Below are 479,164 nucleotides of genomic sequence, written 5' to 3'. Positions count from 1 at the left end.
TTCTATTTTTATTTTTTGTGCATATAAAGCCAGGGTTAAAAGCACTTAGTCACAGAGGCCATTTGGATTGTTGGCAGTCTTAGCCTTGCTCTGGGTTGCGGTCTGCGAATGGAAGCAGGAAGTAGGGCAGCCAGGCCTAAAGAAAGATGGAGTTCTGTGCTGTTAACAGTTACGAAGAAGGGGCAATTCAGCAAGGGTGCAACAGGCTCCATCTACCCAAACAGCCCCACGTTTTGTCCAGCTACTATACCTGTTAATCGTCCTCTCTGTGGTTAATAGCAGGAAAGCAACTGACATCAGGGAATTGACAGGGGGCAAAGGGTTAACACCCTCTCCCTAGGCCTCAGCCCCAATCCAAACTGCACCCCTGCCCACGTACGGAGTTGCTTTTTGCAATATTGGGAATTCCAGTCAAATGTCCATGTCATGTCTTGTTTGATCCTTCAGTAGGCCCAGGAGCCCTGAGCTGCCCATTGCGTCTCGTGTGGAATGAAGTGGAGGCAGAATGGAGATCGTGGAAGCAAGCTTTGTGTGAAACAGTGGAGCAAGAGGATGCTGGCACAGCGTGCCACTTCCGTCTTTATTTAAGCTTGCAGCCCTCCACCTCCCAAAGCCAATTCTCTATAAAGTGTGAACTTATAGTTTTTCCTATAGAACATTAAGGGGCAACAGAAGAGAAATAATAGGAAAGGCGGATGCATTCTCTGAACAGCATCCCTGTAATACATTCCACTACAAACCTGAATGAGTGTTAAGTCAGTTTAACTAGCTAGGCTCCCCCCAGTGACTTCCAGGAGTTGTCGGGTTGCCAGGGTATTGCTACTACTCTGTTAGACATAGAATTGTCAGATTGGAAGGCCATTAAAACAAACCCTGTGTCACAAACTGGACCAGCCACCCACAGCAAACCTGCCACAGGCCACAACCCAGTCCACAGGGTGTCAAAGACGAGTGAAAGATTATTATTTAAAATATTTAAACCCTGCTCTTCTGCAAAAGTTCTTGAAGTGAACATAGCAGGTGTAAGAAATGGTTCTCTATTCAAAAAGGCTTAACAAAGACAAACACAACAACTAGTGGAGAGACTGGATCTGCTCTCCGCCTCCCTCACAGCATCTTCATATCTCTACAAGACTGTCTCCTGAGCCATCACCTTGGCCTAGCAAATCTTCTGCGACTACAGATGGACAATCAGGGGTGTAGCAATAATTGAGCGGATGGGTTCAAAGAACCTGGGGGCCCCAGCTCCTGAGGGCGCCCCAGATCCACCTCCCCCTATTTTCTTCATTATCTCCCTCACTCCAAGGGGCCGCTGGAGAGAGCAGGAGACAAGGGCCCCTTCTCCCCTAGCCACATCCCTGTGGACAATGCTGGGCTGAACAGGGACAGATGCTGTCCTCCTCTCCCCCACTAAATATGAGAGAGGTGACTCTACGTTTCAAAGGTGACTCTTTGCACAGTTAACAGAGAGCAAGCACACATCTCCTGTTGGCACTGGCGGATGACAAAACAGGCTAGGCCAGTTACTACAGAGTGAAGAGGCCTGAGATTGACACAGGTTTGTCACTCACCTTCTTTTCCTGACAGGGGTTCTGTGTCTTTAACAACACTATGAGAAGCAGAACTTCAGATGCAGCACTACTCATACCTTGCCGCTGCGTGCGAGGAAAGGCCACATGTTGGATTTTTGCAATACAGCCATAAAGACTTAGGGTCCCTGTTCATGGGTACATTTCCCCAGGATTCCTTGCCGGATAACTGAGTCTGTTAAACTGATTTCAAATGAAAGTGTGGACATGCCTGTATGGCTTAGGTTCACAAAGACGTTGCTGGACTACGTCTCCCATCATGCCCAGCCCCAAAGGCCATTGGGATGATGGGAGTCTCAGTCCAGCAATATCTAGAAACCCACACTTGAGAAACCCCGCTGTATGGTTTTGGAACTCTATGTTAATAGGTGATCACCACCCAAGGTCAGCTGCTGAACATTACCGGAGGCCTCTGTGAAGGACATTTAGGTTGCAGAGGAAGACAAGGCAGACATCACTGTCAAGGCAAAGAACTATTCGAACACAACAAAGAGTTTTGTACGGCACCTTAAAGACTAGACCTAAGTGGCACAAGCTTTCATTCTGCAGAATTGTTCAAGACAGGACAGCATCTGAGAATATTGCCGGTTTTCTTTCCACTCCTGCTAAGGTGAGGCACTTTGCTCCCTCTTAGCTACCCCGTTCAGGCCATTTGGGTCAGGCTAGGGAGATGGTTGACCTTCCTGATCAGTGTGCTATGCAGGACCCCATGGTGTGTGTGTGTGTGTCACCTTTAGGGGAGTGACAAGGCACCATTCCATATTAATACCCAGAGCTGCCTGATCCATCATGTATCGATTTTTAAAGCACACTACGAAACAATTTGCTCTGAGGAGTGGCAGAGGCATGTGAAAGCAAGATGCATATAGGGATGTGCCTCCTGCTCAGGGAGGAGGGAGTGGAGGCGAGACAAATGACCTGTGGGGTTGATGACGCCCCTCTGGGCCTTTGTGGGCCATCCATCCACCCGGATGACAGAGCCAGGTTCCTTTTGTCCTTGTCCTTGATGACTTCATGCCAGCAGGAAGTTACAAAACAGAAGCAAGAGGTAGCTTTCTCGTTTGCTTATTAGTTGCATGACATGCTGCTGCTTGCCATGTTTCCTAGGCCAAGGTGATGGCTCTGGATATTCAGCCAGGCTTGGCTTATTTGCCATGCAGTGAGATGAAGATGGGAGCATCACCAACCATGAGGATTCCGTTCCGGGAAAACCTCGGGGTTGCCGAGCCTTTGAAATGCATTGGAAACAGGGGGTTAGGGGTATCACGGTTGCGAAAAGACCAAAAAATAAAGAAAAAATGCTTTCAAAATAGCCCACAATCATCCAGAATCCCTTGAAATCATCACGAGTCAGCAAGAGGAGTGAGGGGAACCCCCCAGAACAGTGTTCCCTCTAACAGGGATTCCCAGATGTTGTTGACTACAACTCCCAGCATCCCCAACTGCAATGGCTTTTGGTTGGGGACTATGAAAGTTCTAGTCAACAACATCTGGGAATTCCTGTTAAGAGGGAACACTGCTCCAGTCTTCATCTCTGTAGATATCACTTAAACATCACATATTATGGGAGGAATGTTTTCAGGTGTGAAAAGATATAAAGCCAGTGATAGATTCAGCAGACTTTGAAGCCCATCTTTCCTCAGAGAAGGGAGTCAAAGGGTTCCCCATAGAATGATGCCAGTTTTCTGGCAACTCCAGTGGGAGTGAAGCTGCCTTTTTTGTTATTTGTTAGAGAATAGATTTTTTTTCCACTCTTCATGTTTGCCTACCAGATTGTACAGATGACGAAGGCCATTTTATATTGTCAGTGCCTTAGACTGCAGCACTAGGCACACCTACCGGGGGGAGTACAGTACTCCTCTCTGAAACAATGGGGCTTACTTCTGAACAAACATGCATAGGATCGCACTGTTTACCAAAGTAGTTCAACTATTACTAGTTCTCAACCTTCCTGCCACTCAGGTTTGACTTGTCTATTTTGGTGCATAACATTCCACACTGCCAGGTTTGGCCTCTTCCTAGTCTGGCATCATACCCAAACTCCAGACCAGATGGGAGTGAAAGCTCCCGCTCTGCTCAAAGAGTCGTAGGACTATGTGAGGAAAGATTGCTCCTCCAGACCAAAAGTGAAACGTGGTCATATGGAGTCAAAACTGCCTTGAGATCAATGGTGAAAGTTGGCCTATACATTAAAAAATAAATACAACAAGCCAAGTCCTTGGGTGCTGAAGGAGAAAACATGTCTCTGATGGGAATGTAAAAAGCCCAGAAAATATGTGGTAAACATAGAAGGTTAAGTCTTGGACTGCCAGTGGAGAGTACATGAGGAATGTTTGGGATTCTTGTGCCTGCAGGAGGCAAGTGTGTTTGCGACCCTGGATACATTAAGTATTTTGAGGGTTGTTGCAAGGAGGCGGGGGGGGGGCGATCAAGAGAGAAAGGTTTGTGTGTTGTGTGTGGAAGGGGGGTTGGTTGGTTAATTCCTAAAGAGGGAGACCCAGAATTTGGGGGCCTTGAGCAAAAGCATCTGAATGGCCCCACTTAGACAGAAAGTATAAACTGAGGCCTGGTTTACACATGCAGGAGAATGAGATGGCCGAGTGCAAAAATGGCAGAGCAGCACTGCATGCAGGGGGATGCAATTTTTGACTGCTTGCCAATGTAAGGAAGGGGGAAAAGTTCAACACACAAAACCAACTAGCCCAGCCTGCTCCCTACTGTGCTGATGCCCACCTGGAGAGAGTGTTGTCCCCTCCCCACCAGAAGAAAAAACCCTCACCGACACTCTGAAGGGGCACAATCCATTCTATTGCCTACCAGACCTCAATGTATTCTCATGCTGCCTCGGAACTTCTTGAATGCTTCATGCAAAGTGAGAAGGAATGGCAATGCTGTTGGGGTGGTGGGCCCATGCCAAGCTAGGGCCCTGTGGCACAGACCCCGCCTTGTCACCCTCTAGAGCAACCACTGTATGCTGGAGCTCAACTGCACCAGGAATCCATATTTTAAACTCAGGAAGGCTTAAGCTCTGTTCAGACACTATGTTCAACCCTCATACTATGAACATGCAGTGCCCACAGCTACAGATCCACAGACAGGTCGAGTTATCCACATGTTACGTTGAACACAAGTATGACATTGTATTTCCGATCACAACTACGCATTTGAGGGGCTTAAACCCAGGCTCACCATTCACACAAACACATGCATGAATCATTTCAGTGAGTTTTTGGTCATTAAAATGCCTTAAAACATTTTAGATACCACAACAACTCAAAACATCCCTTATTTTGAAGAGTGGAGTACTGTCAACCCAACCAAATGCCCTTATATGGAGTTTGTGTATCAGATGTATAACGTATTGTGGTGTCTGGAAAATTATGTGGTGTAGCTTGGCAGATTGCATCAGGCGAAAGGTTGTGCAGGGCTATACAATACTATGTGCAATATTCTTCTCATTGCTGAGACTGCTTGGCCACTCCTCTCTGTCTGGTGGAGAGGAGAGCTCGTCTTGTGGTGGCAAACATGACTTGTCCCTCTAGCTAAGGAGGGTCCACCCTGGTTGCATTTGAATGAGAGATCACATGTGAGCACTGTAAGATATTCCCTCAGGGAATGCAGCAGCTCTGGGAAGAGCAGGTTTCAAGTTCCCTCTCTGGCTTCTCCAAGATAGGGCTGAGATAAATTCCTGCCTGCCACCTTGGAGAAGCCGCTGCCAGCCTATGTAGACAGTACTGAGCTAGATAGACCAATGGCCTGACTCAGTATATGGCAGCTTCCTATGTTCCACTAGCTTTGGCTCCAGCAGAACCTCTTATCGGAGGTTGTTGGTGCCACCTTGTGGCCAAGAAGAGATTTCAGTCCCATACTGACACTCCACAAAACATTGTTGCTACACAGATGAATACAGGCAAAGGAAATTTGTCTGGGCTGGAGCCACAAAACATCTTGGGAACCTATGATCCTAGCCATGCCTCAGCAACATTATGGTGTCTCTAACAATGACTATGGTGCCTGGATCTAGTTTAGATCTAAACTTGCCAGGATCTCGTTTAGGACTTGGTCTACGCTATGGTTACAAGACTAGCAGGCCTAGAGCAGAACCAATCCTGTCTCAAATTTAAAAAGCAGCTGCAAAAAACCCACGTGTGTTTTTTAAAAACCCACAACTTAGAAGTCCAATTGTATAAGCTGAATGTGCTCCCAGAGAGCTAGAATCCTCAATTCCATGACAACCCCACCCCCCCAAAATGAAACGGAGCTAAGCAGTGACTCTTCCCTTCAGAGTTCTCCAGACCAGCAACAGCAGTCTGTTCACAGTGTACTTTTTCTTTCGACCCCATTCCTCCGCCAGTCCCTTTGTCCATCCTCTTTCTCTACCTGCTGTAAACAGGACTCTGGCTTGCCTCTGCCACCACCAGTGAGAAAAGACAGCTGAGGAGATTGCAACTGGGCAGAAGACACCCAGCGACTGCTGACTCTCTCACTGCTTCGTTGTGTTTAACGGGACAGGTAGGATGTCCAAATTGGGAAATAGCTTAAGTGGCGAGGAGGAGGAGCACCAGATACCTTTAAGAGCACCACTCCTTATGAAGTAGTCTTACAGGAGAGTCAGGCCTGGAACACAATTACCAATATGACACAATAGGAAGCATTTGTCTAGAACCCACCCAGGAATTGGCATTCCATGACCATTTGGGTTCTTCCTCAAACTATGAACTGGTGAATGTTTAATAGCTCCCCTGTGTTGTAAGCGGAGCTTCTGCCCTGAGATACCCTTGTGGAATGCATGCCCCCCCTGCAAAGGCTACTTGGCAACATGTACCATGAAATCCACTGGCCTGCTATGCTCTTCCTCAGAGGGAGATGGTGGCACATGAGGGAGTCTTCAGGCCTGCACTTGAGGAAATTGCAAACAAGACTCTAGGAGACAGGGAAGGAGGAGTTTAGAGTAGGCTTAGGAGCACTGGAGAGTATAGGAACCCTGGAAGCAACCTGCCTCTCACCTGAGGCAGGTTAGGTTAACAGACCTGAGGGGGGAAGGCCACGTTCCGATAATGGGCCAACAGCTCAAATCAATTTGCCTGCTTCACCCCACAGCAGGGATGTGCAATCCAGGGGTAAAGAGTGCCTGCCACAGAAGAAGGCAAGAAACCTAAGCCTGCTACTTCTTATCATAGAAAGGCGGAGTATAAACTGGGTTCCAGCTGGAAGAGGCAGCCCCTGATTGAAGACAGTCCAGACTTAGTTTCCCAAATCTCTACCAACACTGTGCAGCTACAGACTGCTGTTCGGCATTTCAGAATATCACAGAAATAATAATTCACAGCTCCCCTTGGAACAAATCCTATTCTTAAATTAAAGAAGCAGCAACTTAAAAAATTGGTTAGTTTTTAAAAATTTTATTTATAACAATATCTGTTTTTTTTTTAATTTTTTTTATTTTGTTTTTAGTTGTAAAGTAATCCGGCAAAAATTATTAAAACATTTGGTTCCCCCCCTCCCACAAAAAAAAAAGGCTGAGGAGACCTCCTTCCCTCCCCCCCATGCGTGTAACTTCTACTATAAAAGCTAGTTCATTTTATTTATTTATTTTTGATCTGTTTTCATTTTAAAAAAGCTTGTTGGAGAGAAACGAAAGTTGAAACAACGTTGAACCTCTTTCCAGAAAAGGATGACGGAAGTTGTAGCAATGGAGGGAGGAGAGGGTTGGGGGGGGAGGGGGCAGAGGAGGAATGGTGGTTGTAAATTGTGTTTTAGTCTCCGAGGCAGGCACCAAAATAAAACGAAATGTCAAAATAACTCCCCAAAAGAATAAAGATGATTCCTGGAAATAAAAAGCCTTCAGAAATATTGATTAGCATGAAGAGAAATCTGAAAACAGCAAGAAGTACTATGGCACATTGGGTAGCATCTGAAAAGCAGCTCCCGCCCCCTGGCTGGTTTTGTCTGGGGTTTGGGGGTCACAGCCAGTACAGTGCCATCCACACCGATCCCACCAGAGGCTTTCCTGCCTTTGGGATAAGCAGGAATTAGCATGCCAGATCCCCAGTGGCTTCTGAGTGTCAGTCATGTTCAAAGAGCATGCTTGATGTCTGAAAGACCCTTCATCTCAAAATGCCCACAGAGAGCGATTAGATTCTTGAGCTGCAGTAGGCAACTGTCTTCTTATCAGATGCAAGAAAGGGAGAACATCAGATTGGTGGGAAAGGAGAAAATATATATATATGTGGTGATTGGTGGTATAAAAATAGAATGGAATCTTACTGGTGGAAAAGGGTTAAGGCGTTGCACGAAGAAGATGTGATTGGCTGGATGCAGTGCAAGAAAAGGCTGTAACTGATGAGTCATGCTGAAGACTGCTGGAAGAAGGTGGTTGGAAATTGATAGGATGTGGGCAGATTTACACCAGTGATTCCCAAACCGTGGCCCATAGACCACCAGTAGCCTGCTATGCACTTTCAGATGGTCTACAAGATGGTGGTGAAAATAACTGAGGGAAATGCTGAAGGCCACTTTAAAAGCAAATTGACAAATGCAGGATTAAAAACCAGCTCCTTCTACATTCTGACAACAACTGTGCTGAATGCACATACAGAAGAGAAAGCGGAAGCGTGGAGTGAGTAAGCATTGCTAGGTAGGGGTTGGTACATACTCTGTGCACGGAGAAGTTTGCTGCTTAAGATTATTATCGAAGGCCACTCTCCTACAGTGCAAGCTACATTTCACTTAAAGCAACATTTGAAGTAAATCTGGTTGCTGTGGCACAATGTCCGATAAAACCTGCAAAATTTCCCATGTGAGTGTCATACGTCCATAACTTACCACTAGATTTTGCCTACTGTAAAATCCGAAAGGAGTCTGGCTGTTCCTCCTCAAGCAAAACATAACGTCTGAGGAATTCTGAAGGAAGCCAGAAGTTTTTTTGATAAGACTGGGAGGGCAGGCAGGGGAGAGATGTGAATGCTTGGGAAAAACCTGGAAAAAACCAATCCCAGCACCCCCCAATGCCTTCACATTTCTGGGGGGGGGGGGGAGGAGGGAAATTGCACCTTTCTCCCAGAAGGCTCTTCACCTTGCAAGCTCAGTACAGTCCGCTCAGAACATAGAAGGAGCCGAGATTTAATTTCCAGCCTTTCAAGTAGCCTTCCGGGTGGCAGCCATGATGTAGGAAAATGTGGTGATCCACAAAGAATAAACCAGAACAGTGTTTACACAAAGACATTAGAATGTAAGAATCACTGGTCTACACAGTAGAGTGGCTTAAGTTTAACTACATCCATATTAAGGTATTATCAGACTGAGATTATATTGTGGTCCACACGAGATCAAAGCAGTCAGTCCTCCCCCCCCCCCCACTGCCTTGTGCAGGAGAGAGAAGCAGCAAAGTTTCCCCCTTGTCCCCTGGATCTGATGACTTTTCCTGACATCCCTTCAATCACCTTCTTCTCACATTTCTAGCAGGAGCGAGTTTGCCTTGAGCAGCTCCTATCTGTTCATCAACGGCACCCCAAAAAGGATGTGACTTTTGTCCCAAGTTTTTTTTTTTTAAAGAATGGCAACCTAAAGGCACCTGCCGAGGAAGTCAAGGTGGGTTGATTTGTGCAGCGAGGAAAAAAGGATGCAGCCAGGTAAGACTATGGAGCCCTTCAACCAACTGAGGGGTCTTCATGGTTTCTCCCCCACCTCCCAACGTTGCCTTTAACTCCGTCCACCCCAAAGTCCATTTGGCAGAGATTCAGCGGCTGGTAGATGAAAGGGAATATACAGGTAATAATACTGCTCACATATAAAAGTAATAATCCTTCATTTGTACATTTATACAGTATCTCTTGCTTCCCCACCTCCCTGGCCTCCCCAACCCCATCTTGTCTCTTTACAGCTGGTCTCTGTCTGGGCTGGTGGCCCATTCCCCCAGTCCCTATGCCAGGGGGTTGCCGAGATCGTCATCTGCCCCTCTTGACAGCAGCTCCCTCTTCTCGTCCGTGCTGGCTAGTGAGTTGCGGCTGTTGTGGGCGCCCATGTAGAGTGTGGCGTACACCGGGTTTGTGAAGTTTGTGGGCTGGAGGGGAACCAGAGAAAGAGCGTGAGGGGCTGTTGAGTTGATTTCTGACAGGATCCCCTGAGACCTGCATAACACCGCCTTCCGCCCCCAGAGGTTCCTGTTTACTCTTCCATACCTTCCCACTGTGATCCAGCAATAGCTAGTGGTATGCTTGGCCAGCTTTCTTTGGAGAGACCCTTCCTTCAAGACAGACCTCCAGCCCACCGGGAAGCACTCCAGGAAGGGCAGTGGCATCAGGTTGGCAGCCTAGGCTGGCTCCAACTGCTGGGCCTCCATTACATTGCCCCACCAACTCTCCTCGTGAGGAGGACGGCTGAGCCGGGGCTTCCGTCTGGTCTGCACGGACGGCCAGGCTCACCCTCGTGGACCTTCCACTCGGCTTAAGGTGGTGGTGGGGCAGGGTTGGCTGGGGCAGGGCCGGAGGGCAGTAGGGCACAGGAGAGGGGAGACTGAGGCAGGGATGGCAGCGGAAGTGGCGAAACCTCCTTCTTGGGCCCTGCTGCTGCCCAAATGACAGCCCCTGTTTTCAGCCCATTTGGGGGCTCTCTGTGCACGTATCAACTACCACGTTCAGTGGGACAGGAGTGGCACAGTAGAGCCTTTCCAGGAGCATAGGTGCCCACAGAGCGCTAGTTGTGTCCAGTACCAGGTACACAACCAAACGGCCACTGGTGTTATACCATTGCTTTGACATACATTCCATACAAAGAGTTATCTGCAACCATCTGCACTTTATTAACCCTGCTAGTGGTAGTATAACTATGTTGTCTTAGGTAGACTTATGTGAAAGTCTGCCGATACTGAATTCAGTTGGCAGGTGAAGGCTCAGCATCCAAGAAGGCTCAGCACCCAGGAGAGGAGAGCTGGTCTTGTGGAAGCAAGCATGACTTGTCCCCATAGCTAAGCAGGGTCTGCCCTGGTTGTATCTGAATGGGAGACTTGATGTATGAGCACTGCAAGATATTCCCCTCGGGGGACGAAGCCGCTCTGGGAAGAGCAGACGGTTTCAAGTTCCCTCCCTGGCATCTCCAAGATAGGGCTGAGAGAGACTCCTGCCTGCAACCTTGGAGAAGCTGCTGCCAGTCTGTGTAGACAATACTGAGCTAGATAGACCAATGGTCTGACTCAGTATATGGCAGTTTCCTATGTTCCTAAGAATAAAAGGCGAATACGTGCCCCAGCACTTTTTGGTCCTCACCCTGCCCTCTTTTGGACTTGGATATCCAGATTTCACCCTCTTCTCCATTCTCCTAGGTACACACTGTGGGCCTTGACTTTCATCTCCCAGTCAGGTGGCCTTGTGGATTCCCCTCCCCCCACCTCCTGGAGTCCTTTCCCAGAACAAACACATGCTCCCAGTGTGCATCAACCCGTTTCTCTGCTTGCCCTTTCCAAACCTTGTCGGGGTCAAGCGCAAAGTCGGCATCTAGCAGCTCCCCAACATCATCTGCGTCAGGGTCCCCCTCATACATCTTGTAGGTGGGGTTGCCGATCTCCACATTCATGGCACCATTGGTCATGCGCTGGTGTTGGAAACCCTTGGCCCTGGTGATGGTAAAGCATGGAGAAAAGTAGAGGACAGCAATGATGGCTGGGCTCTGGCACATGCCCTGCTGCAGTGTAATGATCACGGGCCCACACAGTTTAGAGGATTGAAGTTAGTGGGATATTCAGGATGGAATTACACCCCATCTTGGCAAACGTGCATTTCCAAATCTGTTTGCTCAGATAATGCAAATTTGGGTGCTGGGAGACTTTCAGAGGAGAATCTACAGGAAGGTAGGATGCTTTATCCCCTGCTCACCCACTGATCTTCCTCTGCACATGCCACCCAGCTGAGGGAGAACTGATATAAAACAGCCCTGAGGGGGTTACTTACAGGGGAGAACTAACAACAGAGAAAATTTTACACACTGCCAGCTAGAACAGACAATACTGGGTTATGTGGACCAATGGTTGGACTCAATATAAGGGTCCATATGCTCATAGGAATATATATGCTCATTTGAAAGGATGGGAACAGATGCCATTAACCACCTCAGCTCAGGAGTCAGATGCATGGCAAGTTGCTTCTCTGAAGGAGTGGAACTTGATTTAACGTGTAGCACTTCATCTGCTGAGCCTCCACTGAAAACCATCTAGGAATCTGGGTCAATAGGGGTAGGAAACTGGTTGGGAGTACCCATTAGTACCCCCAAAGTGTACTAATGTGTATGAATAGATATCCTATGTTAACTGGAACTGGAACCCTCCCATCTGAAAGTCTCCAGCCTGAAGAGCAAGCTATAAATATTTGTAATGAATACATAACTTCCAAGCTCAGCCATTATGGTTGTTTGTTCTCCATGAACTCACCTATCTCTTTGAATATCCTACCCATGCTTCTTCTGAATTCCTCCAGAATTAATTATCTACATACCTGTCATGTTGTTCTGCCTGATCTGAGGCTCTGCATGTTGCTGCCCTTTGTGGTAACTGGGTGCACTGCAGCAGGATTTTAAGCCTTAGGGGAGGCCAGGGGCTCCCAACCTGTGGTACACCAGATGTTGCTGAACTGCAACTCCCACCATCTCCAGCTACAATGTATTGTTGCTGGGGATGATGGGAGTTGAAGTTCAGCCACATCTGGAATACCACAGGTTGGGAGCCCTTGGTTTAGGCGCTGGGCAAGTTCCTGACCTTTGGCTACCAGTTTGACCTTGACTCCTAGCTCAGGCTTCTTCAACCACTGGGCTGATCCCGGAGCCTCGACTGTCTTGTTGGCTCTCCCAGTTTTGGTTTCTAGCTTATGCTACCTAGTGGCCACTGTCCACAGCGCAGCCCTGACAATACCAAGGTGACAGTATGTTTTTCACTTCTTTGTGGGCTGGGGTTTCTTAGTGTGTTGCTGGCAACTCTGGCACCATTAATTCATTCATCTTGGTAAGAGATTTAAAAGGAATGATCTGGGAGGGCATCGGACAGCTCAGCCCATCTAGGCATCCCCAGGACAATTTAGATGTCCCACCACGATCCTGAGGAAACCATGAAACAAGACATTTCAAAAGAGCTGGGAGGCACCTGAGGAGATACAAATGACCAAAGACAAATGTGCAATGAGCAATGGGAACCAAATTGCAATGGACTGAAGGGAAGTAACCAGCAGCACAGATAACTGAAACTCAACCAATGGTTTTGCGTGTGTGTGTGTGTGTGTGTGCGCGCGCGCGCGCGCATGCGTGTAAGTCTGGTTTAATCAAATGTCAACATTGGATTTAAAAGGCACTCTGTCCCCCACTGCAGTAGATAGACACATCCTCACATGCTACTGACAATCACCATTTTGCAGTGCTTTACTTACCCCTTAATCCGTTTTTTGTACCAGACCACAGCACCTGCCACCAGTATCACAAGCAGGAGGAGGAGGATTGGGATTACAATGGAGACTGTTCCTGCAAGAGGTGGGGAGATACTGATCACAGTCTGGGGATCATCCCCCATGTCCCACCCAAAACAGAGCAAAGATTCACCCAAGCTGCTTCTAAACATGTACACCATCTGACCCTTTATTTCTGCAGACATGCCCACTTCCCTGAAAGATGACCACTGATACAAGCAATCATCCAAAAAGCAAGGGGTTGCATCTCCCTCCAGATCAAAATCAGTTTAAACCGTAACAAGAGTGGTTCTGAATCGCCCATGCTGCTGTAGGGTCTAAAGCACGTGCCCACACCGCTGTGCAACTGGTCTGTTCTGCTATTACTGACTTTTCCATGGTCTCACGTTGCACCACAACGCACACTGGAAATAATGCAAGTCACACCACAATGTGTGAAAGCACAAGAATAAACGCAATGCTAGCAGGACAGCCGCATTACGCTGCGGGACATGCCAGCTATTGTTTCCTATTCAAGTGCATTCCCTACCATGGGGGAGAGAAGGGGGTGCAATCTGGAAAACTCTAGATGAGGTGTCACAGTTCCTTCTCGTCCCAAAACTCTCTTGTCCCAAGGGTCTGCAAAGGGTGGGGATGGTGTAGCCCCTTTTTGGTAGCTTTTAAGCTCTTCCCCCCCACCCCCAAGGCTTCAAAGCAATGTATGAATGAAAACAAAACAAAACAAAAAATCCATTCTCCTGCAGCATGGCTAGGATGGTGACTTGCAGATCAGAAATGCTGCTTTTGCCCGGAGAATGGACATATCATCCCCCTTTCTGTTCCACAGCAAGTAGAGTGAGTGAGAAGAATAGTCTCAGCCCTCTTATACTGGAGGTACGTGTGCCATCATGTGGCTGCTTTCATGGTAGCTGAAAGGCTTTAAATTAGTTATTGCTGACTTGCATGCACACCTGCCCCAAAGTAATACACAGGTGGACCGCCTTACCCGCGGATCCGTTATTCATCGTTTCGTGTATCCGCAGTTGAGAAAATAACACCCGACCTTGGCATATACACCTCCCCACCAAACACACACACATCGACCTCGCATGTCCACCCCACTGCATGTGACCCACCCAAAACATACACAGGCATGGATGCCATATATCAATCTCAGCAAGAGCTCCCCTTCATCTCCCACTCTACATACGGTTGCTCTGTTGTTCACTGGCCAGGGATTTCTCACAATGCTCCCCTGTCATTTCCAATGTGCACCTAGAGAGAGAGAAGACAGAAGTGAACATGGCAAGTGGCCCTTGTGGCTGTGGGATAAACCTGAGAAGGCTCTTGCTGGGCAGGAAATGTGCTGGGAAAGTAGGATGGGAACAGAGAGAGGGGCAGCCAGAGATGTGGAGTGGAAACTTTTCCAGAAAAATTTCCCCATACAGTTGTCCTTTGCCAACTGCAGGTTTGCCAATCGTGGAGTTGAGTGTCCATGACTGGCAAACTGTCACCCCCTTGCCAAACACGACTTGAGTATTCATGGTTGGTGCCATTAAAAAGAAAAAATTTGGCCATTTTTTCCAGCCAATTTCTGGGTTCACGGGGGCAATCCAAGGGTCAGGGGGTCATTTCTGGGGGTCAGGGGTTTTATTATTTATTTATTTGATTTATATACTGCCTTTCCAAAATGGCTCAGGGTGGTTAACAATTAAAACAAACCACTAAAACAATAAAGAGCTAAAAACAAATTAAAAACAATATAACAACAATTAACAATTTGAAAACATTTTAAAACAACAATTAAACAATTACAGTGATTAAAAGCCCCCAAATCAGGTTAGAATATTAAAACAGATTTAAAAACCCTGGAAAGCCAAGCCAAACAAATGCGTTTTAAGGGCTCTCCTTGTTGGAAGTTAAGGACCTTGTGCTGTCTCGTCTCAGACAGTGGAGGACAGACTAGTGAGTCAGAGGGCTACAGGGTCAAGACACTGGTCATCCCTTCTCCACTGCTCTGATACTATCCCTTTGATATGTAGATTGCTAATCTCAGGGACTAACTTCCTTCCTCTCCTCTCTTCCCTACCTGCCCTTCTACCTTGCAACATGGCAAGCCTCTCTCCCTGCACCATATGTGCAGAGAGGATGCAGAATCCATCTGCATCCAGCTAGATAGATAGATTAGAGATCCTAACTCCTCACTTTCCTATCTAGAATGGAGTTCCTTAATAAATGCCTTATATATTGTTTTGAAACTATGAATTGGCTCCAAGTTACTTTACTCTCAGCATACACGCATGCCTAACTAAATCCACTGTGTTGTGCCTCTGTGCACTCTGCTATAATGAGAAAGGGATTCTCTCACCACAGAGAATTTCCAACACTCCTGAAGGCTAACAGAGAATTCAAATTGCGGATTTCCGCAGGGAGCGCATTCCACAGCCCCAGAGCAGCTATAGAGAAGGCCCGCCTCTGAGTCGTCACCAGACGAGCTAGTGGCAACTGGAGATGAACCTCCTCAGATGACCTTAATGTGCGGTGGGGATCACGCAAAAGAAAGTGCTCTCTAAGGTAACTCGGGCCTAAGCCGTTCAATGCTTTAAAGGTAATAACCAGCACTTTGTATTTTGCCCGGAAACATATCAGCAGCTAGTGCAATTGTTTCAGAATAGGCGTAATATGGTCTCTCCAGGTTGCCCCAGAGACCAATCTGGCTGCCACATTCTGAACTACGTACAAAGGCAGCCCCACATAGAGCGCATTGCAATAGTCAAGCCAGGAGGTTAGTAGCTGGTGCACCACTGTTTTGAGGTCATCCTCCTCAAGGAATGGGAGCAGCTGTTGAATCAGCCAAAGCTGATAGAAAGCACTCCTGGCCATGGCCTACACTTGAGAAACCAGGGTGAGGCCTGGGTCCAGGAGTACTCCCAAGCTGCACACCTGCTCCTTTTGGGGGAGTGTAACCCCATCCAGCACAGGAAGATCTAACACTCCTCAGATTCTGAGCCCCCACAATGAGCACTTCTGTCTTGCTTGGATTCAGCTACAATTTGTTCTCCCTCATCCAGCCCATTACTTCCTGTAGGCAAGCATTTAGAGAATGAATGCCATTTCCTGAAGATGAAAGGGAGAAGTAGATTTGGGTGTCATCAGCATACTGATAACACCCAGTACCAAATCTCCTGATGACCTCACCCAGCGGTTTCATGTAGATATTGAAAAGCATTGGTGACAGAATGGAGCCCTGAGGGACTCCATATAACAGCTCCAAGGAGCGACTGTCACCAAGCTCCACCAAATGGGATCTACCCGAGAGATAGGAACAGAACCACTGCAGAGCAATGCCCCCTATTCCCAACTCCCCCAGGCGACCCAGAAGGATACCATGGTCAATGGTATCGAACGCTGCCGAGAGATCCAAAAGGATCAACAGAGTCACACTCCCTGTCGATTCCCCGGTAAAGGTCATCCATCAGGCCGACCAAGGCTGTCTCAACCCCATAGCCCGTTCTAAAGCCAGTTTGAAATGGGTCTAGATAATCAGTTTCCTCCAAAACTGCCTGGAGCTGGTTAGCCACCACCCTCTCGATTACCTTGCCCAGCCAGGGGAAACTGGAGATTGGCCTATAACTATCCATCGCTGAGGGATCCAGGGAAGGCTTCTGAAGAAGCGGTGTAACTATTGCCTCCTCCTCCAAACAGGGAGACACCCTACCCTCCCTCAGTGATGCATTTATGATATTCACTAGGCCATCTCCAACAATCTCTCTGCTAGATCGAAGCAGCCAGGTTGGGCAAGTATCCAGAGAACAAGTGGTAGGCCGTACTGCTCCAAGCAGCTTGTCCATATCATCAGGAGTCACAGATTGAAAATGATCCAACCTAATACTGCAAGACGGATCGCAGAATACCTCCCTCACAGACCCTGCAGAAATAGTGGAGTCCAAGTCGGCCCGAATACAGGAGATTTTTTCCGCAAAGAACCCACTAAAAGCGTCACAGCAGAGTATCTCCGGGAGCTGACTTGAGGCAGAAGGAGCAGAAATTATACTGCTCACCACCCAGGATAACTCTGCTGTACGTGAACCGGCAGACACAATGCGCGCCGACCAAAAACGTTTTTTTTGCTGCACGCACTGCCATTGTGTAGGTCTTCAAATGGGTTCTATGCTGCATCCTGTCAGATTCGAGCTGAGTTCTCCTCCACTTGCATTCCAGTCGCCTACCAAGCCGCTTCATCCCCCGCAACTCCTCCGTGTACCAGGGAGCCATCTTAGAAGCAGGCCTGGAAGGACGCTTAGGAGCAATAATATCTACTGTTTAAAAAAAAATGTTAAAAAAAACCCTGTTTTGCGTGGATTTTAGGCACTTCAGCACTCGATATTCCTCTAGCCCCTGTTCATAATGTAATCCTATGCCTTGCCAACTGCAAATTCGCCAAATGCGAGGGTTTCCAGCAACAGAACCCTCGTGGTTGGCGAGGGACAACTGTACTTTATTTTCCTATGGAAAATTTTCCATTTCTAAAACTTCTACTTGGCTAGTTGAAAAATGCTTGAAACACCATGGGAAATTAATGTGGGGGAGGTGTTGTTTTAACCGTATAAACAGGTCAACTAATATGCAAAACCAGGCCACTACATATTTATATAGCAATTTTTTTTTAGGGGAGGGGGATGCACATTTTATGCAAATGAGGGGAAAATTTATATGGGGAAGTTTCCTGGAGATTTCCCAGACAGCAAGCTTTACTGTGAGTTTGAAATTGCCCCCCAAAAACCGACATAAAGAGTAGATTTCTTTTAACCCCAGATATCAACCGGGCTACACACGATCGAAAACCCGAATTGTGTGTGAAGTGCTCCCTGATAGCTCACAGGGTCTTCAGGGTAAATTTGGGCAATACGTGAATGAATACCCTGAGGTCGGAACTAAAAGCCAGATGTGAAAAATTTCCTGGAGAATCCACAACTCTGGGAATAACACTCAGCAGGTCACCTCTACAGCTAAGTGGAAGTCGTGGGAGGTGGCGGGGTGGGGTCAGTGATGGGCTTGAGTTCACCAAGGGATTATAGGAAGGAGCAAATGCACTGGGTTGTAGGGCACCATAATCTAGCAAGCAGGAGTTGCTGTGGCTATTGGTTGCCATCCCTTCTCTTTCCATAATGGAGGGAAGTGGACAGGGCTCTGGGATGTTAGGAACGATACAGGACCAGATGACTGCTCACGCTATCCAGGCTTGCACAGCCCCTACCCAGGGTTGTTAACTGCCCTGAGCCATTTTTGGAAGGGCGGTTTAGAAATCAAACAAACAAACAAACAATAGGGCTGCTTATGTAGTGCACTGGGATTGGGCCCGATCCTGGTGCTGCCCCGCCAGGTATTTTTTTCGAGCTATTATTGAAGTAGAAAGGGGCAAGTGCACCCTCCTATCTTAGTCCCTGGTCGTGGGCATATCTGGGCTTCCTGTAGCCCAAGCATGCACAAAGCCGGGCGTCAAGAGTCACACTTTCAGTGTGATGCATTGTGGGATGCTGGAGGACTCCAACCTCCTCCGGCTCTCGGCTATGCTGCTGGCTGTGGCTTCAATCGTGTGTTGCAGTGAGAAGGTATTGATCATGTACACGGGGAGGTAGGCAGGAGCCTGTCTCCCTGCCAACTCTCCCCATTTCAGTCGTGAATGTCCTTCAGGTATGGCATGCAGGTCAGAGGAGTTGCAGACTGGGAAAACTCTGCCATTCAAGGAAAAAGGTTGGCTTTTGAGAACAGTAGGAGCAGGGGACATGTCTATTCGAGAATGGAGACCGACACAGACATTATGTGGAACACGAGTAGAGGTGTCTGTACACATGTGCATATTTTTGTATGCAGATCCCCTCAAATGCAAGGAAGTGTACATGCATGCAATGAACACAGTGTGTGAGAAGTTGTCTGTGCGCATGGATCTGTACATGCACACATGCTATATGGATTGTACATGCGTTGAATGCAACATGTGAACAGGGCTATGGCATCTGTGGGTCAAGTGGCAAAGTGTGTGCTTTCCACCGCCAAACAAGAAAACAGGGCTGAGTTTATCTGCTCTCATCCTGAGAAGGCCGGCCAGCACACCCCTTCCACCCAAATTTCCTTCCAACTCACTGGCACTCTGGCATCGATGTTTCGGTATTCATGGTGCATGTGCCCCCATTCAAGCAGTAGTTGTTGCAAGTCAAGCAGCTGGAGGCTGTCCTGCCGTCAGAGCATCTGCAAATGTCGAAGAGAGATGCAGTCAGTGGGGCACAGGACCCTTCTCTCTCCTCGTAACTGAAGCCCAAGCTGCCGACCAGGTCAGTGCCCTGGAGTGATAATGTCATTTCAGCCCCACTGATATAGCCTCCCCCTTAAGACTGCCTTTTCGTGTACCTCCACTTGCCTCTTATTTTTTAGCACTGCTTGCAAGATCCTTAGTCCCAAACCCAACGACAACAGGAAGTGACCTGGAACTCCCACAACGTGACAGCAAGAGGTGCTTTGGGTAAAGCAGGGGTTAAGATTGCCAGATTTCTTGGAAGGCACACAAAACTCAAATCACCGTGTGTGTCTGTGTGTGCGTGCGTGCGCGTGTGTTGAAGGGGTGTACAAAAGGAGGCTCTTCATGTCCTTTCCATTTAATGAGGTAGCAAAAGTGCTATCCTAGGAAGTCACATGGACCAATCTAAGGCAGATCCTGGCTGGAGCAGCAGGCAAACTGATACATCACCATGCCTGCTTGTCCCCCAACAACCTTATTCTGTCCCTCTTAGCAGCCATCTGGTATTCACTCTGTTTCCCCACTGATGGCTGTCCAGTTCCCCCTGCCGAAAGTGTGGTGTTGTCCTTCCTTTTGAGATGAGCAGCTCGCAAGCGGAGCCTCTCCAACAGGCAGCAGTTAATGCCACAAATGAGGCACCAGGAGGGGCACTTCAACCTAAGCCACCCAAGGAGGCACCTGGCACTGAAGGAGCCCAGAGTACTCTTGGGAGCAAAGGTGTGGCTGTAAGAGCGAAGAGGGAGAAGAGAGGCAAGGGGAGGAGAAGAGAGGGTGCTGACAGACAGAGAAGAGAAGAGGAATCCCTGCGGTCATGGAGGAGGCTGCGGAGAGCGCCTGGGCTCTGCACGTAGAAAGAGCCTGCCCCCTGAGAGGGCTGGCCAAGCAGAGGGACTATCCACACAGCCCAAGCAGAGGCCCCCTCTGGCAAGGAAAGTGCTAGTTGGGAAGGAGGGGAAGGGAAGGAGGAGAACGGGAGAAGCAGCCTTTTCTGGCATCAGGCATCATGCTAAACCCTGTCCACGTCACAGTCTTCCTGGTACAAAGAAAACAACGATCCAATCAAGATCAAAAGCCAGGTTCCATCAGAGCCAGTGCTCCTGGCCGAGGAAGACATGGAATCTCTGTGACACGGAGCGCCCTCTGCAGGACCCAGGAGGCATTCCCCAACACCCTCAGCACCATCCGATGGGCATCACTCAGCATCAACCCAACCCCCACAGCAACTCTGGGCACCTACGTGCAGGTGACATTGCCGCTCTGCTTGTTGATGGAGCAGTTGCCACCGAGGCAGCGGTCACACTTGTTATTCTGGCAACGGTCCCCATAGTAATGTGGTGGGCAGCGGCACAGGTGAGTTCCAGAGACGGTCAGCTGGCACACGCCATTATTCTCACAGTAGTTATAGCAAGGGCCTGGAGGACAGAAGAAAGTTTTCAGCATGGCATGAAGAAGAAGAAGAACTACTTCTGGGTAGACAGGCTCTTAGCATCCCATTCCAACTGTTCACGGGTACCTCGTCCCTCGGTTATCTGGACCCAGCGCCTTTCAGTGCCCCACCTACCATTTGCTATATCCAAAGTTATTTATAACACAGTAAAATCCACAAACTGAACAACAAAAATGCAAGCAATTAGTCCCAAAGTGCTTAACAACAATCTCAGTGATGGATTATGTGGACTGGCCCTCATATCGGAGGAAAATGGAGACATGGTGGCTGCATTTAGATGTCACAACAAACTATGGGCAGGTTCTCACAAAGTGCCTCTGAAAGATGAGGGTGGCAGGAGAAGGTGGTGGCACACACGCTCCTGGTATGCGAACATGCAGTTGGTGAAAGTCCTGGTTAGAGGACTGGGAGGTGATCAGGTACAAGGTGTAATCATATTTCCTCAGCATGGGCAGCCAACTTCTGCCGCCTTAGATAAATCTAAGATTATCTATTTTGGCTGCCTGTGCCGGCCAACTACAACTGACTCTTCACACATGATCACTTCCTGGTTCTCTGACCAGGATTTTCACCGCCCAGACAATCAAGTATTGATAGTGTGTGAGCCTCTTCCTAACTTTCTGTGGCACTTTGACTGTGAGAACCAGCCCTATGGATTGCTGTGATGAAAATATGCCAGCACAAGCCTTAGGTTCAAGAACACATCCCCCTGCCACCTCCCCCCCCCCGCCCACACATACGAGGGGAAGAGATTGAAAGCTTCCTCTCGTAGTTTTGAACAAACTGCAGTTTCCTGTTACATCTGGATATGGGGAACCGTGTTTTGTTCAAACTATAGATAGCTCACTAAACCAGCTGAGAAACCAGGATCAAACTATGATTTGATATTTTGGTTTGTGAACAGCCTGTGGTTGGAATGAACTGTGGTGCCCTATTAGGACGGAATGGGAAACTGCAGTTTGTTCAAAACTATAAGAGGAAGCTTTCAATCTCCTTCCTTCATGTCCAAAGGAGCCAGGGGAGAGGAGAGAATGAACAAATTCAAACTGTGGTTTGTTGTGAGGTCTGAATGCAGCCAGTCCTGGGATTGTATATCTTTTCACACTCCAGCCCTGTGGCACTGTCAGAGTTGATTCCAATCTAGATGGCTAGAAATGAAGGCCAAAGAAGCAACAGGAGTTTTGTAGCTAGTAACAGGAGGAGAGTCCCCGAGTTGCTCAGATCCGAGACAGAAGCTTTTATAGGGATCAGAGACAGCAATATGACCTGCTCTGGCCTATTGCTATGGAGAGGATTCCTGGGTGGTCTAGCCGATTTCACTGCAGTCCCCTCCTTTGGCTAAAGCAGTGGTTCCCAACCAGGGTTCCTCCAATAAATTGTATCTAGGGATGATGGAAGTGGTGGTTCAGCAACATCTGGAGGAACGCTGGTTGGCAACCACTGGGCTAAAGCCTTGAGTGGAGCGAGGGTAACACACAGGCTGAATTCCCACTGGAAAACCTCAGGTCCCTAGTTTAGGTCTTGTTGCGAGTGTGACAGCTGATGGGCACTTACGGTTTTGACACCTGTCACCGGTGAAGTCAACTGGGCAGCGGCAGATGGGCTGGTTGCCCTGGTTGACCGTGCAGCTGCCATTGTTGAGGCAGTAGTCGGCGCACAACTGCTTGTCGCACTGAGAGCCAGTGAAGCCGGTGGGACAGCGGCAAGTTGGCATCCCTAGAGCATGGGAGGGGAGAAAGTAGAGTCATTAGCAGGGCTAGGCCAACCGCCCTCATTTTGCACAGATCTATATGATCAATGAAATGTTCCTGCATTACAGCTGCATGAGCTCTTTGAGGAAATCTGGGATCCAGTGAACATGCACAGCGACTCCTTGCTACTGAAACCGCCTAATTATTTCCTGGCCAGAACCTCCATGTATTTTACAGAGCAAAGTGGCAAGTTGAGGAAAGTTGGACTCTAGGGGAACACCACAAATAACCTCTAGGTGCCAGGAAATTGATTTTGGTACTCAGATGTCTGTCTGAGCCTGGGATCAGACTTTTGTCAGTCCTGGAATCAGCACTCAAACAATTTGAGTTGGAACTGAGACTGGGTTTTGGAATAGAGACATTTTGAGGATGTAGTTGAAAACCTCGGAATCGAGAATGGATGCCCACAATCTTGTGGAAGGAAGTCCACCCTTTGGATCTGAGACTTCGGTTTCTGTAGTGATAGATCTCCCTGGCACACACACCCTCCACCTCCCACACCCAATCGACCAGGTCATCCAAATCTCTCCTCCAAACGACTCACCAGACAAGGAAGCAGCACAGGTGCCCCCATTCAGGCAGTGTCCAGAGCACTGGTCCATCTGGCACCTGTCCCCAGAGTAGCGTGGCTGGCATCGGCACTTGGGCTGCTTGCGGGCATTTAGGAAGCAGCTGCCACCATTGAGGCAAACCAGGTTACAGGTATCAGTGGCTGGCACTAAAAAAAGCCCACAAATACACACGAGGAAGTGAGATGCTTGTTCTGCTGGTACAATTTCACAATCTTACATGGCATGGCATGATTTCACAGCACTGGACCTGGGAACCAGGGCTGGTGAAGTTTGATCAGTTTCCCTGAACTGAAAGTTGGGGATGTTGTTCATTAGAGCTGGTGACTCTATGGGCCTATCCACATGATAATTTATTCCAACTTCAGCACAAATTTCCATCGGAGACACAGTGACGACACGTGTCCAGATGACGTTAAGGGACGGATAACAAATTTACACCGCCACCTGCTGGCCAACAGCTGACAATCCATGTAAACACCAAATGTTTTGCAAGTCTCCTTTTAATTTAAAAGACTCCGACCCAATTTCTGCACTGCTGCTCTGTTCTCCACTCCCTGTCTTTTCAAAAGACAGGAGGTGAACTGAACCACCAGGAGAAAGGGCAGGAGTGGCGGCAGCAGGAGCTGCCGCCAAGTGAAAATCATGGGACGGGAGGCTTTTGGGGTGTGTGTGTGTGTGTGTGTGTGTGTGTGTGTGTGTGTGTGTGTGAGAGAGAGAGAGAGAGAGAGAGAGAGAGAGAGAGAGAGCGTGCACACACGCACACAAAAAGTGAGTGGGGGGACTGTTTAGGCCAAGGCTGCTACAGGTGTTGAACTGAGCACTTCCAGCTCCCAGCTGACTGAAAGGGGTGTGCAAGGCAACGAAAGAGGCTGCCAGCAAGCAGCTTCCTCTCCTCACCTCAGGCCCCCTTTAAAGCCTGCAGGGATCAGATCATGGCAGGGAAAGGGGACTGCTCGCAGCCCCTGCTCCTCTTAATCCCACAGGGGAGTGGGGCTGGTTTGGGAGGCCAGGGCGGTATTTGGTGCCCAAACGCCTCGGACCATTCCTGTTGGTTGTTTCATAGAATACTTATATGTTTTTCAGTGTCTAAGGTGCGTTGAGTGAGCCCCTAATCTGGTGGGTTGTAACATTAAATAAATAATAGTTAAAAAAAAACACACAAAAAAACCCCCAACAATCTAACACCACTTATTCCCCAAGTAGACAAAAGGATGCGAATGAGAACTGGAACAGGAAAGAGACCCATTACTGCTCTGGGAAAAAGAACTAGTTCCCCACTGGAACCATCATCTGGCTGTGCTGCTTACTGCTCCCTAAGAAGCACAAACACCAGACAGAAAAAAACTAAGCAAAAGAGGGAGTTGCAGCTCTTGAGTTACTGCCACTTTCCAGAGACAACATGGCAGAACATGCATTGGTTAAGACCTTATTGAAGACATTTCCTTTCCGCCAGGTGTTTGCCCTTTAAAATCTTTAAAGAATTTTTAAAAATCTCAGATGCTGTTCTTGCTTTGTACACTGCCCTGAGTCTGTGGATTGGGTGGCATTTATTAAATCTTTTATTAAATTAAATTAATTGAGACACACCACTGCTGGCTCACATATTCAGTGAGCTGCCAATGCTGGGAATTGGGGATAATCAGACCAAAGAACTAAGTGTAAGTCTTGCATTCTCACAATCACAAGGATCCCGGCTAAAAAGTTCAATGGGATCAACAAGCTCCACAAAGCTGACTGTGAGAATGCAGAATTTCAGGGCAATCCTGGTTAAGCCACTCTAGGTAACTTAGCATTTAACCAGGACAGATAACCTGGAATCCCAGTTATCTGTCCTGGTTAAATGCTTGTTAACCAGTGAGATTTGATCAGAATTTCCCTGAAATCCTGGGTTCTCACAATCAGCACAGCAGGGCCTGCTGATCCCGATTGACATTTTAACCAGGGTCCTTGTGATTGTGAGAATGCAGGCTAAATTTCACTTCCTGGGCCAGCCAGAGATTAAAACCAGCAGGTGAATCTTAGGGCAGAGCACTATTGCTGGGGAAAGCAAGAAGTGCAGCCTTTGAGCTGGCGAGGCTTCACTCTGTGCGTGGCAGAGGGGTTAATGCACGTACCAACAGGAGAAACAGTAGGTGAGGGGATGAGCACACATGTGCCGTTGTCCAGCCGCCTGCCATTCGGGCAAGTGCACATAGGACCACTGGGGCTCAGGAGGCAGAGCCATTCACACTTTTTCCTGTCACATGGGTTGGTCACTGCAGAGAAAAGACAATGAGTGAGAGCTCAGGAGAGGCCTGCGAAGGCTCACTCTCTCCCGCTGCATGGCAGACCCTCTGGCCCCCAAACAGGGTCCAAACAAAGCCCTAGGGAGGCAGGCTTGCATTCCCAGGGGCCCTGCAATTTCTGTTGTCCACCTGGTTTCTGGAATGGTTCCTCCCTGAATCCAGCATACACGTTACTGGCTCTGAGTCTAGTCTGACCTCACCGTCTCCACTAGCTAGTCGTCATGCCACTCTATTCTCAGAAAAATGTCTTAATGACTACCAACACATCCAGTCCCCAGAGCAGGGCCAGATCTACCTAATGTTGTGCTTGAATTAATTTATTAACCTGGATCCAGTTCAGGTGAAATCATATTGTTGGGCACAAAACTAAGTAGAAATGAATGCTGATGGGAGAAACCCAATGGCTTATCTAGACCACATCTCTGCATGCGGCTGGACGCCTGAAACTTCCTGCCAGGTGCCTCCCCAAGCTTTTCTGAAAAGCCTTCAAACTATCTGCCCAGGCAGCTTATTCAATGGCAGAACTCATTCTATAGTTAGGACATTATTTCCCCCAAATGTCACCCAGATCTAACATGACGTCTTGTCGTATTCTCTGCCAGTCCACAGGTTAAAAACATTCAACATATCAGACATCGCACCAACTCATGGTATGAGCTGCCCATAGTTCAACCATAGTTGGAGTTTTCAAATATATATGCATACCATGGTTTAGGGCTTTTGTCTTTCAGCACTTCTAGGAACACAGGAAGCTGCTGTCTACACCAGGGCTGTTCAACTCCGGACCCCCTGCAGATGTTGGCCTACAACTCTCACAATCCCTGGCTATTGGTCACTTTGGCTGGGGATTATGGGAGTTGTAGTCCAAAAACAGCTGTGGGGCCTAAATTGAGCAGACCTGGTCTACAGAGACTGGCAGTGGCTTCTCCAAGGTTGCAGGCAGGAATCTCTCTCAGCCCTATCTTGGAGATGCCAGGGAGGGAACTTGGAACCTAGATGCTCTTTCCAGAGCAGCTCCATCCCCTGAGGGGAATATCTTATAGTGCTTACACATCAGGTCTCCCATTCATTTGCAACCAGGATGGATTCTGCTTAGCTGAGGGGGCAAGTTATGCTTGCTACCACAAGACCAGCTCTCCGCTCTATTTCTATGGTGCAGCTGCTTCCTAAAGCAGAGTAACCACTGTTAACTATTGTTTGTCAATTCAGACATTGCACCAAATCCTAGCAAACCCACTTCAAACTAAGCTTTCTGGCCATGGTTTTGTCAATTTAGACACCACACCAAATTATACTTCAGCTTCCTTAACTATGGTTTGGCAAGATATCTGTATTGAGTCATTGTATTCTGCCCATTTCTTTCATATGACATATCTTTGAAAACCTTCACCATCTCCTCTTATTCCTTTCCATTTTTGTCAGCATCCTCCTTAAACCCAACCCAGAACTCCAAATTACTTCTTACTTGTGCTTAGTAATCCAGATATACAGGGTCCAGTTCTCTGTAGCTATCTCTAGGTTCTGACCCATGAATGCACTGCCTCCCTACATCTCTTTCACTCCAGACCGTCATAGCATTTGCACAGGGTCAAAGTGCCCCCTTTATCCCGTTTTGCTAACAAGGCCTGGTGTTCCAAGATGTGGTACTAACCATCTGGCTGTTTGTACTGGTGATAGAGTACCACATCAGTGGCATGGTTGAGTCCTGCTGTCAGGTTGCTGACGGTATCGTGGCCAAACTTGTGGACCTTAAAGATGCGGTTGTTGATGTAGGTGACGCCGTAGATGTAATCTTCAAAAATGTCGATGCTGAAAGGATGGCTGAGCCCTGGGACAAAAGGGAATGGAAGAAGTTTTAGAAAGCAGCCATGCTGCTCTGCTAATGGCCACATGGTTTGGGATACATGGAAGGAGCTTGAATTCAGTCAGGCCCCGTGTTCCCTCTAGCAGGGACTCCCAGATGTTATTGACTAAAACTCCCAGAATCCCCAGCTGCAATGGCTTTTGCAGGAATCCTTGTTAGAGGCAACACTGGTCAGGTCTCCTGCTATCAGTCTTGGGGGTGGGGGAATAACAGAAAGGTTTCCACTGTCTGGCACTGTGGAGAGGAGAGTGATTTGGAGTCCTGTGGGAATGGCAGACATAAATATTCCATGTTCTCTGGGGGAAAAAAGAGACCATTCTATGATGATGGCTTCTTAGGCTGCATCCAGACAGCAGCATTCTGCCTGCCACCCCACAGCTGTAACACTGCATAATCTTTCTCTAGGGGGGAAAAATGCCATAGAGAGCACTGCAGAGTGGGGTTCAGTGCTACAGCCCCTGATTTGGGTCAGGCCACTCATGCCGATCCAGCTTACCTGCTTGGACTAGCAGTGATTGTCATTACTGCCCCTTTGTCAACAGCAAGAAGAGAGTTGGGATCATGGGAGAAGAAGTGGTAGATTGCAATATTTATTCTGGTTGATGGCCGAAATAAAGATTCATTCACTGGAGAAGATGACGAAGACCTTCTAAGGAGTTCACATATATGGACTACCACAATTCCTCTGTTCTCCCCTCAAAAATATTGTTACCTTTTTTGCTGTCAATGGCCACCACTGGGTCGGTCCCGTTGAGCCGGATGCTACCAATGACTGAGAGCTTGGCATCAGCCCAGTACAGGCGTTCGTTATGGTAATCAACAGCCAGACCTGCAGGGGAAAAACACAGCCACCAATGCATAGGTTTCAAGAACGCAACAATGTAGAAGTTCTACAAATCACACACACTCTCACCTTCCACATCTTGGAGGATTAGAAATTTCACACACGAACGGTGTGAAATTTCACACAACACGCTCTGAGGAAGAGTGGTATCAGATCTGCCACTTAACTAATATTTCAGTGATCATGAGAACCAGCCCTATGAAAAATCTTATTAATGACACCCATACACAGGACCATAACTTGGTGGTAGAATGCAGAAGGTCCCAGGCATCTCCAGTCAAAAGGATCTTGGGCAGCAGGATTGGGAAAGGCCTTCCTATGCCTAAGACACTGGAAAACTGCTGCTAATTACAGCAGACAATATGGGCTAAACAGACCAATGCTTAAGCTCAGTATAAGGAAACTTGTATTTCCTTGCAAACTAGCGCTAAATTTATTCCCCGGGCTAGCCCCCTCCAAATTCCTCCTGTGGCCCATTCCAACAGGAAGACCTCATTTAAAGGAAGGGGATGTGACTGAGTTACTGGGCTGCATCAGAGGACAATAGGTGCTAATGGAATGGAGATTAGGACAGTGTCTTTTTAGGGAGTGGACAATGGCTGCTGGTTCAGGGAGGAGTAGGGCAGCCCCCCTTGCATTGCCTGGGCGCTGACAGGGCAGTGTCAGCCGCTAGGGAATGCAAAGATCTGGCTTATTTTAAAAACTGAACTTTTAAGCTGGCCTGAGATCTAAACCTACAATTTTAGCTAACTGCACGTTAGTCTCAATCAGGAGTAGGCAACTTTGGCTCTCCTGCTTTTGCTGAACTACAACTCCCATCACTCCCAGCCACAGTGACCTGGTCTAAACTGAGCTTGAACAAACCATCCGCCAGCGCCCCAAAAGCACACATGCCCCAACTCACTTGTTGGCCACTGTATATTGTCCTGTACAAGTGTCTCCCTCTGGGTCCCATCCATTGCAGCGGTCTCAATCTTAGGGTGGTTCCCCCAGTCTGACCAGTACATGGTGCTATATAAAGAGAAAGACGTTCTATGACAGATCTGAACAACAGAGAAAGTCAGAGAGATGCTGGGTAAATGGGGGCAGGGCCTGCCTTACCCTCGGAGTGGGTCCACAACAATGGCATGGGGCTCGTCGATCATACCCGAGATCAGCGTCTTGCGGTTCTCGCCTTTCAGTTGGGCCACTTCAATGACATCACGTCCCGAGTCTGTCCAGTAGATATTCCCAGCCACCCAGTCGATGGCAATGCCTCGTGGCATCTTCAGCCCTGAAATCTGTGAGGGGGAAAAGGAAGTGAGAGGAGCACCCCAACGTCAGCCAACGCTTCCTTCCAGACACAGGTCTTGGTCCCGGCTCTTTGCCCCCATGTGCCTTCCCAGCCACGCTTGGACTCCTGCGACTCACATTTAGGTGAGTGACGGAGTTGTCGATCTGCCGTCGGTTGCGGTTGGAGGAGCTGGAGCCAGCCAAGGATGGCAATTCACGGCATGAGATACGGCCCGTGTGCCAGTTGGTCCAGTAGATCTTGTTGCCCTTGACATAGACATCCATGGCCGCGATGCGGACACTCTCGTCCCCTTGGAAGGCAGGCTCGTAGGCCGAGTTGGGGTTGAAGGGAAACATGCTGCGGATCTTGTTGTCATCAGCAATGTAAAGTATCTGGTGGTCAGATCCTGGAGAAGAAGCGGGAGAAGCTTTGAACTGATCTCTATAAAGTTTTAAACCCATCATCACAATGAGAGCTGCCCTTGTTGGAGTGATGGTGGACTCCGAGACTCCACAAGGTGGTAGGGATCAGTGTTCCCGCTAAGGCGTGCGTGTGTGCACACACTCACGTTTCTGGATGTCTGCTCAGTTATTTTTAGATCCTGCTCAGGTTGAATCAGGAAGGTCCCACTCTGAATGCACATGCACACACACACTGCCTTGATACTGCTGCCCAGAATAAAACTCATTCCACACACAGATGAAGAAAATTAGAGAACACTGGTAGGGATGTGCACAAAACTGTTTTTGGCCGCTCGGTTCAAATACGAACTAGTCCGGACATATTCGGTTTTTCTCTTCTCAAGACCGGGACCCAGTTCAGTTCCAATTCAAACCAGTTCAGAGCCCTATCAACAAAGGGGACTCTGGTGAGGATTCCCCTTTACTGGTAAATGAGGAGTGGGAGCGGGGCATGGGCTTCTTAAATGGTTAAAATAAAATAATTAAAATCATCTTAATGTACTCACTATTGCCGCCGCCAGTGGAGGCAGCTGTGGTGGCCGCATGGGTGGGGGCAGCATCTCACCCGACCCCCACTGGCCTCCTCTTCCAGTGTCTAGGGCCACCTCCCACCTGGTTTGGGCTTTCTTCAGCCCGTTTCAGGCCTTTGTGCATGAGTGGAGGCCCCACCCCCGCGGTTAACCTCCACACATGCTCACTGGCCATTTGCGTGAACTGTGCCTAAACTGGCCCAATCAGTTCGGTTCTGAACTGAGCTGGACCCAGTTGGGTTCGAGGCCAAGCCACTCAACCTAAACTCTCTTGAATCTGAGTCGTTTGCAGATCCCTACATGGTGGGTTCACAGAGAGATATAAGGAGGTATAATTTTCAGGGAAAGCAGTGCAATAATAAATCACGGGCCAACACAATTATACTATGCCTGTACATAGAACTTTAAATTGAGATGCATCCACGCACACACTAGCACATACTCACACATGAGGGTTGCAACCCAGAGCCTGTGTGTGCATGCATGGGTGTTTCCCCTCCCAGCAAGAGATATGGAGCTCTGTGTGTACATGAGTGCCTCATAGTCATCTCTCTCTCTCTCTCTCTCTCTCTCTCTCTCTCTCTCTCTCTCTCTCTCTCTCTCTCTCTCTCTCTCTCACACACACACACACACACAGACAGATGACAGACAGACATACACCATGGTTGGATAATTCTTAGGGTCCTAGGCCCAAAGAGCATGGTGGAGATGGGGTACACATGAGAATCCTACCCATCCTATGTACACATAAAGTCCTAACTGCTTGCAGGTCAAAGAATCTTACCCATACCTATGTAACTAGATGGGGTGGGGTGGGGGAGAAACTGAGCATCATCCAGCCAAAACTGAAAACAACTCCTTGTGTTTTTAGTGAGAAAATTAAGCAAGTGCTTAATTAACACGCTCCCACTGAAATCAATCAGGGGAACTGCTTCAACAGTAACAAAGGGTTTGGAAGGAGCCTGTCCCATGAAGAGGAAGCAGGTTCCTTCACCCAGCCAGGAACTTGACTAATAACACCATCGGCCTATCCTATCTGAGTGTCATCCCTAATTCTGCCATGATCAACTAGAAAGCTGGGCTGCACTTTCCCCCCCAAACAGTCTAGCAGTTGGCTGGAGACTCCTGCCCCTGTGGGATCACTCTGAAAGCAGGGTGTTATATATCAAGCAATGATTTCCCACACGTCTCTGTTAAATACTACAGGTGCACACTCACTCACTCACTCCTGCACACAAAAGCTGCCCCAATTCCGGGGTAAGGATCCCCTTAGTCTAGTTGGTGGTACCTTCTGCCTTGCACGTCTGATGTGTCTTCATGAAGTTCCTGGCGCAAATGCACATGTATGAGCCTTTTGTGTTGTTGCAGAGCTGAGAGCATGTGCCGAAGTTCAGGCATTCGTTGATGTCTGTGCAGAGCCGAGGGAAGAAAAAGGAACAAGGCTGTGGGTGTTAGGATGCAAATGCCAGAAATCTGAGATTGTGCACAGACTATTAACTTTTCAGAGAACTGGAGGCAGTATTGTAGAATTATGATTGCCCATATAGTACAGAATTATGTTCACAATTATTTTGTTCCATATGCCATAGTCTTTGATCAAATTTCTGTAAACACCCATTCAGGTTTTCATGAGAAGATCCATGAACAGGATACTAGATCATGGCTGGTTCTTCCACATAGATCCTTCCTAGAAAAGCAAGCCCCTTGCCTCTTGGGTCTTCTCCCACTACCTTATTTTGCTTACTTTTTAGTTCGATTGTGAGTCAGCAGGCAATGAGGGCTGTTCTCACGAGCAGTCTAGCCCAGCTAGGTGGCTCGTGTGGAGTGCCGGGATCCGCGTGGGTCCAACACTCCTGCCCAACCTAACCCGGCTCCCAAGCCCGGCTCTTAGTCGAGGTTAAGGGAGAAAGTGCTCTCTTAACCCAGCTGATGGGATCATGTGTCTCCTTGAGCTGCACGGAGCCCAAGAAGGAGACACAGAGACGGGTGCCTAGAGTGCCCATCTGACAGGAGAGCCTGTCAATGCACTGCGCTCATGGTGTGGTGCACTGTAGATATCCGGAGGCCAGGATGTGTCATCTCAGCCTCTGGAGCTCCACTCCGGACAAGCACGAACATGGTGCTGGAAGCTGCTCATCCGCGCTCCCAGCAGCATGTTTGTGCTTGTCTTGGGGGGACGGCGAGTTTGAGCAGCCTTCCCCGCCCCAATATCTGTCTTTTTGAAGCTTTTTTTGGACAGCACTTCGTTCTAGACTCTATATAAAATCCCCCGCCTCCTCATCGGAACAGGTGCTCTGAATCCAAGATGGCTAGGAGTCTTGACAGCAGGCACTTACCTGTTCCAGCCTGTCTTGCCAACTGGGTGTTAATTTACCACTCTGGGGTAGATTGCAAAAATTGACTTGTCCGCAAATAGTCACCGTCATTAGTGATGAATAGCAGGGGTGTATAGTGGGAAGCTTAAAAGGGAAGCTCAAGCCACAGTCACTGCATGCCTGGCAGACTGCCAACGTCCACCAACTTGATGAGGTCCTTCAGTCGTTCTGGCTGGCAGCCTTACCAACTTCCATCAGCCACATGTGGGTCCCTCCCCAGCTATAGGCTCTCCCCGTTCATTTAATGCAGAGGCAGCTCCTTACTTTGCAGGAGTCTCAGAGGACCTGCCTTGAGTTATAAGGTAGGACCTACCCCTAAGGGAACAGTGAATTCCCTAGAACTGAATGCCAGACAACAAGTTAACAGCTGCCATGTGAAGGCCACTCGTTTGGTCAAGGGTTTTGAAGAGCAGCTGCAAAGAGCATGGTAGCTTGCCCTGTGGACGGAGCATTTGCATGCGGGGAGTTTCTACTCCATTGCCAACTACTGCTAGCAACAGTCAGCAGTGCAGCAGCATGGAGGCCCTCTGTGCAATGCATGTGGGAGGCCGCCCCGCACACCGTGGCTGGCATGCTAATGCAGCACACGTGCAGCCAGAGAATGCACACCCACACTGTGCTCCCACTTCAGCAGCACAGCAGTTGTGCTCAGGGGGCGGGGTGATTCCTACTCACCTGCACACACACACACACACACACACTGGAAGTGCTCGGTGTGACCTGCAAATCTGTCCTTGAGGGTTGCACAGCATCCCTCCAGTGGCTGTTGCTCATGTCTACCTTATGTTTCTTTTTAAATTGTGAGCCCTTGGGGGACAGGAGGCTCTCTCTTACTTATATGTATTCATCTTTCTATGTAAACTGCTTTGAGAACTTTGGTTGAAGAGCAGTATATAAATATCCTTAGTAGTAGTACTTCCAGGGGCGAAAATCACCCCCATATGTGCACGGGTGCCCAGGCAGCCGAAATGAGAGCAGAGCCACTGCAGGCAGGCATCCTTTGCTGCATATGTGCAGTGTTAGGATGTCCGCCATTGTCTGCTGCTGGAATAGCTGCCCTGCAGGTGCTACTTCCAGTTGCCTGCATATGCAGAATGGTGGTGAAGGCCAGCAGAGCAGGTTTCTAATGCCGTGGATTAAGCAGGCCACATAGGTAGGGACAGCATGACTGCAATTGCGCAGTGACTTGCACTATCCTGAGGCAACTTTGATGCTGCTGGGCTTGATTTAATTCTGTACCAATGTTACTTACTACTGTTGTTGTTTGATTTATTGCCCGCTTGTGTCTGAAAGTATCTTTGACTGCAGAGCAGGATAGTAAAGTTACTGTGGTAGATAAATAAAGGAATTGCAGAAGCTGGCTCTTCTGTATTGAGGGTCTATGATGATGCCAGACCTAGCTAGCTTCATCTTCATGGCTGCAGCTGTGTACAAGTTCTAGAGCTTGTTTTTAACGTATGAACATAAGACAGTGGCCCCATGTGATTTCTTACACTCCCCCTCACCCCAGCCAATTGTGATGGAGTTAAACCATTCTGGGGATAGTGTTATGGAACACAGAAAAAAATGAAAAGCATATCACCATGTTTTATTTGGCTAGTTTAAGGTTATTGTGGTTAACACTGGTCTGGAATTCATAATAAATCCTTCAACTGTGCCCAAAAATTCAATCTCCTTTTATTGGAAAAATGGAGATTTCCCCCATCTCTCATGGCAAGGGTTTCAACAGAATATGGGACCAGCCTACGACAATAAAACTGACGTACGTGCAATTCCTGAGAGGGTCAATAAAAATAATTTTATAGAACACCGATCTTTATACTGTTTGGGCACAACACATTTTACAGTCCTATAAAATGATATGTATTATTTTCTTTGCTATGATTAAACCACTATGTTTATATTTTTAAAAAGGCTATCTTCTATTGAACTATCTAAGGTGTTACAGAAACAAAAATCTTTCCTAGCCTGCAGTCCTTTAAGCAGGGTGCTAGAGATGGGACCCAAGGGCAAACATAGGCTCTACCACTGACCACACACCTGGCAATCATAGTTAGAGTGTAAACATAAAAAAACCCACCAAACTTCCAAGTCACTCTCCCAAAATGAGAGGGGGTTCGGAAGGATCTTCTGGGGTCCAAAAAGAGTGAGTGTCTGGGTTGTTTGCTCTTGACAGCTCCCTTTCCCTCTCAGTGGGCCCCACTTCCAGCTCCTTTGGCCCCATGAAAATGGATCCAGAGGCTTCCCAGCCACTGCAAAGTGGGAAAGGCTGACATCATGCCACCCCAGGGCTGCCTAGGAGTTTTCTTGCTTTGAGGAGACAAGAAACAGGCGCTGATAACCTGATTTAAGAGCAAGACATGCAGAGTGCAGCATCTTTGTAGTACAGCTTTTCATAGATGCTTATGGCTTTGATGTCTTATGTATAAAAGCATTAAAACCATAAGCATCTATGAGTGCTTGTGGTTTTAATGCTTTCGGAGGTTCACCTGAAAAGTGGTATATAGATGCCAACAATAAAATAATAAACACATCATAGAACCCGTGTGTTCTATTGTATACTAGAGCTGCCATTGAATTTCAGTAAAAGCAACATTTCAAGGCAACTTGCGGGATTCCTGCTTCAGAGGAAACATTGCAAGCAATGTTGATGGGAGCAAAAAGCTTTTCAGTAAGACAAGTGAAATTTTCTACACATCTTTACATGGGCCTGCTGGGCTTTGCGGGAGGTGACCCCCCACCCCGGGTGAAAAGCATAAACCTGAGGCGATTTGCCAGTATATTAAAGTGCCTAGCCTTGGCAAGAGCTGTCTTTGGGTCCAGTACCTTGGCATGAAAGCTTATCAGCTGCTCTCTGGAAGCCGGTGCGGCAAGCGCAGTACTCGGACGAAGGGGTGTGGATACATTTGGCTTCAGCGCCGCACATGGTCGTATTGGTGCGACAGCCATACGACTTGGGATCTGTAGGCAGAAAATGGGAAGGGACAATTCTGTGTCAGGCAGCACCTGTCAGAGGGGCAGGTGAACAGCTGGAGGTGGGGTGGGGAGTGTGTGTATGATCCGTCAACCACACACAGCTCCGCGATACTCATCAAGCCTAGTTTATAATGTTCCCCTCCACAGTGCCAATGCCTCCCTCATCCAACAACCAGCAGTCCCTCTGCTATCCCAGGTTTATCGGCCCTTTAGCAACCCGTCCCCTCACCTTGCAAGCAGTTTTCCTCATCAGATCCATCCCCGCAATCGTCAAAGACGTTGCAGCGAAGATTTGCATTGATGCATTTCCCATTCTTGCAGAGAAACTCATTCTTTTCGTGGCTGCAGCTCCTGGGTTCTGTGAGGTTGCAGAGATTACAGTGAGAAAGCACATGGCGCGTGTGGTGAACTCAAAATATACAGCCTATCCCTTTATTCCTCCCTCCTTTCCCAGCTAGTACATTCAAAAGAGCAGAGTACAGAATATCTGTATGACATACTGGCAGGCTCTCTGGATGGCCATCCGCTTTCCACTGAGCATAGGGGTTGAGGTGACCTCAGAGTTTCTCGCCAGGGGAGCTTTCCAGGCTAATGGATAGGGCTTGTTACATTCACCAGCCTCACTCTAGCCTAGCTACCTGCAGTACTCAGTCAGAGTCCTTTTCTCAGTCAGAGCTCCTTCCACTCTGAGCCCTCCTCTCCAGAACTGGCCAGTTCTCCCTTATATAGCCCCTGGCAGCTGGGGCAAGTATCACGGGTTCCCATCACAAGATCCTGCCAGAGTCACTCCTGATCCTGGGAGGCCTCATTGTCTTTTGACAGTGAGACCATAACTCCCTGCTTGGGCCAGTGACAATGCCTCCATGTGGCTGTTTTGATGTTTATTTCCTCCACCACCCGACTGGGACATCCCTGCCAGACTTGGGTGGGGGAAGCCCTGCCCTGGAGCTCACCGCCTTTCACCACGGCGATTGGCCCTTCCTTGGGGACTCCTTGACAAATACAAATAAATATTCATAGCAGAACAATGAATATGGAAAACCACACATCTCCATCATTTATTTCATTTAGTTGTTTACAATCAGGGTGGAAGGCAGTGAGCTCCCCACCCCAGGAGAATGGCACTGGTCATTAGTATGATTCTGGGTGGATCTAAAAAGGGTTTCTCCTGGGAAAGTCTGTTTGGTGTAGTCTACCAGTTGGTGTATCTTGAAAGCTTGACAGAGCTTGGAGGATACTATGACTCTCACAGTACTGATAAGGCAGCAGGAACCACTTCAGAGGGCGTACATTTATTTATTAAAAGATTTAACATACCACCCAATCCACAGACTCAGGGCAGTGTACAAAACAAGAATAGCCTCCAAGATTTAAAAATAACTAAATAAGGGCAAACACCTGGCGGAAAAGAAAGGTCTTCAATAAGGTTTTAAAGGCTGAAAGGGAGGAGGCAGAATGAATCGGGGGGGGGGGGGGGTTTCCAGAGTGAAGGGGCAGCAACAGAAAAAGCCCTTCCACGGTACCTAGAACTATGGACCTCTTTAAGACCAGGGACCAAAAGAAGGGCAACCTGAGAAGATCTCACAGGACAAGACAGGACTGGCCGGGAGAGGCGGTCCTGAAGGTAAACAGGCAGAGGCGTAACTAGGGAAAACGGTGCCCGGGGCAAGCACTGAAATGGCGCGCCCCCCCCACCGCGCCCCCAACATACTACATTATACTTAGGTTTTTCCTCACAAGCAACAACCCTGTGGAGTTGGCCTGTATCTCAAACAACAGAATTGTGATGCAATGATGATACACACTAGTAGTGTAATTACTACTTATTTTAAAACTAGAATGATGACACTAAAAGAAATAATAAAGTACCATCTTATTCCATATATTATTGTGAGACCAAGGGACTAGCCTGAGAATGGCAGCAAGCATACTACAAGAGTGCACTGAGTAGGTTTCCACAATAGAAAATGTCACAAAGACACATGGATTTGCTGATTGTATGAAATCTATAAAAAGCACAAAAGGAGACTAGACCAATACTCTAACACTAGACCAATACTCTAACACTACAGCATCTGTATATATACAGCATATATATAAATCTATAAAAAGCACAAAAGGAGACTAGACCAATACTCTAACACTACAGCACACTGTAAGCACCTTAAGTGGTGTAGCAGGGAAATACTTGACTAACAAGCAGAAGGTTGCTGGTTCAAGTCCCTGCTGCTACTATATCAGGCAGCAGCGATATAGGAAGATGATGAAAGGCATCCTCTCATACTGTGCAAGAGGAGGCAATGGTAAACCCCTCCTGTATTCTTCCAAAGAAAACCGAGAGGAAACCGAGTCCTGTGACACTTTAAGGCTAACCAATTATGCTGTGTGTTAATTTTCATAAGCTTTTAGCACAGGTCTAACAAACAATCTCAAAGGTAGTCCTGTACTAACATCTACAGAATCTGGTCTGCTTTTTTGTTGTTGTACTACTTTGATCAAGGGTAGAAGTTGGTGGTTTGGTTTTGCTTGGTTTTTGTTTCAGCCTAACTTGGGCAGTACAGCTAATGGTTAGTCACTATGTACATTTTAGCTCCGTGAACAGTTGTGTCTTGTGAGATCTAACCTTATTCTCCCTTTATATTCTGAATTCTACACTTTCAGCTTTATTCTTAATCTCTGTGTGTGAGGGGGGGAAAGGAGTTGCGCGATCTCAGGCTTTCGGTGGTTACTTTCCATTTTTAATCCCACCTTTGTTTCGCTAATTCCTTTCCCTCTATTCATGTGGATTGGATTGGTTTATTTTATTGCCTGAATTGCCTTAGTTGCTTTTATTGCCTCTAAATTGTCGCCTTTACACCTTAATAGCCTCCTTTTGTCTGCTCCTTGCCTGGTTGTTGTCTTGTTGATTCCCTTGCGATTCCTTTTGTACTCCGTTCCCTTGCCTAACTAATGGAGCAGACAGAGAGTTACTAGAGCAGCTATGGAGCTCTCGCAAACAGGAGATATATTGAAAGGATCCCTCTCGGAGGGTCCTTTTTCGGATGCCCCATCTCTTGACCCACGATGTGGGAAGGCTTTGGTCACGGGAGCTACGGCCCCATCGTGCTCGGCAACAACGGGAGCTTTGGCCCCGGTTGCTCCCCAGAAAGGGGTAATGGCGGCAATATCGGAGAGGGCGGTAACGGCCGCTTCGGGAAGCGCGGCGGCTGTGGGGCTGAGGAAGGAGGAATCTTCGGAACACCCGGTTCCCTCAGCTTCTCCTCAGGAGTGTAAAAAGGCGCAGAAAAAGGCAAAGCATTTGAAGGTGAAAGGTGATAAGCCTAAGAAAAAGAAGAAGCATGCTGTCGGCGCTAGCTCCGCTCCTTTGAGCGAGCGGTTACAGCTTAAGGCGGTAAGGGCTCAAACGCCTGACAAACCGCATCGCGCTTTTCCCGCCGGGTCCTCCATTTTAGGAGCGCCAGTAGTGCTGAGGCGACGGAGACTGTCGGGGAATTTCCAAACTGCTGCCTGTGCCCTGACCAGATGAGTCACCAGGATCTGGCTCCCGGTTTCCTGGTCTGACACACAGTCCCGTGTGGAGGACTGCGAGGCCGCCAAGAGCACGCGTCCCTGCGCTCGCTCGCACCTTCCCTCTCTGCTCCAGACCCGGGAGCAACAGCAGGAGGAGAAGCGCCGCCAAGGCTGCCGCCAGCAGGAGAGCGCAAGTTGGCCCCGCGCCCGGGAGCTCTCAGCTGGAAAAGCCGCTCATTCAGAGGCGGGGAGCTGCACCGCGCGCGCACTGACCCAGCCCTGGAGCCGGCCGGGCAATGACTGACACGGCAAGCCGCGCCATTTCTGGTCGAGCGAGTCCTGAGCAGTTCAAAGCCGCCGCCACAGCGGCTTCTTCTCCCGGCAGGAAGGAAGCCGCAGGCCCCTCTCTGCCTGCCCCCAAGAGCCTTTGCTGTGCTGCCGAGTCCCGCAGGAGGAGCAGCCAGGCTGGGGGACTTTTCGGGCAGGAAGGAAGGAAGACCCCACCCGAAGCGTCACCAACGACAACGAGCACCCGGTCCGCTACACCCCTTCTCTCCCACGGACACTCACGGCTTCTGCCTCCTCCGAGTCAGGCACTGCGCTCTCCAACTCGAAACGACCCACGCCTCAGGGATGGGAACCAAAGAAGAGGACTGCTGCAGCCCCACCAGCCAGCCCCAGCAACAACGTTCTCCTCTCCTCCACTCCATGTGGTGTAGGCAACTGAGCTGGGAGGACGTCGGAGACGCACCGCACGCATGCGCAGCAGTGAGCATGAAAGGCGCCCGCCGCCAAGCCAGCAGCCAGGCCAGCAAAATTTAAGCAATGGGGGGGGGGGCCGCTCGTGGGGGAGGGGGCGCCGATGCGCTCCTTTGACTGCTCCTGCGGCTGAGCTGCAGAAATTTGTATTAAAAAATTTAAATCGGCGGGGGTCATGGCAGCGCCCCCCCACGTGACCCGCAACGATGGCGCCCGGGGCACGTGCCCCCCCTGCCCCCCCATCGTTACGCCTCTGTAAACAGGCGCTAAGCCATGAAGGATCTAAAGGTAAGAACCAGCACTTTGAATTGGACCTGGAAACAAACAAGTAACCAGTGCAGCGACCGCAGGAGAGATGTAACACTATCATATCTTCTAGCACCCATAAGCAGGCAGGCCACCGCATTCTGGACCAACTGAAGCTTCCGGGACATCTTCAAAGACAACCCCAGGTAGAGCGCATTACAGTAATCCAAACGAGAGATGACGAGGGCATGAGTTACCATAGCCCAAAATGAAACCTGGCCCAAAGTACCAAGTCCAGGGTTGCCACCATGAGCTCCAGGAGATGTGCTAGGGTGAGTAATGGTACCCTGGGGTCAAAGAAGATCCAGAGAATTATTGCCAGGATCTTCTGGATACACTCCTGGGGGAGAATTAGCCTGTCTAGAGTGGTGTCTATTATTACACCCAGGTGAAGAAGCCTTTCCGAGGGGCAAAGATGTCTTTTGAGGTGGTTGGACTAGGAAACCGTGATTACTCAAGGCTTGCAGAGTCAGGCTCGTGTCTGAGCTTGAGAAAGTCAGGCCTGGCGATCTGAGCAATAGATCATCTAAGCAAGCAAAAATCCTGACTCTCTGGAGCCCGAGGTGAGCTATCAATGGCGCCAGGGTTTTTGTGAAGACACTGGGCGCTGAAGACAAGCTGACTAAGAGAGCCTTATATTGGTAATGTCTGCCCACATATTTGAAGTGGAGCAGTGGCTGTCTGTCTGGGTGGACAGGCACATGTAGATATGCCTCTGTTAGGTCTATGGAGGCTAGATAATCTAGGTGATGGAAGGATTCTGCAATCGACCTCAGGGTTTCAATTTTTAACTTCCTGTGCCCGATTAATTTGCTTAGAAATTTTAGATCTAGGACTGCTCTGAGTGAGCTGTCCTTCTTGGGTATGGTGAACAGAATAAACCCTATTGCCTTGTTGATGAGGAGGTACGGGCTCTACCTCCCCTATTTCCCCTCCAAATATTAAATAACTTTTGCAGAAGGCCTGAATGTTTGATATGCTAATGAGATAGAGGAGTTGGCAAAAACCTGTAAGGAGGGAGGATGGTGTATTCTATTCTGTAGCCATACTGAATGGTCTGAAGGACCCACTGGTCAGTTGCAGAGAGCTCTCAGGGGTGAAAAAACTCAGTTAAGTGGGGCCCCCACCTGACATGGTGGCGAGTCAGGATTGCTATCTGGCTGTTTTGGACTGTTGAATGGAGGGTCTGTTTGATCTAAACTTGTGCCGGGGGTACGTTTTGCCCTGCTGTCTTTGTCCCATATTCAAAAGCAGGCTCTAAAGGGATGAAAGGAGTGAAAAGGCTATTTGTTGTGCCTACAAGCCTCCCTCTGGGTTGTCAGGAGGACCTTTCTCTTATCTTTGCTTTCAACGAGTCTTTTAATGTCTCCTTGCCAAATAACTTGGAGCCTACATATGATACAGAAGCTAGGTTGGTGTGAGAGGAGGCATTGACCTGACAATGTTTGAGCCGTAGGGTGTGTCTAGCCACAACTGTGGAGGCGGTGGACCTGGCTGCAAACATACTGAATCCATGGTAGCGTCAGCCACAAAGGCCTGTGCCGTCCAGATTTTTAGGAGAGCCTGTCTGAGATGTATAGGATCCTGGATAAGATCATTCACCCAAAGCAGAGATGCTCTGGCAATGATAGAGGCTGCTATAGAGGAGTGAATGGCAGGAGAAGAAGCTTCATGGGACTCCTTGAGAGAAGCCTCCATCTTTTTATCAGAGGCATCCCTGAGAGAGCTGTCTCCATCTTTAGGCAGCATGGCGCTGGATAGGAGTGCCACTGCTGGCCCATCTGTGGGAGGAACTTGAAGTTCTCTTGGGGAAATTGTAAAATTTATTAGCCACGATGCTAGGCTTTCTTTAGAGGCAGGTAATGTCCATTCCTGCTTAATCATGTCACTAAAGAATCTGGAAGAAGGGGAAATTCTTTTCCTTGGTCTTATTTTTTGGGGAAACAAGATCCCTTTGGTGTTGGCTTCTTCTTCATGGGGAGGCACCAGCTGCAGTCCCACAGTTTGAATTACCTTATTTAAAGGTGGGGGGGGGGGAGAAGGGTCGTCAGGAATAGACAACTTCTGTGAGGTAGAGAAAGCGTCCATGAGTTGGTTGTCCAACCATTCACCCTCTTCCCTGGGTTCCTGGTTGGGAACCCCGTATCCTCCATCCCCTGGAATCACCGGGTCCCCTGGATTATTGGGTTGAGGGCTCCCAGATGGTGAGGCCAATTGGATAGTACTAGGGGTCTGTGGTGAAAACCCATGAGGATTATGAGGGTCAAAGGATTAGTTCCCAGATAGTTCTGAAGAGTGGGATGGATTTTGCCGATTCTTAGTAGTATTGTGTGCCTCTTTGTGGCACTTCTTCTTCTTCAACTTTTTAGGCTATCTGAAGAAGAAGCAGAGGAAGAAGGAGGATGCCTCCTTTTTCTTTTGCACTTTCCCCCTTTAGAACCCTTGCTTTTCTGCAGGAGGTATGACACTACAGAGGTCCATGGGGGGTGGGGCTTCCCCTGTTAGAGCCACGGTTTTAGGGGGGGGCACTTGGCACTGGCCCCACTGGTTCCATTAGGGGTTCATGCTCAGAGTCCTCTGATTCTTGGTGCCCCACCCATGTGCCTTGTTGCACGGTGGTTGTTTGGTGTGGTTTTGCAGTTTGGCTACTGGGGCCTAGGCCTCCCATCGAGGTGCTGGGCATGTGGCTGCGGCGGGTGAACTGGGGCCAAGTTGGGAGGCCTGAATGACGAGGACTGCAGCAGTGGCACCTGGATGGTGCGGGGCGGCCCGCCAGGCCAGGGTTGTTGGCAGTGGTTCTGACTGTGCAGGGCTTCCTCTCCCTGGGTACTTCCTGAGATTTGGGTGGTTGTTGGGGCTCCCTGGGGAGACAGGGGGATAAAAAAAACTCCTGCTGTGCTGCTGGTGCTGGGGACGTTCATGGGGCTCACAACCACATGGTGGGAGACCCGATGTCCCTTCTCCCAAATCTGGAGTGGTTGAGTCCCAAGCAAGTGATAGTGAGGACCTGTGCACTGCTGGGGTTTTTTTGGCAAAGGGAGAGTAAAGGTTTGCTGTCTCCCCTTAAGAAACAGGACGTTCTTGATACAAGGTCCTCTCTGCATAGTCAAGTGCTGACTCCAGGAAACAGAGAGAAGGAGGAGGAACAGGTTGGTGAAGAGAGGAAAAGAAGAGAAAGAGAGAAAGCTTTTTAGAGGGGAGAAACAGAGCTGTCTCTGGAGCAGGCACAGGACTAGAAGAACTGGGTGGGCTATCCTCTCCAGTGTACTTAAAGACTTCTAACTAATTTGCATAGTCCTGCCCTCTGGAGCAGTGTAGGGGAGGATAACCCATGAGGATGACCCAGCCGTAAGGAATGACTTTGCTCTGTGCTGTCAGTGGATGTGACTGGATCAGAGGCAGAGGGTAAGAATGAAGCGCACTTCCAATTTTAACTTAGAAAACAACACATGCCTCCACTCTCAGTATATGGGAAATACTGCTTTAGCTGTTCTATGGTGCTAGGCTTTCAGGTAGCTCCAGGGGGCAAGGTGGGCAAAGGCACTTACCACAGTGTTGCTCATCAGTGCCGTCACCACAGTTGTCAATACCATCACACTGACGACCAATCCACAGGCACACACGGTCATTCTTGCAGCGGAACGGTCTGTTAGGGGGACACTGGAATTTCACTGCATAGAAAGAAATGCTCAGAGTGAAAAAGGGAACCAGAGAGACACAGGAATACATACAGCCACTGTGCCCTTGGGGATGTGATTGTAGTAAAAAGGTTAAAAAAGAAACCTGTTTTGTTATAAAAATGGAACAGAGATGACAGGCAATAAAGGTTCAAGATGGAAACAGGAAGGAAGAGCACACAAAAGCAAAACACATTTTTAGCATACTGCCTAATCTGGATGATGTTAGAACAGGAGGGTTTTTTCTTAAGGTTGCCAAAGATGGTTCAAAGTCTAAATAATTCTAGAAAGCCTGGTAGCTGCCTTCTGTCCCAGCCAGCAACACTATGGCCTATGGCAAAGCCAGGTCAGGCCAGGCCAAAAAGCTTACCTATGAATCTCTCCTCTCCACTGAGAGAACTAACTGGTTGAGCAAGCTCCCTCTTCTTATGGTGAAACATGAAAGGGGGAAACTGTACAAATGAAATTGGATGATTTCCATGCGTCTGTCACTAGATATTACAGCAGAACTGCTCTATTCATGGGTTAATATGGTTTCCCCTCTCTTGTTTAGAGAGTCAGCCTGGCTTCCGAGAGCTTCTCTGCAAATATGAAATGGCTCAGAATTGTGGAAATGGCTGGAAACACTTTAGCCATTATCAGCCATTACTTCAGTACAGAAAACAAGATCATGAGTTTGGGATAACCAATTTATTTATTTAACATATTTGTATCCTGCCCCAAACTCATGTCTCTAGGTGGTTTGCATCAATTAATCTGATGCTTCAACAGGATGGAGACATTCCGGCACCATCACCTGCACATACAGCTGGCGAGCTAGGACTTCCTTGTCTGTATAACCCTTTCCCTCTGGGTAGAGAAACTGTGCTTTTAAAATAAGGTTTCCATGTTTCATAGAACAAAACAGTGATTCTGTTTAAGTGCACTATGGGCAACCATGCCCATCCTTCACACCCACCGATTTCCCTACCCCTGGGAACAGCCTGCCCTGCCCTCCTCTTGAAGCCACACAAAAGCCTGGAGATTGGGGGGAAGGGGGCATTGAGCCCTGTCTGTATGGCTTGGTGAAGCCCAGCTAGACAGCAGACTACCCTGGATGGCACAGAAGACCATCAAGTGACCACAAGTTTGGGGAGATGGGAGGGAGCAGACGGGTCCAGCGGGAGTGAGAGCTGGCCATGGGGGGGGGATACTCACAGCATTCTTCGGGGTTCTCATCAGAGTTGTCACCACAGTCATCCTCGCCATCACATTTCCAGGCCAGTGGCTTGCACAGGGTGTTGTTGCACTGGAACTCATCCAGGGGGCAGGTCCGCACTACAAGGTGGGGAACAGCATGTCAGCAACAGAATCTGCTGAGCCCAGAGTGTCCGGTTCCCCCTGACAATAAGAGCCCCAACTGAGTGGTGAGTAATAGGAGAAGTCTTAAACCCCAGGCAATGAGGAGTTGCACAACCACTGCCTTGCACACTGCACCTCTTAGATGTCCCCGACTGTCAAAGGCTGTTTACAGATAATAATTCTTGGGGTGGGGGTGGGGGTGAGGACATCTTTGTAATTTGTTGGTTGCAGGGTGCAGAGTCATTTCCTTTCCAGTTTGACGGCTACTGCTGTTGTCCCAGCACGGATGTCTTGCACGAGCACTGGAGTATAATGAGATCGATATAATCTTTCTCAGAGAAGAGGGAGGATGAGGCCATTACCCTTGGTGCCGCAGTCCTCCTCATCGCTGCCATCCATGCAGTCAGCATCAGCGTCACAGCGCCATCGCAGCGGGATGCAGTGACCGTTTTTACACTGGAACTGATCAGGATCACAGCGGGGCTTGCATTCTTTCTGCAGGGAGGAAGGGAAGGGATCTATTACCCAATCCTAAAGAGGCATTCTCCCTTCTCTCTGATACTTACTGAATGGCATTTATGCATCTGAATTCTAAGCCACCTGGGGTGCATTGGCAAAATGAATACTAGACATTCTGCCAATGCACCCCAGGAAGAAATGCTTCTTCTAAGACGGCCCCAGTGGCAATATATATTTGCGTATTGTCTGAAAACAAAGTCGGTTGCCCCCTCATTTAGAACTATGATTTTACTCATATTCAAATTCATAAAGACTGAGTCAATTAATTATTCAAAGGAATCTCAGGAGGAGAGTTGGTCTTGCAGTAGCAAGTATGAATAGTCCCCTTTGCTAAGCAGAGTCTGCCCTGGTTTGCATTTGGATGGGTGACTACATGTGAGCACTGTAAGACCCCCCCCCCTTAGAGGATGAGGCCATAGCTCAGTGGTAGAGCATCTGCTTTGCATGCAGAAGGTCCCAAGTTCAACCCCTGGCAGCATCTCCAGGTAGTGCTGGGAAAGACATCTACCTGAAACCTTGGAGAGCTGCTGCCAGCCAATGTAGACAATTCTGAGCTAGCTGGACCAATGGTTTGACTTAATTTAAGACAGCTTCCTATGTCCCTACGTCTGCGTTTTAACTGGATAACTGCCCAACAAAATAATCCTCTTGTTTACATCACAGAAACTATCCAGACTCCCAACATGGGCAGCTTCTCCCAATGGGTAATAATTCTCTCAGACAGTGGCTCATTCTTTAATTTTAATATGTCTGGTCCCAATTCCATCTCTTTCTATGAGATAAAAATTAGAGATGGGGTCACTTGGAAGTGAAGTCACCGTGTTGTTTCCCCCCACCCCCATTCAGAAATAATTCAGCTCTTTTTCGGAGACAATTTGAGGCTTCAAAGTGTATCCCCTGGCCAAGAAATGGAGAGTTTCAATTTTGCTTTATTAGCAGTCTGCTTTGATCAGCTGTCCATGGGAAAACTGGGGGCAGGGGGCAAATGTTACTCACCACAGGGGACCCTCAGGGTGAGGAGGTCTCCCATGGGGATGGGCTCCCGCTCGCTATGATGTCACCTCCCTCCTATATTTGGTTCATCCCTCCTTTGAGGCAAACATTACTTGGCTGCTGAAGCTTGTTTCCAGGCCTGAGTCCAATGAACTTCAGTGGCATTTCCAAACAAAATATCTGTTGGAAGTGAAGGACTCTGAGCTGTCTCATGTCTCAATGACAGAGGGGGACAGACTAGTGAGTCAGAGGGCTAGAGGGGTCAAGACACTGGTCATTCCTCCTCTCTACTGTTCTGACACTATCCCTTTGGTATGTAGATTGCTACTCTCAGGGACTTCCTTCCTTCCTGCCTCCCATTCTCCCTTCCTTCCTTCCCTTCTTCTCCCTAACACACGCTTGCCTCTCTCTGCACCATGTATGCACAGAGATGCAGACAGCATCTGTCTGCATCCAGCTAGCTAGATTATTTATTTATTTATTGTTAAATTCATATACTGCCTTTCATTAAAACAATCCCAAGGTGGTTTACAGCAAAATTTAAAAACATGATGGTAAAAAAGACACAATTAAAATATTAAGTGAAGAATATTAAACAAATCTGATTAAAAATTTAAAACAAAAGCATAAAAGCAATACAGAGTACAAAGAGCAGCAGCAGAGAATCAAATAAATGCCTGGGCAAAAAGCCAAGATTTTACACTTTTTCTAAAAGCTGTGATGGAGACTGAGGAGTGAATAGCCACCGGGAGAGCATTCCAGAGTCTGGGGGCAGCAACAGAGAAGGCCCTGTCCTGCGTGCACGACAACCCTCCCTCATTGTCGGCACCAGGAGCAGAGCCCCCTCAGATGACCTCGTCAAGTGGGCAGTAACTCTTGGGAGCAGGCGGTCCCTCAGGTATCCCGAGCCCAAACCGTTAGATTAGAGATTCTATCTCTCCACTTTCCTATCTAGAATGGAGTTCTCCAATAAGGACTCCTCATGTTGATTTGAAACTATGAACTTGCTCCAAGTTTCTTTTGGCTCTTAGCAGACACGCATGCCTGGGCAGACTCTGCTGTGTTTTGCCTCTGTGCACTCTGCTGTAACAGAAGGGTATCTGTTACCATAGAGAATTCCCAACAATATCCTGTGGTTTCCCCCATGCTTTTTTCATCATGAGGTTTCTTATAAACTCTCAAGTCAGCCTTGGCCTTTCCCCTTAGCCTCAAAGTATGGTGCAATTTACATGTACGGTAAGACTTCAAGACAACTGGTGGCCAAAAAATTGAAGGAGTAGTAGGTTTCAATCAGTGTAGGTTTTGCACACCTTTCACAGCAGACCTGCAGAGTTCCCTTCCACAAGATCTCCCAACAGGCCATGCTTGGGTTTATCTCCCCTACCCTGCCCCACTTTGCATGCTCGCTTCCTACCTCGTCAGAGCCATCAGCACAGTCGTGGTCCCCATCACACTTCCAGCGACCAGCAATGCAACGCCCATTGGCACAGGAAAATTCACTTTCAGAGCAAGGTCTGGGTTCTTTGAGAAAGAGAGAAAACGCATGGGTGGGTGAACTGGAAGATCTCAGTGAGTGCAGGAAGGAAGGATGTCTACTGCACAATTCAGAGCTTAAATGCTGCTGCCAGTGGCACCACTGGGCAGGGGTAATGTAGTGCCTGGCAGCGCATTTCCTAACAAAGCACTGACAACTTTGTTGACTGCAACACGACAAGGAGGAGAAGCCACAGAGGAGCTGGGGTGTGGGGGCAGAGAAGAGGCGGAACAATAGCGGTTTGCGGCTGTGTGACATCCCGTTCTCTAAAGAGCTTTTGACAGGCTGCGGCAGCTTTCTCAGCCACCCCCTCTCTCATCTGTGAGTCCCAGCAGTGGCAGGTCTGAGTTTATCTGCCTTATGGCTAAAGAGGCATCTCTCTTCCCTGCCCCATACTAGCTTTGTAATGGCAGGCATCCTGGAACTGGATGTTATGCCCAGTAGGAGGCGGCCTTAGAGACAGCCGCCGCCTGTCTACTTTTCCTCTCTCCCTCTCTCTCTCTCTCTCTCTCTCTCTCTCTCTCTCTCTCTCACGTAACACCCTGTTTGATTTTGGCCTAAGTTCATAACATGCCTGACATCCTCCAGGTTTTGCCAGGGGCTGTCCGATCTCAGTGCCCACTGGCAATGGAAGGCTTGTGCCATGGATAACCTGGATGTATGCTGGGGATTTCCACCTCCTTTGCCTACTCCCCCTGTGAACTTCACCTCCAATCTCCTAGCTCACCCTGTCGCAGAGGATTTGTGTGCTATTTCCCAGAGCATTTTATTCATCAAAGGCAGAGACAGCAAAAGCATTAGAAGGAAACGGGGGAGACACTGATCTGCCTGGTTTGTCCTGTGAAAGGGACCGTGAAGAGGGGTGGACCGCTGGGAGCCAAGCAAGCATCACGCACAGAAACCCTCTCCATTCATTTGCTTTGGGGGGGGGGGGGGCGAGGAGGGGGAGACATGGGAATGCAGATGAAATCCCAAGCCATTCTTTTCTTTTCTTTCCTTTCAACACAATTACAGCTTTCAAAAGGGAAGGAAAATATTTTTGACAGAAACCTACCTCTGCGAGCCCCGATACGACAGTGTGAATGGAGAAAAACATAAGATGAGGTGAAATGGCACAAACTCAAATAACACAACATGGTTTCTTAAAAAAACAAAAAAACCGAAAGAAAGCCACGTTCCAGACTCTTGACGGGGAAGTGGGGAGGTGACAAGGAGTGGCACACACCTATTTTAAGGCTGTTGTTGGATACTTGGCCTGATTTATAACTTCCCTGGCATCTGACCAGATTTAAGGAGGAACCATGTGGCTTGGGTCCCACCCCCCTTGTCACTTGTTGGATCTCTTTTGGATAGCCTTTGATCATGCTGTGCAGTTAGTAGCAACCAATGGGAGCAAAGCAATTGGTGCCTGCCAACAAACAGGAGCAAAGCTCACCCGCGAAGAGTTTAATTTCTTAACTCCTGCCCTACTTTAGAAAATGGTTGGGCCACTCCCAGCCTCAAAGGCTGGGCATCTTTTGATTTAAGCAGGTTTTAGCGGGTCCTCCCACTGTCCCCCCTCTTTCCAAAATGCTAAAAGCAAGTTTTTTTCCTGTCATGGTTGGATGGAAGGTGTACGGAAGTCATAGTTTTTCTCTGCAGCTAGCATGGGCTGAAATGGGCACAAGAATTGGCAAAGAAGGAAAGGAAGGAAGACAGTTGTCAGCTTGGACAGCTTTTGGCTTGAAGACCACTCAGAGGTGCAGCTGGTAATTTTGGATCCTGGGCAAAATGAGCTTATGCCCCGCCCCCCTGAAAAATAAGCATCCTTTCCGTATATATACATTTCACAACAAACCCACATGTCTGGGCCACTACACAACCCCCCAAAGGATCCTCCATACTACTTCTTGTAAAAAAAAAAAATCATTAAAAATCAGTAGATTGTCTGATCAAATTCAAAATCAATACACCTGCTAACCAGTCCTACATCTGAGCCCAATTTCAGAACTCTAGACTGAGCCATTCCAGAAATATAAAAGGGGGTGCTGTTTATCCCTTTTTATGAAGGCAATGGGCAGATTCCTCCACATGGGGGTGGAATGATGGTCTTGGGGGAATGTGCTTCAGTTCAAAAAAAATTTGTGGTTTTCTGCCATGAAACAAAAAAATTCAAGAAAATCATTAAACATCAATTGACTGATCTGCATCAAAATCAATACACAGCGTCCTGATAACCTGTCCTATGTCTGTGCCAAACTTCAGGACTCAAGCCCAAGCCATTCTGGAAATATGAAAGGAACCCTCTTTTCCCTTGTGGAAAATCATGGGGCCCTCTAGGAGAGCAGGCACTCGGACTTGGGTCCCCAGGGCCATGCCTAACAGCACCTCTGAGTCCACTACTGGGATTCCTGATCTTCTCCCTCTCAAAATTACACCAGGGTGAAAAATATTCAGGAGCCTGAAAGTCAGCCAGCATTTCCCGGATTCTAATGGGCTTCCTCTTCATTCCGGTCTCAAGGACTTCTGTTTCCTTGCAGTAACATGCATGAGCTGCTTCACAGCAAAAGGAAATCTCACTTATGCTGATTACTTTGCCCTCTTCCCACAAGCAACGCTCATTTTACCTCTTCCATCCAACTGTGCAACCAGAAGCAGACAGGTAGTCAGGAGACTACCACCCTCCCCACCCCATCAGGCGAACTCTGCTACTATAGAATAGGGCTGAAGGGGCCACACGTACTACAGCTCTCCTCATCCGAATTGTCTCCACAGTCATTGTCATAGTCACACTGCCAGCGGCCTGGCACACAGCGGTTGTTCTTGCAGCGGAACTGGTAGGGCTCACAAGTTCTCTCATCTGAAAAGGTAGGGGGTGGGGAAGGGGAAGAACAGAAGGCAGGACATGGAAGGCATCAATACAAGAGCCAAATCAAAACTAAGCCATACATGTTCCCAGGACATTTTCCCAGAAGCTTCTAGTACACAGAATCGTTTGAGCCCAAAAGACAAGAAGCCATGCTGTCTTACAGGAAATGAGGATCCGATCCTAATGGAAGCATCCCACCCTACCGACATGGCACTATATCACACAGTGGGAACACTGAAAACATCCCAGGGATACCTTTTCCATTGGGACAGCCCTAGGCACACTTCAGGAAGACTGTTGTGCCTTCAGCTGTATGGAATGGCATTGACCAGACCAGACCAGACCACCTTGCACACTGGGACTGCAGGTCGGAAAGGTTGATTTGGTGCCCAAGACCTGAGCTTAGAGCTATCTGGATGTACCATAGGAAAAGATGCTGGTAATCTCCATGACCCCCACATTTGACTGATAGTCTTTTTGGCAAGGAAGCAGGAGGACCTGTGGTTTGTGGGAAGAACTAATGCTAAGATAAAAGTTTTCAGCTTTGCACCTCCTATCTAGGCCTATATACACCACAAAGGGTGCTGCTTCCCTTCTGCAATAAGATCCTGTACAGTGAGTGGGAGAGAACTGCGTAATTCTCTCTTTGGGTGCCTGGTAAAGCTGACACTCCTTGCCCTTTAATGAAAGAGACAACAGGAAATGGAACAAGTTAGTCATCCTGGTCCAGCTCAGCTAGCCAACCAACCACATCATCAACTCACCACATTCCTCCTTGGGCTCATCTGAACCGTCCCCACAGTCATCTTCCCCATCACATTTCCAACGTGCAGGGATGCACCGACCCGAATCCTTGCACCGGAACTCATCCAGGCCACATCTCATTTGTGCTGGGAAAGTGGAGAGAGGAAAACTTAAAGGAACAAGGAGGTTAATGCCACTGACGGCTGGCTATATCAGTTGCCACCCCAAATAAGGGAAAAGAGATACAGGAAGCTGCCCTTCCCAGAAATGGCTGTTCGGAGACCGCACATGTGAAGAGTTCTGCAGTATCTGTTGCAGGATTAAAGTTCCCTGAGAAATTTCATTTGAAATAGCAATCAAGCCCAGAGAAATTACACCTTTCATTTGAAATAGCAATCAAGTTGCTATTAATTTTAAAAAAACAGCAATCAAGAAAAGTTTGAGGGAATCCTAATCACTGATAAAAATGTTGGAGTACTAGTCCCAGGACAGAGCCCTGTGGCACCCTGATCAAACCTTTCAACAGTCTGATGAGAAGCTATTGATAAGCACTCTTTGAGTATAGTTTGCCAATAAGTTGTGAATCTTTCAAGTGGATTCAAATCCAAGAAACTGACTTGCCTGCAAACAACCCTTCTGTGTTTTTTGGGGTAGGAAGAGGATGAAGGAGACTCCTGTACTCCCCTCCCCCACCCCCGATCTCCAGTTCATCATGCATGGCAGGAATAGATTGTTTCCTATACATCTTTCTCCCAGCTTCCATTTGGTTCAGTGTTGGAAAATTCCCAGATTTTTTAGATGTGAAAAGCAAGCTAGTTAAGTTTACACAAGAAGGTACAGATTTGAACACATTCTTCTGAATTTCTGAAAAGAGTAGAAGTTGGACCTTCTGTGGGCAAGATAAGAACAAGCCTGCAAAGCAGAAGGGGAGGCTGATGCCTACTAGCCAGAAGGTGCAGGGTTCTAGAGCAGTCAACTTATTCCTCAGTCCTCCCACAATGCAGAGTAGCTCCTTACTGCAATTGGCAGGCTCATCAGATCCATCCACGCAGTCGTTATCACGGTCACACACCCACACTCGGGGAATGCAGCGTTTAGTGATGGCACACTGGAACTGGTTTGGGGCACAAGTCACCTCCGCTGCAAGGGAAAGGGAAGCCAGAATAAAAACTTTGGATAGAACATATGTCAGAAAGGGGTATGCCCATAGCGAAGGCTGGCTTATTCATAGTGTGACAATGGATCAGGGCTGTATGTATTCTGTGATTCCACCACTCATATGGAGACATTGGCACTCTGTACAATTCTGCTTCTCAGAACCTCAGCTTTCTTCTTTTTTAAAACCAGGTTTATAGCCCTCAAGGCTGTGGAAGAAAGGCTTAAAGCCATATGGTGGCCGGTATACTGAAATATCAGAAGCCAGAGAAAGAACTGAGCAGACCTTTCCAAAGTCAAGTCTTCAGTATCTTGCATGTTTTGCTCCACACCATGACCAGCAGAGGTGAGATGAAATAATGCCAGATAAGCACATTTGCTTACTTTTTATAATTATCATAGACTGCAGAATCCTACACTCCTTACAATAACCTAAACGTACTATGGAGAAGAACTACTGGTTAATTGTTTTTTAACCCAGACCAGCCACAGTCTCTCAGATCTGGTCAGTACCAGACAGCATTAACACTTAGTGTATTGTTCTTTTCAGTGACATCAATTTTTCCGATGGACCGCTACAAAGACCAGATTGGAAAAAGAAGCCTGTTCCAAGCATTGACTTACGACAGTCCTTTTCGTCTTCTCCATCGCCGCAGTTGTCTTGCCCATTGCAGCGGAAGATGCCAGGGATGCAGCGATTGGTGTTTGTACATTTGAACTGGCTCGGCAGGCAGACGTGCACTTCTGCAAGAAGGAAGGCAGAAATGAAAACACATTTGAGGGAAGAGGATCAAACTCTGACCTTGGGCCCTCATCTTTGTTAGGGAGTCTCATGAGACATATTGACATTAATCAACCATTTACTGAATGCAGCTCTATCCCACCCTTCCTCCAAAGAGCACAAATGGACATACAAAAGAGAAGTAAGCCACCCAACTGCAACTCTATTCTACTTAATATAGGCCCATCCTTGGAATTTCTTTATTCATGCCCTGCTTTTCAGCCCATATTGGCTTCCAAAGCAGCTTACAATTAAAATATGTACAAAGATACAGAATGATTAGGGATATGATGATAGAGGCAGCAATCTCCTCTGATCTCTGGCAGTTGGTGGGCTACATACTGACTACTGTTGTGTGTACAAAAGGATGTTTTACTCTCCTGTCCCTCCCAAAATATGGCCACGAGGGTTGTATTTCCATGACTTCATTCCTCTTCTGACTCCTTTCAATCAATGTCTCTCAGCTCCCCAATAGGCATTAGCATTGCTTTCTGCTAGTCTAGATGCAGGCAGGAAACCGTTAATGGTGCTTGATGAGCGATTATAGACCGGTGAGGGGACAGCCAGCTACAAGACTGCAGCTGGGGGATGGAAGGATTAATACTTCTGCAGCTCCTGAAAAGAGCCAAGAGCATCCAGAGAATTCTGAAAACAGGTGGAAATAGCTGAGGGAGCTCATTCCAGGTGAGCCCACCCTCTTTATAATCAGGACCAATGGTTTGGAAGTGGGTGATGGGATTTCCAAGAGCAGGGCGGAGCAAGAAGCCTAGGATTGGATTGTACACAGGCTCTTCATGGGTCTGTGAAGACAGGGACAGGCCATTTGCAAACCATGGTGAAGAGAAACAAGCCAAGATTGGCGATCGTCTGCAGTGTCATTCTTGATTTATTTTGTAAACCTTAGTTACAAGTTTACTGAAGTTCCATGTAATATCTGAAATGATCCATTGTCTGAACCCCGCCAGTGTTTTATGTAGAGATGTGCAAATTGATTTGCGTTGAATCCAATCAGGCTTAAATCGGGGTGATTTGAGTGATCCAAACTCAAATTGAAAAGCCCTTAGAATAAAGGGCATGATACGAATTTGAACCGAATTGATCCTGCTATTAAGTCCCGGTGCTGCTCAGCCCCAGCATGCCTCTGAGAGCAAAACCTGGCCAGAAGCAGGGTTTGATCATACAGGAGGCCCGAGTTACCTACCACAGTTGGCTTCATCCGAGTTGTCCTGGCAGTCATTGTCCCCATCGCAGATGAAGGCTGGGTTGGTGCAGATTCCTGTTGAGCACTGGAATTGTCCTGGGCGACACTTGAATTCAGCTGCGGAGAGAAAGGAAGTATGTGATGCCTTGGGAACGAGGGTCAGCTGAAAGGAAGCAGGACCTCCTGTGCCAAATAGTACAGCTCTCTAACTTATTGGCAATGCTTTCTCTTATGCCAGGCTGCCAACTCTCTCATACAACACCCTCACTTGGTATAAAATACTACACTACTTCTAATCACCAGCCTAATAATTTTCTACTACAGCTGGAAACAAGAGGGGGAGAATTGTTTCAAGATCCGTTAAAGAAGTCTAAGCACAACTACTACTACTATTAATATTTATACAATGCTCTTCAAGGGTATATATCTTCAGAAGGGACCACGATCCTCATTCATACTGGTGAACTCCCAGAAATATTTACATCATTGCAAGGAATCCAATTTGGCTGAGCTTAGTAAATTCTAGCCCATGAAATTTTCACATTTGGTTACCACCACGTGAGCATTCATCCATGCAAACAATGACATACTACTACTACTTCTACTGCTAACAGGGATAAGCTGTTAGAACATAGGAACAGAGGAAGCTGCCATATACTGGGTCAGACCATTGGTCCATCTAGCTCAGTATTGTCTTCACAGACTGGCAGCGGCTTCTCCAAGGTTGCAGGCAGGAATCTCTCTCAGCCCTATCTTGGAGAAGCCAGGGAGGGAACTTGGAACCTTCTGCTCTTCCCAGAGCAGCTCCATCCCCCTTAAGGGGAATATCTTACAGTGCTCACACATCAAGTCTCCCATTCATATACAACCAGGGTAGACCCTGCTTAGCTAAGGGGATGTCATGTTTGCTACCACAAGATCAGCTCCCCTAACGTTCTACATGGATCAGACTCAGTTAACTGAAGGATACATCATATAGAAGTGACCTGTTCAGGATACAGACAACTAAACTGGATATTCACAGGTCTACAGAATGCACTTGTTCTCACTACCGACAGCTAGGTAGGAGGGGCATCCAGCCAGTCTCCAAGTTCCTCATGCACTTCTGAGAAATTGTCATGTGTCAGCAAAAATTGAGGTAGGAGAAGAAGGAAGTGATCACATGTTAGCTACGATTTGTGTAGGATGGCGTGGGGTGTGTTTTCCTCCACTCTTGATACCGTGCTGGGAACATGAGGTGGATAGGCTGCCACCATCTTACCTAGATTGTGGCTAGCACATGATCATTTCCCCCTCCTCCTACCTCGACTTTTGCTGACAGTTTCTCGGAAGCACACACAGGACTTGGATCCTGGGTGACGTTCCTCATAAACAGCTGTCGGTCAGTCTCCTAGCCAATGCTGAGTAGCAGCGATGTGCACGGGCTGGTTAGGTGCCTCCTCTGGGAAGCGCCGAACTGGCTCAGGCACCAGCATTCAACCCGGCTTAACAGGGTTGGGATCAGTTCCCTTAAAAAGCAGATAAGGAAGGACAGAAACCACTGTACATTAGTCAACCCCAACTCTAAATGACATGACAGGCCAATAGGAGAGGGACAGGGTCAGGAAGAAGTTGGAAGGTAGCTTACAACCATTTGGGAAGTAAGACCTTCCATATTCAGAGGTCTGGAATGCTTACTTGAATGGAGCCCCCACAAGCATTCATCTACGCTCCCAAAAACCTCTTAAGTGAGTAGAACTTTCAGAGCTTATCGGTCCGTTAGGGACTTTGTGGTACCAAGTAAGGTTCTTCCAAGGCCAGAATACAAGGCACAGATTTTACTTTTAGCAATATGGCAACAGTGGTTGTAGAGTCGCCCTTCCCCAAAATCTCAAGACCTGCCAGGGCAATATTCCATCAGTCCCTGTGCTAAATCTCCCAACCTCTGGGCCTCCTCCCAACTTTTCAACTCACGGCAATTCTCGGGCTCATCCGAGCGATCCCCGCAGTCGTCTTCTGTGTCGCATTTCCACCAGAAAGGGATGCACTTGTCATTCTTGCAGACAAACTGTGGTGAGAAAGAAAGGCCATGAAGCTGAGGCAAGCCACAGGCAAAGAATAACCCTTTAGTCCTCAACTGCCCAGAGACAGAAATTTCAGGTGGTATACAAATTTGAAAAATGAAACCGACCAACCAATAATTTCTCATACCCTCCTGCTCTATCAGAACAGACTCCAGCCTCTCACATCTCTCATACCAGAGCTCTGAAACTCTCCCAGTTGATGCCGCAGTAGGCACTCTCAATTATTTTTTAAAATACGTCCCAAACTTTCTCTGGCCTCATGGATCCAACCACATGGCTTCTTCAGACCATGGAGAACTGGGAGAGGGTAGTGAAAAGCAAGCATTTTGCCATGTTCTGGATCAGGTAACTTTACCAACACCAACTGGTAAGAAACAATGGCCCCAATATGATGCTCTCTGCCTTGCCCTGGAATGGCGATTTCCCAGCTGGAGGGTTTGGCAGAAGCTGCTACAATAGCCCCCTTGACAAGCCTCGAATTGGGGTGCATGTCCAGGGGAGCTCTGACTGATGGAGCAACGTTTGGGTACCTGGCTGGCTGTGCAATTGGAGACGCAGGTCCTGCCATCGCCACCCAAATAGAAGTTGGTAGGGCAGGCACACTTGAAGCCTCCTCCTGGTGACAGTAGGCACAGGTTGCTGCAGCCACCGTTGTTGTCTTTGCAGGGGTGGTTGGGAACTGGGGAGGTAAAAGGGGGGGGGGAATAGGCAAAGATGCAGGTTATGGCAATAGCTGCTGCCCTTATCAGGGGAAACCCACAGTTGAGTCCTCTTCCATTGCAAAGGTGTGATGAGACTTTCCCCCACATTTAGGAAAGAAAGATCTAAACCACAAATGGTTCAGAATATCTGTGTACAAATGAGAGAAAGAGAGCAAAGCTGAATCCATCCATGTGTTTACAGGAAGATACAAGGAAAACTAGTGAGCTTCCTACAGTATGTGTTATTCCAGCAGAGGGCACTGTTACCAAACTCAGCCGTAAAGTGAGATGTCTTGACATGAAGCTGTGTTCAGCTAATTTCAATGGGTGATATCCAGACTAAGGAAGCAGCAGTGCTTCTCACAAAGTGCTGTTGCTGCTGCTGCTACACTAGCTTCTTCTAGCTATGCTGGCCCAGCTTGGCACTCACCGTCTGGCTGCCTGTAGGCGTGGAAGATGTGGATGTCCATGGGCCGATGTAGAGTGCTGATCAACACGGATTTGTTGGCACCTGTAGACTTGTGGGCCCTGTTGATGGATTTGGTCTCCCAGTCAGTCCAATAAATGTAATCCTCAAAGAGTGTCAGGGCAAAGATGTGGGGAATATCCTGGCTCAAAACTGAAGTGGGGATGCAAAGAAGAAGAAAGACAAATTATCTAGCTGTCAGAGGCAGTGGCAATGAAAAGAACTGGAGGACTGGTAGCCAAGTATGGACTCAATTCTATTGCAGTGCTGAAGCACCCGTTATTTGCCTTTCCAGACATTAAGTGTTAAGCACGGCAAATATGCAGTTGTTGCCAATCTGTTGTGAGCAATCTGCACAAACTGCTTCAAGGACATGATGGTGCTGCAGGGATCTCTCCTTTTACCAGCACTCTGTTTTGTACTTCAAAATAAAGTGCTGTTCTTCCTTTGGCTAACAGATGCATTGCTATTGTGATCAACACATGGAATGCTCAATTCCATTTATTCAGTTGTCAAAGCCACAGGATCTAGGGCTGCACAACTTCGGCTCTCCAGCTGTTTTTGGACTATACAGTAACTCCCATGATCCCCAGACACAGTGGTCAATAATCAAGAATGATGGAACTTGTAGTCCAGCACCTGCAGGAGGAATGAAGTTGTGCAGCCCTGAATTAGAACATAAATACATGAAAATATAACTTCAGAAGATCAATTATCATTTTTAAAAAATCAAACATATGCTTAGGTTAAAATAAATACATACATTAGTCTTCATATGCCACCACAAAGGACAAAAAGAGGCAATTTCAGTCTCTGTGCTTACAAGCAAGAATTGAATTTTTTGTTGTTTATACCAGTAATACTTTCCAAGAAGCAACTATTCCAAATACTTCAATCTTAAGCTCTTATAGACATAGCAGCATAACAGATAACACAATGGGTTTTCCACCTGGCTCTCTCCACAGATGCAGTATTTCAAACAAAATTGAATTTTTCAGGAATCATAATCTAGGACTGCTATGGATAACAACAGGGACCAAAAGTGGGTTAAACTCTCTCCTCAATGAGCATTCAGAAAGATCTGACAAATAAACTGCATAGTAGTGCAAAAAATTTGATCGTATAATACCATGGAGCTGCTCTAACACCATTGTGCTTGAACACATCAGTCTAGATCAAAACATCTTTCCATCTATTTATACATGGCACCCTAGCTATGGTTGGCATAATCGAAAATAGAACCCAAACCTATTAATAAACAACTCCCATAGCTTCTAAATTGACTTCTGGGGGCTGGGGAGAGACAGGTGTCAGAGATCATCTGGGGGATCCATCCCTTAAGGATGATGTCCTAAACATTCTGTGTCCTCAAAAAGAGAAGAGGATAGGAGTTGACAATGAGCACATGGGAAATAAAGAGAGCAAATCATAAAGACTGATCAGCCCCAGGAAATATTACACACGAAAAGATATTTTTAAAAGGACACAATACATAGGTGATTTATATGCTAACGTCAGGAGCCTACTGGTCAAGCTAAATATCATGTTAAATGAATAGTTTGGCCCTTTGCATGCATTTTTTGAGGGAAATTAATTTTTTTGGAACAAACAGTAGTCATGGGCACCCACTATCAGGACAAGAACTTTAACACATGGGGGCATTTAACTATTTCTCCTCACACCATAGTCCTGATGAGAATGGCCCCCTCACCCCCCACCAAAACAGCTATTACCCCTAAGAGGGAAGCTCCCATTGGCACCATCTGAAGCTTCAGTTCCAGGACCAACAGCAGCTTTGGGGGGGTATGGTTTCTGTTGGGACTGTGGCAGGAGGATTAAATGCCCATCTGTCTCAGGCCAATCCTGAGTAAAGTCCCCTGCTGCTATTTAATTCCAAAACACCACATGCTGGGCCAAACTAGGTGTTTAATGTAACATGCAATTTGACCCTAAAAACTAGAGGTGAAACCATACACGAGGAACAGGCAGCGGTCCCAACCCCATGTTTCCTTCACCATGCTAATGAAGGGAGAGAGGTTGGCCCTTCCAAGGTACAACTGCTGAATGGGTGCTTAACTCTTTCCATGCCTACCGATTTCCCGTTATAAATTCCTCCAGCTGGGCTCTAAAAAGGAAAGGAAAGCCAGCCAGAGAGAAACAGCTGGGGGCTGGAGTGGCTGTGGGAGGGAGGTGAGGGCAGAGCTCCACTTCCCTGATCTTCAAAGTGGCAGCTAATCAGTTTGGTTCTTTTAAAGCAAGAGATCTTACTCATGAATCTCACATTGTAAGACTGTACACACGGCCGTGAACGGGTAGGACAAGAGTCCTACCCAGCCTCGGTTGCGGTGCGTGCTCCCAATTTTCAGTCATGTGCTAGCAAAACTCTTGGTAGGAGGGGAGGCGTGATTGTCTGTGAAGACAGGAGCTAGGCAGGACGGCGCTATCCTACCCAGCATTTGTACCCAGCACTTTCATGAGGTTGGAGGAAAAGCCATCCTGCCCAGCTCCCCTCTCAGACACAGATAATCACTCCCCCATTTTCCTACCTAGGTTTTCACCAGTAAAGGTAAAGTGTGCCATTGAGTCGGTGTCAACTCCTGGCGGCCACAGAGCCCTGTGGTTGTTGTTGGTAGAATACAGGAGGGGTTGACCGTTGCCATCTCCCGTGCAGTATGAGATGATGCCTTTCAGCATCTTACATGGCTGAAAATCTGGAGCACGCACAACTCCCAAAGTTGGGAAGGACGCTTGTCCTGCGCCATGAACAACTGTGTGAACAGTGTTCATGTCTACTTTTGTTCTCACATACATTATCGCAGCAATCCTCACAGTACTTGTATTCTGTATCCCACATTCCAGAAGTGGGAGTGAGGGCTGAGGCTGAGAGTTAGTGGTTTGCCGATGGCCACGGGCTGGGCTTGTGCTGAAGCAAGGCATGAACCAGAGACATTCCCTGCACACACTCTTAGCTACTGCACTGCGTCCGTTCTGGAACATCACAAGAGCTCCGGAGGAATGACCAACTATCATCTTCTGGCTCCATGCATTCTCTAAATCTAATCACTAAATTACTTGTCTCCTCCCACAGTTTGGGTACACAGTCCAGGGGAGCTCTGGCCACGCTGTGCAGCCTATCTGCATATGAACCTGATGGCACAGATCCTGTAGTTTCCTCACCTATGTGCCGGTTGGAGCCATCCAGGCTGGCAAATTCAATGTAGTCCTCTCGGGCATCAGCCCAGTAGATGCGGCTGTTAATGTAGTCCAGGGTGAGGCCGTTGGGCCAGGTGATCTTGGTGTCCACAATGACGCTCCGGTTGGTGCCATCCATGCCTATCTTGCCAATCAGGGAATGGTCACCCCAGTCTGTCCAGTATAAGTAGCTAAAGGAGAGCCAATGGAATGGGTAAGCTAAATGGTAGATACTCCCCACAAAGATGACAAAAATGAGTGATTAGAGACAAAGCTAGGAACAGAGTTACAGCAGTCAGACTCCAGCTGGGTTAAGATGTAATGGTTTGCTTTAATGTCCGAACCAGCGTCTACAAACTATGATGTGTTTGGAGCTGAAAACCCAGAATCTGACTGCAGATTAAGGCTCACACAGGGCTCTGCCTTATGCTGGTCTTGGACAGTATTAAAGATGATTGATTGATTGATCAGGGCTCTGCCCAGTCCATTGCCCCCTCAAAGATGGGAACTGAATCCAGGAGTTTTCTGGTCTCAGGATCTCACCATCTCCCTGCAAGCACTAGTCTCCTCTCCCCTAGTCTCCATTTGAAAGGAATGCAGGTTTCTTTGCTTCAAGACCGTTCCTATTCTTTGCTGTTTCAACAGCTAGATGACAATGGAACAGAATTTGAAGGCAAGAAGCTAACTGAAAGTATAATAGACTATTCATTATAATAGTATAATGAATTATATTATATTGTAATTGTATTATAGTATAATATAATTAATCCCATGGCCATTCATGGATGAAGTATTTACAAGGAGGTAGCAAGGGCATGGAGAAAGTCTAAAATAAGTAAATACTGACGTACTAACTTAAGAACACATATTTATATTTTTAAAAATAATAAACCAAAAAACATCAATCTATTAAAAAAATATTTATATAAGATAAATACACCTGAGAGAGAGAGAGACAGAGAGATGACATCTTGACTGGTTAAAGCCATCCTACCCAGCTCCCATCTCAGCCACAGATCATCACTCCCCCATTCTCCTACCTCAGTGCTATAGACCTTATAGCTGCTACCCAGATCCATCAGACAGACTCACCCGTTCTGTACATCTACCACCAGTGCTCGGGGCTCCCGTAGTCCAGTGTTCACTAGCACAGTGCGGTAGGCCCCGTTGAGCTTTGACACTTCAATGGTGTCCCTTCCCTTGTCGCACCAGTACAGGTTTCCACCCACCCAGTCCACAGCTAGGCCATCAGGATTGCTCAGTCCAGTGCGGTGCAACACCTGGAAGTGCAGAAGGCAGAGAATGGTATGAATCCAAGAAGGCACTCAGGAAAGGTCTAGTCAAAGGAACATCTACCGGGCTTGTGAATGGGCTTCCTGTACCCAGAGTCCACTGCAGCTAACAATGCCAGGAAAACATGTGCCTAAGTCAGTGGTTTCCAACCTGGATTCCTCCAGATGTTAGGAACATAGGAAACTGCCATATACTGAGTCAGACCATTGGTTTATCTAGCTCAGTATTGTCTTCACAGACTGGCAGTGGCTTCTCCAAGGTTGCAGGCGGGAATCTCTCTCAGCCCTATCTTGGAGATGCCAGGGAGGGAACTTGGAACCTTCTGCTCTTCCCAAAGCGGCTCCATCCCCTGAGGGGAAGATCTTGCAGTGCTCACACATTCAGATGCAACCAGGGCAGACCCTGCTTAGCTATGGGGACAAGTCATGCTTGCTACCACAAGACCAGCTCTCCTCTCTGAGTGGTTCATGTTGCTGAACTACAACTCCCATCATCCTCAGCTATAATTTATTGTGGCTGGGGATGCTGGGAGTTGTAGTTCTGCAACATCTGGAGGAACCCAGGTTGGGAACCACTGGCCTAGGTTTGCTCAGGTAGTGACAGGGTCAACCTTAACAAAACTCTGCCTATGTATGGGGTGAGGATGTACAGGAGCTAGTTCTTGGATGTTCTGAGCATACAGGGAGGAAGAGAGTCCTTGGCCAGTGGGGATACAGTCTAAAGGACACCTGTCTCACACCTGCACATTGCTGCCATTGATGTTCATGCGGCGGATCATACTGCCCTGCGTGGTGACATCCGTCCAGTAGATCATTTGCTCCCGGTAGTCAAAGTCCAGAGCCACAGCATTGTTCAGCCCCTAAACCCACCAAGAGAGAAGGAAAGGTGTTAGCTCCTGAGACACACGTACAGCTGCTGGACTGCATCATAACAGGCATTGTCACAGTCAGATATAATCTGTGCTAAAAGCTTGCTAAGATACTCTGTCCCTAGTGATGCTTTGCAATTTCAGCAAAGCATCACTGGTTCCTAAATAGTTCCTCCCAAACTTCCGATGGATGAGGCAAGATACCTTTTTTCTGAATTACAGTTGGAAGAACGCTTCACTCTCATACCTCCCCCACAATGTTTACTTCTAAGACACGCACAAATTATCTGCCCCCTTTTTAGATGAATGAGTAACAGATGATAAAACACCTCTTAGTTGTAAGGAGGCCAGCCTAGAGCAGGGACTCATGCAGAGTGGCGACAGGCAGCCTCCACGGAGAACATTGAACACTGCCTCTGCAACAGGCTGAATCAATGACAGCTGATGCAAGGACACAGCAGCATTACCCACTCTCATCAGAGGCTGGTTGAAAAGCTAGAGTGGTAATTCACACAGACAAGTAAGTAGCCTCTTCTCTAGGTGGTACTTTGGAGTTCACAAGCTATGGAGAAGCTAAAGAGAAGTGCAAACCACTCTTGAGCAAGTTGCTCTGTAAAGAGAGGAGATATGGAGGTGCTTTACACCGAAGCAAACAGTCCCGGGCGCTTTCCAGACTAAACCCTACAACGGGGTCAGGATGTATCTTGGAAGTGTGCTTCCACACTTCCCTACATGGACAGCAGGGTACTGTTGTCCAATTGTGGTTCCAATGCCTTGTTTCCAATTTAATCACTGCGATATAGATCTAGAACGTTGTATATTCGGCGTGAAAAAGTTGCTGTTTTTCAGTTGCTGTAAGACTGCTCCTCCTGCTGTTTACGTTTCAAATGTGATTTGCCCGAATGGAGGCATTTTGCTGCTGCTGAGCAGCTAGTTTGGAAAGCGCCCGGCAGATGTGACATTTCACCACTAAATGGGCTTTTCATAAGTAGGCTTCCCCTACATCTAAGAGGTAAAGAGGCATCACATATGTCTGAAAGGTTACCAGAGCACTGTTGCTGAAATAGGACAGGCTCAAGAAAGGATGCAAAGAAAGGAGGCTGGGTTTTATATTCCCAGATTCTAGCAAGGGAGCATGTCCAGGAGCCAGAGGAAAGCAAGCTGATTGGAAGGAGAACAAAATCGACAAATTACACAGCCGTGTGCTCCAAATTGCTGTTTGGTTGAATCACACGAGGCAATACGCTACCCTCAAGCCCACTCATACAATGCTCCTCTCCTCTCCTCTCCTCTCCACCCCATCCTATCCTTACCTGTTTCAGCAAAGTATAGTTGGAACCATCCAGACTAAGCTTCCGTAGGTAGTACCGATTAGCAAAGATCAGGAAGGGCTCATCGTCTGGGAAAAGAAGCATGGGATTATGTCAGAATAGGGGCACAGTGATCGCTAGCGGAGCGGCTCTCCCAGTGCTCCTTTAAAATAAAGACATTATCCTTCCGGGATTTAGAGCCTACTTGTTTACAGCACTGCATACTGCATCCACGTGCACAAACCTGTCTTTATCCAATGGTTTCTCACACGAGTCTGCCCCCCAGAAAAACCCCATCAAATCCTATAGAGCTTCCTTTCACCCTAATCAATTTATGCTAATCTCTTTGACATTCTCGGTTGCTGTTGCCAGGGACATCTCATGGGTTATCCCCTCCCACTAGCTCCGAGGCGGGACAGATCTGATTTGATAGAAGAAAGAACACACCCACTCGGGGCTGAGGGGGATAACCCCACCCCAGTTCTTTCTATCCTTGCCAGCCAGCTCCAGGCAGCAGTTTTTTCCTCTCTAGCGATTTGTCTTTTTCTTGGTCATTTTTGTCTTTCTTCCATATCTTTATTCTAGAGCCTAGATATTTCCTCCCTCTAGTGTTTACTTCCAAAACACAACAAGCAAACAAAAATTCTTCTATCGGATCCTTTTTCACTGTTCTTCTCCCCACTCCCCCTCTCCTCCTTTCCACCTACTGTTGTATGGTGCATGAGCTTAGGGGAAGAATAGTTTTAGTTCCAAGAGGAATGCGGCAAGCGATTTTCGGCCTGGGCAAATCCAGACCGTTCAGCGTGCCTGTGCCTGATAGGGAGCTTTTCCAGAGGGTGGTAACGGTCACTAAAGGGCCGCCTGTACCACCTCAAGCTTCGGCGCCTCTCCAGAGAGCGGTAATGGCCACTAAAGAGCTGTCTGTCCCATCTTCTGCTGCAACAGCGTCGGACGCCGCAGAGCTGCCCGCACCACTCGCTCCTGGGTCCGTGTCGAGTCTCCTGCCTTCGGGCCGTGAGACTCAATCATCAGCGGCCCAGCATGCAGCCCTGCAGTTATCTGGCCCCTCACGGCATCACCAGGTCGGATTTTTAAGGCTGCACATCACCAATCCTCCTCCATCTTCTGCTGAAATCCAGGCGCTATCGCAGGCACAGGAGTGCAGCAGGACCAAATCTAGGGGGCCAACTGACGAGCTTCCTTCCCGCTTGGGAATCTTCGACAAAAGACAATTGGGTTCTAAAAGTTATCCAGACCAAATCGGAGGCAGAGACGTTGAAAATGGCGGGAAAGGAGGGTGAAGCTGCCATTTTGGAGCAGTGCGACCAACCTTATGCAGGTCCTTCCCGCAAGGAGACCCCGTTAAGGGAGGTAACCAAGGAGACTCGGGGTCATTCTAAACCTAGTGTTGTGGCTGCAGTGGCTGTGGGGGATCGAGTTTCTTCCACCCCTGGTGCCTGCCTAATCCTTCTGAAAACCGTACCACTCAAGTGGCAGGCCCAGTTCGAAAACGCAATTGTAGACATGATTCAGCAGATCAGGCCTGGTAAAAAAGGCAAGAAAAGGTATAGGAAGAGAAAAAGGGCCATTTCATCTTCTGAGAGTTTTTCTTCTAGTGACTCAGATAGCTCTCCCCCTAAAAAGGCGAAGGCCAAAGCAAAGCACCTCAGGAGTAAAAAGGGGTCTCAGAGTAAGAAGGGTGTGCGTGCATTACATTCATCTGATATATCTGAGCATGACTCTGGGGATCCAAAACCCCTTAATCCCAAGCCCATGATAAAAACTGGTATAGTTATATCACATGCCCTAGACTCTGAGGTTGAGGGTAACACTGGCAGAGCTAAGGACCTGCTCCAGGACACAGAACTCCCTGACAGGGAGGAGGGGGAATGGTTTGGATGGGAGGACAATGATACTACTATTGTCTCTCAAAAGTTGTTTCTGGCAGAGGATTTCAACCCCCTCATGTCAAGGGTCGTAAAGGCTATAGGCCTTCAGCACAACACAGGCTCTGAGACTAGTCCTTCGGAAAAGGGGGACTTGGTTTTTCCCAGGGAAAACCAAAGGACATGCTATTACCATTACCTGACCTCTTTGCTGAAGTAGTCAAACAGGAGTGGCTGCTTCCAGCGGCAAATAGGAAGCCTATGTCTGTCTCTAACCGATTCTACTCATTTCAGCAGGAGGCTTCTGATTTACTAAAAATGCCTTGCACAGATGCTCCTATTGCGCAATTGGTGTCAAATTCCCTCGTGCCAAGGAATGGAGAGGTCATGTTAAAAGACCTGGCCGATAAAAAAGCTGAGTTGGCATTTAAGCGGGCACATGATAATTCCTCTCTTTCTACTCGAGCGGCAGCGGCGGCATCTATGGCAGCACGGGCCTCCCTGTTGTGGTTAGATGGCCACTTAAATGAACCACCTTCTGACTGTGTAAAACTGAGACAACAATTGGCCAAGTTACGGAAGGCTCAGGTGTTCATAGCGGATGCCACCTTAGACTCGATCAGGTATATGTCTTGAGTGGCGGCGGCATCTGTTTTGGGATGTCGGCATCTGTAGCTAAAAAACTGGTCAGAAGACAACACCTCCAAAAAATAACTCACTGCAGTCCCATATGATTCCACAAAGCTTTTCGGGGAGGATGCATTGAAGGATGTCCTCACAGAATCAAAAGAGAAACACTATGCCATCAGCAGCCCAAAAAATGGATCGGCCTCCTTTAAAAAAGAATTTCCAGCAGTTTCAGCCCTTTTAGGGCTTCCGGCCCTTCAGGGGTCGGGACAGAGACACTAGACAAAAGAGAGGCTCTTGGGGCCGATAACACTTCTCCTTTAAAGGACAAGGGGGTTTCAGACAGCAATCGGCATAAGCTAAACAAAAGTCTCAACTATGACTCACAAATAATCCATCTAGGGGGCCAACTGACGAGCTTCCTTCCCGCTTGGGAATCTTCGACAAAAGACAATTGGGTTCTAAAAGTTATCCAGACTGGATACAGAATAGAATTGGACGCCCCTTCTCCCCACAGGTTCCTTCCCACCCCAAGGCCCCGCTACTGGGCGAAGCCTGCTGAAAATCCAAGATGTTGCAAGCCATTCATCATCTGATGGATATCGGGGCGGTGGAACCAGTTCCTACTCAACAGGAGGGAGGGGGTGTCTATTCTATTCCATTAACCGTCCCCAAAAAGGACAGGTCCAGAAGGGCCGTTTTGGATTTGAAATTTTTAAACAAATGGGTCAAGCTGGAACGTTTCCGCATGGAGACGTTAAGGTCGGTTTCGGAGGCCCTTCACCACCTGGACCTCTTATCATCTATTGACCTGAAAGAAATGTATCTACATGTTCTGATTCATCTGGACAGCAGAAGATTGCTTCGCTTCAAATATGCAGGCCGTCACTTTCAATACGCTTCTCAACCATTCAGACTGTCTTCTGCACCCTGTGTGTTCACCAAGGTACTGGCTCCCTTAGTGGCACATCTTCGGCTGTACAGGGTTCGAGTCTTCACATATCTAGACGACTGACTTGTGCAGTCTCGCTACCTACAGGAAGCACAACAAGACCTGGTGCTTACCATCTTAGAATTGGAAAACCATGGCTTCATGTTAAATCGACAGAAAAGCCAGCTGACTCCGAGCCACCAGCTTCATCACCTGGGTGTAGTAATAAACACAGTCGAAGATAATCTCTTCCTGCCCCGAGATCGGTACGAGACAATCACAGAGGAGATAAGGCGTGTACTGGAATCACCAGCGTCGCTTGTGGTATCTCTGGCAAGATTGCTAGGCCTCATGGTGGCGACAACAGAAGTGGTCCCATCTATGTCCTCTTTAATGGTTCCTGTTACCTCATCAGGATGCCATTGCACGTAAGAAAGGAGTATGGTTAACGCTACCGCCTCGGCTTCAAAAGTCCCTCTGTTGGTGGTTGTCCCCAACCAACCTCTTCTAGGGGAGGGAGTTTTTGGACCCTCTGAAACTCATAGTGACTACGCATGCCAGTGACAGGGGTTGGGGGGCACACTGTCTGAACCTCTCAGCCCAGGGACTGTGGGACGAACAGTAAAGATGGCACAGCATAAATTGGCGGGAGCTACGTGCCATCCACGTGGTGCTGGAGGCTTTTCATTCCACAGTGTGGGGCCATCATGTGTTGATAAGAACGGACAACACCACAGCGAAAGCCCACGTAAATCGACAGGGGGGAACCTGTTCCAAGTCTCTACATCAGGAGGCGAGTCTCCTCTCCTGGGCAGAGACGAACATCAGCACCATAACAGCTCATCATGTATGGGAGAATTGAATCTAGTAGCAGATTGGCTCAGCAGGGAGGGCCTTAACCCCGGGGAATGGGTGTTGAATCCACTGATATTTGAGCAAATCACAAAAAGGATGGGCAACCCCATAACTGACCTGCTCGCAACCCCCAAAAACGCACAGCTCCAGGACTTCATAACCAGGTTCCCCTGCAGAGAAACAATAGCCATGGACACACTGTCAAGCCCATGGCCAGAAGGACTCTTATACACCTACCCTCCCACTCCCTTGCTGACCAGAGTTCTAAGGAGGGTGCGTCTCCTCCAAGCATCGGTCATCCTCATAGCACCGTTCTGGCCCAGGAGGCCTTGGTTTCCAGAGCTCCTGCACTTGTCAACAGGGCTGCCGTGGGAACGTCCAATCAGCCACAACCTTCTATCTCAAGGACTCGTGTATCACCCCAACCCGAGCTGGTTAAGGCTTGCCACCTGGAGACTGGGCGGCGAGTCCTGAGCCAGCTTGGGTATTCAGATGCCGTGTGCTTCAAACCATGCTGGCATCTCGCAGCCGGAGGCTTGCCACCCGGAGACTGAGCGGTGAGTCCTCAGCTAGCTTGAGTATTCAGATGCTGTGCGCTTCAAACCATGCTGGCATCTTGCAGACCCTCCACAAACCAGATATATCAATGTACCTGGAGGGCTTTTCTGTGTTGGTCGGCACAACACTACATCCCTAGGGGTAATGCCACATTGATACATCTTACAATTCCTTCAGGAAGGTCTGGAAAAAGGTCTCAGGCCTAACACCTTAAAGTGCCAGGTGGCTTCGTTGATAGGACTCATTTCCAGAAAACAGACAGACAACTGGCAGACCTATCCACATCTCAAAAGATTTTTGAGAGGGGCTACCCTTCGTCACCCCGTCGTGCACAGATTTCCGACATGGAACCTAAATGTGGTTTTAAGGGCTCTGCAGCATCCATCCTTTTAGCCCATGTCTACAATTCCGATCAAGATCTTGACTTTTAAGTTAGCCTTTTTGGTGGCTATAACTTCGGCCCGATGAGTGTCGGAACTAAGAGTGTTATCTGTTGACAAATCATTCTACGTTTTTCAGAAAGAGACCGTCCGGCTGATACCAGATCCTTTTGTTCGCCCAAAGGTCGCATCAGTTTTCCACCAGTCGCAAGATGTGTTCCTGCCATCCTTCTGTCCACATCCGTTCCACAAGAAGGAGAAGTTATAGCACAAGTTGGATGTGTGTAGATGCCTAAAGAAGTATGTAGAGCGGTCTATATCTTATCGCACCATGAACGCAATGGTGCAAATATCATTCCATCCACAGTTGATGAGATCGGCAGTAACTTCTTCAACAATCACTTGGTGGATTCGGGCATGCATTGTGATGGCATATGAGACTCAGCGTATGCAACTACCTTCTCACATCACAGTGCACTCCACTAGTGCAGCAGCTACCACAGCACCTTTTTCTTCTAATGTGCCGATACAAGAAATTTGCAGGGCTGCAACCTGGTCCACCCCATTGACTTTTACTAGGCATTATAAGATAGAGCCTCATTCCACGCTACAGGCATCTTTTGGCAGGAGAGTTCTTCAGCAGGTCCTCCCTTAGGAACAGGCAAGAGCACTCCTGCCCAATTTGGCCAAGCTGTGGTATGTCCCATGAGATGTCCCTGGCAACAGCAACCGAGAACGGAGCATTGGTTTCACTTACCGTGAAGGCTTCTTCTGGTTGTTGTTGCCAGGGACATATCGGACCACCCAGTTTGGTGCTTCTTGCCTCTTCCTGATCAGGGGTTCACCTTGCACCTCAGGAGGCCCTCCACTTCTTTTGGGTAGCATGTTCAGTCATTGATGAGGACTAGCTGTTTTGTCCTCGTCCATACTTACACATACTGTAATTACTTTCTTTCTAAACAGTGTGAGGAAAGGTGCCGTTTTTCTACATTTACTTTTCTGTTACCTGTTTTATCATGTTTTTATACATGACTCGGTCCGAAAGAACTGGGGTGGGGTTATCCCCCTCAGCCCCGAGTGGGTATGTTCTTTCTTCTAGCAAATCAGATCTGTCCTGCCTCGGATCTAGTGGGAGGGGATAACCTATGAGATGTCCCTGGCAACAACAACCAGAAGAAGCCTTCACAGTAAGTGAAACCAATGCTCTGTTATCAGCTCAGAGGAAATCAGTATCACCTGTAATAGCTTTGCAACTCGTTGGGTCATCAGACTTCAGGATGTAGCCGTCGACACACAGACATTTGAAGCTACCCAAGGTGTTGATGCATATCTGGCTGCAGGGGTACGTGGTAGTGCACTCGTCCACGTCAATGCAAGTCTTCCCATCATCCTTCAGCCGGAACCCAGGGCGACATCTGCACTGCAGGGGGGAGCAGAAATTCATTACAGGTATACAGGCAGACTGCCATTCTGTTACATGTGTAAAACACAGCCATACACAGGAAGAGCTGCGTGGTAACATACATGCTTCTTCCCATGTTCACAGCCACAGGGATATAGCCAGAAATTGTGAATTACTACTCAGTTCTGTCAGAACATAATTCCCTCCCCATCACACATGCATTTTTTAAAAAACAAAAACAAAAAACATTTATATACATGGTTTACACGTTTTTAGATAAAACTGAAATAGCGCTATCTCACATTACAGGTGTCTGTACACTTGTACATGATTGTGTCAATGATGGTACCTGTTTTTCATTTAAAAAGTGAACCTGGATACAAGCCCCCTCAAATGGAGGGTACAGATAGGCCATTCACATGCTATATTTAACATTTGTACAAACAAATGCACAATGTACAAAGGTACAAATCTGTCCACAGGTACAACCATTCAAATGTTGTGTTGAACACAGGTCCAACAGTACGCTTCCTTTCTGCGCAATCCCCCCCTTGATGCTCAGCACCTGCTGAGGCTGCTACGCAACTTCAAAGGCAGCCCCAATTGTGTAGCAATGAGGTTGATGCAGAAGGACTTGCAAACACTTCTAGGCTGCAGCACAGTGTTCCTCTCCATTTAAAACGCTTCATAAAAGCCAAATAAACTTGCATCATTATGAATGAAGGGCATGTAAATAAAGCACCCACAAGCAAGACACACAAAACACAAATAAAATGTACCAAACACTTCCAGTGAACAAAAACTGGGATGCCTAAAAGGCAGACAAATATAGGTACACAGTATATATGCATTCACATACAAAAAGGGTGTAACAGAGGAATCAGAAACCAAAAGTAGAACTGGTTCCAATTACAGTTTCTGTAAGACATGAATACAGACAGAGACAGCCGAAGCTGAAAGTCTTCACCACACTGGAAAGGCATGGCTTCTTGTGGAAATCTTACAGTAACTCTTCTGGATCTGTGTGTTGGATTTGATTTGGACTTTCCCCGATCATCATCATCATCATCTCCTCTCTGGCACTTTTGATTTTCCTGTGTTTTCATATCTCTCAAAAAGGGTGACGTGGGAAATGACAACTCCTTTCTCCAAATCTGGTTTTGGAATCACAAGGCACTGGGAACCTGTACTGAGAACATTGTTCCACAGTGGCTAAAGACCATGGGTGTAGCATCCACTGGACAAGCAGGGACAAATATACCTGGGCCCAGGGGGTCAGGGGGCCCCCAAGCGGGCCGCCTCGCCACTGCCGCCACTGCCCTACAGCTGCCCCTGCCCCGCTGCTATTTCTTATATGTTGGCTTCCGAGGTGGGGGTGCGGGGTAAGCCGAGAGAGGCAGGCCACTCCCCTCGTGGTGGCAGTGGCAGGCGCTGTGGCTGGTGGGCTTCTACGGCCAAACTGCGCAGTTTGACTATGGACGTCTCATGCCCGTGACGTCACAGGCATGAGGCATCCATAGTCGAACTGAGCAGGCTGCCCAGAGAGGCCCGCCAGCCACAGCACCTGCCGTCATCACAACGGGGGGTGGCCTGCCCCGCTTGGCTTCCACCCCAACCCTGGAGGCCAGGATAAGAAGCAGCAGTGGGGCAGCGGCAGCAGGGGTGTCAGGGGCGGCCAAGGAGGAGATAGGAGCAGGGGGTGTGACTTATGACGAATGGGTGCCCCCTGCCCAGATGTTTTTTCCCCTAGCCCCCAAGTGTCTATGACCCTGCTAGGAACAGCTCAAGACATTTTAGTGCCTGAGGCAGAAAATCACATCAAGCTGTCTTATGCAGAGTTAGACCAATGGTCCAACTAGCCTGGAAGTGTCTCCTCTTGCAGCGGCAACTTTCTCAAGTCTCAGACAAAGCAAGTCTTTCCCAGCCCTGTTATCTGAGAGCCTTTTGAATTGGAGATGCCAGGTACTGAACTTGGGACCATCTGTTTGCAAAGCGGATGCTCTACCACTGATGCTCCAAATAGTATCCCCACAAAGGTAAGAATAAAACAACAAAACAACGAACTGAACAATTAACATCTGGCTGCTCTAATGGTACCCCCGAATCTCCTGCTTGGGTGGGGGGTAGGGGTCAGCCCTTATAGTAAACCTTATGAACAGATGAATAAGGCCACAATACAGATTCAAGGGAAGTGGGGGCTGCAGACGACAGAGCTGACTTCATGGTTATCTAGGACAGAGGTTCCCAACCTCTGGTTCCCAGACGTTGCTGGACTGAGGATGATGAGAGTTATAGTGGCAGAGGATGATGGCAGTTGTAGTTAGGGGTGTGCACGAAACCACTCTGGGCGGCTCAGTTTGAGTTTCAACTGAACTCGAACCAAACCACCTGATCTGCAAACCGGTTCCAATGCATCAGCCAGCAGTTTGGTTTGTGCCTAGAACCAGGTTGAACCGGTTCTAGTGCTTGCAAAGGGGAATCGAGTACAAGCATTGGGGGAACCTTACAGGGATGAAAAAGGGCGGGGGGCAGGCAGGAGATTGATTACCTTACGTGCCACCACAGTAGGAACCCTATGGGGTCGAAAAAGGGCAGGCCAGGGAGTAGGCGGGGGTTATCTTGTGTGTCACCACAGCAGCACAGCTACTTGCAGGTGGATGGTAGTGGCTCCCCTAGGCCCCGCTGGGGCTTCCCCGCCTTCAGCTTGGGCTGGCAAGAGCTCGGTTCTGGCCTCTGAGTCAATGCTGAGGCCATTAGAGTACATGCGTGGAGGCCATTTGCACCAAAATGCCAGGGACATTTGTGTCACCCACCAGCCCGAGCTGATGGCAGGGGGAGCGATGGAGGGGCCTAGGGGATGTAAGATAGCCTCCCCCCACCGTTTTGTTTTGTTTTTTGCAGTGCCATACCTCTCCCCACCGTTTTAACCCTGTAGGTTCCCCCGATGCTTGTAAAGAGGTATCCTTACTGGATTTCCCTTTGTAAGCACTAGAGCCAGCCGAACTGGTTGGCCCGGTTTGGCTCAAACTTGGGCTGTCCCCACTTTTTGGAGGACTGGAGGGTTTGAGCTCTGGTTTGCACACCCTTAGTTATAGTGCGCCATCAGGGGACACATGGTTGGAAACCTCTGCTGTAGAGCAAACCCCTAGCAGTCCACATAAGCCCACCCACTGAGGAGAAATCACCAGGCCCAACCTTGTAGCCGATTCTGAGGTCCTCGCATTCCTGGGAGCAGCCACTGAGTTTCTTGTTGAGGCACTCGTTGATGAAACAGTTTAGCTCATCGGAGCCATCGCCACAGTCATTGTTGTTGTCACAGAGCAGACTCTGAGAGATGCACTTCTCGTTTCGGCACACAAAGGAGGTGTCATTGCACTTGCTCTCTGAAATGACGGGGAGGAGGGTCAGCACAGGCACCCAGAGCAATCTCAAGGCTGGGGCTCCTTCTCTTTATTTTTGCGCTTGATTCTCCCCTCACCCATCCCACTAATGAGGACAGCCCTGCTGCACATGGCTCACTCCCCACCCGTCTAAGCTCAGATTGCACCACACACGTAGCAAGGAGGATCACCCAAACAGAACACAAATTGCAATTGTGCCCCATGCCAGTCAACCTGCATATACAAAATGTTTGTTTCCTGCTCAGCTCTGGAGATCTATTTGCCACATGCAGAGTACAATTCAAACTGGAAAAAGGGGCCTGCATTTTATTTATTTATATTTATATACTTTAAGACCCCAGGGCAGTTAACAAGATAAAGACATTATCCTTGACACTCTTTATTAGCCCTGACACTCTCTGCTCTTTGCCTGGCACAACAGAAAACCATGGGGGGTGGGGGAATGCTCCTTATTTCCACTTTTGTCACCACATTTTCAAAGTTATCTTGGCTGACCACACGGGCCACATGTTTACTTTTTTAAAAAAAATGGAAGTTTGCATTCTTAGGCTTCTGCTCACAACATGTCTCAAAGACTGAACAAGGTTTGTAAGGATCGTGTCAACAGCTCACTATGTTAAGGACAGCCATATTAAAACAACATGCATTCAGCCGCTCCAATTACTACCGACTCAATTTACAAACTTAGCACAATAAATCTCCCTACCCATCATGGCACCTACCGGAGCTGGAGCAACGGGGATTCTTGGGCGCCTCATCGGACTGGTCATGGCAGTCAAACTCGCCATCACACTCCCAGTGCTTGTTGCTGAGGCAGCGGCCATTGGCACAGCGGAACTCATCGGGGCCACAGGTAGGGTACTCTGAGGGAGAAAGAAGGGCGGAGGAGTCAGGCCATGCAGCAACAGGGGCTCCTTCTTAACACCCCTCAAGCTTAAATAATACTGGGAAGGTTGGCATACATGTGAAGCATAGCTAGGCATAACAGAAATAGAACATCGTTCACACGACCAGCCCTACCTGGGCAGGACAGGGCTAGCCCAGGCTGTATGAAGTGCCAGGACTGATCCCGCCACTGCTCCTCCGCCAGATTCGGAACCCAGTTTCCCCAGTTATGTGGGTGTTTGCACTGCCAGCAGCCATCCTGTTCACAGAGGCAGGGGGAAGGAGTGGCCAGGAAGCCCAGAGCCTTCCCACTGCACTGCGCTGCTAGCATGGTGCATTGCGGGATATCTGGCGGCCTGGCTTCCCCATGATCGCTGCTCACCTTGCTGCTCATGCAGGTGGAGGAGCCATGAGGAGCTCCTGCATTCTCCCCAGCCCCCCTCTGTTTGGTCCATGTGAATGACCTTAATGTATTGCATCTACTGTGTCTGCATTCCACACTTCCCCTAGAGGGCCAGGGGATCAGATTTGGGGGAGGGCGGGGGGAGAATACAAGAGGCTGCAGAGGGAAAGCTAAAAAGCTAACATTAGTTTTAATGTTATCTAGTTTTAACTGTAATTTTAATCTGCTTTCAGATGGATCTTTTATTTTAATTCCAATGTTTTTTTTATTTTACCGCTTTGGAAGAGCGGTATATAAATCAAATAAATAAATAAAAGCTGCTCCTCCCCTCGGTGTGTGAGCAGAAGTGTTCCATTTGTGCAACACATGTGTCTATGGGTTATCTATCACCTTTTAATCCTGTCCTTTTCCCCAAGGAACTCGGAATATTATATAGAGTCTCCACCATTTTATCCTCACAACAACCCTGTACAGTAAGTTAGGCTGAGAGAGAGTGACTGGTCTAAAGTCACCCAGCTAGTTTCATGGCTAAGTGGAGATATGAATCTGGGTCTCCCAAGTCTCAGTCTGACACTCCAACATCTCTGTCTCTCTCTGAATGGTGTCACAAGGGCACTAACTAGACCTGATGTGAACCCTCTGAAAGGAATCAAGTCAAATATGATCAGCTACATATCATTGCAATGCCATCCTATTCACCACATGACTTTCAGTAGGCTGGAACCACCTGTGTGACTATTCAAGAAAAAAGAAGCAACTGGGGGTTGGGAAATAACACCAAAGGAACAGCAGCCAGTAGAAACAATGGCACTAAACATTATTTGTTTAAAAGGCAAATATTTGCCATTGGGAAAATGTGTTTCTCAGAAATTTTTCTACCCCACTAAAAGAGCTATTTCTCAATATGAAAATCTACACTGGAGAACATGTGGTGTAAGGGTACCTATTGTCAAGTCAAAGGCCCAGTTCTCGGTTTGCACTTACCACATTCTGGGGATTCATCAGAACCATCTCCACAGTCGTCATCATGGTCACACACAAAGTGTTTGGGGATGCACTGCTGGTTATTACATCTGTACTCACGTTCATCGCATGTGTTGTTATAGACTGAAATCAGATGCCACAGCTGCAATCACCATACAACTCAGGACCTCTCATCATACTACAGTTATTAATGTATTAATTATATAATGTATTAGTTTCACATGTATTCCTTTCAGCCTAAAAGTCCATGACCATCCTTTTAACAGTGTGGATGGATTCATTCAATTGCTCCCGTCCACAGTTTTTAAACTTGCCATGACACACACACGAAAGGCTTTGTAAAAGGTTACTCCACGAGAGGAGTAACCTGTATCGCAACGGATCAATGAAGCTCAATTGATCAATGAAACTGGGTACTGAGAAGAAGTAACTCACAGCAGTGGGCAGCTGAACCTTCATCAGAACCATCGGCACAGTCTTTGTCCCCATCACACAGCCAACGTTTTGGCACACACACATAGGTGTTTGGGCACTGGAAAGCATCTGGATTACAGGTGGTGAGACCTAGAGGGTCAAAAAGGATAGTGAGAGAGGCTGCTGATTGATTACCATTTAGAGAATCAGGGTCTCTCTGGGACAAAGAAAGGTCGTGGTATTGTTGTTCTCAACACTAATACCCATCTTCACACCCAAGAGTTTTCTGTGACCTTTCAAATTTCCATTGTGCTTTTAGAACAGCAATTAGAAGTCAAAAATATTCAATCCCAGTCCCTAATTTGCCAGAATCCATATCCCTTCTAGAGCTAGGGGCCTTTCCCCCTGAAGCATCCTATTCCTGCGACAATCAGAAAGAGAATTCTGGAAGCTGGAAGTTCGCAATGTTAATTGCCCTTGAGATGACAGAATGAGGGGTTTTTGCTAGAATGGTGCTCAATGGGGAAAATTCTCAGGCTAGTGACCAATATTTCCGCCCTTCTGCTGTAGCCCGCAGTTTGGCTTGTGCAAGCTTTTTCAGTACAAGCTGTTTGTCCTCTAAGGAACCCCGCCCCCTGCACCTTTTCTTATTTTTTGCACGACCCAGTTTCAAACTGTAGTCAGGACTGCAAAGGTTGATCTATGGAGCGGGGCTAGTGGATGGATGCTTCTGCTTTGTGGCAAAGGGTTGGGCAAGAAGACCTTTTTGGCCCCTTCCATGACTCTATCAAAAGAAACTAGAATGGGCTCCCTGTCTCCTCCAAGTACACTCAGCTTCCCACTCAAAACAGCAGCTGTACGTTCCACACAAACCTGCTTCGATCCACTTTCTTCTGCACCCCCCATCATCTTATCTTGTTTGCATTTCACCCTATACATCATTCTGCCCCGGCCATTCTGCAAGTCACACACACTCTCCCTCCTTCCCTCCCAAATCAGAAGCAAAGGCTTACTGCAACGGTGGTCTTCGTCAGAGCCATCACCACAGTCATCTGCGCCATCACATACCCACTGCTTGGAGATGCAGCGATGATTGTTGCATTCAAACTTCACTGGGAAGCAGAATTTATCTAGGAGAAATAGTTACAAAAAACTGTCAAGCAGGCAAAGAGGTACCTTTTAGAAGTAATAGCTTTCTTATATTCAGCAGGGGGAGAGCAAATTGTCCCAGTTCATCCCAGCACAAGGCCCCTTCAATGACCTTTCGCTAGTGTCTACCTTGTCTCTCTTTAAGATGGTGAGCCCTTTGGGATAGGGAAACATCTTTTCACTTTTTTGGCTGTACAAACCACTTTGAGCACATTGTTGTCCAAAAGTGGTATGTAAATAGTCTAAATAAATAATAGTAAATAACTGGCCCTGCTCCTTTATCTAACACTGAGACCTCAAGGCTAGATAGAAGAAGAAAGAGATCATTCCTTTCTGTGGCTGGTTTAATTTATTCTTATTTTTCGGACCATGCATTTCTAAATCTCGTACTTAGAGGGGCCCCCACAGACCCAAATAAAATGCCCTTGCTGAAGTGGAAGGGGTGTCTCCGTGCAAAGAGGATTCCCCACTATTAGCACTGAACGGGTGCCACCATGCCTAGTGTGGTAATGCCATCAGCACTCATGTTGAGGCAGATGAGTCTTCAGTGCTTGGAGGCCCCCCACAGAGCTAGGGGCTGTTCAGAGGGTCGTTCCATTCTGATCTCAGAACATTCTGCCTCAAAACAGGCCATTTTGGGTGTTCCGCGCTTGGAACAGAATGCTCTTCAAATTAAGGGCCCATTCCGAGCTTGGAACGAAACAGCCCAGTTTTGACTCTGAACATTCTGAGTGTTCTGAGCACCATTTTGGATTCCAAAATGGCACTCTTCTGGACTCTGCGCATGCGCGGAAGCCATTTGCATGGTCAGCACCATCATGCAAAAGGCTGCTGTGCATGCGGCGAGGCCAGAAGAATGCCATTTTGGAATCCAAAATTGTGCTTAGAATGTTCCAACTCGGATTGGGGTTGTTTCGTCAGAACAACTGGCTCGACTGGTTGTTCCAACGGAATGATCCAGGGATTTTGGGTTCCATTCCGAGCTCAGAACAGAATGCAAAATCTGCTTCGTGCACATCCCCACTAGATACAATGTGCTCGTTGAAGAGGGGGTGTCTGTGCTTGGAAGGCCCCCTGCTGCTGACTCTGAATTGCTGTGCTGAACCTTGAGTTATTTGCAGTGTCACCATTTGTGACCCTTGTCTTGAGGTGGGGGTAACCTCTCAAGCCTAGAGGGTTCCCACAATGCTCTCGTTGAAGTGAGTGAGGAGGAATCCCTGCCTGGATGGCCCCTGGGGTGCCTCCAACTTGCAGTTACTGGGAGCACCGGCTTTCTTTGGGTGCTTGCTCTCTGTACCCTGCACTCTTATTAGCCACCGAGCAGCCACCACCTCTTTTGCCTGCTGCCAGTGCCACCTGAGTGGCAGGCACAACAAAATGGCTGAAACAGCCACCCATATAAAGCAATTAAGGGTAGCTGAGAGCCAAAGCCACAATCGATGAATTAAATAAGCAGCGCCAGTCAAATAACTGAAGCAAGAATCAGAAATCAAATACTGGCCAGCTAAATGTGGCAGAAAATCAAATACACGGCTAAGTAAGGAATTAAGGCAGAAAATCAAAGTCAGTGAGGCTAATGCCAATTTATTAAATCTGCAGTGCCCATTAATAAAGGCAGGAAGCAGAAAATCAAATATTGGCCAATTCACTGTGGCAGCAGAAATGCTGAGGTAAAATATCAATTAATGAATTAAGTCAGAAAGGCCAATGAGAAGACACCTAGGTTCCTTTCCTATCTTAACAATCACATCTGGGAAAGGTATAGTAAATTTTGTGTTTGCAAAGATGAACGAGTTGTTCTAATCAGAACTAATCAGCCTACTTTCCTTTCACTGTATCTACATCTGGACTAAATTTGGTGCAAATTGAGGTCCACAAGTTAGACCTCTTGTCCCTCAAATGTTCATGTGTCCACCATCTTGGATCGGAGTGGATGTCGTCATTACAAACTGCACCACTGAGGTGTCCCTATGTGTCATTCAATACAGCTGTTCCAAATTTGATTCAAATCAGTTAAACAGTCCTCAAGTTAGTGTTTGTGCTTCAAAAGTCTATGCATCCACCATATTGGATTGAGGTGGGTGACATCATCACAAACTACACCATTGGGGCATCCCTATGTGTCCATTCAGCTGTAGCAAATTTGGTTTAAATTGGTCAGACTGTCCACAAGTTAGTGTACTTGTACCTCAAAAGTTTACATGTCCACCATCTTGAATGGAGGTGGATGACAGCGTCACAATCTTCTCCGTTGAGGTATCCCTATGTGTCCCTACAGCTGCAGCAAATTTGGTTCAAATCCGTTAAGCAGTTCACAAGTTAGCCCACTTGCGCCTCAAAAGTTTATGTGTCTGCCATCTTGAATTGGCGTGGATGACATCATCACAAGCTATGCCATTGAGGTGTCCGTGTGTGCCACTCACTGCAACTGTACCCAATCTGGTTCAAATAGGTTAGACAGTCCACAAATTAGCTTGCTTGTACCTCAGGTGTTCATGCGGCCACCATCTTGATTTGGAGTGGATGACATCATCACACACCACACCATTTGGGTATCCCTAAGTGCCCTACATCTGTAGCAAATTTGGCTCAAATCGGTTAGGCGGTTCACAAGTTAGCCCACTTGCGGCTCCAAAGTTTACACGTCCACCATCTTGGATTGAGGTGGATGACATCATCACAAACTACGCCACTGAGGTGTTCCTATGTGTCCCTACAACTGTGCCCAATTTGGTTCATATTGGTCCAGGCATTGCAAAGTTGATGGGGTGGGGGGACAAACGGACACACACACACACACAAACAGAATGCCGGGTGATCTCAAAAGCCTACTGGAAAGTAGGCTAAAAAGGGAACAGGAGTACCAAAGCACCCTGCTTTCTGTGAAATAGGCAGGACTGGGATAGTGCGGGGGATCCTCCTACCAAATATTAAAAGTATGCAATGACTGACATGAGTGGGAGGAGTAACCTGTCTCAGGATGTCCTGCTCCACTGAGGGAGAAGCAGTACTTACTGCAGTGTGTCTCATCCTCGCCATTTTCACAGTCATTTTCTTTGTCACATGTCCATGACATGGGGATGCACCTTCCACTTGGGCAAGCGAAGTAGTTGGCAGGGCACTTGGATTTCCTTACAACTCCTGGGGAAGACAGATAAAGAAGTTCATGGAATGATGAAGGCTACCCAGGTACAGCCTGGATGTGGTGAGGGTAAGGGGAATCTCAGAAAGTAGAGAAGAGTGTTACACAATAAGTTACTGGCGTACTAGTTAATGGTCTTTATAGACTCTTGTCATCATCTGGAGAAGTTAAACATGGTATTTTAGCTTGCTTGTTGTCCTAAGAGATACTCTAGGTAGACTTAAAGCCTACGGGAGGCCCAGTGGGATTTTTAAAACCTGTGTAAGATATTTCTATCCTACTTTTTGACCTAAATGGGTCCACAAATTGGCTTACAGCAAATCTAAACACAAAACAATATCAAACACATCACTTAAACAAATAACAGCCTTACACACACAGAAGTCCAAACAGAGCATCATTAAATTCAAAGAATTAAGAGTAATTGGGGCGGCAGGATACCTCCCTGCCGCCCCTTCCCCGATGTTGCCGAAAAACCTCCCAGGAGTGCTTTGCACGCGCGCACGTCACAGAGACGTGAAGCGCGCGCACGCTGTCTCTGTGACGTGTGCGCACGCAAAGCACTCCTGGGAGGTTTTTCGGCAACATCAGGGAAGGGGCGGCAGGGAGGTATCCTGCCGCCCCAATTACTCTTAAGATTACGGCGCCAGAGCGGGAAAGTGGCGGGAGGGGTAAGTAAACCCTCCCGCCGCTCTTAAAGCTACCCCCCACCCCAGTGCCGGACCGCAGTTGGCGGTTCCGTGCACACCCCTATTAGTCTGTCCCATGAAGGGCTGATGTCGCTGTCCGGTAGGTTTGTTGTTGGGTCCTGTTCCAAAAGGGACGTTGTGCTCTGTTGTCCATTTCCCTGGGTCTGAAGCGGGCCCTGAAGGGACAAATGGCTGAAAGGGCCATTTATTCTGCCTACAAAAGAACCTGTGTGAAGGGCTTTTCTCTTATCCTTGGTTTTGATGAGTAGGTCATTTAATGCCCCATCGCCAAACAGCCTGGAACCTACATAAGGGACAGCTGCCAAGTTGAAACAAGAGGTGGAGTCAACCTGCCAATGTTTCAACCGTAGGGCTCACCTTGCCACTAAAGTGGAAATGGTGGATCTGGCTGCAAAGTGTACTGAATCCAAAGTGGCGTGTAGCCATGAAGTCCTTCACCTTCTGGATCTTTAATGATGTTTGTTTTAGGTGTATTGGGTCCTCTGGTGGGTTTTGAATTAAATCTTTGAGCCATAAAAGTGAAGCCCTGGAGATGACAGAGGCTGCTGTAAATGAACGGAGAGCCAGGGAAGAGGCTCCATGAGCCCTTCTTAGGGAGGACTCTATCTCTTTTTCAGAAGGGTTCCTGAGGGAGGTGTCGCCATCTTTTGGGAGCACCGTGACTGAAAGAAAGGCCATTACAGGTCCATCAGTGGGAGGTACTTTGAGGAGCTCAAGGCTTTTTTTCAGATAAACTGTAAAACCTATTGGCTACCATACTAGGCTTCTTGGTTATCGCATGGGTGATGCCCATTCTTTTTTTATTGTGTCACTGAAAAATTCTTGGAAAGGAAAATTCTGTTCCCTGGTCTTATTTTTAGGAAATAAGAGGGCTCCCTTAGAATTGGATTGGTCCTCTCTGGGGGAGCCCAGTTGGAAATCCAGGGTGTGAATTGCCTTATTCAACAGAAGGGCAAAGTCATCTGGGATAAACAATCTCTGAGAGGTAGAAAGGGATTCAGTAAGTTGGTTAACCATTCCACTTCCTCTCTGGTGTCATCACTGGGATCCTGGTCCCCTGGAAGCGATAGTCCCACGATTATCCGGGGCTTGTGGCACAGTATCAGGGGCTTGTTGCACCTGCATGAGGGGTGCATGCAGATCGGGTGACCTGTGATCTCAGAGGAATGAGGGAAGCTATGCCTGCTTCTTGAGGATTTGCCTTTACAGTTACTTTTCTTTTTATATTTTCTGGGAGTCTGGCTTTCTGAGGACAAGGAAGACGATGGTGGGTCTCTCCTTTGCCATTTATGTCTTGCCCCCTTCAATGGCCTGGACTGCTGGGGAGACTTATCCAGCAGGTCTTTAAGCCAGGTCTGCTATTCTGAGGGTACTGTATCAAATGCACCCGAAGGGTGGCTGGACAGCCCCAGTTCAGGGGGGTCTGTTGGGGCTTATCTGATAGGCCCTTGTTTATCCCGTTGGGACTCGCTGTCTGAAAAGGCATCCACGGCTCTGTTTTCACACTGTCCAATTGGCCTGCTCTACTATCACACCCTTTTGGGGCCTGGGTGTTGTGGCCTCCGCAGCCTAGTTCAGGCAGCTGGGCCCAAGTGCCCTCCTTTCTCCTTGCTGCTGAGGCCCGCATTTCCCTCGTGGTGAGTGGGGGATCCCTGCATCCACAATCTGGCCCCCTGGATGGGGCAAGCGATTCCACAGTCGGCCTTGAAGACCTAGAAGGAGCTGGGAGGGTGCTGCCAGGAGAGGGATTTTCAATCCCATGTCGCTCGTAGCGAGAGGCACGCTGCTTCCTTGGGTCCCGGGGAGTGTGGGGAGGGTTTTGGGTCTCCTACCTCCCTGGGCATAGCAGGATCTGCAGTCTCCTGGTGGAAGGCCTGATGGCCCTTCCCCCAAATCCCTGATGTGAATTGTGGCTCGGGCGGCATGCAATGACAAGGGCCTCATGGCACTTGGTGCCCTATTGGGGGACCTCAGTTGAGGAAAATGAGCATGCTTTTGTTTGCCTCTAGGAACGAAGATGTTTCAGACCTGGGGACTGGTCTGCATCCTAGCTGCTGGTAAGGAGGAGAAGCAGAATAGAGAGAAATGCAGAGAAGACGAAAAGGGCTTGCTTTTAAAAAAAAAAAATAATAATCAGGAGGAGGAGAAAGCTGGTAGAATATAGTAACTGAAAAGGAACTAGAAGGAATCGCTATAAAGTGGGAAAAGAGAAGGCTTTGGGGAGAGAGGAGAAAAGGCTGTCTCTGGAGCAGACGCAGGACTATCAGAACTGGGCAGAGTTATCTTTCCCAGGGCTATTTAAGCTTTCTAAGTTAATTTGCATAGCCTGCCTCTGGAGCAACAGGGAAGTATAACCCACAAGATGTCCTCTTTCAGCAGCAGGGGAAATCCTCTATGCTTTCAAGGAGAGAATTTCTCCTCTCCCTGGTGTAACCTGCTCTGTCCCCTCTCTCCATTCAAAAAGCAAGTAAGGGCCATCTTTTGCCATAGGAGCCTACCTGCACACTCAGGCCTTCTCTGGAGGTCCTGTTCTTTGTTCACTCTCTGCCAAACGTGTTTGGGAGGAGTTGCATATGACAAGGTCTCCCCCTGACTTCCCCAAAAGGAAAGCAGTAGGAAGGGGAAATACCAGAAGAGTCTATCTCAAGCTCACAAAGTAAGAATTCACTCTCTCCATGCTGAAGTACCCTCCATTCTACCAGGATCTGATGTCTGCCAATTCTCTGATCAGCACAAAATCCAGCATCAGTCAGAGGTGCTCACCTGGGCAGTTCTGCTCATCTGAGTAGTCCCCACAATCGTTGCTGCCATCACACACCCAGGACTGAGCGTAGCACATTGATGTGTGCTCACACTTCAGGAAGGTGGTGCCTTTTACTCCCAGTTTGAAAAAGCTGCTGCAGTCAGTCATGCCTACAGAAAGGGAGGAAATGAACATGCAGTCACAGTTTTTTTCTGGATTAAAAGTGGAAGCAGAGCTCACTCTTACACTCAGAAATACAAGTATATATTTTCTTGATCTGCTCCCAGAACCATGGGAAGGCAATCTGCTTGGTAGCTGTGGATTAACTCAGTCCACGTTGCCACCTGGCGTTGCACACTTCCCTTTGGCCTGTCAGAGCTCAGGATGGGAGTGTACTTTCTGGATGATGGTTTACTGCCATAACATTGGGGACTTCTTTTTAGGTTTAGTGTTCACCTCCAGAGTTCCTAATGGTAGCACAGTTGCATTATGGGTAGAGCTCTTTCCCCCTTGCATCTTTCCAGTTATCATGCGGTAAGAACTTTCGCCACTTCTTTGAGGGAAGAGAGCTGGTCTTGTGGTAGCAAGCATGACTTGTCCCCACAGCTAAGCAGGGTCTGCCCTGGTTGCATATGAATGGGAGACTAGAAGAGTGAGTACTGTAAGATCTTCCCTTCAGGGGATGGAGCCGCTCTGGGAAGAGCAGAAGGTTCCAAGTTCCCTCCCTGGTGGCATCTCCAAGATAGGGCTGAGAGAGATTCCTGCCTGCAACCTTGGAGAAGCCGCTGCCAGTCTGTGCAGGCAATACTGAACTAGATGGACCTATGAGCTGACTCAGTATATGGCAGCTTCCTATGTTCCACAGCCCTTGACGTGCAGCTGCATATGCTTTCTCCTCTCAACCCGCATTTTCACCCAGTTCTCCCACCTATTCTTTCTCTCTTTGTGACCAGAGGCACATCGGGGCTCCTTGATGGGGTCTGGAAGTGACAGGGCCCAGTTTCTTGAGGCAAAACTGGCCCTGGCCGAGGGCAATACAGCTAGGCTTCTTGCTCGCCCCCCTGCACTTTTCACTCACAGCTGATGTGTGAATGAAAAGTGCAGGGGTGAGCAAGACCTATATAAATATGGTGGCGGGTGGAGAGCCATCCCACACGCCTCTGCAACACTCACTGCAGTTCATCTCATCTGAGGCATCCTCGCAGTCAATATTTTGGTTGCAACGGCTCGAGTTGCCAATGCAGGTGCCATCCCGGCAGCGGAACTCTGTAGCAGCACAGCTTGTCTCTGGAACAAATGGACACACACAGGGGCTCATTATTCTTGTATTTTGAAAGAATCCTGCTCTTCCTCTAAGGAGCGCAGAGCAGCGTACACAGACCCCTCCTCATCTTCTCAAACAACCTTGTGAAGTAACTCAGGAAGCTTTGGGGCCGAGTGGGAGTTTGGTCTCCCTGGTTTATGTTTGACGCTCTGGCCACATACTGCACTAGTGCTCAGCGCAGCTACCTTCAAGGGCCGATCTTCAGCAGGACTTCACTTCGCTTGCCAAGCTAAACCATGGCTTCCCTCTACTTTTGGAATCAGGACTAAGGCAACAGGTGATGGCTGGCATCAGCCATGGTTAAGCATTTATGCCTGCACTGTGCTTCTGTGTGCCGGATGCAATGGGAACCCTGCCCAGGAGCCCAGCAGTGATTTCACATCTACTCTACATCAGAATCAGAAACGACAGAAGCACCCATGTCACCCATGCAGAGGCTCCTGCGCCAACTAAACTACAAAGTTGCAGCTAAAGTGAAGCCAGTGCTTGTCTGCTTCGGGCAACAGTAGCAGGCTGTCAAAATCTACAAAACGTTAGCAGCAGCGTTAGCCCTCCCAGCTGGATCCCCAGTTCCAAGCACTGACTGTTGCAAGGCACTTCATCCGAGTTGTCTCCACAGTTGTCCACACCATTGCACCAGTCTCTGCTGGGCACGCAGCGCTTGTTTGTGCAGTGCAGGTAGCCTTTCTTACACTTGCGGTTGCCTGCAACACAAAATTAGAGCACTGAGAGAGAGAGAGAGAGAGAGAGAGAGAGAATGCAAGCAAGCAAGCAGATTTCAAACTAGCAGGGTACCTCTGGGAAGGCTTGTATAGATTCCAGTCACATTAAACATCCTTAATTTGGAGTCCAAACTGCTCTAACTCTCTGAGAATTTGGCTGTACAGGGGGTGGAGGAGGAGACTGTGGGTGGCATAAGATCCTGCTTCCACATGAATGGCTGGCCACTGGGCATGGCACTTTAGAATGTGGCAAAGAGAAGCTGGTTGTGAGCCAGGTCCTCTTGCATCAGGTCCTGGGAAGGGTCCTACAGTTTGTTCAGATTCAGAGGCGGGGTTCCGGTTGTGGGGAGACCAGCAGGAGGAAGAGGCTGTTGTCTTCATCCCTGTTTGTGGGCTTCCCAAAAGCATCTGGCTGGCCACTGTGGGAAACAGGATGCTGGCCGTGATGAATGCTAAGTTAAGCTGGATTGAACAAGGCTCTTTGTAAGTTCTTAAGTGGCTTGCTTTTAGGGGTGTGCAGAACCCTTTACAAGCAAAAGGGGATCTTCTAAACCCCAGCAGCATGGTCAGCACAGTGATGGCATGGTTCCTGTTTCTGTGCATGTGCGGAGATCATGCAAATGGACTCCGCGTATGCGCGGAGGCTGGAACCATGCCACCGTGCAGGCCATACTGCTTGGGGGAGCGCTTGGGTTTAGAGGAGCTGCCGGTGCCACCAGTAAGGTACCTTCTTGCTGCCGCCCCCCACCCTGGCCACCCTTAGGATTCCCCTTTGCTTGTAATAGCCCGTCAAACTGGGCATAGCCCACTGAACCGGTTCAACTCGGTTTGCTAGAACGGATCAAGCTGCCAGTCAATTCGACCAAACTGGTTCATGGACCAGCAGTTCGATTCAAATTTGTACCAAGCCATAAAAAAACAGGTCCATGCACACCCCTATTTGCTTCAACCCTAAGCCACCCCAATCTAACTGTGCAGGGTTGACAGAGAATCTGTCCCCAGCTCCCTAAGATGTTATTGAGTGAACGGAGAGATCAAGGCTGCTCTCAGAAAGACAGTAACAGCTAAGAGTGACACATTTTCCTTGGAAAGAAAGAGGTTTCTGTATTATCTTGCAAATTAAGCAATAAATGCCAAATCAAGAATCTGCTGGGTGCATTTTTCTTGGGGGAAATGTATGGGAAAGGAAAAAAGAAAAGAAGAGCTGCAAGGGTAGCATTCTGGCCATCTCATATACCTCATCTCCCATTCTAATCATTGCACTTTAATTGTCTTGTCAGAAATGGGCAGAGAAAACAACAGAACTGGTACTTAGCCCCTTGGCAAAAGCCACTCTGTAACTACTATGGGTGTAAACATAGTAGTCAAACAGAATCAAACTTATCAATGGGCGAGGTAGGGGAGTGAAGCAACAGGCAAGCAGAGGAGCAAAGGAAGGGACCTTACTGCAGTAGGATTGCTTCTCATCTGACTTGTCCTTGCAGTGGGCCACGCCATCACAGGTGTTGCTGAAATCAATGCAGTCGCCATTTCCACACTCAAACTCATTGTGCACATTACAGGTGGAGTTTGCAGCTAAGGGAGGAAGAACAGGGGTGAGTGTAAACACACAAGCCTAACAGTTCTTCTTTCATTGGAGACTGTTTCAGGACACTGGTATCCCCAACCAGCTCTGTGTTTGCACCCGACATCTGGAAAAGGGGCAAGTGTCAAGCTCGCAGCAGCAGCTGTAATGCACCCTCAGCACAGGATAGAAGGGAACTAGAGTTATGTTGCACGGTAACAGATGGGAAGATAGAAAGCCTGGCATATAAAAAGACACAGAAACAAGTCACAATAGCAAGAAGAATAACTATGCGAATTCACGGTGGCACTCTCTTCCAATCACAAATAACGGTGGGAAATTGCTGGTGTGGGTGTTACACTTTCACAACTGGGTTTTTACCCATTGGTAGATGTCTGGCACCATAGTCTTGCCAGGTCTGATGTACTGCTTCTGGGACCGCTTAGTGCATCTCAAACTAGTGCCTATGTGCAGTAGGTTGAGAAATATTGCTGTCTGATTGATAGACCAAGCATCTCTCTGTGGCCACCAAGGAGGGCTCAAGGCATTTGCTTTGCACTCATTCTAGGATTGTTTGAACTCCATACACATGGCTACACATTACAAATTCAGATGTAGGATCTCTCCGGAAAGGATCTCCCTGGAAAGATCACAAAGTTGCAAATCTTTGCCATGACAACCATGACTTACAAAAGAAGGAAAATAGACCTTATGCACTGTGTGTAGAAAGTTGTATGGCCAAGATCTGTGGTTCATACCGTAACTGCAAGATACTGGGGATCTCAAAGTCAAACCACAGTTTCCAGTGTATCACCACGACAGCTTACCAACATGGGGAGCTGCTGGCCTGATTTAGTGGCCATAGGGGGAAACTGTAGCTTCCAGGCTAGCAGGGTCAGGTGATATAAGGAATAATTAAGAATCCAGCTTCCCCCTGCTAACTGAGCAAAGGGGCACCTTTAAAAAGTGGTGATTCTCTTTATTTAGCAGGGGGAGAGCCCTATCCATCTCCAGCAGAGCACCCCTCCAGTGGTTATTGTTGGTGTCTTTCTTATGTTTCTTTTTTAGGTTATGAATCCTTTGAGGACAGGGAGCCCTTTTATTTGTTTGTTTGTACATAAACTGCTTTTGGAACTTCTGTTGAAAAGCGGTATATAAATATCCATCGTATTTATATCCGTATCCGTATCTGGCTCTAAAAAGCTGCTGCCTCTACGCTGGCTCCTCAGTCTGATCCTCATGAGTCCAAGGGGTAGACTGGGGGACTGGTGGGTGCCAGAGCTCAGCTGAGGGATCACTGCATGAAACCCTAACATAGAACGCCATCCTCTTTTCATGGAAAGGGCTTCTTCTGTTTCTGCTTTAATCTTAAAGTCTGCAAACAACAATGTGGCAAACTGATATCAAAACATGCCATGAGAAGCGAACATGTTACTCCAGGATCAAGGAAAAAACTATCAAGATTTGAAAATGTAACAGATTGCCCGCCCCCACCGCATTTCAGCCAATAAATCGTATCCTGCTGTGACACCCCCCCCGACCCCTCCCTCTCTCACACACCCCTATGGCCAAAAGCCAGAAACCTCCCCATGTCCCATCATATCTTGGTGGGTGCTTACCTCTGCATGAAAAATCATCCTGAAGGATCCTGTGACCACGGCAAGAGCAGATGACTTCACTCTTGGCTGAGAGGAGGCACAGGTCCTGGCAACCGCCATTGTTCACTCTGCACAGAGAGAGTTCACCTGGAGCGCGCCAGAGGAGGAGAGTGAGACACATGAACTTTAGGACTAGAGGGCAGAGGGGGAGCAGCAATCTCTCCCAAGAGATACAAAGGAAGAGAAAATGCTCAGTCTTATGCATGCTGATCTGGAATAAACCCCACTGAGTTCAATGGAACATAGTCCCAAGTAGACAGGCAGACCACTGAGGCCCGCCTGACCCATCACTGCTCCATGGGCCCTTGTGCCTCACTGGCACACTACTGCATAGCTTCCCTGAATGACACATATGCAGTTGAGGGCACTAATGAGAAAACAGGAACAAATTCACACAGAAAAGGGGAAAAATAGCATGGACATATTTTTCAGAGGTATAAGTCTGCTTTACACTGAATTTTTCACTTTTTCGGGTGAAATTCTGTTAGCACTATAAATGGGAAGAATCTAAAAAGCAACTACTACTGGGAGAAATGATGTATGGATTAGGAGGGCATGATATAACTCTGATTTCCCCAAATTTCTGGAAACTTGGGTACATTTTTTTCTCTGAATTAAAATGGTAGACACACATCACTATTACACATCAAAAGATTTATCTTTAGAGTGCAAAGGAGTAAGAATGACCTCCCTCACACAGAACAATTTGTGTATTTCTTCATGAGTTGCTACTCTGAGTATATCTTCTAAGACAAGTCCAGAACACTGAATCATGCAGAGCCTCAACAGGCAGGCTTCTCTGAGGGTGGATCATTCTGTTGTGTCATTGCCCCGGGAGTGATTGGATGATCCAATCGTATCCATGGCTGAATTACCAACCACCAATGGAGGCAGTCTGGAAGGAAGCAAGGCCAAGGCCATGAAGTCTGCGGAGATGCTGTGGAAGCCTAGCATTATTATTGAATTAATTTGCTTCTCACGGCACACAGTTTGGAAACGAGAGTTGTAACACAAGAGGTGAAGGAATTATGGTGGAAAAGAAGGACGCAACTGGTTTGTAGGTTGTTACAAAAGAGGAGATGCATGGCGCCACCAGTGTCAGGAGTTGACATTGTTGAGTTTCATTGCCAGCAGGGAGGGTGGATGAATGAGAACAGATTGGGCAGGCCCTTCCCTTGTGAACCGCTGAACAGGGGCTGTAGCTTGGTGGCAGCAGAGCACCTGCTCTACATGCAGGAGGTTCAAGCCATGGCATCTCTAGAGAAGGCTGGGAAAGACTCCCCTCTGAAATCCTGGAGAGCTTCTGCTGGTCAGTGTAGACAGTACTGAACCAGATGGACTAAGTATCTAACTCAGTATACAGACAGCTTTATATGGGCATATTGTCAACAGGATGGATATTCAAAACCGGCAAGGATTACAGGGAAACTGGGGGATGAACAAAGAGAGGAGCGTCCCTTACAGCTGTTGGTGTCGTTGGCTACAGCAATGATACCCATCGGCTGCTGAGGAATGTCGATGCGCAGATGCTTCATGTCGGAGCCCACATACTTGTTGGCACGCTGCACAGAGCGGCGCACCCAGTCTGTCCAGAAGATGTAGTCACCGTAGACAGCCAGGCCAAAGGGATGTACTGGCTCAGCCTTAAGGATCACCTGTTGGGGATTACCACAATGTTAGTGGGGAGGAGAGTGCATCCACTAAGGGTACTGGCATAGCATTAAAACCACTAGCAACCCAAAGGTGCCTTCACTTGTACCTTTCACTGGAGGGCTAACTAATGGATTAATATGCTGTTGACACATTCGTGTCAACACAAACCAGATCACCAGATTTGGTGCAGTTTGCATACTATAGTTCTTTGCCCAAATGACCACTCCCGGTTTTCCTTTGCCTTTCTCCCTAAGAGCTCTGAAGGCTTGGAAGTCATGTTGCTCTGTAGGCTGTTTTCTCCCAAGTCATGCAATTATAAGTACAGAATTGTCCTGGTCAAGACACAGAGAGATTATCCAGCCACAGGTTTTTGTGTAGGTGGAGAGAACTAAATGGTTTATATATTTTGTGGCAACAGTGGGTTGGGCAGTAGTGCCTGATGGGTTGAAGTCTTTAAGCTTTCCCCCCCATAGGGAATAATGGGGATTTCAGCCGCCCCATATCTCCACTTGGGGGGGCAGGGGGGCCCAGAGCAGGGTGTGGTGTAGTGCACATAGGGTGCCAATGACCCCCAAAGCCACAAGCCCATGGCATACTGGGTTTTGTTGTTTTCAGTGTTTGAGGTGTTCTGAGATTAGATTCTTTGGTGGGAAATGAGAGTGGATTCTTTCTAAATACATTCATCATTTTGCACTAAATAAGTGTATGAATGAACAAAAATGAGCAGCGATAGGGGATTCTAAGTTGATGAACTTAGAATCCACTATCACTGCTCATCTTTGTTCATTCATAAACTTCTTTGGTGCAAAATCTACTCTCAGAACACCTCAAACATTGAAAACAATAAAACCCAGTACTCCATGGGCTTGTACACTACACCACACCCGGCTCTGGGCCATCTTGGTGCCCCGTAAGTGGAGATATGGTGCTGCTGAAATCCCCATGATTCCCTATGGGCGGAAAAGCTTAAACACTTCCACCCATCAGGCATTACCACCCAACCCACTGTGGCCACAAAATGGAGGTCCGAATCCCTGAATTTTTTGTGGGGCTGCAAAAATCCCCATTATTCCCTATGGGGGGGGGAAGCTTAAAGACACGCCAACTTCAATTTAAAAAAAAACACACCACCCCTTTCACCAGTTTCTTTGAAATCTGGGTGGTAGCAGGCACCCTTTGGGGCACTACCACTCACCCCACCCCAGAACCCCTTTTCTGCCCTGAATCTGTCTCAAAGATAAGCCAACTTCAAACAATTGTTTAAAATCACCCCTTTGCCAAATTTCTTTGAAATCTGGGTGGTAGCTTCCTTGCACCCATTGGGCACTACCAACCACCACAATCTGCTCTGGGCCACCCTGGTGCCCCCCACATGGAGTTATAACTAAGGCTGCTAAACTCCCCATTATTTCCTATGGGGGGAAACTTAAAGATGCATGAACTTCCAAAAAAAAAAAATTAAAATCACCCCTTTGCCCAATTTCTTTGAAATTTGGGTGATAGCTTCCACCTATTGGGTACTTCCACCCACTCTACTCTTTTGCCCCTCGAACCCCTTTTTGGCCCCAAATTAATTCAGATTTGGAAAATTCAGGAACAAATCAAATCTGGGATGATTCGGGGTGTGTATGTGTGTGTGTGTGCACAGATTTGGACCCAAAGCAAATTGGGTGATTCAGTTTGGGTACAAATAGAATTTAAAAAATCTATTTGTGCACATCCCTAGTTGCTGGTATCTACTCTGAGCCTAAGATAGTGACTATTAGTACTGGCAACTAGTTGATGGCCAAACATTAATCCAGTGGTAGCCACGGGCTGGAAACAGGCAATAGCTTTTTAAAAGAGAGTGCCAGTTCTGTATGGGGGAAGAAAAAAAGGTCAAACTTTAGACTCCAGCTTCAGATGTGTTGGGTTTACTGGAGGTTTGTCATGTATTCATGATATACATATCACATGATGACAAAGGCACTTCATTATTGGGACCGTGAACACAAAAGTGCTTCCTTGTGCTGTTGGATAAAGTCCTTGAAAGGTCTTTTAAAGGCTGGGAGGCAGATATTTGTTTTTTACGAGACTTTTCCGATACTGTCTCTCTTTCACTTCTGGTCAATCAGGTTCTGAAGCGCTATTTTTAAAAACTACACAACCTGTTAACCTTAGGTAAAAATGAGGCAAGTGTACACTTCAAAAGCAGTGATCTCTCTTTCAAACCATCTCGAATGTTTTTGAAAAATTACTCTCTAGTCAACGTTCCCAGAGAGAGAGAAACTGCATAAATTTCTCTGTTCTCCAGTTATCAAAAGGGCATGAGACAGTTCCTGTCACTTCCCACATCCACGACTGACAGCTTGCTCCACATCATGGCCAAATGGGAAAGCCAGACTAACCTTTGAAGCCCAAAAGCCTCCCATTCCCAGACTTCCCTAAGAGAGAACCTTGCTGATGGAGAGGCTTACCTGTCGATGAGCACCATCATATTCACACCGCTCTATCTTGTCCAGGGTGGCATCAGAGAAGTAGATTTTTTCAGCCTTGTGGTCAATGGCCAGACCATTGGGTGTGCGGATGTCTTTGTCGATAATGGTGATCATGTTGGCACCTGACAGTGAGGCTCGCATGATGCTGGGGTGTTGCTCGTTCCAGTTGGTCCAGAACATCAGGCTGGAGGGGAAGGGATTATTGATGTGAAGCACATACACCTTCAGCAGGCTTTCCCTGACTTCCCTCCATCTAACAGCCAGTTTGGTTAGTCACAGTGATGGTTGTTCAGGGAAACTCAGTGAGATTCCTCCAGAACATATGGCCTACTCCCAAAATGTCTTTCTTTACCCACTTAGTCGGTAAAGCTCCTGCTCTGTCTAGAGGTGCTAGACATTTCCACTCATTGCATAAGGGTGGAACAATTCCCACTATGTGCATAAGGGTTGTCCTGCATGGTTTAAAGGAGGCAGTGCCCGGTGGCTTAGGGGTCTTTTCCTCGATCTAGCCTTGCTGCTGTATGTCCAGATGGCAGCTGTGGTCAGGAATATCAGCTACAGCTGGTATACTATCTGCATCCTCTCCTGGAGAACAGCGATCTGACCATGATACATGTTATGGTAGCCTCTATATAGGATGTCTGTAATGAGCTCTGCTTGGGACTGCGTTTGAAAAGTGTTTGGAACCTATATCTATTGGCAGTAATGCTCCTCAGGGATGTTAGCTATAGCGGTTGTATTTGCTTCCATTTTACCAATGCATTTCCAAGCCCAATTCAAAATGCTGGTTTTAACCTTTAAAGTCTTAAATGAACTGAGTTTAGGTACTCTGAAGAAGCACCTCCTTCCACATGTTTTCTCACATGCATTAAGATAATCAGAAAATGCCCTACTTCTGGCATAATTCCTTTTGAATTCTCTTCCCCAAAAGCAGGGGTGTCCTTAGGAAGCCTGGGGCAAATCAGCCAGTGCGGGGCCCCTTCCAGTTAAGTTTAAAGGAGGTTAAAAGAGTGGGGCCAAGGGTGGTCGCCCTGCTTCTCCTGACCTGAGGACAGCCCTGCCCAAAAGTGTACCTAGGCTAGCTCTTTTGCAACCTTCAGGAGATTAACAAACACTTTTATGTTTAGAAAGGTGCAGGGTATGTTGGGTCAGTGATCATTTTGGCATTTAATTTGATGGTTTGGTTAACTGTGCTTTGTTATGCTTTTATCTTTGTTCTTTATCTTTTATCTTTTATCTTTGTAATGCTTTTATCTAGTGTTTTAAATTGCTTTGTATTGCTTGCATGTTGCAAACCACTGTGGGAATCCTTGGGGTGGAACAATTTTGGAATTAAAGAGAGAGAGAGGGAAGAGAGAGAGAGAGAGAGAGAGAGAGAGAGAGAGAGAGAGAGAGAGAGAGAGAGAGAGAGAGTGTGTGTGTGTGTGTGTTGCACGAGTGCATATGGGCATAATAACCAAGATCCGCAATGATACAGAGGATCTGCTTTCATATTGCCCACAGCATACTGGAACTTACTTCTGGCACTCATCCAAAACAAAGGCTCGAGGATGGTCGTCCCCAGACATGGTGATGACAGTGTCCCTTTCAAAAGCATTACTGCGGCTCTGATTCACGGTATGGCGGGTAATGGTAGACGTGGTATAGCTTGTCCAGTATAAGGTGTCCCAGCCTCGGTGGTAGGCCAGCCCCTCAACTGAGCCAACATCTGTGGAGGGCAGAGCACAGTGAGACTTCAACAAAATACTCATTTCCCCATACATTCCGTTTCCCTGCTGGGCTTAAGCAACTGGATAGCAGGACTATTTTCCGGCACTCGTGCCTCATGGGATGGCCAAGAGTAACCTGGAAACACCGGGATAAAGCCCCCTGTCCCGATGGAGTCCCGTGGTCCTTGCTGCTGCTCCCCGCGCTTCACTACCTTTCCCTGTTGCATGTATTCCCACCCCCCACCTTCACTACTTTGCTCTCCCCCCACCACCTTCGCTCTGAAGTCCACATGGCAGCGGGGGCAGGTGGAAGAAAAATGAGAGAAGAAAAAAAGGTCAAACAGGTGACAGGACTCAGAGCAGAGGCTGGAGCTGATTCCCCTGCTCTTGCAGTGCAAGAGACCAAGCAGCAGAGGAAAGGTGAAGGTGGAGGGCAAGGTCAGGGGTATCGGCTCCAGCCTCTGCTCCAAGTACCATTGCCTGTTTGCTGCCGCTGCTGCAGGGGTTCTGAAAGGTGAAGGTGGTCAGCTGGGAGAACTCAGAGCAGAGCAGCAAAGGTGGAGGGTGGGAATACAGGTGATGGGGAAAGGCAGCATGGGCAGGAGCAGAAGCCATGGAGCAAGCAGCAAGGACCAGGGGACTCAGTCGGGACGGGAGTCGAAAGTAGCAGCCACAGTGGCGGCAAGAGGGTGAGTAAGTGGCTCTTTGGAATCGCTGCGTGAGGGGTGAAGGCTGGGTGTGCATGCGCAGCTGCAAGGGAACGGTGGTCAGCAGCTCTTGCTTTGCCATCTTCCGTCCTGTCCATCCTTACTGCCTGAAACGGCCTCTTTTAAAAATACCTTTATTTGCTCTTACTCTGTGCCACCCTTCTCTTTTTTCCTGTGTTTGTTATCTGATGGGAAGCCCTTCCCCAGTCTTGCCTCAGAGTCAGTTTTTACAATCAGCAGAACCTAGTAGCAAGGCTTCTCCTGGGTGCTTTCCAGATTACACCCTATGATCGTGTCACTACGTCTTCGCTAAGTGTGCTTCAGTACTGCCTGTGCTTCAACACGGCAGTCTCTGCACTGTTAGCAAGGTGCCATTCACATTTCTGATGTCGTCTTTCAGGTTTTATCTTTGCGTTACAGTACTACAATGTTTTTTTGTTTTTTTTTTAAAGCTGCATTTTCCCGTTTCAGGAGGCTCGCGGAAGCTAGAAGAGACTGCTCCCCCCGCTGGTGCCTTTGCACAACACCCTTTATTTACAGTTTCAAGACAATCCTGCCAAGCTGAAGTAAACTACCACTGATATCTGGAAAGCACCCTGAACTGTATCACTTTAGGCTCGGCTGTACAGAAGAGTGTTCCATGTTGAAATAGCTCCCTGTGACTAGAAAAATAGCATTTGCTAGGCTGAACAGTTCTCCCTGACATGCTAGTCTTCTGTAAAGTTGCGCCGTCGAGTCTGTGTCGACTCCTGGACCCAAAGAGCCCTGTGGTTATCTTTGGTAGAATACAGGAGGGGTTTACCATTGCCATCTCCCGCTCAGTATGAGATGATGCCTTTCAACATCTTCCTGTATTGCTGCTGCCCGATATAGGTGTTTCCCATAGTCTGGGAAACATACCAGCTGAGATTCAAACCAGCAACCACTTGCTCCCTAGGCAAGTTACTTCCTTGCTGTGCCATTCTATGCACATTATATATTTAGCCTATGAGTAAAAAGACGAAGGAATCACAGATGTGGTCAATTAGTCTAAAATCACATTCAGCAGGAAGGACTATGGAGAACTGCAGTCAGACGAAACAATACTGGACTAAATGGAAAAAATAGTCCGACTCAGATTTAGGAGAGTTTCGTGTGTGTGTGTGTGTGTGTGTGTGTGTGTGTGTGTGTGTGTGTGAGAGATCCCAAAAGCAGGGCCAGCACTGCTATTGCAACACTGCCCCTGCGTGATATATCAACTATTTCTATTCAGTGGTCTTGCAATTGCCCCATCTATAAACACAAATATGAGTGAGAGGGCTGGGACCAATGCAGACTAAATACTAGCTCTTCATGAACTTTAGATGGCTGGAGGTGTGTGAGGAGCTGAATGGGGAGGGGGGGAGAAACCCCAATGCCCACATAAATATAGATACTGAAGTTGCAGGACCCTGGGAGCAGAGCATAGTGGAGAGTAAAACAGTCTCATACTCAGGGGTGGATTAAGCCTTTTGCTGCCCGTTGGTGGCCAAGAATTTGCCTGCGCCACTGCCACAGCGAGGGTAGGGGTGGTGGTGGGGATCCGCCCCCTTTTAAATTCTAAAAGTCGCCGCAGTGGCGGGATGTGGGCAGCAAAGACTGCACAGCAGCAGCTGTGGGGAGGGGGGGCGAGGGCAAAGTTCCCCCTTTCACTTTAAAGCGCCACTGCACGGCAGAATGGGGCAGCAGCAGCTGCAGCAGGGAGGATGGTGGTGGGGCGAGGAGAACATTCTCTTTACCTTAAATCAGCATCGCTGCATAGCAGGGCAGTGAGGGAGAGCTCCTTCCAGTTCCCTTCCTCCCTCTCATAAGAGAGCTCCCCCCTCCCCGCAGCCACCGCTGTGTGGCCTTTGCTGCCCCCATCCTACTGTGGGGCTTTTAGAAGAAAAAAGGGGGGGACTTCCTCCTCACCACCCCTACCCTCACTGCTGCTGCTGTCCCTAGAGAGGGGCAGCAAAATCTGAGGAGTGGCAAATTTTGCCACCATAGGCGAGTGCCTACATTGCCTCTCCTTACATCCGCCACTGCTCCTTCTCGGGTCAGAATGATGGTCCTTCAGGTTTAGAAGCAGAGACCTTAAGGCCTAACAAAGTCCCTTTGGTAGAATATCTGACTCCCAGCCTGATCTTCTGGGAACCATTCACAACCACTCTTGAGTTCAATCCCTAGTCTTGAACATTCTAGGCCAGGGGTGCCAAACTGCCAGCCAAAATCCGGCCCACTGAGCTCAGCAATCCAGCCCACAACAAGTCACTGCTTCCCTCCCTGGCATGTTTCCCCCTCTTCATCACCTCGCTGTGCTCCCAGTCTGCCGGCTTCGGCTTGGAGGTCTACCGCCACTTCAGAGTGCGGTGAGGCAGGGGGAAGAAAAGCACCAGGGGCGAGGAGGAGAAATATGGCATCGGCCAGAAGCAGTCAGCTGTTTGGCTGGAGTGCTTCCCCTCTGCCGTCTCGTTGCACTCTGAAGCTGTCTGGTTAGAAAGGTGGGCACTTGCGGGTTAGCTGTTGCTCTGGCAGAGGGGCTCAGCCAAGTCAATTTCTTCCCTTCCTCCAGCCACTGAGGTCTGGTAGTTAATATGGAAGAAAGAAACTAGCTGGCTAAAGGTAAAGCTGGTAAAGGACAATTCTAAAAGGGTAAATGTTCAAATGGGAGAGAACTAGTGAATTTCTTAGAGATCATTTTTGGAACTTATTTTTATTCAATATTTTCATCAGCAAATTTGGGGAGGGAAGTCAGAGCTTGCTGGTAAAATGTCCAAAGTACCAAATCATTACAAAAATAGATCAGGATCTAAAGATCACATGGACCTAAATTATCTTCTCAACTGGAGAAACAGTAATTGAATGAAACATAACATAGCATAAAGTATTATTTGGAGGTAAAAATAATTTTCTCAACTTTTGTGAACTACTCGAAATAACAAGGAAAGAGTTGTTGAAAATCTATAAATTGCACAAAATAAACTAGCAATGTGCAACTTGGGGGTAATGGAAGGTCACTGGGAAGTATTTCTTCTAAAAATACCGAAAAGGAAAAGGAAAGTTAACCTTCCCCTGAGCGTATTCTGGTATAAAAAGTAGTGCATTCAGCCAATTTAAATGGCAGGGCAAGGGAAGGAGGAGGAGGGGAGAGGGAAGAAGACGGGAAGAGAAAGAGGGTGGATGAGGAAGACAGAAAGCGGAATGAGGTGGGTGTGAGAACGTGGTGTGAGGCTATGTGCGCCCCCACCCCAGAGATGCATGGGCCTACCACCCCATTTGAGTTTGACACCCTTGTTCTATGCAATGTCCAGACAGGTGAGTCATGGCTATACACCATGGCTGCACAGGTTTGGTCCTCTTGTAGATGTCGGTCCCCAGCACAGCATCTGTCCAGTGTGGCTGTTGCTAGTATCTGCCTTATGATTCTTTTTAGATTGTGAGCCCTTTGGGGACAGGGGACCATCTTATTTATGGATTTATTTTGCCTATGTAAACTGCTTTGAGAACTTTGGTTGAAGAGCGGTATATAAATACAATAGTAGTAGTATAGGCCACTGTGGCGGCAGATAATTGGAGTTGTAGTCCAACATCAGCTGGAGGGTTGAAGTTGTGCAGCTCTGCTATACACCATTAAAATCAGTGGGACAAGTTAGGCATGACTAACTCAAGTCCCATTAATTTCAACGGGACTTAGTCATGGCTAACTTAATACTGCCCTTGGTTGGTAGCAACAGCCTCCATACTAGCACTCTTGCTTGACAGGACTTCTTCAGGCCTGGTTGCCATCCTTTCTTGCCTGTTCTCCCCTAGGGTTTTGCTCTCACCTCCCACAACACCTGTAGAAACTAGCCATTCCACAGCTATCACGGTTAATTATCTTCTCTTTATTCATCAGTAGAATCTCACCAATGAGATTCTTGGGCTTGGCTCCTGACAAATGGTGCATGAGAACATGGAAGAAACAGAGGCTCAAGGAGAGCCTGAGCTTATGAAGGGGTGGGGAGTTGATTCAAAAAGACCTTGGGAGTCTTGCAACTAATATAAAGTGAGCACCAAACCAGAAAAAGCCAACAAAAATGAAAACACAATGCACAGCATAGGCATACATCAGAACCTATGTGCTTGTTTTAAGCTAGCCATAGCTGAACAATATGACATTGTGCATGGTCAAGCTGGTTCAGGAAGCAAATGTCTAGCAAAAATAACATGGGTGTATTTGCATTTCTGACAAATAGTCTAATAATCTAGAAATCTTTTCTAATGTTCTTTATTGATTTTGCCATGGAAGCTTTCAACACAGGGCAATTATTGGCTTCATCTGAATAACTGATTTTCTTTTTGCAATTAAAAATCACCAGGAGTTCTTCCGCTGTCTCTCAGCCACATTTCTCAATTGCGCACTCCATGATGCATCAAAACAAGGAAAGATTTTTCTCACATTCATCTCTGCTAATTGAAAATTGCCCAAAGGAAATGATGGCTCAATAATATGGAACTCGGAAACATCAGATTTAATTCCTGCTCCTTGTGTGGTTGTGGTTAAAAGACATCCTGGGGAGGGCTACTCCACTGCACTGACTGTGGAGATGCAGTGTGATGACATATATGAATATGACCGATATTTATATTCAACATCACGTCACATATTGTGTTCTACCGGACATGACCACAAAAATGAAAGCAACGCAGAGTAGTGGCAGTTCCATGTCTCTTATAGCACCGGGTTCTGCTCAAAGGGTCCTATGTGGAGGAGGATAGATCTGTCAAGAGCTATTAGCCACAATGATAGGTAAATGGAACCCCCAAGTTCAGAAGCAGCATACCTATGAGTAGCAAAAGAGCAGGGGAAGTCTGGGGCTTTCATGTTACAGAGAAATAATAGGAACTTTGACTCAGAATCTGGCTTGTACCAAGTCAGAGCATTGATCCATCTAGCTCAGTATGGTCTGCGCTGACTGGCAGCAGCTCTCCACAGTTTTAAGTAGGAGTCTTTCAAAGCCCTATCTGGAGATGCTGCCGGGGATTGAACTTGGGACAATCTGCAGGCAAAGCAGGGGCTCTATGACTGAGCTACGGCTCCATCCCCATCTGCTTGTGAGCTCCCAGAAGCCTCTGGCTGGTGTCTGTTAGGAACCAAATGCTGGCCTAAATGAACCTTTGGTCTGATCCAGCAAGGTTCTTCTAGTGTTCTTAGTGACATGGCAGCCTGAGCTTTCTTAGGCAAGACTCGACTGTATCAGATGTCCCTAATAACATCTTGGAGCACTGTGAGGAAATGGCAATATAACCTGTATACCGGAAGTCCCGAACTTACAAACAAGCTCTGTTCCAAAAGATTGTTTATAAGTCAGATGCTCATAACTCGGAACACATATCATTCCTCAGAGTGATGACTTGCTTGTATGTGTGGCTGTAAGTAGGGGACCTCCTTAAGGTAATATGCTATGGAGCTTTGTTTGTAAAATGGGTGTTTGTCAACTGAGTGCTTGTAACTTGGGCGGTGCCTGTTACAGGCAACTGAGGCAAGACACACAGCAAGATTCTTCTCAGAATTATGAAGATTCTTCAGAGGCCATTCACACCAAGTCTAGATAAGACTTCAGAGCAAGCAGTTCCCAAACAACAGTAAACACTAGATTGGTTAGGAACATAGGGAGCTGCCTCATGCTGAGTCAGACCACTGGCTTAGTCTTAGAAGCAGCTCTCCAAAGTTTCAGGTAGGAGTCTCTCCTAGCCCTGCCTGGAGATGCCAGGGAGTGAACCTGGGACCTCTGCCTGCAAAGCAGAATTGGGAGATTTGTGCACCATGCATGCTCCCGATTTCCAGTCACAGGGACCCAAAAATGTTCACTGATGTTAGGTTGGCACCATGTCAACTCGCTATTTCAGCAAACATCGATCACTTCCCAGATTACTGATCCCAGTTAACTGTTGAGCTGGCACAGTGGAAATTTCTGGGTGCTTACAACGGCTTAAGCTGGGTGCTTACAAATCTGATTCCTGTTTCCCTGACATCATGAGCAGAACAAGCTCAAAGTCTCTGAATTAGCTCTGGGACAGGCGATCCTGCCGACACAAACAACTCCTGGGAAAACGCAAAGGAACTTTTCCACTGGAATGACTGCTCAAAGAACTAGTAACAAAAGAGAGGCACACGTTGCTCAGCAATCATCCATCTGGACATGCCTGCATTTATGCATCTCAAGCCCCAAAGTTAATAAAGAGAAGGGAGCTAATTTATTCGTCTCTAATGCAATAATGCACCCTGCTGGTATGCCCCAAGCCAGTGTTTGAACAGTGAATGAGGCATGAAGGGTGTGAGGCCCAATTTGCTTTCCCTGCTGCTCCAGAGAGAGAAAGACACTCTGGGCTCAGCCACTTGCATTAGTAATGCAAACAAGAACACAAGCGACAATGCACTGGAGCAGAGAGGAGTTTTAAATCCCATTAAACTCGCTGCCATCCTTCTAATTTATACTCAGCTCAAGATGCAAGAGGAGGAAATAGGGAGAAGAGAGGGTGGGGTACAAGGCTGGAATGCTAGCATGCAACACAGAGATTATCCATGAAGGTGCCTGTAGGGGACCTGCAAAGTGGTATTTCGAGCAATGTAAATTGACCAAACGATTAGAACTCCTACAATTGATCAACTGAGAATTTGTTCATCAGATGGCAGCTCTAATTTTTAAACAAACACACACACACCAGCTAATGAAGAAAGATACTGACCTTGTGGGACAGACTCTTTTTGTGATCCTAGCTTGAACAAAAGAATATGGAGCTCACACAGTGAGAAAGCTGTGTGCCCAACCACAACAGTGCCTTGTGAAGGGTGCTCATCACTGCTGGTGTTGGGAACAAGCTACATATATCTTCTAGTGTTAACAAGGCAGTATGCTTGAAGGCACAGCTGAAGAGTATCTATTAGCCCCCAAACACTGTTGGCTTTTGTTGTCCAACAAATCATCAGTTTAACTTGAAAGCAAAGAGTGCTAGGGCAAGGACTGCTTTGCAAATCTGATGAAAAACAAAAGGCAGTTATCCTTTCTCTTAACTAAGCGGCAACTTAAAATCTGAAACACTCAGAGAGACTATTCACTTCATTCAAGATTCTCCAAAAGCACCTTAATTGAAGTGCTGCAATAAATGCATGAACATGTAATTGGCTATTTAACTGATCCTTAGGTTAGAAGCCAGTTAATCAGCTAAAAGATATTTGATTGACTGGCATCCCTAGTTTGAAATAATTGTGAAGAGCATCCTCTCTGCCAGTCAGAACAGCAATCAATCTGCTAGTAGCAGTGCCACACACAACACATATAGCCATACACACGGAATGCTGGGTGAACTCATAAGCTAACTTTCCTTAAGGAAAGTAGGCTAAAAATTCTAAAAGCAGTAGCAATCAAACCAAAACCAACTGTAGACTGAGTTTAAATGCTTAAGCAAATTGCCTGCAAGTTTTCCTCACGGGGCTTTTAAAACCCTTTAACTTACATCTCCTCCAGAATGGAGGGGGTGCATTCACATATCGGCCAGATTTACCCCAAAGTCCCTGCAAGTCATCAGGGAGTAGTTCACATACAGTTCAGGTTTTTCATAGCACATTAAGAGCGTAGCCTAATTTATATCCAGGGTAAAAAAAATCCGCTAATTGTGTCAGTTTTTGGGGGACAACTTCGAATTTGCAGTAAAGCCTCCCAGTAAACCCACAGTAAAGCCTCCTGTGTGTAAAAGTCCCTGGTGCTTTAAAGCTCATCAGTTCAGACCCTGTGCTTCTACAAGCTCAGGGTGCTCTCTTCCTGTAGCTCGGTGGCAGAGCATCTGCTTTCCATGTAGAAGGTCTCTAGTTCACTCCCTGGCATTTCTAGGTAGGGCTGGGAAAGACACCTGCATGAAACACTGGAGCGCCCTTGCCAGCCGTTGTAGGCAATACTGAGCTAGATGAACCTATGGTCGGACTCCATATATGGCAGCTTCTATACAGGTATATGGGTAATCTATATAGGTAACCCATGCTAGTGGCAGTGATGCAGTGTACAAGGCTGGTTTCCTGGCCTACGTGCTGTGGAGTGGGGTGGATATCCTGGGGGATGAAAATACTTGCCTTTCCCAAGGATAATTATTGCCTCCACCACACCACCCCCCGCCGCCAATCTAATATGCTATTCAGTGCTCACTCAGGAGCATGAGGCTGTCACATGGCTGGACCTCAGGGTCAGGATTCACCCCAATCTGCTCTCAAGGGGCTCCTCCAATGAGGAGGACCCCAATGAAATCCCAGGGGAATCTTCAGATGGTAGCTCCAAGGGGGCCCCCAAAGAAACCCAGGGGAGGGAGGATCTCGGCCCGGTTCAGGGGGGTCTCCAGCCCACAGAATATCTTGATCCAATGCCAGAGGAACTGGGGTTGGAGGTAGTCCCCGACGGGACCCCCGAGGAGGATCCTGAAATGGCCATCACAGAGACTGTGCTCCAAGAGGACCTTGCGAGTTCCCCAGTTGAAACATCCTGAGACACAGACATGGAGCACCCCAGACCTCCCACCCCTGGATGCTGCCCATGCCCATTGGACCCCCAAGTGGTCCCCGAGGGGTCTGACAAGGAGAACCCGCCCAACTGCCAAGAGCACCCGTCTGGCTGCATGACAGCACTTGTCAAGGAAAGGCCTTTTCAGGAGCAGGCGATCTACTCAAGAGGTGGCAGAAGACAGGTTACAGCTGCCAAGACTAATGAGCCACAGACCAGCAACCAGCCACAGCCCATTTAAGCCTCCCTGATGCCTAAGAAGGTTGCTGGAACAACAGCTCTGTTTGCTGTGGGCTTCAACAGTCCTGTTCCTGACACTAGTTCTGAGTTGCTCTGCTGGCCAGTGCTGTGAACCACCTTGCAGCTGGGGCTTCCCTCTTCCTGAGCCCCCACCAAGAGCCCCACCTTCTCGGGATGTGCACAGAACCGTGGTGGGGGTCTCCCTTTAAGAGCGGGGGGAAGGTCCACTTACACCTCCTGCTGCTTTCCCCCCACCAGCATCAGTTTTTTAAAATAGCCCTTTAAAAAGTCAGCAACTTCAGGTCATATCCGGAAGATGAGGGCAACGAGGAGGCATGTAGGTACGCTGCTGCCCCGATGGGCTTTAAAAAAAACAACTGACGCCAGCGGAGGGAAAGCGGCAGGAGCGATAAGTGCACCCTCCCCCCACTCTTAAAGGAAGACCCCTGCCGCCTTCGAACCGGCGGAACCGGTTCGTGTACATTCCTACCACCGTCTAGTCTCCACATACGCCAAGTCTCTGCCCTAGCTAGGGATGTGCATGGAATCAGGCAGGGGCCGTTCAATGTACTGGTGCTACTTTAAGAGCGGGGGAGGGTGCACTTACCCCTCCCTCTACGCTTCCCCCGCCGGCACTCCTTTATTCTGAAGAAGTACAGAGTACCTCCCTGCCACCCCGTTGCCCGGATACAACTGGAAGTAAACGCTGCGCCTGCACATGTTGGCACGGGCGCACGCAGTGTCAACGTGCGCAGTTGCAGCAGATATCTCCAGTTGTATGTGCGCAGTTGCAGCAGATATCTCCAGTTATATCCAGACAACGGGGCGGCAGGGAGGTACTCTGCTGCCCCAATTAACTTCAGAATAAAGGAGCGCTGATGACCCCTGGCACCACTGAACCGGCAGAACCGGCCACCTTTTGAACCAGTTCAGAGGCCCATAAAGGGCCTCTGAACCGGTTCCATGCACATCCCTAGCCCTAGCTGCTGACCTGCTCTGCTCGTATCAGGTGAACATCCTACCACTTTGTACTGCATTGCTAAGGCACTCTGGCAAATTTCAGGAATGTCTAAAACATACTGTCCTGCTTGGCAGGCTTTGGTCGAAGAACAAGATGGGGCCAGTAACTCACAATGCAGATTAGCCTCATGGGATGGATTTCTAAAGGATGACACAGAGGGGCTTTCCTCTGTCAAGATGGCAGAAGTAGCATTGCAAGGTCGTGCCAGGTCATGTGAACAAGCCTTGAATGGTCATGTGAACAAGCCTACTGTCTACTGAGCAGATAGGCTGTCCTCAAGTAATTATGGCTAGAGGAGCCACAGAAAAATGGCAAGGTGTAAACATGTGCATTAGAGAGTTTATGACTCCTAATGGAGATACAGGTGAAACTCGGAAAATTAGAATATCGTGCAAAAGTCCATTAATTTCAGTAATGCAAATTAAAAGGTGAAACTGATATATGAGACAGACGCATTACATGCAAAGTGAGATAAGTCAAGCCTTAATTTGTTATAATTGTGATGATCATGGCGTACAGCTCATGAAAACCCCAAATCCACAATCTCAGAAAATTAGAATATTACATGGAACCAAGAAGACAAGGATTGTAGAATAGAACAATATCGGACCTCTGAAAAGTATAAGCATGCATATGTATTCAGTACTTGGTTTGGGCCCCTTTTGCAGCAATTACTGCCTCAATGCGGTGTGGCATGGAAGCTATCAGCCTGTGGCACTGATGAGGTATTATGGAAGACCAGGATGCTTCATTAGCGGCCTTCAGCAATTCTGCATTGTTTGGTCTCATGTCTCTCATCCTTCTCTTGGCAATGCCCCATAGATTCTCTATGGGGTCAGGTCAGGCGAGTTTGCTGGCCAATCAAGCACAGTACACTGTATACTTTTCAGAGGGCCGATATTGTTCTATTCTACAATCCTTGTCTTCTTGGTTTCATGTAATATTCTAATTTTCTGGGATTGTGGATTTGGGGTTTTCATGAGCTGTACGCCATGATCATCACAATTATAAACAATTAAGGCTTGACTTATCTCGCTTTGCATGTAATGCGTCTGTCCATATATCAGTTTCACCTTTTAATTTGCATTACTGAAATTAATGGACTTTTGCACGATATTCTAATTTTCCGAGTTTCACCTGTATACCTATGGGATGTGTCTGTTAACAGCTGGAGGAGAAACCAATAAAAGTTAATCAAGGGACAGTGAAAGGTTGGGGTCAGGAATGGCTGCTTATAATGATGCCAGGTTGGTCCAAATTTTTATAATGATTTACTCTTGTTAATTAAATGCAAACAAGATAAGGTTGCCAAGTTTTGCTGTGGTTCCCTTTGCCTATCAAATGGCACATCCCAGGATTTCTGAATGCCCATAAAGCTTCTCTTCACTAACCATCTGCTCAGATTTTTTTCTGCAGGCCATTTTACATGTGACTCCGATGGAAGTAATCTACACAGAACACCTTTCAATCATGTTAAGGCCAAATAAAGATTTGCACCATTCAGATATTATGGTATATATCCAGATGTGTTTTTCTCTCTCTGCACAGACAGCATCACAGTGCAGGAAAAGTGAGATGGATTGCTTTTTAGTCTTGGGCAAATATTCGGCTCTAAATATCAAAAGCAAATAATGCACACACCGAATAGCTCTATGGGGAAGGACTAGAGTTCCCTGTGCTCCCCAATGACCTTCTAAGGTGGTACAGGAATTTGTTAGGGTTCTGCACTCTTTAAGGGGCCTTCTGAACTGATAATGAGTCAGCTGGAGAGCCGAGTCCTGCATGGAGTTGCCCACTGGCAATGTTTGCCTCCACATGATGCCAGTGGGGCCATGCACATTATTCAGCTGCAGCTATTCAAAGTCAATTATTTTTACCGGCCTATTGCTTTTGTTACTAAGTCAGTATTGGCTCTGAGGATGGAATGAAACGTTCTCTGGCCTTCCTGCCACTCCACATCTCTTTCCCTTGTCTTTGTGATGTGACATGATGTCACTGTGCTGTCAGTTTCCCCTACCAATGACGACAGAGCTATGGCAGCATGTCACATGCTGTGTTATACCAGACATTACTAGGAAGAAGTGAAAAAAAGGCATCAAGTGGTGGCATCTCTGGCTGCCTTTGGGACGTAACACCAAACCAGAGGGCAAATGTGCCAGAGGTTCAATTTTGTGGCTGTCCGAATGCAGACACACGGAGCAGACCAGACTGCTTGGAAGTCTGAAAGGGTTGAGTGGAGAGGGGAAGGAACAGTGGACTGGCCCTCTCGTGAAAATACATATTCCCTCCTAGGAAATCATCACGATCCCTTCCCAAATGCCCCCTCCATTCCCTATTATCAGTAAATGTGCTTCTGAGAGACTGTATGGATGCAGGGCTCTTGCAAGGGCAGTGATGCATGTGGTGTGAGGAAAGGGTTAAACTGCCTTTTTCCTGCTGAATGTGGACGATCGATCACAAGGCACGATCACACTGGGCACGCCCCCTCTAAGATAGTGGTTAATCGTTGCCGCTTTACTGCCATCTTGCCCACAGTCTGGAGACAGGTGCATTATGCAGCTTGTTGGGATGCAGCCTGAGAGGACCAGTAAGAGGGAGGGGGTCCCTCTGCCCAGAAGCCAGAGGTTGCAAAACTGGGGCTGGACGATCACCTGTGGGATGATTCCCGGGTTCACAGATTAACCACAGGTTCATCTACCCGAGGTTTCATACTATGTCTGAATGGGCCCTCTATCTCTTGTGTTATTATTTACTCTGAGAGAAGGAGGAGTGTGTACCTAAAAGATCTTGAAGTGAAACAGAAGCTGTTCTTCAGCATACTGCCTTGATTGCCAAGGAATTTCCTTCTAAGGAAAAACCTCAAATGCTTTGGAGAAAGGTTGTTCAGACGCACTGTCCATCGCTCTCTAAATCTGTGCACATGCCTGTATACTGACACCTGAACAGGGGCAGATTAACGCGTAGGCATAGGAGGCACTTGCCTACGGGGCCAAATTTGAGTGGTGGGATGGGGGCGGTGGCGGAGGAAGGCCCCAAGGGCTGCACAGACGCCAATGCAGTCATTCGGGAGGAGGGGAGTGGGAAGGAGATCGCTGCCCTCACCATCCCTATCCCACCACGCAGCAGTGTTTTAAAAAGGTAAAAGGGGGATTTCCCCCTCGACCCTTTGCCCCCTCGACCCTTATCCTCTCTGCAGTCACCGCCATCCTTTTGCGAAGTGGCTGTTTTTAGAAGCTAAAATGAGGGACTTTCCCCTCACACACACACACCCCAGCCACTGCTGCTGCCGCCATGCCCCATCCAGCCGCACAGTGGTTTTTTGTTGTTTTTTTTAAGGTAAAAGGGCAGCAAAAGCCTTTTTGTCTATGGGCGGCAAAAAGCTTAATCCACCCCTGCACCTGAACTCTTACCAGACAAAAAGCATCAAGCAATTCTAATATTGAGAAAGGAACCAGAGATTCAACTAATAAAACAGGTCTAAAATCTGGATGGAAAGTGTTTCCAACACTTCCTTAGGATCTCAATCAGATGATAAAAAAGATTTGAGGTACAGGCAAAGAAAGGGCAGAGGTAGGAGCCAAGAATTTGACTCGCCCGACTGGCAGACATTTCCCTTTGCCAACAACGGCAGCAGGCACTTGGGCGAGAGAAGGAAAACGTTATTTCAGAGTTGGTACATATTGCAAGTCACCTTAAGTGGTGCAGCGGGGAAATGCTTGACTAACAAGCAGAAGGTTGCTGGTTCAAATCCCCGCTGGTATGGGAAACACCTATATTGGGCAGCAGCGATACAGGAAGATGCTGAAAGGCATTATCTCATACTGGCAATGGTAAAACCCCTCCTGTATCCTACCAAAGAAAACCACAGGGCTCTGTGGGTGCCAGGAGTCGAAATCAACTCGACAGCACACTTTACTTTACATATTGCAAAGTCAGCCACCTAATGGCATAGCGGAGAAGCAACTTGCCTAGGGAGCAAGAGATTGCTGGTTTGAATCCCCGCTGGTATGTTTCCCAGACTATGAGAAACACCTATATCAGGCAGCAGCAATATAAGAAGATGCTAAAAGGCATACTGCGCGAGAGATAGCAATGGTAACCCCCTCCTGTACTCTACCAAAGAAAACCACATGGCTCTGTGGTTGCCAGAAGGACACCGACTCGACGGCACAACTTTACCTTACTTTACATATTGCGAACACGTACTTCAGCCTTTACACAGGGATTATTTGCACAAATGTATGTGTGTGTGTTGTCCTGATCAGTAAGGCACTGGGACAAAAGGAGCCAGAACAATGTCCCATCCCATGTTTCCTCCTGTGCATGATCAATTGAGCTATGTGGCCCTTCCCACCGTCATTCTAGAATCCCCAGTCTCAAGAATGATCTCTTCCTACTGCTATGCTATCACACCAGCTCCCTGCTATATGTTGTTAAGCCAGCTACAATCTGGAGGGAGCTAAAACAATCAGAAACATCCCTATTCTGAGGAGCTGCAAAAAAATTCTTCTAGCTGCACACAGCACTAAAAACTGGCAGTAGACTTCTTTTCCCAGAAGGGATGGTTCCCAATTTAACAGGAAGATGTATCTTTTCCAGGATGCCCTCCACCACTGCAGGAGAATCCAGAGCCCTTCTGGCTGCATATAAAGTCATCACAACCAACTCCATCATGAGACTTTCAGCTGAATTCCTGAGGCTTCCTTACAACACTCTTCCAGCACCTCAGAGTTCTGCTGAAGTCTAGATCCTAATGAACTCCAGCCACTTGATTTCTAGGGCACTAGAAATGTGACACCGCATCATATTTAGGGTTTTCCAGCAAGAACATTGACCTATAAATGCTGTTTTTCAAATGGTCCTCCCTGTGTAATCCCACATTTACACAGAACCCATTAAGAACCCTAAACTTGTTTTCTAGAGCCCACAGAGGTCAGATTTTTCTCCTTCCAGCATTCCCCAGGAATCTGTAAGGGAAGGGAGGGGGCGCGTGCATCCAAAGTACTCACTCTCTACTATGGTCCTGCGCCCTGTTCCATCGTCATTGATCTGCTGGATGTTGCCAAAGTGAATATCGCTATAGAAGATACGGTTGCTGCCTTTGCTGCCCGCGCGATAGTCAAAGGCCAAGGCAATGACGTTTTTCATGTGCTCGCCATCTTCAAATGGCTTGATAGGTGCGTTGAGGTTGTTCTCATCCGACAAGTGGATACTCTTGAGAATGGTGCGTTCCGAGTAGAGCAAGTAGCCGTCATAATCTCGGCAGCTCACACTATCCTCAGACAGCATGCCATGGGCACACGCGCATGTCCGCTGTCCTTCTCCACGGTACAGGCACAATTGCTCACACCCACCATTGTTCTGAGCACACACATTGGTACCTGAAGGAGCAACACAGGCAAAAACAATTAGCATGAGGTTGTTATGCACCTTGCTCTTATGGGCATGGTTGGCCTAATAATGGGGTGAAGTCCTTGCCTCTGCTGGAAAATCCCATCCCCCAAAGACATCCAGCTATGAGGAGGGGTCCATGCCACTTGCTGTGCAAGCAGAAGGTCCTAGGCTGAATCCCTCACTATTACAACTGTAAGAAGATCTCGGGGAGAAGAGCTGGAATAGGCAAGACTTCTGCATGCCAGAGACCCTGAAGAGCTATTGCCATCCTGGGTAGAGCATACGAGACCAATGTTGTAAGCCAGTATAAGGTAACTTCTTGAGTTCATTTGGCTACTACTCATCTATAGCTTTCTTATATTATATTATTATTGTCGTCGTCGTTTCCCTTGCCTTGAAAGAAAATCAGCTTACTAAAGCTAAGGACTTGCCTCGGTGTGGTGCTTATACAGGTCCTTCTGCAAAGATACACAGAGTAGCACAAATCACAATGTGTCCTCTGTCCCCTCCTACTCCTATGTGTAATGCATAGCCAGCCCACTCACCCTTTTGCCTGGCTCTGTTGAACACCTTGATGTCCTTCAGCTGCACCCCTATTCCTGTGCGCAGAGACACAATTTCGGAAGCATTGTCCTTGTTGCCCCTCTTAATAGATCCATTCGCATGAGTTCTGAAAAGAGGTACAGTCAGGAGCGTGAGCATGAGACACACCAGCACAGCTGCTGCATGGCTAAGTGAACAACAGTCAAACACAAATCTTCAACACATGTGGACTGTATTGTTCTCAACATTCATTCATTCATTCAGCTAGCCAGCATATTTGCATACTGCCCCAAACTCACGTCTCTGGGCGGTTTACAATAAAACAACACAGATTAAAAACAAAGTTAAATCATTTAAACCCTTTAAAATAATGATAGATTCTAGAATCTAATTAAAAGCCTCCGTGAATAAATGTGTCTTAACACCCTTTTAAAAGCTGTCAGAGATGGGGAGTGAGTTCCAAAGCCTCAGGGCATCAATGGGAAAGGCCCATCCCTGAGTAGCAGATCAGACAAGCTGGTGGCAACTGCAGAGAGACCTCCTCAGATGATCTCAATAGGCAACAGGGCTCTTAATGGGACTCAGGACATGCATTCTACCTTGTACACAAAGCTTATGGGTTATTCAAGCATACATTTCTCCCTTGATTAACACATCTAAAGTTAAAAGAACAGGTACATACACATACACACGGCAAATAACAGAAAACATCTTCAGGTACACAACCGAGGCTCAACAAAGCACACAGCATATCCAGCCACGATTAATACTGTTCCCTCTGAAATGAGGTAGATGCAATTTCATAACTGGAAATATTGAAATTGCAAATCCCCTTCAAATACAACCTGGCATCTCTCACACTCTGCTATGGAAGCTCCTGGCGACACGGAGACACAAACCTGTCACTCCAGTAGACGTAATCCCCAAAGACCGACACCGAGAACATGTCCATGTTGTTATTGGACAGGACAACCTCCCTGTTTTCACCCGTCTCTAGGTCTATGCGTTCGATCTTGTCTGTCCGAGCATCACACCAGTAAAGCTTCCCACCCTAGAGAGAGAGATCAGGATGAGATGCTATCCCCAAATGTGTTACAAAGCATACACCTAGATGGGAATGTGTTTTGCTGGAGTTAATTCAGACTGCATCTGGAGCAGTCAGCTGTACACTGCAAACGCAAACTGTATCTCAACAGAAAAATGAACAAACTTCTATGAGCCAAACTATACAATGTGTGGAGATCTGTACCTGGATATCCCTACTTTGGGGATGAGGGTTGGCAATTTTTTATTTTTTAAAAAAATTGAAATCCAGTCATTGGGAACTGCCAATTGGATCAGATTTTATTTTGGTGCTTGTCTGGAACAAAAGTTTGTTTGTGACTCACTAGGGTGATGCAGAGCAGTCTAGCTACTGGTGTAGGGAGGGGTGTTTTTACCCATACAGGATTCCCAATCAAAATTGTGCCTGTACCCCAACTGCTGTTTGCCCCACCATGAGAGAAACACACACACAGACACACTTACTTTCCTCACAGCAGCGTGCATGGGGCTTTGATTGGGAAAAAGGTGGGGCAGGGAAGGGCTAAAGTAACACAAACACACCATCAATGCTCAATCAAATTGGAATACTTCAGTGGCTGCATTTCAGTAAACAGGAGATGATATGTTTGCAAGGTTCATATGTCATGGCATTATCTGAAGACACATGAGGCAGCAGCTTTGCTGAACCTCAGGAGAGGCAACCATGGATCTCCTGCATGATGTGTAGTTTGGCCCTAATCCAATGGGCAATCACAGACTCTAAAAAAGACAAGCCCAGTGCTTGGATAATGGAGGGAAAGGCAGGAGGCATCTTTAATAAGACCCACAAACTTCAAAACCTGAAATCCTCCCCATCTTAGTGAAATCATGTCTCCCCTGGCCACCCCAGCCTTCTTAAAACAGTAACTATGGGCCACAAAATGATGGGGCTGGACCCTCTTTGACCCTTTGTAATTCAAGTACTGGGCAAGCAATCAGAATAACCAATCTGGGCTGACATTTACAACACTGCTCCTGAGATTTTGAGAGTATGAGACAGTAGGATCTGCACAGTGGCTGCCATCTTCCCTAACAGTGTGGAGATGCGGTGTGCAACCACCTTTGCAATGATTAGTACTGCAGAGCCGCACTGTGCACATAGCAAACACAATTTTCACCAACCCTCTCCTTCTCCTGAAAACAGTTTCTGAGACTAGGAAGCAGGTCTTTGAGGGTTGTGCAGCCCTCAGGGACCAACTACTGGGTCCAGGAAGTCCTTCGGGAGGGGGGGCGGATTGGCTAAAATCCGCTTCTTGGAACAGCTTGAATCTGCAGTTCTAAAAGTTGCAGAGGGCAGTTGCATGTTGTCTTCCATACTGTTAGTGGGCATGTCAGCCAGCATTCATTTCTGTAACCTAATATCCAATGTGAGGACTTCCTGTAGAGGACTTCTGCAGGAAGCATTGCTGATCCGTGTAAGAGGATTTCAGGGGGAAAATACCTGCCTTTTCCAAGGACAGTCTTATACAACCTTCCTCAGCACAAACTGGTACCATGAAGATGCTTTCTTGACAAACAAGCATCAATTTTTATATTGTGTTGCAAAAAATCAGTATAACAAGAATCTTGCTCGTCTATGCTTAGTAAAATCTTAGGAGCCACAAACGGGACTGAGCAGGATTTCTAGTGGGGTGGGTTTGGGTCTTTGATGTAAATCACTTCCTGCCTCTTGGCAAACACTGGTTAAGTTATGCAAAAGAAGCAAACATATACAAGCTCTCCCGATTTGCATAACTCACCAAGGCCAAATAGTTCTACTAGTAGTATTGGTACTAGTAGTAGTATTACATAGGATTTGAGTTACTTTGGTGCAGAATTTTTAGACTTTCTTTTTCAAGCAGAGAGTCCTGTTTCTTTGCTGCTACTCCAAGCACTATTCCCTCTAAGGCGTGTGCGCGCTCAAAAGTTTTCTGATGTCCAATCAGTTAATTTTAGAACCTGCTCAGGTTGAATAAGGAAGGCCCCACTCTGAATGCATCTGTGCACAAAGTGCCTTGATAGTGCCACCCAGAACAAAACTCATTTCTGCACAGAGATGAAAAAAATTAGAGGGACTACTGACTCCAAGCTGTAATGGAAGAGTGACTATCCATAGTCAAAACATCACATGCCCCTGCAGCCTGATATCTGCCCCTCTGCACACCTGAACTATGGCTTCTTGTCCCAAAGATTGCCATCCCTTGGTGTTACTGCTATTACTACCAACTTCCCTCAGGTATACCTCATAATCAACTGAAATCCCATTGGGCCAACTGATGGTGGTGTTGATGAGGACCACACGATCTGTCCCATCGAGCCGGGAACGTTCAATGCGGGGGTACTGGCCCCATTCAGTCCAAAATAGATACCTGGAGAAGAGGAGAAAGGAATACAAATACCATGAAGGTTGCTTCTTGTTGGTGGAAGTATGGTATCTACTCGTTCTAGAGGAAGACTTAAGTTAATTAGCAAAGATTTTAAGGTTTTCCATGGAAAAGATCCCTTCCAGTTTTTAGGACATAATGTAGTGAGATGTAATGAACCTCTCTTAATTGAAAGAGAAAAACAGAGCTTTAACTTTAAGGAATACATATGTAACACTATCTCCTATGAGAAAAATAAGAAAAGAGGTGAGCCCGGGAAGCTTCTTAATGTTCTGCTGATCTATAAATTCAGAATCAGTTTCTCATCCCACCTCAGGATTCCAAGTGGAATACCTCAGTGCTTCTACTGAGGTGGGAAGACATTTTGTACTACCCTCAGCTATTTAGGTGTTTGAGATCCAGAATGGGTCTCCAGTTGCCATCTTTGGGCACAGGGACGAGCATAGAATAAACCCATGATGCTCTTTGATCTAGTGGAACAGTTTCCATGGCATTCATAGGCAAGAGATGCTGACTTGCCAGCAGAAGAGTTGTATGAGGGGAGCCTGGACCTTGGTGAAGACCCTCAGGGCAGATGAGAGGGCCGCATATTGGTAGTGCACCCTGTTGTACTTGAACCAAAGTAGGTGCCTGCTGCAGGGATGTATAGGAACTTGGAGATATGCCTCCTTTAAGTCTATAGAGGAAAGAAAGTCTGTGTAATGAAGGGCTTCCGCTATGGAGCGGACAGACTCCATCCTGAACTTGGTCCATTTGACCCATCTGTTTAGGAACTTTAAGTCCAGAACTGCTCTTTTGGACCTGTCCTTTTGCGGGGCGGTGAACAAGATAGACCAGATGGCTAGTCCCTGCTGGGAAGGAGGAACAAGCTCCACCGCACCTATCTCTATGAGGTGGTTGATTGCTCCAAGGGCTGCAGTGTCCTAGGCTTGGCCAGCCGGGCGGCTGGAGAGTGGCCGGCATTGCCTGGGCAAAAGGTGGTGCTCTGAGAGCCCTAAATGTCCCTGGAAAGCTCTTCTGTCCCTTCCCTTTAGGGATGAGTATTATGTGAGCCTTTCCAGCATGCTCCATGCATGGGAAGAGAGTAGAGGGGAGGGGGGAAGAAGAAGAGGGGGCAAAAGGCTCCCCCTCCCCTTTTCTTTTTTTAAGAAGTAAAGAAAGCAAGGTGGTAAGCGGAGAGCTGAGAGCCGGTTGGAAAGATTGGGGGAGGTTTGGAAGGATATAGAAGAATAAAGGCCAAGGTTTGGAGGAGAAAACTGGAGAAACTGCCTGGAGCACTGCAGGACTGGAGGCTAATTAACATAGCTAATTAACATAGTCCTGCCTAGAGCACATGAGGGAGGATAACCCATACAGAGATGTCCTTGACTCCAGCAGCTGAGAAAGAGGTGACTAAGGGGAGACGTGATTGAGGTGTATATAAAGTTATGCATGCAGTGGAGAGAGTAGACAGAGAGAAATTTTTCTCCCTCTCTCACAACACTAGAACCAGGGTTCATCCCATGAAACTGAAGTTTGGGAAATTTAAGACCTAGAAGAGGAAGTACTTTTTCTCACGGCGCATAATTAATCTATGGAATTCTTTGCCATGGGATGTGGTGATGGCCACTATCGTGGATTACCTTAAAAGGGGCTTAGACAAATTCATGGAGGACAGGTCTATCAATGGCTACTAGTCTGGTGGCTATGGACCACCTCCAGCCTCAGAGGCATGATGCCTCTCAATACCAGTTGCAGGGGAGCAACAGCAAGAGAGAGGGCATGCCCTCATTTCTTGCCTGTGGACTCCCCAGAGGCATCTGGTGGGCCACTGTGTGAAACAGGATACTGGACTAGGTAGGCCTTTGGTCTGATCCAGCAGCAGGGCTGTTCTTATAAGACTGGAATATTTGAGATGACATTTGGGTCAAGGATATGGCAGAAATATGTTGTGAGGATTGACAAAAAAAACCTCTATGAGGTAGGCCTGAAATGGTTTCTAGCATTCAGTTGTCTGTTGAGGATGCTTCTCAGGCATGGAAAAACTTTAAAAGCCTGCCTTCTACAGGCAGACTGGAGGAGTCAGGACTGCTGTTGCTTCCCACTCTTGGTTGCATTGGTATGGAAAGACCATCTGGTATTGTTGGAGGATTTGGATCAAAATCTGGCCTTGGACCACGCAGGGTGCTGGGCTAGAAAATCTCTGTTAAGCAGTTGAATCTTGTAGGGCAGAAGCAAGATTTATCTCACATCCACATGAGAATGTCTTAGTGAGTGTCATCTCTAAATAATTTTGATCTACTAAGGGAGCCACAATAGCCCCCTTAATATATATTATTGATCAACAGACCAGTGTTTGAGCCAAAGGATACACCTGGCTACAACATCCATGCCAATGCTTCTGGAAGCAAAGTGAATGGCATCCAAACTGGCATCAGCAATGAAGGTGGCTGCATTATTAATAGACTTCTGTGTAACCTGTAAGGGTCAGTGGTGAAATCCTGGAGAATCTTATTGGGCCACAACATGGCTGCTTGAGTGAAGATGGAGGGTGCTGCCAAGGACCTGAGAGCACGAGCAGAAGTTTCACGAGAATGCTTGAGAGCAGCTTCAGCTTTCCTATTAATGTGACCTTTAAGACTGTTCTCTCCATCCTCGGATATAATAGCACCAGAGAGAAGCACTGCAACAGGAGAGTCTATAAGGGGCATCTTGGAATCTTGAGGGATTCCAGAGTCTCTTCAATACTTTTAAGGTAATTTCAAAATACTCAATTTTCATCACGAATTGGCTGCATATGGTCAGCAGATGGCAATGCTGAATTGCACAATAGCCAACATCATCTGGACACCCACTGGAGGAGTAGTAAGAACTTCCATTTTCAAACCAAGTATTTCTCCATCTGTAAACACCCTCCGAGGTGTCTCTTTTTCTCTTGGGTGTTGGATCTGATAGGGAAGTTGGTAATGGTGCTTCAGAATTGGCATCTGCATCTAGATCCATCCCTACTGAGCTTCCATATCGCCTCATATAATCTCAACTGCAAGGCTGTTCAGAGCTGACACATTCATTCAGCTGCATGCGCCAACCCTTAAGCTAACAGTTTGCCACTGTCAGATTAGCTCCCTCATCACATCCTTGCCTCTCACCCCAGCAACTGTGGAATCACACATGCATGGAAGAGCTGTTTGGCTATGGCTGGGATTCCTTTTTTTCTCTCCTCCAACCACCACTTTGAAATGAGGGATCAGATATCAGTGATAAACCAGTTCTTGGGAAGGTATGACATTGCTGTCCCTTGGCCTTGTGATCAAATTACAGCCACAACACATTCCCAGAGGAATTCCTTACAACTGTCTAGAGTAGATAAGGGATAAAACTGTAGAAAATACAGTTTCTACAATATGCAAAGCTTGCTTTTCACAATCCAGTGAAGTTTTGTTCTTAAGAAATTGCACATTGCATACTGGAGGCAGGATATAATTTTCAGCTCAGTCTTTGTCATCTCAGAAGAACAAGCCTGAGGTACCTCTAACAGTGATTAGGAAATGTTGGTCTGAAACTTTGTGTCTGTAGCATGGAGTTAGAGGAAGAACTAGGTAGTAATTCCCCCAAGGACCCCCAGGGATCTTGGAACATACCCACAGTCACCTAAACTCCGCATTCATGCTACATCTAGAGAGAATAATCTTGAATTCCCCCAATGTACTCTAACAAATCCCAATCATCGTAGCTGACACTTACCCCTTCTCAGGGTGCACAGTGATGGCTCGTGGCTTGTCCAGCCCCTGTGAAATCACAACATAGCGGAATGAACCGTTGAGCCTAGCCACCTCAATGACATCAAAGCCCTGATCTGTCCAATAGATGTTTCCTGAAGTGAAAGAGATGGAAGTTTGATTAATTAGTTTAGCAGTCATCACTCATTCTGTAGTGTCTTTATTAATACAGCCAATGGCCAGAATTCATTCTGTAGTGGAGGCTGTCAGTGCACTCCTGCTACTGTCGGCATGTGTCTCCCTCTCATGTTCCCCCCAAAGCGTGCAACCCAGTGACGAGGGTGCGTGCTGAAGGTGCTGCCAGGCACCTTCCTGTCTTCCCTGTCACCAGTCCTATGATGTGTGCTGCCAGTCACAGAAGGCATGGCATGGCACAGAGAAGAGCACATGCCCCATCAGCAGGGCATTTATATTTATTTATATTTACATACATAAATAAAATGGCTCCTTGTCCCCAAAGGGTTCATAATCTAAAAAAGAAACATAAGACAGACACCAGCAACAGCCACAGGAGGGATGCTGTGCTGGGGGATGGATATGGCCAGTTGCTCTCCCTTTGCTAAATAAAGAGAGTGATAAGTAAAGGGAGGGAGTGGCGGGGGAGCGGGGAGAGCTAAGTCAGTGGCTTGCAGGCCACGCAATAAAGAACATTGATTCTGTCTAAGGGAAAACAGCTGGTCTTGTGGTAGCAAGTATGAACTGTCCTCTTTGCTAAGCAGGATCTGCCTTGGTTTGCATTGGAATGGGAGACTGTATGTGTGAGTGCTGTAAGATATATCGCTTAGGGGATGGGACCACTCTGGGAAGAGTGCCTGCATGCTTACATGCAGAGGGTTCCAAGTTATCTCCCTGGCATCTCCAATATAGGGCTGAGAGAGGCTCCTGACTATAACCTTGGAGAAGCCACTGCCAGTCTGGGTAGACAGTAGTGAGCTGGGTGGACCAAGGGTCTGACTTTGTATAAGACAGCTTCCTATGTTCCTAGTAGCTTCTTCTCCACTTTGGTGGGAAGCCGGCATGTTCCCCTCATCCCTGTCTCTAAACTAGGGGCTATCCTTTCATGAGGCCAGGAGAGGTGGTGGCCTCAGGTGGTGGATTACTGGGGTGCCAGTAGGGAAGCAAGATATCCCCCACTGTCACCACTAGAGTAGCTCTTCAGGAATGCTCTGACCCTTGCAGGCTTTACAAGGAGCATCTCGCTTTACACTCCTTGCAAAGCTTGAAAGAAGCATGAGAAAAGAGGCTGGCAACTTCCCCCTCTCCCTGCCCCCCATGCCAATTTTAACGCTTACAAGGGTCAGCTTTGAAAAGGGGCTGGCCCCCCATGAGGGGCATGGAGCAAGGCAGAACCTGATACCTTGCTACAGATGATGCAACACTTTGGGTCACCCCTGCTCTAATCAACATTAACTTCACACGGCCTTACCTGCAATCCAATCCACAGCAATACCCTCCACCCGGCCAATGCCGTTGGTCACCACATCCTCTCGCCATGTCTGGTCCCGCTTGGCCCGGCTGATGGTGCTCTGGCCCATGTCTACCCAGTAGATGGTGTCATTCTCTGAAGGAGAGAAGGAAATGCATTTGGGAGAAGGAGGAGGAAGAAATTCAGTGACAATATGGAAATCTGGGGCAATACTTCTCTGCAGAAACAACCAGCATCCCTAACTGTTACATGTCACCTGATTGCCCCAATCTGAGTTCTTGGATCCCAAAGCACACTATTTCTCAGCAGTAAGAGGCAGCACACTCAAAGTAAAGAAAGCAGACTACAGTTATTGCGTTCCTGTAGTACATATGTCATTCCAACTGCCCCGAGCTGTTTTTGGAAAGGCATACAAACAGAATGAATAAATGAATGAATACATAAATAAATAAAATGCCAAGGTATTTTGATTTAGCCGTTGGCATAAAGATGGGATATTCCTTGATTGGTTTACAAACAGCTTTTATTTTGTTATCAATTTCCTGATAATAATGGCTGCTGAAAGGCCAGGACTTTGCCCTCACCAAGGAATGTTCATTTTCAAAAAATGTTTAGGGAAAAGCTACACAAACTAAGGCCAATTTCAATGAAAAGCTATAACTGCCCAGCTTGTTAAACACATGTACCTGAAACTAATATATCTGCCAGCACAGGCATATTTATACATGCTCTGGACAACAATCTGGCATGATATAACATCAAGCTGGGCCTGGGTGAAAATCCCTGTTCATGTCCATTGTTACTCTTTGCAAAGTAATATTCTCTCAGGTCAACTGGAGTTGGACTGGGGGTGGGGATGTTTCTGAGTTGTAGCTACATGGCTCACTGGGCAAAACTAGAAGTGATATGCAGTCACAAATCTCTTCCTCCCAATTTCTTTCTTTCTTCCCACTCCCCACCCGCAAAGCATGAGTTTAGAGGAGGAATGATGGCAGGGAGTGGGGGATTACTGCTCAAATTTTTTTCCTTCTGACTGCTTTTCTACTCAGAGTCACAGTTCTTCTGCTCAAGCTTCTTTTCTGCCTGTGTGGAGAAATCTACAGGTACCAGACAATGAGCTCAAGTTCAGTTTGTGCCAGCAACATTCATGTGGTTTTGGGTCTTTGTGGGCAAATCCCTCAGATACGCACATGGGATTACTGACTCATTATTTTCAGCCAGAGGTGAAATGGGCTTGGCTTCACTGGCACATTCTGGCCATGTATAGCTCTGGCCTTCTTGTATGAGAGTGGCTACGTGAGTCTCTCCAAACATGAGGATACTGAATGTACTGTTTCTGGAAACCTCTACATACATATTCTTGTTGATGGTGCCTACAGCTCCTTCCCCTCTGAGTTAAACTCAATCCCCATCTTAATGCCAGTCAACTATGCTACAACATCTTGGGAGGTTGGGGAGCCAACTTGACTCACTAAAGGACAGAGCTGAGGATGCACTGCAGGAGTCCTATGTTCAAAGCTCTGCCAGGGTGGAAGAGAGAGGCCATCTTTCACTCCAAAACAAAGGTTCTTCTTCATCCTACCCCTCTCCGAACTCCAAACCACTGTTCTTTCCACTTCTTTCTAGCTGAAACACTCGAGGAGGCAAACCCATGCCAGACATTCACCCACCTGCATGGAAATCAATGCCAACAGCCAAGGCGGTTCCAGAGACTGGCACTAGTGCATCAGACTTGTCATTGGGGTCCAGTGGGATGCCCCGGATACCCTCATGGACAGAGTAGAGGAGGAAAGAGCCAACCCCTGAATGGAAGACAGGAACAGTTATGGACAAGGTAGACTAAATGATTTTCATGTAGGCAGTCTGAGGTTCAATTCCCAACATCTCTGGGTTACAGGATCACAGACAGCAGGGCTGGGACAGACTTCTGCATGGAGGTCTTGGAGAGCTGCTACAGGTCAGACTCGACAATACTGAGCAAGATGGACTAATGGCTTGACTCTCCTCATAAGGCAATATCACAGATCGGAGCATTGGTTTCACTTACCGTGAAGGCTTCTTCTGGTTGCTGGGGCCAGGGACATCTCATGGGTTATCCTCTCTCAAGAGCTCCAGGCAGGACAGAAAGTAAATAGTTAAAAAACTAAGCCACACCCACTAGAGCCTGAGGGGGATAACCCCGCCCCAGTTCTTTCTGTCCTCAGCAAGCTCCACGGCAGCGTTTTTCTAGCTCTCTCTATTTTCTGCTGATATTAATTCTCTAATTGACTTCCTAACTACAGTATTCCGTTCTCCAAATCCTTTTTTCTTTTTTTGAGAGAAGATAACCCATGAGATATCCCTGGCCTCAGCAACCGAGAAGGACACCACTTAGAGATACACATATCAGGCAGTATATAAATACGACAGACAGACAGACATGTTCAAAAGCAATAAGGAAGGGCTGTAGCTCAGTGGGTACAGCACTAGTACCCACTCTGCATGCAGAAGGTCCTAGATTCAATCCCTGTTAAAAGAATGCCAGGTAACAGGATCTGGTCTGAGGACTTGTGGAGTCACTATGCTATGGTGCAGCCAATATGGGGTGAGATGGAGCTAGTCTTTAAATGAATACAATACAAGACAGCCCCCTATGTTCACATGGCCTGATCATAATAATCCTCCGTTGCCTTTCGACAGTGCCTTAGAGTGTCCAAAGTGCTTTATATACATTACCCCAGAAATCCTTACAACGGCATGCCACAGCAATGCATACACAGAGATGCCTGGCCTTGGGCTGAAGTGGTTGGAAGATGACCCGAGGCAAAGCTTCTGCTGTGAACAAGAAATGCCCTAACAGCCTTGCACATGAGGCTTGAGTTACTTTTCAATTTATTCTCCCAGCCCCCTCATCTGTGCATGTGGCTTGCTTTCCACACCTCCTTCCTTGAGCACCATTGTGGATGCTACCCAGAGTTAACTGAGCTGAGAGCAAGAGCTTTACAGAGATTTTTCTTTTTAAAAAGTATATGCACTTCTAAATGTAACAAGGACATGAGGCAAAACACATGTTTGGAAACACTTGTCTCATGTAGATAGAGAGAAACAGGAAATAAATTCAGATTTGTTGCCACATAATGTATGGACACGTCCATAATCAATCAGGGCCAACTCAGGGAGGGACATCTAAGTTTCCATGCCAACTGGTTGAACATTCAGCAGCCACCAGGTGGAGCTGTGCCATACCACTCAGAGAGATACAGAAGCACAATGGTCAGGAATGGGATATAACAACTGCAGGCCACACTCCGCACAGAGAGCTTGTTTGATGACTGCTCACCTTCACAAGACTGCTGCCCACTCTTCAGGCTATAGCCAGCTGTACACATGCAGGAGCGAGAAGTCTCTGAGGTTGGAAGGCAGAGTTGTGAGCAGTCACCATTATTCACACTGCAAGGGTTGGTACCTGTAACAGCAAAGGTGCAATAATCAAATTAATGGGTACTGGCAATTTCAGCTGTTGGCTGGAAGATGAATTCAGCTGATACAACGTAAGATTTGCAAATGATATAATACAGTACCCTAACCCTACCTCTGTGTGGCCAACTGTATTCTTTGCTGATCTCTGACCATAGCAAATAACTGCTAATTCATCCTAAGAATAAATTGTTAATATTATGGAAGCAAGACCCCCGTTTCACCGGTGCCTCCAAATAAAATATATTGTTCAGAGACAAAAATTTAGTATTTCTAGGCTTTAAATGGAATTAGAAAAATTAGTATATTCTAATGAAGACAAGGTAATCTCTAAAATATACTACATTATATAAAACTTTGGGACAGGGGACAGATATGTATCTAAGTCAAAGCAGAACCTATACACTATGATTCAAGAAGAAATATGGTCCTTTTTATTTACACAAACTTTGAACATCTCAGTTTCTTTAAATATCAGAGAAAACTGCTATAAAATAGTATTCCAGCAATCTGGGAAAGCCACATTTAAAGGACCAGCAGTAGTTAGTGCTGCTATCACCATTCCATGAAATATGATTTCTTCTGCATTTTATGCTAATGTGAGAGAGGATCAAAGGACTGGAAGATGATTGCTCTCTTCTGGTGCAATCCCAGGTATGTTTTCTCTGAAGTATATCCCACTTTGTTCAATGGGACTTACTGTCAAATAAAGGAGTAAAGGACTGCACCCCTACTGATATCTTCCAACTGCTGCTCCCTAGCCTGTTGAATTATTAAAAATATTGAATGTAAAAATCTCTACAACCCTCTTCTATATATGTTGACAGCAGCAAAGATAATGGTTCTAAAGCATTAGAAAGCAGTTGCAAAATGTAACTAATAAAATGGTTGAAATAAGCTACTTTCTGGTATGCAGTTAACTTACTAATTTTTACTAGGATCTAGTAATGAAGTGCACAGCAAAAAATGGCTACAAACCATCTCAGGCAGCTCAGAGACGGATTATAATCTATATGACAGCGGGCCAATTTGGACCATAATTTTTGATCCGCCTCACTCCCATGTGATTAACTATGCTGTGAGAGTGCATGCTCCTTTTCCTCTGCCAACTGTGCCATTCCTTAATTGCATGGGGTTGTGATTGATCCAAAGCAGTATTTGTGTAGAGGGGCAGTTCAGAAAAACCACGCACCACCACAATTAAAGAACAGCTAGCTGGAGAGGGAAGGATGGATGTGCAGATTCATGTCTTAAGCACATGAAAGTGGAGTCAGTCAAAAGGTATTGTCCAAATTGGCCCAGAATCTCTTTTCATTGTGATATCTAACCCTCTGCTGACATAATGAATTTAATATGACCTTTCTCCTTATCTATCTATCTATCTATCTATCTATCTGATTTGTACATCACCCCAAACTTTCATCTCTGGGCGGTTAACAATAGCATAAAACCAGTTAAAAACATATACAAAAAACTTAACAACAATTTAACAATTTAAAAACAAACCAGAGATTAAACCCCCAAAATTTTAGGAAGCTGAGAAAGCTTGGGCGAAAAGATGGGTTTTCAGGTATTTTTTGAAAATTGCCAGAGATGGGGAGGATCATATCTCAGCAGGGGGTGCATTCCAGAATCTTGGGACAGCGACCAAGAAGGCCCGTCTAATGTCACTCTAAGAAGCATAACCTAAATTTTGCTCAAAGCTGAGTTCTATTTGTATGTATTTCTGTTTTTCTTATTTGCACCCATCTTATTCTACTAATAAATGTACAAAAGAAGGTTAATAGGCATTGCTATGCAGGTAAAAAAAGAAAGATGGGGAGGAAGATGACACAGCACCAAAAAGTCAGAAGGAAAGGGGGGGGGGGATTCCCAAGGGTGCTAGATAGATGTCAAAGAATGGTTTATTCAATACTGCCTGAAGCAGTATTTGAGCACTGGATGCTCTTCTTCAGGGGCAATTGTATTTCTAGTATCTTTCTAGAGATTACATTCTGCACCAGCAGGATAGATATTCTTGCTGGTGTGGGATGTAATCCCCAGAAAGATACTAGAAATACAACTGTCTCTAAAGAAGAGCATTGGATGCTTGAAAAGTATCACATGATATTGAAAAAATGATTTTTTCCACATCCATTTAGCACCCTTGAGAATCACCACCCCCCACCCCGCCTTCTTTCTGTCATTGCTATGCAGGTCCAGACAACTTTGACCATCAGAGAATGGTCAAATGGCATGACCATTTAGCTTCACAGTCACAGAGCAGAGCACTGGAGGTATGCTTTGTACAAAGCCAGGAAAGGCAGGTTTACAATGGGCCTAAAGTGGCACAGTGAAATCTCAAGGGGTGTACAACAAACCAAATCCCAAAGCCTGGCTTCCTAGAAGGCTGTTAGCAGGCTACCATCCATACTGGGATAGTACAACAACCTCCAATGACTCCTGATCCAGGAGTTGAACTATTTTGAAACTGAGCAATTTTTCCAAATGCCTCTTCAGGTCCTCCTGTTGAATGAAACAGTGCTGCCTGCAGAATATAATCCAAACATCCCAAAAGCTCACCATGCTGCTGTATGCTCTCGTCATAGACCTTCATGTGCATAACCAGTGTGGTGCTGTTGCGCAGAACAACTGCCCCTGCCCCATCCTTCTTGTCACAGGTGCCCATCTTTTCAGAGGCCTGGTCAGCCCACCACAACTTATCACCTACAAGAGAAAGAGATGGCTTATGTACATGAGGCAACAAAGACTGTTTTGCTTGTAGTTTGTCGTCATGGTCAGAGCAAACAAAAAATATCCATGGAGGAGGCTAGCTCACATACACACTGGTGGTTGTGGTCCTGTTTACTATCCTTCTTACAGTCTCAGAACAATCTTGTGAACAAAATGTGCTATCCTTCCCCATTTATAGACAGAAAACCGAGGCCGAGAAAGTAACATAGGTAGTACTTACCATGAAGGTTCTTTCTCCGCAGTGTACAGAGCATATCCATTCCAACGGGTTGTCATGCACACTTGTGCCCAGCAGACAGGACCATATGTAAATTCAGAGCAGTCCCAAGGTGGCCCGGAGGCAGGACCCTCCCAGTCCTGGGACTGTCTGGTGAAAGCTGCAAGGAAGGAAGGCTCCAGAGGAACAAGGAGTAAACTATGGAAAAACATTGTAACACTGGAAATGAACCAACTGCAAATGAGAGGCAACAACAGAGGACAAACAGGAGATGTTTCCCCATAAAAAAAGGTGGTACCCAATATGAGCCAAATTTTAGTGCATTGTACCTCAACCATAAACCTAGGGTGGGTCGGATACTCTCCGTACACTGGGAAGAAAGAATCTTCATGGTAAGTACTACCAATGTTACTTTCTCCCCCAGTATAGGAGGGTATCAATTAAAACAGGACATATGAAAGTGGTAGTCACAGAGCAGTTTTATGTGGAAGAAAGAACTCTATGTAGAGACTACTTATTGTCGTACTGTAGTGTGCGACCAAATGCTGCTTGGGCTGACTGATGTACGTTCAGTTTGTAATGTTTGACAAATAGAGATATAGAATACCATGTGGCAGCTCTACATATTTCTGAGATAGGAGTATTTGCTGAAAAAGCTCCAGAAGTAGCTGCACTTCTTGTACAATATACTGTGACTTTGACTGGCAGATGCAATGACAGGGACTCATAGATATGCAAGCTTTTATCCAGAATGCTAAGGTAGCTTTTGATGGTTTAGACCTCAAGATGGCAGGGTGAAAGGAGATGAATAAAGTGTCAGTCTGATGAAGATCCCGACTGCATTTAATATAGATGTTAAGGGTTCTCTTGACGTCGAGAAAAGCAAAAAAAAATTCTTTTGGATGTTTAGATGAAGGACAAAACTATGGAAAATTTATGTCCCAGTCCCTGTGAAAGGCTATTTTTATTTTTGGGCAGAAAGTGGGGTCTGTTTTTAGCATTACGGAGTAGGTTGGAACAGGCAAAGATGTTTGCGTCCTGAGAGGGCTCCTAATTCAGAAACCCTGCGAGCAGATGTGATAGCTACCAGGAACAGGACTTCGTAGGATAGCAGTTTAATTAGTGCTGTTTTAAGTGGTTCAGATAGAGCCCCAGTGAGTGCATTGAGTTCCTTATTTAAGTTGCATGAAGGAAACCTGTGGACTGCAGGAGGTGCGATATTGGTGGCCCCTTTAAGGAATCTTCTGATATCAGGGTGAGAAGCTAGAGATATTTTGGAGGAAGAATGAAGTAGGAAAGAGCCGAGGCTTATCTCCTAAGGGTATTGGTTCTCAGCCCCTTGTCCAGACCAGACTGAAGGAAGGACAAAACTTGAGACATTGTGGCTTTAAGACGTTACACCTGTTTGAGTTTGGAGCACTTGAGGAACACTGTCTGGGTGGTCTAGTAAATACATACTGTGAATTGGAGTCGGGAAGGCAGGATGATGTCTTGACTGCTCTTGGAGTAGCCCCTGGAGGCTAATAGTGCACACTCAGTCTCCATGTGCGAAGCTGAAGCCATGATGGCTTTGGGTAATGAAGAGACCCTTGTGTGAGGAGATCTGGACAGTCAGGGAGAGGCCAAGGCAGTACTACTATTACATCCATGAGGTCCTGTCCAGTGGGGAGCCTCATGGAAGGCGCTGCTGGCCTTACTGGGTTCAGCTGAGCCGCAGCAGGAACAATGGAGACCTCAACAAGGTGAGGCGGCTGGGGAAGAGCTCACACCAGTGGATGGGTGGCCAGTGAGCTCAGAACAGGGGAAGCTTCCACCGGGCAACCGCCTGAGTGGGGTGTAGGCGAGGCAGCTCCTGATGACATCAGAGAGGTGCCTCAGGGAGAAGGGTGGGGCCATGTGAGGGAGGAGGAAATGAAGGGAGTGGAGGCAGCTGCCTGTAACAGGAGGTGGAAGGGGTTAATAAAGCAAGGTGGGGGCCGGAAAGGAGGGGGCAGGGGCTGCTGAACATGCCAACAGCTATTTAAGATACAAGCTACCTGGAATGAGGCGGCAAGCAGGGAGAATGGAAAACTCCTCGGAAGAGAGAGATGGCCACCATGACTCCACAAAGCCTGGAGGAGGAGGAACGGGGTAACAGTGAACTCCCTCCCCTCTGAACTCTGAGGCCTCGTGGCAAGGGGTAAGGTGTGCCGGAGCACAGTCGTGACAGGTCCGAAAACCAGAACCTTCTGGGCCAGAAGGGTGCTACAAGAATCAGATCTGTTTCTTCTTCCCTAAACTTCTGGGTGATTTTTGGTATTAAGGTGAACGGGGGAAAGGCATACAGCAGCCCCTAGGGCCAAGGGGAGGTTAGTGCATCTACACCTTCCACCTGTGGACAGTGGTACCTTGTGTAGAATCTCAGAGTCAGATTGTTCAGCGGGGACACACAGAGGTCGAGGATTGGTTGTCTGAAGCGGTGAGCTATCATGTCGAAGACAGCAGGGTGAAGTTTCCACTCTGTTTGGTCTACATTGTGCCTGCTCAACCAGTCTGTTTCTACATTTTCTATTCCACTGAGGTGTTCTGCTGTATTGGATGTGAGATGTTTTTCCACCCAGAGGAAGAGTTTGTTGGTTTCCTCCATCAGCATGTGGGAACACGTGCCCCATTGGCAGTTGATATGAGCCTTGGTGGCCACATTGTCTGTTCTGGTTAGTACATGCTGTCCTCTCACCACGTCTGCAAACTGAAGGAGTGCTAGGTGGACAGCCCTGAGTTCCAACCAATTTATGCTGTGGTGAGCCTCCGAAGTGGACCAGGTCCATGATAAGTTGCTGCAGTGGACCACCACCCCAAGTTGCTGGTATCCATTGCAACTTGAATCCAGGGAGGCACTTTGAGGTGCATCCCCTAATTGTTAGCTGCTGATGTCCACCACCAGAGCAACTGATGAAGAGGGACAGGTATTGAGATGTGCACATAATCTCTGGCCATGTACTGATCCTGGTGAGGAAGGAGGAGCCACTGAGGGGCCTGGAGTGCCACCAGAACCATTGAACGGTTTCCAGGCATGAAATCATGCAGCCCAACAGCTGGGCCGTCATGAGGTCCACTCCTGGCAGAGCCTGGATCTGGCGAATCTGAGAGCGTAGTTTGGTTTTGCGATCCTGTGAAAGGATTACATTCCCATGTCAGGTGTCTACTGTTACCCCTAGATGGCCGACCTGTTGAGAAGGGGTAAGTGAGCTCTTCGACCCATTCACCAGGAAGCCGTGTTCGGATAAGATCGTGATGGTGCAGCTTATGTCTGACTTTGCTCTCTGGTATGACGATGACCTGATCTGGAGATTGTCCATGTACAAGTATATGTACAACTCTTGTATCCTCATTTTCATCCTGAATCTGTGTATCCTGGTGAATTTGTTCAAACATTTCAGGTCCAGCACCACCCTCCAGGAGCCATCTCTTTGGGGCATTAAGAATAAAATAGAATAAATGCCCTTGGACATTTATTGGTTGACAGTACTGGTTCGACTGCCTTGATCTGGAGATGTTGTTGAATGGCCAGATTCATGAGGTGATGTTTCTTGGGGTTCCGGGAGAGGGGTGTTATCTTGAAGTGCTCTGGTAGTATCATGTGGAAGTCCAGAGAGTAACCATTTCTGAGAGGAGAGCTGGTCTTGTGGTAGCAAGCATGACTTGTCCCCTTAGATAAGCAGGGTCTGCCCAGGTTACATATGAATGGGAGACTACATGTGAGCACTGTAAGATATTCCCCTCAGGGGATGGAGCCGCTCTGGGAAGAGGAGAAAGTTCCAAGTTCCCTCCCTGGCTTCTCCAAGATAGGACTGAAAGAGATTCCTGCCTGCAACCTTGGAGAAGCTGCTGCCAGTCTGTGAGGACAATACTGAGCTAGATAAACCAATGGTCTGACTGAGTATATGGCAAGTTCTTATGTTCCTATGATCGTGGAAATGACCCATTGGTCCTGGATAGATTGTTGCCATGTTTTCAGGAACTTTGTGAGCCTTCCTCCTACAGGAGGTGTGGAGTAGTCATTGCTGTGATTGCTTTTTGTTGAGGCTCCTGGAGAATTGAGTACTTCTGTAGGTGTGGTTGGACTCTGCCTTTCTGAAGGGCTATCTAGGTCTGGAGTTCCAGGTGGGGCATCAAGCTGATGTTGCAGGTCTGCTGTCCTTGGAGCAAGGATAGTAGATCCTGTTAGTACGGAAATTAGACTGGTTAGGTCTATATGGCTTTCTATTATCCCTTCTAGTAGAAGCCATAGCCTTTTTCTTATCCCAAGTTTCAATCAGAACTGAGTCTACAGAATCATCAAATAGCTTAAATCCTTTGAAGGCTGAGGCGGCTAAATTGATTTTTGATTTAGAGTCTACATTCCAGGATTTCAACCAGAGACTCCTCCTCACTACCACATCTGAAGCTAGCTCTGTGGCAGAAAATTGCAAGCTATCTAAACTCGCATTAGCCATGAACGTTGCAGCTTTGGCTATTTTATTATGTCCTTGCTTAGTTTAGTCTGACCTTTGGGGAGGCATCTCAGTAATTTTTTTGCCCACAAAATAGAAATCCTTGCAAAGATAGAGGTGTTTGGTGATGCCTTAATGGAAAGGGCTGGTGCTTCGTGTAATTTATGTAGCAAATAATCATTCTTTCTGTCTTCAGGAAACCTCAGGCATTCTTCCCCATCTTTGGCCAAGACTGTTCCAGAGACCATGGAAGCAACAGGAGCATCAACCAGTGGAACTGAAAGCTTGGCTGTAACATCTGCAGGTAAATTATAAAAGCATTTTGGTAAGGAATCGAGTCCCCTATCCAAGGCAGGTGAGTTGCATTCATCTTGAAGTACCTTCCTGAAGAAAGAGGGGAAAGGAATGACAGGCTTGGACTGAGTTGATGAAGGAAACACTTCTGAAGCGACTGACTTAGTGGTATTAGAACTTACAGAATCAGGGTTAGGGTTAGGTCTGAAGAGTTTTAGAAGCTTTAGATAAAAGAATGTCAAAATCTTTATGTTTGAATAATTTGGGAGTACGCTCAGTCAAACCGGTGCCTTCTTCAGTAGACCATTCTCCTTCCTTATGAAACTGGGTCTCTTGGGATTCATATTCAAAAGGGACTATATGAGGTCTGAGAAGAGAATGCCGGACATCCAAATTTGACTGGAGTGGGAGAACTTATTTCCCCTTTGTTACTCAAATTTCCTGGGAGGTGCAAGCGTTTTTATACATATTACTGTCTTGCGGATGTAAGCTCTGATATTACAAAAATTGTAGCAAATTTTTTTTATATTGTCATTAGGTTAAGGTCTCAATTAAGTGCTTAACTGTGGGAGCTGTTTATGCTTTTTAAACTAATTTTTTATACATCAATCAAAGACCAATTTATAAGGCAGGATCATGTAGCTAACCTTTTCCTGGCCTGCACCATTTAAAATGTTTCCCCATCTAAAAACATTCTCATGTGAAGAAAAGTAGCATGTAAGGGGGCAAAGGGAAGTCTAGCATTTTCCCTGACACACTATATTTATATGTGAGGGAGACACTTTGTTTGTGTTAAGGTTGAGGGGGGGGGATATGCAGCCCTACCACAACCCAGAATGGTGAGATCCACTGGCCCCAACATTGTCTGGGTTGCTGGGCTCCTGCCACTTTGTGTCTACCTTAATGGTTTTGTTACTGCTAGCAGATGGAAATCAGCAATGTAAACCTTCTAGAATTTCTGCCTTTTTACTCTTGGAGATTGGTTCCACTGCCCTAGCTTCAAAGCACAAATACATTTCTAGTTTCCAGAAAGTAGAATCCATCCAAGTTCCTCCCACCCAGTAAATAAAAAGCACAAACATAACACAGTCCCAAGTTAATGCCTTGGCAGCTCCAGGAAGAAGTGGGAAATATCTCAGTCTCCTCGTCTTTAAACTTTTGAGGGCAGCTGCCAATCAGTGTACATAGCCAATACTGAGCTAGATGGACCAATGGTCTGATTCTGCATAAGGCAGCTGAGATGAGACTACCTTGGGCATAGCTCCAATGCCGTTAGCTTCGACAACTAAAGTATAGTAAAAACTGATCACATACAAGTTAAAACGTTTAACTCCTACAGGAAATTAAAAGGTTGCTCAAACAAATGTTTGAACTTGTCTCTGAATGGCATTTCTTTTTAAATTAAATTTCAGCTACAGGGAGGTATGCAGCTTCTAGGTAATAAATCAAGTGCCACCTTACAACCCTTCCTGTTCTTCTGGCCATGTGGCTCACATGCCCATGTGAGTGGTTCTCCCTGGAGCTGTGCAGCCATCTAAAGGCCAGGAAAACACAGCCCGGCCTCCAGACATCCCTAAATGCATCACGTGAGGAGTGCAGTGTATTGAAGGATTGACTCTCAAACTGGGCACTCTAGACACCCAGCTCTGTTTGAGTTCGGGCACAGTCTGAGCAGATACATGGCCAGGGACTTGGGTACAAGGGTATGCTTGCACCCTTCTACCCAGGTAAAAGCCCAGGGGAAATTCCTGGGCTACCCAGAGAGGCTACCTATTTGGGCTATCAGGTAGGGCTGCTCATATGAACATCTCCCCACCAAACCCCTCTGGATTTTGTTTTTCTTTTCTTTTCTTTTATTTATTTATTTATTTGTTTGTTTTGTTTGTTTGTTTGTTTCATATCCCGCTCTTCCTCCAAGGAGCCCAGAGCGGTGTACTACATACTTAAGTTTCTCTTCACAACAACCCTGTGAAGTAGGTTAGGCGGAGAGAGAAGAGACTGGCCCAGAGTCACCCAGCAAGTCTCATTTTCTTTTGCTACCTCTGTGTTTAAGGATTCAGTTCCAGTTAAGTTTCAAGGCAAAAAGACAGTTTAGCCTTGGGTTCAAGTTTTGGTTCACCAAAGAAACCTTTCTGAGCTGGGTTTTGGGTTCAGATTCAGGCTCAGTTTGACTCCTGATAAAACTGGTGAAAATCTAAACAAAGATTATTTAAGTTTCACTCTCTGAATGTTGCCCCTACTGCAGATATAACAAGTCTGATGGCTTCCTGACATTGTGGTGGGGACAGGGCAATATCTTTCCTGGAGTTTTTAACTTTAACAATGATGAGGTATGTGTTCTCCTGCTGAAACTATGCATGACAAATGTTAAAATAACATTTTTTCAAAAACAATTCAGAGCTGTTTTACTCTGTTGGTCTTTCATTTCTAGCATCCAAGATTAACCCTTTAAGGGCACAAGCTTTTGTAGATTATAATCCAATTTGTCAGATGCTGAAACAGGCTGAACAACAGTAATCATAGTAGGGTGTCATTCGGATTTTAAAATACCTCAGTGGATATGCACCTTAAGGTCTGCCACCAGGTTTTATAACAAGACTGAATGATGTGAACCAAGGTCTCAATGAGACTATTACATTCTTTCTCATTATACAACCTGATGAAAGAAATAAAGGTATATTAGCTGACCCTGCACAGAACATCTGTGCACTTTTTGGGGCCGGCGGTTCCCCCTCCCTCCTGCCCCAGTCTCTCTTGCCAACCCTCCCCCCTCCAGCCCCATGCTCTCTTGCCCTCCCCCCATTCTGTTCCTCCCTTCCGCCCCGGCCTCCAGTGGGCGCCAAGGCTGCACCCCGCTGCCTGTTTCCCTTCTGCCCCGGCCTCCAATGGGCGTTTCGCTCCCATCTCGGCCTCCAAAGGGCGCTGGGGCTGCGCCCTGCCACTTCCCTCCTGCCCCGGGCTGCAACAGGTATCTATTCTCTACTCAGTTGGCTGTAAGAGAATTAAATAAATAGATACTGTAGAATAAAGACTACTGTCTATGGGAGCTCATGCTGTTTGCAAAAACAATGAATATGCTTTCTGGAGGCAGAACTGCCATTTTCCCAGTCACAAAATATTACTGTTGGAGTACCAAGAAAATATATCTGCCAAAGCAACACAATCCTGAGGGGATCTGTCACTCTTATATTGTGAATAAAAAATAACTATACATTTGAAACATATAAAAAAAGAGGGGGGAAATGTAGAGATCCACAGAAATGGCTCCCACATAGAATAGTTGAGCCGCTTCCTATTCTTGTGGAGTGAACTGCTAAAGGGATAGCTCCTCCCCCTGGAAAGGGGCTCTTACCCATGATAGCCAATGCTGTGGCCTTGCGTAGCTGGTTCTTCATGGTCTCCAACACCTCCAAGCCACTGCCATCCAAACTGCACCTGTTGATGGTGCCATTGCCGGAGCTGATCCAGTACAGCTTGCTTTCCTGGTAGTCAATGGAGAGGCCTGAGAGAATCAATGGAGGAATGAGAGAATCACTATTGTCACTTTGACTCGTGCATGGAGAAGGAGCAACAGTCCCTCCCACAATCCTGTGCAGGTTCAAATATAAACTTGAGAATGCCCAGTGATGGCCAGATCCATGCTTTGCCTGTGTTGGCCTGAAGACTGATGAGTGCCGAGGTGTGCTTTGGGCTCTGTAAGGCAGAGTCATATGAATATTTCTAGATGTGCACACTAGGTGTGTAGATCTGTGTAAATTCACACAACATAGTTGGGTTTAGTTCAGGCCCAAAGGAAAAGTTTTAATAGACAGGCTGTCCCCCAGCCCATTACTCCCCCTGCATCTACAATGCTACAGCTTGCATTGTACAGAAGTCACTGACTACTGACGTGGTCTATGATTCTAGGGTCTGCAGGCTTGGTACTCAGCAGGAGCAGCAGCGGCTTCCACACATACTAGCCACAGGGCTGCAAATAAGATGCTGCCTGATCAACACATTTAGCAGAATGAGGTAGTAAGAATTCTGAGGTGATAAAGGGGCCTGTATCTATAGGTGTGGACACCAGTTTTGAATACATCTCAATGTAAAAATAGCACACTGCAATTAAGAAATGCACACAAGGAAGAGACATTCTAGCCCAGGTCAGGTCCTGTTGTGCTACTTCTTTCATATAAAGGAACACTGAAAAACATGACTCCCTCCCCACATCTGCACACTAAAGTGGTACAGTCCATTCAATCACCTCCAAATTCTTCCAACCTCATTTCAACTTTATTCTGTTCCAAGTTCCAAGGTCTTAGCCTATGAAAGTACAAGCCCACCATTAGCCTGCCCTCCCAAATATACCTATCTTTATCACTGATGGCCTGAAATGGAAAACAAAAAGAAACCAATGAAGAGACCCCTGGGGAAAGTAGGGTTGTCATGAAAATGCATGTCTTGTGCATGGCTGTTTCTATTTGTTCACAAAATTATTTTGTCCAGCACCAGGGATATTTTTGCAGGATTCAGAGGCTGCCCCACGAGGCTCTTGGTGAGGAGACCTGGTCTGGCAAGGGTCTGCCTTGGATTGTATTTGGATGGGTGACTACATGTGAGCACTGTCTACTGTACAATAGTCCCCTTGGGGGATGGGCTGTAACTCAGTGGTAGAGCATCTGCTTGCATGCAGAAGGTCCCAGGTTCAATCCCTGGCATCTCCAGGTAGAGCTGGGAGAGACTCCTGCCTGAAACATTGGACAGTCGCTGCCAGTCAGTGTAGACAATTCAAAGCTAGATGGATCAACGGTCTGACTGTGTATAAAGCAGCTTCTTATGTTTCTATAACTTCCAGAATTACAAATAATCTGCAATGCAGGCTGATGCCACATACAAAGATAAGGCTTCAAGGTTCTTTTTTTGGGAGGAGTTATACTTGTATCGTGTACTTCATTTATTCATTTTTGTCATTTATATCCTGCCATTCTTCCATCATGGAAGCCAAGGTGACATTCATGGGGTCTCTAGGCAGTCACTCATCCAGGCACTGACCGGACCTAGACATTCAGCAGTCCTGCTGCACCATTTGCTTTCAAATCATAACTCCGGGACTGCTGTTCTTTTAATGTGTACAGGAGCACGAGCATCATGCACAGAAAAAAGAGGGGCAGAAGGTATGAACAAACTTTATAGAGGAGTGAGTGTTTCTAAATATGGCCTTACCTCCACTCGCAGGAACGGAAATAAAGTGATTCAAAGTCTCAGAAGACTTCTATTTTATAGGTGAAATTGATCCCAGCGTATCAGCAAGAGACATATGGAGGAAGATTGTGTGTGTGTGTGTGTGTGTGCACGCGCGCACATTACAGCCTCTCCAGAAGCACTGGAGGAGCATTGCGGTGATTTAGATAGGATCGGGGCTGTTCCAATCATCACAGCCAATCCAGGACTCAGTGAGCCTAGAGCTGCAGACGCCAAGGAGACACAGACATGGCTAAGGCTGGCCAGTGTGTCATAAATTCTGCATCCTCTAGGTACAGAGAAGCAATAGAGAGAAGTTCTTGCCTTCTCTCCAAAGGGTACAGGGATAAGGGTGGGTAGATGTGGGATGAGATTGTCTCCATACCGACAGGCCCCTTTTGGTTCGCAAAGAGCAGGCTACGGTTGCTGCCGTCCATATTGGCAATGCTGATGTTGTCTCCATCTGTCCAGTAGAGCTTCCTACGAGAGAGACAAATAGAAAGACCATTCAGTTCCCCGAAGTGCATAATTAATGTATAGCCTGACTTCTATTACCCTGCTCCCCCAATCCTATCTCGCTACACCTCAGGATGGAACTACACATCACCTTGGCAAACGCGTGTCCCATACTCCCACGGGCTGAGGCAATACAAACATATTGTCACTTATGCTTTAATTACTGTACGCTACTCAAGCCAAAGAGCAGCCAATAAATATTCAAAATATACAAATAAACCAACAAACAAAGATGAGGGGAGGGATTTTTACAGGAGAGGCCTGGCAAGCAAGAAGGGCAGGTCAGCCTCTTCGGCACCTGCTGATTCTCCCCTGAAAATGTCCCCCACCAGGCTGTTTTCCCCAAGCTGGGCTTCTTTACAGTCTCAAAGCCAAGGGGAGAATTGGTGGAAAGGGGGAAGGATTAAGCACACCAATTCTCCCATGCTAATCCCCCACATACACATTAGCATTAGGAGCCCAAATCTGAAATGCTATATAAATGCAAATAAGTATTACTATGAAAGAAGCATGTACCACTCTGTCAAGAGGAGAAGCCTCCTGGCAACCTAACAGGGTTTTTTTCTTGCCAAGGAAAACGTCATAAGCTAGCTGGCATGTCCCCACCCCATCATTCTTGCATCCCTTAGGCTAGCCTTTCTTCATCTTACAAGGCTTCCTCTCTCAGATTGAGGCACTCTCTTTCTGCCATAGAGAAGGAAGATTGGCAACACCAGAGAGGGTCCAAGTTTAAGTGGGGTCCCTGTAAGACTATTACTGCCATTACTACTGGACTATATACAGACCAGGGGCAGAGGAAGGAAACAGCTTTCCCTAAATTTTGACTTAGGTAAGGGGCTTAGACATGAAGTAAATGTATTTAGACATGTCCCCTGGATTCAATTCCAGCAAAGTGGCCTGCTTGTGATGTCAAATCAAATCTGTTAGCCACCATTCTAGAGAAAAGGTCATCTCACTTGGTGACTATAAAATATAATAATGGAAGGCTATCACTCAAAAATATTAAAACAGGTTTTGGAAATTCACCCTTTACCTGGAGGTTTCCTCTCACCTCCTCTGCCACAAGCATTCATCTTACTGCTGGACAAGAGTCCAAAAACATCTTTCTCTTGCTGAATCCTTGACTAGGACTTGTTACCTTTGCTTTGTGGAAGCATCTGATTTCAAAATAACCCATTCTCACAGGAGAGATGGACAGCCCCATACCACTTCTTACGATTTGAGAAAGGTAACATAAGGCCTTGATCTGCACCTAGTTCACCACGGCTATTCTCTCAACCCCTACAGCCCTGTACTGTTTCACTAGAGAGGAGCCTTGGCAGGACAAATAAGACATGTTACCTACTTTAACTTAAAAATACACAATATCTGAACTAGATTACTATCTAAAAAACCTGATGCAGAATAAAACATATGGTTCATAACGTCTGAGAACAATCTCCATAGCACATATCAAACAAACTGTTTTTATATATGTGCCTATGGAGGAAGCAGGAGTTGCCACTCAACATCCTTCTCAGCACACTGTCCACCTTCTCCAATATTCCATGTTGTACCTGACTCACCCTTTGAGAGGATGTACAACCAGGCAATGAGGTTTGTCCAGCCCCTGAATCACAGCATTCTTAAATGAGCCATCTAACCGGGCAACATTGATCTGCTTCTTGTTGGCATCATAGCTTGTCCAGAAAAGGTTCCTGGAGACCCAATCCACAGCTAGGCCATGGGCATTTGGTAAGTCTGCAAGACAATGAGAAAGGAGAATCTCTCAGTGAGGGGAGACAGAGGCAAAGCTCAGAGAAAGTGACAATGATAAAAGCAAAGACCGCCAAACACCATGAGTGATGTCTCCCATCTATGGCATGGGGTGGGTGGTGGGGGAGCAAGGCATAAATGAAAGTGAAGTATTTAAAACAAACAGTGGAATTTTTGATAGGCTGCATTCTGAATGAGCTGGGTAATTCCCCCCAACCCAAAAGCTTGTAATTTTGATTCTATAAGTAATGTTTTTGTTAGTTATAGCAGGTTTGTTATTTGCTATAACTGCTCTTTAACACTTAAAAATATGTTCCTGAGGGCTGTGTAGCCCTCAGGGACATATTTTTGCATGTTAAAGAGCACTTATGCGGAAAGGAAAGATTGGCAAAAATCCTCCTCCCCCCCTCCATGGAGTGTGGCTGAGTGAGTGTCCTGCTACAAGGAGGGACAGCACTGAGGAAGGGTTTTTCTCCTGAGTGTCCCCTAAAATGGGGAGCCTGCAGTGCCAGGACCTAGAGTTATCTGGGCAGATTTAGTGCAGCCTGGCACAGTTGGGTAAGTAGCCTTCCCCCAAATCCACTGAATAATCTGCCCCTAACAATCCAGTGTGGCAGATTATTCCCTATAATTATCTGGAATAGGTGAGTTTGACCATCTAAATAACTTGTTAATCATAGAAAAGCAGGTACTATATTTTTCTCTGAAGGGAAAAACAAGTTCAACATACATTCTTTGGATATTCAGATATGTCCCACAAAGTTCTATTACTTTTAGTTCTGTTGGACAGACCTTCATCAAAGAAAAGGGGAAAGGGAGGAGAGGAAAGAGGAAAACAAGTAGCGGCAGGTAGTCCCCACCTGCAGACACAACAGTTTCCACGCCAGTTCCATTTATGAATGCCCTCTTGATGGTTTGTGTGCGAACATCTGACCAGTAGATCCGCTGTTCCATGGCGTCATAGTCCACTACAGTGACATTGTCAATGTCAGGCACAGTGAAGGAGATGATATAGTTATAGTAGGGGTTGTCAATGTCAACCCCTCGAATCTCCATCTGGCGGGCATAGAGCAGGAACTTCTTAAACTCTGGAGATGGAGACAAAGACCAGGAACAGATGATGGAACTACACTCCAGTCAGGGTTCAACAGGTACAGAGCAGTTTTGTTTGCTGGAGACTAGGACTACATGGCTTGTTGGTTGGTACCATCAAATGTGCCCAGCTGACCCAGGTGGAATGATTTCTCTGTCCTTGAGATTTACAGTGGTCTGAAAGTGGTATAACTCTTGGGGCTACTCAAAGAAGCCTGGGGGTTATAGTCCCCCCCCCATGGACAATTAAAATATATTCATTTAAGCTCTCTAGTGTCTTCCTTGAATGGGAAGTCATGAAAACTGAACAGATGAAACTGGTTTACATCTGTAGTAGCCCCAAGTATGTGTTTTCACTTATTATGGCTTGGCATTGTCAGTTGATACGCTTGCATCTTATTATGTTATCATTATTTTTAGATTATTGTTATAAACTGCCTTGGGCCCTTTGGAGAAGGTGTGGCATAACGTCTAGAAATGAATGAATGACTAAATGAAGTGCATTCAGGAACTATCACCAGACTCCAACTTGAAAGGCATCCTCATAATCCCATCATTCCTAGCTGGAGACACACTATCCTGTGACACTCCCCACCCTCCTACACACATCATACCTGCAGAAACTTACAACAGAGATACAGGTTTAAGAATACTTCTTGAACTACATTTCAATTAGTTCTGCCTTTTAACAGTGATTTCTAATATATTTTAAAGTTTGACTTTAGAAGTGATTTTTGCAGGTGATTCCTTATATAATTTTTCTACATGAGCACCTGGTGGAAATGGGACTCCTAAGCATAGTAGATAAATAATAAATAAATAGTTGCTACTTAATCTGAAAATATCTGGAACTCTAAGCTGAGAACAACAATGTAAGGTGACTAGCTTGGAGGAACCAGCTCAGAGCAAGACCCCAGGAGCAACTCTGCACAGCTAGTCTTCTCTCCAAACTAATTTGCATGCATTCTAATTTGTGCATTACTGTGGCATACTTTTTGGAAGAGTGATAGCAAGTACCTCTGATTACCAAGTCAATAATTTTAGCAGCTTCCAATTCTCAAGTTCCTGGCTACTATCTCCATTTATAGTTACTCTCTCATATTGTTCAGGCTGATTTGACGACAAAGTAGGGATCAGGATTCCACTCAATGTATGGACCTGCCTGGTCTGCCATATGTAGCGGCGAGGGAAAGAAAGGCAGCCTAAGACCTGCCTCCCTCTCCTCCTCTTCCGAAAGCCACACATGGATAAAGAGAAACACAATGACAAAAACTAAAACTAAGAAAGGAAAAAAATATCCAAGTTTATAAGATATTACCACATTATGGAGAAAAATCTCAATCTTGCTGCTGCAAGAGAACCAACAGGGAAGGCACATACTGTGTCTGTATGAGCAGGTGCAGTGGGTCAAGCTGTCTGAGCTAAAGAGCTCTAAAACAGGGTTTCTTAACCTTGAGCCCGCAGATGTTGTTGAACTACAACCCCCAGAATCCCCAAACATAGCCTTTATGGCTGGGGATTCTGGGAGTTGTAGTCTAACAACATCTGGTGGCCCAAGGTTAAAAAACCCTGCTCTAGAAAGTTCCAACGGTGTTCTACACAGAAACCCCATTCTGGAACTGCACAGAGGCTAGAACTGTAGGCCTTCTGCTCAAACTGGAGTCTGTGAACCATGCATGCCTACATTGCAAACAGGAACTACAGAGACAGGGAGCCAGTAAAGACAGTGCTGCCCCCATGACCCAAGATGCCATATGAGCACAATGTTGGCCCAAATCACAATGCATCCTAAGGTCGGGACGTCTTCTGAACTTCTATCCAGATGTACTTTGGGACCGAGAGGAGAAAAAGGCCTTCCCTTCCATTTACCATAGCATGTGGTGTTGTCCTTGTGCAGCTTCATGAGGTGCGGACAGGCACAGGAGAAGGTGCTATTGTAGTTGATGAGGCAGAGGTGAGAGCAATGGCCTTTTCCTCCATTGGCTTCACAAGGGTTGGGAGCTGGAAAAACAAAATGAAGAGAAAAATGGTTATGATTCCTCAGTTCTGGGGAAAGAACAGTCCTATCCTAAAGAGCATCACTCTGCTTTGTGACAGTCAGTGCAGAGATGAGATAGGACAACAAACCATTTAGGAAAGGGAAATCTGGATTTCTGGTGAGTTTGAGCGCGTACAACTGGCTCTCTACTTTCTTTAACTCTGTCCCACGAAGCAGTAGCTCTTGGACTATTGCAATGGAGACTTTTGCATGCAGAGAATAATGGAAAAAGACAAGCCTACAGTCTACAATAGGAAACAAAAATCACCGGCAAGGGCCAGTCTGTACCATGGAACGGTGGTATCTTGACACTGCAAGCAACTCACACATGTTAAGATCCTCACGTGGACGTGCTATCATGTTTTTATTTGCCTATTTGACACAAAGCCTACATGCAGATATCCACATTCATTCCTTGTTATCGTTGCCTCCCTTTCCTTGGTTGACTCACCAGTGTCAAAACACAGGCTCAGTTCACAAGACTGAACGAAGTTGCTGGCTTTGCATGGTCTGCAGAGTTGTGGTTTAACAAGCCAGGATGTTTGGCAATGTGCAAAGTTAGGAGGAAAGAGGACGTGCACAGCTCGACAAGCTCCCAATGGATAAATTATGGTTTATCAGTTGTGTGACCAGACCATAAAGTATACATTCCTTGGAACAGGGACATCAAATTCCTAGAAAGAATTTCACAGTAGCAATGGATCCCAGGAGGCAGTGTCCCATTACAGTGCAGAAGAGAACTGCCCAGAAATCTGCCTAATATATACATTTGGAGAATTTCAGGGTGCTATGGGAGGGGAGCCTGGACAAATGTCCATGGAGGGCACACACAACATTTTCAAACAGGTTTGAGGTTGAAGGGGATTACCAGTGAAGGCAGCGAAGTTATTTACAAAAAACATCACACTCTGCAGGTGGTAAGTGACAGCACTTGAAATGCTGCTGCACTTTTTTCTCAGAACAAACTAGGGCATGATGTGACGCCATGAGGCCATGTCACCCCCTGATGCATCCTGGGGGACAAAATTGCAGCCAGGAGGAGCTGGCCATCAAAGAGCAACAGCACTCCAAGGACCTCTGTGGCCTGCAGAGGTGTGGTGTTTTCTGCAGGAAAATGGATAAATGCTGCCACTCAGAAGCCATACTGTCTCAGAGCCCTTAAAGTTAGACACAGTGTCTCCAGGTCTGGACCTGGCAACGTAACATGTAACTGTGCTTGTTGCTTTCACCTGCCTGCCTCCCTTCATGGGATTTCCTTGGTGCCCCACTCTCCCCTTTCTTGCATCTCACCTAGAGGCTGGCGAGAAGGATGATAGACCTGCAAATCGAAGGGCTGTGTGCTGGTTCTCTGTACAACAGTGACGTTGTGGCCCGTCCACTTGTTGGCCTTGGCCAGAGTATTCGTGCGCCAATCCGTCCAGTACACCTCACCACCATAAAGGGTGACAGCAAAGGGGTGGGAAAGGTACTCATGCCCTCGCAGCACTTCAATGTGGCCTGTGCCGTCATAGCGGGCAGAATAGATGGCATCCGACCTGCAGAGAAACGGGAGAGATCAGTATGTCTATGACAGTGGCCAGGTGCGTGTGACAAAGGAAAGGAGCACAGAGAAAATGGCCAGAAGAAGCACCGCACCTGTGCTTGTTTGGCACGTAGGTAAGGCAGGACTGACACAGCAGCTCTGTAGCAACAAATGTGGCTGAGCAGAGAGGAAGCAGGGCATGACCTTTGGGAGCTCTCTTATCTTATTTATTTATTCTCATTTATATTATATATTCCTCTTTTCCACAATAGTTTACCCTAAGCAGTGTACATCAGCGTATCAATCACTATAATCATAATCATATTAAAATAAATGGGAAAACACTTTTAAGAGAACAATAAATTATCATACTATAAAACTAAAAGCAGCAGCATTAAACTGGAGCATTTCTCATTGACATTGCCCTGACTGATTCACTCCCAACTACTCTCACTTGCAACAATATGGAGACAAATCAAGCTATATTTTAATGCTGGGATGTCATCTTGTTCCCTGCATGAGTGCTGAATGGGTAGAATCATCTATGTAATTAATACAGAAAAGAGGATGGAAGAGTAATTGTGGATCGGGGGGAAATGCTGGATCAGCATCAGCCAAGGGAAACTATGGTGCCCAACAGGATTTTTAAAAGTTGAATATCTACATAATTTAAATGTGTATAGGGAAGAAGTGTACCCCACTAGTGTCTATCCAAACAGGATAATATTTGGTGCAACTCTACTACAAACAAACCTGGCATCAATCCACAGGATGCGCTTCTCCAGGTAGTCAACGGTGAGTCCATTGGGCCAGCCACCTGAGCCGGTCTCCTTGTGGATGACACGCCGGCCCTCACCACTCATGGAAGCTGCCTCAATGCGGGGCAAGCTGGCATCCCAGTCTGTCCAGAAGAGAATTCTGGGAGAAAAGAGGAAGGAAGCACACAAGTGGTAAGACAGACAAGACTCCTTTCCAACTGCAGGTTCAGAGTCTAAGTGGCTTCTTTAAACTCTGCAAGAGCCGAGGCCATAACCGCATGCACAATTTAAAATACTACACTCCTTGTCAGGAGATTAGTTCTCCATCCTCAGTTCATCCTCTTTACTACTACGTAAGGATATATTTCTATGAACAAAGGCAAACAGCATGAGGAACTGCTGCAGGAGTTACATGAAGGGGCATGCCTTTTCTCCGCTGTGTTCACACAGTCATTATGCAGTACACTACATGTCCCACTTTTTCCCCATCAGGAGGGCCATCTCAACAAAATGATGTGAGGATATCTCAGAGTGCTCTGTTTTTGAGACGATAATTCAGATAACACCAGAAAACGATGTACTACAGGCTGAAGAGTATAATGAAAGCCTATAGCCAAAGGGCTTTCTAGCTGCCCAAGATTTTATTTATTTATTTTTACACTTATATCCTGCTCTTCCTCTGAGAGTTCAGAGCAGTGTACATGGTTATTTTTATCCTCACAACAACCCTGTGAGGTAGGTTAGGCTGAGAGATACATGACTGGCCCAGAGTCAGCCAGTGTGATGGCTGAATGGGGATTCAAACCTGGGTCTTCCCGGTCCTAGTCCAACACTCTAACCACTTTGCTATGCTGGCTTTTCCTGGACTCCCACAGCTCTTCTCTTTGACTCCACAATAATAACCGAGGACACTAGATGCATCCCTCAGAAATTTCCACAATGAAGACTGATACTAGTAGCTCAGCAGCCACATCTCTAACAGCACCCAAGCGTGCACATCAGGCCCCTGAACTTAAAGAATAAACCCAATAAAATCCTTTTGCAACAGCTTCAATCAAAGGACTGGACCAATTAAGTAGTGAATCGCAAATGGTGGTGGAATCTCATGATATACAGCAGAAGCAGGAGATTCTGTGTAGGGTATCCTCTAGAGCTAGGCTTCAAGATACCAGGTCCCCAAATCCATTGTCGATGGAACTGCAAGAAGCCTGTTTTCATGAAGCTGCTCTTGGCCTACATTCTATATCTGGAAGACATCCCTTGGCACCTATGCACTCACAAGCTGCTCTTCACCAGGTTGATCATATGAATGTACATGCGAGGGATTTCCCTCTGTCTGCCATTCAACAGAAGGAGTTGAAGCCTTGTTCAACCTTCTCCCTTAATGCCCTCTCTAGCGGGATGGGGTGGGGGAGGACTGTGAGCTATTCTTTTATTAGATTTATTTCTAAATTTGATATCTTGTTTTTGAAAGAAACATGGATGCTTGGAGAGATGAATAATTACTATCCATGTTTAAATAATGTTGTCCCTAGTGAGAGGGGAGATAGGTCCAAAGATAGAGTAGGATTGTTCATTTCTACAGTCCTTCAAGCAAAAGTTATCAAATTACTCTTCCATGCTAAATGGGTTGTGGCAGATTTAAACAATGTAGCTTGTTATGTATTAATGTACATTTACCTCCCCAGCATCTCCACTCTCAGATTAAACATATCTGGAGAGAATTGGAATTGTATATAGCCCACAGCTTAGAGATTTACCTAACTGCCCATGTGATTATAGGGGGAGATCTAAACGCTAGAATGGGACATAGCGATTCAGTCTTATATGCCCAGTTCCTTAGCTGTATCTTGATGTTGTATCTTGTCTTCCTGCATGATACTTCAGAGACAATATGGGTAATCTAGCAGGATTTTGCTTAGCCCAAATGATCAATAGATTAGACCTGGTTATTTTGAATGGTGTAGCTGAGAAAGACCACCCAGGCCAATTTTCATTCTGGTCTAATCATAAATTGTCAACTATAGATTATCTGCTCATCTCCCATAATCTGGTGACTGAGATTATACCCAGGCCTGAGACGTAAGTTTTGGGCAGTATAAAAATATGCTAAATAAAATAAATTATCTCCCACTGACTTTGCTTTGCAAGTTTCTGAATGGGCCACTTAAAGGGGAGAGTCAGTATCATCCTGATATAGTGGCCGAGGTTGGACTTTCTAGGATCAAATGGAGTGCTCAAGTGAGCGACGCTGTTACCCAATGGTTCAAGTCAACAGACAGTCATTTGATAAGCACTGACATTCTAAGTGAGCACTCAGAGATATTCCCTTCTAGCAGAAGTATAATGGGGCACTGTAATATGCTCATTCAGAAGCTGCAGGTGTTTGTGACAAAACCTGGAAATAAGATTGTGCAGGCCAGTGATTATGGCTCTAAGAAATGGTTTGATAAAGACTGTGCGGCTGCAAAAAAAAAAGCCCTTATCACTAACTTTATCCACCACAAAACAAAGCCCTCATCCAGTACCAGTTGGGAGATGCTAGAGACGAAAAGAACCTATAAATCCTTATTAAGGAGGAGGGGAAAGGGCAGCCTTATTGGAAACCTGGCAGCAAATAATTGTGTGTGTTAAGTCCAAAGATACATCCACTTTCTGGCAGATTACTGCTGGATATCCTGACTTTGGCATGTCCTAATTGGCTTGTTGCATCCCAGTGGGGGCTTGGGAGACCTATTTCCAGTCTCCTGGTTGATTATATAACAATCAGAACAATCAGAATTTTTCACCAGGTTTATCTGCTGATTTCATACAACAATGGCCACTGGTTTCAGTCTCCGAGACCAAACAATTAATTGATGAGCTGAAGACTAGCAAAGCACCAGGCACTGACCATATTCCATATGAACTAATCAAATCTAATGTGGACTGGTGAGCCCCTGTGTTAGCATCTCTGTTTTCATACATAGACAAAATAGCTTATATCCCTAGGTATTGGGGTACAACCATCATATCCATTTTCAAAAAAGGCAACAGATATGATCCTGCCAACTATAGAACTATAAGCCTGCTGAATATAAAAATAGTATGCCAGACACTTATGTTGGAAATTATGTGACTGGATGGATCAAGTGAACATTTTAGAGGAGGATTTAGAACAGGCAGATCAACGATGGACCATTGCCTTGTTCTGCAGCATTTGTCCGATAAATATGCTGGCAGGTCTAATAGATAACTTTTTGCAGCCTTTGTTGACTTTAGGGAAGGATTTGATTCAATTTCCAGAGCCACTTTATGGGATAAGCTTAAGCACTCCTCAATCAACAAGCACCTACTATTACTTTTAAACTCGATGAAAACACCAATTTAAGAGTTAGGTGCAATCATATGGGCCAACTCTCCAACCCCATCCCCACTTATAAGGGTGTTAAACAGATGTATATACTAGTGCCCCCTGCAATTTGTTTAACAGCTATATTCTTCCTAATTAAACAGCTGCAGGGTTTAGATCTTCATGCCCCCAAGTTGGCGAATAAGTATTTGCCTATTCTACTGTATGTGGATGATGCCACAATTTTATTGCAAACACAGATTGCTCTTAAGAGAGCTCTTAAGGCCCTGCCCCAACATTGCACTGAAGAATATCTCATAATCAAGTACCAAAAAACAAAAGTCATGGTCTTTGCCAACAGACCAAAGTCGTTTAAATGGAGAGGAGAGCTGGTCTTGTGGTAGCAAGCATGACTTGTCCCCTTAAGCTAAGCAGGGTCTGCCCTGGTTACATATGAAAGGGAGACTAGAAGTGTTCGCACTGTAAGATATTCCCCTTAGGGGATGGAGGCTGGAGCCACTCTGGGAAGAGCATCTATGTTCCAAGCTCCCTCCCTGGCATCTCCAAGATAAGGCTGAGAGAGATTCCTGCCTGCAGCCTTGGAGAAGCCACTGCCAGTCTGTGTAGACAATACTGAGCTAGATGGACCTATGGTCTGACTCAGTATATGGCAGCTTCCTATGAGTATAAATAGCCATGCTGTTGAGCAAGTTAATTGTTTTAAATACTTGGGTATGGTTTTCCAGGCTTCAGGGAAGAAAGCAGCTCAGGCTGATAATGTCATCTTTTCGGCTCAAAGCAGTGCTCTAGCCATTCTAAGATTTCAGTCTTCAAAGGGAGGAAGTTTTCTCCTGGCAGCTATTAAGATGTTCACAGCTAAGCCATTGGCACAGTTACTTTACGGAGCTCAGTTAGGCCCTTATCCTAATTCTGAGCTCCTTGAAAGAGTTCAATCTGGCTTTTTAAGGGCACTTTTCCTCTAATGTGGCACTGAGATTGGAAGCTGGAATGATTAGGGTTGAAGCCAAATTCTGGGTGGCCATGATCATTTATTAGCTAGAGCTGAACTTTTTTACAATAGGACTGGCTCCTTTAATACTTACTAATAACTTTCACTCAAAATGGGTGAAGATTGTAATCAGCAAATTATATCTTTTGATATCTCTGGGTTTTGAGAGGGCCGAGGCAGGCAATCTTTAAAGAACAAATTTTGGACATGGAACTCCAATTTTGGACATGGAACTCCAAAGTGATTTCAGTAAGGTGCCTAGAGCCTACAGGGCTCTTAGGCAGATTCCAAACTTGCAGCCAACACCATATTTGGTCACTGATTGTGCCCAGATATTGGTGGACCTTCTCTAAGGCCCATCTCAACACCCTCCTGTTAGCCCTATTAGAAGGCAGATACAAAAATATCCCTGTTCAGCAACATCTTTGCCCACATAGATCGGGCAGATTGAATCAGTTGGCCATGTTCTACTGTATTGTGCTTTTTATTATGACTTGCACCATAAACTAATCACACCCATTATAAAGGATTTTCCAGGTCAATCTGACAAATTTTACATTTGGTTTCTTTTAGCAGATAGATGATAATATTTATCATAATGTAGCCAAATTCTATATTTTAGCCTCTAGCTCACACCAGGAAATTGTAGCTCTCCCCTAAAGGGGAAGCATTTTGGAAAAATGTTAGATTCCTCGGGCTGCTGTTTGGCTTGGTTTTTAAACTGTATGTATACTGGTCAATGACTGCAATAAAGATTTGAGCATGATGACAGAAAAAATAGACATTCCTTCTCTGGAGAATAGAACCAACCTGGGGAGGGGTGTGGAGGATCTCATCTCCAGTAATGCTCTCATGAAAAAGCAGTTTCGAACGGGAATGTGCTACAGAGAACATTCACGCAGTATGTTCATGTGCACTGGGAGATGTACACATGCACTATGCGTGAAGCAGCCCATATTCAGCATTTGTTTTGACTTCTAGGGTTCTAGTAGGCATTGCCAAAAAATCTGAAATGTATATTTTCAGCCACAAGAGCTGGAAACTTGATCTTTGACTTTTAAAAATGAAAATCCAAGTCTCAGTAGATGCTGACTCACTTCTGTGAATTCTGTGCCCAGCACTAAATTCCATGCTTCTGCAATATTTGCACAGAAATGCAGAATAGAGACTGCCTTCTCTTAAGCATCCAAATGTTTCACTTTACCATCATTAACTGCATTTAATCTGCTCTCTTCCCTTCCACATAAGCCACTGAGTACAGCACATTCATATAAAAACTAATTCTCCACAGGGTCATTTTGCCTAAGATCGCCTGGCTAAGCTGTGGCAGAGCACAAACCAGCACTTTTTAAAAAAAAATCTCTTTCCCCCAGGTATGTAACTAGTGCTAAAGAGCCCCTTCCCGTCAACACCATACCCGCATCGTGGGTCCAGGGCAATGGCGCGAGGGTGCTCAATGTCCCCAGCCAGCAAGGTGCTCCTCATGGTTCCATCCAGCTTCGCCACCTCAATCTGATCCAGGTTGCTTTCCACCCAGTAGATGTTGCCAGCAATCCAGTCCACAGCGAGTCCCTCAGGTGTAGCCAACCCATACTGGATCACCACTTCAAAGCTGGTCAGGGCTGTGAGGGAGACAATAGGAGCAGGCACTAGCAATCATGATCAATATCACATAGTCCTTTCTGGCCAAGTTTCATCTTTATGGTTAAAGCTACTGTTGGCACAAATTTTCTGGGCCTGTTTCTCAATAAACGGCTTGTGGGCTATGCCCTCTACCTCTTTTCCCTGCCATTATATTTTATTTACTTACTAGTATCTTTCAGCCCGTTAAAATAACGGGCGCTAGTAGCCTTCTCCGCCCCCCTCCCACCCGGGCCTTCCACCTCCCGCGGTGGTTTGTGGGGGGCACACTTCTCCTCGGATGGAGAGATCGGGGAAGGCAGGCAGGAAGGAAGGACGGGAGGCAGCGCTTGTTAGGTAAGCTTGACAATAACGGGTGCTAGGAGGGAGCGGGGGGAGCAGCAGCAGCAGCAGCAGCAACCACCAGCCTGAGACACACTCGCTGCTTTCTGTTTCCCGCCCCCTTGTCTCCTCTGCAGGCAGGCAGAAGGGATGGGAAGAGGAAACGGCTTCCCTGATCAATTATGATTAAACCATCGTGGCAAATGCTGCCTGTGCCTCTTAAAAGAAAACAATGCTGCTTCGCCCATGACCTTTAGAATCATGCCGAGTTGGCTGAAAGGGGTCTCACGGTCCAGCAAGGATGCTTCTGTTTTATGCTTATTTGTGTTTGATGGATGGATCGTATCCCGTTCTTCTTCTGAGTAGGCTTCGCTTTTAGAAAGCCAAGGACGGGGCTGTAATCTGAAGGGACCCCACACAGTTTGAAAGAGGCACCTCCTCAGAAGGCAACCAAGGGGAGTGATCCGCCCCAGGGGTGGTCTGGAAAAGCAGCCCTGTGCCTAGTAAGCAGAGGCGGCTGGAGCCCAGGAGACGGCGCCGCTGCGGCTCCTTTCGTGGCCCCTCATTCTCCTCCTCCTTGGCATCCAGGGACCGGGAAGGGAGAAGTCTGCCTTGCACAACCTCCCTCTCTCCCTCCCTGTTGCTTCCCCGAGGAATGGGCATTGCTGGGCAACCACCAAGGGCGCCAGCAGCGGCAGATGCCCAGGACACTCCAGGGAGTGACTCGGCTGCTAGAGCCAGCCGGCGATTCCGGGGGAGGCGGGCGGGGTGAGGGTGACAGGGAGGGCGAGGTCCAGGCCTCCCTACCGCCGCCAGCCTCTACACCGCCGCCGGCCGGGCCGATCAACATGGCTGCCGTGTCTCTGCGGCCGTATCTTTCTCGGACGTTCTGGGCATGTGCTCTGCGCATGCCCAGAATGGCTGAGAAAGACACGGGCGCAGAGACACGGGCGCACACTTTACCATTTTATTATAGAGGATTTATGTTTGCATCCCACACTTCCTCTTTCAAGGAGCTCGGAGCAGCATGCAGTGTTCTCTGCTCCCTTTTTCTCCTCACAAAACCCTGAGAGGTAGGCTGAGCTGAGAGAGTGTGACTGCCCCAAGGGCATCCACTGAGCTTCAGGGCTGAGCAGAAAACTGGATGAGTGGCTAGTACACACTCTGGTGCTCTTAGATTTAGTGTGCCCCTTAGTATGTTCTTGTCTGGTGGGGTGGGAACTGGCAAGAACTTTTAGGGTCTGCTGCTTGCTGAGCTTCTCCACCACCAAGTGATTCTCTGAGGAGAATCTCCTCCTCCCCCCGCCATCTTAACTCCAGAAGGGCTATGAGATCTGTTGTTCTTGCCCAGATTCACCCCTGCTGCAGAAGACCGTGAGCCGGAAGAGGCTCCGAGTGCCGAGATCGGATGTGCATTCTGGGAGGTCTGAGATGGTATGAGCCAAGCAGGCACTGACTTAAGCGGGCCCATGGATTGGTTTTCCAGCACATGTGACTTTGCCTGGCCAGGACTAATCTGTGGCTGTTGTTTTGGAGGGTTTTGTCTTGCTCGCGGCCTTACAGAGGGAGTAAGCCTCTTTAGGCTTGCTAGGGGAGGGTTCCGTAGCAGCGGCTATTGCTTGCACCCACTCCTGTCTGTAGGTTGATGCAACAGTGGAATCAAACAGCTCTGGCAACCCATGGCTAGGATTCTTCCCAGCTGCCCCTGGTGCCCTAAGATCAGCCAAGGTCTCCACCTATCTGGAATCAGCAGCCTTTTTAAAGGCACTAATCAGGTTAGGCTCAGCTCTTTGTTGCGGCAGCTGCCAGGCTGTAATTACCATTAAGGAAGCTCCGGGAATGCTAATTAACTCCCACATAATGATCAACATTTAAAAGAAAGACGGTATCATTAACAGAGGACTGAATGCCACTGCAACACAGGCAAGACACGAGGAGGGGGCAGCTCATGCTGAGAAGCTTCTAACTCCCCCTCCACCCTGCCCCCACTTCCCAATTTCACCTTTCCCATAGGACGTTCCATGTGTTGTGAGGGCCTGATAATATCAAAAATGTCTGACATCAACACAAAAAAGGGGGAAGCCATTCAGAAAGAAAGGAAGGCTACGATTCCTCTGGCCTTGTCTAGAAACCAGCAGGGGATTTGACCACATTCTGCTAAGGTGATCCCTGGCTCTTTTGGATGCTTCAGCTTCACTGATGTAATCAAGTTCTGATGACTAGTCTGTGGGTCTTCTTAAAACTGAACAGGGCTGCAAGGTGGCAGCAGAAGCGGGACGCAGGGGAAACAGCAGCATATTACTGGGAAAGAATAGCTATTAATGGTCGGTTTCACGGGAATTCAAGATAAAGTTGTGGGGCATCTCTTTCATGAGGTTCCTGATTAAAAGCCCTTTGCCATGTTCTAGTTACAGTGCTCTCTGCTTTGTTTGAGGAGCATGTTTCATTGAACTGAACTGAAACTGAAGCCCTGCTGTGCCTGGAGTTAACCGGCTGCCAATTAGTACACACAGATTAGAAACGCTCATCTAATCATCCTCAAGAGCACTGGATCCCTATTACTTGGGTTCAGTCTATTACCTACTTATTTAACTTAACTAACGTGAAGCCCAAGAAGACAAGGATTGAAGAATAGAACAATATCGGACCTCTGAAAAGTATACAGTGTACTGTGCTTGATTGGCCAGCAAACCCACCTGACCTGACCCCATAGAGAATCTATGGGGCATTGCCAAGAGAAGGATGAGAGACATGAGACCAAACAATGCAGAAGAGCTGAAGGCTGCTAATGAAGCATCCTGGTCTTCCATATTACCTCATCAGTGCCACAGGCTGATAGCATCCATGCCACACCACATTGAGGCAGTAATTGCTGCAAAAGGGGCCCAAACCAAGTACTGAATACATAGGCATGCTTATACTTTTCAGAGGTCCGATATTGTTCTATTCTTCAATCCCTGTCTTCTTGGTTCCATGTAATATTCTAATTTTCTGAGATTGTGGATTTGGGGTTCTCATGAGCTGTATGCCATGATCATCACAATTATAACAAATTAAGGCTTGACTTATCTCGCTTTGCATGTAATGCGTCTGTCTCATATATCAGTTTCACCTTTTAATTTGCATTACTGAAATGAATGGACTTTTGCACGATATTCTAATTTTCCGAGTTTCACCTGTACTGCTCTCTCTCAAGTTTGCCTACTATTTCTTGTCTGACTCTTAGGAGTTTAGGAACAGAGGCAGGCGTATTTCTCTGTGACAAGAGAGAGCAGAATAAACTGGTATTTATCATCAATCAAGGTCTAAAGTGTCTTCTTTAGGAAAGCCAATAGGCTTGGCCATGATATAGGAACAGCAGATGCAATACAGGTTGATGAAGTTGCAGACACAGATGCAATTTTTATTTACATTTTGCAGGGTGTGTGGATTTTGATAGGCTCATGATAACCAATCAATGCTTGGAGCAGGATGGTACTCTAGCAATTCAAATGCCTGAGATTGGACTTGCCTTGATAAGCTGCTGCACATGCTGGAGATGGATCCCAAACAGGCGTGGCATGTACTCTTTTTTTAATTGCGGGTTAAACAGTAAGTAAGATTCTGAAGGTGGAGGGAAGGGAGTACTCTAAACTGCCCCCAAAGCAAGACTATCTGAAGGAAGAGGTTAGAGGGACAGAAGCGGGAGAGGGCACACTGCAGCACAGCAACAGAGAGGCCTCTTGATCCGGCAGGACCCGAATATTACTGATGAATCATGGGGAGGGCTGCCCTGCACAAGCTAGACCCAGGGAAGCTTCACCATCCCAAACTTGAAAACAAGTGTGGTGCTAGGCAAAGGGGAAAGTTACACATTACTGGCAAGTAATGACGTTCTAACCATTTTTCTTATGAGAGGGGGCAATTTTGAGCAGAGAGGCTGAAGGGGGATGGGATGCTGAAGGCTTTCACTGTCTGCTGTTTTTCTTCTCAAAATCCCGCCCTCTCGCCGCCCCACCCCCAAGCAACTTGTCCCTCATGATGTTCTTATCCTTGCAAATACACATATGGACTCTTGCAGGGGCAAGGAGCAGTAGCTGGGGTGCAATTCTTTTTCTTAAAAAAGAAACCCATGGTAAGCAAGGATTAAGCACCTGCTTCTCCCAGCTGTTTCTTAATAGCCCCATCCCAAGCTGCTTGCACCAGGGCTTGGTGACATAAATCTGCTGTTTTGCAAATAAATCTTAAAAGAGTGGAGTGGGGAGGAATTGAAGCCCCATCTCATAGGCAACAGGAACTGACCAATTAAAGGGCAACAATGCAGAAATTCATTGGCCATGCAGAACTGGCAACCATTTGAGACAGTTAGTGATGGTCTAGAACCAGGGAAACCTGAGTTCAAATCTTTGTTCAGCCATGAAACTCCCTGGGTGACTTTGAGCCAGCCACTTATCTCTCAACCTAACCTACCTCACAGAATTGCTGTGAGGATCAACATAACCATGAATACTGCTCTGCACTCCTTGGGAAAAGACCAGGATATAAAATGCAAAAATAAATGAGGAAGCTTCTAATTAAAACAAAAGAAAACACAGTTGCTCTGAAAAGCCTCAATAGCACTCTGACCATACACAATGGATAGGCTGGTGCTGCAACTCCATTTAATGTTTTTTTAAGATCATCACAAACCAGAGGAAGATTAACAGGAATGTAGTGGATTGGCAACAAGGTTATCAAGATTTCCCATAAAAAGAGAACAAACAAAAGACAACAGTTCCAGATTAGATTGTGAGTGTGGAAGCCACCTGAGGCAGTTGAGGGGGCACTTCCTTCCCTCCTTGTCATTCCACCTAAGGCTGGAACAGAAACAGGACCATGCCAAGATTTGATAAGGGCAACCTGAGAGCAAGTCCCACTCTAATACTTTGCTTTGCCTTAGAGAATCTGGGGAAAGAAATAAAAGCTTCCATCCCATGACCTTCTTATCCTGCCATAGTGGTCATCACACACTCACCTCCATTCTCATGTAGCTTCCCCCGGTATATCTTGTCTTCCACCACATCAGTCCAGTAGAGGGAGCTCTGATTCAGATGGAAGTCCAAAGCTATGGTGTTCCTCAAGCCAGGTACCAAGACACTGTAATCTCCCTTGTGCAGATCAATGCGCCGGATCTCGTGGCGGTTTGAAAAGATGATAAAGGGCTTAAAGGGGTCTGAAAATAAAGAGAGGTGTGGATTACTGCTCCACCACCAAGACATTTCCACATGTCTTCCTTCCAGCACAGTGGCATTCAAGAATGCTCATATGCATTTTTCCCCACACAAAAAGAAGAAAAAAGAAGAAAAGGAAAGGGAAAGGGAAAGGGAAAAGAAAAAGGGAAAAGGAAAAAAGAAAAAGGAAAGAAAGAAAGAAAGAAAGAAAGAAAGAAAGAAAGAAAGAAAGAAAGAAAGAAAGAAAGAAAGAAAAGCACAAAGAAGGGGTTGAAAATAATTTTGGTAAGGGACAGAACATTTCCAATATGCAATTTTTTGGCTTTTTCAGCCCAAGGGTTCACCCTGGTCTGCTCCAACTCCTCATGTGTCAAACACTGGCCTGCTATTTTTATTATGAAAATAATGAAATGAATTATAAATTAATATGACAGATCTATTAATCATTACTATTAATAGAAATATGCACAAGGGCTTGCTGCCCTTCCCCTTAGTCATGTCCCAGGTGGTAGATGAAGGATGCTGCCCACAGACAAAAGCTCAGAATCCTCCCCTGATGGGGCCACTCAGGCAAGACAAAATGGCTTGCTTCAAATGAAGAGCATGTATCATTTCAAAATCCGGCACGCCTCCTCCCCAGTTCCACTTCTCCCTGGGGCACTGGGAATAGAGCAGCCTTTTCTTGTGCCTGCCAACTGCAACACTACAGAATGAGGGCAAGTCCCTAAAGGACAGGAACAGTGCTGTGTTTTTTGGCCGCTAAAAATGCTAACTTTGGTTTCCCCCAGCCTCCCACCCCCTTTTGCTCACCCTTTCCCCTTTAGTTTGTCAAAAAAAGCAAGAACTTTGAATAGACCCAATATCCTTCCTGCATACAAAGCAGGTTCAAGAGACCTAGGCCACTCTCCACCCCAATCCACCCTGTGCTGGCAATGCTTTGCTGTCCAACAGAAGTCCTGGCATTGTAAGTAGGATGCTTGATGCTCCTGCTGCTATAGAGGGCCAGGCTAGATCTGCCTATGGGACCAAACAGCGGCAGATTACCTGCAGAGAGAATTCCACAAATGTGGCTCCTAAAGGGTAGTGGGCTCCAGGCTGTCTTCTACCCTTTGTTCTAAGACTATATTCACACCAGGCTTCTGGCCAGAACATGTCTAGACAGAAAACGGTTTCCATTTGTGCCACAGCCTGAAAGGAGTCACAGATCAGTGTTCACTTTCCAGGTTTAATTGCAAATGTTCTTCATGAAATAGGAACTTATTTCCCCACGATTTTCTGCACAATATCTGAACAAGTCTCCTGATGGATACTGTGTCTGCTCAACAAGTGCATACCCCAGCCTGCTAACTCACAAGTACAGGAAGTCCTCTTTATTTGTGGGGGTTCTATTCCCACGAATTAGCACTTCTATTCCCACGAATTAGCACAATTATGGAAACCACGAATAAAGAAACCTTACCCTGATGGGAATCCAGGGGTTATGTTCCTTACTCTAAAAAAGGTCAAAAAAGCAGGAAGGGAGCAGAAATAAGGGTAGAATAGCATCATAACCTATTCTGCAGGTCTCCAGGAATGCCCCGCAAATCCCAACAAATCCTCTTGTTTTTGTTTAATTTTTTTTTAATAAGAGCCACAGAATGAAATGGCGTCCAGAAATGAAATCAGAAGTCATTTCTGGCCAATTCAGGAACTGCGGATAGGCAAACATTGCCTATATTTCCTGCTGTGGATAAAGAAACAGGGTCTCCAAGACCCATCCGCAGATACATGAAACTGCGATCCATGAAACCCGGGATAATGAGGGGCTTGTAGGAACACAGGAAGCTGCCTTATACCGAGTCAGACCATTGGTCCATCTAGCTGAGTACTGTCTACACAGACTGGCAGCGGCTTCTCCAAAGTTGCAGGCAGGAGTCTCTCTCAGCCCTATCTTGGAGATGCCAGGGAGGGAACTTGGAACTTTCTGCATGCAAGTGTGCAGATGCTCTTCCCAGATCAGCCCCATCGCTGAAGGGGAATATCTTACAGTGCTCACATGTCTCCCATTCAGAAGCAAACTAGGGCAAACTCTGCTTAGCAAAGGGGACAATTCATGCTTGCTACCACAAGACCAGCTCTCTTCCTGTAATTTATTTCACAGTTGCAAAAGATGACAGAAGAATCACTATGAACAACCCCCAAAGCTGCTATGTGAGCTGGCTTACTTATGATAGACCCGGATTTTTTTGGTGATGCTTCTTCAGGTACCACACGGAACACTGCAGGGAAATGAGTTCCTCTTTAAAGAGAAATTCAGTTTCTGACAAGCAAACCCAGAAGTGGAGCACTAAGCAATGACTCACAAAGAGCAGCAGCAGAACACTCCAAGAGGAGAGGGTGGGATAAGGGAAGATTGCTTCCTCCTCCCAGGAAAGAACTGGGTGTGCAAACCAGAATGAAATGATGGGAGTATTTTTTTAAAAACGGATATAATACCTGTTCTGGACTCTAACACACACTGGGTGGATTACACTGAAGAGATGAAGCACTTACTCAGGTGGTGAAATGACCATGAGTTGATTCTTATCTATCTCCAGGAAAATAAATGCTTGTATGGATGTTTTGATGCATGACGGGGAAGTGTTTCAGGTGTCCAACTAAGATGATATGTAAGTCTACAAATGTAAAATGCAAGTATGACCAATAGGTGCTTCATACATGTGTCATGCAGGTACACTTGTCTGAGAGCTGGGGTTGACTGCCAACTCCACTGTTGAGTGTACTCTTGATAGCAGACCTGGGCTTGTTGCTGTGTAATCTGTGAATCCAACCATATTTGCTAACTTGCATGTGTAGATCCATGACTTTACTGAATTTGAGAATATGGTGTCCACTGATCATGTTTCAAGATACGTGTGAAGCAATGTTCCCTCTAACAGGGATTCCCAGATATTATTCACTACAACTCCCAGCAGCCCCAGCTACAGCGGCCTCTGGCTGGGGATTCTGGGAGCTGAAGTCAACAACTTCTGAGAATTCCTGTTAGAGGGAACACTGGTGTGCAGCCCCTACCTTACACTTTGGGATGGATGTCTCTACACCAGCCCCATCATGCACTTACCCAAGCTGCGGCAGCTCTCGCCATCATGCTCCAGCATCCACCCCTCGTAGCAAGAGCACTTCACGTTGAATTTGTCCTGCTCACACTTCTGACTGCACTTGAGGTGCTTGGCGCAGTAGCTCTGGATCTGACAGGTCTTGTTGTCAGCGCCCAGCTCCATACCGAGGGGGCAAGAGCAGGCAATGCCCTCTCCTGGTGCCACTGTGCAGTTGTGGCTGCAGCCTCCATTGTTCAGAGAGCACAGGTCTACAAGAGATCAGAGACACCACAGAACGTCATGGGGGTGGGGGTGATCCTACCATATGCCTGAGTTGTTCTCAAAAAGCCACTAGGCAAGGGCCTGCAGGATCCTAACCCATACAGTCATACACACCTTTTTAAGGAGGCTTTTTAATATCAGTATTATTTTGTTATATCTGGTAGGTTCTTTAGCTGTTTATAATTTTCAGTTTTAGTTTAAAACTAATAATTGTTTATAATCTGACTTTTAAAAAAAATTATTACTTGCATCTGTGTCTATCTTATTGTTGTAAGCCACCCCGAGCAGTATTGCACTGGAGGGGCGGAGTATAAATATTTTAAATAAATTATAAATAAATAATATGGTGTAAACTTCTAGTCCCCAAGTAACTGACCTCACTTCCACTCTAAGTGATAGCAGCAAAGAAGTCTGAACTCGCAGCGTTAACATCACTCCAGCCCACCAAGCTTTGTGGCTCACCAAATGGTAACCTAGTACTCAGCTGTGAAATCTGTCAGGAAGAGTTCGCTATCCATTTATTATATTTCTGTTTCTTAAGATTCTTATCCTGCCTGCTAGAAAAAGCCCTCACAGTGATCTACAGTTATAATAAAATTACTGCATAAGACAATAAAACAAAACACCAACTATCCATTCAATTCCTGGAGCACATGATAACAACATTACACAGTCCACTCAATTTGTTCACCAACCTTTCTGGCAGAGCATAATCCTTCCAAAAAAGAACAGCTTTTACTGTTCTCCTGATGGTGATAAGTAAACTGCCCAGATGAGGACCTTTGGGCAGGGAATTCCACAAATAGGGCATTGCAGTTGAGAAGATCCCAAATCTGGTAGCCCATGTCCCACATTCTAGACAACAAGGGCACCTGTACCTGCTGCCTCCAATGTATGGGGTTGGGTGGGTTAGAATGTATGCCCTCATTCTGCTTACTGGATGAATGAAGGGTTTATCAAGAGGGAATCCTCGGCTGATTGTGATGAAATATGCTATTTATTTATGTGTAGATGTGTTAAACATGGCAGTAAATTTTTAAAAAATCCAAAAGAACAAAAAGGACAACCAAATCTGATTTCAGTTTATAACTGAAGGCCTATCTAACAGATAGATCTGACATTCCTTTCTAAATAATTGTGAGTTAGGGTGTTACTAGGCAATTGGTTCTGAGAGTCAAATAGGCATACAGGTAAGGCTATGTTTCATGTCTGCAGTCAGGGGTAGGGGTGTGCGTGGGTCGTTTTTTGCGGTTCAGTTCAAATTTGGACTGAACTGCAGGTCCACAGAATGACTGGCTGGGCTGGCTCAAGCGGAACTAGCTTGAACTGGTTCGACAGCGAGAGGGTTGAGGGCAGCACTGGGTGGGGTGGGGTGAGAGGCATCATTCAAAGCAAGCAAGAAGGTCCTTACCGGGTACACGGTGCTCCCCCAGCCGCCCATGTGATGGCAGTGCGTTTCCAGCACTCACGTGGCCTCCACACATGCACAAAAGCCAGATGAGTGCTAGAGTTGTGCTGCCACAGCACAGGCTGCTGCGGGGGGAGCACTGCACCGCTGCTCCAGGCCGCTTCCGTACCTGGTAAGGAGCTTCTCACTTACTTCGAAAGATGCCTCCTGCAAACCACCACCACCCTCACCTATCTCGCCCTCACTCCTCTTGCCGCTGAACCAGTTTGCTTCGGACCGGGTTCAGTTCAATCCTGGACGGGGCCCCCTTCCTGAAGGGCGGTTCAGGCCGCAATCAAACCACTCGAATTGCCCCAGTTCAAGAGTGAACTGGTTCTCCACATCCCTAGTTAGGGGCATTAGCAAGGTTGGAGTGGGCCCCTCTTGCCCCCTTCCTTTGTCTTCAGAGAGTTATGAGGGGGAGAGCAAAGAACAAGCTGTCACCCTGTTCACCCAGGCCCCCTTCCTTCCAGGGCTGCCCAGGGACATTTGTTCCCCCTTGTTCAGTTGTAGCTGCACTCTTATCTGTAGTTATTTCAACTCACAAACTCAATGTCATTCAAGCTAGAGTAACATTACCAGTCTGCTAAATCCAATTTCCCTCCAAGACATGAGATCGCAGAATCCTGGTCTCCAAACACATACACAGAGAGCAGGGAATTGCAGAGTTGCCCCTACTCCCTGAGATCAAGCTGCCCTAGTCCCTACTAAAGAAGGGAAAGAACAGGGGACAGACCCACATGTCAATCTTCTACCGCACACTCACCACACAGCTTCCCTTCATCGGATCCATCTCCGCAGTCATCATTGCCGTCACACAATTTCTCAGGAGGGAGACAGATAGACGTGGAGTTGGCACAAGTATGTGAGGGTGGTTTGCACACCAGTGATTCACAGTTCTCCTCATCTGAGTTGTCCTCACAATCATTGTCTCCATCACATACCCAAGCCTTACTAATACATCGGGCTACAGGGAAAGGTAAGGAAGCCAACATCAGAAGCAGAAGAAAAATCTGGCAGAATTCATTATTTCTCTATGGAACACAAAACAATATTGAGGCACTAAAATGGACACCTGTAGTGTATCGTTCTTGTGAAGGTGAAATCTCTGACTGAGCAGCTGTGATCGCATGGAAAGTACATCAACATTCCAGCTTCTCAGGAAACTCTCCTAAGTGCATGTATCAAATACCAGACTGTGAGCATAATAGCATTTATGGTTTCATGCACCAGCCTTTCTTCCTTGGCCTGCATTTTGCATACTACAGGTCAACTGATTTGTTTGTTCATCATGAGCATGAACTGCGATTTTGAATCTGGTTTGTGGCATGTGTATATCAGTGGGTGAGTGCAACATTCTTAATTGTGGACAGAACTGTAACTATTTTGATCAAGAAGGAATACAAAGGAAGGCCTCATGCAACGACTTTAGTGTATGAAGGGAAGCATATGGGATGCATCTAGTTTGCCTACTGTGTAACCACATGGTGGCAGTGCGGAACTGTTCAGTCCAGGAAGAAAAGCTTGGCAAGCCAGATGCAAGTTGAGAGCCACAAGTTCTCAGCACTCAGCCAGAACTAACAATTGGGCGCACAAGAAATCCCAAGGCCTGTTCACACAATTGTTGGAATCTAGATTTTATGTGAATTACCAACACTGATAAGACTGTGTGAACCCATGCCAAGATCATTTATAGCCTGAGATTCCCACCTTGGCATGAGTTCACACGATCATGCAAATGTTGGTAACCACATTAAACAGAGATTCAAATGATTGTGTGAACAGGCCTTCAGTATGCCTGGGGAAAGGCAGACTTGGGAAGGAAGCAGGAGCACTATTCCCTCTAATAGGGATTCCCAGATATCGTTCACTAGAATTCCCAGCATCCCCAGCTACAGTGACCTTTGGCTGGGAATTATGGGAGTTGTCGTTAACAACATCTGGGAATCCCTGTCAGAGGGAACACTGAGTAGGAGGTGCGAATATTTCTCCAAAAGAATCTACCTTCTAGTTAATATTCAGGAAGAGCTCCCTAGTCTCTGGACCCCTGGTTAGTGATGAGTAGGGAGAAGGCAGATGCCTCTTCTCCAGGACATCCTGTGCTCATGGAAGGAAGGCAAGCATGTGCACCTCACAGCCCATTCAGCTATGTGAGTTGCCAGGTGCAGCATCCATATGTGGGCCATGTGAGCTGCTGGGGTACAGATGTATTTTATCTTATCACATTTTTATCCCATTCTGCCTCTAAAGAGCTCAGGTCAATATGCATAGTCCCCCCACCCCACCCTGCCCCATCAATTTATCTTCAAAATAACCCAGTGAGTTAGGTAACTCAGAGAGTGAATGGCCCAGGACTGGACAGGTTGCTGAAGCTGCCTGGTTGTGCCCAGAGGGTCGGATAATCACTATGTCCACCTCTGCAACGCAATGCAGTTACCAGAATCCTTGCAGCCAAACTTGACATTAGGATCACAGACGTGAGTGACGCCTTCGCATTTCTTCTCATCACTGGAGTCCATGCAGTCGGTGTCACCATCACACCGCCAGCGCATGGGAATGCAAAGCGCATCCAGGCGACACTGGAACTCATCTGTGTGGCAGCCTCCAGGTGGGCGGGTGGCTGAAGATGGAAAGACAGTGAAAACATGTTAATTGGTTGGTGCCAATGTTTAGTGATGTATACTACTAGGGTGATTAGGGAAGCTAGTGTCAGATGCTCTGGAAGAGATGTTTCAGCAAACCCTCAGGGGTCATCAGAGGCTCCACCTTGTTGCTCACCCAACCTCGGCTAAACTTCAGAAAACTAGAGGGAAGAGGCACCAGGGAAAACAGCCAGACAAACATCTAGCAAAATTCTGACTTCCAGCATTCAGCTTTATGCTAATCTTGAAGGCAAGAGGTCTATGAAGCTGAAGGCAAACTCACTGGGTTCTGGTATGGAGTGGTGGTACCTAACTCAGTGTCCTAGAAATCGGAGGAAATTTGCCAATATCAACAATATCATAATGACAGTAGACGCTTCCTACCCTTATTCAGGAGCAGTGCATGCTCCCATTTGCTGATCATCTCTCAGTTAAAACCAAGGTTGGAGGTGACATCCTTGCTCACCTGCTAAACAGAAGCTGGGTCAGAGGACTTTCCCTCCTACCTCATTCAGCAGTTGCGCATAGACGGCACCTCCAAACTTGGCTTTAACTCACACACAATTGCCACAGTCCAGACGGAACATGGTGAATCAGACTGGTTCCAGATCGGCAAACGACTAAGACAAGGCTGTATTCTTTCTCTTTATTTATTCAACTTATACAGTATGCTGAACATATACTGAGAGAAGCTAGATTGGTAGAAGATAAGCGTAGTTTTAAAAAGAAGAAACATCAATAACCTGCGCTAAGCTGATGACACCACTCTGATATCTGAGAATGCAGATGATCTGCAAGCTCTAGTAATGAAAGTCTAGGAGCACAGTGAGAAAATGGGACTATGACTAAATGTAAAGAAGACTAACTCATGACAACGGGTACAGCAACGAACCTCAGAAATGATAATGAAGACACTGAAGTGGTGAATAGCTTCTGCCTTTTAGGATCAACCATCAAAAGTAAAGGATCCAGCAGTCAAGAAATACACCACAGACTAGCATTTGTTAGGGTTGCAATGAAGGCTTTGGAAAGGATAATTAGATGCTGTGACGTGTCTACACTTATGAAGATCAGAATCGTTTGGACAATGGTTTTCCCCATGATACTCTATGGCTGTGAAAGCTGGACTTTGAAGAATCAGGACAGAAAGAGTACTGACGCTTTTGAGCTGGAGAAGACTTTAGAGGATACCATGGAGAACAAACCAGTGGATCATAGAACAAATCAATCCAGAATTCTCACTCGAGGCACAAATGACCAGGCTCAAACTATCATACCTCGGACACATTATGTGAAAACCCAGCTCCCTTGAGATGTCCATAATGCTGGGAAAAGTTGAAGGAAAGAGAAGAAGAGGACAACCAGCAGCAATAGACTCGATTACGACAGCAATGGATGCACCACTGAGAGATCTTAAAGGCCAAGTTGAAGACAGGTCATTCTGGAGAGAATCTATCTATGTGGTCGCTAAGAGTCGACACCGACTTGACAGCACTTAATCAATCAATCAGCCAGTCAATCAGCCAGTCAATCAGTCGCCAAACAGGAGTGCACACAGCTCCTGATTTAGGTTAGGAGGTTTCTCCGCCCCTAATTATGATCAAATGAACTGTCTGGGGCAGGAGCATCATCCATTTTGAAACAGCATCCCAAACTAGCAGAGAGATTGCCATATTTGGTACAGAAGCTGGATTCCTGAGAAGTTCAGCTTTGTTGCATTCAAAAAGCAAGTGTCTAGCCCCCTAAGAAAGTAGAAAACATTTTTAAGCACAAAGGTGTTGTTGGTGACGGACATCAGTGTTCAGAGAGAACTGCTTCTGTTTTCTACATGGCTGCCTCTCTCCCAAGTGGCTTCTGCTCACATTTTCCTATCTGGAATGAACCTTACTCACTTCTTTTTCTTCCCCCCCTAGCCATTCTATAGCTACACATCAAGCAAATTTCACATGCAGAAAGGGGGGAGACCCCTGTAAATGTTGCAATCACAAAAAGAGGAGAAATATGAACAGAATTACTTAACCCCCAAATCAGCTCACCCCTGTCCATTTGGCTCAAAAGAATTTTAATTTCCCCAGCTGCATTTTCCCCTGGGGCAGAATTTTGAAAATGAAGTGGGTGCAGCCTGGCTCTCACCATGCGCTCACCTTGGTTGGTGCAGTTGGCATGGGTCTCATCACTGTAGTCCCCACAGTCATTATCCCCATCACAGGTCCAATGCACAGGAATGCAGCGCCCGCTATTGCATTTGAACTGGTTGCTGGAGCAGGAATGGCTACAGCCAGCTTCATCGCTATTGTCCCCGCAGTCATTGTCTAGAAGCAGGAGGAAAAGGGGGAGGTCAGAGAATGCTGGATCTGTAGGAGCAAATGCTACCACTCCGCACATCCCTTTAAGCCACTCTAGAGCTATGAGCCAAGTCCTCTGGCTGACAGGACTTGATGCCTCCATTTTTTCAGCAATGTGGCCATAATCTGAACGGAAGGGCTCAGGGTGTCCCCACCAGCTGACTTTAGCAGCACCCTCCCACCTCATGCATACTCCAGCCAAACATGCTTCCCATTGTCCCCAGAGTTCTCGTCACTAGTAAAGCAACTAAAACATTAATAATAATAATAATAACAATAATAACAATAATAATAATGAAAACACAGAAACTGCATAGATCACCTCATGTACCATGGGGGGATGGAAGTGGGTGAAGTGAGGGGGTTATCATCACACTAGTGGGTTTTCGGATCAATGGCATCTGTGCATTCCTTGATACCAAATGATGTGCATGTGTGTGCGTGCACACATACATGCGCATGCATGTATATAGTTATGACCTGACCTAATTCAGGATGCAGCTGCTGCGGCTGCTGTTTTTAAAGTCTGTTGTTCACACAGCCTCAGTATCTGAATGAAGACAGGCATTGCTTGGAAAGAGTTTCCAGCCAGATTTTGTTCTCCCTGCAGCAAACCCAGTGACTAACAAAACCGCTCCTATTGCTAAAGCTTCACTTGGCCTTGGTAATTTAAACCCCTACTTCTGCTGCTGCTTCTCCTCCTCCTCATCTTATTCTCTCCAAATTCTAGAGCACAGAGGGGCGAGGTGCATGATCGGGTGAGTGGGCCTGCTCCCTCAGGTCTGCCTGTTGGCAGGGCTGAGTTGATGGGCTAGCATTTACACCAGCTCAAAGAAGCATGAGAATGTGCTGCTCGCCTCTCACAAATTCACTTTACATTCACTGGTTTCTCCTTCATAAGCGTCCTACCTTATGCTTAACTTAACTAGCCACTGGATAATAAGTAATAAATAACAAAGCAGAATGGATTGTGCAAAACAGTAAAACGCTGCCGAATAAATTGTGTAAAACAAGACAAATGAATTTGCTTGAGTTGCATAATTTAAACAGGTTGCAGAAGCTGGTTTTGCGTTTCACAGATTTTGTGTGGGGCTGGTACAAATTTTTTATTTTCATTTTTACACAGCTCTGTTTATATCAGTCTCAAAACCTAAGCAAGCTGCAATATTCATCTTAGGCTCCTTTTCATACAATAATCAACAGGGTCAGAGATAGAAAATCTACTAGTCAAACAACGTAAGTGGATCTGAGCTGCTGTGGCACTCGCTGGTTCTTCTGCCAGCAATCTATGCAGTCTATAAGAGTGCCATCTCACAACAATAATCATGCAACTTGCACAGTGGCGGAGGGAGGCTGGTGGCGGCCCGTGTTTGGGCCCTGCCCCCTGCATCTGACATCAGATGTGGGGGCGTGGTCTCCCTCCAAAACGGGGCCACACAGCCCTACTTGGGAGGGAGATCAGCCCGTGCTGTTTTGGCAGTGTGGCCAGAATTACTCTCCCTGCCTTTTAAAGGCAGGGAGAGACGTACCAGTCACGCTGCCAATGCAGCACGGGCCGATCTCCCTCCCAAGCGGGGCTGCGGGGCCGCATTTGGGAGGGAGATCGGCACTGCTACATTGGCAGCAAGGCGAGTGGCTCTCCCTGCCTTTAAAAGTCAAGGAGAGTCATTCCGGCCACACTGCCAATGTAGCACAGGCCGATTTGGGTCCCAAATGAGGCCGCGTGTTTGGGAGTGAAATAACTCCCCCCGCGTCTGATGTCAGACGCGGGAGGGCATGTCTGGGGCTGCAAAGTGTGGCCCGAGGCGGGGGAGTGGCCCAGGTTCTTTGAACCTTTTCGCCCAATGGTGGCTACACCCCTGAACTTGTACTAAGACAGACCTGTGGACTACAAGACACTGGAAACAGAAACTGAGTTCACGTGCCTGTCTCTGAACCCGTTTGCATGCTGGCAGCAAGACAAGGCATAAAGACGTTTGCACGCTGGCAGCAAGACACAGACATCTATTTTCATACAGAAATATTGAAAAGAAATACATGAGTGGTTTGGTCTCTCTTAACACTGCAATACTGAGCATACTACTTGGAAGTAATTCCCCTGAAAGCAATGAGATTACTTTCAAGTAAACATGTCTGGGATGACGCTGAAAACAGTATGATGAGAAGCAATCCCTCTCCACATGAGACAGTCCCCATTCCTACCCTTCTAGTGCCTGACTCAGGAAGTGATGGAATGCTGGATCAACTGGATCAAAAATCACCACTGCTTAGTGAAGGGTCCTTTGCAATTTGAGCTACAAGAGCAGTGACAGTAAATACTGTGGAACACACAAGAAGCAGTGACTCCAGTTCCCTTTGTGCTGATGTGAATGATACTAGTCAAAGAAAAGCAGGCCCCTGAATGGCTTTTCTTCACTCAAAAACTGGTGCATCTCCTAATATCATCAAAGGCCAGAAACGCCAAGACTAGGAGAACTGGAGTGATTCTGTTTGCTTGGTTGGTTCTGCTTTTGTTTGTTTTGCTGCAGTCACTGGGATGATGTAGGAAAGTGGCAGGTATTTTAGGGAACAGAAAGTGGGGAGTCGAGGTGCATGTTGATCTATGCACTAACCGGTAGCTTTTGGACAATTCTTTTCGTCAGAGCCATCCCCACAATCCTTTTCTGAAACACAGAAAACCACCAGAGAAGACAGGAGAGTGGGCACAGTGTACAGAGGCACTCACGCACGCACACAAACCACTAATTCCACCACCACACAAAAAAGGTCAACATGAAAAAGGATATCAAATATGAAAATAGAGACTAATAAACATGTGAAAGGCAATGACACAAAGACAATGACCATTGATTCCAATGGGCTGAAGTGTGCCTATCTGTATTGGGTAAGAAAGCATCTAATGCTCCCACCTAACAGAGTTCTGGCCAGGGAATAGAAAGGCCCTTGGATAGCTGGCAAACACTTGGGTGCTATATTTGAATGTAATTACAATTCTGTAATAATCTAAATAATGTTTACACAAACATGATAGACTACTTGTGATAAGCAGTTGCACATGTCTCTACCCCCCTTAATTACATTTCTGGCTACAGGCCTCTTATCTGCAAACACAGAAAACAATCTATGTAATTTAGGTAGATCTAACCCGTCCTCCACACCCACACTTCCAAATTAGATGTCCCTCATACTCAGCCCATTACACTCCCGTTAGGAACCTATCCCTGCTATTTGGGCAAAGAGGCATGTATGAAAGTGCCAGCTGTCTCAAATATAGCAAAGGGAGAGCAATCGTCCCTATTTAACACAGCAAAGCTTCCTTCCAGTGGCTGTTGCTGGTATCTTCTTTGTGTTCATTCCTTTTCTTTTCTGTTTTAAAGATTATGAGCTCTGTTGCAAAAGGGAACCATTTTCTTATATTTTTTGCTATGTGCTTTGAGAACCTTTTAATTGAAAAGCGACATGTAAATCTAATAAACAAACTCCAGACTGCAGTGTCTCAACACACAGGGCGCTAGAGCCAACAAAGTGCATTTCACCCAGATGTCAGAACAGATAGCTCTAGATGATTTGGAGAAATAAGCCAAGTCACACTTCCTAAGACAACGACAAAAAGCCAAAATTGAAACCAACTTAAGGGCCATTAGCCAACTTGATCTGGGGAGATAATTCCTCCCATCCTCCTAATATCACAGGATAGTTTATACATTTGGCAGAATCTAGAAATAAAGCTTTCCTTGGACTGTGCCATTTCAGGATGCAGGTGAGGGGCTATATGTTTGAATATCCCCACTCACTTATAAACACTCACTGCACATAGAAAACTAGTATGTCAGGGAACAGGCAGAGTCTTATGTATTATTTGATTTATTGGAAATATTTATACCCCACCCCTCCAGTACACTACTGCTGAGGGCAGCTCACAACATTAAAAAAATAGATGGACTAATAAAATTAAACAAGTTAAAAGACCAGGCTAAAACAACATTTAAGATTACAATTTTTTTAAAGTTTCAAATTAAAAGTTGTTCAAAAAGCTAAAAACTGAGAACTACGAAAACTAAAGAACCTACCTGATATGAGCAGCAGATAAAACATTTAAAAGCCTCTTTTTAAAAGATGTGTTTTAAATTGTTTTTTAAAAACAGTGAGGGAGGGAGCATGGTGAAGCTCTTTAGGGAGGAGCTTCTCTCCGATACTTTATATTTTTTACATGAAGGGGGCTTTTGTTATGGGAAAGCATTTAAATGTTCAGCACTATACCTGCAGCTTGCAATGGTACAATCCAGGAAAAGGATTACCACCTGTTTCTGGTGAATGTATTAGCGCTTAGAATCTGAGCCTGATTCTAAGCAAAAACAATTAACTCAGTCTCCTTAAAAGTAATTTTATAAGAGTGTGAGATGATTGCACCTTGCAACTTTTTGTCTCTATCTGTGGCAGTTCCAAAGGAAAAGGAATATTCTAAGCCCTGGAACCTTCAGAAGTGAGTATTCCAATTGTGCAAGGTCATTCATGAGCAGAGCAGATCCTAAGGTGAACCCAGTTAAACGTCGATGTCTGCTAAACACCCACTAGTTCATATAACAAATCTGAAAGAAACTGAACTGCACATCCCATCCAAATAAAGAGGCTGCAAATTGGGACACAAGAAGCATCTGCTAATCTGCCCCTGGTACAAAGGTCAGGATGACAGGACCAACAAGACTTCGTACTAAGACTAAGGTCTAAAGCCCACTCTGACTACTCAATTCCTCTGTATGGGGGTCTCTTAAGGGAGCAAGGAAGAGCTCAAGAGACTCCAGAAATCATAACATCATGCAAGGTAAGCCTCAACTCTTACATACACATGAGATGAACAGGCAGTAGGTTAAAAGCAAATAGATGATATCATGCAGAGACCGCAAATATGGGGAAAGAAGTCCTAGGCCACCCTTTGCCAAAGAATCCCCTGTTCTCCACCACTGACAGCCTCCCCTTGCTTCTGATCTCACCATTACAACCAACTCAGCAAGGCAGCACTTACCATTGTCACATCTCCAGTTGATGTTGATGCAGCGACCATTGTGGCAGGTGAACTGGGTCAGAGGAAAGCAAGTTGGGTAGGCTGCAGAAAGAAAAGAAGAACAGGCAGCATTAGCAGGGTCTAGACACAGCCATGATGCTCTGTTGTCCAAGCACCAATGAGTGTGGTTGCTTTAAGGACTATGGTTGCAGCAGAACATGTGGTTGCAGCAGAACATGTTTGGGCACCTCTTATTCCAGCAAAAGCAGCATTAGGTGCTCCGGCTTTCTACACATACAAATGTGGCTATGCTGCTAATGTCTAAAGCTGTACATGCCTACAGATTCTTTAAGACACACAGAAGACAGACTGTGTCTTCTGCTGAGTTAAACCATTGGCCCATCCGGCTGAATATCAAGGTATATCTGGCTTAATATCAAAGTTCACAGATTTTAAGATTAAACGTTATCACTGAACCTGTTGCTCCAATAGTTTACAAAAAGGTCTCAATTCTTAACAAGTCCTTCTGCTATCTGATGGTCTTCTCTAAATCTAGCAGACTTGGATAACTTCTTCATCTCATAGAAACATAGGAAGCTGCCATATACTGAGTCAGACCATTGGTTCATCTAGCTCAGTATTGCCTGCACAGACTGGCAGCGGCTTCTCCAAGGCTGCAGGCAGGAATCTCTCTCAGCACTATTTTGGAGAATCCAGGGAGGGGACTTGAAACCTTCTGCTCTTCTCAGAGCGGCTCCATCCCCTGAGGGGAATATCTTACAGTGCTCACACTTCTAGTCTCCCATTCATATGCAACCAGGGCGGACCCTGCTTAGCTAAGGAGACAGGTCATGCTTGCTACCACAAGACCAGCAAGGTTTGCTGCTACACCTGAACCTTGCTGCTCAGTCTGCAAATATGGGTGATTTACGGCTCCTCTATCTTTCTATCACCTATCATGCCAGCACACATAATGGTGGATGTTATAACAACTATTTTCCTGTAGATACATGCAGCTGGGAGTACACGAACACCAATCAACCCAACAATACAGCTGTTGATTTAATACACTGGTATGTATTCCAACACTCACCACATGAGGCTGATTCATCAGAGCGGTCCCCACAATCATCATCCAAGTCACAGGTCCAGGAGATGGGTATACAACGCCCACTGGCACAGGAGAACTGGTTGGTAGGGCACGTACGAGCTGCAAGGGCAAATGAAAGCCATTAACAAAAAGGAACAACACAAATGGAAAAACTTGTAACATGGGGACAAATTCCACACATGTGCAGAAAACTGGCAGCTGACCATGTCAATCGAAGGATCTGATCATTCAGGAGCAGGAATCTGTAGAGGTGATTTTTGACCAAGGAGCCATTAATGGAATATGGTAGTGAATGAGCGACATTCATAGCTTTGCCCAAGCTAGCGACTGGAGGAGTAAGAAAGGATGGAATAATAATGTGATAGATAGGCCCCGTTCTCATGACCACAAGGAGCTCAGTTAAAGAGTTAACCTCAGTCACCAAGCCCTGTGCGCTCCTGCAGAAAGCGATGTAGGGACCCAGACCTTCCAGGCAATACCAGTCAAACCACTGTGGTTAAACAGCATTTAACTATGTTCCAATCCTTGTTATCAATCTCCGTTAATTGCTGTTTAACCACAGCAGTTTGACTGGGATTGCCCAGAAATTCCGGGTCCCCTTGTCACACCATGGGAGCGGTGGGGCTTGGCAATCATGATTAACTCTTTAACCATGCTCCCGGTGGTTGTGAGAATGCAGCAACAGACAGACAGTGTCACATCTAACTCCTCTCAGGAAGGAAGCTCTACATAAAATGGCCCATAAAAAGCATATGCATGTACTATGAAGCTTAACAATATGGTTCACAGGACCCTCTATACAGTTCTATCAATATGGTTCACAGGACCCTCCACACTATCACCCTGCTTTAGCCATCCAACGCCCTGTGGAGTGCTTGTTCCCTTATGGTTCCTGTCTGTCAGCCGACCCCACCCCCGCAACCAATCTCAGACAGAATGCCCTACTTCACCTTAGGCCAGGGCTTTTCTTCCCCCCCCCCATCCCCTCCCTACACAGTCTCCTTGTTATCTCCTGCTGCAGCACAAGATACAGTGCTTCCTCCATCTTTGTGTCATGTGGGCATTCTGTGAGCATACCTGCAACTATCATCACTGGATGGATGGATGGATGGATGGATAGATAGACAGATAGATAGATTAGGGGTTCTTACCTGAGCAGGTAGAGTTAGACTCATCTTCATTGTTCCCACAGTCATTGTCCCCATCACACAGCCAGCGGTTAGGAATACAGCGGTTGTTTTCACACTTGAAACGGTCTGAAGGGCATGTGTGCTGATCTGGAAGATGATGAAGAGAGAAAGGTGTCTTAGGACCTCACAGTATAAGACATCTCTCTCCCCTACATGCATTACAATAATCCGACCCTGGGTCAGAACTACTGTCTTCCCTTGGCACTGGAGCCAGAAATGAGAAGTGACTCATCCAGTGGTGAAAGTCAGGACAGCACGCACTCTATACCAACATAACCAAATTCAATAACCCAACTCATACTCAAATTCTGTGACATTTGAAGAAATCTGAATAAACTTGTTTCTCTCAGAATATTTTATGCTGCTTCAAAATTTTTAAATAATGTGGATTTGGGGTTTTTCCCCCCTTCATGAAAAAGGGATGACAGAAGGAAATGGAGGGAATGGAATGATATAGAAATCCTGAGGGCTATCAACTTGATTATTTTTAAATGAAAGCTGAGATTGTCAGGATGCTGCATTTCATACCACACAACGTATTTTGTGCCTGAGAACCCCACATATTAAATATATAGATGCTTGGCAGTGGCCAAATGAAAAAAGAAATAGGGCTCTAGATTAGTTTCCACGGAAGCTTGTGTATCAATAAATTTGTTAGTCTTCAAGGTGCTACAAAACTCTTTGTTGCTTTTCTCCCACAGACTAATAGGGCTTCCCCTCTGGAACTCTAGGCTAGTTCTGGCACCCAGCTTCCATCGATTTATTTATTTCTGTAGAAGATGTCCTCCAGGAGAGCTAACCCACACCTTCAACTCTAGATCCCCCTTCTATCATTTGAAAATGCCCTGGATTCACCAACAGTAGGTGACCCAGCCGGGGCAGCCCAAGCCTACAGGGCCTTACTGCAGCCTGTAGTATATCCAAAGCATACACCTCATCTTCCCTATGGAAAGGTGGCCAGGCCAAGGACAGTTCCCTGTTGTGACTAAAGCAAATACGCACGGCAGAGCTCGGGTGCCTCATCGCTGTTGTCCAGGCAGTCATTGTCACCATCACATTTCCAGCGCTCCTGTATGCAGCGGTTGTTCTTGCAGGCAAACTCCCCAGGCTGGCACTGAGGGGGTGGGACGTAAGATGGATTGGCTAGCCAAGGGAGGACAAAAAAAGGGTGGGGGGAGAAGGGGGTTGGATGCAGGAGATATTAATGAAGGGCACATTTTCTCTTAGGAAGTAGCAAAGTAGGGGGCTTTCCAGTTTGCCTTTAGACTGGAGTTACTGAAGTTTCTTTACTCCAGGCTATCACAATTCTGGAGAATATAATAAGGTGCCATACTTAAATAATCCATGTAACTTGGCATAAAACAGTCTGTAACACTGCAATGTAAATGTTTCATTGCTAACCAACACCCCCCAAAAAACGTGCAGCCACCTGCTGGGAAGAAGTGTTCCCAGAACGGATTGTTTCCTGAGAGCCTCAGAGCTGACTGTGCAAGAGGGGAGGAGATTTTTTGTTAAATTTAACCTTCCTTTGGAAGTGACCTGTGCCACCTAAAAATATGTCCCAGAGGGCTATGCAACCCCCAAGGACATATTTTTGGGTGTCGCAAGGCACTTCCAGGGGAAGGAGAGACTGATGAAAACTGCATCTCACCTTTGTGCAATTAAGTTCTGTGGAGCTCAGGAAGCAGTCTAGTGTGTGGGAACACTTCTTCCTGGTGCACAGCTGCATGGTTAGAGAGGATGTCAGCTATTGTTATTGTTATATAATATTACTGATGATCACTATTACCTATATAGAGTACTTCTTATATAAAAGAAAAACAAACCACTACAATCCCAGAAGAGAAAGACTCTATTTGAATATCCTTCTCAATCTCAGACTTCAAAAGGCAGCTAGCAAATGACTAGGGAATGATCAATCCATCACTGCCTTGCAGTTTCCTCCCAGCAGCTGGCAATGAATGCTCTCAGAAGCCAAAAGAATAGGCTGGGCTAGATCCTTAGTTTGCATGACCCAGTTTAGTAGCTCTGATGTTCTTAATGCAGAAGCTCCAGAGAAACACTAGCTCAACACAGAGGGTTTTTCTTTTCGATTTCTATACACTTCTGAAACCTGAAAAGGGCACTTTTGCAAACAGAGTTGCCATCTCTTCCCCCACCCCACCCAACTATCCCTGCACTTTTAATACATAAAATGTATACTCTAATACATAGAAATTAAGCAGAAGAAATGAGAGGGGAAAGCTTCACCAACTTAATTCCTGTGCATTGGGTAGCCATTAAAAGGCACGGAACAGGGCCAGTAAAAAGGTGGCAACCTGACTTACAAATCCTAACTCAGGACCCATCAGCAGGGGCGTATCTAGGGTAGGGCAGGCAGGGCACATGCCCTGGGCGCCACTTGAAGGGGGGCGTAAATTCCTAAAATTATTTTTTAAAAAAAAAAATGGCCACCAAAAACAAAATGGCCACTGCACATGCTCAAATGGCCTCTGTGAGGCCCTAGGCCATGCCAGGCCTCACAGAGGCCATTTGAGCATGCACGGTGGCCATTTTGTTTTCAGCGGCCATTAAAAATATTATTTTAAAAAATGGCCACTTCACATGCTCAAATGGTCTCTGCGAGACCCTAGAGGCCAGCGGTGGGAGGGGTAACCTTTGCAGACGCCCCCCTCCCACAGCCTATAGGAAGCGCCCCGAAGGGGCTAAAGGTTAAAAAAATAATAATTTAATATAATATAAGTCACTGTACACATATTCAGTTTAGCACTATGTACAGAGAATCAGGGCTTGTGAATACTGAGCTGAAGCTTATGAGCTAGGATTGTATTCATTTGCTCTTACTTTGCTTCTTATGATAAGTGAGTTAAATGTGGTGTCTTAATAATATGGCTACTAATGGTGAGTTTGTCTTTGAATCAGTGTGAAATCCTTAGCATTAAGGCCCACTGGGAGTTTCTTGCTCTCTTTCTCTCATTTTAACTATCTTTCTGAAAGACTAGAATATATTCCAAGCAGTGACACAGTTTACTCTGCCTATCCTTTAATTATTTTCAGAATATCTGGGAAAAGTCAAATTCTGCATTTATTTTTAAAACTTCTGTAATAGTGATGCTACAATGCATAGTAAAGAATTAGATAGGCACTTCTGTTTAGTTTTCCAAGTATACCTCCACATAGTATTTGGGTATTTCATGAGCCCCAGCATACTGAAATTTGTAGTTTTCCAGCATTTTTTGGTCTGGCTACATCCACTGCTATATAGTTTTTGAAATTCTAAAAGATTAATGAGCTTGACTTGTATTTTTCAGCAGATATTATAGTAAAGTTATCTGACAGATGGGTGTCAGATGTTTGGACAGCGGGCGCAATTTCAGTGCTTGCCCTAGGCGCTCTTTTCCCTAGATACGCCTCTGCCCATCAGTTTCACAAATGAAGATACTGACAAATGATCAGGAGAAGTCTATCAGCTTCCAGGCCTGCTAGAACAAGGAAGACCAAAAATCCATACAGCTTGTACAGGTTTTTGTGTTAACGAGTGTACTGGTTCATTTTAAAAGGTGAACCTGGGTGCAGGCCCCTCAAATGTTCTGTGCTGATAGGAACTGTATGGCTATACCTATGTTCAGCATAACGTGTGAATAACTGTACCTATGTACAGATCTGTACCCATGTGCACCTGTCATACAAGTGTTGAACACAATGTGTGAATAGGGCTATAGAACAAGATTTGTTTTATATTTGGTTTGGTTTTGTTGTAAACCACTCTGAGCTATTTTTGGAAGGACAGTATTCAAATCAAACCATATCATATCTATATCTATATCTATATCTATATCTATATCAGAAAGAGTGAAATAGTTCTTTGGACCAGACTAGTTTTGCAGGTTTTCATGCACAACCAGGCTACCTGCTATGATGCTTTTATTAACTTCTTCCATTCTACACAACATGGTTATGTATCCCTGTCTTAGAAGGGACAGATCTAGGTGAGCAACATTAGCAAGTGACACAATACTCTCTGGGATGCACAAATAATGGTTACTAAGGGCCAGTTCACATGTGTAGGCGCACCATGGCCTTACCCAGTGACTCACAGCTGTGAATGAATGTGTAAACAAATTCTATCAAAAAGCTATTGCACCTGAGGTGATATAGAGTGACACAGAAATTCTCTATGTTAATTGATCTATGATAGCTCATTCACACATAAGTTACCACTTGCTGATACAGTGATGAGGGAACCAACCCTAGTTAGGCTGGTAGACAAAGACAAGGGAGACTGGTTCATATCAGGCTCAAGCCATATGTTCTGCCCTCCTAGTAAAGAAAATGCTGCAGAGAAATGAAAGAGTGATATATGGTCTGGCATGTGCTCACAGCTTAAGGTTTCCTTCATCTTAACCAGAGAAATAAAGATGCAACTTCTGACTTTCCCAGGTAATAACAGCTGATGGTCTTATCCTCCTAAATATGAAAACAATCCCAGTTGAGTACCCTGGACTCATCAGTGGGAGATTTGGAATTGGTGGGGTGATGCTTTCACAACCAGAATAAGTCAAATGTAGTGGTCCATCCAGTTTTGTTGCTGAAAGCACCTTAGTCGTGAAGACCTCAATGCCTCTGCAAGTGATCACTAATGCTAACCTCTCCCTACGATGACCTTGCTCAAACACCCAAGTATTTGAACCCTCGGAATGAAGGGGTTGTATAGACCACTTTCCAGAATGCAGATAGGCATGCTACTATGGTGTCAAACCCCAGGCAATCTCCCACTCACACTGGTCCTTGCACATTTCCACAGGGTTGTACCTTGACATGTGACAGAATCGTCTCCCAAAATCTGGTCCTCTGCACAGGCACAATGCCTGCCTTTGGGAATAGCCAGGCAAAGACTGCTGCAGCCTCCGTTGTTCACTCGGCAGCTGTTGGAGCCAACTACAAAATGGAGAAGACAAAATGAAGAGAGCTGGGCCATAGGTTGCCTCTTCTCAGATGAGACATAGGAGAAAGAAGAAGAGGAAGAGGAGGGAACAAGGGGCATATATACATATATGAAGCTGCCTTCTCTAGTCCAGCACTGTCTGCAGTGACTGACAATAGCTCTCAAGGGGTTCCCACCCTACCTGGAGATGCCATGGATCAAACCTGGGACCAAAGCATGTGCTCTACCCATTAAGCAGCGGCCCCTCCCTTGAAGGCTGCACTTTAAATACTGTGTTTAAGTCAAAGAACCTTTCTACCACAGCAAAATGAAGTCCCTATTTCCCTCACCCGATAATCTACTGCATTCATTGTTTTTGCTCTGGAGACTTTTAACACAAAGTCTCTCTCTCTTGTGAGGAGAGCTGGTCTTGAGGCAGCAAGCATGCCTTGTTCCCTTAGCTAAGCAGGGTCTGCCCCGGTTGCATATTAAAGGGAGACTTGATGTGTGAACACTGTAAGATATTCCTCTTAGGGGATGGAGCTACTCTAGGAAGAGCGTCTACGTTCCAAGTTCCCTCCCTGGCTTCTCCAAGATAGGGCTGAGAGAGATTCCTGCTTGCAACCTTGGAGAAGCCGGTGCCAGTCTGTGTAGACAATACTGAGCTAGATGGACCTATGGTCTGACTCAGTATATGGCAGCTTCCTATGTTCCTAACACGTGCAGAAGTGGTCAGATCTTTTTGGTCCATCAAGTGCTTCCTGTGAGGGCTTGTGCTTGAGTCTTCAGTTTCAGGTTAGTCTCTCTCTAGCATTCTTTCTTTTTTCTTTTTTAAAGTATACTCTCTCTTTTCTCTCACTTTAATCCCTCTTGGTGGTGTCCCATAAACAGTGATCAACCAAGATGATCAGGGGCCTAGAGCACCTTTATTATGAGGCAAGACTACAACACATGGGGCTTTTTAGTTTAGAAAAAAGACAACTGCAGGGAAACATGATAGAGGTCTATAAAATCATGCATGGTGTGGAGAAAGTGGAGAGAGAGAAATTCTTTCCCCTCTCACACAACACTAGAACCAGGGGTCACTCCATGAAATTGATTGCCAGGTCTAGGACCAACAAACAGAAGTACTTTTTCACACAACGCGTGATCCACTTGTGGAACTCTCTGCCACAGGATGTGGTGACAGCCAACAACCTGGATGGCTTTAAGAGGGGTTTGGATGACTTCATGGAGGAGAGGTCTATCAATGGCTACTAGTCGGAGGGCTGTGGGTCACTTCCAGCCTCAAAGGCAGGATGCCTCTGAGTACCAGTTGCAGGGGAGTAATGGCAGGTGAGAGGGCATGCCCTCAACTCCTGTCTATGGCTTCCAGCAGCATCTAGTGGGCCACTGTGCGAAACAGGATGCTGGACTAGATGGGCCTTGGGCCTGATCCAGCAGGGCTGTTCTTATGCTCTTATTAGTGTCCCAGCAGCAGCACAGGAGCTGTTTCATGAGTGGATCCCCATGCAGCTGGTTATTTGCTTAAATATCCTCACCATGTAAGCAGGGCCAACTGAGATATTATTTCCTATGAAATTGGTACCCCAGAAAGAAGGTGCTGTCTTGATGGGAAAGACCCATACCACTGGTCCCAGTCATGTGACCAGGTCATTTATATGTCCTCCCAGTTGTTTGGGATCCACTTATAGGTAAGTGGCTTTCATGCAGTTAGGAGGACACTTAAAGGACTCCTTAACAGTAACCACAGAACAGGAATGAAAGGGCATCAAAAGAGTACATTGAACTGAAGAAACTGTTTGCTTCTGGCCTTCAGTGGCTGATGGAGCAGGAGAACAAGGGCAACTTGACAGGTGGCCACAAAGGGGAAGCAACTAAAAGCAAATGCTGCAAACAGAGGTCAGTTTCAGCACAATTAAAATGTGCCTCAGTTACCACACTGTGCTCTTTAACCACTCTCTGGCATGCACAATCAGATGGTTAAAGAAGAGCGAAAGAAGGTTTGGTTCCCACCTTTCCAGCGCATATTTTCAGCTGAAGTGGGGAGTACAATCTGTGTTAGAACATAAAGTTCATACAGTATCAGGGGAGGGTAGATACCATAGAACACAAGGACGTATCTTTCATGTGGCTCTCAGACTGGCTCTTGCTGAGCACCATTACACTGAGAAAAGGTGGAATCCAGGGAAGGTGGAGGGTTTCTTCTGGCTAACCCATACTGTATCCATAGGTCTGATATAGCCACACTTGCCTTCTCTTCTCAAGCTGGGGAAGCTCCTGCATTCAATTCCAAGGGGGCTCTCCTCTGGTTCAGCAAGGCCAGGAGCTGCCCTGAAGACACCAAGAACCGCCTCACCCCAAACAGTGTCTTGCACACTCTGTGCATTCACTCACACCTGTGTGTGCGCAGATTTGACTAGTTAAATCTTGTGCACATATTGTGCTTTGCAGCATTGGCCTCCCCAAGGTAGTGATTGTCTAGCCACATCTTATACGATAGATAGGCTTGCACTGATGGTGCAGAGGCACTGTATGCAAAGCAACTCCACAGCGATTAGTAATCCAGAGCCCCGCGAATTGCTCCTTCCCCTGTAAGCACTCTTTAACTCCCTGAAATATGCCCCTCAGAGTCTGCGCCACCAGAGCCCCTGGTGGCGCAGTGGTAAAACTGCCGCCCTGTAACCAGAAGGTTAAAAGTTCGATCCTGACCAGGGGCTCAAGGTTGACTCAGCCTTCCATCCTTCCGAGGTCGGTAAAATGAGTACCCAGAAATGTTGGGGGCAATATGCTAAATCATTGTAAACCGCTTAGAGAGCTCCGGCTATAGAGCGGTATATAAATGTAAGTGCTATTGCTATTGCTATGCAGCCCTCAGGGACATATTTAGGCATATTGAAGAGCACTCCTAGGGGGAAGAGAAGTCAACAAAAATCACCACCACCCATGCACAGCAAGACTCTGGATTACTAAAGACTGTGGAGGCACTCCGCACACAGTGAATCTACACCATTAGTGGAGATGTCTACCACTGGCTCTCTCTTTAATGCCACAATCCATGTGGCGTTAAATCCACCATCCATGTGGCATGCCTAGCCTTCAGTCATTTGACAAGTGGCCCAAAGCAATGAACAGTCAAGCCTCTTCTCTGAAGGGGACTCTCACAGTATGTCTTTCTTGAGCTCTCGAGTGTTGGCTCCCATGAGGGGCCTGCTAGTCTGGCCACCAGGCAAAATGCACACAAGTCTCTCAGCCTCCATTCTGAATGCCAGCCTTCACCTTGGAGGGTATATGCAGCTGGCTCCTAGAGGCTGCAGCTGTGATTCATCCACCCCAATGGGCTTTAATTACGTAGAAGGACCCTCTGTTCTGAGTGCGGCACCTCCCAGGAAGAAATAATCAAGGATCTCTTGACTCACAGAGCTGAGCTAGGCATCTCTCTAAGCATGCCTATCTATCCCTTTGAGATTCAAGGTCTTCTCAAACTGTCCTGTAACACCCATACTGATTCTAATCAAACAGCACACCATGATCATGACTCAGGCAAAGATAACACTGCAAACAACAATTTGTGCTCCACATGCAGCTTGTAAGTAAGTTTTTAAAAAATCAAGATGCCACTGTGCAAAACTGTGTTTAAGTTGTGCCTTAACTCCTGGGAAATCAATGTTCCTTTCTGTACAAGGAAAGGAAAGTCTGCCATTCTCCTGGTCAGGACCCCCTGACTTTCTCAGAGTGCCAACTCTGAGAATGAATACTGGGCTGCTAGAACTTTGTGGTTCTCTGACTCTTCAGTATGGACTCTAGATCCCCAGTGATCCCTGCTGTAGTCCTGCAGAGTGGACTTTGTCACTAAGCTTGCTTGGGTCTCAAAGACTACATGGTTTTCCATCTCGCCACATACCTTGCTGTTGTTGAGCATCATACATGCGGATCTCAAAGATTGGGGGGCGTTCGTTGCGCAAAAGCGTAACGGCCTTGGTGGTCTGGTCCAGGCGGTAGATGCTGCCACTCCGATACTCTGTCCAGAAGAGGAAGTTGCCATAGTGGCACAACCCAAAGGCATGGTTCAGCTCATGACCATCATACACAGTCTGCATGGTGGGGGAGAGAAAAAGACACACACAGAGAGACATTTCTATATGATGTGGCTCACCCAAGGAGATTGCGTAGCCATCAATGAACCATTCAGATATCCCATCAGATATTACCTTTTATTGCCGAGAACTCCCTGTTTGCCAGCATTCAAACTGCTAGCCCAGGCTGCTGGAAACTACAGTACTTGCCCCCTGTAAGTACAACTATGAGTATTTTGTTGTCATGATGGCAGCTGTACTAATGTTACAGGTACCTTATTGAACAGTACCCATGATATTACTGTGAAGTATCTCACACAACCACTTCTTACTCCCTACCAGTGCTGCTCTGAATGCTCCATCATTTTAAAAGGGGAACTCAACTGTATTCTCTTCAGGTTCCCGCTGGAAAGAATTAACACAGCTCACACGCAACCCAGAAAAAAACAAAGAGCATAGCCCAGAGCAGTGATTCTCTATTATTTAGCACAAGGAAGGAAAGCAACTGGCCCTATTCAACACCAGCATATTGTCCTCACAGTGGCAACTGCTGGTGTCTACCTTGTATTTCTTTTTAGACTGTGAGGCCTTTGGGAGACAGAGAACCATCTTCTTCTTGTTATTCTTTTTTAGAAATAACAACTTAAGAAAATAGAATCTTTTTGCTATTATTCTTTTATTCTCTAATAAACCCCACTGATAACTTGTTTGTTGAAAACCAGTATATAAATAATAGTAGTATGTTAGGCAGTTCACACAACCAAGAATAGGGTAGGAGATGCCTCCTACCCTAGCTTGGGAGCTGTACATGCTCCCAACCAGGGGTGAAGAAATGTTGGCTCAGTATATCAGCCAGACAAAATATTTTACTCATCAAGCTATGTTGGTACATTGCACATCAGGACCTTTTTCACTCATTAGGCATCATTTTTCACTCATCACACACCAGTAGACTACTGGATTTCTGCAGCCCTGCTCCCATCTGTTGTTCGTCTGAAAGACAAGGCTGGAGGCACCATCAATAATTGTGGGCTAACCAACAGCTGGGTTGGAGGGCTTTCCATTCTACCTCCTTCAGCAGTTGAGTACAGCTGCTCTGTAGGGCAGAACCCTCCCAAACTAGGGTATTATTATTATTTTACACAGTCAGACAGGTGTTATTGACTTTGTTTTATCCAGACATCGAGTCCTTCCCAAGGACCTGGGATGCCAGAATTTTATTGTCAATGTTGTTGCTGTTGTTATAGATATTGTCACAGAATATAGGCTGTTCCCAGTAAAGCTGCGTTTTGTAATTGGCTGATGATGATTTCTGTGGCCCCTATGGTGTTGAGGTGCTCTTCAAGGTCTTTTGGAACTGCACCCAGGGCGCCAATTACCACCGGGATTATTTTGGTCTTTTTCTGCCACAGCCTTTCAATTTCAATTTGTAGATCTTTGTATTTGGTGATTTTTTCTATTTCTGTTTCTTCTATTCTGCTAACCCCTGGTATTGCTATGTCGATTATTTTGACTTGTTTTTCTTTCTTCTCGACTACAGTTATATCTGGTGTATTGTGTGGCAGATGTTTGTTGTTGTTGTTGTTATTATACCGCCTTTCCAAAAATGGCTCAGGGCGGTTTGCACAAAGAAATAACAAACAAATAAGATGGATCCCTGTCCCCAAAGAGCTCATAATCTAAAAAGAAACATGAGATACACACCAGCAACAGTCACTGGAGGGATGCTGTGCTGGGGTTGGATAGGGCCAGTTACTCTCCCCCTGCTCAATAAAGAGAATCACCACAGTAAAAGGTGCCTCTTTGCCCAGTTAGCAGGGTAGGAGGCATCTCCTATCCTGTTCTTGGTTGCGTGAACTGCCCTAGTAAAAACGTAAGAGCAATTAGGAGCCTAAATCTTCTATAAAAGCACTAGGAAAGAAGAGCAGCAGATGTAGGTAAATGAAGCTAATGGAAGGGCAGTTATTTCCAGATGGAGAGCTGCCATAGAAAACCTTCTATGAGTGCTGGTACAAGTAGTATAAATCAACTAGGGGTTCCTAAGCAAAGACAAAAGATTCACTAATGAATCCCCTTAATGAGCACAGTACGTTTGAAAACAATTATAGAAAAACTGGACATAATTAATAATAGGATAAATATATATATATATCACCTAGAGACATTCTACAGAAAAAGTTCTACATCACATGGTTAACACATTGTATTTTAAGACTCAAGTAAGAACAGTTTAATAAAAGATTCTTTACAGTTGCAGAAACATGGAATGCCCAATATATTTTAAGCTTTCTGTTTGAAAACTGGTATATATTTCTTCTATTGCTCATTATGGCCAACTGTTCCATCATTGTTTCCTTATATATAATTATCAGCATTTAATGTCCTAAAAAGATTGCAATCTGATTTGGCATATTTATTTGACATATATTCAGTAAAGGTCACTGAAAAGTACCTTCCATGTCATTTTTATGCGCAGTATGAATATCTCAAAAGTTTTCCTAAAAGCTGCAAATATCTGAACTGAAATATTTGATTAGGAAAAATGCATTAGTTTCAATTCAAATAAATTCAAAGCTTTCTGGGGAAATTATTTTGATTGGAATACTTTAAAAAGTTTAAAGATAACACACAATAGCATTGTCTACAAATGTTTTCAGTCAGTTCAACAAAAGAAATGACACAATGCTCTGTGTGATTGCCTGAAGTGAAATCAAAACTAATCACAGTTTTAGTTTTGCTTTCACTTGCAGTTTGAGACACAATAAGAACCCAATCAGGTTAATTCATAACTTGATTTTTGATATGGATTATTACATGTATTATGGTTTTATTATACCCTCCTTTTATAAATCACACACACACAAATGTATACTCAAATGTTCTAGGGATAATCACACACTTTTCAAGTCTCCTAGGGATAATTAACTTTAAAAAGTTAAGTACAACTTTGAAATTTACCAGTTTGTCTGTATCATACTGCTATCCATGCATTATGTTTCATTGTTTCATAACATTAATTCATACTTTTAGAAATTGAAGTTTTTCATTTAAAAATATAGACATGGAAAATATTTTCCACCCCACATCACCAATCTTTAGAAAATTTAAGATGTGTTCTAGACAAGACAGTGGCTAATATACAGAACAGCACTCCCTGGATGCACCAGAAAGATGTATCTGCACTACAGAAAGCTTTCCTACCACTGCTGCGCTCATGCAAAAGGGAGAGTGAATTTTGACTATTTGTGCGGCCTCTGAAAGTGCCCTGTGTCTCCTGAAAAAAATATGTCCCTGAGGATCCTGCAGCCCTCAGGGACATATCTTCAGGTGACACAGTGCACTTCCAGAGGCAGTACAAAATTCACTCTCCACTCTGCTGCCCATCTAACACAGCACAAGGAAGCATTCTGCATAATTTTATATTTAGTTTTTAAAAAACAGAACAATATATGCTACTTCACTACCCTAATGAACAGGATCTTCTTTTCTCAAAATATTTTGGGTATGCAATAGCCACCAAAAAGCAGTTTGTTTTTATCATTCATTTTTCCATAATATATCATCATAATACTGTACATAAAAACAATTTTCAAGATTTGTTAAATGCATTCTTTTGTGCATATGCTGGTGTAGGCCTCACTTGAAGTTTAACATTTGGAATCACAGTTTCCTAAATATAAGATTTCAAATTTACCAACCCAAACAGGAAAAGAAGGGAATATACCATGGTCTGAAAGATAGAGACATAATTGATACTAACCCTGCGTTCTGTGCCATCCAGCATAATCATCTCAATCCGGTCATAAAATGCATCCACCCAATACAGCACCTTAGCTGGAATGTCCAGGCTCAATCCATTGGGCCATAGGACAGTCTTGGAGGTGACAAAGACATTGCGATTGGTGCCATCCATCCAAGCCTTTTCTATTTTCCCCCTCTTGCTGTCCTTTGGGTCTTCCTCCCAATCAGTCCAATACATCCACCTGGGAGCAAAAGGAAGTGTCACTTGTGTTTGTTTGTTTATTCTCTCTCCTTCATAGAGTCAGGTGTTCTCTTATCATTTTCTTAAAGACAAGGAAATCAAGTGAGATTCTGGACAATATAATACATTACAGTGGATTACGGTTGTTCCCTAAAGCACGTTTTTCAAAAGAGTAGAGTGCTTACTCCCACACTAACACTATCAGTAAAGTATTTCATTTCTGCTCTGCTCACTTCCATGGCTATTCAACTACTCCTATTCCATTTTGCATTGTTTCCAAGGTGAGAAATCGCAGGAAAGCAAAACAGCAACAAGCATGCCCAGCATAAGAACATAAGAGTTACTCTGCTAGATTTGGCCAAGGCTGATCTAGTCCAGCATCCCATCCTGTCTCCTACAGTGGCCAACCGGATGCCTCTAGGAAGCCTATATGCAGGAGATGAAGGCAGACTTCCCATCCTCGCTATTGCTTCTCTGCAATGGGTATTCAGAGGCATCTTCCCTCCGAACCTGGAAGAAGCATGTAGCCATTAAGACTAGAACCTATTGACAGACTTGTCCTCCACAAATTGGTCTAATCCCTTTTTAAAGCCTTCCAAGCCTGTGGCTATCACCACATCTTGTGGTAGCAAATACTGAGCTACATGAAGTCATTAAACAATATTTCATTATGCACAGAAGTAAAGTTAAACTGACATATAAACAGGTGCTGCAAACCAAGCATGTGATACAGTTACGAATGTGGAATTATGAATATGGAATTTGGAAAATGCCATAGAACAGAAATTGTCTTTCATTTCAAAGATCATTAGATCTCATTATTACAGAGAAAAATACTAACACCTGTGAATAGTTTTCTTCTGAGAAGCTAGGGAATATGATTCCTGCTCTTTTCAGAACTTTCAATCCTTCGTTCTCCACAGACTTAGTGTTTTATATAGAATTTAGTTATAAAACCAATGGCTGACATGATGAGGAAAATTACTTAAAGTAGACAGACCCACTGAAATTAAAAGGACTAGTTAGGCAAAGCCTTGTTTGAAGCAACATCCAACATGCTGCCTGAATTACAGAGAGCATAAAAGACTGCAGCGTAGCCACCTAATGGCGCAGCAGGGAAGCGAACAGCAGCAGTATATGAAGGTGCTGAAAGGCTTCATCTCACACTGTGTGGGAGAAGGCAATGGTAAACCCCATCCTCTATTCTACCAAGAAAACCACATGGCTCTGTGGTTGCCAAGGGTCGACACCGACTCGACAGCAAAACCAACCTCCAACCAAAAGACTGCAATAATTTGGGATCCAGAAACAATGGCTCCCAAATCCACTGGAGATCATGGAGGACAGGTCTATCAATAGCTACTAGTCTTGTGGCTATAGGCAAGGTGCCTCTAAGTACCAGTTGCAGGGGAGCAAGAGCAGGCATGCCCTCGCCCTTTTGCTTGTAGGCTGCCCGGAGGCATCGGGTGGGCCACTGTGAGAGACAGGATGCTACACTAGGTAGGCCTCTTGGGCTTGATCCTACAGGGCTGTTCTTATGTTCAATAGCTCAGGTTGAGCAGTGACCCTTCAGGTTTTCAGTTTTCTTTCTAGTGTATGTTTCACTGGCTGTGCAGGCCCCCTTTGTGTGGTAAACCTGTTGTTCAGGGTCATTGTTTAGGGAGGGCAGGGAGTGGAGTAATAATGCATGCCAAAGGCACAAATCTTTTTTCTTTTTAAGAAAGCAGGTCACTGTCTGGTCTGTGTTGAAAACACTGTATAGTTATTTGGGGGGTGGGGTATCACTGGATTAAAGGAATACATTTTTGGTAGATTAATCTACAAATTAAACAGGGCTAAAATCACACATGGATAAAAACATAGTTCTGAAACAGCCCACAAACTTCCTTTGTAGATGATGTCTACAGATAGTGCAGCAGGAACCATCCTAGAAGAAGTGTGTGAGAGAAAAGGAGAAGAAAAAGAAATGCCTCTTTTAAGATGGTGCCTGCAACCTGCAGTTTTTATAAGTACAGTATTTTATGGACTATAAGACTCACTTTTTTCCTTGAAAAATATCCGCCAAAATTCAGGAGCGTCTTATATGTTTTAACAGTTTAATATGTTAAAACTCTGAAAAACTGGATTAAAATTAAGGTGCGTCTTATATTCTGTAGCGTCTTATAGTCCGTAAAATACGGTACCCCTATTAAAAATAATCATCTTTATTAACAAGATTTGCTGCTTAAGCGGGGCAGCTTTTTAGTTGATTAAACGTCTTGAATAAATTAATCTAACTGATTAAACATTGCAGTTCTAGTTACTATGAGGTATAAAAAAGGAACCACAACAAGTACTCTTTAAAAAAAACACTGTTTGGGAGGGGAGGGAGGATTTAATGTTCAGTGTATTTAAGAGTGGGCTCTTATACCTTACTTGCCACAAACAACACTAACCCGAATTTAAAATGGCTCCAGACAACATTTTTACATGCCAGCTTCCTGGACATCACACAAGAGGGGATTTTGTCAGGGAAGACTGCTGTACAGTGCTGGTCTGAGAGACAGCAAAAAATGATGCCTGTCTAGAATGTTTGTGGGTGGGTGGCCTTGTACTATCAGCACACGAGAAGCGGAAGCTGAGAAGACATGCAATGAGCCAGAAGCTCCCAGGAGATAATTTCCCACTAGAAGATGCCTGACAATGAGAGACCAAAAAGGCTTCTGCTCCCCTCCCCAGTAACAGGGTTTATTCAAATACCTGTTAGTAGTGATGTGCCCGGACCGGTTCGGAGACCATTCTACAGGCCTCCGAACTGGTCCAGACAGGGGGCGGTCCGGTTCGGAACGATTGGGGTGGGGGGTTCCATTAAGGGCGGGGGAGGGTTTACTTACCCCTCCCACGCTTTCCCCACTCCGGCGCCGTATTTCCTTTACAAATCGGGCGGCAGGATACCTCCCTGCCGCCCCTTTCCCTGCTTGGCTGCAAAAGGCTTTAAGAAGCCTTTTGAGCACGCGCACGCAAAAGGCTTCTTAAAGCCTTTTGCAGCCAAGCCTGGAAAGGGGCGGCAGGGAGGTATCCTGCCGCCCGATTTGTAAAGGAAATACGGCGCCGGAGTGGGGAAAGCGCGGGAGGGGTAAGTAAACCCTCCCCCGCCCTTAATGGAACCCCCCACCCCAGTGCCGGACTGCAGCTCCGTGATTCCGTGCACACCCCTACCTGTTAGGACCCTGCTCTGCTCACTTCCTCACATTAACCAATCAGAGCATAGCTAATTCCATCCATGCCAGACATGTTATTCCATGCTGCCCGAAAAACACTGCACAAACAGATACAGACACATGCAGGCTGACAGGACAAGTGGCACCGGGATCGGCTTCTCTGCTAGACACTGTGACTTTGGAAGTTCAGTGGCAACTTTCTTGAATGCTGGCTGAATGGAGTGGGAAGAAGAACAAATCACAGCTTTAAAAGGGGGCTGTTTATTACTAGAGGGGACAAGGAGGTAACCACTCAGTCATTGGGCATAAATTTGACTCCTCTCTCTCTGCTGCCACTCTGCTTCCAGAGTCAGGGAGAGCTCCTGATGAGTGAGTGCACATTGCAATTCCACCCTCCTGCTGGGCCTGTCTGAGCAGCTCCTAAGCGCAGGCCATGCCTTTCAATCCCCCAGGGACTGGCAGTCCTGGAGACGCCTGAAAGAAAGTAGACGGGACTCTTCAGCTGAAGTCTTTGGCGAGTCAACGCAGCAGGAAACAATTCCCTCCCTCCTGCTGAGCACAAGTTCTCTGGCCCACATCACATGCAAGAGGATCAGTGAATGCTACACACTGGAGTGGTGCTATTTGGAAAGGAGGTCTAAAGCTCCATTGAAATCCAGGCCCAGAGTAACACAGTCAGAAACAGACCACTCTCTGGTGACTGACTGGCACTCTCTGGTGACTGACTGGCACACAGAAGCTCTCTTGGGCCAGGCACTGAAGAACTGGCAGTCGATGGGCGCAAGAAGGGTTGTGATCAAAGTCAGGTGTGCTCCCATTCTGCACCAAGAAAAACTGATACCTACAACTTGTACCTATGCACACTTACTGGGAATATGCCCCACTGGACACTATGTGACTTACTTTGGAGTAAACATACACAGGACTGTATTGTGAACAAATGTGAATCTTTTGCATAATTCACTCGGTTTCTGTTAATCTTGGAGTGGGTGAAAAGAGCTATGCAGGGCATTAAAGCCTTGCCCTCCACTATCCGAGGTCTGAAAATCTCACATCACTTTCTTCTCTGGCTTCCTACACTTCACAAGGCATTACCCACAGCGGTGCTAGCCCTATCTTTGTAACCAGAAGGGCTATAAACTTGCTTTAAAAAAGTGAACGCAGTGATTGAAATGAAATGAAAGTAGGCTTTAGGGAAGGCAGACTACAACTGACCAGTGTCTGGTGCTCCACCATCTCATTGAAAAGTATTCTTCTTCCTCCCTATATGCGGCCTTCATAGACCTCAAGGCCTCATTTGACTCTTTCTCCCGAGTTAAATTATGGGGAAAGCTTGAAGCCACCACAATCAATCGACGTCTGCTTTATCTGATCCGTGCCCTCCACACAGACACAATACTCAGCCTCCAGGGACACCTTTGAACCCTGTATTAACCCAGAAGGCAGGACTGTCCTTAGGGCACGGCAAGCAGGGTGACTGCCCTGGGCCCTGCTCTTTTAACTCCCATTAGAATTAAGTGGAAGGGGGGCCCACACTGGCTGATTTGGCCCAGGCCCCGCAGCCCACCAGGGCTCTCTAAAGGCAGCCCTGCCAGAAGGGAGCCAAACAGGGCTGCATCCTGGCCCTGCTTCTGCTCAACTTTTACATCAATGCCATGGTGAGCCGCCTTAACAATCCCAACTTCCACCCTCCCAAGTTGGCTGGAAGAACCATCTCCACCCTACTCTATACAGATGCTGCTGCTAACTGGGCAAAGAGGCACATTTTACCATGGTGATTCTCTTTATTTAGCAGGGGGAGAGCAACTGGCCCTATCCACCCCCAGCACAGCACCTCCAGTGACTGTTGCTGGTGTCTATCTTATGTTTCTGTTTAGATTGTGAGCCCTTTGGGGACAGGGACCCATCTTATTTATTTATTATTTCTCTCTGTAAACCTCCCTGAGCCATTTGTGAAAGGATGGTATAGAAACTGAATAAATAATTAATAATTAATCCTTTCGAGGCCCCTATAGGCCTCAGAAGGGCGCTCGCGACATTGTCACAGCACTGCAAGAGTGAATAACTTGAAATAAACTACCAAAAACCTAAGGTCATAGCCTTCACCAGAAGACCCAAGTCTTGACATTGGAATATTGACGGACACAGAATTGAGCAGGTCGCCTGCTTCACATACCTGGGAGTGGTCCTCCATGCCCCTGGCTCAAGAAAGGCCCACTGTGACCATGTTGCCCTAGCAGCACAGAAGAGCTCCGCTGCCATCCTGAGGTTCCTTTGGACTAGACACGGCCATTACGTACCTGCAGCGCTCAAACTATACAAGGCCAAACCACTGGCACAATTACTATATGGTGCCCACCCAGGATTCCCCTCCAATCTTGCCACACTGGAACGTGTCCAATCTAAATTCCTAAGAGCAGACTTACAACTATCTTGCTGCATCTCCAGTGGCACTCTACATTTGGAAACTGACATAAAAAAAGATGGCAGTATTGGAAGGACATTTTGGGAAGGTGCCCTACGATCAAAGATTATGCCCCTGCCAGAACGGTGAAGTGGAGACTACGGAACATCTGATGCTGAAGTGCAGATTTTATACTGAATTAAGGGGAAAGCTTCTCTCCCCACTACTAACTCATTACAATTCTAATTGCCCTTCTGATGGGGATCATCTGATGGGGATGATGGGGATTTTCCTGCTTACTGCTAAGTCAGAGTATGCTTACAGGATATTTACTGCGGTTGTTGTTTCTTTTTCTTTTTATGCTGGCCTTGGGTCACAATAAACAAATACATACATATGATATAATAAAAGTGGAGGCCAAAGTTTGGATGACTGTTCTCAACCACTGGCTCAAACTAGCTCTTTGTCCATGGGGCCTGGCCTCGCTAACCCTGCAGGACAATTTCCAATCCTTTCTGGAAATGGGCAGTCTATGACAAAATGGCATTACTGGGCTTCTCCCCATCCCTCCTGCTTGCTATGGGCTGTGACAAGGCGAAATCGGCCATCAAACAGGATCCTCAACATGGAACGCCAGGCGGATCTAAGTAGGGCACCTGGCTTCCTAGCCTAGGATAGTCTCAGATTCACTGTCTCCCCCTCTGCCTAGCTGACACAGTTGGAAATACCAAGCCATAGAAAGGTGTTCACCCTTGCTCAGTGTCATGCACTTCCCTCCTGGAAGGAAGGCAAATACAGGAAGATCCCACTCACAGAAAGGCTTTGCCCTTGTGACTCTGGGGAGGTGGAAACCACTGAACATGTATTCCTCTCTTGTCCCTTTTATAAAGACAGCCAAGACAAGCTCATACTCCCTCTACTCCTCAGATACAGTGAGGGAAATAAGTATTTGATCCCCTGCTGATTTTGCCCGTTTGCCCTCTGACACAGAAATGACCAGGCTATAATTGGAATGGTAGGTTTATTGTAGCTGTGAGAGACAGAATAACAACAAACAAACCCGCAAAAGCCCAGTGCCCAAAAGTCAGCGATGGATTTGCATTGTAGTGAGGGAAATAAGTATTCGATCCCCTATCAACCAGCAAGATTTCAGGCTCCCAGGTGTCTTTTCACTATATGCAGGTAATGAGCTGAGATGAGGAACACCCTCTGTAAGGGAGTGTTCCTAATCCCAGCTTGTTACAGTACCTGTATAAAAGACACCTGTCCATAGAAGCAAGCAATCACTCAGCTTCCAAACTCACCACCATGCCCAAGACCAAAGAGCTGTCGAAGGATGTCAGGGACAAGGTTGTAGACCTGCACAAGGCTGGACTGGGCTACAAGACTATCGCCAAGCAGCTTGGTGAGAAGGTGACTACAGTTGGCACGATAACTCGCAAATGGAAGAAACACAAAATAACTGTCAATCTCCCTCGGTCTGGGGCTCCATGCAAGATCTCACCTCGTGGAGTTGCAATGATCATGAGAACGGTGACAAAGCAGCCCAGAACTACACGGGGGGAACTTGTCAATGATCTCAGGGCAGCTGGAACCATAGTCACCAAGAAAACAATTGGTAACACACTACGCCGTGAAGGACTGAAATCTTGCAGTGCCCGCACGGTCCCCCTGCTCAAGGCAGCACATGTACATGCCCGTCTGCAGTTTGCCAATGCACATCTGAATGATCCAGAGGAGAACTGGGCGAAAGTGTTGTGGTCAGATGAGACCAAAATCGAGCTCTTTGGCATCAACTCAACTCGCCGTGTGTGGAGGAGGAGGAATGCTGCCTATGAGCCCAAGAACACCATCCCCACCGTCAAACATGGAGGTGGACACATTATGCTTTGGGGGTGTTTTTCTGCTAAGGGGACAGGACACCTTCACCGCATCGAAGGGACGATGGACGGGACCATGTACCGTCAGATCTTGGGTGAGCACCTCCTTCCCTCAGCCAGGGCATTGAGAATGGGTCTTGGATGGGTATTCCAGCATGACAATGACCCAAAACACACAGCCAAGGCAACAAAGGAGTGGCTCAAGAAGAAGCACATGAAGGTCCTGGAGTGGCCCAGCCAGTCTCCAGACCTTAATCCCATAGAAAATCTGTGGAGGGAGCTGAAGGTTCGGGCTGCCAAACATCAGCCTCGAAACCTTTCTGACTTGGAGAGGATCTGCAAAGAGGAGTGGGACAACATCCCTCCTGGGTTGTGTGCAAACCTGGTGGCCAACTACAAGAAACGTCTGACCTCTGTGATTGCCAACAAGGGTTTTGCCACCAAGTACTAAGACATCTTTTGTGAAGGGATCGAATACTTATTTCCCTCACTACAATGCAAATCCATCGCTGACTTTTGGGCACTGGGCTTTTGAGGGTTTGTTTGTTGTTATTCTGTCTCTCACAGCTACAATAAACCTACCATTCCAATTACATTTCTGTGTCAGAGGGCAAACGGACAAAATCAGCAGGGGATCAAATACTTATTTCCCTCACTGTACCCTGGTCGCCCTAGGCAAGACTACATAAAGATGTTGCTCTCGGATGAAAATCGGACATTCAAGTACAACGCTGCCAGATTCTGCGTGGCAGCATGCAAGATCCGCCGGACCTTGACGGCCAGCCCCATAACCTGTGTAGCAGATTTTTAACTACTCACTATTTTACTTGATTGCCCTACTTTAGTTAGTTGTTTTATTCCACATTTTAGCTATTTCACCTTATATGCTAAATATTTTGTACTTTTTAGATGCCTTTACTTTTAGAGATAGTTGTACATAACGATGAATACCTATATATTTACCCTTGCTTTATCTCTATTTTATTAGTCTCCCCACAATTTTTAGAGTTGTATTTTATAAATCATAATTTATAGTCTAATTACAGTATATTAATTTTTAGTATTTTGGTTATAATTATTTCATGATAATTTGTTTTATAATAATTTTAATGTAATATGATTTTATTGCCACATGATCATTTATTTTACTGTATCTGTGTTATATCCTGTGCTGGTCTTTGACCGTACTAAAGATGATTGATTGATTGATTTTCAAAATGCCAAATATCAAATTCCATAGCTCCACAGCACAAATGGAGAATGTATGCAGCCATACCTGTAATCCTCATTTACCCTCCATTATCAATGGAGTGATATAGCAGAATTCCTCCCGCCTTTCCTTATAACGCTTAGACAGACAGACCCATCTTGTGATGTCATCACATCAAATGTTTCCCTCAGCCCTTCCAAATCACTGTATGCTCCTAACAAGAGGGGAAGTTCAGAACATGATGATGTCCTGACATGGACAGGGTGTGCCTAACTTTCACAAGGGAAGCAGGGGAAGGATTCAGCACAGCAATGTGAGGTCCCACCAACAGAGGCTTAGGTACAGGTGTTGGGTACTGGAGCGCCAGTCAAGAAAGGGCCCCTACACCAGCCCCGAGTCGGTCCAATACTCGCCCACCACTGCAGCATCCGTCATGCCCACCCACCCTGTGGAGTGTGATGTCGGAACCAGGAAGTGGGCAGGGCTGCTGAGAGACACAACTGGGGTTCCTGCCACAGCTGAGAGGTGCGTCCAGTGGAGAGATCTGAGGGCAGCATTAAAGACTGGGCAGGAGATACCAGTCTAGCAAGTAGAGCTGGAATGGGACTATAGCAACAGGGAAGGGGTAAGGAAGGAAACTGGTAGCGGGGAAGGGAAGAAGGGATTTAAGGCAGATTTTGGCGAGGCCGAGGAGGAGACAGGTGTATGGAAGGAGGTTAGAGAAGCACTGGCCACTGACAAGACATCCCAGGGAGAGAGGAGGATCCTGAGTGCAATAACCCCATCCCTCACCTGAGCCAATTGGGTAGGAGGCCAGAGCAGGTAAAATGACCAATCTGGACATCTGCTTAACAGAGTCTGAATAAAAATCACTATCTATTAAGAGCCAAACTATATCTTACGCTGAGATACACACACACAGGGGCGGATTCAGCTTTTTGACGCCCATAGGCAAAAAGGCTTTTGCCACTCATAGGAAAAAAGGCTTTTGCAGCTCTTTCACCTTAAACAAAAAAAGTTTGCCTTTGAAAAAAATAAGGTAAAAGGGGGAGAATTTCTCCTCGCCCACTCTACTTGCTGCAGCAGCCGCTGCCCACAGAGAGGGGTGGCAAAATTTGCTGCTCCTCAATTTTTTCTGCCATAGGCAAATGCCTACTCTGCCTTTCTGTTAATTCACCACTGCGCGCGTGCATGTGCACACACATTCTCACCACCACCTAAAAAGCACAAATCAGTTTCTGCTGATTTTGACTGGGAACATAATGCTGGGGGTAGGGGCAGTGTGAGCCCCTTCTGCTCAAACCACAATGCCCAATCTAAATAATCCCCCACTGCCACAGCTGATATTTGTTCTGTGGGGCAAATATACAGGCGGGATACAGGTACCTGCATTTTCTCCTCATGAAACAAAACAACAATTTGAAGGAGGAGATTCAGATCAGAAAAATGGCACAGAGGGAAAGGATAAAGTGTCCCCAGGCTCTGTGCCACTATCCTGATCAAATTAACAAATGAGCAATTCCTCACTGCTGCATTTAGCAAAAAAGAAGAAGGGGAAAAAGAACAAAAAAACCCCAACAGCAGATCAATTATGATCTTCTTTTGAGAGTATTAACAACAGGCATGTGGATAAAGGTGATCTGGTTCCGGTTAACGTAGTATACTTGGACATCCAAAAAGCTTTTGACAAAGTTCCCCATCAAAGGCTCCTGAGTAAACTTAGCAGTCATGGAATACGGGGACAGGTTCATGTGTGGATCGGTAACTGGTTGAAGGACAGGAAACAGAGAGTCGGAATAAATGGATAGTTTTCACAATGCAGGTAGGTAGGAAGTGGGGTCCCCCAAGGATCTGTACTGGGACCAGTGCTCTTTAACTTGTTCATAAATGATCTAGAAGTTCGGGTAAGCAATGAAGTGGCCAAATTTGCAGATGACACTAAACTATTTAGGGTAGTGAAATCCACAACAGATTGCGAGGAGCTGCAAAAAGGTATCTCCAAACTGGAGGAGTGGGTGACAAAATGGCAAATTTGTTTCAGTGTAAGCAAGTGTAAGGTGATGTACATTGGGGCAAAAAAACCCCAATTTCACATATACAGGTGAAACTCGGAAAATTAGAATATCGTGCAAAAGCCCATTAATTTCAGTAATGCAAATTAAAAGGTGAAACTGATATATGAGACAGACGCATTACATGCAAAGCGAGATAAGTCAAGCTTTAATTTGTTATAATTGTGATGATCATGGCGTACAGCTCATGAAAAACCCCAAATCCACAATCTCAGAAAATTAGAATATTACATGGAACCAAGAAGACAAGGATTGACGAAAAGAACAATATCGGACCTCTGAAAAGTATACAGTATACTGTGCTTGATTGGCCAGCAAACTCGCCTGACCTGACCCCATAGAGAATCTATGGGGCATTGCCAAGAGAAGGATGAGAGACATGAGAACAAACAATGCAGAATTGCTGAAGGCCACTAATGAAGCATCCTGGTCTTCCATAATACCTCATCAGTGCCACAGGCTGATAGCATCCATGCCACGCCGCATTGAGGCAGTAATTGCTGCAAAAGGGGCCCAAACCAAGTACTGAATACATAGGCATGCTTATACTTTTCAGAGGTCCGATATTGTTCTATTCTTCAATCCTTGTCTTCTTGGTTCCATGTAATATTCTAATTTTCTGAGATTGTGGATTTGGGGTTTTCATGAGCTGTACGCCATGATCATCACAATTATAACAAATTAAGGCTTGACATCTCGCTTTGCATGTAATGCGTCTGTCTCATATATCAGTTTCACCTTTTAATTTGCATTACTGAAATTAATGGACTTTTGCACAATATTCTAATTTTCCGAGTTTCACCTGTACACTGATGGGAACTGAGCTGGCAGTGACTGACAAGGAAAGAGATCTTGGGGCTGTGGTGGACAGCTCATTGAAAGTATTGATTCAGTGCATGGCAGCTGTGAAAAAGGCTAATTCCATACTAGGAGCCATTAGGAAGGGGAATGAAAGTTAAAATGCTAATATTATAATGCCCTTATACAAATCTATGGTGTGGCCACATCTGGAGTACTTTGTACAATTCTCATAATCATATCTTTAAAAGGACATTGTAGAACTGGAAATGTGCAGAAGAGGGCAACCAAAATGACCAGGGACCTGGAGCACCTTCCTTATGAGGCAAGGCTACAGCACCTGGGGCTCTTTCGTTTTGAAAAGAGGCGACTAAGGGGAGAAATGATTGAGGTGTATAAAATTATGCATGGACAGGAGAGGGTAGACAGAGAGAATTTTTTTCTCCGTCTCTCACAACACTAGAACCGGAGGTCAGCCCATGAAATTGAAGGTCAGACAATTTAGGATTGGCAAGAGGAAGTACTTTCCCAACACACAATTAATTAATTAAGCATATAATTAAACTATGGAATTCTTTGCCTTGGGATGTGTTGATGGTCACCAGCTTGGATGGCTTTAAAAGGGGCTCAGAAAAATGGCTACTAGTCTGGTGGCTGTGGACCACCTGCAGCGTGCTCAGAGGCACGATGCCTCTCAATAGTTGCAGGGGAGGAACAGCAGGAGAGAGGGCATGCACATACTTCTTGCCTGTGGGCTCCCCAGAGGCATCTGGTGGGCCACTGTGTGAAACAGGGTGCTGGACTAGATAGGCCTTGGGCCTGAACCAGCAGGGCTGTTCTTATGTTTTGGCATAACATGTACCTTGGCTCTAAATCACTCTCATGTCTTTTCCTCCCATCATTCTTCCCACCATTGTGTGTTGCAAAGCAAGTTTATATATATTTGAATAGTTTGGAGGTCATAGCTCAGTCAGTTTTCACTAATTAGCAAGGATTACCATGGCATAAAGACAGAATTAGAAGTTGATAGTTAAGGATTTCAAAAAACTATGGTCTGGCTAACAGAGGCTTTGCTTGTCTATATTTCTCTTTATATCCCTGAAATTTAGCATACCGTTATACCTCCATTCTTGCCCATCCCCTTTATTCAAGAACTCAGTCTTGAGGAATTTGTTGTTTTTGGACTACAACTTCCATAATCCCCACCTTTCAGCCATTGTGTCCAGGGATGATTGGGAGCTGTAGTCCAAAAACAACATTAACCAAGACTGCGATAGCAGCCAGTCAGACTTCACTATGCTTTCTGGAACAGTGCAGCCACACCCACCCATTCAAGGGGTCCACCACAATGGCTCGAGGGTGAGTCATCTTCCCTTCAATCAGAGTCTTCCTAGTCTGGGCAGCTTTCTCCAGCCGGGCAACGCTGATGGTCTTCTTGAGTCCATCATCAGTCCAGTAGAGATTGTTCCCCATCCAGTCCACAGCGATGCCTTCAACATTGTGAATGCCTGAAAGGAGTTAAAATCAACAAACACGCTCAGTAAGGCCAAGCCAGGCAAATGGGGACACATCAGACACCAAAGATCAAAGCAAAAGTGACAGGACCATATGAATGGTGCCACACATTCCGCTATGTGATCTCTACTGAAAGAGACAAGGCATGGGGCATGATGGATACACATGCGCAGACCGCACTACCTGCTTCAGAAGATGCAGGCAGCGATTCAAAGGCAGAGCCCAGCATTCCAGTTTGTATCTGCAGGCGATGTTATGGAATCGAGCGTGCGTAAAAATAGTAAAATCTTTGCCGTTCTTTCTGGAACCTACTGGCTGGCCTATATTCTGAACCAAAACCACATACTAAAATCTAAATTCCACCGTTCCTAATAAGCGGGGATTCAAACCCTTCTGACTTGGGAGGGAGCAGGTCAGTTATCTGCCGTGTGGTCAACATTGGCTCCCTATCTTTTTGTGGGTGCAATTTAAGATGCTGGCTGTCAATTTCAAAGCCCTCAACAGTGTGCGTACTGGGTTCCTCCAGGACCAACAATTCCCACGTGATTCTGCTTGCCTGTAATGATCTTCAAGGGAAGCGCTGCGCCACACGCCACTGCCTATTCAAGCATAGTTGGCTAGCCCATGGGATGTGGCTGTTTCGGCAAAGGTCACCCAAAAGTTGGAACCCCTCCCCCAGGAGGCGATGCAGCCCCATCTGTTCTGACCTTCTGGCATCTCAGAATGGGATTTCCTAATAGCTAGAAAATTTCACTGTGCTTTTGGGCTAGATCGAAATAGCCTCTTTGATGTAACTAGTTTCACCATGTCTGTTATAGAAGTCTGCTTATGGGGAGGGTGGGATGTGATGTTATTTTATGATTTTTTAATTCACACTGTGAGCCACTTTGGTGCTATTTGTGAAAAGCGGAACATTAATTTACAAATATATACATCCCAAGAACTGTGCCGCCCTCTACTGGATGCCACACCAGCACCTGGCACACTGATGCTGTCTTATGCCTGGGCAAAAGGCCGGGTACCTACCATCTTTCAGGATTGTTTCCCTGTCTGTTCCATCAATCTTCTGTCGGCCAATCAGATAGCTGGTGGTGTCAGCAAAGTAAATGAAGCCAGTCTCTGCATGGAAATCCAGGGCCCTGGGATTCATCAAGTTCTCAATAGGGATCATGTGCTCATCAGGCACTTTGGCCCCCATGTCCATCCCGCGGATGATGCCTGGCCGACCTTTCCCGTAAACAAGGAAGAGCTCATGCTCTGGCTCTGGAAGACAAAAGCAGTGTTACAACATGGAGGTTTTATTTGCACTGAGCTCTCTGAAAAGGGTGAGGCTTCCTGTTCTTCTCAGTGGCTAACATAAAACTCAGCCCCCATCTGGGTCAATAACTACCACTTGAGATGCATGAAAGCACAGGAGGCAGTTAGCACCATGTTCATAGCACTGGCAGCACAGAAGACTGAAGCTTTCCACAGACTAAGCCGCTCTCCAAAACCCATAAGAAAGCAGCAGACCACAACCTCTATCTGATCCCTCAAAGCTCCCTTCTTTGCTTCAAGTTGTAGCATCCCTTGCCTTGCAAGGCTGGATGCTTGTAAATCTCCCCCCACTCAGTTGAGAAGGGAGAAAAAAGCCTAGAGAATGAGCCTAGATTTTAAAAAATAATGCAAAATGTACACAGTTGAAGATGTACACCTAACTTAAGATTATACAGGAGGCCCTCGTTTTTGCGTGGGGGTTAGGTTGCTGGCTACTACCGCAAATGGCAAACTGGCAAAACCAGCGGGGGACCTTGAGCCAATGGGAATTTGTGGGTTAGGTTCCTTGGAACATTTCTAAGCCCTACAAATCACCCCAAACTATCCAAAAAGCGGGGGGAAACAGTAATAAATGAGGAATACAGCACTGTACCTTGGCAGCTACAGCTCCTCAATGAATTGTTCCCTTTGCTAAGCAGGGCCTGCCCTGGTTTGCATTTGAATGGGAGACTACGTGTGAGCACTTCAATATATTCCCCTTGGGGGATGAGACTGCTCTGGGAAGACTGCTCTGGGAAAAAAAAAAACAGTATATTGCCTGCATGCATGCATGCATAAGGTTCCAATTCCCTCCCTGGCATCTCCAGGCAGCGCTGAGAAAGTCTTGCTTGCAACCTTGGAGAAGCTGCTACCAGTCTGTGTAGACAATACAGTACTGAGCTAGAGGGACCAATGGTCTCAGTGCTGTGCAGTATAAGGCATAGTATAGCACTGTATTATCCAATACAGTACTGTACAAAGCACACACAGTCCCCTAAAGAAACAATCCCAATGATGACCTGCATTTTACCCTGAGCAGCAGCTCCGAAGGGCACTCCAAAGCACAAGAAACTCCAAACTCCTCCAAAACATAGTCTCCAACCTCCGTCAACTCCTCAAGAACCCACAAATCTCCTCCCTCAAACCATGCCAATATAAGGCATGTGCTAAAAGAGAAACTAAAAATCAAGCCCACAAAAACCACAAATAGCCAAAACCCTATACCACTGATAATGAGACCAGGTATATGTTTGTCAACCGTGAATAAGCAAAACCGCGTAAAACAAACCCATGGAAAACAAGGGCCACCAGTATAGTCTGATTGCAATACCTGAAATATTGTGGTAAAGGTTGGGGGATGGTTAAAAGCAAAAAAGGGAGAGAGGGAGCATGAAATCAAGGCCAGCTGGGGCAGCTGGAATATGGACAACAACTTACTGCGTTACTGCCTGTGTGTTTTAGAAATGCCTTAAAAGTACACTCAAACCACCCTGAGACATTTTTGGAAGGGTGGTACATAAATCAAACAAACACAGGAAGCTGCCTTATACCAAGTCAGACCATTGATTCAGTATCATCTGCACCGACTGGCAGCGGCCCTCCAAGGTTTCAGGCAGGAGTCTTTCCCAGCCCTTCCTGGAGCTCCTGCCAGGGACTGAACCCGGGTCCTTCTGCATACCAAGCAGATACTCTACAAATGAGCTACAGTCCCATCCCCTAAGGAAAGAGAGGTACACTGTTGGCCAGGATTTTGAGCAACAACCCTTTATTTGGACTGTGTCATACACCTTGACTCTACTAATCTTTTTTTTTTTAGTGTGCTCTATGAACAAGTGGGAATCACAATCTTCCCATAACTCAGAAAGTTATAGAACTTCCAGAGTTGATTCAGAGCTGGATGTGCTGAATCAATGTTGGCATGACCAAAAAAAATCCTCTGTCTAGAAATTGAGGCTGTTCTCACAAGCAGCCAAGCCCAGGCTTAGACAGCCAAGATCCCATAGCCGGGGTTAATGGGGTGCTCATTCCGTTCACCCAAGCTAAGAGCCAGGCTTTGGCACTGGGTTGGGCCCTGCGGCGCCACCGGAATCCGCGTGGATGCTGGCAGTTCTCATAGGCAGCCAAGGCTCCGGGATCGTTTGTTAGCACAGGCTGCTTGTAACCCCTGCTGACAGAGGCAAGTACCCAGAGTGCCGTTCTCCTGGGGGAATCCCCCAAATGCACCGCACTCATCACGCAGTGCACTGTGGGATTCCCCCGGCCTCCAGAGTGCCACACCTGTCACTGCCATGGCCAGTCTAGATTGTCTGTGGAGAAGGTCGGCTTAACCCTGCCTTCCCCCCACCATGGTCATGGTTCCCTAGAACCATGAGGAGGGACTGCGGACTGGGAGGAATACAAATTCCTAACCCTTTGCTCTCAATGCATCTATGGTCCTTCAGCAAATAAGGCCACCTAACAAATTCCTGTCCAGAACCATAAGGACAATGGAGAATTGACTCTGGCTGCTCAACATTTGCCCCTCACTTCTAAGTTTAATTTGTTCACCTTTAGTCTACAGGCACTGGTTCCTATTATGCCGCCCTCTGCTAAATTGGTACTGGCTCTTTCGTGCTTCCAATTTGGAAAGGTAGGCGGTCCAACTGTATCTCAGTGCCCTAGGAACCCAGCCAACTGCTTAGTCCTCAGTCCCCAGGGTGTGATCAGTATCAATCAGACTAAAGGAAACCAGAGCATCAGCAACTTTTGCAAGCCCTTGCGTTTCCCATAAAAATGAACGGAAGAGTAGAAAACTAGGGCAGATGCTTGGTGACTAATGGGCTTTTCACACTGTGGAGTTTTCCTGGCAATTCATTCTCCTCCTTGTTCAAGGCTTTTTCCTAGCCTAAAATCAACCACAAGTCTGACTCTGACTAGAAGCTTCATATCCACCAATGTATTGGCTCATACAGGGTATCTGTCACATAGCATCCACTGGTGTGTTGAAACCTCTAGCAGGGGATGGTTTCACTCATCCCTGGTCACACAAGTGTGCCCCCCTCTCTTCCACTCAGGCTGGTATTCGGAGGGTACCTAGAGCTTTCTTTACTGAAGACATAAGGGGGCAGAATGCCAAGATAACAGCAGGCCCTTTGGGTCCCTGAAGCATACAGGTTGGAAGCCTCAGATCCTGCAAAAAGTGAGGGCCAGGAGTTCCTGGGGCAACACTGGTCCATTTGGAGCAAAGATAGGAAGGGCAATCCTTCTGTAAAGATAGTTCAGTGGAGAGGAGATCGGAGCTCCCTGTTGCTGCGCCAGCATCCATTCAGGGGGTTTGAAGTTCACTTTGCTGCTCTTCTGCTTGGCCAAGGGGGAGTCAGGAGGTAGGACTTGCTTCCTAGCAAGGCCATCAGTGGTGGGTCTGTATGAACCATTCAGCAGATGGAGGCAACACTGGGGTAATGAGGATGATGCCACTTCTACTACTACTATGAATATTTATAAACCACTTTTCAACAAAAGTTTTCAAAGTGATTGACTTTAAAAAAAAATTAATAATAATAAACAAATAAGATGGTTCCCTGTCCCAAAAGGGCTCCCAATTAAGAGAGACATAAGGTAGACACCAGCAACAACCACTGTGCTGAGGTTGGATAGGGACAGTTGCTCTCCCGCTGCTAAACAGAAGAGAATTCACCACTTTAAAACATGCCTCTTTGCTCAGTGAGCAGGGGTGCTGGGGCTAGCAGGATGTCACTGCCTATATATGGTGCTGGGAAGTGACATAACGTTGCAGAGTGAAATACAAAGGTGTTCAGCATTTGACTAGAGCTGATCTGGCTCTGTTTCGCTGAACTGAATGTCTGGATCTCAGTCGTCTTCTCTTCCCTCTTCTAGTTTGCTCGGCTCTGTACAAGCTCACTTGTCACCAGCCCCTTGGATCCCACTTACCATCATGATGCCCCCTCTGCATCTGCAGGACATGTGAATGATCCACTCTCACCACATACTGCTCACATACAACAACATTTCACAGAGCCAGGCCACTGTTACGTGGCAGTACCAACTCCTGCCAATGGCAAGGCAAAGCCAGCTTCTCCTCAGCTCAGTACATCCCCAACCCAGACCCCACCCACCACCCCCAAAGTCCACATTCACTCACTTTTGCAGGACTTTCCATCACTGCCTAGGCTGAACCCTGACCGGCAGCGGCATGTCCGAGTCTTGTGGCTGTTTCCAAGGAGACAGATGTCAGAGCAGCCACCGGGTTTGTTGAACTGGTCTGGTTCACAGGCATGACTCCTCACTGCAACAAGAAAGAAAGGGTTCATGCAGCATCTTGCTGCATATGCTACATCTCTCATGTTCCCCTCAGGACCACTGACAATCAACCTTGAGCAACCTCCTCATATGTACCAGGTTCAAACAGCAACTTGGCAGCACCACAACGGTGCACTCATATATAGTGGCTCCTTGATATAAATAATATTAACAAACAACAACAAACAATAAATGTCAACAATTGTGACACTCCAGGTAGGAATGTAGATCCAGATTTGTAGCCCTGTAGATCCAGATTTGTAGCCCATATATTCATGTCACATTTGATATTGAAGATCTGTGAACTCTTGACCTCAGGCTGACCTAAGACCACATATTTCTCATTTTATTTACTAAACATTGTATTTACACCATGATGTTTGCGAAAGCTGGTGGCTGCATTACTTTAACAGGATCTTACTCCCTGCTGACAAGAGAATATTCCAGCTGTTCTTGCAGATGCTAACATCTCATCTAAAGGTAGTGAAACTACCAGCTGAAAAACAGATATTTTTTAAAGAAAACAACTGCACTTAGGAGTTGGCTACTAATAGGATTAATTAGGACTGTTAGAAAAAATGCTTCTTTCAACTTTCATTTTAATTAGCCTTCTCCCTTTCTGACATTCCCTTCTCCTAGGCGTTTGTCAAATATGCCCTATTTTTCAGAAGGGCTAAAATACTTTCTTTTGGAGGCTGGCACTGAATGGCCATTAAATGCCACTGAAATGACTACGCAGGTGTGAGGCAATTTTAATCAGCTTTGTTTAACGACCTTTATATATAATTTCTTTTAACCGGGTATTTACCCCCACAGCTGTTTTTCTTCTGCTGAAGATTGGTGGGCTCAAAATTGAAACAAATGCCCTTTTCTTTATTGACTATTTCTGGAACAAATGAGGCAAAGACAGCTAAAGTGACTTGGTCATTCTATTGTGACTAAAATGACTTGGTCAACCAGCATTAATATACAAAGGCCAACAACTGCCTCACTGGTCACCTAGTGAGGATGAAGTGAGGTATCAAAATCCATCTACCCCAGCCAGGAGCCTAATTAAGACTGACCAGAGCTCACAGGATGGGGGAGAACCTCGGACTCAGAGGAGGCACCATCTTCTGGCCACTGGCAGGTAGAGGGGATATGACGTGATATATACATATACTATATAGCAAGGCTGCACAACTTTGGCCCTCCAACCGTTGGGCTACAACTCCCATCATCCCCAGAAACAGTGGCTAATGGAAAGGGAGAATGGGAGTTGTAGTCCCAAAACAGCTGGAGGGCCAAAGTTGTGTAGCCCTGACTACAGGAGGCATACAGGAGAAAAGGTTTCAGGCAAAAGCTTTGCTGGCAGTGGTTGGTTCTGGTAGGTCTGAGTGCACCAAAACTCTCAGTCCCCTCTCACTGCGGGCCAGACTCAACATTATGTTGAACAGGGGTGTGGGGAGCTCACCGGCGGCTGGGGGGAGAAGCTCCTGCCATCGGCCCCTTCCCTAATTGGCTGCTGCATGCATGCACCGACCATACTCCCTGCATTGGGGTCAGACACATAGAGCATGACCAGGGACTACATGGCCCCTCTTCTGCTCCTTCCCAGCCAGCACTTTGCTTAAGTACCAACTGGGTGCTTCTTTCTCTGCCTCACTCAGAGCAAGTCAGAGAAAGAAAGCACCCAGATGGTACGAATGAAATGCCGGCTGGGAAGGAGAGGAGCTGTGCCTCACCAGCTCCAAATATCTGACTTATATCAAATAAAATGCTTAGTACCAAAGCCAGTTTGCACTTCGAGTCCTGACTGCATATCACAATAGCATACGTGGAGGCCATAACTTGGAGCTACTGCAATACACTTGAAGGGCAACCAGTGCCCCATTCGCACAGAAGAAACAAATGTGCCTTAAGATGACCCTCAAATTTAGCCCTAGCATTTTGAGAAAGCATGCTGTGTGGCAACTAGCCCTGATGATACGGCGGATTCTCACCCTGAAAATCTGACGATTAGTTGTATAGTTCGGAGATTCCTAAGCAGCAGACCAAAGACTCTAAGAGGATTTTCAGCTTGCAAATTGATTAACTATAAGGAGCCAGGGTGATGGTGACTAATGGGAAGGGGAGGGGATGAACCATATATCCAACTCCAGAAAACTTTCAGCCACTATATAATGATTTTTCTGGGCTCACTGTGACCCAGTTAAATATATCTGCTCTGGGGAAGCAGCAAGAGCAGCCCTTTAAAGAGAGCAATGGATAGTTCAAGATGTGGCATCTGCTTAATTTTTCCCTTTTCTGCAAAGCAGTAATTAATCAATCAATCACATGCTACCAAGTCTTCTCTAAGGAAAGCTTTTGAGTTTTCTCTTTCTCCTTCTGCAAGAGCTGCTGGGAGATAAACTATTCATGAGGGCCACCAGGGGCGCAGCTGATGTATCAGATTTCAGCAAGAAGCGGGTGATTAGATTTGGGATCAGGGAGAGCCAATACTCAAATGTTGGACATATTGGCAGTGATTTCCAGTAACTTCACTTTAATTAAAAGTGATATACTTTAAGTTGCAATCAATGCAAAAAATTTCTATGACAATTTGGCATCCATCTGCAATGACTTCTGGAAGAGGCTGAACCCGGGACACCACTAAAAAGGGTTGCAGGAGGGGGAACAGATTAGTAGTCTCCTCCGCCAGCTTTCAGACAACATATAATCAGTGCTTATAACTCTGCCTATAGATTGAGTCTACAAAGAAAGTAGCTGGATATCTCTCTACCCCACTCTCTCTCTCACTCACAACACACCAAAGTATGAAACAGCATCTTTGTCTAAACTGCTCCACTCTGAGGCTGTTCTCACTGAGCAGCCAAGAGTGGGCTAAGGCAGCCAAGCCCGCTCTTGGAAGCTCGTGTGAAGCAGCGGGAGGCAAGAGGCTGCTGCCGCAGCAGCAAACCCACTTAAGGAGCCCTCCTGCAAATGAGGTTGAGAGCACAAGTCCTCTCTTAACCTCACTTTCTTGGGTGACTGTGGGGTCCTCGGCTGGCATCAGGGGAATCCCCACAATGTACCACACTCTCACTGGAGATGAATTTGGGTGGTGGGGCGTGGCTTTTGGATTAGCGTGGTGGGCTTCTTATCCCCTGATGCTCCACGCTGCCGGCAGCTACAGGCAATCGTGTGGGCAGGAGATTCGCTCACCCAGAAAGAGCAGGGGGGCCATCTGCAGGGAGAGAAGTGCGAGGTGAGCAGCCTTCCTCAACACTTTCCCTTGAGCCCTCTCTCATCAATCATGAGAAAGGGCTCATAGTATAATAAGAGCTCTGCTTAGCCCACCCAGAGCTCTTTATGGCCACCAAGGGCTGTTCCACACATTATAGAACAAAAGACACAGGTGTGCTACCAAGTGTACATTCAACAACATAAAGCAGTAGTCAATCTCACTCTGACTGGTATGCCTCTATGATGCATCTATTTTCAAATACACATCTATTTTCTAGTTTGTTTGTTTGTTTGACATATTTTTATACCACCCAAAACTTACGTCTCTGGGAGATTTACCATGTTCACACTGGCCAACATCCTAACTAATGCTGCGGGCTGCACAGCCTCAGTGACCTAATTGCACATTGCACAGAGCACTTCCAGCAGAAGAAGAGATTGGTGAAAATTGGTGTTTCAGAAATGGGAGCGGAGCTGTTGCAGGCATGCATCCTTGGTTACAATGTCAGCCACTGAGGTGCTTCACATGGTCAAAGTGAAGCGCCTCAAGGTGTTTTGTGGGGATAACGGGTTTAGCCCGCTCTCCCCACACACGAGCAGTTGCTTGTTGCTGGGCAGCCGGATCAGCTGCCCAGATGAGCGACTGCTCCAGTCGGGCGTTCCTGCACCCGGCCGCTGCTCCACCGGGAGCTCTGGGGATCGGGGGAAGGGGAGTGCTGTCTCCCCCTCCCCTCTACCCCGAAAGTGCCAGCTGTGGCTGCAAGCAGCCGCAGCTGACACACAATCAACAAAATCAGGTTAACGGAGCACTCGTTCCGTTAACCTCGTTTAAGGGGAGGAGGAATTAGGTGGGCTAGCCGCCTTGGAACCACCAAGCTCGCCCGCGAGCCTGGTGGTTCTGACGATCACCAGAAAGCGGGCTAGACTTCCTTAGCCCGTTTTCTGGTGATCGTCAGAATAGCCTCATTGTGTTTTCAGGTGTACGTTTAAAATTTAATGTGTGAAGAGCTCCTAAGATCCATTCAGGTAACAGCATTCATCTCCAGTGTTAGAAAGTATGAAGTTGTCACACATCTGAACATAGCCATGTGAACGAAATCACTGCATCTGGCACACTTCCCCTTCCAGCTCTCTCCACTACAGCAGATAGGCCTGTAGTTGCCAAAGGAAATACGGGTGTCCAAGCAGCAACTGGCAAGTGGCTATGCGGAGCCACTGAAAAACGGCACGTAAGAAGAGCTTGTCCCAACAAGCACTGGGCAGTACAGGGCTAGGACATGACGAATCATCTGGGTTAAAGGGCAGTGATGGTGATTAATAAATATTAAGCATTTGTATAGTGCTTTCATGGCACATTTCATACATTATCTTGTTGTAATTCTTAAAACAACCCTGTGAGCTAGGTGAGTATTATTCATTTATTTTTTGCATTTATATACCACCTCAGCTTGGGTCTCTAGACAGCTTACATCCTGAAACATAAAATTTTAAAACCACTATTAAAAAAAATTCTCAATGTATTGCATTTTTGGTTGCCAGAACCTAAGGGGTATACTCATGGGTCAAATAGGCCGTAACCCAAAGTTTGGCTTTAAAAAAGCCAAACCTGCCAACCCTCAGAAGTGGCAGAGCTCTTACTGCAACAGGGAGCACATTCCAAAGCCGAGGGGCGCCCATAGAGAAGGACTGTCCCCGAGTGGCAACCAGTCGAGCCAGTGGCAGCCGTAGACAGACCTCCCCAAATGATCTTATTCTTAACCTCCTACTGCAGATTGTGGGGTGGGAAGGCAAGCAGGTGAAAGAGCCTAAGGCCAGTTGGCGAGTTCATGGCTGGGATGGGACCTGAACTGGGGGCCTTCTGATCTGAAGTTCAACCTCTGAGTCTCTGTGCCACACCAGCTCTCTGAAAGGTCAATTGCTGGGAGAAAGAGATATGAACATTTAGGTGCAAAGAGTTATGGAAGCTAAGGCAGGAGGTACCGTGCTAAAAATGAGGAACAGAAAAGGCAAAGAGGGTGTAGGGAGACAACTGTATGTAAGTGGGTGAGCAAGAGCAAGGGACAGGAGCAAGCATCAAAAGGAACTAAAGAAGCAGGTATTTAGTTCAAGAGCTGGGACCAGAAGGTTCACCGGGAGAAAGGTGGACATGTACATGCACCGGGGCATCTGGTAAGCACAACTTTCTGTGTGTTTTAGCAGGCAGCAACATTTGTCATGATATTTGCTAAGCTAAAGCAGATTCCGACACAAGCCCTGACCCTTTGGTGAAGCCGCTGCCAAGCTGCAAAGGCCTGGAAGATACATCACTGCTGTTGCCCCTGGCAGAAAATTCTCGCTAAACTAGGTTGAGCTCCTAGCTGCCTTTTGAGTCTAAGAGGAAATAATGCAAAGTGACCCTTTAATGTCCCTGCTAATTAGTGGCATTCTCGGAACATCTGGTGGGAGGCAGCAGGAATGACAGCAGCCACTGACAACCTTCAGAGCTCTCTTGTGAAAGTAGAACTAGAAGGGACGTTTGAGTCACAAAGGGCAGCGGCTCCTGCTAAACAGAAGATGGAAGGTTTGCTCAGGCACTCACTACGTAAAGCTGCCAATGCTGGAGGGACAGCCATGTTAGCCTCTTGTCACTAAAACAACAGAGAGTCCTGGTGGCATCTTAAAGACTTAGGGTTGATTTACACCATTTGAACAATGTCTGGGAAATGTTAAAACTTCCTGCAGCACGGACACTCCCAATTTCTGGTTGTGTGAACGTGGACATTTTCTGGATATCAAACTGGCACTGCACCAACCTGACACTTAATTGGGATCATCAATTTTAGATGTGAACTACAGCCACTGATCCCAAGTAATTGTTGGGTTGGTATGGTGCCAGCCCAACGTTGCTGAAAAATTCTAGGTTCATATGCCCGAAAATCAGGAGTGAGCATGGAATCTAGGATGTAACATTTACCAGACACTGTTCTAATTATGTGAACAAGCCTTTTATGTGGAAGAAGCTTCTATTGACTATAGCCCACCTGAGCAGAGGCATTAACTAGTATCCTAAGTTGCCAGCTGCATTACATCTGGGTACAACAAAATACAAAAAGATGATGAACACCACAATGGGACCAAAAGGGTTATTATTATTGGTTATTAATAGCTCTTTTCTCATGTCCTACTTTGGGCTCAGGCGCCAATCCAGCTGGACACTTCTAGATGCCCTTTCTACTGGTATACTGTGCATACATTATCAGATATGATGGCCACACATATGGTTTTTCACATGAATATATCATCGTGTGTATACACAGAGAAGACAGGGCCAATCGAAGCTTGTACATGCAGCAAAAGCGTGCTTCTACACATGCAGCCAAAAAAAACACCCCTGTATGTGCAACCCTCACATCTGAAGATCAACACAGAGGTTACATGCTTTTTCTTGTTCTAAACATATTTTTATACAGAAACAGACTAATATGTGAAGGGGTCCTTAGCTGTAAGCAGCATCAATAATAAGCAGATTTTGTAGAACGGGAGGACATTTCAGGTTTGTTGTTAAATCAGCCCCAAAATGGCTTACACATCACTGCATTCAAATGCCGAAATAATCATGCTACATAACCTAGTGCTATGGACTTGGGATTTTGCTACTGATTCATGGAAAGAAGGCACAAAACATGAGCCACAGAGGAAGGCAGGATGGTGAGTCCTTCCTATGCTGCCATTCGGCAGGGTCCTGATAAAGGTGGACTGCCTCTTAAATCAAGCCTGGCAGAGAGAGGGGGGAGGGGGGAGTGACTAGTCAGGCTGACGCTATGTGGATGATAACAACTGAGCCACAAGAATGGACTAACCAGAGACAGGTGATAAATGGGATGTAGGAAGAATGGCTGCAGCAATCCCTATGATGCTAAGTGAGCAGGACATGGCACACAAGAATAGACTGATTACTCAATCTGATGACATACTGATAATAGTTGGGACAGAAGAATGGATACAGCAGCAATGAATGGGATGCAAATAACATACTAAACCCTTTGATGCTATGTTAGAACAGAGTTCAGAGATGCGTAGATGGAATTGATGTCTGTGTTACTTTGTGAAAGGCCTTTAATAATGTGCATCATACTGTTGAGGTGCACATGTTTGGCACTATTCCTGAAGAGGGACCAACCTTTACCTTGTCTAACACAAAAACAAGCTTGAGCTGCTGTTAGTTAGTTGGATCCCAATTAGTACCTCCATAAACAGAAGACTTACCTTTCACACAAAAGGGAAGGGTTGGTAATCTCGCCTTTCCTCTCCAGTCCCCCATGCGACCCCAAAAATATATGCTTGAGATTTGGGTGACCTTCAGGAGTAGATGTTCAGGCGATGCAGAAAGCAGCAGAGGGAAGGGGGGATTGGCGAAGATCACCCCTCTCTCTCAAGCAAATGAAACTTCTTCCATTCGCAAAAGTAATTAGAATGCAATCCAATGAACACAGATCTCCACCATCAACATCAGGATGATATAACAACCCAACTGAATGGCTGTTTCAGTGCACATTCTCCTTGTTCATCAGTCTCCACAGATTCCTCCCCTTCCTGTCCACACATTCCCCACCACACATTTTGGCCCTATCTACCTTTGGGTTGCCGTCGCTGGTGGTAGATATGTAGAGCTCCACCTTTATCTACTCTGGTTACCATGTGGAAGTCACTGCTGTTGAATCGATTGACCCGGATGACACTCGTTTTCTGCTGGGCATTGGCATTATCTGAGTTGGTAGCATACAGGTAGTTCTCAAAGACGGTCAGGCCATAGAGATGTTCTATCTAGAAGACACAAATGTGAATTTTTATGAGTGAGATTGCCTGGTGGACCCAAGGATTAGTTCTTTTTGTACTCTGAGGTTTGGCTTGCTTTCTTGAATAATCTGAAATTACTTGCCCTGAGGGCTCCCTTCTGAAATGCAACTGCTTTTTGATTATGGAACACTATGGTTCAGACTCCATATGCTCAATGGGAGAATGGGGTGGGGTAGGTCTGATGGCCTCCTGATCTCTTACAACTGCGATTCTCAGTATACTTGCATTTGCTCTATCGCTTACTTCTATGCAACAAGTTTGTCTGCATTGGAAATCAATACTGCTGTAGTTTTTTGCATGGTCATTTTGTTTGTTAAATGTGTGTCCCCCTCTTCCTTCAAGGAGCTCAGAGCAACTTTCAACTCACAGCCCTAATGAGGTAGACCAGGTCATCAAGCTTTGTGGCTGAGCAAAGATATGGACCTGAGTGTCCCATGTAGAACCTCACACTGGCTCTTTGAAACCACAGCTGCCCAGAAGAACAGATTCCCCTGCTTCCTAAAGTAGACTCACTGCCCACTTAGAGATACACAACTCTAGTGCGTTAGTGCCCAAAACAGCCCATCTCTCTTGAGGCTCAACTCTTTGAAAATCCCACAGGTCAGGTTACTATTTACACTACTGTATTTGAACCCACAGGAAAAGGTGAAGGATAAAACAAAAGTCCAAGATGTTGGACTAGACAGGCCTTGGGCCTGATCCAGCAGGCTGTTCTTGTGTCCTCCATGGTTCCAAAGGACTCCACAAATCCGCTGTACATCCTCACAAGGAATGCTCACCAAGATGCCCTGGATAATGGTGTGCCGGTTCTTTCCTTCATAATCCACCACTTCAATGTAGTCAAGGTAGGCATCAGCCCAATAAACTAGTCGATTGACCAAATCCAAGGTGATACCATGAGGGAAGACAATCTTGGTGTCAACCAGCTTTGTGCGGTTCTGCCCATCCATGTCACAACGCTCCACCTTTGGTATCTGTCCATAGTCAGTGAAGAACACCTTCCTGCAAGGACAAGAGGAACAGATGAAAGAAGCTCTCCAAATACAAGTAGGAAGTGATGGCTTCTCGTGAAAGGAAAAAGAGAATAAGTGTGTTAATGTGTGTGCACAACCAAACATATTAAATACCAAAGTACTACCATAACACACATCACCACAAATACACATTGGTGCACAGAAGTGTGACACGCACCTATCCTAGCAAGATGTGATAGTAAGTATGGGCTGTAAGTGAATAGATGAATGAATGCGGGCTTTGCCACCCCTTCCTTTCTCTTGGCCCCTGCTTCTTCCCTCTCTCCATCTCCATCACTTCCATCCTTGTTTTACCCAATCTTGCACTGTCATCCAGTTGTGTCTCCAGACAGTAGCTGTGCCAGTTGCTTTTGCTCATCATTAGACGCTCACATTCCCTCTTGACTCTGTTTCGAGACCTGGCGGCCGTGGCTCTCTTTGCCCCTTTTCTTAGTCTGAAGTGTACTGACTGCCAGGCATGGAAATGGGTGTGAAACTAGGGTATGGATTGAAGGAATGGCTGCTGGTGTCACTGAGGTACTGATGCCTCCCACCACAGCAGTGATACCCAGCCAAGCAGTTCTTGGGGGATGGGCATTTGGCCTGGAGGGTAGCTTGCTCCCAAGTTTAAAGTTTCCCCTAGCTCTTCCTCTTCCTGCTCAGCTTCCAGAAAGTATCTCTTCTGCCTACATTGCAAAGCAGTTCAGGAGGACGAGACAGACAGATACCTTTACAAAGGACAGTATTAATGTGTGCAGACTATAAAGAACCTGCTGGCCTTATTATACCTTGACCTGCTATGATGAATTAGGATGTCAAATTTCCCTTTTGTCTTGATATTGCCATGAGGGATGGCTGAAGGGTTCATGCGTATGCTAAGAAAGCTATATATTCTATTTCCAAAAGCCTTGTTCCACGCTTATTGTTTAAAAAAACCTCTTCCTCTGATCAAGCAGTCACTTGTTCTTCCAGGTGCAACAGCTTCCTAACAGATACTGTGTGATTTATAATATCCAGATTTATTCTGGATACCCAGGAGATCCCTGAATTAGGACTACATGCAGTAATTAAAGAAAGCACATTAAAGCTGCGATCTGATGCATAATTGCTTAAAAATAAGTCCCAGTGAACTCAGTGGAGCTTAACTTTGGGGTAAATGTACACAGGATCACGTTGTTCCACTTCAGAGCTGCTCTTTCCACTGGTGGACCAAAAACAATCAGTGACAGTCATCTCAAGAGCACAAGTTCATTGGCTGAGAGAACCCCCTGGATCAAAATCCTTCCTACAACTTGTGACTTTAAACCAGGCCTGCTCAACTTTAGACTTCCTGCAGATGTTGGCCTACAACTCCCATAATCCCTGACTATTGGCCACTGTGGCTGGGGGTTATGGGAGTTGTAGTCCCAAAACAGCTGGGGGGCCAAAGTTGAGCAGGCCTGCTTTAAACAATGTTGGGAGGTGGGTTTGCAGAAACCTTGCCCTTCTTCCAGAACCACCAGAGATTATCCACACCAGCATAAAAGACAGAATCAGAGAAACATTTTTTAACCACCTTTTCAAAACTCCTGTGTGCAGAGAGGTATATTCTAACTCCTGCCAGAGAGTGAAGGCAAACACTAGATGGCAGTCTAAGGTACACTTTGACGACCTAAAAGCCATTATTTCCAAAGACCGTTATCTTTCATCCATACATCCCCTGCTAACTGAGCAAAGAGGCACCTTTTACCGTGGTGATTTTCTTTATTTAGCAGGGGGAGAGTAACTGGCCCTATCCACCCCCAGCACAGCACCTCCAGTGACTGTTGCTGGTGTCTATCTTATGTTTCTTTTTAGAATGTGAGCCCTTTGGGTTCCATCTTATTTATTTATTATTTCTCTTTGTAAACCACCCTGAGCCATTTTTGGAAGGGTGGTACAGAATTCGAATTATGAAGAAGAAGAAGAAGAAGAAGAAGAAGAAGAAGTTGTTAAAATAATTGACATAGCAATACCAGGGGATAGCAGAATAGAAGAAAAAGAAATAGAAAAATCACAAAATACAAAGATCTACAAATTGAAATTGAAAGGCTGTGGCAGAAAAAGACCAAAATAATCCCAGTGGTAATTGGCGCCCTGGGTGCAGTTCCAAAAGACCTTGAAGAGCACCTCAACACCATAGGGGCCACAGAAATCACCATCAGCCAATTACAAAAAGCAGCTTTACTGGGAACAGCCTATATTCTGCGATGATATCTATAACAATTGACAATAAAATTCAGCCATCCCAGGTCCTTGGGAAGGACTTGATGTCTGGATAAAACAAGCCAGTCAATAACACCTGTCTGACTGTGTAAACAAGAAATAATAATACAGGGGAGAAACACAGAAAGTCCAGAACCCTTCAATATCCAGGGTTCATTGGGCTGTCAACCTGATACAAAATGATGCGAAATACTCACCATACATTCCCTCTTTCTGGCTTTAGCACCACAGTCAATTTCTTTGGGGTTAGAATACATCTCTCACAAGGGCAGATGAACTGCATATCCCTATCACAAAGCCCTCTCAAGGACACCCAAATGACTGGACCTCAAGCTTGGCACATGAAGCATCAATATTTCCTGTGCTGACTACACAGCACCTGAGTACCCTTTGGTGCATGCACAAATAAAGAGCTTGCCTTTTGTTGTGCAGAGATGAAGGATGCAACCTTGGGTTAAATGGAAGTATTTGAGAGTAAGTCTCATGGAAAATCAATGGCATTTAGCTCTGAGTAAAAATGCCTAGAACTGAGCTGTAAGTAACTTACTAACCTCCCAAAAGACACCTCTGGAAACAGAGGGCTCAACATCATGTTAATTGCAAATGCTTGTTTTTAAAAAAACAAAAACAAAAAACCCTGGCACATCTCTCATTTCCTGAAAATTTGTGCTAAAAAGGGATTTGGAGCAGAGGAATAGTGGGTGGTGCTTCACTTCCCCTGCCTCTCACGTTCGCCCTGAAACATCCCACAACAACTCACCCTGTGGGAATTCCAGATGTGCACTTGCAAGGTAAAATATGCATCTAAAGCACAGGCAGAAAGAGCAAAAGCAGATACAGGCAGAGGAATTCAGGGGGAAAGAAGCAGGCAGGGAATGGATCAAGCATCCACCCAACCTGCTTCAGCTACTAAGCCCCCTTCGCAACGCTGAGCTCGTGTGAAATATGTAGTTGAGACCTGTTAGGGCTTGAGCTCAGGTCTCCTAATCTCAAACACTTGCTCCAGACATTTGGGCATCTTGAATTCAGTGGTGTTTGTGTTTGCACTGCTACTATGGTAAGTTCAATACCAGCATTGTGTGAAGCACTGTTCAGAACACAGAAGCAGTCCCATTTCCGGTCAGAGGAATTACAACATCCTACATTAGGCAGACAGGAAAGAGACTGACAAATGAGCAGTGACGAGCAAAAGGTAGGGGAGGATTAGATATTAATGCTCCCATAGATATTAATCATGCAGGTAAGATGAGGCAGGGTGGTCGAGGACAGACTTTGCAGAAGGAGTGTGTCCTGAGGAGAGGACTTGAAGGAAGAAAGGCAAGTGGCTTGACAAATAAAGGATAGGGAGACTTGTCCAACCACAGGGAGAAACCTGCCAGAAGGCACAGATACATGAGTGGCCAAAGCAGATAAATGCTTCCTCCTTGGGAATAAGAAGGTAAATATTATCAAGACTGGGCTGAACTTGAGACTTTGTCTTGACAAGACTGCAGCACGGAGAAAGTGCACACGACAGATCTGCTGAAGACCAGTCCTAGAAACACTTAGGAGCCTAGGAAGCTCCCTTATACCATGTCAGGCCATTAGTCTTTCGAAATCAGTCTTGTGACTGGCAGTGGCTCTCCGAGGTTTCAGGCAGAAGTCTCTCCCAGTCCTACCTGGGGCCTTCTGCATGCAAAGCAAATGCTATATCACAGCATTTTACAGCAGACAGTACTAGCATATTATCACCCATCCAAATGCAAACCAGGGCAGACCCTACTTAGCAAAGGGGACATTTCATGCTCGCCAACACAGGACCAGCTCTCCCCAATAGTATTAGCTGAGTGAGCAGGTCATGACCTATTGTCAAGATTGCAGCAGAGATTAAAGCTTGTTGGGCAAGATTACTTCCTCCTTTCTCGTACACTGGCATAAATTCAACTCTAAATTTCCATTCCCCCATCACCACCACCCCACATTCTCAGCATGTCCCCATACTGCTGAATATGCAAGTGATTCACAACTACCTCCTTCCTCTTTCCCAGCAGATTCCACAAAGGCAACTGACTGATTTCTTGACACCTCGATAGGAGGTGTTGCACCATAGGATACAAAAGAGCACTAGATGACTGCCTCTGTGTCAGAGATATGAGATATGCTTGCACCTTAGAGGGATGGGTTCATAACCCCATAGCTTCCAGCTAGTAACTTGCAGCCATTTGTTCCTTAGCCCAGTGAAGTGGGCCTTTCCCATCTTAACATGGAGCAGCTACACATCCAAAGTGAAAGCGACCCGATGACAATGTGCAAATCATGCAGGTCTCACATACCCAGGGTGCAGCTGTCTTGCAGTTCTGCACTGGGGGAGATACTCTATCTTTCCTTGTCACCTGATCCTACGGACACAGTGGATGTCCTGAATTGGAGGCTGGAGGCCATGATAGGTTGGATGTGGGCTAATAAACTGAGACTGAATCGGGACAAGACAGTGGTAATGTTGGTCAGCTAAAGAGCCAATCGGGATGAGGAGATTTTACCGGTTCTGGGTGGGGTTGCACTCCCCTTGAAAGAGCAAGTACGCAGCTTGGGGGTTTTACTGGACCCGGCTCTGCTTTTGGAAACTCAGGTGGAGGCGGTGGCCAGGGGTGCCTTTGCACGGCTTCGGCTAGTGCGCCAGTTGCGTCCCTTTCTCAAGAAGGCAGATCTGGCCACAGTTACCCATGCCTTAGTCATGTCATGGCTGGATTACTGTAACACACTCTATGTGGGGCTGCCCTTGAAGAATATCCGGAAACTGCAGCTACTGGGTTTTATCCGGAGCTGCCTGGTGGGATCACATCACACCTATTTTGAAAGAGCTGCACTGGCTACCAGTTTGTTTCCGGGTCCAATTCAAGGTGCTGGTTTTGACCTTTAAAGCCCTTAACAGTTTGGGCCCGGGATACCTGAGGGTCCGCCTGCTCCCAAGAGTTGCTGCCCGCTTGACAAGGTCATCTGAGGGGGCTGTGCTCTGGGTGCCGACAATGAAGAAGGCTCAGCTGTCATGCACGCGGGACAAGGCCTTCTCTCTTGCTGCCCCCAGACTCTGGAATGCTCTCCTGGTGGCTATTCGCTCCCCAGTCTCCGTCACAGTTTTTAGAAAGTGTCTTAAATCTTGGCTCTTTACCCAGGCTTTTATATGATTGTCTGTACTGCTGCTTCTTTGTATTCTGTACAATTTTTATGCTTGTATTTTAAATCTTTTAAATCAGATTTGTTTTATATTTTAGCTGAATATTTTAATTGTGTCATTTTTACAATCTTGTTTTTAATTTTTGTGTGAACCACCTTGGGATTGTTTGAATGAAAAGCGGTATATAAATTGAACAATAAATAATAAATAAATAAATACAACCTAGACTAGCACCAATGGGCAGTTGGCCTTGTTGCCTCTCAAGACTGGGGCTCTCTGGGGCACATCCAGACGGCTTCAATATCAGGGATCAGGTGTGGGGTTTCAGTGTTTCTGATTTTGGCCGTTCAGATCTCACATTTCAGCCCATGCTGACTCCCTGCTGGCCCCCAGAATTGGAGGGGAAAGTGTGAGCTGCAGAGTCTGAAGCCTCGCTTCCCCAGTGAGTCCAGTGGTGTCCAGAGAACTGGAGGGAGGAAGAGATACCTGCCTTTCCTGGGGCACTTTCTTTTTTCCACCACCCTGCTGGAAGCATGGTGTCTGAGTGTGCCATGTGTAGGCCTATACCAGCAAGAACCTTGCTGGTGTAGACCTACAAATGACATGGAGGCAAAAGGTCTGAAGCTCGAACCTCGGGGCACACTCAAACACCATTCCAGCTCTCTTATGATAGCTCTGACGCCAGCACAAGTGCAGACCCAACAAGGCAGGATCTCACAGACTACAAACCCAGAGGTTCTCTATTCCAAGGCTGCACAACTTCAGCCCTCCTGCAGATATTCATTCATTCGAATGAAATATTGGAGTACAACTCCTGTTATCCCTGGCTGGGGATGATGGGGATTCTAGTCCACCAACAGATGGAGAGACGAAGTTGAATAGCTCTGCTCTACCCTAATCCCTCAGATAGAAAAGCAGACATGCAAGAGCAGTCCTATAACCCAATAACTCCCTCCACCTTTCATTTCTGCTTTAAATCAGAAAAATTATCACAGCTCTTACAATATAAAATTGCCATTCATTCTAAAATAATTGCTAGTATGTTAATTAATTATTTCATCTAAGCTTCCTAATTGGGTGATAATTCAAAGGGGTCCAGGAAAAAAAGAGGCACTCATTTCCCTGCTTGCCATTTTCTTATTGACTACTGCTCAGCTGGTTAAATTTCACACCGACAGTCACTTAGCCGGTAGTTACTCAAAGGCGATAGTGATAATTCAGAAGAGATGGTCAAGCATGAAAAGTGCATGACGGAGCCCAGGGCTGCAGGATTCAGCCCTTGACATGATCACATGAAACCCTGAGGAAAACCCCATTTTTACCTATTAGAATGTAATGCATATTCAGAATTATGCAGCTTCACAGTTTGAAATTTGTAATTAATGTCTTCATTGTGCATGGCTCCAATAAATTTAAGTAACTGGGAGGAACCTGTGTAACTGAGTGTCAGATTAAGAATAGGAAGTCTGGATTGAAAACCTCACACAGCCACGAACCTTACTGAACCAATGACCTTGGGCCAGTCACTCTGGTGGAGACACTCTGAGGGAAGAGTGGAATACAAATGCAACAAAACAAACAAACAAAGTAGCCTGGTCAAAAATTGTCCGATGAAGCCCACTGAGGACTTTGGAAGCAACAGTCCCAAATTTGGGGAGACCAAAAATTCCAATTCTTATATTACAAACCCAACTGATGAAAATCAGACTTTGGCTCATTGTCATTCCCCTCCCCACCGCCCGCCACTCCCCACCATCTCTGCTTGTTTCTGTAAAATGAAGCAACTTATAACAAGTGTCAGCAGAAGTGCCAGCTTTGCCATGGGCCAAGTTCTTGCAACAGTTTTGCCATGCAATTCTTCCAAAGCAAGGAAGAACAAAATTACCTTGGAAGATAAACTATTTGACATACTCTAATCGGCAGAGCACAACGTGCCATGCGTTCACGAACCCATAAGAGATTAAGCTGAGGGGAAGTCTCTGATCAGTAGCAATGGTGTGCAGGGGTAGGGTTAGCAAATTGTCACTATCCGACATGCTCACTCCTATTAAGTGAATTTTAAAAAAAATCTTCTTGCTTAATGGTGCAGCAGGAAAATAACGATTAACAAGCCAGAGGTTGCCGGTTCGAATCCCCGGTGGTATGTTTCCCAGACTATGGGAATCACCTATATCAGGCAGCAGCGATATAGGAAGAGGATGAAAGGCATCATCTCATTCTATGCGGGAGATGGCAATGGTAAATTCCTCCTGTCAGGGGCGGAGCCACCATTGGGCCAACGGGTTCAAAGAACCTGGGCTGCTGACTAATCAGGGGCCGCGAGAGCGGCCCCGACATGCCCCCCGTGTCTGACATCAGACGTGGGGGTGGTAGTTTAGCTCCTGAGCAGGGGCTGCGCGGCCCCTTTGGGGCTGCACGTCCCCTTCAGCATTTAAACTGCAACTCCCGAACGGAGCCTCAAGGCTCCGTTCAGGAGCCAGACCCCGCCCCCCCACGTCTGATGCGGGGGCGGGGCTAGCCCTGTGTCTGACGTCTGGCGCCGGGGGCGGGGCTAGCGGGGGCCCCTGCCGCGGCCATACACAGGCCGCCAGCGGTCTTGCTACGCCCCTGCCTCCTGTGTTCTACCAAAGACAACCACGCCAGGAGTCGACAACGGCGGCACACTTTACTTTGCCTTGCTTAACCTCTATGCTATCATGCCTGAGCAGTAGTCTTTATAGCTGCTTTAGCAGTCACCTAGGTCTCCTCCAGGGCCACTATTGCCACAGCCACACAGCATAACCTCTATTGTTTCACTCAAGTTGTGTTACGATTAACTGAGAAGCACTGATGTGTGTCATATAGATATTTATTTATCAGAATTTAAATAAATTGCCTGATTTAAATCTGCTTTAAGGAACATTCTGGTTCCTACATTCTGGTAACCCAGCAGGCTACCTTAGAATGGCAGAAACATTGGGATTGGTGGGGGAGATCTTAGCTGCCCAGGGATGCTCTGTGTTTCACCCTGCTGCACATAACTGCCCCCACCCCCACCTCGAACTGTGCTTTGAGCTTCTAATATTAGAATCTACTACGTGGAGTTCAAAATGCATTGAAAGCACCACGTCCATCTTCCTCAAATCAAATTATTTTTCACCCACATGCCACTCTTGTGGATTCTCACCCCATGGTTGGATCCAGTGCGATGCCTTTAGGGTTGTAGAGCTCCAGATCAAGCAGCGTAACACAGGTGACCCCATTCTTGTTGCAGACAAATATTCGGTCATCAATGTCATCCACAAAGTAGAAGTTACCCGTAAGCCAGTCAATAGCCATCTGTTCCACATCTAATAGAAGGAAACAAAGAAAATGTATGGTGTGAACTGTTGATCAAGATGAGGAGTTCAGGAACTAACCCTCTTGGAAATGCTAGCAATTTGGGAGATATACATTATTAACTGGGATATGAGAAGAGGAGGCTTTAAATCTTAATACTCAAGAGTATAGGATTTTGGTGAACTCATTTAAAAGCTACAGACCCTTAACTAAGTTTGAACCCAAACTTTGGGAAACTTATTCTTTATTCGATTCTCTAAAGGCTCTTTGGAAAATATGGCCTAGAGCATCCAAATGGTAAAAATGAAATGGTAAAAGAATTGCACTGGCTGCCTATATGTTCCTGAGCAAAATACAAAGTGCTGATTATTACCTATAAAGTCCTGAGTGGCTTGGGTCCAGGGTACTTAAGAGACCGCCTTCTTTGTCATGAACCCTGCTGCCTATTAAGATCATCTGGGAAGGTCCGGTTACACTTGCCACCAGCTCATCTGATTGCAGTTCGGGACCGGGCATTCTCTGTGGCTGCCCCAGGGCTTTGGAATGCACTCCCACTCAAAATAAAGAGTTTCTCCATCTCTGATTACTTTTAAAAAGACCCTCGAGACATACCAGTTTTCTTAGGTTTTTCATTTAAACTAATTTTAAATTTTAACTGTTTTACTCTGTGAAAGTTTAATTGTTTTTATTCTGCTTTTATATTGTATTTTGGACTATGTACACACCACACACACACACACACACATATACATACATACATATGTGTGTGTGTATACATATATCAACTAAAGTGTGCCACTGAGTCGGCGTCGATTCCTGGCAACCACAGAGCCCTGTGGTTGTCTCTGGTAGAATACAAGATGATGCCTTTCAGCTGCTGCCCAATATAGGTGCACGGTGATTCAAACCAGCAACCTCTGGCTTGCTAGTCAAGTCATTTTTCCATTGCAGTATATAATCACAGAACTGCTACTGTGGTATGAGTGGAACTGTGAAGAACTGGCTACACAGATCCACTCACAGCACAGGGCCAGCAGTTCCTTAGATACTCAGTGTTGAAGAGACAATACTTATAAGCTCCCTGACTGAAACTACCTTAGGGTTAAACCAGATGAACACAAGTCCCACCATTTCAGACTGCTGGGGAAATCCTCTCTATATAATGCTAGTGTTTGTAAGCATAGGGTGTATTTTATGCGAGGAAGCACTCAGACATTCAAAAAAGTATTCAGCATCCATTCAATGTGATTTTTCCATTAAATGTTATTTCCCCCCAACACAGAGCTACAGCAACAGGAGAAACAAACTGCTGGAATCTTCCTTTCTATACAAATTTTAATGAATAGGAATCCTTCTTGTGAGCATATTCATGAGCTTATTCAAATCACCTGTTTGTTTCTAAAATTTGTTACTTGCCCTTCCAACAAGCCAATGCGCAAGGTGATATTTAAACCTCCTGTAATAATCATATAAAATCAATAAAGCAACATAAACACAGCAAGCTAAAAACAGACCGACATGCTCAGCAAGATCTAGTGGAGGCTTCTCCAAGGAAAAATGCTTACTTGCCAGTAAAAGCTACATAAACCACCCAGAGATGGGCGTTTGGGGCAGTCTACAAATCTGAACAATAAATATAAATAAATAATAGAATATAATGATAAAATTAAGGGTTTTAGATGCATTTAGACCACTTGCATTCTTATTTGTGTTGTTGTGCACCAATATAAAATGTTTAGTTAAAGGTTTGAAAGTGGCCTGGTTCCAGCAAATGACTGACTTTGCTCTGGCTGAGACAAGCGCCCTGCAGTGTACAAATACTCTCCCCTCCTCCCTTTTCCCTGCCTTGTCCTCCTGCCATGTATTGGCCTGGCCCATCACATAAGCTTCCTCCTAGATTTCTTACTGTTCAAGGAAACCTCCCACTCCCCAAGGCTTTGTTTTGTGTTGCTGAGAATAGAACACCAGGCAGAAGATTGCTCTCCCGCTGTGATGTTTAGAGGCTTATTCTCCTCTCATCCTTCTGTGCTGCTCCGTTCTCCTGGAATTGACTGCTGCCCTCAATTAGGCTCCTTCACTGGCCCTGTGCCTCCCTTGAAAACAGTTTTTAAAACTCTCTCTTTTCACAGGGCTTTCTTTTTCCTTCATTCTTGGCAGCCACTGCCTCCTGAGAGGCTTCCACAATCTATTGCTCCATTAGAACACCATGTGGGCAGGCCTGACCACATGTCACTGGATTGTGGCGGCAGGAGTGGGGAGGAGGTGGACATTTAGAGGGCGAGAGAAAAACACCCAGGATGGGGCCAGATTCTGTATTTGAGGTCTGATCCATTCTGACTGCTGTTTATCACTGAGCCTCTTCTCACGATTAGTGAGAAAGGCTAAAGGGCGGGCTGCGGGGAAGACGGGTCAAATGTACCTTCCCTGGAGATGATCAATGAAGTGCTGCTGGGCGTGCTCCCTGCATGCCCAGATGATGCCCCGCATGCCAAGGCGGCGGGGAGGGTCAGGGGCCGGGATATGCCATCCTGGCCCCCAGAAATACCCCTCCCCAGGCTCCCCGCAGTGTGGCAGGCACAGGATCTAACAAACAGGGTGAAAGGAGCGCTCTCTCCCTTAACCCCATCTGAGGGGAAGGCTTCATAGGTAGGTTTGCCGCTGGGATCGGGCTCATTGTATGGACCATTTCTGGCCTAATGGCCAGATTAAAATGCCAATTTTCCTCCACAGTTTTGAGGGAAGTGTTTGTTGATATATCCTGCACTTTCTGTTCAAAATAATTATGCCTGTCATCAGTCCTGTAGCAATTCATATCAGGATTTCTCTTCAGCTATATACTTCCGAGGTGTCCAAGGCTAATCCTACGCCTCCCCTGTGCACACCCCACTATAGATTAGGGTGCCACCTACTCATAATATTTATGGAGTTCTCATATTTTGAAAGCTGTATACACAGTAAGTATAAAATATGGGTAAATTAAATCCATAGTAAGTATGCCGCTTAGAGTGTTTTGTAAAAATTAACTATAAATTTTCAATTGTTTTATAAAAATGTGGTAACAATTGTGCTATTTTGTATATCATGCAATATATCTGAAAACTTAAGTTGGTATGTTGAAATACCAGTAATAAGGGACTGTTGGGCAGAAGAGACCTCTTTCCCCACTCCATATCTTGTAGCCAAGATAATTAACAGTAAAGTCATTCATACCACCACTCACACCGGGGTTGGGGAAGACATGATCCTTGCAGCTCCTGGGCTCTGTCGTGCACCCACTCAACTGGTGCAGGAGCGATCCCCGAGTGGCTGCATCCTCTTGTATCCCACAATGAGCATGATGCATTGGGGGGGATTCCCCACCACCAGGCTGCTCCTTCCCTGCCCCTAGCTCTATGGAAGCTTTGGCTGCTGACAGCCCAAACTTCCACACAACCAGGAGGTGAGGTAGGAGGCACACACACATCCTCCTACCTCACTTTTAGCCTGGCTTAAAACCCAGGCTACCCAGCAGAGTAATGCCAGGATTGGGAGCGATTCTTACGACCAGCCTTACCCGGGCTACACCTCCCCTACCCAGGCAGAGCTGGTTGTGTGAACTATCTTAGTGTGATGCTAGCATGCTGTTTAAGTCTTTGATGGGGTTGTTTTGTTTTGTTTTGTCTGTAAGTCATCTTGAGCATTTGGAGAGACAGTTATATTGATAAACAAATGTAATCTGAATTAATACATTAAAAAGTTATAATCCTGATTATATTGTGATTGTCATAAATCCCTTGATGTCCACACAAGCTGGATAAAAATGAGGCATCTCTGTATGGCTCTCACTGTAGACAAGTGTCGTCATTACGCAAGACCAAGTGCCTAGGACTTCTTAGAACCAAGGACTGGTATTTACTATGCAAAAACAGTATTTCTCCATGACTTGGAAAGTAGATGTCCTTACTGTTTGGCTGACAAAGTCTAGGTATTCATAATTCATAGATAAATAAGCACAATACATGACTTACTGTGTTGTATGCATAATATCTGATCTTAAGTCACTCCCCACCCCCGGTACCTTCCTTAGCAAAGAAAAGCAGGCTGTTTGTTATTAGGGTAGTGGGTTCAGTTTTAAGAGGCTGAGTGCAGACTTTATGATGTTTGCTTTTATTGTGCTCAGATTCTATTTTAAATCAGGTTATTTATAAGGGCATACAGCAGAAATTTTAAAAAGGGATTTAAATTTTAACATATAATTAATAACAAAACACTGATTTCATAATTGCTTCCCTAAGTCAATATATAGTCTGTCCTGCAAAAGAAGAGAGGGTGGGCTGCATCATGGAAGATTTTAGATTATGTTCCTGAGTAGTTTAAAGAGTTTGCTTGGTTATAAACAGGTATATTTTCATTGTTGTAGCAACTGATTACAGTAGTATACACGCTTGTTCAGGAAATACACATATTAGTAAATTGAAAACTTGATTTCAATCAGTGATTTAATTTGGCATCTGTCTGGATAATGTGGTAGCAAGCAGATTAAAAGCACACACAGAGGGAACAAGACCTATGGTAAAGAGTAATACAGTAATAACAACAAACATTTATACAACATATTTAAATATTAAAATTAAAAAGATACATGGATGCTCCCAATCTCTAATAAAACATATGATATGCAATGATACATTTGCATACTGGGTCCTAACTCAGCAAAGACACTGAGGGATAATAAACTGAAGTTGAATCCGAATAAAAGGGAGGTACTGATTGTGGGTAGTCAAGATCTGAGAGATGGTTTAGATCTGCCTGTTCTCAATGCAGTTACACTCCCACAGAAAGATCAGGTACGTAGCTAGGAGTGTTCCTGGATCCCAAACTCTCTGGTTTCTCATTTTGAGGCAGTGACCAGGAGTACTTTTATCAGTTTCAGCTGATACATCAGCTATGCCCATTTCTGGAGGTAGATGACCTTAAAGCGGTAGTACATATGCTGGTGACCTCCAGGCTTGACTGCTGTAATGCACTCTATGTGGGGCTGCCTTTGTACATAGTTTGGAAACTACGATTGGTACAGAATCCGGCAGCCAGGCTGGGCTCTGGGACAACACAAAGGGACCACATAACACCAATTCCAAAATAATTGCACTGGCTGCTGATATGTTTCTGAGCAAAATACTAAGTTATGAAGCCCTGTAGACTGTCTTTGTCATGAACCCTGCTGTCTATTAAGATCATCTGGGGAGGTTCGGTTACGCTTGCCACCAGCTTGTTTGGAGGCAATTTGGGGCGGGCCTTCTCTGTGGCTGTCACAGAGCTCTGGAATGCACTCCCTGTCAAAATAAGAGCTTCTACTTCTCTGTTTGCTTTTTAAAAAACCTTTAAGACACATCTGTTTTCTCAGACTTTTAATTAAAATTAATTTTAAACTGTTTGTTTTTATCCTGTGAAATTATTTTAATTGTTTCACTCTGAATTTGTAATTGTTTTCATTCTGTGAAAGTGATTTAATTGTTTGCTTTTATTTTTATATTGTAAATTGGATTGTGCATCCAAATTAGAAATGTATATATCAGGCAGTGTGTGTGTGTGTGTGTGTGTGTGTGTGTGTGTGTGTACACGTGTGTACAGAGAGAGAGAGAGAGAGAGAGAGAGAGAGAGAGAGAGAGAGAATGAGAATAAAATTAAAAATTAAAATACAGTTCAGCTCCTGCTTCCCAGCTCCATCCCATCCTGCCCTAAGCATGAATCTCAGTATAGAAATAGGACTCTAGAACTCCGGCTTCCATCCTCACTGTTCTCGCCACTAAAAGAACTCTCCTTCCAGAGCTGGAAAGAAAACCCAGGAATTCTGCCAAGTTGCTTTAGTCACTCAACATTAACCCCGAGATGTGAGATTTAGAAGGCAGATGCAGTATGATTCTAGATTTAATCAGGAGATCGGGGAAACTATGCAAGAAGTTCTGTATTCTGCTCCTGGCTTTGGGTACGAAATAGTCTAGGCTTGCTATAAACTCTAAATCCATGCACACTCCAGCCTATATCCTCGCCACATCCTTTTTGCTTCATGCTGCAATTCTGACTGATGGGACCAAAAAAAAAAGCATCTCAAACTGCTGCCCCATCAGTCATGAAATGTCCTCTACCGAATGGCAGCAGCCAATGGCCACACCAGCTGTAATCAAACAGAAAAATGAAATTGGGGGCAGGCCAGTGAGACTTCAGCCTTACGAGACACCAGATGCACAGAGATGGAAATGAATGCAAGATCAATATAAAAAACAAGTTGCTGACATGGAGCATCTGACTCACAGGAAGTGCAAGCAAGCCAGAGCTACAGCGTAGCTCCTTTGCTATTTCCTCCTGGGGCCTTCTCTTGGAACAAAACTGGAGTCCCAATGGTCATGGATCGACACATCAGAGCCGGCCACGTGAACCTTGAAAGACTCTCCTTTTTTATAAATAAGTCAATCACAGATTGCATTTGTGGACCAAGACCTAGAAACACTTGTTAGATATATTATATCAGCTACAAATCATAATGGGGAATTCAGTCTGCAGTGTGCTAAATGCAGCACAAACTTACAGTTAGTGAAGAAGTGTTCTCTAGTAGCTACACATGCCCTAACTCTAGAAAGAGGCTCACATATGTAATCATCAGGTCTAATGGCATGTTACAACACAGTGAGGAGGCCAGAAAGAGAGGGGCAATCTGAAACTACCATCCATGCTGCTGTTTCAAGCCACAGCAGCCCCTCCATACTTCACTACCCACAATGGCAATTCAGTTTATATCAAGTAGAAGGTTTCAAATGTTTGTCAAATGTTTGTCTCTCCAAACCTTTTGGTTTGGATGCTTAAAAGCGAAATCTCCAATGTATCTAAACTGCTTCATGAACCACTTTTTAAAGTTAGTGTCTAAACTAGAACGAAATCTGAGAAACAAAAAATACTGATGAACATAAACTGAATCCAAATTAGCCGTGATTCAACTTTCTGGTTGTATGAAACAGATTTAGGTTGCTTCTATCTGGTCTCTAACCATGCAACAGAAACCTGGTCCTACACTATGGGCTTAAAAGCTAGCTGGCGGGAACCTCCAGTTCCTGGCAAGCGGGTGCTTCTGGGGTGAGCTGCAAGTGCAGCTCATTCCACGTTGTCAGAATGGCCAAAGTCAAAGAATGGCCAAAGCCTAATAGCCAGACCTCCCGCTGCTGCCTGACATTCACCGGCATTTGGTGCTGGGCTGAGAATGTCGGGAGAGTGTCAACAGTCTGGTTTAGGAACCAGATTTTGGCAGGTTCGGGTGACACACCTGCTGGGAGTGGGCACTCTCCAGGAACCAGACTTCCCAGCAATCATGTGAACCTGCCCTATATAAAAATTTCTCGTTTTGAGTTCTATTATTGCGAGACCCGTGTGCCGTACTTAATGTATTGACTGAACATTTTGTTTACAGTCTCATTTTCTAATTTAAATGGGTATGTTAAAAATAGCTGCTTGACCAAAACATCCTGTGAACAGCTGTTTACTACCACCAATGAAGCCCAACAAAACCAGCCATAGCAAGCATTTTGTGTTGGCAAGTCTGATGGGGTTGAAGGGACAAGAACTTCTCCATATAGAATCGCTCCCTTTAGCCCTTGGCACTAAGTAATGAAAGCATGAATTGCCTTTGCACAAGGCTTTGTCCCAGGGGGCTGAGGAACAGAGAGCAAGCCAAGTCCCTAGCTGCCCTCCAAGGGAAGCCTGGTTAGTGAATAAGTGCCAGTAAGGACTGACTCATGATGGTGGCGGCGGCGGGGGGGAGGGGATGCCTTTCATTAATGTGCAGGAGGAGAAAACATTTCTCCACTTTCCTGGAAAAATAATGTAACATTGTGGTGTTGATCTGAAAACTGTTGCACTAGAAATTGCAACATCCACGCTGCAACAGGAACAAAAGACTCAGCATTACTGTATTTATTTATTAAGCAAATTTGTACACCACCCCAAACTTTTGTCTCTGGGCGGTTAACAATAGCATAAAACCAGTTAAAAACAAATACAAACACTAAAAACAATTTAACAATTTAAAAATAAACCAGAAATTAAAACCTAACAATTTAGGAAGCTGAGAAAGCTCGGGCAAAAAGATGGGTTTTCAAGTGTTTTTTGAAAATTGCCAGAGTTGGGGAGGATGTTATCTCAGCAGAGAGCGCATTCCACAATCTCGGGGCAGCGGCTGAGAAGGCCCATCTCTGTGTAGCCACCAAACGAGTTGGCGGTAACTGGAGATGGACCTCCTCGGATTACCTCAATGGGCGGCAGGGCTTGTAGTGAAGAAGACGCTCTCTTAAATACCCAGGGCCTAAGCCATTTAGGGCTTTATAAGTTATAACTAGTACTTTGTATTTCATCTGGTAACCTATTGGCAGCTAGTGCAGCTCCATCAGTAAAGGAGTAATGTGGTCTCTCCGAGATGACCCAGAGACAAACCTGGCCGCCGCATGCTGAACCAGCTGAAGTTTCTGGACTACGTAGAAAGGCAGCCCCACGTAGAGCGCATTACAGAAGTCAAGTCTGGAGGTTACCAACAAATGTACCACTGTTTTGAGGTCATTGATCTCAAGAAACGGCACAGCTGGCGTATCAGCCAGCGCTGATAGAAAGCACCCCTGGCCACCGCCTCAACCTGAGAAACCAGGGAGAGGTGTGAATCCAGAAGTACTCCTAGACTGCGAACCTGTTTCTTTTGGGGAAGTGTGACCCCGTCTAGAACAGGTAGATCAAAATTGTCTCTAGAGTTCTGACCCCTCACAATAAGTACCTCCGTCTTATCTGGATTCAGCTTCAGTTTATTCTCCTTCATCCAGCCCATTAGTGCTTCCAGGCAGGCATTTACGGAAGATATGCCAGCTCCTAAAGAAGTTGACATGGAGAAGTAGATCCGGGTGTCATCAGCATACTGGTAACACCCAGCTCCATATCCCCTACTGATGAGGATAAGAACATAAGAAGAGCCTTGCAGGATCAAGCCCAAGGCCTATCTAGCACCCTGTTTCACACAGTGGACTACTTTGTGAAACCATGCCTCTGTGAAGCCCACAAGCAGAAGAGGAAGGCACACCCCTTCTCCTGCTGTTGCTTCCCTACAACTGGATTCAGATGCTTCCTGCCTCTGAACCTGGAAGGAGCATATAGGCATCAGGTATAGTCACCATTAACAGATTTGCTAGCCATACTGGAGACATGCTTAGCAGTTACATACCAGTAGACACACCTAGCAGTTACACTGGGCAGGATAAGTGTACATGAATTAAATAGGAACAAAAAGGACATTGCACATGTGTTACCAGTGTAACTATGAGCAGACAAACAAGGAAGTGCCATCAAGTTAAGTGTAGAGCAGGGGAGTCAAACTTTGGCCATACAACTGCCATTGGCCTACAACTCCCACCACCCCAAATCACAGTGGCCAGTGGTGATGGGAGTTGTAGGCCAACACCTGCAGGAGGGCTGCAGTTTGACACTCCTGGTGTAGAGGCTTGCTTTGTTCAGCGGGCCTATTTCCCATCCTTTGACGATTCTGAAAGGAAGGTCTACAGAGCCGCAGACAGGTCCTTGCTCTGCAGCTGTGAAGTAGGTTACCATCTCCCCCAGATTTCTGGGTATTTACCAGATTTTGAGCATGACCCCCAGCGTCCAGTTAGCCCATTAGTTTGCCTGGATTCCCAGTTTTCTTTTTTCCCCTTTTTTAAGGTTAAGTTCTAACCCTTGTAGAAGCAGAGCTAAGGAGCAAAACATGTGGTCACTATTCTGTTCAACCCCTAGACTTAGAGAAAGGCAGGTGAAGCACAGGAGGCTGACTGGGAGAATATCCCTGAGGAATGTTGCCTTTGTTTTTTGACAGCAGGGGATCTTTATAGGACAGTTGAAAGGATAACTTGATTTTGATGTAAATCACTGCCTACCTGTAAATTGTAATGTTTAAGGTTTTTAGCTTTATAGTGTAATTCATTCTGTGCATGCCTACTTAGAAGTAAGTACCATTTTCTCCCAAGTAAGTGTCGATTGGATTGCAGCCTTAACTGAAAAGCTCAGTGTACTTTGTTGCTGCTGTTGTTAGCATTTATATTCTGCCAGAGCGGTGTACTACATACTTAAGGTTCTCCTCACAACAACCCTGTGAAGCAGGTTAGGCTGAGAGAGGTGAATGGCCCAGAGTCACCCAGCTAGCATCACGGCTGAATGTGGATTTGAGCTCAGGTCTCCCCTGTCCTAGTCCAGCACTCTAACCACTATACCACGCTGGCTTATTCTATTGCTCCTATTAATATCTCAAATTTAGTTCAGATTTTTCCTATATTATTTTAGCTTTTTGTGTGTTTTTAATTACTATTGGTAGATATCCAGGGCAAATACAAGTCAACTGGACAGTGCATCAGTTAATTTGCATAATATACATATTATTTGCAAGCTAATTTGCATAACATGTCAATTAGGGTGCCCAGATTTGGAGAGCTTGAATATTTTATTCATTCATTCATTCAATTTATATATCACCCTTCCTAAAGTGGCTCAGGGCAGTTTACATTAAAATCAAAAACACATAGTAAAATTTACTGTATTTATTTATTTATTCAAGTTCTATACCGCCCTTCCAAAATAATAAAAAAAATGTAAACTAGATTAAAATTAAAACTAAAACTAGATATTATTAAAAGCCAGGCTAAAAAGATGGGTCTTTAAGGCTCTCCTGAAAGCCTCCAAGGAAGATAATCCTTTTATATTCCTGGGGAGCACGTTCCACAACCCAGGGGTGACAACTGAGAAGGCAACTGAAAATATGGCAACCCTAGCTGTGAAGCATCCTGCTAAGTGGCTTCATGGTCTCAGCTGGACCACCACTGCACAATGCCAGCAATATTCCAAGTTTGGCCAATGTTGCTCTGGGGTTAGGCACATTAGACAGGCCTGAGCCACAGGGCAGCAACAAACTAAACACCAATGAATAAATCTGCCAGTCTAGATGAAGACCATTGCTAATCTAGCTTGGAATCATAATTTCAAGCCACTTTGCCTCGAGAGCCAGCATCTTTGATCTGAAGCAGCTTTAAGCAGCTAAGTGTTAAAGTAATTTAAAGGATGCACATTCATCCGTCCTGTGATATGCCCTTAAACCACTTTGCTAGGCTTGTGGCCTGAGTGGACCTTAAACCCCAAAGGCAGGCAGATGCTGTGGGGGATACAGGGCAAAGTTCGCAGCAGAGTTAAGAGATGGCACATTAATGCCGAATCTGTCTCTCCGAGGGAGGGAGCAACAAAAGAGGCAAGCACTTTCCTTTAACATCTGGTCAGCACTTTAGCTGAGTCATCCCCTTTAGAAACACTCTGGTGGTGTGTTGTCAGCTCTGAACTCTCGGACCTCAACAGCAATGCTGCACTTATATGATGGTTAAGAGATCCAACACTATTTTTTTAAAAAAGTCTGTTCTTATCCTCCCATTCCCTGACTCACTAATATCTTGCACAAAGAAAGAAGCACAGATGCCAGGCCGGCTCCTGTACCAGAGAGACACTACTAGTTGGGTAGTTGAAAAAACGAAGCAGAACTTGGCTGCAAATACCTTTTGAGTCAGAGTCACAGGACTGCTTTTTGGTATTCCAAGTGGGGTTATGCGGAATGATAGACAGAAAACTGAACAAGAAGTACAAAACAGGGAACTGGAGAACCTCGGCTATTTAGAACTCTTAACATTTCCAGTAATAATGTACAGAGCACTTCTAGCATGCAAAGTATTTTCCAGTGATTATCTTGTTCATTCCCACAACCACCTCATCCAGAAGGGACAGAGATGGGGAGCCTTTCCAGATGACCTTTTGTAAGTGCAATGATTGCATGGCTGTTGCACACAAAGACTTTGCTCAATGTAGAAATGTCTGCCGCAGGAAAACAACATTTTATCAGCACACAGCTTGCAATGTCTTGTCACTGAGAAACTGCAATCCACCATGGAACTTTTATTGCTTTCTCTGACCCCATAAATATGTGAGGCTGCTAGCCAGTACATATGGGGTAAAGACAGATGTAGCTTTCCAAGAGTAGTTGTAGTAGGGGGTTCTGCACCTACAGTGTGAACCTGCTGTACAACTTATGCAACCAACACATGGACTAGCAAGTTAAATACTGGACTGGTGAATTGTATACCATGTCAAGAAGGTATGGCAGACTTCAGTCTTGCCCCACTTCTTGTACTTCAGATGGGCTGACTGTGTGTGTGTGTGTGTGTGTGTGTGTGTGTGTGTGTGTGTGTGTTTTAAAGAGGCACATAGCTGTTTGTGTTCCCTCAAATTCACTAGCATTTTAAAAACCTGGGCAGGGGTTGCTCGCAAGTGCTAGTCAACAGGAGTTCCCTAGTTAAGACTGAAACACGCTAAAACCCTGCAGAATCCCTTTCTTTCCCCAGAGCTCTCTCTCAGTGCAGAAAAATATGGGTGCTTGGAGGGCACAGTAACATTACCAAATCATCTCCAGCACTCAAAAATTGCACCCCAAAATCTTCACCAACAATCAAAAGGAGCAGCCACTTGTACATTTCTGTCACTTAACTTAGAGACAGATTCTCTTTTTCCTTTCAAAAAAGGGTCACCCTCTATGTTACTCTCCCACTCCATGCACAAATGCAATAGATCTCTATTAGGGAAGTGAGGAACATAGGAAGCTGCCATATACTGAGTCAGACCCATTGGTCCATCTAGCTCAGTTTTATCTACACAGACTGGCAGCGGCTTCTCCAAGGTTGCAGGCAGGAGCCTCTCTCAGCCCTAACTTGGAGATGCTGCCAGGGAGGGAACTTGGAACCTAGATGCTCTTCCCAGAGTGGCCTCATCCCCTGAGAGCCAGCGTGGTGTAGTGGTTAGAGTGCTGGACTAGGACCAGGGAGACCCGAGTTCAAATCCCCATTCAGCCATGAGACTAGCTGTGTGACTCTGGGCCAGTCACTTCTCTCTCAGCCTAACCTACTTCACAGGGTTGTTGTGAGGAGAAACTCAAGTATGTAGTACACCGCTCTGGGCTCCTTGGAGGAAGAGTGGGATATAAATGTAAAAATAATAAAATAATAATAATAAGGGGAATATCTTATAGTGCTCACACATGTAGTCTCCCTTTCATATGCAACCAGGGCAGACCCTGCTTAGCTAAGAGGACAAGTTATAAGAACATAACATAAGAGCGTAAGAACAGCCCTGCTGGATCAGGCACAAGGCCCATCTAGTCCAGCATCCTGTTTCACACAGTGGCCCACCAGATCATGCTTGCTACCACAAGACCTCACACGAGACCCACAGCTATCCTCTCCTCTCCTCCTCTCTATCTCCTCTTGGAATAAAGGCAGCAAATGTCCCAGGTCATGAGGCGCTTACAATTTAAAATCCACAAAGCTTCATGCAGTCCTGCAGATCTTGAAGTAAGGATCATATCAGAGTCAGGAGATAGCAAGCCTACTAATTTTGATTGTTCACTTATCTTCCTCATGGCTAGCCACAAGTCCTGTAGCTATGATTATGTGCTCTACAGACATGTGTCATTTACTAAATATCTTAAATGAATGACCACCTATACAAGCCATGATGATCACACTGTATTTACTTTCCTCTGGGCTTATATACCCCAGCAATTTCTGTAAAGTCTTCTTTGTCAGATAAAAAATGCTCCATATAATTGGAAAATATTTATTTTCAAAATGGGAATCAAACTAACCCTGAACCAAAAAGCTGGAACACATTTCCATTTTGCCTACACTAGAATAGAATCTGAATCATTGTTGTGAAATCTTTGTTGAATCTAACTGGAAGAAAATTCAAATTACTGTTTTAGGCTCCAACAGACAACTACCAGTGGTGGTATGCTGGCTGCCTCCACATTAAAACAGTGAGATTGTTCACATGGTCTGCCTTTTCTGGGCAGAAGAGGGTTAACCAGGGTACAGAGGCTCATCTGAAGCCTCAGAACCCTCTCCTCCCCCAATGCCTGTAAAGCTGGGCTACCCAGATTTTATACTCTGCCCTTAATCTAGGTAGGAAATAAACATCCACTGTCCTACCTTCGTTTTCGGCTGTGTGGGTGCCCGCAGTGGCTTTTGCAATTCCTGGAGCTGCTGGGGCTTGCGAGGCCATTGGGAGAAGCCCTCATGCATTGGCATGGGCTGCCTCTCTGCTTCAAGTGCAATGCATTCTGGGATAATGGAGGACTTCCTCCTCCTGTTCCTACCTCTGCCAATCGCCACCGTGTCAGTCATCTGAGTATGCGATCAGCAGAGGCAAAGGGAGCCTCTGATCATTTGGAAGAAGGTATGTTGTTTCCTGCCTCCACCCACCCCACCCCCGTTTCATCGTGTGTACCATACCAGTAGTCGGCAGGGTTTTAATACATTTTCCGTGTTTTTTTCAGGCTTTTGTACTCCACCCTTTTCAAGATCTGGGAAGTAGCTAGTTGCCTCCAATTGTAAAACGAACCCTACAAATTAAAATCAATAGTTACAGAGATCATCGACACAACCGAAAACTGGGTAGGACAAGTGTCCCACCAAGGTTTGTGAGCTCTGTGTGCTCCCAAGTTTTGGTTATGTGGGAGCAAACAAATAGGTAGGAGGAGGAATCTTGACTGCGGAATCAAGGTAGGAGGAAAAACTGGATAGAACAGCTTTTCCTCCTACCTTGGCCAAATGATGAGAAGGTAAGCTGGGTAGGACAATACTATCCTACCCAGCTTTTCCTCCTTACCTGATTCCTCACAATCATTTTCCCCACCTCCTACCTAGTTGTTTGCTCCCACACAGCCGGAAATTGGGAGTACACACAGCCCTCAAACCTGGGTAGGACACTTGTCCTGCCTAGTTTTCAGTTGTTTGAATGACCTCACAGATTTTCTTATTCAATAAGGTTGTTCACACAACCGGCCCTACCTGAGTTGGGTAAGGTTGTTCACATGACCCAGCCCTACCTTTCAGAGCCCTACCTGGGTAGGGCTGGCCATGTGGAGTGCTGGGATTGATTCCAATCCTGGCATTCTGCACCAGGGTAGCCCAAGTTTTTTATCTAGGCTAAAAGTGACGGGGTAGGGTAAGAGCACGCCCTTCTATCCCACTTCCCAGTTGTGTGAATGCTCAGGCTGCTTGCAGCCCGAGCACCCACAGAGATGGGTGGCAAGAGCACCCGGCAGAGGGGAAATTCCCCAATGCACTACATTCCTGGTGTGGTGCACTGTGGGATGCTGGAGGACTTCTTTCTCCGTCTCCCAGTTCTGCCGCTCACTGTGGTGCCACTTGTGTGCCACACAAGCAACAGAGCTTTTAGGAGAAGGGCAATCAGGTGTGGGGAGGCAAGTAGGAGCCTGCCTCCCTGCCAACCCTCCCCAATATAGTTGTTTGAATGACCTTAATGTGTATGTATTTCATGTACGTGTCATAAAATTTAACTGCTGACACTTAGAAGTTATAACCAATTTAGAATCCTTAGGTTTAACCTGCTCTCCTTTTCAAATCAACATCATAACATAAATGGCATTTAAATTTTCTTTGGTAAAATGAAAGTGAATTGGTTCAGATGGGTCAAATGGTCACCAAACATTTAATGGTGGGAATTGGAAATAAACCAAAACAAGACCCTTCTTAACCACAAATTGATCTGACTTGGAGCCAAATCTACAAAAGTGAATTGAATAACTCTTTAATGGAGAGCAGCCTGCTCTGCAGCCCCACCCAAGGACACAGCAAAAGTCTGCTTTGAGAATCACTGTCAATATCCAGCGATATTCAGGCTGTTCTGCTCCTCACCTTGTGATTACATGGATCTACATCCAATCACAGAGGGATCCCTGCTGCCTTATAAAAGTGTTTACATATACTTTGTATGTTTGTTTACACACATGCACTTCATGGATGTTATAGGGTGGGCTACTGCCTACAAAAGACTGTACCACAGTAAAAACAGCCTGTAAGGCACAACTGCACTTTTTTGGCTTCTTATACCTGGTCCTGGTCCTGCTTTTCATTTAAGATGAAGAAAGACTATTCAGATCACAAACTCACAGAATATTTCAGGTCCATATAATGCAACTTCAAAATCTGCTTTATGTTTGCAAACTTTGAGGAAAACATTTTACAAAGCTCCCTCCCCCAATTGTTTAATTTGTTAATAAGGTCACTCTCAAACTCTTGAATTAAATTAAAAGATTAACACAAAACACATCTTGAAATTTAAAATGCAAACCACCTAAGTCCAGTTCATTCAATCATCTCCCCTTCCACGGCCTGTTTGTTGCTAAGGATTCTCTGTACAACAGCAAAAAGGAATGAATATCAAGTTCCACCCAGAAATACCTTAATTCTCTCAAGTTTTCTTTAAAGGTGGCAAAATGGAAGGTGATAAAAATTACCACAATGTGTCTCTAGTTGCTAGAGAGCATAGGATTTTTACCGTTGGTCAAATTAAAAACACTGGAGAGAAACCAACGAGAGGCAATGCCTCCAATTGCCTTTAAAAAAATGTCCAACACATTTTGCAGAACTCCTTTTTCAAGGGCTCTTATTGATCCTGGTAACAAACGGCATGCATCTAAACAAGGCTGACATATCTAAATAAGAATTCAAGGATCAAAAAGAGGAGTATTACAAAACACACTGGACACATACATGTTTGGAGGGGACACTTTGAAGTATCTCCTCTTGTTTGATTCTCTTCTGGTTCGGTGCCTCCCTCTCCTTCCATTTTAAATCTTTTGGTCAAATAAAAACACTTGGCATGTTTGTGCTTTTTCAAATCACTACACTTTTAAAGACGACTTCATTCCTATTTTGAATGGCAGGCCAGCAAACTCACAGATCACATTCCATAGCCTATTTGCTCGGGCACAGTACTATCAAATTCAGTGGAAGTGCTCCAGGGAGTATGTGGGTTGCTGACTGCAACCAGCCCCTTGGCCTGCACCACAACTCCTAGGGATTCTGAATTGCCCCAGTGAAGAGGAACTAGTCATGTTTCACTTTTAAAATAAGGACTGGAATGGAATGGAGGAGAAGGGGGTGGCAACCCCAGCAGGAGTGACACAGCCAGTCTCCTCCCTCCTCCCATCACAGTCTCTATTTTTGCAGCTGGAATGCATTATGCTTCTTTCAAAGTCTTTTGTTTTTCAAATTGCTGAGTTGTTTTCTCTTTCTTTCTCTCCCCCCCCCCACCCCGCACCCCCATTCAGGAATCCATCTTCTATTATCATTTGCAGCTCACATTCATAGCCTCAGTTATGCTAAGATTCCCTCTGGATGGAAGCAACATTAGCAAGATTAGTATTTTTAACCCTTAACACCATAGCAGCCCGCCCCCACACCCGCTCCAGCCTTCAAATTATCTGATTCTCTAGCAAGCTCACTTGCAGCCAGATTTGTTGGCCCGGCGCAAAAAGAACTTTGGAAAGTTTGGAAGTCCTGGGCCTCAGTTGCACTCAAGAGGGTTCAGCTGTTTCTGCAACATGCCAGAAAGGGGCTATAGAGGGGGAAGGAGGAGTTCTCATTGAGCCACCCTGATTGCAGCTAGAGTGCAGGAGAGCCATAAAAGCTGGACACGAATCTGAAAACCTGAATCACGGCAAGAACCCCTAGAAGTCAAAGCAAACGAGGCCAGCAGTAGCCAACAGGGTAGCTTTTCCTGTGGCTCTCACAAAATGGTCTCATTTTTTCACCTCAGAATACTGGCTGCTAGGTTGCTGTTGCTTTTCTAATTCCCATTTATACTCTTGTGCCAAATAAATAAATACCAAAGTAAATTACAGTTAATTTCACTCTGGTCTATCACTGGCCCGAGATGTGCATATTCACTTCCAAAAGAGAGAGAGAGAGAGAGATCTTTGCAACTAGCAAAATGAAGATATGTATAATTTACTGATCTTTCAGACTGGTGAGCAGGGGATTGAACATCCACCCCTCCGAAATGAAATTAGAATCAGATTATTAGTTGTCAGTTTTACATGATGCTGTCAAGTTCTCAGATACCAGCATTAAATGTCTAGGATCCAGGGTGACCAGGCATCCGGGTGCTTTGAGCCCTGCCCCAAATCCAAAGCAGAAGTCAGGAAAGAGGCTCTAGAGTTTAATGATTCATCTCTTGTTTTTGTGGACAAATCTGAGTCTGAAGCAATTAAGAAGTTACTGCTACCAAAGGGTGTAGACATAAACAGCACTCTGAGAAGGCAGTGACTAGAAGAGCACCTGCTTCCACCACAATCCATCACCATCATGCTCCATTTAACATCAGGAGCTGGCAACATTTTGAGTGGAATAAGACCATTTTTACAGTTCCCAGTACAGCATTAGACCAACTCCTATGTCTGGTTTTTAGCTAGACTCCATTTTCTTGGAGCAAAAAGCCTGGCCCACTTTGTAGAATACAGAGCTTGTTAGAGCATGGCTAGCTGTCTATACTGGGAGAACTATCTGATGAGGGCAGAATGGGCTGCAAATGAGGTACTTTCTAAGCCACTCACAGCAACCTTCAACAAACAGTGCAAAAGGTGCATCTGACCTTCGCACCAGATGGTCTTCATATGTGATCTCCAACACTCAAGAAGGAGAAGAAGGTGTAAATCTCACATCATTCTAAAAGGTCACAGTGGAAACACATCCTAAGCCAGATCTGCACAACTCTGGTCCTCCTGCAGATGTTGGATTACAGCCCCCAAGACAAAACACAAAAGGAGACACAGACGCGCGCGCGCGCACACACACACACACACACATTATTTAGAATCACAATACCTATCACATACTCATAATATAATAATGTACAAAAGTTTGTTAATTAATCCAAGTATCAGTCAATGCACCATTGGATTCTTTATGGATTTGACGGAAACCAGGATATCTGATTATGTCCTAGGCATGAGCTAACTATTGGTGGAACTGTGGAGTAGACATATTTCCACTTCTTACTTTGTGGCAATACTGGTTTTATTCTTGAATTAACAATCTTTTTGTGCACTATTATATTATGAGTAGTGTTTATATATATATATATATATATATATATATATATATATATATATATATATATATATACACACACACACAGAGAGATATTAGCCACTGTGGCTGGGGATTATGGGCATTTGCAGTCCAACACCAGCTGGAGGGTCGTCCTGCTCTACTTCCCAACCTCACATGTTTGGAAGTGCTTGTGGTTGCTCAATGGTGAGGCCAACGAGCTCTGCATGTGCTCAAGGACGCACTAGTTATGTTTCACAACTTCCTAGCACTGACATTAGGCCCAGGGACAAAGTCCTCACTCAATCGAGATTAGCTGGAGGTGAGTAGTCCCTGTAGCAGGAGGGTCCTGCTTGCATCACTGAGGACGTAACAGCAGCCGCTGTCTCGCTCTCCCTTGAGCCTGGTCTCAGGTGCACCTAGTGTCATGTTCTCCCATCATCATTAGCACCTGTTCCGGCCATAATTCATCTTTTTTGCTGCTCCTTTCCCCTCAGGCAGGATAATGACCCCTTTCCTGTTTGGCGTGTGCAATATACAGCCAGCTGTCAGTCTGCCACGCACCATACTCATTTTGAACTCCTCGGGGGTTTTGGTCTCGCTTCTGTCTGGAAACAGAAGCACGAGCCCTGACATGAAGAAAAAGCGGCAACAGGACCCAAGGCAGGCGGTTTCATTGTTTACACCCTCTGCAGTTGACATGGCATCACACCCCCAGAAATCAAGGCAGCCTTTGCTCACATGCAGCTTGGGATGGACACAGGCCATTTTTATTTGGGTTTAGAGACCCAAGCTTTAATAAATAAAGTCCAGCTTTAATGATATCCAACTAACATTTTCCTCATTTCTTTCAATGAGGAATTACACATTTTCCTGACAGATAGAGACAAGATGTCAAAAGACTCCGAACAGGCTTTCCAGACTTGATTGTCTAGGTTCCTGTCACTGGCAGATTAACTATACATCCTTTATCACTGTGTGTTCCTGTTTACAGTCACATGCATTTAGTAGCATTTTATATGAAAGGCAATAAAGCTAATCAATTGCTTCAGAAAGAGCTCCCTCAAACATACTCACTAGAGCTTTATTCTTGTTTATTATTTTCCAACACACTTCAGTGATTTATGCTATGCCCCGATCCTCACAGATGCATGAACAAAACCCCAATTTCCATTTGACAAGCTATGATAATGCAAGCTGCATGATGTATTACGCTCTCCCTGACAAAAATCAGCCACCCCCAACCCCACTAAATCCCTATGGATCATCCACTCCTATTATCTATCACTTGGAGGAAAGTCCAGTTGCCCGGGCAAATAATCTGTCTTCATGAAGGGCTCGTCCTCCCCCTATGTATAATTTTTAGCTTATTTGTAATGTCTTTCAGACAGATTAAGACCCCAGCTGCAGGGATGGGGCAGGGTTTCCTACCAACAGGCTGCAAAAACAGGCTGACCTGGTTCCAACCCCCAGCCCATGATAACCTGTGAACTCCTGAGAGCACCATACACATCACAGAACTTCTCAACAAAAGAAAACAGGGCCCTACAGCCTCGAGGCATCCTTCCCAGAAATAAGCTCTGCCCACATCACATTCTTGGTTGGATCAGAAAGGAGCAGCAAGCTGAAGTGCTCCCTCCTCCCCCTTGCACACCCGGCTTCATCAAAGGCTTGTGGTAGCAAGTATGAATTGTCCCCTTAGCTAAGCAGGGTCTGCCCTGGTTGCATTTGAATGGGAGACTTGATGTGTGAGCACTGGAAGATATTCTCCTCAGGGGATGGAGCTGCTCTGGGAAGAGCAGAAGGTTTCAAGTTCCATCCCTGGCTTCTCCAAGATAGGATTGAGAGAGATTCCTGCCTGCAACCTTGGAGAAGCCGCTGCCAGTCTGTGAAGACAATACTGAGCTAGATAGACCAATGGTCTGACTCAGTATATGGCAGCTTCCTATGTTCCTATGAAGGCTTCCTGATTTGTTAAAATACAAAGTGCCATGATGTCCAAAGTGAGAAACTGTGATTGCAAACAACATTTTGAACTCGTCATTGGGTCCTGATCCAACAAACAGGGGTTTGTTGGGTCAGAATATGGCGTCTGAACCAGACCAGTCACACAGCAAAACATCATGGGTGGGAATTGCTGCCAGTTCAGCACAGTATGGCTCGGCTGGTAATCGTCCAACCTTTCCTTCCATTTGCAACTGCCCAATTTCATCTTGCTACCTGCTAGTTAGTAAGTTAGTTAGTTAATTTCTATACCGCCTGATATATGTATCTCTAGGTGATGCATGAAGTTAAAAAAAAACACAGCAAACATAAAAAAGATAAAAAGTTAAAATTCACAAAACAAATAAAACAATCTCAGAAGTTAAAACACATTAAAAGTATTAAAAATCAGCCAAAAGCCTGGGGAAACAGACATCTTTCCTAAAGCCCAGCCCGCTTTCGAGAGGTTGTGAGGACCTCCGGAAGTAATGTGGCTCGCAGAAGTTAGCCCGCTTAATTCCCCTCCCCTGCTTAAACAAGGTTAGTGGAGCGAGCACTCTGCTACCCCTGTTTTAGCGATTATAAGTCGCCACGGTGCGGCTTTGCACAGTGCGACTCATGAGGAGACCCCTGACTGGGAGGCTCCAACAAGACTCCTGGCCTCGGTAGTCTCCCCAGATTATGTGACAGAGCCGGTAATCATCCCGCCCAGGGATGGCTGGATGCCCATCTGCAAGGAGCACGGGTCAAGCCCATTCTCCCTGCAGGCTCTTCGCACCTATCGTGTGTAGAGCCTCAGAGAAGGAAATGCTCTTATTTCAACAGGGAGCATATTCCAGAGCCCCGGGGCAGAAACAGAGAAGGCCCAGCCCCAGGTCACCATCAAACAAGCCAGCAGCAACCATAACCAGACCTCTCCAGATGATCTTAGTAGGTGGCGGAGTTCATAACAAAGAAGACGTTCTCTTAAATACTCTGGGCCCAACCCATTAAGGGCTTTATAGATAATAAACAGCACTTTGTATTTTGCCTATTAACATCTGCAGGGGAGGTTCATCTGAGGGTGCCACCGGCTCATCTGGTGATGACTCAAAGGCGAGCCTTCTCTATAGTTGCCCCAGAGCTGTGGTACGCACTTCCTCCTGAGATTAGAGCTGCTCCTTCCCTGTTGACTTTTAGGAAACAACTGGAGAAACATCTCTTCAGCCCAGCTTTTTAGCTATCTAGTAGTTTTTATGGGCAGCAATTTTAATTTGAACTTTTTATATGTTTCAATTGTTTTAAAATTTCCTGGTTTGTTTTATTGTTGTAAACCACCTAGTGACTTCAGTAGTGGGTGGTATACAAATATGTTTTAAAAATAAATAAAAGACCAAATCGAGTGTATGATCAGTATCATGTGTCGGTCCAGAAACTAACTGAGATAGGTCCTTAGCCAATCTATGGCTAAGGCTATGATCTATCATGGCCGCTATGATCTCCTGACAACCTGGCCCCGAAATGAACATTCAAGTCCCTCACCAACAACCTAGGTCACTTCAATGCCAACTCCACAACCAGGTCTATTAGTTCAGTTAGGGACTCCGCTAGGCAGCGGGGTGATTGGTACACCAACAGAAGTCCCAGTCTATCCTTGGTCCCTAGACTTAGGTACACTCATTCAATATAGGGCAATTCCCTGACAGGAAACCTGGTAAGATGTTATTCTTATAGACCACTGCCACCCCACTTCCCCACCAAAATCCTCTCACCTGCTCCATCACAGAGTAACCCACAGGGAGAAGCTGTGACCCACTAGCCTCTCCCGACCAGGTCTCCAACATGCACACCAAGTCAGCTCCTTCATCCATAATCAAGTCTTTGCTAATCTCAGACTTATTTTGGACTGAGCTGGCATTATAAAGTAATAAGGTGAGATTCTGTGGGTTGTTGGCACTGCTCACCAAGGTCAAAGAGGTGGTAGGAAGGGGAAACAGCAATTAAATTTCTGAGTTCCCTTTCCCTGTAACAGCCTGCTGACCGACCAGCACCATATCTTCGTCGATTCCCCACCACCACTGGAATAGCTGCCCCAGAGTCACCCCCCACCTCCCCTTGAATGTTAATAGTTCATTCAAGTTCTTTTCAAACAACAAAAGTCTCAAGCTTTAGTGCACAGTCTCTCTTCCCTCTGATAGTCAGAAAGGTAAGTGATAGTCTCCCTGAACTGTATGACTTCAGAATCCGGGTGGTGTTGTGTGTCGGAATGTCCCATTGGCCAAAAGCTACCCACAAAGGTAGTACGTAAGTGAGGAAAACCCTTCTCCTCAACATGCTAGCTTTCCAAGCATAAGGTGTTTTCAGAGGAGTAGCCCTGACCTACATTCAGAAATGGTACAATCCTGACTCCTACGAGAACCATGCCTTCGCCTTTCAGCATGCATTAATTGGTTCTCACCTGTTTTATTCTCTTTCCTGTGTCTAAATATTGACATTACCCTAGATTTATAGACCTTAGCTACAGTATCTAGGTGCGGGGTGGGGAATCACCTTGATTTCATTTTAATTCCATTTACAATAAACAAAAACTATGTACCTATGTTTTCCTCTTACTCAGTCATTACCATCTGCTGGTGTGCTACAAAAAAAAATGAATACATAAATAAACTAAATAAATAAATAAACTAGCTAGACTTATGAGTTAGGAAATGTGCCTCTTGCACAAGAAAAAAACAAACATTTTATATTATTGTCTCCTGGGTTCTGGCTTTCCAGGAAAGGAAAAGAAAAATGCAATGTCTTCCAAGCCCAGCTTACATACGTCAGTGCAGAGAAATATTCATTATTGGGCAATTTCAGGGCAGGCCACGTGTCCTACCTACTAATCTAGCTCCCTGAAGTCTTCAAATATTTACGTTGTTTTTGGTCCTTGAAGCATTTAACAAATCCCACAGGATGACTAACATGGAAATGATAGTTTCTTCATATTTTTTCAAGCACGGACATATATGCACAGCAAACCAGAGATCATTCATTCATTCATTCCCTGTTTATTCCAAGAGCACAGCCTGAACATGTAAGTTGAAGCTGCCTTCTACTGACTCAGGCACTGGTCCATTGAGCCCGGTCTACTCCAACTGGCAGTGCTTCTCCAGGCAGAATGTCCTCTCCATACCAGCCCTGCTATCTGAGATCCTTTTAACTGGAGATGCCAGGGACTGATCCTAGGACCTTATAGAATTACAGAAAGGTTTCAAATTTCCATTCACCGTAGCCCATCGCTCTCTGGTGAGGGTGATGGGAGCACCCAGCTTTTCAGCTTAAGCTTAGAACTAGGAGCAGGCTGCAGATCATCACTACACCTTTGCTGAGCTATGGGAGCAACAGAACAACTACAGAGGAGATCCCCATCCTAATCTCCAGTTCCAAGCTGGAGAGAAAGGCAGGAGTTAGCCATTCCGGTGCTGTACAGCCAAGGCACTCTGGATGTCTCTCCAAACAGTGCCAAAAGATGTTCCATCTTTTCCCTCCAACTCTGGAGAAGAAGCCTGGGGCTGGCTATTTGGGAGCAGAGAAGCAGCACATCCACTGCCTTTGCCACCAATTAGTAAAACAAGCCCCAGGCTTCCCTTCTGGCTCCTTCTCACATTTATGCAGGGTTTCCAAGGCCCTGCACAGCCTAGCACAACTGTGGGGATGTCCCCCTCTCGCCAGGCAGGGCTTGTTCCCTAGGCAGAGACGAAGGCAGCACACCCATGCACACTTACCTGGGAATAAGTTCCACTGAACACAGTGGGACTTCTGATAATATATGCATAGGCCTCTGCTGAAGAGGAGGGCCAAGAGCCTGGTGATCTTGTGGAATCCTGATTATCGAAAAAGAAGGTACTCTTCTAATGTTAGCCTCTGTTGTAACTAGAACATCCCAAACAATTGCCCAGCCTTCTCATGCAAATCTTTTAAGAAAAATAAAGCTACAATTTTCCTAAGCAGCCAGTTGCTGAATTGCTTCCCTATAGGTTACAATTCTTCATGGGAGAATCTGGAAAATGCTCTGCACTGAGGATTAAGAATTGGCCATAGAATAGGAAAACAAGTTAGGTTGCTGCCCTGAAAACTGGGACACTGGTAGAGCTGGGGGAGGGGTGGTGGTGGAATGGAGTCACACACAGCTGGTTCCAAGTTCCTGCTAACCTAACTCATTCTTAACCTTCCACACACCCACAGAAACCAGATCAGAGGCTTTGTGCAAAACTGCGGAAAGGAGGAGAGAAAAGAAGAATGTCAATGCAACATTAGGCGGCCAATTCATAACCAAGATGTATGCTGTAGGGCAAATAGCAGTCAAAAGTTTCAACTGGGAAATAGTTTCTAGGGAAGAACAACTTGAGCGGATAGTGCTGCTGGCTGCAGAAATGTCTGAGTTCAAAATGCCTCTGAGAGGAGGAATGAAACCTTGCCAGGAATGCAGTCCCAAGGGTCTGGGTTTCCTTTTTATTATTATTTAAAGGAATGATCCTTTGGATACATTTACCTAATACCATAATCTTAAGGAATTCCAGTTCCCTACCCATTGAGAACAAGACAAGCTCTGTCACAGCCAAAGACTTTACAGCTAAATATTTCCACTGACTGCATTTGCCTTAATTAAGGCAGACGGTTAAAGACACATATTATCAAGGCAAGAGAAAAAGATGGGATCCTGACATTTTCCAATGGCTGTAAAGTATTCAGAGTTCCAGAGTTTAGAATCAGATGGTTGCTCCTCATTGTCTCCTTGAGAGCAGTTGTCTGGACGGCACAGTTATGCCACTATGGGTCTGCTGGAGGAAGCCATTTTTTTAAAGAAAGACGTTAGGCCATCAACGTAATAATGGGAACAAATCCAGCTATCTGAATGGCAAAACCAGAAAGAGGGTTATATCATGTGCACTCAGAGAGATAGGGTGTGCATGACAATAGACACCTCTTTGAAGTGTAGAAACTCTTTGGTTCTGCCTTGTTCTCCAGCATGCCATGACCCAAGTGGTTTGCTCTTTTAAGGTTAACAGAGAGGAGAATGAGGAAGGAAATAACTTCTGTCTTCAAAATGGCAACCATTTTCAGAAAATAAGTACATTTATCAGTCACATGACTACAACTATCATCATCTAGTTCTGATCTCTCAGGGTAAGGGGGGAAAGCCTCTACTAAAAGAGCAAAAATATTTTCCCTAACACCAGCCACAAGCCTAGAATTCTGGGGAGAAGACAATATGGGCTTGGAAGGAAGAATCAGGCTAGAAACCTCCTCTTTATATATGTACAAAGATAAGGACAAAGGAAGAAACAGGAAAAGTCAACTAGAGAAGAGAAAGTAGAGAAAAATACCAATCTGGCTGAAAGAAGGGGGGGGCTTTAGTTATGTCCATTCTACTTAAAACAAATCTTTGAAAGAGATCCTAGTAAACTTGCTCACTCTGTCTGATATAGGACTCCATTCCAAGAGGAATGAAGAATAATCTGTCTTCTTTACAGACCAAGGTATAGGTATCAAATGTCTAGAACTAATCTATTGTACCTGTAAAGGTGTGCTCCCTAGCCAGCCAAACCAACCAAGATAAAGAGAGAGAAGCCAGCGAAAAAGAAGATTCATACGGGTAGGCTACTATGGGGCAATGGACTGAAGAGAGGTGACACCTATACCCCCACTTCAGCTCACATCGTCCTAATCATTTCTAAGAATGGGCTCTTAGAAATAAAGTTGTCATGGCTACCTTAGAAATGAAATTGCTTTACATAAAGAATCACACTCTCCCCCCCGCCGCCACACACACACACACACACACACACACACACACACACACCATGAGAGTAGTGCTGCGGCGAGTGGGGGGTTTGAAAAAAAGTTAGCTGAAAAGGAACATGGACTAGTTTTCTCTGCTCTAAAACGTTCCAGGTAGTTCAGCATCAAACTACTGCAGCAACACTTCTCAAACACTCATTCCCTCTCCTTGCCCCTTGGCACTCACAACAAGTTTTCCAGTAGAAAGGCAGACTAAACTGTGGCAGTAACATCCCTACCACAAATTTGTAGGGATGAGAACAAGAAAGAGAAAGAAAGTGGGTGGCGGTGGGGGGGGGGGGAGAAAGAACAGAAAAAGGGAAAGGAAGAAAGGATACTACAGGTCTTTTTTTGTAGCCAAGCATGTGGTAAACTGCACAGGAAGCCATGTGCGTGAAATGAATTCAATTACCAAAGGAATTAGTTTCTCTCTTGTATTTTAGGAAGCAGGAGGGTGAAAAGCTTGCCGTACACATGAAAAGAATTTCTCCTTGTCTTTGTCTGCAGAGGCAGAATATGGGGAAACAAGGTCGTTTTCAGAACCATGCTAGAAATCATGATCAGACATTCTGGAAGATACCTATGCAGGAAAAAAATGGGAGGGTGGACTTTGGGGATATCAACCTGATTATTTCCCAACAAAACTAATTCCATCTTTAGGAAAAAGAAATTATGCAACTGTACAACCTAACTCACAGAGCTTTGCAAGTTACTATAAAGCTCTCTGTAGCATTGTGTAGGCTGTAGCTTTCAGCTCTGCTGGCAACTGGGTTTCTGACAGCTGTCTAACAAGGCAGTTGCTCCCCTTGTGATATAACCTAAAGCGTTTTCACTTCCGTTTCTTTTTCGCCCCCCAACCCCTTGCATGATAAAAACTTAACACAGCCCATTTAACCAAAACTTGACAGCTGGCTCCTTGCCAAGCTGGCAGGCCTGAATCTTTGGAATGTAGAACATCACCTCCGCTTTAACCCTTAAAGGAACAACACAAACTCTCCTCTAGGTGTGCATTGCAAAGAATTCAGAAACTCAGAGATGGTGATCAGGACATGTAGATAAGCCAGAAAAATGGCTTTGCCAGGTTCGAAAAGAATTGCATGCAGGGTGGATAAAAATCAATGATTTTTTTTTTTTTAAGATTTTTTTAAATTTTAAATCGGATATTTTTAATTTAAATCAGATTTTTAAAAAATAAAATGCTTTTTGAGGAAAAAAATCTATCTAAAGATAGTTTTCTATTTAAGATATATTATAGTCCAAAGGTTATTCATCATGAAATAAGGATTAGTTTTTAATTATGTAGCATGAGGCTGCATATATACAATGTTTAAATTTTTTGGTAAACGAATTCCATTAATCCATCCACAATGTCATGCTCTTCCAGAGGTTTCTGTAAGATTATTTTGGGCAATTTTTCTATCTAGAAGAGGACCAAAAATGAACACTTCATCTGGTTGTAAATATTAAGATTATACCAGCAAGAATGAGTCTTTATGTAAAAAAAACCAAAAAACCATGATTTAAATCTAGTCTTACAGACTAGTGACTTAAATTGTGATTTAAATCAAATCTATCCTGATCGCATGTATGAGGAAAGGATTGCTTCAGGCATGGGGTCTGGTCTAGCTGTCTCGCCAAAGTACATTTGTGCTCTGCACATTTCCTCGTGGTCTATCAGTCTTACAGATTTGATCCACTGCTTCTGTATAGCATCAGTCCTGTCTCTGGAAGCTTAAACTGAAGGAACCTGGCTCAAGGGGCTTTCCTAGATGAGAGGGAAGCAGCATGGCACACAAGGAGGAGTGTCCCCTTTCTTTCATTTGCAGTAGTAGCACCTTCTTTAGAGCTGTTTTACAATAGACCTAACCAAGTTCTTACAGCCAGAGAAGAAGGAACTGTAGGTAAACAGGTAGGCATGTGTCTGTTAGTAAGAAAGAGAGAGAACAAGGAACAGGTTCGCAGTCTGGGAATACTTCTGGATCCGCACCTCTCCCTGGTATCTCAGGTTGAGGTGGTGGCCAGAGGGGCTTTCTATCAGCTTCGGCTGATATGCCAGCTGCGTCCGTTTCTTGAGATGAACGACCTCAGAACAGTGCTACATATGTTGGTAACCTCCAGACTTGACTTCTGCAATGTGCTCTATGTGGGGCTGCCTTTTTACATAGTCTGGAAACTTTAGTTGGTACAGAATGTGGTGGCCAGGTTGATCTCTGGGTCATTCGGAGAGACCACATCACTCCTTTGCTGATAGAGCTACACTGGCCGCCAATAGGTTTCCGGGCAAAATGCAAAGTGCTAGTTATAACCTAAATGGCTTGGGCCCTGGGTATTTAAGAGAACATCTTCTTCATTATAAGCCCCACCGCCCATTGCGGTCATCTGGAGAGGTCCGTCTCCAGTTGCCGCCAGCTCGGCTGGTGGCCACACAGGGACGGGCCTTCTCAGTTGCTGCCCTGAGACTGTGGAATGTGCTCCCTACTGAAATACAATCCTCCCTTTCTCTGTCAATTTTTTAAAAGCATTTGAAAACCTACCTCTTCACCAAGCTTTTTCAGCTTTTTAAAAAATTTAGGTTTTAATCTGTGGTTGATTATTAAATTGTTAAATTGTTTTCATTTTTTGTATATGTTTTAACTTGTTTTATGCTATTGTTAACTGCCCAGAGATGAAAGTTTGGGGTGGTGTACAAATATGATTGATAGGTAGGTAGGTAGATAGATAAAATATGTATATACTTTACTCTCTTAGCCCTATCACACGTTATGTTCAATGCACATTCAATCTGTGTGCAGTGCACATATGAACACTATTCACAAGCTATGCTGAATGCATGTACAGCACTTTCTGCATTTCAGGGGGCCTGTATCTAGGTTCATTTTCAAAATGAACGCAAGTGCAGTCATTGACCCAACCCAACAACACGTACAAGTGTACAGGCACCTAAACGTATGTACAACATGATGTCTGAATGGGGCTTGTGTTCATCACACATGCATGTATCAAAATAGTAGGGCAGTTCACACGATTGACATTAGGATAGGAGAAGCCTCCTCTCCTAATTTGGGAGCTGGGCGCACTCATGATTTTCAATTATGTGTTTGATGAAAAGAAGGTTGGAAGTAGGGAACTTGACTGTCAGTCAAGCCCCAGGTGAGATGGGCATTTTTCTTGCCTATCACATTCTATTCAGAAGCTGAGGATGGAATCTGAGTAGGGCGTGCTTGTCTTACCCAGCTGGGACTAGACCAGGCCTGCTCAACTTAGGCCCCCCAGCTGTTTTTGAACTAGAACTCCCATAATTCCCAGCCACAGTGGCCAATAGCTAGGGATTATGGGAATTGTAGGCCAACATCTGCAGGAGGGCCAAAGTTGAGCAGGCCTGGACAAGACTGACAATTAAGCTCCTGACCTCGTTTTTATCTAACACACCAACCAAAATCAGGAGCATGTCTAGCTTCCAAATTAGGGGCTTTCTTCTACCCTAATGTTAATTGTCTGAATTGCCCTAGTGCATTTAAGCAGTCTTGCTGTGGTTGTTGTGAATATTTATATACCATCATTCAACAAAAAAGTTCTCAAAGCAGTATACATAGAAAAAGGAATAAGATGGTCCTCCATCCCAAATGGGTTCCCAATCTAAAAGGAATGGCACGTTAGACACCAGCAACAACCACTGGAGGGATACTGCGCAGTTGCCAAACAGGGACAATTAAAAATAAGAGAGCCATTGCCTTAAAAGGTGGCTCTTGCTAACTGAGCAAACCCCTACCTGAAGTTTATTTACAGTGAGGGAAATAAGTATTTGATCCCCTGCTGATTTTGTCCGTTTGCCCTCTGACACAGAAATGACCAGGCTATAATTGGAATGGTAGGTTTACTGTAGCTGTGAGAGACGGAATAACAACAAACAAACCCGCAAAAGCCCAGTGCCCAAAAGTCAGCGATGGATTTGCATTGTAGTGAGGGAAATAAGTATTCGATCCCCTATCAACCAGCAAGATTTCAGGCTCCCAGGTATCTTTTCACTATATGCAGGTAATGAGCTGAGATGAGGAACACCCTCTGTAAGGGAGTGCTCCTAATCCCAGCTTGTTACAGTACCTGTATAAAAGACACCTGTCCATAGAAGCAAGCAATCACTCAGCTTCCAAACTCACCACCATGCCCAAGACCAAAGAGCTGTCGAAGGATGTTAGGGACAAGGTTGTAGACCTGCACAAGGCTGGACTGGGCTACAAGACTATCGCCAAGCAGCTTGGTGAGAAGGTGACTACAGTTGGCATGATAACTAGCAAATGGAAGCAACACAAAACAACTGTCAATCTCCCTCGGTCTGGGGCTCCATGCAAGATCTCACCTCGTGGAGTTGCAATGATCATGAGAACGGTGACAAAGCAGCCCAGAACTACACGGGGGGAACTTGTCAATGATCTCAGGGCAGCTGGAACCATAGTCACCAAGAAAACAATTGGTAACACACTACGCCGTGAAGGACTGAAATCTTTCAGTGCCCGCACGGTCCCCCTGCTCAAGGCAGCACATATACAGGCCCGTCTGCAGTTTGCCAGTGCACATCTGAATGATCCAGAGGAGAACTGGGCGAAAGTGTTGTGGTCAGATGAGACCAAAATTGAGCTCTTTGGCATCAACTCAACTCGCCATGTATGGAGGAGGAGGAATGCTGCCTATGAGCCCAAGAACACCATCCCCACCGTCAAACATGGAGGTGGACACATTATGCTTTGGGGGTGTTTTTCTGCTAAGGGGACAGGACACCTTCACCGCATCGAAGGGACGATGGACGGGACCATGTACCGTCAGATCTTGGGTGAGCACCTCCTTCCCTCAGCCAGGGCATTGAGAATGGGTCGTGGATGGGCATTCCAGCATGACAATGACCCAAAACACACAGCCAAGGCAACAAAGGAGTGGCTCAAGAAGAAGCACATGAAGGTCCTGGAGTGGCCCAGCCAGTCTCCAGACCTTAATCCCATAGAAAATCTGTGGAGGGAGCTGAAGGTTCGGGTTGCCAAACATCAGCCTCGAAACCTTTCTGACTTGGAGAGGATCTGCAAAGAGGAGTGGGACAACATCCCGCCTGGGTTGTGTGCAAACCTGGTGGCCAACTACAAGAAACGTCTGATCTCTGTGACTGCCAACAAGGGTTTTGCCACCAAGTACTAAGACATCTTTTGTGAAGGGATCGAATACTTATTTCCCTCACTACAATGCAAATCCATCGCTGACTTTTGGGCACTGGGCTTTTGAGGGTTTGTTTGTTGTTATTCTGTCTCTCACAGCTACAATAAACCTACCATTCCAATTATAGCCCTGTCATTTCTGTGTCAGAGGGCAAACGGACAAAATCAGCAGGGGATCAAATACTTATTTCCCTCACTGTAGATTACAAACTCATATCAGTGTTATACCAATTTTACTATCACGGCTTCACCCAAAGAATCCTGTGCATTGTAGTTTAGGAAGATTGCTGAGAATCCTGCTAGTAATCCCTAATCCCCTCTGAGAACTACAGATCTCAGGGACCTAGAAAGAGGAAATAGTGGTTATACCCAGGGTGAAGAAATGTTGGTTCGGTTTATCAGCCATTACTCGTCAGATGGTTCCTCAAGCTATGTTGGTACAGTACTCATCGGGACTTTTTTTCACTCGTCAGGCATCATTTTTCACTCATCACAGACGAGTAGACTAGCAGATTTCCTAAGTCCTAGTTACACCAATATAGAAGTCTGCAGCATAGATATGCCCAGAGGACATATGCTGCGCCTACAAATCTCTCCCTGTTTATCATACCCCTAGTCTCACTTAGAAACACTATTGGGAGAGAGAGAGAAATCACTCAGACAATTCTTGTTCCAGGTATAATAAGGGTTAAATGGAATACACAACAGACTAAATTACCATGCTCTGTTTTGTTGCCAAGTTAGCTCAAATCATTGCCTCTTTCTTGGCTGAAAGAGTAAGGCAGCCTGGGGACAGAAGGGGGAGAGGTTACAGTTTTCAATGCAAAAAAGGAAATTGTGCTTGAATTTCTCCCTAGTATAAGACACACACACACACCACAATGTGTCCTGACTCCAAAAATCTTTTGCTTATTGGCACCAGAAGGGTTTGGGGATTTGTGGTCCAGTTGTGAGTAAATTTGAGCTTCTCAGACAGACATACTTGTTTGGAAAGATGCTGCTTCCCTCACCACTTGGAAAGACATTTTAACAGTGGCCAGATTGCTCATTTTTAGGACTCTGAAGCACAATGTAAATCAAGAGTCCTGTTGCTTTTTTACTCCATGCTACTTTGGAATTTTTCCTTTCTATTGTCACCATACAAATACAGGAAAATAAGAGAGAAAGAGCAGCTTTGGTCGACATTTCCCAGAAATCTTGGGAAATGCTCTCAGATGGAATTGCAGGCAACATTGTGAGGCATGCACACAGCTGGAAACATGGGCTATAATCACCAAAATGTCACAGAGCACCTCTGCCAGCACAGAGCCAATTCAAATGTTTGGGCAGCGGCAGAAGAGAAAAGGCACATGCGACAGATAGCCTTCTCACAGGATTGTGCCATCTCAGTATACACAGAAATAACTTGTTTCAAGAGCAACTTTTCTGCACATGGAAAGCTTACATGCATTCTCTCCGACATGTAAACTTTCCCATGTGCGGATCTTACTATGAAATAGTTTAGTAAAACAATCCAGATGGCTCAAGCAAATAATCCCAACCATATGTTTTGGAGAAAACAATTTCTTCCTGACCCCAAAGATGGTGATCAGTCAAACTCAGAGCACTAAGCAAAACATCTACGAAACCCCCTCAAGACAAATATTTGGGCCATCTAACATAACTTTGCCCAATACAACATCCATCTTCAATCATGGCAATTTCTGCTGCCCAAAAGGAAGGGAGAACAAACCCAAGATTTATGGCAGAGGGCACTTCCTCTCCTCAGCAGGTCACAACCACCAATTAATATCTTACAAACATACTTTACAAATGTTTCTGTTTATAAGGTTGGTTGGTCATCAGTGGTTGCATGAGCTAAGGCAGCTGTTGGGTGGTAATCACATTCTGTCATGTGTTTAATAAGCTTGTTGTATATACGCTTACCAGTCCTGGGCCTTCAGGACAGGGTAGGCTAGAATTTTAAATAAATGAAAACATAAATGCCATTCCTTTTTTGCGGGGTGGGGTACATAAAGGCAGACTCTACATTAATTCCAGGGCATGAAAGGTATTCATCATTATCCTGCTTCAATGGTATGTGCTGCGATGAATTGGTGTGGTTTAAAACCAGTGCTGTGTCCTCATTATTCTTAGTATGTTATACTTTATGGTAGTGTCTGGGTGATTTATATTGGCTTCCTTCACACTGCAGAAGCCAGAGAGCCTTGAAATATTTTCTCATTGGGACCCCACTAAATACTGCAGAGACAACGCAAAAAAACCAACAACGGAATGGAAGCCTCCGTTTTTCATACAGGAAGTCTAGCTAGATAAGAATACAGCCAAGGCCAATGAGAAGCAATACCACAACCAGAGAAGAAAATCGCTTCACACACCAAAAGAAGAAAGGAGGCAAAACCAATTCAGTGCAGGCTTATTGATGGAATATTATCCCAATTTTCAAATGTGTTTCAAACATGAATGATCTTCCTCAGGGGAAGTATTTCACTAAATCCAGGGTTGTAAATACTGCTCAGATTTCCAGAATGGAAAGCAAACTGCTCTCTCTCATTTGCTGAGAAATGAGGAGAAAATGCTTTTCTTTATATTCAGAAAATCTGCATAGTAATTACAACCATACAAACAGTGAAATATTTCCCCAAGAGAAGATCATTTATATTTGGGAAAACACTGAGAAATGTTGGTATTATTCTACCAATAAGCGTGTGTTGCTCCACTGGCTTTCCCTTCATTTCATTTCAACTGTGAAGCAGTAAACAAAGCATTGGGTTTGGATGGGGGAGATGCAGGACCAAATGTTCTGCCATGATACTAAGTGGTTGGGCTTCAGCAGGTCACCATCTCTCAGATGGACAGGGGTGTTGGAAGGTTTAGCAGCATTAGAACAAACTCAGTAGTAGAATCTATGCTTTGTTGTGACCTGGTCAGTCACTACCCCCACTCCCAGTAATGACTCCAAATCAGATGCTGAGGGAGTCTGTGCCATGGACAAACCTGTCACCAGACCCACTCCCAGTGGTAAACCTGAGTCAGATATTAAGGGGCTAGTGTCAACCCATGCCTTACAACCTACCAATGTAGCCGAGTGCAGGGAAGCAGGACTAACACTGATCCCAGCCCAGGATTATACCATTAGATTGGAGGCCAAAGAAGCCCGAGGGCTGGAATCCCTAATGAAGCCCCCTCAGGGTAAGGGGTTCCTGAAGCAGCTTCCATGGGACTCAGACTCACCATAGAACCAGCCTCTCCCCCATCAGCAAGGCCTCTACTATCAGTACACCAACAGTGGCAGCAGCAGAGAGCAATTAGGAGCAGCAGACTCCAAGTCACGGCCTTTTTAAAGCACGGACACTCCAGGCATCAGAGCAGAGTCCAGGAAGAGTAGTCTGGACTCCAGAACCTGCCTTCAGACAGTGGCAATGTTTTCCCTTGGACCTTTCTAGAGTCTTGCAGCCTAGACTTGCCTGGCTTTGCCCCCGACTCAGCCTCATGGCAGCTCAGACAGGGCATATTATTTTGTACCAGGGGCATAACAAGGTTGGAGTGGGCCCAGAGACAAGATTTTAAAATGGGCCCCCCCTCATTGAAGCTCAGCTCATGAAGTAAAGAAATCTTAAATTATTGTGGACGATGCAAGTCATATAATGGTACTAGAGAAAGACATGCTGTTCTGGTAGCTCCAGGTCTTAACACTCGCATCAGTTTGGGAGAATGAATACAACTGAAGGAAGCCCAGGCGGGTGCGCGGCTGAGGGAGTCAGTCATGTGACTTTCCTCTGCCCCCCCCAAGGCAGTGAACCTTGGGCCTCCCCCCAAGACACAACTGTCTCCCCTTGCCCTATTATAGTTATGCCCCTGTTTTGTACATGTACAGTCCAAGGTTCAGTCCCTCCAGTTCAATGTTCGCAGGTTGCAGACCATTGCCTGAGGCCCTGGAGGACTGTCGCCTAGCAAATAAAACAGTATGGGATTACATGGGCCAGTTGCTTGAGTACCTCTTTTTAACTGGGAATCTGCTGCTGAATGAGATAAAATTGTGATTTAAAAAATGCATTCATACTCAAATCATATGTCCCTCTTCAGACAGTCTGTTACATAAGTTGACCTTGTTATTTGTGAGGGTTCTGTTCTTGGCTACAACCATGGATAACAAGACCTGAAGTCAATAGGAAGGGGGGGTAGGTTCCTGAAGGGCAAAAAAAGTTTATATATATTTATATTTTATTTTTTTAAAAAAAATTAAGTCAGAAATAAGAGAAAGGAAGTAACATACCATGCTCTCCAGGACTCCAGCTGTTAAACAATGCCCCCCACCCCATTCAGCCAATTTCCCCACAAAAAAAATCACGAGGAACATCCCCCTCCACAAAATGGCTCCTTTCAGCAAATAGTGATCATCCAGGCACACGGATTTTAATCCTTTATTTAACCACATATACCGAGGTTGGGTCTCCATTGCCCAACCTCAAATATGCAAAACCACAGTTGTTAGGGCTGTGAGTGACGAGGTCCATCAGTATCACTCATTATACTGAGAGGTGGGCAGGGGGGAAGACTCTGGCTGTGTTTCACATGCTGCATACCACAAGAGATGGTATATTGGTCCCCCACCCCAGGCACCATGGAAAGATGATATACAGCTTTCCTTTTCTGCAGGCTGCTCATGAAGGAAGCTAAGCTGCTCTCTCTGGCAGCTTTCGGCCAGCTGTGAGCAGGTGGCTCTTGGTTCCACAAGACCCGACCTGAATGAGCAGAACATTCTGACTAGCAAAAAGATGTGAGTGAAACACAAAGGTCAGGCGTGGCTTCTCAAACACGTTCCTCTGATGCATGCAAGTTGACATCTGGTAAAGACAGAAGTTCCTGGGCTGGGTGGACTACTTATTCAGCTCAGCATAGCAACATTTTCATTTTTTCATTCTGTGTTAACAGGAGCTGCCTGAGTATTAATTAACCCATCAGTATCCACTTGCCACCCTTGCTGGGACCACTGAAATGCACAACTCAAATAAGCAGGGAGTTAAGAGGCAGGCACATGATGCAAGCAAGAAAAGCAAGCTGTACAAAGAAAGGCATTAAATTATTAAAAGTCTGAGAAGCCAGCCTCCTGCTAAGCTATGAGTATTTAGAGACCTAAGAACCTAAAAGCGGATTTCCTTCTGAAATTGTTTGGAGGATAAGAGTCAGAAGGGAACCCAGTTCCAAATGAAGGCAGGCATTGTCAGTGGGGCACAAGGCTGTAGAAACAGAATTCATAAATAGGAGTTTTAAACTGAGATCAGGCATAAGCAAGACCAGTAGTCCCTTAACAACAAAAAAGTCCAATGAGAGAACAAATCCAGATAATTGTATCCTGCCACAGGTACCCAGCCTTATAAACCAGACTCTCCTTTAGGTCAACAATTTCCAGACTTGATGGCTTGAGACATACTTGTGGGAATTCAAAAGCTTTCTAAGTAGGCCGCAAATCTACCAGCAGTGGGTATTGGACACAGTGCAGGACAATAAGCTAACAGGTTTTCACAACCGGGTCAGAAACTGAAAGTAAGAAGAGGGTCAAAAACAAAGCAAAATATTTGCCGATATAGCTCTTAGAACATATCTGCATTACACATATATGTCAGTTTTATACCAGTTTAACAGTCATGGCTTCCTCCAAATAATCCTGGAAATTGTATTTTGGAGGGTCCTAACAAGTCTCTGTTAGGGATCCCTAACACACCAACGTACAATCTATCATTTCCTGGAGAGAAACAGGGTTGGAGAAGCATACAGTCAGGGTAGGAGAGTTGTGTTTCCTCCCAATCCACCAACGTGTGAACTCAAAAATCAAATTAGGAGAAGGGGAGTCAGATCATATGGGAGGTGGGAGCAGAACAGAATGGGCAGGCCCTACCCGCATTCTCTCCCCAGTATTCTACCAAAGGTGGACAAAAAGCCTTCCTACTTATTTCCCACCTCTCACAAGATCACTCTCCCCTCCTAACTATTTTGATTTTTTAGTTCACATGACCACAGATCAGGAACACAGGGTCTCGAACCCTGGGTAGGCACTCCTCTGATCCTGCTTGGGGTCGTGTGGACAAGCCTACCATCTGTGGAATCAGTTTACATCTGTGGTGTAAACATGCCCTTAGGAGAAGCTCTCGGTGGCAGCCACCAGCTCAGATTTACTCAGCTACTTCTCATCTTCTACAAATACATATGCTCAGTACAATTCAATGACCTTAACTGCCAGTAAATTGTGTTTCATAAATCTCAATACTTATGCTTCAAGTCAACAACAACAACAACAACAACAAAGAATTGAATGGGGGAGCAAAGCCAACTGACAGATCTAGCAGTTCTGAGCTGACTTCTCACCTCCGGCACTTTGTGCATCTCATGGGCCTCAATCTCCCCTGACAAAAAGTTAATAAGTGTCCAGCTTTGGTAGAGGATATGTGTGAGATTCTGATATGCTCTATGGATCCTATGAATGTTACTATGTTTTGGGAGATTCTGTGGACTCAGTCAGCAGGCGACCGCTGCATTTGAAATGCTTGGGCTTTCTTTGCTCCCCCTCACCCAAGGAATTGGGAGGCTGCAAACTCTTTCCTTGCCCACACACACAATTTTAGCTTGTCACTGCAGAGCAGTCCTTCCAAAGCTTACAAGAACAAAGATTCTGACATTATATATCAGTAGCGTTCCTTGCCTGCATGATGCAACATGACACGGAATGGCCCTTACAACCTGCAAAGCTATAAGCACGCTCTCTCTCTCTCTCTCGCTCTCTCTCAAGTTCTTTCGCAGCCTCTCAGCTTCCCACCTTCCTTTTTCTCCTCTCATATCCCTAAAGGGAATATCTTGCAGTGCTCATGTAGTCTCCCATTCAAATACAAATAAGGGCAGGCCCTGCTTAGCAAAGGGAACAATGTATCTTTGCTACCACAAGTCCAGCTACACCAGCCTAAACCACTCGCCTGTTAAAATGGGACAGATGAGTGGTTAAGGCTGGACTTGTGGTTCAGCTACACTGTGTGTTGCTGACGAAAAAGTGCTTTGTAAAACAAAGGCCTTTTAAGAAAAAAGTCTGTTCCTGATGTCTGGTAGTCAGGCATCAAGGATTTTGGGACTCCTTGGGAAATCCAACCCTCTGAGCTGAACTCCGAAACTGTGCTGACTAAAACTAATGAGGGCTTGACTGCTGATGTTTTAACAAGAAGGGAATCACAGCCACAACGCTGGCTGTTTCTGAAATCCCACTCTGCAGGGTTTTGCGTCCCAACCCCACAGTGATGGGCCCATAATTACGAGGAGCTCATTATGGCTGATTTGAAACATCCCCCTGGCTCAAAAGCTAGGCTCAAGAAGTCTGTTCCATTTTAGCAAGCTGACCGAGATCAAGGGTGAACAGAGATGGACAAACATTTGGGATAGATCGTTGGCGGGAGGAAACTTTCCAGAGATCGGGTGGGGGTGGGGTGGGGAGATAACTACTCCCCTTTTGTCCTTGAATGTGAGCAGACATTCTTCTTCTGCCAGGATTTCCTTGATTAGAAACAGAACTGGTAGAGAGAACATGGAGAGAAAAGGGGAGAAAATGAAAGGAGGGATAGGAGGAGGGTGGGGAGAAGCCCTGCCTGCTCATGCTCAAGGCAAAAACAATCTTTCCAGACTGTAACAGATATGTGAGGGATTGGCATCTTAGTTTCCAATCATATTTGGATTTTGCTCTCCCTCTGCCCATCCCCACCCTTGCTCTCTACTACATGCTATCTTTGCAGGGGAGAAAAACAGTTGCTGGAGAACTCGGAGGAGAAGTGGTACAGGAGATCCGTGACTGAATTTTCCATGAGAGTAATTTAGAAGCTAAACGCAACTATTTATTTATTACTTTTCTATCCCGCTCTTCAAGGAGCCCAGAGAGATGTATTACATACTTGAGTTTCTCTTTCACAACAACCCTATGAAGTAGGTTAGGCTGAGAGAGAAGTGCCTGGCCCAGAGTCACCCAGCAAGTCTCATGGCTGAATGGGGATTTGAACTCAGGTCTCCCTGGTCCTAGTCCAGCACTCTAACCACTACACCACGCTGGCTATGGGGAAGTGTGTGTTGGAGTGGGGCAGAGCTCACTGGAGTGGGGCAGCAGTGCTGGGGGAGGGGAGTTAGCCTTCCCCACCTGCCATTTTCCCAACCTAAATTTCCTCACAAGCTGCTATTGGCCCTGCAGGGGAAAACATATAGGTACCTGTATGCTTTCCCTCACAGGGCAAATAGATTCACAAAATGGAAAGGAATAACTGTGGTAGGGGGTGGAGTGAGATGTGTTGACTGATTTTTGTCTCCTCCACCCCCACAAGGCATTATAAATTCTCCCACACTGAAGGGGCTCACTATGACAGATGCCTCAGGAGAATGGAGGTGGGGGGGAGGAATTGACAACATAATGCTTTTAAAATGTTAACATTGAGCACCAGCCAGACTAGTTGATCATGATTAAGAGTCCTGTCCTGGGCGCTAGCAAGGCAAGACAAGGCCCAGCCCACACCACCTGGGAGAGGTTCAAGGGAGCAGGCTGACTTGATACCAGCCAGGCTGTGCCCTCAAGTACCTCTAAACCAGGCCTGCTCAACTTTGCCCCCCCCAGCTGTTTTTGAACTACAACTCCCATAATCCCCAGCCACAGTGGCCAATAGCCAGGGGAGTATGGGAGTTGTAGGCCAATATCTGCAGGAGGGCCGAAGTTGAGCAGAAGCAGCCCTGCTCTAAATGTAGACTAGCTGACCCTGCTTAAAGAACAGAAGCCTTAAAGGGGCAGCCATCTCGCTTGGAGTCTGGTACCCCTCCTCTGTTCTATCTCCTCCTGCCAAGCTCGTTGCTGGTGTGCAGATATAAGGGGTTGTGATGGTGTGGGAAAGGCCAGCTCTGTGGTGGGCCCAAGTTCCAAGGGTGGTGCCCCAGGGGGCTCAGGCCCCGAGGGAGCTACCCCAGGGAACTCCACCTCTGGGGCTAGCTCCATCTCTAGTCTGGTTCACGATCCAGAGCTGGGGCCAGTGCTAGTCCTGCCTGCTCAGGGTCCAAGTCTTCTGTCATGGCCTATGACTAATACCATAATGTTTTATCTGAGTATATCTGAGTGCCTGATTCAGAGTCAATACCATAAGCAGTGGTTGTGACAGCCTGGACCATGACATTTCAGTACCACTGAAATCACTGACACAAGTTAGTCGTGATTACTTTCAATGGAATTCACTCATGATTAACCATCTGGATGCTGCCCATTGTGTAAATATGGCAGGGGAAGGGTGGTGTTACATTTCACCAGTGGCCTCATATGCACTATCCATTAGTTGCCTGCAACATTTGCACAATCACAATTTATACAGAAGTCAAGTCTTATCACAAAAGACCCACTAGCTGGGGGCAGAGAGTGGGGTAAAGACAGAAACCATTTTCCAAGTAACAAAATGCATCAGTTCAAATACTGGAAAAATCCTATTCCCCCAGCCTCAACAGAAATGGTAGCTGGATTCCTATGTTTGAATCTCCGATCCAGCGTTACACCTCCTGACTATTGTAGGCGCAGTTATCTCAATCCTGTTATATGCAGATGACGCTGCCATCATCTTGTGAACTCCAGTGGGCCTTAGGAGAGAGCTTAGGCTCCTGGCTACTTATTGCAAGGACCTGGTAATTAATTTCCAGAAATCCAAAGTGATGGCCTTTGCCAAGAGGCCTAAGAGACTTAATTGGCATATAGAAGGTCATCATATAGAGCAGGTCAATAGTTTTAAATATTTGGGTGTGGTTTTTCATGCCACTGGGTCATGGAAGGCCCACGAGGACTACGTTGCCCAACAGGCACAAAGGAGTGCATCAGCAACATTAAGATTCTTTTGCTCCAAAGGTGGAAAGGTTATCCCTGCAGCGTTAAAGCTATTTGCTGCTAAATCATTGGCCCAACTCTTATATGGCACACAATTGGGCCCCTACCCAAATTATAGGCCATTGTAGGTTATCCAATCTAAGTTCATTAGAGCAGTATTTAGGGCCCCTTGATGTATTTCCAATACAGCTTTGAGGTTGGAAAAGGGCCTACAAAGAATGGAAACAAAAGCATGGGTTTTAATCCTCAATTATTGATTCAAGATCCATTTCTCCCCTCTGGGGCTGCTCCCTCTTATGCCGGCTGATAAGTTTCAATCTACCTGGACACAAGCACTATTGGGCAAATTGTCATCACTTGGCTTTTCTACCAAATATTTGTCACTATTAGATTACAATCAAGTCAAGGAGATCCTCAAACAGAGGATCTTGGACACTGAACACCAGAATGATTTAAGTTCCATTTCGGAGACCTTAAGAGGACACCTTGGTGACTTCAACGAGGAACCTGCTCACTTTCTCTACCAAGCCATCACAGAGCAACACATCACAGAGCAAGATATGATGCCTTACCATCAGCAGTAATATCTGGAAGGTTTCTGAAAATTCCTTTGGCCAGTCGGATTTGCCCTAGTGGCTCAGGCAAGGTTGAATCTGTCCACCATGTGCTGTTCTATTCTTTTTATAGTGATAGTCGGTGCAGTTTTATTTCTCCCCTGCTATCACATTTTCCTGGCCAAAACACTGACTTTTATGCCACACTCTTTCTTGCAGATAAGAAACTTTTTATCACCTACAATGTTGCCAAACTTTGTGCAGCTGCTGTTAAGATCCATCAACAGCTAATTTTTAGCCTTATATTCTTGATGCTGCTACCAGAGGCTTCTATTTTGTATGATTAAATTCTTATCAGAATGTAGAATTATTAGTTTGTATGTACATCTGATCAATGATCGCAATAAAGCTATTCATTCATTCATTCATTCGTTCAATGTATTAACAGCCATGCGTTCACAGAACACCCACTGAAAATGCTTACAGGGCTAAAAACAGATCGGAAGTCCGGTTCCCTGCCCGTCACTCACCCTCCCGGCCCCACTCTTCACGCTTAATGCGACATTCAACTGAAGAGGAAAAAACACTTGTACGTAAGCACAGGGCTAACATCATCTACAAAATGGCTGAGTAAAGGAAGGCCCTGGGATACACAGGGCTCGAGTAATTCTAAGCTCTGTAGATCAAGTTCCAGCTCCTTGGAAGACGTCCAAAAGGTAACTAGTGCTAATCCAGGAGCACCAGCAGAATATGCTTCTGACTATCTGCCCCATGAAGAGGCAGGCCGCCACACTCAGTTCTGACTGCAGCCTTCAAAGGATCTTCAAGGGCAGCCGCAGGTAAAGTGCCTTAAGGGAGACAAGCCACAGGGTTATAAAGGCACTGCTCGGTCTGCTTTTGTTTATCAGAAAAGAATTTAAGAGTCGGTATGGATAGGTTATGCAAGACCATGAAGGGAAGGAAGTGTTGGCTGTTAAAGGCCCTTTAATCAAGTGGTTTAATCCTAACAGCAGCTGGCTGGCAGAGCTGGATAAAAGCCAATGCACAAGGTTTTGAACAGCTTAGGTACCGTAGAGGGAGACTGCTGCTTAAAGAAAGAGTTTATATTTTTCTGCGTGTGCTAATCTAAATCTAGGCTAGAGATGCTCTCCTAGAAATTACAAGCAGATAGGCATGGATCTAGCAAAAACCAGAGGAAATCTGTAATCTTGTATTAAGTTGATAGTAAGTTCTCAGCAATTACACCCCAGAGCTGGGTGTATTCCACGCAGAATTTGGTAACAGGTATAGGATTTGGCAGTGTGACAAGCTTAGTTTCCTTCTGTGTTTATTATAAAGCACATTTTTAGCTGTCAGGGAATGAAGAAACAGTAGTTAGGGGAAGACAGGCTGCAGCACCTAAGAGTTGGTCTTGTGGTAGAGGAGAGCTGGTATTGTGGTAGCAAGCATGAACTTCCCCTTTACTAACCAGGGTCTGCCTCGGTTTGCATTTGAATGGGAGACTACATGTGAGCACTGTAAAATAGATGGGGCTGCTCTGGGGAGAGCATCTGCATTTAGGGATGTGCACAGAATGGGATTTGCATTCTGTTCCGAGCTCAGAATGGAACACAAATGCCCAGAACGTTATGTTGGATCAACCGGTTGAGCCCATTGTTCGAATGGAACTAGCTCAGAATGTTTCAAGTGTTCCAAGTCCCATTTTAGATTCCTGGTGAGGGGCACCTTTAAAAATCATTACCTGGTTACCGCTCACACCTGCAAGCCCCCACGAACAATGCTGCCCCCACCCGACATCTTGCACTGAGGCTGTCCTGCCTACGGCACTCTTCTGACCTCTGTGCACGCATGGCAGCCATTTGATGGCTTAAAGGTACCTCCCACCACCCCTCACTGGGAACCCAAAATGGCTCTCGGAATGCTCGAAACAGAACAAGGACATTCCATGCTGAGCTCGAAACAGGCCCTTTATTTGAAGGGCTTTCTGTTTCAAGCTCAAAACACTCAAAACAGCCCACTAAAGCTATTCAATATGCAATGCAAGCAATTAGATTGATCATGGAAGGGAAAGAAATGGGGAAGGAGGAGATACAGGAAGCCCCCAGTAGTGCCCCCACAATCTCTTCAGGGTAGTCCAGTAACAATCATCTTTGCTTGCTCCTCCCTGCCACAACTGAGTTGGAATGTTTTGAACTCAAAACATTCTGCATATCCTCATCTGCATGTTGAATGTAGAAGGTTCCAATTTCACTCCCTAACATCTCCGGATAGAGCTGAGAGACACCTCTGCCTGCAATCTTGGAAAAGCCACTGCCAGTCTGTATAGACAGTACTGAGTTAGCTGGATCAATGGTCTGACCTGGTATATGGCAGCTTCCTACATTTGTATGAAGGGCTTCTATTCCTTGGTTTGTGACAATATAGACTAGCTACTTCCCACATCCCCCCACCTATTCTCCTTTCCTTTTCCCACTCTCCCAGTTCATATCCCAAAGATTCTTTTTTAGGGAATAATATCATGATGCAAAATAAATTGATATGTGAACAGTATGCTTAGCTGCATTTATTTGAGTTGTGTAATTTGACTTAGCCCAGTTGATAATTTAGTGGAGGAACATGAACAAGTACACACAGTTCTAACACACACACACACACACACACACGCACGCACACGTAAAACAACTCATCATATCACTTCATTAGGAACCTTGGGGGTAAGGAGCCAAGACAGCACTACACACACAAGTGCACACATACACACATTAAAATGCTATGAGGCATCAGAGATGAGAGGGAAAAGCTTCCTCTTGAACTAGCTCAGCTCACAAATGGAGAAAGGAGGCTTTACCACTGGGATGAGATTCTCAGTCTGACATAGGATGGAGGAAAGGAAGCAGAGGAACAACAAGTTGTTCTAGTAAGAACTAATCTGCCTACTTTCCTTTCACTATCCTTACATCTGGACTAAATTTGGTCCAAATTAGTTAGGCAGTTCACAATTTAGACAGCTTGTGGCTCAAAAATTCATGTGTACGTCATCTTGAATTGAGGTAGATGACATAATCACAAACTATGCTTTTGAGGTGTCCCTACAACTGTACCAGATTTGGTCTAAATCAGTTCCCACTTGCACCTCAAACATTCGTGTGGCTGCCATCTTGAATCAGGGACAATGACATCATTACAAACTACACCCTTGAGCCACCTCTATGTTTCCCTAAACCTGTAGCAACTTTGGTTCAAATTGGTTAGGTGGTTCACAAGTTAGCCTAATTGCACCTAAAATATTCAGTGTCCGCCATCTTGAACTGGTGTGAATGACTTCATCACAAACCATGCCATTTAGGTGTCCCTGTGTGTCACTCACTACAACTATACCAAACTGGTTCAAATCGGTCAAACAAGTCACAAGTTAACCCACTTGTGCCTCAAATATTTACACGTCTACCATCTTGAATTGGGGTGGATGACATCAAACTTTGCCGTTGAAGTGTCTCTATATGTCCCTACAACTGTACCCAATTTGGTTCATATTGGCCCAAGCATTGCGAAGCTGATGCGGGGGGGGGAGCATACGCGCACACACGTGGACACACACGCACAGAACGCCAGGTGATCTCATAAGACTAGTAGAAAGTAGGCTAAAAAACAAAGGAATCCTGAACCCCAGTAATAAACAAAGTAATAAACCCAGTAATAAACAAAGTAATCCTGAACCCCAGTAATAAACAAGGCATACAATTTATTCTTCTCATAAGGCTGCTGCATTTTACTGTAGATTTCATTAGGAGTAAGTCCCATTGAATTCAGTTAAACGTACTTCAGAGTACGTTCATGGATCCAACTGTTAATTTTAGTAATTTCATTAAATCCTCCATTTTACCTCCATGGACATTCTGTCTCACAGCCCTCACCTGGACCAAGCCACAGTCAGAAACACAAACAGAAAGTTGCTGCCTTTAATTTTGGGTGCTCAGCATACTGCTAATTGCTAACCCCTTTATACCTCAAAAACCTGGTAAGAACTAATCTGCCTACTTTCCTTACACCATAATCTCAATTGATAATTACCAACTTCCACCTCAAACATTCATGAGTCCACCATCTTGAACTGGGGTGGATGACATCATCACAAACGACACCACTGAGTTGTCCCTACGTGTCCCTACAACAGCACCAAATTTGGTCCAAATCAGTTAGGCAGTTCATAAATTAGCCCAGTTATACCTCAAACATTCATGCATCCGCCATCTTTAATGGGGTGGATGACATCATCACAATATGCCATTGGGGTGTCCCTATGTGTCCCTACAGCTGTAGCAAATTTGGTTCATATTGGTCCAGGCATTGCTATGTTGATACACACACACACACACACACACACACACACACACACACACACTATGCCGGGTGATCTCACAAGTTTACTTTCCTTAAGGAAAAGTAGGCTAAAAAGAAACTGAAGCAGTCAGGACAGGCTCAAAGTTACCGTAACATTCTGATTCTTAGAAAGTAGAAGAAACTAAACAAGGGCAACATGTACTCAATAAGTGCCCTATTGCCATCCTTCTCCCCCAAATCAACCTGAACAAGCCACTATCAGGCAAAAGTGTATCACTGATGCTCCATAAGCAGCTGAGCATGTGGAGGCCAAAGTGCAAGTCCCAGCAGAGTGGGAACCAGCTGGATGGAGAGCTAGAATAAGTGGATGGAAGGTGTTTACCTCTCCCTTGCCCACTGCTTTCTTCATCTGGGAGTTCATATCACGCTTTCTCTTCCTTCCTTCCAACAGATGAAGACATGATTGTTCCACCAGGCCTTTGGAACAGGATGAGCAGTAGTAGTGGTGGTGAGGAGCTTTTACTAGGGTCTCTCTGTGGTTTTAGCTGTTTATTATTCTTAATTTGCTATGTAATTGATAGTTTATGTTTTTATGTTACAAGCCACTCTGAAGATAAAAAGCTGGATATAATTTTTTAAATTAATAAATAAATGCTGGGATCTAGGAGAACAGCAATGAGATAGCACAAGATCTCATCCTCGGTAGGCAGTAAAACCAGCAGCATTCACTATCACAAAGTTACCCGAATGCAGAAATATCAAAGGGGAAATGAATGGATCCATACAACATGAGCTGGGACAATATGGTCCCATCTGTATGATTTATGTTTGCTGACCCAGAGCTGAAAAGAAGGCAGAATATGAATCTAGAAATAAATAGAAGGGGAGTACCATTTGGATACAAATAGCTCATTAAAGAAGAGAGGAAGCTATCTTACTGGTCCCCTAGCACTATCAAACAACATATCTAAAGTGGGGATCATAACTTTTTTGGAATGGGAAGAAATACTGTGCTAAGACTGGTCAGGAGTGAAGATCCACTGGCGAGGGGCTACACCTAAGTTGTAGAGCCTCTGCTTTGCAGCAGAAGGTCCCTCCTAATTCAATCCCTGGCTTCTCCAGGTATGTCTAGGAAATACTCCTTTCTGAAACCTTGGAGAGATGCTGCCCATCAGCATAAACAGTATTGAACTAGATGGGCCAGTGATCTGACCCTCAGTATAAGGCTGCTTTGCTTCATATATGCAAGTCCGCACATTCCTTAGCACTTCTCTGCATCTTTTTTTGGAGGTCCATTTCACACTTTAAAAACAAAGATGGAGCTTCCCAATAAGGAATTGTGTCTTAAGCCAGTTCATGTGCAGATGTGAATGGTTAAAACAAACCACCCAGGTGAAATCTCTAACGCAAACAAGGTCTGACTGTGCATTCCACAAAACTAAAGGCCAAGAAGGCCCCTACAGATTATTTAGATTGACGCTCTGCTTAATTCTAGGTTGAGAATTCAACCCAAGGCTGAGCCAAATGACTTGCAAGTTTCTCCCACTGCAACAAGAGCTGCTGTTTGTGCAGTGAAGGCAGGGCTAAAGTCTCTTATTTTAATCCAAGGCTTGTATAACCCAAGGGCAGTTCTGCCAATGAAAATGGGGGAAAGCAATTTTTTCTTAGCTTCTTAAATGTACTATGATGGCAGCAGGGAGGAAAGCAACTATTGCGAGTAATTCTGAAAAGCAGACATGAAAACTCACAGTACAGTGCGCATCACCCATATTCTTAAGGACTGAGGCTGACCTCATGCAGAAGAGAATTGGCACCCGGAGCATTTTAGCAAGAGTGAGAGAGAGAAGCTCAACAGAAATTCAGATTTGCAAGGCCCGTGTTAAAACTTTTATAAACAAATGGGCAGCTACTTAGAAACATTAGACACCTAACTGAGCAGTAGTTTGGAGACTGATCAGTTGCACTGCCTTTTTAGGATTGCTCACCATCTACAAACATGTCCTTGTCTTCTCAAACATGTCCTTTGGCTTTGGCTTGCCACAGAACACTTTTTGCAAAGAATTGACTCCTTTGGGCTGAACTGACTCCCTTGAGAAGCACTCTCAGCCAATCCAAATGATTGCAAATTTGAGAGGACAATGTCCTACCCAGCTCCTGGAGCTGTACACACTCCCGACTTTTGGCCGTGTGTAAGCAAAAATCTTGGCAGGAGGAAGGAAGCATGATAAGTCTGAAAGTCAGGAGCTGGATAGGGCAGCACTGTTCTCCCAGCACTTGTATCCAGCCTTTTATCAAGGGTGGACAGGAAGTCAACCTATCCACTCCCGGCTTACAGACTATCACTCATTCTCCCCTCCTCCTACCTCAGCTTTTGCTAATACATGGTCAAAAATTGGGAGCACGCAGAGCTGCTGAAGCTGGATAAGATCCTTGCCCTACCCAATTTAGGACTGTATGAACTGGCTGCCTGTTACAGGTCACAGGAGGCAATGTCTGCAGTGTTATATCTGTGCTGACCTATTCACATGTGCAAGTCAGAACCTGTTCTTGCAAAATCACAGGACGGAAATGCATGTGGGTATCAAACCCAGTTGTCATTTTTAGGTGGAAAAGGATTGGCGAGGCAAACGCCTGTTGATAAGTTTCTCAATCAATATGTATCCTGGAGTTTGCAAAACAGAGCGGAAGCAGCAGAAGATAGCCTTTCCAATTTCTAAACCTAGAGGAACAACAAGCTAAAACAAAACAATACTGATGCCAAAATGTGCATGGCTGCATTTGTAGATTCTTCTGCTGTCCCCCCCGCCCAAATTAAAACAAGCAACCTTTGTAACCAAGTATCAGCTTGGCACAGAAAGGACACAACAGAGATCCAGCTGCTATGCAAACTGTGTGGTAACCACGTCCCACCCTCACTCTCCTTCATTTTAAGAAAGAGCATGCAGTGCAACTAGGAGCAACCACAGAAAACTGGCATTATGAAAGCTGGTGGTTCTTATCCACATAATGGGTTCAACTTCAAATGACCTTGTGGAGTCATGAGAATGCTATTGCAAAGCCCCCAACCAGACTCTGCTGGAAATAATCAGGATGACACAGAGCTTCAGCACAACAGAAGCTTTCACTTAACCTTGGCTTCACTACTTTTGATTAGCAGGCCACTTGGTGCTAAGCCTGTCTCTTGTCCTGACTTAAATGAGTGAAGGAAGACGGGGTGGAGGGATGCTGGCAGTGGTATTATTTACAAAATTCTGATTCCCTTCAGCTGTAATTAAAAGGCTGCAATTCCCCAGATATAATTAAAAACCAGATCAGGATCTTAAAGCAACTGTGGAATTAACTTCATGGATGCATAAATGCCATAACAACCAAGTCAACAGAGAGCGCCTAACAGTCGTAAGGTGTTGCTCACCAATGGCAGGGATAGGAAGACAGAAGACCTCAGTTCCACTTCTGTTAGTGATCTACTAGATGATCTCTGGGAAATCCTTTCTCCTCTCACCTGCACCCTATAAATCAGGATTGTTTGATGTGTACTGCAATTCCACTATTGCACTGCAAAAGCACATATGGACTTTCTCAGGCACAAGCATCCTGAGAATCTTGGCTTTAATTTTAACAGGTTTCCAGCCTTAACACTGCCCGGGAAGAGACTTGCAAGAGTGAAGGCAATGGGCAGCATCCAGACTAAGGTTGCCCTCAGGTTAGAATATTGCACACACAACTATTTTTGCAAATCACTTCCCTCTACTTCCTCCATTGCTCCTTTAAAATATGTTCCTGAGGGCTGTGCGGCCCTCAGGGACATATTTCAAGGGCAGCAGAGGGAAGGGGGAAATCAGCAAAAGTCCCGGCATTCATGAAACTCCCCAATTCGAGGGCAGCTTTAGTCTGGATGCTGCCCACAGTCTAGTGAAACTTCTTATATAGAAAAAGGCTGAGAAGGATTCCCATCGGTCAGCAGGCTGGACTTCAGTGTGATGCCTATTTGCCCAGGTTTCCACATTTGTCTTTTCTTATTAATTTAAGTTAATTCAGTTTTTTAAATATTTTTTTAGTGCAATGCATATTCCACATTGCCTAAAACACTAGTTCACTGGGACAATGATGTGTTCTATACATCCAAGCAGTACAGAAAGGGAAAGCACAGGTGCTTAACTTGGCTTGGGCCAATGGATGCATCAGCAGTGTAGAAGCACCAGTAAAATATAATGAGCCTGAAGGGCAGCAAGTCAAGGATACGACGAGTGAAGTCACCCACATACCAGTTCCTCAGGGAAAACTATAAAGCAGGCAGCTAGGAATTCTAAAATATTCAATACAATGAGTCAGTGTGATTTTACAGTAGGGAAGAGTGATGTATGGTGAGCTATTTCTGGCCAATTGCTTTGATGGCAATGTCAGAAGCATGCATCCAGTTGCATACAGGTGTTGTCATGAACTGGCCAACTCATCATCTCTAAAGAAAACCCCCTGGCTCCAGGACCTAAAAGCAGACAGTACTAAGAACGTGGAGCTTTCATGAGAATGGCTAAAACTCCTATGTGGTGATACCCATTTGCTTTTGCATCCTCAAAGCCCACACAGGAGCAGGGTAGAGATGTCATTTCACAAACTGGTTGGTTTACCAAAGCCTAGAGTGCTCAGACCCTTAACCATGCACACTGATATAGCTGCCCAAAGCACAGGTTTAATGCACTTCCAAACTCAGCATAACATCACAGTGGGCTAAGCAGCTTTGATAACCAAATAAGGTACGTGCAGGAACAGTTGTTCAAGTGGTCTTAGTGGGGATGCTTGTGCTATGCTGAATCTCCCCCCACCCTCCCGCTTATATTAGCCCCTTCCAAGAGCAATGTCAAGTGGATGGCCTAGCTACGGCAGTAGGAAAGAGTTGGATCCCAAATTGGAATGCCTTCCAGGGCTCCCCACAGCTGTTCTGCCTAGAAATACAAGTGGTGATCTGTCTGGGTTATAGGAGACCAGGCATCATAGATTGGGTCCCCAAACTGCTGCAGACTAGGGAAGAAAAGCTAGGAAATCCTGGTTTCAGAACTTGTTAGTTGCCTTGCTGGGTATATCTTCTCTGGGCTCAGCCAGAGGTGGGGTGGGGTGGGGTGGGTGGGAATCCTGCTGGAGTGCTTATGCAGCTATCTGCTTCACTTGAAATCTGATTCCTCCTCCTCTTCCCCCTCCCTGTTCCTTATCCCACCCAGCAGCGTTCCCTCTAACAGGGATTCCCAGATATTATTAACTACAACTCCCAGGATCCCCAGTTGCAATGGACTTTGCTTGGGGTTTATGGGAATTGTAGTCAACAACATCTGGAGGAAACACTGCCCCCCAGCCCCAACCGTCTGCCAGAACCTGTATCCGTTCCCTTAAACCTAACAGAGAGAAAACATGACTAGGGATTTCCCTTGGAGGCAGTGTCTTTCAGCCAATAAGACTGAAGTGGTTCATGACCATCAAGCCAGGAAATTGGAGTACTTCTGTGCTTTTAAGTCACTGAGGCTATTCACACGCACGTGAAAAACTGGGCTGAGGGAGCCCAGCCCAGTTTTGCACATGTGTGAACCGCCAGGATTGGGCCGATCCCAGCAGCACCACGGCGGCAAACCCGCCTATGAAGCCTCCCTTTAAAACGAGGTTAAGGCAGCAGGCTCCAATAACACACTTGCACAGTGCATTATTGGAGCTCCGGGGAGCAGGGCAACGTGTCCCGACACCCTGACACTTGGAGCAATCGAGGCAAGGAGCTGTTCGTCTGCAGGGGAGGTAAGCTTTTCAAGGCTTCCTCCCTTCACCCTGCTGGAGCCCTTTCTCTGCTTGTGCAGAAGCGCTCACTGTGTGCTGTCGAAACGCCTCACTTCCAAGGCCACGCCTGTCTACACAGACACTTTGACCTCCAGCATGCCACAGCCATGCCACTGTGCTTCATAATTCAGCCAGAATGGGAGGTCAAAAGCATCAACTACTGGGGAACAGGACAGACAAACGCGCGGACACTGCGCTGCTGGGAGTGGACATGGTGAAACAGCACGTCCAAGCTCTGAAATAAGAGCCAAAACAACAGGCTCCAAGAACTCCTTTGCTAGGAATCGTGCTTGTAGATCTTCTCTCAATGCCTTCATCCCATTTTCAACATTTTCAGGACTCCAGACAGCAGAATTAAACAGAGTAACACAGCAGATGTCTCAACAAGATCATACGCAGAAGGATATTAATCACCTCAAGGACACATTTATATTTATCCTAGGGGTCATCTGCAACTTTAATGGCATTGCAACTCCCATCACTTTTGGGGACTGACATAGCTAGATCAAAGGGAAGGAGCTGAAGGTATGCTGTTTCCATCTCCCTTGCAGGTTTGGACTATTCAGACTATTTTGGCCTGGCATAAGAATGAAGGGAGAGAGGCATCCCCTTGGAGACAGACTGGTGATGGAAAGAAACTTGACTTGAGGGGTGGGGAGTTGAGGGGTGAGGAGTAGGAAGGAAGAATACAGTAAAGCAGCAATTAACAAGACCAAAGCAAAGCACCATCCTGGTTAATTTCAGCTCATGCCTTCCAAAATCAAAAAGAGCACATATCAAATCTCACTTCCTATTCTTAAGATTATACACTGCGTATCAACAGAGCTGAATGTGATGGTGGCAAACCCATCTCTCTAAATGCAAGTCTGATCCAATCACATATAAGGAAATGATGGGGTTTCCTATTTAGAGAAGAAAAAGAATGTGTGGGTGAATGGCACTGAATCCTTTCTCAACCTGCCTCTTGTCCCCCTCACCTCTTTCCCCCATTTTTCTCCCAGACACACTCACTCCTGGTATTGCAACCTGGCTGAGAGAAAACTGACTGCTGGGAGAGAAGTTGGGGCAACAGTAATTCACATGAGCAGCTTAGGCTGCTCCTGGCACTACCCTGCCACGAAACTCCGCTTTTTTACCCCAGCCTTTAGCCGAGGTTAAGGGTGTAAGCACACCCTTAACCCCGGTGCCAGGGTCCGTGTGAACAGAGATGGGCACATAGAGCGCTCATCTCTGAGGGAATCCCCCAATGCACCGTGCTCATTGCACAGCGCATCATGGGATTCCCGAAGACTGTGACACATTGTCCCAGCCTCTGGAGATCCACGCTCCCAGGAGCAGTATGGATTGCCTGGGAGCGTGGTTTGCACTCCCACCAATGATCAACAATCACCTGACGGGAAGCTACATTTTGCACAGCCTTCCCCCCTGCCTGCCCGTCCCACCTCCAGTCATGTGAATATCCCTAAAGGGTTTCAGCACCCATGCTCTACCCACATACCCTTTTTGCTCTTAAAATTAGTTGCCTGCCTAATCCCATATTATATATGATGGGGGCAAACCCATATTTAAAGGGACATCTACTTTTGACCTCCGTTTGGCAGCTGCAGATTCAGACTGCAGGAGCTGTTCTGGTTTACAGAAACAAATCTAGACAGAAGTTACTAAATAAACATAGGAACAGGCATCTCATTCTTTAAATACATTTATATGAGTCAGGTTCAGACATCACCAACAATACTGGCCAGGTTTAAACAAGCATGTGCTGGCAGAAGCCTCTTCACATACAAGGGGGAGAAATCAAAACCTTCATTTTAATCAACAGAGCTGATCAGACTTCTAAGAAATGGAAAGGGCACAGGGGCAGGTTACGGGGAAGACGTTACTTCAACTTCTCCAAGTTGCATTTGTTTTATTTCAAAAAGCTCCTAGTGGCATACATTAGATTCCCAGGTGATCCCCCACTGGACAGGGAGCCAGTGCAGAAAGCTAAGGAGAGGGATGGCATGATCAGAATGAGCATATAGCGGGCAATGTCTGTGTGGTCCTCAGCGTTTGTTTGCAAGTGCTCAACAGATGAGGAGTAGGAGGAGAGAAGTGGATGGCTTGGGCCTGCTGAGGCTGGGAGTCGGAAGGGGTGACAAGGAACACAGCACAATATGCCTAGCAAGTATATTTAAAGGATACAATCACTAATGGTTGGCAATAACACAGATCCTCCCTTTATTAAGTCTCCTTCCTCATCTGCCACGGAAAAATCAAGCCACAGACAAGCAGCAGTACTTCCTTACAGCAACAGAGCCTGACAGAGAATGCAACCACAATCTGTGCAGCCTGCTCTGTATGACTCATCCTGCCTCCCAGATGGCTTAGATAAAAATTTTAATGTATTTTTTAAATCACCACCTCCAAGCTGAGAAAGTGACACTATTTGGCCAACAATTACACAATACTAAAATAAATAATAAGCAAAACAACAATGCATGCAAATTATTTGAGCAGTCCTCAGTTGCAACAGGTGGCTGATGCTTCCCCTAAAAAGGCACCGCTTACTGGAAAAAACAGAGGGGAACCACAGAGGGTAGACAGAGAGCGGAGGAAGGAAACAAGGGAACATGGATTCCTAACAGCTATGGATAGGAACAATGCTAAACACAACATTTCCACAAGAGAAGGAGAAAAGCACAAAGCTCAAGTGTTATACCTTTGGGGAAATAACCAAATCCTCAGCTGCTATTCTTTGTTATTCTTTATTGGTTAGCACCTGGATTAAAATTCTTGTTGTCACAGAGTTCCTGTGTAAAAATGGGAAAACCACTTAGGGCAGTTGTGTGTAGCTCTCAACTTGAGCTACACTTGTAAACTTGTACTACCTGTTGGGGAACCCCAAACCAGAACTAACCATGGATTCTGCAGGTGGACATGTCAAGATCCACGAATTCCGGTGCGTGAGAACAGCATGCTGCTGTGTGTGTGTGGACTGGAGTATTAATCCCAACACTGGCATTTGAAATGAGACAGAACAAGATATTTCTGACCATCTCCCTAAAGCCACAGACAGGGAAACAGCATTAAGAAGCACATCTTTCTGCCTTCTTCTCAAATAACTCTGGGACAGTGGAGCAATGAGGGTGCAGTCACTCTCTTATCCAAAAATCCTGTGAGAGCAGTGAGGATGCTCTATCAAGGAGCATTCAACCCACCCAGATCTTGGTGAATAAGGGGACAGAGACCTCATCAAGGTCCTAATCCTGCCTGGAAGTCCACACCCCTCCTTTGAAGTGCCCCCTGCTCCTCAAGTAAGGGAGAACCCACAATTTCAGAACTACTGGCTGAGGGTAAGGTTTCTAAGATAATCACAATGCTTCAGATACTGACTTCCCATTTAAAATATAAGTGAGCTGGGAAGCTAGGGTTCTAGATTTCATTGTTAAATATTTATTCCTTAAATCATGCTCCCTCTTGATAGCTGTTATATTCTATCTAGTTATCTTTTGTGTTTTGTTGTTTGGGTGTTTGCCCCAGTGGGGATCCTGTAGAGCAGGCTTGCTCAACTTTGGCCCCCCCAGATGTTTTTGAACTACAATTCCCATAATCCCCAGCATCAGAGTATGTTTACAGGAGGGTAGCAAATTTTTTATTTATAGCAAGTAAGATTCAATTTAGAATGATGGAGGCACAATATGCTGGGCTGTACACTTTAGATTGACTGGCTTATTTGAATGGAATTGACTATATGTGCGGTATCGGGAGCCATTAATGTTTTATCCATTTTATGTTAAATGTATTTAATCTATTTTATGTATTTATTCTTGCTGTTTTTTTAATATGCTGGCCTTGGGCCGAAATAAACAAATAAACAAATATAAACATAATCCCCAGCTACAGTGGCCAATAGCCAGGGATTATGGGAGTTGTAGCTAACATCTGCAGTGGGGCCGAAATTGAGCAGCCCTGCTGTAGGGAGTGGAATCAGAAAGAAAGAGAGAGAGAGAGAGAAAAGGAGGAGGAAGAAATGGAGTTGTTGCTGAATAGACCTTTAGTTAAATCTATATAAGTTATATGGGAAACTCCTATATCAGGCAGCAGTGATATAGGAAGGTGCTGAAAGGCATCATCTCATATTGCGCAGGAGATGGCAATGGTAAACCCCTCCTGTATTCTACCAGGAAAACCACATGGCTCTGTGGTCGCCAAGATTTAACACCGACTTGATGGCACAACCTTTCCTTTCCTGTGAGGGAAGCAGCTATAAAACAATACCCTATCCACCACACAGCCCCATTCTATCTGCAGAGAGATGCTGTGACAGATGGCGATGATGCTTTTAATAATTTGTTTTGCTAGATACAGGAAAAAAACATCTTGGCAGAATTCAAACCACCCCTAGGCCTCAATTCCCTTCTTGCAAAGAATATTTCAAGAGCTGTGGGAATGATTGGTTCGCTTAGATCTGTCACTGTTTTAGCATGCTGCGATTGGTATGGAAACGGGGTGTGTGTGTGTGTGTGTGTGTGTGTGTTTCTTCTTTTTCCACCCCGTTTGTTACTTTTATGTTAGAAGGGAAGTTCTTGGGGTGGTTGCAGAAACATCCTGAAACCCCCTTTGAACTCTGCCTCTGGTTCTACCAGCTGAAGAAGGTGTAGTCAAGATGCCATGTATCCTATTGGCAGTCATGCCAAGCCTTGGAACCACCGTGGTAATGTAACCAATCAAGTGTGAACATAGCTTGCCCTAAGCAGGATTGGGCAAGATGCAAATGAGCCAGAAAAGTAACGTTCCTTTCTTTTGTTTTCTGCCTAAGCCTCAGTAATTCTGCCTTTTAAACTGTGCTTTTAAATGTAAAGGTTCTGACAGAAATTATTCTGAAATAGCCTCACAATGACATCAGGAGAACTGCCTGAGAAATGAACTAGAGAACAGTGGTAGCAGCTGAACTCTCATTTTAGGGACTGACTGAGACTCCGTTTCTGTATTGCGTTATTCAGGCCAGAGTTTAAGCAGAGGAAAGAACAAACTTTAATGGATCAGCTGGACCTGACAAGTCCTTTGAAGAATAAAGGCAATAAAAAGATGTCAGCCAGGAATAAACATCACCTAAACTCTTCACCTGGAAGGTGCCTATCAAAGGAGTAAATGTTAATCTAGCTTTCGCCATACTGCAAAATAAATACCAAACTAGCTGACCCCACACAGAGCATCTGTGCGGTCGTGCGCTGAGCCTGTGGCATCCCCCCACACACAACTCTCTCGCTCGCTTGCTCTCCCCCGCTCAACTCACTCGCTCGCTCTCCCCCCCTCAACTCGCTCACTCGTCTGTGTCAACCTGTCATTGTCCAACAGTCCTTCAGTCTCCATTTCTCCACCGACAGGTGTGGCGGGTGGGCAATGACAACGGGTTCTGAGGCAGCCAACCGTCAGCCTCCTCCTTCTGCCGAACTCACTGGTGCTTGCTGATGTGGCCCAACGCAAACTCCCTCCGCTCCAACCAACAGCTGACCCCAGCCGGCAAACTCCTTCCCAACGGCGGGTGTGGCAGGCGGGCACTAACAATGGCCTCCCTGCCACCAAATCGCTTTGCAGCGCCCTCATTCCAGCCTCAAGCTCCTTGGCGCGTTTTGAGGCAGTGAACCGCCACCCACCCCCTTCTGCCGAATTCCTTGGCACTTTATGTTGCAGCCCTCCACAAACGCTGTCTCCAGTCCCCAAACTCCCTGCTTCATGACCCCAGCCGGCAAACTCCCTAGCTTTCATACTCCTCTCTGGCTGCTGCCTTCTCGCTTTCTGAACTCTTGTGCACTATCAGCCAATCGCCTCCCCACATTCTGTCAGCTAATCGCCTCCTTTACTCCCCCTCCCCATCAGCCAATTGCCTCTTTTCTGCCACGTCCCCACACATGGCCCGTCTTGGAGAATTAATAATATAGATTGTATTGATACTTTAGAATATCACTTCTGTATTTTTAAATTCCTTCAAACATTAATCTGCCATCAGTGAAAACAATCAGGAGCATGTGGTAGACAGAGTCAACAAGATGATTTAGTTATCAGCCTCAGCCTGAAGAGACAGTAACCATCTCCATTCAGCCAGTCTCCATTTGTAACGTGGAGCCAATCGTTCAGTCTCCCCATCCAGCAGTTTCCAATCTGTACAATGGAGATTAGCAGCCATTCTTCAAAGAATGGGGTTATGAATAATTTAATTAACATCTACTGAAAATGACATCCTCGCCCCCCACCAGTCATCCCTTTTGTCTATTTGTTCCACACAAGTTTAGTTATGCTAAAATAACCTATATGTTTTCAGCAAAAAATGAAGTGCATTTTCTACAAAATTTTGCTAATTAAAAAATAATCATCTTTAAAAAAACATCCTTAACATGGAAATAATCAACATTACTTTTTCTACTAAAGTGAGCTGGTATATTATTGTAAAGAGGAGCCTGTTAATCAGAACTGTAATACAATAAGCAGCTACTTACGATGCAAGCTGAGAGAGATGTTGATGAACCGCTCCTCAACAAAGCCTTTCAGATTAGGGATCTTGGCACATTTCAGGATAGTCTGTGAGGAACTGTCACCAACATGGACCCAGCAGACAGTGTCTTCTACGTAGTTGAAGTCCATGGCAGTAGTCTGCTTGGTGTTGGTGGGAGTGATGTTACGGACGGGCACACCATTCAGGTAAGTAGCCATGATGTTCTGAGAGTTGGCAATCAATAGGATAGGAGGTCGCTCTACTGGTTCTGATGGAGAAGCAGAGCCAATGGAGAAGCAAGGCTTAGGTACTATGATTTCAATCTTTCTTAAGAGATCTACACATCCTGAAGATGAACCCCCACTTAATGTACAGCATGGGTCACCAGAGGGGGCTCTGCTCCATGTGCTGACAATGGAGACTCAGCTGTCATGCATGTGGGGCAGGGCCTTCTCAGTCATTGCTCCTAAGCTTTGGAATGCTCTCCTGGTGGGCATCCACTCCTCAGTTTCCATTACAGCTTTTAGAAAGCAAGTAAAATCATGGCCTTTGACCCAGACTTTTATATGAGGGTTTTCTTGCTGCTGTTACTGTTGCGCTTGTTTCATGGTTTTATTGTGCTCATGGTTTTTAACTTTTTAAATAGATTTGGGTTTTTTTTTTTCTTATATTCCAATTTATTATTAAAATTGTTTTAACTGTTTAATAGCTTAGCATTGTTCTTAAATTTATTGTAAACCAGCTTGAGATTCTTTTAATGAAAGGCGGTGTATAAATCTAACAATGAAATAAATAAAACAGGAGGAACCAGAATAACAAGGGATCATAATGAGCACAAAGTGTCAGCATTAAACAAACAGAAACCATTGGAAGCTGTTTACAAGAAGCTATGGGGAGCTATTTAAAAGAAGCTATTGGTCCAGCTACCATACTGCCAGAATCAAATGAAAAAGTTGTTACATGTAAACAGCTTAGTTAAGTCACCTTGCACAAGTAGCAAACCGCTTCAAATTTAGGACACTTCACTGACAAGGGACCACTTTTGCTCAAAGGCATTATGTACAGAACTTTGGAATGAAAAGTATGACATGCCCTGCATGGCATTCTAGAAGTTCCCAAGGAACTAAGCTGGCAAAAGTCAACAGGAACCTAACTCCATCTTATATTTGGCAGATGTTGAAGATTCAACAAGGTGGGCTCTACCTATCAGAAAATTTAGGGGCTATCCACACAACCATGTGGCTCTGGGTAGGAAAGAAGGCAGGGTCCAACCTACCTTCCCCCAGATGGCACATAAGCCGCGCGTCCACATGACCAGTGTTGCTGGGAACAGCGTGGCTTACTCTCAGCACCAGTAAACAGAGGCCAGGACTCATTGTCCTGGACTCTGTGAACCCCACAGAGCACCACACGCCAAGCAATGCACTGGGGGATTTCCCCAGGGGACAGGTGTTCTAGGCATCCGTCTCTGGACTAGGGCAAGCTGCAAGCAGCTCACACCAACCCATGACCCCGAAGCCAAGGTTAAGGGCGCATTTGTGTCCTTAACCTCAGCTAAGAGACAGACTGTGGCACACAGATGCCGGAGGTTCTCATGGTCAGCCAAGCCCAGGCTTGGCTGCTCCTGGGAACAGCCCCGTAGTGAGAAAAATAGAAGTGCATTGTAGAGTGAGAACCATGTGCCTCTGAAAAGAATTGAGAATAATAAATTTCTTACCATTCTTTGCTTTGCAGGACTTGTGATCAGGCTGGAGCAGATAGCCTTCAACGCAACTGCATAGGTAGGAGCCGTGATGATTAGCGCAGGTTTGGCTACAGGTGCCATAAATGGTACACTCATCAAAATCTGTTAGGGAGAGGAGAAAGGGGACAAAGACACAATGAAGCACCCTGGGAAGAAAATCCAACCAAAATAAGCATTCTAGCTTTTACCACAGATTATTATTGCTACTTGTATCTCCAAAACATTTGATACTGCTGAAATGACCTCCTGTAAAGAGGAATACCATACACCACTCTATTATTAAATTATCATACATATAACACGCCACAATAAGATGCTGTTGAGTGAGTACACAAAAGAGGTGGAAAGGCTGTGATTAAAAAACAAACAGTTGGACAAAATGGAGGTCAGCAGCATCATTTGCGGAGGTGACAAACTCTAGCCTCAACACAACTTAAGCCTGTCAGCAAGGAGTCGCTCGAGCCAAAACCAGGAAGAAGCCCAGAGGTAGTACCCCCTTAATTCTGATTCCTCTAAGGGAGTGCTCCACACCCAAGTCCTCACATTTCCAAGTGTCTGCTCACCACCTCTTCAGCCAGGAATTAACAAAGATGTGGCAGAACTTTAGGCTCCATGCCAGAGGCCTACCTCTACCCCTTTAAAACTCTGCACTCCTCAGGAAGCAGATGAAGTTTGGATGGAGGAGGGAAATCAGACCCAGGAGAGGTACATAAGGGCTCGTTTGAGCTCCAGGCAATGTGAGAACAAGCTGTCTGCATGGAATCCTCTAAGGTTCTGCAACTTCAGTCCAACCTTACCTGTGATTGACTGAACAAATGACTACAGCTGAGTTGCCCCCACAACCTCTTACCCTGTGGACCCCATTTGTGGTTAGAACAGGGCAATGAGGGGAAGAGTTCTATCAATAAAGCAAAAGGACAGAGCTCAACTGTGGCTTTTCCCAGCAGTAGTTCTTGGAGATATCTCCTCTGCATCACGGTTGCCAGTACCACCCACCTTTGCAGCTCTTCCCATCATCAGCCAGTTGAAAGGAATTGTTACAATAACAGGCCGGGCCATTCAGAGTTGGGACACAATTATGCTGGCAGCCCATAGCTGAGCAGTTTGTCAAGAGCTCTAAAGAAAAGAGAGGGGAGAAACAACATTAATTAGGTGCTGGGAAAGAGATGCAGATTTAAGTATTTTCACATGTGAAGCTTAGATCATATTTACTTTTCAGACCATCAAGCCAATGTTACTTATAATGTGGCTAACTTTTGTTTAATAGCAATGGATATACAACAACATCTAATGACTAATGTAGTGGAATAATGTACTTTGTCACTGTATATTTGTAAAACTATGCTGTTGCTATCTTGTATGGGTATGACACTGTGTTCCTTTCTTCATGTTTCTGTACTGGTCAAGAACTGTAATAAAGTTTATCACGTATTTACTTTTAGTTGGTCTATAAGGCAAATATAAAACCTAGACTGGCAAGAATGTACATTTGATTAATCTTCTGTATTAACAACATTCACCCTGTGGCATTCACAAGCAGATGCACAAGAAACTCCGTAACACATTTTAATACCTTGTGTGAAAAGCATTTGATTGCTTTTCATATATGTATTTCAAATATAAGGGCCCCCTTTAAATCAGGCAGGTATATATATATATATTTTTTTCTTGTTACTCCAAACCACATGCAATACAGGTACTTTAGCTCAGTACCTAAACAAATAGATTAGAAGACCTAGTGCCAAATTCCAAATAAACACACTCCAGCTTATTATCAATAGGTTAAATTGTATAGCTCAGCCGTTCCCAAAGATGTGACAAGTGAGCAAGAAGTGGGCCAGTTTCTTCTGTGCAAAATCCTACAATATTTATCTATATTTTTCCATCTCTGATTATTTATTTTATTCATTTATTGTTAAATTTATATACCACCTTTCATTAAAAACAATCCCAAGACAGTTGGGATTTTCATTTTCATTTTATTTATTTTTATTTATTTTATAATAAATGCATTTTTATTTTATTTTATTTTACTAAAGGATGTGTCAGGAAATTCATTTAGGGACACCAGATTCTGGGCGCAGTCATGCAAAATACTTGAGACTAAAGGAGGCCAGGGTCAGCCAAATGAACAAGTAACCAAAGCAACAGCAATATCTATAGAGCCACCAATGAAGTAGTATATAATTGAAAACGAAAGGACACCCTGATGTCCTTTCCAATGTCACAGAGGATGCTAGAGCACAAATCTCATACCATATATCACATCAAGTGCACAAGATCCACTACTACAATATCAGCATCCCCTGCACATGAGGAGGGATCTTGGTCAAATCACCCAATCCAAATCATCAGTCACTGCATAGTTAAGCAGTGTTGGGCTTCCACGCTCAATGAACATATAAAGGTACTTTAGCCTCCATTACTTCCTAGTCATCTTGCATGTCCCCAGTCAACAGAATCAGATGCTTTTTTAAAAAGCTGATGACCCTTATAGCTCAAATCCGTTTCCCAAATGGGTTCTGATCCCATTACCTTCAACAGGTGCTATCAGGTGTCTTAAGCAAAAGCTCACTGCAAGCATTTAAACTGACTACCTAACAGTCTAATATTTCCACTCAGTATTACTTCTGCTCTAAGGATATGTGCCAGTCAAATGTGGCTGCAATCCTAGTATTAACATCATGCCAGTATGTTTCATCCCATTTCCTCTGTAGAAAGCTTAGTCATATGAATGGACTGTAAGAACTGCAATTATATTTAAACTGCACAGCTTATTTCTGCAAAAAAGATGCCTATTACTTTACAGTTCTGGAAGAATTGTTTTAAAACCCACTCACCCACCCCCACACACACTCTGCCTTTGTGCCACATTTAAATCAGAAAGCACCACTTTATTGATTTTTTTTAAAGCTTCACAGAAAAAGTGAACCTTTAAAAAAAACTTTTTTAAAAAAGTAATGTCCCCTAAATACCAGTCTTCTCCTTCACAATTTTAGTTTACTATTACTATTATTATAAAATTATATCCTGTCTTTTTATCATTGCAGCCACTTGCAACAAACATAAATATTTTAAAAATGAAACGCTGGCCCACCTGTTGCATAGGCTTACACTGGCATTTGAGAGCACAAATGTACAAATATGATACTTAGCAGGGACAGAGCCACCATCGAGCAGACAGGTTCAAAGAACCCAGGCTGCAGCCCCTCAGGGACTGCACCTCGTACCCCAGACACACCCCCACACCTGAAGGTAGTCGTGGGGGCATGACTAAATGCTCCCTGCATCTGATGTCAGACACAGGGGGCGGGCCTAGGGGGCGCAGCGGCAGCAGAACCCGGGCCGCCACTGGCCTCCCTCTGCTCCTGATACTTAAGATTGCTTGCCTGCACTTCGGGAATGCAATTTACATTAAAACCAATGTGACAACAATGAATGCACCACTGAGAGACCTTAAAGGTCAAGCTGAAGACAGCTCATCCTGGAGAGAATCTATCTACGTGGTTGCAAAGAGTCAACACCGACTTGATGGCACTTAATCAATCAATCAATCAATCAATCAAAGTTGTACCATCGAGTCAGTGTCGACTCCTGGCAACCACAAAGTCAGCATCAAAAGGGGCAGGGATAGGGGCACAAAAGGGCAGGGATAGGGGCACAAAGAGGCAGGAATGGGACCAATTCACACAGGCACTACCCTAAAGGCATTGCAGCTATGATACATCCCTCTATAGTCCAGTTCCCACAACTGGTATAATATTTCCAACTAGTAACAGCAGGAGAGAGGGCATGCCCTCAACTCCTGCCTGTAGGCTTCCAACAACATCTAGTAGGCCACTGTGTGAAACAAGATGCTGGACTAGATGGGCCTTGGGCCTGATCCAGCAGGGCTGTTCTTATGTAGTATATACCCAACAAATGTCTGGAATGTGCATGAAGCAAAGTTGTGATGGTTGTTGCACATCTCTGAATGCTTACATTCATTCTTCACCCTTGGTTTCAAAGCCTCTTAAAAGGGGCTGTTTTTGCTCTTTCCTAGTATGGTGAGTTGGCTGATAGGCATGCAAACAGGTCTGAGATGAAAATGAGGATTGGTGTGATAACTGTTGATAACTGATGCCTCCCTAAAGCACAGGCAAGCAGGGCTATCCCCCTATGCAGGTCTCAGAGACATTTTTGGAGGGTGCACTCTCCTAGATGAAAGGTTGCAGCTTCCCCAACTACAGCGGATTACCTTCCCTTTCTCCTCAGCTTTCAGATGGTACCTCTCAGCCTACATAATCAAAGCAGTTAAGATTCACCCCTGGAAATAGACTTGGCATTTCTGCCTCTCCGGGGATACTACTATAATATGCTAATGTAAGCCACTCTTCCATAGCTGCCCATACCTTTTAGAAAGGAATGGTTACATATTCTCCTTTCCTTCTCACCCCTGAATAATTCAAGCCTCTTTTGGAAGTCACAGTTGAAAAACTGACAGTAGGTTTTCTTTTAAGAAAATAGCCAATAAAAAAATATTAAAAGTTTTAAAACCCTAAGCAAGGTATCCCAGAGTACCAAAGTGGTTTCATAGTCTTTCCAAAAAGATATTCACTTCTAAACATCAAGGTCATGAAGTCTTGAATACCAGCCAGAGGGCACTTGAAGGAGATTGCACATCCAGCAAAGTTTCCTGATACGCCTGGCTTTCACGGCTTAATTGCTATTAATGGCTGCAATAAAATGTTAATACAATTTCCATATGCCTCACATTCCCCCAATGCAAATAGAGAGAAACTGAGGCTGGTAATAGAGATTTTTCTTCATTCCTCCAATAACCCACGACCATTCAAGCTTCCATCAAGGTCACTGAATGCCTGAATTTGTTGTATAGAGAAAGGGAAGATTTCTCCAGCCTGACAAGAAAATCAGCATGGCCACTATTCATACTTCACTAGCAACTAGATGAGATGGCCACAGGATGCAATGTTATGCCTGGCTGCTTCTAACATTCCAATCCTCAGACAATGGGAACACATAGTGGAATATGCGCCTGTTTTGAATGTTGGAAGTCCAAGGCTCCTCTCTGGCATCTCCAGTTTTAAAAAGGATGTTGGGTAGCAGGAGGGATGTGCACAAAACCGGAAAACCCAGTTCAGCTTGAATCGAACCAGTTTTGAACCAAACCCTGTCTGGCTCCATGCACACTTGAGCCGGGCCCGGTTCGGTTTGAATGGGCTCAGAGCTCTACTGGTTAAGCAGAATCCAGTAAGGATTCCCCTTATAAGTAAAGGGAAGGGGGGACCAGGGGGCTTCCCTAAAATAGTTGGGGTGGGAGGGGAGTAAAGTTGTGCCTTAAAAGTGCCACTGGCGGTGGCTTCTCTCACCCCCGCTGGAGCAGGCAGGGCCAGTTCAGACCCGGTTCAGGACAGTGTACAGCCTTGGAGATCACTAAAATGGCCTCTATGCATCTGTGGAGGCCATTTTAGTGACCTCCATGCCTGCTCACAGGCCCGAACCAGGCCTGAATCGGCCCTGCCTGCTCCAGTGGGCGGGGCACCACTGCCCCCTCCCCACGGCTGCCGCCACCGCAGCCAGTATTGGAACTTTAACAGTAAAACTTTATTCCCCTCCCACATCAACTAGTTTTAGGGAAGCCTCCACTCCCCCCTTTACTGGTAAGAGGGAATCCTTACCAGAATTGCCTTTACCAGTAAGTTCTGAGCCAGCTCAAAACAGGCCCAGTTCGGTTTGACTTGAACCCTTCAAATTGAGCCAGCTCACACACCCCTAGGTAGCAGAGCTTAAAGAGCCACTACCATATGGTCACAGTAGACCAAATTGATTTGATTCAGCATCAGGATGGAAGACAGATGTTTAACGTGTGGTAGAAGGGATCTGAACACACATTCATAGCATTCTGCTTTTAATTTTTAAAGTTTTATACAGCCTAGGGCAAGAGTATCTCCAGAACTCCCTCCTCCCAAATGAACCTGCCCCAGAACTCCAGTGTTTTAGACAGTGAGGCTGTGCATCCAAGCAGCCCTACCCAGGTTAGGGCTGCTTGTGTACACCGCTGGGATCGAGGCAAATCACGGCGCTGCCTCTGCGGCAAGTCCGACTTTTAAACCTGGGCTTTACCTGAGAGGGTGTGAGCATGCCCTCTAACCTAGCCCCTGGGTCATGAGTATGCTCAGGCCACAGAGTCGGGCACCTAGAGGGGGAATTCCCCAAGACACCACGCTCATCACACAGTGCCTTGTGGGATTCCTAGAGGCCAGGAAAATGAGTTCTAGCCTCTGGCAAACCGCACTGCTCACAGCAGCACGTATCGTGTGGGCATGCGCCAGCGCACTGAAGAGGACTGCAACAATAGTCGGGGAGGAGGTAGGTCCGTCCCTGACTCCCCCCCTGCCTGCCCAGATGGAACTACCTCCCCAAGCAGGTACGTCGGTCCCCATCACTACCCTATTCTTGGCAGGTAGTGAAAACTGCTCCCTTTCACTGTGCTTTTGCTTCGATCTCTCTTCCTGTCCTAGTTGCTTAAAACTCATGTTTTATTACTATGATTCATGTATAAGGTTTGAATCTTATAACACTTTAATTCCTGTTATATTGCTTTGAATAGTTAGCCGCCTTGGATTCAATTCTGTTGTAGAAATATGGGCTATAAATAACAGAAATACAAACATACATACAATTAGCTTTTGAGGCAGAGCATGTGTGGCCAAACTCCACCACACTTAAAGGAGTCTTAGAATGCATTTCTGTCTGCATCTTAAAGTGGCTTCATATGTTTGCATGCTGTCTAGTGGACAGTAAGAAGATGCTGCTGTGCTGATCTGCAGAGTGGATTCTTAACAATCAGCAATTTCATTTATTTATTGGCCATAAAGATTTCCTTTGTTTATTTAGTGTGCTGCACCATCCTGAGAAGGCATGAGAGATTAGAGAAGAAACAAATTCTTTCTTGGTCCCCTCCAGTCCTAATTTTGTGGGCCTCCAGAAAAAAGATTGCTGTATTCCTTTCAACAATCTTGTTTTTAGTACTGCCTGCCAAATGTTCTCAGTTTTGTTGGATTTTCCATATATATATAATGTATTAAATTTCCAGAATCCATTACATAATCAGCGCATCTGCACATGCATAAACATACTCCACAAATACAGCAATACTGAATGGTGACAAGATTTAAAAATTGAAAACACTGCTTCAGCAACAAGCAGTAAAAGCCAGGATTTTAAGACTGTCTATTAAATCTAAGTTCCTACAGACTGATCTCAGCTTTCAGTTAAAAAATAAATCAGGAGGACACTAAAGTTCTAACTCTCTACAGAAGCGAGAGTTACAGAAGAGATGACTGTGCAACCTAAATCAGCAGAGAACCTCAGGAAGTCCAAATGATTCATGTACATCACTTGATGTTTTAACTAGTCTCATAATTGAGCGGCTACTTGGCTAAATGGCTTTTTGATTATCTGGGATGGACCAATCCTGCAATTCCCAAACACACCAACACACATCCACATGCTGACTCGAATTCAACCCAGAAGTATTCCACATTTTAAAAAAATAATAAATAAATAAACGTAAGCTTACAGGGACTGCCAGCTACTAAAATAAAGCAGCAATAAGATAAGCTTTTGCGGCTCCAATTAAGACACAAAAGGGGCCAGGAACAGCGGCTTTTGTCGCTAAGAAGGACACTCATTGTGTCCAACTAGAGGGTACTTCAATCTACAAACAGCTCTTTGTCTCTCATATTTTCTCTCCCTCCCTCCCCCCACTCCGGGTGCCACCACTGCCACTCAGAAATCAGCATTTTGAGGCTGGTAAGATGAGAGCTCCATGCATGTTTATTTATGCTGAGTCTGTTAGCAACAATTTCAAAATGGAATTCATCACTATAAGTGTCTTTGAGTAAATTTACACTTGACAGTTGTCTTCTAGATGCAAGCAGTCCAGACACTCAAGATATGCAGCTACAATAAATAATGCAATATGTACACCAGCCAATGATGGATATAGACTTCATCAATGGCCATTCCACTTGGCAGTTGCCTAAAGAGGAGGGACACAGCTAGCTTCCCCTCCATCAGCTTAACTGATACAAAATGCCCCCAGGCTTCATATTCACAGAACACCAGTGGCCATTTCACCTGGTCATTTGCAAGGGAACTGTCCCCAGCTTACAAATCTACATGTTTTCCTTCTTTTCCCCTCTCCTGTCTCTTGTTCCTTTTGTACCATGTCTAACACTGTAGCTTGGTAAGCATTATCTATCACAGTCAATCTATCTCCTAGATTGTAAGCCATTCTGGCAGGGACCTGTCTATTTTGATTTTTTTAATGCATTTTTTATTTTAAATGCGTAATTAACAACCACCACCACAATACAAAACACAGATAGTAGCAACACCCATGAACGAAAAGCCATCACAAGCAATGAAATGGTTGATTATTGCATCTGTGATCATTCAGTTCACAAGTTACATTAGAACAAAAAAGAAGGAGCACTCAAGATGAAGAGAAGACAATTTCTTTCTGACAGGTACTGGGTATTGTAAACCAGCACTGAAAATTCACTTGCGAACTTGCCAGTGGCAAGTTCCCCCAGCCCTCAGGCGAACAGGAACTCAGCACTACACACATCTCATCACCAGAGGTCTCATTTCCACTGCCATTTTTAAGAAGGTGAGGAACAGCAGGAATACTTTCTGAGAAGGAAAAGAGGGCTCCCACTGTCCCTTACCATCTCCATCTCTGTGGAAATGACAGAAGGCCCACTTCTCTCCTAAGATTTCTGCCTGTGTGCCAGAAAGGGATCCGACAGGAGAGACGGGATTGGTGGCAACCACAAATAACTGACACTGAAGTGGTGGAGAGCTTCTACCTTTTAGGATCAACCATCAACAGTAAACGATCCAACAGTCAAGAAATACGCTGCAGACTAGCACTTGGTAGGGTTGCAATTAAGGCCTTGGAAAAGAAATTTAGATGCCATGACATGTCTATACCAACAAAGATTAGAATCGTTCAGACAATGGTTTTTCCTGTGATACTCTATCGATGTGAAAGCTGGACTTCGAAGAAGCAGGACAGAAAAAGAATTGACACTTTTGAACTTTGGTGCTGGAGAAATCTTTTGAGGATACCATGGACAGCCAGGAAAAACAAACAAATGGATCATAGAACAAATCAAACTAGAATTTTGACTTGAGGCACAAATGACCAAGCTCAAACTATCATACTTTGGACATATTATGCAAAGACCCAGCCCCCTTGAGAAGTCCATAATGCTAGAAAAAGTTGAAGGAAAAAGAAGAAGAGAACGACCAGCAGCAACGTGGATGGACTCGATCACGACAGCAATGAAGGCACCACTGAGAGGCCTAAAAGGCCAAGCTGAAGAAAGATCATCCTGGAGAGAATCTATCTATGTGGTCGCCGACTTGACGGCACTAAGCTAGGCCTAAATTCCTGAATCCCTGATGGTAACTCTTTGCTGGAGCTGGCTCTAATTCTTTCAAGGAGAGGGCAGAACTGTCTTCCACACCATCTCAAAATAACCAAATACTCTGTCTACAATCATTGTCTACAATGGGATAAATACCTTATCCCAAAGGTATTTCTGAAGTGGTCCCCAGCCAAAGGTCTTCCCTTCTCCAGCCCCACTAACTTAGAAATACCAGGGAGCGACGCTGGAGCCTTCTGCATGCAAAGAATGTGTTCCATCACTAAGTTAAGGCTGCTATTGCAATGTACATACATAACATGACTGGAGTGCGTAGTAACCCTTCCTGAAATCACCAATAGGATGTTAATCTGAGGTTACTCATACAAGGCAGCCGTTTCATCTCTGCTAGGTATCTCCTCTTGCTTATGTATATGCTAATGAAGAATTCAAAGCAAAACCAAGCACATCCACCAGGGGACCCTTACACTCAATGGAGACTGGTGCTGAACACTACCACTACTTGGAAGATGCTAGGGCAGGGAGTTCAGTCATAGCTTGCCTTTGCCATCAGAGACAGGAGAGACTTTATAGAGCTACCTGAGGAGGAAGGGAGTTGCCACCTTCCTCTGAACTTACACAGGAAGCTGCCATACTGATTTAGACTATTGGTCTGTCAAGCTCAGTATGGCCTACCACCAGGCCTGCTCAACTTCAGCCCTCCTGCAGATGTTGGCCTTCAACTCCCATAATCCCTGGCTATTGGCCATTGTGGCTGGGAGTTATCGGAGTTGTAGTCCAAAAGCAGCTGGGGCCAAAGTTAAGCAGACCTGGTTTGCACTGACTGGTAATGATTCTCCAAAGTTTCAGATAGGAGTCTTTCCCAGTCTCACCAGGAGATGCTGGGAATTGAACCTGAGACTTTCTGCGTGCAAATCAGATGCTCTACTACTGAGGCTCGCACCCCACACCCTTGCAATTGGTGCCTCCCAGCCAACGAGGTCTTGCCTAGGGGCCCACAAGCATTTGGGAGTGAGCCAGGGCTAGCTAGCAATGCCTTATTCCAGGCAACACAAGCGGCTCTCAATAAGTAGCAATCAAAGTGAGACAGGTGCCCCATTTCATTCCAGGGTGACAAATCTTTCCCCCCACCCCCGACACACACACACACACACACACACACACACATCACCACCCTTTAATGATAGTAAACAATCTTGGCACGGTTGTGTGTGCTCTGTCTCTCTCTTTCTCTTTAATTTCAGTGAACAAACAAATGCCAAAGTGCAGCAAATCACCTTTGGTCAAGTGCACATAGAGGTGTGCCCACTCCAGTATTTTGGGACCAGCAGGCACAATGGAGGGCCCTCCCTGCCATTCACTTGACGCTAATGGAATTACACATAATAAACAACATTTATTAAGCCCAGGCCACCACTGCAGCTATTTGGGAAAGAATTACTTCGCCTTATCCTCCCTGACAATGGCAGTGGGGTTTATAAGCTCTGAGCAAACAGACTTAGGGACGCTTGTTTGCTGAGCATACATGGAGCAGTGGCAACAGGAGAGGGCTGTTTGCAGAGATTGCTTGTGGACATCAAACCCCAAGCAGGCTCTTGCTAGAACATGCCCTCACTGCTGCCTTGTGCATTTAGCCACAAACCAATAAGAAGCTGCCCCATGAGATCCACCACACAAAGAGGAGGATTCAAAATGCAACCTGGTGCAGATGTCTGCATGGTGCGCAAGGGGCTGGGTGGCCCTGGGGCAATCCTGCAAACACCTGAAATTTGCTTGGCCACAGAAAGATGCTGCCAACTGGGCTGACAATCCTTGTGGTTCCCTTATCCACATGGACCAGTCTGGTGCTCCTCTTCGCGCAAAAAACATGGCTCAGTCCATATTAAGGCTATGAATATTCTCCGCCCAACTCATCTGTATGCTTGGAAACAATCTGCCCAGCTTTAAATGTTGCACTGCGATGGGGCAGTCTATTAATAAAGCAGTTCTCCTCTGCAAGTGGTCTATAACATGGATGTGTGTTGCTGGTTTTCATTTGTTCTTCTGTCAATGATACTGATGATATGAGGATCTTTATGTTTCGAAGAGGGGAGAGGATCCATTCGCTAGAAAGTAATGCTATAGATGAGCAACGAATACTCTCTTATGCTGCAAATTTATGGGAATGTTTTGTTTTTAAAAATCTCAATCCCTTGTGGTGTGATCCAAGATTTCATATCCATGCAGATAACAGATTACAGTTCAGATATAAACTAAACTTGTTAGTTAGATGATAAGGTTATAGAAGGTTTAAGAAAACGTTTTAGTTGTATTCAGGATGGACAAAGTTAAATTAATTGATTAAAAAATAGACATACACAGTAGGTTTATTTTTGAAAAATAAATACAATGGCTGACATAATGAGGAAAATTACTCAAAATAGTACCATTGAAATTAAAAGGACATTAGGAAAAGCCTCACTTGTCCTTTTAATTGTAAACCACCTACACACCAGTAGTGGGAGGTATACAGATATGCTAAATAAATAAATTTCACTGGGACTACTTTGAGTAATTTTATTTATTTAATTTGTCATATTTCTATAACTCTGGATATATACATCTCTAGGTGATATACAAAAGAAAAACACAACAAATATAAAAACAGTTATATTTTATATAACTGATATCAAATGCAGGGGGCATGGCCAATGCCCGGGAGATGGTCCACCCTCTTCCCCAGTCAGCATTTCATTGAAACACCAACTGGGGAGGAGAGTTGCCCTGGCCGAGGGCAAGGGGGTGACTTGGGGGGCCCCCAGACCCTGATGGCCAGGGGATGGTCATCCTCTCTTGCTCAATAGCCCCTACACCCCTGGGTAGTAGCTGTGCTATTTTTCATTCCATCATCACATGACATGTGGAGGAACAGAAGCACTTATCTGCCCCATGGCTGCAGCCCTTCAGCAATACTTGCTACTGCCACATGACCTGTTTTGAAGTATGTGCACCATTCTTTGTACATTTTGCTTCTAGCATGGAGCATTTTGAAATTTACAGAATGCAAATGAGCAACTACAGGAGGAGGAGTTTTCTTCCTAGGCATGAGGAAATGAGACAGAGGAAATAGCAAACCTTGGGAAAACAGGCCTGGGGGAAAAATGCTCTAGGTATATTCACAGGAAATACACCCAGCGCTTCCGAGTACAAACCATGCCAGGGAAAGTCTACACCGTCCCCAATCTGAGCACCTCAAAGTGGCTGTTTTGCAATCCTGCCAGTCCTCTCCAAGCTTATTGTTGCTAAATAGGCTGCAGTTGAACTTGGCTCCTCCCCTACCTTCCCTTCTCCACATTCCAAAGCCTTTTTTCAAAGCCAAAGAAGAGGTATGTCTTTCGCAATCTTTGAATGACACATGGGACAACTAAAAGAGAAAGTTCCAGCTGACTAGGTGTAAGCACAGCCACTGGGGGAGGGCTGGGGCTGAGACTCAACATCGGAAACTGAAACAAAATGAATAATATGCTGTATTTGACTAGCGTTAGGGCTACCTTTGGTCAGAACCAGCTTGATGGCTGCTGACCAATCTATTTCAGCAAGCTGTTATTCCATATGGCCAGGCAAGTCTTCAAAAGTGGCATCTAACCCAGTCCTTTGCTCACGAGCATACCAACTGTACCTACGGGACACCACCAGCCTCACCCCAAATGCTGAGGTTATCACCCTTCCATGCCACACTGACCCATGGCCAGATGCTGAGTCTACAAGCTATGCTAGAACAGCTTCAGGGGACACGCTGGCACAGAAGGGAGGAGAACCACTGGCTTGCCCCAGCTCAGACAGGCCATCTCCCATGCACTTAGGCCAACAGGGCGGAGACAGAAGAAGAAGTATGGGAGACATGCAGGAGCGAGTCCAGAAGGACTGGAGAAGTGGGTTTCCATTTTCAAAAGGGTGCCATTGGGGCTGAGAGGAAAAAAGAGCTCAGGAGTGTCATGCCTGCTGGGAGGCTGCGGAACAAAGGCCCAGAAAACCCTTCTGAACCTGTCCAGAGGGAGAAAGATTCACCCACATTTTGAAAGAGCTGCACTGGCTGCCGGTTTGTTTCTGGGTCCAATTCAAGGTGCTGGTTTTGACCTTTAAAGCCCTAAACGGTTTGGGCCCGGGGTATTTGAGGGACCGCCTGCTCCCAAGGGTTGCTGCCCGCTTGACAAGGACATCTGAGGGGGCCCTGCTCCAGGTGCCGACAATGAGGGAGGCCCGGCTGTCGTGCACTCGGGACAGGGCCTTCTCTGTTGCTGCTCCTAGACTCTGGAATGTTCTCCCAGTGGCCATTTGTTCCTCAGACTCCATCACAGCTTTTAGAAAGCTTTTAAAGACTTGGCTTTTTACCCAGGCTTTTACATAATCGTTTTTACTGCGGCTTCTGTGTGTTTTTATCTGTTGTTTTTTATGCTTGTTTGATATGTTTTTAACTTGGTGTTTTTATTGCTTTTATTGTATGTTTTAATTTTTGTAAACTGCCCTGGGGTTTTCTTTTAACGAAAGGCGGTATAGAAATGTAAAAATAAAATAAAATAAATAAATAAATAAAAAGATGAATCGGGGCTCCCTGAGGAAAAGAAAGTCCCATGCCTGAGAGAAGAAAATACAGTGTGCTCCCTTCCTTCTGTTTACAAGTCTCTTATTTGGTTCACGTCTTCTTAAAGGCAAAGGCTCCACTCTGTAGCTGACATTGAAAAGCTGCTTCTACCCGGCTCTTGGGAACCCTGCTGGAGAACTCCCCCTACCTGCCCCATGACCTAGCCCCTGTGCAGCAACTTGAAGATGTTTTTCTAAATCTGTGGATTGAGGCACATCAGCCCTCTGTCTGCTGTGCCTCAACAAGGAGCCATGCATTTGGAACTTGCAGTAACTGGGTCCTTCACAATATGCCTTGTTTTGCCACCATCAAATTTAGCTGTTGAGAGGAGTGGGGTGATGCCTCAGCCTTTTTAATTCTAGTTTTCTTAGATGTGTTTGCATAAAGTTTGCAAGTAGTTTTCCTGGCCCTTGTTTAGTTAGTTTAATTAGCTAAATTTATATGTCACCCTACTCCCATAGGACTCAGGGCGGCTTACAAGCAATAACATACACAGCAACACAATTTCATAAAAATATATCTTACATAGCCTCATAAACCACAACCCCGTACAATACTCATTCCACGTGACATAATAACCATGGATTACAAGATCACTCTACGATCAGCTATCTCAGCAACAGAACACCCGGCGGAACATTTCAGTCTTACATACCTTACGAAAGGCCAACAGATCGTGGAGAGCTCTGATATTATCCGGGAGACCGTTCCATAGAGTCAGGGCCACCACTGAGAAGGCTCTGGCTCTCGTTGATTGCACTTTAATATCCCTAGGGCCCGGGATCACCAAGGCATTACTTGTGGCTGATCTCAGGACCCGGCGAGGGTCATATAGAACAAGGTGGTCTTGGAGGTATGGAAGGCCCATATCGTGTAGGGCTTTAAATGTTAAGTTTAATACCTTAAACTTAACCCGGGACTCAACCATCAACCAGTGCAACTGAACGAGCAAAGGTGTCACATGTGCCTGCCAAGGTGCCTTAGTAAGGACCCTGGCTGCTGCATTCTGCACCAGTTGCACTCTCCGAGGTAGGCGCAGTGGCAGCCCCACATAAAGCGAGTTACAATAATCTACCCTGGAAGTGACCGTCCCATGGATCACAGTGGCCAAGTCCAGAGGGCCTAGCTGCCGTATTTGGCGTAACTGAAAGAAGGCCTTTTGAGCAACCTCCATGATCTGAGCCTCCATATTCAAAGAGGCATCAAGAATCACGCCCAGGCTCTTCACAGTAGGCTGAGGTATCAAACAAGCACTATCAAGGGTCGGTAACTGAAAACTCCCCCCTGACCTCTTCGGGCCCAACCACAGAACTTCAGTCTTATCCGGATTAAGCCGTAGACGACTTTGCCTTAGCCAGTCTGCGACCGCCTCCAAACACCTGGTAAGCTGGGCTATGGTGTCCTCAGCCCTGCCATCCATCAGCAGAAAAAGCTGGGTGTCATCTGCATATTGGTGTCACCCTAGCCCAAAACTCCTCACCAGCTTTGCTAGTGGCCGCATATAAATATTGAACAGCAAGGGCGAGAGAACAGCCAGAACCAGAACTCTCATACACAAGGGCAGTTTATATCAGAACTCTCTCACAAGGGCAGAGGGATGTTAAATGTAGTTTATATCAGAACTCTCTCACAAGGGCAGAGGGATGTTAAATGTGACTCTTCACTAGAGGTCCAGGGCTAATGATATGAGGGGAAGAGGTCAAACTGTGGGCAGCAGTTTTCATGGATGTGGGTTGTGGTTTTTTTGTTTGTTTGTTTTAGGACACAAGGGATGGAATCTAAACTGGAGATATGAAACCCAGATTCTAATATAAGCCACCACTACAATGCCGCTAATACAATTCTGCTACATACTAAAGAAAAGATAAGCATCTGAAATGAATATCCTCCCAAACATCCTTGTCCTCCTTCCCCCAACAAACCTGATAAAGCCTTGTAAGCAAGTTGTTATGGCTATGCAGCTTATTAAACCCAGTACTCATGTATATGAAACAGGAATTAGAAATGGGCTTTGGAGCCATTTGTACCACTGTGCAAAAGGAACAATAACTCTTTCCTCTTCTGTGTTAAGTTTCAAGCCAAAGAAGACAGAAAAGAAAGCAGCTTAAAAGATTCTAATCTCTCCAAGAAGCAGCTGTTCTTGGGGCAACTAGGTTTCCTAGACAAACTCTATAGGGCTGTTCTCACAATCATGAACTGAGGAGGACAATTATCCTGACTAGTTTTGGGAGCTGTGTGCACTCCTGGTTTTCAGTTGAGTGTGAGTTAAAAGCTAGGTCAGAGGAGAGGAAAGTGATCGTGTGGGAGGAAGGCGTAGGCTCCCATGGTGTATCCTCCCGCATAGATACTATGATGGTAAAAGTGCTGAGTAGGGCAATGCCATCAGAGCCTACGCCTACATCTACATCCCAAACGATCACTTTCCTTTCCTCCAACCTAGCTTATAACTCACACTCGACCAACAATCTGGAGCAGTCCTAAACTTTCTGTTTTGTACATGATATTGGGTGATGTCTCTCCGCAGAAATATCTTTATTTCTTTTATTTAAAAAGATCTGTACCTGACCTTTTAATAAAACAATATTTTCAAGAAAATGCATTCTATACATTCTTAAACAAATAAATCAGACCAACAGCACATCATCATCATCATCATCATTATACATCAGGCAACAAAACTGGACTCCACCATTTCAGGCAGCATATTAACGGGATGCTCTCTTTTAGAATTACATTTTGAGATCCAAAACCTGAAAGCAGAGGATCAAAACCCTAGCACACTGCATGTAAAGGAAACATGTCTTATATAACCATGGTTTGCTTGATGTTGATATATACCTCAAACCTGGATAAAGCATACCTTGATTTGCAAACTTATTTTAAACCATTACTCAAACTGAACCAAATAGCTTCACAACTTGGTTTGCAGCCAATTTTTAACCATAGTTTAGTTCGTTGTACTTAATGGGCTGGTTCAGATGTAATAGGGAACACAATTAAGCCTGGTTCCACATGGTGTCATCAAAGCTTGGAAGTATGTGCGCCCCTCCTCCCATGCCCGCACTAGTGCTACATCCAATTTACGTTAAAATAAAACAAGATCAGTTGTGACGTCCAAACAGACCAATCTTAATTTATTCTAACCTACTTACTTGAAATAAATGGCGATCTGTAACGGATTTCAAACCTTGGGTGCAGATCGCTATATTTCATGTAAGTCGGTTAGACTAAACTGAGATTAGTCAGTTCAGACTAACTGATCGTGGTTTATTCTAGCCTAAATTGGAAATAAAAACTCATGTGTGCAAGCCTGGGGGACATCATGCAGAGCCAGGCTTAACCACAGCTTCAAGTTAGATCTGAACCAGTCCAATGCATAACCATGACTAAGGGAAACAAACCATGATTTAGCAATATGTATATCTGCATAAGTCTCTTGTCATAGTGAGCCTCTCCAAGTCAAGAAAGAAACCGCCAACATTCCTGAAAGGGAGAAAGGGGTGTTATATGCTCCCTCAACATACTTTAAGAAGCCAGAATAAAAAGAAACTTTGGGGAGGGGAAGATATAGATGCCAGATCGATCCCCAGACACTGAGGAATACAGTTAGCAGGGTGATTCTGGGCACAATTAAGACACAAACTTGAAGAAGACTTGAAATAACTGTTTCTTCCTGTGGCTACTGACCCCACTTCTCTACTGAGGCCTTCATCCCTCTTTGAGACCTACAATTCTCAGGGGCAGGCAAGAGGTCTGTATTTAGCTCAGTCTGGCAGTATGTATGCACACATACATATACACAAACCCATATATTTTAAAAGAACACAGAAGACATAATCATAAAGTCTAGGATAATGGAACAACCAGGTACAAATATCTTTTCTTCATAACTCCTGTCCTGGGGTAAGAGACTAACAGATTTCTGTTGACAGCCACAAAGATATTATCATTGCTTTACTTTTCCACTGCCTAAAATGCTGCAGAGGAGAAAAATAGTCCTAAAAATAGAGGCTGTGGTACAAGCCAAGGAAAGCAAAGAAGGGTGCTTCTCCCGGAGCTGCCAGGCATTCCAGGTTTTAAAGGAACGTCCCTTATTTCAAAACACTGCACCTCAAAGAAACTCCACAGAAACCTTGCTATTCTCCAGAACTCTGCAGAGTCACACAGAACAGTCCCCATAACCTTACAGAATGCACATACTGTGGCTCCACAGATTCCTACAGAATGGACACTGCAGAGGTCCGGCTGCATTCCTTAAATCTGAAGTTCTGATTTGTCAGCCAGACACTCTCTCCATTTGTAAATGCCCAAGAGACTGATGAAAGGCCCAGCTTCCCTTCTTATAAGCTTTTCATTTCATTTCATTTTTCCCCAAGATTTACAACCTATTTGTCAGCTCAGCCAGCTCCCAAAGTGCCTTAGAACATGGTTAAAAGAATAAAAGCACAACAACATAGCCTGGTCTTTGGAAGAAATAAAAGCTCTCTTTGCAACATTTCTGCAGATATGGTGCCTAGCTGACTAGCAGGAGTTCTTCAGTCCTGTGGGGTCATCTTCAGCATCTCACGACCAGGGCCACACAACCTAAATAAGTTAAAATCCTGCACCAATATTTTCATGAATCCATTCATTCAGTTTATATACCACCCTTTCTAAAGTGGCTCAGGACAGTTTACATTAAAATAAAAAACAAAACAGTAAAAATCAGTAAACATTTAAACCAGATTAAAACTCATTAGAATTAAAATTCAAACTAGATATCATTAAAAGCCAGGCTAAAAAGGTAGGTCTTTAAGGCTCTCCTGAAGGCCTCCAAGGAAGATAATCCTCATATATCTACGGGAGCATGTTCCACAACCCAGGGGTGACAACTGAGATGGCCCAATCCCAGGTCGCCACCAGATGAACTGGTGGCATCTGAAGACAGACCCCTCCTGATGATCTCAATGAGTGGTGGGGATCTTGTAGAGAAAGGTGCTCTCTCAGGTAACCCAGACCAATAGAACTCAAATTCTGGGCTGGGGAAGTTTCCTGCCTGGAACCCTGGAGATTTGCAGTCAGGCAGTGTAAATAGCACTAAACTGGATAGACCAATGGTCTGATTCAGTAGAAGGCAGCTTCTTGTTGCTATAGTAGTTGTTTATTTATTTATTATTTACTGTTTACACTGTAAGACAGTCACCTGGTATTGATATGTCGATTATTTTAACTTGTTTTTCTTTCTTCTGGACTACAGTTATATTGGGTGTATTGTGTGGCAGATGTTTGTCTGTTTGTAGTCGGAAGTCCCATAATATTTTTACATCTTCATTTTCTACCACTTTTTCCATTTTATGGTGCCACCAATCTTTGGCTACAGGTAGCTTGTATTTTTTTGCAGATGTTCCAATGTATCATCCCTGCTACCTTGTCATGCCTTTGTTTGTAGTCAGTCTGTGTGATCTTTTTACAACAGCTGATTAGGTGTTCCATGGTTTCATCTGCTTCTTTACAAAGGCGGCACTTGCTGTTTGTGGTTGATTTTTCTACTTTTGCTCTTGTTGCATTTGTTCTTAGTGCCTGTTCCTGTGAAGCCAGTATTAAACCCTCAGTTTCTTTCTTCAAGTTGCCATTCTTAAGCCATTGCCAGGTCTTGGTGATGTCTGATTTCCCACTTATCTTGTGCAAATATTGACCATGCAGGGGCTTGTTTTTCCATTTTTCTGCTCGGTTCTTGACTTGTTCTTTCTTGTAGGCCTGCTTTCTTTCATTGGTGTTGAATAGTTTCTCGTTATTGACCATCTTAAGTGCATCTTCTTCACTGTCACTGATATATTCTTCAAGGCCTCTTTTCTCCTCCTCTACTGTTTGATGGACTTGCAGCATTCCTCTTCCACTTGAGCTGCGAGAGAAGTATAACCTATCTACATCACTGCGGGGGTGCAGAGAATGATTGATGGTCATTATTTTCCTGGTCTTACGATCTAGCATCTCTAGCTCTGCCTGGGTCCAGTCTATTATTCTTGTAGTGTATCTAATAATAGGTATAGCCTAGGTGTTTATGGCTTGTATGGTGTTCCCACCATTTAGTTTGAACTACAGAATTTTTTTTAACTCTCCTGATGATTCATTTATTATTATTATTATTATTATTATTAATAATAATAATAATATACCACTTTTCAAAAGAAGTTCTCAAAACAGTTTACACAGAAAAACAAACATGTTCAAGCTGTGTATATTGAGCAAATTTACAAAATTTCCCTTATTTTGCATAAATTATTCTGCAATGTATGATATTTGCAGTTTCTTCTGATTTTGCTAGCCATGGGAGTGGCACTCATTTCTTAGGCATTATCAAGCATATCTGCATGTCTATGCAACAGTAAAACTAGACACTTGCCCTTTTCCAAAAAAGAACAAAGTGTGGGGCGGGGGGAGGAGGCGGAAGAAAGTAGAGATTCTCAGGAAGCCAAATTCTTCACCCACTATCACATTCTGCACTTTTTCTGCACTCTCAAAGAATCATAGCATAGACACAGCAGGGTCTACAGAGTGAAAAAATTAGTGAGGTAAACAGACACAGGGTTTTGTTCAGTACAGCTTCACTTAGCTCTGCCAAGCCCTACAAAACTAGAAGAGAGCAAGTGTATAGTTCTCCCTTATCTATCACATTTTCCCCAATCACAGATTTGAGTATCTGCGACTGGGAAATTGTGACCGCCCTCACCAACTGTGACCTGAGTATCTGCAGTCTGGGTGGGGTTTTTTTAAATTTTGGGTTGGGGGGTAATTTGGGGGGTAAGAGAGTCACTCGAGTCAGAGAGTCATTTGGGGGGGGTGTCCGGGGAACATTTTCTGGGGGTGATTCTTTCCATTAACCACCTTGTTTTCAGTCGCTTCGCAACCACAATTCCCCTAACCCCCCTTTCCCCATTGACTTTAATGCCTCGTCAACTGCAAATTCACCGACTGTGAGGGTTTCCAGGAATGGAACCATCACAGTTGGCGAAGGACAACTGTACATCTTCTGCTAAGCAGAAACGAGTTGTCACACTGGTCTATAGTGAATTCACATGTGCTCTGCATTATCAGACACAGAAAGGCCATCCTTTCAGAGCTTCCACAAAGCCCTGCAAACTGGGCAAAGAGATGCCTTTTATACTTGGCAGGAGGAGAGCAACTCCTCCATTCATTCCAGCAAAGAGTCCCTTCCTGCGGCTGTTATTGAGGTCTCCTGTTTGTTTTGTTTTAGACCCATTGGGACAGGAAACCATTTTGAATTTCCCCCCCTTTTTTCACTCCTCCTGTTACGTAAATGCTTTGAGAAGTTTGCATTTTTAATAACAGTAACAAAAGCTACCTTTTTAGAGCTTCCACTTCTGTAAGCCACTTTAGCAGAGCAACAGGACTTCTGACATTGGCTAAATTAACGGAACGCATGTCACCTCCTCAAGATTGCCACATACCGACTGGCTACATTGTGGCACCTCACGCCTCCCAAATCAAACCATATCATGGTTCATTTCAAGGCTACATGAGTGACAAGCTGTTAAGGGTTTTAAGACTCAAGATCTGTTAATCAATTACGTTACAGAATGTGTGTCTAATTCCCCTAAGCTCCCTTTTAAAAGAAAAAACAACAAGCAAACTACTCAGGCTACATATTTTATCTCCTTGCCCTGATTTGCTGAGCATGCTGAAAGAGGAGATAATTGGAGTAAGAAACATCTTATGAAAGACCTGTGTTCAGAAGGGCTGACTTCTAGAGACTCCTCATGTGATCTTGGGCAACCCATTTCAGGACATGTCTGCAGTGCAGGTTCCTATTCAGCACTGAAGATATGAAGGTGTCTTTTGCTGGGTCAATTCACTGGTCCATATAGTTCAATCCTGTGTTCTCTGACTGCCAGCAGCAATCCAGTTTCAGACAGGGGTCTTTCGCAAGTCTACCTGAAGATTAAACCAGGGACCTTCTGCACACAATGTCTCCTCTACTGAGCTACCCTCCCTACAGAATTAGCTACAGAATTCAGCCCCTGCTTTCATTCCCACTGACTGTGCAGAACATTCATATATGGCTGACAAATAATTGGGTTGTTCCCCTATCAGAAGCATATCCTTGGCCTCCCAAGGATGAAGCTGCATTACACCAAGTCAGACCACTGGTCCTTCCAGCCTAACGTTGCCTACTCTGACTAGCAGCAACTCTACAAAGATTCAGACAGACCTTTCCAAAACTTTCTAGCCACAGGTCATTTTAAATGCATGTGTTCTCCCACTGAGTTATGGCCCTCCTACACCTTGACTTTAATTTCTCATCATCCTCCCAGATTCTTCCCACCCATCTTTTAGGACAGTATTCCTGAATTCCTCCTTCAGGTGACTTGAACAGCATAATAAGGTATGGTGACAGGCAGCCCCATCAACCATCTTTCTTTCTCTCCTGCTTTTTCTGGTGACCACCATATTCACTAATAGGCAACAATTATTCACTGAAGAAAAATAATTCACATGTTTACATGCAGTATATTTATTTATGGTATTGCTATACCGCCTGACATGTGCATTCATAGGCAGTGTACATAAGTGAAAACACAATATAAAAAGAGGATAAAATGGTTAAAACAATTATGATATAAAATTAATTAAAAGCCTAAGAAAATTAGGAAATCCAATAGCTGGGATTGATAAAATGGTAGCCACCAGATGAGAAGCAGCCATCAGGATCAGAAAATGTGGTGGGCTGAGAAAAGACAAAAGTATCAATGGCAAACAAGAAAGGCTCAGCAGGCCAAATTTGGCCCACAGGCCAAATTAGGGCTCTAGGAAGAATCACAAAATCCAGCCTATACTCCACACAGCTACTGTAGTTAGAACAAGTGATACCCCAATGCCACCACTGATGCCCCACTGATGCCCAATGGCTTGCTTTACAAATCTGCACAATTGAGTGTCATGAACCCAAGCCACCTGGAGCACCCACCAGGTCTGGACAATGAGAGTTCAGGGAAGATGAACTCCCTGAAGTCTGAATGGAGACCAGACCAATGTTCCCTCTAATTTTTATATCTATGTATGGAATACGTTTTGTTCTGGGCTGCAATATCAAGGTACTATGTGCACACATGCATTCAGAGTGGGGCCTTCATGATTCAACCTGAGCGGGATCTAAAGTTAACTGAGCGGACATTTAAAAAAAAAAAAACACCTATGTGCACGCGCACATACACATGCCTTAGAGGGAACACTGGACCAGACCTCCTTACTGTACCTTTGCACCACAATCCTGAGGGCCCACCCAGTGAGTCAGAGCTATCAGCCTCAGAAGATGAGGAAGGCAATGCAGGAGAGCACCTCCAGAGACCTTGCCTCTGTCTTCTGTCTCTGAGGACTCTCTGGAACCACAACAAACCAACAAAAGGAATCACTACCCCACCAGAGAAGCCTGCATAAAAGGAACAGAGAGTGGCTCCTTTAAATGACTACTGCCCCTTGAAGAGGTGGGAGGAGCCTGAAACAAGGATCTTGGAGCAGGCCTATTTAAGAGCTCAGTTGCTGAAGCAACTTTGTTATAAAGTTTTCTTACCTGCTACTGTGCTCCTGCTATGACTCTGGTTGCTGACTGCTTGCCCGACTTTGTCTCCTCCTGTATACTGTCTCTGGCTACTGACCCATTGCTTGTCTGACCATGCTTCTTGCCCGCTCCTATTGGTAATGACCCTTGTACATGTGACCTTGACCTTGCCTTCTCCTACAAACTGCTTTCCAGCTTTGACCCTTGGCCTGATGGCTATGTTTTCACGGACCTGTGCTACCTTGATCAGCTCACCAGCATGTACCAAACACAACAGTGAGGCTATTCTCATGATGGGGGGAAAGTGGGCTAAGGGAGCCCAGCCTGGTTTCCCCGCTTCGTGAGAATCACCGGGCTTGCGGGCGAGCCTGGTGGTTCCACAGCAGCTAGCCCACCTAAAAAACCCTCCTCCTGAATGAGTTTAACGGAGCAAGTGCTCCGTTGGCCTTATTTCTTAGATTGTGCGTCATCCGCAGCTGCTTGCAGCCACCAACGACACAGTTGGGGTGGGTCCCCAGTGAGCCATGACTGGGCACAGGAGCGCCCGACCAAAGCCACTGCGTGCCTGGGTGGCCAATCTGGCTGCCCAGCAACGAGTGACTGCTCGTGTGCTGGGAGAGTGGGCCAAGCCCACTCTCCCTGCATAAATAACCCCATGAGGCTCTACACCTTAATCGTGTGTAGAGCTTCACTGAGTGATTGGGCAACACATTTACTGCACAGGCTTAAAAACCCAGAAGTCTGGTTAAAATCAGGCTTACTTTAGTCCTTGATTTACACTTTAATTGAGGTGAGGCAGTGAGTGGACAAAGACGAATCCAGTGCAACCCAATGGCAACAAGAGAATGATATGTTGAGGCCACAAGTTTCAGCTCTAACCTGCAAGATTTCTGTCCACAGAAATTGATGCCACAACCCTTGATGCTGTATTTTATGTTTCAAGGGGGAATTTTTGTCCTGCTTCAAATGGCTGAAAACTTCAAGACCGTTAAAGAAGCATCGCAGAGTCCCCCAAACCCTTTCTGCACAAATCAGAGGTACCGTGCAGGTGCATCCAGTTCACATCGGTATAAAGGAACGAACTCCTTCATTTAAAGCATTTGGACCCTCCCAGGGCACACTGCTGCCTGGGGAAGTTGCAAACTGATTCTCTCATGCAGCTACCACCTGCACAGGAAGCAGACAGCACATTACTGTGGGGCGATCTTGCCCCAAAGCATTTATTTTCTGGGGAACGCAGATAGCTACTTCCTCTCTACCACCAAGAAAAAGTAGGGGGGAGATGAAGAAAATGTCTCCAATCAAGAGATGACACTTTTTCTATATTTCGCTGGAGGCCTGTAAACTAAATCAATTGCATGGCACCCCACGAGATTGTATGGAGGAGCACTCTTCTGGGGCATGCAGAACTACCATAATCAGGCAAGGGTGGTGGATTTAAAATGCTGTTTTTAACCTTTATGGCCCAAAACAGCTTGGGATCAGGTTATCTAAAGTAATGCCTTACCCCATATGTCCCTACTAAGACCTTAAGATCCTCTATAGAGCCCTGCTCCAAGTGTCCTTACTAAATGAGGTGAGGCGGGTGGCAACTAGGAAGAGGGCCTTTTTGGTGGTTAAATTTATAAAATAGACTCCCCAGTGAGGCTTGCCTAGCACCATCACTATGCTCTTTTAGGTGCCAGGAGATGACTTTTTTGTTCACCCAGCATTTTTGAATGCTTTAAAAACATTTTTGAATATTTTTGCCTTTTTAGTTGTATTTGTTTTGTTTTGTTTAATGTTTTTTTGAACTGTATTAAACTGTTCTATTGTCTTGTGAGTCACACAGAGAATAATTTGTTATGGGGTAGCCATATTAAAAGAAAAATATTATTATTTACTTAGACCTTTAAAAGGAGATTGGGCAAGTTATTCAGCATTACTTTCAACTCCCCACCTAAAGGTTTACAGTTACCATTTATGATAATAAAAGAAGAGTTTGCGTTTCTACCCAAGTTGTTCTCAACTGCTATATCTGAAGAATATGTAAAGAAATTTGTCAGGTAGAGAGGTTATTCTCACAACTTCCCAAAAGCAGGCTAAGGGAGCCCAGCCCGGTTTTAGAAGGTCATGTGCTGCAACAGGAACCACGCGGCTGCCAACAGGAAACCTCCATAAATGCCCCCACCCAAGGTTAGCGGAGTGAGCACTCCACTAACCCAATTTATTCAATCATGAGTCACCATGGTGCAGCTCCGTGCCACGGCAACTCACAAGGAGACCCCCGACTGGGAGACTAGAACACGCCTCCCAGCCTTGGGGCATTCTGGAACTTCTGGGGGACCTGGCCTTCTCTGTGGCTGCCCCAGGGCTTTGGAACTCACTCCCTGCTGAAATAAGTACATCTCCTTCTCTGCTTGATTTTAGGAGGACCCTGAAAACGTACCTATTTTCCCAGGCCTTCAACTGAGACCTAACTTTTAAATTTGAATGTGTTTTTATCTATTATGATTTTTATCTTTCTATTAATTTTAATTGTTTTATATTTTATATTATGTTTTAATTCTGTACACTACCTAGAGTTTTTGATATTAGGCAGTATATACATTCAATGAATGAATGAATGAATGAATGAATAAGAGTCACTTTGAGGGTCCTTTGAGAAGAAGTCACAATAAATAAGTTGAACAGGAAAGCAGCCAGACTAGAGCTGAACATCTAGGTACCTGAGTCAAATAGGACCCTTAGAGAGATTATTCCTGATGCCTGCCCCATTGCCACCACAAATAAAAAGAGGGGAGCAAAGTCTGTTGCAGTGGAACTAAGAGGCAACCCATTTTGGGGAAACGGGCCTTTGGCTCACTACCACCACCACATCCACCCTCTTCAAAGTGGCTCTCCAGCAAAGCTTGTTTCCACCCAGTTCCATAGTCTCAGTCCATAATATGTTCTACTGTGCCACCTAACCTACTGATATCAAAAACCAGAGGGATTTCAGACCCCTCCCAGAACTTATAGCAGTCTGGATAAACAACCTGGGAAGTCATGGAACAAGAGCCACATTAACTTAGAAGCAGGACCTCTCAGATTATCAAAACTAGGACATGAGCCTAGCAACAGAGACTTTCAAAGTGGAAGTCAAGAGTGGGGCAGCACTTGGGCCAGATGACAGAACTCAGGGCCGGTCAAGATTAATCCAGCCACTTGCAACCTTGTCTGGATTTGGAAAATAAAACTGAGCCTGGAAGTTGGCTGTGTTCACCTCTAGTAAACAATGGGCCTCAACGACATACACACACATCTCCCAGCACACGTCTCAGCTCAGTTTCAAATATAAGAGTTAGGAGACCTAACAAGTGGTCAAAAACACATGCCCCTTGATCCCAAGGGGGACAATGAATGTGTCCTTCCATGGGACCCCACTGTTCCTTTGCCTGGCCCAGCTCTGAGCTCCCAATAGGTCTGAGGACAGGCTCAGAGAATACTCAGTATTACCTGCAGCAGAGGATAGGGCTATCCTAGTATGAATTACACACACTTCAAGGCACATACACTGGAGGCAAGAGTAGCATTACTCCTGCTATTTAACACTTATATAGCACCAACACTATGCCACTGCTATACACTGTACACAGTTCCTGTCCTGGGGGCTTACAATCCAGATAAACTTAGCTTCTAGGCAGGAGGGAAGCACAGAGCCAATATATCAACAATGCCAGCTTCATCTTAGAGACCAAACAAAATTTTAAAAACTGCATCAAGAACAACTGTATTTGCATTAATTGTATAAATTACGCAAATTGAACACATCTGCATATTTTCTCTGGTGTTGTGCAATTTATTTTGATTCTGCCAGTGATAATGTTGTTCAACCACTTCTGTTGCTTTTGAGATTTCAGTGGGAATTGCCTGCACTTTTTCAAATGTATCTTCATAGCCATATGGACTAGAAACCCGATCTTCTTTTTAAAGGAGACTCCCAGAAAGTTAGATTCTGTTCCGATTACCACATTCTGACAGAAATCACAGCATTGCCTCCTGCTTCAGTAATGAGAATCTGTAGGTGAAATTGAATCCATATGCTAGTATGAGATCTCCACACGCAAGCAAACTTCCACAGATTTGCAAGGGAGAACCAGATCTGCCACCAGTCAGCATCAAGGCTTGGCTGGGAAGGGCTAGGATGATGTTAATAAGGCTTTTATAGTCAAGGGCTTTGCTGGCCTTTGGAGCAAAAAATGGGCCTAACCACACAAATCGGCCTCCCAGAAATTCCTCTGCTCAGATTCCCAGTCTTGGATGAGAAAGTAGTGCCTCTCAAGAGTCATTGGCTCTTAGTCAAAACTCGGCATGATTCAGCCGATAATACCATAATGTTACCTGATTAGGATAATGTATTTCACTTTCCAGAGCTAATCCTGATTAAAAATGGATTAGGGACACCATGTCCTCCTCTGTGTCCCACCCCTCACCTCAACCTTTTCCACAGCTAGGTCCCCGCATCAGTGTGACCTTTTTGTGCTTGGAATACAGCTCACAATCCTTCTAGCCAGGCCACACGTGGCCATCTGCTTGCTAGAGACATAAGCAAAACATGTTGTGGTACAGAATACTGCCAAGAAGCAATATAAGCACACAGACTGGACACATCTGGAAGCGCTGCATTAAATCCATCAGGAAAGGACAACATCTGTATTCTCAACTCTTTTCCTCAGAAAAGGATCCAGGGGGAAGAGAGGATTGCTCAAGAGGGGTCAAGGTTCCCCCCAAAAAGTTGGCATCACCTTTCAGTAAGGGCTTCACAGTTACAGAGTCCAGAGGCTCAAGTCAGTAGAGGGACATGAGTGGGGGGAGGAGGAACAAATATATTTCCCAAAGGAGATCCTCCTAGGAGGCAAACTCTTAGTAGTACTTGGTTGCTTGCTGTGCAGAGGGGATGGACACAAGACAGCAACACAGTACAAGTTATATGAGTCTCTTTCCTTTTATGAGCTACTGTTGGAAGGGGCATTAGATACAAAAGAGAGGTATAACCTCTAAAGTGAAATCTCACACACACAATCTCATACACACAACACAAAACTCAAGTCGCTGATCGGACAGCATGCAGGAGGGTGCAGGCATCTGTATACTCACACACACAATCTCACACACACAATCTCACACACACAACACAAAACTCAAGTCGCTGATCGGACAGCATGCAGGAGGGTGCAGGCATCTGTATACTCACACACACAATCTCACACACCCAACACAAAACTCAAGTCACTGATTGGACAGCATGCAGGAGAGTGCAGGCATCTGTATACTACTGAGGAATGGAGGCTTTTTAGCTGAAACGGGAACTTCAAGTTACAAGGCTGCACAGCTAGATGCTGAACTGGAACAAAGTGCACTTGTCCAAGATGCTGCATCAGGCAGAAAGGCCTTTGCTACTGCCACAAAGGTGCCAGAAATGGCTTTGCTGGCATCACGCTACTTCCCCCACCCCCAAGCGAGGGCTCTGCTCCCAAGTTCACTTCAGGACAGATGACTGCAGGTGAGTAATCTGCTCGTGTGATATCCACTTAAACGCTCCAATTCGACTCTGCTAAGAGAGAGTTTTCCAATAGGATTACAGAGCAGGGTTAAAAAGAAACCAGCCTCTTTGATCCACACCAGAATGAAACCTCCTAAGAGCCTTAAAACCCTCCAGAGGACAATATGGCTATTTAGCAGTCTGCAGGGAAAATGAAACAAGTGGCTTTCTTCTCCCCCTTCTCCTTCTTCTTTAGAGTACTTATTTCTGCTAAACTCCTAACTGTGCCAGTGCTGAGTCAATGCAAGCCACTTTCTGACTGCCAAAGGCTGAATATGCATAGGGCTGCACTAAGACTTCAATCCTAAACTCACTAGCTCACATCCTGACTTGCAAAGGGGATGCTTAATGAGACTGCAGGGATGCAACTGGGGGCCTGCAGGTGACTCCCCATTCCCTCTATGTGTGTGCGCTGTGGTGCGAGTGGCTGAAATATCCCTGCTCTGCCTGCACCCTGGAAGCAATCAGGAAGAGAGAAAGCACATCGCTGAACATCAGTGATGTGTTCTCTGTTTTCCAAAGCACAGACAGAGCAGGGACGCCTCACCCACTCGTGCAACAGCACACATAGAGGGACTGGGGCAGTTGCCTGCAGGCCCCAGTCATGCGCGTTGCTAATCAGGATGTCATCCTCTTGCTTGAGAGGATGCCACACTTAGCACAGTAATGCTGCCTTCTGAGTAAGCTTGAGTTTGTATAGCCAAGACAACCTGGTAAACATCCATCATTTTATTTCTAGGAGGACCGTGTCCAATTTTATTGTATATGTTCTTAGAATTAAACTGCTAAATTAAAAGGGTAACACTCATTAAAATGGTAACAGTCTAGGAGAGGAGAGCTGGTCTTGTGGTAGCAAGTATGACTTGTCCCCGTAGCTAAGCAGGATCTGCCCTGGTTGCATATGAATGGGAAACTTGATGTATGAGCACTGCAAGATCTTCCCCTCAGGGGATGGAGCCGCTCTGGGAAGAGCAGAAGGTTCCAAGTTCCCTCCCTGGCTTTTCCAAGGTAGGGCTGAGAGAGATTCCTGCCTGCAACCTTGGAGAAGCCGATGCCAGTCTGTGTAGACCAGGGATTCTCAACGTTGGGCCCCCAGATGTTATTGGACTTCAACTCCCAAAATCCCCAGCCCCAGTGGCCTTTGGTTGGGGATTATGGAAGCTGAAGTCCAATAACATCTGGGGACCCAACATTGAGAATCCCTGGTGTAGACAATACTGAGCTAGATAGACCAACGGTCTGACTCAGTATACAGCGGCAGCTTCCTATGTTCCATTCTCTCTGCCCTATAGACCCAAACTTCCTAGGGTTCTTGCCATCACATGCTCACATGCTTATTTCCTAGCATTCACATTGACTCACAGATCTTCTGTCCACCCTTCTTAGCATTTGTTCTAAAATTTCACCTCTCCAGTCATCTAACATTAGGAACATAGGAAGCTGCCCTAGACAGAGTCAGACCATTGGTCCATCTAGCTCAGTTTTGTCTACACAAACTGGCATTGGCTTCTCCAAGGGTGCAGGCAGGAATCTCTCTCTGCCCTATCTTGAAGATGCTGCCAGGAAGGGCACTTGGAACCTTCTGCATGCAAGCAGGCAGGTGTTCTTCCACTGAGCTATGGCCCGTCCTCATAGGTGGAATATTGTTCAGTGCTCTCACATGTGGTCTCCCATTCAAATGCAACCAGGGCAGACCCTGCATAGCAAGGAGACAATTCATGCTTATTACCTTAAGACCAGCTCTCCTCCCTCTCATTGCCTCTGCAGATACCAGAGGACAGATGCGGTTCTTTGCTCTGGTATACACAAAAACCTGATGCAGAAAATCAATGTGCCTACACCCTAATTGCATATGACTTCCACTGACCCCTGCCAGCTTGCATTTCCTAATGTTGTTTTGGAAAGTCTCACAACTTATTCCTTAGTTCAGTTTTGCCTTAATTGTATTTGAGTTATACTGAACAGCAAACTGTTTCAATAAACATTTATTTTTAAAGCTCATGACCCCAGTCATAGACCACACTGGCTGACATCCACACACTAGCACAAAGATGTTTCAAAGGCTAGTTCTGCTAAGTCAGAACTTTGTGTTCCAAACTAGTGTTGTATTAGTGTAATACAGGTGGAATTCATTATCCGTGGAGGTTCTGTTCCGGCAGATTCCTGTGGGTAACTGAACTGCAGATAATGAAGCATTGAAGTCAATGGGACTGTGGGGGTTAGGTTTCCAGACTTCAAAAATATCACTAAAAAGCGGCAAAAACTAGCCAAATGAAGTGTCTTACTGTGCTTTTCAGGCCTTCCTCAGTCAAGTGATGCCCCCGGCCACAAAGTACCCAGAATTCCACAAAAAATGTGGGATTCTGTTTGGGTTTTGTTTGGGTTTTTTAAAAAACAAATGAACCACAAATCACAAAATGGTGGCCGGAAATGACCTCCAAGGTCATTTCTGGCCACCCCTGATCTGCGGATACGCTGGTTTAACCCTTCCCCCCACCCCTGCATGTATGCCGAGGCAGTTGTCTATTACATGACCGTGGATACGTGAGGTTCTCCTGAACTGTTGCACTAGCTTATGGACACAGAGCTCTAACTTGTGGACAGAGAAGGTTGTTGCTAGTGCAGTGCTGCAGAGCACCACAACTCCATACAAATCCACACACTTAATTGTGCATAGCATCTATCAGTGCATTAGCACAATGCTAGCTTGGATGTCAGACTCTGATCAGCTTTCCCTGTTGCACAACCAGAACAAGAGCTCCAGGGACTGCACCACTTTGAGCATCCATACAGCTAAGCAACTTTCTTATGAATGCACAACTTTGTTGGTTGTGCTGGCAAGCACAGCATTAGTCTGGATGTCAGCCACTGAATCCAGTGACCACAGAGCCAGTACAATAACTTGAAATTTTGGACATAACTTGAACTGTTATCTGTCCAGTGTGGCTTTTTAAGCCCCAGCTTAAAAAGCCCCAGCTGTTGCTTCTGCTCTGCAAAACAGTCAGGAAGGGATGCTTTTATAAATGAGAAGCAACGGGAAAGGGAAGGGGTGGTTAACCCTTCCCCAGTCTGACGTTTCCCTCCTGTACTTCTCCTCTCCACTGGTCCCTTTCTCCCCTGACAAGGTTCCAAATTCATGTTTCCATCACAAATATAGGTCAGAAATTCTGGATGAGGTGGGGGTGGGGGAGTTGCGGCATGAGGCAGAGGAAGTGTTAAGTATGTGCGCACACACATGCACAAATGCACGCACGCATGCACACACACAGAACTGCTTCTCTACTCAAATTGCTGTTTTGCAGAAGAGAAGTGGCAGCTGAGGTATTAAAAGGTGCGGTCCAAATAATGTGCTGTTGAAGCCTGTGTTTGAAAGCTAAGTGTTGCAGGCTGTTACTAGATTTTTATGTTATAATGACTAAAAATAAGGGAAATTTAAGTTAGATATAAAATGCTAATATGAGTCATTCACACTAAATTTGTTTTGCAATCCAGAAAGGTATGACTTCACTCTCTAATTTTAAAAGAAGTAACTGCACTGTACTGATTAAAATCTTTTCCTCCTCCTCCTCCTCCTCTACATTTGTGAAAACGTATCGTTTCTGATCATTTTGCTTCTGCAATTATTTGGCATTTCTCCAACAAATACAACTCTTACTCATTCTTTTATAAACACAGAATATTGCATCAGGATTTTTTGCTGCACCATCAGAGTAAAGGTTTTGTTTTGTTTTTTTAAGTACTGAATGGTTCCAGAATATAGCTCTCCAATAGGACACTCGCTGTGCCCAGCTGTATGACCCAGGGCTCCTCCAATAGCAACAGCTTCTGTAAACAGTCAGGTGAAATTGAAGAGCAACTTACCTCGGCAGTGGGCCCCTTCATCTGTACCATCTGCACAATCGCGTTCCCCATTGCACAGCCTGGTCATGGGGATGCAGAGCTCAGTGCCCAGGCAGTTGTGTTCATTAGGCTGGCATCTTGACACCTTGCTCTGTGGACCTGGAGAACAGGAAGAATCACAAATGTCATAAGAGAAGCTAGATTATGGAAAGCCATAGGAAGCTCACAAGCAAGGAATGGTTAGCACAGCTCTGTGGAGGGTGATGCTCACACATGAGGGAGGAAGGGAGGGAGAGGGGGGGGGAGGGAGAGAGTGAGAGGGAGGGAGAGGGGTAGGAGAGACCTTACCCTGTATGTGCCTGCATAAGGAAAACATGTGTGACTTTTCAGCAGAGGCGTAACTAGGGAAAACGGCACCTGGGGCAAGCACTGAAATGGCGCCCCCCCCGTGCCCCCCACCCCCCAACATACTACATTATACTTAGGTTTTTCCTCACAAGCGCCCGCCGCCGCCACCGCACCAGGCCACTGACTGCAATGGGGGGGGGGGGCGCGGGCGGCGCGGAAGGGACCGCTCGTGGGGGAGGGAGCGCCAACGCGCTCCCTTGACTGCTGCAGCGCTGCTGCACTGAGCAGGAAACATTTGTATTAATAAAAAATTTTAAAAAAAATTAAAAAAAAAATTGTCATGTCGGCGCCCCCCATGTGACCAGAAAAGATGGCGCCCGGGGCATGTGCCCCCCCCTGCCCCCCCCCTATAGTTACGCCTCTGCTTTGCGGGGGAAAGCTGATACATGAACTAGTCACACATTCAGTTTACCAAAAGAACCAACAGGGCTCAGTGGATGCAGAGCTAGATTTGCACCCAAGAGACCTGTGCTCAAATGCATGCTCAGCAGCCAAGAACTTACAGTGAGAGTTCAGGGCAAAGCCCAAGCTCCTGGGTTCTGTGTGTATGAACACAGAAAGGTGCCTTATACCAAGCCAGACCAGTGGTTTGTCCAGCCCAGTACTGTCTACTCTGACTGGCAGCAGTTCTCCAAGGTCTTAAGACAGAGGTTTTTCCCCCATCACCTACTACCTTTTAACTGGAGCAAAGTAAAAGTCTCCAGATGCCAGAGATCAAAGCTAAGCACGCAAAAGCATGCACTCTACCACAAAGTTATTGCCCCTTCCCAAAAAGTACAGCCTCGTCCCTCCTCCTACAATTAGGTAAGAACCAGCCACCGTGTGCTTTGTGAACAACCACTCTGGCTAGCAAATCACCCAGTCACCCAGGAAATCACGTGGCTAAACCACAGCTGGTTTAACCTACCCATTTGATCCCTCTTGGCTTCTACCTTACAAAAGGGATTTACATCCGACTAGAAGATCTTCATTACTCACAGATTGTGTTTTTCCCTAGTGCTGTCAACCCCCCAGATTTTGCTTCGGGAGAGGGCATACAAATCAATTCCCTTGGGCAGCTCCATATTACAGGTTAATTCAACTAGGTTCCTTTCCAGCCCAAGGGAGCGGGTGCCATGGTAGCCCAGTCCATCAGTCAAAACGGTTCACCATGTAGGAACAACCCCCGCCATCAACCACTTACTCACAACTGAGACATCATTAACAGGCCACTATTTCTTTAAGATGCTAATAAATGAGCTAATTTATTTCATGTGACAAGCTCGTGGCAGCAACGGGGATGCATTAGACAGGAATTTTTGCCCGTAGAAAACCACTTTAAAGTAGCTGTTCTTTTGCCCATAAATATATCCTGTAATAATTGATTTGGCAAGAGCCCCAAAAACAAATAAAACTGGGAAGGCCACAAATGAGGAGATAAGAAGGCCTCAACTAAGAGCCCAGAGAGCTACCTAGCTATGCAGTTCAAGGGTAAAAAGCAGCACCAGCATTCACTCAGTTTAGAAGATAATGCACCCCTGGAGATTATACATTAGTATCACAGAACCTTTCCATTAAATGGCCCTTAGGTCAAAGCTGTTTAGCTTTTGTGATGCTGCACTGCAACAGTTCTATTATGGTCTGTATTTCTAAGATGCAACTGTAGATTGTGAGATGTAAACAAATGCATGATTATTTAAAAGGTTGAGCCACTGGTTGGGGAGAGAGTACCTCCCTGAGGGTGCAAATCACCTGGAGGGGGGGGACCCAAAGTTCTAGGGGGAGGGGGGAATTCTGCAGCAGGCAGAGCCAGAGACATTTTCCTCCCAGCAGTAAAGCCCCGCAAGTGGCTATTCTAATCATGGATGCTGCAGAGAGGCATGGGATGTATGGGAACTTCTGGCTGCGGCAGCAGCTCATCCCCCTCCTGCCTCTTTCCCTGGCTGGCTGCTTTTGGGAGGAGGCTTGACATGCTCTGTTCAAGTCCACTTCTAATGCCAGTGCTGGATTAGTGCCCAGCCCACAAATTCTTACACACGAAGAAGAGGGCTGCATACATGCAGCTGTCTGCAAGGATTCTCTGCACTCGCTTGCCAAAGGCAGGACTGGTGCTAAAGCAGGGACTCCAGAGGCAGAGCAGGCGCAGAAGGGGCCAGCATTCAAAACACTTGAAGTTAAACTGGAAAAGGCTCAGTTCAGACATCAAGACAAAACCATGGTTTGCACTCGCAGAACTCTGCCTAGAAGAACCCAAACCATGGTTCCATGGATGAACTGTTAAGCGTCTCTGTGTTCTGACCCTGTTCCATCTAGATCAGGGGGTGGAGGAAGAATGGCCTTTCTGCCACTTGTGTCCACTCTGTATCTCTTAATTTTATTTTACTAGCTTTCCATCCTACAAGGCAGCCGGATAATTAAGGCCCCAAAATGTACCTGAACACAAGATGGAGATTAATTTTTAAAATGTTTTCCACCACACTTCTGCAGGCAGAGAGGGCTTCAGCTGCACCTGAAGTGCCAAAAATGTTCCTGGTGGCCAGCTCATGACAACTGCCATTTTCTCCCTCTCTCTGATATACACTGATAAACAAACTGCACACACAAGTTTTGCATTGCCATTTGCAATGCATTTTGCAACCCTGCCTTGAAAAACACTGCAGACGCACACAGCAAAGAGGAATCTGACCCTCCCAACACAGCACACACATTTCAAACACAGTCCAAAAATGGCCAAAAAAGAATCACTGGCGCAGGATCCACTGCCAGCCACAGTGCCTGCACTGCAGTAACATCACTGGCACAAGTTGCTTTCTCAAACACAATTATGACTCCTTACATTACTTTGCAGTATTGCAACAGCAGCACATTACTTAGCAGCAACCATAACCATAACCATGAGCCCCTGGTGGCGCAGTGGTAAAACTGCCGCCCTGTAACCAGAAGGTTACAAGTTCAATCCTGACCAGGGACTCAAGGTTGACTCAGCCTTCCATCCTTCCAAGGTCGGTAAAATGAGTACCCAGAATGTTGGGGGCAATATGCTAAATCATTGTAAACCGCTTAGAGAGCTTCGGCTATAGAGTGGTATATACATGTAAGTGCTATTGCTAAGTGCTATAAGCTGAACTGGAGCAACTTAGTACACATTTCAATGCAGATTGCAGAGCAGACCAGAACAGTGAGTGAAGCACAAGTTAGTCTCACAGCCAGACATGCAGCTCATCACAGCAATCACCAAGAAATATCTCTCTCTCACACACACATACAGGCCTCTGTCCATTTCTCGCCACAACACTATCTCATAAACAAACCAAAAACCACAAGTCAAGGAAGGCAGGCAGATACCTAAGTTCTGTCTTTGTGTCAATCTGAGATCCAGCAGAACCAGATCCAGCAACAGCACAACATATTATACTCAGTGCTGAGAAATGAAAACCACAAAATCAAACCTTCCTTGATTCATTCCTCCTCTCCTCCTGATGTATCCTCTTCAAGACAGGCACACTAGAAGGGCTCTCTCTGCCTCCCAGGCTTTTTGAATACATTCTGAATGTGAAATGTCCTCTGTTTGTGTTTCCTCCCCGCAGCCAATGGGGGCACAGTTGCCCATGACAACACTTGATTTATCTGATAACAAACCAATCAAGAAGCAAGGAGAATGGAAGCCAGTGCCAGAAAGCAAATCAGCAAGGGAAAAACTGGCCTCCAAAATGGCAATCGAAACATCACAGAGGCTATTCACACGAGCATGCAAAACTGGGCTAAGGCAGCCCAGCCTGGTTTTGAACTCTCATGTGAACCACTGGAATCACACCCGATCCTGGTGGCTACACGGTGGCAAACACACCTAAGTAGCTTCCTGCTAAAATGAGGTTAAAGGAGTGAGTGCTCCCTAAACTTCATTTCTTTTATCGTGTCAGCCGCAGCTGCTTGCAGTCACGGCTGGAACACTTGGTGGGGGTGGGAGGATCCCAGGGCATTATTGGGACATAATGCAGATTATGTATTATGTCCCATAATGCATGTGGGACATCATGCATTATGACACATAGTGCATTATTGCGACTGCTGGGGACGGGGTGATGCGTGGCGTCATCCTGACACCCCAACCCCTGGAACTGCCAGGCAAGCCACTGCTCATCTGGGTGAGTGATCCGCCCACCCAGAGACTGCAATCCGATCATCTGCAGGGAAGGTAAGCTTACCCTCCTTCTTCACAGACAGCCTGCGAGCTCTTTTCACTGCTCATGAAAAAAGCTCTAATGTTTCAATCAAAATGGGGTTGTTTTGTTCCAAGCTCGAAACAGGCCCTTTATTTAGAGGGCATTTTGTTTTGAGCTCAAATCACTTGAAAGAGCCCATTTCAAGTCAAAATGTTTCAACGTCAAAACGTTTTGCACATCCCTAGCTAGACCCAGGTGACTAGCATGATCCAGCCTCTGGGAACATGATCAGGAAACACTGCTAAAGCGGCTACTGCCTACATAGGCATAACAAGAAAAAGCTTTTTAAATGAATTAATCCCTTCCAACACCAATGCCCCCATAAATTCCAGGTTGCCATTAACAACCAGGTAGTATTTAAACTATGTGTTGAGAAGTTCAGACAAATTGCCCCCTGCCCTCCCCTCTGTACAACTAAGCAACAGGTGGGGGAGGGGGTATGCATGCCCACACTTCCCCCCAGACATTTAAGGAGCCGGTTCGAAGTATCGTCTGAACCAACCAAGTATATCTCTGAATGCCAGTTGCTGTGAAGCAAGAGAGGGTGACAGCTATCCATGTTCTGCTCGTGGGCTTCTTGAAGGCATCAGGCCACTATGTGAGGTGGGATGCAGGACTAGATCGGACTCTGATCTCACCCAGCAGGTCTCTTCTTATGTCCTCGTGATATCAGTTTTGAAAATTCATTTCAGATTGTTACCGTATGCTTGGAAGACTGGATGGAGTATTAGGTGAGCACATTGTTTAGTCTTACAAAAAAGGTTCCTCGGGTTAATTTAGGTTCAGTTTATTTCTCGCAGAGGGATTTTAATTTATTTTGTTTCCATTCTGTATCAGCACAAATAACTAACAGTTGTCATGCTTTATGTTCTTTATTAACGGTAACAATTTCTTTTGAAAAACAAAAAATAAAAACTGGACCTCACAGGGGGCTAACAGGGAGGAAAATCAGTTACCAAGGCCAGCCAAAATTTGAGGACCCCTGTTCAGACACGCTGCTTAGCCTTGGTTAAGAAAAAGAAACCATTAAGCATAGTCTGCACAGCACGTATCCACAGTGATAAGAGGTTGAACCCAGTTGTACCTTACTGCCTTATATATCTCATATAACTAAGATAACCTTAAAAGGAGATGCCAAACACAGCCCATGCAGCAAGACAAGATTTGGATCCTTGTACTGTGCTGGCAGCAACACAGAAGGCAGAGATGCTAGCATTATACCAGTCTCCAAAGATCCGAACTTCACTGGTTAGTTTTTCCAACCAAGTTACACATCAGTTCAGGGGCAAGTCCTTTGGTGCCAGCAGCAGCGAGACAAGCATGGATGAACTGCTAACAAAAACCCAGATCTCAGATGGGGGTGCAGTGTGGTGCTACTATGACTACCTTTTACTGCTGTGCAACCTGGTGAAGGTTGCTTAGCATCCTCTTTTATCATGTTTGGCTTTTCTCTTGACCAAGCGTAACTATTATGCCTTGAACTTTGCACTGAATGCCCTAACTCAGGGATTCTCAAACTTGGGTCCTCAGGTGTTACTGGACTTCAACTCCCATAATCCCCAGCCTCAGTGGCCTTTGGTTGGGGATTATGGGAGTTGAAGTCCAATAACACCTGAGGACCCAAGTTTGAGAATCACTGCTCTAACTGCTTCCTGAGAAAAAATCTTCACGTTTCAGCCAAGGAAACAGAAAGCCTACCTCTGAGGTTGTTTTCCTCCCGATAGAAGACAGTGAAGCTATTCACATGATTGCCCTGGGCGGGCAGCGGGGAGGCTGCCTTCATCTTACAGTCCCCCCAGATGACCAAGCAGACCCTCTTTGGTGTGCCTCCCACATGGGCAGCCCTGCTCCGTGCAGCTCTGTGAAGCACAGAGCAGGGAGGAGGGATCCGAGGCCAGAACCTGTTCTTTCGGCCTCCAGGCATCCCTCAATCCAACGCGCGACACACGTGTTGCATTGGGGAACCCCACCCCAGGAGGGCGCTCTAAGTGCCCATCTTTGTGACTCCTCAGGCTGCACACAGCCCGAGGAACCACACGATACCCGGTAGCCAGATTAAGGGTGCAAAAGCACCCTTGACCTCGGCTAGCAGCCAACATCTGGGGCAGCCCAAGCAAGTTTAGGCTGGTCGTGAGAACAGCTTCAGTGCATTTAAACATACAAACCCTGCGTTGAACATATTGTCCCAGAGGTGCTGTAAATGCCTATTTGGATAATTCTGGGCACAAAACAGTGCAGCCCAAGTCCAATCTCCAACTGATTTGCATCCACTGGCCAGGAACAGAATCAGAATCACTCTGAAATCCCCGTGCTGTCAGAACAGCAACATGTCCTTTCACCAAGGATAACTTGATACCACCACCACCACCACCACCATACTAATAGAGCCCTTATCCCAGTGGAACATCGAAAGGAGGAGAAAAATTGGGAACTCCAAACACTCCATTGGAATCAAAGCAGAATCCCGAACAACTGGTAGGCAGCTAAAGAGAAGTCCACTGGACATTCATGAATTTATACAATGTCTAGACTGCTTTTCTGTGAAAATACCCATGACGTGAGCTGTCTATATTGACAGTGTTGATGCTCAAACAGGATCTTACACCAATCAAACTTTGGCTAGAAAGTCATGAAGTTACAGTCTACTCTATGACCTATCAGAACTGCCTCCAGAACTTGTCAATTCCATTTGGAGGGGCAAGCCACAGCTCTATTAAGTACTTTAATGTGTGGATTTAAAATAGTTTATGCTTTGGAAGTAAGTGGGACAATCCGAAGGAAGTTGTGTTTAAGCTAGCAGTGTTAAGTTTGTCCCAGCCAGGGGTTCCATGGCATGGAGTACAATTGGGATTCCCTGGTGTTTGCATGCAAGCGCCTGTCAGCTTGGCTCTTTCCTAATGTGTATGGCTATTAATAGTGACACCTTCACTCCCACCCCAGCCCCTATTTCCTTTATCTCCAAATCCTGTCTGAGCCAAATCTCGCCTGTCAGCACAAGCAAGGGGCTGAGAAGCTCTCCATCTTTTGAGATTGTTAGCTAGCTCTTTCTCACGCCACTATGGCACCAGACCCAGCACTTATCTGTCTGGCAAGGGGGGAAAGACAGCATTACAAAGTCCAGGGTTGGAGGACTTGCTCTTGCAGGCATCCTGAGTGAATCTGGAGTCCCAGCACAAGGGGACAGTGATAGTTCCTCCAATGATTCCAAATGGGGACATCATAATTGTGCAAGGCCCAAATCTTATGTATTGTATCTTGCTATATTTCTAGGCCACGTTTTTTTGCCAAGACTCAAAGTGGGGGTGAGAGGGAGGAAGGGAGAGTATTTCATCCTGCTCTTCCTACAAAAAGATCAAGGCAGTACACAAGGTTCTTCCCTTCATGTTATCTTCACAAAAACCTTATGAGGTCATTTAGGCTAAGTGAAAGTGACTAGCCCAAGGTCACCCAATGCGTTTTATGGCTGAGTGGGGACTTTTTGGTTTTGAATTTATACCTCACCTTTTGCCAATGGCTCCACGCCAGCTAATAACTATAAAATCAGATTTTAAAAGAACATTAAAAGAGCATGCAATCAACAAGCCAAGTGATAGAAAAACGAGCAGAGAAGCCACAATGCCTTTTACAGCACCAGCACACATTTTCAACAGAGGCCTCCATTAATCACCCACCAAATGTCTGGCAATGTAGGTAGGCCTTTAAGAACTTTCCAAAAGCCACGAGAAAGGGAACATTTGGACCACCCTCACCCCCAAGAGAGGGAGCTCTACTGCCTGGGTGCCACCATGGCATGCCCTATCCCACCAAGCAAGTCTCAGCAAGTGACAGCATGGGAAGCAGCGCCCTCCCAAAGGATCTCAATGGGCACACAGAATCAGAGGGCAGAAGCCTGGCTTTAAGATACCCAGGGTTCAAATTACATATAGCTTTCACAGTAACAACCAACACCTTGAACTGAACCTGGAAACAGTTGAATTCAAACCCAAGACTCTCTGGTCCTCGTCACTGTCCCCTCTAACAGGGATTCCCAGTTGTTGTTGACTACAGCTCCCAGCATCCCCAGCTGCAATGACCTTTGGCTGAAGATTATGGGAGTTGTAGTCAACAACATCTGGGAATCCCTGTTAGAGGGAACACTAGTCTTACTTTCTAGCCACTACATCACACTGGCTCGGCACTTAATAGCAAATGTGTTTTGGGAATGTCAACAATATTTTAATGGCGGGGGGGGGGAGGACAACACCATAAGCCACCCTTACATAGTGACTATTTTCACAAGGGATTTTTTCCTCTCCCCCCCCCTTTTTTTTGGTATTTCCCACATCTGCAATTCTAATGTATAATTTACGCTGGCTAGAAACATGCATTTGATTTTCAAAACACTCTGTTCTACTTTGAGGTTAAAGAGATTTTTAACCTCCCTTGCGAAAACGCCTGTCAGCAGAAGCAACGAACTAAGATGTCCCTTACCTTCCAGGAGTGTGGACTAGCGGTCTTTCACATCACTATGACAATAGTCTATCTAGCCCAGGACTGCTAGTCTTAACCGGCAGCTGTACTTGAACCCAGCTCTCCAGGATCTTCTGCTCCATGAGCTTAGAAAATGTGTTTCCCAGTCCACCAAGCAGACATCAATCTGATAATAACTGCTGTAATAGGTTTCATATTTGGATCCATCCTACCCCTGCTGAGCTACAGCAGAGGCCCTTGCTGTGTGGATGTACAGCCTGTGAAGCGGCTTTCTCCAGCGCCCAGCCCCAGAGCCAGAACCAGATGATGGAAGGAACTGACTGACCTGCCCAGTCTGAGGCTCTTCACATGCACATGCAAAACCGGGCTGAGAGGTCCCAGCCCGGTTTTGCACATACGTGTGAACCACCGGGATTGGGCCGATGCCAGCGGCACCACAGCAGCAAACCGGCCTAAGAAGCCTCCCTTCAAAATGAGGGTAGGGGAGCAAGTGCTCTACTAACCTCATTTTCCTGATCGCCTGCTTACATAGGAAGCTGCCATATACTGAGTCAGATCATAGGTCCATCTAGCTCAGTATTGTCTACACAGATTGGCAGCGGCTACACAAAAATTGCAGGCAGGAGTCTCTCTCTCAGCCCTATCTTGGAGACGCCAGGGAGGGAACTTGGAACCTTCTGCTCTTCCCAGAGTGGCTCCATCCCCTAAGGGGAATATCTTGCAGTGCTCACACTTCTAGTCTCCCATTCAAATGCAACCAGGGTGGACCCTGCTTAGCTAATGGGACAAATTATGCTGGCTACCACAAGAGCCTGCCAGACTGCAGGGAGCCTATCCCCATGATGCACCACACACTTGTGTGGTGCATTATGGTATTTCTGGGGGCCGAGACAACACATCCCGACCCCCCAACCCTCCCCACTACCTGGGAGCATGCCAAGCACAGGAGGAGCGGTCATCTGCTTGGAAGGTAAGTCTAACCCACCTTCCCCGCAGCCCACTCTAGAGCCCTTCTCACTGGTCGTGAGAAAGGACTCTCTGCACGCAGTGTGCTGGTATCAAGAACTAAGAGCCAACTGCCCTCCTTTTTCAGCCTTACACACGCCCTACATTTGGCTGTTCTGCTGCCCCCAGGAAAGAAAACAGGAATGGCTTCAGGCTCTAGCAACACAGCAAATTGGGAGGGCTGTGGCTGCCTTTTCATTGGACTGACTTTTATGGTGAAGCCTTAAGCTTTCTAATAAGCTTGCAAGAAGAATTCAGTTTACCAATCTAAACAGATGGGATAGCGGGAGTCTTGTGATCAGTTTTATTTGCCATGTTTTAAGTTACTTGAGAAACTTTGCGTCCGCACGGGCATACAAACACACACAGCATTACCCATTCAGAGTTAAGAAAAAATCCAGCCCGTATTGCAGATTCACATTTCCCTTCACAAGCTGCAGGTTCCACAGCACCTTTTATGTCCACAGAGAGCATGCATTCCTGTGGAATCCTAGTTTTGTAGAATCTTTCATACTCCAACCCAATGCAAACATTACTGTAGCCAACTAAACCCAGTAAATAATAGCTCATGTAAGTGGCTGACTCACATGATTGAGTAGCATAATGTTTGAAGTGCGGATTCGTAGAAAATTGCTATGACTACTACTGTGATTAAAAAGATCACAAGGTGTGTGTTTTCTAATCAATGAAATAATAACCAAGGTCTTCTGCAAGTCCCTGTGTCACACAAGGACACAGTTTTATGACACATAGAAAAACTAGTGAGAAATGAATTAATATATTTGCATTTGCACTGGTTCTTCAATTCTCAAATTCAGTGGGAAATGGGATTGCCATTACCTGCCTACGATACATGTGTCTTGTTCCTGGAAAACCGCATATAACCTGAAGCACACCAACAAACAAAAACATCACTTAACTCTTGGCCTCTGTCAGGTTTCTCAGAATGATCACCCATTTCGAAGTGCTGCCCTGAAGAAATCTGGCATACATCCCAGAAGAATATCCTCTCTTGTCTTAATAATGAATTAATGGCTCTCGGACAACTGCTTATGTGAAATGATTTTGCTCTCATTTCTTCAAGGATATTCATCCCTAATCACAACTACATACCTTGGCTGACATCCTGACTGTCAGCTTTTTTTGGTTGCACACATGCAGCAGATGCATTTCCACTTTGAAGCATGAGCACTCATGCACTAATGTGCAAATGTGTCCCTGAGGGAACATACTTGTGCATTGCACAGAGGACTTTTGAGCAAAGGGGAGATCAGCAAAAATCATTCAATTGCACGCATGAGTACCTATATTTCAGAAGCAGGAACACATCCACTGCACATGTGTGTCTTTTGGCTGCACGTGCGCAGCGGTAATCAGGATGTCAGCCAATCTCTCTAAGGCAGGTCACACTGTGCAATTTGGCCACCAAATCCAAGTCCAGAGCTTGCTGTTCACTGTCATGAAAAAATGCAAATGTTTCATTGGGACAATACCTAGATGAAAGTGTTGCATAATTAAACAGCTATAATGGCTTTTAAATCAAATCTCTATCTTTCTGTCCTGAGGGGAAAAGAACACGACTTCTCTACTTCCTTTATTTTCCCCCTCAGGGAACTAAAAAGAATTAACACATGCTTTCGCAATGCTTTGACAATGTAAAGGACACTCTTAGTGCTGGGTTGTGGTAGCTGTGAATTAAGTTAGTTTGCTTTCCAATTCTCTCATGACATATGCTTTAGCATGTGAGTTTTTGTCCTTGCCTCACTCAGTTGTTGCAATACCAGAGGCCCTGAAATTGAGTTGTGTGTTTCAGCATTTGTACCTGTGTCCATGTGTTTAATAAGAGAGCCAGCGTGGGGTAGTGGTTAGAGTGCTGGACTAGGACCTGAGAGACTTGAGTTCAAATCCCCATTCAGCCATGAGACTTGCTGGGTGACTCTGGGGCAGTCACTTCTCTCTCAGCCTAACCTACTTCACAGGGTTGTTGTGAGGAGAAACTTAAGTATGTTGTACACCGCTCTGGGCTCCTTGGAGGAAGAGCGGGATAAAAAATGTTAAATAATAATAATAATTATTATTATTTTACACAGTCAGACAGGTGTTATTGACTGGTTTGTTTTATCCAGACATCGAGTCCTTCCCAAGGACCTGGGATGCCAGAATTTTATTGTCAATGTTGTTGCTGTTGTTATAGATATCGTCACAGAATATAGGCTATTCCCAGTAAAACTGCTTTTTGTAATTGGCTGATGGTGATTTCTGTGGCCCCTATGGTGTTGAGGTGCTCTTCAAGGTCTTTTGGAACTGCACCCAGGGCGCCAATTACCACTGGGATTATTTTGGTCTTTTTCTGCCACAGCCTTTCAATTTCAATTTGTAGATCTTTGTATTTGGTGATTTTTTCTATTTCTTTTTCTTCTATTCTGCTGTATTGCTATGTCGATTATTTTAACTTGTTTTTCTTGCTTCTGGACTACAGTTATATAGGGTGTATTGTGTGGCAGATGTTTGTCTGTTTGTAGTCAGAAGTCCCATAATATTTTTACATCTTCATTTTCTTCAACTTTTTCAATTTTATGGTCCCACCAATTTTTGGCTACAGGTAGCTTGTATTTTTTGCAGATGTTCCAGTGTATCATCCCTGCTACTTTGTCATGCCTTTGTTTGTAGTCAGTCTGTGCGATCTTTTTACAACAGCTGATTAGGTGTTCCATGGTTTCATCTGCTTCTTTACAAAGGCGGCACTTGCTGTTTGTGGTTGATTTTTCAACTTTTGCTCTTATTGCATTTGTTCTTAGTGCCTGTTCTTGTGCAGCCAGTATTAAACCCTCTGTTTCTTTCTTCAAGTTGCCATTCTTAAGCCATTGCCAGGTCTTGGTGATGTCTGATTTTCCACTTATATTGTGCAAATATTGACCATGCAGGGGCTTGTTTTTCCATTTTTCTGCTCAGTTCTTAACTTGTTCTTTCTTGTAGGCCTGCTTTCTTTCATTGGTGTTGAATAGTTTCGCGTTATTGACCATTTGAAGTGCATCTTCTTCACTATCCTTGATATATTCTTCAAGGCCTCTTTTCTCCTCCTCTACTGTTTGATGGACTTGCAGCATTCCTCTTCCACCTGAGCTGCGAGAGAGGTATAGCCTATCTACATCACTGTGGGGATGCAGAGCATGATTGATGGTCATTATTTTCCTGGTCTTACGATCCAGCGTCTCTAGCTCTGCCTGGGTCCAGTCTATTATTCCTGCAGTGTATCTGATAACAGGTATAGCCCAGGTGTTTATGGCTTGTATGGTGTTCCCGCCACTGAGTTTGGACTGGAGGATTTTTCTAACTCTCCTGATGTATTCACTTCCAATTTTTCTTTTAACTTCAGTGTGTGCGATGTTATCAGCCTGGAGAATGCCCAAGTATTTGTAATGTTCTTTCTCTTCCAGGTTCTTGATCTTGCTTCCATTGGGCAGTTCTATTCCTTCTGTTTTTCTTATTTTTCCTCTGTTCATTATTAATGCAGCACACTTGTCTAGTCCAAACTCCATTGCTATATCACTACTGAATATATGGACAGTGTTTAGCAGTGATTCGATTTCTGACTGGGACTTTCCATACAACTTCAGATCGTCCATGTACAGCAGATGGTTGATTTTACTTGATGTTTTAGATGTTTGGTATCCAAGGCCTGTTTTGTTTAGTATTAATTAATTAATTAATTAATTAATTAATTATTCTATATACTGGAGCCATTCACACTCACCAACTCACCCTCCCCGCAGATGAACATAGCAAAGTTGCTGGGAGCCCAGTTCAAGCTCCAGAGACTGAAACAATGCACCCCGGCCTCCGAATATCTCACAATGAACCATGCAATATGTGCAGGTCACTGGGAGATTTCCCCAAGAGACTGGTGCTCTAGGCTGGGGCTGAACGCAGCCCCAAGGAACACACAATCTCAGAGTCCAGGTTAAGGGCTCGCTCAAGCCTTTAACCCCAGCTAAAAGCCGTGTTACAAAGCTGGGCTAGGTGGCGCCCCCCAACAGGATCTGGCCTGATCCCAGCGGTTCTCACACACAGCCTAACACAGGCTGGGCTTCCCTAGCCTGGGTTAGGGTGCACGTGAAAACAGACTCATTGTCCACCTTACCACAGTTAGTATGGACCCGCAACAAAATGCCATAATATTTCTCTGGTGGGCGGGGAGGTGAATGTTGTGAGTTAATTGTGTGATTGTGTTTGCATGCAGACATATAATGATTAGAAGATTAACAGATTCAATGTGCAATCTCCCCCTTAAAGTTGTGCCGTCAAGTCGGTGTTGATTCCCGGCGACTAAAGAGCCCTGTGGTTTTCTTTGGTAAAATACAGGAGGGGTTTACCATTGCCTTCTCTCACGTACTATGAGATGATGCCTTTCAGCATTTTCCTATAATGCTGCTGCCCGATATAGGTGTTTAGTCCCATAGTCTGAGAAACATAGCAGCGGGAATTCGAACCGGCAACCTCTTGCGCACTAGACAAGTTACTTCCCCACTGCGCCAGTAGGTGGCTAATTTCCCCCTTAGAAGAGTTCAAAGGGATACAATTGTTTTTATGTTATTCTGGAGGCGGGAGTTAAGCCTCCACACCAGGAGCTTAAATGTGTTAAATCCCATCCCCCTAATTAACAGAAAGCTGTGGATAGGCAGTTTAGACACCACCATTCCCCCACAGAAGCAGGTGGTGTTGTGACTGTCTTGAAGGAGTATTCTTCAAGCTGAGAAATGCCCTGCTCTTCTTGTTCAAGCCCTCCTTGCCACTGAGTTCCATTAGCTCCACCCACCTGGTTGTCTATTAAGTGCCCTATTGAGTCTAAACAAACAATAGGCTCCATTGAGTTATCTTAGCACAGTTTGGGAGGGTTTTTGTCCCCTTCAGTTTTTGTTTTTTTCTCTTTTGTGTGTGTGTGTGAAGTGGACATAGCTGTGGGCTATTCCAAGTCTACTGGCACATCCTTCTCACTCACAGGTGCTCCAGCTATGCATCCATATTTGTCACATCTATCTATCTAACTATCTATTTATCATATTTATGTACCATCTGATATGTTTCTCTCCAGGTTTAAAACACACAAAATATAAAACACAGTAAAAACTATTTACTCTGTATAACAGCAAAATATAGCAACATTTCCAGCTCTTTGGAAATCAATAGAAGACATTTCTTTTAATTGTCCTAGGATTGTTATTGTTGTTTGTAAACTTGGGGATGCCATAACCATCAAATGAGATAACTGAGGAAATCCAGTTATGAACTGATCCACACCATGTAAATATTAAGAGTGAGCAATGACCTACTGTTTCAAAGGAGAAAAGGGCAGAAAAAGAAAGAGACCCACAGCCCTGGAGGTCTATGGCCAGGTCTGCACAATCAGTCCTCACAAAACCAATGTAGGAAAAACAGCTATGGGAGATAAAGTACGTGCACTTAAAACAGAAGTTATGGCCCACATACAGACTAGTGTTGCACTAGTGAAATGCGAGAAGATATGTAATGCAAGAAGATAGGGGCAACTTACAGTGCTTCACGATGCTGCACAGCTGCTAGCGGAAAACCTTCTCAGGGACACACACAAGATTATGTAACAAGTTGTGTAACACATTGTGCAATGTGTCAACATCTCCTGCTTCTGCAGGAACTAGACAGGCATTCCTTTCTTTGTACAATGCCATAACACGACTTTTTAATACTAGCACAACACTTGTCTGGATGTAGGATAATCTGATTAGGTCATAATCAGTGAGAAGGGGTGTGGGGGCCTTCCAAGAATATCCTAGGTCCCTTCCCTGAATGTTCGGTCCTTCTCCTCCTCTTGCTCCTCCTCCTCCCCCTCCACCACCACTATCTAGCAGGGGGAGAGCAACTGTCCCTATTCAACCCCTGCACAGCACCCCTCCAGTAGCTGTTACTGGTGTCTCCCTTGTGTTTCTTTTTATATTGCGAACCCCTTTGCGACAGACAACCATCTTATTTATTGTTCTATGGAAACCGCTTTGAGAACAGCTGAAAAGTATTTTTGATGTTCCGAGAGATCTACAATGGCCAATTACAGTGTAACCTTAGGCCCCCAACAAGAAGATTTCTGGCTGGCTGCAGGCGCAGATATGCAGCAGGAAGAACCACCACCTCTGCTGTGGCCATGCAGACACTAGCACTGCAGTTCCATACTGGTGGACAGAAATGGGGCAGATGTACAATGAAGTGCAATTCATGCAGGCAGTTGCTCATTATCTTCAGTTCAACAAGAAGCCAATCAATGGTTTTATGCTAAAACTAACAAAGGCCTCGTTCTCACACTAAGAACAATCACAGTTAAAGAGTTAACTACGAATGGTGAGCCTCACACACTCCAACAGAGCATGTCATGAGCAGTGTTCCCTGTAAGAGGGATTCCCAGATGTTGTTGACAACAACTCCCACAATCCCCAGCTACAATGGCCATTGGCTGGGGATTATGGGAGTTGTAGTCAACAACATTTGGGAATCCCTATTACAAGGAACACTGGTCATGAGAACCCAGAATTTCCAGGCTATCCTGGTTAAATTGCTGAGGTTAACCAACACTTAACCAGGATAAATAATCAGGATCTGACCCTGGTTATTTATCACCTGTGCATAGCCAAGACAACATTACTGCAAAGTCACTGGCCAATTTGATCCCCCAGAGACTAACAATGCCACAAATACAGCAATCAAATAGGTCCTCTGTTTCAGTGCTTTGCTATTTTCATCCTGACTCTCCATTTTGCTATTAGTATTGTTCTTCACATTTCTCAGAGTCAAGTAACTACAGCCTCAAATCCAAAGACTCCTAATCTTGAGGCTATTCAACTGACTGTAATAGTCCCCTTCTGTATTTCAGTAAGTGGGCTGGGGGCTGGAACAAATGTTTTTACAAGCAGTTGAACATCAGTGCAAAATTATTTTCGTCGTTTCCTGGGTAATATTAAGATTATTACTAGAAGTCAAGATGACAGAAGGAAGAAGAAAAAAAATGTCAACCAAAAGGAGGTGAGAGTACTAAAAGCAAACTGAATGCTGATAACCATCTGTGCTTGCTGTAAAAGTGATATGTGTAGGTGTGAGATTGATGACTAACCATGACTACATTCATTTTAACAGCCAGTTTTATATTTACATTAATTTATTAGCACCACAAGTACATTATCTGCTGCTGTCTCTTCAAATTTTTAACAAACCATTTCTGGCACTAAAGTTGATTACTGATAACATCCACCAAATACAGCCTCTCTCACCATGTAACACGTCCCCCACCATTTGTTTGCAGTTTAAACTGGAATGAGAGTGAGTGAGTGAGGGAGCAGACAATTTCTACATCATTTTGCTGAAGTGTATCACTGCTGGCCAAATGACTCTAAATTTCCTGCTTTACTTCCACAGACATGAAGAAGTACAAATCGCAAGATGCTATTCGTGTCTGGGGATACTTCTACACACCTTTGTGTTCTGATGATCATGGAGAATTACGATTAACGACTCATGACTTAACTATATATTCATGTCTTGTCAAAAGATAAGACACTGGGCCTCAGTGCCAAAAATGCACTCACAGTGATCAAGTCTATCAGAGAAATATATCCACACGACAAGCTTTGCTTAAAGTCATGGTCTGAAGTGTGTGCCAAGGTTTGTTAGTTGGTTGAAAGGGCTGGTCCCTTTTCTGAGTGCTCAGACTACCAAAGTGCCAATATCCAATGCACCAAAAGCTCAGCTCAGCCCAGCCCAGCCTAACTGACGTATTGTAGGGTGTGATCCATGCATGTGCATTAGCCTGGTATAAGTAACTTGCATCGTAAGCAATAACTCCATCTGGAACCCAACAGACACCTCCTACTCACTCCCAGCTAATTTCTAAACTCAGTAGTGCTGAATACTATGATTGCTCCTCCAACCTGTCAAGGAAGGAGAGAAGGCATCAATGCAGAAAACACAGGAGGCACAATTTCTAAGATACACAATAAAATACTCAATAAAGTGCACCATTTAAAAAGATTGTGTTCCGTTTAGCACAGGCTACTCAAAGTTGATGTTACATTTTATTTTATTTTATTCTTAAAGGAGGGAAAAACACCCGTTTTTGTTTCTTTATCCCAGTGGCCTGCAGTGCAATGTAGTATGATGAAATCTGCCTTACAGCTAGCAGGGTTTACTTGAAAAACCTCCAGCACTCTGTCTCAAGTCTTACTAACAGCAGATCTTTGGGGCTTTTCTATCATGCCTCACTCCTTCGCTCAGAAACACAAAGCTGTGAAATGGATAGTCTGGAAAGTGTTAGAAACCTTTTCCCCTCAGAAAAGGGATTGTGACTGTCTTGGGGAAGTATTCTTCAAGCTGACAAATTTCCTTCTCTTCTTGTTCAAACCCTCCTTCCTCGCTACTGAGTTACATTAGCTCCTCCCACCTGGTTGTCTGTTAAGTGCCCTCTAAGTCCATGAACATTTCACTCGATTAATTTGCACTGGAAAAGTTTGCAGGGTTTGGACCTCTTTAGGGTTTTTTCCTTCAGATTTTTGTGAAATGGATCTGTGGGTTACCCCAAGGCTTCTGGTACCTCCCTCTCGGCCACAGGTGCTCCAGTTAAGTGTCCATAAAGATTATAAGATTGTTAGAATATGGGAGCAGTGGGTTAAAATATTAACTAAGTGGCATATGACGTCAAATAAGTTGGCCAAGATAAAGAAAACCTCTAATGCCATGTGTTGGAGGGGATGTTTGGAACTGGGTTCTTATATATGTGGTGGGATTGTCCCAGAGTTAAAAGATTTTGGCAAGTGGTAGAAAAGGAAATAGTAATTAAATTTAGAGTTCTGCTAATACTTAATGTAGAATTGAGATTATTGCTCTTGTTTATTGGAAGTAATACAAAATTTGATAATAGTATTCAGTTAAGGTTTTTTGTATTGGCAGCACAAGGATTAATTGCCCGTAATTGGAAAACTGCTAAAAATTTGAATATCAGTAATTGGTACAAAATAATATGGGAATATATGCTTGAGGAGTTTGTCTCAGCTCGATGTAATAATATTCAACAAAAGTTAACTAGATATGATTTCAAGCGAGTATGGAAACCTGTTATAGATACTATTGAGGCAAATAGGGTTTATTATAACCTGAGTAAGATTTTGGTTGAAAGCCCCCAGAGGCACAGCTAATGTGGCTCTTCATAGAAAGGTTGGGGTTACCACCTTGAAAATGAAAATCTGGTTTTGTATAATCAAATTCTGGCTGCATTTGGTTTTCTTCCCAGTCGGTTTAGCGCCTTTAGTATTAATTGACAGCTTTACATCTAAATGGGAAATAGCTCTGAAAACAAAATTGCACCAACTGGGCATGTCCCAAGAAAACCTTATAGGGAGGGGTTTAGATCAGGCAATATGTTTTGTTAGGCAACGACTATTCGACATAGATCTGCAGGAGGAGTGTGCTCGACTATCAAGGGGAATCTCTATAGGCTCTCAAAACTTCAGCCACAAACCGGCTGAATATTTAGATCATATGTTCTTACCTAAGTTTAGGGGAGCATTGACCCTTGCTCATTTGAATGCCCTTCCCTCTGCACTCCTAGACAGGAAATATAAACGAGTTCCATACACATTGTGTCGTTGCCCTTGTGGCTCAGGGGATATAGAGTCAGTTGTTCATGTTATTCTGTATTGTTAATTTTATAGGGATGCTCATATTAAGTTTATTGCTCCTCTCTTAAAGACCTCTCCTGGCCACAAGGATCAATTTTACTTGGATTTTTTGCTGTCAATTTTTAAATTTGTTACCTCTATAAATGTGACCAAGTTTTGTTTTGTTGCATCCAAACTTCGTAGAGCTTGTATTAGCAATTTGAATATTTTGTAAATTATAAATGTATTATTTTAAATGTTAAGCTGGTCTAAGGACCATAATAAATTTACTTACTTACTAATAAAACACACTCCTGGTTGAAATGATCAGGAAAATGATGGACTGAAATATCAAAAGTATTTAAGTGATGATTGATATACCTGTTATATATGGTTATACCAACAGTACATATTGTAAATGTTTAATTTTTTTTTAAAAAAAATTCGCTTTTATTTTGATGTACCACCAATGTATTATTCATCTTAAATAATAATGGGAATAATAATAAAGACAATAACATCCTCCCTAAATGCCTGCCTGGAAGCAGTAATGGGCTGGATGAGGGAGAATAAACTGAAGCTAAATCCAGATAAGATGGAGGTACTTATTGTGCGGGGTCAGAACTCTAGAGACAATTTTGATCTGCCTGTTCTAGAAGGGGTCACACTTCCCCAAAAGGAACAGGTTCGCAGTCTGGGAGTACTTCTGGATCCACACCTCTCCCTGGTTTCTCAGGTTGAGGCGGTGGCCAGGGGTGCTTTCTATGAGCTCCTCCTGATACGCCAGCTGCTCCCATTTCTTGAGATCAGTGACCTCAGAACAGTGGTACATTTGTTGGTAACCTCCAGACTTGACTTCTGTAATGCGCTCTACGTGGGGCTGCCTTTCTACATAGTCCAGAAACTTCAGCTGGTTCAGCATGCGGCAGCCAGGTTGGTCTCTGGGTCATCTCGGAGAGACCACATTACTCCTTTGCTGATGGAGTTACACTGGCTGCCAATAGGTTTCCAGGCAAAATACAAAGTGCTAGTTATAACTTATATAGCCCTAAACGGCTTAGGCCCTGGGTATTTAAGAGAGCGTCTTCTTCGCTATGAGTCCCACTGGCCGTTAAGGTCACTTGAGGAGGTCCGTCTCCAGTTGCCACCAACTCGTTTGGTGGCTACACAGAGGCGGGCCTTCTCGGCTGCTGCCCCGAGATTGTGGAATGCGCTCCCTGCTGAGATACGATCCTCCCCATCTCTGGCAATGTTCAGAAAACACCTGAAAACACATCTCTTCAACCAGGCTTTCTCAGCTTTTTAATACTTGTTTTTAAATTGTTCTGATTATTTAATTGTTTTATGAAGTTTTTAATGGTTAATCATTGTTTTATGCTTTATAATTTTTGTTTTAATTATTAACTGATTTTAATGGTGTTTTAATGTAAACCGCCCTGAGCCTTTTGGAAGGGCGGTATACAAGTTTTAATAATAAATAAATAAATAAATAAATAATAAGATTATAAGATTATATGGGAGAAGCTTAAGCTAGAAACCATTTTTCCTGACCAGTTAGCTTCCCATATACAGAGTTTCTTTTAATGGACTCTCAGATAGCCAGTCTTTGTCAACATATTCAGAAAGGCCCCAAATAAGATGCTAGGAAGTTCCAGGCAAACAGAAGCTACATGGGGGCATGAGGAGTGAGGGGTATTTTTCTGAATGGGATGATGCCATTCATGACGATGATCACTGGCTCCCGGGTCACTGTTTTTCACATCCCAAGCCTATGAGAAGAGTGCCACAAGCATGGCATGTAAGAATGTGAGTAAGCAGAGACCCATAATACCAATACAAGATGCTGCCTGGGATACAAGAATATGTCACCACGAGAGAGGAACAAAAGAAGAAGAAGATACATACAGATATCTGGTGCTTCATCAGAGCCATCTGGACAATCCTTCTCTCCATCACATCTCCAGCCCTTGGATATGCATGTGATCTGGTCTTTACATGCAAACTGTTTTGGGCTACATGTCTTCGGTGCTAGACAAAAAGAGGAATGAAAGGAAACAACACAAGATTAGCCTCTTCCACACCAATGAAAATAATTTCAAAGCTGGCTACTTAAAAAGCAGACTGATTCTGACCATAGCATTGGGCTCATCCATATTCACTATGCTTCAGGAAAGAGCAGGATTAAGACGTGGGGTATTAATTACAGCAAAACGAGAGCCAAGATCCAGTGTGCGCAATAGATTTTAAAGACCATTTAACTTGAATAATTTATCTCTTGAGAGCCGCAGGCATCTTTAAAAAAAATTATTTACATGCTTCTTCAAAAGAGAAAAATAAAATGAGAACCAAGTGGAAGGTTTTAAACTATTAGGGTGCAGTGTATCTGCCAAGGACAGCAAATGTGAATTCTGAATAATTAATTGGTAGGCTGTGAACATAACACTGAGAGCATCGTCCAACCATGTTTCTATGGGGGTCAATTCTAATTATAGGGATTTTCAAACTCTGATTTTACATGACATCAAACTCACGTGGAGAGCATCCCAGCTGCTGGGAGCGGGGGGCACAATTATCCCATGTTTAAGTCAAACAGTTGCTCCAAGATAACACAACATTGGGGAATCTGTACTAATCTTGTAAACACTTCCAAAGATACACCAGCCCCGTAATGGGCAATGCCGGAAGACAGTCCAAAATCATGTGGAACTGAATCCTGGTTCAGCTGACTCAAAATCGAAGGGTTTTTCTACTAATTAATGTCCCTGCAACTCTCGATAGGACACACAGGAAGCGGCCTTCTCCTGGATCAGACCATTGGTCCAACTAGCTCAATATTTACTTTGACTGGAAATGGCTCTCCAAGGTTTCAAGCAGGAGTCACCCAGTCCTACCTGGAGATGTCAGGAACTGGACTTGGGACCTTTTGCATGCAAAGCATATGCTGTACCACTGAGCTGTTTTAAGGATTGTTGAGATAACTGATACAAAGCTCTTTGAAATGCACCCTCTCTCTTGTTTCTCCACTGTCTGTTCTAGACTGTAAACTCCTTGGGAACAGGGACCTGGTTATGCAACTCTGCAAGACGTATTCTTTCTATGAAAGGATGGAACATGGCTTCCTTTAAGCTCTTTTCCAGTCATGCACAGACCAAACTGCATCCAAGAATGGAACCCATATGTCACTAAGAACTACTAGCAATCATCAACATCATCATCAATCATCATCTTCTTCATCATCATCCTTGCAAATGTGTTCACTAAAGCTACTAGTCCACAGAAGTTTTAACTAGCCTACTTACTCATCCATAGCTATACTAGTTATTTATTGACTGGGGGGAGGAAGCATTTATAAAGCAGTTCTGCCTGGTTGCCTGGGGACAATTCTTACTTGTCACTGGCAACCAGGCAAGTGGTTATATGCAAGTCTGCAATAAATGAAGATGAAGTAGTTCCCTGTTGGTACTATATCGGACAGCAGCGATACAGGAAGATGCTGAAAGGCATCATCTCACACTGCACAGGAGGAGGCAATAGTAAACCCCTCCTGTATTCTACCAAGAAAACAACAGGGCTCTGTGGGCGCCAGGAGTTGAAATCAACTTGACGGCACACTTTACCTTTCTATTAAACCATTCAGAGCTACGATGAAGTAGTTATATCCCTATAGCTACTGACCAGGGTCCTAAAAAAATTAGCCTTGAAGTTCACCATGTGAGCCTGGCCCAATCAGTGAGGCTGTTCTCACGAGCAGCCAAGACCAGGCTAAGGCAGAGAAGTCCGGGCTTGGCTGTCTGTGAAAACCACTGAGATCCACGTGGATCCTGCAGTGCCACGGCAGCTAGGTTAAGGGCGTGAGCATACCCTTAACTCAGGCTAACTGCTTGTGTGCAAGCACCAGCTGCTTCCAGCTGGCACTGGCACGGGAGTGGGCTCTCGACCGTCCCCAGGGGGGTCACCACAATGCACCACGCACTTGCACGGTGCATTGTGGGATCTCCAGGGGCCGGGATACGTCATCCCGGCCTCCAGAGCTCAGCACTGCTCATCTCATCTCGGTCATCTGGGCAGGAACTCAACTAAGTCAACTGTGGGGGAAGGTGAGTTAAAAGCAGCCTTCCCCCCGCATCCTCCCCGCCCGCTCTTGCCAATCATGAGAATCGCCCCAGTCTCTCTCAGCCGAACTCCCTCACAGGGTTGTTAGGAGGATAAAATGGGCTGGGGAGGTGGCAGAGAAAGGTGATGCAATTATTTCTGCATGGAACAGTTCCTCTGTACACATACAGAATGTCTGGCTAAAAGGTGTTTTTCAGAAGGCTGTTCATCCCTTCCAACCAGCTGACATTTGGAAAACAGATACACTTCTGTCGTGTGTTGAAATGATGGTCTATGGAGTCAAAACACATGAGCAGCTCCCAAAGGGAGAGGTAAACAGTGGGCAAGCACTGAAAATAAGGTTTGTAGCTCATTCAGTTTCTTCCAGTCAGAATATGCAATGCTGGTAAACTTCCAACTACCAACAGTGTTATAATTTTTGTTTTATGGTGCTACATTGCTAGGCCTAATAATGTCTGAGGATAAAACTTGCAGAGGAAGTTCTCAACAATGTTGCTGCATCGGCAGTTAGAAGAGAAGATGTTTGCTCTGTCTTTTGGAGTATGCTCAAATAGGTGCAACTTTCTATTAAAGGGGAGGTGAGGGGCAGGAGTGCCATCTACACAATTAAAGGTCCAAAACTGTCCCAAGCAGGTGCAGAACTCTACTGCAGCACTGCACAGAAACCACAAATAATAATAATAACAACAACAACAACATAGAAACCACTTATTTTTATTATTATTATTTATATTTTATATCCTGCTCTTCCTCCAAGGAGCCCAGAGCGGTGTACTACGTACTTAAGTTTCTCCTCACAACAACCCTGTGAAGTAGGTTAGGCTGAGAGAGAAGTGACTGGCCCAGAGTCACCCAGCAAGTATCATGGCTGAATGGGGATTTGAACTCGGGTCTCTCTGGTCCTAGTCCAGCACTCTAACCACTACACCACGCTGGCTCCACTCTGCTTCTGTTTCTGTCTCTGGATTGCATCTGTTGACAGAGATGCTGGACATCTTTCACTCTGAGCAGGCCAGAAACTAAAATCCAAATTCATAACTGAACACTTAAGAATATAAGAAATTGATATGAATGCCAACATATTTTTATTCTAGAATATTCTAATCAAATGTTATTTTTTACTACTACTATTTTTTACTACTACTACTACTACTACTACTACTACTGATTTATTAGCAGAAATAATGCTGTCTTGAGCACCCTGGAGGAAGGGGAAATACAGAATGTAATAAATATATATTTTTATAGTTAACCTTTTTATAAGCCACAAAATCTTATGCCACAATAAACCTGTTAGGCCTTCAGGTGCCACAAAACTCTTTTTTTTGTGCAGCAACTGAACATGGCTGCCCTTCTGGAAGGTACCCCTCTGTTCCTAATGGATGAGGGTGACAGATTGGCTATACAGTCTTATTACTTGTTTCTGCTGTTGTTGTTCTCCTCATTCATTTATTTAAAACTGGTGATGGGCGTGCTCCCACCCAGTCAGACTGAGAATTGGGTTCAGAAAAGATGAACTATCCCACCTGCCCCTGCCAACTCAGGAGATAGCTATTTCCCCTCCAAATTCAATTCCCAGCTAGGGATGTGCGAACCGGTTCGAATTCGAACCAGGGTAGTTCGATGGTTCGAATTCGAACCAAACCAGCCATCAGGTTCGAGCTGCAGGTTCGAATTTGAACCCAACTGAGGGTGGTTCGATTTGAACTAGTTCAAACCGGTTCAGAACTCCAAAAGTGAGTGGGTTGGTAGCTGGCACCCATGGGTACCTACCTTCCAAACCCCAAAGCAATCGGACACTCGTACGGTTTTTTATGAATTTTTGAAATTTATTTTTATTTTTTTCTCATAGGGTATAATGGGACTCGAACCAGCCCATTATCCCCTATTGTGAAGCACCTAGGGGCACAAAAGTGGGGTGGGTGATAGACACCCAGAGGTGCCTACCACCCACAAAGCCCCAAGGCAATCGGACACTCCTCCAATTATTGGTGAATTTTAAAGTTATTTTTGAATTCTTCTTAGGGAATAATGAGGATTGCAGCAAATGTATAGCTTCACGTCAGGGGGAAAGGGGTGGCCTACAGTGGAGTTTGGTGGGTGGTATTGCCCAAGGGGGGCCAGGAAGCTATCAGAGTTATTTGAAAGGAATTGGGCAAAAGGCTGATTTTTAAGTGATTTTTGAAGTTTACACGTCTTTAAGGTGTTTCTCCATAAAGAAGCATGGAGGTGTCAGCAAATGTATAGCTTCACATCCGGGGCAAAGGGGTGGCCTAGAGCAGAGTGTGGTGGGTGGTAGTGCCCAAGGGGGGCGAGGAACCTATCAGAATTATTTGAAAGGAATTGGGCAAAGGGCTGATTTTTAAGTGATTTTTGAAGTTTATGTGTCTTTAAGGTTAGCAATGAGAGTGGATTCATGGTTTGTCATTGAAAATCTTATATGCTACCAAAGAATCTACACTCAGAACACTTCAGAAACAACAAAACCCAGTACCCCATGGGTTAGCAACCTATGGGGTTAGTTATCACCCTCTGTGCACTACACCACCACTCACTCTGGGCCACCCCAGCGCCCCAAAAGTGGCTTTAAGGTTTTTCTCCATAGGGAAGAATGGAGGTTTCAGCAGCCCCATAACTGCGCTTGGTGGGTGCAGGGGTGGCCCAGAGCGAGGGTGCCAACCACCCCCATGGGTTGCTAACCCATGGGGTACTGGGTTTTGTTGTTTCTGAAGTGTTCTGAGTGTAGATTCTTTGGTAGCATATAAGATTTTCAATGACAAACCATGAATCCACTCTCATTGCTAACCTTAATTTTAATTATTTCAAAAATTTCAAAAATTCATAAAAAATTGTACGAGTGTCCGATTGCTTTGGGGTTTGGGTGGCAGGTACCCATGGGTGCCAGCTACCACCCCACCCACTTTTGGAGGTTCGAACCGGTTTGAATTTGAACCGAACCAGGGGAAGTTTCGAGCAAAACCAAAACCAAACCACCCCCTCCTGGTTCGAACCCGGTTCGAATTCGAACCAAACCAGGCAAAACAGTTTTGTGCACATCCCTATTCCCAGCCTGTTTCAAACCATGTCATGTCCCCTGATGGTTATTGGGACAGCACAAGGTGTGATCCCTCCTGCAACCCACAACACACCTCCCTCTCATGCCCCCGCTTGTCATATTTTGTTCCATTTTAGTTAATACTAAAGCCTTCATATCTCATGTTTTTGCTGCTGCTGCCGCTACCACTGCTACCGCTACCTTTGTCATAACTCAACACCAGACAAAAATCCCTTCCCTCATTGGAAGTACCTTCTTCAGATTAATGTGGCCAATGCAAGAAGTCCCAGTGTCACTTGTGAAGATGCTACACCCATCTTCTCATTCCAACATAAATCAAGTCTTTTAATATTTATTTGTGCCTAATGTTAAGCTAAGGGCCACCTGGATAAGCTTTTCTGCAGAAAGGGCAGTCGGGGGTCTGACACTGTTTAATCTAGGGGGAAAGGGTAAATCACAGGAAGGCTAACTCCCTAAGCCTTTTACATAATAATTCAGCTAGAGGAAGACTGGAAACTCATGCCATTTTTGTTTCAGTTTGATGAGTGGAAACTACTGTCTGTTCTGTGTCCACTTAATTCAACAACATGTTAATAGCAGGAGAAGCCAAACACAAGGACTGACACCTCAAACAGCTGCTGATTCGGTATTTGGCATCTCTGTCTTATGCACACAAGAGGCCGCTACAAAAAACCAGGGGAAGTTTGATCATTTCAAAAGATGGGGAAATTATCATAAAGAAGTACTTTTCCATGCAACATATGGCTAACCAAGAATCTTACTAGATTCAAAATAGCATCAGTTATATATGTGGATGGGAAGAATATCCAGAGTAAAACACAAAATGATTCCAGATTCAGCATGGAAAGGATTCAATGCATTATGCTCCCATCTCCTCCATGCTCACTACCAGACCACGGATTTGTGCAGGACATGATTCCTACAAAACACCTCCGTAGTAACTGGGCATCACCTGCGCAATATGTCAAACATAATATTAGAACGATTACATGGACAAGCCTGTGTTTCAGCCATGTCAAAGATGAACAGATTGCACCGCCATGGCCACTGTCTCCACATAATAGTGCACACTTCCACTGAGGAGGTTCCTTTACAGGAAGCCAGGCTGCACACCAGGAGCTGGGATGGTGCACAAGACACAGCAAGAGGGGTAGTTCCTCCAAGTGCCTTCCCCAAGGAAAGCACTCCTCTCATCACTCCCTGCGCACACCTCCTGTCACATCCTGCACTCCGTTCCAGCCACCAGGACGGTATGGGGCTCGGCTTCCCATAAACGAGTCCCCTTCCACCAGAAGTATGCAGTACTGCACAGAGATGGCCATGCTGCAAGCAGCAGGCTTTGCAAGGGACCAGCACAACAATGCCATGTATTTGGATTTGAAGCGGCCAAAGCACAGGCCTGATGAACAGAAGTCTGTCTGAACACAGACTCCATCCAGTCTGGGGGTAGGGGAACCATAAAGGAGGCAAGCACCACAGCATTTGTGAGCTCCCAGGGGTCTATGGTTGCCCACTGTTAGGGACAGAATGCTAGGCTAGATACCTCTTCTGAGGTTTGCACAGGCAGGGGACTCCCATGATTCAAAACTTAATCCTGGTTCCATCCGATGTCTAAATCAGTCCAATATCTGCTTCACCAGGCTCAAACTGTGGGTCCTCTTCAATAAAACAGAGAAAAGAGTAGCAATCTACCCCCAAAACCATGGGGATGCTGCGACTGGTAGAATGAGACAGGGAAGCTTGATGTAGCATGGTGTTTCTCCAATATAGAGAACAAACCCCAGGAGGCTTGTAGGGCTTGATCCAACAAGGCAAGTCTAATGGCTGATGTGATGAGAAAAATCACTCATAGAAGCCCAATTGAAATTAGAAGGACAAGTAAGGCAACACCTAACTTGTCCTTTTAATTTCAATGGGACTACTTTGAGTAATTTTCTTCATGTCCGCCACTGTTCTTCTAGTCACTGAGTAGCTTTTATGTCTCCAGCCAGAGCAAAAGGAATCTTCCCTCTTGCCAGCAAGGAGTACACTGGAAAAGGGATACAACACACAGCAGGGATGCTACTGTAGAAAATGCACACATTTTCTAGGATATTTGTAACACTGCTTGCTAAGCTAAGGAAGGCATTAATTCATGCCACGTCTCCTGCTGCGAGGGCCTATTCTTCAAGGAGGACATTCTACATGATGCAGCTGCTATCTGCTAATTGCTGCCCATCTTCTATGCCTTGGAGCTTTGTCCAATCACACACATGAAAAATAAATAGCCAAGGAAAGCCAAAAAGTCAATGCCATTAGTACTGATGGAGGAACTGTGCTGCAAAAGAGCAATAAAACCACAATCCAAAAAGTATTACAGTGTCCAAGGAACAAATGGATTCAGAATGGGATGGGGGGGAGGACTTTTGCTCTGCAGGGATCACATTCCTGTAATGCCTGATCTGGACTACTGAAGTACAGCAAAGAGGTTGGTAGGTAATTCAACTACACTATTGCGCTCCAAGCAATGTTTCAGAGGGCTACCCCTAACCAAGTCTAGGGGCCCAGGCCTGTGGACTGAAGCAAATTTACAACTCTGTCCTTTGCTCACTCGACCTAGAAGCAAGCCTCACTGATTTCAGTAGAACTCATTCCTGAATTACAAGTGCTGAGGACTGAGGTAAGACCGAGACCTACAGCTTTCAATACTTCAGCTTAACTCTGCTGTGGACTGGACCATAAGCCCAAAATGACTGCGAGTGAAAATCTCTATGCACGCAACTCTTAAGTGGATAACCCGAGACATTTATAGCCAAGTGGGGGATTTGAACCAGTGCCTACAGAGTACCCAGCAGCTGCAGATCAGCTCAAGAGAGTTATAGCACAGCCAAAGCTCTAGCTTATCTGTTATTATAATTGGATATTCTTGTTAAACCATCCCTATAGCTGACCCCTGGGACCTGCCACTCAGACACAAAAGGCATTCCGCTTCCCCTGGCCTGCCTCCTCCGTTCAGGAAGACTTCTCTTCCCCCCTCCCATTAATCTCACCCCTATGAGCCTGTCAAAGGGCTTTTGGAGAAACCCAAGCCTCGTCCTGGATTTACAGAGCCTGTCACAGCAACGATATCCTCCAAGGCCTCAACACTGACGAAGCATGACCTCCCGCTGAACAGCGCCGTGGGGACCAGCCTCCAGCAGCACACCCTCCCTCCTCCTCTGCAAAGCGGCAGCAGCTTCCTTCTCCTTGCCACAGTCAGGCTGGCTCCCCAGAAATCATGTTTGCTCAGAGCATTACTCAAATCACTGTCCTCTGACTGGCCACTCGGCCTTTGAGTGGAGCTCAGGCTCAGAGCAAAATGTGGCAGGAGGAACTACAAGTCAAAAAGCCACACTTGGAATCGTCATTCAGTGGGTCGAACCTTAAAAGCGCACGCTGACCCCTCCCCTGCCCTCAGAAGATTCTCTTCTTTCGAATGCAGTTAAAAACAAAAAAGATCCGTTGTGGTGTCTGAACTGTTCTTGCTTTACTCTAATCAACTGCACAGAAATAAACTGAGATCAGAACTCAAGGCTGGAAGTGTGTTTCAGAGCTGTCTATTCCAAGCAATTTGATTTGAATAAACCATGATCAGTCGGTTCAGACATCACAACAAGTCTTCCTTGTTTCTTACCAAAATGGGAAGTAGAATTCTTCTGAGGTTTGCGCAGGCAGGGGACTCCCAGGGTTCAAAACTTAATCCTGGTTCCATCCAATGTCTAAATCAGTCCAATATCTGCTTCACCAGGCTCAAACTGTGGGCCCTCTTCAATCAAACAGAGAAGAGTAGCAATCTACCCCCCATGGGGATGCTGCGAATGGTAGCATGAGACAGGGAAGCTTGATGTAGCATGGTGTTTCTCCAATACAGAGAACATACCCCAGGAGGCTTGTAGGGCTCCCTGTAGTTCTGTAGCTGTCACCTGACCCTCACAACCAGAACAGTCAAGAAAATAACCCCATCTCTCAGAGGCTGGGTTGGACTAATTCCTATCTCCTCCAAGATCCTGCACCACCCCACCCTGTTTGATTATGCCAGCCAAGGCATGCATTGTTTAAAGAATAGACCAATTTTACTCTGGTGAGAGCTGAAATGTCTATAGGAGCAAAAGGAGTGACAAAGATGAAACTAGACTGCAAGCAGAAATGTACTCAACAAATAAGCAAAGACCTCATGGGGCAATCTATCCAATCCCTTTCCCACATTCTGAAAAAGAACAGTACCAGGAGGGCTACATTGTTTGCTTTCTCCGAATGTGTCATTTGGTCTGAACACATTTCATTTTCCAGTCCAGAGATCACCCCTTGGAGCAAAGTTCATATCTCAATCTCTGAACAAAGACAACATTTGCAGAGAAATCAGCAGTTTTCATATATCACAAATTAAGGTCGTTCACACAACCACAAGGAGGTGGGCTCACATGACCACAAGGAGGTGAGCCCAGTCACACACACACACACACACACACCACACAAGTGTTGCAATGGTGAGGCAATTGGGAGATGGGAGGAAGTCAGGCCTCCAGATACCGCACAATATGCAGTGCGTTGGGAAGGCTCCATGCTGCTTGGCCACTCCTTCCCCTCACCTCTATGATCAAGACGGCTGGTGGCAGCCCCGGAGCAGCTGCTGGAAGCATAAACACCCACATGACCAGGGAGTGAGGTAGGAGACACAGGCTTGTCTTTGAACCTCACTTTAAGCTTGGGCTGAAAATCCAGGCTGTGCAGTAGAGGAACAGCAGGACTGGGAAAGATCTCAGAGCTTCTCAAAATCAGCCCTACCTGGGCAGCCCTGCCCTACCCCCTTAGAGCTGGTCATGTGAAAGACCTTGTTATATTTTCACTCATTATCTATACACAGAGTCAGATCTAGGCCATGGTCATGGGTGTCTGCAAGTGACTGCTCATCTAGAGCAGATGTTCTCTAAGTCAGGATCCTTGCAGTTAATTGCTGGACCTGCGGTACATCACACAGAAGATACTGTTAACCAGGCAAGGCAGAAGGCAGTCTAATATTTATATCAAGCTTGGCCAACACAGAGAGTTCATAGAGAAGCCAGGGGTTGTCTAAAGTGGGCACTGGCTGAGGGTCCATGCCCATCAGACGGCCCACATGGCTGGTCTGCCATCTGAACACCCAGTATTAGTGGCAGAGATGGTGCACATCAACCAAGAGACTTGTGCTGCCACTGTACCCATGAACTACAACTACAAAAGGAAGACTTCCCAGAGACCTCTGCATCATCACAAGGCCTTGAAGAGATGTTCCTACTGGGCAGTGTGGGTGAAGGAGAAGCTGCTGAGATGACACAGGAGCCTCTGGGAGAAACACTATCGGCTGAAGGGTAGGGTGAGAGAAGGAGGAACTTGTGTCAAATTTTAGGTTGGCTCCTCTTTTTCCACTCTCTGTCCCCATTGGCAAATGGAATGCTTCTCGTAGTGAAAAGGGAGAAACTATCACTGCCACAGGTCCCACCCCCAATTGATGATGGGGAGCATAGAAAAAGCCATCACCTTCCACCTGCAGATATGCTTGGGGGGCACAGGGTCCAATACACTCTCAAGAGCCCAGTACAGGGCTTTGCTCCAGTCCCGCCTTCCTGCAGAACCTGGCACCAGCACTGCTAATACTGCCAGCCAATCACAACCTCCTGTTCCCTTCCATGCTTTCAGAAGTTTCAAAGCCAGCTCACTAGGTTAGGGTAAAGACAGATGTAATATTAAAAAAGAAGTCAGAGTAGGTTCTTCTCCTGAGTTATGGAGCCTGGCTTCCTCCCAGCTTCGCAATTTGGATGAAAGATGTACACAACTGTTAAGCAAACATCGGTTCAGCATCCATCTTGTTTCCCCTTGCAAGCTTTAAGCAGACTACTTTCTGTTTTTATTTTTTAAAGAGCAACGTGTTTGTTAATACATTCATCCTTCCCCTTATTTTTTATTTAATACTAGCTGGACCGGGCGCAGAGCATCTGCACCTCTAGTTTGGTCCAGCCGTTTTCTCCCGCTCACCAGCAGCCCACCGGGGCCTACATTCCCAGCCGCCCGCCTGCCAGCCGCCACCGGCCGGCCTGCCACCACCTCCTCCAGTTGGCCGGCCTCCTTCTCTCGCCGGCACGGCTTTGCCCGCCAGCCGGCCGCCTCCTCTGAGCACAATGATAATTGATAATCATCCACCTTTTTTTGCCCAAAGTTTCCAGAGTTTGTGATCATTCATTTGAAGATCATTCAAGCTCCTTTGAGCTGAATGAAAGCCAAAGATCATTCTCATGGTTGCAAAAGTACTAAGCACCTGGCATTCCTGGGGTCAAAAAAATTGCTGCTAGTGCTTAGAAATTTGAAATATTTATTCCATTCTGTGGAGGACTGCTACCTAAAAATGTGAGCTGGGCTCTTAAAATTTTTAGGTTGGCCCATAATAAACTAACATGTATTTTCTAGCTTTGGTCATAAAGCAGGTTTGCACAAACTCCATCTCTGGTGGTTCCAGGGACAAAAGGTAAAAGGTAAAGTTGTGCCGTAGAGTCAGTGTAGTCTCCTGGCGACCACAGAGCCATGTGGTTTTCTTTGGTAGAATGCAGGAAGGGCTAACATTGCCATCTCCCACGCAATATGAGATTATACTGGGCAACTGAATATATCTGCTTTTGGACAAAAATTATACAAGGCTCTCTATAAGGTAAAAAAATATAAAACATCCTCAGCAAAAAAAAAAAAAGTGTACAACTCTCCAAAGATGTCAAGAGAGATAACAGAGAAAATTTTAGCTTTAAAAAGATAGTCTACAATGAATCAAGGTTATTGTTGTTGCCGCTGTTTAACATTTAAGTAAAAGCAGATGCACCAGCCAAACCATTCCTCTATGCAAAATGAGAAGAGCTCCCAACTTCCCGAAGGGAAGAAAGAGCCCTTCATGCTGGATATAAAGTCCAGTTCAGATTGCCGGGGAATGGTGCAGCTGCAAGGCCTTCCATTTTCAAACGTTCCCCTCTTTAACAGTTGGGAAGTTCAAGTGCCAACTTGCTATAAATAAAGAGCAGGCAGCTATTCTGGCAGAAGAGAAAGGATCCTCTCTCCCCCTCTGGGAGCCAGTTCGCTGAACATGGCATGGCTGTTTTCTCATTGCTTCCAGGTCTACAAGGAAGAGGACCAATTCTTATGAGAAAACTGAAGGCAGTATTAGTTAAACTCTGGGAGTAACAGTCCCTCTTTCTCTTTCCTCACTAACATGTTGTATGCCAGCAGCTGAAAGTGCAGATCATCTCAGAAGTTACTCTGATTCCTGTAACCTTCACACAAAATATCCAACTATTAGGCAGACATGGAATATTACATCCACTGGTCTGGCCTAAGATCATAAATCTCTTACTACCTTTCCTTTAAAAAATGCATGTTTCTGACCAGCACAGCTGGTGAGATCACCCCCCAAAATGCAAACCAAACATGAACTGATGTAACCACAGTCGCCTCAGCCTACAGACCTTGAAAGGACTCAACTGTGCTTTCTCAAATGTGTACAGTCCTTTTCAAAGCAGCTCCTGTGGAATTCTGGGTTCTATGCAGTATCCCACAACACACCCCACCCAGATCTGGTCACAAAGCCAATTCTCAGAGGCCTAATAGCAATGATTCTTTGAGGGTATGGAACCAAAAAAGGGGGTGAGAGGTGTTGTTTGTTACTACATGTTGGCAAATGGGGCATGAATGGATAATGCTGAGAAAGCAATATGGGCCTTTGATTCATCCTAACCCTACATTTCAGATCCGGTTCAGACAATGCAGAAGCCATTGGACCTGTGTAAACAATCGCTCATGCAAGTGGGTTGCTAGAGGGCATGTGTGCAAGATTGCGGCCGCTCCTCCTTGCTTAGAAAAAACTTCATTAAAGTATGTTGAGCTCAGTGTTTTCCCCCTCCTTGCTGCTGATGCTGCCTTTTTAAAAAGAAAAATTAGTCCGGGTGCAATAAGGACACAACCCTTTCTGTTCTGATAGTAGGGCTGTTCTTATGACCCTAAACAGGGTCAGAGGAGAGCCCAGCTGGAGCAAGAGAGTTGTGCATGTTCCCAATCAGGGACATGTGTTTGAAAAGATCAAGGTAGGAGAGGAGAGTGATAATGTGGGGGTCGGAAGCTGGGTCAGACGGCACAGCCAACCTACATTCTGTCCCAGGATTTTATCAAGGGTAGACAAAAAGTCTACCTTGATTTTGCAAACACGTAGCTGCTCCCAAACTTCGTATTGAAGAAGGTCTAATAAAATGAGTGAGGCTCCATCATGGGCAAAAATAGGGGTTCAACAATTGGCTCCTCTTATTGGTGAAGCTGCATTAGGATCCAATTATCTGAAACATTCTACTTGGTATAGTCCATCTATATTTGCTGCAAGATCTATTTGGAAAAATATATTGCTCTATCTCTAGAGTTGTCTGTTTGCATATGAGAAGTCAACATTATGGGGAAATCCCCAAATAACTATTGCTGGAAGGCCTGTCTGTGGGCTGAACTGGGCTAATAATAATTTTTTTTTTCCTACCCCAATTAGTATCCTCAGCTTCTGTTTTCAAACCATTTCATCTTTTAAAACATGAATATGATATAAAACCAAATGCTGCTTGGCAATATATTCAGCTAAAAAAACAGTATATCTAAATGGTTTGGCCAGGATGCTTAAATTAGTCCAACAAAAAATAGTTTTTTGGTCTTATTTGACTCTGATTAGAGTCTGTAAATGTGGGCTGAGCAAATCTGACAAATGTTGGAGATGTGGAGAAGGAGAGGCAGAACTCTTACATCTGTCCCTTAATTGTAAGGTGATATCCCCATTCTGGAAAAAGATAAGTGACTATGTTAATTTAGTTATAACAAGGGAATATTCTCTAGATCCTATTTCAGTTTTGTTGGGTTTGCCTTCTAATGTAGAAGGAATATCCTTAATCAATGGAAATGGCTTACTAGGGCCTTTCTGGTGGCTAAACATATTATTGTACAAAATTGGAAATGTAAATACCCTGCAGATATTGAAAAACGGCTCTTCGATTTACTTACTCTAGCAGCCCATGAACATTCTTTTTTCAGTGCTAGATCTTGTTTTTCTAAGTATGAGGGGATTTGGTCTGAGTTTTCGGAATTATTTGCATTGTAAGTGTATTGTATGTATGTACTTAAAATAAAATTTATTTTTAAAAAACACAAACGCAACCACCAATCGGGGGCTCCTCTATTCTGGCTGGGTGCTCCTCTGACCCTGTTTAGGGTTATGAGAACAGCCCCACTTTTCCAGCTTACACACACCCTCCCCAACCTGTCTTTTCATACATGAGGGAAGAGATACAGGGTGTCTGTAGCCCTCTCCATATCTTACTTTCTGCAGGTGAAAAAGTAGCTAAGAGAGGTTGATTCTGTGCTGCGGGGGGACTCCCAGAGGAGGAAGCCTGGCCCTGTCTACTCTTCTTCCATCCTGCTAACATGCTAACCTTGCTTTTACAAAAAAAGGAGGGAAAAGACACAGGGAGAAAGGACACTGGCTGACATCCTGGGTGGATTTCACTAATCAACTCTGAAGTGTTCTTTAATACTTGTAAATATGCCTCTCCGGAGTCTGCCCAACCCTTAGGGACATATTTTTAGGTATCAAAGAGCACTTCAGAGGGAAGGGGAGAGCTATGCAGCAGCACAGCTTTGATCCGGAATGCAGCACATTATACACATGCTGGATTGATCAGAATGTTGGTCATAGAACCCAGCATAAAGTGCAATCTGAGGTTTTTAAATTCAAGCGACATATCAGGAAGGCTCTTCCTTCGATGTTACTCTATCTGCACAAGTAGACTTGTAGATTTGTAGGGATGTGGACAAAATTGATTTTGCATTCTGTTTCAAGCTCAAAACAAAACGCAAACCAGCCAAAACATTTCGTCAAAACAGCAGCCGAGCCGCTTTTTCAACAAAATTACTTCAAATGTTTTGAATGTTCCGGCCATAGGGAACAATGGGGAACTTGAAATACCCAATTGTTCCCCATGGGCAGCTCCTTAGGGACACCAACGTGGTTTGGGTGGTAGAATCCTATGTGGGTTTTAGGGAAAGGTTAGAATTTTGTTTAAAATTACCCACTTCTTTTGTGGGTTGGGTGGTAAGTAGCATCCATCAGGCCCTACCACCAAACCCACTTTGGTGTCCCTACAAGGTACCCATAAGGAATAATGAGGTGTTTTGAGTTTCCACACTGTTCCCTATGGCCGGAACAAGCTGCACTCACAGGGTGCGCACACAAGTTTTGCATTGCCATTTGCAATGCATTTTGCAATCCTGCCTTGAAAAACACTGCAGAAGCACACAGGAAAGAGGAATCTGACCCTCCCAACAAGGAACACTCATTTCTAACACAGTCCAAAAATGGACCCCCAAAAAAATCACTGACCAGCCACAGTGCCTGTACTGAAGGAACATCATTGGCACAAGTTGCTCTAACACACACAATTCTGACTCCTTACATTATTCCACAGCATTGCAACAGCAGTCACAGTGACACCCTTACTTAGCAGCAAACATAGCCATAAACTCAACTAGAGCAACTTCAGCCACATTTTGACTGAGTACACCTTGCAATGCAGATTGCAGAACAGACCAGAGCAGTGAGTGAAGCAGAAGTTAGTTTCAAGATCAGATATGGAATCACCAAGAAATATTTCACAATAGAGACACAGAGTTGCAACTATAACACTATCTCCCCCACATACAAAACCACAACTCAAGGCAGGGAGACACCCAAGTTCCACCTTTGTCAATCTGAGATCCAGCAAAACTAAACAGAGCAGCAATAGCACAGCATATTATACTCAGTGCCGGGAAAAGAAAACCACAAAATCAAACCTTCCTTCCTCCTCTCCTGTCCTGATGTATCCTCTTATTCAAGAACGGCAAAGTATAAGAGCTCTCTGCCTCCCTTTGTCTACATTTTGAATTTAAAATTCCCTCCTTTTGTATTGCCTCCTCTCTCCTCCCAGCCAATGGGGGCATGACAGTTGCCCATGACAACACTTGATTTCTATGATAGCAAACCAACCAAGAAGCAAAGAGATCACAAACCAATCGGAAGCCAGTGCCAGAAAACCATTCAGCAAGGGGAAAACAGGCCTCCAAAATGGCGCTCAAACATTGAAAGGTTTCAACTGAAATAAGGCCGTTCTGCTCTAAGCTCCAAACAGGCCCTTTTTAAAGAGGGTGTTCTGTTTCAAGCTCATTCGCAACAGCCCATTTTGAGCTGAAACATTTTGCGGTTGAAACATCCTGCACATCCCTAGTTATTTCCATGAGAAAAACAGCTGATGCATTGTCTAAGCCAGCTCTTAGAATTTATACTCAACTATATCCCGATTCTCAGCCATTAGATAAAATAGGGCACACTGAATCACCTTTTCCTTTCCTCTTTTACCTTCTATCTTAGGCATTTAAATCACAAAATCTGTCAAAAGAAGCCTTCATCAAATGCAGGAGAAAACTACTAACAACTGCATGACTGCACTAGGAAGATTAATATACTTTATCCTGAGTCATTTATCTGCCAGGTTTACAGATTGTTCAGGTCCAGTGTGACAATAAGATTATCAAGTCTTCTAGAATCAAGAGATCCAATCATTTCCCAACTCTGCAATTCTAGAGACATATTAAGGGCCCTACAGTATATCCTGTAGTGCTTTTCAATTAGCAGGAAATCTTCTCTTTTCAAAAGTTAGTTGGGTAGCAATCAAGGCCAGGCACCTTTCCATCTCTCATTTGGGGGGCAAGTCCAAATGGTTCTATTTAGTTAAGAATTTGGGGAAAGGTAAGGCTCTGCCATTGTGTCATTTGATATTTTAATTCATTTGGTTAGCCATGTTCCATACAATTGGTAGAAAGGCAGGATATAAATATGAGAAATGGGGGAAAGGCAGGAAAGAAAACACTATACTGCTACCAAGCAAGTTTAGAGAAGTAGCAGATAGTGGAACAGCTAGCCATTAAATAAGTGAGGATAGCCACCTAATGGTACAGCGGGGAAATGACTTGACTAGTAAGCAGAAGGCTGCCGGTTCGAATCCCAGCTGGTATGTTTCCCAGATTCTATTGGGAAGATGCTGAAAGGCATCATCTCATACCTCACGGGAGACGGCAATGGTAAACACCTCCTGTATTCTACCAAAGACAACCACAGGGCTCTGGGGGTGCCAGGAGTCGAAACCGACTTGACGGCACACTTTACCATTACCTTACCCAATAACCGAATGTGGAATTAGATAGGTGACACCACTGTCTACATAATTCCATGATGGCATAGGTACAGAGCAGACTGTCATAGATGAGCCTGGTGCCCCTACTGCCTTCAGGGTTAGTCACAGAAAAGATGAAAGCTAAAGGAATTTACCATGACAAAGATCAGGCTAAGAACCCATCAAGTAATGTGAATAAGCAATACATCGAGGCAGGTCTCATGATCAATGATCATGTGCCCAGCACATGAGCAGACAGTCTGCTCTGGGCAGCCGAAGCAGCTGCCCACACGACTGCCGGCTCCGTTACGGAGCCGGCAGGTGCTGGGGGGGAGCAGCGGCTGATTGCCCCCTCGGAAGCTCCAGCATGCCCTGCACGAGCGTGCAGGGCTTGCTGGCGAGACCCCCGGAGCCAGGAGTCGGCTTTTTGCCTCCCCTCCGGGGGTCCCCTCATGAGTAGCCGTGGCGCGGAGCCGCACCGTGGCTACTCACGGTTTTTAAAACCAGGTTTGCGGAGCGCTCGCTCCACAAAACTAGTTTAAGGGCAGGGGTAGTTAGGTGGGTTACCTGCTTAGGAACCACCAGGCTCGCAGCCCAGCCCGGTGGTTCACATGACTGGAAGAAATCGGGCTAGCCTCCACTAGCCCGATTTCATCCCATTGTGTGAATAGCCTCATCTTCTAGCAACCATCCCTGCAACCAAGCTGGCTCAAGAAATTTTATTTTTGTTTATTTATTTATTTTACATTTTGTATCCTGCTCTTCCTCCAAGGAGCCCAGAGCAGTGTACTACATACTTAAGTTTCTCCTCACAACAACCCTGTGAAGTAGGTTAGGCTGAGAGAGAAGTGACTGGCCCAGAGTCACCCAGCAAGTAACATGGCTGAATGGGGATTTGAACTCGGGTCTCCACGGTCCTAGTCCAGCACTCTAATCCCTACAACTTTCCCCTCCATTCAGCCTGTGCCACTTATTTGTTTGTATGCTACCCCAAACGTAAGTCTCTGGGCAGCTTACAACAACATAAAACTAAAATTAAAACAGTAACACAATTTCAAACCACAAATCTAATTAACACGCTTAGGTAAATAAATAGGTCTTTAAAGACTTTTTTAACAAGCTGTCAGAGATGCGGGGGCTCTTATTTCAGCTGGGAGCACATTCCAGGGTCTCGGGGCAACGACCGAGAAGGTGTGTCCCTGTGTGGCCACCAGACGAGCTGGTGGCAACAGCAAACAGACCTCTCTGGATAATCTCAATGGGTGACTGGACTCACAGTGAAGAAGATGTTCTCTTAAATACCCAGGGCCTAAGCTGTTTGGGCCATTATAGTTTATAACACAGCACCTTGTATTTTGTCCAGAAACATATTGGTAACCAGTGAAATTCTTTTAATATAGGAGCAATATGGTCTCTTTTGAGATGACCCGAGACCAACCTGGCTGCTACTCTTTCCAGACTATGTACAAAGGCAGCCCCTCATTGCAATAGAGCACATTGCAGCTAGTCAGATCTGGAGGTTACCAGCATATGTACTACTGTCTTGAGGTTGTTTATCTCAAGAAACGGATGCAGCTGGCCTATCAGCCGAAGCTGACAGAAAGCACCACTGGTCGCTGCCTCAACCTGAGACACCAAGGGAGGTTTGGATCCAGAAGCACTCCCAGACTGCACACCTGTTCCTTCTGGGGAAGTGTGACCTCATCCAGAACCAGCAGATCAAAATCATCTCCTCAGTTCCGAACCCACACAATAAGCACCTTTGTCTTATTTGGTTTCAGTCTCAGTTTGTTATTCCTCATCCAGCCCATAATGGCATGCAGGTAGTCATTTAGGGAGGCTTGTGCTATCAAGAGGAACACTGGGCAAGTTTCAATTCTCGTATCACTATCCAGGCTTTTTAAGAAGACTACAGAGAAAATCAAGAAAAAATACACACGTGCTCCCAGGCTGTGCCACCTTAGGAACATGTACAAATAGCTCACCATGGAGAGTGGGCAATTTTATCCATGTTCCCATTCTTCTGCAATGGCTCTGCCACACACCATAAGAACACACACAGGACATCCACTCAAGACATTTTAAGATGGTTCCAGGCCAGGAATGCACAACTTCGGCCCTCCAGCTGCTGTTGGACCAACTCCCACCATCCCTGATCACTGGCCACTATGGTTGAAGATGATGGGAGCTGTAGTCCAACAAGAGCTGGAGGGCTGAAGTCGTGCAGCCCTGCTCTAGACCTAGACTGCCACTCAGCCCTTCGGGGGCAACCTTCTGCTTGGCAGAAAGGGATATGGGAAATTTGAGATAGGGGTTCCCGAGCTCACTGCATTTCACCTCATTAGAGCACGTGGTAAATTCTGGGTTATATACACATATTTTTAAAAACTTACTCAATTTCCTGCCTTAAGCATTAAGAGTGATGCTTGAAATTTGAAATCGGCACCATGAAGGATGAATGGTCTCACCTCAAGCAGACAGTAAACTGCCTTAAGCAGTCAGACATTATGGAAATGAAGCCCTTGTAAACATGCGAGAGGCTCAATCTGCAGAGATATGGAGTCCTAATAAATAGTACATCAGACACCGCACGTTCTCCCCTCCCCAACAGCAGCATAAATAGGGTAGATTGCAAGATGTTGTGTTTGTAGGATCAAAACCACCAAGAGGGAATTAAGTCACCCCCAACAAAGTTTCATGTTGTCTTGCTTTTCATTGCCCAATCTCTCTCTGTCACTTCTCCGACTGAAAGCTAAAGGAGGATGTTTGGCTCTGACTTTTGCAAAGGAAACAGCACTGGCAATAAATATGGACAGGAATGAAGTTGATTTGCAAACCAGATGTTCCTAGAGGCAAAATGAACACTGGGTTTTTTGGGGGTTTTTTTGGTATTGTGCCCCCTACAAGCACTCCAGAGGGGACCACAGCAGAGAACTCTCCACTCTGGGATACACCTATTAATTCCCATACATACATACATACACACAGACACACACCCTACCTCATCCAACTAGAACTGGGTTGGCTGAAACTGACACTGCCAAGCAAGCAAAGAGCCTTCAGTCAAGCCACAGTGAGTTACGCTGCCTGCCATTATGTTCAGCTCTCTCCCCATCCAGCATGTGCCCAGCATAAACGGGTGCCCCCACCAGAGGGCGGGAAGTTGTGCTTTTGCAGAGGAAACAGCACTGGCAATAAATATGGAGAGGAAAGAGACTGATTTGCAAAACAGATGTTCCTAGAGGAGAAAGAAGAAAATAAATCCATACGGCATTAATTATGGCATCCCCCACTCCCCCCCCCCGCTTTTTCTTGTTATGTGAGTTCATATGACCCAGCACAAAAATCTCTGAAAATTCCTCTCTCAAATACCTTAGGTTAGATCTCATACCAACTTCTCTTGGAGTGGACAGAAAACTAGGCTGAAAGCTGCACCATTTTTAGAAGCAATCCTATCATCTGAGTTAGGCAAATGCTTTATTTATCAGGTTATCAATGGGTTTTTCTAAGGATTGGTGGAGGAGGCCTAAGCAAGGTCTGAAAAAATATTTCAAAGGTCCAGGCCAAGCATCAAATTCTTAACAGCCAACATCTAATTTTTCAACCCAAAACTAAAACAAAAAACAACCAAAAAAACCCTTTATTTCCATGCTGTTTTCTTGACTAAAACCCTCTCCATGGCAAAGTAGCAATTTAACTCTAAAATACTCCCTTTATTCCTGCTATTCTCCATGTGCATTAGGGGACGGAACATAGCCAATTAGTTGTCTATATGTTCTCTTGTCTCTCCTACTGACCAACATCCCAACAAAATGCACGTGCAGCAAAGGAAGTCTGCGTGCAGCAGCTGCATTCCAAACTAAAGCACTTATGCAGGAGAGAGGTGGAGGCACGGTTTGTTGATCTACCCTTCCTTTGAAATGTGCTGTGTTACCTGAAAATATGTACCTGAGGGTCACACAGCTCCCCTCCATGCACAAGCGCCTGAAATGCTTTAGTCTGAAACACAGCCACTACATGCAGTCTTCCTTTGTTGAACATGTACTTCAGTAATCAAGATATCTGCCACTGTCTCAAGCTCCCAACCACCAAGTCTGACTTTAATTTTTTTTAAAAAACTTAAATTAAGTTCTGTTAATTCTTGTTGCACCTTCAGTTTACCAAGCTTCCACAGCATTCCCACTTTTACCAAGCCAGCTTTGACTCCCATGGCAACTGGAATGGGATAGAGGTGTTGGTTAAGCACACTGGTTGGAGGTGTCCATAGGTGCTTATGTATCAGAGGAGATGTTTCAAAAAAATAGACAAATAAAAGAAAAAATATTTGATGTGGTTTTAAGTAATATCATCCCTGGGCCTTTCCCCCCATCTCTAGTTAATATGGGCTTCATTCAGGCTAAAGTGCTTATCAAATAACGCATCACAACATGGAGTTACAATCTTATCTAGCCAGGTCTCTGAACTTCCTCACCAGTGACGGTCTTAGATACCTGGCCACCCCTGCGGCATACCTAACACAATTGGAGGTCTCTAGTCATAGGAGTACCCATACAGAAGTACCCAGGTCATACAAGCCACTTTTATACATCACTTCTCTATTGCGCTCTGACACTAGGCCACTGATGTCACCTATAATGGCTAGGTTCTGTGTGGCTATGACTAAAATTCGCGGGACAATGACAGGTTGCATGTAGCTTGGCATCCCGCCACAAAGGTTCTGCACGGTAGCCCTTTCAGTTTTAGGCTCCATACTCTTACTACCCTATGGGTTTTTACAGTTTTATAATCTTCACAGTTTTTCTAGCCTGAAATTTTATAGCTTCATAAATCGTAGTAACTGTATCCTAGTGTCTTTAATTTTTAACCTAAAACGTCTTAGTTCTTTTTAATCTAAAACCTTTTAGTTCTTATAGTTTTTAAAATTTAACAGCTCCATAACAATCAGGTCAATTTAGCCATGTTGCTGTATTATTATACTTTTATTATGCTTTTATGGAATCTACCATTTTACATGTCTTTCACCCTGTACTTTATGCTGTTCTTTAATAAAGATTGATTGACCGACTGAAGTATCTCCAGCTTCTTTGAACATCATCACTGATCTTTAATCAATCACTTCCTGAAATACTTTCCTTCCACCAGAACCTTCCCATTTAATGACTTGGCTGCAATCCTATGCATACTTTCTTAGGAGTAAGTCTCCCACTGAACACAGCATGACTTACTTCTGTGTAAGCATATGTGAGCTGTTGAGACCACCATTTCCTCCTTTTTTAAATTTCATATTTAACTGGTGCTCTTCTGAGTACAGAAGGCAAGAGAGTAAGCAATAAACCACAAATATTGCTTCAGCCATAGAGTAGAAGAAATCACTAAAATCCTTTTTGTTTCTTGTCAGAATCTATCTATATAATTCTCCTGGGTGTGCCTTGGAATGTGTGTCTGGAGGCCCATCTGATTGGCTGGGTGGCGGACATGCCTGATTGGCTGACGCACACCCAGGAGGATTGGTTGCCGCCGCGGCGGGCCTGACCGCGGAGGCCAGAGGTGGTGGCAGGCCTGGCCTGGACACGGAGGCAAGGCCCAGGAGAGGGGGGAAGAAAGTGGGGGGGCAGAAGTGGCGGTGAGGAGGAGAGGCGGCTGGGCCCGGAAATGCAGACTGGGGCAGAAGGTGGGAGGGGAAGAGGTAATCGCCAGCCCCAAAGAGCGCACAGATGCTCTGTGTGGGGTCGGCTAGTGGGATGAAATTTGCATGTATAATAGACTGTACTGAGGCCATGATGTCATCCAAATTTCAGAGAAATATTTCCAAGTGCAGGTATGCTTTAAAATTTTGAGATCTGACTCTGACATCTGTCAAAACTGGAGTGGAGCATGAACTCCTTGTCAATAGGAAAATCATTAACACCTACGGTTTTTTTGCTTCTTATCAAAATCAAATGAAAATTGCATGCATGTGAGACCATTATGCCTCCCAAATTTCAACCAGTTAGGTGTAAGCAGTTCTGTGCCATGACACTTTAAATTTTTGAGTTTTGACTTTTTGCCATTTAAATTGCCATTCAGAGCAACTGGCATGGGAATATTAAAAAATAAATCATTCCAGTTAGAAAACTGAACAGATGAACAGACCCACCCCAAAACTTCTGATTCTTTTCTCCCTCACTACCCCTCACCCTGTCACTATAGTGAGGCTTACATCTGAACAAATATGAATTGGAGCAGGATTTTATTTTTAAAAATTAAGAGGGGGCAGAAGATCATAACTGTAATAAAACTGGCTTTGGTTAAAAGAGAAAGAGAGGAGAAGAAAAAGTGCAAAGGGCAATGATCACAAGTAGAGTGGCAAAAGTGTGCTCAGGTTCAGAAGTGGTGGGACGGGCCTTGGAGGCCAATCCCCCGCTACAAAATCACCTATGGAGAAAACCACTCCTCAGACCCAGACAAACTGCACTATATAGTCAATTTACATTTTTCCTCATCGCATAAGTTGCTCCACAAGGTTTTCAAGTCAGAGTATCTAAGCAATTAAAAGAAATGCATGTTTCACGGGAGTAATACAAATTAAACACAGGATGCTCACTAGATATCCCACAAAATCCCCTGAAACAACTGGCATTCATGATAGAATAAACCACTATCTTGAAGGACCCAAGGGATTCCATCACTAATAGAGTAGGGAATAAATTCCAACTCCCTTCCACCCCAGATGAACATTACTCGAAATCTAGTACCTTATTACTTTCCCAGCAGCATACATGTTGCACTTCAACAGAAGGACAAAATCACCCGGAACAAAAACCACATCATCTCTTCTGAATCTCCCTTTCTTCCAATTTGTATCCTTCATATTCATCCAGCGTGCTCCTAATGAGCTCAGTGCAATGCATTATGCTTATAACAACCTTGTGAGGTAGGTAGGCAGATAGTGTCTTGCCAAGGCTACCATTGTGGGACTTATAGCTGAGTGAGGATTTTATCCTGGGGTCCAAACTGGACATATCAGAGTCACATGTACAGTCTTCGCTTACCAACTGCTAGGGTTCTTTTCTGCTGAAACCTGGCAAGGCATTAAAGTCTATGGGAAACAGGGTTAGGGGAACCACCACCACAAAAAGACCTAAAAATAAAGGAAAAAATACGAACCAAATGCTAAAAAAAAAAATCACCAAAAAATCCGGTAGTATCGCCAAGAGTCACCAAGAAGAATTAGCAGATTGAAACTCTGGTTTTTTGAACCCCCCAAAATCACTCAAAGGCATTTTAAATTGGCAAGGCACAGCAAGGGCAGCAAAGGTCACCAAGAGGAATGAGCATATTGAACCTCTGAACCTCCCAAAATCGCTGACACCCGCCCCAAACACTAAAAATAACCATGCCAAATGTGGATACTTGGGCCACGATTGGCAAGACCTGTCACAATTCCCTATTCAAATATACTCAAAACCGCGGTTAGTAAAACTGTGGTTGGCAAGGAATGACTGTATATCCTTTCTCTGATTTTAAAAAATTATTATTATTATTTACTCTACTAGTAGTCTCAAGGGGCTATACGTTTAAGTGGGGGAGGTGGGGGAGGAGAGAGGCTGCTTAGTTGGGCCCCAGGCTTCCCTCTCTAGTTTGGCCCCAGGTTTCTACATCCAAGCACAACATACTAACCACTGCATCACAGAAGCAAAATTGTGTTGCAGCCTTCAGGACAAAGGGATTCTTTGGCCATCTGTATTTAGGAGGCTAAAAAGGTAACTATTCCAAGCTTTAGTGAGATGAAATCTCTAAGGGAAATCTTGAAAGAAACATTGACAAATGTCACTTTTAAAACGTTAAAATGACTAAATACAAGATCATGCACTTATGAATAAAGTGGCCTTTATAATAATTGTATCAGTGCCTTTCAAGAGACCGATAGAAATCAAGTAGAAATGTGACTGAACTGCTAAGGGAAACAACATTATTTCAGTCACATCTCACAAGTGCGAATGCCAGAAAAATGCAGAGGCAGTTTAATGATTCTAAGCATGAATGAAGCCAGATATGTGACTGTTCTATTTATTTTTCAAAACCACTTTTTAATAGCTTTTAAATACCCTTGGATTTATGCCTTGATCTCCAAATGTGGAGGCTAACCACCATTTTGTTGAGCCTCTAAATAAAATTGCTTCTTCAGTCTAGTGTAAGGATAGGCTTTAGACATTTTTCAGAATTTCATCTTTCTAATTCACGTAGAGCTTATAACAAACTGGGGGGAAACGGAAACTTCTCTTTTAACCTTGAGGGAGGAAAAGTACATTGCTGCAGCTTCATTACTGTCTCAGCCCCTTCTCTTGTTAAAGAGATTGATCCTTCTCATGACTGAAGACAAAAGTACAAAATTACAAAAGAGGGTGACCAAGATGATTGGGGCCTAGAGCACCTTCCTTACAATGTAAGGCTGCGACACCTGGGACTTTTTAGTTTAGAAAAAAGACAACTGAGGGGGCAACATGATATAGGTCTATAAAATTATGCATGGTATGGAGACAGGAATTGTTCTCCCTCTCGCGTAACACTACAACCTGGTATTAAGAGGCACCTTGCCTCTTAGGCAGGAGGTGGCCTATAGCCCTTAGACCAGTAGGCATCAGTGTTCCCTCTAACAGGGATTCCCAGAAGTTGTTGACTACAACTCCCAGAATCCCCAGCTGCAATGGCTTTGGCTTGGGGATTCTGGGAGTTGTAGTCAACAACATCTGGGAGAGGGAACACTGATGCCTAGTCTTAGGGCTATAGGCCACCTCCAGCCTAAGAGGCAAGGTGCCAGTTGCAAGGGAGCAACAGCAGAAGAGAGAGCATGCCCTCAGGCTTGCTTGCGGCTTGCCAGAGGCATCTGGTGGGCCACTGTGTGAAAGAGGATGCTGGACTAGGTCCTGATCTAGCAGGGCTGTTCTTATGCATGTTCTGTGCACTTCACTGCTGAGAAACCCATGTCACTGAGAGGCATAATTTTCTACACTGTCTTGGAGAGAAAGGAATCAAATCCCAGATTGCCCACATATCTGCCCACCGCTGGACATCTGATAAATTTTTCCTTCCCAAAATGTTTGATATCTCAGTCTTTCCAACAGTTAGAGAAGATCCAAGCTCTGTAGATCCAATTATAAAACCCAAACCTAGTTTATACCAAAAACCTAAATACAATCCAGAAAGCCCACTGTCAGGTCTTGAAAGCAACTTTAGGGCACAAAGTATTAGCAGATTCAGATGATAACATCCATCTTTAATTCACTAAGAATGTATTAATGTGTTCAGAACTATCACATGATATAGTCTCCTGGGACTGTACCTCTTCAAGTTACAGGTTGGGAAGCATATATCCTGAATGTTCCCCATACAGTGTGGCTATCTGCTGAATTTTAAAACAGAGGCAATTATTTGGTTCACTTCTAGTCACATCGACCACAACAAGAAGCATACTGTACAACCAATATATCTCCCTACAGTTCAGAAGTGTCGCCTGGATTTCAGAGTCTCCATTTAGAAATGGACCTGAGATCCTCACATGGGACTCAAGATAGCAAGAACAATGCTGTTACTATAGTAACTGTAGGAGAGAGGGACTAACCAAAGATGCAAAACAGAGGTTCTCAATTGCTTGCAGAGTGTCCACGAGGTAGCATATCCCAAGCAGACAGATCAACTGTGAGACAAGGTTTTTTTAAACAAGTTTTGGGGTGATGGCAACAGGGCTTTTACTAAATAAAGGGGTGTGTGTTTTTTAATTTGGCATGGAACATATTTATTTATGAAAATTTTAGCTTGCTTTCCTCACCAAAATTCAAGACATACAGTCAATTTTAAGCTCACATACAACAATAACAAAAGCAATCTAAAATTATTATGCCAGAACAGTAAAACAGAGGCAGAAATAGATCAGAGCCAATCCAGAATAGAACTTCATCCAAAGGCTAGTTTTAAAAAGAAAGCATTTAACATGTGCCTAAAAACACACAGAAAGGGAGCCATATGAATCTTGTAAGATAGGGAATTCCAGTGGCGGGGGGGGGGGGGGCGACAGAAAAAGAGTTCTCCCATGTAACCTTGAGGTGAGCCTCTGAAGGAGTTTTAAGCAGGAAGGCCTTCTAAACAGGAAGGACTCTGAATGTTCTGACAGGTTGTGCAGATTCATGTGGGGGAAGGCAACCCTTCAAGTGCCTTATGACCTTTTAAGCCCAAATCGCTTAGGGCTTTAAAGGTCATAACCGGTACTAGTTTGAATTCTGCCCAGATGCAAAGGGGCAACCAATGAAACCACACAACGTGTTTTTTCTTTCTGTAATCCTATGCCAGTTTGGATTCTTGTGGCCGCATTTTGCACTAACTGCTGCTTCCAAAGGGTCTTCAAAGGCAGCCTCGCATGGAGCGTGTTGCAGTAATCCAGATGGGATGTAACAAGGGCGTGGTCATGGGTAGCCATGACCAGGGCTGCCTGAAACAGAAATGGATGTAGGTGAAGCTAGGCAGAAGCTTCCCAGCCCACAGCCATCACCTGACTATCCAGATTCAAAGCCTGGTCCAAGGGGACTCCCAAATGGCAAGCCTGCTCCTTTCCTCAAAGAAAACTGCATCCAGAACAGGTTGACACACCATTGCTGAATTAGCTGTTCTCCTAACCAGGGGAGCCTCTTAAGAATATAAGCAAAGTCCTGGATAAGGTCAAAGGTCCATCCAGTCCAATATCCTGCCTCAAACAGTGGCCAGTCAGATGAATCTGGGAAACTCACAAGCGGGGGAAAGAGGGCAACCCCCACCCCCACTGGTGTTCCTCAGCACTTGGTGTTCAATAGCTAGTAGCCATGGTTAGCCCTTTCCTTCACAGATTTGTCCAATCCCCTTTTAAAACCCTCTATATTGATGACCATCACTACATCCAGTGGGAGTAAATTCCACAGTCTCCTCTTGTCTGGATTTAATTTCATCTTGGTTACCATCCAGCTTTTCCCTGCCTCCAAGCCTGAATTCAAAACGTGCATGGCTTCTCCCGATATACAGAACTGGGTGCCATCAGCAGACTGGTGGCATCCAACATCAAACCTCCAGATCACCTCTCCCAGCAGGTTCATGCAGATATTCAAAAACATGGGGCACAAGACTGAACCTCATGGGCTATCGAAGCCAAAGTGCTGAGCAGATAAACCCCAGCACCACCTTCTAGAAACATCCCTGCTGGAAGAGCTGGAGTCATCATCCCTCCTGCAAGGTGGTCTAGGAAGCTACTTAGGCATATAGAAACTGGGGTTTCAGCTAGTGGTTCTCCAATATCCCAAGAGAAGAAACAGGACCTCAAAAATGAGGAAACTAAGAACTGCTTAGTAAGGATATAGTATTTGTGTCCAAATTACAGAAGGAAGGAAAGAACGGAACTGAGTTCCATTTAAAAACCAACAAACCACAAATTGCATCCAATCCAAGATTAGCTCAGGACTTTAAAAAAACAACACCATTTATTTCAGAAGAAAAACAATATGATGGTTTTTTTAAAACACAAAACCAAAATTAAAAGTATGCAACATAAATACAAAGGACTCAAATAGGATGAGACCTCTTTTTAAAATTGGATGATAAATGTTTTAACCATTCAAACTTGTTTTTGCAATTCTTAAAATGTCTATGCTTTCTGAAAGGGAATGTTGAAAGCAGTCTTGCTCCAATCTGGGTTTCTGGTTTCATCAATGACATTTCTGTTAGCTACTCAGTTTTAGATCCAGTTGCAAAAACCACAGGTATTTGCTGTTTGTAATGTATTTCACTTGGGGGAGGGAATAACAGTGGGTCACTTACAATGTAAATATTGACTTTAAAAATACATACCTTCTCCATCCCCACCCCAAATGTGCACACACCCACCGACAAGCTTTCAACTCATCATAGCACTTCTAAGCTGCCGCAACCACTGCTGTACAAAGTGCCAAAATATTGGGAACAAGAAAATGCTTGCTTTACAGACATGAAATATTAAAAACAGAAGCAAAGCATAAAACAGCTACAACAGTAGATGAATAATATGTGCTAACCAACCAAAAGGGGATAAAAAGCAATGCAGAAGACGGTAAAATCAGATTATTTTATACACACACACACACACACACAATCCTACAGAGTGGTGAGCACAGAGGGAGCCGTGTTACCAAATGAAATAAACATGTCCCAAGAAATAACTTTGACTCTTATTTCCACTGTTCTCTTGTCTTTACTATATCTGCTGTCCTGAAAGAAGACCTTCAGGTCTTTCGAACAACCTCAGTTGGGGGGGGGGGCTACAGGTAAGGCAGGAACTCACCTGCCTTCCCCAGCAGATGAGCAGCCACTGTTCTCCCCTCCACCGCACCACATGCCCACACGAGCAGTGGTGCAGCGGAGGGAGACACTGGGAGTGGGGAGGCCCCTCCCTTCCACATCCAGGGTGCCATGGGCAAGCTGCTCTTGTTAAAACTGCTGTCATGCTCAGCACAGCCGCTCCTTCCCCCTGATTTGCTGCCAGAAATGGTGGTGGGCCACGAGAAAGCCGTTTAACCCGATCGTGATTGCCCAGATGATCTCTGGCCAAGGTTAAGTGAACCACACTTAAACCACCAGGGTAAAACACTGGGTTAAAAGGCAGGGGACTTGGCACGGGGAGCAACCTCGCTCCCAGCACTTCACATGCTCAGCCAAACCTAGGCTGGGCTGCCCTAGCCTGGGTTAGGCTGCATGTGTGAATACCCTTCTTTAGTTACTTAAAACAGAGATTTAGTTACTTTATCAGACATTACAGCAATCATTTGTGTGCCCACATTCCCACCTATGGAGGATGACTTCTTTGTTTAAGGAGGCATGCACACCATGAATAAAAGACAAGCCTTCAAAGAGCCTAAACATATGAAGCCTAAGGACTTGGACATTTTGTCCTATCCTCTACACAGGCTTAGCATCTAGAAATATAAAGTATGTTTTGCTGGCTTGCCTTCCTAGTAGTGAGAAAGGTCAGAATCAGAACTTCTTTATTACGGCCAGAGGCCAGCAGAAAGGTAAAATACTGAAACCTCTCAGAACAGTAGGGCAAAAGGGTAAGAATTATTTATTTATTTATCTGAATTACCAAAGGGAGCCTGCAATCACAACAAGCATTGCAAAATTATTGGACAAGTCAAACACAAAACTTCCCTTTGGAAAATGGATTTGGTATGCAAATTTACAAATGTAAGTTCGAACTTTGCAGTCTGTCCACATATCATACAAATGCTGTTTTTCATCCATAAAACCTACGAAACAAGAGCAACGGGCTGGTTAGTACAGCTCCACCCAATAGCCTCTCTTACCAGATGATCCCTGCAAGGCCTCTTTGCCTGTCAGAGATGAGATCAGTCTCATGCAGCTGTATCCTAGGCATGTTTACTCAGAAGCCCCATTAATTTAATTTTGTTAACATTATTCAATGAATAGCTATCTATTTATTTGTCATATTTATATACTGCCTGATATATGCATCTCTAGGCAGCGTAAAAGTTAAAAACCACAACAAATGTAAAACAGTATTAAAACTGTTAAAATTCATAAAACAAATAAAACAATCTCAGAAGATAAGGAAAGGAAAGATTGTGCCATCAAGTCAGTATCGACTCCAGGCAACGACAGAGCCATGTGGTTTTCTTGGTAGAATACAGGAGTGGTTTACCATTGCCTTTCTCCCGCGCAGTATGAGATGATGCCTTTGCCGTAGTCACTGAAGTGAACATCTGCCTCCAGCACCTTCCTATACTGGTGCTGCCCGATATACAGTAAATGATTACAAATATATATATTTACAAGGCACAGTCCAGGAAGCACACCAGCAGGGATTCGAACTAACAGCCTCTTGCTCCCTAGGCAAACTGCTTCAGGCTTCAGTTAAAAGCCTGAGAAAACAGGTACATCTTGAGAGTCTTCCTAAAAGCAAACAGAGGAGATGCTCTTATTTCAACAGGGAGCATATTTCCAGAGCCCCGGGGCAGCCACAGAGAAGGCCCAGACCCAGGTCGCCATGAGCTGGCAGGAACTGTAACCATAAACGAGCCAGCAGCAACCATAACCAGACCTCTCCAGATGATCTTAATAGGCAACGGGGTTCATGACAAAGAAGGTGCTCTCTTAAGTACCTTGGACTCAAGGGCTTTATAGGTAATAACCAGCGCTTTGTATTTCGTTCTGAAACATATCGGCAACCAGTGCAGTTCTTTCAAAATGGGCCCCTGGTGGCGCAGTGGTAAAACTGCCGCCCTGTAACCAGAAGGTTGCAAGTTCAATCCTGACCAGGGGCTCAAGGTTGACTCAGCCTTCCATCCTTCCGAGGTCGGTAAAATGAGTACCCAGAATGTTGGGGGCAATATGCTAAATCATTGTAAACCGCTTAGAGAGCTTCTAGCTATAGAGCGGTATATAAATGTAAGTGCTACTGCTATTGCTATTGCTATTGCTAAAATCACTGTTATAAGCTCCCTTTGGGTTGACCCAAAGACCAGTCAGGCTGCCACATTCTAGACAAGTTTCCAGTCTACATACAAAGGCAGCCCCACATAGGGCGCATTACAGTAATCAAACCTGGAGGTTACTAGCATATGCACCACTGTCATTTACCTCCAGAAATAGATGTAGCTGATGTATCAACCGAAGCTGATAAAAGGTGCTCCTGGCCACCACCTCAAACTGAGAAACCAGAGATTTTGGAATCCAGTAGCACTCCCAGCCTATGTATCTGAGCTTTCAGGAGAAGTGTAACCCCATCCAGAACAGGCAGATCTAAACCGTATTTCGGGTCCCAACCACACACAGTAAGTACCTCCGTTTTATTTGGATTCAACTTCAGTTTGTTATCTCTCCAGACCAGGAAGGCATTTAGGGAGGTTATGCCATTTCCTGATGAAGTTGGTATGGAGAAATAGATCTGGGTGTCATCAGCATATTGATAATAGCCTGCACCAAACCTCCTGATGATTTCTCCCAGTGGTTTCACATAGATGTTTAAAAGCACTAGAAACAATATGGAGCCTTGTGAAACTCCAAACTTTAGCTCTCGCTTTGCAGAGCAACAGTCTCCAAGAGACACCATCTGGAATCTTCCAGAGAGGTAGGAACAGAACCATGGTAAACAGTGCCACCCAACCCCAGCAACCTCAAGCAACCCAGAAGGATATACCATGGTTGATGGTATTGAAAGCCACCAAGAGATCCAAAAGGATCAACATAGTCACACTCCCTCTGTCGACAGCAAATTGGAGATAATCCATCAGACCGACCAAGGCAATCTCAACCCCATAGCCCACATGGAAGCGAGTTTGAAATGGGTCTAGATAATCTGTATCATCCAAAACTGCCTGGAGCTCAATCACCTTGCCAAACCATAGAAGATTAGAAACAGTCTTGTAATTAGCCAACTCCAAGGGGTCCAACGCAGGTTTCTTCAAATAAGGTTTAATGATAGCCTCTTTAAGACAAGGAAGCATCCTGACCTCCCTCTGAGAAGCATTTATCATATTTACCAGACCCTCTCTGATAATATGATTACCAGATGAAATAAGCCAGGTTGGGCAAGAGTCAAGAGAACAGGTTGCAGGACGCACAGTCCGAAGCAGTTTGTCCACATCCTCAGGAGTCACAAACTGAAAGTGATCCGATCTAATCCTACAAGAGGAGTTGCTGGACACCTCTACAATAGACTCTGCCATAACTGTGGAATCCAGTTAGGCCCGAATATGAGAGATTTTATCCGCAAAAAAGTCATTAAAGGCTTAACGGTGAGTGACCGATGGTTCCAAGTTCAAATTCAAGGGGGAGGGGGCATAAACTACCCCACGCACAATCCTAGACAACTCAGCTGGATGTGAATTTGCAGAAGTAATACGGGCAGAAAAGAAATGCTTATTTGCTGCCCACACTTGCCATAGCATCGATCTTCAAATGTGTTCTGTGTTGCAATATGTTGGGTTCACACAGTCTTCCTCCACTCATGCTCTAGCAGTCTACCTTGTCGCTTCAGCTCCCATAGCTCTTCTGAAAACCATGGGGCTAACTTTGAAGCCGGTCAGAGAGGTCACTTAGGAGCAATTGTATCTAGCACTATATTTGCACCAGGGCATCAACAGAATCACTAGCAGAGCCAACTCCAAACCCTTCCAAGGCTCCTTGGAATCCTATTGGATCCAACAACCTTCTTGGGTGGACCAACCTAATGGGTCCTTCACCCCTGCAGAAGTGGGTTGTGGTTGTAAGTCCTACTTAACCAGATGGTGATTTGTCCTTGGCAATGAGGATATGACAGAAGTCCCCACTCATGGAATACCATTCTGATCAGCTCAAAAGACCAAATCAAGTGTGTGACCAGCATCATGCATTGGTCCAGAAACCAATTGGAATAGGCCCATAGTTGTCATGGCCGTTATGAACTCCTGAGCCGCTCCTGACAATCCAGTCCCGAAATGAACATTGAAGTCCCCCACCAACAATAACCTGGGCCACTCCAATGCCAACTCCACAACCAGATCCATCAGTTCAGTTAGGGACTCCACTGGGCAGCAGACTGATTGGTACACCAACCGAAGTCCCAGACTATCCTTGGTCTCTAGATTTAGGTACACACATTCAATATAGGTCAATTCCCTGACAGGGATCCAGGTAAGAGAGATGTTATTATTATAGACACCCCACCTCCCCGCCCATGTCCTCCCTGCCCATGTCCTCCCCGCCCATGTCCTCTCACCTGCTCCACCATGGAGTTACCCACCGGGGGAAGCTGTGACCAAACCAGATCACTAACCTCTCCCGACCAGGTCTCCATAACGCACACCAGGTCACTTCCATCATACATAATCAGGTCATGAACGATCTCGGACTTATTTTGGCCCAACCTGGCATTACAAAGTAATAAGGTGAGGTTCTGTGGGGTTTGGGCACTGTTCAGCCTATCCCACTGTTCAGTATGAAATATTCTTCATGGCAGTTTATATGCTAAAACAAACAACCAATGTCTTCATTTTAACATGCAAAACATTCAAGTAGGCACCAGGCAAGTCTATAAACAGTATATCACAACTGAGAAGGCCTTCTTGCCTGTTGCCATCTTAGACAGCAGAGGCACCAGGAGGACCACCATGAATGACCTCAGTGCATGGACAGGTTAGTGTGGAAGCAATTCTTCAGACACCCAGTTCCCAGGCCATCTAGGTCTTCAAAGGTGAGCACCAGCACTTTGAGTTGTATTTGGAATCGGAGCAGGAGCTGGGGGAGCAGTCTGAGAACAGTGAGAGATGTTCCAACTACCATTCTCAATTAGTGGGCTAGCAGCTGCATTTTAAACTAACTGCACGTCCCAGACAGTCTCCGACGCAGTCCCAGAGGCATTGCCAACTTCAGAAACAGTTCTAATTTCAACAGAACTTATTTCCAGATAAATTTGACTAGGAAAGGAGCCTTCATGTAAGCAGTTATTGACCACAGTCAGCAATGCTAGAATGGCCAGAACTCTTTTGTGTCCAAAATGGTAGCATCTTGCTCATTATGGCAATCATGGACATTTAATTATTCTATCACTCTGTCCACTTTGTCATCCCCATCTATTCCAAAGCTTACACAAGGTTGCTCTCTAGTTGGGGTGACACACCGATGTTGTTCCCCACAACGACATCTCCTCCTTCCTCTTACATCTCAGATATCCCAGAACTTGACAAATCCCAGCTTCAAAGGAGCCATGGCACCTAGACTAGGATATCTAGAGGTAGAGCTATTTAATAAAATATTTGTTTGTCCCAAGCAGCCCTATTTCTGATCTGTATATTATCTGTAAAGGGTATAAAGAGAAGCCCATTCCCTCCAAACACAATGTCCATCACTGTGGAGCTCTCTGCGTGATCACTGAGAAGAGCTCCGGGGCGGTATGCAGGGAGAGAGGGTTACACTTACCTTCCCCACAGACGATCATCCATGTTTCCCTGGGCGGGCAGATTGCCCACCCAGCAGACCGGTGGCTGCTCTCTGCAGCTCCAGGGGTCGGGGTGCAGGGAAGCGCCATCACGCTTTGACCCGCCCTCCAGAGCTCCAAGAATGCACCGTGTGAGTGCATTGTTGGGACCCCACCCCCGAGTGATCTAATTAAGGGAGCGCTCACTCCCTTAACCTCATTTAGAAAAGAGGCAACTTAGGCACGTTTGTTGCCGTATAGCCGCCGGGATTGGGCCCGATCCCGGCAGTTCACACACGCGTGCAAAATCGGGCTGGGCTCCCGTAGCCTGGCTTTGCACGCACATGTGAAAAACCTTTAAGCCTGGTAATTTTGTCAAGTGTCCATTGTCTGGCTCCTAAATTTTTGGGCTGGCTCCTAACTCCCAAGAAAATTTGTTGGGAGGGAGATATCCCCTTCACAAAGTGTCAGCCCTGCCCTCGTCTCTGGCAGGATCATGACCCTAGCCCCTCTTCCCCATCCAAAGGCCTTGATCAGTATCTGCTGTCTCCAGCTCGCTTACACAAGAGTGCTGACAGAGTGTCTTGCTCTGGGGTTGACTAACAGCTTAAACATTTTTTTTAAAAGCTTTAACATTTTTTCCTGCTTAAACACTTGAAAAGGCCAGGTTCCTTGACCCCACCCACAGCCTCCACAAGGGCCAGCACAGCTTTTTCCTAAAGCATTCCCCACAGCAACAGTACATACAGACACTAAAGAGAAGCTTCTTTCCTCCAGATCCCTAAACGGGACACATATATGCTATCATTACTCCACTCGACGGGGGGGGGGGGGGAGAAATTGATCCACTCCTCTACTGAACAATAATCACCATCTCCCCAATACAGGCGATGCTCTCTCACAATCAGCCTATGTACTTAAGTCCATCATTCCTCAGTCACAGTTGCTGCACTAAGGCGATACCAAATTGGGCAGCCATTTTGCTTCCTCTTCAGCCACTTCCGAAAACAGAGTGAAGATTTTCAGCAATACTCATGCTAGGCTTGACTCTGAGCCCAGCAAAGCCCTTTGAGAGGACTGTAGGCAGGCCTCACTGACAGGAAACAGAAATTCCTCCTTGTCCTTACAGACTATGTAAGAAAAGATGGTACTGCATGAGGGCAGGCTTGCAAATAAATCTGCAAAAAATGGCCAGATCTCAGAAAATGTTACCAGCTTACCTGCCTACATGTTTCTACTTTGGTGATTGGTTGCACATAAATAGCCTGAAAAGGGGGGGCGGGTGCAGGGGGCAACTCTTTGCTTTCCTGATTAGGAACATAGGAACATAGAAAACTGCCTTATACTGAGTCAGAACATTGGTCCATCTAGCTCAGTACTGTCTTCACAGACAGGCAGCGGCTTCTCCAAGGTTGCAGGCAGGAATCTCTCTCAGCCTTATCTTGGAGAAGCTGCCAGGGAGGGAACTTGGAACCTTCTGCTCTTCCCAGAGCGGCTCCATCCCCTGAGGGGAATCTCTTACAGTGCTCACACTTCTAGTCTCCCTTTCATATGCAACCAGGGTGGACCCTGCTTAGCTAACCGGACAAGTCATGCTTGCTACCACCAGACCAGCTCTCCTCCTCAACTCAAGGCAATTCTTAGTCACCACAAGGGAGCAACAGAGTTGGTATTTACAAGCCTACTCTATGTGAGCTCTCCGGGTCATGGGTGAAAACCTAACCTCCACAACCGACTACAGAGTCCCTTGGCACAAAAGAGATCTCTATAATTCCTGAACAGAACCTCTCAAATCTCAGGGAACATACCACTCCACAAAAGAGATGTGCTCACTTACAGCACAGAAACCATCCTGTTAAAGGGACACAAACTGACTTCAGTGGTCAGCGGAAGCAACAGGAGTGAGGTTAAAGTATGGTCGCAAGTTAGGTCAGTCGACCAACTGTAACAGCTAACAGCTTGATTGTAACAACTAATCAAGCTGTGCCAGGACAGAAGATGCTGGCAAGAGAATCTACACTGAACCAACTACCTGACATTCTTGTGTTTCACTTAAATGCTTGGCATTCCATTCACTGTGTTCTGCCAGGAGAGGAGAGGTGGTCTTGTGGTAGCAAGCATGACTTGTCCCCTTAGCTAAGCAGGGTCTGCCCTGGTTGCATTTGAATGGGAGACTTGATGTGTGAGCAGCACTGGGAGATAGTCCCCTCAGGGGATGGAGCCGCTGGTCTGGGAAGAGCAGAAGGTCCCAAGCTCCCTCCCTGGTAGCATCTCCAAGATAGGGCTGAGAGAGATTCCTACTGCAAACTTGGAGAAGCCGCTGCCAGTCTGTGAAGACAATACTGAGCTAGATAGACCAATGACTCAGTATATGGCAGCTTCCTATGTTCCTATGACCCCCAAATCACCAGTACTAGGAGGAGCGTAACATAGGAAGCTGCCATATACTGAGTCAGACCATTGGTCCATCTAGCTCAGTATTGTCTGCACTGACTGGCAGCGGCTTCTCCAAGGTTTCAGGCAGGAATTTTTCTCAGCCCTATCTTGGAGATGCTGCCAGGGATTGAACCTGGGATCTTCTACACGTAAAGCAGATGTTCTGCCACTGAGCTACGGCCCCATTCCCAGGTCTGGAACCCTAAAGCAAAGCAAGGCAGAGAGATTTTTAGCTCTCCAGGAGAGCTCACTCAGTACCAAATTACATACTGCTGTTGTGAGATAGTGAGGCTGTTCTTACACGTAGGCTAACCCAGGCTAGGGAAGCCCAGCCTGGGTTAGACTGTGTGTGAGAACCACTGGGATCAGGCCCAATCCCGACAGAGCAGCACCACCTAGCCTGACTTTTTAGCCCAGCTTCTAGTCAGGGTTGAGGGAACAAGCGCTTAACTCAGGCTCCACAGTCGTGTCTCCCCTCAGGCTGTGAAACACAAAGACAGGTGCCTAGAGCGTCCCGCCCATCCCCTGCGGGAATCCCCCAATGCACTGCATGCAGCACGTGGTGCACTGTGGGATATCCATAGGCCAGGATACGTCTTCCCAACCGCCAGAGCTCCATGCTGCTTGGCGCAGTACTGCCCATCTGGGAACCAGGGTGGATTTGATTTAAATCAAACTGATTTAAATCACGATTTAAATCACTAGCAGGGTGGATAAAAATAAAAAAAAATCTGATTTAAATCAAAAAAATGGATTTTTTAATTTAAATCGGATTTTTTTTATTTAAATTGGATTTTTTTTAATTTAAATTGGATTTTTTTTATTTTTATCCACCCTGCTAGTGATTTAAATCATGATTTAAATCAGTTTGATTTAAATCAAATCCACCCTGCTGGGAACACAGTCCACACTCCCAGCAATGTTCAAGGGATTGTCTGGCAGGAAGTTAAGGTTTCACGGCCGCCCCCACCATCCACCCTGCCTCCTGAATGGTCGCGTGAACACGCCCGATGTCCGCACGATCAGCACCAGTATGTGCTGCTGTCACCTTCTGTTTACAGAAGAGACAATGACCGTGAGAGGAGAAGAAATGGAGACAGCAGCAACAGAGACTGCGGCCAGATGCTAATTCAGCTCACATTTTTCACATTGCAAAATCAGAATACATCACTATCTAATATCACCCTAGTAGTCAGTCCAGTACTAGCTTCAGGCTATATTTTATGAGATAAATAGAACAGCTTTGAGCGAACAAGTGGAAGACTGCAGGTTTTATGTACAGGAGCACATTTCTTACATTCTTTCATGAAGATCATGCTCCGTGGAGTCATATTTTTATTTTTATTAATATAGGAATTATTGATAATTTTGGGAACATTCTAAAGGTCTCCTCTAACTCCTATAATTCCTTGCAAAACCTCACTGTGTTTACACAAATATTACATATGCTGGAGGAAGCTGCCAAGGAGAGATGCTTCTTGTAGTCTTTACAGCGTTACTCTGGGAAAGAGTGAAGAGGGTCTCATTTTTTGATGAAGTTGTTATAGACTGTTTAGGAGTGGCAGGGATCTTCCCTTTTCATGGTGAAGAAAAGATAATGTGTATTTAAACAGAGTTTTCTAATCAATAAGGATGCATGGGGGGATGGGGTTCCAGGTCAATTTGGGTGTATTTGTTCATTTGGTGCCCATGCCGATTTTTACATAGCTGGCATCCACACAGTTTTACCTGAGCTGATATCCTCCCCATTTACACTGATCTCTTCTTTTGGTGGACAATCTTTCTGTACTTCCTCTTTTAGTGTGAAAGTGATGAATTAGGAGATCAAGAAGTTCCCTTTAAGATGCATCCTGAGTGACTGAGTAAACTATTCACTAGGTAAAGAGGGCAAAATCCTTGTTCAACATTGCTTTGTTATTCAGTAAGGCTATGCACACAGGCAGTCATACCCAAGTTAGAGAAGCCCTACCTGTGTTAAACTACTTGTGTGCAGCACTGGAATAGAGCCTGTCCCTGATGCTGACTCCCTCGCAAGCCTGTGGTTTTCTTTGGTAGAATACAGGAGGCATTTACCACTGCCATCTCCCATGCAGTATGACAGGCATCCCCAAACTGCGGCCCTCCAGATGTTGCTGAACTACAACTCCCAGCATCCCTAGTCACAATTTTTTGTGGCTGAGTATGCTGGAAGTTGTAGTTCAGCAACATCTGGAGGGCCGCAGTTTGGAGATGCCTGCAGTATGCCTGCAGTATGAGATTATGCCTTTTAGCACCTTCCTATATTGTTACTGTCTGATATAGGTATTTCCCAAAGTCTGGGCAACATACCAGCGGGGATTTGAACCGGCAAACTCTTGCTCCCTAGGCAAGTTACTTCCCCGCTGCGCCATTAGGTAGCTCCAGGTTTTGTACCCAGGCTTTTAACCCGTTACCCCAGGTACAGGGTTGTGTTTATGCTCAGGCTGCATGAAGTCTGAGCATACACGGAGACGGGCGCCTAGAGCGCCCATCTCACAGGGGTATTCCCCAATGCACCACACTCATCACACAGTGTACTGTGCAATGTCCGGAGGCCAGGGCGCAACATCTCGGCTTCTACGGATCCACACCGCTTGGAGCAGTGCAGATTTTCCTGCTCATCTGGAGGGAAGGTGAGTTGGACCCTGCCTTCCCACCCGCCCAGTTGTGTGAATAGCCTTAATGAGTGACAAGTACATAAATGGAAACTAGAGGAACAGTTTCGCAGCCCTTCTTGTTCTTGGCCCTTTTCCTCAAAAAAGCAAACAGAATTCAAGTGCCTTCATTCCCCAGACCCCACTAACCGCCTTAAAGACTATTTCTTCCTACTGGAGTAACTGATAGAGAACCAGGTATTCAGTTCCAACAAAGTTTTAGCTTGAAGCTTTGGTTTCAACCAGAATTCAGTCCCAGAATCTGTCAATCCAGCTAAAGAACCAATTTTCAATATGAAGTCACCATCCTGGAAGATGTGAAGTAATAATAAGCTCAAAGCGAGGCCTGCTCAACTTTGGCCCTCCCCAGCTGTTTTTGGACTACAACTCCCATAATCCCCAGCCATAGTGTCCAATAGCCAGGGATTATGGAAGTTGTAGGCCGACATCTGCAGCAGGACCAAAGTTGAGCAGCCCTGCTCTAAGCATAAATAAATTTTCCTCAGCACTCAGTCCTCTACATACCCATCTAGGGTTTTCAGGTAGGCCTGAACCCACGAATACCCCTCTCTTTTAGAAATTAAACACTGGTTCCAAACCTTGCTTCATGGTCATGAATGGTTCCCTAAAGTTCTCTGTTCCAGCTCTCCCATTCCCACAGCCAGTTTCCAACTCACCCAACTAAGATGATCAATGGCATTCAAGATCCAAAGACCAATCAAAACAGAGAGCAAAAGAGGACCACCAATGGATGAAATACGAGTTGAAAAATGCAATAGTCCAAGTTTTTACAGCAATGCATACACAAGAAAATGTCACATCTTTCATTATCCTTGAAATCATTTTAAATGCATTAATAAAATAATTTATTGCTTTAATAAAATACAAGAATGTACATCAAAAAGACATCAAATCCTATTTAACAGTCTGATCCTACTTGCAGTCAAGACTAAATCACAGCTAAGTGAGGCCCTGCAAAGGCCATGACATGGTTGCCAATTTCCTTCCAAGCAACACCATGGTCTTCTGCATCCATGCAAGGAACCTAGGTGAGCACCCACACCAGCAGGAAGAATCTAACTGCACCCCGACCAGAAGAAAATAAGAAGGAAAGAGTGGGAAAAGATTCTGTGGAACAATGGTGAAAGAGCCCAGGACACAAAGGAGAACACTAGTACAAGTAAAAGATGCCCAACATAAACGGAATCTTACAGACAAGAAAGAAGGACAGTAACACTTGTGTTCTTAAATTTCCAGGGACCCTTTGTCCACAAGCATCTACTAGGAACCAACAGATGGGGCAGAAGGACAAAGCAGGTTTATTAATTATTATTATTATTATTCATTATTATTATTATTTATTTGAGTTGTATACCGCCCTTCCAAAATGGCTCAGGGCGGTTTACAATTAAGTAAAGAGGCAATATGCTGCTGAATAATAGATACCTATTGCCTTCAAGTCCTGCTTCTGCAATTCTCAGAAGCATCTGCCTGGCCACGGTGGAAAACATAATGCTGGACTAGAGGGGCCTTTAGCATGACCCAGCTGGACTCTTTATGTCTCAAAGCACCCCACACAGTTCAGAGCATATTACCTTGGGAAAGAGAAAAGGACAGTCCTAAAAACAATTCCTAACATTCAACCACCAATCATCCTCTGTATTCCCATACCACTAAGTAAGCATTCTCTGGACAAAGCAGGTAGTGTGGCCCGCCGGAAGAACAACAGACACAAAGTGAGGATGCAGGCTGCCTGGGGGTTGGGGGCAGAAGTGGCAGCAGTCCCAACAACTTTCTAGTACACCGGAGGTGGTAGAATTGCCACTAAAGATGACACGTAGCAAATATGCACCAGGCACAAAAGGGAAGTCCTGTTGACCCTTAAACCCAGCTGAGCAGCCCATGTACACTGGGAATGGAGAATAAAGGGAAGACATAATACTTCAGCTCTTTGACATTACTAACCAAACATTTGGGCTAAGGCTTCTCTTGAACCCAAAATGCATTTGGGAGTATTTTAAATTGGGGGTATCTGGAGAAATCATACACACAGGGTAAAGAATGTCAACTTTTACAAAGCTGTTCTAGAATGCAGTTTCCCATTTGGCCTAGCCTGGCTACATTACTAAACCAGTTTAAATCAATGTAATCAGTGGCACAGCAGTGGTTATCTTAGTAGAACCACAGGATCAGGCTGCACATCCAGCAGCTTAGCACTAATGGAACCAAACAAGGTGCCATCACTAAGCTGGAAAGAGCCAGCGTGGTGCAGTGGTTAGAGTGCTGGACTAGGACCAGGGAGACCCGAGTTCAAATCCCCATTCAGCCATGAGACTAGCTGTGTGACTCTGGGCCAGTCACTTCTCTCTCAGCCTAACCTACTTCACAGGGTTGTTGTGAGGAGAAACTCAAGTATGTAGTACACCGCTCTGGGCTCCTTGGAGGAAAAGTGGGATATAAAATGTAAATAAATAAATAATTAAGTTAGGAGGCATAAATCTGAGGTAGAGAAGGGCAGTAGCAAGGATCTTACACAATATTTGTGAGGTAGGGCTCTCCAAGGCTTGTTCCCCCAACTTTGGAAGTGTTGCAATATAGACATCAACCTCCTTAGATAATGCTGCAGAAATAAAAAGGGGAAAGGGGAAAAATTAAAATCCTAATTTAAAGTTTCAATTTTATTTTGGGATGGGAAAAAATGGGAGGTGCAGAAGGACAGCATGAAATTGTTTTGTATCAGATTCTCAAATTCAATTTCTATGCCGCCCTTCCAAAAATGGATCAGGGCGGTTTACATTAAAACAAAATGAAAATCAATTAACTATTAAAATCTGTAAAAACAACATAACAACTGTAAAAACAACATAAAACCATTCTTAAAACAATTAAAACAGTTTTTACTAGAAAACCAGGCCAAACCCTTACGGTTTAGAAACAGTTTAAAAGCACTGGAAGGCCAGGGCAAACAGTTAGGCCTTAAGGGCTCTTCTGAAGGCCAATAATGAACTCAGATTACAGATTTCTGCTGGGAGTACATTCCACAGCCCAGGAGCAGCCACAGAGAGTCGCCACCAGACGTTTTGGTGGTAACTGAAGACCTTAAGATAACCTTAACATGCAGTGGGGATCATGCAGAAGAAGGCACTCTCTAAGATAACTCGGACCTAAGCTGTTCAGGGCTTTAAAGGTAATAACCAGCACTTTGTAATTTGCCCAGAAACTATCGGCAGCCAGTGCAACTGTTTCAAAACAGGCATAATATGGTCTCTCCGGGTTGCCCCAGAGACCAATCTGGCTGCCGCATTTTGAACTAACTGAAGTTTCCGAACTACGTACAAAGGCAGCCCCATGTAGAGCACATTGCAATAGTCAAGCCAGGATATTCCAACTGGTGCACCACTGTTTTGAGGTCGTCCTCTTCAAGGAATGGACGCAGCTGTTGAATCAGCCAAAGCCGACAGAAAGCACTCCTGGCCATAGCCTCCATCTGAGATACCAGGGTGAGGCATGGGTCCAGTACTCCCAAGCTATGTACCTGCTCCGGGGGAGTGCAACCCCATCCAGCGCAGGAAGGTCTAACTCATCCCTCAAATTCTGAGCCCCTACAATGAGCAGTCTTGCTTGGATTCAGTTTCAATTTGTTATCCCTCATCCAGCCCATTACTGCCTGTAGGCAGGCATTTAGGTAATGAATGCCATTTCCTGATGATGAAGATGAAAAGGAGAAGTAGATTTGGGTGTCATCAGCAGACTGATAACACTCAGCACCAAATCTCCTGATGACTTCACCCAGCGGTTTCATGTAGATATTAAAAAGCATTGGTCACATAATGGAGCCCTGTGGGACTCCATATAATAGCTCCCATTTTGAGAAGCAATTGTCAGGAATCTACCCAAGAGATACGAGCAGAACCAATGCAAAGCAGTGTCCCCTATCATCAACTCCCCCAGGAGATCCAGAAAGATACCATGGTTGATGTCAGCACCAGCATTATATTACAAAAGATACAGGGGCCGTTCTCACAACCATCAATTTTAAGGTAGGACGACAGTAAACCCAGTATTCAGGCTTGTGTGGAGCCACAGGAATCCTGCCAACCCAGTCTTCCCAAATCTCTGTAACCCAGATCCTCTACTCTGCTCTAAATATAGGTAGGAGGACAACAGAGCCCACCTGCCTAAATCCTTTAGTTGTCTGGGTGCATGCAGCAATTTAAGCTGTTCCTGGGACCCAGCAGTCATTAAAACAGTAGGACACTGCGGCTACAGGGGCTTCCATCTGTGAATATGCCACTCTGCAAAACACACTCTATGGTCCTTTCCCCACAATGCCTTCAATAGGGCTTGGCCCGCCTCTTGCTTCTTCTCAGCTAATAAGAGGACAGCTAATGATATGCTGAAGGTTCGTAGTATACTGGTGGCACAATGTTTTATCAGACACATTTTTTTGATCCTCGGTGGACCCAGGTCCCTATTCCTGCAATGGAGACCCAGATGTGTCAATCATCTGGGTGCAGGGTTTGCAGAGCCAAAGGGCAACCCTGCTTGTCTGTCTGCAGGAGGGTAGGAGATCTTCAGCCTATCAAATCACCCCCATATGGTTGTGTGAACGGGCCTACAGGATTGCAATGTATACCCCCCATATCTCACTCTCTCTCTCTCTCTCTCTCTCTCTCTCTCTCTCACACACACACACACACACACACACACACCATGTAGATATTGAATCTTTAAATAATTGTTTTTTTAAACAATCAAATTCAAAATAGTTGCTTTCCAAGTTAAGCAACCAGGCTATTTTAGTTACAATAATTTATTAATATTAAGTATTTATATCCAACCTTTCTACTAGAAGTTCCCAAGATAGCCAACACAAAGAGCTTAACAACAATCGAATGACTGAGATACCACATCAAAAAGTTATAATGAAACAGCAGCAAAATGGTAACCCAAAATACTTTATACTCCTCCCTCTACAAATGATTATCCAGATAACTGTTTTAAATTGCTGCCGAAAGGAGGAAAGGGTGGATGCCAGATGAATGTCTATAGGGAAGGAATTCCATAACCTGGGTGTCACTACTGAGTAGGCCCTGCCACCTCTAATGGTGAAGGCACCCAGAGTAGGGTCTCCAATTAAAACCTCCACCACAGCAGAAGATGGCCTAGAAATGCTCTGGTCTCAGTTTTTGTTATTAGATTCCTCACCCCAATCCTGCAATGCAACACATATAGAACTAAGGTATTAACAATTATGCTGCTATGGCATCCACTAATCATGTCCCTAGAAGATAAAGTGTGCCGTCAAGTTGGTGTCGACTCCTGGCAATCACAGAGTCCTGTGGTTGTATTTGATAGAATACAAGAGAGGTTTACCACTGCCTCCTCCCTATTTCCATCAAAAAAATATCAACGTTTATTTGAATTTCCCATACTTGATGGTCGCGATGTATGAGTAATTTGTCTATAATATACAGAGAACCTCCATATTTTTGGACTCACCATCCATGATTTCGCATATCCACAGTCCGACCTCGGCACACGTGGGGGGGAAATGGCCCACAAGGGGTTAGTTTTGCTTATTTGCAGGTCAGAGGCAATTGGAAATGACCACAGAGGTCATTTCCAGATGCCATTTGGTTAAATGGGGCCATTTTGTGACTCCTTTACTTTAAACACTCCATGAAAAATCACAGTAAAATACCAAAAAGTGGACTATTTCTGACTTTGGGGGGAGGGGCATTGCTAGATCATTGGATGCCCACAAAGGCACTTTAGGGCACTTTACTTTGCCCTTTAACCCTCTTCCCCAAGCTTTTCAGGCAATTTTCTGGCTTCTGGAAACCTAACTTCCATGAACCCATTGCCCCAATTATTCAGTATTCGTGGTTTCGTACCTGTGATTTTCCATGATGATGGAGACGGAAACTCCGCAAATACTGAGGTTCTCCTGTATAACCTACTCTACTTTTGAATTATCTTCTTCCTTTTGGGATGTAAAACTGATTTCTACCATTTATAAGACAGTGGGGCTATTCTCAAGATCTGCAAAAATCGGGCTAGAGAGCCTAGCCCAATTTTTGCAGATTGTAAGAACTACCGGGCTCGGCTGCGAGTCCGGTGGTTCTAAGGCGGGCAACCCACTCAAGAATCCCTGCCCTAAAACCAGGTTTGCGGAGCAAGTGCTCCGCAATCCTGGTTTTCTAGATCATGAGTAGCCGCGGCGTGGCTCCTACTCATGAGAAGACCTCCGGAGGGGAGGCAAAAAGCCGCCTCCTGGCTCCGGGGGTCTCGCCAGCATGCCCTGCGCTCTCACGCAGGGCATGCTGGACCTTGCGGGGGCCAATTGGCCCCCACTCCCCCCAACCCCCGTTGGCTCCATCACGGAGCCGGCAATCGTGTGGGCAGCTGATCTGACCGTCCAGGGCTCCCTCCCTGCTCACTGCTGAAAAGTTTTTTAAAAACATTCAAAATAAAAACAGTAAGAATACTGTAGTATGTTTTAAATCAGGTTAAAATGCCTACTTGGGTTTTTTTAAGGCATAAAAGGAAGGGTTATAGTATAATGCACATTAGAGGGGAAATCATTCCAAGTTGCAGAATTGGAACATTCTTTTTCCCATCCCTTAAAATACAGGAAAAACTGCTCTTTAAAAAATTACAACCAGCAAGCTACAGTCTCAACCAACAGAAACCCAAAATGTAAACATACACATCCTTCCAGAACTAGGGAAGAAACTGATGTGCAAGTCAAGCCTGGGAGTAGAAATGGTCAGGAGAACATCACAGTGAGAATATCTCTGTATAGAAGTAATGTCAGCGATCCTCCTCTATAATTTTCAATTACAAATTATGAAACAAGATATAAGCTTACTAAAAACATGTCCTTTCTGCCTTCTGAATTCTGCTGCTTCTTTTTTTGTCCCTAGAGGCCCTAGTGTAAAGACTTCCATTCCATTCCCTTCCAGGAGCAATGAATGTAAAAGAAAGGGGCAAGGCCTTCCAAACACCCAGGCATGCTTGTCTACAACTAACCTGAAAGAATCCAGGCTGTGTTGCCTCTCTAGGCTTTCAATAAGCTAGTTCATTGAAATTAAAAACTGTAACTAAACAGAAAACGGAACTCAAAAGCTGCTCAGATTCATGTCTGCAAAAAGGGTGGGGAGAAAGAGAGCGCCAGCGTGGTGTAGTGGTTAGAGTGCTGGACTAGGACTGGGGAGACCCGAGTTCAAATCCCCATTCAGCCATGAGACTTGCTGGGTGACTCTGGGCCAGTCACTTCTCTCTCAGCCTAGCCTACTTCACAGGGTTGTTGTGAGGAGAAACTCAAGTATGTAGTACACCGCTCTGGGCTCCTTGGAGGAAGAGCGGGATATAAATGTAATTAAAAAAAGAAACTAGGGGCAGAGGATGGGGAGTGTGACTCCACTTTCTCCCCTTTCATTATGCAATGCATTGAGAAAAATATATGGAGAGAGTTGTTGTTTTCTAACTGTATTGTGCAAAAAGATTTACATAATAGATTATCTATCTATCTATCGGTCTATCATATTTCTATAGCATCTGATATGTACATCTCTAGGCGGTATACAAAATGTAAATTATTTAAAAGTCAAAGATTAAAATACATGACAATAAAAATAATAAAATAAAATTATTAAAACAAGTTTTAAAATTTTTAAAAATTAATTCTAATTAAAAGCCTGTAAAAACAGGAGAGTCTTGAGGTTCTTCCTGAAAACAAACAGAAGGAGATGCTCTTATTTCAGCAGGGAGCATATTCCAAAGCCCTGGGCAGCCACAGAGAAAGCCCAGTCCTGGATCACCACCGAACAAGCCAGTGGCATCCATAACCGGTCCTCTCCAGAAGACTGTACAAGGCGGCAGAGTTTATGACAAAGGAGGCACTCTCTTAAATAGCCTGGACGCAAGCCGTTAAGGGCTTTATAGGTAAGAACCAGCACTTTGTATTTCACCAAGAAACATATTGGCAGCCAGTTCTTTCAAAACCGGTGTTATATGGTCGCTTCATGTTGTCCCAGAGACCAATCTGGCTGCCACATTCTGCAGCAATTATAGTTTCTGGACTACATACAAAGGCAGCCCCATGTAGAGCGCATTACAATAGTCAAGCCTGGAGGTTACCAGCATATGTACCACTATTTTAAGGTCATTCACCTCTAGAAATGGACGTAGCTGATGTATCAGCCGAAGCTGATAAAAAGTGCTCCTGGCTACCACCTCAAACTGAGAAACCAGGGAGAGCTTTGAGTCCAGGAGCACTCCCAAACTGCATACCTGATCTTTTCAAGGAGAGTGTAGCCCCATCCAGAACAGGCAGATCTAAACCACCTCTTCGGTCCCTCCCCATCAGATAGAGATACCTCCATCTTATTTGGCATAAACCAAAAAAGTTATTCCTCATGCTGCCCATTACTGCCTCCAGGCAGGCATTTAGGGAAAATATGCCATTTTCTGATGAGGTCGGCATGGAGAAGTAGATCTGGGTGTCATCAGCTATTGATAACACACAGCACCAAATCTCCTGAGGATCTCCCCCAGCCGTTTCATGTAGATGTTAAAGGGCATTGGAGACAGTATGGAGCCTTGTGGAACTCAGTTCTTGCTTAGCAGATGTCAGTTCTCGCTTAGCAGAACAACAGTCTCCAAGCAACACCATCTGGAATCTGCCAGAGAGGAAGGAGTGGAACCACTGTAAAACAGTGCCACCCAATCCCACCTGCCTCAGGCGATCAAGAAGGATATCATGGTTGATGATATTGAAAGCCACCAAGAGATCCAAAAGGATCAGCATAGTCATACTCCCTCTGTCGATAGCCAACTGGAGATTATGCATCAGACCAACCAAGGTAGTCTCAACCTCATAGCCCACACGGAAACCAGTTTGAAATGGGTCTAGATAATCTGCATCATCCAAAACTGCCTGGAGCTGAGAGGCCAACACCCGCTCAATCACTTTGCCAAACCATGGAAGATTAGAAACCGGCTTGTAATTAGCCAACTCCAAGTGGTCTAATGCAGGTTTTTCAAATAAGGTTTAATGATAGCCTGCTTAAATCAAGGAGGCTTTCTGCCCTACCTCAGAGAAGCTTTTATAATATTTACCAGACCCTCTCTGATAATATGATTACCAGATGAAATAAGCCAGGTTGGGCAAGTGTCAAGAGAACAGGTTGTAGGGCACACAGTCCGAAGCAGTTTGTCCACATCCTCAGGAGTCACAAACTGAAAGTGATCCAATCTAATCCTACAAGAGGAGTTGCTGGACACCTCTACAATAGAGTTTGCCATAACTGTGGAATCCAGTTCGGCCCGAAAACAAGAGATTTTATCAGCAAAAAAGTCATTAAAGACATAACAGTGAGTGACTGATGGTTCCAAGTTCAAATTCAAGGGGGAGGGTGGCACAACCTAGCCCCCTCACAACCCTAGACAACTCAGCTGGATGTGAATTTGCGGAAGCAACACAGGCACAAAAGAACTGCTTCTTTGCCGCCTGCACTGCCAGAGCATGGGTCTTCAAATGTGCTCTGTGTTGTGCCCAATCAGACTCACACCGAGTCTTCTTTCACTTGCATTCTAATCATCTACCTCGCCACTTTAGCTCCTGTTTACACAACAGAAAGAAATACAGGAGAAGGAACACACGCTAGGGAGAGAATGGGGAAAATCTAAGTAGAGTTCCTTAAACCCTGAATCATTTGGGTTGAGGCAAGCGGAGAAAGAGGAAAGATGAGATCATTTACATTTAGAGAAAAACTAAAGGTGCAATCCTATAACTTTTTAAAAAAAGGAGTTTCAGTAGCACAAGATCTGGCATAAGCCTCTTTCTGACCGTGGAACATGAGATATGCCTCCACCATGTCCACTACAATGGTATATCTCCACCAGCAGTGTAACTCTAGATAATGAAGGTCCCAAATGGGGCCAGAAACATTGGTATGCCATGAGTGAATCAGAGAGAACTTGACTCAGTCAAATTCTATATTCCTTCCAGACTGAGGATACACCAACAACAGCACAACCTTGCACACCAATTCCAAAAGTGGTGTCATCCCCAAAGACTCCCATTGTAACAAACAGAAAGTAAAAAAATCACTGACCACCCCACCCCACCCCACCGTCTCCTGCTGCACCCACTCTACCATGATGGAGTATAGGATTCAGACTACCTCTGGAATCAATCATAGCACACCTGCCCCAATATGTAATTTCTGTTAGGGAGACCACAATCAGAAGATAGGGCAGGCTTGCAATAGGGCAGACTGGCGATCACGGAAACGGCCACTGCAATGCTTGCTATTTCAGGAAAATGCCATAACTGTGAAGCCCGTGGGGAGGCTGATGCTTCCTGGCACATCAGCATTGGGGGCTGGACTTCTGGGTGTGCTCTGGGATGCCACACACATGTACAGCATCCTTATTCCCCATGTCTGAACAGGGCTATTATGTTGGGGGCATCAGGTTCATCTGGAGCTTTTATATGCTGCAGTGAGGCAAATCATCATCCATTTTTTCTAGCGTCGTACCGTGGATACTGGACTGAGCAGTGATCCAGGGAAGTCCCCAGTTCAAATCTCACTTCCTTAAACAAGGAACTCTCAGACTCAGCCCTTCTTCACCTATTAGAAGGGAATAATAATGCCAACCTACATTGCAGGCTATTGTTAGAAGCAGTGAATCAACATATGTGAAAAGCAATACACACACTATAAAAATGCTAAGCAAGTAAATAGTTTCCATCTGAGCATTTACAGCCCATTAATAAGATTTCATTGCACCACTACCATCTCCAGGAGAGCTCAGCTGTTATTCAGTAAACCCCCATGATTCAGACCCAATGTTCCAACAGCTCTTAAAAGCCTAATCAAAAGCCTGTTAGCACTAAGCAGGCAACCTGGATCATTGTCTGCAGGGCCTTGTCCATGGGGCAGACAGGGACCATGATAAAATGTCAAGGCTTTTTAAATTCAAGTCCGCGTAATCAATTAACTCGGCAGAAGCGCGCTGTGGGTCCACTTCAAACGGCATCAGTCCAAACCACTCAACTTCCTTTGCTATGATATATCGTGAGCCGTGTGCTCACTGGAGCCTAGCTGTCAATTAATGGGGAAGACCAGTTGCCAGCTAGACTGGGCCATTTGTCCTGAAGACAAGACCACCAAACTGACACTGCCCTGTTAAGCTGCTGTAATGTTTCTATCACAGCACAGAGCAAATGCAGCTGCAAGAGAGCAGGGCTCAAGTCACCAGGGAAATAACTTTGACAAGACTCATCCCTCCCTCCACTTCCATTCCTTCCCATCACACAACTCGTTACCAGGAGCTCTGGGAATCTGTATGGCTGCAATCAAGCAGAACCAAACTTTAATCGAGCAGCAGAACATGGCCTCTTATGCTGCTTCCAGAAGCTTCTGCAGCATCCCAAGAAACTCCATTTTCATTTCTTGCTCAAGAAAAATGAACCATCTGGCACCTTTGCTGAAGACATCTTTAAAAATCTGATGAGGATTTCAAGGGCAGGGCCTCTTCCTCTTTGCCACTGCTAGCTACTGGCCATTCCCCTTCTTGTATTTGCATTTATTAAAAACAGAAGGGGTAAGATACATTAGGGCTGTTCACACAATCCTAAACAGGACTGAAGGAGTACCCAGCAAGAGCAGGAGAGCTGCGCAAGATTCCAAACAGCAGTTGTATGAATCCAAGAATCAAAGTAGGAGGAGGCGAGAGGGATCATCTGGGAGCCGGGAGCTGGACAGGGTGGCTTTTCAATTCCCCTTATTAAAATGCTGGGCACAGGATGTGGATGGGCAGTGCCCATCTTAGCTCCTGGCTGAGTATACAATGACTCCTACCTTGATCTTTGCAAACACACAAATGCCAATCAAGAGCACACATGGTCGACTCCTGGCGACCACAGAGCCCTGTGGTTGTCTTTGGTGGAATACAGGAGGGGTTTACCATTGCCTCCTCTTGTGCAGTATGAGATGATGAAGCCTTTCAGCATCTTCCTATATCGCTGCTGCCCGATATAGGTGTTTCCCATAGTCTGGGGAAATCACCAGCAGGCATTCGAACCGGCAACCTCTGCCTTGCTAATCAAGTCATTTCCCCACTGCACCATGAGGTGGCTCCCCCTGTTTAGGGTCCTCTAAACAGCCCTATTATTATCTGTCTTATTATCCTAATATTACATGGGCCATTTCCAACAGCTCCCCAAATTCTCCTTCACTAGTCCTTCATAAAGAAAACACAAATCAGAATTCTATCACACAGCTGGATGGAAAAGAGGTATCCTCTTGTTCAGTGGGATTGATTTATGTGGCATGCAAATTTATGTGTTCACAGGGCTGAAATGTGCCTAAATGCCACTTAGACCAGGGACAGCCCACTTCCTAAGCTTGAGGGTCCAGGCTGTACCTCGAAAAGCTTCTCATTCAGGAGTTCAGCTCCTCAGCAATAACGTCACTGCAATGTTCAGAGTCCTAGGAAAGGCTGCACACAAGCAGAGGCACCTTGGTGTCCTCACAAACAAGCTTCAGCTAGGATGGAACAGGAAACAGAGGAACTTCCACCTTTGTCAAAGCTGGTCAGAGAAGGAAGCCCAAGGCACTTCTGCCCACTTGTCACCATCATCTTCACCACTCTCGGAGGCCAGCAAGGCAGCCCAGAATAAGCATGGTGACGTGCTGTGTGGCAGAGGTACAGACAGATGGAATGCCTGAGGAGCAATGCCTCATTCAAATGTGGCGGGGCGGGGCGGGGTGGTGGGGGGGAGAGAAAAACTGAAGATATGGATTATTAGGTTTGGCAGGAGGTGGGAGAGTCCAGTAAAGTGAGGAGGGAAACTTATGATGAGAGAAACTCCTCATGCTTATGAGGAGATCTGCACCTCTGCTGTGTGGAGAGAACAGGTTACTGTACAGAACAGGTTTCTGGGACTTATGCTGTCCATAGACTACCAATTGGCCACCTCTGATCTCAGTCAAGCCTCTTAACCTAAACTAGGATCATTTGCATATTAATTACCTCTTACCAGTATCTCATGGATTATAAATTATAGTATAATTCTCATGGAAGGCATTTTTCTCATGGGTTCCTTCCCACTGCACTGCTGCAGTGTTTACATGCCAACAGAACATAAACAGGGTCAACTGTGCAGGTCTTTCCAAACCAATCACAACTCCTGATCCTGGCTGGGCAATGACTGCAACGACTCATTCAGATGGCACCCACCTAATGTCAGGCCATGGGATGCACCCATGCTAAAGCAGCCCTCACAGCACCACTGTGATATATGAGGGGTTCCTAGAACAACAGTACTGTATGCAGAGTGCACCACACCAAAAACTGGCTTTGGCCCAAATCGTTGAGGTTTTGCTTCAGGTTCTGGTATGTGCTGAAGCAGTTTTCTTTTTTTCCTTTTCCTTTTTCAGCAGACAGCAGAATTGATGCAATGGAGACGACATCTGTCCCAGAGACTCTATCCTCACTGGGGTGGGATATCTGGATGGGACCTGTAAACACTTCTTTCATCTTCAAGCAAAAGAGGCATCTGTGGCCATCTGACTTGCAACAGGAGGCAATTCAGACGCTCACACACGCCAGGAAGTCTGGACCTACTCTAAAAGGAATGTGCCTCCTGCCTCACTGCTGTATGAAACACATCAGATTTGCATTTTAATACTGGAATCAATGCTCTGAAGAAAAATTCCAAGAGCTGGAGGGGAGAATTCCAACCCAGCAGTGTCCAGCTCTACTTCCACTCCAGATGGAAGATGTGAGGAGAGCTTATGAAACTGCCTCAGCCTCAACACTGCAGAACGAGAGGCTGGGAGGGAGGAGGCCATCACACAGCAAAGAGAGCAGCTATGCTTAGCCAAAAGGCATTCCATACGCGGCCATACATTTTATGGCTCATTTGAAAATTAAATACATTAAGAAAAGCTGAGGGCACTTTTTTAAAAAAATGCAATGATTCACTAACAGTTTCAGCTGGACTTAATTGCTGGATAGCATAAACAGTAAAATTAAAAGCTCCGTAAAAGACCACCAAACTCCATCTTTTTGGCTCTATAGGCCCTTTCAAATATGAAAACAAGACATACAAATTTAGTTACCAGACATGCAACTAAGTGCAGTGTATTTTAAAAGGTTACAAGCCGACCCCCGCACAGAGCATCTGTGCTTTTTGGGGGGCCACAACCTCTCCTCCCCCCCCGCCCCAGTCTCCGGCCGGGCCGCCACCGCCTTCTCGCCTGGCCTCCACGCTGGGCCGGATCCGCCGCCTCTCTCCCCCCGCCCCAGTCTCCAGCCCGGCCGAGTGCCGCCTGGTTATCCTTTTATTCCAGAACAGCACAAACTTGTAGGACTCCTATATGGGCTCTTACTTGACAGTGTCAGGTGGACCTTTATTGATTTGACAAGCATAGCAAGCCAGAGGTTGCTGGTTCGAATCCCCGCTGGTATGTTCCCCAGACTATGGGAAACACCTATATCGGGCAGCAGCGATATAGGAAGATGCTGAAAGGCATCATCTCATACTGCACAGGAGATGGCAATGGTAAACCCCTCCTGTATTCTACCAAAGATAACCTGGCTCTGTGGTCGCCAGGAATCGACATCAACTCGATGGTACACTTTACTTTACAGGTAATGCAATCAACTGGTTCAAGCAATGAAGATTGGAAACAGAAGCTCTTGGGACATATTTCTAGTTCTGAGAAGGGACTGAAATCTAGCGTTTGAAGCAGCAGATTGGAGAGGGAAAAGAGTACCAGCAATTTAAAAGGAGGCTCGATTGCTATCTCTTCAAAGCTAGAGAAGTGCAGCAAAGGATCGTTGCTGGAAGAGAAATTAGAACAAAGCCAAGTGGGAACCAGAACCATGGAGATGTTTTGGGGGTTTGTTTTGTTTTTGCTCAGCCTCCAATCAGCTGAGCCTTTCCCGTTGAGTTTCAATGGACTCCAGCAAATAAAAAGCCTTAGAGAATGCCTAGATTCTACCCCTGGCTCTATTAGAGCAATAGGTGAGAAACACAAAACCAGAGGAGAGTCTCAAGCAGATACTTAATGAAAAGATGAATTCCTGAAGAACAGAACTATAAAAAGATCATAGTGTCCCGATAAGAAACCTCCTCAGGGTAGAGTGAAATCACATCCCCTTTTTGACCAAGTTCGAATAACACAATGGTTAGAAGAAAGGGCCATGAAGCAGGGAAGTTCCTGTTTCAGATCTCACCATACTTACTGGCCTTACACAAAACACCATCTCTCAGTGCCCCATCTATAATATGGGGGATAACGACTGATCTGTCTTACAGCATTCTAGTAAGTGGTAGTTAAACTGAGATCCATGTGGTAGGTCCAGATGATCCATGGAATATCTTTGCTGCACTGAATTTAATTAGCTTGCTCGTGAGCCAGAATGAAGTGCTTGAAAATAGCTATCCTGAGTACATTTTTTTTACTGAAGCCTTATGAAAATTTATTATATAAATGGGGTGGGGATCCATGGGTAATATGTGAGGATTTGGAGGATCAACAGGTGCAAAACTATTAAGAACCCCTGGCAAAATGTATATAAAATGTACAATCTCAATAAATTTGTCTTTAAAAGAAAAAGCAAATAGATTTGAGTCAACAGTTCAGAGATCTTATTTCAACTTGCCTCCAAAGTATATTCTTATCAAAACATAAACACAATTTTATTCTTCAGGATTGAATCCTATACTCCCATCACCTCGAAATTCACCTCCCTCTTTGTTTTTCACCACTTCTCACAGCCCCATCCTTTCCTTCAGTCTTATCAGTCAACTGAAAGACAAAGCCAAGAAGGTGCTGTTATTTCTGGACTCATCTGGGCTCATCTGCAAAGCTGACATAGATGCCTTTTCCACTCAAACCAAAGAGCTCAAGGGAAGTTATAAGCCCTAGCCAGACGTTACTAGTAAGATGTCGTATGCAAGTACAGCATGTAAAAAGGAGCCGGAAATCCCACCCCAGCCCCATCAGTCATTCATGGCAGCATGCCGTGGCTTTTGTCTGAAGAGCCCACCCTTCCCAATCACAGAGGCATCTGCCATCCAGACTACGTCCCTTTAACCGTGAGCAGCATGCTGCCGTGAATGACTGATGGGGTCAGGGTAGGACTTCTAGCCCTGTTTACACACTGTACTTGCGTACAGTGTCCTCCTAATAGCCTCTGAATAGGGCTATAATCAGCGTTCAGTTCCAGCCAAGGCTCAGCTGGTTTTACTACTGGAACCAATTTTTAATACCATGATGCACCTCTGGAACACATAAGTGAAGTCATAATGGAAAAGGCAGCATCTCCAAACACATCAAGAGGTAGCTGAACTTCTCCTCACCAACAAATAACTGCAACAGCAGTTCAACACCAATCACCTCCCCTCTTCTGAATCCCCATCACTTGCCCAGCTCTTCTTATACTAGTCCAGAGCTGCACAACTTTGACTCTGCTGCAGATGTTGAACTACAATTCCCACCACCCTGACCACTGTGGTAGAAAAAAACACAAGGGCCAAAGCTATGTATACTAGTCCCAAGATAAACCAATGGCTCTGTGCCCCAATCTATGGCCCAGTGTAATACCTGACTTTCAGCTAGTTATTCAGTAAGAGGCAGTGCGATTCAGTGGATGGAACAGATTGGTTTGGGAATCACAGGGCAAGCAGAAGATTGTGAATCCCTGCTTGGCCATGAAGCTCACTGGTGTAGTTGGGCAAACCTTTATCTCTTAACCCAAGTCTACCTAACAGAATGGTTGTTAGGATTAAAGGAGATAAGGGTGCATTGTCACCAGTACTTAAGTTTCCATTGAAGTAGCTGTAGTCCTCTTTTATGCAGGAGCCAGGAAAGTAATTCAAGAGGATTTGGAGGGATTCTATTAAACAGAAGGAACTTTTGTCAGAGAAGAATGAAGTTAGGGAAAGGTGCACTAGTGATGAAGGGAGGGGGAGGGAATTGGATTAATTGGAGAGGCAAAATTGGATTAATTTCCCCCCTTAAATTTTGATTCGTATGCCTTCCTTTGTTTCCCTAGGTTCTTTAGGAACATAGGAAGCTGCCATATACTGAGTCAGACCATTGGTCTATCTAGCTCAGTATTGTCTTCACAGACTGGCAGCGGCTTCTCCAAGGTTGCAGGCAGGAATCTCTCTCAGCCCTATCTTGGAGAAGCCAGGGAAGGAACTTGAAACCTTCTGCTCTTCCCAGAGCGGCTTCATCCCCTGAGGGGAATATCTTGCAGTGCTCACACATCAAGTCTCCCATTCATATGCAACCAGGGCAGACCCTGCTTAGCTAAGGGGACAAGTCATACTTGCTACCACCAGACCAGCTCTCCTCTCCCCCAGCTCTCTTTGTCTAATAGAGGAGTGGCCTTTGAGACAGGAGTCACCTTAAATGGCGCAGTGGGGAAATGCTTGACTAAGAAGCAGGAGGTTGCTGGTTCGAACTCCCACTGGTACTATATCGGGCAGCAGCAATACAGGAAGATATTTTGAAAGGCATCATCTTATACTAAGTGGGAGGAGGCAATGGTAAACTCCTCCTGTATTCCACCAAAGAAAACCACAGGGCTCTGTGGGCACCAGGAGTCGAAATCGACTGATGGCACACTTTACCTTTGAGACAGGAGGAAGCTATGGTCTCTAGTCTGCCTAGGCAGCACAGTGTGTTCTGTAGCAGTTCAGAACAGTGTCCCCTGTAACAGGGATTCCCAGATGTTGATGACTACAACACCCATAATCCTCAGCCAAAGGCCATTTGGGATGCTGCAAATCCCAGTTACAGGGAACACTGTTTATTTGTTTAAAATATGTATACGTCGCCCCTCCAATAAACTACTACTCGGGGCAGCTCACAAAATTAATCAAATTGATACAATGTAAAATAAAATATTAATACAGTTAAACAAATTAAAAGAGCAGGCTAAAACCACATTTAAAATTTTAATTGTTTTAAATTTTCAAATCAAAAATTATTAATAAATAGCTAAAAACTGAGGACCACAAAAACTAAAGACCCTACCAGATAGCAGCAGCAGATAAACATTAAAAAGCCTCTTTAAACATATATGTTTTTAATTGGTTTTTAAAGAATAATTTCAACACACTGGTCCAGACTAAACATAAAATCTGTAAATACTCCCCGCACATAAGACTCTCTGTCCAACACAAGGCAAGAAGGTTCCAACCCAGTAATCTGTTTCCATTCTAGTTTTCTATCTGCAGGGAATTCTTCATTAAGAGAAGCACTGAAAATTATTAACCCTTGTCTGTAGTCTGAAGTGGTACAGTCCATTCTATCACCTCAAGAGTCTACCACCCTATTCCACTGCTCGTGGAGAACCAGTCTGTCTTTTTCAGATTGTGAAGACCTGTTATTTGCTCCAAGCCCTTCAGAGAGGGCAGGCTATTGAATTAACTGAATAAAAAGTGTTGTAATATCCCAACCTCTGGTGTCCTGATTCGGCAATCCCATAGTCAACAGCTATAAAGAGGAGGAACAATTCTTAGGTCACACAAAAGATAACCATGCTTTGTCTTCTCAGACCTTATCAGACAGAACTATGGGCTCTTTACAGCAGCAATAGGAAGCAACATTTATAATAGCAGCAGTTAAAAGCAAACCCACACAACATACTTTACTGCACCAGCATCCCATTATTTATGGCTCACAGTCCAGACGCAGATTAAACTTCCTCCAGGGACAAGCCTGCATCATGCAATAAAGCAATTTCAACGCTGTGAATTAATAGGCAATTCATCTCACAGCGGCTGAGTCACTGGGCAGGGCTGGAGGATGCAGTCAGATAGCTGATGCTGGCCCTTGGGAGCAAACCTGATTAATTGGAGGGTGGGGAGACAGGGCCGCTGGAGCAACCCCATAGGAAGAGCTGATTAAAGGACCAATGGCTAGAGACAGGAGATTACTGCCAGCCAGAGATTCCTATCCACAAGAACCCCACTCACTGTTTGTGGGTGGGTGGTGGGGGCGGGGAGAGCCAAGTTCTAAAGCCCCGGAATTACCAAAGACTCTTGTTCTTGTTCAGGATACTGCTACAGAGTTAAAGAACTCTGGAAAAAACAAAAGAGAAACTCATATCCCAAAAGCAGATAAATGTCAATTTCAACAAAGAAAATAGCTTTGGGTAGACAGCTGCCAAGGCTTTTTCTAGCAATTCCAAGCAGAATCGCATTTGCTTAATTCAGGACAACTGGTGGTACTGGTGGAAAAGGGGCTGTTTTCTGCTTCAAGACAAGCTAGCTACCAAAGCCCTCCAGATATCCCATCCTTTCAGAACTGGAAATAAAACGTTACAGACACATACACACTCTTCAGCCATCACATTAAGAGAGAGCCAGCGTGGTGTAGTGGTTAGAGTGCTGGACTAGGACCGGGGAGACCCGAGTTCAAATCCCCATTCAGCCATGAAACTAGCTGGGTGGCTCTGGGCCGGCCACTTCTCTCTCAGCCTAACCTACTTCACAGGGTTGTTGTGAAAGAGAAACTCAAGTATGTAGTATACCACTCTGGGCTCCTTGGAGGAAGAGTGGGATATAAATGTAAAAATAATAATAATAATAATAATAATAATAAAAGCTAGCTGCTACTGAGCTGAGCAATTCACAATGTCTCCAAGCTGTTTTTTCAGGTTACCAACTCATTGGGGGCAGAAATTTACACCCAACTTACATCAGTTTTGAAGATTAGGATTACATTCAGCAGGGACAGAAATCCACTGAGTTCTATGTTAAAAAAAAAAAAAGGCAAGAAACAGGTCTCACTTCCTCCCCCACTGCCCCCAATTCTTGACTTCTGCCCCCCACTGGAAAGTGTGCAATCCAAATTCCTGCGGGCAGTCCTTCAAGTTCCAAGTTCTGTCTCTAACGCCACGCTGCGCTTGGAGACAGGCCTGATCAAAGTGGAGGCCAGGGTGTGGGTGGCCATTCTGCGCTATTCGCTAAAACTATCCTTTCACCTCATTGGTCTTGCTCCCTTAACCTTATGGGACAATTACCAAATCTAAATGGAAATGGTCAATTGAGACAAAAATAGCATCCTTGGGCCTTTCCCCCTTGATTCCACTTAATATGGGTTATGATCAGGCCAAAGTCTCTATCAAACAGCATATAATGGATATAGAGCACCAAACAGATTTAAGCAAGGTCCCAAATCTTTCCATCAATGAAAGTCTTACATATTTACCCTCCCTGCATCATATCTTACTCATTTGGAAGTCCCAAAACACAGGAAGACCCTGCTTGCAGAGCAACAATGCCCCTGCAGCTCTGGGAAGACTGAAACAACTAAGCATGCCCTACTTCACTGTTGGTATTACAGAGACATTCGCTCTTCCTTTATCCACCCATTGCTCTGGGTAGATAAAGAGAGAGAGGAGAGCTGGTCTGGTGGTAGCAAGCATGACTTGTCCCCTTAGCTAAGCAGGGTCTGCCCTGGTTGCATAGAAATGGGAGACTTGATGTGTGAGCACTGCAAGATATTCCCCTCAGGGGATGGAGCCACTCTGGGAAGAGCAGAAGGTTTCAAGTTCCCTCCCTGGCTTCTTCAAGATAGGGCTAGAGAGACTCCTGCCTGCAACCTTGGAGGAGCCAATGCCAATCTGTGAAGACAAGACTGCGCTAGATAGACCAATGGTCTGACTCAGTATATGGCAGCTTCCTATGTTCCTATGTTTTCTTAAGTACCCTGGACATTCAAGCCACATCTACCGTATGTCTCTATGCTGCTTTCATACTCTAAGCCCATTATTACCTACAGCGTTGCCAGGTTCTGTGTGGCAGTGTCCAAAATCCATCAGACACTGGTAAGCAGTGGGGCCAAGCAGACTTAGTCTGACCTCCTGCTGGCTCTTGAGTGCTATAATGCACTCATCCAACAGAGCGCACCATCTGAAAGACTTGTGCTTCTCCCACTTTTTTGTGCTTTAGCTTTGCGCTCTTCATATATAGTTACATAGTCTTGCTGTACTTATCACAGGCTTTTATGCAATTATGCCTTCTTGTTCCACTTTTTATCCTTTTTAATGCCTTTTATACCTTTATGTCTTGTATGCCTTTTTAATGTTATTTTATGCCCTTTTATGTGTTTCAGTGCTTTCCTTGGGCCTTTTAATGTATATTAAATTATAATGCATAATGTATAATGCATTATACTTCGTACTGTGTAATTACCCCCTGCATTTTATGCTGGCCTATGACCATAATAAAGATGATTGATTGACTGATTGATTGATTGACTGATTGATTGATTGACTGCTGCCCAGACTGAATTAATGCAGCAGAAAGCACAGACCACTGCTGTGTGAGACCAAAGTTGAGGAGGGTCACGGTGCCAGACAAAAACCATGAAAGCAAGTTGTGTTGTGTTTTTTGGTTAGTGTTACAGTAGGCTTGCCTCCATTCAGAATTAATGGCACAATGTCCAGTCCCCATGGAACAGTATATGCATTTTTAAAAGAGGGGAGGAACTTTAGGAGATGGCAGAGTGTCACAGGGGCAGATATGTAACTCATTGTAGGCACTGGCCAATAGGAGTCACACTCCCAACGCCACAACCCACTCTGCACATGTTCTATAACAAAAATGCTGGCTGGAGTACAGTGGCTTGGGGTGCTAGAGCAGCAGGAATCATATTATCCAAGCAACTCACTGCAAGATTTGCTTGAAAAAGAGGTTTTAACAGCAACAGAAGCACTACTTGGTAACTGAAATCTGTATTCTGAATCTCCAGTAATAACTTTGCAACTATTGAGCATTCGCAGCCCCAAAAATACCCTCGTCTAGAAACTCCACACCCAGCAGACTCACTTGTCTAGGGTAATGCTCTCTTCAGTCTCAATGAGACAGCAATAGCATTCAGGAGATGTACCATGTTAGCCCTTCCTAAATGTTAAGAGAGAAATAGAATCTTGAAGGTCTGTAGAACTGATGCAGAATGCTATCAGTCTTTTATACCCACAGAATCTATCCTGTTCCTTGCCCCTTTTCCACAGACAAGCAGAGGAAACCCTGTTTGCTGGGAGGTACAATGGGAGAGGCTGCAATTGCCAGTGAAGCAGCCACCAAAAATGTTAAATATAGGCCTGCTGTAACTCTCATTTAAAATACAAACAACTTTTTTTGCCCAGCATCTGGCATCAAAACTGACTTGGAAGCTTCATAAAATGAGGCTGTAGAGCTCAAGCTGGGACAGTGTGTGCCGTGTGTGCACGTTTGTGTGCTCTGTGTGTGTGGCAGGGGTGGGGGTAGTGTATTCAGTTCCATGCAGTTCAACTGCATCTGCAACTCTTAAAAAAAGAAGAAGATAGGCCTCAATTGCATGAAATAATTAATGGAATACAGAAGCCAGTTTTCCAATGTCACTACAGCAATCTTCACTGGACAGTAAAGAAAGCAAATATATAAATAATAAACACTTTATTCTGCCCACCCCCATATACATATATATATATATATATATATATATATATATATATATATATATATATATAGCCAAGTGATCTAGACTCTACACCATTAACTCCCCCAGTACAATTTGCATAAAAATATGCAAGCATGTTTATTCCAAACACTCAAGGGCTCCTATCCTGCAGGAAGGAACCACACGGTCCTATTGGAACGGACTGGTCAGCTCTAAGTCTCCAGACAAAATGGGGACCAAGGAGTCCAAGAGAAGAAGAAGGTCCTCAGTATGTGAATCACACATGTGAATCTGCCTTATACTGAGTCAAATCACTGGTCCATCTAGTCCAGTTCTTTTGCAGTACTCCAAGGTCCAAGGGTCTTTCCCAACAAATGCTACCAAAAGCCTTCCAATGCGAACACCATAGAACCTGATGTCTTCTGCATGGACAAGAGCTCCATCACTGAACTATGGCTCCACTGGAGCTCACTAACCAATTGCAGATTGCTTCCTTCCCAGGGGTTGACCCCATGCCTCACAGCAATTGCACCATAATTGCGACTAATACCTACTGAGCCACCTAGTGGCGCAGTGGGGAAATGACTTGACTAGCAAGCCCAAGGTTGCCAGTTCAAATCCCCGCTGGTATGTTTCCCAGACTATGGGAAACACCTATATCAGGCAGCAGTGATATAGGAAGATGCTGAAAGGCATCATCTCATACTGCGTGGAAGATGGCAATAGACAACCCCTCCTGTATTCTACAAAAGAAAACCACAGGGCTCTGTGGGCGCCAGGAGTCAACATCAATTCGATGGCACACTTTACCTTTAATACCTACTGTCCTGCTTGACTGTATACTTGCTCTAAACACAAGTTAACAAAACAGGAGATATACTAGCGAATAATACAGCTGTTACAACTGTCAGAAATGGTTGGGTCTATGAGGCCTGTATCAAGGAGTAGCCCTCACAGCACGGATCTCCAAGGTTCAAGTTATGGAGGAGGAGCAAACAGAGCTTCCAGACTGCATCAAGCCACTAGTCATCTAGTCTAGGACCCTGTGGCCAAATGTGGCCTGTGCTAGATGCGTCAAAGGAAGCCAGAGTTGTTTTCCGAAGTAGCTTATTCCAAAATGACACAGATGTGCACTGTGGGCATGAGGTTTTACTGCCTGACCATAAGTTAGGAAGGAGCTCATAAGCATTTCCCATGTTGGGTTTTGTTTTTTTTGTTTCTAAATCAACACTGATCCTTTCTTCCTTTAAAAGGTTACAAATCGGGGAGGAATGTAGAGCGGAAATGTCTTTGTAATTTAGCCCAAAAAGAACGCTCTGCTCTACTCCCTCTACCCCCAAGAGAACATGAATCCTGATAAAACCACCATCTCCTCCACATGTAGGCATGCTCTCGCTCTCACTCTCACACACACCATTGTATTCTTAAACAGCAAACAAAACTATTGTCTTCCCTCAAAATTTATGCTTGCTAAAGGAAGAAGTGGATTGAATCCTATAGCTAAAGGATGCTACTAAGGAGACTAGCAAGGTCCTTGTTTAATGAATGCATTTTTACAGCTTACTTCTAGAACCGTAAGGAATACATGGGTGGCATTTAGAACAATAAATATGTATAAAGCAATTTACTTTCCTATCTCATTAATACTCACATGAGCTAGATAAGATTGAGGTTATTATTCCTATTTGTCAATGTGGAACTAAAACAGGCAGTGACTTGCTCAAGGACGTTCATTGAATGAGAAGGATCTTGCCAGACAAAAAGCAATGCATATCTGAGTGCTTTTATAGAAAACCATAAATAATCTATATGCACACTCTGATCCACCAGTGGAATCCTTGTCCACCAGTTGAAGACCAATAGGCTAAATCCTGGGTTGACCTCAGTCTTATAGGTTAAAGAGGTCTTATAGTTTTTAATAGTTTTAACATTTTAAATTTTAAATTGTTGCAAGTTTTAACCTTTTTGTTGTTTTTTATTATTTTGTTGTAAACCACCCAGAGACTTGCATTTTGGGCAGTATACAAATGTGTTAGTGAAAGAAAGAAAGAAAGAAAGAAATTAGTTATTAGATTAAAGGTAAAGTGTGCCATCAAGTCGATTTCGACTCCTGGCGCCCACAGAGCCCTGTGGGTGTCTTTAGTAGAATATGGGAGGGGTTTACCATTGCCTCCTCCCACAATATGAGATGATGCCTTTCAGCATCTTCCTATATCACTGCTGCCTGATAGAGAAGCAGCAGGGATTCAAATCGGCAACCTCTTGCTTGTTAGTCAAGCATTTCCCCTCTGCGCCACTTAAAGTGACTAGCTACTAGATTACAACCCATTAACATTCAAGCTGTCTCGAAACCCTTACCATTTACACCCCTTAAATGCTACCTATTTTTCAATCTTTTTCACCCAGTTTCCAGAAATGTTCAGCAACTGGAGCACGGTATCTTGATCCATGCTGGGTTGATTTTTTTTGTTTGGTTTTTGCCGCTTTCAATTTGATATCTGTAAGATTTTGCATTGAAATCTTACAGGAAAGGGCAGGTGTGATGTGAATTGTACTGAGCGGGACTGGGAGGGGAAGAACTGATACAAACTAAATAATAGCTCCAAGAACTCACAGTGAAATTTCAGAAGAAGGGGAGGACAGAATGTGAGAACTGTAGTTTGTAGCCAATCCTGAAGCACAGTTAAGCTCAAAAATGAGGGAAATGGAGCCAAACCAGTTCCATGAATGGAAGGCTAGATAAGCATACAGAGGACACTTCTTTGCCTCCCAAACCTTGTACTTCACTTTGAATTATGACCCTAACAACATTTTGCTGCAGCACTATAATTAATATAAAGCAGTAACTTAAATGCCCAAGGGTAGGAAAGGGACACTACCCTTCCCATCCAAAAAAGGAGAAAAAGCAAGACTGAGCATGGGTAAATTGTGAGAACTGACTTATTAAAATGTAGGACACTACAGTTCAAGTCTTTGCTCTGCCTCAAATATTTTGTACACAGCATGTCATCTTCCCCGCCCTCCACCACTCTGGGCTTTAGTTCAGTTCCATCTGTAAAATGAAGATAACACTATTTTGTTTATCAACCATATCTTTTTAATCTCCACCCACACCCAGCTCATTAAGTCAAGGAACCCATCTCTTGCAATTTGCACATACATGGTACACAGCCTGAAGCTAGCTCCTGCTGCAGCCTTGTAAGAAAATCATAAACTGAGGAAAGGCTCATTTTCAGCAGCAGGACAGAATGGAGAAAGCCAGGATATCAGCACGAAGGGTGCTAAACAATTCACAATCTCCATTCCACTTTGTGGCTATTTTGAAGGCAAGGGAGCAGGGGCACAGCAAGATTGGAGCAAGATTGGAGTGGGCCCTGGAACAAGTTGTGACAATCCTGCCCCACTACACCTTCTTCAGAGGTGCAAGGGAGAAAGCAAAGAGTAAGCTGTCACCTGGCAGGTGGACCCCCTCTCTCTCAGGGGCCCAGGGATACTTATTTCCCCTCCATTGTTCAACTGTAGCTACATAACTGAAAGGGGGGGCATTTGTTTTACTAATGATTGACTCTAGGGATGTGCATGAAATACTTCAGGCACATCCCAGGGAGTGGCGAGGGGTTCCCTTAAGAGGAGGCAGGCAAGACCTACTTGCCCCTCCTGCTAGCCTCCTCCACCCCGCTCTGCCCCATAGTTGCACTGTTCTAAGGAACACATCCCTGTGAAAGCGGCAGCCTGTGCCACAGTCTCCTTAAAAATACCTCACCACAGCGAGGGGATGCTTCCCCCAGCATCCCTTGCACAGCGTCAGCACACAAATGGCGTCGATGCATGCACCGGCGCCATTTGCGTGCCGAAGCTGCACAAGGGATGTGAACTCAGGGATGTGAACTCAGAACCTATTGGACCATCGAATTAAAGAACCATTGGATTTTCCTTACTGAACTATTATCTATTGAGAAACTTGCCGAATGAAAGACTGATTTGTAAGTTCCCATATTTCTTGTATACTGATATTGGCGGTTCCAGTGGTTAGACTGATTGTTGAATTTGTGTCTTTTCATGGATATGTGTTTTTATTAGGTGATATGCGGTGTTAATATTTATGGGTCCTAAGAGTATATTTATTAAATATTCAGTTGTTCCATCCCATGTTTTATGAATTGTAGACATCTCTACTGTTTGCAGCCCTGGTAGTTTTTGCCATCTTCCACGCATGCATGTGTGTGCGTGTGTGTGCTTATATTGCAGTTTTAAGGTTGCTTGACAGTGATGAATTCTTTTGGTTGGTTTTTTACCCAAATCTCTTTCTTCAAAGAGCCCCTGGTGGCGCAGTGGTAAAAAAAAAAACTGCTGCCCTGTAACCAGAAGGTTACAAGTTCGATCCTGACCAGGGGCTCAAGGTTGACTCAGCCTTCCATCCTTCCGAGGTTGGTAAAATGAGTACCCAGAATGTTGGGGGCAATATGCTAAATCATTGTAAACCGCTTAGAGAGCTCCGGCTATAAAGCGGTATGTAAATGTAAGTGCTATTGCTATTGCTAAGTGCTATTCATGTCAACTTCATCAGGAAATGGCATAACTTCCCTAAATGCCTACATGGAGGCAGTAATGGTCTAGATGAGGAAGAACAAAATGAGGCTGAATCCAAGCAAGACGGAGTTCCTCATTGTGGGAGGTCGAGACTTAGGAAGTGGTCTAGATCTGCCTGTTCTGGACGGGGTTGCACTCCCCCAGAAAGAGCAGGTACATAGTCCGGGACCCAAACCTCAGATTTCTGATTTCTCAGGATGAGGCAGAAGCAAGGAGTGCTTTCTATCAGCTTCAGCTGATTCGCCAGCTACATCCATTTCTGGAGATAAACGACGTTTAAAAAGTGGCGCATATGCTGTTAACATCCAGGCTTGACTACTGCAATGCACTCTACATTGGGCTGCAATTGTACATAGTTCAGAAACTCCAGTTAGTACAGAATTCAGCAGCCAGAATAGTCTTCGGGGTTGCCCGAAGAGATCATATTACATCTATGTTAAAAGAACTATACTGGCTGCCAATAGGTTTCCGGTCAAAATACAAAGTGCTGGTTATCACCTATAAAGCCCTTAACAGCTTGGGCATGGGCGTAGCTAGGGGAGAGGGGGCCCTGTTCATCCACCTCTCTGGTGGCTCCCCAGAGTGAGGGAGATAATGAAGAAAATAGGGAAGGGTGGAGCTCGAGGGCCGTCAGGTGCTGGGGGCCCGTGGTCTTTGAACCCTTTCGCTCAATTATAGCTACGCCCCTGGGCTTGGGTCTGAGGTATTTGAGAGAACACCCAGGGGTGTATCTAGGGCAGGGCAGGCCCTGGGCGCCACTTGAAGGGGGGCGCAAATTCTTAAAATTAATTTATTTTTTAAAAATGGCCACCAAAAACAAAATGGCCACTGCACATGCTCAAATGGCCTCTGTGAGGCCCTAGGCCATGCCAGGCCTCGCAGAGGCCATTTGAGCATGTGCGGTGGCCATTTTGTTTTCAGCAGCCATTTTTTTAAAAAGACAATTATTTTAAAAAATGGCCACAGCAATGCTCAAATGTTCCTTGCGAGGCCCTAGAGGCCAGCGGTGGGAGGGGTAACCTTTGAAGATCCCCCCTCCCACGGCCTATAGGAAGCACCCCGAAGGGGCTACAGGTTAAAAAAAAATAGTTTACTATAATATAATTCACTGTACACATATTCAGTTTGGCACTATGTACAGAAAATTAGGGCTTGTAAATACTGAGCTGAAGCTTATGAGCTAGGATTGTATTCATTTGCTCTTACTTTGCTTCTTATGATAAGTGAGTTAAATGTGGTGTCTTAATAATATGGCTATTAATGGTGAGTTTGTCTTTGAATCAGTGTGAAATCCGTAGTATGAAGGCCCACTGGGAGTTTCTTGCTCTCTTTCTCTCATTTTAACTGTCTTTCTGAAATACTAGAATATATTCCAAGCACTGACACAGCTTACTCTGCATATCCTTTAATTATTTTCAGAGTATCTGGGAAAAGCCAAATTCTCAGTATTTGGGTATTTCATGAGCCCCAGGATATTGAAATTTTTAGTTTTCCAGCATTTTTTGGTCTGGCTATGTCTACTGCTAAATAGTTTTTGAAATTTTAAAAGATTAACGAGCTTGACTTATATTTTTCAGCTGATATTATAGTAAAGTTATCTAAAAGATGGGTGTCAGATGTTTGGACAGGGGGCGCAATTTCAGTGCTTGCCCTAGGCGCTATTTCCCCTAGATACGCCTCTGAGAACACCTTCTTCTTCATCAACCCCACCACCGATTAAGATCATCTGGGGAGGTCCGGTGCGGTTGCCACTGGCTCGGTTGGTGGCGACTCAAAACTGGGCCTTTTCTAGAGTTGCCCTACAACTCTGGAATGCGCTTCCTAATGAAATTAAGAGTTTCCCCTTCTCTGAATGTTTATAAGAAGGATATATGCAACCACGGCGGCCAGAATAGTATATGCACAGAAATGGAAGGACAATGAACTGCCCTCAAAAGAAGATTGGCTGATAAAAATTTTGGAATATGCGGAGATGGCAAAACTTACAGTACTGATAAGAGATCAAAATTTGGAACGTTTTAAAGAAGATTGGAAATCATTCTTACTGTACCTAAAGAACTATTTTCCTAATATTGATTTTTCAACAGGGTTTGAAATTTAGTAATATTAGCAGGTTGAGTAGACTAAAATTGAATTTAGTAAGATATAGGATATATGTTTTGAATTATAGCAAGGGTTAATTGTATAGTTAGTGATCCGCGCTGATTGGTGAGCTGGAAAACATACCCATTTAGTCAGCTTTTAGTTTATTTTCAAAGCTTCAGTTTTAGAGTTTTTATTGTATTTTAAATTTTTGTAATTATTTTAATGTTTTAATGGTGAACCACCCAATATATAGGACAGTATATAAATATATGGGGCAGTATATAAATGTACTAAATACAGTACAGGAAATAAAAAGCCCAAGATGCTGTAGCCTTGCTTCATAAGGAAGCTGCTCCAGGCCCCTGATCATCTTGATTGCCCTCTTCTGCACGTTTTCCAGTTCTACAATGTCCTTAAGATACAGTGACCAGAACTGCATGCAGCACTCCAAATGTGGCCACACCATAGATTTGTATAAGACCATTATAATATTAGCATTTTTATTTTCAACCCCCTTCCTAATGATTTCAAGCATGGAATTGGCCTTTTTCACAACTGCCCCACAATGAGTCGACACTTTCAAAAAGCTGTCCACCAGGACCCCAAGATCTCTCTCCTGGTCAGTCACTGACAGCTCAGGTCCCATCAACGTATCTGTGAAGTTGGGGTTTTTTGCCCCAATATGCATCACTTTATACTTGCTTACATTGAACCGCATTTGCCATTTTGTTACCCACTCACCCAGTTTGGAGAGATCCTTTTGGAGCTCCTCACAATCTCTTTTGGATTTCACTACCCTAAATAGTTTAGAGTCATCTACAAATTTGGCCACTTTGCTGCTTACCCCAACTTCTAGATCATTTATGAACAAGTTCAAGGGCACTGGTCCCAGTACAGATCGTTAGGTGACCCCACTTCTTACTTCCCTCCATTTAGAGAACTGTCCATTTATTCCCACCCTGTGTTTCCTGTGCTTCAACCAATTACCAATCCACACATGAACCTGACCCCTTATACTATGACTGCTAAGTTTACTCAAGAGCCTTTGGTGGGGAACTTTGTCAAAAGCTTTTTGGAAGTCCAAGTATACTATGTCAACCGGATTACCTTTATCCACATGCCTGTTGACACTCTCAAAGAATTCCAAAAGGTTAGTGAGGCAGGACTTCCTCTTGCAGAAGCCATGCTGGTTCTCCTTCAGCAAGGCCTGTTCTTCTATATGTTTAACAATTTTGTCCTCAAGTATGCTTTCCATCAATTTACCCAGCACTGAAATTAAGTTAACCAGCCTATAATTTCCCAGATCCCCCTGGATCCCTTTTTGAAAATCAGAGTTAACATTATCTGCTTTCCAGTTCTCTGGTACAGAGTCTCATTGTAGGGGAATGTTCCATATTATTGCTAGGAGATCAGCAATTTCACATTTGAGTTCCTTCAGAACTCTTGGGTGGATACCATCTGGCCCTGGCAATTTGTTAATTTTTAGTTTTCAAGACAGTTTAGAACATCCTCACTCATCACTTCAAATTGGCCCAATTCTTCAGTCTCCAAGCCTGAGAAGCTCTGTCCTAGAATGGGTATATGGTCAATATGCTATGCCATGAAGATAGATGCAAAGAACTCATTCAGCTTCTCTGCAATCTCCTTATCCTCCTTAATAATCCCTTTCATGCCCTCATCATCTAAGGATCCAACTGCCTTCCTGGCAGGTTTTCTGTTTTTTATCTATTTAAAGAAGTTTTTGTTATTCCTCTTGACACTTCTAGCTATATGTTCCTCAACCTCTCTTTTTGCATCCCTTACTTTTTCCTTGCATTTGTTTTGCCAGAGTTTATGTTCCTTCCTCTTCATTTGGACAGGGCTTTCATTTTCTGAAGGAAGTCTTCTTTCCTTTTATAGCTTTCCTGATTCTACTTGTTAGCCACACTGGTGTCCTCCTGAACTTGGTGGTACCTTTCCTCCTTCTTGGTATACATTCCAACTCAGCCAATATATCAAGTTCCATGCTTTCTGCAGTGATTTGACCCTCCTGGCTTTCCCTTTTGGTTTCCTCTTCACCAGCCTCCTCATTTTTGAGAAGTTTCCTCTTCTGAAGTCCAATGCATCTGTGTTGGACTTCCTTGGCAGTGCTTCCCTTGTATATAAGCTGGATTGGATCACACTATGGTCACTGATACCCAACGGTTCTGCAACTCTGACATCTCACACCAGGTCCTGGACACCACTCATGATTAAGTCCAAGGTCACCATCTCTCTGTTTGCTTCCACAACCAATGGTTCTAAGGCACAGTCATTTAGTATGTCTAGAAATCTGGCCTGTCAATACCTGCACAAGAATTTGCCCAGTCTATCTGTGGCTAATTGAAGCCTCATTATTATAGCTCTGTTTCAATTTGACACTTCTCTGATTTGTTTCTCCAACACCAGGTCACTCTCAGCGTTTTGATCTGGAGGGCGATAGCATATACCTAGTAACACATTGCCTTTGAGTCCTCGTATTGTCACCTATAATGATTCTGTGGAGGACTCCAACCCTCCTAGGTTTACCTGCTTGTTGGATTCTATGCCCTCTTTAATATATAGTGCTACTCCCAGAGGTGCACCTAGGTAATTTTGGAGCCTGGACCTAAAGACCTTTGGACCCCCACCCCTGCAAATTAAGCATCATCATGCTCGGCCAGGCAAACACACCACCCAGGACAGACTAAAGAGGATGGGGGGGGGGGCAAGGGCTGTGGAGGCCCTGGACTTCAGCCTCAAAGTCCAGGGGTAAGAGTGCCTCTGGCTACTCCATTCCCAATCTGCCTCTCCCTGTCCTTTCTGTAATTACCCAGGAATAACAGGGTCCCACTGGTTCTCACCGTTCCACCAGATTTCCATTATGCCTACTCACTCGGGAGGAAGAGACAGAGGAATCATCCTTAGGCATTGCTGACAAGTTTCCTGATGCCAGCAAATCTGAACCAGATAGTACTACTGCATTCCAACAGTGGTAAATTTTCTTCTCTGCATCAAGCAGAGCTACAGCTTGTCTGATTTATTCCTTGAAAAGTGTATATGAAACCAATGAAGGAAAAAATATATACCAGTGATATGAAGTTGTGCATAAAGCCTGGAACAGAACTGCTTGGCTGCTGGCCAACCATCTCTGAAGCAAACGAGGAAGCAAATGCCAGCACTGACTGCAACTAAAAAAATCAGATGTGCGGTAAAATGTACAACGGATCCATATTTCAATCTGTATTATTCTCATCTTTGCCCTTCTTACCTGAAGGGAAGAGGTGAAGAAGGCAGGGCAAGGCAAAGCACGGGACGCAATTGCCTCCCACACCATTCTGATCTTCTTCAAAAGTTGTTCGCCTGCTGGGGATCGGAGGACTGTAATTTATAAGATGTTTGCATGACTCCCAGAACATCCTGGTTGGAGTCTTTAGGCACTAGTGTAATATAAACTTTTAAAGCAATTATAATAAATCCCACCGAAGTGATCATAAAAGTGTTGGGCATGAGGGGCGGGAGGAAGCACCGCTGGGCTGGAATCTTGTGTCTCTGAAATAATGAGGTCCTGAGTGAAAGGAGCCGCTCAGACCCACAGCACAGAGAGATCCCAAATTAAAGTTACTGAGCCAGTTCTCACAGCATTTGCACAGCAAAAGCAAGACAAAAACTGCAGCGACAGTAACATCTAAATAACCACATTTCCTTGATATAATACAATGGGTAACATCCAGACTTAGTAAGTCATGACTAAGTCCCACTGAAATTAATTAGATTTAAATTACTTATGATTGACTTGCCTCATTCATTCCAAGGTACTTAGTCATGACTAAGTAGACTGGAAGTTGTCCAGACTGAAGCCTAGCTACATATCTATCCTACTGCTCTGACTGAACCTCACAACTTTTAAAAGAGAGGAAGCTCCAGGGAGCTTGAGGGCTTTCACAGTTCCCTAGTCCAATGTCCCACATGCAGGCGCCTAGATTTTACATTCTACGGCTGCACCCCTTTCATCCCACCAAGCCTATTTCTGCTCAAGCTTCCTTTATCCAAGAGCAGCCAGTGAGTGGGTCATTCTTATGCAGCAGCTGAAGCACAGTGAGAAATTTCAAATGCAAGGACTGGTGCCTGGGATAAAACCAGGGAGCCAAGAAAGCTCAGTAAACAGACCACCAGTGTATAAAAGCCAAGGCTGCCACCCAAACGGCAAAGTCCTGTAATAGAGAGGAAGGTGAAATTATGATGTGTCCCAGGGTTGCCACACAATGCCAGGGTTTGTTGTCACTGCTGGCACAGAACTTCCTCTATCAGCTATACACACGGCAGAATAAAGAGAGGGTCTCCTGCCCAGATCCACGCATACAGGAGAACTGCTAAGGGGCTCCAAGGTACAAAACAGCAATGGAGCAGCATTTGGTAGGTACTGAGTTTTTTTCTGCAGATTTGCTTTCTAAGGTGGGGTCAGGAATCTACACACACTCCTATCCCAAATCTTCTACAATCAAGCACCAGAACTAATTTATTCCTTTAGTGCAAACACAAGCAGTTAATTAAAATGGGAGGAGATATTCAATCAACAATGGACAATATTGAATGTTTCAAAATGTGTGAGTTTGGTTTTTTAAGATTCACAGCCCAAACCAATAAAGTACAGATATCACTTCCTTACTTCATTTGCCCTCATAATCATTCCACACACCATTATTCCTCTCTTGCAACTGGGAGACTGAAACCAAGAGAAACAACAACTTGCCTAATGGTGTTCAAAGATCCCATAACCAAGTCTCCCAGGTCCAAATACAACATTCCATCTCCTGAACTATAAAAGACCAGGACTGGAATCCTAAGCTATACCAGTTTTCTGGGGTCCCAGTTCACCAGTCATTTGGAAACATGCAAGTTACATCAAGACTACACTCACAAAATGATTATGCTGCTCTCACAAGCATACACCAAGGCCTTTAAAAACAGATGAGAAACAACCCTTCAGTTCATTCGAGAATCACTCCATAGAATCACTCAGAGAATTACCTGCTACAGTGAGGGGCAATCCAACCCCATTACTAACTCTGCCTCTGTAGTCCCAATGAGCAGATATTCATCTTGCCAGCAATGCATGAGGTTCTTCTTTAGGACTTGAACTAAAATGGCCAACATTAAGGCTGTTCTCACATGCAGCCTAACCCAGGCTAGGGACACCAGCCTGAGTTAGGCTGTGCGTTAGATCTTGGTGGGCCAGCACCACCCAGCCTGGCTTTTTAGCCCGGCCACAAGCCAAAGTTACATAAGGGAGCAAGCACTGAATTGTGCATTGTGGGATCTCTGGAGGCCGAAACAACAGGTCCCAGCCTCTGTTTACCAGTGCTGCCAAGAGAAGCATGGAGATTCGTCCACGCTGCTCCCAGCAATGCTGGTCATAAGGGCATGTGGCCTTCGGGGCTGCAAGTGGTCATATGGGGGAAGGTAGGTTGAAGCCTGCCTCCCCCACTCCACGCATGCATGCGGTTGTGTGAACAACCCCAATCTCTCCTATAACTCAAGGGACAGAGCTTTGTAAAGTGGTCTGAACAAGGATTCAAGTCTTCACATACAATATTATTTATGCTGTCTTTTAAAAAATGAGCTCAGTTCCTCAGCACAGCATTAAGGCTAGACATTAAACTATTACAAATCATATAACATTAGCAAAAAACCAACACATTCATGCATATGCAAATTGAGAGGCAATACAATATTGTGCATCCAGAAGATAGTTGAAGATGCTGAAGAGAAAATGTTATATGAAACCTTATTACTCTCCCACCATAACTGAAGTCAAAAGGAACTTGTAAACACAACTGGAGGAATCATTTTATTTTAAAAAGCAAAAGCAGTGACCAACAAGCCCCAAGCCAAGATATTCCATATGCTCTTCCTTTAAAGAAATACCATGTTAAAAGAAATACCATGTTAAAAAAACACACATATGCTGGACATTTTGCAAATGCTGGCCCTGCTTACATTCTTTGCTCTGCCACCCGAGGGGGGGGGAGGCCCGAAAAGCTCTCGGACTCAGAACAACTCTCCCATTTACAAACGAAATAAACCCAGACACAGGCTTTTCAAAAGCTCAGCCACTGTGCTCCAACACCACCAGCTTTTGGCAGCTGCAAAGCGGAAAAGCAAGGAAGCGGTAGGCATTTCTGATTAATAAAGCTCTCACACAGAGGTGTCTTGCATCTAGAGCAGGGGGCTAAAGAAGGAGAACAACAAAAACTCTCTCTCACATAGAGTGAGAGAGAGAGAGAGAAAGTGTCTCTCTATGACATATCATTGCAGCTTCATTTCCAAGCATAGCAGTGGTTCAGAAGTGTTGGGCTTGCTCACTCACTGGAATCAAACTGCACCCATTAACTTACAATGGGGTAGTGAAAGCTAGATGTTGCACCTGCTAAGCAGAGTTTGCAATTCATCACCTGTCCTGAAGCAGGAATATTTTATCCCACAGTCTCTAGTAGGTCACCTCCTAGAACTCTATAAACTCCTAAACAAACCGCAGATAAATATATGGGACGGCAGAAAGAATTGGTGCCCTCAGTTCCAAGGCAATTAGACAATCAGGATGATGAATGTAGAGTTTAGGTTTGCTGGCGACTGTCCTCCAACACTTAACTCTCTTGCTGATCTGTAAATGGCATACAGCAAAGTCAACACACACACACCCGCACCCCACCCCCCTGCTCCCATCCTTCTCAAAAAGGCATATAGGTAGTCAGGCTTGTATTTAGAGCATCAGGCTTGTGAGTAATCTACTATGGAAGGGGGAGACAGGAGAGAGACGAGACAGAGAAAGAAAGAACACAATGTGGCAGTTATTCTGCTCTGCTGACTGTGACTGGTCATCTGTGCAAAATGTTTTTCCTACCAAAAGACTGGTCCTTGAGCCGGTTCCAAGCGTTCGGGTCTCTCCCTTTAGGCGGTGTAGGTCTAGGCTGCAGCACCCACTCCGCACTCGGGGAATTAGGAGGTTTTGCTTTGCTGGAGTCTTCTACTGAAGAAATAATAGGGTCACTTTTTCTTGTTTTGTTTTTTACCCCAACTTCCTTTAAAACCATTTCTCTTAATTAGATACATAGTTTGTTCAGAGGGACTTTAGGCTGGAACATACAACCAGGACTGAAATTGGTCAGGCAGTCTGGGAGTGTGAAATAAGGTTACAGAGAGAGAGTGAGAGAGAGAGAGAGAGAACGCACGCGCAAGAGAGCACGCTATGAAAATGTTCCAAAATTCACACCACCAAGAAATGGCTTCTTAACAAGACAAGCTTTCTTGTTTCCCAGATTCCTCTAAGTAAGTGGTTCTTAATGTGGGCTGCATAAATTGTGGCTGGGGATGCTGGGAGTTCTAGTTCAGCAACATCTGGTCAACCCCACATTAAGAACCACTGCTCACAATCTTGTCTGTACAGCCTTTTCTTATTTGTGTAAGCAGACTGCTGATCTGTGCACCCTTCATTTTTGATGGATGGGATTGAAATGACTTTTATGACAAAAACGAGCTGGACTTGCAAGCTTCATCTGGACCAAACAAAATGTTTCTCCTTCATTGTCTACTATCACAGGCATTGAAGCCAACAGAACTAACTGAGCATGTCCACAATGTGTTTTAAATGTGTTCATGGTTAGACTTAATACCTGCAGTGCAGTTGTGCATATGCAAAGGATGACACGGGGGGGGGCTGGTTTCCTGTATCTTTTAAGGGTTGTATAGCAAAAGAGGCAATTTCAGCAGACACAGCTTTTCTCACCCCAGCATGACAAGCTGAACATAGCAAAATTCCCTCCTCTGCACAACTACTGAAGAAACAGGATAAATATCCTCCAGTACTTCTATCCATTCTATACAGACAGGGGCTTCAGCTTGGCCTATCCTCTCTTTCAGTTCACATACCTGTCAGGCAAAACTGTCAGTAATCTACAGTGTATGAAAGGGCATTCCCCAGAGTGAGACGGGGAGTCCTAAGCCTGTCTCTTAGCCAAGGTTAAGAGAGCAAGTGCTCCCTTAACCTGGCTGCCGGGCCCGTGAGTCTCTTCGGCTCCATGGAGCCAAGGGGACACAGAGATGGGCACCTAAAGCCCCTGCCCGACGGGTCATGCAGTGCACGACTTACCCCATGCGAGGGCAGCCTAGCCTGGGCTAGGTTGCTCATGTGGAGCGCCAGGATCCACATGGACCCCGGCACTCCCACCCAGCCTGACCCCACTCCCAAACCCGGAGACACAGAGATAGGGTTGCCATGTCCCCCGGAATTTAGGATACCCCCCAGATACCACAAGAGTGTGGTACATTATAGGGACCCTCCCCACACTGCCTGGGAGGCTACTTGTGGGTGTGGAGCCACGCAGCACCGACACACAAGCACTAAGCCCGGTTTAAGGGCACCCTCACACCCAAAACCCAGGCTAAACAGCAGGCTCCCTAAGCAGGTTTGCCACCACCGTGTGCCACATGCCTCTTGGCGGTCCACACCAGCCCAGTGGCAAAACCGGGATGGCCTTCCTTAGCCCAGTTTTGCATGTGTGTGTGAATAACCCCAATGTATAGAACAGATCATAGATCTGGCAGGCAATGAGTGTCACCAGCTGATCCATCCGTCGTTGCCTGTTTTCATTTTCACTGAATGGGCTCATAACTGTTTTAAAATTACTCAGAGCCTCATTTGGGCAAGGTTTGAGACCCTGTGATCTAGTAGCTTGTTCATATTGCACTGAGGCTGGATTAGCAATACCTTAATCGTCCCAAGCAGGTATTTCTTCAGCTTTTTAAACCCTTCAATTGTTAAAGCCTTTAAAACCAACCTTGGGAACATGCTCCTCTGCATAATCTCATAGTCAGAAAGGCTTTCCCTAATACTTAACTTCAATCTTCCTTCCTGTAGCTTAAGACCATTTGAAAGCTGCTGTTTCTGCTCCTCAGGTCTGAACCTGCCCCAAACTCCCCTCCCCTCCCCTGCCTTAAGTATTGCTCTTGCATTCCAAGCTTGTTATGTTTGTCACAGGTCTCTGACCCTGATCCATCTCTCCCTCTTCCTTAAAGCAGAAGACCCGAAACTGAACCGAGTTCTCTAGACAAACCTTGACCAGTAAGCCACGCAGAATAGCCAATTTGTCAATCTATCATGGGGGACGTTCCTTCCCACCATCAAGGGAGTGAAATGAGCCACATCCACCAAGCCTCTCACAAGGCCAAACTGAAGGTGACAGGGGTGATGTCTCCAAAAATTGCATCTGTACCAATCACATAAAAATCAGGGAGTGGAGATCGGACTTTAATAGCAAAAAGGGCATGAAGGTGAGTACTGAACCACTTACCTCTCCTCAGGTTAACTTTCTCCCAGTCAGCCTTACTCAGGGCTGCTGAACTTCGGCCCTTCAGCTGTTTTTGAACTACAACTCCCATATTTCCCAGCCACAGTGGTCAATAGCCAGGAATGATGGGAGCTGTAGGCCAATATCTTCAGGAGGGCTGAAGTTGAGCAGCCCTAGTGTTACTTTTCATAGGAGTCCAGTGGGGGGAGTGGGGATCACCTCAGGGGAAAGACTGTCGTGAAGTAAATGCAGTGGAAAGAGTTCAGCACCCTTCACCCCATTTTGCTATTTAAATCTGACTCCCATCCCTGCTTTCCTCATGACTGAATCTGCAGGCCAGTATTTGAAGAGATGGGTCTGCCTCCATCTGTTTGGTTTAACTCACTGTGAAAATGTTTCTAGCACCAGTTCACCCTACTCAAAAGCCAGCTTTTTTCTCAGGCTTCTCCACTATTGCAGTAAATTCCAGCATTAATCCTGAAGAGCAGCTTTCATAAGCAATATGCAACATATGAAACTGATCAGTAAGTTCATCCTGTGAGTTTAGCGGCAGCACAACAAATTTGAACAGTGGAATCAAGTCTGAGGTAGCAAGTTAAAAACACAGGCAAAGCAATCTGTTTTTCCATAAACAAGGATTTTTAACGGGGAGGGAGGGAGCAAAAACCTTCCATTTTGTTCCAAAAACCCATTTGAAAAAAATATCTGGCACCATGAGTGTCCCATCCATTTATAACTGGTAAAAATGATTAAAGAGGGATCTGGTACAGTTATGTCTGGTCTGGAACACTGAAGTCAGACATTACCCTATCCGTCTTGGCATTCACACCAGCACAGTTCTGCTAGGAGACCAATTACCTGCTTGTCTGGAATAGAATGGGCTGTTGGAGAACCCTGGACTTAGTTCTGAGCTTAGTGTAGGTTTTTTAAAGTTAGTATTCTATCTTCCACCCCCCCAAAAAACCTGCAAGTGATGATGTATATAGCAGCAATGAAGCACAAAGCTATAAAGCAGTGGGAAGGAATCTGTATGAAGCCATTTTTCATTCAAGGAAAAGTATTAAAGGTTCTTCAGTTTAGGAGGAAACAACAAGGAAAAGAGGGAGGAGAAGAGGTAAGATGGGGAGAGAAAAGAAAAGTCTTTAAATTCTTGAAAAAGATGGAAAGAAGAGAAATAATCTTCTTCTGGCCCACTTTTCATGGCATGAGATGAAGGGGAAACAGCCAACAAAATAAAAAGGGAGAACATTTATACACACCAAAGCAAGTACTGTTTCACAAAATTACATTAACCTAGGAAATATACTCCGATAAGATTGCAGAAAGGGATCTATTGGCCCAACAGATTAACTCTGACCCGGGAAAATTGTGTTCAAATCTCTCCTCAGACATCAAAAGCTACTTTACACATGACATTTTTTCTATAATGAGATAAATGTCACATGCGGAATCATCCCACAGTTACATATGCCTGGAAACCAACAGGAACAAATGGACGGTTCAATGACTTGTGCAAGAAACTGGCAAAATGTTAATTACGAGAGATTTTGTAATGCATGCCACCTGTGTAGCACTTTACATCTGTGTAAAGGCCTGCCCTGAGCATCAAGAAAAGTATTGGAAACATCCAGACTTCCATGACATTTCCATCCCCAGATGTAAACAGACTAACTGGGCACAAACACCTTTTTAAGTGGTGGCTCTTGTATTTAGCAAGAAGAGAGCAACTGGTCCCATTCAGCCCAGCACAGCATCCCTTCAGTGGTTGTTGCTATTGCCTCCCATGGCTTCTTTTTAGACTGTGAGCCCCGCTGTTCCTTGGGGATGGGCAACCACTTTTCTCATTCTTTTTTGTTATGTAAACCACTTTGAGGACTTTTTTGTTGAAAATGATTTACAGTATGTTAGTTAGTTAGTTAGTTAGTTAGTTAGTTAGTTAATTAATTAATATAATAATCCCAGCCCTCCTCCATTTGCTATTTGCCCGTTGAAGGAAAACAAACAGAGGCCATATTCATTTAGCTCTCATTTGGGTTAAAAGAAAAGTCAGTGGAACCTATTAAGTAAGAATCAATTCACATTCACACACATATACCTCTATGCTGCAAAATACAAAAAATGCAAACAGTATTACTCAAGACTGAGTAATAAGAAAGTAAAGACTGACATGAAACAAAATGGTTAGAATAAGCTCTTCGTTGGGATTCCCTTCTGACTGGAAAGCTTGGGAGCTGGACTGGCTTGAGGTGTCTGTCTCCAAAGGGCAAGATATTAACACTTTTCACATCCTGCAGCAGGAGCACAGAGCCTCTGGAATAGCCGACATCTCAGGAAGCAATTTAAAATGGAATGCTTCCTTTTCCAAACAATTTTTTTAAAAATCAGTGAAACAAAAGGGGGAAAAATGAGTTTGTGTGATACTGGGAGCCTCTGGGCATGGTTCCAGAGATAGAATTTCTGCTCCAAAGGACAAGAAAAGTAAAATGTAGGAGTGGTGGTGGTGGTGGTGGAGCTCTGAACTGACAAGAACTCAGAGTCAACCTTCCTTTATTTACTTCCAGGAGTCTGAGGTGCACACATGTTTTGTAATTAGGTCAAGTTTTAGCACAAAATGTAAAATGCATCTCTCCTATTTCTTCCGCCAGGGGTGGGAAGGAAGGAATTTTGTGTCATATAAAACTTGCAAGCATATTTACCCCATAAAAGCTGTCAAGCCCAATTTCCTCACTCACCCACTTACCAGAAATCTTCTTGAAAGTCACTTTTCACCATCCGGAAAAGCCCTCAATCTACTGCAATACTGTAAAAATAAACCCCATGGGCAGATACAAGGAGATAACCTTTTCCACCACACAAAGCACCAATTATCTAATCTATTATTATTCAGTGCTCAGCATGAACACATTTGTCAAGCTGAGGGGAGGGGGAGGTGATCCCTTCAACTATTTCACAAGAGCACTTGACCAGCAAGGCCTAGCAGCCTGCCAGAGAGGCAACAGGAACCTTGAATAGATGCTCTTAATTTGCAGCGCTTCAAGCTTTCCTGTTGCTTCAAGGAATTTAATTCAAAATCTTAAAACCTGACTAGAGATGTCAGGTGGCAAAACAGAGGCTTCTGTACTGAACAAACCAACTATGATTAGTCTCTGGTTGGGTGGGGAAAGAAGCACCACTATCAAATTCATATTTTGCAGAGGCTTTCACCCTCTTCGGGATAGATTAGTCACTGAGAATTCTCTCCAGCTACAAGCACTGGCAAATAGGCATGTGCACGAAACGGGTTTTGCATTTCGTTTCCAGCTCAAAATGACACACAAAGTGGGCAAAACGTTTAACCCAAACAGCAGCAGAGCCAGCTGTTTCAACAAAACCGATTTGAAATATTTCAAGTGTTTTGCGTGTTCTGGCCATAGGGAGCAATGGGGAACTCGAAACACCCCATTGTTGTGCATGGGTAGCTCCTAGGAACATCAAAGTGTGTTGGGTGGTAGGGCGTGATGGGTGCTACTACCACCCAACTCACAAAAGAAATTGATGTGGGCGATTTTTATCAAATTGTTAACCTTTCCCCAAAAGCCCCATAGGATTCTACCACCCAACCCATAGGATCCTATGCGGGTTTAGGGGAAAGTTTAAAATTTTGTTTTAAATTGCCTGCCTGCCCATTTCTTTTGTGGGTTGGATGGCAGGTAGCACCCATCACACCCTACCACCCAACCCACTTTGGTGACCCACTTCGGTGTTTCGCATTTCCCTATTGTTCCCTATGGCAGATTAGAATGAAGCGTACAGTAAAAGGGAATCTGTCCCTCCCAACACAGAACACCACACATTTCAAACACAGTCCAAAAATGGCCAAAAGAATAACTGACCCAGAATCCACTGCCAGCCACAGTGCCTGCACTGCAGTAACAACACTGGGACAAGTTGCTCTTACACACAATTATGAACTCCTTGTTTCAGTACTGCAACAGCTGCTACAGTAGCACCCTAAGCAGCAAGCATAGCCATAATAGCTCATCTTCACATTTTGACTGAGTACACTGCACCTTGCAATGCAGACTACAGAGCACACCAGAGCAGAGAGTGAAGGACAAGTTAGTCTCAAGGCCAGACAAGGAACTCATCACAGTAATCACCAAGAAATATGACACAGAAAGCTGCCACTGTCCATTTCTCGGTGCAACACTATCTCACAAACAAACCAATAACCACTACTCAAGGAAGGAAGGCATCCAAGTTCTGCCTTTGTCAATCTGAGATCCAGCAACAACAGATAGTTATAGCAGAATCATATTATACACAGTGTTGAGAAAAGAAATTACAAAATCAAACCTTCCTTGATTCCTTCCTCCTCTCCTCCTGATGTATCCTCTTCAAAAGAGGCACACTATAAGAGCTCTCTCTGCCTCCCCAGTCCCTTTGAATACATGTTGAATTTGAAATTCCTTCAAAAAGTGTTTCCCCCTCCTTCATCCCTCCCCCCAGCCAATTGTCCATGACAACACTTTATTTGTATGCTAACAAGCCAACCAAGGAGATCGCAAGCCAAGCCAGTGCCAGAACACCAATCAACAAGGGCAAAACAGGCCTCCAAAATGGCACTCAAAAAACTCGACATGTTCCAATCAAAACGGGGTGTTCTGTTTCTTACTCAAAACAGGCCCTTTATTTTAAGGGCATTCTGTTTTGAGCTCAAAACAGCATATTTCGAACTCGAAACGTTTTGCACATCCCTACTGGCAACAAAAGAGCAAGCCGAGCTGTAGGTATAGGCCCAAGATGGTCTTCCAAAAGGCCTCCCTAGCCCTTTCTCCAGGGAGCCTAGCACCAACAATATTCTCTAGGCGCCTCATCCCATCCATCGGTCTCAGAGGCCACAGTGATGCTAAAACATTATGACTAGGCATTTAACTGAATCACTCTCTTCATTTTCATCTTTCTCTCTCCTGTCTAACACCAACATGAGAAAGGACAGTCACCAAGTATGTGTTGAGTATTTTGATGGAACAGCCTATCACAGAAGCAGCTTTTCTAAAAGGACTAAGCAACTGAGTTCTTTGGTTCTTTAAAAGACTCAAGCTGTCTCAACAAATGGAGGCAACCAAGATGGACCCGTCCTTCAGGAGGGAAAGACACACACGCTAGCCCTCCTTTTATTCAGCTTGATAATCCACAGGGCTTCATTAGGCACCATGAATCATAAAAGGGGTTTAACAGGTAAAACAGTACCACTGTCCTTGGCACAACCGCACTTTGCCACCAAATGAAAAGAGGCAAAAAGATACACTTGTCTGACTGTTCCACCAGACACAATAAGCCGCTGTTTGAAACCATTATCCAAACTTGTTATTCACTCCACCGATCTTGGATGTCTAAAACAGCACTAAGGGAACAAAGCCCTGCATGGAATTAAGTAAATGAACTAGATTGATAGGCTTCAGAAAGCTCTTGGACACAGTAAAACAACAATTTTCCTAACAGGCCATCATAAAATGAGGGAGCCAGAGTTCAGCGCCGAGAAGCAAAACCGTGCAAAAGACCGAGCTGCAGGACCGGGTTTGTTAAATACAAACTTCATGTATTAATTTGACTTAAGAAGCAAAAGGAAAAAGGAAACTGTTACTTCCCCAAAGCGGAGGAATTCCTTTTAACGGAAATTGACTTAACCACTTGGTTGTTGTATTTGCCAGACTTGTTTTATTTGGGGTGTGTCTACAAAAAAAGGGGGGGTCGCTAATTGAGCTCATCTGTTTGCCTCACAAGAAGTTCACCTCATTCTGCATGTAGCAAGTCCCACGTGGGCAAGGGTACACAGCATCTCATTCCCCTCACTCACTGGAACAAGTGCCACTTGTTACAAAAGGAGGTGTACACGGGAGCCAATTCTCAGTAACATAGGACCATTTGATTGGCTGGTTAAGAACTGTTTTCTAGCCAGCAGCATTAAGCCTACATGATTCTCTTTCATATAAAGTGGTGCTAAAAAAGAAAGAAAGAGAGGTGTCCTGCTAGAGGAGCATGGGAGTCCTGCTGGATCAAATCCAAGGTCTACCTAGCCAAGTAGCCTGCTTCCCACATTGGCCAAGCAGATGCCTCCAGAGAAGCCCACAAGCAGGGTGCCAAGACCCCCAACAACAAAACCACCCCCCACTGCTGTAGCTACCCCAGCAACTGGGCTTCAGTAGTATACTGCCTCTGAACATGTCAGTTCCACTTAGCCACCACAGTTGTTAGCTACTTACAGATTACTGAGTATTGTCTACACTGTCAATAGCAGAGTACCCAGAATGTTGGGGGGCAATATGCTAAATCATTGTAAACCGCTTAGAGAGCTTCCAGCTATAGAGCGGTATATAAATGTAAGTGCTATTGCTATTGCTACACAGACTGGCAGTGGCTCTCCAACATTTCAGGTAGGAATCCTTCCCAACCCTACCTGAAGATGCCAGGGATTGAACCTGGATCTTCTGCATGAAACACAAATGTTCTACCACTAAGCTATGGCCTCAGCTCCCACATCTTTGCTGTACATGACAGTAAAATCCATCAATTAATTATGCACTGTGTGAAAAGGTGTTTTCTTACTACACTAAGTGAGCAATTCCATACACTTAGCAGTCAACTGGTCAACCAATGCATTCACACGAGCATCTTCTTACTCTTCTTCCAATTAAATTAATCTGGAGGTACCAAGATGGGGGGGGGGGTCAACCACCTAATGGCACAGCAGAGAAGTAACTTGCCTAGTGAGCAAGAGGTTGCCAGTTCAAATCCCCACTGGTATGTTTCCCAGACTATGGGAAACACCTATATCGGGCAGCAGTGATATAGGAAGATGCTGAAAGGCTTCATCTTCTCATACTGCACAAGAGGAGGCAATGGTAAACCCCTCCTGTATTCCACCAAAGACAACCACAGGGCTCTGTGGTCGCCAGGAGTCAACACCGACTCAATGGCACAACTTTACCTTTACATCTGGGGGGAGCTATATCCATAATAAAACATCCACCAATCCATCCACAGTTACCCAAAGAAGTTGTCTTACAAATAAACAACCGTTTAACGGTGCTGCATGTACATGAACGTTCCAACAAATCTCATCTGATAGCAAGGGCAATAATTGGGTTTAGAACTTGTCGCTTGCGTTTAATTTTGACAAAGTGACATCATTTAGCCATATTAATTGATTTGCCTGGAAAAGTCTACTTTAAACTCAATTAGCTTCCCCTTTGGCTACAAGTGATGCACATGTTCCTTGAACCAAATTAAAAATCTGCTTTCTCAGAGAGAAAGTAAATAAACTCATTCCAGTGTTGTTGACTGTTTCTTATGCTAAATATAGAGTATAATTTTTTGGGTGAGGATTTTTGCCTCAGAAGTCAATAGCAGAGAACACAGGTTAGATTCTTGCAAACATCTGCATAATTTCTTAACTTGAAATCAGCAGTCCTGCTTGCACATTTAAAAACTGCTTAAGACTTTTTTGGAGATAACAGTTTCTAAAAGAGAGACATCCCTAAAAGAGAGTTTTAAGCAGTTTTCAAGTGCGTAGGCGGCCTTGCTGATTTCAAGTTAAGAAACTAAGCAGATGTTTTCAAAACTGCAACCTGTGTGTCACTGCTATTCACTTCCCCCTAAATTAAATAAACTCACACACACACTATATATATTTAGCATAAGAAACAGCTAAACTCTGGAAAGAGTTTCTTCTGCAATTAAATAAGATTCAGCAGGCTAGCTCTGGAAAGCAATTTCACCACCACCACTACCACCACTTCTTCTTTAAGGGAAAACACAACAAAAACAAGACGTTTTAACTGAACTGTACTGCACAGAGTATTTGCCAAGGTTCACTGGATATTTTTAAAAACTGGGGGGGGAGGCAAGCAAACAGCAACAACAAAAGTCCTAAACTTGGTCTGCAAACGCTACATCACCTGACACTGAGTTGTGGGGGAAATTAAACTCTTCTCCCAACAGTATGGCCAAATGATATGCAGATAGGCTAAATGCTTTCCTCCCCTTTTTTGCTGCTTGTGGAAATAATAAATTGCAGGATGCACAGTTATTGCCTTGTACAGGACCAGCTCTGAAGCAAGCAGGATTGCTTCAGAAGATGGATCACCAGATGAATCTATTAGTTGCAAGACCTGAACACAGCTGCCACCACACACTGGGAGTGTAGGGGAAAGAGGTTGCTTGTGAGATTTGAAGCCTACAGACAAAAAATCACGCTTCCATCCTCCACCATGGACGTAGTTAGACGGCTGAAGGCTGGAGAGGAGACATGGTGCATGAGAAGAAAGAATGAGCACTGTGTTCATTTAGCTGACTAGCTGCAGAGGATCCAAAAAGGCAAGAGGATGGCTTCACAACATTTGGAATGAACTGACCCTGTATCTCTAGGAGGAGCTGGTCATCAGTTGCTGCTGCACATATAACCCTGATTTCCAACCCTTTTAAAAAAAACACCCTTCATTTGAGTACCCTGACTCACCAGATGTACTGCCAGACGGTGTTATTTTGGACATCTATAATAAACATTACCGAATCTAAATGGCACCGCCAGACAAGGAAAACAGGATTATATGTTACCCAGAGCAACTTTCAAAACTTCTACATCCACATGAGCAATTGCTCAAAAGGAAATTAATTTTTGTCCCTGTGAAACTCACCACCACAAGAGATGGTCAAGAATTTAGCAAAGATTTTTTAAAAACAATACAAAAGAAATATAAATAATCAGACTGCAAAACTAGATCTTTCTATGTTAATAGTTATCTACTGAATTTAAAAGCAGATTTTTAAGGGAATGGGTAACCCCATCACAACCTATTCTGCAGTAGAAGAAACACTGCTCTGGAGCAACAAGTGCTGCCCCCACTAAAGCTGAGGTACCAAAGCTGAGCAGAGATGTGCATTTTCTGGAAATTTTTGAATGGGAAGGTTTCCCCTCATTTGCATAAAATTTGCATTAATCCCTCCCCTCAGAAAATTCCACTGTGTGAATTTTCCTGATGCTCTAAGTAGATTGTGATCTAATCTGGCATGTTATTTGACCTATTTATTTCGGGGTTTTTTTTTAAAAAAACACCCTACCATATTAATTTCCCATGCTGTATCAAATGAAGTAGTTAAATTGAAATATTTGACTGGGATCACACACCAAAAAAACCCTTAATGTAGTTTAAATGTTATTCTGAAAGAAATGCCAAGCTTTAGGTGGAAAGAAATTATCCCCCCACCATCGCCACCATGGAGAAAGCACTAGAAGGAACCAGAGGTGTCCCTGCGTACCCTCCCAATGTGCCACCTGCATCTTCCCAGTGTCTATCCACAGGCACCAATTCCAGTGAAAAGTCCACCCCCACGCACCAGAAATAGCAAGTACTGCCTGGCACTGAACGTGTGGGAAGCGCCCACCTCCACACAGCACTGAGGATATAGTGTACTGCATTTCTGTTGGAGGAGGAGATTCTGGCACACAGGTCTAATTTTTATTGGAATAGTCAATAAACCAACAAAGCATATATATGACTTATGGACAATCACCTGAAAAGCATTAATTTAAATAATAATTATTGAATAACAACTTTGAAATTGCCAAGCTTGCCTAATAGTGCATAGGCATCTATTCACTGTTACTAATAAATTTTATGAAACAATGGCCAACATCTGAATTAGCATTATATGAATGCAGCTGCTTGAGTTCTACACTACCGCTGTACTGACACTTGAGTAGGCGAAGGGGTAATTTTTGTCCATCTCCCCTTTGCTCTGAAGACTACTGTGTGCCACCAAAATATGTCCTTGAGGGTTGCGTGACCCATGGATTCTGGTGATAGGCAGAAGGGGAATAAAGTGAAAATTGCCCCTTCCCTCACTCAAGCTACAACACAGTGGTAATCTGGAACTTTCACTGCTGTACACGTGCAGTGCTAGTCTAGCTGTCAGCCAATCAATTTTTAGAAATGTAAATTTTCCACCCACATTTCCAAAGCTGAGGTACCAGGATGGATGAACCACAGGTCTGCCCAAATCTGGGACACCTTGGCTTAGACACCAAATAGTGACATAAACCTACCTCAGAAGGTTTCTGTGAGGATGGGCTGGGGGTGGGGTGCCGGGTTCCTTAGAGAAAAATGAAATAGGTTGACACTTTTTTGAGGAGCTAGCAATACCCTTTTCACTGCTGCCTGGCTTGGTGGCACAATCTGAAAGTGCTTGTGCATTGCCACCCTGGGTGTGTGTGAGATATCTCGTCCTTTGTCAGCAAAATATCTTGAGCACCTTAACTAAAACCACTCACACCGTATTACATACAAAAATGTAAAGTTACTTTTCACATATGAGTTCCACATAAAACCCGAAGGACGGATGTAACAGTAACATGTGGAATATCTCTATTCCTTACATCTTGGAAAAAAACTATTTACTGTTCAAGTGAGACTGGGAGCAAACTTCTTACCATAATTTAATAAAATAAAATAAAATTGGCAAAGACACAGAGGAGCCAGAAAAAATAACTTCAGACGCAGGATCTGGCTCACAAATTGCTACTTGACCACAACTGCTCTAAATGAATCTTCCTCTTCCCAGGTTATTTCCCCAGTTTGTCACAACGTAGATAGCCATTTTCGAAGCCAGAAGTGGGGATGGCAAAATTTAAAATGCAGACGTATAAAGAAAGGAGGGGATTCACTCTATTTGTGACGCAGCGGGGAAATGCTTGACTAACAAGAAGAAGGTTGTCAGTTCAAATTCCTGCTGGTACTATATCGGGCAGCAGCGATACAGAAAGATGCTGAAAGGCATCACCTCAGACTGCGCGGGAGGAAACAATGACAAACCCCTCCTGTATTCTTCCAAAGAAAACCACAGGGCTCTGTGGGCACCAGGAGTCGAAATAGACTCGATGGAAACAATTTACCTTTAGAGAAAGGAGAAGCAAAAGAGGCTTTCAATAGAACACTGGCTGGGAAGGAGAGGGGCGTGCCTCAAGTCCCTCTCAGACTTGCCAGATGGGTGCAAGAGGAATGGGAGCAGGGCTGCCCTGGGCGAAGAGTGCTCTCCCAGACCTTGGTGACTGAGGACTGCTTGTCTGCCCTCTGCTCCATTGTCCCATGCCCCTGCACAGACAGCTTACAAGGGTGCTTTGGACTGTTCCTGTGTTGTTTTAGCAACCTTTGGCTGAGATATAGTAGCCAAAATGGGGCTGTTCATATGAACAGCCCTACCCAGGCGTGAACAGCCCTACCTGGGTAGGACTGCTCGTGTGGAACACCTGGACCAGGCTCAAATCCAGCACTGTCCCATTGGAAAGCCCAGATTCTTCACTCAGGCTTTTACTGAGGTAGAAGGGTATGATTGCACCTTTCCACCCCAGTCTCAAGTCACGTATCCAGGAGGCCAGACCGCCCAGCGGCAGGGAAATCCCCCAATGCACTGGGCTCCTCACTTTTTCCTCATCTCCTCGTCATGTGCCGGTCATGTGGGCATGCAGCACTGGAAAGCCAAGGGCAGTGCTCATCATGTGGGGGAAGGCAGGATGGCTCCTCCCTCCCCCCCAGCCCTTCCCGGGGCCAGTATAGCTGTGGTTGTGTGTATGACCTTATAGTCTGGTTGGATCGTCACAGCAACAAGCATGCTCTGAGGAGTCACCTCAAGGAGTCCTTGAGGCGTGCCTTCCCTTGAAGGGAGGAGTTCCCTGACTAAAGCTCTAGAGTATTACAATTGTCTTTGTGTGAATTTAAAATACATTCGGGTTCTTGCTTCCAGATTCAATTCAAGGTGCTGGTCTTAAACTTTAAAACTAAACGATTTGAGACCAGGTTACCTTAAGGACCACCTACTCCAGAATGAATGTGCCCAAGCTTTAAGATCTGCCACAGAGCCCCTACTCCTTGGTCCGTTACTGAACAATATTCAATTGGTCGGTAACAGAGTCAGAGCCTTTTCAGTGATGACATCTCTCCTGTGGAATTCCTTCTCCAGGGAGATTAGCCTGGCTCCCTCCAATTATCTTCATACAGCAATTAAATGTGTTTTGTTTTTCTTTTATAACAAAAGTCTTTTTATTCTGTGGCTTTTTTATTTTGTTTTGTAGATTACATTGTCTTATTGCTGCTGCTTTTATTAACTTTTTAACCTTTTTCTGTTGTTTTTGAGCATCTTTTTATTGTTTGTAAGCTACTTTGCTGTTGTTATACTAAAAGTGGGGAATACTGCTAACTGAGCAAAGAGGCACCTTTTAAAGTGGTGCATTAACTTGCTGGAGTGAGTGAGTGTGCATGAATGCACGCACCAGGGGGGAAAGCACACGCTCCAGACTGTCCAGTGTAAAAACCCACATGAGCACACCCATTCACACAAGCTATATTTAGAGAAGTTCCACATGGGAAGCAGAGGGGGAGCTGGAAATCAAAGTGACCCCGTGCAGTTCTTGGGCGGGGGCTAGGGTTGCCAACATTTCATTGCCAGAATGAGGGACACAAGTTTGTGGGGGCTGGCTGGGGGGACATGCAGTGGTAATCAAGAGTCTGAGTATCACTGACGTATATGTAATTGAATTATATGCTACTGAATAAATAAAGGACAAATGCTGTCCCTATAGGGACCAACGTTTCATCCCTGAAATGAGGGACATCCTGCGTAATACGGGACAGTTTGCAACCCTAGCAGGGGCAGATAATAACAATAGGCAATCCAGAGCAACTCAAACACTACTACCCTCGTTAGCAGGGCTGAGCAGGTCTAGTGCTGGTCTTAACCTACAAGGAAGCCAGTGTAGTTACTTAGGAGAAAAGAGGGAGATCTCCATTCCAACACAGCTAAGAAAGAAAGCAAGGAGGGAAGAACACACAGAGATATAGGACCAAATCACATTCCTGTTAGGGTGGAGCTTACATAGCTGCTAACATGTATTGGCTTATGACCAACAACAACAATTTATATACCACTTTTCAACAAAAGTTTCCAAAGTGATTTACAAAGATAAATAATAAATAAAAATAAGTTGGATCCCTGTCCCCAAAGGGCTCACAATCAAGGCACCATGGCTCAAGCTCTGAAGGCTAGAAAATTGTGCTCAGTGTGTAGACAAGGGAGGAGGGCAGAGAATGCTTATTCCCTCAGTATTTCTAAGGCAAAGTAAAAGCAGGGTAGGAAGGCACGATCCTTGTCATTCAAGGAATCCAGTAAAGACAATCTGCATTTCTGTAATCAAGATTTGGATTGGGGACGGGCGGGGGGGGGGGAGAGAAAGGAAAGAAATAAAGAGTTTGCTTTCTTATACTTTGTATTGCCACTACTCAGTTACAATTTTTTTTTAGTATGGCGGTATGTGTGTGGAAGAATTGTTCTTTCAGACTACCATTTACAAGTCAGGTTTTTGAAAAACAGCAGGAATATTCTGGTGGCAACCTTTCTATGACAAATACAGAGAATGCTATGCAGAGTCTCTTTGTGTTTTCTTCAGTTCATTTCCATGAAATCTTACTACAGTTTGTGTGTGTGTGTGTGTGTGTGTTGGGGCGGGGAGTCTCTCCACTCTGCATGTGTCTTAGGACATATCAAGGAGCATTCCATTAAGATTCCATATCAAAATACAGGTGGCCCTTATTATCCGCGGTTTCAACAACCGCAGTTTCACGAATCCACGGACAGGTATTAGAGACCCAGCTTCTTTATCCACAGTATAAAATTAGGCTAAAATTTGCCTATTCACAGTTTTGTGGCCTGAAATGACCCAGAAATGACTTCCAAAGTCATTTACAGCGGCCATTTTTCCATGCCGGCCAATATTGGGTGTATGTCTCTCTCTCCCCACAATTTATCATGAAAACTGAAGGAATTGTTTTGTTGTTGTTGTTGTTGGGTGGGGAGATTGCTGGTGACCTGGAAAGCGAGGTACTTTATTTCTCTTATTTAGCCTCCCTCCGCTCCATTTTTAGCCTTTTTATGTGTTTAGGAACCTAACCCCTAGATTCCTATAGGGGTAAGGTTTTGTTATTCACAGCTTCCATATTCACACCTATAGGTGAGAACAGAAACCCCACAAATAATGAGGGCCACCTCTAAATCCTTTATTTCCTCATGTATACACACAGACTTGTAAATAGCCACTAACCTCTGGTAAAAACTGCCTTTAGGCAATTACGAAAGGACACACATTATGGAAGTTCATTTTCCTCTGTTCCTTTTAAATGTGTCACAAATAATTAATGTAAATATATGTAAGCAAATAGACTAGTAAAAACTCTTGTGGACTTCTTTACTTTTGTGAACTTCTTTGGAAGGCTGGACTGAATCGATGCATCTTCTGATTTCCAGAAACTTAATTTCTTGCTGTCTAGAGGACATGCTTACTCACGGCAGAGAACCACAGAAATGGCTATTTACAAGCCTGCACAGTTGCACTCTAAACAGAGACTAATGGACTAGCTGGGGGGGGGGGCGACATTTCCCCAGCAATACAATATTGCTCCTTGAGCACTCAGAAAATAGATTGAGGTCATTCACACGACCTTTGAGCTGTGTGAAGCTCTATAGATTCTAATTAGCCAATAAAACCAATTATGGAGGTAGAATGCCAGCAGTGGAGGGGGTGCTTCCCTGTGTATTGCACTGAGTGTTGTATGTAGGACTATCTGCCCAAGGGCCAGAAGTCCTGCATGTGCACTTGGTGCAAACAGCTCCTGGTTCTCAGGGAACAACTTGGTTCCCTCGAAGCCAAGGTGGCTGACCTGGAGAAGCGCAGTGAGGCAGAGAGTTTTGTGGACGAGACCCTCAGAAAAGAAACATCACACTCCCAGGCTGAAGGCGCTTCTGATGTCATAGAGAATGAAGGTCTCAGGGAAGGAGGACGTCATCAATCTGAGGAAGAGGGAAACACTCCCTTAGCAGGGACCGCTTACTTGGGTGATGTACCCATATCCTCTCACACAGAGGATACTCCTCGGGGGGGGGGGGCTCCTAGTAGTTGGCGATTCAATCATTAGGGGCATAAAGAGATAGGTCTGTGACCCACATGTAGACCACACAGTGACTTGTCTGCCTGGTGTGAAGGTTGCAGACATCATGCTGCACTGAAGTAAGCTGTTAGACAGTGCTAGGGAGAAGTCAGCTGTCATGGTGCACATGGGCACCAACTATGTTGGGAAATACAGTTGAGAGGTCCTGGAAGGCAAATTTAAGCTGCTAGATAGCATACTGAAGTCCAGGACCTGCAGGGTAGCATTCTCTGAAGTGCTATCTGTACCACGCGCAGGGCCAGCGAGACAGGTTGAGCTGAGGGGTCTCAATGCGTGGATGAATCGGTGGTGCTGGGAGGAGGGGTTTCCATTTGTTGGGCACTGGGATACACTTTGGGGCAAGCAAAGCCTGTACAAAAGGGACAGGCTTCACTTGAACCAGGATGGAACCAGACTGCTGGCACTTAAAATCAAAAAAGCCACAGAGCAGCTTTTAAAATGACGCCTGGGGGATTGCCGACAGGAACTGGGTGGTATATGGTTTGGCCAGCAAAATCCCCTAAGGTACGAGGGTGCAAACATTTCAGATAAACCAGAAGGTGACAGAGTAGAACCAGGAGTAGAGCAGATGAAAACACATGACAGGTGGTAAAAAAGATGAAATGATGGTAAGGGAGATAGCACATGCCAACACCAGGTAAGAGACTCAGCATATAGGTGTCTATGTACCAATTCCAGAAGCCTCTGAGCAAAGATGGATGAGCTGGAGTGCTTGGTTACTAATGAAACTATAGATATAGTGGGCATAATGGAAACCTGGTGGAACGGTGAGAACCAGTGGAACACTGTTATTCCTAGATACAAACTGTTGTTCCCTTATTGTGGCAAAAAAACCAACTTCACATATACACCGATGGGACCTGTGCTATCAGTGACTGACCAGGAGAGAGATCTTGGGGTTGTGGTGGACAGCTCATTGAAGGTGCTGACTCAGTGTGTGGCAGCTGTGAAAAAGGCAAATTCCATGCTAGGGATAATTAGGAAGGGGTTTGTAAATAAAAATGCTAATATTATAATGGCCTTATACAAATCTATGGTATGGTCACATTTGGAGTACTGTGTACCGTTCTAGTCACCGTATCTTAAGAAGGACATTGTAGAACTGGAAATGGGGCAGAAGAGGGCAATCAAGATGATCAGGGGCCTGGAGCAGCTTGCTTATGAGGCAAGGCTACAGCATCTAGGGCTATTTGGTTTGGAAAAGAGGCTACTATGGGGAGACATGATTAAGGTGAATAAAACTATGCATGAAGCAGAGAGAATAGACAGATAAATTTTTTTTCTCCCTCTCACACAACACTAGAACCAGGGGTTATCTCATTAAACTGAAGGTTGGAAAATTTAGGACTGCCAAGAGGAAGTACTTTTTCAAACAGCACATAATAGATCTATGGAATTCTCTACCACGGGATGTGGTGCTGGCCACTAGATTGGATATCTTTAAAAGGGGCTTACACAAATTCATGGAGGAAAGGTCTATCAATGGCTACTTGTCTGGTGGCTATAGGCCACCTCCAGCCTCAGAAGCAAGATGCCTCTAAATACCAGTTGCAGGGGAGCAACAGCAAAAGAGAGAGCATACTCTTACCTCTTGCCTGTGGGCTTCTCAGAGGCATCTGGTGAGACACTGTGTGAAACAGGATGCTGGTCCTTTGTCCCAATCCAGCAGGGTTGTTCTTATGTTCTTATGATCGGGTAAAAATCCCGGGTGGCCCAGGAAGGCAGCACCAGGATCAGCCTCAATCCCTGCACTTCACACAAGCAGCCCTATCCAGGTAGGGGTGCACAAGCCTGGGTAGGGTTGCTCATGTGAACAGCCTCATTGTCTCTGCTACAGGAGTGCTTCTTTGATTGAAGCTGTCCCCATTCTGCATACCTACTGCATATACCTACTGTACAAAAAACACAAACAACTGAGTGGAAAGGCTCTTAAGACACATATCACTCAACTTGTTCTATGAAGTGTGGCACACCCTCTAATTTAGCAGCTAATCTTTTAACAACCACTTAGGACAGAACAGGAAAATCAAAATTCAATGCTAATGCTAAATTATGACCCTTTAACGTTTAATTGTACAACTAAAAATAAAGAGAAGCTTTCTTTAAACTATTTTTTAAATTTGCAAGCACTCTTCAAATCCCCTGTGTTTTATTCCCCACCCCCAACCACTCCTCTGCTGACCCCCAAACTGCTGAACTCTCTCCAGACTCTAGGATTCAAGTAGATACAACAGGAAACACCAAGATAAACAGGATGTCATTTGATCCAGCAAATAGCAGGATTATGGTGGACAGACTGATCTCTCATATTGTTCTAAGAAAGTGACTTTTCAAATACTCCCCTTCCCACAAGGGATATACAGTAATGACAGAGAGAAGGGGGCTATTTATTAGCTTGGCTAGTCCCCTTGTGCCTATCAATACAGGATTGTTTTCCTGCCTAGAGCATTTTGTCCACCCTAGTTTTTGAGCATTTATTTTTTTCCCAAATGTGCATTGCTCCAATGGCTCAACATGGGTTATCAGCACTTTTAAATGGATTTTTCAGCATACAAACATCTACTGAGTCACAATAACATCACATTTACATAAACCAAGCCAATAAGCACATGCCCAAATCGAAAAGTCGTATATTTTTCTTCAACTGCTAAGTTTAAGCTTTAGGTCACTTGCCATATTACTTGAAAAAACACAATACCACTCAAGGAGGCACACTTACCTCTGAAAACTACAGAGATGTGACCAGTAGACCTATAATGCCTGTCCAAATTAGAGAGGAGCCACAAGAATTATGGGCTGCTTCAGAACCCCTTGGCAAAATTACTGTACTGAACTTAGTGATGGACATCATAGGGAAAAAAGAAAGGTTGTGCCATCAAGCCAGTGTTGACTCCTGGCGACCACAGAACCATGTGGTTTTCTTGGAGGGGTTTACCATTGCTTCCCCCTCATCACTGCTGCCCTATATAGGAGTTTCCCATAGTCTGGGAAACACACCAGCGGGGATTCGAACCAAGAGCCTCCTGCTCTCTAGGCAGGTTGCTTCCCCACTGCACCATTAGGTGGCTGGTGATGGACATCATAGGGGGAGGATAAATGGGCTTCTCTTTATCCCCTTTGTAAGTAAATTACTTTAAAAAAAAAAACTAGTCTTAGATTCAGGTAAATGCAGTATCCAAGTACAGCTAAATTTCTAGGCACCATGACTCCCTGGCACCTGGGATTTGTCAAGCCCTGATTAGGGATGTTTACAAAACCGGTTTTCCTGGTTTGGTTCGAGTCTGAACTGGGCTCAAACCAAACTGGGCATGTTCGATTTTGGCACCCCAAACAAGGGGCCTGGCTCGGCTTGCATTAGAGCAGGTTCAAGCCCAGTTTGGGGGCACCAGGGACATCTTTGTTTGTTTAAAAAAAATGGCAGAATTACCACCTCCAAGGCCTCGGGGGAGGGTGCTGCTGGCGGTTGGGGGGGGGTCTCCAGCGGTTCTGCCTCCCCCCACCAGCCTTGCCCGGGGCCATTTTGGCCCATTTTCAGGCTGTTCCAGCCCTCTCTGAGTTCACATTGGCCATTTTGGAGGCTGCCGTGTGTGCACATGGGCCATTTGCATCACGGCGGTGGGAGGGGGATCCATCAGAGACCCCCTCCCCCTGCGGCCACCAGCAGCACCCCCGAGGCCTCAGAGGTGGTAAGTCTGCCATTTAAAACAAACAAACCTGAACCAGTCCCAGATCGGCCTAGGTTGTTGGTTTTACCATTATTATATATTTTAACATTTTATTTTATAAAACAATATTTATTTTCCTCGTAAGCCATAACTGACAAAGACAAATATGAGCAAGCAAGCTAGTACAAATTTTTGCAAGCTAATAACTGTTGAAGACATTTGCTAGGCTGGGCTAGCAAACAACTTGCCAAGACAGAATTGTTTGTTTGCCCTCAGTTAATGGCTAACAGCAAAGCTGCTATACAGAGACTTTCTTTCCCCCCTGTAGGTATTGTCTCCTGCTCACGGAGCAAGCATAATCATTCCCAAATGCTTTGCTTTTCATCCATGAAAGTGGTTCTATCCAAACCTGCACAGGCTACCGTACCCCAATTTTTTTTTTTAAATTGATCTGGAGAAAACCAATGTGCCTTTTAAAGCAGATTGTCCTTCAAAGCATTCACAGTTGTCAAACAGACGCCAAGAAATCATCAACTACCATTCAGGGATGGTGAACAGGCATAGCCCTCTATTAGAAGACCTTAAAAAGATTACAAAGACATAGGTATGCAGCAGGGCTGCTCCGCTTTGGCCCTCCTACAGATGTTGGCTGCCAGTTACCATAATCCCTGGCTCTTGGCCACTGTGGCTGGGGATTATGGGAATTGTAGTCCAAAAACAGTTGGGAGACCTAAGTTGCACAGTTCTACATTTTTACAAATGACTTGAAGGAGGGAGTAAAGAGGATGCTTATCAAATTCACAGATGATACAAAACGTGGGGAGGGGTGGAGTTAGATAAGACTTCAGAAGATAGAATCAAGATTGAAAACAATCTTGACAGGCTAAAACACTGGACCAAAACCACAATGTTCGATGGAAATAAATGTAAATCTCTTCAATTCAGTAAGAAAAATCAAATGTGTAAAGTATAGGATGCAAGAGACCTGGCTTGGCAGCAATTCATGTGAAAAAGGAAGTTGGATGATGAGTCAGCAGTTTGATGCAACAGCTAAAACAAGATTGAGCTGCTTTAAAAGAGTCATAGCATCAAGACCATGAGGATAGGTCCATCTCTGTGCTGGTCAGACATCACTTAGTGATGGGTCCAGTCCTCCTTCTTCCTCTACTACTCCTGTGAATATTTATATACTGTTTTGTTGCAAAAGTTCTCAAAGAGGTTTACACAGAGAAATAAATAAATATTAAATAAGATTGTTCTTATTTCTACTCTATTGTCAGAATTTCTAATACTGATGTTTTAAGAAGGGTATTGATAAATTGGAATAGATTTAGAGGAAGGCAATAAAAATGATGAGGAAGAGTCTGGAAACGAAATCACATGAGGAACAGTGGAAGGAGCCAGGTATCTTTAGTCTGGAGAAGAGAGGACTAAGTGGGGGTGGGGGGTCATGACAGCCATCTTTGAATACCTAAAGAGCTGTGGCATTTCTTGGCATAGAAGAAAGAGCAGGCTTCTTCTCTGTTGCTCCTGAGGTCAAGACCAGAACCAATGGGTTGAAATCAAAAGGAAACAGATTTACGCTAGACATCTGGAGGAACCTCCTAACTGTAAGAGCTTTTGGACAGTGGATCAGTCATGCAGTGGTAGGCCCTCCTTCACTAGAGATTTTCATACAGAGGCTGGACTGTCATCAGTCAGAGATGCTGTAACAACATCATGAAGGCCCTAAAGATCTTAAAAGGCAGGTAGATCGACTTGGGAGCAGGTGGTCTTTTAGATATTTAGGACCCAAGTCATTTAGGGTTTTAAAAGTCAAAAATGGCAGCTTGAATTGAAAGCAAAAATGAATAGGGAACCAGTGCAGTTCTTTCAGGATTGGAGTGGTATGATCCACCTGAGGGGCCCCAGAGACAATCTTGGAAGCCATGTATTACACTAACTGAACTTTCCAAATACTTTTCAAGGGCAGCCTCACATAAAGCACATGGCAGTAATCCAAATGCAACATGATCGAGGGAAGAGTAATAGTAGCCAGTAGGGATGTGCATGGAACCAGTTCCATGCACCACCGGGAAGGGGGGGGTTCTTCAAGGAGCGGGGGAGGCACTGCCTACCTGCCAGCCCTGCCGCTTTTCCCCCGCCAGCGGGACGGGGGCTGGCAGGTAGGCAGTGCCTCCCCTGCCCCTTAAAGAACCCTGCCCCGCTCTCCGAACTGACAAAACCGGTTCAGCGCTCCTAGAATGGAGCGCCGAACAGTTCCATGAACATCCCTAGTAGCCAGATCTACTTTCCCAAGGAATGGTCGCAGCTGGCACACAACCCAAAGCTGTGCAAAGATTACTCCAGACTACTCAGTGCAGCTGGTTACGCCAGACAAGGGCCACTCACCACAGCACGCTTCCATACACCTTGGAATCTGGTCTTCATTTCAGACAAACAAGACTGTCACGTAGACCAGAAGCATGTGCCTTGAGGACTGGCCTCCATAGATGGGCAGGTAGTCAAGGGCCTGTGCTCTGGAAAAGGCAGGAGTCACACCCAGTGCTTTTAATTAAGCTAAAATTGCTAACAAAGCAAGTAAGGGTCCTGGGACAAAGGAAACTCTCAACAGACCAACTGATTCCACCCTAATGATATCAAAACAATTCCTTGCCACTGATCAAACTGGCACACCCAGAGTCCTGATGTCTTTGTGGCCATACCCAATAATGCTGACTCAACCACTTCGCTTCCACAACCCTCACTCACAGAAGATTAGCATATCTGACCTCTTCCCTATTGATCTGTCCTGGCATCCACTAGCCTAATGGAACCTACAATACACTTCAAGCTAAGGGGGAAACATTTATCAAGAAGGAGAGGCTCAAATGTAAGGGGATGGAGGCATAGCTCCATGGTAGAGCATCTGTTTTGCTTGCAGAAGGTTCCAGCTTCAATCCCTGGCAGCATCTCCAGATAGGGCTGCGAAAGACTCTTGCCTGAACATTTGTAGAGCAGCTGCCAGTCAGTATAGATCAGGGCTGCACAACGTCAGCCCACCAACTGTTTTCGGACTACAGCTCCCATAATCCCCAGCCACAGTGGCCAACAGTCAGGGAGTATGGGAGTTGTAGTTCAACATCTGCAGGAGGACCAAAACTGGTGTAGGCACTACTGAGCTAGATGGACTAATGGTCTGACTCAGATTAAGGCAGCTTCCTATGTTTGTTATTAGCATCACAGGTGAAAACAACCACATTCTCAAAAGTTCCAGGTTCCATTCAACTGTCTCAATAACTGTCTCAGTAATGAGGAAAGGAGAGCTGGTCTTGTGGTAGCAAGCATGACTTGTCCCCATAGCTAAGCAGGGTCTGCCCTGGTTGCAGATGAATGGGAGACTTGATGTGTGAGCACTGCAAGATATTCCCCTCAGGGGATGGAGCTGCTCTGGGAAGAGCAGAAGGTTTCAAGTTCCCTCCCTGGCAGCTTCTCCAAGATAGGGCTGAGAGAGATTCCTGTCTGCAACCTTGGAGAAGCTGCTGCCAGTCTGTGAAGACAATACTGAGCTAGATAGACCAATGGTCTGACTCAGTATATGGCAGTTTCCTATGTTCCTATGTTCCTAACTAGTGCCATTTTACTGATTCCCAGGAGAGTAGGACACTATATTCCCATTCAAAACGCCACACAGCCTACAGATAAACAGTGGAATCAAAAGGAATGGATGGGAGGAAATTCCACAGAACTTCAACTGAGCCTAAGTAGACAACAGGTTAGGAAAGAAAACAGAAGCACTAGGGCGGAGGATGGATTTACACAAGGATACCGAGATGCAAGGCCAATATTTTATGGAAATTTTTGTCATTTTCCCCATAATAATTGTGAAACCTTACAAATGTTCAGAAATCTTTATCTCCGTCCAAACACACAAATGGCTAGCAATCTGAATGTTTTTTTCCAGGCTTTACTGTAATTAAAAACTATTGCTCAAATCTTAGGAAAAATTATGAAATTTCACTAAGTGGTCCCAAAAAGAAGAAAATAACTCCGTTTTACAACCAACTAACTGTCCAGGGGATTATTTTTGCCTTCTTGCACAATTTGTTTTGTTCCTTTGGCAACAGACACTGCATCAGGGTGGAACAGCTCAAACCATAATAGGGTCTTATGACTGATGCAATAGATGGGAGATTCAGAACAGAATTCAAGTCCAGAGACTCTATGGCCTAATTAACAGTAGAGGAGGTGGTAAACCTGTGTATGGGTTATACCATCTCAAACTATGGGTGGGGTGGGAGGCTCACATAATGGGATGTTCCCTCTTGAAAAAGGGTTCCTGTACATACAAACAAGCATATCAGGAGAAGGTCAGGGTAGCATTTTTTCTTTCTGATGTCTAGTTTTCTACATGCAGGGCACTCTTTTGTATGGAGAAGCATTCAGTCGTGCAAGTCTCCACCTTCAGCTTGAAGCAGTATAGTTTAGATACAGGGTTAATTGTGAGAACTCGGTCTACCTGTGATCAGGCATAATGTGAACATTAAAGGCATGCATAGACTGTTGAGGAGCAGCAGCAGCAGCAGGATTGTGTCCTGGGTTTCTGTGAACCCAGGACACATCTGCATTACAAGCTCATTTTGGTTTAAACTACTTTAACTCTCATCTCCTGTCACTTAAAAACAGTTGAGTCAGAAAAAAATATCTATCCTGTATTTGTAGTCTCACTCACAGGACTACCATTCCCAGGGTTTCCTAGGATGAGGAAGAGACTGTGAAATCAAATCAATGGTGTAGATAACCTTTCTAAGAACCTTTAGTGGAAAAGTAGTATATAAATATATTCTAGATAAAGAAATATTCTTCAGAGCATACACTCTTGTCTTTATTAGAAAGGCTGCAAAGTCTGATAATTAACAGTAACTTTCAGAGAAAGGAAGGCGCAGCAACCAATCATTAGCTTTTGAACATACATGCTTCAGAAACCATTGAGGTATCATACTCTGTTGCTACTATGCTCCAGGCTGTCATGTGTACACAATAGCTTATATAGACAGAAGATGTGCTAACTTTGAAACAGAACTGAAGATAACCAATAATTGCCTGAATTTTCCAGTAATTTTGATAAAATGTGGGCAGCCCTGCCATGCTGATTACAGTCCCATACCATCTCATTTGGTTGACCAATATTTGGCTGCGAGTATAATTGTGTGAAAATTATCAGAAATCTTTGCCAGGTAAGTGTTCTCAATGAGAGGGCTTCCCAAAAAATTCCCACAATGCACTGGAGTTTCAGGGAAATAATATGCTGCCATTTTCTAAAATGTGTATGAAATCCCGTATGTATCGAAGTTGGAAATAAAGCATAAACTCCCTTATTTTCACATCTGCCAGTCATGCTAATTTATCCATTGGTTTTCTCAACCTCAAGAACATGGGATTCAACACCATACTCCCTATCCCATGTGCCATATTTCATGAGATACAGATTTTTTAAAAAGAAATAACACCATATTATTCCCCTGCAACTCCAATGCATTGTAGGAACCTGGAGAGGGGACTTATTCAATGAAGACAACTTACCTGCCAAAGGGCATCCATCAGTAGAAATGTTCCCACAAAATCACTGCATTGCGTACATTCCATGTCCTCATAAACACTTACATAGATTAGAACAACCAGGCTGCATTAACAGAACAAAAAAAATTAAATCTCTGAAAGCTTGCTTGGGGTACATTACCTCTTCTGCCACTCTAACTACCCTGATTGTGTATGCAAAGGGATGGTTTACATGTGTTAAGGTACCTCCACAATCAATCTAAACCCCTCTGTGAGGTCCCTAGAGGAGAGACGCACAAAACCATTGCAAGGAATCCCAGTTCAGGTGCCCAGAAGCCTGTGCTGGAAATCTGTGAGAACCACCAGAAATCCAAATAGACTCTGCCCAGTTCAGTTACACAAAAGCTTTGAATGATCAGCCACATGTTTCACAGGGACAGTACTTCCCACAGCTGCAGCTAGACCATAAATGAAACACATATGCAGAGGAGCATTAAAAATCCTGCGCTCACCACACCACAAATTGCACAGCTCAGTCCCTCCTTGCTGGTCTCCATCCCGCAAGAGCACTGGGGCAGGGCAACAAATCAAACGTCAAATTCTGACGAGGGTGGAACCTAACAGAAGCATTCTGCCTTTTCCCTTCCATAAATGCACAGAGGACAGCAGTGAACTCTTCTCTACTGACCAGTTCCTATTGTAAAACACACCACTTTCCCAGGGAGGGGAGGGCAGGTTAGGGAGTCAAAGGACAACTTATTCAGCATCATGGAAAGGAACAAGGAGAGCGCTGGAACACTTCTTCCTCATAAAACTAAGCAAGCCCCTTTTGCTCTTCATCAGACCAGCAAACAGAACATTTTGCTTGCTCCTGGGCGGGGAGGGGAGGCTAACTTCCTTCAGGTACCCACTTTACCTAGTCACCATCACTGTAAGATGGAAATAGTAATGTAACCCATCTCACAGGACTGTGAAGTTAAATCAGAGAAAGGAATACATACTGCACTGCACACTGAATCAGGTGCCATTGAGCTGGAAAGACAAAAGTCAATGCTTAATGCAAAACTGTCAGTATCACCACTGAAGCCAATTAACTGGAAGCCCGTGTATTGCACCATTAAGGGTGATTGACTGTGTAGCCGGGTCTTATGGAGACATGTCTGGTCTCCATAAGTATCTTTGAAACTCCTGGGGGCAAGCATCAAACATTCAGATGCCACCTATGCACAAGGCTACAGCAATATAGTACTTCCACAGGTGCAAGTATCACGTTTCTAAACACCCGGACAACCAGGCACCTGGAACATTTTCAGGTTTGGCTGAGTCACCCTTGGCAATGTTGGCCTAAATAAACTTCCTAGGCACACGCATCAAGTGTACAAATAACAGGACAATGAGGATATTTAGAATACACTCGATATGGACCTCATTTGTGAAATGTAAGAGCCCTGCCCAATCAGTTGCCACTTGTTAAAAGCAGCGCCACAGATAAGGCAAGTTGCTGCTTGTTCAATTCTGCAACTTTGCAGAATGCAAAGTTACGAGGACACATACATGTCAGCTGGAGTCTCTGGCAGCCACTGTGACATGTCAATTAAATCAGGACAAAGGGATCATCAAGCTGACCTTATGTTCCACTGAGCTGATCCTAGTGGTGCACAGGATCTAATGCAGGCCTGCTCAACTTTGGCTCCCCAGCTGTTTTTGAACTACAACTCCCATAATCCCCAGTGACAGTGACCAATAGCCAGGGATTATGGGAATTGTAGGCCAACAGCTGCAGGAGGGCCGAAGTTGATGCAGCCTGATCTAATGCAAGGGCCCCAGCACAGATCTGCTCCCTTTTTCTGATGCTGGGGTTCAAGATGGGATCCCTGGTGCAGCAACTTATATGATTCTAGCCCAGCCTTTACATGACTCAACTGAAATGGATTATATTACAAAGGACGTTTTCTTTCTTTTTTTGCGATGGAGGAGGGGAGTTGGTACGAAAGGGAGTCAAGCTGGAACAGAGAGAAAGGAGGGCAGGGAGACAGTCCCATGCATGGAATCCAAAAGGCTGCTGGAGCAGTCCTAGATTCCTTGCACAGGTGCAGTGAGGCCCCCAGAATTTTTAGCAGTCAAGAGATATGATTACTTTACTGTGGCAATCAAGATAGGGTTCTACTCTGACTATCCATCCGCAGTAGGAATTTGTTCAAATGTAACTAATGTGAAGTAGCGGCGGCAGCATCAGCCTCTGCTTGTGCGCTTGCTGCCGAACAGGCCGAACAGGATTAGGCTGCCCATCCAACCTCATGATAAACTGAGCTTTATGCCTTTCTTTCTTCCTCCCCTCTCATTCTCCCTTCAAGCTCTTCAATGCAAGTGGTGTCTCTCTCTCACCAGTAGTACGAGGGGGATGATTTCTCGAGGCACATCTTCAAGGTTACTAAACAGGGATTGGTTGCACCTTAACACCCTGCTGTACTCTCAAAGCAAGGAGAGATTAAAAGGCTTGGGAGGGGGGATGAACTCAAATGCAGACTTATGGAATAAACAGGGACCCTAATCTGTATTAGTGACTACAAGCCCAGAACCGGGAGGTGATGGCTCTTTCAGCTTAACTAATGTGGAGTACGATGGTGCAATGTTGTGCATGTAGCATAAAACTGCAATTAGGTTTATGTCGGGCAAGAAAAGAAGACTTTCTTTCACGAGAGGACAATCTTCTTACCTGCCCACTGAGCCTTATACAAATCTCTGCTAAACCTCCCCAACCTACTTTGTTCCCTGCATGGTACAAGACTGTCTAGGCAGGACAAGAATCCAGCATCCTTTCTGCAATGAGTGAAAGCTCCTTGCATGAAAGGGAAAGGCAGGCTTACGACAGGAGGGAGATTTCAGTCCAGCCAAGGGATATTTATTTTATATATATATATATATATATATATATATATATATATATATATATATATATATAAAATCAAGAACAGAGCAATGAAATAATTTAGGAATTCTTATAGCTGCACTACAGACTTCAACCAGTTTAATAGTCATTCCCTCTCCCCAGGGAACCCTAGGAATGATAATTTGGAAAGGAGGAAAGAATAGGGATCTCTAACAGTTCTTCTCAAGAAAATCACAGTTCTCAAGATTCTTGGAAGGAAAAGTCACTATATAAATATGCATAATTATGCTCCAAGATCCAAAGCCGGGAGGCAAGACCGAGAGAGTTTAGTGATTATCGCCAACACACAGGAGCCTGGAGGACTTCACAGTTTTCTAAAAGGAGAACAGCCTAGGATATGTTAATGGATAAAACAGATAGCCTAGGACACTATCCACTTCATACTGACCTAGTTTCTGCTCCTATGTCAACATTTTATTGATAAATGCATTCACACCAACTCTATCCTGCAGAAAACAAAAACTTGCATTCACACTTGGTCACAGGTATCACATGTAGGGTGTACCAAACTACCAGGACTAGTTTTCTGCACACCTCTACAGGCGATTTTACGTTTATATGAGCAACAAAAGCTGCCTTTGACTTTGAATATTGGTCCTTCTATGTCTGTATTGTCGACACAGAGTAGCAGCTGCAGCTGTCTAGGATTTCAGACACGGCTCTTTCCCAGCCCTACCTGGAGATGCCAGGGATTGAATCTAGGACCTTAGATGGTGCAAAGCAGATGCTCTACCACCCCACCCCTTACAGCAGATTAATTGCTGTATCAAAATCTCTGAATCGTTAGCACATGTTCAGAATCACCAAACGATGATTATCAAAAGGGGTGTCTTCTGCAGAGGGATGTTATTTATTCATTAATGGTAGCTTCAGAGTCAACCAGAGAAGACATGTCCTTAGTCATTCCACTCCCTGTAGCATCCTATAAGCCTAGCCAGTTTCTTCCAAGCAACAATGTTGTGGATTTGCAATGAGGTTTTCAGGCCCGCATCTTCCCATCCATTTAAACCTGCAAGGGTCTCAACACCAAAATTGAAAGGTGCAACAGAATACCTTGTCTGGGCAGGCCTCACTTAAGCATGAGTCTGGAACAATGATTCTCAAGATATGACACAGGACTGACTGGTAAGCTGCAACAGATTTCAATAGGCTGCTGAAACTCACCCAGTTTGGGAGCAACAGGATATGATGCATCTGTGCTAAAGCCCCAAACCAGTTTAACTGTCCTGGTTTCTCCAAAAGGACTTTGGGCACTGAAGTTTTATGACATGGCTGAGAATTATCTGTTCAAGATCCCTGACTAGACATTTCTGGGAACTTCGGGTTGCTCTGAATGGCACACCTCTTTAAGAAGCTGCCTTTTGCGCAAAATGATCTCCATGATCAAGTGAGTCCCTGCTTTTGTACATTTTGCCAAGGTTAAGTGCTTTATTTATTTATTTAGAATAGCTGTAGACCATTTTTCCACACACACAAAGTTCTCAAAGAGGCTGACACAGCAAAAGCAATGGGGGAAACAGTTCCCTGCCCCAAAGGGGCTTACAATCTAAAAGGAAAATACAAAGGAGACTCCAGCAAGGGGTGGGACACAGCGCTGGGATGAATGATCACCATCGCCACCTTCCTGCCAAAAGCAAAAGAGATAGAATTTCAAAGGGTTCGCTTTGCCCAGCTAGCATTTTAAATAAGGTGAGTCATTCTGGGCTGACATAAGGGACACTTCTGCTTTGTATAGGACACCGAGGGAGAAGTGATCCTTGGTGTCTCATGACTGCCCAAAGCTTAGAACAAAGAACAGGCGAGCACTCCTTAGTCCAGGGGTAGCCAACATGTGGCTCTCCAGATGTTGCTGAACTACAACTCCCATGACCCCCCGCCACAAGTTAGTACACCCAGGGATGATGGGAGTTGTAGTTCATCAACACCTGGAGGGCCGCACGTTGCCCCACCCCTGCCTTTGTCTGTTTCTTTTCACTTTGAAAGGCCCACTAGTGGCCACTACACTATGCTGGGTCACGGCTCACAGCAAGGCTGCGTCTGGAACACACAGTATTAGCGGGACTGTGGCAGACTCTAGTCGGCAACTCATTTTTGATGAAGGGCCATATTTTGAACTGAGCAAAGGCAAAAAGTGATATCAGCTTTGGCTCCACCCACTGACTCACTCCTGCATTGAACCAGAAACACAGACAAGTGGTCTTTTAACCCTCTTCCTGCCCACATAAACTGCTTCAGCGTCTCTGTCAAAATAATCCCGTTAACTTCAGCTGTTCACTCCCATTTGCCTGTAGCTTGGGCGACGCGTGGGGAGTTTAGTAACTGAGGTCCACAAAGGGAAAACCTGGACAGAGCCCCTGCTACAGATCACTGTGGAGGGGAGGAAGACCAAAAGGAACCCTTTCCCGGTATCTCAAGCCTGGTCTATTCAAGCAACAAATGAGGCAAAGCTGCTCCTAAACATTTAGGGGGTGAATAATAATAATAAAATAATAAAATTATTATTATTATTATTATTCGATTTCTATACCGCCCTTCCAAAAATGGCTCAGGGAAATAATTATATTTAATTACACAGAGAAATAATAAATAAATAAGATGGAACCCTGTCCCCAAAGGGCTCACATTCTAAAATGAAACATAAGAGAGACACCAGCAACAGTCACTGGAGAGATGCAGTGCTGGGGGTGGATAGGGCCAGTTACTCTCCCCCTGCTAAATAAAGAGAATCACCACATTAAAAAGGTGCCTCTTTGCCAAGTTAGCAGGGGGTATCATAGCTCAGTGGAAGCCATCATAGCTCAGTGGAAGAGCATCTGCTTTGCATGCAGAAGGCCCCAGGTTCAGCCTCTGGCATCTCCACAGTGATGGGACAGACTCCTGCCTGAAACCTTGGAGAGCTGCTGCCAGCCAGCATAGACAATACTGAGCTAGATGGACCAAGGGTCTGACTCCATCTAGTCTGACTCCAGCTTCCTACGTTTCTATCTACCCCTGCTAAGTGAGCCAAGAGACCCCTTTTCTAGTAGTGATTATCTTATATTTAGCAGGGGGAGAGCAACTGGCCCTGTCCAACCCCAGCATAGCATCCCTCCAGTGGCTGCTGCTGGTATCTGCCTTGTGTTTCTTTATAGATTTTGAAATCTTTGGAGACAGGGGACCACTCTCTCTTCCCTCTAAGGCATGTGCAAGCGCACACACACTCAAATGTTTTTTGATGTTCTTTGCTCAGTTAATTTCAGATCCCACTCAGGGATCTTGAATTAGGAAGGCCTCTCTCTGAATGCATGTGCGCACACACTGCCTTGGTTACGGCCGCCCAGAACAAAACTCATTCCGCACACGGATGAAAAAAAGTCAGAGGGACCACAGCAGGGGACCTTCTTATTTATGTGTTTATTTTTCTAGTTAAACAGCTTTGAGAACTTTACTTGAAGAGTGGTATATAAATATCCTTAGTACGCAGTAGTAGTACTAAGTAGTAGTTAAGTGGTCATGGTGGGAGCCACATGTTTGCTCACTCCTACACAGTGGAGGTGGGGGGGATCACTACCAGTGTTCCCTGTAACAGGGATTCCCAGATGTTGCCAACTACAATTCCCATCATCCCCAGTTTCAATGGCCTTTGGCTGGGGACAGTGTTCCCTCTAAGGCGTGCCCATATGCGTGCACTCACACTTTTTTAATGTCCACTCAGTTAGTTTAGAACCCGCTCAGGTTGAATCAGGAAGGCCTGATTCTGAATGCATGTGAGCACACACTGCCTTGATACTGCACGCCAGAACAAAACTCATTCTGCACACAGATGAAAAAAATTAGAGAGAACACTGGCTGGGGATCAGGTGAGTTGTAGTCAACAACATCTGGGAATCCCTGTTACAGGGAACACTGATCACTACACATAAAAAGCTAGCACATCAAGGAGTAGGCTAGCCTAGAACCCTTCTCCTTGACATCCAGTGTCTATGTGCAGAGTGCTGCATTTTTTAAAATTTTATTTTTCATTTATGTAACAATTCAGTCGTGCAGTCCCCCACCTGCATTCTGAAGTGATACAGTCCAGAAACACTCGTCCTCTGCTTATGTAGATCGGGCCACTGAATGAGTAGCTGAGGTACATGATAAGCTGGGAGTCCTTGGGATTCAAGAGCTATACTGGGGATCATAACGTAAGCCTTTTTGTGGCCCAGCTGACCTTCCAGGCTCTCAAATCCCTACATTTCCTCTGGGGACTCAGCATACAGCCAGCTACAGTGAAAGATCTCCCGTTCACCAAGCTTGCAACCAAGTGTCCCTATATCCTTAAGTCAGTCCTGCCCTCTTGTACAACAGAGAAGGCATGGCCACAGAAGACCGGCAAGTACAAACATGCAGCACTCCATAACATCACCCAGCCCACGTATGTAATAATCCACCCCCCTTACCCACCCATGTTATATAAGATTTAGGGCGGCAGCAGCAAGAATCAGCAGTCAGACTAGTTTACAACATTTCAACTTGGGAGGGGAGGCGGGAATAGATAAAGCGCATTTGAAATCAACGGGAGTATTCACAGAAGTCCCTTTTCTCCACTGGCTTCCAGTCAAGGGCAATTCCATTCTAGAGTCTGCAACAATAAAGACTGAAGAGGATAAACCAAGAGCTTAAAGCAACAGCTCAACTAATAAATCAGCCTTCAAATACAAGCTCCTTGGCTTTTTATTGAAATACAAAATAAATAAGATAAAAAACAGTGAGGGAAATCATATTATAACATTATAAATATATCATCATCTCTCCCCCCTTCTATAGCCTAGAAGGGGGGAGAAGCACGCAAGCTTTTCTAAGGTCATTTTATGCATTCCACAGAGGTAAATCCAGGTATGCCAGTGTGTGTCTATTTGACAAGAAGCTGCAGCCAGACACGGCTCCGTGACAAATGGAGCTGTAGGACAGACATGCTGATTGCAGTCACACATTACATGTTTAGGTGAACAAGCCCTTAGGCTGAAATCCCCCAAACACTGACTTGAAAGCAAATGCCACTGAAATGAATGGATTTCCAAGTCAATGTGCTTAGGGCTGGGCTTACAAGTTTTGAAGACTGGATAGACGCCTGGGCTCTCTGTCTTACGCAATCCAGTATACATTACTGGAACAGTCCAGGCCTTGGCAAATTTTATTTGTTCCTAGAAGCCAGCCCAAACATTTAGGAGCCAAACAATGGACACTTGACAAAATTACTGGACTTAAGTGACGGACATTGTGGACGGGGGAGGGTAAGTGGGCTTCTCTTCATTCCCTTTCCAAGTAACATACTTAGAACAGAAACAGGTGCTGCATGGTGTATATGAATATTTTATTAAATAACTCTGTCTCTGAATATCCTCGTCTAGGTGCCACAGTTAAAGGCACCATGACTCCCTGGCACTTGGGACTTGTCAAGCCCTATAACAGCCATTACTAAATTCTGAGAATCTCCAATTGCCTTCAAAACAAAAAACAAAACAAATACCTAAAGTGACGTTTCTAGTGCACACAGCTGAAGAAATACTGCTTGCCTGCAGTGTGTTTGCCAGTGGCTCTAGCAGCACCAGCATAACGCCCCAGCAACAGTGACACAACGTTTGGTCCTGTGACACACCACTTGCCCAACCGTTAGCTGACCCATCCTAAGCATTTATTGCTGGCAGAGCTAATCCCAGGAATGGGCCACAAGGCAATTATCAAACCGTTGGCTGAGGCAGAAGGGGGGGAAAGGTAAACTATTTGCTGCTTGTTTTCAAGGTTCCACAAGCCAGGAAAACGCACAAACCTAGTTTTAAAAAGGACAACACAGGAAAGTGGGGCAGGGAGATTCCCCAGCTCGCTGGCAGAGCACATGTTTTACATATATTAAAACTTATATAAAAGTTTTGCAAATATATAAAAACGCAGGTTCAGACCCCATTCTAGGATCTCAAGTATGAGAGCTGGGAAAGACCTCTGAGTGAGACCTGGGAGAGCTAATGTCTATCACAGTAGGCAGTACCAGAGCCATTGATCTGACACAATACAAGGCATCTCCTTATAACATTTTTAAAAAATTAAAAGCCATAATAAACCGTGGCTTTTGAAATTAAATAACAAGCAAGTGAGTGGTTTCCTCTGAAAATGCCTTCTGCCTCCTCTGCCACATCCATCAGCTTCCAAATATACTAGGAAACATCTGATGAGAGCTCTTCTTGCATAAACCCCATAGAGTCCCCATTTGTTTCAATGCAGCTTGTGTAGGAGAACCTGCCGTTGAGCTGTGCTCAGCGCCTGGAACTCTGCACTACCACTTCAACCACCAGGGTTGAAGTGAACTTCAGTGACCTTTTGCTGAGAGGTTGGTTGCGACATGAATTTAACCTGCCTTTTAAAGCAACTCCCAGGACCATCACATGCTTTTTAGCAGAAGAAACCACTTTTCTGGATGCATCTTATAGCCCTTACTACTTGGCCATCTCGCAGAACTCTACACCAGTGATGGCTGACCTACTGGGCAAGCGTATGCCACAAGTCAAATCCAAAGTACAAAATGGTACTACTCTAGTGCAGTAATTCTCAACGTTGGGTCCCCAGATGTTATTGGACTTCAACTCCCACAGTCCCCAGCCAAAGGCCACTGGGGCTGGGGATTATGGGAGTTGAAGTCCAATAACGTCTGGGGACCTAACATTGAGAATCTCTGCTCTAGTGCACCCCACAGCAGATCCGCAACCCTATGCTTTGGGAGGGTGTTGCATCTTGTTCACTGAGCCAGGAAGAAGGCAACAGCACAGCAAAGCAAGGCAGGCAGGAATATAAGCCTGACTCTTATGACGCAGACAAACCAACAGGCTCTCCTGCTCCAGGCCAGACACACCATAAATTCCTGCTGCCCGTCAGTGTTCCCGCTAAGGAATGTGCATGTGCACATGCTCACATATTTTTTAATGTCCGCTCAGTTAATTTTATATCCCACTCAGGTTGAATCAGGAAGGTCCCACTTCAAATCCATGAGCGCGCACACTGCCTTGATGCTGCCGCCCAGAACAAAACTCATTCCGCACACTGCTGCCTGTGCCACTTTGTCCCATCCTGGCTGTCCACAGGATCTTGGAGAGCTCCAAGCTGACTAGACACCAGTCACAGGCACACTGAGTCCTTAAGTGCATCTGAGCTCTGCCACCCTGTCTGAGGAGTGGAAGCCTTAAAGCGGCAGCCCTCTGGAGTCATGCTCTCCTCTTCTGCACTATCTGCCCTTGCAGAGCCTGTTGTTACCACTGACACGCAGATACAGGGGATACGATGGTGTGGGAGAGGCCAGCTCTGGAGCGGGCTCTGGCTCTGAAGGTGCTGCCTCAAGGGGCTTAGGCCCTGAAGGCACTTCCTTAGGCGGGTCCAGCTACAGGGCTCCTTCAGGTTCTGGTCTGCTGTCCAGATCCAGGCCTGGGGCTGGTCCTGCCAGATTCTGGTCTGGCATCAAAATCTAGAGCTGGGGCTGATGCCGGTCCTGCCTCCTCAGTATCTAACTCAAGATTCACTACTGTGCATGGGGACTGTGGTAGGCCAGGCCTGTCACATGACACATGTGTGGCATCTGCGCTGCATACGGGTCCTCTATTATAGATCTACATTACATATCCATCTCAATGCAGGTCACCCTCTGCAAATTGTACGCTTGCCTACGGGCAATTCCAGAATGTTTCATACAGTTGCTCCTCAGTACATGTTGTTAGTGAAGCCGTGTGTTTTACCATCAGGCCGCAGCTGAGGAGGAGCAGTGAGGACCCTCCAGCAACCTGAAAAGAACCAACTACCTTTAGGACCCTCCCCTCTGAGAACTACCCCCCCACTTTTGTTTAGATTGTAAGGCCCCTGGGGAAAAGTTTATTAATCCAAAAAAAAAAACCCACGTTGTGATCCACTCCGAACCTATGAGATAGGGAGGCATATAAATCTAACAAACAAAAAATGGTCACCAAAACCCATCTGGTGCAGACCACAGAAAGCCAGGAACCTCCTTATTTAAAGCAGCCAAGAAAATGAACAACTGAAAAAGTGACCTATGTGACTTGGCAGTGCTCCCAGTGAACAGTGCAAGGAATCAAGAAAGCGGGGACACCAAGAAGAGCAATGATGGCGAAATGAAAAGCAACAAAAGCTTGAGTGCTTACAATAGGTGCTTATTAGGTTACAGCGGAAAGATCTGAAGAAGAGCTGGAGCAGCGAGAAAGACGACCCCAATCTGAAAGCAAACTGCAAGTTTGGGGTAGTCTTCAGGTTGTGGAAGGCCAATGGCCATATGCGTGGAAGTTGCAATATTATTTGAAAAGCCCTCAATCCAAAAGGGGCAGGAGGGAGACATGCACCAGGAGACCAAAAACTGGTTCAAAGGCTAAGTTGCTTATGGTGAGCCTGGGTTCCAAATTAAGCCATCCAAAGCAATGTGGGCAACTTCCAAGTAACCCAGCCACTCATACAAGAGCAAAAGAGCAATGGTGGCAAAAAGGAAATGCTGGCCTATACAAGCACAGAGGAAGCCAAGGAGCCAAAGAGGATTTAAAATAGAAGTGCTGACTTCAGAAACCAGGCAGTCATGATAGGTTGCTCAATTATGGCTCAATCACAAGACGCACATTAGACACCACCTATTACATCATCTAACCACTGATTCACAGAGAGTGGCCTTCGCTCAGTGTTAGAGCACAGGCTTTGCATGCAGAAGACCCAGGTTCCACCCCTGCCAGTGGTGTGCATGGAACCAGCGCCTACCAGTTTGAAGCGGGGGGGGGGGTATCTTTAAGGACAGGTGAGGGTGCTCTTACCCCTCCCGCCACATTTCCAGACAGCCAGCGTGGTGTAGTGGTTAGAGTGCTGGACTACGACCGGGGAGACCCGAGTTCAAATCCCCATTCAGCCGGGAGACTTGCTGGGTGACTCTGGGCCAGTCACTTCTCTCTCAGCCTAACCTATTTCACAGAGTTGTTGTGAGGACGAACGTAAGCATGTAGTTCACTGCTCTGGGCTCCTTGGAAGAAGAGCGGGATATAAAATTAAATAAATAAATAAATAAATAAATAAATAAATAAATAAATAAATAAATAAATAAATTTCCCCCCACTGGCACTGTCTTTTAAAATGGCCTGGCGGGGCGGCAGCATACCTCCTTGCTGCCCTGGTGCCTCCTCGGACCGGAAATGGCCGGTGTGCATGCACACGTCGTGTGCCCAACGTCTACTTCCCTCCCCCCACCTTCAAGCCAGCGGAACCGCCAGACATTCGAACCTGTTCGGAAGCCCGTAAAAGGGCCTCTGAACCGGTCCATGCACACCCCTAATCCCTGCCATCTCAGGGTTGGGAAATACACCTATTTGGAATGCAGGAGAGCTGTGGCCTATCAAGGTAGCCAGTACTGAGCCAGATGGATTAATGCTCTGACTCAGCAGAGGGCAGCCTCGTAAGTTTATACATATAAATAATTGTATTTATATGTAAAAATATTTTCTCTTTGATGAATAGCTACAAATGACCACCAGGGAGTCTGAACCTCAAACTAAGTCAAAAAACATAACATGTAAACACAGCATGTGGAAAAGCATGATTATTTCCACCGAAATGCAGCAATCCAGGCCAAAATGGCTCTCTAAACATTAGAGCATGAAAGACCTATGTTATGACTCATGCAACAGAACTTAGCAAGAAATCCCAGCAAACAAGCCCATTTAGAAGTAAAGCTTTTTATCACCAATGTTACAACAAGCCTTTCAGATATAGCAATAATCAGACAACTGTCTACATTCAGAGGCAAAAATATAAGTGATGCACAGAAGGAAAATTATAGGTGAATTTCTTCTCCACAATCATTTTGCAGGAGAGGGTGAAGGAAACTACACCAGCGCCCAGTTTTCAGAAGCCACTCCAGCTAAATATATGACAGGCACACTCTATGCCTGCTCTCTGTTCCTTCATGCTGAAGTTGCCCATGTCAGCAGAGTAAATAAGCACATTCCTAAGCCCCACTGATGATCCGCAGCTTGTTTTTTTGCAAATTAACTGACCTCTCCCCACCGTCACCATCACCTTCCTGCAGGAAAAGTACTGGTGGTTTTCCCCGCTCCCCAGAGTGGCTTGAAAATAGCAGCTGACATCCAGACTAAGTTACTCAATACTACTACTCAGAAGCTACTCTAAAGAACTATTAAATTAAATTTCAATTTCAATAGGACTTCCTCTAGTAAATTTAGTGAGGATACCAGTTAGGATGGATCTCTAAACTCTACTCTGAAGTCTCTGGTATATGCTATGTCACGCACCAAAGCTCTCCTTTGGCTTGCGGGGGGGGGGGTGCACAGGGAACACTAGAAACATAGGAACAGAGGAAGCTGCCATATACTGAGTCAGGCCACTGGTCTATCTAGCTCAGTATTGTCTTCACAGACTGGCAGTGGCTTCTCCAAGGTTGCAGGCAGGAGTCTCTCTCAGCCCTGTCTTGGATAAGCCGGGGGGGGGGGGACTTGGAACCTTCTGCATTATTTTGCAGATACTCTTTAACACAGGTGTTCTCAAACTTTGGGTCCCTAGGTATTATTGGACTTCAGCTCCCATAATCTCCAGCCACAATGGTTGTGACCATTGGGAGCCCAAGTATGAGAACCCCTGCTTTAATATCTAGTTTTCATCCTATTTAATGGAATAAAATTCAAGAAGCAGGGTGAAAGCCACTGTCCTATTCAACGCAGCGCAGTATCTCTCCAGTGGATGTTTGATGGTTTCTCTCTTTTTGCGAGCCACTTTGGGACAGGGAACCATCTTCTCATTTTATGTGCTATGGAAACTACTTTGAGAACTTATTTTGTTGAAAAGCGGCATGTAAAACTTTTAAGAAATCATCCTCCGAGCCTTGATGTCTCCAGCTGGACAGTACGTTCACCTACATCTTCAGGACAACTTTCCGAGGGGTCCATGAAGTATAATCCTCAGTAGAAAGGCATATATACACAATCACAGTTTTAAGACTATATCTAACTATAGAGAAAGTAAATTAAAGAACGGGGGCTTCAAATGGCAGGAAATGCTAGTCTTGTGACTTGTTTAAAAGTATACAAAATAAACAGGGTGACAATTCACAATAGCAGTCAGAGGTGATAAGCTGCTAGCAAGTTAATTAACTCTGTAAAGTGATTTTTAAAAAACTTTGTCTTGATTAAGGCCCGAGAAGCTGTTGTCAAGCTTCCTTCAATTGATTCCCCCTTTATTCTCCCCTTGAATTTCTCTGTGGAAGAATTTCCACTCTGCAGCAGACTGTCTTGGAAGGTTAAAATGTACTCCCACTGGTTTCTGAAAGTTGCCATTTCAGATGTCAGATTTGTGTCCATTGATTCTTCTGCATAAAGCCTGACCTGTTTGTCCTACGTAAGCAAAAGGGCACTCTTTGCAGATAAAAGCATGTATCACATTGGAGAATGAGCAAAAGAAGAAGTCTTTTGACACTAGAACAGACTTTATTTGGTCCTGTAATGCTGTTGCTCAGGTAGATAAAGGGGACAGAGCTGGTACTGAGGTTTGTGGAAGCACAAGTGTGTTGTTGTTGTCGTCGTTTTGTGGGAGCAAAGCCAGCAATCCAATACCCACCTCCCTGGGAGTATGTATGACCCATTGAATTAAATGGGAACTGAATCAGTTTCAGGATGTTCATGTGTGGAAGGGTCTCACCCCTTGTGTCTATGTTATAGAGTGTTTTTGCTGGTGAGTAGCCTTTTAAGACTGTGGGGCTGACCCTAAGCAAGAACCAGCCCCAAGGCCTGTGAGGAAGAAGGTATAATTGTCCAGGACAGGCTGGAGGTCACTGGTCATGCATAGGTGACAACTAGTGGTGTTCTCTCTTTTTCACTTCTGGATCTATCCTACAGTAGGTTGCCCCTGGGTACCAGTCTAGCCCCTGCCAATCAGTTGTTGTTTCCCCCCCCCCCTTCACTTTGTTTGGTAAGTACAGTAATTTTTAGGAATGCCTGCTGCAAATCCTTCAGGTGTGTGAGTCCGTGTCAGATGAGCTGAAACAAATGCAGTTGCATCCTAGGGCCTGGCTATAGACAATGGATACTGTCATTTGAGACCTGTTTTTAATTTGCTTTTTCTCTATGCCCATGTATAAGATACCTGCCAATGAGAATTACATTTCACATCACCGATAAAATGGACTGTATTGCACTAAAGCTTATGCTACCATACATTTATCAGTCTGGTGCCACAAGACTCTTTGTTATATTTAAGACAGTCATTAAATATTAATATTTGATTACTTTTTCCTCCTCCCCCCACCAGGGGTTTTCAACCCCCCATTTTATAGCTTCCTGCCATCAAGAGGTATGATGAACTATTTGGGTAAAAAGTCTAATGCCATCAATGCCAAGGAAACAGGCTCCAAACCAAGAAGAGATCAGGGAACTACTGGCATATTGAAAGCCCCCAGAGAATTATGTATTTATTGCAACCGGAAAGGAAATGGAAGGTGAGTTCACCATGAGCAACCACTTCCACTACTTGGCATACCACAACAGATGTGACTGGACCAGAAGAACCAGGTGCCTTTTTTAAAAATAAAAGACAATTAGCGGGTATGCATTTATACTTGGAGAAAACATATGATCTTCAGGACTGCTTTACTCCTGGTTTTTTTCCTTTTCTATTTAAGCTACACATTGCTGGTGGAGTGGGGGGGGGGAGGAGGAAACATTCCAACATTATCCCCATTCAACACTATGAACAGATTTCATTAAGAAAGCTCGCTCTCTCTCTCAGAAGCAGATGCTGATCTTACAGTCTCATCCCCACCCCAAAAAGCAACCCAAACTCCAGTTCCTACATCTTCATACATATTCTCTCTCTCTCTCTCACACACACACACAGACACACACAAACCTTCTCCCCTGGAAATAAATACGTATAGCATGCAATACTTTGTGGGCAGGAGCAGGGGAAAATAATAAAAACAAGCTAGTGAATGCAAAATATGCAACAGCCCCCCCCCCATGAATTTAGGGGGGGGATGCGGCTTTGTTTCATAACTGCAAAGCATATATTGAATTCCTAACAGCAACAGTCCCCCACCCACCTTTTGGAAAGAGCTACCATAATCATATCCTTGTTGTGAGGGGGAAGCTCGTTGTTTATAGTGGGGAAGATAACTGCAGACAGAGAATCTAACTGGAGTGTGTGGGATTTACTCTATTTGACAGAACAGAAGGCACAGAAGAGAAGAAGGGAAACAATAAAGAGGTTTTCAACTCACCTTCAAGGGCAAAAATAGGGGTGATCCCTACTAGTATGTGCAAAAATCCCAGTAAGAGCAGCAAGGGCCCCATCACATCTACCCTGTGGGTCAGCATGCTTGTGCAAAAAATTAAAAAAAATAAAATATCAGGTCTCTACAGTCCACACAAGATTTGCAGCTAGAGCTGCTCTCTCTTCTTCTCTTGAGGTCTCCGTCACCACCTCTTCTTCACTCTCTCCTTCCAAGGGTCTTCAGCTCTTTCACCATCTATTTCAGGAGGAGGGGGGAGAGATCGGAAGGAAAAGCCCCTCTCCCTCCTCCTCTCTCCCTCCCAGCCTGAGAGATGAGAGAACCCAGCAGCAGCAAAGGCTGGGGAGGAGAGAGAGAGGAGGGGGTTCAGCCCTTCCCAACAAGAAAGGAAGGTTGCATGCAGGAAAATATATATTTATATAATAATAAGAGGCGGGGGAGGGCGCAAGGCACAACCAGCAGCAGCAACCTTCCTCCGCCACCGCTTGTGTCCTAGATTAAACGCAAGGCAAGGTAATCGCAACGATCATCAAAAGCTCCCAAGAACGATGCATGGAGGGAAGGAGAACGGGGAGGGGAAAACGAGGAGGGAAAGAAAGAGGGGTCCTCCTGGATCCAGAGAGAGACGGAGAGGCAGCGGCTCCTTTTCCTTCCCAAGCCTCTCCTCAGTGGTGCAGAGGGGAGGATGCACACGCTAGTGTCGTTTGCACCCAAGTTGCGTTTGACTGCACGAGGGGCTCCTACGCCGCCTGCTGCCGCTCCTGCCGCCGGACGCAGGAGAATCAACCCTGCCTGGCGCACCAGTAGCCTCAGCCGCCTGATGGAGCTCGCGCCGCCTTCTGCCTGCCTGACGTCATAGGCTCCCAGGGAAAAGCAGGGGAGGGCGCCTGCAAACGGGGGATACGCGGCACTGGGCGCAGAGCGCATGCGCCCTCCTTCAAGCCGCTGCTGCTGGAAGGGGAGAAAAGGCAGCTTTCTGCGTTTCGCTTTTTTGGAAAAGGAGGGGGGGAAGCCCTCAAAAGCAGCCATCATCATATTGGGGGCGGAAGAATAGTCTGCCAGAAACAGAAGGGGGTGAGGGATGCACGTGGATGCAACTCCCCTCCTACCTTCGCGCCCAGGCAGGCTAACAGCAGTCCACCGCCCCCCCCCACACACACACACGATTCCCATCTAAAAATGTCAAAGGACACCAATCGGAGACGGACACTTGTGTATTAAAATCGTCCATTTGCCCCCACCCCGGGGCGGGAGTCAGTACATGGAATGCTGCGCTTTCCAGTGGCAAGAACAGCCCCCTTCCTATTGCACAAAGGGAATGCATTGTAGCCAGGGTCTTGCTGCAAAGAATAGCAGCAATCCCTCTTGGTGAATATGGATGGAGCCACTCCTCCTCGAAAATGTAGCCCTCGCGCACTCGCACGTTTCAAAAGGATACCTGCCTTGTGGGTGAATACATCGCTACCCCTCCGCCCGCACACATCCATACACCCCGCGGTTCACTCCTGACTGCAGCCTCCATTCCAGAAAGGGGTGTGTGTACTGTAGACTCGCAAATCTCCAGCCCAGCCCTTGTCGTACCAGAGAGCACCTCTTGCAACAAGAATGCACACGTGCATGTAATTTCAGTTCACATCCGCTGATGTGACGAATGCGACTGAAGTCGAAGAGGACAAGACCCTCTCGGGTGTCAGAAGAGGAGGGGCACCCCACACAAGCTGCTCCGGAGTGTGAGGTCTGATTTTCCCCATTAAGAGGTGCCCATTACTGCAGGGGAATAATGTCTCAACGCATCGTGCCAGCACTCTATTGTCTGCCAGATGTTTTCAAAGGTATGAGCTTACCCTCCCACACAGAACATAATGGGTACCCTTTTTCTGATGGGGCCAGGGTTTCATATTTAAAAATGTTTTGATTTGACAACTCAGCTATGTTTTTCACACACACACACACCCTGAATTAATTTTCACCAAGGAACATAAGAAACAGCTCTACTGCATCAGCCCCAAGGACAATCTAATCCAACATCCTGTTTGGCACAATGGCCCACCAGTTGCCTCTGGGAAGCCCATAGGCAAGAGGTGAGGCGGAATGCCCTCTCTCCTGCTGTTGTTCCCCAGCAACTGGTATTTGGAGGCATCTTGTCTCTGAGGCTGGAGGTGGCCTACAGCCAGAGGCACTCTTACCCCTGGACTTCCGGGCCAAAGTCCAGGTGCTCCTCAGCCGCTGGGCCCCCCCAAATCCTCTTTAGTCTGTCCCGGGTGGTGTGGTTGCTTGGCCGAGCATGATGGTGCTTAATTTGCAGGGGAGGGGGGCCTCCAAAGGTCCAGGCTCCAAAAATTACCTAAGTCACCTCTGTCTATAGCCACTAAACTCTAGTGACTAGACTACTAGTCATAGATGGACCTGGCCTCCATGAATTTATCTAAACCCTTCTTAAAGCCATCTAGGCTGGTGGCTGTCATGTTATTAAATATTTATTTAGTTTAATAACTTCCCATTGATATTTTTATCTTTCATTGTATGTGACAATCTCTTTCTTGCTTCTCATTGTCTGTTTATTTCTGTAGTCATTTCAGCGATCCCACCTTTCAGCCCTAATAAGCATCCCTAGGGCTGTGGAACAACAATATAAAACCACAAAATAAAATCATAGAATAAGCTAAAAGCATTAAATAAAACAATCATAATTGACAACAAGAACAGCAAAAAAAACCCAAAAACCCAGAAACAAGAACAGTGCCTCCCCACTCCCCGCATGAATCTGCAAACAAAAGTCAGCCTAAATTAAAAGCCTAGCACAAGGGTTCCCAATTTGTGGTACTCCAGATATTGCTGAACTACAAACTCCCATCATCCTCAGCTACAACATATTGTGGCTGGGGGATAATGGGAGTTGTAGTTCAGCAACATCTGAAGTACCACAGGTTGGGAACCCTTGGTACTAGCAACCAGCCAGGATGCATGAAACAGAATTCCATAACCTGCATGCCTTGAATAAAAAGCCTCTGTCATATATCTCCATCAGCTACAGTGGCACAGCGGGGAAGCAGCCTGCCTAGGGAGCAAGAGGCTGTTAGTTTGAATCCCCACCGGTGTGCTTCCCAGACTGTGCCAGGAGTCGATGCCAACTCGATGGCACAGTCTTTTTCATGCATCTCCACCATTCTGACTTACAATGATAGGGGGACAAAGGGCATAGTCTCAGGTGTTATCCATAGCTGTAGGTTCCAAATTATTTACTGGGCATAAGCATGCCGGATGGGTCAAGCACACCCCTTGGCCACATAACTAGTTTACCCCACCTCCCCCCATGGCTGGACCACACAGTAGTTACTTGAAGAAAAGGCACTTTGAAAGAAAAGTGCTTTTCTTTGTTATCAAATATCAATATGTTTAAAGAGCAAGTCCCCATGGGCTCACTTCTGCCTGTGGTGACAGAACTGAGGTGGGAAAGATAACTTTTAATTCCTCCAAAAGCTTCAGAGAACATATTTTGGATGAGAGCATTTATGAGAAATAGATATATTTTTATTATATATTATTTCTTTTTCAGAAATCTAGCATGTGGCACAGAAGAAATGCATTGCCCTTCTGTGCCCTCAGCCCAATATATTTTTTTCCTGGTGCCGCCCCTGTCACTTAGGTACCACTGAGCACAGTAGCTGTAAATTATCTCCCCTACATTATTAGAGAAGGGGAAGGGCAGATGTATTCTCACCCAAACCAAAATCTTAACTTATTGAAAAGAACTCCCAAATTGTTTAGTTTAGTTTCAGGGCTTCTGCTCCAGAAACCACTTCCTCCGCCTGATTTCAAACAGAGGGATCGCTGTGGTTCTTCAGCAGTGACCAGAAAACATTCTGCATTTGCACAGAGGCACTTCCTTTACTTTTATTTCATGTGTTTAAGTGCTGAGCTTGAGATGAAAGCAAGTGCTGTGGCTACGTTCAGCTAAACCCTGGGTAATTTGCCAACAGATTTTTGCCTTAATTAAATAACTAACTGTTGGTTCCTTCCCATAGCCCAGAAATGAGAGCAATTGTGGTGTTTGAGGTAGGGTTGGTCACAAACTTGTCTGTGCTCTGTGTAGTTCTCTATGTAATTAGCAAGTTCACATTTTTAAAATTGAAGTTTCCCAGCATTGTTTAATTAATGGAACATGCCACTTGCAGGGTGTCTTGCAGATATGGGGGGGACCCTGCAGAACCCAATAACAGCTACCTAATGGTGCAGGCAGGAAATGACTTGATTAGCAAGCCAGAGGTTGCCGGTTCGAATCCCCGCTGATATGTTTCCCAGACTATGGGAAACACCTATATCGGGCAGCAGTGATATAGGAAAGATGCTGAAAGACATCATCTCATACTGCCCAGGCGGAGGTGGCAATGGTAAACCCCTCCTGTATTCTACCAAAGAAAACCACAGGGCTCTGTGGGCGCCATGATTTAACACCGACTCAACGGCACAACTTTACCTTACAGAACCTAATACTCATGGACCTCCTAAGCCCCACCAGCTCCCTCTCTCCTGAGGATTCTGAAAGACTGAGAGATTATTAGATTGGTTGTATTTATTGTTTATATTTATTTAATGAATAGCTATCCCGCTTTTCTGCCTGACAGGAGGCTGAAAGACACTGTGGCTGGGTTCACACGTAGTGGCAGCAAATAAATACGGTTCCTGCAAGGTGTGTAATCCCACTACTGCCACCATTTTGGAACCCAGCTCAACCCGACATACACTTGACATCCGACAGTAACATTTGTAGTTGGCTTGACAATGTCAGGTTGATGTGGGTACCAGACATTCTCCTCCTGACACTTCCAAGTTCTCATATCAGGAAAGTGGCAGCAGTAGCAGGAGTGCACGCTACTGTGGCGCTTCCGTACTTACTTGCTGCCATTACGTGTGAACCCAGCCTCTCTCTCTGTGTGTGTGTGTGTGTGTGTGTGTGTGTGTGTGTGTGTGTGTGTAAAAGCAAGATTGTATTTTTGTTTTAAAGGAATGGTGACTGATCATAAAGCTCTGGGGGAACAATGATGGAAAATGTCTACTCCCCAGGCCTCAGATGCTATTTATGTTGCTATAAATGTCTACCCTGCGCTTTCTTCAAGGAGACATGCTTAACTTCCAAAGAGAAATTGAATCAAGCTTAGGGTGGCCACTCAGCCTGGATGTTAGTGGTCCATCCCGGATATTAGCTTACTCACCATTTGGCAGGATTTGAGAATGTGCTTGCCGCCACACAATCTAGTGGAGTCATTCTCGCAGTTGCTATGCAGGCTGACCATTGCAAGACTGCGCACCAATGTCCTGGGGAGCGGGAGGGCAGTAATTTGTGGTGTGTTGAGTGTGAAGACTGCACATTGTGAATCCAAAAGCATGCATATTGTATAGCCTGCAAGGAGCTCTTCGTCTTCATAAGAGGGTCAGCATTTGGTCAGGCTGTGCATGTGTGAGTGGAGCTCCCAGCCACTGTGTAAGGAACCATCCAGTCCAGAACCCTGCACAAGCCTCTTCCCCTCAGTCAAGTGGCTGCTTGTCAGCTCTTCCATAGCCCCTGCTTAGGCAGTGCAGCCTCTGTGGTATCAACACTGCTACCCTAGCGAGGCAGACTGGGGATGAGGCACAGGATTTAACAGTACACACACAATCCCAGACAGACTTTAGAGGCATTCTCTTTTTGGAAAACACAAGGCATTGTGTCCACGTTCAGGATAACTCTAACCTCTAACAGTTTGTGTGCTCAAAATTGTGGCAACCCGAGATCCTCACCTTCAGATCACTCTTTGGGCCTCATCGGGAGGTGCAGCTCTCTCGGTACAACCACCCAGCAGGAAAACCACCACTTCCAAAATTCCTTTTCCTCTGCTGGGAAATAGATTTGCTGAGGAGGGAAGAGGGGGTCTTGCTAGTCCTGGAGTTTTTCACCCGTCTCTTTATAGATGCATGATGAAATCACTTTAAAATCCAGTGCTACTTGTGTGTATGCCACGCTGCTCATGCCCAGGAAAAGCCAGCATGAACAGTCTCACCAGAGGGACTGATAAAGGACATTTAGTTGGATTGAAACTGTCAGCTTCTATCAACTATACACTGAAGTAACAAACAATTGGTAAAAACAAATTAAGGATATTTGATGAAGTGGATTGTCACCCACAAAAGCTTCTGCATTATTAAATCATCTCACAATCTTTCCAGTTAGTCCCTGAGAGCTATCTTTTTTTTCTTTTCTTTTTTTTTACAAGTATGCCAAATTTTCTATGTCTCTTTCTCTCACAGAGAAGGTGGCGGGGGGGGGGGGGCAGGGGATCAAAAGCAGCAGCAGTGAGTTTTCAACTCTCCTCCTCTAGTGCCTGGCAGAAAAGGTAAGTTTTAACTACCCTACTGAAGACAGCAAAGATTTTAGAAAACATGTTTATCGCATTCATATCTGGCTGATCTCATCTTGCTTTTTTGCTTTTAATCTGCTGTTTTAGGTGTTTTTCTTTATCATCATTTTTAGCCTACTTTCCAGTAGGCTTAGGAGATCACGCAGCATTCTGTGTGTGTGTCCCCACTATCAGCTTGACCAATATGAACCAAATAAGGTACAGTTTTACAGACATATAGGGACACCTCCAGGGCATAGTTTGTGATGATGTCATCCTCCCCAATTCAAGACGGCATACACATGAACATAGGAGGCACAACTGGGCTAACTTGTGAACCACCTCACCAATTTGACCCAAATTTGCTACAGGTGTAGGGACACATAGGGATGGCTCAAGGGTGTAGTTTGTGATCATGTCATCCACCCTGTTTAAAGATGGCGGACACATGAACGTTTGAGGTGCAAGTGAGCTAACTTGTGAACTACCTCACTGATGTAGACCAAATTTAGTCTAGTTGTAGGGATAGTGAAAGGAAAATTGGCAGATTAGTTCTTACTAGAACAACTTGTTTTTATTTTATTGTAGTTAGCTGCTTTGAAACTTCAGCAAAAAGGCAGGACACATTCCGAAAATAGGTATCTCCACTTTTCCACTAGATAGTTGAAGGCATACATGGGATTTCCAAACTCTCATCCAAGCACTGACCAGGCCCAGACCTGGTTAGCATCAGTATGGGAGCTGCATCACAGGCTTTTGGACTATTCCCTAGACCCGAAACCAGCAAGGTTTACACATGTTAAGGGACTTCTCTAGTGACGTATAATGAAAATATCTGACAATGACTAGATCTTTAAGGCTTGGTCAGTTTAATCAGGCCAGCTCCATATTCCTAAGGCCTGAAAATCCCACCTACATGTGGGTGTGCAATTTCCTATGGAAGTATGCAATCTTTCTCAGGTAGCCAGATGCTTATTCCATGACATGCAGACAGGATAAGGTAATCTTCTTCCTAAATTTGCATAAGAACTGAAAACTTTATCTATTCTTCTGTGACTGGGATTGTTTTCCAACCTTTTCTTCACTGATTAAGTGCTTTCCACCAATTCTGACTGGATAGGTTGTCAATCCCAGAGGAAAGAGGAGGGTGATTAAAAAGTGGGGGAAGGATTTCCTTTGTCTGGTGGGATTCCAGTGTCTGCTACTATAGGGTAAATTTCTTGTTTCTCCTTAGCTCTTTGTCTGGGCTCTGGGGACAACATGGTGTTGTATCCATTTTATAAATTGCTTGGTTAGAAAACTCTTCAGAAGCCATGCACATTTTTGGAAACGCCTGCTTGCCGTAACATTTAGGCTATGCAGGATAAAATAAGAGCGATCAACTACATTGTATGTACGCATTGTATGTATTTTGCTATCTTAACTTCTGTAGTGACCAACCTTCCCTCCCTCTAAAGAGTTAACCGGAAGTGAACCCTTGTCTTGACTGACAGGCTGGTGACCTACAGAGATCACCCAATCAGTCCACTGGTGTGGAGAGGGGTGACCTGGAGAGCTGTTGCTGGGAATTTTGGGAACAAGGAAGGAAGTTCTGTGCTGGAGGAGCAAGGGGACATGTGGCAATGGAGTTTGCTGCAACAGGGTGACTGCAGCTCTTAGAAGACAGAACTGCAGTGGCTTGATTCTCAACAGGAGTTTGGTGAGTTCAAGATTATTGTAAATGGAGAACTATCTGATAATTGTGTAATACAAAAAGGGACTAGACAAGGTTGTCCACTTTCTCCATTGCTTTTTATATTGGTTTTAGAAGTGCTTTGTAGATCTATTAGGGAAGATGATGAATTACATGGTCCCAAAATTGGGAGACAAGAATATAAACTGAGAGCCTTTGCAGATGATGTTGTGTTATTTTTAGAGAATCCAATGGATAAGATTGAAAGACTTTTGGACAAGATACAGCAATTTGGCCAGTTGGCTGGATTTTATATAAATAAGACTAAAACTAAGGTTCTGACTAAAAATATAGACCAGAAATTTAAAGATAGATTTGGTGATATAAGTGAGTTAAAAGTGGAGAAGAAAGTGAAATATTTGGGAGTTTGGTTAACAAATAATAACTCTGTGTTGTTTTCAAATAATTATGTTAAAACATGGAACTCAATGAAAAATGATTTGCAAAGATGGTCTAAAATGAATTTATCTCTGATGGGAAGAATCTCAGTGGTGAAGATGAATGTTTTGCCTAAAATTTTATTTCTCTTTCAGACTATTCCTATAATTAATAACTTGACTTGTTTTAGGCAATGGCAGAAGGATATAACTAAATTTGTTTGGCAGGGGAAAAGACCAAGAATAAATTTTAAGAATCTAACAGATGCAAAGGAAAGAGGTGGTCTTACCTTGCCAGATTTAAGGCTATATTTTGAGGCTGTATGTTTGACATGGTTAAAGGAATGGATAACATTGAGAAACCCTAGAGTCCTTGATCTGGAGGGATTTGATAGAAGGTTTGGATGGCATGCTTATCTATGGTACGAAAAAACTAAAGTACATAAAGATTTTCTGAATCACTATGTAAGAAGGAGTTTAATGAGGGTATGGTTAAAATATAAAAATTGGTTGGAACCAAAAACTCCGTTATGGATATCCCCGATTGAAGCTTTATCATGTAAAGAAGTTAATATGCAGATGGCTGGGGGTACGTATAGAGATCTGTTGTATTTTCATGGAAAGGATTGTAAGTTAAAATCTTTAAATGAATTACAAAATGTGGTCAGAGATTGGTTTCAGTACTATCAGTTAAATGAGATGTATAAGAAAGATCTTAAAGTTGGATTTGAAGATCAGATTTTGAATTTTGAGAAGGAATTATGTCAAGATGATGAAAAATTAATTTCCAAAATGTATAAATTATTACTTTTGGAGGAGACAAGAGAGGAATTGGTTAAAACAACTATGATAAAATGGGCTCAAGATGTTGGACATAATATAGAAATGGCAGCATGGGAGAAGTTATGGAAAAGTGATTTGAAATTTACTGCTTGTTATGCTTTGAAGGAAAACTATTACAAAATGATGTATAGATGGTATTTAACGCCTAACAAATTGGCACTGATGTATAAAAACGTTTCAAACAAATGTTGGAAGTGTGGGCATGTTGAAGGTACTTTTTTTCATATGTGGTGGACCTGTGGGAGGGCTAAGGCCTATTGGGACATGATATACAATGAATTGAAGAAGATACTTAAAGTGACATTTCCTAAGAAGCCAGAATCCTTCCTGCTAGGAATAACACAAGGAGCAATTTCTACAAATAATTTAACTTTTTGTATGTATGCTTTTACGGTGGCCAGAATATTATATGCACAGAAATGGAAGACTAATGAACTGCCTTCAAAAGAAGATTGGCTGATAAAAACTTTAGAATATGCGGAAATGGCAAAACTTACAACACTGATTAGAGACCAAAGTTTAGAACATTTCAAGGAAGACTGGAAACCTTTTTTGGTTTATTTAAAGAATTATTTCCCTACTATGGATCTTACAGCAGGATTTGAAATCTGAAATGCAGGTTGGGCTGATTAATGGTGGTGGAAGGTTTAATTAATATTACTATAAGGGTAAAATTTATAGTTGGTATCACGAAAAGAGGTGCGCGGGAAGTCAATTTGTGTTCATTATGATTGTGATGATTGTTATGGTTATTATTATTGTTAAAACTCAATAAAATTTGAACTGAAAAAAAAGGAGTTTGGTGAGTTCAAGGAAAGGAGGCTTGGGCTTGGGCTTCAGGAAGATTATTTTAAGGAAAAGTTTGTTTAGTCAGACTTTGTGTTAGAAACTTATATTTGTGTGTGTGTGTGTGTGTGTGTGTGTGTGTGTGTGTGCTCTGCATATTCTGGATACTGTTCTATTGTAGTTTATCTTCATCGTAATTGAAATAAAAAACACTAGCCTATGCTCACTACACCTAGGGCATTGCCTCTGTAAACATTTAAGTGTGCATTAAGACAACCTAAAATCCTATTAAGTATTCTTATCTGTGTCTAAAAGCTGAAAAAGCCTCAGGTGGAAGCAGTCTGTAGTAATTGAATAAAACTGGGATTTTTAGTTCTTTTCTTTTTACAAGCCTCTACAAATTGGTTTTTAGCTCAGGAAAAGCAAGGGCAAAGGGAGATTTCTCTGGTGCAAACACATCCTCAAATGTTCAACAGCTGTCAGTTTTCTCACCATGTGTAGGTTGCACATGGAAGATTTTTGTACTTGTCCAAGAGCCAGATTAAAAGAGCTTTCTTTTTGGGTTATTCCACCCCAAGCCCGGAGAGTTTTTGTAGACAAAAGGGGTGATGGCGGCAGCATTTTGAACCTACTAATTACAGAATAGTTTTAGGAGAAGCCTAGCCAGACAGCTCGGCGGGGATGATTCAGCATTTCTTTCCCTCACATGAGCTTCCTCTGAGACAAAGGCTTTAATTCACTACAACTTTCTCTTACTTTGAAATACCATGTGTATTCTGCTTTCCTTTAATAAAATTTATTTTACTTTTTCATTGTATACTGTGCCTTGTGGGCTTTCCCTTTTCATACCAATAGACCAGAGCTGCTCAACTTCAGCCCTCCTGCTGATGTTGTTCTACAATTCCCATAATTCCTGAATATTGGCTGCTGTAGCTGGGATGATGGGAGTTGTAGTCCCAAAACAGCTGGAGGGTCAAAGTTATGCAGCCCTGCAATAGATACTGCTGGATCACATAATCAAGTTTGCCCTCCAGATAATATTGGGGATTTTCTTTAAAAAGATTTTTAAGAAGACAACCCTAGAGGCACGATGGAGATCCAGAATGTTTTGAGTCTCCTGAGCTTTTTATAAGGTTTTATCCATTGGGAAGCCTACATATGGTTCAAGAGGACATCTTATACTTGCAGTACCACTACAGAAAACACTTCATGGTCTAACGGGCTGTTCCTCTCTTGCAGACAATATCTGCAGATAATTATCATCTCTGATTATCTTAACTTCAGATTCTGCATGATCCCCACTGCACGTTAAGGTCATCTGATGAGGTCTATCTCCAGTTACCACTGGTGCGTCTGGTGGCAACTCAGATGTGGGCCTTTTCTGTAGCTGCTCCTGGGCTATGGAATGCACTCCCGGCAGAAATCTATAATTTGAGTTCATTATTGTCTTTCAGGAGAGCCTGGCCTTCCAGGGTTTTTAAATTGTTGTAAACTGTTTTAAATTGTTTTAAATGTTTGCCCTGGTTTTCCAGAGTTTTTAACTGTTTGAATATGTAATTGGTTTTATTCTGGTTTTATAGTTTTGATTTTAATTGTTAACTGGTTTTAATTGTTTTTTATTCTGTTGTAAACCTCCCTGAGCCAGTTTTGGAAGAGCAGTATATAAATCGAATGAATGATTGATTGATTGAATGAATGAATACTAGATCAGGTGCTCTCAACCTTGGGTCCCCAGATGTTGTTGGACCACAACAACCATCATCCCCAACCATTGTAGGCTAACAACATTTGTAGACCCAAAGTTGAGAAACTCTGAATTAAAGCATCACTTTAGAGGAAAAAACTGCAAGAAAACAGAGGATAAATTCTCAAACATTCAACAGGTGAAACACAGTGGGGGGAAAATAACAACTTCCGCATGGAACTGAATCATACAAATAGCAAAAACGATTCAAGGATGGAGGGTATAGATAGATAGACAGACTTGTGGTTTTCAGTTGTTTTGAGGTTTTAATTTATTGTATGTTTCTGTAAACCACCCAGAGATGGGAGATTGGGGCGGTATACAAATGTAATAAATAAATAAAATAATTTTATCTTAAAGGCTACCAACATAGATGACATAAATATTATTTAAATATATATAGAGAGAGAGTACTTTTTAATTTAAGCACTGATAGTGGAAAAGATACTCTGATTAATTAAGTCTTGAACTTCTAAATGTAGCCATTTATATATTTAAAATATTTATACCCTGCCCCTCCAGTACACTACTGCTTGTGGCAGCTCACAACATTAATAAAATAGATACAATGTAAAACAAAAGATTAATAAAGTTACATGAGTTACAAGACCAGGCTAAAACCACCTCTAAAATTACATTTTTTTTAAAACGGCTAAAAACTGGGGACTATAAAAACTAAAGAACCTACCAGATATCAGCCTAGATGTTGGATTCATTGATAAATTACGTCCAGGAAAAAATTACCTACTTAGTTCAGGAGTTTCTAGGAAAAGTCTGCCCATATACACAGAGCCTTTGAAGGCATGGTAAACTGGCGTCAAGAGGAGCGGATTCCTGGAGCTCTGCCTCTTGATGCCGCCCAGACTCCCTTCCCCTCATGCTAACCAGTCAAAGGGCGGAGAAGGACTTCGACAATAGTGGCTTTTTCCTGCCAAACTGTCCCCAACAGCCTGTTCTCTCACTTCTCCCAGAACAAAAGTAAGCACTGCCATTTGTCTCCATCTTGCCAAAGTTGTGTTTGTCTTCTGCGAGTCAAGACACAGATATGAAGAAATGCATGGGCTTTATTTCAAGTCTCTTAACAAAACTGAACTGCTTCTCTTCTCTAACCCTGCCCCCTTTCCCCAGCACTTTATACTGAGGCTTTGTTCTTGAAGGAACAGTCTCACCTGTCCTTATAATAGTAAAGTGTGCCATCAAGTGGGTGTTGACTCCTGGCGCCCACAGAGCCTTGTGGTTGTCTTTAGTAGTATACAGGAGGGGTTTACTGTTGCCATCTCCCTCACAGTATGAGATGATGCCTTTCACAGCATCTTGCATATCGCTGCTGCCCAATATAGGTGTTTCCCATAGTCTGAGAAACATACCAGCAGGGATTCAAACCGGCAACCTCTAGCTTGCTAATCAAGTCATTTCCCCGCTGTGCCATTAGGTAGCTTATCCTTATAATAGTCACAAATTAAAAGGTTCTATTTTCCCGTGGCTTGACAAAGTTTGTTATTATGACAAAGATGTGCATCCCTCCTCTGTACCACTCTGTTCAATCCTCTACAGGTTGGACTGTATGGCCTTGCAAAGAAAACCAAAGTGGGTCACACTTACATAAGGAAATCCATGCAGTTCATACTCTGCAGACACTCAGTGCTGATTCTCACAGTAATCTGTTGGACATTGGCAACAGATTGGAAATCCACAGATTGGAAACCCAACTGAAATAACTTCACCCATTGACTTGCTGCATAAGAGAAGTGGCCACCACACACGAGATCAGATTTTTTGCATGCCATCTTAAGAACAAACTTAAATGTAAGTTACCAGTCATGTGCTAAAAGTGCAGTTGTGTGCATGGTGGCACCTGTACGCAACTGCATCATCACAGGCAGGAATCCAAAGAATGCAGTTAACCCAAGTCCAAATGATTGTGTGAATTATCCCTCAGCCCTTTCACATTTTCGTAGTTGCAATCAGATATACAGACTGAATACACAGAGCACATTTTCCTGGCACCACAACACCCATCACTGCACAATCACTAGAATCACCTATGCAAAGATCGAACAAAATGGCAGACATTTTTGGATGGGAAGGCTGTAAGGTTGGCTAAATGAATGGTTAAATTAATGTGTCAGTTAGTAAGTAGATAATTGAGGATGTCTAGATCTAGCTGGATGAGTTTATTTGGACATGTATAGGTAAAACAGAGCCTCAGGTTTGTTGGTTTCCTTATAATTTTAATAGTCTGTTTTTCTTAGTTACGTCTCCAGATGTATCCAGCTTCAGCATTCTGAAATAGACATCACTTATCCAGTGATCTCGTGTTTCAACAGAGAAGATATGTTTTCCTAAGAATTGTTTGTTACAACCACGAACTCAGCAACCACCTTCTGGATACTTCCCAGACCAACCCTTGGATGTTTCCCCCAACTAACAAAACCAGCAATACTTTCGCCCCTGCTACCAAAAGCTTCTGGGAATTGCTAATAGAATGCAATGTGGTGTGTGGATGTAGAATAAGGTGTCCAGCTGGTTCTTTATTTAAGGGATTACCTTGGCTTGTTCTGGACCATTAGGACCCCATTGAAAGCAATCGACATACCAGTCTTTTGGATATCACTACTCCAGAATTTCCCATATGTTTTAAAGCAATCTAAAACATTACGTGCTTTCAAGTCCAAATATATGCAAAACAACTTTGAAGCAAACAGAATAAAAGCATGAGTCAAACAAACAAATAAATAAATAAATAAGGTGAATCTACTTCATTAGCAGTAGGGCAGTGGTTCCCAGCCCGTGGTCCCCCAGATGCTGCTGAACTACAACTCCCATCATCCTCAACTACAGTTTATTGTGACTACAATTTATACAACTCTCTACTGCAGGGGTTCCCACAATAAATTGTGGCTGGGGATGATGGAAGTTGTAGTTCAGCAACATCTGGAACACCACAGGTTGGGAACCCCTGCGGTGGAGAGTTGTGAATCAAGGAGCTTAGGCAGGTGAAAGAAAGTACTAGAGGTCCACATGAATAATAAAAATACTGCCTGGTTTCACAGAGACTGGGATAGAAACTGAGCACCTAACACTGTTGGGGTATGAACCTGATATTCTCTGTCCAGATTTAGGGACATTTCATCCATGGGAATATCTGAGTTGATTGTTTACAGAGTTCAAGTTGACTTTCTAAAACAAACTAGAAAGTTATAGTGCAACATTTTCAAACTGTAGACTGCTTTGAGCCTGCTGTGGAAGCAAAATATACTTCTGCTAATTTTACTGCTATCAATAGTCCATTCTCACTGCAATGAGTCCATCAGCACATCTTTTCTATGGGCAGGTCCAGACGTAAGTGGCAGCGGCACCTGAGGTTGCTGCTGCCCCAGGAACATGTGGTCCCCACCATCCCTGAATGAGCCTCTACTTCTGTTGTAGATTGTGATATGCCAAGATTGGTCATGTCGTCCAAATCCACCAGTCTCAGCATTTCCTGCCCTACAGGGAAGGCCACTGTGCACCAGCCATACCTTTCCCCCTATGTTATCAGGCTGACACGGGGTATGGCTGATGCTGGGAAGGAGCACACCGTGGCCCCTCACCTTCTCCAGGCAAAGCACTTGTTTCGCCAGCTAGATAATTCCCTTTTCTCCCTCGTGCACTGCACTCCTTTACTTTTCCCCATAAGAGTTCATGGTTGTCATCACTCCTATAGGAAAAAGTACAATGCTGCTCTTTGGGACCCTGTTGCAGCCAAGACAAAACTTGCTCTTCACCTTCTCTGCTGCTTCAGAATCCTGTATATAATTGGAAGAGGTCCATGGACAAAGCAGGAGAGGAAGATGTCTTAGATCCACTGTGAATCATCATCCTCTCATTCTGGCAACCGGCAACTGGGCAAACAACAAAGCGACTGTAAAAAGTCAGTGGAGAAATCCACTAGTAAGTTCTTGAAACCAGCTACCCATATATTTTGTTGGCAGGCTATTCTAATTGCCCTGCAATCTCAGCAGGAGGAGATTGAGCCCTGAAACACATCTGCTGCCCTATACTCCTCTGAAGCTTTCCGGAATTAAGCCCAAGCTTGGTCAAAAAATGATGTCTTAGAATATACATTTTCTGATCAACACACCTTTCCTTTACAATCACAATTGTGCTCAACAATAACAGTTGCAACCTACAACATTTTAAGATGAGCCAAAGGGGAGGGGATGCAAAAGGTGTAGTGAGATTCATGGTGGACAGGTCTATCAATGGCTACTAGTCAGATGGCTGTGGGCCACCTCCAGCGTGCTCAGAGGCACGATGCCTCTCAATACCAGTTGCAGGGGAGCAACAGCAGGACAGAGGGCATGCCCTCACCTCTTGCCTGTGGGCTTCTCAGAGGCATCTGGTGGGCCACTGTGTGAAACAGGATGCTGGACTAGATGGGCCTTGGGCCTGATCCAGCAGGGCTGTTCCTATGTCCTTATGAGATATGGAACTTGGCTTCCAAAACATAAAGTCATTTAACTGCATGCTAATAAATCAAAAGATGGCTTACCTGAGGCTTTCCAGCTGTTGTTGGGCTGCAGCTCCCATCATCTCCATCTATAATTGATTGAAGGTGAGAATGATGGGATTTGTAGTCCAACAGCTGGAGAGCCTCAGGTGGGCCTCCCCTGTAATAAATAGCGATTTTTGCACAGTCTTTCTTTAAGAGCTGAATTTAAAGGCAGCAAGTTGTTGCTTCTGTAGCTCAAGCAACAGAGCCTTTGCAAAGGCTGGGGATACACTATATGCTCATTAATTTCTACAGATATATTCCAGTCTAGGCAATTAACTCTTTTGAATATGCACAAATGCATATTACTTTATATAGACAAGAAATAGACATTATTTGAAATGCACATAAAGCCACTATGTTCACTGAGGAAATGAACTGAACACTACCAGATCATATTCGACAGCATCATCTAGTGATGGTGCGTTACAGATACAATGACATCACAGCTTCTCTAAGGCAAAAAGGAAATCCTGGAGCAGGAGGGATGTTGTGGAAGAAGGCAAATTGTGAATAAGAGGCTGATTAACTCTGAAACACAAACGGCATCAAAGAGTGATTACTTCTTTGGGGATTATAACATGCCAGATGTTTGAAATAGATGCCAGATGTTCATTCTAGGCATGCACTGGAATCAACAAGGGAAAGAAAGAGTCACATGCTCAGGAATACCCATGGTGAGTACAAATAGCTGACTGCTTGGAAGGGCTCTTGTTGTCTAGAAACATATTACACTGACTCACAAGCTTCAGCTGCCTCCTCGTGCTGAGAGGAGTGGGATGTAAGTAACCAGAGCATAATGCCAGGCAATGATTTGAGAGATGAGAGGGAGTCTGACTAGAATACAATGGAAGCTATAACTATTAAGATACAGCCCTGCTGTGAAACAGTAGTGGCTGGTAAATTTGGAGTTGGGGGGATGGTTGTTTTCTTAAAAACAGTGCCTTTCCTTTCCCCCTTACTCCCTGTTTGCCAGCTGATACATTGGGTAAATCTGCACAACCCACAGAAAGTATGTTGGAAGGAACCAGAGGTTATCGGTGAGTGCATGCTCCTGGCTCAAGCCAGAATTTGTGCACATTTCATGTCTGAAGTTCCGCCAATGCCGGGTTGCCAATGTTGGGTTCCCTCTGCCACTTAATATCCTCTGTCCAATGTCAAATATAAGTTACAGTTGTTGAGTAGCAGGAGGGTACTCGACATTGGTGAATTCTGATGACACAAAAAGCATGCAACTGCCAGCTCGCACAGAGCACACACTTGCCAGAAATCGCTGGTTCCCGCCAACTAACTTTCTGCAGGTTGTGCAAACCTGTCCATTGTGTAGATAAGTCTTGTCTGTCTGAGGCCTAGCTGGACCATAAGGTGAGCTGGTATTGCGCAATCTTGGGCTGTCAGCTCAAGGGTTTGAGCTGCTAGCCAGGAAGTTTTAATGTTTGATGAGAGAAAATGATAAAAGGGAAATTTCATATTAACATGCCTTTTGCTGCATGATAGCTAGCAGTTTTTCCTGTGTTCCAAAATAAAAATAGCAAAGATCGGAAAAGGCGAGGGGGGAATTTTCTCCTCTGTCAAAGATTCAAAATGTGATGTCATATGGGAGCTAGGAGTGAGTTGGGATGTTTGTGGTTCAAATGTGACTTTGGCCATACACCCATTGAATGCTCAGCCCCCAACTGCAATGTGGGATAATAATATCTATCTCACCGAGCTGTTGTAAAGGTTACTGAGATAATCTAAGTGAAACTCTTTGAGCTATATACAGTTGTGCTTTTAATCTATAAAGCACTATTTGGTGGTTATAATTATTGTCCATAGTGAACAACTATTTCCATATTTTCTTAAAATGACATTTTCTCTGCATACCAAGTAGGAAAACATACAGCCAAATCTTGCTTAGCACTAATGGAATGCCTTTAAGCATCTGCAATAGTCCTACAACCCCACCCCAAACAAGTAACTATTGCCGATGTTAAAGGCATTAGCAACTCTCCTTCACTATCCTCATCCCAAGCAACCTTCCCACTGCCCAAATAATTGGTGCATTTAGCTAACCCAATGCAAGGGCTTCAGTCTCAGGACTCTTCGAGGTTTGCACTCCAACCTGCTTTGAATGCAGTGGTTTAGTCACAGAAATATGACCTTTGAGCATGAGCAAAAGAACACCAGTCTTTCATCCACAGATAACCATAAACAGCCTCTGTATTTGAGGGGGTTTGAAAGAAGAAGGAGCTTTGGGGTGGAGTAGAATCAGACCTAAAAGAAACTAACACAAGACACCCAATTGCAACAAACACCACTGTCTGCAACTCTCTTTCTGCTCTCCAGCTCCATGTTACAACTCAAAACACTTTCATGCTATTACAGTTTAAATAACAGTGAATACTCAGAATTCCTGGCAGGCAGGTTGAGTGCCAATGCAAACACAGCCATGCTCCCTCCAACGCAGGACAGAAGACAAAGTCCAGAATGGGGGCAGAAAAATCCAAGGATCCCAAAAGGCGGGGGTGTGGGGTGGAATCCTGAATCAACAAGAATGCTGTTCAAGCAATCCACTCTCTTGTATGCAAGCCAGCAGAGAGCTAGTAAGTTTGGCCAAGTGCCTCTTGCATTGCAGAGCTGGATAACGGCAGCTTTTTACTCTTTGGAATATATCACTCATGCCTGGGAGGTGAGTTCTGGCAGCTCAGCTGTGCAGACCATTAGAGGCTTTCTCTTTTCAGCCTCACAGGTTGTCAATGTGAAGGAGCAGGATTAACTTGGTGAGTCACTATGAGGCTCAAAGACAATTGGCTGATGCATCTAGGAGCTTCAGACTGAGAAAGAACCACTTGTCATCTGCAACGAGGGTGTGCCTGTGGAAGATGTTCCGTCACACTCTTCTTTCCACAAACTCCTCTCTCACACAAGTCAGAGAGATTGCAAAACAAAACAAAACAATTGTTTATTTCAATGCAGTCTTTTAACTGCATTTTTTCTTTGTTGGTAGGGTGGACCCAGTCTTTAAACCAATAACATAGGAAACTCCCCTGATGGCGAAGGATTTCTCAATGGCTCTGGGTTCTACAAGTCCACAGGCAAACTTCACATCCACATACATTTCTGAGAGGCAACTGTTCACGTGAATGAATGAATGAATGAATGAAGGAGTAGGTGCTCAGCCTGGCTCCCAGAGCAGGGTTGTCAAACATGTGGCCCATAGGCCACACACATCCCATATGAAGGTGCCCAGGGAGGGGGAGGCCAATGTGGGAGGAGAGGGGCACATCTGTAGGCTGTGGCCTGAGAGGCAGGGGGGAAGAGCAAATAAAGCAAAGAGGGCAAAGAACCAGGAAGAGGGGTGGCAAGGGGGAAAGAGAGAGACTGGAAAAGGAAAAGTTTATAAGAATATTAAATATAAAATTATTATAAATTTACAGTGTGGCCCAAGTGAACTATTTTGACATACATGGCCCTTGTGGCCAGATCTGACACACCTGTCCCAGAGGTTTCCCACCTGGCCCCACAGCATAGCTCCTAATCAGGAAGGGACATCCTGTATTTCAGATGGTTTGGGTCACCACCCACCATTTGTGGCCAACATTGACCCTGCCTTTCCCCCAGATGGGCAGGCTCTGATATCAGGCCAAGCAGGTATCAGCAGATATCAGGCCAAGCAGAAGCTGCGACATGTTCCAGGCTTAGGCGAAAGGGTGGGCTCCTCTCTGTCCTCATGCTATGCTCTGAAGGCGGAGGCCTCAGAAGCAGCAAGGCAGCTCTCCGCTTCCAAGTATAAACCATAGCCAAGGTTTATTCTAATGTGTGGATGCATGGGCATCGCAACCGTTGAGCAATGGGGGACAATTGTCCCCAAGGGCCTGGGGCCCCCCAAGGCACCCCTTCACCCTCAGACAGGGTACCCCCTTGCCCCCTCCTGTTCCCAGCCAGCAAACAAAGCACTCACCAGCTGGGAGCGCAAGGCATGCCCCTCTCCTTTCCAGCCAGTGTTTCCATTAAACACTGGCTCTTGAGGGATGGACTCTCCCCCTGGGCATTGGCCC

General features: G+C 45.3%; 1 protein-coding gene across 8 annotated transcripts; it reads right to left on the bottom strand.

Moving 5' to 3' along the window:
* Positions 1-6,975: 6,975 nt before the first annotated feature.
* Positions 6,976-459,512, bottom strand: LRP1 (LDL receptor related protein 1). Of its 8 annotated transcripts, none has more exons than XM_053288908.1 (91): positions 458,723-459,512; positions 415,819-415,944; positions 382,286-382,372; positions 339,151-339,273; positions 317,514-317,651; positions 285,451-285,570; positions 284,428-284,556; positions 282,715-282,978; positions 223,517-223,679; positions 214,719-214,941; positions 213,717-213,906; positions 205,742-205,885; positions 201,331-201,567; positions 200,117-200,297; positions 187,004-187,226; positions 183,072-183,261; positions 179,056-179,181; positions 175,246-175,386; positions 174,205-174,330; positions 173,036-173,152; positions 171,964-172,044; positions 166,740-166,907; positions 164,391-164,573; positions 162,720-162,920; positions 160,248-160,493; positions 156,952-157,149; positions 151,414-151,618; positions 145,652-145,816; positions 144,667-144,911; positions 143,208-143,339; positions 141,107-141,334; positions 140,057-140,231; positions 138,361-138,455; positions 136,108-136,257; positions 127,602-127,745; positions 124,903-125,028; positions 123,254-123,385; positions 121,584-121,718; positions 120,123-120,252; positions 116,258-116,384; positions 113,853-114,004; positions 112,956-113,080; positions 112,026-112,397; positions 96,330-96,519; positions 94,791-94,995; positions 92,144-92,336; positions 90,643-90,768; positions 88,906-89,034; positions 87,322-87,441; positions 86,587-86,700; positions 85,434-85,583; positions 81,834-81,959; positions 78,683-78,799; positions 77,691-77,819; positions 77,256-77,378; positions 75,706-75,846; positions 74,778-74,965; positions 71,417-71,600; positions 64,947-65,032; positions 63,505-63,624; positions 62,565-62,752; positions 61,458-61,663; positions 58,245-58,433; positions 57,644-57,792; positions 57,004-57,097; positions 55,051-55,167; positions 53,693-53,812; positions 52,931-53,053; positions 51,934-52,059; positions 51,044-51,160; positions 48,202-48,308; positions 45,638-45,770; positions 45,132-45,251; positions 43,806-43,928; positions 35,912-36,040; positions 35,533-35,667; positions 31,620-31,739; positions 29,478-29,746; positions 29,169-29,347; positions 28,972-29,078; positions 27,936-28,052; positions 27,011-27,187; positions 25,189-25,329; positions 23,047-23,220; positions 22,306-22,467; positions 20,542-20,716; positions 19,154-19,258; positions 14,220-14,284; positions 12,995-13,085; positions 11,052-11,199; positions 6,976-9,651 (listed from the first exon to the last, which is right to left on the bottom strand). In XM_053288908.1, exons 1-91 carry the CDS (start codon positions 458,817-458,819, stop codon positions 9,511-9,513), a joined length of 13,848 nt encoding a protein of 4,615 aa, XP_053144883.1. In that variant the 5' UTR covers positions 458,820-459,512; the 3' UTR covers positions 6,976-9,510. The 8 variants fall into 8 exon arrangements, with proteins under 8 accessions (XP_053144883.1, XP_053144884.1, XP_053144885.1 ...); XM_053288909.1 differs by having other exon boundaries at positions 415,819-415,941; XM_053288910.1 differs by lacking the exon at positions 382,286-382,372.
* Positions 459,513-479,164: the final 19,652 nt, after the last annotated feature.

The sequence above is a fragment of the Hemicordylus capensis genome, chromosome 2 (assembly GCF_027244095.1).
Source record: "Hemicordylus capensis ecotype Gifberg chromosome 2, rHemCap1.1.pri, whole genome shotgun sequence".
In the NCBI taxonomy this organism is placed as follows: Eukaryota; Metazoa; Chordata; class Lepidosauria; order Squamata; family Cordylidae; genus Hemicordylus; species Hemicordylus capensis.
The sequence above is the reverse complement of the archived record's forward strand: the minus strand, read 5'-3'. Positions and strand labels throughout refer to the sequence as shown.

Coding starts and splice junctions, on each gene's coding strand:
- LRP1 (XM_053288908.1), bottom strand. CDS start 458,819: ATGCTGACCCACAGGGTAGATGTGATGGGGCCCTTGCTGCTCTTACTG. Junction 205,886..213,716: donor CCAGCGACGGCAACCCAAAG/GTAGATAGGGCC, acceptor TTCTTGTTGCAG/TGAGGAGTCATGCCTGTGAA. Junction 201,568..205,741: donor TGATGGAAAGTCCTGCAAAA/GTGAGTGAATGT, acceptor TTTGTCTTCCAG/AGCCAGAGCATGAGCTCTTC.